Source organism: Mustela putorius, unplaced genomic scaffold, assembly GCF_011764305.1.
Source record: "Mustela putorius furo isolate JIRA1106 unplaced genomic scaffold, ASM1176430v1.1 tig00537227_pilon_pilon_pilon, whole genome shotgun sequence".
In the NCBI taxonomy this organism is placed as follows: Eukaryota; Metazoa; Chordata; class Mammalia; order Carnivora; family Mustelidae; genus Mustela; species Mustela putorius.
In genome coordinates, this window is record NW_025422368.1 from 29,341,321 (window position 1) to 29,918,036 (window position 576,716).

The 576,716-nt window shown below is 38.7% G+C and overlaps 3 protein-coding genes across 17 annotated transcripts; 1 reads left to right on the plus strand and 2 right to left on the minus strand.

The window, feature by feature from the left end:
- Positions 1 to 1,708: 1,708 nt before the first annotated feature.
- On the minus strand, positions 1,709 to 66,014 carry AEBP2 (AE binding protein 2). Its single transcript, XM_004755734.3, has 9 exons — positions 65,210 to 66,014; positions 40,684 to 40,891; positions 32,607 to 32,714; positions 20,226 to 20,412; positions 15,364 to 15,488; positions 10,154 to 10,221; positions 6,467 to 6,580; positions 3,830 to 3,856; positions 1,709 to 3,280 (listed from the first exon to the last, which is right to left on the minus strand). The coding sequence occupies exons 1-9, from the start codon at positions 65,869 to 65,871 to the stop codon at positions 3,235 to 3,237; spliced, it is 1,545 nt and encodes a 514-aa protein (XP_004755791.1). The 5' UTR covers positions 65,872 to 66,014; the 3' UTR covers positions 1,709 to 3,234.
- A 51,051-nt stretch (positions 66,015 to 117,065) lies between these two features.
- PLEKHA5 (pleckstrin homology domain containing A5) lies at positions 117,066 to 359,343 on the minus strand. Of its 15 annotated transcripts, XM_045073125.1 has the most exons (31): positions 359,092 to 359,329; positions 358,863 to 358,942; positions 356,501 to 356,558; positions 213,107 to 213,190; positions 212,243 to 212,363; positions 208,172 to 208,276; positions 205,395 to 205,467; positions 199,324 to 199,424; positions 195,137 to 195,252; positions 191,455 to 191,922; positions 184,730 to 185,195; positions 181,275 to 181,358; positions 178,594 to 178,713; positions 177,731 to 177,784; positions 162,637 to 162,717; positions 157,562 to 157,597; positions 156,996 to 157,058; positions 155,619 to 155,699; positions 155,335 to 155,484; positions 146,279 to 146,380; positions 142,601 to 142,712; positions 141,450 to 141,496; positions 140,486 to 140,674; positions 139,541 to 139,658; positions 131,466 to 131,584; positions 125,623 to 125,832; positions 124,575 to 124,715; positions 124,023 to 124,147; positions 121,945 to 122,090; positions 119,975 to 120,079; positions 117,066 to 117,930 (listed from the first exon to the last, which is right to left on the minus strand). In XM_045073125.1, exons 1-30 carry the CDS (start codon positions 359,181 to 359,183, stop codon positions 119,985 to 119,987), a joined length of 3,837 nt encoding a protein of 1,278 aa, XP_044929060.1. In that variant the 5' UTR covers positions 359,184 to 359,329; the 3' UTR covers positions 117,066 to 117,930; positions 119,975 to 119,984. The 15 variants fall into 15 exon arrangements, with proteins under 15 accessions (XP_044929060.1, XP_044929061.1, XP_044929064.1 ...); XM_045073126.1 differs by lacking the exon at positions 157,562 to 157,597; XM_045073129.1 differs by lacking the exon at positions 140,486 to 140,674.
- Positions 359,344 to 521,576: 162,233 nt separating this feature from the next.
- Positions 521,577 to 521,732, plus strand: LOC106006135 (60S ribosomal protein L39-like). The gene has a single exon (XM_013057933.1). It carries the CDS (start codon positions 521,577 to 521,579, stop codon positions 521,730 to 521,732), a length of 156 nt encoding a protein of 51 aa, XP_012913387.1.
- The last annotated feature ends 54,984 nt before the right edge of the window (positions 521,733 to 576,716 follow it).

The following is a 576,716-nucleotide window of genomic DNA, read 5'->3' on the forward strand; positions in this document are numbered from 1 at the left end:
TTCTAAAAAATAGTCTACATTTTCTAGAAGAGTATTTTTCATTTTCAAAATTTACCATTACGGTTCCCCAAAAACCCAAAACATTCAGGGTGCCTCACTAGCTCGATGAGTGCAACATGCAACTTTGATCTCAGGGTTGAGTTCAAGCCCCAGGGTATAGAGATTGCTTAAGTCTTAAAACTCCAAAACATTCAAATGACATACAGGATTTAACTACCTTTCTTAAGAAAGACTGTTATGTTTATTAGCATCTCCTTGTAGGTCTGTAACCCTAGGCCCTGTTTGACAGATAAATAACAGTTTATCATACCTAAACTAAGAATTTGTGTTTGCCTTTTAGAGAACTACCCAGACATATTAAAAAGACTTAAAAATAATAATAAGTATATAGAAAGCCCCCACCAACTATTTTATAGACTTCAATCATATTTTCCCATTTTAAATTTTTTCAGAGTAACATTTCTGTTAATCATATATTATTAAAACAAGAATTCAAATAACAAACAATAAAAGATTTTTTAAATAACTAGCAAATTCTACCCTTTTAAGAATACTTATGTATTTAAAACATTTTATTAAGGTGTGAAAGGGAAAGAAGTTTTACAGTCAAAGATTTACTGACATAATTATCAATGCTTTCAATCAGAGTAAAACAAATCTTAAAATATGTATTGAGGGTTAATTACTTTTCATCTTAATTTCCTTCAATCTGAAATTCAGAATTCATGTGTGTCCACTTTAGGGAAAATTTATATAGGAAAAAATTTATTAGAAAAATAAAGAATTTAAAATTTTACAATATTTTCCACTTCCAAAATTCTTTTATATAGAGCAGGTGTGCCTTATGGCTTAAACATAATCTGATTTACAATTCTCATTTAGTCCTAAGGAAACAAAAACACAAATGGTGAAATGTTGGTAACTATTAAGAATTTCAATGTATAATTTTTTTTAAAAAACACCATTTGTTGCAGGTACCTAATATATAACAATATTTACTGAAAAGTTACTGTACTGGTTTGGTACCAAAATTAATACTATTAGATTAAAATGTAGATTAATTTGTGTGGCCTATGTTTATTTTCCAAAATTTTATCGACTATATCAGGAACTGGCAAATTTTTCCTTAAAAGGTCAGAGATTAAGTATTTTGGGTTTACAGGCCTTACGTTCTCACTCCTCGACTCTGCCACTACAGGGAGAAACCAGTCACAGACAATACATACATGAACGAATACACGCCTGTGGGTGCCAGTTTGCCTGCTGCTGAACCATACAATGGATTCTGATAATTTCAGGTGCCATACTCCAAATATGTCAGATATGGGGGTTAGGAGAAACAATATAAATGGTAAACATCACTAAATAAACTATTTTTGGTTAAAATGTTCACACTTATTTCCCAATCTTAATTGCATGTGTATACATGTATATATACAAGTTATAAAACTATTTCATTTTAATTCCATATTCCTTTTGGTGTTTTAGTATAGATAGTATCGGACCAAAGTCAAATAAGCAGCAAAGTACCATGAGTAATTAAGTACTCAGAGGCTAGCTAATCCATAACCATGAAATTTGGTTTTGACATCTAAATATTTCCAAACAATGAAAAAACTTATTTGTTGTGCCCTTCAAGAAAATATGAGATGTATATTTCAGATGTCGTTTTAAAATTTAATTGAATTGTTACAATTTTGAAGCTAAATGTGATTTGCTTTTGTTTTATTAGAAAAAATACTCAGGCAAGGTCTACAATCATCGGTCAATTAAGAATGACTTACAAGAACATGAGGCAATAAAATAAAAAATACAGGTACAAACTATATATCTGAAACACTTCTATTTGGCAATTTTATAACAAATCAAAATTTTAAAATAACAAAGAAGATTGCAGATTACTTCGTAGATACAGAATAAAGCAAATGATGAAGTGCTTAAGCAAAAGAAAACAAAAAAAAAAGTAAAACACACTGCTTTTCTCTTCAAAAATAAAATCACATTTGCTACAGATCAAACAGATAATACCCTTATTAAACAACCATTCCAGAACGTCTTATAGTAGCAGTGCTTTTATTTGCACTTCATTTAATTTTATATGACTCATTTCATGTATATAGCTCTTTACCCCACTGTTAACGAATAAAGTCTCCCATAATTTTTACTATTTTTAAAATTTTTTTAAAGTAAATGAGAAATGATTTATGTATCATGGAACCTTTCCCATTTTGGAACCAAAGGCTTAATTCTATATTTTTGTCTATTCTTTTCTTTAAAAAATTTAGTGTAAAAACTGCTGGTTTTTATATCACTGTAGTAAAGTGAAAACTCCTCAATCAGGAGTATTTTCTGCAGTTTGACTGCATATAACCACATATACTTTACAATATGTCCTTCCAACAGTAAGGAAATAATTGATTTCACGGTCACTGTCAGAAATGAGTGCCATAATTCTATTATGGGTATAGGTCCTCCCTCAAAAGACTTTCTGGAAGGATGTTCAATGTGTTTTGTTCTTATAGATATTAACAGTAGTACATAGTCCCTTAAGTCTGCAAAGACATTTATTGTTAAAGAAGGTGCTTTATTAACAATTCCTCTGGCAGCACTAGTGAATTACAATATCCTTCAATATTATTTCTACCCATAATATATACATTTAACTTTCATGCCTCTAGAAAAACATCTACAGTACATTTCATAATATAAAAATATATTACAAATCTGCTGAATTATTTACAAGCAATGTTCTATTATCTCTATGCAACATTTGTTTGATACAATACTAACAAGTTACACATATTTCCATTTCTGTAAGTTAAAAAAAATCCATATGGCTTCTTGCTTACCAAGCAAGAAAGTGATTTTATTTTCCTTTCAAAACCAACTTTGGTGCATAAAGGATTCAGTTTGAAATACTTTAAAAAAAAAATTTTTTTTTCTTATGTTAAGAAAAAACAACTCATAAACCAAATGCTTTCCTCAGAAAAAAAAAAAAAATTAGAGGCTTATATAGGTTAAAATGAAAATATGAGGATTATTCAAATAATTGGAAATAGAGGTTTTTCAAAAACCGTTAACAGATTAGTTATATAAGGTAAATATTAACATACTGTACTCCATGAGAAAACCCTAGTCCTGAAAAGGGAGCCACCAGACATACTGCAACACTCTTTAACAGAAATTTTCAGCCCTAATTCGATAGACGAATTTTTAGTTGATTGCAAATGTCGTTCACTGTTTGCTTAAATACAAATTGAACACTTTTCTTATCAGAGTTCTGCAAAAGAACACAAATGGCAACCAATCACATCTATTTATCATAATCGAAAGGTAAATTATCTCTTGATAATTTTCATTGTCAAAATATTTCCTAATATGACTTCAAATCAATAGACACTGTCAAGACAAACATCCTTACAGTGCTTTTGGTATTTTTAAGGGCACATGTTGTAATTGTTTTCTTTCCAATATAAACTACTGTAATCGCTAAAAGGGGGGAAAAAGCAGCTTAAAGCAGCAAGCATGCAAAGCCTTTAAGAAGCTGTTCCACTAAGTTGCCAGAAGAGTGTTTGCTCAGTCTCCCACAGTACCATTCCATGAAAATGTGGATATACAGTAATATATTAATATATTCCACAGAAGAGCCTACTTCATTCACAGAATGTTTACACTAAGCATAAATATTATTCTAAATACTGGATTTAAGAAAAAAAAAAAAAGGAAAGGGGTTGACTCTAATGTGCAACTTTTACTAAACCCATTGTCAGTGACTAAGACTGCAGGTGTCCCCGCTTGTTTGCTTTTTATGTATTTATTTATTTTTTACCTCTTCAACCTCTTCTGCGGCATTGTTCTAGAAAAAGAGAAAAAAGAATATTATTTTATTCGAATGAATCAAAAACACATTAAGTATTTCAAAAGAGACATTAAAAACATTAAATAAGATATAAGCAATGTGATAATCATTGATCATTAAAATTTATTTCCAAAGCCTTCATACTTTAATAATTGCAAACTCGGTTACATAATACAGCTTTTTAATAATTTTTTTTTTAAGTAATCTGATTCTAAAAGAGATTCTCATGCTTAACACATGCATGTTAACCAAAGAGAACTTTAAAACTGATGCTTAAATCTTAAGTAAATATTATTTCTAGTTTTCATTTTGAGTATATTTTTAGAAGGTTTATCATGCTTTCATTTTGAGATGTGTCTCAAGGTAAGTCTCCTAAAAGAAGTTAGAACAATTGCTTTTTTACTTAATTTCACAAGTTTTCCGAATCCAAATCCAGCCCTTGCTCACATGTTACATCACAGCAGATGTAGCCAGTTCTATTAATCTGTACCACTTTAGGAAAGACTTAATGCTAACTTCCAGAACAGGAGAAGCATAAAGGTTTAGACTCAAAATTAAATGTTAAGAACAGGTAGGGGTTGGGGGTGGGGGGTAAAATACAGTTAAAGAAAAATAACTCCACAGATGCATTTAATAGGTCTTAAAAACATGTTCATTACCCAAAAATGAAATCAGTAAGAACTGCAGATGTACACTTTTGAAAACATGAAATGCACTTCCTATGTTCTTTTGGACAGTAGTTCTGCACCTGAATTTTTTAAGTCCCTAAAAATATTCACTAAAATATCTAATTTGCTTACAGTATACACAAAAATTACAAAAATAAGCTGGTCTGTGAAAAAGGAAGACCCTTAGAGAGGGGCAAGTAGAACATAGGGCAGAAACACAGAAGTTAGTCTGAATCTTGTAATTAAGATTCATGCCCCTTTGCCAACCCTCTGCATAAGGGATGTTTACAACCAGTTCTAATAGCAGGGTGGCTTTCCCAAAATATCACTCTTTTAGAATGCTAATTTTAATTACTCCCTTCAAAGAGTAAGCAGAAATAAACCCTAAATTAAGTACCAGTAAATAAAGAATATTCAATTATTTTTCTTATCAAGAGAAAGGTAAATCGTGACTTTCCCATATTTTTGGTAGTGGATTTCCTTCAGTCTTCTCCTTTAAGGTAATTTCACTATTTATTACGCTAATCTCTAACACAGTTCATCACAAAAAAACAAGTTTTGTTTTCTTTTTTTTAAAGATTTTATTTATTTATTTGTCAGAGAGAGTGAACACAGGCAGACAGAGTGGCAGCAGAGGCAGAGAGAGAGGGAGAAGCAGGCTTCCTGCCAAGCTAGGAGCCCGATGTGGGACTCGATCCCAGGACACTGGGATCATGACCTGAGCCGAAGGCAGCCGCTTAACCAACTGAGCCACCCAGGCATCCCACAAAAAAACAAGTTTTGATGGTACTTATTATTAGCACCTTCATCAGATGTTTAAAATAAATTTGGGGGGGGGAGTAGGGAAAACTGTAGAGTCTCAGTGTTTCCACATGGCAAGGCCCATTATGTTAGAATTTCATTCTCCAAAGGTATCTCCAATTATAAGAAATCTTATTATACTGAATTACATTCCAAAAAATTGAGTCATAGAATAAACAGAACCTTCAAAGTGTTTAATTGCTTCAGAATTTGGCATAGGACACAGTCTCCTTATGATAACTAAAATTCACATTTGGTATTATCAATTATTATATGCTATTTATTCAACCTATTTCTATGCAAAATACATATCAAATTAAAACTGATTTTAAAAACACACAAGTTTGCTCATGAAGAGTGCTTCTTAAGCATTTTCACCACTTTCTGAATTACCCTAGTATATGTCATTTGGATGGAGGCAGTAAGGAGAGTTCAGTCACATACTATCTGTGTAACCTTGGGCAAGCTATTTAAACTCTTGCCTCAGTTTTCCAATCTGTAAAACAGAGATAGTAACACCTACTTCACAGGCTGCTGTGAGGATGAAGTGTATGTAAAGCACCTAGCAAAGTGACTCAGCACATAGTCAGAAATGTTGGTCTCTTCTCCTTCCCCCCCTATACCTTCATAAGCACAGCACACTAAAACAAAGGTCAGATCAGAAAATTATTAGCAATGTGAACACTGAGCTACCTCTTAAAAACAAACACAACAATATTTAAACTGTACTCCTAAAAAGTTTGGGTGGAGTATAAGTTTAAAAATTCAACCATTTATGGTATTTTAGGCCACATGGAATATATTCCCAGACCCACAAAAGATTGGTATCATAAAAAGAATTACATACTTAAATAAGAGGCACTTATTTTTGAAATACTATATATATTACAATCTAAGCTACGTAAGATAAATCTGGAATTAAACTGGCATATAAACTTTACCAAAATATTATCTTTCTGGATCCTAAAATTTATAAATGTTTATATAATGGAATTTCCATATACAAAGCTCCAGAAAGCAAACTATGCTTGGTACTGAAATTTAGTGCTTAAAAATAAGTCTTAACCTTATATCCAAAATTTAGAGAGATTTAATATTACAATTCAAAAGTAAAACATCAAATCAAGAATTAAATTACCTGTATATGTTTGGATCCAAAAGCAAGGCAGTATCTTTGGGTAGCTTTGATAAATGAACTACTTTAGTTTTTAACTGATGTCGTTCACTTTCATTCACCCACACATCAGGCAGACTACAAATTAAAAAAACAAGCATAAATGAAATAACATTAATCTTAAAGCTTATTCTTCCCTCCACCCCGGGAAACCAGGGGTTTCCCTTTTTTCTTTTTTTTTAAAGATTTTATTTATTTATTTGACACAGAGAGAGAGATCACGAGTAGGCAGAGAGGCAGGCAGAGAGAAAGGAGGAAGCAGGCTCCCTGCTGAGCAGAAAGTCCAATACGGGGCTCCATCCCAGGATGCTGAGACCATGACCTGAGCCAAAGGCAGAGGCTCAGCGTACTCTTCGTATAACCTTACACTACCCAGACTTTTCTGCTAGTGTGACTGAGTCACCTAGGTTAACAAGCTTTTCAGGAGCCAAGGAACAGCAAGGATGCAGAGTCTCAGCTAAAAAGTGGCAGTGAAATTTCAGGCATGAATTTGAGAATGAGTTAGGAATTTTTGGTGGCAAAGCCACATCAAACTCAGAATCATGCATTATAAAACACTGTCTTTTAATTTACTAACTAAATTCATATTTGAGCTTGACTTGATGACATTTTGACAATGAGTTTTATTTTTTTTTATTGAGGTACAGTTGACTTCCAAAACATAGTAATTCAACAATTTTAGACATTACTCTGTTACCGTATCACATTACGCTATTATTGACTATATTCCTCATGGTGACACCAAGTTTTTTAATGACTAAATAAGTAAACACTCCACTAGATAAACCCCATGGAAAAAAATGCACATGTGGGGCGCCTGGGTGGCTCAGTGGGTTGGGCCGCTGCCTTCAGCTCAGGTCATGATCTCGGAGTCCTGGGATCAAGTCCCGCATCGGGCTCTCTGCTCAGCAGAGAGCCTGCTTCCCTCTCTCTCTCTCTCTGCCTGCCTCTCCATCTACTTGTGATTTCTCTCTGTCAAATAAATAAATAAAATCTTAAAAAAAAAAAATGCACATGTGATCAAATCCTGAATTCAAAGAAATCTAATCCTACCAGGAAGTTCAAATAAAAGCATTTAGATACTTGGACTGATCAATTTCCAGAATACTAAGAATACACATATATTTCAATTTATCTTCAACTATGTTTATAACCTTAATATAAAAAGAGCTCTTACAAATCAGTATGAAACAGGTAAATATTTACTGGGGGAAAAGGAACAGGGGAGACAAAGGACACAAACCAACAATTCACCAAAGATTAAAATGTTTAAAAATGATCTTACATGTAATTATAGAAATACAAAATGTAAAAGGATAATAATTGACGTATTAATAGTAAGCCAGAGAAATAAGTTCTCTAATGTAAAAGGTGGGATTATAATTGGCACAAACTTTCAGAAAGGCAATGAGTATCAAAAACTGTAACATTTTGCAGTTTGTGTACTGATTTTAATAGCTTTTAATAGTGGAGAAGAATGGACAACTTTCAATGTTTCAGCTAAAAAAGAGCCCATTAAATAAATTTTACAAAGCCATTTCAAAAATATTTTACAGTAGCATTTCCACAAAACCTGGATGGAGCCAGGGGAAGGTGGTGGAAAATATGTTCTACATTAATGGCAGTTAATAGGCACAGGATTTTTTTTTTTTTAAGATTTTTATTTATTAGACAGAGAGATCACAAGTAGGCAGAGAGGCAGGCAGAGAGAGAGGAGAAAGCAGGCTCCCCGCTGAGCAGAGAGCCCGATGAGATCATGACCTGAGCCGACCTACCTGAGCCGAAGGCAGAGGCCCAACCCACTGAGCCACCCAGGCACCCCTAGGCACAAGATTTTTTAAAAAGCCAGATTTCTTTACCAATATGCTAGCATGTATTGTAAAGTCCAAAATCTATTTAAGAACTCTTAATTCATTTGACTCTTGATTTCGGCTCAGGTCATGATCACAGTGTTGTGAGATCAAGCCCCACAATGGGCTCCATTCTCTCTCTCTCCCTCTGCCCCTCCTCCTAACCCCAGTCTCTCTCCCTCCTCTTTAAAAAAAAAAAAAAAAAGAGTGCAATGGGTATTAAGGAGGGCACAGATTGCATAAAGCACTGGATTATACACAAACAATGAATTTTGGAACACTACATCAAAAACCAATGATTTACGTATGGTGACTAACATAATATTAAGAAAAATGATTAAAAAAACAGTAAGCATCCCCCCCTTCTGCCTGCCTCTCTGCCTACTTGTGATCTGTCTGTCAAACAAATAAATAAAATCTTTAAAAAAAAACAACTCTTAATTCACAGCACATTAACATGTCCTTAGAATGAGAAACATTATAGAAAAATATTTAATAACAAAGACGAATGTTAACCACATACTAAAGATTTATGAAAAACCAAGTATACACAATGAGATTCCATCCTCTTAAATTTATTCTATCCTTACTATGCAGCCATCAAAAAAAAATGAAATCTTGCCATTTGCGACAATGTGGATGGAACTAGAAGGTATCACACTTAGTGAAATAAGTCAATCAGAGAAAGACAACTATCATATGATCTCCCAGATATGAGGAAGTGGAGATGCAACGTGGGGGGTTACGGGGGTAGGAAAAGAATAAATGAAACAAGATGGGATCGGGAGGGAGACAAACCACGAGAGACTCTTAATCTCACAAAACAAACTGAGGGATGGGGGCAGCTAGGGAGAGGGTGGTGGGGTTATGGACATTGGGGAAGATAAGTGCTATGGTGAATGCTGTGAACTGTGTAAACCTGGTGAGTCACAGACCTATACCCCTGGGGCTAATAATACATTATATGTTAATAAAAAAAATTATTCTATTCTTGGAAATTTTTATTTTATCCAAAATTTCTAAGATACACTTTCATTACCTTTTCTAACAAGAAAAAAAAAATTAATGAAAAGATAAAAGGAAAATTAAGTATGAAATGTCTAATTAAGGGGCGCCTGGGTGGCTCAGTTGGTTAAGCGTCTGTCTTCAGCTCAGGTCATGATCTCAGGACCCTGGGATAGAGCCCCACCATCAGGCTCTCTGCTCAGTAGGGAGCCTCCTTCTCTCTTGCCCTCTGCCCCTCCCCCTCCTTGTGTTCTCTGATAAATAAATAAAATCAGAAAGAGAAAGAAATGAAAAGAAAAGAAAGGGGGAAGAAGTAAGAGAAAGAAGAAGAAAGGGAGAGAGGGAAAGAAAAGTCTAATTAAGGAGCACCTGGGTCAGAAAAACACAGTGCTGCTAGAAAACTAGCCAAGTGATTTTTCTATAAAATATCATTGTGTGCTAGAAATTACTCAGAAATTTTTTAAATAAATGATTCAAACAAAACCACAATTAAAGCTGCTTGCATAATACCTAAGGGTCACTGAAAAATGCTAAAAATGATTACATCCTAAAAATGACTAAAAACTGCTATAACAACTTTTATTAAAAATAGTAAAAAAGCTAGTTGTAAAGTTATACCTTGACGCAGGTACTGTAAGAGCTTTCACAGATTATTTTTTTAATACGGACAAGTCAAAATGTTTTGCAGTTTAATTTCTGTAATTCTTTTATAATATTCAAATCCAAATTTTTTAGTATAAGAGGTTAATAAAAATAAAAGAGTCTATTCATTATACATAGTATTCCAAATACTTACATGTCTTCAGGCATCCAATGAAGCAAAAGTTTTATCTTTCCAGAATCCTCTTTTCTCTTAGCTATTACCTAGTAATGATATAAAAGAGATCATAAAAATGATTTGTGGAACATTGTTTTAATATATCAATAAAAAGCACTTCTGATTCTAATTAAGATTTTTCTAAGTTCATATCCTAGACCAGATATTACTACAATATTTTGTTCTGACCTGCTTTGAGACCCTTCACCTTTGGTAATGTACTTTCACAAAAGAAAAAGAGAAAAAAGGAGTTGAAGAAGTTTTGCATTGCAAATACTAACACAATGTTAACTTTATTAAGGGCCTGAAAATGCTATTTACTTTACTATCTATTAAAGTCTGAACATTAGCTAGATTGCCAACGAAAAATTCATTATTGGTTGAAATATTTTTAAAGAACAAATAGAAAAGTAAATAAAAAATAACAACAGCTGAGATAGGAAAAGTCTTCAATTTATGACTAAGATATTTGTTGTTTGCTTGCATGTTTCTGTTTGCTGGTTGGTTTGTGTTATTTTAAAAGAAACGTGAGCCAATCTGCGTCTACAGATCAAAGTTAGTGGATCAACCTGAATAAAAAGACATATAAAACGTAGAAAGGACAACATACTTGTTATTCATTAAGAGATTCTGAAAATTCACAGAAATGCTTGAATAACTGACCAAAATTGTATTTTATAACTCTTGTTAACTTCTATGTTAACAAAATTAGCATCTTACTGTTTTCATAATCTAAATCTCAGTATCTAATCTAAGCTGCAAACAGCCACACACCTCAAAATGTATTAGGAACTAAGCAAAAATAGCACTTTATACAAAAATAAAAATACCTTCTATTCTCATTATTTCAAACCAATAGTTAAGTACTCTAATTCTAGACCTGGAACAATGAGATTAACTTAAGAACCCAACAACAGATCTGAAGATGCTGAAACAAAATACCTCTAACAAAAAAATAAGACATGAAAACAATGCAAACCAACCAACCACAGCAAGCCAACTGACTGGTAACTAGGATTCTGCTGACCTCTTCTGGAGAAGGCTCGAAAGAAAACGTTTCAATTAAAGTAAGACAAATGAGATTAACTGCACAGTATGTACCTCACAACATATTTTTCTGCAAACTGTATGGTTATTTCCTATAATTGCTTATTTGGTTTCAAGGAAACTTAAATGTACAGTTATCAGTGCATAGTCTGCCTACTAAAAGAAGTGATTCTGTGTAACATATACCACTTCCATCAAAACCTTCCTTGTCGGGGCACCTGGGTGTCTCAGTGGGTTAAGCCTCTGCCTTCGGCTCAGGTCATGATCTCAGGGTTCTGGGATCAAGTCCCGCATCGGGCTCTGCTCAGCGGGGAGCCTGCTTCCCTCTCTCTCTCTCTCTCTCTGCCTCCCTCTCTGCCTACTTGTGATCTCTCTCTCTGTTAAATAAATAAAAATCTTTAATAAATAAATAAATAATAAAATTGGTGATAAGCCCCAAACCTCACTCTTTACACTTCTCTACTTGTATTTAATTCCTAGATGATCATATCTAGTCTGATTCCTTTAAATACCACTAATATGCTGAAAATGTATTATTTGTATATGTAGCCACACCTCTTCTCTGGGCTCAAACTCTTAAATCAATCTAAGTGAAAGATGCAATGGATTCTCTATTGAATGTGTGAAAAAGTAACATCTTGACACTTCCCTCTCCCCCAATCTACTCTTCAAATTTTCTATTAAATGGCAACTCCAGGGACGCCTGGGTGGCTCAGTTGGTTAAGCAGCTGCCTTCGGCTCATGTCATGATCCCAGCGTCCTGGGATCGAGTCCCACATCGGGCTCCTTGCTCAGCGGGGAGCCTGCTTCTCCCTCTGCCTCTGCCTGCCATTCTGTCTGCCTGTGCTCGCTCTCTCCCCTTCTCTCTCTCTGATAAATAAATAAAATCTTAAAAAAAATAAATAAATAAATAAATAAATGGCAACTCCATTCTTTTGCCCAATTGCCCAGGCCAAAAACACTGGAGTCATCCTTTACTTTCATTATCAAACTGACATATGATCCACCCATAATTCTGGTCAGTAGTACTTTGAAAAGATATTTAGAATCTAACAATTCTTAGCATCTCCACTGTAACTATTCTGGCCTTTTCTCACCTCAGATACTAAAAAAAAGACTGATCCTCTTTTCCCCATCCTGACCTACACTCTGTCTTCAAGACAGAAACCCAAGCACATTAAAACCCACACGAGAGGGAAGAGATCAATGAGTTGACACTAGAAAACTTCTGAGTAATGGGAATGTTCTAGATCTTAACTGTGGCAGCAGTGGTGGATTCATAGATGAATTGTCAAAGCTCATATAAAACTATACTTTAAATGGGTGCATTTATATTTATTACACCTCAGTAAAAATTATGAAAAAAATTACATCAGACCATGGCTACTCAAACTTCAACAGTTCCCATCACAAAGAATAAAAACCAAAGTCTTAGTCCAACAAGATTCTCCCCCTATTATCTGACTTAACTCCGACTCTCTGCCTTCTTGCGTACTTGGCATACTTTCAAACATACTTGGGATATTCTTACTTTTCAATCTATATTTAATTTTTCCCTCTACCAATGATGTTCATCCCCCTAATAACTGAATGGCTCATACCCCTACTTCCTGTGAGTTTTTACAATTTTACTATTTCATCTTGTTTATCGTCTCATCATTCATTAATGGTTTTGTTCACTGTTGTATCTCATAAGTACACAGTAGGTGCTCAATATTTAAGTGAATGAACGAGTGAGTTCTAATGCCACACTTTGGGTCTGGTGACCAATCTTACAGACCTTTGAAGAAAAGAACAATTATAAACCTATGTTATCAAATTTCAGAGGATTTCAGGGGCACCTGGGGGTTTGGATGGTTAAGCATCTGCCTTCAGGGTTCTGGGATCGAGGCCTGTGTCCTACTCCCTGCTCAGCAAGGAATGTGTTTCTCCCTCTCCCTCTCTGCCCACTTGTACTCTCTCTATCCCTTTCTCAAATAAATAAATAAATAAAATCTTTAAAACAAAACAAAAACAACAGCAAAGGAGGACTTGAACCATTACTGCTGAACAAGCCCTTGATCTTACTGAATCTCATTAGAATTCCCAACAGAGCCATTTTAACTTTGTCTTCTCAAACTCTAATTTTCCTTTCAATCCTTTCATTCTTATTTAGATAACTATATTTCCAATGTTGATTTTTTTTAATCCAATGTTCTTTAAAAGAGAATAAATATGGTGTACTTTTCCTCAAATGCAAACTCAGAAAAGGTTCCCTTGCTTTCTAATCTTTATATTTCTTGCCCTTAATTCTGGCAATTATAACCAAAATTGGAAATTTTTCACTGGAAGTATAAATAGAAGAAAAAGTGAAAATGCAAAGCAACAGAACCTCAATGTTATAGGAGATGGAAAAATAAATATTCAAACCAGTAGGGAAACTGATGTCAATACTGATTTTTTACGCAGCTCTTTCTGCCCACAGATCCTGTCCCTGCTATAATAAAACCATGTTTTTGCACCAATAATAATAACTGATCTTTTGTATTTAATTCTGTGATTCTGATTGATATAAAAAAATTAAACCTAAATTTAGTATATTTTATATTTCAACAATCAAAATTAAACAACCCCTTTCTCTAGGGATTCAAATCACCAAGGTCTGCTCTAAAATTTAGCTCTACTAACTTACCTACACCAAAATACATCAATTTAAGGATGACTGGATAATAAAATGGCAAGAGGCATGGGAATAAAGAACAACTCTGTTACCTCTTTGCTAACCAAAAATAAAGTATTTATTGTTTTTCAAATTTGACACTTTTCATTTACTGACCACTGTCATTCAAATAAATATACAGACTGCCCACTATGTGTCAAGGCACAATGACAGAAACTTGGCACATATCAGCAAAATAAACAAATTAAAAACTCCCTCCTGGGGCGCCTGGGTGGCTCAGTGGGTTAAGCCGCTGCCTTCGGCTCAGGTCATGATCCCAGGGTCCTGGGATCGAGTCCCGCATTGGGCTCTCTGCTGAGCGGAGAGCCTGCTTTCCTCTCTCTCTCTGCCTGCCTCTCTGCCTACTTGTGATCTCTGTCTGTCAAATAAATAAATAAAAGCTTAAAAAAAAAAAAAAAAAACTCCCTCCTTCACAAATCTTTAATTTGATGGCCATTATCTTACTTCTGTTTAATTCCAAGTTTAGAAGTGTTTTGGCAGGTGAGGGAGGAGCATGTAAGCACTTATGGCTATGAGCTAAAGAGTCTAATATTCTAATTTTAGAAATGAAACCAGAAAAGACAGCTAGTTTGAGGTTAGAGCCTGATCTTCAAATGCAGAGAAGCCCAAATGTCGCCCCAATACTCCTAAATAGCTCAAATTAAAGGCCAAAATATTCCATTTAACCATCAAAATGTTGAATTGTGGCGGGGCGCCTGGGTGGCTCAGTGGGTTAAAGCCTCTGCCTTCGACTCAGGTCATGATCCTAGGGTCCTGGGATCAAGCCCTGCGTCGGGTTCTCTGCTCAGCGGGGAGCCTGCTTCCCTTCCTCCTCTCTCTCTGCCTGTGTCTCTGCTTACTGTGATCTTTCTCTTGTGTCAAATAAATAAATAATCTTTTTTAAAAAATATTTGAATTGTGGGAAATACAGATGACTCTTGAACAATGCAGAGGTTAGGACTGCCAACCACCCACACTATCGAAAACCCACATTTAACTTTTGACTCCCAAAAACTTTACCAACAGTCTACCGCTGATCAGAAGCCTTACTGATAATATAATTAACATATATTTTATACATTATATGTATTATATACTATGTATTATATACAAATTGTTATATACTATATTCTTACAATAAACCAGGAAAAAAAGAAAATCATATGGAATAAAATACATTTACATTACTTTAATATATTTATTTTTAAAAATCTGTTAAGTGGACACCTGCAGTTCAAACCCATGTTGCTTAAGAGTTAACTAAATTTGCTTTATAACCAACAATACATGTAATTTTCAAAATACTGATAAAGCAGAACTTTTTATGATTTTGTTAAAATATAATTATTAGATTTTGAGCAGTTCAGAAATGGTTGTGAAAGTCAAAATACGTGTTCTTGCAAACCTACATAAATAATTTAAAAAAACAGTAACAAATACTTACAGTACTATGAAAAACAACACTGTGTCCCTTCCCTAAACTTTCTATGTGAGCTGAGAGGTTAAAGCATATGGCTCGATGTCTTATCGCATCCAGTGTTTGTGCATCGAAGAAATCATGTGGTCGTGCTAAAAGTCAATACAAAAATATAAAGAATATTTAGAAAAATATAACAATATGCCAAGCAGCCAAATAATCCATTTGCCACGAAAATATGTAATAAGTAAGAAGGACTGAAACAATTAACATAAATATCTATCTGGTGCTTAAATAAAAAATTTATTTTGCTTTCGGAACCTGGGGTCTAGTTGACAAGAAGCATACACAAAAGCAGACTTCCAACTAATGAGTGAATGTGGATTAACTATGCCCATTGGTGTGTGAAGTTCTAACATTAGGCCCCATGATTCCACCCTGCGGTTACTATCTTTTCCAAACAATTTTAGGTTTTACTTCAGTGCCTCTTTTGAGCACCAGTCCTGCATTTTCAACAATCTGATGAGTTCCTCATCTATCACTATACTGAGATCCAATGCATCACAGCCAAGCATCTAAAATACACATCATGAATATTCTGTATTATCACAAAATCAAAAATGTTCCAAACCTGTGGCACTTGACTGCCTCAGTTGGAGGAGCATAGGGCTCTTGATCTCAGGGCTGTGAGTTTGAACCCCGTGTTGGGTATAGAGATTTAAAAAAAATTTTTTCCCCAAACTTGGCAAATCTGTAATGTTATTTTGGAGTTTTGGACAAGTATTTTCTTGATTATAAGTAACTCTTCTGGGGCGCCTAGGTGGTACAGATGGCTGAGTGTCCGACTCAGTTTTGGCTCAGGTCCTGATCTCAGTGTCCTAAGATCAAGCCCCACATCAGCTCCACACTTAGCAGGGAGTCTGTTTGGGATTCGCTCTCCCTTCATCTCTCTCAAATAAATAAATGAATATTTAAAGAAAAAAAAAATTCTAACAACAATCCAGGGAAATTATAAATATAGTTTTCAGTGCCAACGATTCTGCCAAAATTCTTTCTAACTCCCAGCTCCACCAGTTACTAACTGTGTGACTTCAGGCAAACTGCTTACAATCTGCTTAGCCTATTTCCTTGTGAAATGGAGACACAACAGCTATAGAACTATCATTAAGTAAAACAAATGCATATTAAAAATGCTTTAAATCTCAAAGTAGTTTATATTAATAACCTTATACTAGTTTTTAAAATAAGCTCAAGGGGTGCCTGGGTGGCTTAGCCATTAAGTGTCTACCTTCAGCTCAGGTCATGATCCCAGCGTCCTGGGATTGTGCCCTGCATCAGGCTCCCTGCTCAACAGAAGGCCTGCTTCTGCTTCTCCCTCTCTCGCTACCTCTGCTTGTATTTCCTCTCTCAATGTCTCTCTCTCTGGGTCAAGTAAATAAATAAAATGTTTTTTTAATAATAAAATAAAATAATAAGCTCACAAACCTGGAGTAAGCAATCTCTTAGTGTTAACCACAACAAAACTATACATTAAAGATTTAATTTGGTAAGAACATTTTTTAAATTTCTATTTTCATCCCACAAGTATTATAAATTGTGCCACTTTTATTCCTAATAAGAATGTTGCTCAAGGGGCACCTGGGTGGCTCAGTGGGTTAAGCCTCTGCCTTTGGCTCAGGTCATCAACTCAGGGTCCTGGGATGGAGTCCCTCATTGGGCTCCCTGCTCAGCAGGAAGCCTGCCTCCCCTTCTCTCTCTGACTGCCTCTCTGCCTACTTATGATCTCTGTCAAATAAATAAATAAAATCTTTAAAAACTAAAAATTTTTTTAAAAAGAATGTTGCTCAAAATAGGGAAAATGAAAATTTTCTTATTTTACAACTGTGGAGCTTACTAATACATGAAAATTTTCAAGATCATCTGTAATTAAGAATTAAATTTTATTGACAATAAATGAAATGGCCTAATTTCCTGGTACAGTATTTTCTGAACTACATATATGCTGATTTATCACAGTACTCTGATTTACTACTGTGTAAAGTGGATTTGCCTCTACTAATCATGGAGTTCTCAGAACATCTACACAAATCCACCAGCGCTTTGGTGGGAACTGTTTTCACCAGATGGCATACTCAGTAAATAGCTATTTTTTCACTGGACTTTTCTTCAAAAGTAGTAAGCAAAACAGCAAGTAATAAACTAGCAGAACCCACAGACAAGGAATGCAACGGTAAATCAGAAAAAAAAAAATATTTGACATTTATGGGGAAGAAAAAAAAATCATAAGGAAAAACAAACCCCCTTCCTACCAGATTTGTGCCTACTGGGGGGAAAAAGTATACTCTATCTACTCCGTCCATGTTCTCCAAATACGCTTTTTCCCGAGCAGCATAAGCACTTATAGAAAACAGAGTAACTAGAACAATAGTCTCCAAAGCAGGTCTGTGTCATGATCCATTAGGGTGAGGGAAGAAAATACTATCTCACTACTTTTGTTTTTCATCTCAGTGTTTTTCAATATACCCTTCTTGGTAACTGCCTTATAATGTGTATCAGTAGCATTATCTGTGTGCACTATACAAGCACAGATATTGGGACTGTGTGCTCAAGCATTTTTTTTTAACTGATGAGCTATACAATCAAAAACCTTTGGAGTCGGGGCGCCTGGGTGGCTCAGGGGTTAAAGCCTCTGCCTTCGGCTCAGGTCAGGATCCCAGGGTCCTGGGATCAAGCCTCACATCGTGCTCTCTGCTCAGCAGGGAGCCTGCCTCCTTCTCCTCTCTCTCTCTGCCTACCTCTCTGCCTACCTGTGCTCTGTCAAATAAATTTAAAAAAAAAAAAAACAACAACCTTTGGAGACCACAAAAACAGAGACTGGCTCAAAATTATACATATTACTTTATTTCTTTTTAACCTTTTGGTATGGTATTATGGGTAACTCCCCAAGAACAGTATTAATCATAGGAGATGCAATCTTGTATGCTGGAATCAGGACCAAAAAAAGGTATATATGTAGGAAGATAAACCAGATATGGCATATTCTCTTGGTATGGTATTATGGGTAACTCCCCAAGAACAGTATTAATCATAGGAGATGCAATCTTGTATGCTGGAATCAGGACCAAAAAAAGGTATATATGTAGGAAGATAAACCAGATATGGCATATTCTCTAAATGAAAGATATACAAGTATTTATTGTATTATTCTTTCCACTTTACTTTCAAGTATGTCAAAAGAGAAAAGCTTTAAAATAAATTTTAAAAATTCTACCAAACAGAAAATGACTTAAGCTACAGTTCTATTCGTTAATGTATTTTTCACCCAGTTCAGTGAAAATGACCTCTCTGAATTACAGGAAGAAGGTACTATCAAAGTGACTTTAGTACACTGCTATAGACTGGTGTATTTTTAAGGAAGGAATGGGCTGCAATGGCAGCAGCTCTGCCATTAAAATCACAGGACTTAATAGTGGCTGTTCACAGTGAAAGACCTTGGATCTTTTAAAGTTCATACATTCAGGATTATCCTCATTCTCCTCCATAAAACAAACTGAGGGCTGCTGGTGGGAAGGGGTTTGGGAGAAGGGGGGTGGGGTTATGGACACTGGGGAGGGTATGTGCTATGGTGAGTGCTGTGAAGTGTGTAAACCTGGCGATTCACAGACCTGTACCCCTGGGGATAAAAATATATTATATGTTTATAAAAAATAAAAAATTAAAAAATAAATTAAAAAAAAAAAAACAGGAAACAAAGTTTTTTTTCACCCACCACAAGACCCCCCTCTCCACAACTCTCCCTACCACATAGCCCGCTTTATTAATATTGAAAAAACATTCTCAAAAGAGGCTATAGGGGGCGCCTGGGTGGCTCAGTGGGTTAAAGCCTCTGCCTTCGGCTCAGGTCATGATCCCAGGGTCCTGGGATCGAGCCCCGCATTGGGCTCTCTGCTCAGCGGGGAGCCTGCTTCCTCCTCTCTCTCTGTCTGCTTCTCTGCTTACTTGTGATGTCTGTCTGTCAAATAAATAAATAAAATCTTAAAAAAAAAAAAAAAGAGTTTGGAAGTTTGTCACCAATGATTTCTTCATTTGTCCACTGTAGCTCTGTAGTAACAAAAAAATGTTAACATTTTAGAGACATATCTCCTAATCTGTATGTGTCTGGAGTTTCTTCTATACGCTTATCAAATTCCAACAGAAAGAAGAATATGGCGCAATCTGTTTTTTACTTTCTAGTTCATCCCTCAAGTGGACTCCCTTTCAATGACAGCTGTAGTCTATCACAGTTCTTTATATAGGACATATTTAGTTAGCCAGCTGACATTAAGAACCAGGGCTAGTGCTAGGCTCTGGGAGGTTCTAAGTCAATTCCTACTCCCCACATTTGGCAAGTCTAGATTATCATCTTGTGTTCTATCCTAAATATTGAAGATACATTTCATAACCTGGTAATTGAGCACATAAGAGAGAGACTTAAGTCCTAAGACACACGCTACAAATAGTTTGCTATTCACACATATCACTTTGGAGTAGACCAATTACTTTTACTTCATTATTACTTTTAACATGTTCAAATTTTCCTAAAATACCAACACTGCCATATTTTAAATTTTCTTATTTTAGAACAGAATCAAAGGGGCTCTCAAAATGTATAAAATCTATACAGATTTTATATTCTAAGGCCACAAATACTTACCCTCCCTTAACCACTAAAATAAAACATCTATCACACTGAATTCTCACACTGACACTCAAGGGATCCTATCTGTTTATTACTGTTAACAAAAATACACAAGCAGAGTTAAAGAACAGTAAAACTCAAATTGCATGAATGCCCAAGATATAAACAAAACCTATCTAATATACACACGGATTTTTAGTGAAACACTTACGTAATGAGCGTCTTCTTTTGTTCTTTAATTTTCTCCTTTTGTTCATCCCAGCTTTAGAAGGAGATTCTTCTTTGGCCTTTGGCTGGCTAGAAACTTTTGAGGAGTTCTGCTGACTGAAGTGTGTGGGTACATGGCGAGCTAGCCCTCCCTGAGAAGCAAAGCTGGCATTGCAGCCACCAACAACACACTAAATAAAAATAAAGAAGGATGTCAGGAATGCCATGTAGGGGAGAAGTAGAATATGAATGAGTACTCTGTATTTTCAAAGGTAAATCCATAACACTACAGAACTATTCCAGATAGGAATCATGAGAGACTACTACATCCTTTCTTTTTATAAATTGCCCAAAATAATACACACTAGGCAGTAGCAGGGCTGGAAAAGAAAACTCTATAGTCTCACAACTCTCCAGTTTACTGCCCTTCCTGCTCTATACAAGACAAAAGTAGTGAGATATTCTTCCCAGGAAAAATCTGATTTTCAATTTATCAATTTCCTAAGAGAAACGGTAAGTTTATGTTTTTTTAATGATTTTATTTATTTGTCAGAGAGAAAGGGAGGGAGGTAAGGAGGGAGGAACAGGCTCCACACTGAACAAGGAGCCCTATGCAACACTCAAACCCAGGACCCTGGAATCATAACCTGAGCCAATGATAGAGGCTCAACCAACTGAGTCCCTCGAATCTACCCAATTCATCCTTTCTCCATGCATTCTGAAGGCAAGAATATACCTGTGTGTGTGTGTGTGTGTGTGTACATATATCCAGAAAGCACCTTATGAATCAGAGCTATTTCTAAATATATCTGAAGAACTAAACCACTTAACAGATTCTGATAAAACTGATGCTGGCTGAGACATTTCGCAGCAAGATCCTTATACAGTGCCATTCATAATTATTCTATTTATTTTGATAGACAAGAGACATTTTATGGGCTCTAATGGTACTCAGCATTACTAATAAAAATCTTTAACCATTCTAAGGGGCACACGAAGAGGCAGAATGAGTCAGGGTTTTAGTTCATTCATCTATGTGTTCTGTAAGATGCTGCAAGTATAAGGATAACTTACACTTAAGTTCCCACCCTTAAAGAGCTTTCATCTGGTCAGTAGACATATGAAATGAAAACTTCAAAAAACTTCATTCAGGGGTAAGGGACAGAAAGCTATGGGAAGCCTGAAAAGGAGCAACCAGCCATGTCCAGTGCTTTAAAATCAGTATTTCATTTAAATTCTTACAATGACCCTATAAAAAGTACGGTCCTCAGAGAGCCTGCATCAAGAATGTTCAGCCACAGATTTTGAAATGAGAAGTTTAGCACCTAATGGTTATTGAATTCTCAGAATTTAAAAATTTACTATGTATATTTTGAGTTCCAAGAAAAAAACAGTGCTTTAAAAATTTCCATCTCCGGGGCACCTGGGTGGCTCAGTGAGTTAAGCCTCTGCCTTCAGCTCAGGGCATGATCTCGGGGTCCTGGGATCGAGCCCTGCATCAGGCTCTCTGCTCAGCAGGGGGCCTACCCCCCCTTTCTCTCTGCCTGCCTCTCTGCCTGCTTGTGATCTCTGTCAAATAAATAAATAAAATTAAAAAAAAAAATTTCCATCTCCTATAGACTACCAATAGAACACTATCCACTACAAAAGCCACTAGCCAAATGCTGCCACTTAACACTTTAAGATTACTGTAACCAAGAAACAAAACTTTAATTTTATTTAAATTTTATTAATTGCGGTGAAATTCATGTAACTCAGTGGCCTTTAGTGCATTCACAATGTTATATAACCATCCAGCTAGCTCCACATCCTTGCCAACACTAGTTATTTTCAGTTTATTTTATTAAAATCATCCTATTGAGTATGAAGTAGTAGTAAGTCACTGCGGTTTTTATTTGTATTTCCTTAATAACCATTTAATTTTTTTAAAGAAATTATTTTTACTACAACAGTAGGACCAGCCCCTCCATTTTAATTTTCAAGTGGAGCCTGTTTCTTAATTTCACTACTGAAAAACTTTTAAGTATATCAGGAACAGCCTGGTATGTGAATCTATCTCTCCAATTGCAAATTTTGTGAAATCTAAATAAAGATGAAATGTTTAACATCTGAATGGAGAATACTTAAGTAAAATCACCCTAATGGGTTAGCTTTACACTGTTCTATAAATTTTAGGCACTGGACACATATACTTGTTGAGCACTTGAAATGTGGCTATTCCAAACTGTAAAGATTTTTAAGTATCAAAGACACAATGGGGGCACCTGGGTGGCTTGTCAGTTAAGCGTCCGCCTTTGGCTCAGGTCATGACCCTTTTTTTTTTTAAAGTACTTCTCTCATTCTAAATTCTCATTGTACTTTGTGTTTTTTCTTTTTTTTAAAGATTTTTATTTATTTATTTGACAGAGATCACAAGGAGGCAGAGAGGCAGGCAGAGAGAGGAGGAAGCAGGCTCCCTGCTGAGCAGAGAGCCCAATGTGGGGCTCGATCCCAGGAGCCCGAGATCATGCCCTGAGCCGAAGGCAGAGGCTTAACCCACTGAGCCACACAGGCGCCCCTAAAACTGTTTTCTATTAGAATTCTCAATATTAATTTCCAGAACATTGAAGCATCACTGATTAAAATATACTTGTGATATTTACTCAGTTCTAGATGCTATCGGGGCTATTCGTTGAAGTATTAAAGGATTCTGGAATAAAATGAATCTCCTAGCCTACTGGGACTCTTACAATTAAGGGTATTCTGGGTGGAGTTATATCACAGAGTCCTTCTGAATTTAAAACTGAGGCTTGGATCCGAACTGTCATGTCTGCCTTAATTGTGGTTAAATAGCTAAAGTTTTAAATATGGAGTTTTTGTTTGAATAACTAATATTCAACTGGCAGTTCCAGGGCAAAGACTGTCTTATGTTCTTGTATTCCTTAAATCATCTGACACAAGGGCCCAAAGGACAATAAAAAAAAAATATATATATATATATATATATATATATATGATTATTTATTTATTTATTTCACAGAGATCACAAGTCAGACAGAGATCATAAGTAGCCAGAGAGGCACACAGAGAGGGGGAAGCAGGCTCCCCACTGAGCAGAGAGCCCGATGTGGGGCTCGATCCCAGGACCCTGGGATCATGACCGGAGCTGAAGGCAGAAGCTTAACCCACTGAGCCACCCAGGCACACCCAGAAGTACTTTAAAAAAAAAAAAAAAGAAGAAGAACAGGGGCGACTGGGTGGCTCAGTGGGTTAAGCCTCTGCCTCCGGTTCAGGTCATGATCCCAGGGTCCTGGGATCAAGCCCCGAATCAGGCTCTCTGCTCAGCAGGGAACCTGCTCCCCTCCTCCTGCCCCCACCTGCCTCTCTGACTATTTGTAATCTGTCAAATAAATAAATAAAATCTTTATTAAAAAAAGAAAAAAAAAGATAATTACACACATTTCACTTAAATACAAATTCTTTTCCCCTAGAAGAGAAAATAATTTTAAGCACTATTTAATGAATATTCCACTCATTAGGTATATATCAAAAAGAACAAGGTAGAGACATTTGAGCTATTGCCTCAAATGGCCTTTCATCCCTCTCAACATGAGGATCTCATGATGTGGAGTGTGATTTTAATATTCCAATATTCATGTTTTCACCAACACATACAATGACCCCTGAATTCAAGCCACCACTCTGAGGTTCTGATTTCAACAACAGGGGAAAAATCTGGTTGCTGGACACCAAATGTTTTAAATGATCTATCCCCCAAATCCACTGAAATACTCTATGTATGTTGGCTACGGTTGTGGTCAAGTAGCTGTTCTAAAATGTGAAACATGGAATTGCTGTTTTGTTTTTTGGGTTTTTTTTTCCCCAAATGTATTCGACTATAATAATGCTGAGACTATCTTTGCTAGTATTCTTATTCAGATAGTCCCATAAGTAATATGAAAATCTAGAAGGCACTACTATTGAAACAGAGCAGAAAACATCAGCTTCACAGAAGATAGGGTAGTATTTATTAGCCTCTAATGGTGACCAATTTGTTTTTCTTTTGGGGGAAGAAAGGGAATCAGTTTTTGTCTTTTAGAATCATGATGATCACTGCAGTTATTATTCTTATTTATAGTCAAATATTACCATGTTTGCAGCAGGAACATTCTAAACACTGGCTGCCAAGGCTAGGGAATAGGAGAGCTTCAAATACACAGACACACAAACATACAAAATGTCAAAGACAAATTAAAGACTGATAGCACCAAGAGTATTTAAAGCTTTGTGTTACTACGCAGAAGGTCTGTTGAGAATCAAAAGATTTTATTGTCAATTTAGCCCAAAAGGTTGGGTGGGGGTGGGGGAATGCAAATGACTTAAAAATAATCAGCATTAGAGCTGGTGGGGGAAGGGGGCCCCCTCAGGCACTATAATAAACAAACAAAAATAAATAAATAAATAAAATTACCAGCATCAACTACTACTACAAAACAGGTCATAAAGGAATAAGAGAAGGAAATTATTTCATCATCCATCACAGTGAATGATGCAATAACAGTATCATTCACTACATAACAAATTACCAGAATTAGCCTGTTTGTACAACTATAAGGATATCATAGCTTAAGTCTGGTTTGATAAAATCTCTTTTTTCTTTATCAACAGTTTAGGCCAGGATCTTGATTCCAAAAACACCTAAAAAAATAAGCCTATCTTTATTTATATCTATATTTATATATCGCCTATCTTTATTTATATCTATATTTATATATCGATATTTAATGTATCAATCTTGAAAGTCTGAGTTTTTCAAGCACTACTCCAACACAACAGAAGTTATTCAAGTATGTCAGTATCATGAACGGAATCAATCACGCTGAGCTACAGACTAACTGCTGAGGAAAAGTTACAATAAATAAATTAACCCAAGACAAGTAGATAACTGTACTATGTTCAAAGTAAAGAGAAATACTGGAGTAGGGGAGAAATGTGTGTGCAAAGTAAAGTACATATTAATAAGCTTACCTACTAAAAAGCACAACTGTGTAATTTCTAACATATACAAATCTACCAAGACAAATCAATGTCTCTCATTAGCAATAAAGTAAGGAAATCAAAACAATCACCAAACACATTATATAACTACTTTTTCTTTTCCTCAGTTAAGTAACATATGTATTCCTACGGATGGTAGGGTTAAAGGACTTAGCTATCACAAAGCTCAACACCAGATACTAACAAGAATGAAAACTGAAAAGGGAAAAAAAAAGACCAAGAAATAGTTTAAAATATTCTCATGCCCTACTACTGTAAACACATGTAATTTTTTCTCTCTTAAAGATTTTAAGTAATCTCTACACCCAATGTGGAGCTCCAATTTACAACCCCAAGATCAAGAGTCCTACCCCTTCTACCAACTGAGCCAGCTATGCATTCCAAAACATGTCATGTTTTCCAAATCCTTAACAATTAAAATGTTTCACTACATTTAACAAAATGGCAGCAACTCCCCTTCCCACAAGCCCTAAATGTATATATAAAGCAGAGGTATATATACCTGACAACGTAAACATAGGGATGGGGAAATCTTATCTAGGAACAATCTTTGTACTTTATCAAAAATAAAACAAAAACCCTTGGCAAAGAAGCTATATTTACATTTTAGGAGTATGCTGATTTTATGAATCTAAAATTTCATAATGAGCTAATATGATCAATTATTTTCATATGATACATATGAAAGCAAATTCCACCTTCATCAAGTGATCTAGGTTAAATTAACATCATCGATGATGGAACAAATTCTCATCAGGTATTCCTTGAAGGATACAGTGAGAATTTTGTTCTATTTTCTCCAAAAATGCATAAACTGAATGTGATCATTACAAAAACACCAAACAAACCCAAAATGAGGAATATACAAAATTAAAAAAAAAAAAAGTTTATATTCTTCAAAATTATCAGTGACATAAAGGATTTTTTTTAAAAGTTTAAAAAAAAAATTTTTAAGTGACATTAAGATTAAAGGAGTCATGAAAACTAAATGCAAAGCACCATCCCCAACTGGATTCTAAGCAAAAATATACTACTACAAAAGGACATTACTAGGACTTAGTGCAACTTCAATAGCTACTAGCATCAGTGTTAAATTTCTGGGTCTTGATAATGATGCTAAGGTTATGTAAATGAATATCCTTGTTCTTAGGAATTTCACACTGAAGTACTTAGGGATTCTGTTCCTCTCCAATGTTTTCCCAAAAACGGGTGTACAAGTGTGTGTATAGGTAGGTAGGGAAGGAAAAAGAAGGAGAGATTGAGGTAGGAAGGAAGACAGATGGAGAGACAAATAATGACGGATAGATGGATCCGAGCAAATGCAAATGTAGCAAAATGATAATCAGTGAATTGGGTTTAGGGTATATGGAATTTATACATTTGTGTGTAACACAGAAAATATATAAGAGTTTTCCATCTTTGGAAGTTGAAATTACTTCAAAATTAAGTTTAAAAATTCTGCCTTTGAGGGCGCCTGAGTGGCTCAGTGGGTTAAAGCCTCTGCCTTCAGCTCAGGTCATAATCTCAGGGTCCTGGGATCAAGTCCCACATTGGGCTCTCTGCTCAGCAAGAGGCCTGCTTCCCTTCCTCTCTCTCTGCCTGCCTCTCTGCCTAGTTGTGATCTCTGTCAAAAAAGTAAATAAAATCTTTTAAAAATAAATAATAAGTAAATAAATAAATAAAAATTCTGCCTTTCAAATAACACCATAAAAAGTCAAGAAAAACATGTTAAAATGGGGGAAATATTTAACTCCTATCACAGCAGCAAAATGATATTTACTCTACTTAATAAAGATGAGCATGTTGGGCGCCTGGGTGGCTCAGTGGGTTAAGCCGCTGCCTTCGGTTCGGGTCATGATTTCAGGGTCCTGGGATCGAGTTCTGCATTGGGATCTCTGCTCAGCAGGGAGCCTGCTTCCTCCTCTCTCTCTCTCTCTGCCTGCCTCTCTGCCTACTTGTGATCTCTCTCTATCAAATAAATAAATAAAATCTTTTTTTAAAAAAAAAAGATAAGCATGTTAACAAGATTTCCACTCTAAAAATAACAAAATCGGGGTGCCTGAGTGGTTCAGTCAGTTAGCATCTGACTTGATTTCGGCTCAGGTCATGATTCCAGGGTCATGAGATGGAGCCCCAAAACAAACTCCATGCTCAGTATGGGGTCTGCTTGGGATTCTCTCTCTCCCTCTCCCTGTGCCCCTCCTCCTGCTCATACTCTCTAAATAAATAAATAAATAAAATATTTTAAGAAACAAAAATACAGGAAAAAGAGTAATGCAAATATATAAATATATTCATAAAAAATATATATTTACATTATGTTTACACTGCACATGTCTACATGTATATATGTAGAAATATATGGTAATATCACTACACAGAAACTTCTTGATGGCAGAACAAACAAAAGTTTATGAGAAATGACAAGCCAGACAAAGTATCTATTACATGCAGGAAATATGTACCCTTAATATTAAGGTTTATATAATTCAGGGGGGAAAAAAAAATCCAATAGAAGAAAGGGAAAATCAACCAAATAATAAATTTAGAGAAAAAAATACCAATAGCCAGAACATGTAAAGATATTCAAATCTTGCTAGTAATCAAAAAAATGTGCTTGGCAAATGGGCAAAGATAAAACAATGCCAATTATTAGTGTAAGTAATTATTGCCAAGCTTCAGGAAGACTGGAGAAACACCACGTTTTCTGGAGAGGGATTTAATAATACCTATCAAAAGCAAGCCTGTAAATCTACTCTTTGAACTAGTGAAATAGCTTCTAGGAATTTCCATTAGCTCCCCAAAGCAGTTTATGAAAACATGTTCATTGAGTACATTGTTCTTTATATTGGGATAACTGGACCAAAAAAACCCATCAAGAAAGGACTCATTAGGGACACCTGGGTGGCTCAATGGTTAAGTATCTGCCTTCGGGTCGGGTCATGATATCAGGTCCTGGGATTGAGCCCTGCCATCAGGGCCCCTGCTCAGTGGAGTGCCTGCTACTCCCTCTCCCACTCCCCCTGCTTGTGCTCCCTCTCTCGCTGTCTTTCTCTGTGAAATGAATAAATAAAATCTTTAAAAAAAAAAAAAGAAGAAGAAAAAGAAAGAAAGAAAGAAGAAAAGACTAATTAAGGGCACCTGGGTGGCTCAGTTGGTTAAAGCCTCTGAATCTTAACTTCTGCTCAGGTCAGGCAATACTTATCAAAATCACCAATACTTATATTGATTTTGGCTCCGGTCATGATCTCCCTGGGGAGTACTCCATGTTCAGTGGGGAGACTGCTTGAGACTCTCTCTCTCCTCTCTCCTCTGCCCCTCCTCCCCACACGCTATTGCTCTCTCTCAAATAAGTAAATCTCTAAAGAAAAAAGAAATGCTACTCCCTAAATCATCCATTCATTTCTTTTATGCCTTTTTCTTTCTCTCAAAAGCACTAATTCTGTAAGTAAATAGTGGTGACAGTTGCAGGACACTACGAATACACTAAAAAACTACTGAATTGTACACTTGGTAAACCTTAAAGTACATAAACTGTATCTAAATATAAGCCTAGGGACGCCTGGGTGGCTCAGTTGGTTAAGCAGCTGCCTTCGGCTCAGGTCATGATCCCAGCGTCCAGGGATCGAGTCCCACATCGAGTCCCACATCGGGCTCCTTGCTCCGCAGGGAGCCTGCTTCTCTCTCTGCCTCTTCCTTCCACTCTGTCTGCCTGTGCTCTCACTCGCGCTCTCTCTGACAAATAAATAAATAAAATCTTTTATAAATAAATAAATAAATGCCTAGAAATGGTTTCTCTACAACCGTAAGACAAAATTCCTAGCTTTTCTATAAGACCCTCATCTTTTATTTAAGATTTTACTTATTTGAAAAAGAGAGAGAAAGTACAAGCAAGGGGAGGGGCAGAGGGACAGGGAGAAGCAGGCTCCCTACTAAGCAGGAAGCCAGGTATGAGACTCAATCCAGGGACCCTGGATCATGATCTGAGCTGAAGGCAGACACTTAACCAACTGAGCCACCCAGGCACCCAACCCTCATCTTCATTTACTAAGGGTAGGCCAAAATTTCTTACAACAGAATACAAAGAGCACTAACTATTTAAAAAAAAAAAAAAAAGTTGGTAAATTAGATTTCACTGAAATTAAAAACTATTCTTCCAAAGATCCCATTAGGAGGGGCACCTGGGTGGCTTAGCTGGTTAAGTGTCTGCCTTCAGCTCAGGTCATGATGCCAGGGTTCTGTGATGGAGTTCCACACTGGGCTCCTTGCTCCATGAGGAGCCTGCTTCTCCCTCTACTTGCTGCCCCCCCGCTTTTGGACATTCTCTGACAAATAAATAAATAAGATCTTTTTTTTTTTTTTTAAAGCAAATCAATCAATAAATAAAATGATTCCTATGACTTAGAAAACAACGCCTCATTCAATCATTCCCTTAACTTCTGTCTTTTAAAGAAAATGTTTCCCCTTCTCCAATGGCAATCATCTATAGTTTCTAAAAGGAGGATTTGGGAGAAAAATGCATCTGAGAGGCTTTGAAATGAATCTGCACATCATAATCAACCAGAAGGATTGCTGCCCTAAAGAAAAATATATGAAAATACACACAATGAGAAAGGAAATGATTCTTACTTTCACAACAATAAGCTTACATTTACTGGATACATACTGTACAGCACTAGGAGGTAACAATTCTTACCAGCTACATCTTAGATGGGAAGTTATTTAAAAACTGTCCCAGTGCTTCCTCTTCTCTATCTACCTGCCTCTCTGCCTACTTGTGATCTCTGTCCATCAAATAGATAGATAAATAAATCTTAAAAATAAATAAATAAAGATAAATAAAAATAAAAACTGTCCCAGATCATACACTTCTAGTACCTACCAGGGCAAGGATCTAAAGTATGACCACAGGAAAGACTACGGCGTTAAAGTTACATTAAAATCCTCATGCCAACACAAAGCTCAGTGAGACCATTTATTTAAAAAAGAATAAAGAGGGATGCCTAGCTGGCTCAGTCAATAGAGCATGCAAATCTTGACCTCAGTATCATGAGTTCAAGGCCCACACTGGGCACATAGCTTTCTAAATATAAATAAAATAACAAAGAGAAAGAAATTTTAAAAAGAAATGAGATTTAAAAGAAAAAGAAACCCAAAATTATTAAACATAAGATCCCCAAATTTCCTCATAATGAACGAAAAACAAATAAACTACCATTAGGATGAAATTTCTCATGTATTAGACTGGCAAAATTCCAGAAGTTTGACAACACCTTCTTAGCAAGGCTACTGAGAAGGCAGATGCTCTAATAATGATATGGCATTACAGTCAGATTTATCACTGCAACACTATTTAAAATAGCCAAAGACTAGAAATAACCCAAGCGTCTAGGTTCAGTTTAGTAAATAAACTGAAAGAACATTCTCTATGAATATAGAAAGCTCTCTAGCATAAAATAAGTTAAAAAAAAAAAAGGTACACATATATGCAATAAAGATATTAACAGTGGGCAAACTTGGTATAGGGTACAAGGGAGCTCTGTAATCTTTGTAATAATACTGTAAATCTAGAACTGCTTTAAAATGAAAAGCTCAGGGGCACCTTGGTGGCTCTGCCTTTGGCTCAGGTCATGATCCTGGGGTCATGGGACTGAGCCCTGCATCTGAGTGCCTGCTCAGCGGGGAGTCTGCTTCTCCCTTTCCCTCTACTCCCTCTCTCACAAATAAATAAAATCTTTAAAATAAAATAAAATAAAATAAAAAGCTCATTTATATTTTATAAAAATATAAAAATATTTATATTTTAAAAAATAAAGCAGGGACACCTGGGTGGTTCAATAGGTTAAAGCCTCTGCCTTCTGCTCACGCCCTGGGATGGAGCCCTGCATTGAGCTCTCTGCTCAGCAGGGAGCCTGCTTCCCTTCCTCTCTGTCTGCCTGCCTCTCTGCCTACTTGTGATCTCTGTCTGTCAAGTAAATAAATAAAAATCTTTTTAAAAAATTAAAATTAAAAATTAAAAAATAAGGCAGACAGTATAGAGTTTACTGGATTATGTTTAAGAAAGGAGAATGAAACTACATATTTGCCTGCTTATACTTTCATGAAGAAATACTAGAAGAATTCACTAGACTAGTCAATAGTGATGCATACTTGAAGAAGGAACAAGAAAAAAGGGGGCAATATTTCTCAATGTAAGCTATTATTTTTTTTAACTTGTTAAAGACTGTCTTTCCAAAAAGGGGGAATATTTTTAAAAAGCAGTTCCACAAGAATTACCTCCTTCTCTAATGAAACCCAAGGGAAGTTTCTGACACAATAGTTGCATGCAAATAGATTATGAGTTTAACTGTTAAACTTCTCTAAACACAAACTTCTACCTCTATGATATAAAAAAAGATTTTAGCTTTTAATGAAGATAAACAGAAAAGTGATTCTTTTTTTTTTTTTTTTTTAAGATTTTATTTATTTATTCGACAGAGAGAAATCACAAGTAGGCAGAGAGGCAGGCAGAGAGAGAGGAGGAAGCAGACTCCCCGCTGAGCAGAGAGCCCGATGCGGGACTCGATCCCAGGACCCTGAGATCATGACCTGAGCCGAAGGCAGCGGCTTAACCCACTGAGCCACCCAGGCGCCCCAGAAAAGTGATTCTTATAGACACTAGCTCTTCATACAATTTCTCAAAATACATCTAGTTGACACAGTAATTTACAAAAAAGCTCAGTAATATGACCTCAAAAGTGAGTGAAAACAATCAAACCCTTCAAATGTTGTACAATTTCACTTTTTTGTATAATAATCGATAAAAAGACTAAAACTATGGCAGTGAGAAGACACACAGCACAAGGTATTAAAAGCCATCAATTTTAAAGACAGGTATTCAAACTGGTATGCTCACTAGGTATTTTGAAGACCCTAAACTCAGTTTCTTTTTTTTGTTGTTCTCCAAATTTTAAGAATTGGATTAAATTCTTTTTATTTCCATCTATTTTTTAAATTCCATGTATCCACGGGAATGTCTACACAAGTGTTTCTTTTAAACATTTTAAGAAGGGCGAAAGTAGGGGTGCCTGGGTGGCTCAGTGGGTTAAGCCGCTGCCTTCGGCTCGGGTCATGATCTCAGGGTCCTGGGATCGAGTTCCGCGTCGGGCTCTCTGCTCAGCCGGGAGCCTTGCTTCCCTTCCCTTCCTCTCTCTCTGCCTGCCTCTCTGCCTACTTGTGATCTCTCTCTGTCGAATAAATAAATAAAATCTTTAAAAAAAAAAAAAAAAGAAGAAGAAGAAAGGCGAAAGTATGCCTATTAAGAAATACATTAACTAAAAGTTAAAACAACTCACATATGCTTACTTACCTTGAAAGGTTTGTCTCCACTGTGCGTCAGCATATGCCTCTGTAACCAACTCTGACTGGTTGACGGAGTGTTATATACTTTACAACCTTTCCATAAGCAAACAAATACCTGTTAAAAGAAGAGCCATAATAATTTTCATCACTTATTTCAACAGTTTTATTCCTTGTAAATTCAAATGAACACATTGCAAGTATTTAACTGACAAAAAAGAGCTATTAATGTATGAATCAAGCAAAATGCTTAAACTTCTGAACTTCCAGTATGAGGGGCATGGTTTTAACCCTTTTCTCCCCCGTAAGGCTGCTATGCAATTCCTTCGTTGGGGACTGACAAACCAATTCCAAAGTGTCATTGAGAAGGAAATATACAAAATATTAACAATATATCCCTAAGGAATCAGGACTACACACCATTATTTTTAATATTTACTACATGAGGGAACAAGCATGTATTAATTATAAACATCAGGAAAATATAAGAGTATAAAGAAACAATAAAATAAATCAAAATAATCAAATATTAATTTTTGAAGATGAACTTCAAAAAATGAGTAATTACCAAATTAAATTTTCTGCTCTTGATTCCTTATTCTTACATCCATACTAGTACTCATTTTTACATCACTCTATTCATTAAAAATTATTTCCAATTATCTTATGAAGCAAAATCTAATATAAAATGTTAAATTAATTCAGTTGCAAAGCAATGGGCATAAACTGCTCTATCATGATAGATCCATAATCTTGGATTCATATAACTGAGTGTAACTAGGTTTGGAAAGTATTAATCTAACAGCTAACAATCTAATCTTTATCATCTTCCTATTGATGAGATATCCGTTTTCTAACATTTTATTTCCATCAAAATGAACACTGAAAACTGTCCCCCAACATCAGTAAAAGTATGAATCCACTATAATCATAACCTTCAAAGAATAATAGGCTCTGCTCTTTTCTAAGGTAAGAGCAATTATAAATAGAGTGACACTTTGAAGACTTTACTGCATGTAGAACAGACTAAATTTACATACAGAACTGAAGAAACAATCATCAAATAAACTTTTTTTTTAAGCCTAAAAAAATCAACAGTCTAAAATAACTGAATTTTTACTGAAAACCAAAACCTTTTTTATAACAGATAGGTCTAACAAAGCAATATGCTTTTGCTCTTTGACATGACTGTTATCACATATCCTGACTCCTGTAGAGACTGGCTAATTTCTTTCAGTTGAACAGATATAGAAATCATAACATTTCCTCCTTCATACTTCAAATACCTGACCGTAGTGTATGTTTATAAAATGATTCCTGAAGTTCCCACAATTAAAAGCTACTTTTTTAAATATATGTGAAAAAAAGAAAAAATTTCTTGAAACTACATGTATTTATGTTGTGGAAATTAATTCATTAATGTTTAATAATGACATGCAGATGACCAGGGCCATCTATCCATTTCCTGACTCAAGACTACTGTAATTCTAAGTCTTAAATATTCAATTCAAGCAATAAACAGGAATCTGAGGTTGGTTTAAAATTCTCTCACAAGTCATACCACATAATGAAAAAAGCCTTAAAGCAAGTACCTGGTAACAAAATTAACATCATTTATGCAGTAATTTTTATAACAGTGAAGAATTCTGCTGTCTTAACTCTTAAGTAACCTCTGTGCTGAGTTACTCTCAAACAACTAAGGTAAATACTTAAACACTGCCCCTACCTAACATTAGCCAACCACTACATCTGAGAGCAACAACAATGTGACTTCTAATTTCTGTTCATAGTAATAAACATAAATATGGAGACAATAGCAGACTGTACTTCCACTAGATAATAGCCTTCACTATGAGTAGGTATGGTCTAGACTCTAGATGGAATAATGTCTATTAACATTGTTAGAGCAACACCTTTAGATTCAAAGAAAAACCATAACCTTCAACCTAATGAATTTTACAGGAAATGAAGTAAGTGTAAAGAGACCAAAGCTAACTATGCTTAAATATAATACGGTGAAATATTTGGAAAATAATTCCCGGGGGTGGGGGTAGGGGAAGAGGAAGCACTAAAGTTGCACAACTAAAAAGGTACCAGAACTCCACACCAAGGGTCCATAAAAAACACAAAACTGTTGAAAAGCTGAATTTCTTTCCCTAACCTATGTTAGTAAGAAACTTTGGTAAAAAAGAGTTTAAAAATCTGACAAAAGGGTCTTTCTTCAAACTTGAGAGTTTTTAGATGCACAGTATTTGAAAAATGTTTTCATACCCCATTTTTAGAAACTTTCTCATTGTAAAATGAACCAAACGCCACAGGAATCCAATTCAAATGTAAAAGAAATTATTCAAGAATAAAAACTGTCATAGTTCCTCTATACCATCTTAAAATGAATTAAGATCTAGCTATATTAACAGAATGCTGAGGCACAGATGTTCATAGTGTAGTCTCTCATGATAGACTTATATAAAGTTTATTATTAGATTCAACAGAAATAGGGAAGCTGGTTAAGCGTCTGATTCTTGATTTTGGCTCAGGTCATGATTTCAGGGTGGTGAGATTAAGCTGCGGCGGGGGTGGGGGGGTGGGGATGCAGAGTGGGTGTCAGGCTCTGTGCTCAGCATGGAGTATGCTTGAGATTCTCTCTCCTTCTCCCTCTGCTCCCCCCACCCCACCGTGCACTCTCTCTCCCTCTCTTAAATATATAAGTAAAATCTTTTAAAAAATAGAAACAGCACAAAAGTAAATGACCTGAATTCTACTTAGAGCTTTCACACTTTGCAGCAATATAATGTTAGAAGAAAAGTTAACTAAACCTCTATTTCCTTTTCCATCCAACACTATGAGCACACATTTGCTACTCCAAAATACAATGAAAATGCAAGATTATATATTATATATTCTCAGAAGGACTATTTAACAGAAAAAAATGGGTTTATATTAGACACTGGCAGTCCTTTCTCAAAATAACTGCCACCAAATTTTTCTGCCAGACTATCTTAAATAAAAAAGAAAGAAAAGAAAAGAAACACCACACAGTTAATAAAAAAATATTCCTGGACTACCAAAGAATCTTCAAATTTATAATGACCTAGCTCAAAGATACAGAGGTCTAAAATTTCAATGTTACAGAGAGGTCTGGGCTTTCTGCTGAGAAGTCCTGTGGAAAACCTTCCTTTACTGTCAGAATAGGTCAATTTTACCTTAAGGGAACTCCTTCAAAATGCCCCAAATGAAAAAGAATGGTACAAACCTGGGAACCTAGGGTAGTATAAATCTCCTTCACTTTCATCACTTGCTTTAACCCAACATACCAGAGTATTTTTCTGACTACTCATGGCTTACACCTTTGACAGCTTGTATGACAGTATAAAGATACATGCCCTTAATCCTATCTGGCCACTAACATTTCACGCCTGGAAGTGTACAAATGAATTCAACAAAATCTTCTTTAATTGTAAAATCTACTGTAAAAAAGATTCTGGCACATTTCATTGTATCCAAGTATGCATAAGGAAAATTCAGTTAGTAGTAAGGTAAATTTAAAATCAGAGCCATGGGTGGCTCAGTTGGTTAAGCAGCTGCCTTCGGCTCAGGTCATGATCCCAGCGTCCTGGGATCGAGTCCCACATCGGGCTCCTTGCTCCGCAGGGAGCCTGCTTCTCCCTCTGCCTCTGCCTTCCACTCTGTCTGCCTGTGCTCGCTCTCGCTCGCTCTGACAAATAAATAAAATCTTTAAAAAAAAAAAAAAATCAGGGGCGCCTGGGTGGCTCAGTGGGTTAAAGCCTCTGCCTTCGGCTCAGGTCATGATCCCAGGGTCCTGGGATCGAGCCCCACATCGGGCTGTCCGCTCCGCGGAGAGCCTGCTTCCTCCTCTCTCTCTTTCTACCGGCCTTTCTGCCTACTTGTGATCTCTGTCTGTCAAATAAATAAATAAAATCTTTAAAAAAAAAAATCAGAGCCAGTAGGCAATATAATTTATATGCAGGGGTGGGGAAAGGGGATGGTTTACCAAGGAATTAGATTCCTTTTGCAGTAAGATGATACCGAAGATTTTATATAAAGCACAAGATATACCATCTAAAGTCAGGAAGGGGGGGCGCCTGGGTGGCTCAGTGGATTAAGCCGCTGCCTTCGGCTCAGGTCATGATCTCAGTGTCCTGGGATCGAGCCCCGCATCGGGCTCTTTGCTCAGCGGGAGCCTGCTTCTCTCTCTCTCTCTGCCTGACTCTCCACCTACTTGTGATTTCTCTCTCTGTCAAATAAATAAATAAAAATCTTTAAAAAAAAAAAATAAAAAATAAAGTCAGGAAGGGGTTGGATGATTTCATGGATCCCTTAAACTTTAATATTTCTGAGAAAAAAAAAAAAACAGCTTACTCTTTTATAAGATGTGAAAAAAAAGAAGAGAAATAAGGTATTTTTATATATAATTATTTTGTCTCAAATCAGTTTGCTCTTCCAAGAACTAAAATGACAGCTATAATTTTGTATCCCATTATTTTTAGCTACACTAAATGAACATTTTCAATTTTCTCCGTTAAAAGATATTTAATAAAACAGAGGACAATAATGTTTAATAGAACACTCAAATTATAAGAATTAAGTATTTCTCCTTTATTACAAAATATATGACCAATTTCATGTTGTTTGAAGATACCAGATAGGCAATCAAAACTCAAAGTGACCTCCTAATGATTTCACTTCCTAGGGCATTCCAATTTAACCATGAGTGTCTATAAATGTCATTTTTACATAGCATACAGAGGTAAATGACCTTATTCAAGTTTTTGAATATCATCCCTCCCCCCCAAATCTCCCTTGGGCCCTCTGCCCTCAAATACCCAAGAACATATACAAACATGAACTTAATCAAATGACACATGTAAAATAACTCCTACATCAAGAAACAAACAGATTTCTTTCTGGCAACTCTTTTAAAGTGAGAAACAGTTAAAACAGAAAGAACAGAACACTAATGGATGTTAATGAACCACTGAAATCCTACAAGATGAAGTTTCCCCCATACTAAGACTTCAGTGGATATTAAGAGGACACTGGAATTAGGAATACTGGTTAGTAAAATAGCTCAGTCTAGTCTTTGAAATCCAGTCATGCATAGAAGTATGGACCCAAGAACACAATTCTACTATCCCTAAGAAAAAAAGGGTGTTTTTTCCTTTGCTTCTTTGTTTTTGTATGTTAAATAGGAACAAACACTTTTAAGCGTTCTTCCCCCCACACACACTTTAAGTGTTCTTATGAAAAGGTACATTTGGGGTGCTTGAAGGGCTCAGTAAGTTAGGTATCCGACTCTTGGTTTTGGCTCAGGTAGTGATCTCAGGGTTTTGAGATTGAGGCCCTGGTCGGGCTCTGTGCTCAGCACAGTCTAAGACTCTCTCTCCTGCTCCCCGTGCCCCCACCACCAAATAAATAATCTTAAAAAAATAAATAAATAAAAGTTACATTCATAATTTGGTATTTAAAGGGTTAGTTAAACTTTTGAAATAGAATATACTCACTTTGATATATGAAAAGATCAGGAAAAGCTAAACTCTACCCAATTTCAGCCTCCAAATATCATTACAATCATGTGACACAGCAACATAAAAAGCTTAAAGGGAGGGAAAGAAGTTTCTAAGCTGTTACTTAATGGCTTTATTTTCCCAGGGTGACAATTAGAATGGGATGAGAAAAAGAACAGGAATAATATAGTATTTAGATCTTGCTAACTTACTGCTCCAATAAAACTCATCTTAATAATTAGAAGCATAAAATCCTCTAGAGGTACCAATTTTTTCCTCATTTGTTTCTGTTCCATCAAGACAGTTTAACACTTGGGGTAGAAAGAAGAGAAATAAGAAATCTAAAAAACTAAAATTGTGTCATGAAAATCAGCTGAATTACATATATATAAGATATCTAGCACAGCCATAGTTATGAAGACAGAAAGTAGAATAGTGGTTACTAGTTGCTGGGGAAAGAAAGGATTAGGGAGCTCTTGTTAAATGGGTACAGATTTCAGTTTTGAGATACTGAAAAAATTCTGGAAATGGATAGTGACGATGGTTGTACAACAATATGAATGTACTTAACGCCTCTTTTAAAGTTCCCTTCAAAGAGGCCATTCAAAAAAAAAAAAAGTCCCAACCGACACCCACTCTATTTTAAGCACAAAACCAGATCAAGATTTCCTGTTACATAGTTGTGTATAGATTTCAAAGTTTCATTCATACTTTCATTCTGAAAGCTTAGTCTATGTACCAGTGAGTGGTATGTAAAAAGTGATTTCAACATATTTTCTCCATTCCTCTGATTCTTTAACATTTATAGTTCAGCAATTAATGTCCTTCAAGGATCAGGGCTCCTTTCTGTGGTCAAAACAGCATTAATCCTAAAATTAGCCAATCTTACAATAAAGTAATTTATGAATATGCATTCAAGAAATGACATGGGGGGCGGGGAGATTCATTTCAGCAAGTTTATACTAATAGAAATACCAAGACTTCATGCCTAGCTCTTTGATATCAATTAAGTAAATACACCTGCAGTGATTACATGATAAAGTCTGCACCTCTATTTTTTCTACAGATCCTTAAAAGGCTAAAAAACTTTCTCATAAGGCTGTACACCACTCCTCAACATGTAGGATCCAACAATTATAAATGTGAAATTCTCCCACACCCACTAAGAGAAGCCCAGTAATCTACACTCTGATGATCCTATATATAGTTGCTAAGTTGAGTAACTAAAATAGCATCATGCTATGGCTCAAAAGGCTATCTTACTGATATATTCCAAGTGACATCAAGCACTGACTCACAAAAGACAACTCTGTAATAACTAGGAAACCAACTTGGTTGACAGTTCACCCTAAAAATCTGAAATATGAGAGAAGGGAAAAGATTATTAGAAAAGTAACTTAACCATTGAGCTGGGCTGTGTTAGAAAGTGAAAATACCATATGATGGGCAAAGTTCATTAATATACCATCTGTCATCAAAATCAAATCTACTAAGACAAATCTTTACTTATCAAATACATGTAGTCAAAAGACTGCTGACACATTACAACATATTGTGACAAAGGCAAAGATTTCTTAAAAGAAATTCCAACGCACAAATATCACCTGTTAAAATGTTGAAGACATGCTTATATGGTTGCATGTTTTTTTAAAAAAAGATCAATCAATGCAACCTTGGAAATAGTTACCCACTTTCTTAAACCATAATGATCTTAACCATTTTAATATCAGTATTATCTCAATAGTGGTGGCAGGTTGATAGGAAATTATGTGGCCTAAAGCTTATCTGTACTTACAATGTGGCATTAATTTCTGGAAAATGCACTTAAAAGTGTGGTAACTATTCAAGACAAACCTAGTAAAGTTGAAAAAAATTTTAAGGAACATTATAATACTTTGATCCATTATACTTTGACTCACCTAATTTATTTAGCTCTTAATTCACTATCCAATAAAAATTATATAAACGGACACAATTAAATGCATTCCTAAAAGGGAATAGGTCAATTCTCACTAATCATTTCTATCTAAGTCAGCTCTGTTAAAACCTGGGAAAAGATGATCAGTTCTCATTCACAAATACGAACGCAAGGTGTCATTTAACAGAACTGTATATATTAATCCTGGTACCAATAATCTCTCCAGTTAATTTCAGCATCAGAGATCATTTAGGACCACTCTAACAAAAGAAATCCTAGACAGTGCCAACTCCTAAATGTCCTCAACTTAAAACATCAGTAACTTAGAATAGGTGGCATTCGTTTATTATATTCCCACTATATATTAGAAAGTCTAATATTACCACTATATTTTAGAAAATAGAATTTCTTCCCACTATATTTTAGAAAGTCTAATTTTGTCTAAAGGCAAATTAAAATCCAACACATATGTTCTCTATTTGATTCCATCAAGTATGTGGGAAATAAAAGAAAAAAGTTGTGAAAAAATAAAGCCTGTGTAAAAACAATCCAAAATTACTTTGAGAAAAAAAGCCTAACTAGCAATTATAAATTAATAAAACTAATGAAAACAGGGAGTGAAAAAAAGAAATGACAAAACCAACCCCTCCTCGCTGACCATCTACATGTATGGAACGGATGTGATCTGCCAGATCTGGACTAGAGTTGAAGCAAGCCTGGCACTGGTCCCAACAACAATTATAGGCAATATTTTTGCTTGAAGAAGTAGTGCTTCCTTGTCCATTCATCATTGCTGGAGTTGAACGCCCACTGGATATTGTGCTGTCTACATCCATTATAGTACTGCTTATGCTACAAAAGAAGAAAAAAGGCTGTGTTATTCCTAGAAATTCACTAACATGAATATGATCTTATAAATACTTGATTAAGATTACTACTTAACATTCTGCTCCATACAAAGCATACTAACCATATTTTCTATTAGAAAACAACACTGATTTGAAATTATTTAGTTGGCAATAAAGTACAAATCAAGTAATAGTTTCCAGCTATAAATAACTGAGAACCAAGAGTATCTTTACAGTTCTGTAAATCACTTGTTAATCCAAAACCTTTTCCTCTATTCACTAATCTGAGGATTCAACTGCTTGTCCACACAGCCCACCTCTCTCCATCTCAAAGAAGTTTGGAAAACTGTGCTGTATTTTCTCTTTTAAATATAAAAACCAGGGACACCTGGGCGGCTCAGTCAGTTAAGCATCCGCCTTCCACTGAGGTCATGATCCCAGACTCCTGGGATCAAGTCCCCCACTAGGCTCCTTGATCAGCAGGGAGCCTGCTTTTCCCTCAGCCTACTTCTGCTTTCCATTCCCCCTGTTTGTACTCTCTCTCTCTGACAAATAAATAAAATCTTTTAAATAAATAAATAAATAAACGAGAAGAAGAGAGAAAACTGGGTCCAAGCGAAGTTTCCCTGATTTTACTGAAGTCCAAATAAAATGTCTTTGCCTGGCCCTCAATTTTTTTTTTTTTAAAGAAAATCACATATTAGTAGAAATAGAGTAATAGAAGTAATTCTGAACGCCCAAAGTTCCATATCTTAATAAAATGTAACACACTTTTGCCTCCCTTTTAAAAGCAATCAGTTTAGGGGAAGCTCGCTGGCTCAGTCAATAGAGTATGTGACTCATCAAATAAGTAAATAAAATCTTAAAAGGGAATCTTTAGAGGTCCCGGTGGCTCAGTCGGTTAAGCATCCAACTTGGCTCAGATGTCATGATCTCAGGGCTATGAGAGCAAACCCCACATCAGGCTCCATGCTATGCAGAGCCTGCTTGGGGTTCTCTCCCTTTGCCCCTTCCCTTGTGCTCATTCTTTTTTCTAACATAAATGCACAAACATACTTGTTTAATTAAAAGCAATTCATTAAAAAAATTTTTCATTTTAGTATCTTCCCAATACAGAAACTATAGGAAAATAGTTTCAAGCACAGAAGGGTCAACAGTAAGAATGTTTGCAGGTTAAAATCCATCAAAAGCTATGTATCTACTTACAATTTAAGTAACAAAAATTATGAAAGTTCTATTAACTTTTAAGGGGTATGCTTCCCTACTCCAAAGTTATTACAGAAAATTTCAATGACACAGAAAAGTATATCTAAATCTGAACTTGACAATTTTCATTTTGTCCTATTTGCTGTATTTTCCCCCCTCAATCATCTGCAGGTTGCAACATGATACTTCAGCCACAATTATTTCAGCATACACCTTCTAAAAATAAGAACATTCACCTACAACCAAACTTATTTGCTGATATGTAAAAGTCAAAATAAATTTTAACTTATTAAGTAAGCTTCTCTTTTGTTTCCCCCCACCTCCTCATTAAGGAAGCTTAATAATGATTTGTATCTACACCCTATGCACCCATTTAAAAAAAACTAGCAAGGGCACTGGGTGGCTCAGCTGGTTAAATGACTGCCTTCAGCTCAGGTCATGATCCTGGAGTCCCTGGAGGATCAAGTACCAGCATCCAGCTCCCTACTTAGCAAGGAGTCTGCTTCTCCCTCTGCTCCCCCCGCCTGCCTCATGTGCACGCTCTCTCTCTCAAATAAATAAAATCTTTAAAAATAAATAAATAAAATAAAGTAACTACCAAAAATGTTTCTGTAGGTTGCTTAAGACATGAAAAATATCTCAGATTTTACTTTAAAGAATGTTCACATAAGTTCATCTGGCTATCTACCAGTCAATATATATATTCCAAATGTAAACTCTAAAACTTATTTTAAAACTCTGTAATCTTGGGGTACCTGGCTGGTTCAATCAGTAGAGCATGTGACTCTTGATCTCAGGGTTGTAAATTTCAGCCCCACACTGGGTATAGAGATTAGGGTTTTTTATTTCCCCTTTATAATCTCTATTAAACTCTCAAATGCAAATCACCTCTTGAATACCTGAACATTTATTCATATTTTTTGTTTTTTGCATAAACTGTATGTCAGTTTTTCTACACTGAAATGTGTACTTTAATTTGAGCTGTAGAAATTTCAGTATATGTGCTGCCGAAGCGAGCACAAGCCTTAGAAATTTCAATTTTCCTGAGGCCCTTAATATTTTTCTTACTGTTTGTTTCATGTATTTTAAAACATTTTGACTATAAAACTCAATACTTCTGTAAACCAAAGGCAAATAAAATATTAATAGTTTTAAGTGAACCACCAAACCACTCAATTTATAAACAATCTTAGGGAAAGAAATAAATATCCGTGACCTCTTCTGATATAATCTCTAAAGTATAGCAAAGTATAAACACACACACACACACAAACGCAGGGTAGTAATGCTCTAATTTCCATACCTAAATCAGGGAGGGAGATATAGACACAGCTATCTTCTAAAGGCAAAACTTCTTTTAAAGGATACACAAACACTATCTATGTTTTTTTGGAGGAGGGAAGGGAGGGTCAGTAGGAGAGAACTTTCACTATATACACCTTCTGAATAATTGTTAATCGCATACCTGTACTGCTTTTAAGTAAAAGTCCAAAATTAGTTGAAAATGAAACCAGAGTGACTATCTTCAGCTCAGGTCACGATACTGGAGTTCCAGAACCAAGCCCCAAATAAGGCTCCCTGTTCAGCAGGGGTCTGCTTTTCCCTCTGTCCTTCCCCCTCTCATGCTCTCTCTCAAATAAATAAAAAAAAACTCTTTGGGGAGCCTAGGTAGCTCAGTAGATTAAGCCTTGCCATCGGCTCAGGTCATGATCTCAGGGTCCTGGGATCGAGCCCTACATCGGGCTCTCTGCTCATCAGGGAGCCTGCTTCCCTCTCTCTCTGCCTGCCTCTTTGCCTATGTGTGATCTCTCCCTGTGTGTCAAATCAATCAATCTATCAACCAAAATCTTAATAAAATAAAAAAAAAAAAGAAAATGAAACCAATTTTCTCCTTAAATTAGATAAAGTAAAGGTCAAGAGACTCTACTTACTATAATATATATTATATTATATATTACTTAATATATCCAACTAGCAATATAAGACTATCTTATAGTCTTATATAAGAAAGTGCTTAGTGTACTTTTTTTGCTTATTAATTTTACCATAGAAGGGGAACCTTGTAAGTCCAAATATCCATAAACACTAAGCACTAGGTAATTAGTCTATGTGCAGTATCTTTCACTTGAAACACAGTACTTCATGTAGATACAGATCCTCATAAAAAGATGGCATAATGCTGATGTTAAGAGCATGAATTGTGTCCATCAATGTCAACTAAGCTGCAAATGCAACGGCAGAGGAAGTAAGAGACAGGTCCCAGGCCCTAGAAGACTTGATCAAGAGACTGTCACACAGGGAGGCCTGTGTGGCTCAGTTGGTTGAGCAGCTGCCTTCGGCTCGGGTCATGATCCCAGCGTCCTGGGATCGAGTCCCACATCCGGCTCCTTGCTGGGCAGGGAGTCTGCTTCTCCCTCTGCCTCTGCCTGCCATTCTGTCTGCCTGTGTTCGCTCTCTCTCCCTCTCTCTCTCTGACAAATAAATAAAATCTTAAAAAAAAAAAAAAAAGAGAGAGAGAGACCGTCACACATATGCAGCATACCCAGAGTCTCCCATTCCGTAGCAGGGCCAAATGGAGTCCTGCCATATAGTCCCTCTTAGGTTTTCTCCAACTTCTAGGAAGTGCCCAAATCCTAAGCCTCCAGGTTCCCTTTTGGCCCCAGACCCATGCTGGAATCAGCGGTTCTCTCCATTCCTAAGACTGATAAAGGCAACAGTCCTGAGGCAGAAAAGCACAGAAGATAAGGTACAGTTAACTTCAATTTTGACAGGACACTGAGCTAGACACAGATGTCACAGAAAAATGTTCTCCTCCTTCCTGTAACAGTAAGATATCAAGATGATCTGAACTAGGCAAAAATGACCTATTGGGATTTCATCAAGATCAAAAGCTTTTGCACAGCAAAGGAAACAGTTAACAAAATCAAAAGACAACTGACAGAATGGGAGAAGGTATTTGCAAACGACATATCAGATAAAGGACTAGTGCCCAAAATCTATAAAGAACTTAGCAAACTCAACACCCAAAGAACAAATAATCCAATCAAGAAATGGGCAGAGGACATGAACAGACATTTCTGCAAAGAAGACATCCAGATGACCAACAGACACATAAAAAAGTGCTCCATATCACTCGGCATCAGGGAAATACAAATCAAAACCACTATGAGGTATCACCTCACACCAGTCAGAATGGCTAAAATAAACAAGTCAGGAAATGACAGATGCTGGTGAGGATGCGGAGAAAGGGGAACCCTCCTACACTGTTGGTGGGAATGCAAGCTGGTGCAGCCACTCTGGAAAACAGCATGGAGGTTCCTCAAAATGTTGAAAATAGAACTGCCCTATGACCCAGCAATTGCACTACTGGGTATTTACCCTAAAGATACAAATGTAGTGATCCAAAGGGGCACGTGCACCCGAATGTTTATAGCAGCAATGTCCACAATAGCCAAACTATGGAAAGAACCTAGGTGTCCATCAACAGATGAATGGATCAAGAAGATGTGGTATATATACACAATGGAATACTATGCAGCCATCAAAAGAAATGAAATCTTGCCATTTGCGACAACATGGATGGAACTAGAGCGTATCATGCTTAGCGAAATAAGTCAAGCAGAGAAAGACAACTATCATATGATCTCCCTGATATGAGGAAGTGGTGATGCAACATGGGGGCTTAAGTGGGTAGAAGAAGAATCAATGAAACAAGATGGAATTGGGAGGGAGACAAACCATAAGTGACTCTTAATCTCACAAAACAAACTGAGGGTTGCTGGGGGGAGGGGGTTGGGTAGAAGGGGGTGGGATTATGGACATTGGGGAGGGTGTGTGCTTTGGTGAGTGCTGTGAAGTGTGTAAACCTGGTGATTCACAAACCTGTACCCCTGGGGATAAAAATATATGTTTATAAAAAATAAAAAATTAAAAAAAAAAAGATGATCTGAACTAGAAGGGCACATTCCTTCCACTTATTCTGTAATATTCCTAGGATAGTAAATATTACATTAAAATTTTTCATTCAGTTCTCCTTCCCAATGAATACCTATTGATTCTGTAAAACAAAAGTATTTGGACAAAAACCAAAGCCAGAAAAAGCACTCTTATTCAGGTAATTACAGTAATTCTAAAGCAGTGTTTCTCGGTATTCTATGTATTACCTGGCATCTTAGCAAATGCAGATACTGATTTTGTAGATTTGGGGGTAGGACCTGAGATACTGTATTTTTAACAAGCAGGTACCTGTTGATACTCCTGCTACCACAGTGTAAGTAGTAAAATTCTAAAAGATCTTTTACCATTATTACCCAAGTAAGACCGATCAGACTATGCAAGGAAGTGTCTCCCATTGCAAAATGATAAACTAAAGCATACACAAAAACACACTCACAGACACACATGCACACCCTGTGACAACAGATAATCCCTAAGTTTCAAAGAGCACATGCTGTTAGAAATTCAAATGCAATATTTAGAGAAGGACATCAGACATTTTCAACCTAACAACATTCCCTTTTCCCTCTTTTCCATGGGCTCTTTTCCTCTTGTTAAGAAACTACCTGGGGACGCCTGGGTGGCTCAGTTGGTTAAGCAGCTGCCTTCGGCTCAGGTCATGATCCCAGCGTCCAGGGATCCGAGTCCCACATCGGGCTCCTTGCTCCGCAGGGAGCCTGCTTCTCCCTCTGACTCTGCCTTCCACTCTGTCTGCCTATGCTCGCTCTCGCTCGCTCTCTGACAAATAAATAAATAAAATCTTTAAAAAAAAAAAAGAAAAGAAAAAAGAAACTACCTGGCACACCAGACGTTTTTACCCCAACATCTAAAGTACACAGATTTTATGAAAATGACTTCCTCTGAGAATTCAAGGGCCAAGTCACTCATACATATAATAGACCCTTCTTTGAGAACTCAAATTACTGTCGAGCAAAACATCTGTGTAGTGGATATGACCACAGCTGAAAGGGCTGCCAACACTGAAAAGTAAAGCTTGCTGAATGACAAGATACAAGAAAAGAGGAAGCAATACATGGATGTTATATTGTCATGATGGAGGACAGATCAGGCTCTTCATGTAACAGAATAAGAAAAATTCACTGATTTGGTTTCAGATTCCACATTGCAAACACTGCAAAACAAACAAAAAAAACACTATCCCTTTTCTCAAATAGACATAAAATTAACCTTAAAAGCCTATTAAAAATAGCCTTCCTTTTCCAACTAAATATCTGCATGAGGCCAGATAGCCTTCAAATAGTTCAACCAAACAATTCATTGCAACAGACTGAATGCAGAAGTTGATATGAAAACTAGCTGTTATACCAGGTATTAAAGACATTAGATATAAAACATCATTCTTCAATTTTTTTTAAACTGGACAAGTTATTCTATGGTAAGAAAATACTGTTTAGGCGGTGCCTGGGCGGCTCAGTGGGTTAAGTCTCTACCTTCGGCTCAGGTCATGATCCCAAGGTCCTGGGATCGAGCCTCGCATCGGGCTCTCTGCTCAGGCGGGGAGCCTGCTTCCTCCTCTCTCTCTGCCTGCCTCTCTGCCTACTTGTAATCTCTGTCAGGTAAATAAATAAAATATTTAAAAAAAAAAAAAAAGAAAGAAAGAAAATACTGTTTAGGGGTGCCTGGCTGGCTCAGGTGGTAGAGCATGCAACTCTTGATCTAAGGGTAATGAGTTCAAGCCCCACACCGGGCAGGGAATCTCCTTAAAAACAGAAAGAAAATACTGTTTGTTACATATAATTGGTTCATTTTTAAATTAATGTTTCTAAAGTTCTTGGTATTAATTTCTGTTCCTGTAACAGTGACAAATATAACCCACATAAACAAAAGTTTTTTATTTTTTCAGTAACTTTAATAACTTTACTGAGATCTAAGTTATATTCCTCAACATTTAAGAAAACAAATGGATTTTTAAAAGCAAAAGGTCTGAGAACCACTGTTCTGGATCAAAGCTTAAATGACTCTCTAAAACAGATTGGAAAGATTATGTTCCTGAGATGGAATATTTTTATTTTATTCTGAGTGTAACTGCTGAATTTGAAATTGAATCTGAGGTCCAATGGGTAGAAGCCTTATCGGGAATCTTCTTTTCAGTTACCTATGAGGAAAGTCATTTATATTGTGGATTTTCCTTGGTATCTTTGGGTTCTTTTCTTCTCCCTGCTCATAATTTCTAAGTTACTTAAATGTCTAACTTTTTTTTTTTTTTTAAGATTTATTTGACAGGGAGAGCATGAGCAGGGAACAGCAGGCAGAGGGAGAGAGAAACAGGCTCCCCACTGAGCAGGGAGACCAATAAAAGGTTTGATCCCAAGACCTTAGGATTAAGACCTGAGCCAAAAGCAGAACTTAACCAAATGAGACACCAAATGCCCCTGAAATGTCTAACTTGAAAGGAGGGTTGAAAACAGGGGCCTGAAGGTACATGGATGTATAATTTGAATAAAAGTATAATTTACTCTTGTCACTCATAAAACTTTAAATATCATAATTTCCTATATATATGTGATTGATTAGGAAAGTTGGAGATCTGTACTGCATATCTAATTTAGGCCTCCACATATCCATTTACATAAAATTAGATCTGCAAATCACACCCTTACGCCTTACCCAATTAAACACCTTCCAAGAAGACTCAGTTATTTGCTACATGCTCTCCCCTCCTAGGGAACTAATAACAAATTAAAGGACTGACATAGAACAATACTAAGAGTTTTACTGCTTGGGGTGCCTGGGTGGCTCAGTGGGTTAAGCCTCTGCCTTTCGGCTCAGGTCATGATCTCAGGGTCCTAGATAGAGCCCCACATCAGGCTCTCTGCTCAGCGGGGAGCCAGCTTCCCCCATCTCTCTCTGCCTGCCTCTCTGCCTACTTGTGATCTCTGTCAAATAAATAAATAAAATCTTTAAAAAAAAAAAGTTTTACTGCATTTTTACTGATATAAAGACAGTTCAGATCATTAAGTAATGATATTTTTCAAACAGAATTTCCCTACTAGTAATCCCCTTTCATAGTTCTTGATCAGTAGAACGAAGTGTAGTATCTAGAGACTGAAAGACAAGTTGCCCATATCTGCAAATCAAATTTTCAAGACTAAGCAGCCAAAATAAAACAAAGAGGGGCACTTGGGTGGCTCCTCCCTCATGCTTTCTCTCACTGTGCTCTCTCTGGCTATCTCTGCCTCTCTCTCTCAAATAAACAAAATCTTAAAAAAAAAAAAAAAAAAATTTGTTGAGGACACCTGGGTGGCTTAGTCGGCTAACTGGGTTAAGCTCAGTTCATGATCCCAGGGTCCTGGGATGGAGTCCTGCATCAGGCTCCTTGCCTCCTTGCTCAGACAGAGTCTGCTTCTCCCTCAGCCTGCTCTACCTGCTGCTTGTGCCCACTCTCTCTGACAAATAAATGAATTCTTAAAAAAAAAAAAAAAAAGCTTAAAACATTTGGTGAGAATGACAAAAAGAATTAAAGAAACAAAATAAGGAGGGGCGCCTGGGTGGCTCAGTGGGTTAAGCCACTGCCTTCAGCTCAGGTCATGATCTCAGGGTCCTGGGATCGAGTCCCACATCAGGCTCTCTGCTGGGCAGGGAGCCTGCTTCCTCCTCTCTCTCTCTCTGCCTGCCTCTTTGCCTACTTGTGATCTCTCTCTGTCATATAAATAAATAAAATCTTTAAAAAAAAAAGGGAAACAGAATGAGGAAATTTTGTTTAAATACTAAAACAGACATAAACTTGTAACATTCATTTTTAAACTGCACTTTGAATTTAAATTCACTTAAGTTTTACTGTTCTGACTTACTTTATAAATTAATGTAAAATTTTTGAACTTCTAAAAAATAATACTAATAAAATATCATTTCACTATGTCTTGGACATTGGGGTTCCACACAAAAAATTCATGGGGGGGGGCACCTGGGTGGCACAGTGGGCTAAACCTCTGCCTTTGGCTCGGGTCATGATCCCAGGGAGCCTGCTTCCCCCTCTCGCTCTGCCTGCCTCTCTGCCTATTTGTGATCCCTCTCTGTCAAATAAATAAATAAAATCTTTTAAAAAAAAAAATCATTTGGGGGAAAAATATTTCATCCACTACTCAGTCTGTAAATTGTTTTTAGATTGTTTATTTTCTAAACAATAGTCCTAAAACTGTCAAACTACAAGCTATGAAATGGATAGTACTTTTACATTAAAAAGTTAGAAACAGGGCGCCTGGGTGGCTCAGTGGGTTAAGCCGCTGCCTTCGGCTCAGGTCATGATCTCAGGGTCCTGGGATCGAGTCCCACATTGGGCTCTCTGCTCAGCAGGGAGCCTGCTTCCTCCTCTCTCTCTCTACCTGCCTCTCTGCCTACTTGTGATCTCTGTCAAATAAAAAAATAAAATCTTTAAAAAAAAAAAAAAGTTAGAAACAACAACAAAAACAGAAAACATGGAGCTGTATCATACACAGAATAAGTGAAAGAGAGGATAAAAAAGTGCCATAAACTTAAAGAATGTAATAGGAAGGGGCACCTGACTGCCTCGGTCAGTGGAACGTGCAACTCTTGATATGGGGATTGTGAATTCAAGCTCCACACTGGGTGTAGAGATTACTTAAAAATAAAATCTTAAAAAATGATGATAATAATAATATAGTAGGAAAACAGGATGATCAAGACATCTAACTACTTCCTTCTATATTTGGAAGTTATTGAGATTCCACAAAGGAACTTTCCTAATCTCTAAAGAATCAAGGCTGTTTTATTTTTGTTCTTCAATGAAAACCATACAATCTTTAGAAAGTCTTAGGTTTATACGCTCCTATCTTGCTATAAAACAAATATTCTATAATTCTTACTTTAAAAAGAATGAAACACTGTCTTGCATATGGACTGAAGAAAATGGCATGAGATAAAAGGAAATAAAAATTCTGATTTGTAACTTACATTTAACAGGATCACAGCAAGCATTATAAACTTAGCTTAATTCTAACTGGTAATAGCTTTACACAGAAATACATATTACTATACATAATTTTCAAGGTATTTATCAAACTGTAGGTAAACAGCTTTATATCCACACACCAGGGATCCGTAATCTAATCACCCAACTAGGTAAGCTATTACTTGACTAACAGGTTATGTTCCTGTCATCTATGAAATTGCTACTCATTACTAGAATGATTACTCTATGTTTCTCCCATGCTTATAATCAAAATTATTAAAGGCTAAAATTCAAAAGAGTGCCAACCATTTAGGACAAACCTGTATTCTTGAAAAGTGTGAAGCTGTATACCTGACATTATATGGATAATATACAACTTTAAGAGTAAAATTCTATTTCTCAACTCCATTTGTTGGAATGGACTATAATTTTGTGCCCTGCTCCTTATTCTTCTAGACATTGACAATGGGACTGAAAGTCATTAAACTAAACAAGTTAAAGGAAACAGGCACTTCAAGAAAATAATGAACTGTCTGCCCGTTACATTTTATGACTCTTAAAAAAAAAATCATAGAACTTACTGAATCAAAATTTACATCACAAAAGTAAGGTATTTTATTTAAATCTGAGCTCCTATTCTTTACTATAACAGCTAACACTTACTGAGTATATTTCCCAAAGATGGCCACACCATATATACACTTTCCCACATCCTTTTCTTACAATATGGCATCAGGGTGCTGAGGGGCCATTATTACCTCCCCTTGAACGTGAACAAACCTGAGACTACTACAAAAGTGATACTTCAAGGGGCGCCTGGGTGGCTCAGATGGTTAAAGCCTCTGCCTTCAGCTCAGGTCATGATCCCAGGGTCCTGGGATCGAGCCCCGCATCGGGCTCTCTGCTCGGCGGGGAACCTGCCTCCTCCTCCCTCTCTGCCTGCTTCTCTGCCTACTTGTGATCTCTGTCTGTCAAATAAATAAATAAAATCTTAAAAAAATAAAATAAATTTTTAAAAAGTGATACTTCAAGACTTACAAGGCGAGGTCATAAAAGGCAATACTACAGCTTCAGCCTGACTCACTCTTGGGACACACAGCTTGGGAGACCAGAACTACCACATTTAGAAATCTGGCTCCCCTGAAACCACCATGATCAAGAGACCTCCTGAAAAAAGTACACAGAGCTAGAGAGAGATGCCAGGGAGTCCCAGATGTTTCAGTCTTCTCAGCCCAGGCACCACACATGTGACAAATAGGTGAGTGCGTAAGTGAGTTTTCTGATTTCACTTCCCAGCCTTTATGCCGTTCTTCTAAATTGATACCAAGTATGATGATGATGTGATCTAAACCTACCCAGCCCTTAGATCTAAACCTACCCAGATCTTAGATTTGTAAGCAAAATAAAAATGTTTTTAATCACTAAATGTTGGTGTTGGCTGTCATGCAGCCATAGTAAGTGGAAGAATGCTTGACATGTATTAACTCATTTAATATTTACAACCACATGAGATAGGTACATTAGTATCCTCAACTTAACAGATAAGAGATTGAAACGTAGAAATTACGTGACTTGCCCAAAGTCATACAAATTCAAAACACTAACGCCAAACAACTCAGCTGCCACATTTATAACAAAGGCAAACATGTGAAACCACAGATTTGAGAAATACTGGAATGCAGCCCTTATCGTATGTCAAAATAAGTTTCACTTGGTGTGCCCATACAAAAAGTTGTTTCTTTGCTTTTGTACATCTAAAATACACACAACACAAAAGATATTTAACGTTTATATATAATTTGATTCTTTGAGGTAGATACTTTTGCTAACAAGATATTAAATTTGATTCCTGGGGCACCTGGGTGGCTCAGTCGGTTAAACGTCGCACTCGTGATTTTGGCTCAGGCAAGATCTCAGGATTGTGAGATAGAGCCCCGCATCTGGCTTTGAGCTGGGCAAAGAGCCTGCTTAAGATTCTCTCCCTCTCCTCCTGCCTCGGTGGGTTCTCTCTCTCTCAACAACAACAACCAAAAAAGATTCCTCCAAGTCAATTAGCTTCATAAAAACTTAATTCAGGGCGCCTGGGTGGCTCAGTTGGTTGGACGACTGCCTTCAGCTCAGGTCATGATCCTGGAGTCCCGGGATCGAGTCCCACATCGGGCTCCCAGCTCCATGGGGAGTCTGCTTCTCCCCCTGACCTCCTCGCTCATGTTCTCTCTCACTGTCTCTCTCTCAAATAAATTTAAAAAAAAACTTAATTCAAGGTCATAGAAAGCAACACTATCCTCAGGTAGAACTTGTCCCAAATTTAGAACTTAAGCCACTGAAACAGATAGGAGCCTGACAGTGTCAACATAAAATTCAACTCCAAATATTCACTTGTCTTGGGACAAAGGGACAGTCACTTTGGTTTTTCTTTATCAAGAAAAAACAGTAAATTAGAGACTGGGTTTTAAATGGGATAAAGGAATTTAGGTAACATCAGATTTCTGTAAGGTCACCTGGTTTTGCCTTCCAAATAGCTATGGTGCTGGGGGCTTTTAAACCTTTAAACTCAGAAGCAATCAGAAAAAATAAGTAAAGGGAGGCCTGTGTGGCTCAGTCAGTTAAGCGCCTGCTTCAGCTCAGGTCATGATCCTCATGATCCCAAGGTCCTGGGATCTTCAGCATCTGACCCTTGCTCAGCAGGCATCCTGCTTCTCCCTCTGCCACTGCAGGCTCCCCTTGCTTCTGCACCAGCTCGCTCTCTCACACACAAATAAATAGAACCTTTTAAAATAGGGGGAAAAGAAGTAAAAAAGAATAAAGAAAGTAAAGACAAGTGCTTGTTCTATCACATGCGTTACATATGCTCAAGTCACATTTCTGTAAGGCCCTATTTTGGTTCCTTCTGATCTGCATAATTTGTACTAGAATCACCTAAAAGTCTCTCATTTAGGGTAAACTCCTAAGCCTATGTAGTGTAGCCTTGCACACAGTAAATGCTCATACTTTTAGTGACAAATTTAAGCAGGATTTTTAAGGCAAGTAAAATACATGGCTTTGTCATACTGAGATAATCATAAAAATTAATTGGAGGCACACTAAAAATCATTAGCCAAAACCAAGATATTATTATTACTATTGTTACTGTAATTACAAGCTATTATCACTGTAATTTAAAAAGCTAAAATGGGTTTTTCTAATCAAGAAAAAGACTACTCTCCATCCCTACAATTATTTCTCTGAATAAAAACAAAAGATTTTTTCCCCAAGACCCAGCAGCATTCACTAAATTGGTCAAAAGGGACTTTATGCAACAATGACGAAATATAGCCTATGGAAAACAAGTAGGCTACATTCTTATATTACCACTGTGCACATCATTTTAAATTTGCTTCTCATTTCTAGTCTATTGCTCTTTAAGATTACTCCACCCACATTTCTCACACAGTTTAAGACCAGATCAGCAAGCAATTACCTTCACAAAGACTGTAATACTAGAAACATTCTATTTCAATGTAATTACATTATAAGGAGTTACCTTTTACCTTCTTTTTTAGTCTTTTACCTTCAAAAAGATTTCTAGGGAAATGCTTATATGTAAAGACAATATGTAAAAAAATCTGCTATGAAGACTAACACCCATTTTGTTAAGAAGCAATCACATTTACTTGGTTTTTTTTTTTTAAAGTTAGTGTTAAATCACAAAAATTACTTAACAGATGATTTCAGTACATACATTTCTGGCAAAAATGTCTACAGGAGTTCTCAACACCTCAAAAGACATGTTCAAATCACTGCCAACATGAACATAAAGAACTAAAAAAATCTACAGCTACTGCTGATTCATCCACTCTCGGTACTCTAACAAATATTTATAAAAACTAATGACAAAAATTTTATAATTTAGCAATAATATAGTAAATGTATTTACTGAGAAATACAAATACCCTTCTAAAGTCTCTATATTTTCTCTAATTAGTAACCCTTCATCTTTCTAAAAATTTGAAACAAATGAAAACCAGAAAGCAAGACAGGGACTTCGAAAAGCATTAAACTTAAATAAAATGCCAATAAAGACACTCTATTCCCCTAGAGACGAGTAACTACAACACTTAAAAATCAACTTTTTTTTTTTTAAAGATTTTATTTATTTATTTGACAGGGAGAAATCACAAGTAGTTGGAGAGGCAGGCAGAGAGAGAGAGAGGAGGAAGCAGGCTCCCTGCTGAGCAGAGAGCCCCATGTGGGACTTGATCCCAGGACCCTGAGATCATGACCTGAGCCGAAGGCAGCGGCTTAACCCACTGAGCCACCCAGGCGCCCTAAAAATCAACTTTTAAACTTCATAGTCTTAAAAGGGATCTAGGCCATGTATATTATAATTACCAATGAAAATGAGGCCCAGATATGCAAATGAATTCAAGCTCCTAAATTATACTTTGCAAAAGAGTTGAAATTAAACTAGCCACTGACTTAATAGTGTTTTAACTAAACTTCCCCAAAGCTGGTTACAAGAATCACGTAGGCAGTATGGTAGCTATGAGCACACCTAGACTGCCTACATTCTCAAGGACCTCTGTAACTCTGGGCATGCTGCACTTCCTTGCCTCATTAGTTGTTTGTGAGGATGCAATGAACTGAACTTCATAAAATCCTTCCAGTAAGCTAGCTCAAAAGGCTCAGATTCATAAACAAAGTACAGAATAAGAGTTTTCTCCTAAGATAGTATCTAAATTTATTTTTTTGTTGGGAAACAAAATATCAGTTGGGGAGGTCTGCTTTTTAAATTTTTCAAAAATCACAACTTTATTCAAATACTGTTTCTACAAACGCTGTTAAAAAGAAATGGGAGAAGCAGTGCCTGGTGGCTCAGTCACAAGAGCAGGAGACTTTTGATCTTGGGATTGTGAGTTTGGAGTGCCACACTGGGTGCAGAGATTCTTAAGTAAGTAAACCAACTTAAAAAAAAAAAAAATGGGGAAGATATAAGGCACAGAATGGTTCTCCTTCCTGTTTCATAGAGTCATGACAGTGAAAAAGAAGAAATATGTATCAGGTTCATTCATTCAGTCTAATCCAACCAATTACTGAGTTCTGAATACAGGCAGTGCAATAGTTGAGTACAGCTGGTAAGTAATGGGAGTATAAAAATAAACAGAACCAGATTTTAATTCTTAAAAATGTTATAGCCTAAAAAAGGCAAACACAAATGGATATTTCAACACGACACCATAAGTTATGGTGATTTTTGAACCCAGAAGAAAGTATGTAAAGAGTATCTTTGAGATTCTGGATACAGCAAAGCCAGGCTTGGGATATTCTGAATTATCGAAAGGATAAAATACAGCATTTGCCAATCTACACATCAGAATCACCACATTTGAACTCCAAATTATTTTATATTGTTTAAAACCCTCACTTTTAAGGAAAAGAATCAATCTGAAGTTCAGAGAAATGAAATGATTTGCAAGCAGTCTCTAGTAAAACTAGTACTGTAATATCAATTACTGATTCTCACCGGAAGCTTTCTTTCCACATCTGCCTAAGAAATGGAAGCATAAATGACTCTACAAATTAAATACAGCCCTAGGCCCTTTACATATTCCATCTCCTTTAATCACACTAAGATATTCTCTTTTACAGGTATGTAAACAACTTCTGAGAAGTTACATTATAATTCCTTCTAAGTTCAGGTTAACTTGTCCTTGAATTATTTTAGTTATGGATGTGGCTGGAAAAATAAGCAAGCTATTGTTCCAATGAAATCCTCAAGAAAAAAACGTTTTACTCAGAAATAATAACATAATATTTTTCTTATAAGCCCCTCAGGAAATTAGTTTTTCTTTAGTTTCCTTTCTTTAGTTTCCTAAGCATGACTTTTTCCCTAATTTGTTCTCTAGTTCAAGTCTCTTCATTTCAGACCTGTACTATTCCTACCACTTCCTAATTGGTCTCCCAGATCCCAAAATTTCCTCTCTACCTTTGCCACATTTTCCTGTAATACAGAAGTTTAATCATTCATTCAAAATACATTTAAGAATACCTAAGGGGTGCCTGGCTGGCTCAGTCGGTAGGGCATACAACTCCTGATCCTGGGGTTCTAAATTTGAGCCCCACACTGGGTGGAGGTATTACTTACAAATAAAATATTTAAAAAAAAAAACTAAAATAAGCATCAGGCACTGTGCCAGGTGCGGTGAATAGAACAAAGATCAGAGACCCGATTCCTATCCTCAGGAAGCATAAACTCTAGCAGTAGAGATAAACAGTAAACAACACTCAAATTTAACAAGGGCAACTGAAGAATTTGGGAGAGCTAGCATTGTGCCTAACAAAGAAATCAGGGATAGTCTGCCTAAAGAAAATGTTTGAGATAAAACCTGAATGGGATTAGGAGTTACAAAGAGAAGGTGGGGAGAGGTAATAGAAACTCATCTACAAACCTACACTGAAAAACTGCCCACATCCATTATTAGCATGAAAAATCCCACTTCAGCCATTCTTATTTCCCAGTTCTAATGTGAATCCTCTGACCTAGGCAGGAAGTCTGAATACCTTGGGCTCTTTTTTTCCTATGTTTCATTTAGGCTTTCTGAAAACTTCTCCTCCCATCACCTGGGTGGCTCAGTCGGTTAGACCTCTCCCTTCAGGCCTCAGGTCCTGATGCCAGGGTCCTGGGATGGAGCCCAGCATCAGTCCCACATCCTTGCTTGGCAAGGAGCCTGCTTCTCCCTCTGCCTGCTTGTGCCCACCCTATCCCGCGACAAATAAACAAATAAAATCTTTAATAAAATAGATTGTGTGCCAAATACTCTACATTTAATCCCCGTAACACTCTTACAGGATAGTTAACTATTACTGTCCCCCTTTTACAGATGGGAAACCTGAACAGTAAGATCGTAAATAACCTAAATAACTGTCCCATAGTCACCCCCCATTTAAGTGAAAGCCAGAACTCAAACCACACATTCTGACTCAAATCACATTTTTTTTTTTAAGATTTTATTTATTTATTTGACAGAGAGAGAGAGAACACAAGTAAACAGAGCAGCAGGCAGAGGGAGAGAGAGAAGCAGGCTCTCTGCTGAGCAGGGAGCCTGATGCGGGGCTCCATCCCAGGACCCTGGAATCATGACCTGAGCCAAAGGCAGCCTCTTAACCAACTGAGGCACCCAGGCGCCCCTCAATCACAGCCTTAAACCACCGCTCTCTCTACACTTTCTCCCTCCTTAACTTCAAAACTTCCACTTACCTTGGTAAAATGTTATGCATTTTTATACAGTAAATGTTTCTTAACAATGATTTAGGAGGGGCACCTGGGTGGTTCAGTCAGTTAAGCGTCTGCCCTCTGCTTTCAGCTCAGGTCCTGATCCTGAAATGCCAACTGAATATTACCCCCACCTTAAAAGACCACCAGAGACGTGAGGCTTTGGGGAGCGGATGAAGGGGGGGGTGCAAGGCCCCAGCTTTTGCTTTGTCCTCAGCCAGCCTCCTGTTCCTTCAATCCCAAGGTCCTGTGATTGAGCCTGGCACTGGGCTCCCTGCTCAGTGGGGAGCCTGCTGCTCCCTTGCTTGTGCTTTCTCTCGCTCTCTCACTCACTTCTCAAATAAGTAATCATATTTTTTTTTAAGATTTTATTTATTTATTTGACAGAGAGAGAGAGATCACAAGCAGATAGAGAGGCAGGCAGAGAGAGAAGGGGACGAAGACTCCCCGCTGGGCAGAGAGCCCAACGCGGGGCTCAATCCCAGGACCCTGAGATTATGACCTGAGCTGAAGGCAGTGGCTTAACCCACTGAGCCACCCAGGCGCCCCAGTAATCATATTTTAAAAACAAACAATTATTTAGGAAAAAAAGCCCTGTGGTGACTATCCATTTCAGATTTTCTACACTCAAACTCATTTATAAAAATACCTTTATAGAAATCCACAATTTCAGAAATGTCCTAACTTTTTTTTTGATAGACTTGTCCACAACCATTTAATCAACATTTTTATGCACCTCTGGATTGCCTCTAAATTGGTAAATTGTTTTAGTCTTGTTCTAAGATTCTATTTATTTATTTGAGGGGGCATGTGCACGTGAGCAGGGGGAGGGGCAGAGGGAACAGAGAAAATCTCAAGCAGACTACATACTCAGTGCAGAGCCCCACACAGAGCTGGATCCCACAACCCTGAGATCGTGACCTAGGCAGAAACGGGGAGTCAAGAGTCAAACACTTAACCGACTGAGCCACCCAGGTGCCCCTTGTTTTTTATGTAAATGCTACTCCCACCATAGGGCGTGAACTCATAAACCCGAGATCAAGTCATAAGCTCTACCACCTGAGCCAGCCAGGCACACCTAAATTTGTAGTTCTTAAGTTAAATCAACCTCTTGAAAATCTGACAGAAGTTGCTGACATCTTCTCAGAGAAATCACATGAAATTTTGCATCAGATCTCACAGGCTTTATTGGAGTACACTGACCTAATAACTTTAAACTTATCAATACCAAATACAATGATCCAACCAAAGGCACCAATTCCTGGCCCTCAGTTTATAGTCTCCTTTATTTATATAAATTCTATTGTTGCTATTTCAATTTAATTCTAATAATTAATTAAGTACTCACCATATCCAAGATACCATGTTTGGATCTAAAGAGGTAAACTGTCCCTGCTCTCAAAAATACTACCTTACAACAAAAAGGATGAAGCAAGCATTCAAATAATGTGGATTCTTCAGAAAAGTTCATAGGACTCTAAAAGGAATTCATTTGGACTTAGAATACAATCCCTTCATGGTAAAACCTAACTCTTTTTAGCAGTTAAAGAACTAAGCCTCAAACATTTAACTTAAAATCATAATACAGGCAGCAATACAAAGATCTGAATTCAGACAGATTACATGCTCTGTATACAGATGCAGAGATATTCTACATCCCACCACCTACAGAATAGAGCCATAAGCAGGGGGGAGGAAAAAGATAAAAAACACATCTATGGGAATTAAAAGGAAAAAGAAATTAAAAGCCAAGATTTACTGTGGCATTTTGATGGGTTTTGAAAGGTGGTCTTAGTGAACAAAATATGAAGGAATTACTGTGTAACAGGGTATGAACAACAACAACAAAAAACTAGGAAAAACTCATCTGCTAAACGAAAACATAGGAAGAATAAAAAATAAGCAAGTATTTTAGGTCATAAAAAGACTCTGTTGGGGTGCCTGAGTGGCTCAGTGGGTTAAAGCCTCTGCCTTTGGCTCACGTTATGATCCCAGGGTCCTGGGATTGAGCCCTGCATTGGGCTCTCTGCTCAGTAGGGAGCCTGCTTCCCCCCTCCCTCTCTGCCTGCCTCTCTGCCTACCTGTGATCTCTATCAAATAAATAAATAAAATCTTTAAAAAAAAAAAAAAAAAGACTTTGTGGCTTCTTCCTTGCTCTCTCAGATCACTTGCTCTGAGGGGAAATAGCTGCTATGTTATGAGGGCACACAAACAGAAATTGACTTGGTGAGTAACTGAAGCGTCCTGCCAAGAACTACAAAAAGTGAGCCATCTTGGAAACACACTTCTAGCCCCAGTGAAGTCTTCAGATGAATGCAGTGCTGGCCAACCTTTTCACTGCAACCTCATGAAACCCTGAGCCAGAACCACCCAGCTAAGGCCTATCCACTCCTGCCCCTCAGAAACTTCTGGCGGTAATAAATGTCTGTTCCTTAAAGTTGCTGAATTTGAAAGAAACTTACTACACAGCAATAAACAGCTAATACAATTGGTAAAGTGTGATATTTGACTTTGTTTACATTAGAGTCAAAACAGTTTTTTCCTAGGAACTAGGGCAAACCCTACACCTTAGAATTAAAACCCTCACAGCACTATGCAAGATGGATGAAGTGGGAAGCACCGCTTCTTTCCATCTTCCACAATACTCAGTGAAGAGTCCAGCACACAGTAAATACCTGAGTTTGGTTAGCAAATCAACTTATACACAGGATGTTCTAATTGACTCAACATAGTAGTCTTAATTTTTCTTAAAATTTTTCTTAATTTGGGGGCACCTGGGTGGCTCAGTGGTTTAAAGCCTCTGCCTTCAGCTCAGGTCATGATCCCAGGGTTCTGGGATCGAGCCCCACGTCAGGCTCTCTGCTCCACAGGGAGAGCCTGCTTCCTCCCCTCTCTGCCTGCCTCTCTGCCTACTTGTGATTTCTCTCTGTCAAATAAATAAAATCTTTTAAAAAAAAAAGTTTTTTTTTTCTTAATTTTTCTCAAAAGTAAAATGACTCCCTAGAATCTCTCCATAAATTCAATCCTGAAGTCTGTAGTTTTTTCATGATTTTATTTTGGGCACATAGCCATGCCTTCCTTAACTGGGAGTCATCAATGAAAATTGAGACCTACTAAAAGCTCTTCCCTAAGCTGCTTCAGAGTTAAAGAGGTAAGTACTTAAAGAAGTTCATCATGAAAGTATGAGCAACAATTACTTTACATTAAAGTATTGTATTGCCTCAACCACACAGATCCTTAATAAATCCTGATAACTTCAGCAAGCAGCCTTCTGATATCAATAGGATTTAGAAATTTAGCCTCCGTATTATATCTTCACAATCGTACAACTAAGAAAATGGGGCAACATAAACCTGTTGTCCCAGCATCAGGGCAATGCCAGTTACACCTCAATTTGCAACTCCTAAGACTGGAATTCCAAATTTTGATCCACAAAATGCTAAGGGCCTGTTGCCTTTCCTGATCATTAAGTTTCATACTATAAGCCTTTACCTATCACCACATCCTTACACATGCACTTTTCACTTGACATTCGAATTTACCCAGAAAGGCTGACAGAAGTGGCTAAAAGTGGTCTTGGCTTTTCAAAATAAGTCTTGGTTTCTAGTCTAGTTGTGTGGGGGTGGGGAGGTGCTGGAGAAAGAATATATGTGTGAGAGTGTGTGTGTGTGTGTGTGTGTGTGTATGAGACAACCACAAAAGAAGTTATTATCAATTCACTTATACAGAAAAAATAATACTTTCAATGTATAGTCTGATTCAACAGCTAGAACTAATTTGCAAACTAAAAAAAATTTCAGAAGTATTTTAAATTCTAAAATTCTATTTAAAATTTAATTAGTCTCTGAAATTAACTTTAAAAAGTGGTAATTATTTTTTAAAAGGTGGCAATTTTTTAAAAAGTACTTAAGCTGGGGTGCCTGGGTAGCTCAGTGGGTTAAGTCTCAGTCTTCGGCTCTGGTCACGATCTCAGGGTCCTCAGGTTGAGCCAGGCATCCTGCTCTCTGCTCAGCAGGGAGCCTGCTTCCCACTCTCTCTCTGCCTGCCTCTGCCTACGTGTGATCTCTCTCTGTCAAATAAATAAAATCTTTAAAAAAAAAAAAAGTACTTAAGTTTACTTTTGAAGTAAAAAAAAAAAAAAAGCTAGTTTATAGTGGTCTCAAATAGCTAAATACTCCCCTAAAGAAAATAAATTACACATCAACATCAAGGTTTTCTAACTTTACCAAAATAAACACACTAAAACCCTTACTCTGGTTTTGAATAACTTTCTCATGGGGAAAATAATCAATGTTTTTGTACCAAGTGTCATTTATTCATTTTATAAATTAGTCACCTTTCACCACACAACACTTCCAGTACATGTTTGTTAATGGACACCTTGGATCATGAGCTTTAATATATAAGTTTTTACATCTAAATGTTTCTTAAAAAGAAGCACTTACAGTTAAGACATTCCAACAAATTTTAAAGTACATTAACTCAAAAGTATGATCTACTTTCAAAGTAAGAGAAAAACTGAATAGGCGTTCTAAAAAAATCAGTAAATTCTAATAATAAAACCAATTTGATAGGAATGCCCCAAGTTTTTTAAATGCACTTTAAAACCATGCTATCCCTCCATCAGTCACAAAAATAAAGCCCCCCTACCATGAAATCAATTTATAAAATCCACACAGATTAGTGTAATCTGCAGGACAGTTCATAAAACTATGAATCCTTTCCAAATTTAAAAGGAGTCTTTAAAAAATAAAAACTTAAAGGCAACAAAGGGGCAATTAAAAATGAAGATTGTTAAGATCACCATATCCAGTTCCACTAGTAAAGCTTTTTCACACAAGTGATAAATCAATTACTTTGAAACAGCAAAATGATTACACAGTATTTTATATAGTCTCTAATGTTTAAGCATTAAGAAAAACAAGTATTTTTGATTATCAGGTTTTAACCTTATCCGGACTTGTGGCACTAATAATCTTACTCCTTACTCTGAAATATGTAAAAATTAGATATTGCAATGACTTTTATAAATATGAAATGAAGCCAAAACTCCACTTCCTGAACTATTACTTGCCCAATAGTTCATCATCTCCTAAAGGGATGTAGCAGATAGATATTAACTTAAAAAAATTAAAAAAATTCCTGACACTTACAGCTTATTTAACGTGAAGTGTTCTAACTCTTGTAAAGTGGAAATAGCAGGGGGCTTGAAAACCTTTGTTCAGATCCAGCTCTACCACCACTTCCATTCTAGACTTACAGTTTTGAGTAAGACACTCAACTTGCTTCTTCACCTGTTAAATGAAGTCAAAATAATTCCTATCTTGTACCAGAGTTGTGAGAATGGGATAGACATTTAAATTGTGTAGTGCTAAGCATGCGTCTGTATGCCCACATGCGCTAGATAAATGTTAGAACTGTGGAAGATGCTAACTGTATAAACTGATGTCAACTTTCAAATATCTACTGGTACCCATGAAGGAGGATATAATAAAATGTAAATAACATATGCTTCATTGTATGGTTCCCATCAACTTTTAATTGTCTTGAAGACTCTCCTTCCTGCCATGCCTATGTAGTTCTGCACAATTTCTCTAGGGTTTGTACAGTCTATTTTATCCCATTGAAGATATTTTCTTCTCTAGATATTAAAGTAAACATGAAACAATAAATCCAATGCTGTATTTTCATAATATTTAGAGCTTTGTATTCCTTATATTAAACAGAAACCGAAGTTTTCTTTTGTAAGTTACCAATCAGAATTCCTAGAACTTTAGCATGCTTAAACTTTTAAAGCCAAGTCATTATCGATGGCTAAAAACCCGTTCATCAAAACATTGACAATCAAAATAAATGCTAGAAGCAGTATAACATTCATGATGCGGTTCTGTGTTTAAAAAAGTACATTAAAAACCAATCAGTTAAAATACGAAGTCTTCCAAAGTAATCAGAAGTAATGATAATAATGAAACATACTGATGCAATAAAATTTTAATGTCTTGAAAGAAATGAAGCCCTTTTTTGTCAGTATCCACGTTATTTCTAACAAGCTTTAGAAAAAAGCTACTAATTTCTTCAGAGATCTCTCCAATACATGACTTTAAATATTATCATCTAAAATCATGACATTCATGCTAAAGCCTTATTACATAAAGATCATAAACCACATGCTATCATGATGTACCTTCCAAGCTGTTATTTTATTATGATTCCAATTCTTTAATCCCGTAAAATTATTTTAAAGGACATCAATTCATTATTCTTTTCTTCAGTAATTTATACGTGTTTTAAACTTTCTCCCAGATTTGATCACAACAACAACAACAACAACAACAAAAAAAAAAACAGAAGTTACTAAAATCACGTTGGAGAGTATCCGGATGATTACCCACGAGGACTTTTAGAAGCCCTGATTAAGTATAGAAGTCTGGTGTTTTCCTCAAGTAGTGAAAAGTGATAGTTGGGGGGGTCTCCTCCCTGCACAAGGAAGTTCAGGTCAATGCAGGCGAGACCAGCCATGTTGGAGCACACTTGTCAGTTACAGTTGTGACAAGTGTTCGCGAACACGGCTGGACGAAGCTGACCTTGCGTACCGCGGTGGGTCCATCAGGCCCCCCCCCACGCCCCGCCAGGGAATCCGGGCCTACTTTGCAGACTGTTTCTGAGTTCAAGCAGTCCGCAGGTCCGCGGAGAGCGCCCAGCCGAGGGGAAAGAGGGCGGGGAGAGGAGAGTTGGGGGGGAACTGCTGTGAGTTGGAAGCGGCTCTCCGCAGCGAGAGGGGCGCGGCGACCGCGACACATTGCCGAGTTGAGAGCCTGGGGGAGGGGCCACAGATTCGGGGAGCACGGGGATCGCAGCGAAAAGTCCCCCTGGCCCCCTCTGAGGGGCCCACGAGTGTAAAAGGAAGGAGGGGAGGGGAAACGCTTCCGTGCACTGACCTGTCCTCCGAGTCCATGCGGCTCAGGGGTTCCCCGTCCGACGACATCTCCAAGCTGCCTCGCCGGCCCCCGGAGGTCGCGCTGCTTCCGCCGCCCCCGGTCCCGTATCCCTCGTCGCCGCCACTAGAGACGACGCTGCTGCTGCTGCTGCCGCCCCCGCCGCCGCCCTGGCTGCCCCGCGGTCCCTTGGGCTCCTCCAGGCCCTCCTTGCCGTCCCCATCCCCGCTGCTGCTGCTGGCGGCGCCGGGGCTCAGCGAGCGCGTCTCGTCGCTGCTGCTCCCGCCGCTGCTGCCCACCAGGCTCTCGGCGCTACTCTCCTCCTCGCCCCCGCCGCTGCTGCTGCTCTCGTCCTCCTCCTCCTCGTCCTCTTCTTCGTCCTCGTCCTCCCCGGCCTGGCTGGCGCTCTCGGGGCTCGGCTCCGACATCGTCTCCGCCTCGCCGCCCCCCACTCCGCCGCCGCCTCCGCCCCCACCGCTGCCGCCGTTCAGCAGCAGCGCTGCCACCGCCTCGGCCTCGGCCTCCTCTTCCTCCTCCTCCTCGTCCTCATCCTCCTCGGGGGGCTCAGCCCGGCCCCGCGCCGCCGGGCCCGGGCTGCCGGGGGGCAGAGGGCTCAGGCGAGAGAGCTCCTCCAGGTCGGCCATGTCGGTGATAGCGGCGGCCATGGCGGCGCCTGCTCCACCTCCTCCTCCTCCTCCCCGCCGCCGCCTCCCTCGCCTGACTCTAGCTCCCTCGCCCCCTCCCAAACGCCCAAAATTCCGCCGCCGCCGCCGCAGAGCAGGAGGAGGGCCCGCGAGCTGCGTCAGCCTGCACACGCGCTACGGAGCCCGCGCGGGGACAGGCGCGCCACTGCGCGCACTCACGCGGAGACGGTTGCGCGCCTGCGCGGCGGCGCGAGCTGGCACCTCCCCCGGGCCGCGAAGTCCGCGCGCGCGCCCCCACCCGTGTCCCCGCCCGGCCCCCGCCCCGACCCGCCGAGGGCTCAGAGTTTCCTTAGGGCCTGCCCACGCCTTCCCCAGCCTCGCCGCCGCCGGGACACGCAGAACGAAAGCCTAGGTGCTGGACGGGGATTTTAGCAGTCCTCCGAGTTCTCACGATAAAGTCATTCATTCCGGGGATGTTTGGGGAGTGTCCCCCGTGGACAGGCAATGAGCCAGGAATCCGACAAGTCCCTGGTCTTCCGAGAGCTTGAGTCTACGAGGAGAGACGGTTAAAAGGAATAAAAATGAAGAATACAACGCAAGGGACTAAATCCGTACACACAGCATAGAGCCACAGGTTTCAGTCCAACCTTCGCTTGAATACCCCAAGAAATGGTTAAGTCATTCTCAGAGCAAACACGTCTTAGGTTCAAAATCTTCAAACTTTTTAGCTCATGAGTCCTCCAAATAACTGTACATCCTTGTACAGCTTTAAAAGACAGCTACATTTTTCTCCAGCTTGTTATCAAGGTTTTACCATTGTCACACTTTTAAGTATAGCCAATGAACTCTAAATGCCTTAGGGACTTTATACCCACCAATATCCACTTTTTAAAATACAGGGTTTCTTTAAGGCAATTTCCATCCGTCCTTTATCTTCTGGAACTCATGTTTACATTCCACACCCCCTCCGGAATTTTATCTTAACAATAGATTTTACATTTGAACTGTTTTATTGATCGTCTCGTATCTCTTTGTAATAAAATGAATTGGAATTTAAGGGTCGTTTTTTTAATTTCCTGTGATCACAGGAAAACTCGATGTCTTACTCTTTCAATTGCTCAAAACACATATTTTAAATACTTATATAAGTGAAGCGCCTGGGTGGCTCTGTCCCTTAAGCCTCTAACTCTTGTTTTCTGCTGAAGTCTTAATCCCCCAGGGCTCAGGTCCTCAGACTGAGCCCCAAGCAGGGCCAAGAGCGCTCAGCAGAGAATATGCTTGAGATTCTCTCTCTCCCTTTCCCTCTGCCCCTCCCCAGCCCTGCATGAACACTTCCCCTCTCTCTGTCTCTCTCCAAAATAATAAATCTTTAAACACTTGTGTAAGTATTAAACACAAAAGTAAAATTCTGTTGGAAATGCATCTTACAGAGATGGAACTGCTAGTGCCAACCGGTCTTTTTGTTTTTCAAGTACGCTCCACACTCAGCATGGAGTGCAAGGCAGAACTTGAATTCATCACCCTGAGATCAAGACCTGAACTGCGATCAAGAGTTGGACCTTTAACCAACTGAGCTACCTAGATGCCCCCAACTAGTTATTTTATTAGTGGATGAGTATTACTAGAATGAGAACAATTTCAGCATCAATTCTCTTCCAAGTTTTCGATTTCATGAATGTATGCAATGAGGAAATTTGTTTGCATAAATAAGTAGATGAAAATGAATAGAGTTTTTAGTAATGCCAATTGGTTCTTTGAACTCCTTCCAAATTATATGCCAAAAAAAAAAAAAATCACATAAAGATCTAACAACTACAAAAAAATACTTTTAATGATCTATCACCTGACGATTCTGATTAGGTTCTCTTTCAACTTTGCTGAAAGCAAGTAACAGAACCACCTGACTTCTAAAGGATGTGTTACCATTCTCATTCACCAGTCAATTGTTCCATTTTTGGCATCCTGGAGATTTTTTATTTTTAAGATTTTATTTATTTAAAAAAAAAAGATTTTATTTATTTATTTGTCAGAGAAAGAGAGTATAGGCAAGAGGAGCAGCAGGCAGAGAAAGAAGCAGGCTCCCTGCTGAGCAAGGCTGAGCGTGGCTGAGCAATGAGCCCCACACGGGACTCCATCCCAGAAGGATTGGACGTGACCTGAGCTGAAGGCAGACAACAGACTAAGCACCAAGGCATCCCCCAACCTGGAGATTTTTGCTTTCCCCCACCTCCTCCTAAGAGCTGGGATGGGGAAGAATTGTGGTTTTCTTTTGTAAAGCAGGGGAGGGGCAATTTGGATAAGGAAGGCTGGAAAGAACTTTACACTCTGACCCCAGAGGCGTATCTTCAGGCATATCACTTTTAGAAACAGCCACAAGGGAGAAGTGAGGATCTGAGAACAGCTTGCATTAAAATAGTCTCTTCATAGACACTGAGTACCCAGGTATTATATCCACGTCCTTAGGCCTTTGGACAGTTGTTATATGTTCCATGTGTTGCCTCAAAGAAAAGCAAAAATTGAAAAAAATAATACTATGGGGCATTATGGTTTACAGATACCTTTCCAAACATATACAATGCAAATTACTAGCCTCAAACATTTCAACCTCAAAGCCACTCTTTGAGATAGACCAGAAATGTATTATCCTGTATTGTAAAGTAAGTACTATCAGAGGGTTTAACTGAAAAGTGTATGTAAAGTATATGTGCCAAGCATTGTACTGAACCCTGGAAATCAGGGTTAACATTTAGCTGAGCTAATCAAGGAAAACATGAAGAATGTAGAATTTGAACAAATTCGTCTGGTAAGATAAGTAACTACATTTGAGTTTAATTAATTTGAGCTGAATCTTTAAGAGTAAATACAATTCTGTGTGAGAGGGAATCTAGGACTGAGAAGTAGTAACAGGGGAAGGCATGGCATAAAAAGCGAATTCATGACGGTGTTAACCAACCATGAGAAAGCAATCTAGAAAACTAAAAAAAGACTTATTGGGGCGCCTGGGTGGCTCAGTGGGTTAAGCCGCTGCCTTCGGCTCGGGTCATGATCTCAGGGTCCTGGGATCGAGTCCCACATCGGGCTCTCTGCTCAGCAGGGAGCCTGCTTCCTCCTCTCCTCTCTCTGCCTGCCTCTCTGCCTACTTGTGATCTCTCTCTGTCAAATAAATAAATAAAAAATCTTTAAAAAAAAAATAAAAAAAGACTTATCTGAGGAATAGGAGAGAGGAAGAAAAGTGTGAAGAGAGTGAAAGTAAATGGGGATTAAAGCAGGTATCAGGGCGCCTAGGTGGCTCAGTGGGTTAAGCCGCTGCCTTCCGCTGGGGTCATGATCTCGGGGTCCTGGGATCGAGTCCCACATCGGGCTCTCTGCTCAGCGGGGAGCCTGCTTCCTCCTCTCTCTCTTCCTGCCTCTCTGCCTACTTGTGATCTCTCTCTGTCAAATAAATAAATAAAATCTTTTTAAAAAATAAATAAATAAATAAATAAATAAAGCAGGTATCAAAGCCAGAAGTTTTCTCCCTCCCCCATCTCCCTCCCCCATCTTCCTCCCCCTCTTCTCTAACCCCCAACTCTTTTCTTTTTTCTTTCTCTCTCTCTCTCTCTCTACCCTGGTTCAGTTGCAGAGGTCATTAGTCTGCATGTAGGCCACCCTCCTCCATAACTGCAATGGATAATGAATGACACAAAATGTCATTATCCCAGGGCGCCTGGGTGGCTCAGTGGGTTGAGCCACTGCCTTCGGCTGGGGTCATGATCTCGGGTCCTCCGAGCGAGTCCCGCGTGGGGCTCTCTGCTCGGCAAGGAGCCTGCTTCTCTCTCTCTCTGCCTGACTCTCTGTCTACTTGTGATCTGTCAAATAAATAAATCTTTAAAAAAAACTGTCATTATCCCACTTACTGAAGTGTGTGGCTAGAGGACAGACTTGTGGACGATAGAGTTGTGTCAGGTGGCATGAGGTGAGAGGAGGCAAGAAAACATGAACCTGCAAGAAACAGGGTCTACCAAGCAGTGCACATCCATAAACACCTCCATAAACTGTGACCTATCTGTAGCTAGATGAGTACTGAAATTAGTTTCTGGAAAATTGTATAACACCTTGACAGAGTAATTTTGTGCCTATTGAATCTAATAATAAACTATTGGGGCTATATTTTTGATGTCATCACTTTATTCTAGTATTCTGGTTAATTCGCCTTTCCTGTATTTTGCAGAAGTCCACTAGAAATCAAATAAATAAATAAATAAATACTGTTCCTTTACAGATTTAAAATTACTGTTGTAGAGTTCCCTCCTTCCCACTAGGAGAGTGTGTGATTCTATGCATAATTAGAAGTTACCTAATAACACATCACTGCATCAGAACGATTTGATTGGGAACAGTATTCAAACTCATCCGACTGCATTACTATGGGGGGCAGATTAGCAATAATAGCTTGAATTTCCTCTGCTTTTCCACCTACTAACAAAGTGAGGACACCTCTAGCTTTCTGGGAGCCTCTGGGGAGGAAGGTCTCTTGCACATTCATCCACACATCCCTCTCCCAGTGCCCCCCTCCCCTGCCCTGCTCTTCTAGGTGCTGCAGGCTCCTTACCAGGATCTGTGATCAAGACTAACAGCCAAAGCCATGGTGTAGCTTACAGAAATGGAGATCACTGTGTTGAACTCTTTTAGGGGAACCCCGAAGCAGACAGCTTGTGCCCAATTTCTTAGAAGGCTTTCAGTGAAACAGCTCTTTATGTTTTATTCAGAGCTCTGTTTCTCTTAGGAACCCAGACGTGCTTTCATGGGCCTAGATTGGCGACAGATTTGAGTAACAGCTACCCCAAGCTGTATTTATTACTCCCCATCCAATGACTAAGTCTTTCTTATAGAGCTTCTCTGTCTAATTCTCTTCCACTAAAATGAGCTCTGTTCTAGGAAACAGTGTCAGCCCCCATGTCAGCAGTTTCTTCCTGGCCTGCCTCACCAGTTTGCCAGACATGCCCAGGCATGCTTGAACCCAGCAACAGACCCAGCTGAGATTCAAGCTGAGATTCCTGCTCCACCACACACAAGAGACTTCTGGAAACAGCGTCTCTAAAACAGGCAGCTACAGAGCACTTTCCACTTTTATTTCAGGTTCCTCATTCCACGTGTTGGGATCGCTGTAGTGAGCAAGATCAGTAGCTGCATGACCTCATCCTCTGATGGACTTGGGGTCTGAAGGACGTTTACATGAAAAGATAGAACATCTTACGGAATGAAGGAATGATAGGATCCTCAAGCTGGAAAGAACTAGAAATCAGATGAAATCTTCCTCAGCCTGTGCATTGTCAGCCAACCAAAACACAACCAAATAATGACTATAGTATTGCGTATAGTTTGTTTGTTTAAGATTTTATTTATTTATTTGAGAGAGAGAGCACGCATACACTAGCAGGGGGATGGAGAAGCAGATTCTCTGCTGAGCAGGGATCCTGATGTGAGGCTTGATCCCAGAACCCTGAGCTGAAGGCAGACACTTAACCGACTAAGATACCCAGGTGCCCCTAGTTTTATAGTTTTATATACACATACAGATTATAGTTAAAATTTGTCACAGTGTCCATTTTGAGACATTAACTGCATTTGGCTGACAACTTACCACAATAAGATCATACACCTGTCTCGTATTTTGGATAGTTCCTCATTTCTAATATAGTAAAAATGCTATCCTATAAACTACCAGTGAATGGGTAGGGAAATGTGAAAGGTAAATAACTTAAAAACGACATTTTTTGGTCCTTTCAGGTATTTTATAACTGACTTGCTAACCAAATAACTTTTGTCAATGTTCAAAATGCTCTTAATAAGTAAATTTAAATGTTCTGAATTAGTTACTAGAGCATACAAATTACAATACCAGTTAATACTTTATCTCTGAGAAGGCAAGGAAAAATCTAAACAAAATATGTAATGGGTGAAATATTTTAAAAAGGGAATCAGCAGTAAGGATAAATTAACTTGGCTTCAGGCAAAAAAACCCATATTCCACCCCCTTCTTTTTCTGATGAATGTATGGCATCTATTTTGACCACTAACCTTACTCATACACTTTTTTCCCCCTGTTCACCCCATTCGCCCTTACTTTGTTATTTTTTTAATCTACTTTGTAGCCCTTTATATATCTTGGTAAATCATCTCAAATTATTATTTTTTTCTAATGAAACTCCGCCCCCAACCTGGGGCTTGAACTCAGGACTCCCAAGATCAAGAGTCACATGTTTCCTAACTAAGCCAGCCAAGCGCCCCTCAAATTAATTTTTAAAGTAAGATTTGTTGGTTTATTTTATTTTTGTTTTCCCAGAACCTACTAACCCCTCTCCCCACTCATTCCCACTGTGGGTATCTGGACCACCAACATCACTCACAGCTAGATTTGGCCGTATTACTACCAATGAGCTGTAAGCAGAAGAATCCCATCCTCCTAAGGAAAGCCAGTTGCTCTCCGTCCTCTCACTCTTCCTGTGTGCTTGGGCTGGGGCAGAGACTTAAATGTGGGGGTGATTCATGACATGCAACCATGCATGCCAGAACCACACCCTAGGATAACAGAGCCACAGAGAGAAGGGACCTTTGTCTCTAGATGAGGGTGAAGGAATCCAGGTCTCATTTTACAATACCACCCACTCCCTTGGGCCAATAACTCAGATTTTTTGTAGTGAGAAAGAGATCTTTCATGTAGTTTGTCTGTTGTAAACCAGCCAAATCAATATTCTACTAAAGACAGTTAAATGAAAAACTAGTGCTCCTAAGTACTTCCAGTATGGTGCTGCCTGATTAGAATCAATTTTGCTCAAATAAACTCTCAATTAAATTTTTGTTTGTTGTTTTAGAGAACGGGGAGGGGCAGAGGGAGAGAGAGAGAGAGAGAATCTAAAGCAGGCTCTGTACCTATTGCAGAGCCCGAGGTGGGACTTGATCTCAGAACCCTGAGATCATCACCTGAACCTGAATCAGAAGTGAGTGAGCCACCCAGACTGAGCCACCCAGACAGTCCCAAATTTAAAACTTTCTTAAAACTCTTGATCTCGGGATAGTGAGTTTGAGCCCCAAGTTGGGTATAGAGATCACTAAAAATAAATAAATAAATAAATAAATAAATAAAATTTAAAATGATATAAACTAACAGGCAAACATGGCTTCTTATTTTCTAGAAATCTGAGACCGTCAGGAATAAGACCTTCAATTTTCTGCTCCTTATCTATAAAACCATCTCTATCTACACTCATTTTTTCTTCTCAAAGCAAGCCTAAGCATTCTACTGCAGCAAACGCTTAGGTGTTCTAAAAAAGCATATATATATATATATATGTATGGTGGGTTTCCACCCCCTCCAACCCCATCTTCTTTTTAAGCACTTGACTGCCTAGCTGGAGACACTTCCCAGCCTCCTCTATGCTCCCTTACATCCAGATAGTTAACCTGAACAATATTTGGTGAATCGAAATATTGGATTCTTTCAGATAGAGAGCAGTAGCTACCAAAAAACTATAAATACAGCAAGAGTGTAAGCAAGATGAAATTGGCAGCTCTCCTTGTCCTTTTAGGTGCTCTGGTGACATGTTGAATGAAAGATACCCTCAAGAAAAATACAAAACCATTTCAGGGGCAGGATTCCGTGCCCTGCAGTTACCATTATGGAATCAGAAATCCCAACAGCTCAACATAGGACAGTTTAGGATAAGCCTCACGAGAAATCTCTAAGGTATCACATACTAAAACAAAACTTGCTTGTCTGTCAACATAAGAAAAGTCTCCTAACTATTGTAGACAAGCTTTATACCTTGAATAAGTTTAATTTCACTGTTTCTAACATTCATTCTGCTGTTTAACAGACCACTAGCTTCCCCAATACAAAACCCATTTTTAACATTCATTAAACCATTTAGTGAGACTTTATGGAGATCTTGATAGTAAAAAATGTGTTCACAGCAACCTCTGGAGTATGTCCCTTTCTGATAGAATGCTAGTGAAAGACCACTGACTTGGGATTTTTTTTTCTTAGTATACTAGTAGACTCTATAGAATTAAAACTTACCCTAGTGGGGCCTGGGTGGCTCAGTGGGTTAAGCCTCTGCCTTTGGTTCAGGTCATGATCTCAGAGTCCTGGGATTGAGCCCTACATCTGGTTCTCTGCTGGGCGGGGAGCCTGCTTCCCCCTCTCTCTCTGCCTGCCTCTCTACCTACTTGTGATCTCTCTGTCAAAAAATTAAATAAAGTCTTTAAAAAAAAAATAAACTTACCCTGTTGGTGCATACATAATATCACACAAACCAACTGAAATACAGTATTTTAAACTGAATTATGGAAATATTAACAGTTAATGTTTGTTCCATGACTGAATTCTCACCAAGAGAATGTGAACAGAGATAATTTGCTTTTGACTTCCTTCCCCATGTGCTGGAACAGGACTGTACCATTGACCCAACTTCAACATACAGTGATGGAAGCAATAGTATGGAAGGAATATGGGTCCTTGAGTAACTGCGTCATGTAAAGCTAGAGGCCAGTCTACACTGACCAGGCTGCTACATGGAAGAGAAATAAACTATCTTATTCAAGCTACTGTATTTCTGGGTCTCTCTTTTTTTTTTTTTTTTTTATGACAACTTGAACTTTACTCAAATTGAGAAGACTTTACATCTTGGGGCGCCTGGGTGGCTCAGTGGATTAAGGCCTCTGCCTTTGGCTCGGGTCATGATCCCAGATCCTGGGATCGAGCCCCGCATCGGGCTCTCTGCTCAGCAGCGAGCCTGCTTCCTCCTCTCTCTCTCTGCCTACTTCTGATCTGTGTCTGTCAAATAAATAAATAAAATCTTTAAATAAATAAATTAATAAATAAAAGAAGACTTTACATCTTGACCCATTAGCTTCCTTTCTTCTTCTAGGTCTTCAAGCCTATCCTCTACTCTGGTTCCTTAATGAACATGATCAAGTCCTTTGTTTTATTTTAGTATTTATTTGTTGTTATTATTATACTATATATTATATTATATTATATATTACATATAATAATTATGTTACAATTATTATAATTATTATAAAATTATTTAATTATTATTAAATAATTTGTTTGTTTTTGAGAAAGAGAGAGAGTGTGCATATGCGCTAGTGGGAGGGGAAGGGGTAGAGGGAGAGAGAATCTTAAGCGTGGACCCCAGTCTAGGGCTCACTCTCATAACCCTGAGATCACAACCTGAGCCGAAATCAAGAGTCAGAGGCTCAACCGACTGAGCCATCCAGGCACCCACATGATCTAGTTTTTCCATCCTTACAAATTAAGTATTTCTTTCTGTTTCATCCAAACTTCTAAAAATATGAACTGTACTTGCTTGTTCCACTTTCTTACCTCCCATATAGTACCTTTCTACTACAGAATGATACCCATCCCCACATTTTTTTAAAGGTTTTATTTATTTATTTTGAAAGTGAAAGAGAGAGAGAGGAAGCAAGCAACAGAGAGAAAGCACAAGCGGGGAAGGCAGCAGGCAGAGAGCCAAATACAGGACTCCATCCCAGGACCCTAGGATGGTGATAAGAGCGGAAGGAGGATTGCTTAACTGACTGAGCCACCCGGGCACACCCCCCTACCCCCACCACCAATGTATAAACTCTTGTTGGCAAGTGAGCAGAAAAGTCATATAACATGTTCAATAAATTTCAGGAAATCCTCACCCTTTGTCATCAGGCATGCCCACATGCGTTTTGTATGAGAGACTCACATCGAGGTAGATGCAACAGTATTCAAACAGAAAATCCACCAGCTTTCTATTCAGGTCTGTCAGCAGATGCCTCCAAAAATGGAACAGAAGACATTGGGGAGAGGTGGATAACACAGAATCAACTAGAACTTAGACCAAGAAGTTGGCAGATTTTTGAGCTACCCAGCAACTTACTCACCATGTATTGAGTAGATTGTGTCAGGCACTGTTCTTAGCATTGGGTGTATAAATATGAATATGTATGAATATGAATAAAGCCAATAAAAATCCCTGCTCTCATGAAACTTATACTCTGGTCAGGAGTGTTCTTGGTTTCTATGTTTGGTGGTTGGTTTTGTTTTGGTTTTGGGCAGGTATTTTCTTGCATCTCATTCACACAAGTGACAGTGTGTGACATCTTTCTAACCAGCCATGTATCTGGGACATCATTTATTTCACCAATAAAAATGTATTTCTAATGTCCCTTAAGCTAATTAATGAAACTTCTGATATAAATTTCAATAAAGATCCTTGAAATACTTAAGTAGCCACCTGGGGATTATGGATCCCTGATTAGAGCACTTCATATTATAACTAACTTCCCCTAGAGTGTGAATTCCTAATAGGGTAACTCTAATGATACATAACCTTCCCTGGAGTGTAGATGAAAGCTAATTTACACACAAGTACATTGCACTGTTTATAAGGAAGTGTTTTAAAGTAAATTATAACAGAAGTAATAGAACAACATGGCAAGAGGCATGGTTGTACAGAGCTCCCAAGTTTCATATACATGTTTTAAAATACTGAAAGACACCATCTCCCTTAGGACCTCTGGGTTCTCCTCATGATCCGGCAACTACAGGGACAACAAATGGCATGTCCAGGGGCTTCCAGACCATTGTAGTGTAACGTGGTTTACAATCATGATTGTAAAGCATCATTCTGAATGGCCAGTGTCCATATCATTCCAAGCATTGAGTACTTTCAATAATGCTCTTGCTCAAATCTTTAGCCATGAAGAAACTGACAAGACTCTTTGAATTTTGACTCCAAATACCTTGTGGAAGAAATTCTAACTGTCCTAGTTTGGGCCTGAGATCCATGCCAAAATTGATTTGGATTGGTAAGACTAGGGGACCTTTACATTTCTGTTCAGGGGGATGATGGAGATGCTTGAATAAATTCTTTGGAGTTTATGACAAGTGTATTGGATTGTTCTGGCATCAGGATTTTGCCAGGAGAATAAATCAAAAGGGCAAAGAAACAAAAGAGTTAAAAATATAGGCAGGAGCATGAACAAAGACAACTTAAGTTGGGTAGAAAAGGAAGTAAAAAGAGGACTTTATGTGGGTGCCTGGCTGGCTCAATTGGTAAAGCATGCAACTCGTGAAATCAAAAGATGAATTCTTATGAGTTCAAGCCCCACGTTGGGTGTACAGATTACTTGAGAAAAAAAAAATGACACACACACACACACACACACACACACACACAGTAGTTTATTAAGTCATTTGGAGTAGAGAATATTATTTATATCAGAGAGATACCAATATGTACTTGAAATGCTATCTTTTCTGGTTCATTGATACAAATATATATATATATACAGTTCCACAGATGATCTGGTAGTGTTAATAACTGCTACTTCATTTTATTTCTTGGTTTTTTAAATAACTACTACTTTATAGCAATGATATTTTCCATATCTTATTGTGATATAAGAAATAATTATTTTGGTCTTCATTCTTGACTTCGGGCCAAGAGGTCCTAAAAACCTTTATAATTTCCTAAGAAATAAAGCACCTGAGTGGCTCAGTGGGTTGAAAGTCTGCCTTTGGCTCAGGTCATGATGGAGTCCCAGGAATCAGCTCCGAGTCTGGGTCCCTGCTCATCAGGGCTTCTGCTTTGCCCTGTCCCTTTGCTCCTCCCCCAAAGGGAAGTCTGCTTCCCCCCCTTGTATGTTCTTTCTCTCAAATAAATAAATAACATATATTTATTTTTAAGATTTTATTTATTTACTTGTCAGAGAAACAGAGAGAAGAGAGTGCACAAGCAGGGGGGGTGGCAGACATAGGGAGAAGCAGACTTACTGCTGAGCAAGGAGCCAGATGCGGAGCTCAATCCCAGGACTCTGGGAATAGGACCTGAGCCGAAGGCAGCCACTCAAACAACTGAGCCCTCCAAGAGTCCCAGTAAATAAAATCTTAAAAAAAAAGAAAAGAAAAAGAAAATGAAATGAAGGTGCTAAAAGCATCTTTTATTCTAAAATTTGGTCTTTTTTTTTTTTAAGTTTTTATTCATTAATTTGATAGAGACAGCAAGGGAGGGAACACAGGGAGGGGGAGTGGGAGAGGGAGAAGCAGGCTTCCCACTGAGCAGGGAGTCTGATGTAGGACTCCATCCCAGGACCCTGGGATCAGACCTGAGCCAAAGCCAGAGGCCTAATAACTGAGCTACCCAGGCACGCCTAAAATTTGGTCTTTGACTCCAGTTCCTGAGCCAGAGTTCCTAAATCACTTGGAATTTCCTGGGTGAAAGAAGCACTTTTTGGGGCGCCTGGGTGGCTCAATGTGTTAAGCCTCTGCCTTCAGCTCAGGTCATGGTCTCAAGGTCCTGGGATGGAGCCCTGATTCATGCTCTTTGCTCAGCGGGCAACCTACTTCCCCCTCTTGCACTCTGCCTGTCTCTCTAGCCTACTTGTGATCTCTGTCTGATAAATAAATAAATAAATTCTTTAAAAAAAAGAAGCACTTTTTGTTCTAATGAGGCAATACTTGGTGGGCTCTTGGATAAATTCATGATGGGGCCTGGTCACCGAAAGACCAAGCCATGATTAGAAGCTTAGAACTTCCATGGGGTGCCTGGGTGGCTCAGTTGGTTAAGCCTCCCCTTCCACTCAGGTCATGACCCCAGGGTCCTGGGATTGAGCCCCACACCAGGTTCCGTGCTCAGTGGGGCCTGCTTCTCCCTCTCCCACTCCCCCTGCTTGTGTTCTCTCTCTCTCTTTGTTGTCTTTCTCTGCCAAATAAATAAATAAAATCTTAAAAAAAAAAAAAATGAAGCTTAGAACTTCCAGCCTCATCCCCATCCTCTGGGGAGGAGAGAGGGAGCGGATATTGAGTTAATAATTTATCATGCCTAGGGGCACCTGGGTGGCTCAGTCATTAAACCTCCACCTTTGGCTCAGGTCATGTGGGATGAGGCCCAAGTCAAGGTCCCTGCTCAGTGGGGAGCCTGCTTCTCCCTCTGTTTGCCAATCCCCCTGCTTGTGCTCTCTCTCTGTCAAATAAATAAATAAAATCTTAAGAAAAATAATTTATCATGCCTGTGTGATGAAGCCTCCATAAAAATCCCTGAACTACGGGATGGTAAATACATCCCATGTGCCAGGAGGATGGTGTACGCCAGTTCCAGCATTTGGGACTCTTCTGGACTCTACTGTAGGTATCTCTTCATCTGGTTGTTCTTCCATATATTTTTTAAATATTTTATTTTTAAATAATCTCTACATGAAATATGGGGCTTGAACTCACAACTCCAAGATCAAGAGCTGCCTGCTCCCCTGACAGAGCCAGCCAGCTGCCTTCATCAGTACCTTTTATCATATCCTTTATGAGATAATAAACTGGTAAATGTAAATTTATTTCTCTGAGTTATTCTAGCAAATAACCGATCCTGAAGGGGGTCATGGGAACACCAGTTTAGGGTCAGTAGATCAGAAGTATAGGTGACAACCTGGAACTTGCAACTGGCATCTGAGGTAGGGCCAGTCTTGTGGGACTGAGCCTTAACTTGTGGGATCTAAGGGTAAGTCCAGACAGATAGTGTCAAATCTGAATCAAATTGTGTGACACCCAGTTGGTGTTGGAGAACTGGTTCACACCTCTGGTATCAGAAGTATGGTGAGTATGACAGTAAAGGAAACCACAGTGAGATTTTCCTGCACACTGGTCATGACAAGAGAAGTGAAACATGCATCCATCCATGACATCAACCTCTGAGGAAAATAGGTGATCAAGGACATCATGGGTTTCACTGGTGTTTCCATTATGTCCAAAACTTCCTTTCAAAGAAAGTAAAGTTATATGAGGATATATTTAGAAGATCTGGCTAATAGCTGAATAATAACTTTAGCTGCAGTATATGGTAAGTGAAAGAGACTAGTGAAGTATTATTTTGAAAACATAGCTATGGAGACGCCATATTTCTCAGATTATTTAAAATAGCAAAAAGTAGGGACACCTAGCTGGTTCAGTTGGTGGAGTATGTGACTCTTGATCTTGGGGTTGTAAGTTCGAGCCCCATATTAGGTGTACAGATTATTTAAAAATAAAATCTTTAAAAAAAAAAGAATAAAAAAATAAATAGGGGTACCTGGGTGGCTCAGTAGGTTAAAGGTCTGCCTTTGGCTCAGGTCATAATCCCAGGGTCCTGGGATCAAGCCCCACATCAGGCTTCCTACTCAGTGGGGAGTCTGCTTCTCTCTCTCACTTTCCTTCTGTGGTCTCTGTCTCTCTCTCAAATAAAGAAATAAAATCTTAAGATAGATAGATAAGTTGATAGGTGAAAAGTTCAAGGTGTCTGGCTGTTTCAGTTGGTGGAACATGTGATTCTTGATCCTTAATCCAGGGGTCATGGGTCGAGCCCCTCACTGGACATGGAGTTTAGTTAAAGGAATTTTTTTTTTTTTAAGATTTTACTTATTTATTTTTCAGAGGGAGAGCAAGAGTGAGCACAGGCAAACAGAGTGGAAGGCAGAGTCTGAGGGAGAAGCAGGCTCCCTGCGGAGCAAGGAGCCAGATGTGGGACTCGATCCAAGGACGCTGGCATCATGACCTGAGCCGAAGGCAGCTGCTTAACCAACGAGCCACCCAGGCGTCCCTACTTAAAGGAATTTTTTTAAAAATAGCAAAAAGTGGAAAACAAGGAAATGGACCCAATGAGAAAATATTAAAAACTTGTTATACACAAGTCCTGTTCTTGCAAATTAATCTGAGCCAATTTGGGTATGCAAAACTTTTAGGTTCTTTTTGGTAGATACAAGTAGTCAAAAAATCTTCTCAAGTAAAAGCCAAGATTCCAGAGGGAAAATTGGGTCAGGCACCCTAGAATTCTCTAGTGTTTTGACCAGAGATGGACCCCTTGAAGGAGTTAGCCTATGGCATCATTGCTAAGGATACAGGCTACAAGACTCTTGGGATTTGAACATCCTACTTATTCTAGGGCAGGGAGAATCTCTGGAATATTTTTAGATAATCATGCATCTTGAATATCTTTCCTTTGCCCTAAAAAAATTCCCCCTCATTTCCCACATTCATCATGCTCATCAACAAGCCACTGTTTTTACTGGTAAAACCCATTTCTCACATTTAGTAGGCAAATTGCAAAGAAATTGTTGACCAAGATACTGATAACAGAAACATTTGTAAAAGCCACCTCTGAATGCTAGAAAGCCACCCCCTGCACTGTGAATTCTTTTTTTTCTCTTTAGCTTTTTAGTATTCACATTTTTCTACATATAAAAAGTAGAGAGAATAGTTTAATGAACACCCAAACACTCATCACCTAGATTTAATAATTCTTATAATTTCCTCATATTTGCTCAAGTATTATATAGTTAATTATAGACATCATGACATTTCACCCTCAATTACTTTAGTATGCACTTCTAACAACCTACATACATTTCCCCATGATCACACATAATAAAATTAACAGTAATCCCGTAATATCCTCTAATTCTCAGTCTGTACTCAGATTTCCACATTTGTCCCCAAAGTATCTTTTATAGTTGATTTTTAAATACCAGATCCAAGGAGAATCTAGCCTTGCATTTGGTTGTTAATGAGTTGTGCCTTCTGGATTAGAGTGCTGGCAGCCTCTGGGTGATAGTTTAAGCCAAATGGGGTACACCCATAGCAGCACACTGTATATGCTAAAATATTTTAAAGATAACGGCAAATCTCACAATGACTTTACTGGATATTTTCACCAACATTATCTTACCTATTTCTTTTTAATATCTGTATAGATATATTTTAAGTAATCTTTACATCCAACATGGGGCTCATGACCCCAAGATCAAGAGACACAGCGTCTACCGACTGAGCCAGCTAGGAGTCCCCTTCCCTTTTTTTTTTTTTTCACAAAGAGGAAGAAGGTGTCCAAAGAACTCTGCCAGACTAGCATGTATTCTCTATAGAAAAGATCTTTCTAATCAGTTTGTGAATTAAAAGCACATATGGGAGCACCTGAGTAGCTGGATTGGTTAAGTGTCTGCCTTCGGCTCAGGTCCTGATCCCAGGGCTCAGGTTCGGATCTCAGGGTCCTGGGTTTGAATCTTGTATCAAGCTCCCTACTCAGTAGGGAGTCTGCTTCTCCCTCTCCCCTCCCCCATCTCATATTTCTTCTCTCTCTCAAATAAATAAATAAAATCTTTTTTTAAAAAGGAAATAAAACCAGAGATGATTCCAACACCACACGTTGAGAAACTTACCCACAGTATAACACACAAGCTCTCAGGAATGACTTCAAAAGCACTCTAGGATTGGGCCTCAAACCACTTTTCTACTCTTTTGTACCCACCTAGGTCCTCTGAGCTCTTCAGTGTTTACCGACAAGGCCAGGACTGGGGTGAGGAGAAGTGCTTAGGACAGAAGATGGAAGGCCTCTTACATGACCCTGAGAGTAACATCTGAAATGATCATAGTAATCATAATCATAATATTTATTGAGTCTTTACTCCGGCCAGGCCAGGCACTGTTCTAAGAATTTTGCATGGATTAACTCACTTAATCCTCCCAACCCCATGAGCTAGAATTTGTAAAATCCCCATTTAGAGAGGCACAAAGGCCCTCAGCAGAGCCCAGGGCCTCCTCTGGCTCTGCAAGGGTGAAGAAATCAGGCACCACAGGAAGTTCTCTCTTTACAGGGTCATCTTTCTTCTCTTGTCCATGTGGCTATCAGGTTGTACACACTGCCTGCCCATGAGGAGCTATATATCCTCTCCTTGGCTGGCCCCTAATGTTGTGAATTCTCAGATAAGCTGTGTAGTTCTTATAACACTGGAGCTAATGATGAACACTAGATTGTAAGATGATCTCTGTTTTATGAAATACAGAATAGGTTTGTCTGCTTAGTGGACTTGAATACTTTCAGAATATCCAGTCCTAAATCTGACAGTCTAAGCTCCCATACACAGACTTTTAATAGTTGGCTAACAATTTGTCGGATCTTTAGTTTATCGGTCAGCCAAATGGGTGTAAGTTTCACACGGGACCTCCCTGAACAGCTTTCCGGACCCTCCTCCTTCTGCCATCACCCTCTGCTTCTCTGCCATTGATATGTGAGTTAACTCTAGTTTAAGTAACAAAAGTGAATTTACCCAAAACAAACTCTGCATTTTAGCACTCCTTAAGCCGTTAAGCCAGGTAAGGCCTCCCCTTCACCTCCTGAAACGCGGCAATCTGCATAGTTTAGCATATCACTTGCACCGTTCTCTTCGAGCTCTCCGCAAGCAGACCTCTTTCATATGCTTCCAGCCACAGAATTCTTAGCTCTGAGATCCCCAAGGGCAGAAACAGCTCTGATCACAGTCAGCAGTCTGGCCAACAGTCACATACCTGAGAATATGGTATTTTTATTGATTCAACAAATACGTACTGAACACCTACTATGTGCCAGTATTTGTAAGGTCTCCGGCAAAGAATTCAGAAGTCCCGTTTGGGTTGGAGAAAGGGTGGATGAAGCCGAGAAACGGGAGCCGCAATTCCTAGAGGCTCTAGTAGGCTTTAGAGAGAGCAAGGCATTGGCACTGGCGCCCTCTGCTAGAGAAAACGTCTGTAAAGGACCAGACACAAAGCAGGTTCTGTCTCAAATATTTGAATCTATTCCATCTACACCATTTGGCTGGCAGGAAGTCCCTGCTCTCTGTGGATTTGCTAATGGGAGACACAAACCTCTGACATAATGAAGTGGCAGGAGGTGTGTTTTACTCCAGCTTCCCTTGAAGGGCAAGAATAGTGGCAGAAGTTTCTTGGATTAATCCCAGGGCGCCCATTTCCGTGTGGGTGCGCATGCTGGTAGGCGATCTTCTGTTAAGTACAACAGGCTTCAGCTCTGTAAGAGAATCCACGAACTCATGTATATTTTCAATCAACAACACAAAAAGGAGGCTTAGCAGTAAAGTTAGGATACTGGGCCCTATTTTAGTTTTATTTTATTTGGGGGGATACTGTTTTAGAAAGAGACAGTTTGGTTTCTTAGAAGGGGGCTGCTTGCACTGTTTTCTTGCCCTATTGGGCTCCATTCCTGCCCCCATCTGACAACAACACAAAAAAGCTACATAAAGGCTAAAATCAATTCCTTGGAGTGTACTCAGCTACCTATGAATCGCGGGGTACTCTAGATTTTAGAATATTAAATCAGACGATGATTCAGAAAGTTTGCTTTTAAAGCAGAGACTTAATACGAATTATTGCTCAGAAGAAAATTTTAAGCAGCCCGAAGATCATTAGCTACAAAACCTAAATTAGATGCAGTACTTGCTAAATTGACTTTCTGTAACTTAGAAAAAAAGATTCTGAAGCAAAGCCTACAACGTTATAATGAAAAAAGCCGTCTACTAAGTCTGGTCTGATTGACTTGGTCAAATGGTATATAAATTAAATCCATCTGAAGAATCCAATCTCCAAATGGGATTTTCATTTCCATAAGACTACAGTTTAAAAATGCACATGAAGTAAGAAAGTAAGAGTAAAATAATTTCCCCCCACGGCTGGTGAACTTGGCAGCCCACGTGGAAAATGAGCCAGCTCTTCCCCTGCTGAACAAATCCATTCAAAATGATTTCATAGTTTTCCTTCCTCATCCTTTGGAATGTGGAAGCCATTTTCCAGTGGGTTTAAAAAAAAAAATCTGAATTTAACCCTTTGAAAGGAGATGTTTATTCTCTTTTTTGCTTTTGTTTTTCTAAGGATATGTAGAATAATGCATTGGGGATTTTTTTTTTTTTTTTTGCACAAATGCTGTAGGCAGGAAGTTGACTCCATCTTATTTAATTAGGACCCATGGGAAATGGTTGTGCCTAATATAATGCAAAGTTCTGTAATTGAACTAATGTGATTTTGTAGCCACCTGCCAGGGAAATACCAATGCAGGTAGATTAAATGATACAGGAAAAAAAAAATTTTTTTTTGCTTTGGTATTGCAAAATTAAGTAAGCTAATTAAAAATCAGTAGTTGAGGACTGCTGGCTCTTGTAGTCAGGTTGGATTTGTTTTGGGGTATCTTTCTTCCCTGGCCTAATTTCCCCATATTTTATACCAAACTCTGTTCCAGGCAAAAAAAAGATACATACGTATTTGCTTATATATCCCTAAGATATATCTTCTAGCAGAGAAACATGAAAAAAAAAAAAAACTTTACTTTTTGCTTTTTTATACATTTTTAAAATTATTGATTAAGTTAATTCACATACTGGGATCTACAAAATGGAGGCTGTGCCAGTGGCCCAGACCACGTCACATATCTAAAACTAAGTAAGCTTGCACTTACAGGAAACACCTGTCAAGGAGTCCTAACACAGCACTCACAAACTTCTAACTCAGCTTTTGCTAGCTTACCTTACTCTAGAAAACAAGACCTGCTAACCTTATTAGGAAATCCGGGACCTCTTAGCCAATCTTACCCTGTTCCTGGGTTGCCTCTTCTATACAACCTCTTGCCCAACATACCTTAAGAAGAATGCTCAGCTGCTTGTGTATTCCCCCAATCTATGGATTATTTTCCCTTGAATAAAGCACATTCGATTTGTTACCAATTTTTTTTTAAAGTTTTATTTATTTGACAGAGGGAGAGATCATAAGTAGGCAGAGAGGCAAGCAGAGGGGGGGGGGAGCAGGCTCCCTGCTGAGCAGAGAGCAGGATGCTGGGCTCAATACCAGGACACTAAGACCATAACATGAGATGAAGGCAGAGGTTTAACCCACTGAGCCACCCAGGTGCCCCACCAAATTTTTTTTAAAGGTTTATTTATTGGGGCACTGGGGTGGCTCAGTTGTTAAGCATCTGCCTTTGGCTCAGGTCATGATCACAGGGTCCTGGGATCAAGCCCCAAGTCAGGCTCCCTGCTCTGCAGGAAGCCTACTTCTCCCTCTCCCACTCCATTTGCTTGTGTTCCCTCTCTGGCTGCCTCTCTCTGTCAAATAAGGAAATAAAATCTTTAAAAAAAAAATTGTTTATGAGAGAGAGTGTGTGTGTGTGTGTGTGGAGGGAGGGTGCGCAGAGAGTGGGGAGAGAATCCCAAGCAGACGTGGCACTGAGACAGAGCCTGAGTTAGGGCTAGATGAAGACCAGAGCCAAAATCAAGAGCTGGACACTTAACCGACTATGACACCCAGACACCCCTACTAAATTGTTTTGTCATTTGACAGTATATATTCATTCACATTAATCCAAATTGAGAAAGGGTTTACCATCTTGGGGAGCAAGAATATCCTGTCCCCTTAAGGTCCTTCTAACTGAATGAAGAATCAAATTGACATGAGGCAGATGAACAAAAGAAAATAAAATTTAATAGCCTACGCATGGAGAATCCATATAGACAATGAAATCCCAAAACAGTCAGACAGGGGCTCCTGGGTGGTTCAGTCAGTTAAGTGTCTGATCAGGTCATGATCCCAGGATTCTGGGATCAAGCCCCATGCTGGGCTCTCTGCTCAGTGAGGAGACTGCCTCTTCCTTTCCCTCTGTTTGCTGTTCCACCTGCTTGTGTTCTCTTGCTCTCCCTCTCTGTCAAGTAAACAAACAAACAAGTAAACAAAATCTTAAAAAAAAAAAAAGTCAGGCAAAATAGAGGCATATATGCCATCCTGAACTAAGGAGAAGAAGGTAGGTTTCTGGGACTTCCAAGGGAAGGAACATAGTTCACAGGACAATAAGAAGAACTGATGCTTGGTAATTAGATGTTTGTCCCTCCATAGAGATGGGTCACTCAGAAAAATTTTTCTTTGGTAATAACCCTAATTCTGGGAAATATTTCCAATTTAGATTCTTCTATGTAGTAGTTAAGGTAGGAGAAATTTTTCTTTTGAGCCCACAGGGACTTGATTGCCTTCAACTCAGAATAATCTTCATGCCAAAGTGGCCCACCTTGGGGCAGCCTGCGCTTGGCCGCTACAACAGGAAAAGTCTTTCTAGGTTTACTTCATAGCTGCCCAATTTTCCTTTTCAAAACAATGAATATTGTAAGTTTGTTTTGGTTTTGTTTTTGTTGCAATGAGGAATATAACTTTTCCTGAGACATTTTAAGGACAATTTAAGTAACTACATATATGTTGGGGCGCCTAGTGGCTCAGTGGGTTAAGGCCTCTGTCTTTAGCTCAGGTCATGATCCCAGGGTCCTCAGATCAAGCCCCACATCAGGCTCTCTGCTCAGCAGGGATCCTGCTTCCTCCTCTCTTTCTGCCTGCCTCTCTGCCTACTTGTGATCTCTGTCTGTCTGCCAAATAAATAAATAAAATCTTAAAAAAAAAGTAACTACATATATGTTTTCCCTCAACCCCAGTCTTTTTTATTTTAAGTCATTTGGTCTTTTTTTTTTTTTTTTTTTTTAAAGATTTTGTTTATTTGACAGAGAGAATGATAGTGAAAGAGGGAAAACGAGCAGGGGAAATGGGAGAGGAAGAAGCAGACTGTCCACCGAGCAAGGAGCCCAGTGTGGGGCTCGATCCCAGGACCCTGTGGGATCATGACCTGAGCCAAGAGCAGTCACTTAACCAACTGAGCCACCCAGGCACTCCCTCAATCTTTCTCTTTATGCAAAGGCTAACATAGCAAAATATTAACTCTCTTGGGACGCCTGGGTGGCTCAGTGGGTTAAGCTGCTGCCTTAGGCTCAGGTCATGATCCTAGGTCCTGGGATCGAGTCCCACATCGGGCTCCTTGGTTGGTGGGGAGCCCGCTTTTCTCTCTGCCTCTGCCTGCCACTCTGCCTGCTTGTGAGCACACTCTCTCTCTCTGACAAATAAATAAATAAAATCTTAAAAAAAAAAAAAAATTAACCCCCAAATTTATTTGACAGAGGAGCAAAATCTGGAACAACTGAATATCCACATCCAAAAAAATGAATTTAGATACAGACCTTATACTTTACAGAAAAATTAACTAAAAATGGATCATAGACCTAAATGTAAAATGTAAAAGTATCACACTCTTAGGAGAGGACATAGGAAAAATCCTAGATGATCTTGTATTTGATGATGACCTTTTAGATACAACACCAAAGGCTAATCTATGAAAGAAATAATTGATAAGCTAGATTTTATTAAAATTAAAAACTCTTTTCTTATGAGAGATACCGACAAAAGGATCAAAAGACAAACTACTGATGAAAAAATATTTGTTAAGACATTTTTGATAAAGGACTTTATCCCAAATATACAAAGAACTCTTTTAACTTGACGAGTGGTTATAATAAAAATACATTTGGTCTTTGTCCCCAATTCCCGACATAGAGCTCCTAAAACTCTTGGAATTTCCTAAGTGACAAGAGTATCTTCTGCTATTCATAACCAGCCCCTTTCTTCCAGTTCTGAGTCTATGCTAATGAGATAACTCAAAGTAGGGCCCTAAGAGAGCCTGACCCAGTGATTAGAAGGTTGGAACATTCAGCTCCACCCACAACCTGGGAGTGGAAAGGGGGCTAGAGATTGAGCTCTAGAACAACACTTGACAAAGAGATTTTGAAAGAGTTTCTGAGATGTAAACACATTAAAGTTATGGGAGGGTGTGTGTCCAGTGGGTGTGGAAGCTCCACAACCCTCCCATCCCTATTCATTTCCCTATACATCTCTCCATTTAGTTGTTCCTGAGTTGTATCCTTTATAATAAATGGGTAAGGTTAATGAAAGTATTTTCCTGGATTCTGTGAGCTATTCTAGGAAATTACTAAATGCAAAAGGAGTTCATGGGAACCCCTGAGTCTGTGGTTGGCTAGGAAAGTGTGGTAACTTGGGCACCTCATTTGCAGTTGGGATCTGAATTGGGGGTAGACTTTTGAGTGCAAGCCTTCTCATCTGTAGCATCTGATACTGACTCTAGGTAGATAATGCCAGAATTTAATCAAATTTAATTTAATGTTGGACACCCAGTTGGTCACTGAGAATTAGAGAACCGGAGAATTGATTGGTGTTAGAAAAGATACCATATATTTGGTCTTAGAGGGGGAAAAAACCCCTCACAATAAGAAAACAAACCCTCTCCCTGAAAGAAAAAGAAAGAAAGAAGAGAGAAAAGAAAAAGAAAATAATAGAAAAGAAAAGAAAAGAAAAGTAAACAACCAGATTTTAAAATCCACAAAAGACTTGAACAGGCAACTCACCAGAAATAATATACAGAGGGCAGGTAAGCACATGCAAAGATGCTCAACATCATATGTCGTTGTGGAATTGCAAATTAAAACAACAATGAGATACCATTAAACACCTATTACCATTATGAACATACAAAACACTGACAACACCAAATCTGGCAAAGATGGGGAAGAGCAGAAACTCTCATTTACTGCTTATGGGAGTACAAAATGGTATGACTACTTAGGAAGACAGTTTGGCAGTTTCTTACAAAACTAAACCTACTCTTTTCATATAATCTAGCAAACATACTCCTTGAAATTTACCCAAATGTGCTGAAAATTTATGTCTTCACAAAAACCTGTATCTGCATGTTTATAGCAATTTTATTCATAGTTGCCCAAATTTGGAAACGACCAAGATATCTAGTAGATGGATGGGTTGATGGTGTTAAACAATGGCGTATTATTTAGCACCAAAAAGAAACAAGCTATCAAGCCACGAAAAAGCATGGAGGAAAATGAAGTGCATCTTACTAAGTAAAACAAGCCAATCTGAAAAGGCTACATACTACACGATTCCAACTATAGGACATTCTGGAAAAAGCAAAACTATAGATACTGTAAAAAGATCAGTGGTTCCCAGGGGTAAGAGAAGGAAGGGAGGCATGAACAGGCAGAGCACAGAGGATTTATGGCAGTGAAACTATTCTGTATCCTGTAAGGGTGGATACATGACATTATATATTTGTCCAAATCCTTGGAACGCACAACACCAAGAGTGGACCCTAACGTAAGCTACGGACTTAGGGTGATAATGTGTCAATATGGGTTCATCGATTGTTAACAAATGTAACACCTTAATGCCAGATAATGGGGGAGCCTGTGCATGTGTTGGGGTAGGGACTAGGTATATGGGAACGCTCTGTATTTTCTTCTCAATTTTGCTGTGAAACTAAAATTGTTTTAGAAAATGAAGTCTAGGGACGCCTGGGTGGCTCAGTTGCTGGGTGTCCAAGCTTTACTTTTGGCTCAGATCATGATCTCAGGGTCCTGAGATTGAGCCCCACGTTGGACTCTACACTCAGCATGGAGTCTCTTTGTCCCCTCCCTCTGCTCTTCCCCCAGCTCTTTCTCTTATAAGTAAATAAAAACTTAAAAAAAAAATGAAGTCTACTTTTCTCTTTTTAAAATTAACCCAAAAAAAAGTAATTGGATATGTATCTTAGAAACATTTCTGTATTTTGAGAGTTTTTCCTTTTTTTTTTTTTTCAGTTTATTGGCTAGTTCTATGATATAGATGTACTAGTATTTATATTATCAGTTACTGACCAATGGCCATTTATGTGTTTTCTAATCTTTTATAGTTATTACAAACCATGCTGTTGTAGTGTATGCCACCTCACATGTGTACTTGTGTATTTTTAGGGTAAATATGCATTTGTAATTTCTATAGGTGCCACCAAATTGCCTCTATAGAGGTTGTATCAATTTATGCTCTTTTTCTGTTTTTTGTTTTAAAGATTTTACTTATTTATTTGACAGAGAGAGAGAGAGAGCGAGCACGAGCACAAACAGGAGGAGCAGCAGAGGAAGAGAGAGAAGCAGACTCCCCACTGATCAAGGAGCCCGATATGGGACTCGATCCCAGGACCCTGGGATCTTAAGCTGAGCTGAAGGCAGACACTTAACTGACTGAGCCACCCAGATGCCCTAAAATACTGAAATTTGTTGTATTTCTTTATTTTTTATAGATTTCCCTATTTATTTGAGACAGAGAGAGAGCAAGAGAGAGTGAGCAAGAGCTGGAGGGTGGGCAGAGGAAGAGGGAGAGGGAGAAGCAGACTACCCCTGAGCAGGGAGCCAACTCTGGGCTCGATCCCTGGACCTCAGCATCATGACGTGAGATGAAGGCAGATGCCCAACTGAATAATCTACCCAGGCATCCCAAAATATTGAATTTTAAATGTATCATTTTATTTTTTTAAAGATTTTATCAATTTATTTGAGGGAGAGCCCACACAGGAATGGGGGGGGGACAGAGGATGAGGGACAGGTAGACTTCCCAATGAGCAGACATGGGGCTCCTGTGGATCTATCCCAGGACTCTGAGATCATGACCTGAGCCTAAGGCAAATGCTTTATTGACTGAGCCATCTAGGCACCCCTATTATTTCATTTCTAGTCTGTATAGCCCCATCAGATTAAAAACTACAAAACTCATTCTACATAGGGGGAAACTTAGACTAAGAGAAACATGTTACGGTCACACCCAGTCCAGGAGTTCCTGGAATTCCAAAATCAACCTGCTTTCCATCTCTCTTTGGTACATCTCATTTTGTCTATAAAACTATCTTCTTATGGAGCCATTAATTTGATCTTTAGTCAAAGGCAAATAAATCTTGTAATCAGAGCTTTGGAGGAGGATGGAGAAATCAGAGATAACATAGTGACATGTTTCATGTCAGTCAAAGCTAATGACTTGATATTTTATTTATTCCATGAGGCTCTTCTACAGGGAAATTTATCGTTTTCCTTGCACTTTTAGAAAATGGCACGGCAGCCCTTTTTCATTTCTGCATCTAAAAGGGGAGAGCTCATACTCTCATGTAAAATAATTAGTAGGCTTTTCTCTTCGGTATACTGTAAAACACTATTAAGTTAATATTTCTCACTCACTTGTCATAGGACAAGCACTATGCTAAGAGCTGGGTTAGAACAGTGAACAATACAGACATGGTCTCTACACTTAGTGAGCTTCTATTTTAATGGGGAAGCATAAGAAATAGTTTATGAAGTGTGATCGTTGTTCTGATGGGAAATACAAGGTGATTTGAGAGCATGCACTGGGGAACAGAGCTAGTCTTGGTGTGTGTTGAGGGAGGGTATTGAAGATGAGTTCTTCAGGAAGCAAAATCTGAGCCAAAATCTGCAGAAAGTGTGATCAACGAGGTCTGCTCAAGGGACTGAGAGGGCTCCAGAGTGCCCAGAGAATCGGTGAGGGAGGAAAACATCCACATGAAGGTTGAAGAAGTAAGGGTGAAGGAGAGAGCATGCAGGCCTCTTTGGCCCCAAACTGAAGGGAATCCTTTAAAGAGTTCCAGGAGTTTCTATTCACAACACTTCTGACCACAAAGAAGGTGTTTCCCTTCCAACACTACTTCCTCAACTGTGTGACACCAGCGGGATGTGCAACCATTCAGTTCAACATGGACACTCCCTGGAATTAGCACCAGCTCCCACAGAGTAAAGGACTTTGTCCCACAATGCGTCTCCCACCACAGACATCAATTACAAGTCTGGGCCCCTCTTCCTTCTGACTGACCAGCCACAAATGGAGGGTTCCCATAACCTGCTCTGGGATTTAATAATTAGCTAGAATGACTCATAAAGCTCAGGAAAAGGGCTTTGCTTACTATACTGGTTACTTGTAAAAGTTAGAACTCAGGGGCACCTGTCAGTAAAAGTTAGAACTCAGTCAGTAGAGCATGCAACTCTTGATTCTCGGAGTCCTGAGTTCAAGCCCCGTGTTGGAGATTACTTAAAAATAAAATCTTAAAAGGGTGCTTGGGTGATTCCGTTGGTTAGACATCTGACTCTTGATCTCAGCTCAGGTCTTGATTTCAGGGTTTTTGAGTTCAAGCACTGCATTGGGCTCTGTGTGGGTGTGGAGCCTACTTTTTTTTTTTTTTAAGATTTTATTTACTTATTTGACAGAGAGAAATCACAAGTAGATGGAGAGGCAGGCAGAGAGAGAGAGAGGGAAGCAGGCTCCCCGCTGAGCAGAGAGCCCGATGCGGGACTCGATCCCAGGACCCCGAGATCATGACCTGAGCCGAAGGCAGCGGCTTAACCCACTGAGCCACCCAGGCGCCCCATCTACTTTTTTTTTTTTTTAAGATTTTATTTCTTTATTTGACAGAGAGGGAGACAGCGAGAGCAGGAACACAAGCAGGGGGAGTGGGAGAGGGAGAGGGGGTGGGAGAGGGAGAAGCAGCCTTCCTACTGAGGAGAGAGCCGGATGTGGGGCTGGATCCCAGGACGCTGGGATCATGACCTGAGCCGAAGGCAGACACTTAATGACTGAGCCACCCAGCACCCCTGGAGCCTACTTTAAAACAAACAAACAAACAAACAAATAACTAAAACTGTTATTTTTTCTTGAGTTCAAGCCCCACACTGGATATAGAGGTTACTTAAAAACAAAACCAAACAAACAAAAAAAGAACTCAAATAGCTAAATGGAAGAGATACACAGGACAAAGTATGGGGAAAGAACTTGGAGGTCCCGTGCCCTCTGAGGGGGTGGGCCATCCTTCCAGCACCTCCATGTACATTCACCAACTCAGAAGTTCTCAGTTCTCCAAACCCCATAATTTAGGGGTTCTGTCAGAGGTTTCATTGTGCAAACATAATTGATGAAATCACCCAGTATTGGTGACTGAACTCAGTCTCTGGTCCATCTCTCCTCCCCGGGGTTTGAGGGTGAACTTCCAGGTGGAAGTTCCAACTGCCTAATCACAGGGTTTGGGTTTTCTAGAGAACAGCCTCCCCCGCCCGAGCTATCTAGAAGCCCCCCGCCACCAGTCACCTCAATAGCATACCAGAGACACTGTCATCACTCCAGAGCTTCCAAGGGTTTTATGAGCTGCATACTAGGAACTGGGGACAAACACTAAATATTTATCTTTTATGGTACTCTGGGTCTCAAGTGGAAGGATATGCTCAGGTTTCCATTTTTGAAAACACCGCTCTACGGGATGGAAAATGGACTGGGGGAGATAAATCAAAGTGAGTGTTGATGGAAGCTTGACCCAGGGGATGGAGGAAGAGCTGGAAAGAAGAGCACATGCGGGGGATATGAGAGAACAATAGCAGGATGGGGAGGGGGTTTGGATGGCGAAGGTGAGGCAGGAAAAGGCATGTCAGGGATAGCTCCTTGGGGTCTGTCTGTGCAGTTGGAAGGAGAGTGATGAAGGAATCATGAGGTAAGAACTGGAGGAGGACTACGGTTCGAGTGAATGTGTGTGAATTCAGTGTGGAACATGTTCTATTAAAGATGATTTTGAGACATTCAAGTGGGATCCTTGTCAAACAAGCAGCTGGAGATATTCACTCACAGCAATGATATGCTTCCAGACAGCTCTGGCTACAGATATTCCTCAGATCACCTGGGGACATAATTGAGAAAGGCTGGAGACTGAAGCAGGGGTTAATTCCCTAGTTCAGAAATTTGACCAAACTGTCCTCTCTTCCAGTTTTATCATTTGGTCCCTAATAGGTACTGAATAATGTTTGAAGAATAACATTAAAAAATATATATATGCATATATATTTTTTAAAGACTTTATTTGATAGAGAGTACAAGCAGGCAGAGCAGCAGGTGGAGGGAGAGAGAAGCAGACTCCCTGCTGAGCAGAGAGCCTGATGTGGGACTCTATCCCAGGACCCCAGGACCATGACCTGAGCTGAAGGCAGATGCTTAACTGACTGAGCCACCGAGGTGCCCCTAAAAAATATTTTCAATGATTATTTGGACGTCTTTCTGGGCTGGTCATAAGAGCGAGTAAAATATCGCTGGTTTACGTACCTCTCTTATTCCCTCACAGCTATACAATTTTTAGGCAGTAGAAAAGAGATAATGCCAGGAATCACTTTTTTGGTGTTTGGTTATAGCACAGAAACCTGGCCAATATCTGTAAAGGCTACAAAAAATACGAATCAACAGCCTGATGAGGAGAAACACAGGGCCAGGTCCCTAACAAAGGAGCTTCTATCCTCATGGAGCCTGGTGGCACCGGCAAGCATTCTGGGTCCCCAAGTATGGAAGCTTCTCTGAAAAGAGAATCAAAAAGCTGTCCTCTTGTTTTTTTTTTTTTTAAGATTTTATTTATTTATTTGACAGAGAGAGATCACAAGTAGGCAGAGAGGCAGGCAGAGAGAGAGGAAGAAGCAGGCTCCCTGCTGAGCAGAGAGCCCAATGCGGGGCTCGATCCCAGCACCTTGGGATCGTGACCTGAGCCAAAGGCAGAGGCTTTAACCCACTGAGCCACCCAGGCACCTCTGTCCTCTTGTTTTTTTATGAAGGCTTCATTACGTAGTCATGGTTGACTAAGCCATTGGCCACTGGCGACCTCCAGTCCCACTCCTCTCCCCAGACGTTGGGAACAGGGTGGGACTGAAAGTTCAAGCCTCTAATTCTGGCAGCAGCCCCCACACTTGGATGGGATGCAAAAGTCACTTCATCCATAAGAAGACACCCATTTCACCTTTATGGCCCTAAAGCATTTTCAGAAATTGTAGATGAAGGTCAAATATATCTGAGAAATCTATTTTGGTCATCTGAATGACTGAGTATGTATTTCTTACAAATCATTACATAATGCACCATCCCATAGAAGAAAATTCCATCTTTGGCCCTCCCGGTACTCAGGATATACTTCCCTCATAATGCCACCCATCATTCCAATAGAGTACTACATCTTTCTTTGTTTAAGGGAGGCTCTCCCTAGAAGACCGTGAGCTCTTTAAAGGCAGATACATTATCTTACTCCATCTTGGTATCTACAGTACATTCCATAGCATGAAGTAGGAAATGCTCCACACATTTTTTTTTTTACACGAACAAACTTTATCTTTTAGAGCAGTTTCAGGTTCACAGCAAAATGGAACAGAAAGTACAGAATTTCCCCATAACCCCTGCCCCCACACACGCAGCCTCCCACACTAGTGACATCCTGCACCTGAGCCATCTATTTGATGTAACTGATGAGCTGCATCGACACACTGTCATCATCCAAAGTCTGTGGTTTACATCAGAGCTCACTCTCGGCATGGGAAGTTGAACAGGTTTGGACCAAGGTATAATGACGTGGATCCACCATTATAGTGTCGCACAGAATAGTTTCACTGTTCTAGAAATCCTCTGTGTTCTGCCTGTTCCTTCTTCCCTTCTCTAACCCCTGGGAATCACTGATCTTTTTATTGTCTCCATACTTTTGCCTTTTCCAAAATGGCATGTGGCTGAAATCATTCAGTCTGCAGTCTTTTCAGATTTGCTCCTTTCACTTAGTAATACGCATTTAAATTTCTTCCCTATCTTTTCATGGCTTGATAGCTCCTTTCTTTTTAGTACTAAATGTAATACTCCATTGTTTAGATGTGCCACAGGTGATTTGTCCCTCCACCTACTGGAGGACATCTCGGTTGCCTACAAGTTTTGGCACTTATGAATAAAGCTGCTATCAAGATCCATGTGCAGTTTTTAAAATATGGACATAAATTTTCAATTTATTCAGGTAAATGTCAAACAGCATGCTGGATTGCATGGTAAGAGTAGGTTTAGTTTTGTAAGAAACTGCGAACTCTCTTCCAAAGTGACTGTACCATTCTGCCTTCCCCGTGACAAGGAATGAGAACTCCTGCTATTGCATATCCTTGCTGACACCACTACATACTGCCCGAATGGCAGAAACATCTTAGGGGCACCTGGGTGGCTCAGTCAGTTAAGCATCTGCCTTTGACTTGGGTCAGGATCCCAGAGTCCTGGGATCAAGTCCTGGGTTGGGCTCACTGCTCAGCAGGGAGCCTGCTTCTTCTCCTCCCTCTCTCTCTGCTGCTCCCCCAACTCGTGCTCTCTCCCCCACTCTCTCCCTGTCAAATAAATAACTAAAGTATTAAAAAAGAAAAAAAAAGAAATATCTTGGGGCTCCTGGGTGGCTCAGTCATTAAGCATCTGCCTTTGGCTCAGGTTGTGATCCCAAGGTCCTGGGATGGAGCCCCGTATTGGGCTCCCTGCTCAGGGGAAGCCTGCTTCTCCCCCTCCTGCTTCTGCTTCCACTTCCCCTGCTTGTGTTCCCTCTCTCACTGTCTCTTTCTCTCTCTCTGTGTCAAATAAATAAATAAAATCTTTAAAAAAAAAGAAATATCTTAAATTTTTTTCCTACATCAATGGATGGCTTGTATTTATGGGTAAGGTGATGTGAAACAGCTCAGAGCTGATAATTATTCAGGGGTTTCCCTTGTAAGTGAACTGCAAACTCAAATTTCCAAAACTTGGTGAAAATTAGGTTTATAGATGAAATGTGGATTTTATTTATTTGGCTCCAATTAACATGTAAAAATACTCTTCATTCTTATAATAAGCATAATGTTGGCAGATTAATAAGGACAAGAAAGAACTAGGTATTAAGGATACCTGCAGACTGAATAATGAAACATTTAAGGGAACATTTTGGGAAGTGTATTAGTCATTGTTGATTAAATGACAATGATTTGTTGCTCTGTATCATTTGGGAAAAAATAGGACATTAGGTCGCTAATGTTTGCCTATTTGTAAGATGAGCCCAAGTCATAAGTTATGTCTACAATGCTGTCCTTATTTGCTTGAAATGCCCTTTAATATCCTACCAAGAAAGCTCCTATTCAATTACTTAAGAGCATTTAAACTTCATAAATTATGAGCTGTTTGAACAGGTTGATTCAATTAAGAGTGTACAAAAACCCATGTAACTATTGTCATAAAATTCCTCCAGATTATGCAAAAGCCACATGATCTTCCTGAGGTAGGACTGAAACACAAACAGAGCTGTTTTCTTTCTACTGTGTGTTATTAAGTTTAATTGCTTCATTCTCGTGATTGCTTTTGAAAGAGAAGGAATCAATCAAGCTTTCACCAAAAGCGGATGCCATTGCATTATGTATGAGGTTGGCAAGGGAAGAGAGACCTGTGACCTAGAAGGAAATCAGGATCTAAAGCACTTACAAATGGGAGGTTCTCATGTGTCCACGTCTGCTTTGTCAAGGGGCATGCTGTCTTTGAACATGAACTTCATTATTCACTTCATAGAAGTTTCTCGAGTTTATTTTCTAAGGTAGGGCAGTCCCTTGAATGTGAAGATGACGCTGATACATTACAAAAATATAAAGACACACTTTCCCCAGGAGTGCTGAAAAGGCCCTGTCTACACTGCCTCCTCAAAGTCACTTGGGAATTCACAGCATTCATTTTCGAGATGGCAAAGCAGAATTAGGAATGCTGATGACTGAAGAAAATTATCCTGTGAATGTCCTGGGTCCTGGGGGGCAAACCTTTGGCCTAATGGGTACCAGCACCCAACAAGCTGAGAGAATTGGCCTAGGTTTTTTTTTTTTTTCTCTTCTTTTTATAGGTTATTTATTTGTTTTTAGATAATCCCTACACCCAACGTGGAGTTCCAACGAACAACTCTGAGATCAAGAATTACATGCTCTACCAACTGAGCAAGGCAGGGGCCCTAACATTCATGGAGTTTTAAAACCATGTTAAGACCCATATTACCCCCAGCATAGTTCCAGAGCCATTTCTTATTTTGAAAGCCTTTCCATTCAGCCTGCCAGCAAGACCAGGATCCATTAATGTGTAATTTGTTTGTCATCTTTGTAGGCACAGCTCAGCAGGCAGCAGAAACAGCTGCCAAGGGCAGGCTATCCTAGGTGGAGATGAATCTCTGGAGGAAAAATAAGGATTTGGTAGAGAAAGCATTATTTATTTATTTATAAAAAGATGTATTTATTTATGGGCGCCTGGGTGGCTCAGTTTGTTGAGCGACTGCCTTGGGCTCAGGTCATGATCCTGGAGTCCTGGGAGCAAGTCCTATGGCAGGCTCCCTGCTCAGTGGGAGTCTGCTTCTCCCGCTGACCCTCCCCTCTCTCATGCTCTCTGTCTCTCATTCTCTGTCTTTCAAATAAATAAATTAAATATTTAAAAAAATATGTTGTTACACACAAAGAAAATTTAAAAAAATGATTTATCTATTTAAGCAAGAGAGAGAAAGAGAGCAAGTGGGGGTGAGGAGTGGCATGGGGGGAGGGGCTGAGAATAGAGCCTGACTCGGGGCTTGATCCCACAAAACTGAGATCATGACCTGAGTGGAAATCAACTGACTGGGCCACCCAGGTGTCCCTAGAAAGCATCTTTTAATGGACCTTGCTCTAGAGAAATCACATCCTCTTCTGGCCTGACAGATTTATTTGACTCTAATCATTATAGTTCCATGCAAGTCACAGGTTATGAACAAACAACTGAAAACCCTTTTTCTATAAAAGAGGCATTTTTCTTAAGTGTCTAGTTTCCCTTTTATTAAGAATACTTTTTTAAAAGGTATTATTTATTTATTTCACAGAGAGAAACACAGCAAGAGAGGGAACACAAGCAGGAGGAGTGGGAGAGGGAGAAGCAGGCTTCCCACTGGGCAGGGAGCACAATGTGGGGCTCGGTCCTAGGACCCGGAGATCATGACCTAAACCAAAGGCAGACGCTTAATGACTAAGCCACCCAGGCGCCGCTATTAAGAATAATTTTAATGAACTAAATGGTTCAAAGTGGACTGGATTTCCTGAACACATTCCTTTCCTTCATAGCCCTTAGTAGGATGGAGAGGAGGGGGAGGGAACTAACATTTTTTGAGAGATCCTCCTAAGGACCAGGTTCAGGACGCAGTAATTTCCCACGTTCCTTTATGATGAGAAAAGGAAAGGCTGAGAGAAGCCAGGCTATCTGAGAATGGCTTTGTGGCGAGGACCGCAGTCTGGTTCAGGCCACTGTCCTTGCTGAAGAACTGGTCCCCGGTGGGAAGGGAGAAAAAGAGGGATCACTGTACCCCTAGAGCGGGTAGTCTAGAAAAGCACTTCGTGCTCGCTTCGGCAGCACATATACTAGAAAAGCACTTCACTCGGGCAGCCCTAATAGCGTGTCCTTCTGCGCTCTGATCGTGTCTACACAGCCTAACCACATGTAGCCCAGTGCTGGGGACATGGAAGGTCCACAAGGGAGGTTTTTGGAGCTGATTCCCATTAACTTTACTTATTTATTTGAGAGAGAGAGAGAGAAAGAGGGAGAGAGCAGAGGGAAGAGAGAGTGCATGGAGAGGGGCAGGGAGGGGCGGAGGGAGAGGGAGAAGCAGGCTCCCGGCTGACCAATGGACTCCCATGTGGGACTCCATCCCAGGACCCTGGGGTCACGACTTGAACCGAAGGCAGATGCTTAACTGATTGAGCCACCCAGGTGCCCCCCATTAATGTTTTAGGCGTGTGTTTAACGTCAGTTGTCACCACTGCTGTCACGGATTTCGGTCATCATGCGAATCCCCCTTTTTTGGACAGATAAACACTGTTGCTGGAACAGGAGGTTAGGAGCAAGGGCTGGGTGGTGAGCTCCCACTGCAAGTCCGCTGAAAAATCTATTATTAATATCGCATTAACAGCTCAGAGTTTGCTTAATCTCTTAATTAGAAGGCAGTAGGCATTAAAGACAAGCTGACCCAAATAAAGCTGGCTGTCAGGTGCTAATTATCTGCATCCACGCGCTGCAGACTCTCAGCGGTTGTCTCTGCCGCCTCGCAGGGCCTCTGAGGGCCAAGTGCGGAAGGCTGGCATGCCTCCGGGGCATCTCTGAAGGCAAGAGGAAATGGAAGAATCTGAAGTGTGAGAGGCTTGCACAGTGCTGCCAGAGTGCAGGGACATACCAGACAGCCTGCCTCTGGGCTCAAATGTCTTCCTTGTTTTTTGAAGTTAGTGGAAGCATCAAAACTTGGGAACATGCCCTTTTTCTGTGTCCCATTTTCAGAAAGATGTAGAGGACTTTTAGAAAGGGTTTTCTCTCTCTCTCTCTTTTTTAAAAAAATTTTATTCATTTATCTGAGAGGGTGGGGCGGAATAGAGGGAGAGGGACAAGCAGACTCTGCACGGGGCGCTGATCCAGATGCGGGGTTGGTCACCCCATGACCCAAAGATCACAGCCTGAGCTGAAACCAAGAGATGGAGGCTCAATGAATTCAGCCACCCTGGCACCCTGAAAGGGCTGTCTTTTGCATATTTTTTTCTTAAAAGATTTTATTTATTTATTTGACAGACAGAGGTCACAAGCAGTCAGAGAGGCAGGCAGAGAGAGAGGGGGAAGCAGGCTCCCTGCTCCTGATGCGGGGCTCCCTCCCAGGACCCTGGGATCATGACCCAAGCCAAAGGCAGAGGCTTTAACCCACTGAGCCACCCAGGCGCCCCATCTTTTGCATTTTTAAAGGTTTTATTTATTTATTTGACAGAGAGAGAGAGTGATCACAAGTAGGCAGAGAGGCAGGCAGAGAGAGAGGGGGAAGCAGGCTCCCTGCTTAGCAGAGATCCCAATGTAGGGCTCGATCCCAGGATCCTGAGATCATGTTCTGAAGGCAGAGGCTTAGCCCACTGAGCCACCCACGTCCCCCTCACTGCCACTCTTAACAGTCTGCTTCCCCCGTGTCTCAAAATTGGTTCTTAAAGGACACTGAAGAGAAAGGACCCGTCAGACACACCTTGAGGCGTGTCAGCTCAGTACCTCCTTTTCGAGCTTGCTGCTGTGAGGGTTGGAAAAGGCAAACTTGATGATCTTGATGGCCAAGGGGAAATGCTCTACCTGGGGCATGAGGAGGTCGGTGGGTCTCACCTTCCCACGCACATGTGGTCCTCTCTTAAAGCCAGGGTCAGACTCTGGGAAAGTGAATGCATTTCCTGTTCTTCTCTATCCCTCTCTGCGAGATACCACATTTCTGCAGCCTTGAGGGACAGGGAGATTATAAAATCTGCTTATTAAAACCTTTATTACATACTTATTCACTGAGCAAAGATTTACTATGTGCAAAGCACCCTGATAAGTGGTTGGGATAGAGTGATGCCACAGGCAGCCCCTGACCTCCCGAGGATACTAACTGCTGTGACAGGGGAAAAGCCAATGCTGCAAGGGACACCAAAGAACAGTGTTTCGTCCCAAGGGGGATGAAGCTGTCAAGAAGCTCTTCTAGGGCGCCTGGGTGGCTCAGTGGGTTAAGCCGCTGCCTTTGGCTCAGGTCATGATCTCAGGGTCCTGGGATCGAGTCCCGCATCGGGCTCTCTGCTCAGCAGGGGCCTGCTTCCTCCTCTCTCTCTCTGCCTACTTGTAATCTCTCTCTCTGTCAAATAAATAAATAAAATCTTTAAAAAAAAAAAAAAAAAAAAAGAAGCTCTTCTAGAGGTAGTGAGGTCTAGGGTGAGGCAGAGGTAAGTGGGAATTCTCTAGACACAGGCAAAGAGTGCGTAAGTGAGTGCTTGTGTGCCCAAGGGGAGGTTGTCTAAAGTCAAGGGAACAGCATGGCTTTGTGGTCAGCTTGGATCTCCATGAAGCATGAGAAAGCAGAAAATTGGAGGGGACAAGGTTGTCAGAGATTTGCCTGACAGTGTGAAGGACTCTGAAGACTTCTGCCTTTCTTTCTTTCTTTTTTTAATTTTTTAAAAAGATTTCTATTTATTTATTTGTCAGAGAGAGAGAGAGAGTGAGCACAAGTGCACAAGCAGGCAGAGGCAGAGAGAGAAGCAGGCTCCCCGCCAAGCAAGGAGCCCAATGTGGGACTCCATCCCAGGGTCCTGGGATCATGACCAGAGCTGAAGGCAGTGACTTACCCGACTGAGCCACCCAGGAGTCCCTCTTTTTTTTTTTTTTTTTTAAGAGGAAGAGGGTAGGGAGAGGCAGAGGGATAGGGAGAGATAGAATCTCAAACAGACCCCACCCAGCCCAGAGCAGGATGTGGGGCGTGACCCACAATGCCTGAGATCAGACCTGAGCTGAAATTAAGAGTTGGATACTTAAGCGACTGAGCCACCCAGGTAGCCCACCTTCTATCTTTTTAAAAAAATTGTGGTAAAAGACATGTCACATAAAATTTATCATTTTAACCATTTAAAAGTTTTCCATTCATTGGCATTAAGTACATCTGCAATGATCTAGTGTGCAAAACGTCACCACCATCCAGTTACAAACTTTTTCACCCCCCAGATGGAAATCCCTTACCAATTCTGTACTCACTTCTTATTTCCCTCTTCCCAACCCCTCCAGATAGGCAACTGCTTATCTGCTTTCTGTCTCTATGGATTTGCCTGTGGTGGACATTTCATACCAATGGAATCATACAATATGTGGCCTTGTGTGTCTGGCTTCCTTTGCACATTTTTTTTTTTTTAAAGGATTTTATTTTTAAAGTAAGCTCTATGCCCAGCAGGGGACTTGAAGTCACAATCCTGAGATCAAGAGTCACATACCTCACTGACTGAGCCATCTGGTGCCCCACTTCACAAAATGATTTAAGGTTCATCTGTGATGTGGCAGTATTCCACTGCATTTTATGGCTGAATAATATTCCACTGTATGACAATACCACAACTGGTTTACCCATTCATCCACTGATGGACATTGGATTGTTTCCATCTTTTGGCTTTGAGACTAGTGCTATGCTAAACATTTGCGTACAGGTTTGTATTTTTTTCTTTTTTGAATATCTGTTCTCAATTCTTTTGGGTATATACCCAGGAATAGAATTATTGGGGCATGTTTCACTTGTTGAGGAACCACCAAATCCTTTTCACAGTCACAGCACCATTTTATGCTCCTGCCAACAATATGGGAAGGTTCCAATTGCTGCACAACCCTGTCTTTTTTGATCCTGGCTATGCCACCCACCAGTTAACTCTTGGCACGTCCTTAACTTCTCTGTACCTCAGTTTTCTCACCTATACAAGGATGAAAACCATGGTGAGTCCTTTGCTAGGCTGTGAGGATTACACGTAGTCAGTATGTGTTTAGTCTGTGAATATATATAGGACAGTGTTTGGCATGCATTGGTTGGATCATGTGAAATTGCTGATGGACTGCTATTTGATGTACAGAAAAGGTAATTTTATGTGACTCAACCAAATAACAGCCCATGTACAACAGTTTTAATTAGGTAAGAGCCAGGGAAACATAGTTCGTCTTTTGCCTAAGACTAAAGGGCCCTCATTAAAGGGTTCGAAATAGGGCAGAGACATGATGACATAGAGCAAATAGATTGAAATTTTGGTGGGGGAGAACTGAAAAAAAAAAAAAAAGGCAAGTGAAAGGTGACTCTGCATGCAGTCCATTTGGAGGCTGGTGGAGGAATCTGTGTGAGATGTAACAGTGGCAGAGAGGGAGAAACTAAGTAGATGTGATCAAGAGAGCTTTAGAAGGTAAAATGGACACAGAGGATACCTGACTAGACGTGGGCGTATACTACTTCTGTTGATTTTATCTCTGAACTGCAAATGTTACTCAAACATCGTTACTTCACTGCATCTGTTATCACCAGGATATCCACCAGGATGGTCCAGGATGGTCTGCAAAGGACCATCATCTCTCAGGTACTCTGTGCTCAGCATGGAGTCTGCTTGTCCTTCTCCCTCTGCTCCTCCTTCCACTTGTGCTCTCTGTCACTCTCTAAAATAAATAAATAAAGAGATTCCTGGGTGGCTCAGTTGTTAAGCATCTGCCTTTGGCTCGGGGTTGTGGGAGCCTGCTTCTCCCTCTACCTGTCCCTTCCCCTGCTTGTGCTCTTTCTTTCTGACAAATAACTAAATACAGTCTTAAAAAAAAATCTAAAAAAAAGTACAAAAAGTTAAAACAATAATGTATCTTAAGTATCCAGCTCATATATTAAAAAATAAAAATATATATGGTTGTGTCCCTCTTGTAACCCGTCCAAGTCGGGTTCTCCTCTCCTCATTCCATCTGTAATTAAATGTTGCAGAGATGTAGCTACCACCCAGATTTTGGTATTTATCATTTTCTCACATCTTTATGCTTTTGCAACATTTACATGTGACCATATGTGTTTGTGTATTTGTGTACTTTCTTGAATGTTTTCTTGCTTCGTATAGAAGAAACCACATTGTGTGTTTTCCACTTTCACTGTTCCCCACCCCAACCTACTTAAACTCAAATCCATGTGAAGTTTTCATGCTGAAACATGTTGTCCTAGTGCATTGATTTTCTGTGCAGAGGAATCTTCATTGTAGGAGTATACGAAAATGACAGTTATTCTATTCAAAAGGCAAATCCGATCATGTCAATCTCCCGCTTAAAATACCTCAGCAATTTTCCACTGCTCTGAGGCTGAAGACTACAATCAGGCCTGGCTTGATTTCAAGCTCCTTCTGGAGCTGACGCCTCGTCTTAAGTCCCTTGTCTTCCCCTTCTATTAACTAACTCCAATCATTCTTCACATCTCAGCTCAAATTTACTTCCTTGAGAATGTTAGCCCCACTCTCCTATGATACCTGCCAGATCACTTCTCTTTTATGCTTTCATAACACAACAATCTTTCCTTGGGATGGCTCATTTGAGCGTCTCTCTTTTTAAACTTATTCATTTGACAGAAAGACACTGAGAGAGGGAACACAAGCAGGGGGAGTGGGAGAGGGAGAAGCAGTCTTCCTGCAAAGCAGAGAGCCCGATGCATGGCTCAGTCCCAGGACTTGGGGATCATAAGCTGAGCTGAAGGCAGACGTCTAACCGATTGAGCCACCCAGGCGCCCCAAGCATCCGACTCTTGATTGCTCCTCAGGTCATGATCCCAGGGTCCTGGGATTGAGTCCCACATCAGGCTCCTTGCTCAGTGAGGAACCTGCTTCTCCCTCTGCCTGCTGCTCCCCTTGTTCATGCTCTCTCTTTCTCCTTCTTTCTGAAAATTAAATTTTTTTTAAAAGATTTATTTATTCATTTGAGAGAGAGAGAGAATGCACCCACATGAGCAGGAGAGGAGCAGAGGGACAGAGGGAGAGAGAGAGAATATCAAGCAGACTCCCCGCTGAGCACAGAGCCTGATGTGGGACTCAATCCCAGGACCCTGGGATCATGACCTGAGCCAAAGGCAGATGATTAACCTACTGAACCACCTAGGTGTCCCTGAATAAATAAATAATTAAAAAAAAAAAAGAGAGAGAGAGAGAGAGAAAGAAAAGCCCCAAAACACAACAATCTTTTCTATATAGCACCTACCAGGACAAATAGTCACATGATTTAATTAATGTTAGTTTCTCCCTCTCCAGACCGGAAGCTTGAGGAGGCCATATCTAGTTTTGCTCATAACTGCATCTCTAAGGGCCATGCCGAATGCTTGGTACTTAGTAAGTGTTCAATAAAATTTTGCTGAATGAATGAGAAGAGAAATAAGTGCTGAAAGTCTTTTCCTGCCTAGTAATTATATTTTCCCTTTTAATTCTACTTAATTAAAACTTGTTAAATACTGGTGCGCCTGGGTGGCTCAGTGGGTTAAAGCCTCTGCCTTCAGCTCAGTTCATGATCCTAGGGTCCTGGGATTGAGCCCTGCATTTCTATTCAGCGATTCACGATTTGGGGCAGCACCAATCTAGCAGACAGAAAGGAGCTCTGAAGAGCCATGGAAGGTGAGATTTTATAGACCAAAGCGGAAAGGAACAGAAAGTTACACTAGACCATTACTGATTCAATAAAGTGGACTACTTTTGGGGTGCCTGGCTGGTTCAGTTGGTGGAGCACGTGATTCTCCATCTCAGTTTTGTGAGTTCAAGCCCCACTTTGGATATAGAGGTTACTTAAAAATAAAACCCTTGGGGAAAAAAAGGGGTGGGGAAGACATGAACAGAGTTGACTTGGGTCTCCTTCTCCTGGGAGAGCTGAGTGTAGGATCTTCTTAAGTTTTGTTTTGCTGCTATAGGACTTAGCATGAGCAACTCCATCTTGGGCCTACTTTACATATTTTAACAACACATATTCCAGAATTTAATTTCAGACTATGATGGTGTAGCTGGGACTAGATATCCCTCCTTCTGTACGACCATTATAAAACTGGACAAATACACGAAACAATTCTTTTCAGACACTGGACAGCAAACACGGTGATCCCTGAGGGGAGGGAAACAAATAAGGCAAGTCCTATTTGCCCTGGGGGTATTTTTCTGGTCCTTGGTGCCAGGAGGGAGATCCTAAGCAGAGATGGCAGTGGATTCAAAAGAAGGAAAAATGAAAAAAGGACTAAAGAACAGATAAGACAATAGTAAACAAACAATAAAATGGTAGATTTAAACTCAACTATATTGATAATTACATTAAATGCTGATAATCAAAAGTACAATTAGGATGAAGAGATTGTCGCACACTGAATATGAAAGCAAGGCTGGGGTGCCTGGTTGGCTTATTAGGAAGAGCGCAGGACTCATCATCTCGGGGGTCGTGGGTTCCAGTCCCACACTGGGCATAGATGTTACTTAAAAATAAAGTCTTTATTGGGGTGCCTGGGTGGCTCAGTGGGTTAAAGCTTCTGCCTTTGGCTCAGGTCATGATCCCAGGGTCCTGGGATCGAGCCCTGCATTGGGCTCTCTGCTCAGCAGGGAGCATGCTTCCCTTCCTTTCTCTCTCTGCCTGCCTCTCTGCCTACTTGTGATCTCTGTGTGTCAAAAAAAAAAAAAAAAGTCTTTCTTTTCTTTTCTTTTTTTTAAACAAAGCATTTCTTTTCTTTCCTTTTTTTAAAAGATTTTATGTATTTATTTGACACAGAGAGAGCACAAGCAGGTGGAGCTGCAGGCAGAGGGAGAGGGGGAAGCAGGTTCCCCACTGAGCAGAGAGCCCAATGTGGGATTCCATCCCAGGACCCTGAGATCATGACCTGAGCAAAAGGCGGATGCTGCACTGACTGAGCCACCCAGGTGCCCTAAAAAAAAAAAAAAAAAAAAAAAGGCAAGTCCCAACTATTGGGGTATCTCAAGAAATATAGATTATCTATCTATCTATGTAAACTCTATGCACAATGTGGGGTGAGATCAAGAGTTCGTGGCTTTGGGGCACCTGGCTGGCTCAGTCAGTTAAGTATCTCTTGGTTTCAGCTCAGGTCTTGATCTCAGGGCTGTGAGTTCAAGCACTCTACTGGGCTCCAGGCTGGGTGTGGAGCCTACTTAAAAAAAAAAAAAAGTAAATGTAAAATCATTGGAAAACTACAGAATGTGTGTTTTTTTTTATTTTTTTATTTTTGCTACAATAGGATTAAATTAGAAATTAAGTACAAATTATCCTGAAAGCCTCCTGATTATCTGGAAATTAAACAACATATTCTTTCTTCTTTAAAATAGGGTCTACACACAAGGTGGGGTTCAAACTCAGGACCCCAAGATCAAGAGTTGAATGCTCTTCTGACTGAGCCAGCCAGGCACCCCAAGCACATTTTAAAATGTGATTTTAAACAGTACATCCTTTGGGTTCCACCAGACATCTTACGAAACTGCTGAGTGAACTCTGTACTTGAGTGCCTTTGACCTTTATTACCCTCTTAGCCCTTAACCCTCTCGACCTTCTGGTCCTTGCTCCCTTCGGCCTCCAATCCTCCCATTTATATCCTTATTATTGTTGAGATTTACCCTCTTTACCTCCTTTTCCTTTTGGATTTCTTCTACCTTAGTAAAAGGAGGTAAAGGGACCATAGTTCATCTGTCATTTCTATAAAGCGCATGTGTTGGTTCTCCTTTCAGTTCATCTGCAGGAATCTTAGGAGAACCAAGTACTGCCACGTAGAAGGCAATCAGAGACCTCCTTTTAAGTTTTCCAGAATACTCTGGCCCAGATACTGTTAAGGTCCACGCCTGGTGACCTCTTTAGACCTGAGGATTTGGGGACAAGATAGACTTATGCTATTATTTTTTAAAATTAGGGTTAGTTTTGATTTAAAAATATAACTCTGCACTTTGACTGTACAATGTCTTACGAGCCATCCCATCAGCAATGAAATAAGCCAAATCACTCACAACGCCAAGGACAGCTTACGCTTTATGTTGCTGTTCCTAAGATTTCCTTGGAGGTGATTCAACTTACTGCAGCAAATCCCACTGGACCAATTTACAGATAACTTTCTACTTAGCGTCCTTGGCCATCCGTGACTGCTTTTTGGCACACTGATCGGCTTTCCTTCAGGATCGAGTTCTTCATGATTTTGAGCTGAGCCTAATGCTATGTAATTACCGCCTGGCTTCATGACTAAGCTTTGGTCAGGCAGTGGAGGGTTCACTAGAGTTTGTCCTCTTAGAAGTAAAGTGGAACGTAACAGAATGCAAGTAATGGTATTTTCCAAAATGACTTATTTATGGTTTTCTCTTTATACTTGGCTTTGAGTCAATCTCGAGAAAGTTTTGTGGCTAAGATTTGGAGGTCACTTGGGGGCAGGAGGCCTCATCAAGTTGATTTTAACGGACTAGTTTATCTCCTGTTTCAGGTCCCAAGAGAACCACAGAATGGAAATTTACGTTCTGTTCTTTATTCTAAAAGTAAGACATGATTGCTTGCCAAAAACATTCAGAGAATGTAGACTCCTTAAAGAAGATCCAGAATTAGCATTACTACACATATCAGGTTTTTCTGTGAGTGTAGAGTATCCATGTCTTCTTAGCAAAATGGGATCTTGTGAAACCCATCATACTCTTTTTACTAAATTTGCAGTGAACAAGATTAACCATGTGGTAAGTGGCTGCATAGTACGGGCATTCACTAATTTATTTATTTAAAAGATTTTATCTATTTATTTGACAGGCAGAGATCACAAGTAGGCTGAGAGGCAGACACAGAGAGAGAGGGGGAAGCAAGCTCCCTGCTGAGCAGAGAGCCTGATGCGGGGCTCGATCCCAGGACCCCGGGATCACGACCCGAGCCGAAGGCAGAGGCTTTAACCCACTGAGCCACCCAGGCGCCCCCATTCACTACTTTATTTAATCAATTCCCTAACAACAACAGCAGCAACAACAACAACAACAACAAATCAACTTTGTACAGGGGGGCATGTAGGTCCTTTGGTATTTTTTTGCAACTTGGCTCATTGTTGAATGAGCTTCAACTTGCTTTCACTGCCCTGCTCTATTCTAGAAACCGGAAGGATAAACACTTGATTTCCCAGACATCCTTAAGGGTCAGGTGACCGTATCATTTGGCACTGGCCAATGAGATAGAAATGAAAGAGGCTGATAACACCTTCTGGGCTTCTTGCTGTCCGCATGGCATGCCCCATGTGGTAGACACTGTTGTGGGCAGAGCAGGAGGAGAGGAGCCCGGCTCCCTACCTGTATCCCTTGCCATGGGCTCCCCACTGTTTGGCTGCTCATGGCAAGAGATACATTATTTAAACCTTTCACAAAAAAATTACAAGTGCCTCCAGATACTCATTAGATCATTTCTTTAAGATATATTCCCAGAAGTAGCATTGTTGGGCCAGAGTATGTGTTTTCAGTGCATTTGAAAGGTTTTATCAACCGATACGTTCATCAACCCTATACGAGCATACCCTTTGCCCACCCTGCTAACTGTGGACATGTTCACTTTTTAAAAAGAAGCACAGCCTCATGGAGCTATATATATATATATATAAAGAACTGGATGTATTCAATATGCAGTTTGATGACTTTGGACATATGAACACCTGTGAAACCATCACCAGCCACAGTAATAAAGACCCCCGGCACCGTCCAGAGTGTCCTTGTGTCCTTCATGTTTTTTGGTGCGCAATGGTAAGAACACCGAACATGAGGTTTACCCTCAACAATTTTTTTTTCAGCTTTGTTGAGATATAATTGACATAAAACACTATGTAAGTTTATCTCTTAAATTCTGAAGTGAATAATATCATTATCACTTTCGGGGGCACCCTTTCTGAACTACTGAGTAATAAGGGATTTTTCATTGTGATAATGAGCATCTGTCCATGTTTACGTGTGCTTGTGTTTCTTTTAGACATTTCAGGTTACACCAGGGCCCTTACTGGAAGCCTTTGCTGCTTCGTCCTTGCTCTTGGGCAGTTTCAGGGAATATGGCTAGGGACCAGTTTGTTTGAAATACTCCCAACTCCATTAAGTCTGTCACTTTCCATTGGGTGTTACATGCACGAGCTCTGGCCCAGGCCTGCTCTTTGGCAGCTTCCAAATGCCTCTGCAAACCCACTACAAGGATCTAGGTGAGATATATTACTTCTTTTTTTATCTTAATTTGTTAAAAAAGATTTTCTGAGAGAGCGAGAAAGAGAGCACAAGCAGGGGGAGCAGCAGGCTCCCCCCCGGGATCATGACCTAAGCTGAAGGCAGACATTCAACCGACAGAGCCACCCAGGCATCCCTGAAGATTTTATTTTTAGGTAATCTCTACAACCAATGTAGGGCTTGAACCTACAACCCCGAGATCAAGAGACATGCTCTACTGACTGAGCCAGCCAGGTGTCCCCAACGTCCCTTTTAAATAAAAAATAATGCTTTCCAAAAAACCAACAAAAACAAAAACAATCCCCCCAAAACCCACTGCTTTCCATTTTTCTGACTTTCCTCAATACCTGGATTAACAGAAGATAGCTGGATTTTCACATCTACTTCTACATTCAATCAGTTGAAATATCAGAGGTCAGATTGCCTTTGGGAAACTCCACTGTTCACTACTGAGAGAATAAAAGTGAAAAAGGCAAATAACATCTCACTGTTATTATGAAAATAGTTTGGACTTCAAGGATTCCCTGGAAAGGTCCTGAAAACCCCCAGGCGTTCCCAGCTACACCCAGTACAACTCCTGTGAGCCCCAGAGAGAAAATGGAGTGGTAAGACGGCACCATCTCTAGCACCATCTCTACATTTATTCTGCCGGCTCCAGCCAGGCAGGGTTGCCTACAATGAGGCTGGCTTTGTCTCTTGGAAAAAGAATAAGGGCTTCTCTGAAGTGACTCTCCTCTTTGGATTCTAGTTACTTTCCCCCTCACCTCTTTGGGCCTTTGTGTGAAACATCTGAGTTACCGCGGTATCTTCGTCCTTCTGTTCTCTGCACACACCTTTTAAATAGCTTCTTTTTTTTTTTTATTTTTTTTAAAGATTTTATTTATTTATTTGACAGAGAGAAATCACAAGTAGACGGAGAGGCAGGCAGAGAGAGAGAGAGAGGGAAGCAGGCTCCCTGCTGAGCAGAGAGCCCGATGCGGGACTCGATCCCAGGACCCCGAGATCATGACCTGAGCCGAAGGCAGCGGCTTAATCCACTGAGCCACCCAGGCGCCCCTTAAATAGCTTCTTAATGTTCGTGCTCTGTCACCATATATAAATGTAACAAAAATTCAACAAACAACACAGAACCTTATTAAATGTCAGTGCTTTTCCAAGGCTGGTCTCTGGAGCATCAGCCTTAGTATTATCTGGCAACTTGTTAGAATTCAAATTTTTGGACCACACTCCAGAGTGACCAAATTAGAATTTCTAGGGATGGGGCCCAGAAATCCGTGTTTTAACAAGCCTTTCAGGTGATTTTAATGCATGCTACATTAGTAAGGTAAAACACTGCTCAGATAAGGTAATTAAGAGTGCCCCAGGGGGCGCCTGGGTGGCTCAATGGGTTAAAGCTCCTGCCTTTGGCTCAGGTCATGATTGAGTCCTGGGATTGAGCCCCGCATTGGGCTCTCTGCTCGGCAGGGAGCCTGCTTCCTCCTTTCTGCCTGCTTCTCTGCCTACTTGTGATTTCTAAATGTCAAATAAATAAATAAAATATTAAAAAAAAAAAAAGAGTGCCCTGGTACATTTAGAAACTATAGTTAGATAAAGTTAGCCCTTAGTTAGTAAAAGGTAATGGTAGCAAGCATTTCCATGGAAATGGAACATTTCCAGGAAATTTTCTAAACACTGGATACATGTTAACTCATTTAGTCTTTACAACAACTATTGGGTAATCATAACTGATAGACCAACTTTTGATTCATGGAAAAAACTAGGCCTAGAGAGTATGTAAGTACTTTGGCAAAGGGCACATCATTCGTCAGTGACAGAGCTAGGTCCCAATCCAGGAAGGCGATCGCACGCCAGAGTTTGTGCTCCTCACTGCCACACTGATCTGGGAGGCCCCAGATCAGTCACAGGGGCCTGGGGGGATTTAGGTTTCCTAGCAACAGAGTAGGTGGAAGGTGCCTTCAGCCATTCTGCCAACCTAGAATGGTGGCTGACAGTTTGCCAGCACCAGAGGAACGGAGGGGAGCCCTTTCTAGGAAAGAGCGAAGGGTCCTCCCTCAAGCCGACTGGATAGGCTTTCTGAACATGGCTAACAGAGGATGTAAGGGACTCTCTAGGAAGTCTTCCAGGCACCGAGCTTGTGAGAGAGACACAGCTCTGAGGTTCTATCTTTCGCTTAAATGTGCTGTCCCAAGCTTGAATTACATCCAACAATTCTGTTCTATTCCCCCCACGCCTCCGACCCAGTCTCTCACCTTATGTTTTAGCTTGACTTCTTATTGTTAATTATTTTAAGATTAAAAAAAAAGTTATTAAAGAAGTTAAATTTAGGGGCACCTGGGTGGCTCAGTGGGTTAAAGCCTCTGCCTTCAGCTCAGGTCATGATCCCAGAGTCCTGGAATTAAGCCCCCGCATCAGGCTCTCCACTTCTCGGGGAGCCTGCTTCCTCTTCTCTCTCTGCCTTCCTCTCTCTCTGCCTACTTGTGATCTCTGTCAAATAAATAAATAAAATCTTAAAAAAAAAAAAGAAGTTAAATTTAAAAATTGAAAGTTCTTGCTTTAACAATACAAACACTTCAGATACTTATTTTTAACCTATACAAGAAGGATGTGATCCATTTTTCTGGAAGAATTCTGGGAAAACTTTCCAAATTACTTTAGCATAACAAAAAGTTTGTTTCTGCATTAAGTCAATTTATTCTCATACATACAAATTTGTTCACAACTGTTACTATCAACAGTGAGTCTCTCTGCCATGCGTTAAATCGACACACAACCTTTAAAATAGTTAAAGTGACCAGGTATGTATAAATCAATACACTTACAAATATTTTAATGGCTAAATAGTCTAGGACAGCATCCTTCAAATCAGTACACAGAAACATTTCAAGGGTATGTAGGCAAGGATGACTTCAGTGGACTTTGTATCCAGAACTTTCCTTTCCACATAAACTCCTGCCTAAAACATATTACTCCTCCACCTCAAGGCACTCCTTTCATATTAGCTCCTTTCTCCTTCACATACAAAAAACCTACTTCTCTGAATCGTACTCTTACACCTCAGGATGTAAAATCCTCCAGGTGGTGAAAACATGAATGATGATAATGGCTGAGAAACAAGATCTTGCAGAAATGGATGGAATTAGACATAATTAAAATCATTAAATTTTAATGTACCATAATTTGTTGTGATCAAATATGAAGTAAAATGGAAATATAGGTTCAAGGAGAAAAAGGATGAGGTAAAATTTCCTATTAAAAAAAAAAATCTAGGGGCGCCTGGGTGGCTCAGTGAGTTAAAGCCTCTGCCTTCAGCTCAGGTCATGATCTCAGGGTCCTGGGATCAAGCCCCGCTCTCGGCTCTCTGCTTGGCAGGGAGCCTGCTTCCCTGATCTCTCTGCCTGCTTCTCTGCCTACTTGTGATCTCTGTCTTCAAATAAATAAATAAAATCTTAAAAAAAAAAAAATCGAGTGGAATGCCTACCCAGGCTCATTTGGTTAAGCGTCTTCCTTTGGCTCAGGTTGTGATCCTGGAGTCCTGGGATTGAGCCTTGGCGTTGGGCTCCCCACTCATTGGGGAGCCTGCTTCTCCCTCTGTCCCTCCCCCTGCTTGTGCTCTGTCTCTAATAAAGAGAACCTTAAAAAAAAAAAAAGCTTGTAGGGTGCCCAGCTGGCTCAGTGGGTAGAGCATGGGACTCTCAATCTTGGGGTTTTGAGTTCAAGCTGCACATTGGGTGTAGAGATTACTTAAAAAGAAAAAAAAAGGTTGTTTCCGTCTTTTGTTCTTTTTGATCTTTGTTTGTTTTGGCCCCGGAGGGGGTGCACAGTTTCTGGAGGTACTGCAGTATCAGGAGGTTGGAGCATGGAGAAGATAGAGCAAGCTCCTATTTCATCTCCTGCTTCAGAAATCCACCTCAGAGGTGCCTGGGTGGCTCAAGTCAGTTAAGTGTCTGCCTTCAGCTCAGGTCATGACCCCAGGGTCCTGGGATAGAGAGCTCTCTGCTCAGCAGGGAGTCTGCTTCTCGCTCTGGTCCCTCCCTGCTCCTTCTCTGTCGCTCTCTCTCAAATAAATAAAAATCTTTAAAAAAGTTTCATAGTTAAATTGACAGTATGTTAAAAACTCCATCTTCTTTTCAACTGTCTCAACTTCTGAAAAAGCAAAGATGTCAAATTTGTAATGTGCAAAGGGAAACAATTTTTAAAAATACTTTTGCCAGGGCGCCTGGGTGGCTCAGTGGGTTAAAGGCTCTGCCTTTGGCTCAGGTCATGGTCCCAGGGTCCTGGGATCGAGCCCTGCGTTGGGCTCTCTGCTCACTGGGGAGCCTGCTTTCCCCTCTCTCTCTGCCTACCTGTGATCTCTGTCAAATGAATAAACTCTTTAAAAAAAAAATACTTTTGCAGATATGCAAACAAAGAAGTTTGCAGATTGCTTGTTTATGATTATGTTTAATTTTTGACCACCATCAGAGGATGACTTTTTTTTTTTTTTAAAGATTTTATATATTTCGTTGAGAGAGACAGGAAAGAGAGAGAAGAGAAAGAGAAAGTACAGAAAGGGGGAGGGGCAGAGGGAGAAGCAGGCTCCCTGCTGGATTCCAGGACGCCGGGGATCATGACCTGAGCTGAAAGCAGACGGTTAACGATGGAGCCACCAAGCACCCCAGACTGTCAACTTTCAATAAACTGGGGGCAGGGGCAATGTGGGGGACTTGGGCATGATGTCTGAGTAACCAACCCAGCAGGGACACACATTAAACTTTGGAGCTTGCTTCCATGCTGGAAAGGTGGCACCCGTAACAACCGTGCATTTGGAGTAACAGCCTTTCCGGCTTGTCTGCTGCCCTCCTTACTCCTGTGCACCTCTCCAGTAAGACAGCAGGAGCTGAGTAAGCTGAGTGTTAGGTAAGATAGAGAGTACTGATCTAGTTCACAGTTCTGGAGAACAGTCCCTTTTGCTGTATTGTTTACAAGGACATGGTTTGCATCGGGCTTTCTGAAATGCTGACAGGAGTTACAACAACCCTACACTGTTTTTTCCAAACTCCCTAGGCTTCCAGGTATTCATTCCAGTATGGGACATTCTTCCATCTTCAAACAGTTCAAAAAAAATGTGTTTAATAAAGCCAGAGCAACACACACCACACCTACACAACAGACATGAAAAGCCTCACCAAAAAAACCCAAGGAAAAACCAAACAATAACAGTCATTCTCTCCCCCAGCACCCTGACTGGAAGATTGGTAACAATGACCGTTATGGTGACTAGAGGGAAATAATAATCTGTAGCCTACTTCCTTTGGAAGACTTTGGCATGACGTCTTCAGAGAAAGGCAGTATGCGTAAACGCGTTTATATGGATACAGAGAGCTGAACCCTCTCCTTCCATCTTAACCTCTCTTCTCATTCACTTCCTACAACACAGACTGTATCTATTTGCATTTCATTTTGTTTCTGTTTGGAGCCGATAAATTTTTATGTATCTGCATTTTGAGTTAAATTTAAATCCTCTTTACTATAGCATGGGGAAAAAAAAAAAAAAAGACTGACCATTGCCAATTTGGTTTCAGCCATTTCATATGGGAATCCAAAAGCATCAAATTTCCTTGTACTCTGGGAACAATATATAGCATGAACAAAAGGTTATAGAGGAAGAAATGTAATTGATTCTGAAGAGCGTGAACATCTGCGAAGAATGTATTGTAAGAGAAAATGATCTCTGAGGGTCCTACTTCTGATGATGAAACAGTTTCTAGTTCCCCCTGTCAGAGAAATAACCCTCTGCTCCACACACCCTTCTTCAAGCCCAATCCACCGAGTGGAGAAAGCAGATGTTTGAAGCTAGTTTCCACAACACAGAAACAAACAGAAATAAGTGTAGAAAACTTTACAAAATGAAACCTGCCTAGTGGTGTTCAGCTGATGGCCTCCGAGAAAATGTGAAAAAAACCCATGTTCTGGTCCAAATTCTGTCAGTAAATATAACAATGACTATGGCCCAGTCAATTTATCTCCCTGCGCCTCAAGTTCCTTGAGCTCTCACATGGGAGACGAACTGGGTGGTGGGAAAGGTCTTTTTATGATGTTGTCTACAATGGTAAGATTAAAAGACTATTGTTTCACCGAGAAGTCCCTTAAGTCTCAGACTTCCCATTTAATTCGATTAATTTTTTAAAGCTTCTTTTTTCTCAAGTAATCTCTACACTCAATGTGGGGCTCGAACCCACACCCCTGAGATCAAGAGTCACATGCTCTACTGACTGAGCCAGCCAGGCACCCCACAGACTTTCCACTTTAGATGGGAAGAGCAAAAATTCTAACACAAGTGATTTAAGAACATCAACATTTATTTAACATGATAAAAAAGAAATGAGATATGAACATTTGCATTTAAACAATAGTAAGTAGCCTTTAATACTTACATGTGCTCATTGTATAATATATACACAATGAACATAATTACATTTGTACACAAACTAAGTACTGGATTTGAAAACCTGCTTATTGCTGTACACATCTATCCCAATTGAAGTATAAGCCCAGTACTTCAAAATGCCTACATTTTAAATTGTATTTTTAAGAAAGAGTAAGCGGTAACATTTGTGTTTAAGCTGACAAGAGTGTGGCAGTAACTGCTGACATTGCAATCTGACTGAGAAATAATTATAGCAGAAAACAGGACGTACTTCACTTAGCAATAATAAAATGGCACATCTTAAATATATATATAAAATTTTTACAAATCAAGTGTGAAACAAAGCATTGCAGTAGCCAAAATGGGAAGGAAAAAAAGAAGGAAAACAAGCTTCACTGGAAATAATAACTAAATTTGTGTACTGAAAAAGCAAAAAGAAATAGAAATCCACCCAAACTTTAGAAACATCAAAATCTGGAAATCAGCAATTAAGTAAGCTCTGGCTGTAGACCGCACATTAAAAAAGCACCTTTACTTATGTGCTCTGAAATCATAGCAGCAAGCTGGTGTCAGAACAACCACCTTGAGATTATGGAGTGTACATATGAGCCATTAAAGCTGTTTGGAATAAACATTTTCCAGAAGTGATAAAATGATGCTCTGTGGCCAAAAGCATCAGAACTATGAATTTCATAGATTTAAAATATACTGTACAATATCTTCTCACATTGCTGAAGGTCCATGTCCTTAACTTTGAATGGTTTCAGAAGTCAGTATAGCTGAAAAATAAAGACAGGGAAAATTACTTTGACACCTGCAAAGCTAATGAGTGACCATTTCCTAAAGTAACTGAGGGTGATGTTTTATAACAATGGAACTGACGAGCATGGCCACGAAAATCCGAAGACATAATACAATGGAAGGACATTTTCTTGTCACTTCATAGGTTTAATTCACAAAGCAAGAATGTAATTAAGTAACACAATTCAGAATAAAAAAAAGTAGCCAAATTTGCGGCTGAATATCAACAGAATGAGCAAAGATTTGCATAACTTTGATAAAATATGTAATAATGTGTTAAGCTGCCCACAGAGCAGCGTCGTTTATGAACATTTCCCAAGTCCTGCCAGAACGACACAGTCAGCGAGATGATAAACACACAGCGAGAAGACATAAACAAATGCCGGTTTGAGGGCCACTAGCTGTTCACCATGGCTGCAGGCCAGAAGCCTAGAAAACAGCCGGCGATGACTGGACCCCATTCCAGTATGGAATGCCACTGGCTCTTAAGGGTGAAAGCAAAATGAAACAAAATCCAAGAATAACAAGTCAAGGAACCTGGAAATGTACTTGAGCTTTAACTGTACATACTCTTTACTGTCAGACGGCATTCTTGATTATCATTGGTCTGTGTACAAAGAATGGTAACCTGTTTATTGAACCAAAAGATAACGAGACTGGATTTTAATGTACACTTCTCCACTAAGATGGACAGAGGCCATCTATCAACTCTTTGCACAAGAGGAATCAAATAAGTATGCTGACTATTCCTATTCTGGTGTGATTCTGTCACCAGCGACAACTGTCACTTCAAGACATAGTAAGTTAAAAGTTTAAAGGCATGAGTGACAGAGGCGAGACATAGGTAAGACAGTAACAAACAGGTTGTTTGTAACTCTACAAAGGATGTCAGTCCTGCATAAATACCAAATGACAACCAACAAAGGCCTCTTCTAGGCTGTATGTAGACATAATCTCAAATAAAAGTTACAAATATGACAGAACAGACATAAATCCTTCTGGATGAACAAAAGGACGCAGGTTATAGTTGCTACAAAAAGGTATGAATGGAAGAAGACTCTAGAAAATAAGTACTGCTGGGTAAACTTAAGTCAATTTAGTATTTGTACTAATTGATCTTGAGTATCTAAAAGTCAAAGGACATGTTAGCAATAATGTTTGTAATATCTCTATGTATTTCTGCTGCTTATAATTGTTCAATAGAAACTGGTGTTAACCCTAAAGCATACAATATTACTAGGTCTGGTCGATGGTATAAAAAAATGCAGAAAAAAGCATAAACAGCTCCGTATCTCAGTTTTCTTGAAAAGTAAAAAAGTGTATATACCTGTAAGTACAAAACTGCAAGTAAAATTTAGCATTTGTCTATAAAATTGTTACAAGATCTAAGGAAATTATTCTCAATTCTTAAACTATGGCCTAAGGAACAATGTTCAAGTAAGGTTTCCTCTTTCCCCCTGCTCCCAACACAGCTTTTTTCAGTAGGGATCTTCCTTACTTAAAAAAATTAATTATTTAAAAAAATTTCTGATAGATGTTAATGATTTTGATATTCCATGTAGTTGGCCGAGCCACAAACACTTCTTTGTCCTTTAAAATAATTAACAGACTCCCACTGCGGGAGACATGCTGCACGAACCATAAAAAACATTACTTGAACAACTCATAATCGCTTCCACAAAACTCTCAGATCTGACTATGGAAAGGAATGCTATGTGGGAGCACAGCTGCAGAACACCATGAGGTTTCTCTTGGCACAGGCCATCCCCTCTTCGTTTGGCTGTTTTTATGCACGATGAAATCGGAGACACAGAAAATGCTGTCACGTAGCAAATCACTAGAAGGCCTGAGGCTGGAGATCTGACTTACTGCCCAAGGCTCAAATGCAGAGCCTCCTTGTTCTGCCAATGATCCCTAACACACAGTCCAGAATTAATCTGTTTTTGTTCACCGAACCGAGTGAATAAAACTCAAGTTAAAAACTCTGAAGTTCAAGCACAAATGCAAAAGGAACTGACGTACTTTTCTGAGACTACACACACATGAAATGGGATCCTTCCGTGAGCCGCGGCTGAGTGGCTGCAACGGGCGATGCTGAGGGCTCAGGAGATGTGGACGGACTTTTCGCTAAAACACACGGAGAGAATGCGAGAAGATAAACATCTTTAGGACACATCTGCAGAAGGAAATCCTGATGTTGTGATCCCATAAAATACGAACATTTCAGGAAGGAATTAAAGTTCTCTCTGGGTTCTGCTATTTTCTAAACTGACAACTGATTATTTAGCACAAAATATCTCTTGAAGACGATTTAAGAATTCTTCTTCCTCCTATACCTTAAACACTGCATACAATGTTATATGCCAATTATACCTCAACAAAATTGGAAAAGAAAATTCTTGTTGTCATCTACCCCCTTTTTCTGGCTTTGAGGTTAATTTTTAGGTGTCCATCTATGAATCACTCCTGGTGGGTCTCACTTTTTAAAAAAGTAATTAATTATTTTTTAAAAAAGTAAGTATGCCTAACATGGGGCCTGAACTCACAACCCTTAGATCGAGAGTCCTATGTTCTACCAACTGAGCCAGCCAGGCGATCTTGGGTCTCACTTTTAAAGGCCTTTATAGTTCATGCAGCTAAATACCATCAACAGTTTAAATGTTGTGATGTTAATACTCCACACACTTTATGCAGATACGGCCAAAACAGAAACAAAGTGGTCAGTGACAATTAAAAAAAAAAAAAAGTGACAATTTCCATGTATAATGCCTTATAAATGATAGCGGCAAAAGACAGGACAGTGCTTTCTATCTGTTACAAGGAAACATGACTTATCACATAGATCTGCATGATATATATATATATATATATATATATAAAATAGAGAATACTGCCAGAATCCCACGTCCTTCCTAAGAACAGTCCCAAATAACTTGAATTTCACTGTATTTGCCCTTCAGAATGATGAGGAGGAGGGCGAAAGGAAGGAGGATTATTATTATTTTTAAAAGATTTTATTTATTTAAGAGACAGCAAAGAGAGAGAGCATGCATGAGCAGGGGGAGAAGCAGGCTCCCTGCTGAATGGGGATCCTGAGTGGGGCTCCATCCCAGGACCCTGGGGTCATGACCTGAACCGAAGGCAGACGCCTAACTGATTGAGCCACCCAGGGCCCCGGATGGAGGATTATGAAGAACGGTTTTGGCTTATGGACTATGAGAAGCAATGTGGATAATATGCACTGGCTGTATGATTCCCCATATTTGGCATCCCTTGCCAAATATCAAAAAGGAAAAAAAAAATCAAATCTGTAAAAACAAACAAACAAACAAACAAACAAAATCCCTGAAAGTAACACAGACATTTTTATTATTTTATTTTTTAATTGATTATTGTTTTTAGAGAGGGCGGGGGGCTGAGAGGAGGGGCAGACAGAGAAGGAGAATCTTAAGCCGGCTCCATAGCCAGCGTGGAGCCTGACAGGAGGCTCCGATTCACAACCCTTGATCTCACAACCCTGAGATCATGATCAAGGGTCAGTTGTTAACTAATTGAGCCACCCAGGAGCCCTACCTTCTGACGTGCTATGGATCCTGATCTTCTCTCAAAGAAAAACCCAGATGTGGATTACAGCATCAGCTAAACAAACCCATTCCACTTGTTTAGGTATTAAATCTTCTACAGTTCCCAAAGTGGTAGGTTTGTGACTATTCTGAGAATCCAGCCTCAGAGAAACAGGTATGTTTTCCAAGTTCTGGAACATCTTAGTAGAAAAAATTTATGGTATATGAGTTAAGGTTAAGATGAAGAGAGAGTGAGAAAGAGAGAAGGAAGTGATCCCCAAGCCAGGACAGACTGTGGATCTAGGCTGAAGTCCACTTTCCATCCTTCCCAGTAACATCTTTCCTGAAGGGGAACGTGGAGAGGTGAAAATAAATTCAGAGGTTCAGAGGGCACCCCAGTGAGAAAAGCATGAAATGTGTAGTATCTACCTGCCATCGTTTGATTTCCTCTAGAAGCCTCAGGAGTTTGTTCGTAAGAAGCAACAGTTTCCTTCTGCTCATGAATATTGTCCTTTATATTTTCTTCAGGATGACTTTCTGTTTTATGATTTGTGATCTGCATCTCATCCTGAGGGCTATGGAAATAGATTGGAATTTTAAAATCTGGTATTAACAGACTACAATAAAATTTTTTTCTTCCAATTTGTCATTATGAAAATGTTTGACCACATACAAAAGATGCCCCCATTTATAATTAGTAACTGCTAACATTTTGCTTGTAATGAATCGCTTTTCTTCTCCCTAATAGAAATCTTTAAACATAAAAAAATGAGAGCAAATGATACATGAAGCCCGTGCACTCAGGTAATCCGTATTTTACCAATATTGTTTCACCTAACTCCCAGTCTCCCACTCCCCAAATTATTAGCAGATTCCAGACATACCATCTGATCTGTAAACATTTCAGTTTGTATTTATAATAGCTTAATGTCATCAAATATCCAGTCAGTGCTCAAATTTTCTTGATTGCCTCAGAACAGCATTTTAGAGTTATTGGTTTCAAGCAGATCTGAAGTCTGTGTATTGTATTTGCCTGACAAGTCTCTTAAAGTTAACTTTACTCTAAAATATCCCACCCCACACATCCTTTTTATTCTTTGCCACTTATGTGAAACAACTTGGTTTCTCCATCCTACAGAGTTTACCACATTCGGTATTTTGCTGATTATATTCTTCTTATTTTTAATAACCTGAAAAGGATGCTGAGGGCATGATCAGATTAAGGATTTTTGGGGAAAGGTAATTATTTCATTAGGTGGGGTTCGTGCACTATTGCACGAACAGGTTGTTTTTTTCTGTGAAATTAAAAAAGATCAGTGAGTTCAAGGTTTCTGGATTTACTTATTATAAACTGCCCTGCCAGACTGTCTGCTTTTCTGGCCATGGAGGAATATTATTCAAATCCTTTATTTCTTTAGGGTTAGCAAAACAGTGATATTCGAAGTCTTTTATTTCTTATTAAATGAAATTCTTCTGTAACGAAAAATATCGCCTCAAAAACTTTCTGGTTGCAGTTTATTTGGGAAAGGCAAGATAAACACTTGATTCTCTCCCTTTATGTACCAGGTTTAGGAATAAGAAGCCAATTCCTTAGCATTGTCCAAAGTGGCCAACAAACTATTTTTGTTGTTGTTGTTGGGTCATGAAACTCACAGATTTTTAACATACTAGATGAGTTTTAATCTATACCTATTAACAAAACAGCAGGTTTTCCTCTTGTCAGTGATTGCTAAAAGTTTTTCAAACTCAATCTTGTTATTCATTGAAGAAATAAAGTCATTCTGAAAAATGTTAAATCCCAGCAATTCTCTTTCCAGCTCTGGTAATTTTTCCAATGAAGGGTGAGACCGAGGACATACACATAAGAAAGCCAGTTAAGAAGCACAGCTAAAAAATAGACAGCCGATCACAGTGGCTTTTGGAACACACCCCAACACCTTGGATTTCTGATCAGTGTCTATTCGATCCATTATGCAGCCAGTGCTGAGGGCCTGACTTTGACACAGCACATGCATGTTTTGGTAGGTTTTTTAAAGGTCCTTACCAAATTCCTAGGTGCTAATAAGCATAGTGGTTAAGTGCTATACCTGTGTTTTCTTTCCTTTCTTTTCTTTTTTTTTTTTAAGATTTTTATTTATTTATTTGACAGACGGAGATCACAAGTAGGCAGAGAGGCAGGCAGAGAGAGAGAGGAGGAAGCAGGCTCCCTGCTGAGCAGAGAGCCCGATGTGGGACTCAATCCCAGGACCCTGGGATCATGACCTGAGCAGAAGGCAGAGGCTTTAACCCACTGAGCCACCCAGGTGCCCTATTTAATCATCATAACACATTTGTGATACAGATACTATTATTACCCCAGTTTTACAGGTAAGGAACCTGCAGTTTAGGGAAGTTATGTAAGTCGCTCAAGTTGCTAAGCTGGGACAGGAATCCAGACTTTCTGACGCCATCCTTAAGTGTTATACCTTTTTGGGACCGATTCCTTCATCACTTTCCCTAATCATTACCTGTATGGAACATCCTCAGACATTTTCTCCTTGTTTCCCTCTTTATCCATCACTTCCTCTGAACTTACTCCATTTGGTTCAGGTTTGAAAAGGGTTTTGGAAAAAATGTCCTCAGTTTTTTTAAACTACAGAGTAAGAAGAAAAATGATTAAAAAATAAAAGTTTGTTAAAAAAATGATACCCGGTCAAATAGTTACTGAAATACATCTTTAGATTCAAGTATATGAAAAATATTAACATTCTTAGTACGAGATACAAAAAGTTATTTGCCTGGAGGGATGATACACATTGCTAATAGCCAGCAGCTCTGGGATATAAGATTCTTTAATTGGGGTTAACAGTAATTTATTCTAGCCTTGATTATGTTTTAAATGTCCAATTAACCCATTTTTTGATGTGCTGAATACATCACTCAGGTTAAACAAAACGTATCATTTCACTTAGACTCATGGTCTCTGTGATGAAATGAAACAATTATTTTCAACCTTATTCCTTGATCTAATCTTCAAAAATCTACCCCGTGGAATAACTGTTCTAAAATAATCTCTCTACCTCTTTGCTGAAATCCGTATTTTGAGGTTCAGCTTCTTTTAGTCGAACAATTTCTGCTGCAGGAGTTTCATGGTTTGGCTTCACATCATTTTCTCTAATGACCGTATCCAATTCTTTAACGTTATCATCCCTTCTTCGAGTCTGTCCAAAAGAAATTTGGCAGAGATTCATACTATGAAGTCATGTACAGTTTTTAGATAGCACCTGTTAATTTTGAAAAAGGCTGATCCTCACTCACAAGAAGATTTCTTTATGAAAACCAACGGAGGGAAAAAATATACATATCAGTATTCCACACATTTTTTTTCATCATCTCTTTTAAGCATCCATTTTGTAAGTTGGAGAATGTGTAATTATTCAACTGTTAATCTGCTGGGTCTTTAGTAGCAATGCCTACCAGCTCTTGATCAGATGGAAAGGGGATTTCCAGGAGGACAGAAAGACACTTTTAGCTGATGCATGCTTGCTAACACAAACAGACCAGACTGAAGCTACTGAAAAAGTTTCCCATGTCTTTTATCTCTGTACTGATGAATCAGGGTAACAAACAAATCCTAAGAAATGGAATGGCGTCATTTTACAAGGTGGGGTTGGAATGTGATGAATAGTAGACTTAGGACTTTTATTTAGAAGTTCTCTCCCGCTACAATTTAGGTCATGTTAAATTAGGACAGAGAGTAATATAGATTTTATTGGAGGGGGAACTGGGGACTATCTTGGCATTTCACATTTGTGGAAAGTACTTTTATCTTCTTAGTATCTCTATGAAGTAAATGGGATGGGCTGTATTGTCATCTGATTTACAGCAGAGAAGAGGGAGTCCACAACTGGTAGGAGGTCATCCAACAAGTACGAGAGCTCTGATTTTTTGAACTCAGGGCTATTTCCATTTTACTAAGCTGTCTTAGCTTATTTTTATGGGAATTAAGTAATATAAAATAAGCATACTGTAGACATTTTTGAAAACCCATCAATCATGTAAATCCATTATCCTGATTCAAGTGGTATTAGATTTACACAGAAGAATGATTAAATGCAATAGATCTACCTGGGTAATCCTGAATAGATTATCCCTTAAACCTGAAGGACTCTGTAAGGGTGACTGGTCTAAAGCACCAATAACATTTAATCCTTTTTTCTTTTCCCTCAAGCATGCTTGCTGATGTCTCCTTATTCTTTCCATTTGCTCTTCCACAGTCATCCTCGGTCGGGTACTTTCCGCCAAACAGAGTTGTTCCACTGCACTTCTCGGCCGTTCCTTTAAATTAAAAATAGACATAGGAATACAGGAATGTAGAATAAATTTTGAAAAGTACATTGGAATAAAAAATGTTCTAAAATGCATTTATTTTCTTCTCAAAGTTGAAAGTGCAAACTGTTTTATCCTTCAGGAGTAACTGGTGATGTGTGGTCATTGTAAGAGGAAACTATAAAACTCAAACTAGGAAGGGGTACAGCTTCTAAATATGAGAGATTTACTTTATTTTAAAAAAATTTCTCGGGGGCGCCTGGGTGGCTCAGTGGGTTAAGCCGCTGCCTTCGGCTCAGGTCATGATCTCAGGGTCCTGGGATCGAGTCCCGCATCGGGCTCTCTGCTCAGCAGGGAGCCTGCTTCCTCCTCTCTCTCTGCCTGCCTCTCTGCCTACTTGTGTTCTGTCAAATAAAAAAAAAAAAAAAAAAAAAAAAAAATCTTAAAAAAAAAAAAAAAAAAAAAATTTCTCGGGGTGCCTGGGTGGCTCAGTGGGTTAAAGCCTCTACTTTCGGCTCAGGTCATGATCCCAGGGTCCTGGGATCGAGCCCCACGTCGGGCTCTCTGCTCGGCAGGGAGCCTGCTTCCTCCTCTCTCTCTCTGCCTGCCTCTCTGCCTACTTGTGATCTCTGTCTGTCAAATAAATAAATAAAATCTTAAAAAAAAAAAAATTCTCAAGATTTTATCTTTAAGTAATCTCTATACCCAACATGGTGACTGAACTTTAAACCCTGAGATCAAGAATCACATGCTCTACCAACTAGACAGCCAGGCGTCCCAGAGATTTATTTTAATGAAAATGTGATGTTTTAAATCACACATTTACTGTGAGAAGAGTTGTACAGAAAAATCCTTAGTTTACGATCAATAACAGAACTATAAAAATACTATTTTCCATAAATCAGATGGTTTTATTTGGATACTATATATATACACATACGTGTGTGTGTGTGTGTATATATATATATATATATATATATATATATATATATATGACTCATTTTTATGGTTTACTGAAGGGTTTAAAAATATTTGTCGGGGGCGCCTGGGTGGCTCAGTGGGTTAAGGCCTCTGCCTTCGGCTCAGGTCATGATCCCAGGGTCCTGGAATTGAGCCCCTCATCCGGCTGTCTGCTCCACAGGGAGCCTGCTTCCTTTCCTCTCTCTCTGCCTGCCTCTCTGCCTACTTGTGATCTCTGTCTGTCAAATAAATAAATAAAATCTTAAAAAAAAAAAATTTGTCACATTAAATAACCAATCATTATTACTTTCTTATTAAAGATGTAAAACAATATTGGTATAAAATGTCAAATAAGAACTTTATTGTGTTAGCCATAAGCAAATTTTAGCTTATTTTACATGATAGAACATTTAAATATTAAACATATGCTAGAACCTATGGCATAGAATCCATAGGTTTATGTCTCTAGTCTAAGTTGGTGAGGATTGACCATGAGACACTGGTGAGGTTGCTTGCTCTCGAAAAAACCCAGGGTGGAGGTAAGCAGTTTGTCAGCAAACCCTCTAAGATCTTTTCTCTCTCTCCTGCAATCTAAAAAATGCTTGCAGGGCATGAGCTATAGCACTAGAACCATTTTCTCTTTCTTTTTTTCTTTCTTTTTAGAAGATTTTATTTATTTGAGAGAGAGAGAGAGAGAGAGAGAGCACAAGCAGGGGGGAGGGGTAGAGGGAGAAGCTGACTTCCCACTGAGCAAGGAGCCCCACACAGAGCTTGATCTCAGGACCCTGATCATAACCTGAGCAGAACAGATGCTTAGCCAACTGAGCCACCCCAGGCGTCCCAACTAGAGCCATTTTCAATTGTATAAAATAAATATCTTTTTTATTTTTTAAAATTAATTTAATGAATTTATTTGACAATGAGAGAGAGAGGCAGAGAGAAGGGGAATACAAGAAAGGGCAGAGGGAGAGGGAGAAGCAGTCTCTCTGCTGAGCAGGGAGCCTGATGAGCCGAACGCTTAAGGACTAAGCCATTCAGGTGCCCCTAGGATAAATATCCTAAAGAGTTCAAGTAAAAACTAAAAGGAAGAGGAAAAATGAAAAGCCTTAATGTGTTTAAGCAAAAGCCACATTTGCTTTGGAAAACAAAACATCAAACAAACCAAAAAAACCATTTAAAAAAAAAAAGCAAATTTTAAATACAGACTGGGAATTAGCTACTACAGCATCCCTTTCCTTTTATTTTGGATTTCATTAAGTTTCTTTTTTTATTTTATTTTTTTTAAAGATTTTATTTATTTATTTGTCAGAGAGAGAGAGAGTGAGAGCGAGCACAGGCAGACAGAGTGGAAGGCAGAGGCAGAGAGAGAAGCAGGCTCCCTGTGGAGCAAGGAGCCCGATGTGGGACTCGATCCCAGGACGCTGGGATCATGACCTGAGCCGAAGGCAGCTGCTTAACCAACTGAGCCACCCAGGCGTCCCTTCATTAAGTTTCTTATTTTATCCTTTTATTTTTAGTTACTACAAACAAGCAGACTTCCTCGCTTTTTCACATTTATGCAAAAATGCTGTGACACTGAAGCTTCCTTTTTTCACGTTGTTATATTGAAAAAAATTTACTGTTTCTAAATGCCAAATATTGTCATTTTCCATAAAGAAATCTTAAAAAAACCTGACATACTCATTTTTCATACTTATGGAACTTGTCTGTTATAGTCCAAGTATTTTAATCTGGCACTGACTTTGTTTATAAAGGTCCTTTCTTTACCAATGTTATGTAACTGTAGTATTCCGTACTTTTCTCACCTGTCTTTGTTTATGTAGAAGTTTTTCTTCTACTATTTAAGATAGTTATGTACTAAAAAAAAGATAGTTATAGCATATAAATCTACTAATATCTTTCTTATCTCAACACACATTTTAATTTTTTCAATATAAGCTCCACACCCAATATGGGGCTTGAACTGACAACTTCAAGATCAAGATTTGCATTTTCGGACGCCTGGGTGGCTCAGTGGGTTAAGCCTCTACCTTTGGCTCAGGTCATGATCTCAGGATCCTGAGATCACGTCCCGAGTTGGGATCTCTCCTGGGCGGGGAGCCTGTTCCTCCTTTCTCTCTCTCTGCCTGCCTCTCTGCCTACTTGTGATCTTTCTCTGTCAAATAAATAAGTAAAATCTTAAAAAAAAAAAAAAAAAAGAGTTGCATTTTCTACTAACCGAACCAGCCAGGCATCCCTCAATAAGCACTTTTATTTTAAATTTTATTATTACTATTTTTAAAGATTTTTTTTATTTATTTGTCAGGGATAGAGGGAGAGAGAGCGAGCAAGCACAGGCAGAGAGGCAGGCAGAGGCAGAGAGAGAAGCAGGCTCCCTGCTGAGCAAGGAGCCCGATGTGGGACTTGATCCCAGGACTCCTGGATCATGACCTTAGCCAAAGGCAGCCGCTTAACTAACTGAACCACCCAGGCGTCCCTAAAGGTTTTGTTTTTAAGTAATCTCTATACCCAACATGGGGCTTGAACTCACAGCCCTGAGATCAGGAGTTGCGTTCTCTACCGACTTGAGCCAGCTGGGTGCCCTTTTCGACATGCACTTTAAAAAAAAAAAGTTTATTTATTTATTTGACAGAGAGAGACACAGTGAGAGAGGGAATACAAGCAGGGGAAGTGGGAGAGAGAAGCAGGCTTCCCACCAAGCAGGGAGCCTGATGCGGGGCTTGATCCCAGGACCATGGGATCATGACCTGAGCTGAAGGAAGACACTTAACGACTGAGCCACAGGTGCCTCATGACATGCATTTCAAAAATCCTTTACTGTTAATTTATTTTAGCATTACAATTTCCAAAGAAAATACCATTTCAATCTGTCAAAAAATGCCTAACTATGAACAAATAATACTATTATAAAACCATGACCACTAATGGTAATAATGATGTATAGAAATTCATTAATTTTTATTCTATAATAATTATCTTTCTAGGTCTTCATGCTAGTTAAAATATTGTATTTCTTGTATGTAAATTTGTCAGATGTTTTGGGCATACTTTGTAGCTGTACTTTAATATCTTCCATGAATAACCATAAATCTTATCATTTGTAGTACTTTCCATTCTTACAACTTCAAAGTACCAAATTACCTTGTACCAAGTAAGTAGAGAATTTATAAAGATGAACGTAAAAGTTTTGGGGCACCTGGGTGGCTCACTTGGTTGAGCATGTGGCTCTTGATTTCGGCTTGTCATGATCTCAGAGATCACCCCATGTTGGACTCTGCACTCAGCCTAGAGTCTGCTTGAGACTCTGTCCCTCTGCCTCTGCCCCACCCAGGCTCGTGCTCTCTAAGATAAATAAAGAAATATATCTTTTTTTTTTTTTAAATTTTATTTACTTACTTGACAGAGAGATCCCAAGCAGGCAGAGAGGCAAGCAGAGGTGGGGGGGGGGAAGCAGGCTCCCCACTGAGCAGAGAGCCAGACGAGGGGCTTGATCCCAGGACCCTGAGATCATGACCTGAGCTGAAGGCAGAGGCTTAACCCACTGAGCCACCCAGGCACTGAAGAAATAAAATCTTAAAAAAAAATTTCTAGGGTGTCTGGGTGGCTCAGTTGGTTAAGGGTCTGCCTTTGGCTCAAGTAATGATCCCAGGATCCTGGGACTGAGCCCTGCATTGGGCTCCCTGCTCAGCAGAGAGCCTGCTTCTCTCTCTCCCTCTGCCCGTCCCCCCCGCCCTCCAGCCCCACTTCGGCTTTATGCTATCTCTCAAAAAAAAAAAAAAAAAAAAAAAACCAACCAAACCAAACCAAAACAAAAACCCAAAACAAGGGGCGCCTGGGTGGCTCAGTCGGTTGGGCCACCACTGCCTTTGGCTTGGTCGTGGTCCTGGGATTGAGTCTCGTATTGGACTTCCCCTGCTCTTCAGGGAGCCTGCTTCTTCCTCTCTCTCTCCCTCTGCTTGTGATCTCTCTCCCTCTCCATCAAATAAATAAACACAATCTTAAAGAAATCTTATAATAAATAAATAAATAAATAAATAAATAAAATCTTAAAAAACAAAACAAGACACCACTTAAAAAAATTCTTTTGCATCCTAAATTCCTAAGACTACCTGGTGAAAAGGAGTTAAATACCCTGATAATCTTTTCCAAATGACCAAGATTAGACTGGTTTACAGCAGACTGAATTCAGTGGCTCTCAGATGAATATGTGAAATATGGAATTTATTTCCCAATCTCCATTCAATTCTCCAATCTCAATTCACATTTCTCAGTTGGCAGGGAACCGGCCAACTCCAAATCTACCACAGCTAAAAGGCCCTCTAAACTCAGGGTAGCTTGGAAATCCATTTCCTTGGCTGACTAAAGGACATGTCTATCAGTCTCATCAAAGAAACTCTTAGAGGTGTCAAGAGATGTAATAAAAGGCAGCTATATGAGAACAGATTCCACAAACCGTGGACCTCATGTCAAGGCTGATCAAGACAAACCTAGATTAGGTACTGAGTAGGTCAAATCCCCTAGGTGCTTATTTCCTGAATGTACTTAAAAGAAAAAAAATTAAGACTAGTTTTTCTTAGAGTATGTAAAAAAAATTTTGGTGGAACACTAAAAAGGAAATTATGTGTGAGAAAGCAATATATAGGCTTAAGAATTCTTCTAGAAATTAACTTCTAGTTAAATACCGTTCTTGAATCCATCATCTTCTTAGTTTTCCTTAAGGTTACATAGGAGGCTATTGTCGAAGATTCAGGTGTTGGTGATTTTGTTCTGGGAGGAACTACTCCAACAGGAAAGTGGGAACCTAAAAATTAAAATAGTAGTAAGTTCTACAAAACATCTCTTACACAACATAACACTTTGTTCTGACATACTCAATTTCTGAAGCTTTTATTTTATTTATTTTATTTTTAAGTAGGTCCCATGCCTAGCGTGGAGCCCAGAGCAGGGCTTGAGCTCCCAACCTTGAGATCAACACCTGAGCAGAGATCAAGAGCTGGATGCTTAACCAACTGAGCCACCCAGCCATCCCTCTGAGGCTTTTAAAATCAAAAGGCAAATTTACTGGAGTGCCTGGGTGGCTCAGTTAAGCATCCAACTCCTGATTTCTCCTCAGTCATGATCTCAGTATCATGAGCTCCGTGCTGCCCAAGATTCTCCCTCTTCCTCTGCAATTCCTCCCCCCTGTTAAGTGTGCGCATGCTCTCTCGCCCTCTCACAGAAAAGAGGGCAAATTTATTTTCATTTGTTTATTTTTTAAAAGATTTTATTTCTAAGTAATCTCTATACCCAGTGGGGCTTGAACTTACAACCCTGAGATCAAGAGTCCACATACTCTACTGACTGAGTCAGCTAGGGGCTTTATAGAGCAAATTTATTGTTTGAGAAGAGCCAGAGAAACTGTAGTAGCCTTCCATTAATGTACTCTGCCTAAAGTTCTACAGACGAAAAGATGACTTCAAAAATTGTGATTATGAAACTAGGAACACACAAGGGATCATATATCCTCACAACAACCTTCTGAAGGAAAGATGAAGGAAGTCCAGTATCTGCATTAATGTCCTCCTCAGTCCGGAGAGCTCAAGCAGCAGCATGGCTGGAGTTTCCCAGTTAGACTTCTTTCCACTCACAACATTTTCAGAGACTGAAAAGACCTTAATCCTCTCATATATTAAAGATCAGGAAAGACACGGCCCAGAAAGGTTAAGTGATTGACCTAAATGTCCTTAATTTCCATGCGGTCTCTTTTCAGTCACACTGCAGTGTCTCAATAAAGAGTCCACTAGGGGTGCCTGGGTAGCTCAGTGGGTTAAAGCTTCAGCCTTCAGCTCAGGTCATGATCCCGGGGTCCTGAGATCGAGCCCCGCATTGGGCTCTCTGCTCCTCAGGGAGCCTGCTCCCCACTCCCCTTTCTCTGCCTGCCTTTCAGCCTCCTTGTGATCTCTGTCTGTCAAATAAATAAATAAATAAATCTTTAAAAAAAAAAAAGTCCACTAACAAACCTTATCAATAGTTACCTATAGGTAACTATATCACTATATATATAACTGTTAACTATAACTATGTATCACTGCTATTTCTCTTTTATAAATTTTAAAAATTTCTAAAATGAACACATACCACAGAAAATAAAACACATAACACAAAATCATTAACAACAAAAATAAAAGCTAAAAATAAGTTAACATATAAAATGTATGCATTTGGGGCGCCTGGGTGGCTCAGTCGTTAAGCATCTGCCTTCAGCTGAGGTCATGATCCTGGGGTCCTAGGATCAAGACCTGCATCAGGCTCCCTGCTCAGCAGGAAGCCCAGGTCTCCCTCTCTTCCTACCCCCCTGCTTGTGTTCCCTCTCCTGCTTTGCCTTTGTCAAATAAATAAATAAAATCTTAAAAGTGAATGCATTCATATCATAGTCGTCTTGTTTAAGTAGAATATATGCACTAATAACCATTGAGGACATTTGTAAGAGAACAAATTGTTAAAATCTCAATGGTTTTCTTAGGAAAAAAAGAGAAAAACGCCACTTTCTTTGGCCTCATTTACAGTTACATCAACTAAGCAGAAAAAGGAAAAAGGAAGTCTAGTTTCTCCCCCAAAGACAAATGGTAGGTCTATCATTCAGGAATCCTTTAATTTATATACCAGGGACGCCTGGGTGGCTCAGTGGGTTGGGCCGCTGCCTTCGGCTCGGGTCATGATCTCAGGGTCCTGGGATCGAGTCCCGCATCAGGCTCTCTGCTCAGCAGGGAGCCTGCTTCCCTCTCTCTCTCTGCCTGCCTCTCCATCTACTTGTGATTTCTCTCTGTCAAATAAATAAATAAATAAAATCTTTAAAAAAAAAAATAATTTATATACCAAACAATCTACAGCTTAGGCTTTAATATTGTTTATGAACTCTACAAATATTATATGGTTGTATAATTTAAGAATATGAAGAGCTGAACTGATACATAATATAGGTAATTTTGCAATTCAAACAAAGAGAAAGCCTGTATTATCCCAGTTAGTGATCCATTTTGGAAAGTTCCACTTTAAGTCACGTGGCAGAAATTATGCCATGATTGATCTGTGTACTTCAGACAATTTAGTTAGGTGAGTGCTTATAAGTTAAAATTAGGGGTGCAAAACTGGCTCAGTTGAGAAAGCATGCAACTCTCCATCTCAGGGTCATGAGTTCAAGCCCCATGTTGAGTACAGAGATAACTAAAAAGAAAAGATAAAAAACCAAACACCTAAATTTTAAAAGGCAAATTTCTAAGATTTTATTTATTTATTTGACAGACAGAGATCAGAAGCAGGCAGAGAGGCAGGCCGAGAGAGAGGGGGAAGCAGGCTCTCCGCTGAGCAGAGAGCCCAATACGGGGCTTGATCCCAGGACCCTGAGATCATGACCTGAGCCAAAGGCAGAGGCTTTAACCCACTGAACCACCCAGGCGCCCCAAGGTAAATTTCAAGAAAGAATCAAAACGCTATAGAGAACATATGTCAGACAAGGCATTTTTTATTAGTAAAGACATGCATTCACGGAACAAATGATAATCAACTTCTTCACTTTTTTCAATTTAATTAAATTCCTACTGATGAGTTAAAAGTCATTTAGTAAACAATCGCTAAATTTTGGTCAACTTGACTGGTCACGTTTATCCAATACATATCATAAGGCATTATGACTATATAAGAGCCAGAAAAAAGAATGGAATAAAATATGCAAAAGCAAAGAAAAAAGTGTAGTCCTTATTTTATATATGCTCTAAACACATTGCCCACAGGGATTAAAAATATACATGTGATACATAGCAACTTTTCCCCCAATACTCTACCTGAAAGAGGTAGATGCCACTCAGTTCCAGGAAACCAGTGCTGTTGAAACAGGGGCATTCTGGCTAGATTTATTAAGTTTTTTTTTCCCCTAAAGATTTTATTTTATTTTATATTATTATTATTATTATTTAAATTTTATTTTTTTTTAAAGTTTTATTTATTTATTTGCCAGAGACAGAGGGAGAGAGCGAGCGAGCACAGGCAGAGGGAGAAGCAGGCTCCCTGCGGAGCAAGGAGCCCGATGTGGGACTCGATCCCAGGACCCTGGGATCATGACCTGAGCCGAAGGCAGTTGCTTAACCAACTGAGCCACCCAGGCGTCCCCCAAAGATTTTATTTATTTATAATCTCCACACCTAAGGTGGGGCTTGAATTTATAAGTCCAAGATCAAGAGTTATATGTTCTACCCACTGTGCCAGCCAGGTGCTCCTAGATCTATTGAGTTTTTAAGAAAAGCTATAAAGTCCCCATTTTTTTTTTTCTAAGTAGGCTCTATGCCCAGAGTGGATCCCAACACGGAGCTTGAACTCATGACCCTGCGATCAAAACCTGAGCTGAGATCAAGAGTCAGACTCTTAGCTGACAGAGCTAAGTTCCAATTTCTATTTTTATTTTTTTTTAATAAAAGGAAACACAGGCAACATTCCCTTTTTTAATTTTTAAAAAGATTTTATTTATTAACAGAGAGAGACAGAGACAGAGAGAGACAAAGAGCAGAAGCAGACCCCCTGCCGATCCAAGCTGAAGGCACTTAACCCACTGAGCCAACAAAGTTCCCCAAAGTTCCACTCTTTAAAAGTTGGCAACCAATGGGGTGCCTGGGTGTCTCAGTCGGTTAAGCATCTGCCTTCTGCTCAGTTCATGATCCCAGGGTCTTGGGATCAAGCCCTGCATTTGGCTCTCTGCTCCTTGTGGTCTCTCTCTCTAAGTGAATAAAATCTTTAAAAACAAACAAACAAACAAACAAACAAAAAAAACAAGGAAAGCTTTACTGAATTAGAATAAATGGATACTTCCATAATATGATAGCCCATATGAAAGCCAGTACCATGATCCATGGGAAAAGTTTTAAAAGCTTTTCCACTGATGTCTACAACAGAATTAGGATATCTGCTACCTTCTCTACTAACACTACTGTGCAACCACTGGCTCCAGAGAAGGAAGAGATATAAAATAAGGAAAGGAAAAAAGGAAAATTTAAGTATGACATAACTGTGTATCTGGAAAATCCCAGCAAAACAACTGAATTACTACGAAAAACATTTAGGTAGGGGCACCTGGATGGCTCAGTGGGTTAAAGCCTCTGCCTTTGGCTCAGGTCATAATCCCAGGGTCCTGGGATTGAGTTTTATTTTTTTATAAAAAAGATTTTATTTATTTATTTTACAGAGAGAGATCACAAGTAGACTTAGAGGCAGGCAGAGGATCCTGAGATCATGACCTGAGTCAAAGGCAGTGGGCTAACCCACTGAGCCACCCAAGTACCCTCAGAATAGAAGGAGATATAAGTGAGAAAGCTTCCACGACAAATAGAAATTAAAAGAATTTGTGATTACTAAACCAGCCCTGCAAGAAATATTGAAGGGGATTCTTTAAGGAGAAAGAGAGCCCCAAAGTAACAGACCAGAAAGGAACAGAGACAATCTACAGAAACAGCGACCTTACAGGTAAAGAATATACTAAATTCACTATCATTGTCAAATACTACTAGAAGTCCTAGCCTCAGCAATCAGACAACAAAAGAAATGAAAGGCATTTGAATAAGCAAAAAAGTCAAACTTTTACTCTTCACAGATAACATGATAACTCTGTGTGGAAAACCCAAAAGATTCCACCCCAAAATTGCTAGAACTTGTAGAGGAATTCAGCAACATAGCAGGATTAAAAATCAATGCACATTGCATCTCAGATACACTAACAATGAGATGTATAAAACTGCAAAAAACTGCAAAAAACAAAACAATAAAGCAATGAGACAGAAAAAAGAGAATTTAAGGAATTGATCCCATTTACAATTACACCCCAAACCATAAGATACCTAGGAATAAATCTAACCGAAGAGGTAAAGGATCTGTACTCTAATAACTGCAGAGCACTTATAAAAGGAATTGAGGAAGACACAAAGAAATGGAAAAACATTCCATGCTCATGGACTGGAAGAACAAATATTGTTAAAATATCTATGCTACCTAGAGCAACCTACACATTCAATGCAATCCCTATCAAAATACCATCCACTTTTTTCAAAGAGCTGGAACAAATAATCCTAAAATTTGTAGTGAATCAGAAAAGACCCCGAATAGCCAGAGGAATGTTGAAAAAGAAAACCAAAGCTGGTGGCATCACAATTCCAGACCTCAAGTTCTATTACAAAGTTGTAATCATCAAAACAGTATGGTATTGGCACAAAAATGGACACATAGAACCCTGGGACAGAATAAAGAAGACAGAAATGGACCCTCAATTATATGTTCAAGTAATCTGCGACAAAGCAGGAAAGAATATCCAGTGGAAAAATGACAGTTTCTTCAACAAATGGTGTTGGGAAAATTGGATAGTAACATGCAGAAGAATGAAACTAAACCATTTCCTTATACTATACACAAAAACAGACTCAAAATGGATAAAAGTTTTAAATGTGACACAGGACTCCACCAAAATTCTAGAGGAGAACACAGGCAGCAATGTCTGTGACTTGGGCTGCAGCAACATCTTGCAAGACAATATCTCCAAAGGGAAGGGAAACAAAAGCAAAAATGAACTACTGGGACTTAATTGAGATAAAAAGCTCTTGCACAGCAAGGAAACAGTCAACTAAACAAAAAAACAACATACAGAACAAGATATTTGCAAATGTCTTATCAGATAAAGGAGTGGTATCTGAGATTTATAAAGAACTTATCAAACTAAAAAAAAAAAAAAAACAAAAACTTATCAAACTCAACACCCAAAAAACAAATAATCCAATCAAGAAATGGGCAGAAGACATGAACAGACATTCTCCAAAGAAGACATAAAAACAGCCAACAGACACATAAAAAATATTCCACATCACCTGGCATAGGGAAATACAAATCAAAACCACAGTAAGATACCATCTCACACCAGTGAAAATGGCTAAAATTAACAACTCAGGAAACAACAAATGTTGGGGAGGATGTAGGGAAAGGGAAACCCTCTTACACTGCTGGTTGGAATGCAAGCTGGTGTAGCTACTCTGGAAAACAGCATGGAAGTTCTTCAAAAAGTTAAAATAGAGTAAAAGTAAAAGTTAAAAATAGAGCTACCCTATGACCCAGCAATTGCACTACTAGGTATTTATCCAAATGTAGTGATCTGAAGGGGTACCTGCACCCCAATGTTTATAGCAGCAATGTCCACAATAGCCAAACAATAGAAAGAGTCCAGATCGCCATGGACAAAAGAATGGATAAAGAAGATGTTTTGTGTGTGTGTGTGTGTGTGTACTTGCAATGGACTATTACTCAGCCATAAAAAGAAATATTACCATTTGCAACAACATGGGTAGAACTAGAGGGTATTACGGTGAGCAAAATAAGTCAATCAGAAAAAGACAGTTATCATATGATCTTTCTCATGTGGAAATTAAGAAAGAAAACAGAGAATCATAGGGGGAAGAGAGGAAAAAATAAGATGAAATCAGAGAGGGAGATAAACCATAATAGACTCTTAATCACAGGAAACAAACTTAGGATTGCTAGACAAGAGGCGGGTAGGGAGATGGGGTAATTGAGTGATGGACATTAAGGAGGACATATGATGTAATAAGCACGGTATTACATGAGACTGATGACTGATGACCTCCACCTTTGAAACTAATAATACATTATATATTAATTAACTGACTTTAAAACAAACAAACCACAATCCAAACAAGACTGAATCATTGCACTGTATTTGGCCTTTTCTATCTATTTATTCTTGACTATAGTCCCCTTTATCCTTTTTCTTTACAACCCTAAAGAATTATCAGTATAGAAAAAAAAAAAAGAAAAAAAAAATCAGGGCTGCTAGCCTGGGTTAGTTGGAAGAGTGTGCAAATCTTGACCTCAGGGTTGAACCCCCATGTTGTGTATAGAGATTACTAAAAATAATTAAATAAATAAGCTTTAAAAAGTCAGAGTACACCCAATAAGAATACTATGTCATTGAATTTGTTTATTTACTTTTTTTTGGTTAAATAAACTCTATACCCAATGTGGGGCTCCAACTCATGACCCTAAGATCAAAAGTCACATGCTCTACCAAAGGATCCAGTAGGGTGCCCCTTGACCCTTAATCTTTTTTGTACAATTCTGAGTAAGTTTGGTTTTGAAGAAAACCAAAATGTCCCTACCCCAAAATCTCAGGAAATGGAAAGCTTTTTAAAAGTCTGGAATGTACGGGGGCACCTGGGTGGCTCAGTGGGGTAAAGCCTCTGCCTTCCGCTCAGGTCATTATCTCAGGGTCCTGGGATCGAGCTCCGACTCGGGCTCTCTGCTCTGCGGGGAGCCTGCTTCCTCCTCTCTTTCTGCCTGCCTCTCTGCCTATTTGTGATCTCTCTGTCAAATAAATAAATAAAATCTTAAAAAAAAAAAAAAAGTCTGCAATGTACTTATTTCTCAGCTAAAACCTAACCTGGACTGATACGAAGCTTTTTAGTCTTTATTCCTCTTTGGGTGAATATTCCAGAAATATTAATTTATTTCAGAAAGGGATGTGGCCTCCTGCCTAGCTGAGATGATGTATAATGTATGGTTTATGGGTCATGTTACCGTCCTAATACCTGAAACTTCTGAATTCAGGAGCTCATCAGATTCCAAAGGTTTCAGATCAGGGATTGTGGATTTATATATGTATTGGGCCAACACTGATTTTATTATTGTTTAAATGTCTAGAAAACACAGGAGATAAAACATATCTCCAAATGCTGACCTTTTACAGAAGTTTCTATTTCTGAAACAGGTTCTGATTTTTCTTCTCCATTAGATTCATCAACTTCTGCCACTGTTGTTAACTCAGGTTCACTCTTGTAGAGTCTATAATCTGGACCCTTGAAAGGAACATGTGCAATTTCAAAACAAAAAACAAAAAACCAAAAAACTGGTACAAGTTTCTTTTACAATGTTTACTTCTAAAGCCTTAAATCAAACCCTGAAAATTAAAAGCCTCTGTCAGCTATCTTGGGTACAGGCACAACTGATATATATAATTGATATATATATATATAGCAAAAAAATATCTGAAATATTTTTAACCAGCTAAAGTTTCAGTTTTCAAATTAAGAATATTCTTATTAGGGACAAAGTCATTAGAGCATTTTTTATCACAGCACATCTGAAGTCTGAAAATAATTACATCATATTAATTCAATTAGCCCCATTCCTTATCCCCTTCATTCTCTTTTGGCTTACCACATTTTACATTTATTTGTTTAACCCCAAACCTCTTATTTCCAGCTTCCATGGGTAACATCTCTCCTTGGCAATGTCCACATCCTCTAATAGTTTTCCTAGGTGGAAGTGCCCATATCCTAACCCTTTTATCATTCCTAGCAGCAATTTTTTTTCATTCTCACTTCTTTCTGATCCAAAGATATTTTGCCTCTAATATCCTGAAATGGTATATTAACCACTTTACAAAAACATTTATTAAAAATATGAAATTATGAAGTATTAAAATTATAAAAAAATGAGAATGGTAGAACCAAAACAGGAAAAACACAAATGATAACTATATATAAACAAAAAGATAGAAAAAACATTGGCTAAAAGTGAGTGGGGTTATGATAAAAAAAAAAAACACATTTGAGTGTAAAATAAATTAACTTTAAAAATCAGGTATATGATTGATTATTCTGTGGCTACTGAAGCCACTTACACAGTGAGATCCATTTCTTGGATATCCTTGAACTTGATGAATCTTCTTTTCTTCAGGCAGATGGACTGGGCCCCTGCTATAACAGAGCAAGGAGCTGCTATCACTGGGCAGAGGGGGGATTATGGGAGGTTGCTCTGTAAAGTCATAGGACCGAGGAAGTGGAGGACGAGGTGGGACTACTTCCTCTTCCTAAAGATTGTAGAATAGTCACCTTATTTAGATAAGCACATTGAATTAAGTATATCTAAATTCTTTGCAATGGTAAGTTAACTTAAAGTCACTTTAAGATAATTAAAGGGATACTGCCAAGCCAAAATAAAAAATGCAAAGTATGATAGTCAGTAACTGGGCCTTAAATCTGGCCTTATCTATTTTTTTTTCCCCGTAACACACAGGTTAGCTTTCATCTGAAGCTTAGCAACAAAACAGATGTATGAAAGTACTGTTATTTCACTTTAAAAATAAAAGAAAATAATTAATTTAAAAATCTTACTATTTTTTATTGTTATTTTAAGAGACAAAATAAAGAAACATTTCTTTTTGATTGGTTTTAATACAAAATTCAAGACCACGGATGCTTTCCATCAGGTTGACAGTATCTCTTTGTAGTTGTAATTTCTCTAATGATATGCATGACACACAGCCAACTTATCTATCAATCATCCTACAAATTTTATGAAGAATAAGAAACAATGATAAATATTCAAATTACTTATATTAGAAAAAGTATGACAATGTTAAAGTTCTAACACAGATGAAAAGTAGTGAGTCCATTTTTTTTTTTTTTTTTTGCATTAAGGGAAGAAAAACCACATCTGTTAGAAGTATCAAATTACTGAATTAGAGAAATTTCAAGATTAAAACAATACCTTAAATATATTTAGGAAACATTTTTGTTATGAAGAGAAGACAAATTCTAATTCATGTGTTTAAAGTAATTTAGAGAAAGACAATCCAAACTTACCTCATTTTTGTACTTAACTGTTGAGAAAGGCTTTGACCCTGCCATACCTGTTAAAAAAATTATAAAATATTAACTACTTAAATGAAACAATTTAAATCTACAAAAAAGAGAAATCATTTCATCTCACTTATTTTATTTTTAAATATTTTATTTTTAAGTAATCTCTGCACCCAAAGTGGGGCTTGAACTCATAACCCTGAGGTCAAGAGTCACATGCTCCTTTGTACCAGCCAGGCACCCCCATTTCATTTATTTAAAATGAAGCCTTCAGTTTCTAATCGCTTTTTTAATTAATGTTTTCAGAATCTGAAACCAATTACATTTAAAAATACAAATTGAAATACAAGTTAAAATATGTTTAAATAAGAGTACCGGGAAATAGTTTTCTGAAGCACTACTGATTTAAGCATAATTCAGTACAATTTTTTAGGAGGACAATGTGGCTGTGACTATCAAAATGAAAGTTGTGTGCTCATTTCCAGCTTCTTGTGATACATAAGTACTAGCATGTGCATTTAGTTATGTATACAATAACACACATACAAACACTAATATATACAATTACAGCATGGTTTATGACAGAAAAAAACAAACAAACCCCAAACCTGAAAACAGCCTACATGTCCAACAACAGAGAAATGGGATACATTAGAGTCCATCTATACAATGGATTCTTACACAGTTATTATTGCACTGTACTGTTCAGGAGCCAAAACCAAATTGCTGAAAAATAAGTATACAATGATTCCATTTTTTGTTGTGGGAAAAATTCATAAAAGCAAAACATTATGCATGTGTATAATTATACACAAAAAATAGTAACTAATTTTTGTTGTGAACTTTTGCTTTGTTTTATAAATGTGTGTACTGATTCAATGTTACATGAGTACCTGTTTTCTGATGCCAAAAATCCATTCAAATAACAAAAAGAAATCCAATTCTATGTGTCATTCCATTTATTCACTTGTTTGCTTATTTATTTAAAAAGTTTACTTATTTATTGTAGAATAATCTCTACATCCAACACGGGGCTTGAACTCACAACCCCAAGATCAAGAGTTGCATGCTGTTCTGCCCGAGTGAGCCAGGTGCCTCGTGTCATTCCACTCAGACATCAGATTATGGTCAATTACTGCGAAAAGCTGATTCACCTGTTTCTGTGGTGCCTCTTTGCTGTTTGTGTTTACTCAGTCCTTCCGTGACATCCTGAATTCTCCAAAGTTCTTTCTGAATCTGTGCACGCTGAATTCCTGCTGATTCAGTCTTTCAGGAAAAAGAGCCCATATATAGGGGAAAAAAAAGTTGTAAATTCCACTAATTACATATTTTAAAAAGTGAGAATTGCAGTGGATCAAATTTTGAGAATATTTAGTATGATCTATTTGACTCTCCCAAATTTTGCAACATCTGTGGCCTTTGATGAAACAGAGAAAGAAAAAATTCAATTTCTCAGACTTAAGTGCACTATTTCACATCTCTTCAATAAGCTTTGCCTTGCATTACTGCTGGTCACAAGGGACTGAAAAATAGAAAACAGAAAGAAAACAGAACAAAATAGAAACTCACAAAACTCAAATTAAAAAAAAATTTTAAGGGAGAAGAAAAAAGAAATGGGAAGTATACTAATTTCCTAAGTTCTAGAAAATGAGATCATATTGGTTTTCAACAAGATTCTAATAGAACTCTATGACTTACTGATAGTTTGGATAACAAGAAATATCATTTTTTGGAATATAAATTTATTTTAAAAAGGGGGGGGCAATGAAGTACAAAACTGTCATACTGACCAGAAAAATTTTTTTCACTGAATATCAGTTTTTGACAACTGAAGATACTAGAATACAGACAATACAGCTAAAGTACTCTGAGGGGTGAAAACGTGCTTTTAATGTCTATAAACATATAGACTATGCGACGCTGCTTCAAAAAGGCACTATGTAACCTTAGTTATCCAGTTTTCCAAGCCACAGGGCTAAAAGCATCAAAATAAAAGAAGGAAGTATTCACACAAGACCCAAACACAAGAACAAGCCAGGGATGTGAATACTGACACAGACTTCTAGGGAGTGAATTTCAATGATAAAAATCAGATATATGCACATGTATATAGGATACATATTACTTTTGCAATAATTAAAAAATTTATGTAAGTTTTACCTATCTGAAAGGTGCACAATGAAAATCTCATTTTTTATTATTTTGTATTTTTTCTGATTCCTGGTGACTTTGAACAATATTCAAACACTTGTTAGCAATCTGTTCTACTTTCTATAGATTAACTAGTCATGTTCTCTGTCCACTTTCCTAATGTATTGCTTCTCCAAGTCAAAAAGAAATTTCTTTGCAGATCAGAACAGTCTTGTTGAATTTTAGTGGTCAACAATACTTCTTGCCAACATGCCATCTTTTAAGTCTGTTTATGTTGCCCTCATTGTTTGCTTCTTTACTTAATTTATTATTACTGTTTTTAAAGGAAGGTCCATGCTCAATGTGGTGCTTGAACTCACAACCTCTAGATTAAGTCACCTGCTCTACCGACTAAGCCAGCCACGTGCCCCATTTAGTTATTTATTTAATAAACACTTAGTTTATTTTATGTGCCTGATACTATTCTAACTGCTTCAAGAATATCAACATATTTAGTCATTACAATACTGATAGAGGTAGGCACTATTATTTTTATTTTACAGTTGTGAATCCTAAAGTGCAGAGTCATTATGTAACTGGTCTATGTGCAGTGCTATCTATATCTCATAGAGTGGGCCTTCTATTTCTTTCTTTTTTTTTTTTTTAAAAGATTTTATTTATTTATTTATTTGACAGAGAGAGAGAGAGAGAGATCACAAGTAGGCAGTGAGGCAGGCAGGGAGAGGGGAAGCAGGCTCCCTGGTAAGCAAAGAGCCTGATGCAGGGCTTGATCCCAGGACCCTGAGACCATGACCCCAGCCAAAGGCAGAGGCTTAACCCACTGAACCACCCAGGTACCCCTAGTTCTTTATTTTTTCAAAATAATAACTACTGTGGTCTTCATATACCTTTAAAACATTAGTATCGTTTTGCTAATTTTTTCAAAGAATTCTGGAGGAAATCTGGTCCAACAGAATTTGAGTTTGTATACAAAGAATTTTCATTGAGAGAATGTTAAATCAGGCCATCCATGGACAAGGGTTACCAATTCCACTTGTCTATTTATTCAAGTCTTATGCCCTATAATGTAGATGTTACATTTTCAGGATCAATGTTTTTTGTTAAGTTAAATCAGGTAAACTGCTGTGGCCTAAGAGCTAAAAATGAATTTTCACAACTTTAATATCTCCTCTTTTACAGAAAAAGTTTGCTGACTCCTGGGTTATTCCTTAGATATTTCAGGTTTTTGTTTTTTTTCTTTTTCTTTCCCTACTGTAGTTAGTATTAACCCCGCTGCTCAATATAGAAGTCACAGCCACATGTGGTTCCTTAAATTTAGATAACTAAAATGAAATATAATTTAAAATTCAGTTTCTTGGGATGCCTGGGTGGCTCAGTAGGTTAAGTCTCTGCCTTTGGCTCAGGTCATGATCTCAGGGTCCTGGGATCGAGCCCCACATCGGGCTTTCTGCTTAGTGGGAAGCCTGCTTCCCCCTCTCTGTTCTGCCTGCCTCTCTCCCTCCTTGTGATCTCTCTGTCAAATAAATAAATTAAAAAAAAAAAAAACTTAAAAAAAAATTCAGTTTCTTGTCACACTGGCAATATTTCAAGTTCCCAACAGTAGCATGTAGCCAGTGGCTACTATACTGGACAGCACAGATGGAAGACAGCTGGTTTTCTAAGAGTCAAATTTACTAACTTTTAGTCCTTGTATTGACTTGACTGTTGGTTCAGAAAGTTTCTAATACAGATGGCTAAATTTATATAGTCACAAGCATGAAGTGACTTTTACTTTATTTTTATCATTTATGTTTATTGAACATTTATTATCTCCCCTTCTCAGGGGAACACTTTAAGACAGCTATATTACTGTTTATATTTTAAGACAAGAAATTAACCCCTGGAACTTGATTCCAGATGTGACTATTTACAAAACTGGATTCTTTACACTACGCAGTGCTGCATCTTTCACACCATATCAAAAGTCAACAGGCTAAAATAGTTTGATAAAAAAAGAGGCATTTAATATAGAATGCATTAGAATAAGTTTTTATTATTTTATTTATTTTTAAAAGATCTTATTTATTTATTTGACAGAGAGACATCATAAGTAGGCAGAGAGGCAGGCAGAGAGAGAGAGAGGAGGAAGCAGGATCCCTGCGGAGCAGAGAGCCCCATGTGGGGCTTGATCCCCATGACCTGATATCATGACCTGAGTGGAAGGCAGAGGCTTTAACCCACTGAGCCACCCAGGTGCCCCTTATTATTTTATTTTTAAGTAATCTCTATAGCCAACATGGGGATCAAATTCACAACCCCAAGATCAAGAGTTGCACACTGTACTGACTCAGGAGGCCAGGAGCCCTGGATTAGAACAAATCTTATAAAAAGAAAAATTACCCTTTATTTGGTAAATCCATTTAATTCAATACTTCAATGCTAACTTCAATATAGGCAGGCAGGAGCAAAAACATGACACGGATCATACCATGTGCCAAAAGAAAAAAGGACTTTTAAACAAGGAGAAATGGGCTACTTTCTGGGATAGTAAGATTCCTATCATTGGAAGTATTTAAACTCAGACCTCAGGGGGCCAATAAGGTAAAAAATATTAAGGGCATGCACGGATTGAACAAGGTGGATTGTACAGTACCAGTCAAAACCAGTTGAGACAATGCAAAAAAACCATTCACTTCTAGTACCTGAACTTCACCAAGGCGATCTAGTTGTTCTTGCATCTGGTTCCTGGTAACAGTTACATCATATTCTAACTTGTCATATTCTCTCCACGCTCGCTCCAATTCCTAAAAATCAAACAGCACTAATTAATGGGGAAAAATGTGCTTTTATATGGTTATCACTGCAATTACAAGCTTTCCAGGTTTTAGAAAATTGCATAGTTTGTAATGGGCAAAATAAAAACTTTTATAACTCATTTTTCCTTTTCTTGTAATTCACGGGAAATGTCAATTTAACAACACAAATAGTCTTGGGATAAGGAAAGAGGGTATGGAGTATGGAGGAAAGATTAATAATCTTAACAGTCTGTTTCTAACGGTTCTCTTTTAAAGAGTTATTTTACTTTTGGGGCACCTGGGTGGATCAGTTGGTTAAGCAACTGCCTTTGGCTCAGGTCACAATCTCAGGTTCCTGGGCTGGAGCCCCAACTTGGGCTCCCTGTTCAGTGGGAAATCTGCTTCTCCCCACCGCTTGTGCTTTCTCTCTCCCTCAAATAAGTAAATCTTAAAAAAAAAAAAAAGTTATTTTACTTTGTATATTATGCAACTAGCTTAAAATTACTTTAAAAAAACCCGGCAACAAAAAATTACTTAAGGCACATACTTTTTTTTTTTTTTTAAATATTTTATTTATTTATTTGACAGACAGAGATCACAAGTAGGCATAGAGGCAGACAGGGACGGGGTGGGGAGGAGAAGCAGGCTCCCCACTGAGCAGAGAGCCTGATGTGGGTCTCCATACCAGGACCCCGAGATTGTGACCTGAACCGAAGGCAGAGGCTTAACCCACTGAGCCACCCAGGTGCCCCATTCAAGCCACATACTTTCAAAAATTAAAATGAGTGTTAGAATTTGGCCATTTGGGATAATTGCTTTTTGAATCTAAGATCTCTCCTTAAGCAGGTTTTATAATGAATCACATTTTTTAAAAAGTAGAGATAAACCACTGGAGGTTTATCATCTCTATATTGTACAGGTAATTTAGGGAATCTATTTAATTGGTTTCACGATTAATAAAATTTTTAAAAGGCAAGGTGATAAAAGGACTAAAGAGTTATATCTCCTCTATATTGTGTAACTATTAGTCTTCCCACTTGGCTCCAGCAAACTTTTACCTGAATAAGGATACTGATCTTCTTATTTACTTTCTTATCTGCAGACCCAATGGCAGCCCGACAGTTAAGTAAGATGGCATTGCCACCCTAACACCTAACCTCTCATGTAGAAAAGACACTGTCCAAAGCCTACAGAAGCATCTAAATATAAGAACATTTTATAGGAAGGTAAGAATCTGTGTCTTTCTTATACTCAAAGTATAGGAAACATACACTGTAGAGCCAGAAATTATTATTATTATTTTTTTTTTTTAAAAGATTTTATTTATTTATTTGTCAGAGAGAGAGTGAGCGAGAGCGAGCATAGGCAGACAGAGTGGAAGGCAGAGTCAGAGGGAGAAGCAGGCTCCCTGTGGAGCAAAGAGCCCGATGTGGGACTCGATCCAGGACGCTGGGATCATGACCCGAGCTGAAGGCAGCTGCCCAACCAACTGAGCCACCCAGGCGTCCCAAGCCAGAAATTATTTTAAAGGTGAAGAAACACAATATACTCTCAAGTTTTCTAGACTACAAAGTCCTGCCACTGGACTGTAACATTTGGCCTGAGTCCCATCTTCCTGCTGGGCTTACCTACTTCTCCTCTATCTCTGGGCTCCTCAAACATGACTATGGCTGGGCAGAACACAAACCAAAAGAGGAGAGCAAGCAAAGGGGCAGCACTGGCTTTAACACCAGCTTCTCCCAGTACCTGCCTGAGCATTTCATTAACGAATCTACAAGTACCATGCTGAAAATCTTTAGATATGACCTGTTTTTTGTTTTGTTTTTTTGTCAAGAAGATAATACACAGTACGATAAGGCAATTAAAAGGGGGTAATGACTTCTGAACATACAATTACCTTAAAATCACAGGCATTAAGTTAGGAAATAGTGCTTTTGATAAAAATATAGAAAGTTTCATGCTGTATACAGTTAAGAGAATAAATGAAATCTTCCAATCTACAACCATAGCAATGACTCTCACAATGTTAAAAGGAGCCAAAGAACACACATACTGTATAATTATATATGATTTATATATATGTAGCTTCTAAAGTTCAAAAGTAAGCAAAAAACTTTACACATAGTTTAAGGCAGGTAGTGGTCTGCTAGGGAAGTAGTCACTGGGAGGGGAATTTCCGGCATGCTAGTAAAATTCAGTGCCTTGATATGGATATCAGTCATATTTGTGCACTATCAGTCATATTTGTGCACTTAAATTGGGTGCTTTTCTGAGAATATGTTAACTCTAACAAAGGTAAAAAAAATGTGTACACATGTATGATTGTTACAGGGGTGGCAGAAGATTTTCAAAAATTTGACTCAGTCTAACTTTAGGATGTGGAACAAGTAAAATGAGGATTTCAATATTTAGCAGTAGAGCTATACTGAATACATATTATGATCTTTATTAAGAAAGTAATAGGACTAATAATTCATTTCTAAGTTTTTAATGTAGGAAGACCTATCCTTTCTTTTCTTTTCTTTTTTTTTTTAGATTTTAAGTAATTTCTCTACACCTAACCTGTGGCTCGAATTTACAACCCCAACGATCAAGAGTTGGATGCCCTAACGACAGAGTCAGGCAAGCACCCCTCGTTTTCTTGTCCAGTATCAATGGCAATTCAGAACAAAATATAGCCATGAGAACAGTTACACAATATGGTACACACACATAAATGTGTAATCTGTATTTCTAATCTTTAACTTGTATCTGTAGTTTCTCTTCTGATCTCTGAAATAAAAACTATATTCTATCTCAAAGAAAGTGGTTATTATTTTTGTACAAATTTTATATGTAATAAATTCATATACTTATAAATGTAGAAAAGCTAGAATACAGGGAAAGAAAAAGAAAAAAATACCTATTATTGTAGTACACTTTTGTTAGCAATTTTGTGGATTTTTTTTTTGCTTTCTCAGACACACACAATGGAAATTTACAAACATACACAAAAGTAGGACCCACTCTAAATACAACATGGCCAATCTGGTTGTACTCCCATTCTTTGAGTACTGCAGTACTCCTATTGTATCTTTGTGGAATTATTTTAAGGCAAATACCAAGCATCATATAATTTCACCTATAAATACTTCAGTATGTATTTCTTAAAAAAAAAAAAAAAAGACTGTATTTATTTGAGAGATAGAGGGAGTGACAGAGAGCACCAGTGCGGTGTGAGGGGGTGTGGCAGAGAGAGGGAGAAGCAGACTCCCTGCTGAGCAGGGAGCCCAACAGGGGCTTGATTCTAGGATCCCAGGATCACCTGAGCCCAAGGCAGATACTTAACTGACTCAGCCGCCCAGGGAACTCTCAGAATGTATTTCTTAAGAAAAGAAACTTAAAATAAAAAATAACATGGAAATTCTTGATTTAAAAATCATTAATATTTATTCCTTAAAAAAGCTTTTTAAAGGGTTTTATTTATTTTAGAGAGAGTGTATGTGAGAGAGAGGGGGAGTGCATGAGCAGCGGGAGGGGTAGAGGGAGAGGAACAAGCAGACTCCCCGCTGTGTGGGGAGCCCAGAGTGGGGCTTGATCCCAGAATCCCGAGATCATGCTAGTCAGATGCTTAACCGACAGACACACCCAGGCGCCCCTTCCTTAAGTGTTGTAAAAAATGATAACCCCTATCCTCCTCTCTATGCCCTTGTTACTTATATGGGGATGAGACTGAGTTACCCGACCTACAGAATTTCTCCTACTCTACATTTTGCTAATTGAATTCCTGCAGTATTCCTTACATGCTCCTCTGTTTCCTTCTATTTCCTATAAACTTGTAGTTACATACTGAGGCTTGTCGAGATTCAGATTTGATTTTCTGGTAAAAAATAACCTCACAACTGTTGCTGGGTACTTTCTACGGCAGCACGTCAGGAGGTGTATGACAGTGGACTATCTCTTTTGGGGGGATGTTGTGTTGTAATTATAAAATAGCCAGGTGAGGGCACCTGGGTGGCTCAGTGGGTTAAGCCACTGCCTTCGGCTCAGGTCATGATCTCAGGGTCCTGGGATCGAGTCCTGCATCGGGCTCTCTGCTCAGCAGGGAGCCTGCTTCCTCCTCTCTCTCTCTGCCTGCCTCTCTGCCTACTTGTGATCTCTCTCTGTCAAATAAATAAATAAAATCTTTAAGAAAAAATAGCCAGGTGATTTATAAATTATTTTGGGGCACCTGGGTGGTCCAGTTGGTTGAGCGTCTGACTCTTGGTTTCCGTCCCAGTCATGATCTTGTGGATCATGAGATCCAGCCCTGCATCAGGCTCAGAGCTCAGCAGGGAGTGTACTTGAACGTTCCCACTGCCTCTCCTTCTCCTCACGCATGTGCTCACTCTTTAATAAATAGATCTTTTAAAAAAAACTATCTTAAAATCTTTCAAAACAGATTCCATGCCAATTCATGAATATTGATGGAAGGACTACAAAAAATTGACAATGATTCTCAGAAGCTCTTTATTACATAGAGGATGAATGGGTATATGAATATATTTAATGGGCAAGCTTTTCCCCAAGGCATTTTGTTTGTCCTGATTTCCTGTCCCTTTTAAGTTTATAACCCTAGGCTCTAGTATATCCACTGGAGTCTAAAATCTGTTTACTTATGGTCCCCCTAGCTACAATTCAACTTAGACCACACCTAAGTTTAATGGAAGTCTATACATATAACCTACTCACTGTAACCCTGGGTAATCTCTCTGATTCAGTTTTTTGTTTATAACATAGTAATAATAGTACCCATGCTAAGGAGTTATGGGGACTAAGCACATGTATAGTACTTAGAATCTGGCTCCCAGTAACTGCTCTAAGAAATATTCCTGATTTTTGTTATTACTTGGTATTTTGGTATTATTTTGCTGTAGATAAATATATAAGCGAATTACTACCATGACTCAGGATGAATGGGAGATCTTTATACCTGTTTTATGATTTCTGAAATTCCAATTCTGGATTTTTGAGTAAGATGATTTAAATTTGATTTCAGGGGTGCCTGGGTGGCTCAGTGGGTTAAGCTGCCTTCGGCTCAGGTCATGATCCCAGGGTCATGGGATCGAGTCCCGCATTGGGCTCTCTGCTGAGCGGAGAGCCTGCTTTCCTCTCTCTCTCTCTCTCTGCCTACTTGTGATCTCTCTCTGTCAAATAAATAAATAAAATCTTAAAAAAAAAATTTGATTTCAAGTTCCATAAAGTACATGTTATGTGACCATACAGATACTGAAATGGAGTAGAAAGCAGAGAAACCTAAGAAAAAGTCCTTGATTTAGGTGCTGATTCTGTTCCTTATTAATTATGTCACAACACAAGTAATTTAGCCTCCACGAACCTCAGTTTTTTCATCCGTGCAGTGAAAATAATAAATATGAAAATAAATGGAGATAGTAATTTTATTTATTTTGCACAGGCTTTTCTTAAAGATCAAACCAGATAACATATGAGAAAAACACAGAATTACATATATATTTTGCTGCTATTTAGATGAGTCACAAATTATCTGTTTCCTTGAATTGCTGGGTAGAGTAAGAGAAGCCCCCATTGAGCTGAGAAAGCCTGAGAATATTTCTCTTACAGACATGAGGCCTAATATAAATTCTAAGAGAGGAAATTGTAGCAGACGAGACAGTGCTTCACACTGTAACTCCTTTGCCCACTTAATTTCAAGGCACTGTGGTACCAGTGTCTCATGCCAAGTCAGCTAAGGCAGTTTGGAAGTGTGGGTGAATTAAGGGCACTGGGGCAACTTCAACCAATGAAAGAGAGATAGCCCCCAGCCTTCAGTAGAAAATTCAGGGCTATCTACTCATTTCCTCGGAGAGTCCCCAGTTGCATACAGTGGGAACCAGCTCTGTAGGTAAACTTTTACTGGCTTTTCTCCCTTCCTGTCTCATTCTCCACATACCCTCCTTTCTGCATCCTGGAATCATCTCCTAATAAACAATCTTAGCCCAGTTCATCTTAGGTTCTGCTTTCAGAAAAGACCCCAAACTAAGACAATGACACACTGAAAAATTTCAAGGGTAACCGACAGGCTTAGGTAAAAAGAAGCAGAAACCAAGGTGAGAACACAGAGGCACTATGTGCTTAAAGCAGGTATGCTTATTGGATGGGGCTTACAGAGACGAGATATAGTATCAACAATTAAATAAAACATAATGGGGACACTGCTTTAATTGTCTGCCTTGTGTTAATCCTAATTTTATAAACCTAAATGACTAACCTGGTGAGGAGAAGATGTTCTTAGGATCAAAGCTCTGCTCTATGGAAGTGTGGAAGTGTTATTATTATACCTCTTGCATCTTCTAAACCTCATGACTTGGATTTGAACAAATGACCTCAACCAACTGTGAAAAGGATCAGAGGAATCCTCTGGGATTCTGCTAGCATAAATGTAATTCAGTTTTAAGTTTAACCAGCATCCACTGAATGTTAACCATATGCTGTAAGGCTTGAGCTACAAATATGAACAAGTTTACAAAGGCAAAAGTTGTACAGTTTGTATTCTATGTGAAGACATGTCTTAGAAGAACACATTGAGAGTTTGTAATGACCAAATGAATAACACTGAAGGCAAAGAAACCTGGAAAGTGATTACATTGGTAACAACAAGAAAATGGGATATTCTTTTTTTTTTTTTTAAAGATTTTATTTATTTATTTGACAGAGAGAGAGATCACAAATAGGCAGAGAGACAGACAGAGAGAGAGATGAGGAGAAGCAGGCTCCCTGCTGAGCAGAGAGCCCAATGCGGGACTTGATCCCAGGCCCCTGGGATCATGACCTGAGCCGAAGGCAGAGGCTTAACCCACTGAGCCACCCAGGCGCCCCGAAAATGGGATATTCAAACAGGATTAATTTCTACTAGAACATTTTTAAGCCTACTGACCAAATTTAACTTACTAAACCCATTTGGTAAGGGAAAAGATAATAATTCAGTTGAACACTATACATCCTGAGAATTTTCTAAAACAGATACCAAGTCATGAAATAGTACCCAACTACATTTTGATTTGACTCAGGTTGCCATAGGGATACTGAACTTTTCATTAGCTTGGCAGTGACAGTGTAGCCCCATTTTCCCTTTCTTTCTTTTTTTTTTTTTTTAAAGATTTTATTTATTTATTTGACAGAGAGAGATCACTAGGCAGAGAAGCAGGCAGAGAGAGAGAGGAGGAAGCAGGCTCCCCGCTGAGCAGAGAGCGGGATGTGGGGCTCAATCCCAGGACCTGAGATCATGACCTGAGCCGAAGGCAGAGGCTTTTAACCCACTGAGCCACCCAGGCACCCCCCCATTTTCCCTTTCTAATGTCATATTCCTAATCTTCTATTGCAGTCAGTTACTTTGATTTTTTGTTTCTCCAAACACGTCTCTCATATTCTCTTTTCTTTGTTGTGGTTCGAGGCATTTTATCCTTTTATCCTGTGTGGACTACCCTTTACTGCCTCTTCCTATCCAAATCCTACCGACCATTGGTGAACTAAGTGACTACGTCCTTGTAGATATTTCAGGTGCCTATATTTTCTTTGTGACTCTATTAGAGAAATCTATATAGATTTGAGTCTTCAGGATTATGCTCAGAAGATAGGAGTTTTGATTCTAGGCATGGCATTTATTAGCTTTTAACACTGGGTAAGTCATTCCGTTCAATCATCACCTTTTTTTTTTTTTTTTTGAAAGGCTGAGTGAGCACGGAGCCCAACACAAATCTTGAACTCACAACTCTGAGATCAGGACATGAGCTGAAATCAAGAGTCGGACACATAACTGACTGAGCCACCCTGGTGCCCCTCAATCACCAGATTTTTAATGCATATCCTACAGTACTGGATGCTAGAGTAACAAAGATAAATGAGACAGGGTTCTGATTTCAAGGAGACCACAACTGAAAGGATATTAAATTCTTAAAATATGAACAATACAGTATCATTAAGAGAATCAAATGAACTGATGGAAATATGCAACCTGAAATCACACTGAAGCCATGAAATGAGGTCAATGGCTTCCTAGTGAAATGGTTAAATGAATCGAATTACCACCTTCTCAAAATTAGTCTAATTCCCCTAAAATCCATGAAATAGTTCATTAAAAAAAAAAAGATTTTATTTATCTATTTATTTTTTTTTAAGATTTTATTTATTTATTTGACAGAGAGAGATCACAAGTAGTCAGAGAGGCAGGCAGAGAGAGAGAGAGGAGGAAACAGGCTCCCCACTGAGCAGAGAGCCCGACGAGGGACTCGATCCCAGGACCCTGAGATCATGACCTGAGCCGAAGGCAGCGGCTTAACCCACTGAGCCACCCAGGCGCCCATTTATCTATTTATTTTTGAAAGGTTTTAATTTATTTGACAAAGAGACAGAGTACAAGTAGGCAGAGCAGCAGGGATAGGGAGGGAGAAGCAGGCTCCCCGCTAAGCAGAGAGCCCAATGTGGGGCTTGATCCCAGGATCTTGGATCATGACCTGAGCCGAAGGCAATGGCTTAACCAACTGAGCCACCCGGGTGCCCCTTGAAGAGTTTATTTTCAAGTAATCTCTACACCCAACATGGGGCTTGAACTCACAACCCCAAGATCAAGAGTCACATGCTCTACCAACTGAGCCTGGCTGGTGTCCTGAAATACTTATTTTCTTAATGCAATAAATGGTAACATTTTTACTAAGTTTTCATTTGAATAATACATAAACGGAGTATTTAGCTCCCTTACAAAACAACTATCTCACAAGGAAAAGAATGCTTACCATAAGAGAAATAATTGTATTTATTTTGCATCAGAAAGCAAATCGCCCCTTAATTTTTATTAGTTAATAGCAAATTAATTTCTCATTATAGAAAAGAACTAAAAAGACAGTGAAATTACATAGAAACAAATAGAAAAAAGGAAAAAAAGGTGTATAGTATCTCAGTGACTCTTCTAGAAAAACTCTGCTACTTACAGCAGTGGCTCGGGAGAGTTCTCTGCATGTGCTGAGCAGTCCGTTTTGTAGGTCGTCCCTCTGCAGCACCACGGTCTGAATGGCTGCTGGGTTATCTGCATTCATTTCTATCTCTTGGCTGGCTGATAGCAAAGCTTGCTCAAGCGTGTACTATTATAATAAAAATAATTACACTTAATGTTCTGCATCATTGAATTAATTCTTTTTACTTTCGTTTTATCAGTGTCCTGATAAGAAGTATAAAAAGTAACATCACTTGTATATAATAAATAGGGTTGTCCTACTTTCTCCTTGTGGAGTTGCTGAAGTTTCTCTTCCAGGGCATGTACCACTTTATCTTGTTCACACAACCGGCTTAACTTGGCCTAGGTTTTAAGAGAAAATCTGTTGTTAGCAATTTTTAAAAATTTTCCTGTAACTGGCGGTAGGTAGTCCTGTAACTCCAGGTAGGTGTGACAAGAAAACACATTGAAAATAGCCATAGAATACCTAACGAGGTCAATCTTTATTTCAATCGGTAACAGAAAAAGCAGCTTTTATTTTATTTACTAATTTCTAAAAAGATTTTATTTATTTATTTGTGAGAGAGAAAGACAGGGATAGGGACAAAGAGCACAGCTGGGGAGGTGAGAGAGCTGCAGCCCCCCGCCCCCGAGCAGGGAGCCTGACATGGGGCTCCAGCCAGTTGGTTAGGTGGATGAGCTAACTGAGCCCATCCAGGAGCCCCCAATTAGCTTCTAAAGATACAATGCTTAATGAACATGCATATAAAGTGAAAAAGCATTTCAACCATACTGTTTAATCTACGTAATTCGAGATATTGTTAGTAATCAAGCAGTCTCATATAACTTTAAATTATTTCAGGGTGGTTTTACCTCCTTAATGAAAATATCAACTGGATTCTGTTTTTATATTTTAAAAATTATGCTCTTATGTTTAGAAAATGTATGCAAAAGATTGCTTCTAATTTCAATAATACAAATATAAATTTGCTAAATAGAGAAAAAAATCATTTTCAATAGTTTTTTGAAATTTTTGGTATTACCCCAATTTCTTAATTACAAAAGAATCAGCGGATATTCCATGAAAATTTCAATACTACAGTAAACCCTGTAAATATGCCCCAAACTTGACTGCATAATGGTAAGTAGGCAAGAAACTGGAGACTTCATTTTCTTTGCCGTGGTCTCTCTTAAAGTGATAACCTATTTTTGTTAGATGACAAAACTCAAGCTATACCAAATACAATATACTGAAATGAGAAGATATAATGCTGTAAGCCAACCAATTTAAAATACAATAAAAATAAGACTAAATTTTAAAAAGGAAGTAGTGACAGAACTTTCAGAGGCTGATATTAGAAGACTGACAATTTTACTTTGTCTCCAGTCCTCCATACTTTCTGTTATTAGAAATGTCTTTTACTTTCCTTTAAGTGACTCTTAGTCTGCTCAACTGCTAATTATGGGGGAAGAGGTTGTTACAGAACAGAGGAATGATGATTTAATTTAACCCAAGTGTAAAAGAAGAAAACGCTACTTTATTTGATGTCATTTTAGAGGGCAAGGGAGGAAGAGGAAGTTTTTGTCATGCTTATTTCCAGTGTTTTGTCAGAAAATATAACAGAGTACTGACAAGATACATAGTATACTGACACTTACATCGATATCTACTTCTTCAGGTCTGTATTTATATAACGTGCCTCTACATTCATCTTGTGACAGCTATAGGAAAAAAGGTCAGGGAGCAAGTTTAAAAATAATATTAAAAAATATTTAGCCTATAGTTAACATTTTAGATTTATATAACAATAACAAAAATGGGATTTTAATGATTCTTATACTTTAAGAAGTTTAATTCAAACACAGATCATTACAAAAGTAGAAAAATATTTAACAGTGATACAATATGCAAGATACATAAAATGGTGTTAACTTAAGCTTGTCAAACAAAATAAGTTGGTCAAACAAATTATACAGCACCTTACATTTTCCATTTGTAAGACACACATTATTTTAGTGAAAAATTGACAAAATACAATCATAGCAACTGTACTGAATCAAATATTCAAACCAGGCATATTTCAGCAGTCAAAACCATCTTCACAGTATACACATAATCACACAACTGTGTATGTGTACTCAAATGCCAACACATCTCAGTACAACTTTATTAACAAAACCTTTAACATACTGTATACATAAACATAATATAGAAACACACATACACAATATAAACTTATCTTGCTCTTCTGTCTTAAGAACTAAAAGATAATGGGGAAAAAGGATGGATTTAATTGAAAAGAGGAAACTCATTCAAAACCTCATAAAACTGAAAGCCTATTTTGTAAACTATGGATAATCAAATTTCATAAAAAGTTTATATGTGTTCATTGACACCATTTATCTTATGGTACTATAAGAAATTACTGTTCAATGCATTTAAACATCCTTTCTACGGCTTCTTCCCAATATCTTTTGGTCAAACAAATCTTCATTTCTGCTTGTGTTAATCAAGATTTCAAAAGCCATCCCCGTCAGTTACAGCACAGGTATCATAGCCTCTGCAGGCACTATTTCACGCTCTCTTGTCTTTTGACTTTATACTGACTGCTAAGACAGTTACAAAAACACAGCAGGAAAAATTTACTTGGGCTCATTGCGTGTATACTAAATGGCACATTTTTTCTCAAAGTGGGGATGGGAGTAATGTATCCCCACTATATTCTAGATTGGAAAATTAAACTTCATGTAAACACATATAAATGAATAAAAATGATAAAAAAATGTTATAACTATATATCCCCACTCTAAAATACTGCTTGCCAGTTACATCTTCAAAAGGAGGCATAATTTAAACAGCAGGTCACTTTGAATTGATCTAGAAATGTGGGTATCAGGAGGTTAAAAATGTAAGCATTACAAACATACAGTAAAATATCCTGGATTTATGTTTCATTTCAAGACATTACTTTCACATCCTCATGCAAATGAATCTGTGACTATTTAAGGGTATGCAGTGATTAAACAAAACTTTCATAGAAATGAATTATCACATGAAAAATGAATTTAATGACAAAAGTCAGAATACTTGTGCACTATTTTAACATAAAGATTGAATATGTCCTAAAGTGTCAAATGTCATTCTCAATTAAAGCACCTAGATCCAAGAAAATAATTTGTACTCTTTTCTGGGGGGGGGGGGGGGAAGTGATGAAAAGTTTTAAAATGCTTAGAGTCAGGATAAGAAATTAAGATAATGCCAAAATTAAATTTTCTCATTTATAAGAAATTAGAGATATAAAGCCTTTAGCTTCTAAATGTCCAAATACACTTAATATTTAAAGTTAAATGTAAAACAGCTTTACTAAACCATGGAATGTAAAATTTGGATGTAACTAGTGAATAGTGTTATACCTAGATTAAAAGATGAATTCTATCCTATATCCCAGGGTCAACAGAAAAATGACTAGGATTTTAAAATGGAAATTTAGCAATGTGGAATATAAATTTAGGTTATTAGTATACTATTTTTTTTAAGAGATTTTATTTATTTATTTGTCAGAGAGAGAGAGAGAGAGCGAGAGAGCGCGTGAGTGCACAAGCAGGGAAGCAGCAGGCAGGGCAGGCAGAGGGAGAAGCAGGCTTGCCGCCCAGCAATGAACCCCAGGTGGAACTCTATCACAGGACACTGGGATCATGACCTGAGTTGAAGGCAGCGGCTTAACTAACTGAGTCACCCAGGCATCCCTTAGTATACTGTTTTTATTTAGGACATCTTATTGCATATTCATTTTCATATCGGTTGGCAAATTAATAAAAAAATGTGTATTGTGTTATCATTTAGGAGTGATAGATCCTTATAGCCATATAAATATATTGCACAATGTTAGATTTATTTCATTGTTTCTCTGTTTTTAGTACCACTAAAAAATTTATTTAAACTTTTTATAAAATTATTCAATAAAAATATTCATTATTAGACACTAATAAAATCTTAAAATAATCAGCCTTGCACGATATATTGCTTTTAGCTATCAGAAGAAAAGAATAAGGAAACAAGATTATTCTTTAAATAATTAACTTTTAAGCATGGCCTATTTTCCATAACTGATAATAATTACTGAGTCTCTTCTTTTTTTTTTTTTAAAGATTTTATTTTATTTATTTGACAGACAGAGATCACAAGTAGACAGAGAGGCAGGCAGAGAGAAGGGGAAACAGGCTACCTGCCAAGCAGAGAGCCCGACACGGGGCTCGATCCCAGGACCCTGAGACCATGACCTCAGCTGAAGGCAGAGGCTTAACCCACTGAGACCCCCAGGTACTCCTACTGAGGCTCTTCTTAAGATGGGTATAGATTACTTAAAAAATCTCTTTCTTAAAAATTTTAAACTAATTTTAACTAAATTTTAAAAACTTTAAAATTTCTTACTTAAAAAATTTCAATCTAGAATTGAAGAAGTTTGCTTACTTACTCATCATTATGAAAATCCTAATAAGAAAAAAGTAATTTCATGAATATTCTCATTAAATTCTGCATAATCATGTTTCATGGCAAAACTTTCCATTTTTCAAACTCATCTCTAGCAAAAGAAAAAAAATTCTGGGTTTGAATACCTTTTTTTGAAGTACCTCACAACACTAGAAAAGCAAATGAAAATGGGCTATATAGAATTTTAAAAGCCTGAGGCATGCTCAAGCTTCAATTTGAGAAGTGTATTATACAAACTTTATTATTGACATACATACATGAGGATATGTACTATATTTAGAAAGAGCTTCTTCATAATAAAATATCTAACAATACTTAAAAATATGGGGCTGCCATTAAATTACTTTTGTTAATAAAAATCTAACTTTCTACAGTATCCTTTTAAAATATACATATGTATATATTTTAAAATTCATAAATATATATATGTAAACCCCAAAAAAAGGGCTTTGGGGAAATATGTGATAAAATTAGACATTTTATGAGGACTCAAAAAATGCTCACAGGACTGTAGGTATTTGTTAAAATTAGCTGTACCTTTAAAAACAAGTATTTATTATTATTTTATAAAAACTCTAGTACAAAAAGGTAATTGTAAAAGATGGCAGAATGATTATTAAATGTAGAGGAATCTTTCAACACAATGTACACTGATTTAGCATTTGTTTTGATTCAGCTTTAGGTCCTTTTTATATTACCAATTCTAAAAAAATTCCCGCATAGGTAATTTTTCTGATGTCCTCTTTTTTCTAAGAAAATGCAAACATAAAGGTTCACCAGTGAGAAACCCCAATGGCTATGATTCAGAGTAACAGATCATAAAACATGATATCATCACTATATTTTCAGTTGTATTTCAGGAACCTGTGATGCAATGTCAGAGAAGCACATTGTAAGGGTGTACAAAATAAACTTCAATGAAGATTTCCTTTGGATAAGAACATAGTAATGGAAATCTGAAGAAAAAAATAAGATCTAACTTCAACTGATGCAAATGAATAAACAGGGTTTAGGAAGAGAGTCTGAAGGTCATTGTTATCCAACAGTGGCGTCCCGTAACAATTAAGTACTTTATTAATGGCTGATTTTTTAAAAAAGGACTGCCTGAAGACACCACAACTACACAGGACTGAGAGCCAACAGGAATTATTACCTGGTGATCTGTGGCCTATCTCATGCCCATGAATGGGTGCTGATATTAGCCATTCAGATCTCTTTGTACAATTTCAGGTTTTTCTTTCAAGTATTCATATACTTAATAAGGAAAGATAATAATGAGGAAATATATTTATATAAATCTATAGTTCTGGTCAGTGACACCAGTATGTAAGACTGCTCTCAGATACTGTCACACTTTGGGAGAACTCCAGTTAGAACTTTTAGTGCAACTAGGTAATTTCAATCAGCAATGACTTCTGCATCATCAATCCTGATGACTGATCAATATAAAAAAGAAAAGCCAATCCAAACCAAACTGAAAACCCAGGCTATTATTCTTACTGAAAATATAACCTATTATAGCAACATGCCTTTGATCTCTAGTCATTTAGCATTACATAAAATGATAAAGTAACAGCTTCAGTCACCACTGAGAAAGGTATCAATTCCAGAACATGGGCTAAAGGTTCTCAGCAGTGGCATTTGGAATGAAGTGTCAAGGTTCTCCAATCTGGTTACTTTAAAATACAAAGATTTCATTTTCCTTTGAAAAGTAAAGCTGTTTAACTTTAAATATTTAACACTTCATTTCTTTATTGATAGAAAGCTTTGCTCAGAAATAAGAGTCCCCTCACAGTCCTACCAATCGCTGTATGGCCGCCATCAGTGATGCTGGACTAAAGCAAACCAGAGGCCTGGAAAGCCAGAGAGTTCAAGGTGCTTTGTTTTACTAGGTGCTTTTTTGTATTTTAATCAAAACACATTCATTTTTCATGTTAGTTAATTTTTCTTCTTCTATATGAGTTTTAAAGTATTGTAACAGGTCATAGGCCACAGTAATTTGAAGGTGTTGAAGTGGAAGAAGCTGATGTTGCAAAACACACAGCTAAGAACATTTAGACCATGAAATACCAAAAACAAAACAAAACAAAACAAAACAAAAAACCCAAAAGAAAAAAAACTGGATAGGAATGTATAAAATGACTTCTTTTGCAGATCTGCAGATTACGAAGGTCCTAAATTAAAGCCAGCCAGCTCCATGGCATCTATTTTCAGTTAGGGAAAAGAATGAGGTAAGATGATGTATATGATAGCACAAAAATGACAGATAAGAATACGGGGAGAAGATATTCCCAGTATGTCAAGAAGTAGCTCTCTTTAGGTCTTACTATACCACAGTATAGAAACCAGATTTCAGTAACTCCCATACAAATATTATCTATTCCTAAGAGCGGGGTGGGGTAGGGTGGGATGGGGGCTGTCCCTAAAAGGAAAAAAAAAGATTTTTTTAAACTTTTCCCTAGAAATCAGTTCTAATGCTTTTAGAGTTAACCGAAATTAATGGCAACTAGTAAAAATTTTGCAAATGTACTGCAGACCTCCAAGTACGTATCAATCAAATACTCTGCACAAAAACTTCAGGAAAATGGCACACTTAATATTCAACAGCAAAATGTTCAGCAAAGCCATGCTAAGAATACTGCAGCATCTTAAAAAGCATGGATGAATTGCATTTTTCCAAATAGACAGAAACAAAAAAATGAAATAAGAAAACACTAATGTTATGAGTAACTCTGGGGGTAAACCAAAACTGTCACTGAGGGATTTTGCAGATGATAAAGCAGTATCATTCACTGTCCGAGACCTTACTTGCTGGTACAGTTGGGGTCTTAGCGCCGAGTTCTCAATCATTGTGTGAACCATGGTGATAATAGGTTCATTTTCTTTCATCTATTTCAAATCAGGAGGAGCATACAGCAAACATCAGTTTACAGCACAGCTAGATTTGAAAGACGACACTGTAAATATAGCCTCTACTTTAATATCTTCCTAATAGTGCAGTTGTTTACATTTTACCCCAAGGTTGTACAGATTTTAACTTATATAAACCATTTCAAGCAAGTATTAAATGCTGTAAAATACTTCCCAGGTTATAGAAAAGCTTACTAATTGCAATATTGCTGCAACTAGGTTTTACTTTATAAATACAATGAATATAGTGGATGAATATTCTTACATATACTAGGACAGATGATAAAGCATCATGCCATATTCAAAGAATAAACTATAGGATGAAAACCTACTTAAAAGGAGAAAACAGTATCATTTAATTGATTTAGTAAAAAAGCTTAAAATGATACTCAGTTCTTTGTGTAACTGATCAGAAAAATATTAGTTTTCTTGTATTAAAATTTTATAATATTCAATATATCTTGTCATTTAGATAATCACATATTTCACTAAGGTTAATTTTGATAGACATCTGTACACAGTCTGCTTTGGATCTTCTTACAGCATAACACAACATGCAGAATTATTTCAAGGACATGCAAACTAAAATTTATTGAGCAAAGTCTTGATGTATCTCCCTGGTTCCTAAAAAGACTGAAACCATGTTTCACATTTCCAGCTAATGTTGTACTTAATTACTGCCTCTAGAAAAATATTTGTTTTAGGAGGTTCTGGACTCAAGAGATAAAGCATTCAAAAGAGAATCATCATAATATACAGAGAGTAAAAGGCCAATGATATTGTACCATTTGTATGTAGACAAATTATAATTGCAATGTGCAACATGTACTTTACATGATTTTCAACCTGCAAATTATAGAAAATAAGCATTTTATTACAGTTAACAAATGCTACTTTACGGATTCCATTAAATCTACAATAAAAGTTTACTAATCTTGAGACTAATAGATGCAGAATATAAATAAAAGATAAATCCTGAAAAGTGTACATCTAGACAATTTTATTTTCAGCCTAGTTACCAATATTTCATGTCAATAAAATGTTTTGATTGTCAAATTTGAAAATGGTGACTGGTTTAATTTTTTTAAGTTTCATTCAACCTAAATAATTTATTAAAAAATAATTTATTTAAAAATCTCAACATCTGCATATCATTTAAATATAAACTTCTTTTTTTCCTCTGCAACGCTATTTAGTAAGGGACTAAGGCATTTACAGGTGACATTTCATGTACACCAGAAAGAGATGTGTTGATTCGCAGTTCAGGGTAATTTTTTTTAACAGTGTTGCAAAGTAACTTATAAACATACAACTACAGATGTAAATTTACTTTAGGAGAAAAAAAACTTTTATCCTGGGAATTTAAGACCTCTTTAAGTTTTCATATGCCTTCTATGTTTTAAGGGAACATTAGTTATCTTAGTCAAATGTAGATCTTGGATTAAGTACAACTGTTTTTTGTTTTGTCTTACTCATTTGACTGTATTGATACACACTTTATATAACACAGTAAGCTTAAGTCCCTATCCATTTTAAAATTTAATTTTCCAAGCAATCTCATCATTACTATTTTTCCAACAGCATACCATGGAATAGTCAAAATAATACTGGACTCAAATTTTTTTGCATTGCGTGAAGGTCAGGAGCATGAATGTTGTAAGAAGTAACAGAGATCAGAGAGTATCCAAATGTAAATGATACTCAAGGTCAAACTGAAACTGCCCATCGAGTCTTGGAAACCTGGCACTACTGATCGGCCCTTGTGCCAAATGGCTAGGTCAACATGGTTCACACCTCCAAGTGGAGCTTTCATTACAGTACAGATTAAGGATAAATGTTCATATTCTAAGGCTGGCAAATTTCCTTGAAGGGACAATATGGTTTCTACAGAAGGGTAATCAAGCCCAACTTATTTAGTGGACTACTTTGAGAGGGTAAACATGCATGTGTATCAAGGGATGCCATATTTGTGATTTTGATTTACATGTTAAAGCTTATTAAATATTCAGACACTGAGAAGGGGACTTTTTGCAAGAAAAACCTAACTTAGGAACAGAAAAACTAAAAGTAAAAATAGTGTTTAAATTATACAAATTGCAAAGTGTTTCAGAGATTATTTCAGAAATTGACTATTTTTCATTATGAAAAACTTCATACATATCAAATCCTAGATTATTAAAATTAGAAGTCATCCCTAGAAACTGACAATTTAGTACAACAAAGGAATAAAAATGTTAGCAGTAATTATTTTGAATTGTGGGACTGCAAATTTTCTCTTTCTCTATACTTTTCTCCATTTTCCAAGTTTTCCCCAGAGTAGATATTGATTTTCTAATTAAAAGAATATTACTAAAGAGTCAAGGATAAAAATATATAAACATGAAATAAACAAAATTAATGAAATAATCATTTCCTCTGAGAAAGAAAAATCTTATTAGCACCATGTGTTCGTATCATGTTCAAGGCTGGGAATTAAGGTGGGAAGAAACCTACTGGATTTGTCTGGTGTAGTAAGGTCCTTACCTAGAAGAATTCTTATAAACCTTTATTCTGTCTTAGGAATCTGTATCCATATCAGAAATTTATTAGAAAAAATGTTAACTAATTTAAAAAAGTAAGCTACCCAACACATTTGTAAATATATAACTACCTGTAATACCATTTCTACCCTTTAAATTATTACTTGAGAAATCAAAATTCAAGTTTAGACCAGGGATTCTTAAGCCACATACACACCACTTGAGGAACTTGAAAAGAATACAGATACCCTGATTCCCAGATAATTCTAATGAACAATTTGAGAATCTCTGATTCATTAAAATACCAAAGTGACAGGATGGTCTAAAAATTCCTTTGCCAGAACTTTACCCCACTATCTTAACACCATCTAGGATCCTTGTTTTCAAATCAGAAGAGAATTATTGGATTTTTTTAACTTGAGCATGAAATTCCAACTTGCTCATTGTATTATGCATTATGTATTTTTAAAGTCATTATTTACTACTTTAACTGAAAAGCTATCGTAATGTTTACATAGCCAAAGTCAGATGGAATATGCTGTTTCAGGGTAAGTCCTAGAAGTTAGTTTCAGGGCACCTAGTTGGCTCAGTCAGTTAAGCATCTTCCCTCAGCTAAGGTGATGATCCCGGGTCCTGGGATTGGGCTACCTGCTCAGTGGGAAGCATGCTGCTCCCTCTCCTGCTCCCTGTGCTTGTGTGTGTGTCTCTCTTTGTGTCAAGTAAATCAGCAAATAAAATATTTAATAAAAAAGAAGCTAGTTTCCAAGTATTAAATATAGAATATTTGAGGGGTGTTTTAGTGAAAGGAACTGCTAGCCTGTTTCTAGAATATATTTGGAGATAAAGCAGATCCAGTATTTCCAATTCAATAAATCTGCAAACGGTGAAAATTCAGTCAGATCAGTGAAATTGTTTAATAGGGACCAAACTCATTGTATGGGCTCCTGATGATTGTGTTCAGTTTCCAGCTGTCACATACCACATGAAAAGAGAGGGCCACCACACACAGGACCACTCCCTTTCAAATCATGAACAGCCCACTGGTTAGTTGTCCTAACAGCTCTTGGTTAGGTAGATGTAGTGCCCTCAGAAAATCCGAAATCTCACTGCTTCTGCCTTTCCGTAAATAGTCTTATCCCATCTCTTGTGTAATTATGGAATCATTATTAGTAAAATGGAATCCCAGGAAGTATATGAGCTGAAGAACAGGCACTGTTACCAAATTGTTTTACTTTAACACTATGAGAACATATTGTACATATGTACATATGTAACTATGTCGTACTTCCTAGGATCTTGAACAGAACTTCCCAACTGACACCTGTGGGCAGGGAATGGGATACAGGTGTGTGCAGATAGGGACCACCTCAGTCCTCAGTGGGCCTACATGCTCCTAATAGCACCTCCTCCAGTTCCCGCCAAGGTGCTGTATAAATACCGTCACTTTCTATGTGTGCCATACACGAGAAAGGTTAGAGAGCACTAAGACAGTGTTCTTATTTCAGAAAAACTATGCTTTATGTCTTTGGTGTTTATTGTGATAAATATATTTACCTCAATAGTTTTCAAACCTGACGGAAAAGAAAAAAAAAATCACCTATGGACATTTAACATGGTATCAAGGGCTGGGCTCTGGCAATTCTGACTGGGTATTCGGGAAAGGAGGGCCCTGAGAATTATACTTGCTTTCTGTCTTTCTGAAGGATGTCCACTGATAGTTCTGACAGGAAATCAGGCTTCATAACCATGGTCTCATCTTGGCACTAACTCAAGTAATTCAGGACTAATTCAACTGTCTCCCAATAAAGATTTTTTCAAGGTCTTGATGAGTCGGTACTAAATGTTAATCAAGCTATCTGCATAAATACCAAAAGATGAAAAACTCCAAACTAATTATCTAAATGCAAGTGTTACATCTACATTAAAACAACTATCTTTATATGAGATAAAACATTAAGATACTAAATCCCCTTAAAAAAATCAACTGACTCTCATTATTAATATTGGTGGACTCATCAGAGTTATGGGGGACCCGCGGTGTCAAGAATCCTACTGCCAGTTGTCGTATTTGTTTAGCAACTCCTAAACACCAGTTTCAAAGTCTTTATCTTGGAAATTAGACAAGCTACTAATGCAAAAGGAACAGATATTCTAACTCATGAGATAAATGCTCCTGAATAATTTTGGGGTAAATGACAGAAAAGAGAAAGATTAGCAGTGAGCAGAGTCAAGACATTCATATAATTTATCCTTGGAGGAGATTAATTCTTGAATTCTCCTTTAAATATAAGAAGTGGTTAAGGAATGGCTTAATTGGTCTTTAGAAGTTTATATAATGAATTGTCTAGAATTGTGTTTTGTTGTCCGATAGAACTTTCTGATGATGAAAATGTTCTATATTGCTATAGTCCAAAATTGTAGCCATGTGACTCTTCAGCCCTTTTAAATGTGGCTAGTATGATGGGGGGGGGGGAGAATTTTACTTTTATAAAAATGTAACTATTTTAAATGTAAATTTAAGTAGTCACATATAGCCAGTGGCTATGATATTAGACAGCAGGCTTAGAAATTCTAGACAAGTAAATTTAGTGTAATTTTTCCCCTGATCTGGATCTTCTTCCCAGAAGGGGAATACATTTGTGCAAGCTCTGTCTTGTAATTGAGTCTGAGTCTGAATGCTGTAAACAGCTTCCTCCTTTTTGGGAGCAGGCAGCCTGGATGACTCCTTTCTACCCCACAGAGCTTTTGTCCTGATAACCAATGAGAGGACTCATTTCTGTGCTGTCATTTTCCATTTAAATGGAAAATGGACTTTTCCCGAGTTCTTAATGACTTCTTAGGAAAAGAATTTTTTAAGTTGAGAATCTGTCTTAACAATAGCAAAAACCCCTGATGGCCTAATCACTGAAGAATTCATTTCTCAAGAATGTCCTCCTGCGTCTAGATCAATAAACTCCTAAGAAGTGTGGCAAGACTAAAACGCTAAAGAATTTGACATGCCTAGGGTGAAGCTTTGAGGAATGCAGGGGTCTTTATAAACAGGTCATTTAGATAATGACAATGTAAATGCCTTCCACTCTCACTCCAGGAACATCTGAAAGTCCAAGAACCTGAGATTGAAGGGTATGACTACCTATTGAAACTATTCATTGTTTAACAGGGAGCAGGGAAATCTGAAGTGACTTTTTAAATAGAAGAATGTAAATAAGTCTCTTTATAACTGATGGGGCTGGAGGTCTATTACTGTGAAAATCTTAAAGCAATCTGAATAAACTGTCCATGCTATACAGGCTTTCTAAAAGTAAAGCTTTGGGAAAGTATTACTACTGTTATATATTCAGAAGAATCAATGGTACTTTAAAAGATGCAGCTAGACAATATAATATTTTCTCTTTTTCTTTTCCAAGGGAGAAAGATGGATTAAAAAAAGACAAACAAAAAAGGAACAACAAATTGGGACACTAACATAGGTGTCAAACATACCTGACACGCCCTTAAGGGAAAAAGCAGAAGCATTTCTAAACAGTCAGTATTGGCTTCAGGACCACCGACTATAAGGCCCACTTATGGAGAAACATTATAAAAATACCCTGAGCCCAGCAGGAAAAAAAGAGGGTAATCTCTGTACTCACAACATCACTTCCTGCTGGATTTTTAGAACCCCCATTTTGAGAAATATATACCGCTGGTATATTTGAAGGTCTCAGGTAATGTCTTTCTAAATAATTTAGTTATATAATTTATTCACAGTGAGTTTCACCCTTTTTTACCAAGGGTCTTTTAAATTATTATTTTTTTAAATTAAAATCCTTTTGGCTATAGGATAAACTTTATAGATCTGATTTTTACTTTGGTGGCTTAAACTATTTTCTTTATTTAATGACCCATTCTTTTTTTTTTTGTATTTTATGAACCAAGGTGACATTTTAATGCTCTATAAAAAAGCAAAGTTACATATCAAATATCCACTATACTAAGAGGATTTTATGACTCATTCTTTTTATTATTATTTTTTAAAATATTTATTTATTTATTTGAGAGAGAGAGAGAGAGAGAGACACACACACAGTCAGAGAGGGAACACAAGCAGGCGGAGTCGGAGAGGGAGAAGCAGGCTTCCTGTCAAGCAGGGAGCCCAATGCAGGGCTTGATTCCAGGACCCTGGGACCATGACCTGAACTGAAACCAGGAGCCTAACGACAGAGTCACCCAGGCGCCCCTAATGACTCATTCTTAACCACTGTTTCTTCAGCTTCAAGGAATAGATTATTATCTGATGCTACTACCATTTTTATTCCTGGGATTCACAGGCAGCCAGAAACAGTTAAAGAACTCAAAATCCACTTTGTAAAAATGTATTATTGTGTGTATTATGTTTAATACAGTTGTATTTTTCTCTTCTTTGCATGTGTTTTAACGATACCATTTTTAATTTTTAGAAACGATTTATTTGAGAGAGAAAGAGCAAGAGCAAAGGAGTAGGGGGAAGGGACAGAAGGAGGAGAAGCAGACTCCCTGCTGAGCAGGGAGCATGATGCAGGGTGCAGGGGCTCAATCTCAGGACCCTGGGAATCATGATCTGAGACGAAGTCAGACACTTAACGGACTGAGTCACCCAGGTGCCCCATCATTTTAAAGGGACAAACGTTCCAAGAGTGAAAATCTGGTATCTCTGTTAGTGAAAAAGGTTATTTGTTTTGGCTGTGGGTAAATCTGCTCTAAAATATATTCGTGCTTTAACTCAAAGTTAAAATATCTTCTAGACACAAGGACCTGGGTTTTATTAATAGGAATTGTATTCTGAGTTACAACTAGCACTGAATAGCAGATTTCCTACCATTAATTTAAAGATTTATCCGCTTTATGATCATACTCTTAGTTCAATCTTAAAAATGATTTTGGCCTTTATGTTCAACTTTATTCCCTTCCTGGGCTTTGAAAATAATTAAAGAATTCTACTTTATAGAATTTATAGTAAAAAAAAAATTATAGTAACTCTATAGAATTTATAGTTAACTTCCTGCCTTACATACTGAGCTCCATAAATCTTTGCTGAATGAACATTCTGAAAAAATTAATAAAAATGAGATAGAAAGAAAAGCTACAGCCCTTGGGTTACAAAAATACCTGCTTTGGTAAATACAAAATAGAACTATATAAATATTATGCATTTAGGAGGGGTGGGGAAATTGTTTTCATTTTGCCATCTTGTTAGGTAAGAAAATGTTAAGAACAACTCCATTAATTCTGAAGGAAGGCAAACAAATTTAGAAAAAAAGGAAAGAAAATTCCTTAATACAATGAAGTCATCCTAGTTATGTGATTTGGGGCAAAGCATTAATCCTGACTTACGGGGACAAATTCAACTGGCCCACATGCTACAGAGTATGTGTATATGAGCAGCCCAGGTGGGATGCTGTATGTGACGGTGCTCTGGAAACTGCAGTGTTACTTAAGCTCTGGACAAACAGGTACTGACCGGGCAGATGCATGATGTAGAGAACGGGATTGCTTTTAAAGCAGCATTGAGAATGCTGGCTGGAGAAAATGGGCTCTAGGAAAGGAAGTGTTTTTCACAGGTTGGGGTGGTGGTGGTAGAGGAGTGAGGGTTTGAATGACAAATCGAAAAGAGACCTTATTTTGTAGTAAGAAGTTGGTAAATTTCTGGAGTTAGCTGAAAGACACAGAGTGGCAGGTGCTTTTAATATGACCCAAATTTTATAAATGGTAATGAGGAGCTTATTAGTACATACAGGGTGTTATGATGGCCTCTAATATCCTGAATAAACACCATACAGGTATTATGTATTTAGCTAAAATACCTGTTCAGATGGTTCTACAGAACGTCATGATTTTCCTGTTTTTAGTAAATGTTCTTAAAGGACTTTAAATTCAAGTTTCATGGTATTTTTAAAAAATATTTTATTTATTTATTTGAAAGACTGATCTCAAGTAGGCAGAGAGGCAGGCAGAGAGAGGGGGAAGCAGGCTCCCGCTGAGCAGAGAGCCCAGATGCAGGGCTCGATCCCACGACCCGAGATCATGATCTGAGCCGAAGGCTTAACCCCCTGAGACACCCAGGTGCTCCATCAAGGTTTCATGGTATTTTAAACTTTAATTGTGATGGTGTTGGGAGATAAAATAGTAGGAGAACATACTGTAACTCCAGGAAGCTGTCTGATTTAATTCTTTCATTTTAATACATGTGTATAATTTCTACCCTTAGAGTGGCAGAACAGGACTGTCCTATCTTAGATCCTTCTAGGTAGGCTGCTATTGGTTTTTCTTTTCATCGTCTAGGCAATCAGACCATCCAAGACTGGTGTCAGGTTCTCCTGCCCATAGCTGGAGAAGACTGGGTCTCCCTTTTTTCTTTTCCCTTGAGGGCTTAAACCACTTTTGAGTTCTAAATCTAAGGCAATAGCTAAAATAAAGGTCCTGACCCTTCTCAGAGTCAGGGAACTCTTCTCTAAGGATGATGAGCTCCATAAATACTACACCAATGATGTTAAAAGGGAACAATAGTTTGAACCATTTTTTTTTTTTTTTTTAGTTTGAACCATTTTTGCTTTTAGTTTTAGTCAGGGAACTAAAGGATAAGATGACAATCCAAATTTTGGACACGCTGGGACTGTACTGAAGGCAGACGGTCCAAGTGCAGGTTGCTACGAGCAACTAGAAACATGTAACTAGAAAGACAGTAATGTGTTTTGGATACCTTTTGTGCCCCTCTCTACATCCTATTAGCACATCTTTTATTTCCGCTCTTGCTGAGCCAACACCCACATTGTGCATGGGAACCCACTGGATGCTCGTGTATGCGTCACCTCAGTATGCTCGAGAGTTAGTCTCGAGAGGTAGCCCTTGCCAAGGAAGATGGTGGCCAGTACAGGATGGGTGCCCCTCCTTCTGTTCAGCTGGGCAATTCTGCAGTGTTTCATCAACAAGTATCAGTCAGATGAGGCCCAAGTTGTGTATGGCAGTTGATAATATATTCCCTCCTTCCCTGCTCACTCTCTCTACTTCTATACCTTGGTATCACTTCCCAAAATAAACTTCCTGAGAACAAGCACAAATCAAGACGCCCACATCACAGACTCTGTTTTCTGGAAGAAATCCAGGGGTAGAGACAACTAGTAAAATGATGTGTAGGTGAATGCTCAGAGGAGGGAACACTGAAAACCAGAAAACTTCTGGGGCGCCTGGGTGGCTCAGTCAATTAAGTGTCTGACTCTTAATCTCAGCTCAGGTCTTGATCTCAGGGTCATGAGATCAAGCCCCGTGTTGGGTGCAAAGTCCGCTTAAAAAACAAAACCAAAACCAAAACCAGAGAACTTCCCCAGTTAAGGCTGAGATGAGTGAAAACAGCAAAAAGGGACAGATTAGTTACTAGTAAGAAATAGGAAAACCATGATAATAATGTCTAGGCATTGGATAGGCCAAGAGTTCAGAATCAACACATACAGCGCGCGGTGACCACCCGCAGGTGCCTGCGTAACAATAAAGAACCTCTTGCTGTTTGCATCCTGTGGCAGTGTTGAATTCTTGGGTAAGGGGATCCGCGGGTCTTTCAGAATTTCCAGTTCTGGTCTACCCACTGTCTATTTAGTCTTCTTAGAGTTCTGCCATTATGATGTCATATACTGCTTAAGAATTCCCTGGGTATTATCACTCTCTCCCTACTACTTCTGTGATCAGATTATGCAGAGAAAGGGAGAGACTGAATCAGAAACGAAGAAGGAAGTATAAGGGAGAAAGGATTCCTCTTAATAACAAGGCGTAAGAAAATACAGATATTCTGCACCATGTAACTAGCAGGGTTAATAGATGTTAAATAACATATTTTCATTTTTCCAGTATCTTTAGCTTGCTTTTGCCAAATGCCCATTCTATGTCCCCTGGAAACGTTCTCTATCAATCATTCCTAAAAATAGAAGCTCCAAGACCCCTTGAAATATTAGAGAAAATGGGATCCTGCCTAATAGCTCCACAGAATGAAGTTGCTGAATTGACAGGAACAATGAAAGCCATCAAGAATCTTTTCAATCATCTTGTTAGCATTTCTTCCCTTATAGGGAGGCTGTCTTTCATGCACACAAAGAACAAAATGCAAAAAAGTATTCTTGGGTTTTTACCTTGAATGGTTTCAGTACCAATGACATACATTCTGTTAATTGTTCCTTTTTACATTTCTCTTGGCATAAGTATGTTTAAAAGTGGTCAGACTGTGTCTACTTAGTTTCATTTCTTGAAAGGCTATCTCAATGCTACTACAAAACTTTTGCAAATTAGAAAGTTTCGCTTACTCTTCAGGGTGTTTTAAAAGTTAGTATTAAAATAAAATGAGTTTCTTATCTTCCCCACAGGCATTTGAGGATACTTAAAAAAATGTACTGATAAAATAAGACAGATGTAGCTATTGATTCTTGGAATTCTTAAACATTTTTATACAACAAAGAAAACCATGGGTATGCGTGGGCTGTATTTTTCTTTTATTGTGGAAAATTCTTTAATTATGGCAAACTGGTTTGTCAGGAGAAATTTCCAGTTTTTCAATGAGAATTTGAAGATAATGAGATCCTTTAGCCATCTGATGGTAAAGAATATACTCTTTGATGCTATATTCAGAAAGGACTTAAATATGTTCTAGTGGCAAGGACACAGCTCTAGCTGGGTAGAAGTAAATCAATTTCACTAATTATTGGAACAGAGGAATATTCTGTTCACAAAGAGCTTTTGAGTACATGGGGAAGAGGGAACCCCCAACACAAATGCGGCTGATGGAGGTATGCCTCTTCCTTTTCCGTTCTAAAGCAAATGTTTCTGCTACAAGTAACCATAATGATTCTTAAAAGGAGAGGGGTAAAGGGAGAATGCCCTAATTTTAAGGGCAATTTAATGTTACAATAAAATTTTATATCTGAAACATGAGAAAAATACTTGCTGCAGTCCAGTGCAAGTAAAGCTCAGATCTGCAGAAGTCAATCTCCATTTACTGTGGCAAGTATTCTTAGAGGAGGAGGTTGGTCACTGGAATGCTGTAACAGAGTCAGAGCACTGATGGTGGAGAGGGTAGGCCACATGTTTGGTTTACCCACAGGAAGCTGTTTACAGCATTCAGACTCAGACTCAATTAGTATGGCTTTTTTTTTTTTAAAGATTTTTTTAAAAAATTTATTTGACAGGGAGAGATCACAAGTAGGCAGAGAGGCAGGCAGAGAGAGAGAGAAAGAGGAGGAAGGAGGCTCCCTGCTGAGCAGAGAGCCCGACGTGGGACTCGATCCCAGGACCTGAGTCGAAGGCAGCAGCTTAACCCACTGAGCCACCCAGGCACCCAGTATGGCTTTTGTTATTGTTAAAAACACTTCAGTAAAGGACTCATCTTCAAAATGGTGGTTAATTCGAAGTCAAATTATATTGCTCAAGCTACAGGGACCAGAATCAAGACTTTTGGACTGACTGTGTGTAAAATGTAGATACTCAGAATTTCAGATAAGGCATTTTTATTTCTCATCTGTTACACTATAAGCATTCTAGTGATAACAGAAATGAATTTACCTCTGAAGCAACCCAGAGACTATACTCAGCTCTATTTTTCATGAACTTCAATCAATAAAAACTTTCTTTTGACTATCTCACAAGGGGCAAGAGAGAGAATGCATCTTGTTGCTGGCCTTAGGTTATTCTATTTTTTTTTAAACAATTTTTTTAAAAAAGATTTTTATTTATTTATTTGATAGAGAGAGATCACAAGTAGGCAGAGAGGCAGGCAGAGAGAGAGGGGGAAGCAGGCTCCCTGCTGAGCAGAGAGCCCCATGTGGGGCTCGATCCCAGGACCCTGAGATCATGACCTGAGCCGAAGGCAGAGGCTTAAACCACTGAGCCACCCAGGCGCCCCCGACCTTAGGTTATTCTAATGATCTGAGCTAGGAGAGTAGGTGTTGAAAGTGAGTATTAATTAGCACATATTTGGTACGATATGTAGTATAAAATGTGACCAGAGCCTTTTCCTCTGACTTTCAGATTTTAAAATCTACTTTCCAATCTGTAGTTATATAAAAACTGGTGAATCAGTTTATAAACCAGGCAACCAATAATGCCAACAAAAACAACAGATTTGGTAATCTATAATAGGTTACTGGCAGTAACAAGATTAAAAGCTGGAAATGTTTTTTTAAAAGCTGGAAATGTTTGAGCTGAATGAAAAAAATTTCATTAAAGCTCAAAATTATTAAGATTTTTTTCTGTAACATAATAACCTTACTACTGATTTGAAATATAGAATAGTTCAAAAGTAAATATTTCATTTACATTAAATGTAATTATTTAAAACAAATTTTTTTTTCATTTATTTAAAGAGAGATTTTCTTTAGGAAACCTTAAAGATATTTATTTAGGCATCTCTAAATTTCTGGGCAAAGCCACCACCTTTTTTCTATAAATTGTCTAATTATATCTAAAAATGGCCCATTTTTTCCCATTAGAAATCATCTTACTCTGTGCAAATAAGCATTCAAATAATTATCAGAATTCTTTTCGTTACTACAAGATTTAAAAATGGGACCAATATAACTTTATTTCATGATCTAAGAAATAAAGGCAAATAAGAAAAGGCAAATTACTGGCAAATCTCTACTGACATGTAGAAGGAAAAGAGAGGATCAGTGAAAAATTGACATTTTTGGAAGCCACCAATAGGACTATTAGCATTATCCTTTCTGACAGCATAGACTCGGCAGAGTGCTGAGAGGACCAACGGGAACAGAAACCTCAGTCGAATCTGGGTCACTTGGGCAAAGAGCTCAACCTGGGAAAGGCAGCTGAGGAGAATCACCTTAGCAAATGGTATTTCCATATACTTACCTGAACCTTCCTAGGGTTTTTTTTTTTTAAGTTTATTTATTTATTCAAGTGACCTCTACTTCCAACTTGGGGTCTGAACTCACGACCGGGAGATCAAGAGTCACCTGCACTAACTGCGCCAGCTGTCAGTGCTGTGATTTTCGAAAGGCTGAGGTCTCTGTACTTCCAGTTTTCATTTACGGAGGTAAGTAATAAATCACAGCGAATCACTAGGTTTATTTCTAGAGATACTATAGAACTTCAGACTCACAATTATACTGTGGTTTACACCTAATTTTTGTAGTATCCCACTATTATTCAGAACTATCTCTAGCTTTATAGGCAAAGGAGCTTTTATGAAAGTTATTTACCATGTATCTTAGAGGCAATGTCACATATTGAGGGAAGACTTACTTCTACCATTTCACTGGCTAACGTGTCTTTATCAGACTGCTTTCAAAGTGTATAATTTAACACCGTGGTTAAATTTCAACAGTACCGGTCTCTGGGGTGGAGACTGGAATCTGGAGTCATGAAATGCTGATTTCTAAAGCATTCCCATAGACAAAATCATGATGAAAACATGTTGTGGGAAAATAAACTATTAAAATTCATTAATATAAAGAAAAGTATTTTTTAAATATACTTTTTTATACTTTAAATATCTTAAGTATATTTCTTTTAAAAATTAAAACAAATGAACATCTTTTAAAGGGTTATCCTAATGCAAAATCCCTCTTTAAATATAACTAAATTAAATTAGCACATTATTACTTTGTTTTAAGCAGGCAACTATAAATATGTAAACATCTGTCTTACAACAATTTCCATAGTAACCTCTTCCATTTGTTAAAATATTTAAGTTTGAACATTTTGAAACAAACTAAAACACGTTATAGCTTAATTTATATAGATAAAAAATGCATTCACTGGAAGAAATCCTATGTCTAAGAACATATCAAAAATTCTCATCAAATTAAAATTAAATATTAAAAGAGAGTTTCATAAAAACTAAAATATGGAAGTGTCAGTCCCTAGTCATGAACTGCCATTCATACCCACTGCTACCACTGAGGTAATTCAAGGAACTATAGGTCACTGTAAAACTGACTCTATACAGTTTAGTGAAGACCAAACACCAGGAGCACATGGCAAATAAGGACCAAAGTTATGCAATTAAAAATGACCACCGCACTTCTCATCCATAGTTAAATCTCCCTTTGGGAATACAGAGAACACCACACGCACCCCTCTCTCAGTCTTCCAACGAGGCATTCACCGCCTGGTACCTATTTCTTTACTTAGGTCAATTCCAAACGGAGATAAGCCTTAATGAGTGTTGAGTGTTTTGGGATGAGAAAACGGAAGTTTAGAGAATTCAGGCTCTCAATTTTCCTGTGACCCAGCATCTGCATTGCCCCTAACACTCACAACTATCCTTTCTACTTGTTTTTGTTGTTTGTTTTGTATTTCTGAATTCCCCTGTTAAGAATCTTATTCTGTCACTTGTAAAAGTCATGCTATTAGCTCATAGCTTAAATGACCAAAATATCGGAGTAGCCTGGAAAACTGTACTACATTTCAAAGGTTCTGTTAGGTATAATAAGCAAAAAAAATTCTACAAATCCCACCTGATGATCCAAATATATGGTGTTCCTTTGAAGATGATGTGAAAGAATTTCATTCTAGTAGGCATCAATCAAGAAACAAAGGGATAGAGAAAGAGGGTGTAGAATTCATGAAAAAGTCAATTTTGAAATAAGAAAAACAGGTAGTTTACCCCAACCTAATATGTTACAGTACACAACTTTCACATACATGCTCCCCTGTAAATTGTACAGATGACGTATTATAAAATTACACTTAGTTTTGTAAGAAATTAAGTAGACATGCACAGAAGCTAATATATTAAGCAGAAAAATCCTTCAAATGGCTTTAGCAGACTCAGTGTTAGAAGTTTTACGTGTTAATACTTTTCTGCACCATAGTACTACTTCTTTGGATGTTTCTCATATAACCAGAGTCTATTAAACCCTTTGAGAAATGTTTACGTGTGTTCATTCTTTAATCAAGAATGAAAGAAATATCTTAATCTCTGATATTTAAAAGGCAGTGTTACTACAAGTGTAATCAATTTTCAACTTACTACTTTCCAGGAATTACACCATTTTTCAATATGCTTTATCAGATGTGGAAGCTACAGTATACAGCGAATGATAACACTGTTTTGAAGTCTGTCTGCATTTCCTATCTCACGACCAAAAGTTGGTGCGTGAGCGGGTTGGAAGGCTAAGAAGAAATTAATCCTACCCGTGTGTCCCTTTAATAAGTATAAACAAGTGAATTCTCAAAGGGTCAATAGGAGATCATAATGTTGCTGCAATGATTGTATGGGCTCATGCTCGACACTAACAACACCGATCAAACTGATTAATGAGTGGCTCAGAATCAGTGGTAATGGCAGACGACACATACAAAACTCTTAATAGCTGACCTTTGGGCTGTGGGCCTCAAGTTTCAGCTGCATGAGCTGTGCTAACGTGTGTTCCCGGACACTATTCAGTTCGGCCTGCTGCCGTCTCAGCTTTATTAGCAACAGCGTAAGCTCCTCTGGCTGAAGGAGTACAATTTAAGAATCCAAACAGTGGAAAACAGATTAATTGTTGTCTTAAGTGACAGATATTAAACCAAGATTTCTTGGCAAGTTTCCTCTTATGGCTGACATCAAACATAGTGCCTAGGCACTATGATGATAGGTCCTACATAAATGCATAGATATCTAGAGAAATAGAAGGAACAGTGTTACTTAAAAGATACAGCGGAACAACAGTATATTCAGGCATTTTCTCAGAATTCAAGAGAGAATTAAGTGTTAAGTACAAAAAAGCACAATGCCAGAAAATCATTATAAAGTTTTGTACCTAAGAGCTATTAAATTATTATTATTCAAAGATATTCTAAAATGACGCCTAAGACTTTTACAGCAACAGAACAATACCTGCGTGTCCAACACTCTATTTTAGGGAACAGAAGGTAAATAAAAAGAATTAAACTTCATGTAAAACTTGGATGATATCTTCATGCCATTAAACTCAGTACCTGGGAACTATTAATTGCTTCCCAGTTATATTATTAAATGTCACTGTTAGGGGATTCACAGGATATTTTAAATGACCAAAAGATCAGTTTTTATTTCTAAGGAAAAAAAAAAGACAGCATTTTATATAAAGAGAAAGGTTCCATGAGTATATAAACCCTCTTCCCACACTCTGGGGCAAGCAGAGAACTTCTGATTCCTGATTGGTTACTATGATCCCTTAGGGAGATAAATTTTCAAAGGCAGATAAAATTCCTTAACAGGCCAATCTGACATATTTTTCTTTGTTAGAAATGCAGTAAGGTATGGTCGTTGGCAGTCTTACAGGTCATAAAATATTATTTGGTCTTTCTCTGAACTTTGCTATGATTAAAAACTGCAGAAAGGCCAGAGGGAGACTCATCACCTGAGGGCTGTGGTGTGCACTTGAAAATTCTAGACCAAAAGCCTTCCTGAGATGGATCTGTCTTGCCTATACCACAGGGTTAACATGAGCTCTCTTCTATTCTGTTCATTTGCTGCTGTTCTTTTTTTCTTCTCTATACAACAATTTTAAGGGACAGAAGAAATTTTTAACTGTTATATGAAATATTAAAAACTATTGCCTTCGTTGAGAAAAATCTCAGAATTAAAATGCAGTTACTATGTGATTCTTTAGAAAGAGCCATCGACATGGATAAGACATTAAGGAGTCAAAGAATATGCGTGTATGTCCTGAAGAAGAAATTTCATAACAGGAAAAGAAGAGCTACTTTTGCTCTGATGCCAACCACATCTGGTGACCTCAGGACTATGGGGTTGTCCGTCTTAAGATCACCATATCAAGCTCTTGAGGTCCTGCCAACAGAGCAGGTGGGGTTGTGTAAGGGATTTAGATATTCTAAGACCCAGAGTGACCGAAAGAAGGAAATCTCGAGACTCTGGTTTATTATTTGCTGAGTTAAAAAGATAAAGAGATTTTCAAAAGGACAAAAGGTTCCAGTAAGTTTCCTATATACTTAAACTTTGAGGCATAATAAAAACAGGCACATTTTTGACCTGCACAAAAGGAAGTAATAAGTAAATTTTATCCTAAATATCCACTAGAGGGAGCAAGAAGAAGATAAAAATTCATAATAAGATACTTATTAGCATTATCTTATGACGGATGTCTGTTTCTTCGTCAGATCAACAATCTAATATGTAAAAATTACAACATTTAAAAGTTTTTAGTTTTAATCAAGTAATATTTATAACCTTTAATAAATAAGCTGCCAGTAGCTTAAAGTCAGAATATCTTCCTTATATCTAAGCACATAAAGGATGAAAAAGGAAATAAAACAATGTCTGCAAAACACACAGAACATGAATTTGTTTTGATTCCTTCAGGAGGACAATTTCAAATGATGAACAACTATCTAGATCCTTAAATCACATCTTCACTGGAACTGAGACTACCTACTGACATTAAAGCACAGATAAAAGAATGCCATTAAAATTAAACGATGTAATGAAAAGTCCTCCTTTCTCTTTAATGAGAAGAATAATAGTGTCCTGGTGATAGAACTCCTTCTCAATTTGAACATAATACTGAGGATGAAATGATAATGCTAAGTACTTGCTAACACCTCGTGTATTTTTATAGTCTCTCTCTGCATAAATATGTAAATCAGTTTTTTCCCTTCTAAAGTAGTTAATCTGTATAAAAATTCACAGGAGAAACTTCTTAAGAGGCCTGAGTGTGACTACACATGGTCGCCTGCTGGGTTTGTTCCACTAATCTACTACTCCAACTTCTGTTTTAAGAACAAGGGAATTAACATTCAATGAAGTAAACAAACCCTCTCAGTTTATACAATAAAATCTGAAAATATAATCTTATATTTAGGCATTCAGACATTTAGGGAAATATATCCAATCTGACAATGAAATGGTTACATGATCTCCGATTCTTCTAATGAGCTTATCTTTCACAAAAGCTGCAACAGTTTTTCTTTGGGAGGAACCCCTTTTTCAAACTTAGAAGCTCTGTTGGATATGTGCTATCATGTGCAGCACATATATAAATCATGGTACAGTAAATAAAAACAACAACTCACCGTTTTGCCTTGGAGGCTCTGGGGACTAATAGACTGTAAAGTCAGGCCAGCTGGCATTGACCTCCTGTCAGGAACATAGACATGCTAGGAAAATAAGGGTACAATGTAAGTTCTGTGGTCAATGTCAGTGACGAGAATCTTTTTACATTATAAAATATCATTGAAAATTTGCTATTACTGCTTATGAATGTAGGTATTAAAAGTCAGTTGCAAAATGGTATCTGAAACTGCATCAATGAACTTTTCATACTGTTAGATTAATACCTACTGGCTTACAGGCATAACTAGGAGAGATATTGTGGGTTTGGTTTCTGACAACCACAATTAAGTGAATACTGCAATAAAGCAAGTCAAATGAAATTTTTGGTTTCCTAGTGCATGTTAAAGTTATGTTTAAACTATGCTGCTGTCTATGAAGTGTGCAATAGCATTATATCTAAAAAAATGCATATACCTTAATTAAAAGATACATTACTATAAAAAATGCAAACCATTGTCTGAGCTTCCAGTGAATTATAAATCACTGATCACAGATCACCGTAACAAACAATAATAAAATGGTTTGAAGTATTGTGAGAATTACCAAAATGTAACAGACACAAAGTGAGCAAATGCTGTGGCACTGACATTTTTGTCAGAAGGACTGGTGCAAACCTTCAATTTGTGAAGAAAAAAAAAATGCGGTATCTGCAAAGTGCAACAGAACAAAGCAGGCTTGTGTTTATGCTCTAAGTGAGTTTTTTACCCATCTTTGATTCTGTACTATCAAACACTGTTCGTGAGGAAAATATTGGATCAGTGAGTTATGCAGATGTTGGCACCACTGGTGTACAGTATCACACCACACATCTGTTAATACCACCACCGATCCTGAAGCGCCGGAAAGCTGTCAAGCTCACAGTGGCAGATACAGCATTTCCAAAATTCTAATTTTTGCTTGAAAGCTCCTATTTGTCATCAGTGACAAATACAGTTAGCTGTTTCCTTGGAAGTGACAGGATAACATTTCACTTTGAGATGTGTCTGTCAAATACCGAGTCTGAACAACTATAGTTTGTCTATCATTCGTTCTTCCAAGTAAAAGTGGTGTTTCATGAAAAAAGGAGCTAGTCCAGCTTGCACCTCTAACGCACGCATGTTTTTCTGTGAGTCAACCCTAATATTAGCACTTTGGTATGCAAGAAAAATGTCTTCAACATATTTCCCATTTCATCACATAGAAAATTAAAATGACATATAACAAAAGGTTAAGATGAATAAAATTATCTTTTACTGCTTCATCAAAGGGATTTCTAAGTGAAACTGCTACTTTATTTCTACTGCAAGTGGGTGGCACAGGAACTTACAGTGACCACCACTAGTTTGGAGCCACTCCCTTGATTTATGTGAGGGTACCAAAACCCACCATTGTTTCTGTGCTTTTAGAAAATGGTAACAAAATGAATATCGCCTTATTGCAATTGTAGAAACAGTTTTGAGCTTATTTATAGACTCCCTGGAAGGGTCATGGGAACCCTCAGAGATCCATGGACATACTTTGGGAACCACTCATCACATCAAGGGAAACGACAGGACACTTTGAAAGAAAATTTTGGCAATGTTTAAGAAGTTTTTGGGGAGAGAAGCAGTAGACATTAGTTGACCAGGAACTAGATAGCAAGGACACAGTCATCTTCTATTTGTTATTGAAACAGATGATAAATTAATACCAATACCAGAAGAACACTTTTCAACCACACACTAATCAATTGTATTAGAGTAATCTGTCTTGAGTATTGTTTTTATTTATTTTACTTGTTTGAAGGAGTGAGAGTGCACATGCATGTGCACAGAGAGGCGGACAGGGAGAAGGACAAGCAGACTCCACACCCAACATGAAGCTCGATCTCCTGACCCTGAGATCATGACATGAGCTGAAATCAAGAGTTGGATGCTCGGGCACCTGGGTGGCTCAGTGGGTTAAGCCACTGCCTTTGGCTCAGGTCATGAACTCAGGGTCCTGGGATCGAGTCCCATGTTGGGCTCTCTGCTCAGCAGGGAGCCTGCTTCCTCCTCTCTCTCTCTCTGCCTGCCTCTATGCCTACTCGTGATCTCTCTCTGTCAAATAAATAAAAACTTAAAAAAAAACAAAAAAGAAAAGAAAGAAAAAAATCCTGATTATTTCTAACGGTTATTTATGGAAAAATCAAATATACACTTTATGTAACGTTACAACTGAAGGATTCAGTCTGTCAAAAGGATACTAAAAGGTACATTTTAAAATGGTATAAAGCAAAAAATTCTTTAGAATTAAAAAGGAAACAACAGAAAATTTCCTTTTCATTTTAGGATAGACATTACAGAACTGGCTGCGTGTAGGCTGACTGAGACGACGGCTTTAGTATTTTAAGAAGCTAACTAACACTAAGTGCACTCATAATCTACTAAGCAATGCTTAAACCAACTGCAAGTACAAGTTAAAACCTGATTCCTATGTGAATCTTAATTTTAAATCTTTTTTTTTTTTTAAATATTTACTTATTTATTTAACAGAGATTGAGAGAGAGAGAGGCAGAGAGGCAGACAGGGAGAGAGGAAGGGAAGCAGGCTCCCCGCTGAGCAGAGAGCCCGATGTGGGGCTCGATCCCAGGACCCTGAGATCATGACCTGAGCCGAAGTCAGAGGCTTAACCCACTGAGCCACCCAGGCGCCCCTGAATCTTAATTTTAAACAAGAATATACACCAGGGCTTCTTGGTACATTATTCTTCTGATATTAAACTGGGCCGTCTAAGGAGATATTTCGATAAGCCATACAAGCAGCTGGTTAGAAGATGAGGTCAGCACTTACCTAAGCGAAGAGCGGGACGAGCCTGATATACGAAGGCAGGTATGTTGGAAGGGGGCAGGGGTCGTATTTTCAAGTGTGTGGAAGAGCCAATAAAAACCCAAGTGGGCTTAACCTACATGGACGGCTGATGAGCTATGCTGTCCAGCATGGAACAGTGCATAAAGCATCTGCTCAAAATAGCTAGTTCTGTGCTCTTGAGAGACAATGCATTGCAAGCTTAGGTTTTTATATGTGAGATTCTGACACTGCAGATTATTCTTGCTTAGTTTTTAAAACAGAAGAGCTGCCTTGCTTACTTACCTCCTCCCTATATTCATGTCTTTCACATTTTCTAATTAATTAATTATTTTAAATATTTTATTTATTTGACAGAAAGAGAGATCACAAGTAGAGGCAGGCAGAGAGGGAGGGGGAAGGGAAGCAGGCTCCCCACTGAGCAGAGAGCCTGATGCGGGGCTTGATCCAAGGACCCTGAGACCATGACCTGAGCCGAAGGCAGAGGCTCAATCCACTGAGCCACCCGGGCACCCGACTTGTCTTTCACATTTAAAAGAAGGCATAGTATAGACAGAAATAACAGAGCATCCATAAAGCAGTAGTTTATGCAAGATGAGCAGCTAGCTTACCTTAGGGTGGTGGGCCCTGTGCCTGCGATCTATCGTCACATCTCCTCTCTGAATTGGGGAAGAGACTTCTGATCTGTACGTTCGTTGAGGGGAGTATCCCTGATAAGCAGCTATTGACCCATGGGAAGGTGATGTGGGAATAGAGTGCATGGTCTGATCAGAAATATTAACCATGGTTTTGGGACTGGTCAAAGGACCGTGACGAGGGAGGGTGCTCTGCTTATTATAGAACTGACGCTGCTGCCACTCGTAAAGCTGCCACATTGTGTCATCTCTCATTGATCTCCGTTTCTCTTCTGCTCCAGGTCCTACTGGTTGGTCATGAGTGGAAGGGGTTACACTGCAGATACTTTCCGGCCTGGTCTTGCTGTTCCTTGGGAGTGTTCTATAACCCTCAGGATAGCGAGCCATAACCTGGGCTCGGTGGCTTGGCATATTTCTTGGTAATGTCTGATAAGAAATTACTCTAAAACAAATAAACAGACAAAAAAAGAATTGAAGTGTAAACATGAACAAGAGAGTTGTTTCCTAGATTCTGAATTAGAGTACATTTTCCCCCCTTCTGGTAAGTAAAATATATATACTGGGACTTACTTTTAAAAAGTTGATCACGATTTTACACAGGATATAAAATATTCATGAATAGATTTTAACTTTTTTATGAAATTCAGCTTGATGAATTTACTACATTAAATAAAAAACATCTTTGTTATTTACATAAAAGACTATTCACGTAACATACAGTTAGGTTATGAAAAGGAAAATACTTATTAGTAAGAATGTCTAAGGTCTAATCTCGTCTGTCTCTATAGCTTGTTTTTAGATCCACAGACGCCTAGAATCTTTTCCTACATCTCACCAGAACACTTAAGTGGGATCTCTGTGTAGGAATGAAATCCTGAAGCATTTGAATTGAGCCTACGAAGCCAGCAGATAGGAAATGAACTCCTCAAGGTTTGTGTGATTCCTCTATTGCAACGCTTCCTTCAGAAAGCATGACTATTTCTAGAAGAAGTACATCAGTACATTTGTGGTTGGAAGAGAGAATTCCCCTTGATAACTTCTCTTAATTTGAAAAATAAAAATGACTTGAAGCTAAAGCTCAAAACGGAACCATTTAAAGACAAAATACTTGAACATGACAATATTTACCCATACAACTGCAAAACTCAGGAATTTTCCATGTTTCTAGCATAGAAATGAATATTCCACCTTGGTATAAACATTTGTGGGAGGCTTTCTAAAGCAATCTAAAAGTTCCTCATGGACATTAAGCAGCTAAAATAAAGTTCTTCTAAAATGCTGTTGTTTCTGGATATGGACACATTAGGTCTATTACTTTTTTTTTTTTTTTTTAAGATTTTATTTATTTATTCGACAGAGAGAAATCACAAGTAGGCAGAGAGGCAGGCAGAGAGAGAGAGAGGAGGAAGCAGGCTCCCTGCTGAGCAGAGAGCCCGATGCGGGACTCGATCCCAGGACCCCGAGATCATGACCTGAGCCGAAGGCAGCGGCTTAACCACTGAGCCACCCAGGCGCCCATTAGGTCTATTACTAAGCACAGATTATTTATTCCAGTTTTCTAAAATCAAAGAATAAAGTAGAATTTTAGTTCACAATTAAAAAAAAAAAAAAGACAGTACAATAAAAGCACTGCTCTGAATTTGTCAAAACTATCCTTTTGCTAACCTCGTGCCAGCAGATACAGTAAATAAAAGGGATTTTCAAGAAGTCGATTAATTTAATTTAATTTAATTTAATTAAAAATTTCAAATCAAGTTAGCATTCGTGTTTTCCCACTATCTCCAGAGGTAGTCATTAGATGTAATTACAAATCAAATTCTAAATGCAAACACAACCTTTTTAATAACAGTAACCACAATAAAATCTAGATTTAAAAAGATCAATATTAAATCATAAGTATTCATCTTATGCTAGCATCTATACTGGGGATAAATTTATATCCTAATATAAAATGTAATTCAATAAACCAAATGTGGGAGAGTTGGGACCCCACAAACTCAGGTTTCCTGACCTCTTCTTTCAACATTTAGTTAATGCTTTTCTTCGGTATACTGTATTTTCAACACAGAGCATATTTTGGAATTGGGCACGCATAATTGCATAACATTTTGCTGTCTCCTGCTGGATGTTAAAATGCTCACAAGGCTGGTGATTACATAGACCAGAAAAGGCAGAAGACTCAACGTGTAAGGTACTTGACCACACTCTTTAATCATCTGGGGATCCTTGGCTGGTAACCTGGATGTCAGAGCTGTATGACCCAAAGACCGCTGTCAGTAACAATGCCTACTAACGTGTTGTAGTAAGAAAAGACTTTGTTCTGATTCGGTGTAATGAACTGGGTGCATCTGAGCTACGAGGTGTGGGGAAATAAAAATCCCTGTGGAATTTGTGCCCACTAAGGCACTAAAATGATGTTACCTTTACACAAACACCAGAGGGAGTCTCAAATAATACCTTTTTTTGTAGCTTAAAGCACCCACAGAAGGGATAAAGCCATGAAAAACATAGCAATACAGTGGAAAAATAGTAAAGAGGAGAAAAACAGTTGACCCAAAGTCAGGAGGGCCAGGATCCTTGCTCTTCTCCTGAGTACAAAGACTTTGGAGTTCATCTGGGACTCATACAATGTCAGTGTATGGTAGGTTTTTTTCTTTGTAGGGTGGGTAGATGGGGTAGTTCATGTTTGGCTAGGAAAGACCAAGAGTATATATTCCTTTTAATTTTATTATTTAAAGTGATCCATAAGCCCAGTGTGGGGCTCAAACTCATGACTCTGAGGTCAAGAGTCCCAGGCTCTACCGACTGAACCAGGTACCCCTCATATTCCTTTCTTTAAAAAAATTTCCTTATGTTACTTTTAATACCTGGGTTAAAAAATAGTCCGTGGGCCAGTCAGAACTAGAATCAAGTCTCTTATTTCCTTAAGCAGGATTCTTTTCATTATGTCAATGATACCCCAAACTTGGATTTAATGAAAAAGCAAAATAATCCTTCTATTTGAAGAAATTTCTCGCAAACTATGGCAATTATTTAAAAAAAAAAAAAAAAAAACACTTCTCAATTGTAATGGTTTAATTAAAAAGAAAAATAAACCCCCAAATTAGGAAGGGCATAATCTTAAAGTGCTACTAGAATCCTTCATATTGCTACCCAAATCTGGCAAACTGAAACTTTTGGAGATTTGGTTTTCTTATCTATAAGTTGATTTGATCACAAAACTATCTTACAGTTCTAAACTCCCTGTCTTACTATGTGTTTGAAATATTTATTTCCAATTCCTTCAACTGTTTCCCCCTAAACTAAATTTCCTTCATCATGCTGGTTGTTCCTCAGCTTCTCACAGTCTTCACTTGTAACAGGCTTGCTCAGAATTGGTCATTTTGCCTCCCCCTCCCCTTCCCCCACCATCCCCACAAGGGCTACTGCAAGCAAGGATAATCACTGGATGCCTCTGGGGCTGGAGCGAAGGAGAAAGGTACCCAGTACTCTGATATAACCAGCATAAAGGTTCACTTCTTTGCTGCTTTCTCACCACACGTATTTCCTATTTTTTTCTCTGCTTGGTCTTCCTTCGTATTCCCATCTCTAGTCACACTAAAGCTAGAAACTGGAAAAAGTCCAGAATTGGCAACCCCACGTCTACCTGCTTAAGAAGCGCGTCAGTCACAGAAATAGATGACATCCTAGAAATTCTGTCCTAGTACTAAAGCAATTTACCCCAACATATCTTGATTTGGTCATTTACAAATTCAATAACTTTGCTTATTCACAAATCTAAGAACTATTATGGAGAAAATACGCAAAAGCTCTGTACTAAGCACTGAACTGTATCATAGAAGAATACATGATAATATAAATACTAACTTTATATCCAGTTTGGAAATATGGGAAAAGATTATTTATAAACATGTAAGGATGGGACAAACACTGTTAATCTAATATACAATTAAAAACTGTCTATAAACTAATTCTTAAATTCCATTTCAGAAACTACTGCATCAAACACCTCCATCAGTACTCTTGAAGCATTCACAATCTGTGAGCTGGACCCTCTTGTAGAGATGTACATGGAACATGAACTGTTAACATACCATATGACCATTAAGAGTAGGCTAATTAATGATTACAACGTTTAAAAGGCTCTTCTGCCATCTTTGAAACCACCTTTGAAGAATTTTAATAGAACGTTAGGTTATTATCAAGTAAATTTATTTTTAGCCCATACGCTTTCTAGCATTTTGAGACCTGTTTTTCAAAAAACTAGTTTCCTTCAGTGGTTTTGCCCAAAGAAATTCAAATTAAGCAAAGTGTGATTTACTTTTAAGTGAAAGCTTAAGAAATGAACACTGTGAGCTCCTTCATCAGGTTTGGTGCTCCATTCACCAGCAGCTGCCTGTCAAACACCATGAAAACCCTGTCCCTGGGATTCTGCCACGCAGAACAATGGATTAAGGCACCATGCGTCTTAACAGTGCTTGCCACGCACAAAGAAACTTAAAAGCTCTGCTCACAGATGCAGGGATCTACTATTTGACTAAATATTAAACCTCTTTTCTTTCCATCAGAACTTTAAAAGCAAGCCTTTCATAAAGTTTTACAAAATGAATCACAATCTGAATAGCCCATATGCTTCTTTCCAGCAGTGAAAATTATTTCATTATAAAACATCACTATTTTTTAAATATGAAGTTCATATGATAATGTAGATGATCTATCTCAATGACCCAAAGTACACTCTAGCCAGAGAATCCAAAGTTGGAGGGGAGAAAAACACAGGAAATCCTAGCTCAAAATAACCTTCAGAAGGTGTAGGTCTGCATTCAAAAGAAAAAAGTCACACAGAAAGCCTTTACGTATGTTAATTATACCAATCAAGAAACCCAGAAGTTCTTCAAACTAATATTTATGCCTAACAATTAAGAAAATCTAACTTCCAGATGTCTGTTGAACCTTTTTAACTATAGTTTCAACTGTAAGAAAGTATGAAATCACTGAGGACAGTGATTTCACTAAGAAGTGAGATTTAATTTGCTGGGTAGAGATTCAGCAAATTTTCTGGCTGGGATTTTTATTATTGTTTCCCTGAAAATGGTTACCTTAAATACAATCAAACATCTGTTCAGCCTCCGCCCCCCCCCCCCGCCCCGAACTAACTCTGGCTTCTCTTCAGCCAGAAATAATAAATATGTCTCACAATTCTCCCCTGGGAAAATCAGAAAAGTGAGTGCTGACGGTGGAGAAGAAGAAAATGAAAGTGAACACATTGTGGGAGTGTTTTTGCAGTGCTGGTTGAGGTAACAAAAGATGAGGCCAAGTGCACCCAGGCCTTTGAGCTGCTCCTGAAAGGAGAGACTCGGGCTTACAGGCACAGAAGCCAGCCACGCCAACTGAGCAAACTAGAAAAATGTTCCTATACCTCAGAAGTCTCACTGTTAGGTTAATCTTCATTTAGCTGAAACACATTGATGTCATTGTTATACGGTTTTCTACTACTGAGGGTAAGAGTCACAGTAACTCTTCAGATAATTCTTCCGACATTATTTTTAAAATTTGTATCAGCAAACTCCTGCCTAATGACAGAACACTGTTTCTCATCAGAAGGTGCCTGCTTTTCCTCCATTTCCTCTGGCCTTTACTTTTCATCTCCTTTGCAGGCCCCCACAATCCGTTTTTTCCCTTAAATGTAAGTGTTCTTTCAGGTTTTCCTTTAGAATCTTTATTTTACCCAGCTAAATCTTTATTTTACTCCAGCTAAATAAATTTATCTTCTCTCATCCTTTCCTGTAAGTACTTTTGATATAATGATGATGCTCCAAACCTTATTCAAATCCAGATTTCTCTTGGGAGCTACAGACTTCAGGCACCTCAATTTAACCTCTCCAGTCATTTATTATTTTCTTTCTTTCCAAATCTTCTCTACACGGTTAAAGGCACTAAATACCACCCCTGATGGTCAGAGGCCTCAAAGCAGGGTGTCATTCTTGATTTTCCCCTATTACTCAAACTAAATTGCAAGGAATAGCTTACAATCAAGCATATCTAAGCACTCCACTAGTCTTGTCAATCCTATCTTAAATAAATCCCTTTCTTCTCCTTATTTCACTTAATCCAATAGCTTTAGAACTTTCTCTAATTTGTTCTCCAGATCCTGTAGCTGGAGAGATCTTTCTGAAACGCCAATGTGAACACATCTCTTCTGGCTTGTCTCCAGCCTCGTTTCTCCTGCACCATCACAGCCGAAGCACCTAAGCCATACTGGATGTCTCTGGGTTCCTTTTCCTGCTCCCTGTCCACTCTGCAGTCTGGGCTATCTAAAACCAAGACAAGCATGCCACCTTTACATTTCAGCCTGCATTTCCCTTCCTGCAGAAGGTTTTCCTGGACCCACAGGCTGTGTCGGTTGTCCCTGTTCTTGTGTCATGCTCTTCCTTCATTTTATCACAGTATACTGGACTTGTACGTTTAACTTTCTCCTCTACAGGGTAGGGATCTCTTTGAGAAATCTGAACAGAACAATGGGAGATAGAGAAAAAAAAAACACTCATGTCTGATTACCATGAAGAAGAGATACAGGAAGCTATTATGCCTAAAAACACTACTTAAACTAGTATTTTTCCATAGGTGTGTCAGAAACCAATCTCCACAGGCATAGTGTGAAAGGAATCTGGGTTCTGAACACAGAAGGACAAGACACTTACCCCCTGGTTTCTTCTTCATGACCCCTCCCCTTCTGGATTTTAATCCACTGTTCCAACTGTTGCATCGAGTTTGTCCTCTGGATGACTCGATCAGCCTCTGTGTGTAAAGGCCCTATACTTGGGTGATTTCCACCTCTAAGATCTGCCAGGCTGACATTGACTGTTTTGTTCTCCGAACTATTCACATTCACTGGCCTATAGTGTCCAGTCTGAGCTGGGCATATTGACCCACTCTCATAGTCAGATGGCAGTGAATTCAACTTTACGCTATTAATTTTTGTTAAAGGTCTATCTTGACCATCCTTCTGAAATCCGTATTTTTCAGCTTCTAATGCCTTTTTTTCTTCACTTTTGCTTATTTCCTTGTTTTTCTGGTTATTTTGGACCTCTGGTTTAATGAGCACTCTATGGTTGGGAAAGTTACTGATTTCTTTAGTTGGTGCATTTTCAGATGTAATCTTGTCCACTCTGAAATCAGAAGAAAATGGTAGTAAGTCAGATGAAATAATGCACATGTTATTTCTTGGATTCAATCTAGGAAAAAATGCAAAATTACCTTTGACTTTATTAAAAAAACTGGAAGGGTCACAGAGGCTAAGCCTGTATAAATCCAATATTGTGATATGAAAACTCAAGCACAGTATCATACTGCATAAGCAGAAAGGAGGTGGGGGAAGAAAACATAGAATATACGGTGTATATAAAGCACCGGAGGATAAAAAGTGATGAGTGACCCCATTAGAAATCAGGAAATAAAGCAAATTAGGATTGCCCTTTGACAGTAAAACCACAAAATTCACACTTGAAGGACTACCACAGCTGATCATTTGAAATAAACAACGTGGCTTCCAGCCGGGAGGAGGGATTAACTTATCTTGAGACAAATGCTGAGTCTGGTTTGTGGAAACAGCTGCACAAAGAAGTTAGAGTCGTCGAAGATGGGAGCCTTAGGACTAATCAGCATGTCTGTATTCAAGAGGACCTGACTTTTGGTTAAGGGCTCTCACAGCCAGACCGAGCTGTGTTCAGCTTGCAACAATGCCTCTTGCTGACCATGTCTCCGGACAAGGTGTGGAGATTTACCGTGAGTCCGTCTTCTCTTCGGTAAGTGGGGGTAACTGTAGCACCAGGTTTATGGGATTGTGTGAGGACTAGGGGAGCACATTACTGGCTGCCACAGACTTTATCACTATTATCATCCCATCTCATTAAGCAATTTTGGAGTAGAATCTGGCTTTCCGTGTCCACCTCCCCACTGGAAGAATGCGCTGCCTGTCAGTATGTGACCAGGCCTCGTTTTGTTGCTCACCATTCCAGTGGTTCTAGCTAGGTCTTTTTGATGAGAATCAGTTTCTCTGATACCAATCACCTCCGGACTCTTGACAAGACCAAGCTGAGTGTCTAAACCTGCACGAAATCGCGAAGCTCATGCCGTGCTGGGAGGCCTTTCTAGAACTGGCCAAGCGTCCACACTTCAATACAGACTACAGCTCCTATCTGATGCCAACATGGGTATTGCAGCCAGTGTTAGTGACGGGCAGGAACTATACAGCCCACACACATACAGCTATAGACAGAGGTTAGAATATGAGTAGTGAGGGAAACAAGGAAAAGAAAGGGGACGGCTTTTCGTAAATTTTTGTATATGATCCATATATTTAGGTTGGATATAACTCACAGCTTCTAGACTGGAAGCAGTATTAGACACTGGTAAAGTTTACAAAGATATGCTACAGAGCTTCTTTCTCTTAAAAGATAGAAGATTTACACTTTTATAAAAGCATATTTATCCTTATGAAATATATGGGTGAAGGAGTAGTTTTAAGAGTGAATATCAAATATCTGAAAAAAATTTTTTAATCTGAAAAAATTCTTAAACATAGTTACTTCTAGTTAATTTATAGCTATTATTTTATATTAGAACAGAACTGCCTTTTTTATCTTGATTTTTCCAAAGACTTGTCATTTAAGAAATATCATTAAAAAAAAGACATATATACTGACTTTTCAAATGGGAACAAATGAATTTACAAGAAATGAACTACCTAGTTAAAAGCTAGGCATTTTATCTCTTAGGTGATATACTCTGATAAATATTTGTTGGGTATTCTAGACATAAAGGAAAGATAGCCCATTACCTTAAAACCAAGCAAACAAACTCTTCCTATACTTATGAAATATTACAATATTAGGTTCTTTCCGTTTGAAATATTAAGTGAGATCAACAAGGCAGGATAAAAATGCCAACAGTGAGAAGTACAAGAAAAGACAATTCCTACAAGATAATGGTGACATCAGGCTGGGCACATGGGTGGTCTTCAATAATTTCTGGCTGAGTAAATTATATCAACACAACCTGCCAAAAATTGTTACAGGCACATAATTAACTAATAGGTTATCAGAAGTTCAACCAAAACACTACTCTTTTTATCATCCTAAATTATGAGTAATTATTAGTTTTTAGCATGGAAAATATAAGAAAAAAAAGAAACTGAAATTCTGAGATAAGGGTAACATTCAATATGAGATTATCTAGAAATCATATATTTAAATTATAATACAGATTTCTTTATTCTAAATAGTTCCTTGAAAATTTTACTTTAGGGTTAAAATTATCTGAGGATTTAAAAAAAAAACACAAATGTATTTATATAGCATCAACTTCAGTCTTTTAACTAGTGAGTCAAAAGACTTTATTAGTACGTACACTAACCCTCCCTCCTCCCCACCAAACTAAAGATTTATATTTTAACAACTCCCTAATTCCCTGAGAAGAGAGAAAAAAGATCAAACTTGCAAGTAAGCATCTTCCCTGTGTAAGGTATATACTCAATTGCTGCTGACTGCAAAAGAACTTAATTGTGTCACAGATCTTTCTCCAAAACACGGGAATACAATTTTTTTTAAAGCACATCATTCAGCTGCTTTTTAAGTAGTTGTATAAACAGATTTCCTCTCACTAGTTCTTAATATAGTTGATTATTAAAATGATTCAGATGTTCAAGCAGAGAAAAAGAAATCACGGATCAATTTTAATATTAGATATATTATCAAGAATTCTAAGTACTTGAAGTTTCAAAAGAAAGAAGGTAGAATTTATCAAGAAAGAGACATACTTAGAAATGATTTTAATGCTTAATGGGCTGTTTTCTGGAGACATTTATCATAAAGTCTTCAGAATTAATCAGGAAATGCTGAAGAAATGAAACTCATCAAAATTTTTTATTTCTATTTATTACACTCCAAAAAAATACAACATAATATAAAAGCACAATAAAATTAACTTCATGAATATAAATTCTCTTTTAGGATTGAGGCCTTAAACACTGTCTTGTGTAAGTTTAAGATAACAATTAAAAATGTACTTACCGGAAATTAAAGGTAATTCTGTAAGAAGAAAGAATATTCAGTTTGAATGTTAGGATTCTGGATTCACCTCAGTACACTGATAGGTGAAAATGAATAAAGAGGAAATGTGGAATAAAAATGCAGGTGGTATCTCAAATTAACTAACGGTGTATTAGTTTAATATAGAACATGAATTAATCCTTGATTTCTGAGGAAGAAATGATTTTATATCATGACTAATAAAATGATATGTACTATGATAACGATATACACTTGCCAGGCATGGAATAAAATGTAAGTGGCAATCACCATTATTTTCCCTACAAGCATTTACCTTTTCACAGGTTCTGTCTGTACTAGGGCAGCGTCTAACATGGCTTTCATCCACAACTCCATTTCCTTTCCTGTATCAGTGCAGAAATAATAGGTCCGCATGTTTGGATGGGCTGCCTGATTGAAAATGACAGGATCATTGTAAACAGATACATGGGATCTGTAAAGGAAAAAGAAAGACAGTTAAGTGGTTCCCTACATAGATCATCACTATCAACTTTCTAAGAAATCAGACTTGGCTTATACACAGTTACAGTAATGAGTGACTTAAAATGTAATTCAATCTTGAAAAAAATAGAACTATTATAATGTCCTCCCAACATTGTCATTTTTCCTCTGAAAATCAAAATGAGGAAAAAGGTGTGTGGGAAGGAAAGGAGGTAAGAAACGAGGTTCCTTTTTATGCTTCCTTGCCATGCCTGTTCCATGTATGCATCCCTAGCAATTTCCATTGACTACAATTTACACCTCTTTATTCAAGAATGTTCCATTAAAAATAGAACTATCAAACTATCAAACAATACTATCAAACAATCCTCTTCTTATTCAAAGAAAAAAAACACCCAACTCAAAGAGAAATATGCATGGGTGGCTCAGCTGGTTAAGCATCAGACTCGGCTTGGGTGCTGGTCTCGGGGTCGTGGGATGGAGTATGGGATGGAGCCTGGCATCAAGCCGTGCTGTGTGTGGAGCCTGCTTGGGATTCATTCTCTCTCTCTCTCTCCCCCACCCTGCTGTGACATGCTCTCACTCTCAAATAGATAAATAAACCCTTTAAAGACAAAACAAAAACCAAAGAGATATATGCACCCCCATGGCAGCATTATTTACAACAGCTAAGATATGGAAGCAGGCTTAGTGTCCACTGACAGACGAATGGCTAGAGCAGATGTGGCAGACACACACAGCAGGGTATTACTTAAGCATAAAAAAGAAATGGCATCTTTCAATGACATGGGTAGACCTGGAGGTCTATTATGCCAGGTGTTATACGTCTGATGGAGGAAGACAAATACTGTCTGATTGTACTTATATGTGGAACCTAAACAACAGAACAAATGAACAAACAAAACAAAACAGAAACAGAGTCAAAGATACAGGGACAAAATTCTGGTTAGCAGATGCAGGAGGGATTGGAGGGTAGGTGAAAAAGGTGAAGAGGATTAAGATGTATAAACTTCCAGTTCTAACATAACTTAAGTCACAGGGATATAATATATAGAATAGAGAATACAGTCAATAATATTGTAATAATTGTATAGTGACAAATGGTAAGGAGACTAACTATGGGGATCATTTCATAATATATAAAGATAGCAAATCATTATGATGTACACCTGAAACTAATTGTATGCCAATTATACTTCAACAAAAAAAGAATGTTCTAGAGCAACTAGCAACAAAATTAATAGAAATATAGCATTTCCCCTTTGTGTTAGCAATTTCTTCAGTCTTCAAAAGGTGCTACTGTTGAAGCATTTGGTTTAATCCTCATAGACACACAAATATGAAAGATTAAGAAATGATCCAAAATGGTATTTCCCTTTAGCTTTTCATTTTAAGTTTCAGAGTTAAAATATAAATATTTTGTTGCATGGAGCACTGGGTGTGGTGCATAAACAACAAACCATGGAACACTGAAAAACAATAGAATTAAGATGTTAGAAAAATGTAAACATTTTGGGTTTGAGGAAGGCCTATGTAAGTGGTTAAGTGGGTTTTTATCTTTATAGTGGATCAATCTGCCTCTGTTCCTAAGAAATGGAAGAAGAATGAAATAAAGGCATCAAAGAGGGATGAGCACTACGAGCTCAGCTTAGCCCGGGGGCTGGCAGGGCAAAGAAGGACAGCAGTAGTAGCTGTATCAAAGGAGAACAAAAGGGCAAGGCAGAGAATTCTGTGGAGGAAACCTTCTTAATCTCCATGTAAAAATGCCTGTGACCGTTTCCCATCACACACTGAAAGACAAGGAAAAATAAGTTATGCCAGCATACAATGAGGTAAAGGAGAGCACGAGGTACATAGTTAGTCTGCTGAATATAAAAACTGGAGAGGAATAAATCTGGAGCTACAGACTTTGAAATCTTGACTATCTGCTTCATTAACAGTGTCAAAGTAGCTTTTTCAACAAATTTTTTTTCAGAAAGAATCAAGACAAATAAATTCAGTAAACACAGTGATCCAAATAACTCTATAAGCAACAAATCTCACTAGACTTTGTTGGAGATATAAAACTATCCATGGAAACAATGTAAAAGAATCAGCTCAAATGCTACATGTTGTTAAAATGATTAAAGCCATGGCTGCCTGAATCGGGTTTTGGAGAAATGAAAGACCACTGTCCACATCTGTAATCAATGGAAGAAACAGGGCTAGTGCTAGAGGATCAAGGTACAGGCACAACTTCTATGCCAACAAACCATACCATGCCTGCCAACTGTCAAGTAGAAATATTTATTAGATAATGACAGAGTCTGCTATCTACCTTTAAGTTCTACAATTGTTTATCAAGTTTCTACTCACCATTGTGATAAACAGTAGCTTCAGTGTCAAAAGTCGCTCATAAATTTGAAGGAAACAACATTGCAAAAGAGAATTTGAGAGAGAAATTACTACCCTTGTTACAGAGAAAATAAAATTAATATCAAAACCAAATAATTACAGAGAAAGTACACCTAACACGCATTGTCACTGTTATTGAGACTTCAACATTCTAATACTTAAGAGTCTTAAGAACCCAGCAAAATGTCCTATAAGAGTACATTCAATGAACTTTTGCCAAATTGATGAGCAAACACAAAAACTAAACTCATGATCAAATAACAGTATCATACAGTCTTACATGTGAAAGTAATTTTTATCAATTTATTATTTTAAGTTACCAATATTAAATTTTGTTATAGCATCATAAATACTTAATTCTGTTCCTCTGGTTTACGATGTTAATAAAATTTATTGAAATTCCATGCCATTCCCTTCTTACCCACAGTGTCTGCTCGGACATCACCTTCTTGAGGCTGTCCATCACTACCCTCTCACCCCCACCCCCTGCCCACCACTCTAACTTTCCTGCTTTTTTCTCTATAGATCGTAATGCAATATGTTAATTAGCAAAAGTTGTAAATAAGCTGCAGTCCTAGGTATTCTTTAAAAATGTGGATGGGCAGTTGGGTGCCTGGGTGGCTCAGTGGGTTGGGCCGCTGCCTTCGGCTCAGGTCATGATCTCAGAGTCCTGGGATCGAGTCCCACACCGGGCTCCCTGCTCATCAGGGAGCCTGCTTCCCTCTCTCTCTCTCTGCCTGCCTCTCCATCTACTTGTGATTTCTCTCTGTCAAATAAATAAATAAAATCTTTAAAAAAATAAAAATAAACAAAAATGTGGATGGGCAGTAAAAATGGGATCGGTTTTATAGGGCTGCAAACATTTTCACTGTTCAATTACAGCATATGTTACCCTTACCTTCCCCTTCAAATGAAATTTTAACATCAAACCCTTCAGAGTTCTTAAAACTGACTTAAAAAATAAGTGACCTCTAAAATTTATTTCAGCCACAGTCATAAAGCAAGGAATGCAGTATGGCTTTTGAAAACAAAAATAACTGAAATATCATTAAAGTGGCTTTTAACTTGAAGTATTTCACAAACCAGCATATGAGAAGTGGATAGACATTGCTAGTCAAGGAGGGGGGCTTAGGTCTGATTGGATTTAGTAAGTTTTAACATCTCAATGTCAATACTATCTCAAAATTACCTGATGTTCATTATGTACTTAGACCCAAGAACATCTTTGCAAATACTCTCTGAGATCATATACATACATATGTTAAAAACCACAGTTGTTTCCTACAGTCCTCTTCTCCAAATTTATTATGAAAAAATTCAAATATACAGTATCTTTTAAGAATAGTATAGTGATCACCAGGACACTTACAGCCATATTTACCAATTATTAGCCATTTTCACATATTTGCTTTATCTAGAACCACTGTGAAGTACAGACATGAAGACACCTGGCCCTTAGATATTTGAGAACATGCTTCCTAATTAAAAAGGATTCTCCTACTCAAACTTAAGACTGTTAATATATTTTAAATATAAAAATGACCACTGAAATATTTTTTATAATCCATTTTTAAAATCTGTGCAAGATTCAAATACAGAATTAAAAAAGTATGACTATTTCCTTACCTTAAAAGCATATTTGCGATTAACGTGGTCCTCAGAGGTAAGCATAGCTATTTGAAAACTAGGTAATAGTATGCTTCCCAGGATACCCTCTTCTTTCTCATCTAAGAGATAATTGAGCATTTGATTAGAATTTTAAATGTTCTCCGGAAGCAGAATAAATTTTTTCAAAATTTTGAATAATAAATTTATTGAAAAAATTTATTCTGATGCAATCAAAAGGTTCCTATATATAAGTGAACTGTACTCATGTGTTGTTTAGATAGTTCTTTTTAAGTTTTTAAAGGAAATATTAAAAAGCCCGAGTATATATACTTCTTCATTTTCACTAAGCTTCCCCATCCTAAGCAAATCAGAAAGGGTGCTCACACATCAGAAAAATGTCAATTAGACAAAAAAAACCCCATATATTTGTTTGGCATATATACCACAGTCCACAAACCCCTTAACATGTGATTCACTGAAAATATATATTAGCATATAAGTAATAACACAGAAACCTTAGAAAATCAACCCCCCCCCCATTTCTGGTAGGATTTAAATGTCCAACCATTTCAAACCAGGACAAATGCACAGCTCACTTGCTCATGCCCTCTAGTCTGGCTCAAATATCTCCTTATAAAGCCTTCCTTGACCACACTGCTTCCCATTCTAAACCATCCTAGAGCCCTCTCTCCTCTTTCTGGAACTTTACTGCCCCAACCCCCATACTTTAGACATACTACATGCTTTATTATTTATTTACCAACTCTCTCTCCCCACTACAATGTCGACTCCAAGAAGACATTTAGAATGACAGTAGATGCTAAAATACATCTACATAAATATACATCTTTAAAACTATGCTATAAAAATTATATGATTTTTAAAACATAACTGTAGTTAGCTTTTACTGGTCATTCTGATACACAACGAAGTTATGGGAATAAATTACAGGCCTATAAGGCAAGCACATAAAACATACCCAGGAAAATGATAAAACATTAATCTTGGCACAGTATAGATTCACATTATTGCTGCTTGGGGGCAGAGATGTTTACGGAACTCGAAATATACAGTTCATTGTTAGAAACTTGTAAGACAAGTTAATAAAGCTGTGCATTAGGCTGATGAACTCAGCAATGAGAAAAACCATAAATGAGAAATAATTCTTTTTACTCTGCTTGTCATGTTTTTTTTATTATCATAAACTTAACAAGGAATTTTATTTATCTTCCTCTCATTTCTAATATATATGATGAAACTTCCAAAAGAAAGTTGCATTCAATAGAGGTTATTTCTGTAGCTTTTCTCATAAGTCAACAAAATTCTCTTACTATAACTGTGCTCCTTCAGGTAGAGTTCACTAATAAATGAAAGAATGAACACAAGTGTAGATTTAGTCTAAAAGGTTAAAAAAAAAGAGGGAGAAAGCAGTCATCAATTATAGAGAATATAAGAATTTAAAAGAATGAGTCACATTCTACTTTTAAATCCATTTTGTTTATATAAAGCATATAATCAGAAATAGCTCATGAAGTCATCTTTATTAAAAATCATTTTTATCAAATAATACATTCTCCAATGTTGCATTATTGGAAATGGTGACTTTTTCTAAAGTTATTTCAGAATATGCAGAACACTATGGTGTAGGGTGACTTCATGGCCTCATCAGAAATGGTTTCCCAAACGGACACTGAGCAGCTATGAGATCTTGGCAAGTTATCGATGCTGGGTATCTCTGATCAACTATAAAACTGAGCAAAACAGGACTTATTGCAAAGGATTGTTGTGAGAGTTTAATGAGCTAAGAGACATGAAGAACTCAATAATGCACTCAGCCCATTTGAAGTATTCAATAAATAACACCCTTATTATATAAAACTAAGGGCACTGCATTTATAAAAATCTTCATCTTTTGTCAAATGACTATCCTAAGAGTTCTTCACTAGATTCTTCAAATGTCCCTAATCATGACATTCTTCTGTTTAGTTCTGTCAAGCCTGACCTAAGTAAGTGTCTTACAGCTTAAGGGCTGTATACACTGACAAGCAAAGAGTGGGTACTGATTATCTGTAGAAGGAACAAAGTCCCCCGGTGGGTGAGACGGGCCTTTTGTTAGACTGGATGGCAGCCCAACTCCCTCCACCCCAACCTATTTCCTTCCCTGCAGGTAATAATACTCCCATGAACACTCCCTGGTGAGGCTCTTGCACATTAATCTCGATCACAGAGCTCCCATCCTGGGGCCATAACCTGGGACAAGAACCGTAAGAATCTCAACGTTGACTGGATTCAAGTTAACATTTTAGACTCCCCACTTCTACTTCGGCTTTAAAGATATTTGGGTCAAAGACAAAACAGACATATAATTACAGCTGGGTACATAACTTACAGACTGGAATATTATTACTAGCTATCATTACCTAGAATATGTCAATACTTTGTTAATTGGTCTCCTGGCTTGTAGTTCCAAGTGCTAGGGTAATTTTTCTAAAATGTGCATTTGATTCTTGCATTTAGGATAGAGTCAAAACTCATTAAGATTGTAAACAAATGCCTTCTGTGCATCATTTTATTTTTTAGCCTTTACTCCTGCTATGTCTGCAGACATAACCTTCATTCCAGCTACATAAGCCCCATGTGTAATATTACAAATATGCCATGCTCCCTCATGCTTTGAAAATCTTAAGTCCACTGTCTAGATCACCCTTCTTTCCTAATTCTTTTTTTGTACACCTGGTCAACATTCATTCAATACAACTGAACACTATGACAGTCCTTCTTAGACTCCTTTAGCTAATCTGTGAGTTGCATGAAGAGAGGAGTTTATATTGTTCACTTCTGTATCCTACTACCTAGTAATGTATTGGTGCATCAAAAATGCTCATGGCTAGCTACCACCTTCATCTGAGTCATTATCATTTTTACCTAATAATCCCTAACTAGTCTCTGCTTTCTTCCTTCCTCTTTATAATCCGTTTTCCAAGAGCAGCTTGAGTGAGCTTTCCACAATGTAAATCAAAGCACATCACTCATATACCGAAAACATTCCATTGTTTCCTTACGGTATCTATAGTAGAACAGAAATTCTAGTAGAATCTGACATTGGTGCAATCTTCATTCCTCCCACCTGCCTCCCTATTGCCAGCCCTCGAGCTGGGTGCAATGGCTTCCTTCAGCTCCTTCACTGTTCCACTTTCCTAACCTCAGAGCCTTTGCACTCTTGCTCCCCTGCCTGAATACTATACTTATCTGGCTTTTCCTTGTCATTCAGACCTTGCTGTCTAAAACATATGCTCAGAGAACTGATCCAAAGAAATCTTTCCTCCATGTGTGTCTTTCATACGATGACCTTATTTTCCTAAAAGCACCTATCATCGTATCGTTTATTTATTTGAATTTATTTACTGACTCCTTGATTCCTCTAGAGTGAAGCTTCATGAGAACTTTCTTTCACTGTTTTGACAGCAACTGGAACGAAGCAGGTCCTGCTCAATAAATATTTGCTGAATGAATTAAATCCCATAATAAGTATTGTCAGTAGACAGACTGTAAAACAGAGCAATCTAAGTGTTCTGTCCTAATATGCCCGCTACTTTGTAAGGTACAGTGGAAACTTGAACTTCCATCTGGTATTGGCACTAACTTACTGTGAAAAACAGCAAGTCACTTATTTTGTCTTACTTTCCATATCTGTGAAATGTGGACTGATTTGTAAAAATATGCTGACAGTGCACTGTGTACATCAGTATACTAGACACTTGGAAAGATGCAGAAGAAATGAATGGGGGGCTAATGTATTCAGCAGGTTAAGATAAGAAATCCGTATAAGGAAAAATCCTGTGGTTCAGAGAATTGCCTAGGTCTAAATTCTGGCTCTGACACTTTCTAGCTGTGAGACCCTTTGGCAAATAATACAACCTCACTGCCCATTAGGGTCCTCTTGTGTGAACAGGCAAAGTAAGATCTCCTACCTTGTTAAATGGCTATAAGGAACAGATGAAATACATCATCTATGTTACATGCTCAGCATATGGTAAATGCTCAAAAAAATGCACGGTATTATGATCATCTCACTAAAATCTGGTAGTTTTAATTTCAAATTTGACAATTCCTGTTGATAAAATAGTGAAAGTGTATAATCTACTCATTGCCAGCCATCTGAAGTGCAGAAGTGAGTTAAATGATGTTTTCCTTTTTACACTGCTCCTGTCTGGCAAACCATACTAAAATTAATAAATATATTGAGTATAAAATGTACCTGGTTAATAATAATATGGAAATCTTACATTCAGTATGGCTTCTGAACTCAACTTTTACATTAAAAAAATTAGGTTAAAAGTTATTCTATTTTAATTAAGCAGTACCCTTCCATGAGTAACAACAGCAAGTTATAAGGAAGTCAGGGTTCTTTTTGTTGTTAATTAACATTAAGGAATTTTATATGAGAATAGTAATATTTTCTTGTCCTTGTTTAAAGCTCTAAGTAGACTACAAACTATAAAAGAGAGAAGTACAAACTATAAGATTAGAAATAATGCATGAGTGGGCGCCTGGGTGGCTCAGTGGGTTAGGCCGCTGCCTTCGGCTCAGGTCATGATCTCAGGGTCCTGGGATCGAGCCCCGCATCGGGCTCTCTGCTCAGCAGGGAGCCTGCTTCCCTCTCTCTCTCTCTCTGCCTGCCTCTCCATCTACTTGTGATTTCTCTCTGTAAAATAAATAAATAAAATCTTTAAAAAAAAAAAAAAGAAATAATGCATGAGTTATATATAACTCCTACTTTCTGAAAGGATAGAAAAATGGTAGGAAAATTTTAAAGGAATTTTTAAGGAAAATTGTAGAGTATGGTTGGCACTTAAACTAAAGATAATACCACAATTGCTGCCTGACCAACATCTCTATGACAAAATGAAATTTTATAGGTTTGTTTGATTCTGACTCAGCAGTATTTCTCAACCACAGTTTGCAGTGGGGGAAAAATAGATGAATACCATTCTAGTAATTTCAGATAGGAAGGTTAAGATGCATTATATTGCATTATGTTGCTCTGATAGATGACCACAGAATTTCAACACACTTTTTGGGTGTAATCACAAACTTTAAAGTTGTTAATCAGTTCTAAAATTCTGTTGTGTCTTGTGAAATACTTACCTAGAAAGGTTATAAATTATTAAACATCTTTAACACTCCAATTCTTGAGTGACTGTTTCCAACTGAACTTTAAAGTAGGAAGGAAAGAGTTACTGTCCAGATTCATGATTTTATATTACAGCCAAAGTAGATTTCTATGGAGAGCACAGCCTATGTAGATTTTTCTTTGTTAGGTATGAACCATGTAACATCTAACAGGTCCATATAGCACAAAGCAGAGATTTCCCTGGACTTTGGCTTTAAAATTCTGTCCACTTATTAGTAAGAAAACATATTTAAACAAGGAGTTTATGATGTCCATATAGGAGAAATGAAGACTATGTCCCCATACCTGAGATAATACCTTTATTTCCTCTACACCAACATTAACAGCCTGGTATATATCCCTTATACAATTTTCTTCATGTCTCAGGGAGGTTGTCATAGTTAAGAAAAGGAGGATAGAGATCATGGTAAGTACATTTCTTTGTAGTTTAAAAAAAAACTTGCCAATACATCAGAGTAATCTCTGATACTCTCCAGACATCTGCTGGGGAGTACGGTGTGTTCAATGAATCAACAGCTGGATCTAACAAAGCTGACACATTAGAAGAATCTCATCACACTAATGACTTTAATCCGTTAGGCACCGAATTCAAAAGGATAACATTACAAAGTGAAGACTGATATGCTATTTACATAAAACATAAATAAGATTCACACAATCAAACTACAGAAATCGGACCACAACTCAAGACTAATCCTCTTGAAGCACTATACTGTTTTCAGGCCTACCTCAACTGCTCAGTATTATATATGGATGAAGAAAAGGTTTTCTTGATATTGTTTGTTGATAATAAAACAACCAAAGAATTGTTTTTTTCTTTAAAAAAGTATCTACTATTTAACATTCTGTTGCAATTATGAGATAGTACACTAAAGACAGTTTTTGGGAAACTTACCTCTATAATAAAAGAGGCAGAGGTCAGAAAGCACGAACCAGCGTTTTTTCCACAGCTTCATGCCAGTACTGTCCTAAATTAAATCAGCATATTAAAGGTTTTTTTTTTTTCATTTCAGAAAATTCAAATTCCTTTTTGATGCATTTATTTAAAATAAGCTTTTAGGACAAGATGTATGTAATATAGGCTAGACAAAAAACTAACTAAAAAGCCAAAATATGGAGGAAGTTTTCTAGAGACTTGGGTCATGCGAGCATGAAGGTATTCCCAAGTATACACATTTCTGAAAATTCATTCTCTCACATGAAAAACACTTTTGAAGAAAACTGATTCAGCTTCATATTTGTAAGCGATTTGAAATTCACTTTCCCAAACACACGTCTGTTAACATGGGGAGAATGTAACTATGCAACATTGTATATATTCTGGTAAACCAGATTTAATAAATACATTAATCTTCAACAACAAGAAAAATATGTGATTTAAAATCATCCCAGAGGTAATGTGACTTAAAAAGACTAAGAATAAAGGACTCTTAGCATACAAATACATTTCACAAACATTTTTTTTCTTCCTACGTGGACAGTTTGGGTTTTGCTCATCCTGCAAGAAAGAGTGCCTCTTTGGCAGCTTCTTTTAAGTAATTCAGTTAATAAAAATGCCAAGCTCAAACAAAATTATAATTTTAATAAAAATTACCTTCCCCCATGCAATAAAGCAAAACTACAAAAGAAAATGAAACACACACAAGGCAAGAGAGAGGCCAGTTTGGATGTGCATTAATATTTCTTATTTATTTCTAGCTGTAACCACCTAAAAATGACTTTAGAACTTCAATTATATAGGTAAAAATCTCAAAACAAAAGATTTGTCCTTAAAATTGACAGTTACCTCAAAGGACCAAAAAAAAAAAAAAAATTAAAAAAAAAGTCATCTTTTTAATGGTATATGGTATTTTTAGTTCCTAATAACATTAATACAAATAATTAAAAAGTTTGGACTTTTGAGTGATTCTGCAAACTCTCTGTAAGTCACATATCTATTATAAAAGAAACACTCATTGGTAACAATTTTCCAATATAAATTAATCAAGGGATCAAGAAACGAAAACAAAAACCATTTTAAAGAAGTCCCATATACTCTATTAGGCTTAATATTATGCTAAGCTATCTGAACATAATTTGGACTTATTAGAAAGACTAGCTAAAAAAAAAAAAAAAAAAAAAAAAAAAAAAAACTTTCACGGACACGGACCCCTCGGTGGCTCAGTTGGTTAAGCTGCTGCCTTCAGCTCAGGTCATGATCCTGGGGTCCTGAAATTAAGCCCTGTATCAGGCAGGCTTCCTACTCAGTGAGGAGTCTGCTTCTCCCTCTCCAGGCAGCTCCTCCCCACCCATGCTCTCTCTCTGGCACGCTCTCTCAAATAAAAGAAATAAAATCTTAAAAAAGAATTTTTTTTTTCAGTTTGGATAAATTTAAATGTCATATAGTTAAAATATAGATGATTTTAAAATAAAAATTAAAAATTGGTATTCAAGTTACATTATCAACTCAGTGGACACTGACAAAACTGTTTTGCTTGAATGACTGGGAGTTCTCTGGATTTTAAGAGGGCCCTCTCTCAATACGTGTTAGTCGTCACCCCAACTTTAAGATGGAATGATGTCTAATGAATGCTGCATAACAATTTCATTATGAATTTCAGTGACTATAATTATTAGGTAATCTGAAAGCTATTAGCAATATTTGACTGAATAATTAGCACTATCAATGACCTAATATTTAACTCTCTTTGTATCATCTATATACATGTATAATCAGAGATAGAACAAAGACAAAGGTCTTGAATGCCAGTACATTATCTCAATTATCTCGTGGTCACTTAACTTGGAAACCCAGCTGCAAACCAGAAAGTAAAAAAGAAAACAGCCTCTGAGCAGTAAAAACAGATGTTGGAAAATCAATGTACATATATCCTTACTAATTCTCAAAATAATGGCAAGGCTCCAAAAAAGCTTAGTTACCAGATTTTCCAAACAGCAGAACAATATACACCCCCAACTTATTAGGGTGTCTGAGACTGAACCATACTAAGAGAGTAGTCTCTCTCTCCCTCTTTTTTTTTAGATTTTATTTATTTATTTGACAGACAGAGATCACAAGCAGGCAGAGAGGCAGGCAGAGAGAGAGAGAAGCAGGACCCCGCCGAGCACAGAGCCCAACTCGGGGCTCGATCCCAGGACTCTGGGATCATGACCCGAGCTGAAGGCAGAGGATTTAACCCACTGAACCACCCAGGCGCCCCAAGAGAGTAGTTTTGAGAGTCTAAAAACAAAAATTTGAGAAAAATCTGAAAAATCTAAATTATGATCAGATCTCTCTGTAAATTAAAGCAAAGAAGAATGTAACTGTACACATTTAATGATTTTATATGAATAGAAAAATGAGCAAAACCTCTGTATGTTTTTTCTCCCAATTAAAAAATGTTTCTGCCTGGATAATTTTAGCATATTATTGCTAACATTTTCATATAGCATGTTTAATTTCAGATCTAGAAATACCTGTCACAAACACATACTATCTCTATTCTAAGTAACCATGATCTTTTCCTTCTTGACTGTTCCCCTAATGGTCTTCAGTGGTAATAAAGAGAATGTGGATCATTACTCTTCAGTTTCTTCTCCATTTTATGTAACTGTCTTAGGTATATTCAGCTGAAAAGGTCTCTCTTGATTCCATCTTTCTTTCACATCAAATAGAAAATAAACAAAAAATACCTGTTTATAAAGCCAACCTCGTCTGACCACAGGTGCATTAGGGTTCCTCTTAATTGAATTCGATCTCTTTCCAAAATTGTGAACTTTTTTTGAAGCTCGTGAAGTCTAAATAGAAAAAAGCAAAACAGAAAATGTGTTATTAATGTGTAGGTATTTGAATTTCATCTTCATAGTTTTATCTCTTCATATTTCTCTGAAACTTGCAGGACTTAATCTTTTTAGGTAAATTATAGCAATTCTGCCTTTGAGGACTTCCTTGTTTCAAGTGTAAGAATTCACAAAAAATTTTTCACCTAGGATATTACAAAGAATCACAAGTTTTACAATCTGTCCTTTAAAATTGGAACATGCAATTTTTTTTTTAAACAAAGGAAGAGAGAGAGTAGAGTGCCCATGCATGCACACAAGTTGGCGTGGAGTCGGGAGGAGAGGCAGAGGAAGAGAGAGAGGATCCCCTGTACACTCCAAGCTCAGTGTGGAGCCTATCCGGTGGCTTGATCCCTTGACCCTGAGATCACGACCTGAGCTGAAACCAAGAGCCTCTCAGTTAGGGCAATGAACATTGTCTGCAGCTAAGGTCATGATCTCAGGATCCTGGGATCGAGCCCTATATTGGGCTCCTTGCTCAGTGGGGAGTCTCCCTGAGGATTCTCTCTCTCTCTCTCTCTCAAAATAAATAAATAAATCATAAAAAAGAAAAGAAAAGAAAAGAAAAAGGTACAATGTATGGCAGTATTTTGTCCTACCTGCTATATAAATTGAATAAACCTTGGGTAAAAATGAACAAATCTTTAAGAGTTAATGAAAAGTAGATTGTTTTTGCTTGCTATCTGCTTTTATTTATTTAAAGATTTTTATTTGTTTATTTGACAGAGAGAGATCACAAGCAGGCAGAGAGGCAGGCAGAAGAGAGAGGAGGAAGCAGGCTCCCTGCCAAGCAGAGAGCCCGATGCTGGACTCGATTCCAGGACACTGAGATCATTACCTGAGCCGAAGGCAGAGGCTTAACCCACTGAGCCACCCAGGCGCCCTCTGAATTTTTATATAACATAAAATGCTAGTAGGGTAACTGAGCATTATAATGCTTCATTAATATATTTTTATCAAAATCTAGAGGAATGATAGGTAGGTTGAGGGCCAGCCAACAAGTCATTTATTTAGAAAGAAAGCTGGATTGGAACCTCAAACTTTTACACTAAAAATTTTCCAGGTAGATCAGATATAAAAATGTCAAAAACAAAACTATAAAAACACTACAAAAGAGAATGGAAGATTTTTAAAAATCAAACTCAGAATGCAGGTGGGCTTTCTAAATATGACATAAAACCCAAAAATCAAAATAAAAATGAGATTAAACCATACATAATCATGCATGCATATCTGCAATTCATATAACAATAATACCTTTAATGTTCTAGAAATCAGTAAGAAGAAAACTTATAACCTAGTTTTTAAATGGGCAAATTATGTAAAATCACTTCCCAGAAAATGAAATTTTACTGTTAAATATATGAAAACAATGGTCAAACGCACTCATAATATGAAAAATGTTAATTAAAATTAAAAAGGCTACCATTTTTCACATATCTGATTTTCAGAGGTTAGAAAGTTTTCTGGCACAGTACTTTGACAACATTGTGGATAAATAGTCATTTTCTTCATGTAATAAGCTCCAAGAAACAGTAGAACAAAATAGTCATTTGACAAAGGAAAGATATTCCATACCTATTAAAACAGTTATTTTAAATGGATAGATGCACACAGTTGGTACCGGTTGCATCACAAGGTCGTTTGGGTGCCAGAGCTCAGAGGTGAGAAGTAGATGGGTCCTAGTATACCATTTGAGTTTTATACTATGTTTAAGCATTATCCAAGAGTAAGCTAAAATTAATCAAGAAACACTCTTTGGGGAAAATGTGGTTGATACTGGGTCTTAATATACTATTATGTACTAACAGACGTTTCAAAAAACCAAATTCTAATGAAATATGCTAGGTTCTAGATAAGTTGAAAAATTAGAAATAATTTGATGTCATTCACTTTTATGAGAACTCAAATTCAGCTTCTTTGTTTTTGTTGGTTACCACTACCATTCCTGCCAAAGTAAATCTTCATGCTAAATAAAGCAGTATTTCAGAAGACTGTGTACCCTTATGGACACTTTTAAGAATACAGTAAACACCATCTGTCTTGTATTGTTTAAGTTCAGAGTTGCCCAAGGAGAAAATGCTACATGACCTTAAGCAGATCCTTCCAGTCTTGTGTTGACTTGATGTGATATGTTTTATATTTTATGTCTGAGTATTTCTCTTGACATTTGATTTTACACTGTTCACTTTCTATATTTGAAACAACACTATTAAAAGCAGATAGCAAGGCGCCTGGGTGGTTCAGAGGGTTAAGCCTCTGCCTTCGGCTCAGGTTATGATCTCTCAGGGGTCTGGGATCAAGCCCGGAATTGGGCTCTCTGCTCAGCAGGGAGCCTGCTTCCCTCTCTCTCTCTCTGCCTGCCTCTCTGCCTGCTCGTGATCTCTGTCAAATAAGCAAATTAAAATCTTTAAATAAATAAAAGCAGATAAGCAAGCAAAAGAAATCTTTAAATAAAATCTTTAAAAAAATTCAGAATTACTTCCATTATTTGGAAATTTACATTAACTTATAATATTCTACAAAATCTCATTTTAAGAACATTAAAACAAAAAATGTTAAAAGAGGCATTTAAAATAGATAATTGCCTATTATCCATTTCTTTACAATAACCATAATTTAATATTATAATTATTTTACTCTATTTTTTTTTTTTAGAGAGAGACAACACAAGTGGGAGGGGCAGAGAGAGAGAGAGAGAGAGAGAGAATCTCAAGCAGACTCCACACTGAACATGGAGCCCGATGCAGGGCTTGATCTCAGGACCCTGAGATCATGACCCGAGTCAAAATCAAGAGATGCTTAACCGACTGCGCCACTCAAGTGCCCCTATATTATTTTTAAATTATAATCTCTTGATTATTAATCTTATAATTATTACTATAAATTTTTTAATAATTTTAGATATCAAATTTTATAAAGTATTTTTATTATAAGTTATAAAATATTATTAATTTTAATTATTATCCCTATGCTATTATCCCTTGATTCTTTTGCATTAATTTAAAAACTGAAAAGCAACTTCAAGGCAATTATTTATTCAGATTTAGTAGCATATTTTCCAAGAGTTTGTTAAAATTTTCTTACTAGAATTCTGAATTTAAAATACTAATATTGTGGTTTAAAGTTCAAGAAGCAATAACTATAAATTTTTATAGACATAAAATCTAGGCTCCTAGGATTACAGATTAAACAATTACCATTTTTCTTTCTAATTATAGAGAAAAACCATCTACCTCTATTTCCATTTGACTATGGCACTTTTAATATAATGGATTCTAAATATATCAGAGTTATCAAGCACACTGGCACAAGGCTTCTCTTTGGCAGTAAGGGATTTTACATTTATTTTTTAAAAAGTCAGTCTGCTCAGGGGCACCTGGGTGGTACAGTTGATTAAATGTCTGACTCTTGGTTGCAGGTCAGGTCATGATCTCATGGTTGTCTGGCTTTGTGCTTTGCACAGAGTCTGCTTGAGATTCTCTCTCTTGCTGTCCCTAAACACCCCTCTCTAAAATAAATAAATCTTAAAAAAAAAAAAATGTTTGTCTACTCAATCTAGGTGTACATAACAGTCAGAAAAAGGGATTTCTATGCCATTCATCTTTTAAAACTTCAGCTGATTCAATAAATTGTCATTTTTCCACACAAACATCCATTACATTTGCAAAATTATTCAAAATCTGAATTCTATAATATTTTTTAAAAAGTCATTAAACTATTAAAACTTAATCTTACTAGTTATATATTTTACACCATTGCTTAAGTCATTTACCTCAAATGTAATTAGGTTCATGTAAGAGTAAAAATGAAATTATTATTGATATTATATAATTATTATTCTACAATCCTAAGTGCATTAAGAGTAATAGATGCTACCATTACACCAGCTATCAAAACTCAACAGTAAGCAAAATAACTTACTCTGCCTATAGGACTCATTGGGTGCGCCGCATAATCTGAAGTCATGTTGTAGTTAGAAGCTTCGTTTATCATGCTTATAGGTCGTTCCTTCTTCTCTTCAGGTGTCATGGTTGCAACGGTCCTAAAAATATGTCAGAATGCTAAAACTCGTTGTATATGTTAACTGTTTTACAATGAAGCTTCCTGAGAGTTAACAAAGCTGGTGTCTCACTTTTTCAAACTATTTGGATACTAGTTACAGCTTAATAAGCCCTAGAGTCAGAGCTTAATATTTATAACTACTTTAAATAAAATTAACATTTCTTCTAAGCACGACATAGGTTAAAGTCATGTTGATTTTAATAAGCATTATTACAGATATTCTACTTGGTCATCTAACTGGAAAATTAAAACTTCAGTTATAAGATTAGCTACTCTAATATTGAAAACAATAATGATACTAAGAACTATTTTTTTGTGAACAGTGCCAGCATATAAAGTATTTTCACACATATTTCATTTGATGCTTAGAACAATCCTGAGAAAGAATCACCACTCTCTGTGATTTAAGATGAGAAAAACTGAGCTCAAATTAGTTTAATAATTCGACCATGTTTATAGTTTCTCTGACCTTAAATTTCTGACTCCTGGGCTTACTACCTGTGCTTGTATTGGAAAAACAGCTTGAGATTATGTTCTTCATGAAAGAAAGTTTTAAACTATGTTCTATACCACCCACCGTAAACAGATGGCTCTCTGCTACACCTGCCTGCAAATACCCAGATAAGAAAACTGCTAAACCATACTGTATTGAAAATATGGATAAGAGCAATCTTATACTAATGACCTTTAAAGTGAAGGCATTCCACGGAATTCTTTACTTACTGTTCATTCACTACAAAAATACAATTGTCCTGTGATGGCTGTCCTGTGACTGGATGTTTACAAGTCACTTTCCTTTCATTGTGGCTAAAAGGAAAAAGAGGAAAAGAGAAATGTGTGTATGTACTTCTATTATCAGAAATGCTTTTCTAATATTCTGGTAGCAAAACAGTGACCTACTGTAACAGTAGTGAACAAAAGGGATGAAATTCCACCTCCCAGGTATGCAGTATCCAAACACACCCTTTCTACTACCTACCACGTATATACACTGTGTGTGAATGCTACTACAGTTTTACCATACAGTTAAAATGAACCTCCTACCCCCCAACACCTGACCTCAATTCTTTCTTCTCACACCTTATAAATAAAGGTAAGTTGATCTGGTTCCATGCTTATTACATTTTACATTAGATAGATGGGACACAACAAATAAGTATGAGTAACTACCTACACCTCCATTATTTTGTATCTTAATTTAGGCACACGTATAGAGAACTAATGCCAAATTCATATGCAGAAAAAAAATTAAAAGCGCTGCTATATGGGTACTAATAAAAAAAAACAGTACCACAGGAAGAGCAATATTTTTTGGTGTTTTGTTTTAGTAAAGAATCTTTACATAAATAATGTAATGGCATTGAGTTTTATGATACTTAAGTACATTACAGAAAATGAAAGCTGAAGGAGAAAACAAGAATCTTAAATGTACAAATAACAGAAAGAAAGAAAAATCTACTTATTATCTTTGCTGAAAAAAATTTGCTTTCAATTAAGGATGGCTATTTCTTAGAGAAATACTATCCTTTTTAGACTGAGTGATAAGATTAGGTCTCCTGCTGTCTTCTTGAAATGAGAAAGGAAGAGAAATTTCCCAAAGTAATTATCTAAACCAAAATTACTAGATGTCAAAAAATATGTAATATACATTGATAGATTAAATAACAAACATCATCATTTGTAAATTAAGTTTTTCCCCACTGGGTAACATACAATAAGGCAATCTGTAAGTAAGATGTATCATTGTTGTGCCCAACCTTAGAAAATTTACTTTCATTACAGAGAAAAATTTCAAGATGTTGTAACTGAATATTGCTTTGTTAATCTTAAGAGACTGTATGTGCTCTATATTTTAGGAAGTCTATAACCATAAGACACAAACTTTACATATTTAAATTTCTTTTCTATAGCCTAACTTCCATTAATATTACTTTTATTGGTAACATAGTACTTGGAAGTTTATCCATGAAATAAAACTGAAATCACAAGAGGTATAGACACAATTTTAAAAATATTACATATTTAAAAAATTACATATTGACTACTATTAGAGTAGAATGATTGATGGAATATAATGTGTTTCTATTATTCCTTTAGATAATTGGCCTAACATGTTTACAAGATCATTAAATTATCAGGTTTTTCCCCTTTTAAAAAAAAAATTAAATTCAATCAATTACCATATAATGCATTATTTGTTTCAAGAATACAGGTCTCTGACTCATCAGTCTTATACTTCCCAATGTCCATCACTCAGCCACCCCATCAGTCCACTCCCCTCCCCTCTAGCAACCCTCAGTTTGTTTCCTATGATTAAGAGTCCCTTATGGTTTGTCTCCCTCCCTGGTTTCATCTTGTTTTATTTTTTCCCTCCTTTCCCCCAAGATCCTCTGCCTTGATTCTCAAATTCCTTTTTTCAGTGATATCATATGATAGTTGTCTTTATCTGATTGACTTATTTCACTTAGCATAATACCCTCTAGTTCCATCCACATCATTGCAAATGGCAAGATTTCATTTTTTATTGCTGCATAATATTCCATTTTGTGTGTATACACATACACCCCACATCCTTATCCATTCATCTGTCCATGGACATCTGGGCTCTTTCCATACTTGGCTACTGTGGACATCGCTCCTATAAACATTGCAGTGCACATGCCCCTTTGGATCACTACATTAGTGTCTTTGAGGTAAATACCCAGTAGTGCAATTGCTGGGTCATGAGTTCTATTTTTCAACTTTTTGAGGAACCTCTATGCTGTTTTCCAGAGCGGCTGCACCAGCTTGCATTCCTATCAATTACCAGCTTTTTGTGATGGTTTTGTTTTTATACAATAGAGGTATTAAGATTTGGTAGGTTTAAATATTTATTTGGAGTGGTGTTTTCACTACAGAAAAGTTATGTGAGTGACTTTCTAACTTGCTGATTTACAAAAGTACAGTGGTAGAAACCTAAAGTCTCATGTGGGATACCAGTTTATGTAGTAAGCAATACACTGATTCTTAACAGAAAAACTAAGAAAAAAATAGCCTCTGGAGGTAAATGGAAAATATTGAAGTACCCAGATGTGATGAATGCTATGAACGCCTTGAGGTATGTAAATTCTGATTTTCTTTTTTTCAATTTTAAGATTTTATTTATTCATTTGACAGACAGAGAGACAGGCAGAGAGAGGAGGAAGCAGGCTCCCTGCCAAGCAGAGACCCTGGGATCATGACCTGAGCCGAAGGCAGAGGCTTTAACCCACTGAGCCACCCAGGTGCCCCTGTAAATTCTGATTTTAAGAGTAAAACCCTGTGGGGGCAAAGGCAGGTAAAGTAACCTGGGATAAGGATTAGGACACCTTAACAATAAAAAATGGAGGATAGCACCTTTTTTCCTTAAAGTCTCTCCTTAAAAGCATTAAAAAGCCAGTGTTGGCTGTGTGGCAGAAATACAGAAATACACAAATTCTTAAAAAAACGAACAAAAAACCCCAATATTGCAAAAAGAAAGCAAATAAACCCATATATATTGCATTATTTACCTATGTTCTGTCATCTGGCCTAGGAGGAATATAGTAGACTCTAATCCTAATATTCCAGAAGCTTTAAATTATACCAATATGGCTCTGCAATGATTATCTGTCTAAGAGACTTCTCTGATATCCTGACCATTAAACAGATATGGGTACCCATTAGACAAGACATACAGGAATAGAGATATTTAATAATGACTGGTTAAAAAAAGAGCACATTCTTTTTCCCAAGTGGATGTTATTTTCAATTAAATTGATGTTTTTATTGTACAAGCACTTTTCAGATCACAATGTTTTAAATTAAAACTAAGTAAAAATCTTAGTGTTCTATTTTAAAACACCAGTGACTAAAATCAATATGAAATACAAATATATTTATGTTCTTCTTTTATTTCTTCAAAGTATCCAATCTATTTTCTTTTACCTAATAATGATATTATATTGACATAAAATTCATATAAAATCTACCATGGCACTCTAACATGAAAGTTTTTTACAGGCCTATTTCCTATTTTAGAGATACTGCAGGTTTGGTTTCAGATGACTGTTTGAAGGCAAATATTGCAATAAAATGAGAAATGAATTTTTTTGTTTCCTGGTGCATATAAAAGTTATGTTTATACTATTTAGTGTGTGATAACATTATGCCTAAAAAAATGTACATATCTTAATTTAAAACGTTTTATTGTATAGTATAGTTTTTATTGTATAGTATTTTTTGTATAGTATTTTTATACTATCACCTGAGCTTTTAGTGAGTCACAATCACTGATCACAGATCACCATAACAAATGTAAAAATAATGAAAAAGTTTGAAATATTACGAGAATTCCCAAAATGTGAGACATGACGTGGGTGACTGCTGTTGGAAAAATACTGACAAACGATTAACTCAATGCAGGGTTGCCCCAAATCTTCAATTTGTAAAAAACACACTATCTGTGAAGCACAATACAGAAAAGTACAATAAAACGAAACTATGACCAGAGTATTTTTTTAAATGAAAGATATAACTTTTTCCTCTCTCTCTCTCTGTATATATATATATATAAAACCGTAACATAAAATAAGTAAGTTCCCTCAAATGTTTATTCATTTGATCTGTCTTATAAAATACTCCTAAATCTGGCTCCTGGGAGCTAATTTATTTATTATTATTTTGTAAAGATTTTATGTAAGACAGAGAAAGAGAGAGAGAGAGAGAGAGAGTGAGAGAGAGCACACGCACACACAAGCAGGGCAGAGGGAAAGAAGAACAGGGAGAAGCAGGCTCCTGGCTGAGTGGGGAGCCTGATGTGGGACTCAATCCCAGGGGCCCGGGGTCATGACCTGAGCACAGGCACATGCTTAACAGACTAAGCCACCCAGATGCCCTCCTCAGAACCAATTTAAACAACATATTTATCAAAGAGGAAACTCAAAGTAATGTTTTCTAATTATTTCATCAAAAACAAATTAAAAGTTGACAAGCCAAAATATCAATTCCAGTCTTAACTGCTTAAATATAATTTTCTACCACCTCAGAGGACTGGCAATCCTTACTGCTCCTGTACAAATAGATTTTTATATGCAGTTTTACATATTTAAAACTGTATTTGAAATATATTAAATTTCAAAATCATTCCTTCTTCTGTTGGCATGTACACCTCATTTTTATAATAATGTTGCATTTTAAAGTATGTAATGGCAAGGGTAAACAAAATTTCTTCCTTCCTTTCTCTTTTTTTAAAAGAAGGCTCCATGCCCAGCAATGGAGCCTAAGGCAGGGCTTGAACTCATTACCCTTAAATCAAGCCCTGAGCTGAGATCAAGAGTTTGATGCTTAACTGAATGAGCCACCCAGGTGCCCTAATAATTTCTAAATCACACACAGAAACTAAAAATACAAGTTAAATAAATACTGAGTGCTAAATAGTGAAAGCACTGTAAATAAAATCCAAATGAGTCTTGAAAAAAATCTCCACAAAGCCATCTCTGTTAATGCACAGAATTCTTTGAACACATGATATACTAATTCTTTATTTTATATATATACATATATATGTATATATTTAGTGCTATACACATATCTTAACTAGGAACCGTGGGAGGGGGCTGGCCCACTGCTTAAGTACCACATCAGGGCCACTGCATTGGCACAAAGGAGGACAGACTGCTCAGCAGCAGGAGAGAGGGTAGGGAAGATTCTCAGCCTTTCTTCAGTTCTACTGAAGTTTTCGTCCCCCACCTGCTATCTTTTTTGTACTGCACAAGTTTCTTTTTTCTTTTTTGGAAGGGGCTCAAAATTCAAATCAGGAGTACTATCAACTCTGCTGTAACACTTGTGGAAAAGCGAGCTCTCCAATGTGATTCATTTGTTAGGGAATAACTTGAGTATCACATAAATCCCGTGTTTGTTTATGCATGATTTTGTCTGTGATCTTGTTTGTGTACAGAGGAAGTACACCACTTATACAACTGTACAACCCCACTATCTGCCAGCTACTTTAGCTCATCACTTGTTTTATGAAACACACTCACTCCCATGCAGTGACACATCTTTTTAGAGTTTCAGATATGCCAACTGCCAAAACTGCCCCAAAACTCACAAGCTGAAACCCTCCCAATGTTCACTTCCATATACAGACTGCAGGTCTTTTTGAAAGCAAAGGGTATCTGTAGTATTTGTGTTTCTTAACCATTTAACAGTAAAACTGTGCAATGGCTTTTAGTTTCCTATCTTTATTTTTTTGTGTAACTAATGAAGTTTTTGAGTAGTCTTCTAATAAATCATTTTCTACAAAAGCCCCCTGCTTTTCATGTTGCACAGTGAGGTGACTATTAGGAGCATATGTGTTGTGTTACAGCAAAACTGATTGCATCATTAAGTTATAAACAACATACTTCTATGCTGTTAAAAGTACATTTGAAGCTTTGATAGAAAAGATGCCATTTAAAAAAAATCCTTGTCGGGGTGCCTGGGTGGCTCAGTGGGTTAAAGCCTCTGCCTTTGGCTCGGGTCATGATCCCGGGGTCCTGAGATCGAGCCCCGCATCGGGCTCTCTGCTCAACAGGGAACCTGCTGTCTCCTCTCTCTCTCTGCCTACTTGTGATCTCGGTCTGTCAAATAAATAAAAATCTTTAAATAAATAAATAAATAAATAAATGAAAAAATTAAAAAATCCTTGTCAGAGATTTTATACTTTCCATGAATGAAAAGGTAAAACTGGAAAGGTATGATGTTACATAAATTTGTTTCTAGAGGAATCCTTAGAAATAAGAGATAAAATTCAGGTCTTGACATAAAAAAACTCATGGTCACAGAACAAACTAATTCCCATCTTGTCTTTCAACTCTGTGGCATAGCCGAAGTCCTAACTTAAAAAAATATGACACTAGGTATTCATCCACTCTTACTTCCAGATTTCTGTGATGTTATTTTTTTCAAGATTTTTTTTTTTTTTAATTTATTTGACAGACAGATCACAAGTAGGCAGAGAGGCAGGCAGAGAGAGACAGGAGGAGGAGGCAGGCTTCCGGCTGAGCAGAGAGCCTGATGCGGGACTCGATCCCAGAACCCTGAGATCATGACCTGAGCCGAAGGCAGAGGCCTTAACCACCGAGCCACCCAGGCGCCCCTCAAGATTTCATTCTTAAGTAATCTCTACACCCCGTGGGGGCTAACCCAAAATCCCGATGTCAAGAGTCACATGCCCCACCAACTGAGTCAGCCAGGCGTCCTTGTCTGTGTTGTTTTAATGTTCTAAGTCTAGACCAGTAGATCTCAACTGGGAGTGACTTTATCTCCTGGAGGACATTTGGAAATGTCTGGTAATATTTCTGAATGTCACAACTGGGAGCGCTGTCTAACGGGCAGAGGCCAGAATGTCACTAAATGCCAGGAAAGCTTTCCACAGGAAAATGTCCATAGAGTGAGGTTAAGTAAGCCTACACTAGACCATCACAGCCCTCTAATAATGAAGTCTGCTGAATAAGCCATATTCATTATTTCTTTGGGTTCCCATCTTTCTCTAGAGACAACAGAGGTAGCAGGAAATAATGGCCATTGAGAGCACAGGTTCCGTTATCAGACCACTTAGGCTTGCATCTGAGCTCCCTGACTCACTGCTAGGTATCTGATTTCCCTTTCCATGTCGTTTTTTCCTCAACTTGCTACTAGCAGCTGGGTCACAGGTTGTTTCCAGTTTATTTTTCCAGAACTGCTCTAGGTATCAGGGATAGCAGTAAACAAAACAAAAATCTTTGCCCTCATGAAACTTACTTTCTAATGGAGATGTTTAAGAGGATGAAAAGGGTGAACAGCATAAACACGGCCTGAGACAGAGTAAGTCCTTGATAATTGTTGCTTATTTTAACTGGAACTCCAGGACTTTCAGCACAGCATTGTCATTAAAATACTGTTCGGTCAACTGTTTACATTAAAACAGCTTAAATTAGTACCCACCCAGTAGGCTGCGCTCATTCATGGTATTTTGCTTTCTGAGTTTCAGTTACCCACGGGTTAACAGCAGTGATGATCCTTCCGACCTATGCCCTAGGAGGTCACTGAGAGCCTCATGCTCTAACACAATACCTGTGAGGTCACTGAGAGCCTCATGCTCTAACACAATACCTGTGAGGTCACTGAGAGCCTCATGCTCTAACACAATACCTGTGTCATTCACCTCCCTTCATCTCATTACACAGGCATTTTAATCATCTCACATCACAAGAACATGGGTGAGGACAGTACAAAATACTTTGAGGCCATATTATAGCAGGTGGCTCTAACTGCTCTATTTTATTATTAATTATTTTTAATCTCTTACTGTGCCCTACTCTATAAATTAAACTCTACCATAGGTATGTACGTATAGGAAAAAACAGTACCTGTAGGATTTGGTACTATCCGTGCTTTTAGGCATCTGCTAGGGGTCTTAGAACATATTCTCTGCAGAAAAGAAGGGGCTACTATACTCAGTATTTATTGTAAAGGAATAAAGTTGTAATCTCTTAACTTTTCATATTTCTGGTAAAGGCTTCTGCCCCTAATACGTCAAAAAGGCAGAGGGGAAAAGTAATTCTAATATAAAAGTTCCAAAGAAAGATTAGCTGTGTTTTTATGCCAGCAAAGGCAATATGTGAGAAGGTTCTTAAATAGTGACAAACAACACTTAGAAAAGAAAAAAAAGAATGGACTTGCTATTCCAGAGAGATCAGGGCTGAAGGAAATAGGTCATATTCACTAGCTCAGTCTGATGATCATGTTCTATCAGCAGTCCAGATAAAAGGGCTAAATCAATGCCATTTTTAGAAAGGTATCAAGAAATCAACAAATAGCAACACAAATTGCTTGTTCTTTGGCGTTATGCCCTCTTTGCTATTACAAGACCTGCACCATTTACTAAATTGGAAGATCAAATGCAAGACCTGCTTATTTAAAGCCTCTTTGGAACTACTTTATCCAATAATAATTTAGTTTTAAAAGATCTTAAGGTGAATAAATTCGTGTATGTATAAAATGGTATGTTTCTATCAAATTATAGAAAAAACAAATTAAAAATGACACATCTACTGGAGATAGACTATATCCATATTCTACCTGATTCCTTTTCAAATCCTCACTTGTGAACCAAATAATGCATTATCTAAGTAACTATACTAGAAAATCTAGATGAAGCTGGGCCATTTTAAGCAGCACTAATCTTTCTAGCAGCCTACATAAAAAAGGAAAGTTGAGGGGGTGCCTGGGTGGCTCAGTTAAGTGTCTTCAGCTCAGGTCATTATCCCAGGGTTCTGGGATGGAGGCCCCCCAACCCCTATCAGGCTCCCAGCTCAGCAGGGAATCTGCTTTTCTTCCTCTCCTTCTGCCCCTCTCCTCGCTTGTGCACTCTCTGTCAAATGAATAAATAAAATCTTAAAAAACAAAACAAAACAAAAAAACACCAGAGGCTCCTATAGCCTCGTTATGGAAACAGCAATTTGCTGGGTCAGCTCTTATTGACAGAGCAATGTGAGTCAACTCTTAGTAGCAGGTGCTTACTAAGCAGGAATAACTTAAACTGTATGGTAGCACACTGAGGACAGTGGAGGCTGGTATTTGTGCTCCTTTCCAGGGTCACTGAAGCAGGCATTTTTTGTTCAATCCTCATTTCTAGTCTTCCTTCAGAGGGAGACTTGTAATGGAGGATGTCACTGAGATCCCTAATGAAATACCCTCTCCACACAATAAATGCACAAAATCGCACATTTCATATATAAACCTCAATAAAATTATGGGTTTAAAAAGGGGGAAAAAGATTTTAAAATTGGATTATGTGTATGTGTGTGTTGCTATTGAGTTGTTGGAGTTCTATATATATTTTGGGTATTAGCTTCTTATCAGATATATAATTTGCAAATCCCACTGTTTTTGTTCTTGCTGCTTTTGGTGTCAGAATTTTTTTTTTTTTTTTTTAATGTTTTGGCCAACTAAATGCCATGTTCTGGATACTTCTTAGTATTGCAACTTTCTCCTGTGGAAATACTTGTTTGTGTGTGTGTGTGTGTAAATGTTTTAACACCTTTGTTTCATGGGTAATTTCAATGACTGCTTTAATACAAAGTCCATTCTGTTTTTAAATTTAAGAAATACCAAAACTGCTACTAACATTGTTAATAACCAATATAATTCTTCTGAGAAATACATCTGACAGGGCAGTGTTTTATATGTGCAACTGTGGCAATAACATTGAAGATTCATCCACTGTGCATAAAAAAGACATAGTTTTAGAAAAGTATTCCACAGAAGAGATTTTGGTTGTCTCTTACCAGACTCAGAGGCAAACCCCTTTGTATGATTTGTTCTGAATCACGCGTTTCCCTTATGGGAAAGAAAGAAGGATTTAATTAAATCTAAGAAAAATAGGGTATCAGAGTGGTTTGGCAGTTCCTCCGGCAGCTCTGGCACTGAAGCTGATAGCATGACTGGGACTCTCACAAGGGCCCAATCCATAGAAGAAGGTGCCACATCCTCACAGCGTTGTTAGATGGGAGCAAGGCGGAAGAGATGTGGGAACTACGGAGGCTATTTATGTCTCAAGTTAGGCTGAAAACTATGGAGCCAACAGCTCAAATGTGTACTGATGACTCTTGTTTTTAGTACCCTTCTACTTGAAACAAAACGGAGTGCTATACATTCTCAATTTATCCTTGGTTTCAGTACACTTTCAGACAGCAACACTCCCCGGCTTGTTTTAAGATTGAAGAGCGTTTATCACTGGAAATCATCTAGCCTTATCACTTTGAGACTGAAACAGTCTCAAATTAGGTTTTAAAAACATGTCTGTAGCAGTGACTTAGTTATTAAATCAACTGGTTCTATGGTAGTTCACAGTAATTTCTAAAATACTGTTAAATGTTAAGTTTGTTAATGTTTTATACAGATAACTAATTTGTTTTTCTTTTAATCAAAAGGAGAAAATGTCATGTTGAAATCTGACTACCAAAATGACGATGTCTGCAATTTATTTTTAAACTGAAAACATGCTGGCATGGAAAACAGTGCCTACAGTTAAAGGCAATGTTTTAAGAACAAAAGAAAAACACTACAAGTGCCCTGCCTTTCTTGAGAGAGACTCAGTTCTTGAACCTTAGTTATGTGAAGAAATAACCACTGAGTTAGTAATCTAAAGGGTGTAATTTTTTTTTTTTTTTGCAAAACATGAAAAGTATATATTTCCTTTCCCCGCATTTCGTTCTAAATGCCATTTGCCTTTAACTTTGAACTAACTGCTTCCAGACATCCTGCTCAAACCTCAGTGATTCATTTACCCACCATCTCCTAAGGTCTTAACTCTTTATCTTCTGCTCTCCCCTTCCTTCTCTCATCATTTAGAAAATGGATCATCTCCTATTGGGTGGGGGTGGTTAAAAAAGAAAGGATTTCTCAGGTGTGAGTCCCTTACTCAACCTGACTTCCAGCAATAAGTACTAAAATCACCCCCTTCAGTCGCTACCACTTGTGCAGGACAGTGAGGGCAGCTCACATACTCAGTCGTCACACCTGCACTGAAAATGTGACAATTGATCCTCTCATAGATCCTTGGAGGTATTACTATCTACCTTTATAAATGAATAAATTGAGGCTCACAGCATTTACAAAATTGTAAGAAGTCACAGCGACAAGATGAGCAAGAGGCAGCTCCAAGGCCTGAGCCGTGTCTTTTCAGCAGCTGCCCCTGTCTGGGCTCTTATCCCAGCCACAGAGGCTTTTCAGTCCTGCCCTACATCACTGTTTCTGCCCAAAGGTACTAAAACAGAACACTGTGCATTCCTTAGTGGTCCTTCCCCTCTTCCACAGACCAGAGACACAAGCCCCCCTCACTGTTCCTCATCTTGCCTCCTTCCGCCTCAACTGCCTAGCATCACCCCAAGATCATGTCTATCTGAAGCACAGTAATGAAACCTTTCTGAATTCCAATTTAACTTTAGACTCCCCATTTCTTTGTTTTAAAATTTCTTAAGTTTTTTTTAAGATTTTATTTATTTGACACAGAGAGATCACAAGTAGACAGAGAGGCAGGCACAGAGAGAGAGGGAAGCAGGCTCCCTGCTGAGCAGAGAGCCCGATGCGGGACTCGATCCCAGGACCCTGAGATCATGACTTGAGCAGAAGGCAGCGGCTTAACCCACTGAGCCACTCAGGCGCCCTCCCCATTTCTTTTCTATCTTCCTATTCTCTAAGGCTTCACAATCATTTTCCACTCTTGGATCTCAAAATTATCACAACATAATCATAAATGTTGCCTCACGTTTCCTAATTATAGGTACCAAAGAATTTAAGTACAAATAGCAGCAATTGTAAAGCCTGGGTTTTATAAAAGCATCCCAAAGGAACTGAAAATCTCATTTTTTCCTCAGGGGGAAAATATGAACATGACGTAATAATGCAAGTACCAAGATGGAAAGCATTAGGTACAATAAAGAAAAATTAAAACTACAGGACTTACACAAAAATTCACCTGATCTAGTTTTGGGTTATTTATAATTTCTAAATCACCTTTTAAACAAAACCTCAAATAAGGCCAACATATTCACTTACAATCTAAAAACACTTTTTAATGGATTTTAAGTAATTTTAGAAGTAGAGCAAGAATAATTCAACTAACTCCATGCTAGTTATAAACAAAATGTACCTATCACATTAATAACTGCTACATATTCTGAGTGTTACGGCATGGTTACATTTTAGATCACTTGATAAATTATAAGTAAAAATACCTAAAATGATTTAGGTAATTCTTTTAGTTGTAAGCCATTTGAGTGACTCTTAAGAAGCTTTTAAGTGGGAAGATTAGATGGCACTTAATGGTTAGAACAGAAATATATTTCTTGGAATATACACACTCACCAACCAAAGTAATTTCCTGCCAAGCATTCAAGAAGGTGACATCTCTGGTTGCCACCCAGAAATCACTCTATGAGAATACACAATGGAAGACATCTCCATCACTGCCCTAAGTGATGATGGTTATGTCCCCAAGACTCTTTTAATAGCATTCAGATTCACCTCATTTTAATGAGGCGCTCTAATGTTTAGAAGAACCTCTTCAGTAAGCCTTAAGTTTTGTTTTGTTTGTAACATGGGAACCAAAACCCAAAAAACAACAACAAACCCTACCCCACAGGACTTCTGAAAGAATGACGTACTTGATAGCACAAAACTATATTATCTGGACCTAACATGGTACTCACTAAATATTAGCTAAACTTGAATGTGCTCAAAAAGAGTTCTTGAAAACTAAAATGGTATCACTTCCTTGCTTACAAAGTTTCTGGCTCTCTGCTTTGTCTTAAATGTGAAACACAGGGGACGCCTGGGTGGCTCAGTTGGTTAAGCAACTGCCTTCGGCTTGGGTCATGAACCAGCGTCCTGGGATCGAGATCATCGGGCTCCTTGCTCAGTGGGGAGCCTGCTTCTCCCTCTGCTTCTGCCTGCCACTCTGCCTGCCTGTGCTCACGCTCTCTGACAAATAAATAAATAAAATCTTAAAAAAAAAAAAAAAAAAGGTGAAGCACAGTGGTTTGCATATGACTACAATGAATGAAGAACCTGATAATTTGATCTAAGGTTAAAGTTTACTGTTCAATAATCTATGCAAAAAAAAAAAAAAAAAAAAAAAAAAAAGCACTTGTAAAACTACATAAGGGGAAAAAGTGCTAATGGGATAAACAGTGGTTTAAAAAAAGATTATTTATTTATTTATTTGACAGACAGAGATCACAAGTAGGCAGAGAGAGAGGAAGGGAAGCAGGCTTCCCGCTGAGCAGAGAGCCCGATGCAGGCCTTGATCCCTGGACCCTGGGATCATGACCTGAGCCGAAGGCAGAGGCTTTAACCCACTGAGCCACCCAGGCGCCCAAAAAGTTAACCTAATTCTAACTTACACATAAAGAACCACATAATTTCAAGATCCAGTTGTTTTATTGTCAATGAAACATTCTTCCCAATAGTTGCACTGACAGAATAGCTCAATTTAAACATAAAAATCAGTGATCACTGAACTCTGCTCTCCTTCACTGCAGTGTTTAATCATTCTGATACTGCGTGAGCTTTAGTGGAACAATCACTCCAAGAAGGAAAAGGCAGTTACTAACAAGTCAAATGATACTATGAAACAAAGATTTTATAAACAGAGAAGAGTAACAGAACCACAATCAAAATAAAAAGGGGAGGCCAAGTAGGGACTGGTCTTGCTTAGCAAGGGAAGAGCAGGGAAGATGTCACAGAAGCGGGTGCCATTGGAACTGAGCCCCAGTCTAGCAGCCGTCAGAGGTGGCTAGAATTTAGCACAGTCTGAAAGGAGGGGATAAAGAAATGGGGCAGAAAATCTAGGCTTTGAGAACAGACCTACATATAAAACATTCACTATGTAAGTTGTGAAGTCATGTTATCTGCTTCACTCTTAGAAGAAAAAAATATATGTATTTTTAACTCTCAAAAGGTTAAATGCACTTCTGTGAACAAATCATTATCCTTGAGTAGTGAGAAATTTCTCACTTACAGATGAGGTAGGAATGGGACAGAAATCTGACCAGGAACGGCAAGAGAAGCCCACTTCCTACAGCAGAGACAGTAAGTATAGCAACCAATGGAATCCCGTGGCCACTGCTGGGCATGGTGATGGCAGGACTGTACTCCAGAGACACATCTCTGACAGAGTTTGAGGCTATGGTACCCTATCAGTTGGCTTGATAACTAGCAGGTTTTCATCGTCACAGTGAAAATGAAATCTCTCCAATACAAGGATCAAGGGAATCTCCTTATTCATTTAACTTGCTTAACCAATTTATTTACTCATGGTCAGGTATTTACTAAGTATGTATGATACACAAGGTTTTGTACTACATACTGCTAGAAAACAAATATACGGTGCAAGACCATTAGCTTAAAGAATACAATTTCACCTCAGTTTTACTAAGCTAAATTTCAAAAAAGAATAGCACTATTATACTTTTCCATCTGGCTTTAGAACTCGTGGGAAGAGTTCCTTAAAGCATACCTTATTCACAAGAAAACAGACAAGTACTTTATTCTCTACTGTTTTAGACTTCGGTATGACTTTTATGTCAATTTCAGGTTGTGCTGCACCCCCTAGCCCTAGGTTCTGCTCATCCCTCTCCTGTCCCTGCTTTTGACTAGATTTAATTTCCTGTTCATACAAAGAAGTTTAAGTACCTTCCCTTCAGTTGAACTTTAGCAACATTTAGGCCAATGACCTCTGATGTCATAATGCCTCAAAAACATCTTTGTTTAAAATGTATGCGGAATATATTACAATTCATCATTACTACAGAAACTTTCCTATTAAGTTTAAAAAACAGGCTATTTGAAAACTATGTTAAAATACTTTAAGTGGGTTCAAGATAAATTTTTAAACGGGATAAAAATATTCATGAGTTCTCCATAAACTTAAATTTTCTGGCTTTGGGCAGAATTTTCAGCTTCCAGCTTAAAATTTTGCAATTCAAGGGAAAATCTAAATCTTGAATTAAGGCCGTCAAGTCAAATAAAATGAACTTGAGAATCTACTTCTATATTTCTATGCTTCCGAATGCATAAGTATAATGTATACTGGGAGTTACATGAAGCAGTGATCGCAAATTCCTCAAATTTGATATTTCTTTACATTCACATATAAAAAGATGACTTAATTTCCTTTCAATACTCAATTATGTAATTCACCCAAAAAATATGTACAGACGTCTTACTGTTTCAGAAAACTGATGTGAAAATATTTAAAATGGTAAGAATTTTCCATATTGCCCGAAAGGGCAATGAAGAAATTCAACGAGATTCAAAAAGTAGAAAGTGCCTGTTCTTTAAGAGAAAGCTTTGCTGAAAAATTCTAAAAAACCCTGAAATCAGAAAACTGTTACAAACCCGCATAAAATGAATTGTATCTGAAATGGCAAAATGTAAAAGACTTTAAAGGCTTCAGTTTATACCATACAAGTAGTATGAAGTTAAAATAACATCATCCATCTCTTCAAAGTGGAGAAGAAAGTTGGAAGTAAAATAGTTACATACAAAAAAAGCCTTTCCTAATCTAATCTATTCCTTAAATTAATGCCTTCAGAACAGCTAAATCAATATAGAGTGAAACTCAAAGAAATATGACTATTATTAGTAAGAAATAAATCTTTAAAGGCATGTTGCCCAGCTTTTATAACCAATGGCAGTAGTAACTTTATTTCTTTAAATGTCAAAATGTTGTCTATAATAATCTCCTACCATTATACTGTTTTCAAATTTTAGGTTAATGAGGATTCCTATTTTTGAATCACATTACTGAAACAGCCCAAGTAATTAAGTTAAATAAATAAATAGCAGCTTTAACAAATTGTTTAAACTAGTATTAATATACATTCTAATAAGAACATTACATAATGAATACTGTTTTCATCTCCACAGGAATTTCTGAGAATTATTCATTTAGTTCTCTTTAAGGAAAAAAATATACAACCTTCTCTTCTGAGTAAGTTAAAAAATAAAGAAGATAAATATTAAAATGTAATTAAAATCTTTAGGCTTGAAAGCAATGTGCAACTACTGTGCATTTATGTAGCTTAAAGTTAAGGAGAGACTAAGAGGAAGATTACATATTAAAATGCCCAGGTCATTTGAAAACCCAATGATGTACAGTATTTATATTTTTTACAAAACACAATACTTCGGTTATAGAGACATATAGAATATGTCAACTTTTTTGCACTAGGCACTGTGCCTAGCAGTAGGGCTACAAAAAGATTATTTACCACAGGATCATTAACTGAAAAAAAGTCCTAATGCTCCTTTAGCCATGATTTATTTGTTACTAATACATAAATATATAAAAGTAACAAGAATTACTCACCAGCCTTCATCAAAATCACTTCTGTGAACAGACATTTAACCACAGGCAAAAAGGACACTGGAATAAAAATCAGACTCAACTCCTTTGTCTCTGAGCTGCTCCCAGATGAGCACTACGGGGACTCAGCACTAAGGAAATGCACTGGGGCTGTCAGGCCAGCCTGCCACTCTCCAAGTCTGACACCAGACTGACGTCACACACCAACATCTCACTGCAGCCGCAAATTCAGACAGCTTCTCCAGGAAGACTTTGTTGTGATTATGCATGATTTCAATTCCCTCTTAAGTTGGCATACAGCATAGGGTAAAATATCAGTATATACAGTTGCAAACAGCTCTTGAAGAAAACATTTCATGAGTAATTTTAAATAACCTTACCTCAAAATAAATAGACGGTTCTTGTTAAAACTGTAAGCATACCAATTTAAACGACTCCTCTAAAAACATTTTTTTTGTTGTTTCCAAAGTCTATACTTACTTATTTAAAAAATTCAACCAATAAAAGGCATAAAGTTAAAACAGCCTGGTGTCCCACTCCCCCAGAAATGATAATAGCTGCTAAGATTTATTGATCACTTACTATGTTAATCACTTTACAAACTCATCCAAGTCTCGTAACATGGTAATGTAAGTTAGTTCTTCATTTTACTGAAGAAACTGAGGCACAGAATAGTTATGGAACAATGCTATTAAGTGACTGGACAGGATTCAAACCCAGATTGAGTGTCTCTACTGTCTATGTATTTGATAACTAAATTACACTATCTAGCAGTAAACATACCAGTTGTTTACATTCTGGTAGACCAGAGTTTGTATATATAAGCACATGTCAATATAAGGAAATCAAACTAGACATATTGTTTGCAACCTGCTCTTTTCATTCAACAAATACGCCACAGACAGTTTCCATGTCAATAAATATACTCCGAACTTTTCCTTTTTTGATAGCTACCCACTGCAATTACCTAAACCTGACTCCTACTGGACATTTATTATTACAAACATACTTAATGTATGTCACTGTCAAGAATTCTTTGTGTTTAGCTGTGTAGGATCATTCTTAGAAGTGGGATGGGCAGGTCAAATCATGTGCATTTGCTCAACACATACATGCTTTGTCCTCTAAAAAGAGGTAAAAACTTGTGTATCTCAACTCATTAGATTTCTCCTTTCTCCACAAACTGGGTATTGACAATTACTTTTCTTCTTTACAAATCTAACAGAGAATACATGCCATCACACAATTCTAACTGCACATGTGTGTTTGTGTTTTGAGTGCAAGTATGCCTTGCACTCATACGCCCATGCACCCAGGAGGCTGTCCAGCTTTGTGGTAGAAGCAACTGGCTCTGGAATCAGAGACAGGAGTCAAGCTCTTTTTCTAAAGAGGTCTCTGGGGACAGGCAAGTTACTTTGCTTCACCACGCCTCCATTTCCTTATGTAGGAAATAAAGATAACAATTTAATCTTCATGGGGTTTTTGTGAGAATTTTATAAGAAAAACTATACAAGTGACTGGAATGGTGCCTACCACATGGTTAAGTGTTTAATTAAATGTTATCTTGTATTTAATGGCCGACCATATTTTTCTGCATTTCATGCCCTTTGCCCAAAATGGTGATTCTTAAATGAGTACACGAACAAACCATTTTACAAAACAAACTGTAAGTATCTTGTAGGAATGTTAATGTCATAAAAGTGTTCGGTTACCTCAGTAGGAGTTGAGTTGTCTTACAACTAAAGCTAGCCTGTAACATAACTGACGCTATTAACACTCCTTTCAGATGACTGCTAGAGCAAAAATTGAAAATAGTATCTCAAGTTGAGAAAACAAAATTGTTTCATCATGTAGTCTGAAATACAGACAAGCAAGTCAATACAGTTTGCTATAACCAGGAGTGTCTGCATATGTTTTAGACAAGTAGTGATTCACGGTATTTCCCATTTTTTCAAAGTGAAGACTTGGCTAGTCTCAATTATGTTCAGTTTAAACTTCTTATACAAAGAGAAAAAATAAAACCCATTCTTGAAAACACCAAAGTCAATAATTTTTCCCACAGTTCTAGAAGTTCTGAAAGATAGCCCTCTTTATTTATTTTTTTTGAAGATTTTATTTCTTTACTTAACAAAGAGAGAAGGAGCCCATAAGAAGGGGGAGAGTCAGGAGGAAGGAGAGGGAGAAGCAGGCTTCCTCTGAGCAGAGAGCTGAACGTGAAAGGCTTAATCTCAGGACCCCAGGATCATGATCTGAGCTGAAGGCAGACACTTAACTGACTGAGCCACCCAGGCGTCCCTCCCACAGCCCCCTTTAAATTTTATCAGCCTATAAACAGAATATATGGAGATTAAAATATATTAAGCTTATCACAGCCCTACTCCCAAACCAAACCAACTTTCTATTATATAATAACATCTTCAATTGTTCTCATTATCAGGCTAGTTATAACAAAACACCTCTAAAAATACTAAGAAGGAAGTTTTATATTATTCTAGCAGATCTGGTTTAGGTGTATTCATTGTTGTAGATGCTATAAAATTATCTTATGTGAAGGCAGACATTTCTGTAGTATGTTTGTAGAGTCACAGCAACTGCGTGGTTCTGCACATGGCTGCCAGGAGAGAACAATAAAGAAGGAGTAGAGATCTATCACGATTCTGGAAGGTTAACAGGAATACTGATAACTAACAAGTCGACCAAGTGTTTGGTTTATGAAGTTACCAGCACCTTGTACTATTCCTCTAGAACCTGGGAGACTCAGGCCCCCTCATCACCCACCCACAGCTTACAAGGACTTCCACAGGGAAAAAGAGGGAATAAGAGAAGGTCCCTTCTCTCAAAGCTGTAACAGCTTGGAATTGACAGTTTAATAGGGAAAAGAGCTGTGATCAGATCATTATAACATAACCTGATTTGCAGAGCACTGAAAAGGAAGTGGCTAAAATGTCTGTGGGGTATCTGGAAAAGGCTTACCAAAGTAATTGACAGCTGGCCTAACTATTTCAAGAGACTGCAGTTAGAGGTGGCAGTAGCAGTAAAAGTACAAATTTAAGATAAAATCTAAATTTTACACCTACAAAAGATACACAATTAAGAGAAAAACTGTTCATTTAAGAAAAATATACATACATATACACACACACACACACACCCCAAAAAGGCAATTCTCCCAAATGCCTTTTAAGATTCTGCCCTGCTTTTCCTAAACGTCAGTGATCACTAGTCTAGCTTTCTTATTTATTTATTTATTTATTTATTTGACAGACAGAGATCACAAGTAGGCAGAGAGGCAGGCAGAGAGAGAGGGGGAAGCAGGCTCCCCGCAGAGCAGAGAGCCCGATGTGGGGCTCGATCCCAGGACCTGAGATCATGACCTGAGCCGAAGGCAGTGGCTTAACCTACTGAGCCACCCAGGCGCTTTCTTAATTCTGCCCAAACCATGTTTTAGAAAAGAAAGCAAAGGCAGACTGTGGATGTATGCCCCAATGCTATGTCAGAGCTAGTAAATTTCTTTACATCATTCGGAAGTCTTAAATCTAAATTAATCCTGATTCTCTCTTCATGTATCTGTGCGCTATAGTGCGTGCTTCATTAAAAAGCCACAGAAAGAAAGTCCCAGTGAGGGCCTCCAAAGTATTCACCACCAAATAATGTGTTTCGGTGTATTCTTTGGGGATGTTTATTTATGGTAATGACTAAGGATTCAGTTGTGAGGACTCTCACTTTTCATTTCTTTTAACTTCAGGTCTCAGTGGCATTTAAAACTCTTGACTACTCACTTCTTAAAATGCCACCCTTGATCTTAACTTAAGCAACCCGGTTCCCAGGCTTCCCTTTACAAAACAAGCTGAAGTCCAAATGACTTCATCCAGCATACAACTGTCTCCATAATTTGATGCCAATTTATTCATCACTAACACCCAAAGGAGAAGTCCTCTTAATGGGTGAGAAACAGACCTACCAATCTCCTTCCCATATGCTAATAGTGCAAGTGAAGAGAAAGCACTCAAATGTTCCATCAGTTGATTACCGATTTTATCTCCTAGGTCAATAATGCAAATCTCTCAGATCAGAAAAATACTAATGAAAAGACCACAAATGCATGTTTCTGATGTGTGTTTTTTTCAACACCACTAAGCACTGAACTCAATTTTGACACCATGTACCTCCAGATGGGTCAGAAGCCACAGGTTAAGTAAGGGCTCCAACCCACAAGACTGCCTCCACTTTAGATAACAATCTTAAATCCAGGGTGTTACCTGACCCACTAGGTATAAACTGGAGGTTCCCTTCTCAGCTTTGATTAAATTTGCTGGAGCAGTTCACATAACTCTATTTATGTTTAAAAATTTCTTACAGAAAACATTATTAAGGATAGAGTTGAATAGTCAGATGAAGAGGTGCACACAGCAGGGTCTGGAAGGTCCCTGAGCACAGGCGCTTCTGTTCCCATGGAACTGGGGTACATCACCATCCCTGGCAAGTAGATGTGCTGACTAACCAGGGAGCTCATCCAATCTTATTGCTCAAGAGTTTCTACGGAGCGGAATCTGAAGTAGGGAATCCCCCAATTTCCCTCTCCCTGACATCATTGGGTAGGGCTGCAAGTTCTAATCGTTTGGTGTTTCTGGTGACCAGCCCCATCCTGAGGCTATCTAGGGTACTCACTCTAAATACCTAATTAGTATAAACTCAAAAAGTCCTCCTTATGAATGACAAAAGGCACTCTTATTACTCAGGAAATTCCATGGGTTTTGAGGAGCTCTGTGCCAGGAACCTGGAACAAAGACCAAATATCTTTCTTACACATATCACAATACAATATTCAAATGAAAAGTTACACCACAGTAAAGTAAGAATACCAACAAATTGACTGCACAGGTAAGCACTACAGAACTTAAGTTCAGTATAAAAACAAACTTTGGGGGGCGGCGGGGTGGCTCAGTTGTTAAGCTTCTGCCTTCAGCTCAGGTCACGAGCCCCACGCATTAGTCTCTCTGCACCAGTCTCCCTGCTCCACGGGAAACCTGCTTCTCCCTCTCCCACTCCCCCTGCTTGTGTTTCCTCTCTCACTGTGGCTCTCTCTGTCAAATAAATAAATAAAATCTTAAAAAACCCAAACCAAACTCTGTTATCACCAAGGAGACAGTCAATGTGAATGCTGGGCCAACAACTTGTTCTGTACATCAACTTAGTTATCATCATTGGATACTTAGTGAAAATTAGTAATGGGAGGGGCGCCTGGGTGCCTCAGTGGGTTAAAGCCTCTGCCTTCGGCTCAGGTCATGATCCCAGAGTCCTGGGATGGAGCCCCACATTGGGCCTCTGCTCAGCAGGGAGCCTGCTTCCTCTTCTCTCTCTGCCTTTGAGTCTGTCAAATAATGAATGGAATCTTTTTTTTTTTTTTTTAAATTAGTAATGGGAATCCTCACTAAAATGAAGTCAGGAGGTTTTGACACCAGGAGTTCTCATGCCTTACTGTTACTAAATGATCTACCACAGCCACTAACTCTGGAATCGAATGGGTTGAGACCTGGTACGCGGTATGGCCAACCGTTCTGTCCCGTAGAATCCTGAGGAGGCTGGAAAAATTAAAAGTGTAGCTCCTGGCTGGGTTTGCCAACACTGCTGCTGAACAAACTCAGACATGCCCATTGAGAAGAAGCCAGCAACTCAAAAGACGAGTGTTTGAAAAAGAGAAAAGGGAGAAATTTATTTCAGGTGCTGGCAGCCTGGGAAGGTGGTAGGCTCAAGCCTTAACAACCAACCTCTGCCAGCAAGATGGATACCTAGAGTTTTAAAGATTTTATTTATTTTAGAGAGAGCGAGCAAGCAGAGAAAGGGGCAGAGGGGAAGGGAGAGGGACAAGCAGACTCCATGCTGCGCAGAGCCTGAAGCGGGACTTGATCTTAAGACCCTGAGACCATGACTTGAGCTGAAACCATGAGTAAACCACTTAACCAGCTACACAGGTGCCCTGACACTTAAAAGTTTTAACAGGAGAGGTTGGGGGAGTGGGGCTATGTGCCAGAGAGCAGGCAGGGAGCCTGGGATCATGGGTGGGGGTGGAGGTGTGTTCAGCCTACGATCTTGGGCTGAAAGGAGACTGTGTGGGTGTGGTCTTCTAGGCATTCTGCTACGATCACAGCTTTTCTGGTCTCTGGTAGTTATGATGTTCTGGTTATTGTAAAACACTTCACCAATGCCTCAAAAAAGTGTGACAATACGACGAGAAGAGTAAGAAAGAAAGAGAGAATGAATGAACAATGGGTTGCAGTTAGAGCATGAGTTAAGTGGTCTTGTCTACTTGTGGTTTTAATTGTTAGGGTCTCTAGTTTGAGCATAAGGGCTCACTGACACTGCCAACCAGTCCTGGCCCACTGCAGACCCAACAGGAACTTGGACCTCAGGCAAATGGACCTGACCTTGCATGTATATACTATTCTACTATTTCAGTGGAGGAAAAGAGGCTTTCTTTATCTCCCCCCACTAATCCCAACATCTCAGCCAATAAAAAGTCACATACTTCCAATTCCCAGGTTGCTCCAATGGGCCTTTAGTTTATAACACCCTTCCTAGCAAAGCATACCTCTCCTCTGTTGCTGGGTTTTTCTGTAGCTACTTTGTCTTGGATTGCAGTTTTCTTTTATCCCCAGATAAACTCATTTTTTATTGGTAATATAACTGGCAGTTCTTATTTTTAAGGTTAACAACACTGACATTAGCAGTTTAGATATTCTCAATTTATCAACCAAGAAATGTTCAAGGGTTGTTCTATATTATCATCTCGGTTTTCTATTAGAGCTGAAATTTCACAATGCAGCAAACTCCTGGAAAAATTGTAAGGGCTGAATGATTTAAGAATCAAATTAACCCATAAACACCTGCTTAGGAAGAGACCAATTATAATGAAAGTCCTTCATACCAGAGAATCTTCTTCCCCAGAAAGTGGTAGTACTAAAATGTACTTGCTTGCTAACAGGGCTCAGGGCTTTTTTTTGGTAAAGATTTTATTTACTTATTTGACAGAGACAGATCACAAGTAGGCAGAGAGGCAGGCAGAGAGAGAGAGAGGAGGAAGCAGGCTCCCTGCTGAGCAGAGAGCCCGATGCGGGACTTGATCCCAGGACCCTGAGATCATGACCTGAGCCGAAGGCAGCGGCTTAACCCACTGAGCCACCCAGGCGCCCAGGGCTCAGAGCTTTCTAATTTGAAAATAACCAGTTCTCAGGTCATCGATGAACAAGTTTGGCTCTTGAGGGTCAGTTTCATATGATGACTTGGCCATTTTACACTCCCTTTAGTTTATTTCTTCCAATTCTTTCTAAATTCTGTCCATTTTTGGTTTGATAGCTACAACTTCTTCTTTCTGAACTGTCATAACCTGTGTATCTCATCAATTTACAGGATTTAGATCCAGCTCAGATGTTAAGTCTTCAGAGAGACTTCCCTCAATCCCCCTCACTCAGGCAGTTCCAGTACTATGTATCAGGAACAATTAACGTACTGACAAAATACGCAGTTACGCATACTTACATCTCAAAGAATATCCCAACAGGGATGTATATAAACTAATTTGCACAATAAACAGAAGGTATATACCCACAAAGAGTGGACTAATTCTAATAAGTTCATTCATACAAGCAAATACAAAACAAAGAGAAAGATACATCCAAGAGGCAATAATGATGTGGCCATTAAAGCTGATAATCTTTCTTCCCTTCTCCTATTATCATATGACATACCAACTTCTGAGATATAGGTGAGACACCTGGTTCTATTTATAGCTCCTCTGAATATCTGAACTCATCTCTGGATACCTGAAGACTATTTCACTTGATAAGGAAAAACTGGATTTTGAGTGGTGAATTTTTTAGTGGGCTCTGGAATCTTTAACTACATTTTTACTTTAGCCATTACAATTCTAGAAAAATTCCAAATCAAAGTGTATGTGTGCCACAAATGTATGATACAAACTTTAAACTTACTAATTTCGTACTTAAATGTGCAATGGTGACTAATAGGAAACTGGATTTGGAAGTATTTGTATTTATGAAAGATAATTTGAAATTCTAGCACAATAAAAAAAATTCAAAAATGGGGCGCCTGGGTGGCTCAGTGGGTTAAAGACTCTCTGCCTTCAGCTCCAGTCATGATCCCAGGATCTTGGGATTGAGCCCCCCATTGAGCTCTCTGCTCAGGGGAGAGCCTGCTTCCCTCTCTCTCTCTGCCTGCCTCTCTCCCTACTTGTGATCTCTCTCGGTCAAATAAGTAAATAAACTCTTAAAAAAAAATTCAAACTCAAGAACTTGTTGATAAATTTGATATAATAAATCAACAACCAAGTTATAGGAGTAAGAAAACAAAGCCCTGAAGGCAGAGCTCTCACGCTCTACCACTCACATCCCAAATAGGAGAGAACCTACTTTACATACCCTAGCAGGAGGAAGAATTTCTCCCTGCCCAGCAACAGCTCAGCCAATGAGAAACTGCCACAGTCAGTAGGTGAGAAGCTATCACCACCCTGAACTCTGTGAAACAGCCCCTCCCAGCAGTCTCCTTTTTTTCATGAAAGCAATTCCTTCTCCTCTGTTCTCCATACTTGTCTATGGTTTGCCATAGACTGCTTGTCCGGAATTGCAATCCTCTGTTACTCCCAAATGAACTCATTTTAGTGGTAAAATATTGGGCTCTTTTGTTTTGTTTTTACAGTCAACAGCTGCTTTGTGTTTGATTTACTTAATAAGAAACTCCTGCTTACTCTCTCAAAAGGAGGCAAGAAAACATGTATTTTTAAAAAAGATGTTACTTATTTGAGGAAGGGGTCCAACTGTGAATTGGTGGATTGAGGGAGGACAGGGAAGAATCTCAAGCAGACTCTGTACAGAGCACAAGCCCTAGTCTTAGTGGGGCTTGGATCTCATGACCCTGAGATCATACCTGAGCCAAAACCCAGAGATAGATGCTTAACCGATGGAGCCACTCCATCGGTTTGGAGCACTCCAAAAACAAGCATGTTTTTAAAAAGTTTTACTACCATGGGACAGGACAAAATATATTATGGAGACTCAGAATTGAGACATAGCCTTGGGACCTAATAAACACTTCGATAACTACAACTGACTTGATGAAAGCAACTGACTTCCTAAGTTGTCCCTTTCTCATCTGAGATCTCAATGAAAAATGACTGCCTCCATTTTGATCTTAGTCTGTACTTTACAACCAATTAAGTTCTTCTTTCCTGTCTGTCCTTTAACTCAGGCAAAAGACTCAGGCAAAGCATCCTGTGATGGGAAATGAAACTATCCCTCAAGCAATTTACAAGTGCCCTGACAGCCAACAAGACCCCACATGACTGACCCCAAGACAATGATGAGTTGACTTTTTACTGCCCAGCTCTATGTACCCACTAACATTTGTCTCATACTTTCCTTATATAAACCTGGAAGTATTTTCAGCCCTTCAGAGACAGTCTTTGTATTAGTCGGCTGTCTTCCCGGTGTCGGCCTCCCTGAAATAAATTCCTTTCTTGTTTCACCACCAGGTGTCTCTTTGCCTGTGGATTTTGTGAGTGGCAAATGGCCAGCTATGTTCCATCTGGGGCCCCCTGAGCCAGGTGCTTTTCTTGTACCCTTGAGCCCCATAACAAACACATCAGGTGGTCTTACGGCAACAACTCCAACCAAGATCATTTGTTTATCAAAGCGAATTTTTCTTAAGGTATGAGGAGCATTCCCTTGAAACCAAAAACAAAACTGGTTTTGACTTGCCAAACTTCTACACTCATGTTTCTGGCAGAGGAGAGATAATTTCTTTTTTTCTTTTCTTCTTTTGAGAGGGAAGAGGGGTTGGGGGAGGGGCATCAGGAAAGGGAGAGAGAGAGTCCTAATTAGGCTTCATGTCTGGCATGGCTGGCTGGACACAGGCTTAATCTCACAACCCTGAGATCATGATCTGACCTGAAATCAAGACGGGGATGCCCAACTGACTGAGCCACCCAGGACACCCATCTTTGTCTGTTTTTATATTTCATTTGTACAAAAACTCCTTGGCCCACAAGTTTTTTCCTTTTAAATGAAAACACCTTATATTTTGGAAGTGTATTGGAAATGTTACACACACTGCTGTCCAGTATTTTTTTTTAAGATTTTATTTATTTATTTGTCAGAGAGAGGGAGCACAAGTAGGCAGAGTGGCAGGCAGAGGCAGAGAGAAGCAGCCTCACTGCTGAGCAAGGAGCTGGATGTGGGACTTGATCTCAAGACCCTGGGGTCATGACCTGCGCTGAAGGCAGCTGCTTAACCAACTGAGCCACCCAGGCATCCCTGCTGTCCAGTATTAAAAAGAAAAATTAAACAAACAAATCCAGATTGAGATTTAATTTCCCTGACTACTGTTAACACATTTTTAAATTCAGTCAACAAATATTTATTGAAGATATTGTTTCTTCTATAGAGGGAGCATTTGCTAGATCTTGTGAGAAAATTAGAAAAAAGAAAATGCCCAAACTAGTTGTGGGTAAATAAGTCCAAAATTAAAATACAAGTAAGAATATGAGATGTGATAGCATAAATGGATTCGGAACCAGAAAGCCTAAAGTCAGAATCTTGGATCAGTCCTTAGGAAAACTACTGTACCTCTCTGTGCCTTAGTTTTATCTCTAAAATGGGTATAACAATAGTATCTTCCTCATAGATTTTTTTTTTTACTGAATGCACACACTAAAGCCATTACAACAGCATTTGACACATTAAAGCTCATTAACAGTAATAACTATTATTGCTCTGAAGAAAAACAAAAACAAAAACAAAAAAATCCCAAGAGATAACAACAAAAAAGTAGAGGTAAGTGTAAATGGCTTGTCAGCATGAACCATGAAGGATGGGGAGGATCTGGGGAGTATAAAATAGAAAGGTCCTGATGAAAAAATACTGTGTAAGAAAGATGATTGGTTTGACTTGGTTATAACGCAGTGGTTTAGAAAGGCAGGCTGAGCGCGCGGCTGAAGGCTGTGAACATTAGAGGTGTCTGGGTGTCAGCTGATGGGCCACGGAGGACTAATAAAGAGAGAAGGGTGATATGATCAAAGGAGACCAACCAGGAGACTTTTATAAGTGACACAAAGGGTTGGTGAGTTTTTACTTATATCCTCGAGAAACCCGATTTTCCTATATAGCGGCCTTGCTGACTATAAAATAGGACTTATACTAATGACCTCATCTCTACCTACAAATGGAAAGTAATAAGCTGGAATCTGAGTGGGCTTCCACTGTCTGGAGAGGAACTGAATGAGTAACAAAAAAGTTTGAAAGAAAGTGAGATTTGATACTAACTTGAAAAGAGGTTGACTCCATTCATATTACTGTTTAGATTTTAAGTGAAAACTTGCCAATGAACTCTCAATAAGGCCAACCTTTGATAGCTGAGAATGTCTGGACACTGGTCATTGCCACATGCTGCCCACTCTCCCCTTCTTGCTGAGCTTCAGAGCAGCAATGCATCCAACTAAAGTTCTCTGTCTCTGGGCTTCTCTTACAGCTAGGTAAGGCAACGTTAATGAGCAGTACCCCCATGAGATAAACATTAAGAGTGCCTTATGGGACCCCTGGAAAGGATGCTTAGAGGAAGCTGGCTCAGCTGGGAAATAAATGTTTTTGCTCTTCTGATCTTATTCCTTTCGGACATAAGGACAGCCACTTTGGTCCATGAAGCCATCTAACAAAGGAAGTCTCATGTTATGATGGTAAAGCAGGAAGATGGCAAGACCTAGGGCCCTGACTCCAATCCTGTAAGGCCTATCTCTAAGACTGCTCTACTTGAGAGGATGAATTACTCGGTGTTTAAGCCACTCTCAGCTCACTCATCAGACAGAGCCCAACAGATTTCCCAACTTACAGTGCTAGCCACTAACTGCTGTTGGTACAACTAATGACAACTCAGTTAGTATCACCACAATGTCCCTAAATCCAGGAATGTGTGTAGCTCAGCCAGACTCACTAGACTATTACAATTTTCAGATGTCCCTGTTCCCTGCTGTACTCCTAGTCCCTGGCACAGTGTTTGTTACAAAGCAGTCATTCGAGAGAGCGTCCTCTGGGGTGATGAATCCGTGGGGACGGGGTCTATGACTTGTTCGCAGTCACTGTGCTAGCTGTGGGGAGGAAGCAGGTCTGAGAAAATGAGGCCCACCAGCAGTGAGAAGCAGCAAACATCCCACAGAGTTAAGGGTCACTGCTTGTAAGTCTTACTGCCACTCCCCTGCCCCCAGCCCAGCTGCGCCCATGCCATCTAAGAATTTGGGTATATAAGACATTTAATTTCTCCTTTTGCCTAAAAGTCAAGAGTTTGATTTCTATAACAAGAGTCCTGAGTAAAACAATGTATTGAGGGAAAAGTGGCTTACTAGGTATGCAAAATGGGGAAAAAAAAAAGAAACAAAATTCCTTTTCTCAAATTATAAAATATTTGCCCTATCTACATAAAGCTGCTAAACAAATAGTGCAGAGAGAGAAAAAGAGAACAAATTCAAGAACAGTACTTTCACATATGTTGCGTATCCTTGACAGTGTTTTAGTATTAACTGAGCTTCTGAAATGTGAAATTCAAATACTTACTATGAGCAAAAAAGGGCAGCAGTATTTAGAGTTCCAAAGCACTGAGAAATTTAGACATCTGCCCTAGGGTCAGTGGTTCCCTGACTAAAAAACTGGTCGCCTCAGAGTCACGAGAGAACTGGTTTAAAATACACATTATTGAGCCAAACCTCAGAAGATTCTGATTCAGCAGTTTGGTTTAGGCATTACATTCTAAGCCACAAAACAACTTTCAGGCAAGAACAGGCTTGAGTAGCTGATAGGTACAGGTGAACAAAACTAGTGAATATGTCGATTTGTTTCTTCTGTCAGGTAAACCCCATCTTCATTTATAATTTATATGATGGACTACAGTTACCCAAACTGTAAAGAGTTGAAATAAAATCTTAGGTTTTTCTACCTATAAAATTCTTGAGTTTGACATGTAAGAATTATAAAGTATATTAGAAGGTTTTTCACATTTTTTTTTTTTTAAGATTTTATTTATTCGACAGAGATCACAAGCAGGCAGAGGCAGGCAGAGAGAGAGAGAGAGAGAGGAGGAAGCAGGCTCCCTGCTGAGCAGAGAGCCCGATGCAGGGCTCGATTCCAGGACTCTGGGATCATGACCTGAGCCAAAGGCAGAGGCTTTAACCCATTGAGCCACCCAGGCACCCCATTTTTTCATATTTTAACAAAATACTTCTCTTTGGTATGACTTAGGATGCTGTCAGTATCAGAATGCCCAATTAAAAAATGGGTCAAACAATGGAGAATTTGGTATCTCATGTGACAAGAGGAGACAGGGCAGTCTCTGGTCAAAGTCAGAGGCTCAGTAACGCCTCTATGATTCTCTTATTTCTTTTCTCTCACTGCTCCACAGCTGCTACTGCAACTCCAAGTATCATGTTCTTCTAGTAAAAAAGAAAACAAATTCCTATCTTAGCTGCCTCTTTTTTACTTTATTTTTTTTTTTTAAAGAAAATGAAAATTTTCACAGTTCTTCAGCTTAAACCAACTGCTGGGAAAGAGAAGAGGATTAATTCCCTAAGAATGATTATTATTTGGGACGCCTGGGTGGCTCAGTCAGTTAAGCGCGCCTGCCTTTGGCTCGGTCGTGACCCCAGGGTCCAGGAATCTGGACTTCGGGCTCCCTGCTCAGCAGGGAGTCTGCTTCCCTGTGTTCTTGTTCTCTTTCTTGCTCACTCGCTCTCTCAAATAAACAAATAATAGTTTAAAAAAGAATGATTATTATTTATAACTTAAGGCTTGGAAGCCTAACCTTTCCAAAGCACATGGAAGAAAAACCATTAGAACAAAATGTGGACTCTTTATAACAGGAAGGAAGTTGGAGGTAAGTGTGGAGGTCAACGGCAGTTTCTGAGGCTCCAGCAGTGGTCCACCACATTCTGTGACAAACTAAGAAATAGCAGTTGAAACAATCAACATGTAATTTAGGCAGAGAGAAGCCAGTTCAGTGCATTAGGTGACTGGAAATCATTCACAATGAGCAGCAGAAGGAAAATTAAGCTGCTACAACTTTAAATACTGCATAGCAGAAAAAGAAACAAAAGATGTACCCAACTGGAAACTGGAAGGACCAGGAGCCGCTTCTTTATGCAATAAAATTACTGTCAGTCAAATAAAAAACATCTTGAAAATTACTACTCAAGAATGTTCTTCTACTTGCAACCATTTGTGTATCTATTACTCTCTGATTTCTAAATCAGCTAAATATTTCAAAGGTGTTACATATTAGATATAGAAGACAAAACAAGAAAGAGAATAGATATTTTAATTTCCATAACAGCAAGTTCAGTTTTTAAACACTGTTCTTAAAATTTCTGTTCAGGGGTACCTGGGTGGCTCAGTGGGTTAAGCCTCTTCCTTTGGCTCAGGTCATGATCTCAGGGTCTTGGGATCGAGCCCCGAGCCCCACATTGGGTTCTCTGCTCAGCAGGGAGCCTGCCCCACCCCCGCCTGCTTCTCTGCCTACTTGTGATCTCTCTCTCTCTCTCTGTCAAATAAATAAATAAAATCTTAAAAACAACAACAACCACTTCTTTTCAGATGTCTGAGGATCAGTGGCATAACAAATAATGGAAATTCAAACACCAACTTCAGAAATGGACTACTTTCACAGACTTCCTTTGAAAATCTTCATGAAACAATATATATTAGTGTTACTCAAAAGTAAAAAATCCTGATTGTTCAGAATTTAATCTGGAATCCCCAGTCAGTCCAGTATCCCAGCATAAATATTTAGAGTTGGCAGTTATGTAAAATAGCACAGTGGCTACGGAAAAGAGTTTAGAGACTCCTTAAAAACTAAACACAGAATTACCACATGACCTAGCAATTAAACTCTTAGGTATATATGCCAAACAACTGAAAACAGGTATTCAAACGAGCACTGGTAGACACATATTCCTAGTGGCACTACTCACAAAAACCAAAGGTGGAAACAACCCAAGAGTCCATCAGTGGATGACTAAGTAAACAAAACAGAGCACATATGCAAAATTAATTCAGCCATTGAAAAAAAAAAAAAGCACTGACAGACAACTACCCACTTGGATGTACCTCAAAACCATTATGCTAAGTGGAAGAAGGCAGACACAAAAGGTCGCATATTATGATTCCTTTTATAGGAAATTCTCTTTATAATAATACTTGGAACAGGTAAATCCACAGAACAGAAAAGCAGATTAGTGGTTGCCAGGTGCCGAGGGGAGGGCGGAAATGGAGGGACGACAGCTTCATGGGCACAGGGTTTACTTCTGGGGTGAAGGAACTGTTTTGGAACTAGAGAAAACTAGATAAAAATGGTTGCCCACCACTGTGAACATACTAAATGCTACTGAAATGTACACCTTAAAATGGCTAGTTTTATGCTATATGAGCTTTATAGCATTCAAAAAATAACTCATGTAGGTGTAATATGAAATATATACAGATGAGAAGGAAGATGTGCATTGGAATTGAATCAATCCTGGTCAATACCACTTCCATTTGCTGTAATCCAGTATAGTATTCTATAATTCTTCTCACTGGGTATAGTCTGGGAACTTCTTCATTCCGCCCAACATTCTAAGATTTAGAATGTGAGTTTCCATACCAAAGCTCAGATTAGTTTCCACACTACAGATGGAATTGCCCATACAGCTTGTTCAGGATAAGGGTAAGTCAAAGAGCATTCTGATATAAATCATAAATGAAAGAGACTGTTTACTGTCATGGAGAGCTTGGGGAAGTTCCTTGCTAGTTCATAGTTGAGGACCCTCTGACATCACCTTCTAAGGCTGTTTTTGCTTCTCAGGAGAAGGATGGGGTAAACAGATTGTTCACTACTGCTGTTGCTTTAAAGGACCAGAGTCCTTCCCAGGAGGCAGACCATACAGCCTAATGTCACAAGGGAAAAGAAGAAGCAACACTTGTAATTTTTAAAACTCCACAAATTCTGTTACTAAAACTCCATTTTTATCTAGAAATTTTATTTGTTTGCAAATATTTTGGATATGATAACCCAGCTCTGCACTGGTCCAGAATTTCTGCCCTGAGGAAAGTAATGAAAGGAGTCACACATTCCCATGGGAACTGGCTGGGACTCTGGGGCAGGCACGTGGCACCCCTCTATCATCTCTCCACAAAGATGGAGCAAACACACGTAGTTCTGAGACCCTGAAATGTTTAGACATTGCAATTTCACCCACTGGAGCTGGCAGTACACTGAAGGATCAGGTACTAGCTTGACACTTCCTCTCGTGTGGAATAAAGAGCCTGCAAAATCTCTTCTCAGTGTTCCCTTATTATCTTAAAATTGCCGTCCCACTGAGGCTGAAAGAGAGAAAACCCCAGTTTTGACAGATCCCAATATATTTACAAAATATAAAGCATACATATTTCACAAGTTAATGACATACATTTTACTCTCAGAATGTATATATATTTTAAAGCTATATACTTCTTTTTAAAGCAAGATTTTGTTCATTTATTTGAGAGAGAATGAGTGACGGGGAAGGTGAGAGAGAGAGTGAGAAGCTGAGCAGAGAGCCTGATGTGGGGCTCGATCCCAGGACCTGGAGAGCACGGGTGCTTCACCCAGGATGAAGGCTGACACTTAACCGACTGAGCCAAACACCCTACAGCCGTTCACATTTCAAGGATTATTCTATTAACTCTAGTTCATTAGACTACGGACTGATAATTATGAAAATGCTTTAAGTGCAAACAGTCACTGAGGTAAACTGTCTACAATTCCATAAGTCAGTCATATTTACTTAGGATTATTTTATAAAACTCTAAACCAGAAGAGCATTTAAGTTTAAACTTTTCCAACAAATTCTTTTTTAAAAAATTTCCTGTGGACACTATTTCATTATAAAGGTAGGTATATTCCTTGGGATGGTATCTTACTAAAAAATGAGTCCAAATGTAGACAACAAGCTTATCTACCAAATAAGAGCACTACTACCACCCACTGCCAGTACGGGCATGTGAGAAAAGGAGTTCAGAGCAGAATCTGCTCCAGAGAAGCCATTAAACCAGAGTTTTGTCCACTTCTGCCGATCAGAATATCACACGTGCTATTTTTTTAAAAAAGATTTTATTTACTTACTTGACAGAGAGGGAGAGAGAACAAGCAGGGAGGAGAGAGAGAAGCAGACTCTCTGCTGAGCAAGGAGCCCGATGCGGGACTGGATCCCAGGACCCTGAGATCATGACCTGAGCCAAGGGCAGAGGCTTTAACCCACTGAGCCACCCAGGCACCCCTCACATGTATTATTAACAGCATTTAGTTGGTATCTAAAAAGCAACTTAAGAAGCTTTATCCTAAGCAGTATCTGCAAAATTTCAGATTTTATCCACTAGCTGTATTTTCCAACATTCAACATATATTCAAAGGCAAAAATTTTATTCACATATTACCTTGTTACATTGCAATTAACTTTAAAATTCTTTAATATAAAGGATTTTACAAAACTCTAAACTTTAAACTCTAAAAGGAAGACAGTTGGTTAATATTTTGAAGACCCAATCAGGTATCCACATTCAAGGCACCTAAGACCATCACACAAGTACTTCAAGTATCACTACCTAAACCTGCATCAGATGGCTTACTGGCATAATGGAAGTTGGAACTATCTTTTTCACAGTGAACTATTCACTCATGGCAAAATGAGTGATATTTAAAGTATGTGGATGGCCAGAAGGTCCCTGCATAAACAGAAAACAAGAATTTGGCTAACCCAGCAGCCAAACACTTTTGGAGTAGGGTCCCATTATAAAATTTCATTTGGTTCTTTGTTCCTCTTAGTGAAGGGATCTGCTGGCTGAATTGTTAAGTTAGCTGAGCCTTCTGTAAGAATGTTGTTTTCGGAGTAAATCTTTCATGTTAAGGAATTTTTTGGGAATGCTTAAAAAAGGCACAGAGTAGGGACTTTACTATTTTTACAGGAATAGATTAAGTGACTGGTTTCTGTATCTAACTGCTAATACTGTGTGTGGCAGAATTCAGGCCAGGACTTGTTTTCACGCATGAACAAACCTGGGAGCAAGACTGCAGGGAAGGAGACATACAGGTCACATCTACCTGCAGCTGCCAGGGGCTGTAGGTACTTACCCAAAGAATTAACAAGGGTGAATGCCTAAATTGGTTTATCTCACTTCCAAACATGCTTAAAATTTATTTTCTATGCTACCAATGACATGAGTATGAGGCTTTGAGAAATGAAAATTAAACCTTATGTGAAAAAATGAGCAACTATGAAATCTAACAAAACAACTGTGGCTGTAGATTGAGAGTTCCAGATTTCCTAGATGAGTTGCCAGTGTTCAAAGTATTAGCATACCATCCTACAATAAGAACGACTATATAAGCATGCTAAGAGTACCCCTATTCATTAAGCACTTAAAAAATCACTTTAATCGTTCTGAAATTGGGCAACTATTCATACTTCACAGCCTTTTATGATCATTGTCTGCTGCGCAACAGTTGTGACAGTCACCTTACCTGTCTGCTCCAATGTCAGAAGCATAGTGTGTGTATCAACATCTTGGAATAAAATCCTAGAGCCCAGGAGCAGAGCAAACCTTCAGCCCAGGATCCAGTGGTTATGGGGGGAGGGCACTCAGCAACATTTTGGATGCAGGCATCAAAATGAGGCTTGGACTATCTAACTGCAAAGCTATCTCGATAGCATCACAGATTTGAAACACTAATTGAAAGAAAAGACTTCACTCCTTTCTACTGCTTTCCCAAACAAATATTTATCTAGTAACATCTTTTGATATGAGCTGATCCACTGAAGAAAAATTTAGGTCAAAGCAAGCAGGCACTACCTCCCTGATGCATGAGGTTTGATAAAGGCAATAGCACCGGAACGGGAAGCAGAGGCTCCACCACTCCCCACCGTAGTACCCTTCACCCAACTGTGTATTTATAGGATCTGTCTGGCTCTCATAGGCACTGGGCTTGTCATTCCCAGAATTAAAGAGTAACTAAAAGAAAACATGATGTGCTTATATTTAAAAAATATTAACATATAGTTCTTGGTCTGAGTCAAATATTTACTTCTCTGGAATGGATTTTCCACCTTCCTTATATGTTATTAATTTACTGTCTTTCTGTCACAAGTTATTTCAACTCCTTCATGGGAAGAGGCTGGTTATGAGAAAATGGAAGTTTCTAGGACCCGACCCAGTTCTTCACTCATTCACTATTGTAATCAAGAATTACTTAGGGTGCATGGCAAGCCAAAGGGGGTGGTATGTGTAAGGTGTGTCATGTGTACTATTTAATTACAGTTGAGAACAAAATCATTAACTCAGGCACCACTTTTATTTTCTAGCCTTTTATTTTCTTAAAGAGTTCATTTATTTATTTTTGAGAGAGACAGAGAGAGAGAGAGCGCGCGCACGTGTGTGCGAAAGTGAGCACAAATCAGGGGCAGAGGCAGAGGGAGAAGCAGACTCCCCCTGAGCAGGGAGCCCAGAACCCTGGGATCATCAGTTGAGCCAAAGGCAGACACTGAACTGAATGAGCCACCCAGGTGCCCCGCACAGCTTTCATTTTTTCTTTCTTCTTCTTTTTTTTAAAATATGTATTTATTTAATAAATAAATCAGAGATCACAATTAGGCAGAGAGGCAGGCAGAAGAAAAGAAGGGAAGCAGGCTTCCTGCTGAGCAGAGAGCCCGACACAGGGCTTGACCCCAGGCGTCTCATGACTTTCATTTTCAAGACAATTCTATCAAGATTTTTATAAAGTATAAAAAATATTTGGTGTACATAAGAGATAAACTGTAGGCACTAATTAGGAAATGAACATAAACATGCCTCAACCCAGTTCACCTGTAACTGAGGATAAAAAAAAATGTAGTTTTGTTTAAGCATGTTTGTACATTATAATCTCAAAGCTGGAAAGATTAAAGAAAAAAAAATATATATATTTACTAACTAAAGTCCACAGTTTTTACCCAATGTCCTTTTCCTGTTTCAGGATCCCAACTAGGGTACCACACTACATTTAGTCATCTTGTCCTCAGGCTCCTCTTGCCTCTGACAGTTTCTGAGCTTTCCTGTTTTTGATGACTTTACTAGAAGTATTTATGCATACTCTTTTGTCTTTAGTCCTCTAGATTCCATTTATTCCCAAAGTTACTTAGGTCAGCATCTTTTTGCCCATCTCCTCCAAATAAAGTTGTGTCATCCATACAGATTCTTTTGTCACAGGCTGCATTCTATCCTGGAGTCCCTTGATCTCGTAAATGAGTTCTTAAATTTGCATAGAGTCTGGTGTCATTCGTTGTGCTGTAAAGTTCAGTGGGTGTGACAAACGCACAGTGTCACACAACCACAATTACAGTATCACACAGACTAGCTTCATCACCCTGAAATCCCCCATGCTTCACATATTTGACCCTTCTTCTCTTCCCCCAAGCCTCTGATCTCTCTGTTGTCTCTCTAGAGAACATCACTTTTTCCACAGTGTCTATGGGAATCTTACACGAGGTAGACTTTTTAGATTGCCTTCTTTCAGTTAGCAATAGGCACTTAAGATTCCCCTATGTCTTTCCGTGGCTTGATCATTTCTTTTTGCTAGTGAGTAATATTCCTACTATATGGACGCACTACAGTTTGTTTAACATTCACCTAGTAAAGGATATCATCTTAGCTGCTTCCAGTTTTGGCAATTATGAACAAAGCTGTTATAAACATTCATGTGCAGGTTTTTGTGTGGACATAAGTATTCAATGTATTTGGGTAAATACCAAGGAGCATGACTACAGGATCATATGGTAAGACTATGTTTAGCTTTATAATAGATGGCCAAACTCTCTTCCAATTTTTCATTCCCACAGGCAATGAATGAAAGTTCCTGTTGCTCTACAACACTGCCAGCAAATGGTACTGTCCGTTATTTGGATTTCAGCTATTCTAATAAGTATGTGGTAGTATCTCACTGTTAATTTAATTTGCAATTCTCCAATAACAAATGTGTTGAGCGTCTTTTCATATGCTTATCGGCCATCTGTATATTTTCTTTGGCATGGTGTCTGTTCAGATCTTTCGCTCATACTTTAATTGGGTTGTTTTCTTGTTGAGTAAAGACATTTTAAATAAAGGAGTTATGGTTTTGTTCAGATTTACATAATTTTCTAGAGAACAGGTTTAAATCAATCTCATCATTTCATCTAGGTCAGCAAAAGTGGAAGCAATAGCAAACTACTCAAGTCTCTGATTTTCCTTTTTAAAAGCAGCACATAAAACTGAATCACTCTACATGTCACAATCTTGTATGAAGAAATGATTAAAGAAACTAAGGCACATTCACAGACACAGTTAAGAGTGAAACTAAAAAGCTTCTAGTATGCTCATTATAAATTCTGACCACATTTGGGCTTTATAAAAGATTTAGAGTTGTGCTGTTTAAAATACGAGCCATGGAGACGACATGATGTGTCCACTATCCGAGCTTCGGCAAACCTCGATGTTGCATTTTCACGCTCTAGTCAAGCATAATGATGCAGACTGCAAAGCCAGTTAACTGTAACTTTCCTCAAGTTGTACTGGACATTTTATCTGAGATATGGCTAAGAATAGTTTAAAAGAAATTAACTTCTTATTTTCTGTAGAAATTGTAACTGCATTCAATGATGGAAACATTCAACCAAAGGTTAAAACCACCACCACCACCACCACCACCACCACCACCAACTGGAGAGTTTCTTTGACTTTCTTTGTGTGAATTTGGTTTTTAAGGAAACCTCCCCACAGACTTTGGCAAGTGTATGGATTAACTGTTATTTTACAGTGTGTCTGACACAAGCCCCAAGTGCTTCTACTGTTCCCATGTTCTTAACGACTCCCCCTTTAGTATCATCAAAACTAAGTACACATACGCTCTCTTATCAAACATCTGTCCTGAAAAATCCAGAGAGAAAAAATTCAATTAAAGTCTAAAACCAAATACAATCTAACTGTATTTTTAAAATAAAAGACATGGGGGCACCTGGGTGGCTCAGTGGATTAAAGTCTCTGCCTTTGGCTCAGGTCATGATCCCAGGGTCCTGGGATCAAGCCCCGGAGCCCCGCATCGGGCTCTCTGCTCAGCAGGGAGCCTGCTTCCTCCTCTCTCTCTGCCTGCCTCTTTGCCTACTTGTGATATCTCTCTGTCAAATAAATAAATAAAATCTTAAAAAAAAATAAAATAAAAGACATGTAAAAAGCTACACTAGTAATGAGTACCTACTTTTTAAATAATAGATAACTATAAGCATTCATTATACAGTAAATTGGCCTTCCCATCTAAATTATGATTGCCAATTCACAGCAGGAAATAAAAAAAGAGAGAAACAGAAGTAATCGGGAGCAGCACATACTCAAACGATTCACACACCTTTTATAGTTGTTTCCAAAAACAAAACAAAGCACATAGCACACCTCCCCACCAATCAATAGCAAACAGAAAGGAAAAATAAATGCAGCCCTAATGGATCAAAAACAGAAATATAATTGACAGATTTGTTGTCAAGAGGAGTGACCAAATTAAGTCTGAAAATATAATATAATTATATTTTATTTTTTAAAAAAAGATTTTATTTATTTATTTGACAGAGATCACAAGTAGGTAGAGAGGCAGGCAGACAGACAAGGGGAAGCAGGCTCCCGACCAAGCAGAGAGCCCGATGTGGGGCTCGATCCCAGGACCCTGGGATCATGACCTGAGCCAAAGGCAGAGGCTTTAACCCACTGAGCCACCCAGGCGCCCTGAAAATACAATTATATTTTAAAGTGTTTTATATTATATTTCACTAAACACATAGTAGCTTCTATCAAAATGAGTACTTATCAGTGCCTTTTTTTTTTTTTTTAAATATAGAGACATACAGAAGAAAACAGAACAAAAGAGGCCAATGATCCCAATGCCCAGGATAACCTGCTGACAAACAGAAATAAGGAAATTGGATAGTTCAAAAGCTCATTTAGGTAGAGTGTGAAAAGTGAAATGCATTTAAAACCCTATCTACCCAAACCAAGCAACCTCTATTATCAACTGTTTCAGATATACAAATTACTGAAATCCCTTCTTCCCTTTCATAGAGCAAAATCAACCACACAACTTTACGCATATTTTTTTACAGAGAATATAATTTTACACTGAAACGTTTCTAATCTGCAGCATTTTTAGATACAGCTGCCAAGATTGTGAATTTTTAAATATAAAATAATAGGTTCTCTCTTGGTCTTGTTGGGTCCAGTGAAATTAAGGTCCCCATCCAGTTGACCTATAGCAAATTCCTGATCCACAAATGTCTGTTACTGCTTTAAGCACTGTATCTTGCTCTGATTTGTTAAATAGCATAGATTATTAATTAATTTTCTTATTTGTTTGAAAATATTATTTAAGTTTTTACAAATATCATTTAAGTTTTTCTCCAATGTAGAAAGCACTTTTCCTTCAGTTCTTTTCATCCTTCTCCCTCAGCAAAATGTTTCCAGAAAGTCCAACCCCAGTCATGCGACTACTAAAAATGCTTTCTCAAAGGTCAATCGATATTCTCATAATTGCTACATCAATGGTCTGTTTCTTTCTCATCCGTTTGATGTGTGTGCAGCTTTTGATAGAATTAAAAAATATTTATACCTTGGCTTGCACAACACTGAATTCTCCTCAGCTCTGACGCAGGCTCTGTGCACTAATTTTCTGACTTTCTTCATGTGCTGTTATTTTTATTCGGGAATACCCCTTAAACACAGCCATTTCTCTAAGATTCTGACTTCAGTTCCTACCTTTCCTCAAAATAGGTATGACAGCAACAACAGCAACAAGCAGCACAGTTAAAATTTACTGAACACTAACGTGCCAGGCCTTAGGCCAACCCCTTTACATATCTTATACACCATCCCACATGTTTCACCTTTCCATTATAACCTGTGGTGCCTAAGTATATTCTATAGTTTGGGTAATCTACATTAGTCAAGCTTTCTTTCCCTTTCCAGGATTAAACTGCACTTCAAGTGCCTTATTCCCCCATCTACCATCATCTCCCCCATGTTTAGAACAGTGCTTCATATTACAGTAGGTGTTTATGGAGCACATGGTAGGATATCTGTTGCATAAATGACTGGGAAACTCACATATATCCCATCTCTTTTTGAGACAGGGTGGGCTGCAATAAAAAATAAGACTACTGGCTTAGGGCTAAACTATTACAGTAAGTAATTCAACCTGGTTTTTGCGTTTCTAAAGCATTTATTTCATTTGATGTCGATTATAAAGTGCCAACATTTCCAAAGTTGTGCAAGACTTCTATACAGAAAACTACAAAATACTAAGTTAAGTTTTAAAATTTCTTAAGAAATGGAGAAAAAAAATAACACATGAAATGAAAACTCAATATTGTGAGGATGTCAATTATCTCCAAATCAATCTATAGATTTATTTCAACCCCAATCAAAATTCCAGCAAGACTTCTTCTGGAAAGTCAAACTGATTCAAAAGCTCATATGGAGATGTACAGGACCAAGGCAGAGTAATAATCTTTAAAATGATGACTGACAACACTGCCTTGATGAGGCTGTGGAACAATGGGAACTTTCTCACAGGCTTTTGGAGGCCTAAATTGGTAGAAACACTGTGAAACAATGTTTGACAGTATTTTCTAAAGTTGAACATACACCTATCTTGTGATTCAGCAATTCTTTCCCTTAAAATAAAATAAAAGAAAAGAAAGAATTGTTTCTTGAAAATAAATTCAAAGAAAGGTATAAATTTGAGCACTGAAAGACACGCAAGGATGTTAATAGAAACACTACCTTTATAACACTGTCTGTAATAGTTTTAAACTGGAAATAACCCAAATGTCCCTTCTACAGTTGAATGGGTAAAATGAATAGGAGCATATTTACACAGTAGAACACTATGCAGCAGTGAAAAGGAAGAAACTCCCGCTACAGGCAACTCGGATCAATCTCAAAGACACTAATGAGTAAAACAAGTCAGAGGGCAGACTGCGCTGTATCACATCTCCTGATACCTTGTATTTGTTCAAAACCAGAAGCAACTATACCTTTGGTGTTAGAAATTAAAACTTTTAAGGCAAAGGAGTGGGGGATAGTGATCAGGTAGAGACATCTAGTGGTCTTTTGGGATACAAGCAGTATTCTGTTTCTTGAGTAGCGGTGCACAATTATTTCACATTGTGATGTTTAGCAAGTTATACTTAAGATATGTGCTCTTTAATAGTTATTACACTTCAAAGCTACTGAAGCAACTGAAGGAAGCAATATTCAGGAACGACCAGGTAAACCTGTGGTTCTTCATCAGTTTTTAAACCAGCAATCAACACTGAAGATGCAGGATTCTCTGAGAGAAACCACACCTATGTTTAATTCTCACAATCCTTCTATATATATGTTTTGACCATAGTAAGTTTAAATCATCATATAATATATTTTTATCCCCCAGGGTACAGGTCTGTGAATCGCCAGGTTTACACACTTCACAGCACTCACCATAGCACATGACCATAGTAAATTTAAAAATCATAATTATAACATAGAGTTGAATCATATGGCATTGCCATTCTTTGTAGGTCAAAAGCAGGCACAGACTACTATTAACTTAGCCAATATTGTTGTAGGATGGTTTCACTGGTAGAACTATAAAACACAGTCAAAATATGCCCTTCCCCCCAGTAGGTACATGTAATAATAATATTGAGAAAAGAAGTCTTGGAGGACACTTTCTGGACTGGAGAGAAAGGGAAGAGGGATTAGAAACACTGATAAGACTCCAAGTTATGATGATTATTTAAAAAATTTTTTTAAAGACTGTATTTATTTATATGACAGAGAGAGAAATCACAAGTAGGCAGAGAGGCAGGCAGAGAGAGAGAGGGAAGCAGGCTCCCTGCTGAGCAGAGAGCCCGATGAGGGGCTTGATCCCAGGACCCAGATATCATGACCTGAGCCTAAGGAAAGGCTTAACCCACTGAGCAACCAGGTTAAGTGGTGATTAATATTTTAATAGGCAGTAGAGAGTTGGCAGTAGATCTAGAAAACAGCATCCCAACTGCAAGCAAATATGCTATGTCCCACTTTCACCTTCTCCCTGTTCTAGTAGGGAACCTGGGGCCACAGCCACCCAGTCAGTGAATCCCTTAGGGATCTAGGCTCTGCCCTTTCAGTGTGGGCCCTCTGAGAATCCCCTCTATTAAGATAAGTCCAATGTTACTCCCTTAGCTTTTTCCCAAGGCAGCTGCAATGAAAAGCTATAGGAAGTCTGCCTGCGTTGAGCTGCAAAAATTTTGTACACCAAATTGTCTATTACACCACTAAATGTTCCTAAATAAAAACTCTCAAGAGAAATCCTTCTCAAGGGAAAACCATCTTCCGGATGAACTGGTATGCATCCTCCTTTTGGTAGCAAGCTAACATCTATTCCTCTTAAACTGAGAAACAGAGGTAAAACCAAAGTCCAATTGGAGCAATGCTATGGACTCGTGTTGAGCAAATTTGCATTTTATTATTTTCTGTTTTACTGTCCCACCTTTTGTTGGACATTTCTTAGAAAAAAAAAACAATATAAATAAATTAGTTCATACCAAACTCAGTATTATACAACTTTTTCTAATATAGTTTATTTGTAAGTGGGGGCTGAATAATTATTAAACTAACATTTTACCTTTGAAGATATAAATTTAGTAAAAAAGAAAAAAACCAACTAAAAAAACAAAACTCAGCACCTCAATGAGCTACAGTACACTCAGTTCCTGAGCACCCATGATTAGAACACATTTATCTAAACTTGCTAAATAATAAGACTTCTTTTTAAGTGTTAAATGAATTTTTTAAAAAAGATTTTATTTGATAGAAATTACAGGTAGTCAGGGAGGCAGGCAGAGAAAGAGGAGGAAGCAGGTTCCCTGCTGAGCAGGGAGCCCTATGCGGGACTTGATCCCAGGACCCTGACCTGAGCCAAAGGCAGAGGCTTTAACCCACTGAGCTGCCCAGGTGTCCCTATAGGTATTAAATGAATTTTTAAAGGAGGTTTCAGGAGCTAGGATTGGGTCCTTTTTTATTATGACATTTTGGTCCTTTTTTATTATGACATTTTTCAGAAAGATATGAGTATATGTTTCAAATATAAAAATGCTTTAAATATTTTTTAAATGTAACTTGAAGTGGGGTGTATCTGTGGATATGGTTATGTGAACTACTTATCTGTAACCCCCTTCCCCTGGCAAAAATCTCAGTCACTAACATATCAGAGTGCATATTAGCCTGGCCATCTCTGCATGCTAGTGAGCACTAAACACTCAATAAATAGTTATTCAATGTCTGGATTCTGTTATAGCTCCTGTATTATTTATAACTCGTAACACATTTTTATTTTTCACATTAAAACATTTTTTTTGGCTAACCTAAACAAGCTTAAACTGACAGGGGTTCCAAGTACTGCAAGAGAAGGAATAGTTTTCAGTAAGCAGGTAAGTTCTGGAGGGAGAAAAAAAAAAGAAATATGCTTGCTTTCAAATGAAAGCCAGCATCGACCCATGCAGACTGATGGGATGAACAACTCCTGGTTTCCAGCTTCAGATGAGTTCTTAATACCACCTGGGAGCAACCTTTTAATTTACTTTCATTCTCCCTTCAGCAGATATTCTCACATTCTTGTCACTCTCCTTCAGCCACCTGTCTAATCCCTCTCGTGCCCCAAGTAAGCTTCCCTTTTGTTGCCTTACAGCTCAAATCTAATCTGTAGTTCTGCCCATTCTTTCTTCTTCTTTCAAGTCTTCAAAGGATGACATCATTGTGATGCCATCTGTGGTGATGTGTTCATCACAGAACACAGAGGTTCTGTGTCCCTGATCAGTTTTCTTCCAACTACCCTGGGACCTTGTTCCAACAACTGGGTCTCTTTCCTGCATCTTCAATCTCTTCTCTACTGGCTCCTATTTACCTGCTGAAAAACATGCTTTAGTCATTCCCATTCTCTGATGTATCTTCTCAGTGAACATCTCATTTCTTTCCTGGACAAAAGACTAGTTCACACTGGTGGTCAGCACTCCCTCCTGCCCTGTGCACTCCTCCATGGCTTGTAATGGTACTTATATCCCTCCTCCTCCCTCTGTGAATGTGGCTGTTGGTCTTCCTACTGGACAAAGGACGCTTCTTAGTCCCCAGCTCGTGGGATGAATATGTAGCACTTGATACAGTCAACACTCCTCCTGTTTTTCCTAATCTCACTCCTGGTTCTCTCATGCTAAACATTTCTTCTAGGTCTCCTCTGCCCATAACCTAGATAGTTGGCTTCCTTTAAGATTCTATCTTTAATCCTTCTTCATTTACACCTTCCATCCTTAAGTAATTTAATCCACTCTTTATTTAATGCCTCCTGTTACTCTTCAGTAATGATACTGGTGTTTTAATTACACTTGTACATTCTAATCTACATCTGTTGCCTTTAAGTTTTCCCTGTAGGACCCTATATCTCATTTCTGCTCTCTGAATAAAGGAGTATCTTTTCATTTCAAACTCAAAATGTCCAAACCTCTTTATTCCCAACTAAACGGTATTTCTCTCCTAAATTTTTCATCTCAAATATAATCCAAATGCTGGAGCGTGGTCCTTCCGCTCTCATTTGCTAACCCCCTATTCCAGCTTATCCAGCCCTAAGATTCTGCCTCCTTAACTGCCGTAGCATCTACCTTCTCTCCCTTTGTGCTGCCACAGTTTAAATTCTTTGTCCCATTTTCAACCATACCACTTCAAACATTAAGGATTCCATGGTCAATCTCTGCCTCAAATTTATCCTCCACAATGCTGCAGGTTTATCTCCCCAATACACACATTTGCCTTTTGCTGCTCCTCTACTTAAGCCCTTAAAAATGGCCCATGAATGCCTCCAGGATTGTCTGTGTTCTTTGGCATGGCTCCTAACATGACTCTGATCAACCTTCCTTGTCTGCCTGAGCTTCCTGCCCCCAAGCATCTCACCACCAATACTCTAACAGCACTGAGGTAGGTAACTGTTCTTGAAGAGACCTAGGAGACTTTGGTCTCATTTTCTTCAGAGTGTCCCCTCGCCCCCTCTTTCCTGCTTAGTAAATTCTTAATCATCCTTCTTCGAAATCCACCAAGGCGTCACCGGCTCTGGGAAGCTACCCACACTCTTACATCATCTACATCATCGGGCGGGAATCATCACTTCCTTCTCTGTGCCACCTCAGACTTTGCACACGTCTCCTACTGTCCTCAGCACTTGCCCCCGAGGGATCAGTCATCAGTCTCTTGAGACTCAGGTCACCTGGGCTGGAAATGTGTAAAATGTTTTTGTGTTTATTTATTTGACAGAAATTATCTCTTTCTAGGCCCCAGCCCCCTCTGCTGGGTGGGTTAGGAGCTGTCTGAGGCTCACAAGAATCTAGCACTGCAACTGGACTATCAAAAACACAGAGTTCTTCAGGTTGGAGATAAAAGAAATTTGGAATTATGCAAATCTGAGTTTAAATCCTGGCTCTCCTACTTACAAATTCTATGAACTTGAAACAAAAAGCTATTCTCAACACGTTTCTTATTTCTGAAATGGGGATAACACCTTTCACATAGATGCTTGTGAGCACTGTATCAGAAAATGGGCGCTGAATAACTACGTAACATAGCGTATGTAATGTTTGGTGAATTTATGAATACATTGGTCATGTAGCATTTCAAACTTCGTAAGTATTTATGATTAAAACGAGATATGTGAACACGGATTTGTTTTTTAAAACCTACTTATCAATATATTTACTTAAAGGTAATATTATAACAGATACTTATTATATTTTTAGTAAAACCAAACTTGAATTTTCTCTTGTGACTTTAATTAATGGCTGTTCCATGCTTAAAATCTTTATAATTCTTATAATAGAAAGAAACATGAAATCACTAATTTAATCCATTTCCTCAAACTCAACATGACTGACTCTCAATTATTTCTTCTACTTCACTACTGAGTAAGTCGGGTGCTTCAAAATAAAATTAAAAAGAAAGTGACTGAAAGACACACTAAGTTAACAGACATTAGAAAAAAATAATAAGCCTGATATGAAAATGTCATTTGCAGTCAAGATGGTTACTACTCAGTAGCATCAGGTTGAAGCTGAGAACATAAACATCAAGAGCCACCAAACCATCAGTATTAAAAGGGTCACAAGTAATTTTTTCATCCCTTTTACTTGTTCATGTTTTTTAACATTTTCTACAATAACATGTTTCACTTTTTATGACAAAAATATTTTAGGGGCTCCTGGGTGGCTCAGTGGGTTAAAGCCTCTGCCTTCAGCTCAAGACATGATCCCAGGGTCCTGTGATCGAGCCCCGGATCGGGCTCTCTGCTCAGCAGGGAGCCTGCTTCCCTCTCTCTCTCCCTCTGCCTGCCTCTCTGCCTACTCGTGATCTCTGTCAAATAAATAAATAAAATCTTTAAAAAAATTTTAGAGAATCTTTTAAAAAATGCTCAAACTGTCATGTGAAAGTGTAAAATTCTAACACCGTGTATTCTATATGCTCTCAATTACAGAAGAAAATGTATACACACAGGATATACATAAGGGGGGAAGAAAAATGAGAAGGCAATATGCAAAAAATGCCTGGTTCTCTGGTGGAATTACCAGCAATTTTTACAGCCTTATGTATTGTTTTCTGTATTTTCTAAATTCTTTATAATAATCTAGTATACTTTTAAAAAATAACAGTTTTGATTCACATACCATAAAATTCAACCATTTAAAGTATCTAAGTCAATTATTTTTGGTATATTTAGAAGATTGTGTGTACCATCCCCATGAAAGTACCATCCCCACAATCAATTTTCTTTTTTTTTAACTTATTTATTTAACAGACAGAGATCACAGGTAGGCAGAGAGACAGGAGGAAGCAGGCTCCCCACGGAGCAGAGAGCCCTATGCAGGGCTCAATCCCAGGACTCTGGGATCATGATCTGAACCGAAGGCAGAGGCTTTAACCCACTGAGCCACCCAGGTGGCCCCCCCAATCAATTTTTAAAAAAGATTTTATTTGTTTATTTGAGAGAAAGAGAGAGAGGGACAGGGAGAAGCAGACTCCGCACTGAGGGGAGAATATGACGTGGGACTCGATCCCTAGACCCTGAGATCATGACCTGAGCGGAAAGCAGATGCTTAACCGACTGAGCCACCTGGGTGCCCCTCATAATCAATTTTAAAATGTTTTCATCGCTGAAAAAGAAAACCTGTACCCATTATCAGTCACTCCTCATTACTTCCTTTGCCCAGTCCCTAGCAACTACCAGTCTATTTTCTAGTCACTGTAGATTTGCCTGTTCTGGGTATTTCATGTAAGTGGAACCGTATAATATAATGGTCCTTTGTGAATGGTTTCTTTGTCTTAGCACAAGGTTTTCAAGGTTCATTCATATTGTAGCATGGATAAACACTTAATTTCTCTGTCACTGATATTCCTTTGTATGGACAGATACTGCATTGTATGGATAGAATGCATTTTATTTGTCCATTTTTTAGTTGGTTGTCATTTGAGTTGTTTCCACTTTCTAGCTATAATGAAAAATATGCTGCTACGAATGTTCACAAACATGTTTTGCATGTGCCTATGTTTGCAAATTTGTTGTGCAGATACCCAGGAGTGGAACTGCCTGGTCATTTGGTAACTCTATGTTACTCTAAGGAACTATCAAACTGTTTTCCAAAGCAGCTGCATTGTTTTACATTCCCACCAGCAATAGAGGAGAGCTGTAGTTTTTCATATCATTGCCAACATGTACTATTGCCCATATTTTTGATTATAGCCACCCTGGTGGGTTTGAAGGGATAGTTCATTATGGATTTGATTTATATTTCTCTGATGGCTAACGATGTTTATCATCTTTCAAGTACTTAAATGTTCTTTGGCAAAGTGTTTATTTCGATCTTTTGCCCATTTTTAAATTGGGTTATTTGTCTTTTCATTGTTGAGGTATAGGAGTGTTCAAAAAATATATTCTAATCACAAGTCTCTTATCAGATATATGATTTGCAAAATGTTTTGTAATGCATTTATAGAGATAAAAAAGAACTCTAACTTCTGAGAATTCAATTAGCAAACACTGTGGTCAGGGGGTATAACATGGTAACAACAATTATAAAACAACTTAAAATGTGAGCAGCACTTTACAATTTTCTACTTAATCCTCACATGGACTACTAATAGTAGGCCTGGTTCTCATGTCAAGAATCAAAGGTCTGTAGAATAAGTTGATTTATTCAAACTCTCTCCTGGCTTCATGTTTTTTCTATCACAATTTTTCTACACTTCATCTTTCTTACTTGTTTTATTTAAATTAATGTTCCCCCTCTGTGTTGTTTTCAAATTTGTAAGCCAACTGTTTTAAACACTTTTTACAAGGCAGGTATGTTCACACAGAGATTTCTCGAAAACCCATGGCTAAGTAGGATTAATGATACCCAACACTCTGGGTATCTGGTACAGATCTTTCTCTGCTGGAAAATTACTCACACACTCTCTGATAGTGTGACAGGTTTGACAGAAGGAGCTGTGTAGCCTGACAGACTCATGAGTGACATGACAAACGTGGAAGGTGCGTGATCCCAATGAATCTGCTCTGTGGCGTTCTACTAGTTTCCTATGACAAATGCAATAAACTACCACAACCTTGGTTCTTAAAACAACAGAAATTTATTCTCTCACAGTTCTGGAGGCCAGAAATTCAGCCTGTAATCTGTCTCACTGGATCAAAATCAAGGTGCTGGAGGCCACAATGCCTAAAGAAGGTCTGGCGGTGAGTCAGTTCCTTGCCTCTTCCAGCATCTGGTGGTTGCTGGCATTCCCTGGCTTGTGGTCCCATCATTCCAACTCTGCCTCTAGAGTCACAGTGACTTTTCTTCTTGTGGTTGAAATCTCCCCCTGCCACTCCGACCCCCATAAGGACACTGGTGATTGTACCTAGCCCTGCCCCCATGATCCAGGTCCTCATCTCAAAGTCCTTAGCTTAACCTTTGTGGTCTTTGCTACATAAGGTAACCTTCCAGGTTCCAGGGATTCGGACATTGTCAGTACACACTGGAGGGGTATGTATGTGTTGGGGAGATGTCCTTACAAGACTCAAGAACAAAGTGCCAAGATGCAACTCTCCATTATCTTCTTTTCTTTATATTCGAAGTCTACTTGATTCAGGTACCAAAACTGCTCTCACAGCTATGTTCTCTCCTAGCCCTGACAGATCCCCAAATATTGCTAAAAGTTACCATTTTAGTTACCGGATCGTATCATGTGGCTTCAATTACTAAGAACACTTTCATAAAGAAGAAAACACTATCTAGATGCAAATCTGTTAAAACAAAATGTTGGAGGAAGAAAAAAGTGAAACTGAACAAACTGTTTCTTCTTAAAATTATTTACAAACATATGCTATAAACTTAACATTAAGAAGGAATTAGATATTTAATATTACATCACTCCTCAGCTACCTGAAAGTAACTGAAATGTACAATACAGTAATAAATTGGTTCACATACAATACCAGTTATGAAATGTGCTGGCATTTCTCCTCTTATGCTAGACAGTATATGGGCATACGCTTTTTATGTCTGTAATATTTTTACACTGCTATTTTATAATTTTTAAGTATTAAAAAAGAAAAAGGGTATAATGTTGTCCTCCTCCATAAGCCCTAGGAAACATTCCCTGGAATAAACTTCATATTTATCTCTAAAATCACAGCAGTAAATTCTACCAAATGCCATTGTTAAAATCTACAAACAGATCAACTCTTTGGTTATGAAGAAATCCTTGCTTCCTTATTAACTCTTTAGGGAAGTAGAGAATAGGTAGTGAAAAACGAGAAAGTCTCTGGAACCAGGAAGCAGATATGCTGATTAAGTTGCCAGTCTCCACATGCTCTGCCCTGTAATTTCCTACTTGTTTATACAGAGAGATTTTTGTGCTATTTACTAAGATTAAGTTATCCATGTCCCAGATGGATTTTGCTGGCTAGATGTTAACTGCTGCAATTCTCCTTTTCTTGCCACAAGCAACTTGTCCTCAAAGGAAAAGATATGTTTCTGAAATACTTATGAAATCGCTTTTAGTAGGCAAATCATACTTTCTCACTGACTTAAGCTGTAATTTCAGAGATTTATTCTTAAGGAAAAAGTATAGCTCCAAGGAAAATTTATGCTTATATTCAAAACATACTTTCTTTCTGACAGAGAGGGGGAAAAAAAATTCCATCATAGTTCATCTCAACTGGGGAAATAAAAACCCCAAAGATGTGTGCTGGACAGCAGACAAGCCATGTACCAGACATTAAGGAGATTAGGAGAAGGTCCTGGTTCCTAATCATAAACCTCTTCCATTGAAAACTGCCCACGGTAAATGATGGCTAAGGGGGACGTTCCATCTGTATTAAATAAGGCATAGATCCTGTGCTCTGGGCTTGTGGTTTGTGGTTTTCTATCTTTACAAAGTAGATTTTAGACTTACACTTCAAAATGTCAGTAATAAAAAAATCACAGAATATTTGTAGGATTTTACGGACACATGTATTATTCATTAAAGATTGTCTGTGTTGCATATTCATTGTCTAGTCCTTTACACTGGAGTAAACATGGCTTACGAAACCAACACTGACTGTACATTAGAGCTTCCTAAGACACTCGGTCTGTCTCCATTCCCAGAGACAACACAAGATCGACACAGAATCTGCTGAGGATCCTGGGGGGGTCAAGCAACCAGCCCATCTGAGGTTTCTAAGTAGCCCAGGGTAGGAGTCCTTGCTCCCATGTCAGATAACAGAGTATCCTCCCTTCTAAGAATAAATGAGGATGTGAGAACATGTGTACTCACTGGATTACGGCAAGGAAAACCACAGTTGGGCAGGTTTCATACTTCACAGAGGAGCCAAAACAGGAGCCTCTAAGCTGATGTCTAATCAAATGATCCATTTTTTCTTTCTTCCCTTTCTTTTTTTTTTTTTTTTGAAGATTTTTATTTATTTATTTGACAGAGAAAGACACAGTAAAAGAGGGAACACAGGCAGCAGGTGTATGAGAGGGAGAAGCAGGCTCCCCACTGAGAAAGGAGCCGAATGCAGGGCTCGATCCTAAGACTCTGAGATCATGACCTGAGCCGAGTCAGCTGCTTAACGACTGAGCCACCCAGGCACCCCTAAACGATTTTTCCCCAAAATAAAATCAAGACATAAAATCTTTAAAGTAAGTGGGTGGGCAAGGGGAGCAGCCAACAGATCTTCTACTTTTATATGAATCTGATGTGTTTCACTGAAGAGGCAGAAGGCTTGAGACTCAAGTAGGATAAGGGAATAATGGCCATTCTTTAACCTCCTGGGCAGCATTCGGGGTAATGGGGAAGAAACAACATATCCGCAGGGAAGAGAAAAAGTTAACAAATCCATTTCAGGGCCAGTGAGCTGAGGAGCTGTGGAGGAGAAATCACTCTGAAGTTATTATCATAAACTGTAATTCAAACCATTTTAAGGCTTAACCCCTTTAAGGAAAATCTGTGACAATTTGGCAAGAAGAACTTGCCAACAGTTCATCACTGGGAGGAAACAAAGGCATTCTAATATCAAGCTTAACATGGGTGGGAGGAAGCTCTTTCTGTTTGGAAATGATATAAGGCTATTGTTGTTCCTATCACTGTTATTGTTTTAACTTTTATTCCGTCCTGTGGTCCTTTGTTTTTATTACTCCGGCAGAGATACCTGAGGAAATCTAGGTTACAGGAAACTGAAAATGTCTATTTTTTTTTTTAACAGACAGTATTTATTTGAGAGGGAGGGGCTTAGATGAGATGGGGAAGCCGACCTGTGGCTGAGCAGGGAGTCCATCACAGGGCCCGATCCCAGGACCATGGGGCCATGACCTGAGCCAAAGGCAGATGCATAAGGACTGAACCACTCAGCGCCCCGGGAACTGCACATGTTTAGAGTGAGTTAGGCAGGACTGAAGCTGCACATGTGGTGTATTAAAAGGAAAGGTGCTGGCGAAGATCTGGATGTGAAAGTCCAGGAATAATGTGGAGAAACAGCAGAAATAAAGAACAGAAACCCTAAACCCTAATTCCTAGACTAAATGAGCTATAAATGCAAGAGAGGACTTGAGAAAAGGTTGCTGAGAAGAAACTAAATGAGAAAAGAACCAGTAAGTCAGGAGCGACAACTAAGAGATTGCGGATGCAAGTTCAAGACAATGTTAAATCCAGCGGGAATCTCGGCACCATCAACAAAACACTGAGGAAATGACAGACAGAGGTTAAAGACACAACAATTTGCTGGGTATTTGTTTAGTGGCCATCTATTAATGGCCTAATTAAAGAGCTAATTTATGTCAAGTTAGAGTAAGTAATGGCCACTGTATATATACTTTTGATGTACCTGTCTTAAATCACTGATACCCCTGAGAGCTCATTAAAATAAAGTAGTCTTGTATCAAACCAGCTAGCTGACCTTGAATTTGCCAAAAAGCCACTGATAGAACGGTATTAGAAGCTAACGTATGACGGTCACGGCCCCAATGACACAGAATTTGAGGTACCTTTCCAATGCCGACCTATGCACCCATTCAATCTCTAACAGCTGAGCAATCCTGCTACAATAGGCCAGGGCTACAATAGGCCAGACTTCACCATATTTTCAATGGATGAGCCATACAGTTCCAGACTTCTGAGGTATAAGTAATTATAAAATTCTATCAAGGTCAATGAAGAATTATTTACAGCTTAAAAGAAAAAAGTCCCTGTTACCTCATATTATCTGCTCACTTATGAAGATTATGGTATGGGGTCTAGTAATTTTAATGTGTTTCTTAAGTTCTAATGGTATAAAAAGGGTTTTGTTTTTAAAGAACAGCAATCTTCATAAAAGTAGAGGACACAGAAACAGAAAATATAACTTTTAAAATGGTGGTATTGATATAGATTGAAAAACATAAAAAAGAAAAAAAACTTAATTCAATAAACATTTAGTGCATGCCAATTATATACCAGGCACTGTTGGGTTTCCACTAATTTAAGAGTTCATCTTTCACTAAATGTGATTTTATTTATAATAACATTGTTTGTATAGTAATATGAACAAATCTGAGGTATTTCTTTAGCCTAAATATTCATCATTTTGTCTACAAGGCCAAACACAGCTGAAACACATAGGTATTTAGAAATTATTAGAAAAGTTGGCTAAGCAGGTGAGACTCTTTCAATATTTAATCATGTATATATTCTGTATTTATTTATTTAGAGTATGGGAGAGGAGCAGAGGGAGTGAGAGAGAATATTAGGCGCAAGGAGCCCCACACAGCGTTTATCTCATGATCCCTGAGATCACAAGCTGAGTCCAAATCAAGACTTGGACACTTAACCCACTGAGCCAACCAAGTGCCCCTACGTTCTGGTTTTAAAAATAAATTATAGGGGTGCCTGGGTGGCTCAGGGGGTTAAGCCTCTGCCTTCGTCTCAGGTCATGATCCCAGAGTCCTGGGATTGAGCCCCACATCGGGCTCCCTACTTAGCAGGGAGCCTGCTTCCCCCCCCTCTCTCTGCCTACTTGTGATCTCTGTCAAATAAATAAATAAATAAATAAATAAAATCTTAAAAAAAAAAAAAAAAGTTATAGGGGCACCTGAGTGGCTCAGTGGGTTAAGCGTCAGACTCTTGATGTCAACTCAAGTCTCTATCTCAGGTCATGAGTTCAAGCCCCACACTGGGATCCATGCTGAGCATGGAGCCTACTCAAGAAAAAAAAAAAAAAAAGTCACATAAAGAAAGACCAAGTATATTATTATTTACAAATCAGTATACTTCTGTGAGTCAGGTATTTAAAGTAGAATAAGTAATATTTTGAAAAAAATTTAATACAGAAAAAAACATTAATTGTTTGGAAGGGGTAGTAAGGAGACAAGCATTTATTGAACGCTCTGTGAGTAACATGTTGGGTTCTCTATATAAAATTAAATACTCATAATATAAAAGACAAACACTGATGTTTCTGTTTACTGCTGAAAACACAGAAAGCAGAAAAGAAGATACTTGCCTCAAGTCACAAGTGGCAAAGCTAGATTAGAACCCAGGCCCACCAGATTACATATCCTACTAATTTACCATTACAAACCGTATTTAAAAAATTGATTTGTTTCTCTATAAGAGTAATCTAGGAGTAACTTTAAGAAAATGGATGAAAACTTTTGAGAATTATCAAGATCTTTATTGGGTCATATTGACCCCCACCAAATCCCTCACACAGTGTTGTTTATTGCTTATACTTTTAGTGTTTGGGGCTTTCAAAAATGTCAATTCAGCTTACGTCACTCATACTGTTCCAAATCTAATCATACCTCTAACTGGACATTTACATTGTATTTCTAAAACTGTTCTTCTAAATGTAAAATGAGAAAAGAACTGAGGCAATTTCCTAGAAGATCGAAGCAAACCCGTAATTCTTCCACTTATCCATGTATTTAAAAGGTTAAGTGTTCATATTTGTAATTATTTAATATAAGTATTTACACCATATATTGGCTTTTCTTTTCAAAAGTAAACCATATTTCAGAGAAAGTTAAGTTCTAGAATAAAATTTAATAAGATGTTAAAGGCCAAGAAGTTCTGCTCTAAACAAGCCTTTACGGCCCATTATTCCCCAAACTTACTTGACCCTCGAACCCATTTTCAGGTAAGACCACTTGGGATCTTTAAGCACTACTGAACTTCACGAATGTTAGGGAACTAAATTATCCTTAATTGGTAGATGTTAAGTAAGTGAGTAGACGAACTTAATGATTTGGAAATGAACAAGATATACTGGTATGTGCTTCACCTGTAGAACCTGGCAAAGAAATCCTTGTTATCAGTCGTTCTTCTTATCATATTTCCCCCCTTTCACAATATTTCTATTTTTCTTTAACAGACTTCAGTTGATTATCAATTTCTCTCTTCTTGAAGACCTATGAAGGTCTATGATTAGAGGCAAATGGGACCCAATACGTAAAAGAAAATAGTGTAAAGTGTAATTCTGCCATGGAAATTTCATGATTATTTTTAGCAAAGTAGTTCCAAAGACCACAGAGGACTTACACATTTTTACTTTTACACATTTAAAATATTTTTAAAAGATATTATTATTATTATTTTTAAATATTTTACTTACTTGACTGAGAGAGAGACAGCAAGAGAGGGAACACAAGCAGGAGGAGTGGAGAGGGAGAAGGAGAAGCAGGCTTCCCACTAAGCAGAGAGCCCAGTGCAGGGCTTGATCCCAGGACTCTGGGATCAAGACCTGAGCCCAGGTGCCCCTAAAAGATACTATTTTTAAGTAGACTCTATACCATTCACATGCTCCACCACTGAATTAGCCAGCCAGGTACCCCCGAAATACTAATTAAAAAAGGAAACATTCGATAGGATTCTGTAAAAGCAATACTTGTTTGGATTTTCCCCACAGTAGCTCTCTGTGAATAGCTTACAGCCCTCATGAATCTTTGCAATAGTCCAAGAAATAATCTTATTACTTTAGAAATCTTAAATGAGCCTATTATTACCACAGTAAAGTACTATACTAAAAATAAGTGGAAATAAACAGAGTGTGCATGCTGCCCAAGGTCACACAAGTTGAGTCAGAATGTAAAAGTGGAACAGATTTCTTGAATATTGTCACTTAATCGTCATCTTTAACTGGTAACCCTCCCTTTTCATGAATATACGAGCTTAAGTATACACCCACCTCCTTCACATGTGCCAATCCTGGAAAATGGCATAGTGGGGGCAGTTCACAAAATAAAGATATTTCAGGAAAGCATCACATAATTGCCTGGCATTTTTGAAGGCACTAAGTCTTTAGTATTCTCTTCCTAGTCCTCCCACCCCACCACACTGTTTTTCTAGAACTCTTTAAAACACCTTCTATTCCTCAAATTCCCTACCTGACATTTACTAATAAACATGGTTTTCCTCAAGGAAATAAATTTGGTAATTTTATGCCTTTTCTTCAAATCTTTAAAACATGTAATAATTTGTCTCATGCAGAATATATAATTTTAATTTCCAGAATACCCTTAAGAGTTGTCTGCCAAGTTTATCTATGATAAATAGAAATCAAAATCATGTTCATTATGACATAATAATTTATAGACTTTAAATATTATTTGATACTATTAGAACATAATATGGAAAAAATGCATAAGAACTTCCCCCTTTAATTTCATGATAAAACATAAGCACTTGGATAACAAAAACAACCATAAAACATTTCCTAGCAATCACCATAATATGAGCTCAAGTGAGAAGAGCCCAAAATGGCAAAACTATTATTATACTCCAAACACTTACATAGCTACTTCAACAACTAAAAACAGAATGGATTCTAAATATGAATACTGTATAACTGGAACATATTTCACTAAGTATTGTCAATCTCATTTTATTTTTGGGTACTGTAAATGACCAGTTATATTATAAAGCCAACTGATTTCTGTATCATCTATATAAAAATATGTACATACAGTATATTATATCCTCTCATTTTCTTTCAAAAATTCTTGTTTTATGCTAAATAACTCTTACCCGCTACTTTTTAAGATAAAGTATAGAAATGTGAAAGTAAAAATTATAATTTCATCAAAATACAAGAACAAAAATGCTGAACTGTCCAAACAGACAAATCCTGAGCTCCCTGAGCACACAATTCTGCCAGCATTATTCAGCACCAGTGAGCAAATGAAATTTGTGCAGAACACGAAGGAGTATCATCACAGCAATTTATGAACTTGTCACCTCAGAAATGTACTGAAAATATTTCAAAAGAGTGAGATCTGGGCAGCAGAAACAATTTTCTGCCAATCTCAGCTAAGTTACTTGCTACATAAAGCTTCAGCTTAGTACAAAACAGGCAGCAGATAAAAGACACAGCCTTACAAGGAATTATAAAATAGAATAAAACAGCTAATTAACTCACCAAATAGCCTTTTGCTAAAAACCTGCATTCTTCTTTTTGTCTCAGGCTTCTGGTTTCCAAAGACAAATTATATGCCCTCTGACAGAATGATGACAAAAGGGCACACGGTGAGCTCTTTCCTGCTCTTCCCCCTAGAAGAAAACTGAACCTCACTGCAGTCTCCAAGAGTAAGTACTTCCTATGAGCATGCTCGGTATCTAATTTAAATGACTTGGTATTTCATCTCAGCATGTGATGGCCTACTTCCAAACAGACCCAGAGAGCTGCAAATTCAATCGAAGATCATTAACTGCCATAAACTAAACGGAACCACCAAATGATAATTGATTTGTTTTTGACTTTCTGATTTTTGTGGTTCATTTAACTCGATGTGCCTGGAAATAATTATTTCTGTACTATAACAACCCCCCCCCCAAATCCCCAGGTTTCAATATTTCATTTACTATGTCAACATAGGTATTTCTCAAAACACTGGAAATATCAAGGCATGCAGGATATGACCCCCAAAAGTAAATGTGACCACTGATGATTTAGGCAAACCATAAGCCATTTATATTTCACTTTTTAACCTCTTATTCTGTACTCCTGGCTATTCACCAAATAAAACAATCTGAAACTATCTAGTAGTATTCCTATTTTTCCTTTGGAAATATTAGTAAACATCAATAAACTGAAATGTTCAGTATCTTTATTAAGTATGTCTACTAACTTCAAAATATAGAAGTACAGATTTTTCTCACCAACAGATTATACATTATATAATAGAATATACATTTATATAATAACAGGCCTCACCCAAATGTTGATAAAGTTATAAATAGGATTAATAGATTTTTTTTCATTTTTAAGAACAATTTTTTGCAAAAATACCACACAGACAAATCAACAAAATAGTTTGCATATGTATGTTTATGTAATCAAATAACTAATTTGCCTGGTATGCTGAGTAAGTTGCTGCAAAGGCATATCATTTGGCATGATGGAAATACTGTCAAGAAGCTCATGGTGACTATTTAAATCTTTCAGAAAAAAAAAAAAAAAATCCAGCACGGCAGATATAGCCCCACCAAAAGCATGCAGACAATTCTCACAAATCCACTTCCCATTTTCACCTTGGACAGACAAACAAAAATAGAAAGTGGTCAGACAGCTGACACACTACAAGCTTGGGAGAGCAAACCACAGGCAGAGTGGGACTAATACATCTTTATCTGGGTCCATACACTAACTTATGATTTTTCTTTCTTCACAACCAGCCTTGATTGCTTCTACACTTCCCCATCATTAAATACTTAAGTACCTCACACACAAATGTCTCATTTTAAGAATAGTAGCTTTGCTTCCCCTTCCCTCCTGACCCCAAATTAATCTGAAAGACCTGGGAAAATAAGAAGGCACAAGAAACAGACAACTTCAGTGGCAGTAGCCAAGATAAGACCCCTCCTAGATGGTGAGACAAGATCATTAAGAGGTTCAGAGAAGTTGTAAAAAAATAAAATGTTAAAAAGGAACCCGAGAACTGTTTATGGAACCACACCTACCTAATTCCAACACCTTCCCCCACCCCAAAAAAGGTGTTCAGTTCAAAGAAAGCTACCAACACATATCATTTTCTTTAGCATGATACCAAAGCAACTCATCACTCCCACTGCCAATGAGTGCTAGGTACGTTGAACTGCAAGGTCTGCAAGTAATGCATGCTATATAAGCATTCTCTCTCTCTCTCTCTCAAAAAAAGCGCCCAGTACAAGAAGCAGCACAGAATAAAAAGCAAATACCAAGAGTCATACAAAGTATCAAACAGAAAGTGTCAACATGTATGCGTTTTGTGTACTGCTAAGTCTAATAACTTTTGTGTACAATGTGTGTCAGGGTGAGGAGTCCATTAAAAACAATTTCTAGAAAGCTATGCTCTCGGAAGGAGAAAGGAAAGTTCTACAGTGAAACCACATCTATTTCTGATCCATAAATATTTACTGAGAACATGTTCTATACGAGCATGGTGCAAGGCAATGCACAGTGGAGACAGAAACAAGGTATGGACCATGGGACAGAGTACTTGACACTAATAGATGATGATCACAGCAAAGGAGACACAGATGGTCTGCTGCACTGGCGAGTTTAGAGGGACGAGAGAGAGCATTTTGATGAGGAAAATTTAGAGAAGATTCTGGGAGGGGTGACCTTTTTGAAATGCTGTAGATGAACACGGAGGATCTGGACCAGAAAGAAGAGGCAGGGAAGAGGAAACAGCCAGGCTGGAGGCAGACGAATAGGGCTGGAGAGGACTGGGGAGTGGTGTGGGGACTAGAGAATTGTGGCACTGGTGTGAGCAATGGGAAGAAGTGTAGGCTGTCGGGGCGCCTGGGTGGCTCAGTGGGTTAAGCCGCTGCCTTCGGCTCAGGTCATGATCTCAGGGTCCTGGGATCGAGCCCCGCATCAGGCTCTCTGCTCAGCAGGGAGCCTGCTTCCCTCTCTCTCTCTGCCTGCCTCTCTGTCTACTTGTGATCTCTCGCTGTCAAATAAATAAATAAAATCTTAAAAAAAAAAAAGAAGTGTAGGCTGTCAGAACTGGGAGCAGAGAAAAGAGAAAACATAAGCTAATATTCAGGGAGATAGAATTTGGAAGCAGATGGCAAGGGCTTTCCATCCTGGATAATGAGGAGTTAGGGTCAAGTGCTCAACAGCTGAATGGAGGAGATAACTTTGGAAACAGAGGCAGATAGGAAATTAGGTAAAAAGAGGCATTAATTCCAGCACATTGTCATAGCACATCCATTTTTTTAACTCACGTTTTGACTTCTTCCATATCACTTAATAGGTCTTTAACCCGAATGATCTCTCTCTTAAACATTCAACTTTGGCATTCTGATTTAAAATTGAGGTCATCTTGTAATTACATTTACCTTTGATCTTAATTAGAGGTCCTTCCCCCCCATCTTTATCTCTCACCACTCATTCTTTAATTTGCTTGCTTACCCTTTTTCTACCTACAAAATTTGAAAAAATGTTTCCCGAAAGCTACTGTGATAAGAATGAATGAATTTGTAAAAATTCAACAAAAGATGCAATCTATTTCTACGACAAGTGAGTAATCTGTGAAGACTTCCACAGTCTGGTGCATTGCATTGCACGCAGACACAGGAGGGTAGATGGATCACTCCTAGACCAAACATACTCATTCAGTATTCAGTATTCATTTACTGAATACTGAACCACAAGGAGGAAATGGGAGGAGGGAGAATGGAAGTGAGGACACAAGCCTTATTAGACTGTGATCTGTCGTCACTTTGTTTTTACCATAGCTCACAACATAATCATTTGTGTGGCTGAAAAAGAACTCAGGCACACACATTCAGGGTCCAGAAGGCTTTCAGTGTGACCAGGGTGGGGCCAGACATTATGAACTCTCCACAGGACTTTGAGTTTCTTTGGGGAAGAGCCACTGTTCCAGGCACTCACTAATGCAGGGGGTGAGATGGACCCAGAAATAATCACGGAGTACTGACGCTACACAACGTGTTGGCAAAAGATTCCTATTTATTGTTTACTGCATTCTCAGAACTCAGAGACCCTCAGATGGTATTTTATCCAAACAATTAACAGGAGCCTTTCAACTACTGGTTGAGATTGTATTTTTAAAAAGTGGAAGCACTTTGCTTTTTAAAAAATATTCATTCTTAATATAATGAAATTATGAATTCTTTTCAAATGTATATACCAAGAAAGTGAGCCCCAAGAACTGTACAATGACATAGAAATAATAAGTAAAAAGAGTCCCAGGAGCATATATTAATAAGAATCTTGGGCAAAGGCATACATTTTGTATAACAACTTGTTGAAAAAACCTGTAAAATTTAAAACATATTTTGTACAATAAACTTAAATATCCTAGTGACTTTTATTGCAGTGATAAGCCCTTAGCATCTACTTTGCATGTGGCAAGATAATGAATAGACCTAACGATACATTATTTTGGCATTCAAATGGTCTTTTGCTATAGACAATGCTAGACTATAAGAAAATCTCTTATGTTTTACTAAAAAAACAAAAGTAAACACAAAACAATTTTGCTTCTGTATAAAGATGTAAGAGAAGAGTATTTTTAAAATACTGTATTGTAAACAAGAAAAGAAAAAAGGAGGGTGGGGCAGGATTACTTCCTATTTTCTAATAAGGGACAGACCAGTATTTCTTTTTTTTTTTTTTTTAAAGATTGTATTTATTTATTTGACCGACAGAAATCACTAGCAGACAGAGAGAGGGGGGGAAGCAGGCTCCCAGCTGACCAAGGAGCCTGATGTGGGACTCGATCCCAGGACCCTGAGATCATGACCTGAGCCGAAGGTAGAGGCTTATTAACCCACTGAGCCACCCAGGTGCCCCCAGACCAGTATTTCTTATTATCTCTTCCCCAAAATCAGTAGTATTTTTTCCCCCATCCAACCTAAGGATATTCTTAATTGGTTAAAATATTATCTTAAGTATCACAGAAATTTATAACTCTTAAAAAACAATTTGTTCCCTTTTGTTCATTTATTCATTCAGTCTACAAGTATTTAGTGAGCATCAACTTTATCAGACACTGCTGTACATGTTAGGGATACAGTGGGACCAAGTACAGACTTCTCACAGAGCTCACAGTCTCATGAGGGAAAAGACTCAGTCAAAAATATAGACGATGGTGGGGACAGGGTTATACAAAGAAGATGGGCTGGTGACAGAGTCAAGAGACCCAAAGAGGCAGCATTAAGCCAGCTTGAACACTCGCAGTTAGTCCCAAGGCTTCACTGTTAGCACATCTGAAGAGGAGGAGGAAGGCCTCTAGTGACCACAGTGTGGTGGGGCTGAGGCAACAACGGTGAAGAGACGAAGTCTGAGAGGCAGTGGGTCAACTAGTGTTGGATTTAGAAGCCAGAGAAGGGACTCTGGGTTTTTCTCTAAGTGCTGTGGAAGCCAATGCAAGACTGTGGTACGATCTGTTTTGCAGTTTTATATTTTAAGATGTCGTCTCTGGCTACAGTGTGGAAAATGGATTGTAGTGGGTCAAGGGTAGAAGGAGAGGAGAAGTTGAGAAGCTGCTGTTACTGTCTGGGTGAGAGAGACAGTGGCACAGATGATCAGGGATACTTTCTGAAAAGGAGGGGTCAAGAGGGCCTACTGATAGACTGGAGAGAAAGGAAGAAGGGCGAGTGAAGGTGAGAGGGAAATTAGGGATGCCGGCAAGGTTTTTGTTTTTCTATTCTGTCTAATAGAAACTATGTGGAGAGGTCAGTGAGCAGAGAGGCGGGAAAACGTCTAGGTGGGAGCTGTACAAGTATTTATGCATATGGTGTTGCAAAGAGCCTTGGAAGTCAACGAGGTGACCCTAAAGAGAATACTGTGCTCTCATCCATCAACACTGCCTACTATGGCCTTGTGCTAGGTACTTGGTGTGTCTGTGGGAAAAACAAAACAAAACAAACACAAAATCCAGATCCTTGTCCTCACGGAGCTTATACTCTATCAGAGAAGCTAGACAAACATAATAAATAAATAAACTATGTATATGATAGAAGAGGCAAATGCTATGAACAAAAGAAGAGGTCAGGGATGTGGCTAGGATAACGTGGGTCAGGGCAAGCCTCATTCAAAAAGTGGGAAGGGAGCAAAAAGCCAGGCCGAGGGAAAAGGTTAGTGCCAAGGCCCTGAGGTGGGAATAAGCAAGATCCTCCAAAGTGAATTTCACTGGTATACCTGAAGAATGCAAGTGAGAGCAGAATGGCTACAGCGAAGGAAAACAGCCAGTAAAGGAGTACCCAGAAAAGCAGCAAGAAATCCTGAAGTACACGATGTCACAGAAGCCAAGGGGAAAAACATGTCGACGAACTATGCTGAATGTTGTCTAGAAGGTGAGTAAGACCAGAACAAGGAGGTTCTCAACATTCAAAGGGCAACGTGGAGTCAGTAGATAAGACTGCAGTCTCTGCCAAAGGGCAGGGAAGGGGGGACATTCGGCAAGGGGTATATTCATTTCTAGAGGTAATAAGACTAGTTGGCTCTCAGGACTTGACCAAATTCTTGATTGATTGCAACCAACATACAAGGATTTAAAAATTTCCAGTCAGTTTCATCAATCAATTTTGGCATCCCAAAAGCCCATTCTGCTAATTTTCTCACCCCATTAATTATAAACACCCCGAAACCACTACTCTAAGTGATTTTCATAAAATAAATGAAGAAAATCACCGACAGAAGGAAAGCTAAAAACCCCTCAGCCAGGGTCGCAGCTTCAGCAGCAACACGGTCCCAACAACCACTTGTTGAGAAGCCCTGCAGGTATGGCCCTATAAGACTGAGCCTTCTCTTGCACGAGAACACTGTCAGGTGGATTCTGCTATTCACATTAGTATGAGGAAAGGTGAAAACACACAGATGTCATCCAGGGCTGCACTGCCCAGAAAATGAAGGAAGGGATAAAAGAGAAGGCTTGTTTTTTTCCTGCTCTGCCACAGTGTCTCCCTTCTAGTCACACTCATCTAAAAAAAGAGGGCACACAGGGGCAGGTTTCCTTGCTTTGTTAGGCATTCTTCCAGCTAGATATGTTAATGGCTATTCTTCACAGTTCTATTATAATCATTAACATTGTTGTACTAGCAAATAGACAACTTTCTCCATTTTTTTCCTTCCTCTCTCCTATCCAACTATCCCTTCCCTCATTTCATAAATACTACTACTACACAGAAGTAGATACTCTGTACTAATGCATTTTAGACAAGTCAGTTTTCTAAAATAGTATCTTCCAAAATAAGCATCACTGTTGTATAAAAAGCATAATTTTCCAATGTATCAACAATGATCACAGAATTTTTGTACTTTATTTAAATAAGTTACTAAAATGATACCAGAAATTAGGTTAAGTATCTTAACACTTTTTTTTTAAGATTTTTATTTATTTATTTGAGAGGGGGAAAAGGTAGTGGGAGAACCAGATTCCCTGCTGTGCAGGGAGCCATGAGGGACTTGATCCCAGGACCCTGAGACCATGACCTGAGCCCAAGGCAGATGCTTATCTGAATGAGCCACCCAGGAGTCCTGGTATCTTAACACTCATTTGGAAAAATTGCTTTCTGATAATTCATGGTTCAATTTTTTTCACTACATATATGTAACCATATACATTTACATTCTAATGACCTATGAAGAGTCAATTTAAGTCACTTGTAGGTGGTAATTTAAAACTTTTGATTGAGATAACATCACTAACATATAAATTATAATGTGCTGATAACTGAGAATAGAAAAAAAAGGAGTGTAAGAAAGGGTCAACAAGACCTCATGACTGAGAAACAAAATTCCATTCAAGAAATTAGACTCCATGAGCGCCTGGGTGGCTCACTGGGTTAAGCCTCTGCCTTCGGCTCTAGTCATGATCTCAGGGTCCTGGGATCAAGACACATATCGGGCTCTCTGCTCAGCAGGGAGTCTGCTTCCTCCTCTCTCTCTGCCTGCCTCTCTGCCTATCTGTGGTCTCTCTCTGTCAAATAAATAAATAGAATCTTTAAAAATAAGTAAGAATTTTTTTTTAAAAAGGAAATTAGACTCAAAGTATCATTAAGCTCATGGAAAGAATGCAACTACTGCTTTTTAAAAACTTTCTAGATTGAGAAATAAACTTCAGTCATCTCATTTAGTGTACGCAAGGCAAACACCAGATGCTCATTAGGTCAAGTTATACAAACAACAACAGAGAGAAAACAAGATGTCAAAAGTCAAGAGAATAATCAATAAAAAGGGCTACATAAGTTAATTTCTGGACTGTGGAACAGGTCACGCAGCTGTTAAAAATAATAGGTGAGAAAGAACTGTGTGTCCTGTCATGGAAAACATCTAGGAGGTACATCTATTATCTTGGGTAAAGGAAGCAGGGAAGAGAAGAGCAAATGTTAATAGTACGGATAAAGGCTACTTTCATTTTTTACTTTACACCGTTTGTGCTAAATTGTTTTGATACCATGTGTTAGTTATGTAATTAACAATAAAAAAAGAGAAGGGAAATGGGAAAGGGAAGAAGGGGTGGGAGGAAAAGAAAAGAAAATGGAAGGGAAATAATAGGAGCTGGGAACAAGATGACAGCTTTACGGGCTGGCAGTGTGATATGGAGACATCTGGAGTGAGATGTCCCCAGTTCGGAGTCCTACTCCGACTACTGAATTTGGGCAAGTTAAACTCGCCAAGGTTCACTTTACTCAAGAGCTGAGTGAGGATAACACTATTTTTTACCCTATGGAGTTACTGAGAACATTAGGTGAGCCAATTTTTGAAACGCGCCTAGCACAAAGCCTGAAATGGCGTGAGTGCCCAATCAATGGTAGCTATCACACTTTTCTAAAATTAAAATGCAAAAATAACTTCACCTCTAAATCTCTTCCTCCTGATACGATAATCTTAACGTATACTCTGTTTGGTATAAATTCTTCTTCCTAGTTTAGAAAAGCAGGTTTTAACAACGACCACAAAATCATTCTGGTTGGGAGACATATGCTGGTGGTACTATCAGAAATAGATATTCCCTGGGATTTGCTCAGACACCTGCGTGTGAGCACCTAGCTCCTTGTCCTTCCTTGCTCATACAGCACCGAGCCCTAAACTTTGTGCTAATCATCTGGAAATTTCACTTCTCAATTTGTCTGCTGCATATCATGAAGACTGGTAAGTACCTGTATCTCAAGTCATTCTGCAGCAGAAGGGCAGAAAATGGTTATTTCTCATGGGCCTATTCTCAAAACTGTACTTCCACGTTAACAACAAACAACAACAACAATAACAACAACGAAGGCGAAACTCTAGCCATAAACCAGAACAGATTTCGAAGTAAATAACAAAACTCCTAATCTCTAATTCAGAGTAAGAAACAAATTAAAATGTTTAAATTGGTTTTTCAAAATAATCTAATTCAGTCAATATAATGTTCACATTTGCTTTACAAATGCTGGCTTCATGTGTTCCCACATGGGCCCTATTCGAAGCTCGTGAATTTTCTTAATAAGCAAAGTCTTGCCTAATGAAGCATTATTCTTGCAAATCCTACAATATTCTGTCCCTCCCTCTTCTAATTAATATAACTTTTTTCTAAAAAAATTAGAAAGTTAACATTGCACTCTCTCTTATGTTTAAAAGTTCACTTACAAGCTACTATCCTTAGATTTATGCATCTCATCAACATTCCAAAACCTAGTTTTGTATTTAAAAGTCTAAAATCTAGAGTAGGCATCAATAAACTTATTCTTCAAAGAACAGTAAATATTTTAGACTTTGTGCACAGTCTTTGTCACAAAACTACTGCCTCTGCTGCTCCAATAGGAAAGCAGTCACAATGTGGAAACAGAGGAATATGGCTGTGTTCTAATAAAACCTTATTTATAAAAACAGGTAGCATGCTGGATTTGGTCCACAGGCCACTGTTGCCAAACACTAACCTAGCGTATCAATGAAGTAGAATGCTATGACAATCTTCTCTACTCTTTAGAGTTAAGTAACACATATCTTTGGCCAACTTTAATAGGTTATTAAACCTATAACAGGTTTTATTAAACCTATAATAGGTATTATAGGTAATAACCTATAATAGGTTATTTTACTTGTTAATGATTAGTATTACCAATTTTACTGAGAGTAAATTATTTTCTATTCTTTTTTTTTTTTTAAGATTTTATCTATTTATTTGACAGAGAGAGATCACAAGTAGGCAGAGGCAGGCAGAGAGAGGAAGGGAAGCAGGCCCCCTGCTGAGCAGAGAGCCCGATACGGGATTTGATCCCAGGACCCTGAGATCATGACCTGAGCCGAAGGCAGCGGCTTAACCCACTGAGCCACCCAGGCACCCAATTATTTTCTATTCTTACTAATTTCATTTAGGGTCTTCCCAGTATTTAACTAATTTTTCATAATTCTGTGCTTAGCTAACTAAACAGAACTTGCTTAATCATTATTTCATAAAGAATCCCAACCAATTTCTGAAATTTATCATTTTTTATACCTTTAAATTCTCTCCAAAATTCCTGTGAGAAGTAGAAATGTCCATACTTCTCTGTAAATGCTTTACAAAATTCAAAAATAAAACGAGCATTTACAGGTTTATTTTTTCCTTCGTTAAAAATTCAAGGCAATCATCAACAAAGTTATCTGTCTATGGTGCAGCAGCTAGTCTCTAAGACATGTGTGAGGATCCTCACCTCCTGGTATTCACACCTGTGCAGTCCCTTCCACTCCAGTTCTGCCTTGGTCTCTTGGACAGCTCACTCTGACAAAGCCTGGTACCAAGTCATGAGGGCACAGATCCCTGCAGAGGGGCTCACATGGAGAGAAACCAACTTGCGGGCCACGTGATCCTCCAACTGAACCTTTCAAACTTTCAGAGACTGAAGCTCCAGCCAAGATGGAACTAAAACCTTGTAAAACACCTGAAGCCAGAACTGCCCAACCAAGGAGCTCCAGAATTCTTGTGCCACAGGAACCACGAATAGTAAGAAATGATTATTGTACTAAGTTTGGGGGTGATTTGAGGACACAGAAGATCCTCCTCGTCTGATTAGATTACAGTTTAGCTTATTTTGTATAACCCAATGAATATTTTGGTTCATGGCAGCTGCAGTTGATTAACATCTCCCGTCTTGCAATGAGATGAGTTCAGGAGATAAAACCAGTATTACCAACAACCAACTGGGCCGCATAGCAAGGATGACTATTTGCTCTTTGTTCAACAGCATTCACCGTTAACTCGATGCTTGCCATGTGGAAAGTTCTGTGTCAGGATATAAACATAATTTCACTTCTCCATACGGGCACATGACCCATGATACCAGTTACATGCAAAAAACAATCCCTATTTCACTTCCATTGGTGCCCACTGGTTGCACAGGTCAGTGTTTGTAAACCCTGGTCTAACCCATTAGAGGATAATGAAATACAGTTAATGGGATGCTTTCTACCAGCACTTAAAAATAATGAAATGGAAGGGATGATACAGGTAATGTGGGGAAAGTATTTTTTCATTTAGTTTATACATTAAAAAAGTATTTGTATGTAGACAACACACATCATGCAATAATATGTATTTCTGACTGTGGATTATGGTCAAAAAGTTTAAAACCAGTGACATAAAACACCAATAGTAACATCCTTAGGAACTAAGGACGAGCCCCCATGTTCTCAGTTCTCACCCACGGTGTTCTTTTCCGACTTCTCTTCTCCCTGCTTGCTGAACTCCTGGGCTTCACCGTGAAGTTCATTTTATTTTCATGTTGAGATTTTAAAATCCCTGTGGAAATTGGCTCTGGCCCAGGTGTTTTTTCCTAATCTCAGTCCTGCCCATCTTGAAAATAGGGAAGTCCCTTCTCCTTGGGGATACCCCTATTAAAAACCACTTAGTGGCTGACTCAAAAGAGTGAGGCAAGTTATAAGAGGGAGATATGAAACTTGAAATAATCCTGAGAGCGTTGAAATTTCTGACTAAATGAATCATATTCACTTCTCCAACATGTTACAAATAATTAGATACGCTGCGCTTTTAAGGTTGGTTCTCTACAATGCTCCAGAAACAATTATATCCGCTAGGTGGACTTTCAGATTGTTATGACTTACAGTACATAAAGTTCTACGCTTTTACGACACAGGCTGCAGACATAGCAAGTATCCTGAGTCCAAGAATTACCTCCCAGCTCTCTCTTCTGTAGCACCTAGCACAGGCTTTTGCATTAAACTAATAAATGAACAAATATATATATTTTTAAGATTTTATTTATTTGAGAGAAAAAGACAGAGAGTGCTTGAGCAGGGGGAGGGGCAAGGAGACTCCCCGCTCAGCAGGGAGGCCAGTGTGGGGATAAATGCCAGGACCCAAGATCATGACCTGAGCCAAAGTCAGATGCTTAACCAACTGAGCCACCGAGATACCCCATGAACAAGTATTCTTCAAAAGAAATTTTGGGAAATTAAAAAACAAATTATCCAATCAAGTGGTAATTCATTTACTTATTTATAATGCTTCCAGAGAAAGGCATTGTTATCCATAAGGAAGATTTCCTAGCATTAAACCAGTATTTCTACCACTGAAAATAAAAATACTAATGAATAGAGCTGAACATTTCTTTGAACTAATAGAAAGATTTCCAGATTTTTCCAGAATGAGTCAGGATAAGCAAAAAAGGTCAGGGTAATGATTTTATTGTGCACTGATGGTTTTCTTTTTACCAAAGTGGCACAATGAAGCTTAAGAGAAGCTATGGGAAAAATGATACTAACACTCAGCTGATTAGTAACTTCTAAAAAACAAGCTACAAAGAGGAAATGGGGAATCAACATGCTGTAACCAGACCTCAACATTTAATAAGGAAATGGATTGATATCTTTGAAAAAGCACAGAAAAGCAAGTAATCAAATTCCTCTAGAATGAGATCAAGAAAAGAAGGGGGGGGTGCGCATTAAATCACAAAAAGCTCTAAAGAAAAAAAAAGTTCTGGGTTTTTCCAAAGTTCATTTTCTAAGCAACATTCTGATTTTTATTATTCAAAAAGCAGTTGTTTTTTCATGGCAATAAAACTTTAGCATAGTTATCACTGTGCTAAACAAGACTTAAGAACTCGTCCTCCAGTCTGTTCATTAGCCTAAACTGCAGAAAACATTGACATTTGTCAAATTTATTTTTCTAGCCCACTCCGAGTTCCACACTAGTATACCCAACTGCTTGCCTGAAATCTCCCTATTTGGGTTTTCCCACAACCATTTCAAACTTTGCCTACCAAGAAGTGATCTCTTGTCCTCTCCATCCTCTGATCCACAATTCTTCCCCACTCCCCATCTTGCCTCACCCCCCCCCAAAAGAATATACCATTTTTCTCGTTTCAAAATATGTAACTTCCAACCCCACTGCCAAAGTCACAAGGCTGAGAATTATTCTTCCCATGTAATCCAACAAATCCCGTGTGCAGGATGTCTGAAATCTCTCTCCAATTAGTCTACTTTCCTCTTCCTCTGCTGACACTCCCTTAATTCATGCATCACCTTTCCTCATTTGGTCAAATGCAGTAGCTTCTTAACCATTCTCGCATCATTTAATTCTCCACCTCGCAGCCAGAGTAATACACAAAATACAACTCTCCCACTGAAAAACTTCAGTTTCTCACAGCATCTGAAATCGAGAGTGAAGACCTTAATTGGGCTATAAGGCCTTGCAGTGTGGCCCTCACCTCACCTCCCCACCTCTCCAGGGGATCCAGCTGCTTTCAGACCTGTGGATCTTTACAGCCTCTGAGGGTCTTCCCCAGCAAACTAACTCCCCCTACTTATCTTTCAGGTCTTAGCTTAAGTACTTAAAAATATACTTATATATTTACCTCTGTGGTTATTGTTGGGCTGGCAGGAAAGGCTACCAAAGATGGCGAAAGTTCCCGCCACAAGACCTGAGCTGGGACAGGAGAACAAAGGCCCAAGCAGGAATCTGAGACCCCCGCCCCGGGCTCCTGTGGACCAATGGGATCCCGATGAGCGGCGGGATATCCAAATAAGGGATACTTGCCAAAAGACCCCTGAGCTTTCCCCAAGACCCCTTAAAAGCCCCCTCCTCCCTGCCTTGGGCGCGACTTCCACCACTCTGCTTTCCAGAGTGGCGGAACCTCGCCCCAGGGTGCCCACCTCCTCCCAGCGCAACTTTCCTGGCTCCCCTTCTCCTGAGCCCTGAAACTTCGCCGGAGAGCGTTTTTAATAAATCTTGCCTTGCACCCACTTTGCCTGGTGTTGTGTTTATCTCGCCAGAAAAAACTTTACATTTGGTGCCAAAACCCGGGAAGGAGATTGAGCCCCCACACAGTGGGGAGGCTCTCTCCTTTCCCTGGCTGAACCGGACCTGCCTTTCCGAACGCCCTTCCGAAGCTGTGGTGAGTTTCCCCGATTCCGCGCCTCCTTCGGGAAAGCCCTGCCCTAATCGCAGCCGCGTCAGGGTGGACCCCGCCGGTCACCAGGTGACCTCCGTGACTCCGAGAGGCTGGGAGACGTCCTAACCTCTACGGCAGTCGACACAGTTTTTCCGCAACCCAGTGGTGGACGAGGGGACGCCTTCCTCCAGCCCTCGGGTTGCCCGGCAACGAATCATGGGGACCTCCCAATCCAAATTCGACCCTAAAACATCCCGGGGGTGTTTTAGGCCTGCTGGCCAATCTTAAAACCCTGGAACTGGACCAGGACCTGCAAAAACGACGGTACTGTACTGTCGCTTGGCCACAATACCGATTAGACAATCAGTCCCAATGGCCTCCGGAAGGCACGTTTAACTATCAGACTTTCATGGACCTAAATAACCTCGGCAGACACCAAGGCAGATGGGCCAAGGTCCCTTATGTCCAGCTTTCTGGACTCTGCACTCTCGCCCCTTCCTCTGCTCTCACTGCTCCACCTCTCAGGTCCTCCTGGCCCGCTCCCCTCCCCCTACCCTGCCACCCACTGCTCCCAAAGACCCAGACCTCTCCTCCCTGTCTCTCCTCTCTGATTCTCCCCTCTCTGAACCTCCGGAGAGCTTCACCAACCCGCCGACGAGAGGGGCCCCGGCTCCTCTTCCTCCTCCTCCTTATCGCGATCCCCCACCCCAAGGCCCCTCTCTCCCTACGCCCCCTAATCCTCTCGCCGCTCCAACCACACCCCTTTCGGTCCCTTCCACCCCCTCCACACTTTCCACCCCTTCCACCTCGACTCCCGTCTCATCCCCTCAACCCCCAAAACCTGAGTCTGCTCCTGATGCGGCCCCCCTGGAACCTTCCCCTACATCCCCTCCAGCCTCCCCTCCCATCTCCACCCGCACTAGGGCTCGAAAACCCTCCCCTGAGTTAGTTTGCCCCCTAAGGGAGGTTGCTGGAGCTGAGGGAGTTGTTCGAGTCCATGCACCCTTCTCTCTACAGGGCCTTTCCCAAATTGAGAAGCGTTTGGGCTCCTTTTCGGCCAGTCCTGATAACTATATTAAAGAATTCCAATATCTGGCCCAAGCCTATGACCTCACCTGGCATGATTTACATGTGGTCCAGACCACCACCCTCACCACAGAGGAGAGGGAACGCATCCAGGCTGCTGCCCAGGAGCACGCAGACCAGGTCCATCTCACTGATGCTGCCATGCCAGTTGGAGCCCAGGCAGTCCCAGCCGTAGAACCAGGTTGGGATTATCAGGATGGCCAAGATGGCCGCTGGCGCCACGACCGCATGGTCCAATGTCTCATAGCCGGCATGCGGGCAGCTTCTAATAAGGCTGTTAATTATGACAAGATCAGGGAGATTGTCCAGGCCCCTGACGAAAACCCCGCTATGTTTCTTAACCGATTGACCGAGGCCTTAACCCAGTACACTCACTTGGACCCTGCCTCCCCTGCGGGGGCCACGGTACTGGCTACTCATTTTATCTCTCAATCGGCGCCGGATATACGAAAAAATTAAAGAAGGCTGAGGAGGGCCCTCAGACCCCCATTTCTGACTTGGTGAAAATGGCATTTAAGGTCTTTAATTCCCGTGAGGAGGCGGCTGAGCTTAAACGACAAGCCATATTCCAGCAAAAGGTTCAGTTGCAGACCCAAGCCTTGGTAGCAGCCCTGCGGCCGGCCGACTCCGGGAGCCAGCAGAGAGGGGCAACCAACCGCACCCCCCCGGGGCCCGTTTCAGATGCGGGTCCGAGGGACACTGGGCTCGCCAGTGCCCCAATCCAAAGCCGCCAACTCGGCCTTGCCCTCAATGCCATTTGATGGGCCACTGGAAATCCGACTGCCCTAACCTCGGGGTATCTTCGGCGCCTCAACGTGGGGGACCCCTCGAGACAGTAAGTCCGGCCTTTCAACTGCTTGGATTGGAGGACGACTGACGAAGCCCAGACTCGGCCACCCCTCTCACCCAGGCCGAGCCCAGGGTTACGCTCCAGGTAGCGGGTAAGTCCATCTCTTTTTTGCTGGACACGGGGGCTACCTACTCTGTTCTGCCTTCCTACTCGGGACTTATTCGAACCTCACCAATTACTGTTATGGGGATCGATGGGACCTCCTCCAATCCTAGGTTGACCCTTCCCCTTACCTGTAGCCTGGATGGGTTTCCCTTCCCCCACTCGTTCCTATGATTCCTTCCTGCCTGGTCCCTCTACTGGGTAGGGACATTCTCCAGAAACTAAGGGCAACTATCTGCCTCTCCCCTTCCTTCCCTCTATCCACCTCAACCCGTCTCATCCTACACCTCTCCACTCCCTCGACCCCCGCTCCAGATGACCTACCTACTGTAGACCCTCAGGTGTGGGACATCTCAGAGCCCATCATCGCTTCCCACCTTACCCCGGTTAAAGTACAGCTTAAGGATAACTCTAAGTTTCCCTCTAGAGCTCAGTTTCCTATTTCCTTAGCCCACGGCCGGGGCCTGAAACCTATCATAGAACGGCTTTAATTTCAGGGACTCCTGATCCCCATCATTTCCCCCTGTAACACCCCATCCTCCCAGTACGCAAGCCCTCAGGGGCTTATCGACTGGTACAAGACCTTAGGCTTATCAACGAGGTCGTGGTCCCCCTCCACCCAGTCGTTCCTAACCCTACTGTCTCGCATTCCCCCAAACACCTCTCACTTTACTGTACTGGAACTAAAGGACGCTTTTTTCACTGTCCCCTTGCACCCTGATTCCTATTTTCTTTTTGCCTTCACCTGGGAGGATCCTGACACGCATGCTTCTGGACAACTAACTTGGACTGTTCTACCCCAGGGGTTCAGGGACAGCCCTCACATTTTCGGCCAGGCCTACAGACTTAACAGCAGTGCGTCCTTAAGGCCAGTACTCTACTACAATATGTGGATGACCTCCTCCTCTGTAGCCCCTCCCTCTCGGTCTCCCAAGACGACACCTCCACCCTACTTAACTTTCTGGGGGCCAAGGGATATCAAGTACCCCCCCTCTAAGGCCCTCAACATGACCTTAGGGCAGCCCATTACGGTCTACTCTCCTGCCGACTCACAGAGCTCCTTAGCCACTGATACCTGGGCAATCTGACCCTCGTCTCCAGCTATTCCATCTGCTATTCCTAGAGAACCCGCATCTCTCTCTCTCTACCTCCCCCCCGCTTAAACCCTGCAACTTTACTGCCTATACCCTTGCCAGATAAGGGGTGGATCTACATCCAGGACAGGATTTCCCTGCCAGGCAATCTGGTGCACACCTTGATTACTGACATCCACCAATCCCTCCATAGTGGCCCATAGGCTCTCCACTAATTTCTTCAGCCATTGTTCTATCATCCTTCCTTATCTAAGGTAATCGAAGTTGTCCACAGGGCTTGCAAAACCTGTTCTGCCGTGAATTCACAAGGAGGAATCTGCAGACCAGGGCCTAACCAACAGCTCCGAGGTCATCAGCCGGGGGAAGACTGACACCTGGACTTCACTCCCATGCCTTGCCATAAAATTCATTCACAGGCTGGATCGAAGCATACCTCATGGCCCGGGAAACAGCGGACGTAGTGGCTACAATACTCATCGAGTGCATCATCCCAAGGTTCGGATTGCCCCGGACCCTCCAGTCGGACAACGGACCTGCCTTCATCTCCAGTGTAACCCAACAGGTAGCTGAGAGCCTCAACATAACCTGGAAACTTCACATCCCATACCACCCACAGTCATCAGTAAGGTAGAAAAGGCCAACAGGCTGCTCAAAGCCCAACTTACCAAACTTACCCTAGAAACGCGTCTTTCCTGGCCTACACTTCTGCCTATGGCTCTCACCAGATTCCTGGCTACGCCCCCGCGGGTCTTCAGGCTTAAGCCCATTTGAATTACTATATGGCCGGCCCTTTCTTAGAAATCATAGCCTTCCAGCCATTTCCCCGCCTCTTTTATCCTATCTACCTTCCCTCACTCTACGTCCTGGTGATACCCCTCCCTATTGACTGGCCACTCCCCAACTTCAGGGCCACAAATAATACGGTCCATATGGGCCCCATCGGGGGAAACATACCTATTATTAATGTGTCCTCCCTTACCACCGCAGCTGCCATATCACTAATTCCTCCCCCCTGTACTGTACTCCCTCGGGAATATTTCTCTTGTGCCCTCAGGGAATCTATCGCTGCCTGACCACTAACGACTCCCTGGGCTGTATATTCATTCTACTATCTCCTACCACCATCTACTCTGAATCCCATTTGCTGTCCATCCTATTTCCCCAACACCATGGAGGAAGGGCTGCCTTCCTCCCATTCATAACAGGGGCAGGAACAGCCACAGGGGTGGCAACTGGAACAGCGGGGATAGGAACCTCCATAGACTTTTATTACAAACTCTCCCAAGCCCTGAATGATGACACGGAACGGGTTGCTGACTCCCTCACAGCCCTACAGACGCAAGTCACCAGCCTGGCAGCCTTAGATCTACAGAACCGACGGGCCTTAGACCTTCTGACTGCCGAAAAGGGGGGGACCTGCCTATTATTAAATGAAGAATGTTGTTACTTTGTTAACCAACCATATAGTTACCTCCAGGATCAAAGAGCTCAGGGATCGGATCCAAGCATGGTGGCGAGACACGTCCTCCTGGGGCCTGGACCCCTACAACTGGGTAACCTGGCTGCTCCCTCTGGCGGGACCTGTATGCATAATCCTCCTCCTAATCTCAGTTGCTCCCTGTCTTTTCCAGTACTTGCAGGGTCGCCTACAAGAACTTGCCTGAGTATCTGTCAATCAACTCCGCCTCCAGCCCTACTCTCGCCTGCCCACTTCCGACTAACCCTATGACGACGCCCCCTGTCAGCAGGAAGTAGCCAGAACCGAGTCAACGCCCCTGACACCATTATATTAAGCAAAAGGTCGGAATGTTGGGCTGGTAGGAAGGGCTACCAAAGATGGCGAAAGTTCCCGCCACAAGACCTGAGCTGGGACAGGAGAACAAAGGCCAAAGCAGGAATCTGAGACCCCCGCCCCGGGCTCCTGTGGACCAATGGGATCCCGATGAGCGGCGGGATATCCAAATAAGGGAAACTTGCCAAAAGACCCCTGAGCTTTCCCCAAGACCCCTTAAAAGCCCCCTCCTCCCTGCCTTGGGCGCGACTTCCGCCACTCTGCTTTCCAGAGTGGCGGAACCTCGCCCCAGGGTGCCCACCTCCTCCCGGCGGCGCAACTTTCCTGGCTCCCCTTCTCCTGAGCCCTGAAACTTCGCCGGAGAGCGTTTTTAATAAATCTTGCCTTGCACCCACTTTGCCTGGTGTTGTGTTTATCTCGCCAGAAAAAACTTTACAGTTATTAGTCTAATGTCCATCCTTTTGTGCTGACAGCTGCAAAAATTCAGTGACAGTGCCTATTTTGTTCAACACTGATCCCAGAATCCACCAGCGTCTCTGGTATATATAATAGGAGCCCAGTAAATAGTTGTTCAGTGAAAGGACTTTCCTTTAAATTTTAGCTTACCACTAAGATTACATCATGCCTTTATATATAAATTATAAATATAAATAATCACAAGATAAAGTAGAAATGAATAAACTCATAAGAAAAGAATACAGCCAATGAAATATGTTCTAAAGCAAATAATCTCAACATATAATGTATTATAAATCTATTCACTTGCCTTTTGGGATTACAGATTTATGAATATATTAATTTTGTAAGTCAAATTTGCAAAATAAGACCTTAACGATAAACAAGCATTACAGGCTATTATATAGTTATTCCATGGAAACATTCACTCTAGGTTGGCTATTACTGGAAGCATCAATAAAACTGCAGAGCCAGGAACAGCATTTCTAATATGATTTGTTCCTAAAATGGTACTGAAATGATTAGATGAAAAACAGATCAATACAATTTTAATATTTTAAGTTGTTGTGGGTTTTTTTTTTTTTTAAAGATTCTATTTATTTCTTTGACAGAGAGAGACACAGCAAGGGAGGGAACACAAGCAGGGGAAGTGGGAGAGGGAGAAGCAGGCCTCCCGCTGAGTAGGGAATTAGTTTACTTTATGTAAGAAAAAGGAGAGTAAACACAAGGGATAATAGTCTCACATTGATACTGATTTTATTTCCTTTTATTTATAAAGAGAGAGAGAGAAGGCACAAGCAGGGGGAGTGGCAGGTAAAGGGAGAGGGAGAACCAGGCTCCCCACTGAGGAAGGATCTTGATGCAGGACTCTAGGATGATGACCTGAGCTGAAGGTTTATATCCTCCTATATTATTTTTCTTTCTTAGACATTCACAATGCTAAAAGTATCAATGTTATATTTTCAAAATGAACATACCTGAAAACAGATGTTATTTATGAAAAAAATGTATTAAGACAAAACAGAGGATGAAAATAACTTGGGGGGAAAGTAGCAGAGAAGAGTGAAACTTCAATTTTCCTTACTGATTTTACTTCAAAGTCCTGATGTTCTTAGTACTAAAGTAAAATTCTGGTTTAAACACTTTACTCTCAGTTCTGTTCATATCTGATCTTAATAACCCAGCAATGTTTAAACTGGCATACGCGTGACGTGGGCACATTCTCCTTATCACCCAGCCAACTGTATTATTCCCATTTTTCATCATGACACTGAGGAGACTAGCAGAGTTCTGACAGCCTTAGACCCAGAATAGTGCTCACTGCTCAAACTAAATCAAAATATGCAAGTAATTTGACAAAGAAATTTTTGAAAAACAAGCAATAGTTTCTATGAAACAGGTCTACCATCACTAAGCATTCTCTCTGCAGAAATATTTTTTACCACTGAGTGGTACAAAAACGTAAACTGAAACAGATCACATTTTAAAAAAATTAAAATGTTCCAGCCTCATATTCATGTAAGTATGTCCTCATAAAACTAATTTCTCTTACCATTCTTTTCCTATTTTCCTAAGTACTCCATTTAAAAGTATCAGCTTGGGAACATGGAGAACTTAACCTTCTCCCAGGAGAATGAAGAATGAAAACTGAAGTAATGATGAGCTGGTCTGATTTTCCAACCCCATACTTCATTCTAAAATACTTCCATTTGAAGATTTACTCACATCGTCACACAGGCCCGAAGTCATTGCCTACAGTGTACAAAGTACAAAGCTGGTGATTTCTCATGTCCTGGTACTCAAACCCTGAAGCAGACCCTCTGCACATGAAATACACCTGATTGTCCTACGCAAAGGATCCTGCAAAAATGACAAAAGCCTGCTTCTAAGGATAGGTTACTGAAAACACCGTGGCTTCCCTCTCGCTCTCTCTTGAATCACTCATTCTGGTAAAGCCAACCAGATCCTCCAGCTCCTCCAGTCCCAGGGACTATAACTCTGACCAGTATCTTGATAGCTAAATCACTTCCCTAATTCCTGACTCACAGACACTCTAATATTACACATTTGTTGTTTTAAGCTGCTAAGTTTTGAGATAAATTTTTAGGCAGCAAGAAAACTAAAACCCCAGACATCATTTTTCACCCATCACATATATAACCAATTCGAAGCTCAGTAGGCCTAGAAACGTTACGTGTAGATAGGAAAAAACGTTGTAACCTAAATACAAAACCCCGAAAGTCAGATTTAGACATACTGAAAGTACGCTTTTTCGAATTCCATTTGGAAGGCTTCAACTATTTTAACTATTGCTACCAGAGACCATGATGCTACCGCACCAGACAGGTACTAATGAAGACCGTCATAAAGAAGATACCGATTATGTGCTTGTTAAATCTGTAAACCAATAAATGATGCAGGAATAAAAGAAACAAATGATACCAAGGCTGGTAAGAGTCCCTGCACACATCTTTATTACTTGTTTGCAATGCTTCTTTCAACCACCAGAGGGCAGGAATGGCACACTGTTCTTTGGCCTACTAATGCTTAATGCCTAAAGCAGGAAGTCTTTAGTAGGAATAAAATAAAAATTCTGCACAAATGGAGGAAGAGAGGAAGGGATAATGTGTGTGAATAAATGGGAAAAGATTATGTCTTGCTATGCTGTCCAAAGAAGCTTCCGGGAGTGTAAACGGAGTTAAAATATAGGACTCCATATACTAATATCCATCAGTACTAATTAATGTATTTCATAATTCAGTACTAATTCATTAAGGGTATTCTGGAGAGGGAATAGAGCAAAAAACCACAGAGGCTGAGAACATCAGGACAGTTTCAAGGAACATGTGACCAGAGCATAGGGAATGAGGATTGGGACTCAAATGCAAGCTCAACTCTTTACTCTTGCTCCATGTGTTCTACCCAATTAGAAATTAGTTGGTATTTTTCTTTTCTGAAATGTCGGTTTCTACAGGAATCAGTAAATTTAGTATATTAAATTCAGGCCCATTCTCACAACATCCACAAGTGATAAAATCAACTTCCTTGTTCTGCAGAACCAAAACAGGCATCATTATGTACCTCATAGGACTACGTCCCAAAGCAGGTACAGGGTCCAGAAAGAAATAATCACCCTCTCTATGGCCAGACTCATTAACTCAAACCTATCAAGTGACCACAGATGTCACAATGCTCTCTGAAATCTTATTATCACAGCGAGCATTTCCCAATTGCCCTATTATTTTTAATGTTGCCTTGCAGCAAATAGTTCTTAATGAATGTATTTTTCGATACCCATCATATTCTATTGAATCAGAAGCTTCCTCCTAATAACAAAATTAACAAAATCATTTTCCCTTTTCTTCAAGTTATTCAAGCTAGCGAGAGTCAGGGATGACTTCATATTCATATTTTATGAGGCCTTTAGCAAATTTTGTTGCTTTTATGGTTTATGGTCTGATTCCTAGATCTAAGCATTATGGTTGGCAAGAATATTTATAAGCGGATAGAGACAAATAATGAATAAAGTGGAATCCCAACATTTTACAAAGGATATCCTTGCTGAAAAAAGCTGAAGGAGATAAATGGGTTAATTCTTGGTTAATCAAAAAGACATTAATAAAAATAACCCATCCCCTCAACTACAATAAATACCAAGATATTCTACATATGTTTGTAGTAAAGATCAAATTGTCCCACGGATGGCCATTAATTAGTTAATGATAAGAATACCGAATCTGGATTAATGGGGAAAATGTTGTTGGCAATAATGTTGAACAGAATAAAGCAGGTTCGGGGGGCCTCTACAGATAGATCTATATACCCCTGATCCTCTGCAAAAGTACATAAGGCCTTCTCTAGGAGAATGAGACTTTTCACCCTCAAATGACAGAAAATCACATTCAAAATAGCTTAAGCAAAAGAAGGGAATTCACTGACTCAAATAATTGAAAAATCCAGAAGTAGATCCAGTGACTCAACTCATATGATAAAGGTATGTTATTTGTCTCAGCTCCTTCCCTCTCCTGTTCCCTCTCTCCCTCCCCACCCCCTACTCTCAGAGATGCTCATCCTAGGAGGGCAGCTCTCAGGCGCCTTTACAGCTTCAACCCAACAGAAGAGATTCTCTTTCTTCAGAGCTTCAGGAAGTCCCAAGATCAAGTCTCACTGGCCCAGGAACATCTTGTACACACCCCTGAGCTCAGGTCTGCAACAAATACTCACCCCTAAGACCAGGCCTGACAGTGACCAAGGAGTTACTATACAAGGAAAACATGGATTAGATTCTCAGGAAAAGGAAAGAATAAAAATAAATGTAAGTCATCTATGTACATCCAGTCTCAGATCCCTGAATGCCTTTCTCCAAAGTTAAGAACCAGTATAAAAAAGGTTTAAAGAAGAATAGGTACATTTCTAACATGTTACCTTAAACCTTAGCTGTACCACATTGCTCATAGTTAAATAACCAATACCCTAATCAAACCCAGTGCCTTACGCGGCTTCCTCAATTTAGAGGCACAGCATTTTCCTCCACTGATTCCGTAATTACCTCTTCTTGAAGTTCTGTCTTCTGACCTTGGCTTCCAGGCTGTACATGAGTCAGGTTCTACGAATTCTCTTTTTCAGGCATTCATTCCCCACTTTGCTCCCTTCTTCTTCTCTCTCTCATTCTATCTTATTCATCACTTTCCTTCAAATGATGCTCATGTATTCATCTCCAGACCAAAAAAAATGCCCTTTTAAAAACCCCTCCATTCCTACATTTCTAAAAACCAAATATACTACCTCAAAGCCTAGATGTCACACCCCAAATACTCAAATATCTTCTCTTTCACAAAACCAGCCCTTTCTCCCTCGCAATTCTCTCTCTGAGAAATGATGTGCTCACTTCAGGATTCAGCTCATACATGACATCTTCTATGAATCCTTGCCTGTCCTCTCCCTGTCCTCCCCCTCTGGTGGGGGTATGTGCTCTCATAGCATCCTGCAGGTCCCATGCCCACTGACAGTACCTCCGCCGTTTCAGTTTCACGACTGGTTCACTTCCTGAGTTCTTACGTTCGCCTGCATGCTTGATGGGAAGGACCCAGCCAAGTCCTCCATTGTATCCAACGTGCCAGGCAGAGGAACTGGCACACAGGAGGCTTCCAATGGATGGTTTAATGGAAAGGGGGGGGACACATAATTTTTTTTGAAGAAACTTAATTTTTATTAAAGACCCACAACTTTAAACTATTTACTATTTGCTGAAAAGGACTGGCAGGGAAAGAAAAAAAAAAAAAAAAAAAAGATGTGTTTGCATTACCATTTGAACAGACCGTGTCTTGGTAAAGTCAAGGCAACAAGACTGCTACCAAAATCTATAAAATAAAAGTCAGGCACCGGAATTAAAGGGAAAAATCATGACTTTCTTTTTTCCTTCTTCTTAGTAAGCCCCAGGTTAAAAAAAAAAAATGTGGCAGACATGGAACACTAGGGAACTCTTCTTTCTCTCTGAGGAACTGATAACAGCACTCCATGAACAGGCACCAGCTGTACTCGATGTCGAGGCCTTAAATCTTTCCTTACAGGTATCAAGCATCCCAGCTCCAATCCCTTGACACACCAAGAGACGGCTTTCTGCGACAGAGCTGACTGGGAATGACTCAATCCTTTCAACTCAAAGCCGCTGCTACTTGGTGATATTCCTCCAAACTGTGTAAGTATCTTTAATCATTATGACCTGAAGTCCGAGAATTCATTATTTACTAGTTTCTATGACACTGACCACACTTACTTAATGTCTCAATTAAGAGATTAGTGATCTAATTAATCTGAAAGTCTAAATTTCCACGTATTTAAAATATGTGGGAATAAGATGAGCCACCCACAGCGTTGTTGACAAAGGCAAGTGGGGGAACAGGAAAAGCACCTGAGGCACAGGTGGTGTTTGTGGTCAGAGGAGAGGTAATGGTGACAGAGTTCCAGCCACTCCCGCACTCATACAGGATGTGGAAGGTCTGTGGATTCACTAACACGCACATCCTCCGGAGTCACTCGGAAGCAGCATTCTGGAAGCTACTCCAGAGAGGCATTATCCATACTTATCTTGTTGTGCACACAATTCTGAAAATAATCCATGCCTTCTCACGACTCCTAAACCTGTGTAAAACTTTACACACACTCTGAACTCTCCCTTCAGCTGGCTCCCCCGCACTCGCCGCCGAATTTCCTTCATGTCAATCAAGTCGTGAAGACATTATTTTCATTAGTGTTTTTGTAGACTTTAATAAGCAACCACTGGTTCTCTGTTTCACTGCTATGCACAAACTTAACTTATAAACCTCAACATCACTCTTTGGTTTTCTCCTTAGATTAGTCACATCAACCTCAAGTAGCTGCAATCTGTACTGTTCTTAGCACCATTACACATAACCCTGGAAACCCTGTCCTACTCAACCTAGTCCTTGCCGGCAATCACTACAAATACAAAAGTAAATGTGTCCTATTTCTGGTATTTTATTTATAAGTGTCGGGTCCATTTATCCATCCATCCATCCGAGACAGGGCCGGTGTGTCTGTTTGAAGACAAAACATTTCTGGTATTTTATTTCCTTTCCATACTTCCGAATGATTCTAATGGGGATGCAAAGGGACACTGATTCGATATCCAGCAGGCAACAGAAACTGGATGAGGAGAGGGATCTTGCTATGAACAAATGGGGAGTGCTCAAATTAGATTAAAAAATAAATTTTAAAAAGTAAACTTCAGCTTCTAGTGTTAATTATAAGCAAAACTACAAAATACGGAGATTTGTTTTCTTAAAACTACCTTTTCCCACAGAAATTTTGTCATTTAAGTTTCCATATATAAAAACTTCACAAAAAACTGAAGCTTTTCCTTTTGGGGAAAGATCAACCTATAAGAATAAACACAATCAAAACATTAAAAATGTCAAAACTATTTCTCTCACTGGCAATAACAACAGAAAGTAAGTAACAGCTTGGATGGGAAAAAACAAATCTGCTGCACAGCTCAAACTCCAGAAATGTAAAGAGAAAGTGCCCTCATCTGGCCAAACAAAAAACTTAACATCCTCGGTGCACATACCAACTTGCTCAAGCATAATTTTCAGGGCTTTAATTGGTACAGAAATAAATCTGAAAGTCTGAAAAAAATAAGTAGCAAATCTAACAGTATAAACTTTTTTGCTGTCTTCTACAAATGTAACTATTTGCTGTTAAAACAACTACTTAACCATAAAATATAAAAAGTATAAATTTACACAGTACAGTCTCTCCCCAACTGGATATATTAGAAATATAGTAGGAAGAATTTATTTTGTTACCAGTCCTCTTCTTTGCAAATCATTAATTACCAGTCCTCTTCTTTGTAAATCATTAATTATAAAACAGCATAAATAACTTTATATCCTAATGACAAAACTCAGTTACGACTTTCATATGCTATTATCTGGAAAAATATATCTTTGTAAAACTTTAGAGCTCATAATTTTTTTCCTGAGCACTTTTTAAACTAATATGCCATTTAAAGTTAAATGTTGGTAAACCACTTATATTCTCAGCTGACATCTCTGCCAAACAGACCCAGTAGAGCCCGGAACCGAAATACCATTTTCAGCAGCGCTGTGACACTAATGTTACAATTGAAATGTTACAGATGAGTAATCCTACCATTAACAGTAATGATGATGAGACAATACTAATATTAGAAATCACTCAAATGTTAGCTACTTGCCAGGTCTTGTAGGAGGCAGGCAGAAAGCTGCCTACCCAGCCCCAAAGGAGTCCATGGTCTAATAACCCCCAGAACCTATGATGAAGTTACCTCACTACCTCCAGACAGAAAGGGCTTTGCAAATGTGGTTAAAATGAGGGAGCAAAAATGGAGAGACTTTTCTGCATTATCTGGCTGGCCCGATGCAATCACAGGGGCCCTAAAAAGTGGAAGAGGGGGAGGCAGGAGAGTCAGAGGGAGGTGTGACTATGGAAGAAGGGTAGGAGATGCAACACTGCTCGCTCTGAAAATGACGATGATGATGAACCGAGGGTAAGAGCAGCCTCTAGAAGCTGCAAAAACAAGCGAACGGATTTCACCCTAACAGCCTCTGGAAAGGGACACAGCCCTGCAACACCCTGACTTTAGCCCAATGAGTCCCGGGTCGAACACCTGACCTAGAGAACTGCAAGGCAATGAGTCTGTGTTTGTGCTGTTTTAAGCCACAATGTTTGTGGTAATTTAACAGCAGCAACAGAAAACTAATACACTGAGCTAAACTCAGTTACTCCTCATACTAGTGAGGTAGATACTATTATTCATCCTGCTTTATTGTTTTAGATTTATTTATTTGAGGGAGGGAGGGAGGGGAAGAGGGAGAGTCAGTCTCCAGCAGACTCTGTGCTGAGTGTGGAGCCCAACATGGAGCTCGATGGATCCCAGGATCCCATGACTCTGAGATCATGACCTGAGCGGAAACCAAGAGCCAAACACACTTCACTGGCCCTACCACCCAGGCGCCTCATTAATACTACTTTAGAAAGAGTAAGCTCATCCTTAAAAAAGATAGGGGCACCTGGGTGGCTCAGTTAGTTGAGTGTCTGACTCTAGATCTCAGCTCCAGTTCTGATCTCAGGGCTATGAGTTCAGGCCCTGCACTGGGCTCCCGTCTATTTAAGAAAAGAGACACACACCGAGGGAGATTAGGCTGATTCATCTGAGGTCGTACAGCTAAATAAACTTCGGCCTTGGACATGTCCATCTGCTATCAGTGCCATGCAAGGACGAGGCCCACCTCCTGTATCACTGCTTCAACCTGTGAACATGACCACTGTGCTTGGTGTTGAAAGTGCTCCACTGACTCTCCTCCCCTCACACCCAATGAGAGCTTCCACTCACTGCTATCTGAAACTATTTACCTCATCTCTTTCCTTGTTCAACTAACCTTTGGATCGTTATTATCTTCCTTGTATTTTCTACTTTTCACATCCACTGGGCCATGTTAAAGTAGAACAAATCACTTGGATAAAAATGCTATTCTAATTCCCTCCCTATTACAAGTTCCAGTCACATAATGTCCCATTCTAAAGCTTTCAATAGCCCCCCAGTATGTAATCAAGTAAAACCCAATTTCTTTGAGGAGGCTAACTTCAGGAACCCTTAGGGATCTCGGAAGGATCCCATCTCATCTTCCCATACCACACATACCACAAGATACATCCAAATGTAGTTCGCAGGCCCATATTTTGGCAAGGTCTCACTTCATCCTTTGTTGTGCTGTGTTTTTCTAAAATGTATGTTTATAAAAAACTATACCCACCCCTTAAAAATAGCATACCAGCCACAAACCCCTATAGACTTTTGCTTGTATCACTCAGCCCCATTTGGCTTCAGACACTAAGGACCCAGTCAGGCTAAAGGAGGTGGTATACCATTGTCATCTTCTAGGTTAGATATCATGGGTCCAAATCCAAGCTCTACCACTTTCTAGCTTTGTGATCTAGAGCATTATTTCACTTCACTGGTCTAGGTTTCCCTTCCCTGAAAAGTGGGAAAAATAAGAGTACCCTCCTCATATGGTTGTTTCAAGAATTAAATAGATTACTACATGTAGCTGACATAGATTCTTGCTTTTTACTATAATTCCCCTAAAGAAGTACCCTCCTCCTTCAATCTCAGTCCACTTCACTGGTACACAAATGATGTATCTAACTCATGACTACAAAATCAAGTCACATGTCCTCCCAACTGAGCCAGCCAGGTGCCCCACAAATGACGTATCTAATTAGTACCTTTCCTTCTCCCAGAGAACTAGATCTTATGATCCATCCCACAGTATCAAGCTATGCCTCTACTTCCACCAGATGGATTCCAATTCTCAATCCCTGGTACTACAATATGGAAATTACCATGAATTAGTACCTCTTTTCACCGTCTTTCCCCTTTTCCCTTGTGACCAATAGATCCCCTCACTCCCAGAACACTTACTATATTTTTTTAAGCAAAGACTTACTAATCGGCTTAGATACCATGACTTTTTTTTTTTTTTAAAGATTTTATTTATTTATTTGACAGAGAGAGATCACAAGTAGATGGAGAGAGAGGCAGGCAGAGAGAGACAGAGGGAAGCAGGCTCCCTGCTGAGCAGAGAGCCCGATATGGGACTTGATCCCAGGACCCTGAGATTGTGACCTGAGCCGAAGGCAGCGGCTTAACCCACTGAGCCACCCAGGCACCCTTTTTTTTTTTTTTTTAAAGATTTTATTCATTTATTTGACAGACAGAGATTACAAGTAGGCAGAGAGGCAGGCAGAGAGGGGGAAGCAGGTTCCCCGCTGAGCAGAGAACTCGACGTGGGGCTTGATCCCAGAACGCTGGGATCATGACCTGAGCTGAAAGCAGAGGCTTTAACCCACTGAACCACCCAGGTGCCCCGATACCATGACTTTAATAACTGCCCACTATCAAGATTAGCTCTGTTGATGAGTTTGTCCTTATAGCACTAGCTTCCCCAGCAAACCACTTTTCCTATTACTGCATCAGTGAAAAAGGTCAACATGCTATTATTGTTGTTATTGGTATATGTCTTATTCACCTACACAATTATAGGTTTCTTGAAAGCAAGAACTATAGGATAATCATCTTTGAATTTACCAGACCTAAACATATTTTTATTTTTGATTAAGCTGACAGATGAAATGAGTCACATGTGATTCACAGCTGAGTACCAATCAGCAAAAATAGCTTTTTGTTTATCACCCCTTCCCCAACCACTGGTACTAAAATACAAACACATAAATTCATCCTTGCTTATAATTACATTAAGTTTTAAAATGAATGAGACCACTATAGTTTCCTCAGGTTTTCAGTGACATATCTTTATGTTATCTTAGCTTATTTTAGATTAATATACTAGTATAAAATCTGTTCTGTACAAAGCTTTTAGAAATCACTTTGAAATATCATTAATAATAATCAATATAGCCACATTAATGTTTTCAGTATCACCTTTTATTATACCAATTTAGTGTATCTTAAGCTTTCAGTCTGTACTTCAATACTATGAAATTATTGTGCTGTGTTCAACAAGAGACTTCAAATATCTTCAAAGAAAAACAGAATACTGGGGGCTCCTGAGTGGCTCAGTCGGTTGAGTGACACTCTTGATTTCAGCTCAGGTCATGATCTTAGGTTGTGACCTCAGGGTCATAGGATCAAGTCCAACCTTGGGCTCTACCCTCAGTAGGGAGTTGGCTTGGGATTTTCGCTCTACCTCTCTATCTTGCCCCTCCCCTTCCCAGACTCTCTCCTATGCACTCTCTCTCACTAAAATAAATAGACCTTAAAAAAAAAAGTACTATTATTCTGTATCATTTACTCACATGCTTCTCCTTTAACCTTAGAGCTTAGTGATAAATTTAACTTGCTTGATACTCTAAGTCAAGTCTAACTCATGCTAATCCTGGTGTGTAGCGATCAAATATTCTATTACCTTTTTCGATTTTATCATGTTCAGTTCAGGCCATCTCATTAACAACATTTTCTTAGGGAGGTGTTCATCTTAATCTGACATTTTCCATAAGAGTAAAGAAATAAAACTAGGGGCACCTGGGTGGCCCAGTCAGTTAAACCTCCAACTCTTGGTTTCGGCTCAGGTCCTGATCTCAGGGTCGCAGCATGGAGCCCTGGATCTGGCTCTATGATCAGTGGCTCAGGGCAGTCAGCTTCAGAGTCTCTCTCCACCTCCTTCTGTCCCTCTTGCTCTTGCACACACGTTCTCTCTCAAAATAAATAAATCTTTAAAAAAAAAAACCCTAAAACTGATTTGTTTCTTTTTACAATACTACATGATAACTACAAGATTTCTTTCAATTGCCTTTCCAAGTGAAACATAAAAAACTTTAGAACCCAGGTTCAGAACCCTGACTGTACACATTATAACTACCTGTAGAGATCTTTAAAAATAGACCCTCAGGCCCCATGCAAGAGGGGTCTGATTTGGTTGGTGTCTGGTCAGCCCAAGTTTAAATGTTGATGCTGGTGACTTTAGAGGAGCCAGATGATAAGAAGCACAGCCTGAGACAACGTTCCTTTCTTTAAAAGAAAACACTGTATGTCAAAGATCTATAGAAGACATATGTAGATACATATTTAAAGGGGTGCCTGGGTGGCTCAGTGGGCTAAAGCCTCTGCCTTCTGCACAGGTCATGATCCCAGGGTCCTGGGATCGAGCTCTGCATTGGACTCTCTGCTCAGCAGGCAGCCTGCTTCCTCCTCTCTCTCTCCCTGCCTCTTTGCCTACTTGTGATCTCTGTCAAATAAATAAATCTTTTTTTAAAAAAATGTGTCTTCTATAATCAGTAATCTAATTGATAACTTACATAACATTTTAAATCATCATTATACAGCATATGTTTTAGAAAATATGACTGCAGTAATCACAGTCAAATTTTTCCCCCCAAATGATCAGTCCTCACACTGACTGACTTTCTAAAATAAACTTCCAGGTATATATTTTTTGCACATCAAAAGTAATAATATAACATACATTCTAAATAACTTTAATCTTCAGTATCTGGCCAAATCGTTCCCTATCTGCTTGTCACCAATCTAAAATTCACTTTCTGGCATAGTCCACAGAACAAATTCCCCCCTGTGTTTCATTGGGGTTTTTTTTGCATGTGGAGCACCCCAGAGTTTATAGACCTTAGCCCTGAGAATGACTGCCCCCTTCTTGGGCTGATGGAGGAGTTTTCTGCTGGGCCTGCAAAAGAGTCTTGAGAATGAAAATGTCCTTGATGACTGTCAAATGACCTAGTCTTTCAGAGTAAAATTTAAATCCCAACGGTGATTTAAAGTCTATATTCAGCTGTTAAGCCCTTTTGGACTCAAACAGCAGACACACATAATAAATCTCAAAGCTGACAGTCTGAGATTTGCTTACTACCTCTGGCACTTCTAAGCTCTAAAAAAATCATTGGCATAACTGCTCTCTAATATAAAGCATAAAATCAGGTATAACATTAACTATAGGGCAGAGGAGGGAGGCTCTGAAAGACTTTTGCTTCAATAAATGCGATATTTTCATACATATTTCTCAAAATCCATTCTACCTCATTTGAATTATTATTATTTTTTACACACAGGAAAGAAAAAAAATACTATTCTGTTACAAATATGAGGCTGAATTTCCACTCCCTTGAAATTAACTTGCCTATTACTACTTCAATAAGCCTATCCCTCCCCCACACACCAGGGAAAAACCTATATCCTAAAAATCTACATTTAACTGATACTTCATTCGTTTGCAGTTCCAATTGTTTTTCAGGTTCCCTTCCAGTCTTTAGCAATATGCATAAATTTACAAAATTGTGATCATAGTTGTGTATGATAATTGTTTCTTCCATTTCAATACAAATATTGTTAATCAGAGGCCTGTAACCATATTGCATGAGATATTTTTTTTAAAAAAGGAAAGGAAAAGCATTCAAGAATAGTTATACAAAATGGTCTATTTCACATAAAAAAAAAATGGACCCCCAAAATTAATTTCACACCAACAAATTAAATGTCTTCCTTTAGAATGTAATGTAATCATCAGAGTCATAAGGATTTCTGAAGAAGGCAATATGTGTCTATAATTAAAAACTGTCTCTTTCTGGGATGCCTGGGTGGCTCACTTAGTTAAGTGTCTGCCTTTGGCTTAGGTCATGATCTTAGGTCCTGGGACAGAGAGCCCCAAGTCAGGCTCTCTGCTCAGCGGGGAGCCTGCTTCTCCCTCTCCCTCTGCCAGAAGCTCCCCCTACTTGTGCACTAGCTCTGTCAAATAAATAAATAAAAATTAAAAAAAAATCCAAAACAATACCTTTCTATTCCCAATCAGAATAAACTGGGCAAGATATGTAAGACACAGATTTCTAGATTTCAAATAGATTAACATATACCACTAGTCACTATAAATAGTTTCACTTCTTCTCCCTTAAAAAAAAAAAAAAAAAAAAAAGCAGCAGCAGCAGCAATTAACGGCCATTTTTAGCCCGTACCTCCTCCACAGAGATGAAGAAAATGACACCCAACAGGGCAGATGCAAGGCAAGAGTTCCACCACCTTCTGCCCAGGCCGGATCTACACCAACCCCAAAATCCCAGTACTTATCTCCCTAGACAGAAGGGAGCAGTTTCTAAAAGCTACCAATTGTCACCATATTGCCTCTGTACAACATCATCACGATTCATTTCATTATACGGATTTTGTAACTTCAATCATGAAAACTAAGAATAAAATTAACTCCCACTTGGAAAATGTGCTCAAGCATTCTACTGCATGTCCCACTTCATGTAAATCACTGTGGCAATCTGTCTCTCTGGGTTTTGATTTCCTTGTTTTTCCATATATCAAGTATGCTGGGCTAGCATTCAATAATACCCAAATATGCTAATGTCTTCAACTAACAGTGGTATTGGTTTAGCATTTTAGCTAATTCTGTTGCACTGAATTGGGAATGATGACTTCTGGACAAAATGTAAAAATCAAACCAATTTCTGTTACACTTTTATAAATATCTGTGCTTCTGCACTTCTCTCTTCATGTCCCAGGCACACAAAATAAATGGTAATACTTGGGCAGCACACTGGAGAGTGCTGGAGGTTGCGGGGTGGGGGGCGGGGGGGAGTGCTCAATGGCTCCTGAAAGCTGATGGTGACATACCAGCTGTGGGTATGAGATGATGACAGGCACACGGACTCAACCACTATAAAGAATGACTTGCTCACTTTCAAAGCCAGAGCCTGTATTTCTAGAGTTAACTCATAAAGCTATGTAATTAGTCACCCACAACCTGATCACCAGCGTTGGCTGAATCACTGAAAATTAACAAGGGCAGCAAAATATTCCTACCCCCAGAAAGAGAAACCAATCATTTTTGGGTAGGGAAATTATTTATTATTAATTATTCTTAGAATTACAAATGTGTCTATAAATTACAATTACAGATGCTTATGAATCGTCTAGCATAGGTCTGATTATTCTAAATTATAAACTGGAAACAAGATATGGAAGGAACCACCATTTGGGCATTCCAGAACTCAAACAGGTTCCTGGTCCACGCTTGGTGTGCTTTAAAATCATTACTGTGAATTATATAAGCATTATTGCCAAAAGGTGAGGCAGAACTTCCTCCTGAGAAACAGCATGGAGCTGTGAGTGTGCAGGTGGGCTGGAGTAGGAGATGAAGGGCTTTGACTGGGATTTCAAAATAAAGCTAATCTACATGACAACTGTGTTTACCCACAGCGCCCCCCACTTTGTTTCTTTTTCTATGGAGTATCATCTTCCTTATCCGGTTTCTCTGAAGATTAGAGATAATAAAGAAACCTGGTTTCTACCAAGTTTATCTGGGACTCTGAAAGCATTACTGTAGCCATTAGGTACTATTTTATGTGCATCACTGTTTACTTAACTATAACTTACACATCTTTTCACAAATACCTTCAGAATATCTAAGTTCAATATACTTTTTAAAGATTTATGTATTTTAGAGGAGAAAGAGACCCCGAGCAGGAGGGGAAGCGGGAGAGGGAATGTCAAGCACTCTCCATGTGGAGTGCGGGGCTCCATCTCAGGACCTGAGCCAAAATTGAAGAGTCTGACACTAAAACAACTGCACAACCCAGGCTCCCACGTTCAGTATCTCAAAGGTCACATAACAGTCTACCTTGTTATTTCATGGTTTATTCCACAGGAGTCAACTGCTAGACATTTGTATTACGTTTATTTTCTATTATGAAAACTTTACCTCCTTAGCATCTAGACACAGAAATGGAACTACAGAGTCAAAGGAAAAGATTACCTTTATGACTTCCGGTAAACATATTTCTTAGATAGCTATCTTCCTAAGAAGACTGGGGTGTATGGTTAGAGTTGGGTAGAAACCTACTGATTTTCAGAACTTTGCTACCTGAATCTCAATCACTTTAATCGAATCTCAAACTAAACATGCTTTAAAAAACAAACAAACCAACAAACCAAAACTTACTAATTCATTTGAGAGAGAAAGCACACAGATGTATGCAAGTAGGGGGAGGGGTAGAGAGACAGAATCTTCAAGCAGACTTGGGGCTGAGCCTGGCATGGGGCTTGATCCCACAACCCATGAGATCATGACCCAAGCAAAAATGACGAGCTGGGTGCCAAATGACTGAGCCACCCAGGTGCCCCTAAACATGGTTTTTTAAAAGAGAAATTAAATTATAAAGAAATCAAGAATAGGCTTTTCGAAATTATTTCAAAATAAGGGAAGAGTTCCTCGATTGCAGTTACAAAGCAAAATCATTTTAATAATGAACAAACTTTACTGTTTATATTTTTTTTTAAAAAAAGACTGTATTTATTTGAGAGAGAGAGAGAGAGAGAGAACACAAGCAGGGTGGGGGAGGGTAGGGAGGAACAGAGGGAGAAGCAGACTCCCCACTGAGCAGGGAGCCATGCAGGGCTAGATCCCAGCAGCCTAGCATCATGACCCCAGTCAGTGGAAGGCTGACACTCAACTGCTCAACAGACTGAGCACCCGGGTGCTCCCTGTTTTAAAATTATTAAGCAAAACAACGTATATGCATAGTGTATTATCTTTTCTCACAAAATACAGAATTTAAAGTGAAAAGGAAAGTATCGCTGCTCCTTAACACTTCTTACCAAAACTCAGTAAAACCCAGAAGTCATTAATATTTTCGTTTGTATCCTACTAGAATCTTTAAAAAGAAAAAGCATAAATATGTGCATCTTTACTAGTATACAAACTGTTCTAAAACTTGATTTCTTTTCCTCTTAGTAAATCTTGGCTTTCAGGACATACATATCTATTGCTATATATATTCTATTATTTTCTACTGTTTGGTAATTTATAAAACTAGTTCATTATTAATACTTGAGAAGTTACCAGGTTTTTACTGTTTTTTTGTGTGTGTATAAAAACAAAATTTCAGCAACCATCCTGTACATCATTATAAAACAGACGAAAATTCAACCTCATTAATTAATACTATGGTATTTGTTGGACAAAGTTGCAATTATAGAATTGATGAGTCGACGAAGGGTATGAGCACTTTACATTTCCACATTTTCACCAGTTTACATTCCTACCAGTAGTAAAGAGATTGACTATCTCCCTCTGCCTTCACTAATGGGAGGTATCACCACTTAAAACTTTGCCATTCTAATAAGTAAGATACCTCATACTAGCTGGATTTTTAATTTTTAAATTTTTATTTCTTAAAGAGTTTTATTTATTTATTTGACAGAGACAGCAGGAGAGGGGACACAAACAGGGGGAGGGATGAGGGGAAACCAGTGAGTGGTGAGCAAGGAGCGCAATTCACGGTTTGATCCCAGGAACCCGGGGATCATGACCTGAGCTGAAGGCAGCCACTTAAGGACTGAGCCACCAGGCTTTTTTTTCTTTTTTTTTTGGAAGTGTTTTTCTGCACTTCCTTTAGTATGAGTGGACTTCCCTTATTCTCAACTTTTATCCATTTTCTACTAGCTTGCTCATTATTTTCTTACTGGAAAACGTTTTAATTAATTCATTTAAAAACTTTTGAATTTCATTCTCTTTTAATTTACATAACTTTAAAAGCAATTGGGAATTGTGACATTAACCTTAAAACACTGTGTCTATAATCCTGGCACATCTTTCCAATTATTCTCCTCCCTCCCACATTCTTTGCTTGTTTTTCCTTAAAATTTTAAATTTGAGTATAGTTGACACAATGTGACATTAGTTTCAGGTGTACAATATAGTATATCAACTTCTCTATATGTTAGGCTGCACTCACAAGTGTAATTACCATCTGTCAGCATATAACACCATTACAATACCACTGACTATGGGGAATCAGATGTTTTTAGATGCTACATATTCAAGATTACTTAATACAATTTCTCTCACTGCAAAAACAAATCTGAAAAGTGGCTGTAGTTTGTGCTATCTAAATTGTTTAAGAATTCTTTCGCTCCCTCTATCCAATAGAGATGACTGCATATAGATCTGTTTTTACACGCATAAATCTATTGTAAAGATCAACAGATGTGGAAAGAGCTAGCAAGGCCACAGCATCATGAAGGTCAAAGGTCAGTAGGCCAGGGTCCATTGAAATCTGGTCTCAACTCTGCCACAAGCTGAATAATCCATAGGTGCCACCTCAGCCTCAAAATATTAGCTCCTCAACCAATGAAATGAAAAGGTTGGGGGCGCCTAGGTGGCTCAGTGGGTTAAAGCCTCTGCCTTCGGCTCAGGTCATGATCTCAGGGTCCTGGGATCCAGCCCCCACATCGGGCTCTCTGTTCAGCGGGGAGCCTGCTTCCCCCCTCTCTGCCTACTTATGACCTCTGTCAAATAAATAAATAAAATCTTAAAAAGAAAGAAAGAAAGAAAGAAAGAAAGAAAGAAAAAGTTGGACACAATGATTCCTAAGACTGTTTCCATGTATAAATCCCATATAATGAAACTTGATTATTATAATATAAAAAATAATATAAAAAAGTGTATTTTTAGGGGTGCCTGGGTGGCTCGGTGGGATAAGCAGCTGCCTTTGGCTCGGGTCATGATCTCAGGGTCCTGGGATTGAGTCCCGCATCAGGCTCCCTGCTCAGCAGGGAGCCTGCTTCCCTCTCTCTCTCTCTGCCTGCCTCTCTGCCTGCTTGTGATCTCTGTCAAAAAAATAAATAAAATCTTTAAAAAAAGTACATTTTAAAAAAATAAAACTAAATGATAATATAACAAGATTACCAACATAGTAATATCCAAGTTTCTGAAGATGTTTGATTTTTCTAAGTCCTCAATATATTAGGAACTTGGCAAAACACACATATATAATGCATGTACTCAGAATATTAACTTATTATGTTCACTCTGATTTTCTGATAATCATTTTATGAGAAGTTCAGCAGGAATAAAATATAAACCTGCTGAAGAGCCCATTGCTATTAAAAGCTTCTTGTTGGGGCACCTGGGTGGCTCAGCTGGTTAAGTGTCTGCCTTTGGCTTGGGTCACGATTCCAGGGTCCTGGGATGGAGCCCTCCTCTTGGGCTCCTGGCTCCAAGAGGAGCCCACTTCTCCCTTTCTCTCTGTCTGCTTGTGTTCCCTCTTTCTCTGTGTCTCTCTCTGTCAAAAAAAATTTAATAAAATCTTTTTAAAAAAGCATTTAAAAAAGCTGGGATAATACCACCACTTACTGGCATTTACGCTATTTTAGTTGTTCAACTCTTCCTTTAAATGAGATATGTCTATAAATCAAGTTAGACTTGTATTCGAGTTTAGCATCTAGGAGATCAACTGAGATCTGTGATCAAGTCTTCTTGTTTACATTGATGAAATTTATTAAAAACAAATTACCTTTCTCTCATTTGAAGAATTATTTCAGGGCCATGATGCCTACGCTTACTCATTTTATACTTTTAAAAACCGGGTTCAGGAAAAAATGGTCTCAAACACAAATTTTATGTAGGCGAAAAATCATTGCTATAGCAACAGTAGCTTCAGTTTATGAGAACTGAAAAGTGAAAAATTCACATTTCCAACACTTGAAACTTAACTATTTGATTTTTGATGGCCAAGGGGAAGGGGGTAGCGCCTGACCTTTCAGCATTACTATCAGGAACTGGATCTCAATGAGACTTGGCCAAACTCAAAGCCTTAAGAGATAAAAATACTTTAATACTTCTTTAATAATGTTAATTACTATAAATCAGATGTGACACTTTAGGCCACCCCCACAGGCTGTTCCGCTCCTCTGCCTCCTGTGCCAGGAAGCCAAAGGAGTTAATGGGATAGTGACAGCCTCGAAAGGTTGAGTGATTCGTGTATCTCTGAGGTCTTCTTGCTAAAAAACAAAACAAAACAACACAAAACAACAAAAAACAAAACACTAGTGACATGCCATTGCTTTGTTTGGAGGAAACAAAGTACTGGTCCCAGCCAGCACTGGCATCCATCCCTACCTACCCTTAACTGTGGCTGTCTCCAAGAATGCAACATATCTTTTCCTGAGGATCATTTCCCTACTATTCTCATGGGCAGAGGTTTAAAAACAACAAAAACCAAATTAAAACAGTAACTTCCATAAACAGATGGCAAAATTTGTGAGCACGAATGTACGTATGCAAGAAAGGGAAATCAGGAGCAAGTGGAATCCATCTTAATGTCTAGCTGCAAAACATGACCCCTGGCACAAGGGGAATGATCACCACTACTAACTTAACCCAACAGCACACGACTCACTGAATATGGCACAATAATAAAATGTTCATGTAGTTCTGTAAAAATGCTTTCCTGGTTCTGCCTTTTATTAGCTGTGTGACTATGGACAATTAAGCTAAGCCTCAGATCTGTCATCGAAAATAGATAACGATGGCAGCATCTTATAGTTTGTTACAAAGATCAAATGAGTTAATATATGCAAAGCATGGAGAACGTCAGTGGCACGTGGTAAATATCTAATAAAGGGAAGAGTTACCTTCATTGTTCTGTTTTTAGTCATTCTAATATGGATGCAGTGGTACCTAATTATGGTTTTAATTTGCATTTCCCAAAACAACTACTGATGCTAAGCATCTTTTCATGTATCTATTTGTAATCTGCATATCTTCTTTCTTGGTGAAGTGACTGTTCAAGTCTTTTGCCTGTTGGATGGTTTGTCTTCATTCTGCTGAGTTCCAAGAGAACTTTATGTTATTTGAATACAATTTCTTTGTCAGATACATGACTTGCAAATATTCTCTCCCGTTCAGTTGCTTGTCTTTTCTTTCCATTCATAGTTTTTCACAGAGCAAAAAGGTGTTTGTTTTTAATTTTATTTATTTATTTGATGGAGAGAGACACAGCAAGAGAGGGAACACAAGCAGGGGGAGTGGGAGAGGAAGAAGCAGGCTTCCACTGAAGCAGGGAGCCCAATGCAGGGCTTGATCCCAGGACTCTGGGATCATGATCTGAGCTGAAGGCAGACGCTCAACAACTGAGCCACCCAGGCGCCCCCAGAGAGCAAAAAGTTTTTAATTTTGATAAAGTTCAACTTAATGAAAAATTTTTTTCTTTTTGTGGATTATGCTTTTGGTGTCGTCTCTAAGTCATCTCTGCCTAACTTTACCTTCTATGTTTTCTTCTAGATTCATTTTGAGGTTTTTTTTTGTTTTTTGTTTTTTTTTTTAAAGTAAGCTCTACAACCCAATGTGGGGCTTGAACTCATAATCCTAGGAGTTGCACATTCTACTAAGTCAGCCAGGTGTCCCTTTAGATTTTTCTTTTGTAAATTTTATATAGAGTATAAAATGGGTCAAAGTTCTCTTTTCCTGTGTAGGAATGTCCAACTGTCCAGAACTGCTTGTTAAAAAGACGAACTTCCCTCCATTTCAATACCTTTTCATCTATGCATTAAAAACAAAGAGGGGTGCCTGGGTGGCTCAGTTGGGTAAGCTCAGGTCATGATCCCAGAGTCCTGGGATCGAGCTCCACATCGGGCTTCTTGCTCAGCAGGGTGACTGGTTCTCCCTCTGCCTGCCACTCTCCCTGCTTGTGCACTCATGCTCTTTCTTTGACAAATAAATACATAAAACCTTTTCTTTTCTTTTTTTTTTTTTTAAAGATTTTATTTATTTATTTGACACACACACACACACACAGATCACAAGTAGGCAGACGGGGGCTGGGGGGGAGCAGGTTCCCTGCTGAGCAGAGAGCCCGATGCAGGGCTTGATCTCAGGACCCTGAGACGAAGACCTGGGCCGAAGGCAGAGGAGGCTTAATCCACTGAGCCACCCAGGCACCCCAATAAATAAAATCTTTAAAAAACAAACAACTGACCATGTATGGGCCTATTTCTAGATTCTCTTTTGTCACACTGCTTATATTTTGGGTTTTTTTTTTCAATCTATCCTTTCTCTGATGCCACACCGTCTTGATTACTGTGGCTTTAGAGTGAATCTTGAAATTGGGCAGTATGAGTCTTCCCACTTTGTTCTTTTAAAAAGCAGTCTGGCTATAAAGAAATAAACTTATAAATAAATATAAATAAAGTCACATGAATTCTAGGAGAGCAAATTAAGCTTTCTTTAAAGCAGGGTGAATTTATACTTTCAAGCAACTATGGAACTCATAGTTGAGTATCTCTTCATCCCTATATTAAAAAAACCACTAAAACCTTCCCAGAGGCAGGCGAAGGAGCTGATAACCATCATGTTTCCCCAATCTTTTATCAAAGTCTTATGACAGAATTTAAATGCTCGTTCCCTAAGTCCATTTCTTCTTGACAAACTCAGTTTTTTCTGGGATAACTGGACATCACAGCCCTCAGCTATCAGTGAGGGTGGTTTTCTCTAGCACATCTCCCTCTAAGTCAAGCCAGGCTATATGGGGTTTCTCCCTGGAGTGGGGTAAAGGGAAAGGCCAGGAAAAATACCTCTATCTCTATTCTAGTTACTATTCTCATTTCACACGTCGAACTGCAGAAAATTTTTCACTTAAGATTTTATCACCTTCTTGTAACTGTCTTGTTAGCCAAACGCCAAAGACATCAGAAATCAGCAAGGGTAACAGACTCTTGACAATAAATGAGGGTTTCACAACTGTGGTTTTGTAAAGTGTATGGGCAGTGGCACCGTCATCCTCCCAAATAATTCAACTATTTTCCCAGCCACTAGGCTGCTCATTTCAAACTGAAATATGTAAGGGAAAACAACCAAGTTTAAAAAAATTATGTGGACGGAAAGAACAGATGACAAATTACTCACAAACTCCTTACAGAGAGATTTCCATTGTATTTCGTGCAGAAAGTTACTTATCTGCATTAACTGGGCAAGAAGGCCTACACCCTCACCCCTTTATAATTTGTTTACTGGAGGAAAAGACTGTGAACATATGCAACAGAAAAATCCAAAGTTAAAACACCAAAAATAAAGCCATTACATTACTCGTTCAGTACCTTTAAGGCTAGGCTTTAAATTAACCCCTTATAAATACAAACCATGCAACCCAGGACAGGTCAGACAGGCCAGCCATCTTCCCATATTCCACTTCAGAGGTTAAGAACAAACCTCAACAATGACTATTCCATTCCTGACCCAATTTTCCTAAAATTTAATTAAGCTAAAGCCAATGACAAAGAGAAAAATGCTGTCATTAGAGTTCTTAGGTAGGGCACCTGGGTGGCTCAGTGGGTTAAGCCTCTGCCTTTGGCTCAGGTCATGATCCCAGGGTCCTGGGATCGAGCACTGCATTGGGCTCTCTGCTCAGCAGGGAGCGTGCTTCCCCCTCTCTCTCTGCCTGCCTCTCTGCCTACTTGTGATCTCTGTCTGTCAAAAAAATAAATAAAATTTAAAAAAATTAAAAATAAATAAATAAAAGTTTTTAATCTGACTCATTCCTAGACTTTTAACTCCTATTATTCAGAAACAAAATATCTGCAGAAACTTCAATATCCAAGTACAGGTATGGTACAGGGTTTGTATTTTAATTTAAGGAGGAAAAAAGAAACATTCCACATTAGTCAGCCACAAGAAGATTTTTGTGATCACACAGCAAAGATTATACACATGAATTTTGCCAATAAATGAAATGGGGCAATAGAGAGAGTTCACAACACTGGGCTCAGGGTTTCGACTCGATCTTATTTCACAGTATTTTTTAAAATTTATTTTTTAAATTTTATGTTTTCAGTGTTCCAAGATTCATTTTTTATGCACCACACCCAGTGCTCCGAATACTATTTCACAGTATTTTAATACAGGGTTGATACATAGGCTACTTTCTAGTACTGAGAGCTAGTGGCTGCTAGGGAGCTCTACAACAGACAGAACATACATCATTATGAATACACAGTAAATACTGATAAAGTATTACTTCTTCTACATATTGCCTTTTCTTTACCTATAATGCTGCACATTCATTTCTTACCTCACACCACGGAGTAAGGAACAAGAAATTGGTTACAAAAAGTTTATAAGAGCAGACTCTGGTGGGGGGTGTTGAAAATGGGAGACGCTATGCATGCGTAGGGACAAAAGGCATATGGAAAATCTCTATAACTTTCTCTTTTAATTTTGCTGTGAACCTAATTATGCTAAAAAACAAAGTCTTAAAAAAAAAAAGTGTGGAGAAAGAGTTACACAACAGAAGATAAATAAGTACAAGTTATCAGTAATGGCCCAGAAATATGCTCAGTCCAAGCTTTGTCTAAGAGACTGTGTCCCAACTAAATCTTGAGCTGATTTTTACCCAGGCCCTTTTCTCAGGAACCCCTGATGACTCTGTAGGACGCAGAAGACAAGATTTAGGAAGACCTTAACTGTAAAAACACATATAAGATCACCAAAAAACTCACTAATGAGTCCTTCAAATTATATCTTTCCTGTATTTATACATTCTGCTTCACACTTCAATGTTCATGAGATTGGGTTCATCCTAGATTCATTGTGTGCATTTTATGTAGTAGTCTGCTTTTCCCTACAAAAGTCTGCATTTAAACCACTGGCAGATCTCTCAAAGTGTCTCAGAAACAATATGAAACTCAAGCCTTTATAACTGGTAGACAGAAGCAGCCAATTTAGCACAGTCTACGATCACCTCTAACTGGATGAGTAAAGGCTGGAAGACGCTAGGGGCCCTCCCAGGACTGGGCAGAGAGGGAGGGCTCCAATTCCCTTCAATGTAGTGTAGCAGAAACCAAGTAGGGAGGAGACACTAACTTATTCATCTGCGGTGGCTTTAGTTTACAACCCCCGCCCCCTTTTTTAATACTTGATAATCTTTAAGTAGACCTTTACTTAGGTCTAAGGATAAAACTGAAAATTGGCTTAAGTCAGTCTCCTGGGTCTAAAGTAGCTATATAACATTTAAAAAGCTGCTAAACCCATTACCGATAACTCAATTTTTCTTTAAGGGTAAAAACAAGAGAAAGAGGACACATGCTTTCTAGGGCAACTACCAGAATAAAATAAATCAAGCAATTTGTTTTATCTTTGATCAACTAATTCAAAATAATGATTGTATCTTATTATTCCCATATCTACTATGTGCCAGGAACTCAATCAAAGTATATTACATTAATCCTGTATGGCAGCTGTTAATCTCACTTTACAGAAAAAGAAAACAGAAACTCAAAGAGGTTATATGGCTAGAATCAGGTCTGGGATTCAAAGTCAAGTCTGGCTGATTCCAAAGTCTATTAACTCTTTCCTCTTTCTCAAGCTGTCTCCAGAATATTATTTGATCATCATTCATCTACTCTGTGTTTTCTATTTAGAACACATTCTTACCAGAAATTTCAAAAATTTGATTTTATCTGCTGCTAATATACTCTCTCTCCCTCATTTGAAGAGCTCTTTTTTACTGATGTTATATGTAATACAGCATTATGAAAACTAGAATGTGTGTATATATGTGGGCTTGCAAGTGTATGTTTGAGGGAAAGGTAATGCATGGGAAGATGAAGAATTTTAAGTAAATTTAATATTCAAATAACAGAAAAGATATTGGTATCAAGTTTTCATAACTCCCACCCAAAAGAAATTGTTCGATAGCTACTTCTTTTGTAAATCACTGCAATAAACTGCCTTCAATTTAGTCTTGAGGTTTCCACAAATGTATCTGCCACAATTGATTTGTTTCATCTGTGGCATAAATAAGGTATAACTCACATTGGCTGTATAAACTCTGAAGTTTATTTTGTGTTATAATAGTTCATTTACACATAAAAAGAGTCCCCCCCCCCCATCAACAGAATCCAAATACATGCTTTCAATGAAAACTAAGTCTCAAAAACATTTCATCAGCCAAGGATAATACTGAAGCAAAATGGCAGCCAAAAGATGGTTCCTTCTGTTTACCTAAAACAGCTTATATCCTAAAGCCGACCTGAAGGTTATCTCCATTCAAAACAAACAGTCTTAATGGACTGACACAGTAAGATTCAAAATAATCAAGAACTCCTTCAGTGGGTGGTTGGGGTGGGGACAACAAATAGAAACTTTCAACTAGAAAGAACCAGTATGAAGCAGTAATCTCTCCACTAATTAACTGTACCATATTTTTAGACTGCATATTTCACTGCAGTAAAATACTGCATATTTCACTGCAGCAAAATATGGAATTATTAATGACCACAAAGAACCCTTGCTACCATGGATCCTAGCTAAGATAATCGCAGTTATCCAATGACAGAAAAGGGCCATCTCAAAGAGTTGTGTCATTTTCCCCAACAGTATTTAGCTTCCCTGCAGAAGGAAGCTGATCCAGGGTTGCAATTTTTCTGTGGGTCTGTAGCAAAATGGAAAAAAATATGAGGAAATCAAGATCTGTGGAGTTGAGAACACCAAAGAAACATGTAGTAGACTTTATTAGTTGGGAAGGCTCACCATCTCACATTGTCCTGACACTTAGAGCTGAGTCCCTCAGAACATGTGTTATTAAGCTGAAGCAAGAGAAACTGCATTTTCTCTGAGACAAAAAACAGTCCAACTAGCAAATTAATGTGATTCAGTCTACTACAGATGGCTCTCTCCTCCCATCCATCGAGCAAATCAGATTTTCTCTCTCTGGGGAATTTGATAATTGTATGACAATGTGGTCACAGCTGTGTCACCCTGAGGAAAGCCCTCTAGAGAGGGTTCAGAAGCTCCCAATGCTCAAGGCCCTAGATTCTTGCTCTGTGTAAAATTTAGCTGTGCAACAATTCCTTCAGGACTGAAAGCTCCCCTAGAATCCTTTCAATAACGAAGTAACTTCTTCTGATCAAGTTTCACTTAGTTTCTGTTTTTGCAACCAAAGGAATCTTAGCAAACCTGGTGCGCCTGGGAGGTTAGATGGGTGGTTCCACTGGGCCCTGAGTTACCTGGCCAACACCTAACATGCTCCAAAACCAGAGCATGATTGCAGACTAAGCAGAGTACATTAAGCAAGCTAGAAAGGTTTCCTTTTACTTTTTTCAGAAGACTTACAGTTGCTGCGCACATACAGACTTGCTCAAGGCATATTATATAAACCGAGAGAGAAAATTATGTTAATAAAATGTCTATCAGTGTTCAAAGGACTTTGGTTATTTTCAATAGGAACTTTAATAGTCACACATGTTAAATGAATTAAAATGATATAAAGTATTCATTAAAAAAAAAAGTACCCAAACTTATAATCTTAATTCTCACTAAAAAGAATCGGTATTGGCTTCAACCAGCACTTATCTGGGCAAGTATGCTGACCTCCCCCTGAGGCAGTAAGAGAGGGCACAGAAAACACAGGACATAAGAATCAAATGGAGCTCCATGTAAATCAGGGGCTGGGACCAGCTAGGAATAGGGAGAGGATTTTTCAAATATGAAAGTATATCACAGTTTCTGAGCCAATAAAAAGGACTTACTTCGCCTTCTCCATGATACACAATGTTTAATGCTTAGTGATGCCACCTTTTGTTTGAAGCAATGTGGCCCTCTCTGCTTCAAATGGCCCAGAGAACTGATACTTTCTACTGTACTCCAACCTAATCACTAATTATTAAGGATATTTTATATCTATTAAGAATTAATATATAAAGATTATATAATATATATAAAATAATAATAATATATATTAAAAATTTTATATATATCCACACAATCCTATATATCGAACATAACAACAACAAATAATGCTATTGGGACAACTAGCCAACAATCTGACAAAAAAGTAAGATAGGTTTTATATGTAAAGCCACTGCTTGGTGGACTAGAAATGTAAACACCAAGAATAGAAACATAAGCCTAGAGAAGGCAATATAGCTATTTTTATAATCTAAGGGCAACTCCAAGTATGACACCAAATGTTGAAATCAAAAAAGAGGAAAAGGCTGATCGATTTCACTACAACAAAACAAAAACGTCTTCGGAAATTTAAAAAAAAATAAAAAAAGAATATCAAAATATATATGGACAACTTGCTTACAAACAATAAAAAACGATTAAAATACCAAACAAAAATGGACACTAAAGGCAATTAATCTGGAGGCCAGAACAGGACTGTGTATCAAAACCTTAAAAATGGGCTTACATTTTGACCCATCAAATTCTATTTTTAATAATTTTACCCTACAAAACTGAATTCTCTTTTCAAGTATATTCACTTCAGCATTATTAATGATAGCCAAAAACCTGTAAGAAACAAAACCACCAACATCAGCATGTTAAATCATAATTCATCCCATCTGTTTGAAGAAGTAATGTACTGCTATTAAGAACAAAAAGAGATGGATATTCACTGACATGAAAAGATAGTCACCATGTACTAGGACGGTGGGAGAAAAAACCCCAACAGATTACAAAAGAGCAGAACTAATGTGTACAATGAGGCATACTGACTATCAAAGTGTGTTCTTCCTGGGCACAGAAGTCTATAGTTCCACCTCCCATCCTTGCTCCTAACACACCCACACTCTGGTGTGCCTTGTGACTGATGCGTACTCTGCAACAGAATGTAAGCAGAAGTATAGCCTTGGAGCTACATGCTGCAGATGTCAGGCACAACTCTGGCCTGAGGTCCTGAGAGAAGGCAGAAAGAGTGGTACGAGGCCCCCAACCAGACCCCAACCTGGAAAATGGACCCTGGACTGTTGTGTGTGAGTGAAAAATAAATTCTCCTGTGCTTGTGCCATTACACCGTGGGCCTGTGTTCAGCAGTGTAACCTCTTCACAGAGTAGAAAAGCAGCCGTTTCCCTTCTGAATGAAATCTATATGCACACATAGATATTTTTAAAGGCCTGGAAAGACATACACCCAAACTTACCTTTATGATACTTAACCCTACTGTTGCACGCAGCTGTCCATTATTCTTCCTGCTATACAATATAATATTGTATTATTTCATTAAGTGAATTATGCCACTACTTGTTTACCTACTAAGGACGGGCACTTGGGTAGTAACTAGTTTTTTGCTATTATTATATACCTATTCCACGAAATGTCTTGTATATGTCTCTTGGTGAACATATATTCAAATTCCCGTTGGGTATTTACTTAAGAGAGGAATTACTGAGTCATAGGATATGCATGTGTTCAGCCTCAAAAAGTCGTAGCAAACAGCATGACCGAGTGATGGCAGCAACCTGCACTCCCACCAGCACTACGGGAGAGTTCTAGTTGCCCATCAACACTTTTGTATTTTCTTATTGTCTCCTTTATGGTGGTAGTACCATATACACTTTTAATTATTCTCAACATAAAACACTTTATTATCTAAAATTGAGCTTAATTATAGTATACCTCAATGAAACAATGTGATTTCAAAACTATATATAAAATGCATTCTTACTCATTTATATGATGTTTAGAAAACACTAGAAGAAAATAGGTTGCCACTCTAAAACGAATTAATTACAGACACTGGAAGCGACCTTCCTCGACTTAAAGAGAGCTATTCTCCTGAAACCTGTAACTCCCTTGGACGCACTGCAGGGGCTCTGAAGTCAGAGTGCTTGGGCTGAGGTCCTGCTTCTGTGACTTATTATGAAGTGTGAGCTTGGGCTCTAACCTCTCTAACCTGCCACCTCTGACCTCTGCCCACTTAGAGGAATGGTTTTGAGAGCTTGGATTCTGGAAATAAACTACCTGAGTTCATACCTGCTCTGCAACTTCATAAATCTCTCTGGGCCTCATTCTCATCTCTAAGTAGAGAACACAGAAGTTCCCACACCTCAAGAGACAGGATGAGAAATAAATAGAGGTATGTATACGAACACTCAGAACAGTCTCTGACACGCATGTATTTGCTATTGCCACCGCTGCTGCTACTGTCACAACTGCCACGACCACCCGAAGTCTCACATCTAACAGACAAAATGTAAGAAACCAACAACCTTATCAGAAGGCACAACTCAGACTTCAATTCACCCTAGCTGATTCTCTGAGACTAACAGGTCATCACCTGAGACCAAGTGGCCACAGAGCTAGAGGTCTCAAGTAAACTTCGCTTTCACTTACCTGCTAGTAGACTTTGGGTCCTTCTGCAAGGCAGATGGAGGGATAAGCTTCCACCACGCAAATCCCAAATACAAAGCATAAAGATGGTGAAATATGGGCACCACTGTATAACTGAAAACTCATTAAAATGACATTTACAACAGCCTAATGAATTTTCCTACACCTATTCAGGCCTCTCTAATTTCTTCTCAAAGGATGAGGTTTTTGAAAATGAAATGTGATCTCAAAACACTGCTGCTCTAAGAATAAACACAAAGATCTTGAACACGGCCTTCACGGTCCTGCTTGGAATGAACCTGTAATCTACTTCCCCTACCTCATTTTGCTTTAGACTTCTCTGTCTACACACTACAGATACACAGACCTTCCTTGAGTCCTGCAAGCCCACCATGCTTCCTCTCTCCGTGGGGCTTTCTCACAATGTTTCTTTATGCGGGCAGTGACCTGCCTTTCCCTCTCTACCTAGGTAATTCCCACTTATCCTGTGGATCTCAATTTAGTCAACTCACCTACAGACTAGTCTTATGAAACTGTGCATCTCTCTTCACTAACCTTATCACAGCTGTAATTCACAGTGACTTGTCTAACAACTGATTTAGCCCATCTCCCTCATTAAAATGACGTCTGTGTTTGCTCAACCACAGTAACCCCAGTGAAAGACATACCACCTATTGCAAAGTACAGACTGAATAAACAGTTTTTGGTTGACTGAATGAATAAAATGAATGGAAGAAATGGAATAAAAAACTGTAGAGTAACAGATCAAACCAATAGGGAAAAGATAGGATTTTAAAACCTACTAAGTATCAGTAAACTAAGAACCACAAAAAAATTATCTCAACATCAAGACTGAATCCATCCAGTAGCCATGTTTCCAAAGCAAAAGATGCCTAAGATTTGAAGAATCTTACATAAACATGAGGCCGACACCAAAATCAAAACTTCTTTCTGCACAGTTTCCTAAATCAAATAAGGTACTGCATCTGTTGCCACTTTCATCCATTTTCTAAGTAAGCTACATTCAGTCCATCCCTTTTGAAAGACACATTCTTTTTAGCTCTCCCTGGTTCCCAGAAGAATCTAAGATCAAATTATTGTTCCAAGGTTACCCTGAAGAATGCTTTCATCACTGATCTATATGCAAAGTATGGATTGCAAAGTGGGAAACAATCCTAAACAGATCTAACAACTGGGTGAGCAACGAGGTGGGAAAGGTGGGGTTGGGTGTGTGAAGAGTACCATCTCACTAATGAATATAGAGAGTAGGTATTATCTGCCTGTATGAATATATGCTAGCAAGTTCTTTTACTTTTTATTTTTTGGTAGTAGAAAGGTAATACACAGAAGAGAAATTTTAAAGTCATGGCTTATTTGAGAAATCTGTTAATTACATTTAAGTACAGTATAAGGTAGAATGCACATTAACAGACAAGAGTCACAGAGAGGGGGGGGCGCCTGCGTGTCTCAGTTGGTTAAGCGACTGCCTTTGGCTCAGGTCATGATCCTGGAGTTCTGGACTGAGTCCCAGATCGGGCTCCCTGTTCGGCAGGGAGTCTGCTTCTTCCACTGACCTCTCTCCCTCAAATAAATAAATAAATAAAACAAAACAAAACCAAAAAAAAGAGTCACACAGTGACAAATCAAAGGTCAAATGGTACACAAAATTAGAAAAGACTAAATTTATGTAAATTTGTCATTACTATTTCCAAAAAGAACCAAAGGGAAAAAAAGGAAACGCACAGGTTTTAGGTTTTTTTTTTTTTGAAGTTCAGTTTATCATTATGTACATTCATAACAGCTTTCAACATGAAAGCCTGATACTTACCTATTAAAATTGCAGAGGCTACAGAAATCATGATCTGGTACTTCTTCTAGACAGCTAACAGCCCTTGTATAAGCAGAGAGTCAAGCTCCTAGATCGCAGCCATTAGTCAGCAGAGGTATGAAAGGACAAATGTTGGGGCACCTAGGTGGCTCACTGGGTTAAGTCTCTGCCTTTGGCCCAGTCATGATCTCGGGGTCCTAGGATCGAGCCCTTCATCGGGCTCTCTGCTCAGCAGGGAGCCTGCTTCCCCCTCTCTCTCTGCCTACTTGTGATCTCTCTCTCTGTCAAATAAATAAATGAAATCTTTTTTAAAAAAGAGAGAAAGAAAGAAAGAAAGGAAGGAAGGACAAATGTGAAAGGTGGCACACCATTTTAGGGGTGATAATAACATATGAAAACAGAGTACAAACACAGTGATCCTACCCAGGAAAAGACAGCAAGACACTCAAATAAAAAAGTGAAGCAAAAGCAGAGATAATGATGTAACACCATGTTATCTTTTGCCATCTGGGTACAAGACATTTAGTACCATAGTGTGTTTGTACAACTGCAATAGGTTTCAATGAGGTCAATAACACAAGGAAAAAGCTAGATAAAATTAAGTGTTAAATTTAGGTTAAACTTTCTTCAACCCTGCTCTAATTTGGGATTTTTTTTCTTTTATGTTTTAGCATTAGAAGAGAACTGTTACTATTTTTCTTTTTTTTTTTTTGAGCCCACACATACTTTATTTTAGAAAAAAGAACATTAGGAGAGACTGCATAGTGTTGCATTGAGAATAAAGACTTTGGAGCCAGACCCCAACTCTACCACTTACCATCTGTGGGACCTTCAGGCACTCAATGATCCCTTTATGCCTCAGTTTTCTTCTATAAACTATCAAAAATAATCATATTTACTTTGTAATTATAAGGATTAAGTGAATTAATGTAATTTATAAAAGTAAAAAAAGACCTGAAACACAGTATGCCTTATAAGAGTATCTGTCAAATAACTATTTTAATTAGGTTAAGCAGATTTCTAAAATCCCATGTCATAAAACACATGAAAAAGTATGTATTTTAAGAGACCTCTCATACTTTCTCAATAAATCTATTAAAAGTTGTCCATCTTCTACTTTGATTCGACTTAAAAGGAATGGCAACAAGAATGCTATCACTAATCACTTATCACTTAGTGAGTACTTACTTTGTGCTATAGTACATACTTCGTTACCGAGCCCTTACACAACAGTCCATAAATTAGATAATATCCTCATTTGACATTGAGGAAAGATTCAGAAAGGTTCAATAACTTGCCCAAAGACATAGCTAGTCACGATAAAGCTAGAAGTGAAATCCAAGTCTTTCTGACCCCCAAAGTCTGTCTTCTTAATCACAAAGCGTCTTGTTTCTAAAAATAGCTTTCCTAACTACTGAATTCAGTGGTCCTTCTTTTTCCCCACAGTGGTCTTTCAATACTTAGCTTAGACATGAGTAGACTTTAAAAAGACTCTTCCAACAACCAACTCACCAACTGAAATATCATTGCACCAGGAAGTATCACAACACTAAGTTGGACATCCTGGGTACAGTAAGTTCAGAATATTATTTCTGAAAAGGGTGGAAAGGAATTCTTTTATTTACTTTTCTATTTTATTTTAGAAATAGAGGAAGGAGTGAGATGCTGAGACTCAGGATGTGGACATCAGGGTCCACGTGCAATGAAGCTTAGACATAAGTAGACTTTAAAAAGACTCTTCCAACAACAAACTCACCAACTGAAATATCATTGCACCAGAAGTATCACAACACTAAGTTGGACATCCTGGGTACAGTAAGTTCAGAATATTATTTCTGTAAAGGGTGGTAAGGAATTCTTTTATTTACTTTTCTCTTTTATTTTAGAAATAGGGGAAGGAGTGAGATGCTGAGACTCAGGATGTGGACATCAGGGTCCATGTGCAGTGAAGCTCTAATCTCCCGAAGCCTGTGGAACCTCGAGGCCTGCTCCTCCTTACAGAAAGCCAGGTCTGCCCACACCCCCTTGCTTTAAGATGATGACTCCTCTGTCTTGCAGGATAAGCAGGAGCTCCTAACTGGCTTCATTTAGAGAAATGAGGAGAAGCTTTTTGCCCTGGCTACATACTAATTTAGCTGTTGTCATTAAAAACAAGAAACTGGGAGTTAAAGTGAATAATATCTGAATCACATTTATGTTCAAACAGGCCATTCGTGAAAGTAAAATGTGCAAATAATTATAACAGGGACATTAAATGTAATTGCCAATATTTCATTCCTTTTTAAAGGAAGTAAGGAAGAGGTAGGAGGAGCAATGCAAAAGACAATAAGATTCTGGTATCCAAGGCGCAAACAAACTCTAGTACTTTGGTGAACAATGGGGCAGCCATGTTTGGAGAAGCACCCTGGTTAACCATTTGTTCAGGATGAAATCACATTTCTTAGTTACATCTAATTTCCCAAGTCTGTAAACTCGTCTAGCACATGCATACATGTACCAATGTTGTACTTTTCTAGGATTCTACCTCAGTGCCTCCAAAGTCAGCCTTCAGTAAATCTTTGCTACTGAAAAGTTATTAAATCTTTCACACTTCTACATATTTTACAAATTGAAACCACAGTTAAATAATGATACTTGGGACAATACTAAGTACTTTCCCTTTTGTGAACCCTCTTTAACATGGCTCACAGTGTAAATATGATATAACCACACCCTTTAGAGTGGTTTGTATGTTTGAATAGTTTGACCAAAACATACAGAAATTTTAGAGGATAAAAGACATCAGTAGCCACTAGGTGTAGGAACTTCCCCAAAGTGGATCCTGCAGAGAATCTGCCCAGTCTTGGTTACAGCACAGGCTAAACAGGAATTACAGGTTTCTGGTTTGAACTCTTTTCTTTACTCTATACTTCAAACCTCATCCCTGAATATCCAAGATTCTATCGCTACCAATTTAACACTGATTAAGGATGTGGGTGAACTAAATATTGTCCAAAGATCTATAAAAATGATGTCTAGGATGCTGACAATAAAAGGTTCTTAATCAGAAATAAGATTTTTCTGATCTAAGATTTACTCTAAGAATTGAAAGGAAACTAGGATTTCACAAAGAAGAAATGGGGCACTCATATCTTCAGGTTATACGTAAAACAGCCAATGTTTGGAGAGCATCAGACATGGGTCAAAATGCATGCACGTAAACCTGACCTAAATGTAGGTCAGATACAGACTAAGTTTCTTACAAAGCACCTTACATAATCCTAATTAAGAAAACCAAACCTATGTGATACTTCTTAGAAGATGTACAACCAATCCATCCATCTGTGGGAATATCATCTTCACCCCAACAAGAGAAAAATCTTCACCAATTCCAAAAGTGTAACCTTTTAAAGTGTTTTATACAATCTGAATGGGTGTGTCCCAAAGACTGGAGTCTTCGGGAGGACAGCGCAGGGTGCTGTGGGTTGGGTTTTTTGCGGGGGGGGGGGGGAGTAGGATGAGGGGGGATGGTTGGTCGTTATTTTTGAGGACAAAAACAGAGGGAAAAATTGGGGGGCGGCTGCAGTAGGGTGAGAGGAGCATGTGTTTACTTGGGAGTACTTCAATTTCTCTGACACCCACATGTAAAAACAGAAAAATGGGTTTGATGGTAGAGAGGAAGATGGCTGGAGGAGGTATCACCAGTGGCTAGGGATTAATGTGAGAACAAGATCACTCAAGGAGAGTGACTGTATCAAAGACACATGCAGGATGCGAACAACAGAGGCCACCAGTATCTACTGTCCAGTTCTGACAGATTTAGTTGTGTTGGCCACACCTCACACCCTTTGAATTTCATGATTTACTTTTCATTACCAACACCAAAACTAATAATGATAACATCTCATATTTGTAAGGCGCTTTGCAGTTTAAAAGTGTTTACTTTCAATTATCTCATTCATTACTCCTGACAACAGCCCTCTGAGGTAGACAGGTTAGTTAACTGGCATCAATTTGTACAGAGGGAAGCTGAGAGGCAGGGAGATTAAATGACTTGTCCCTAGCTCAATTTAATGTTCATTTAGTTATCTTTGTTCTGTAAAGTTGCTGAACTTCATTAAAAGCAAAGACAACCTCCCCCTGTATAGAAAATAGGCTCCCTTTGCTTTTATTTTTATAAAGCCAACTCAACTGCTGATTTCATTTACATCTTATTTTGCACTGTGCTTTATCATTTCACATGTCTTTCTAAAAAGGCACAAGTTAAACCCTAACCATAAATAAGAGAAATATCTAAAATCAAACATAGTATGTAAAAAAAGTACCTAGATTGGTGCCTGTTACCAAAATGTGAGCTGTAGCTCACATTTCTAAGGCTTTCCCTGCATTCTCATGGACAGGTATAATTTATTTCATTAGAGGGACTATAATTTTTATTTTATTTTTTAAAAAATATTTTATGTATTTGTCAGAGACAGAGCGAGCAGAGGCAGGCAGAGCGGCAGGCAAAGGCGGGGAGAGAAGCAGGCTCCCTGCCGAGCAAGGACCTCAATGCAGAACCCGATCCCAGGGGATCATAACCTGAGCCGAAGGCAGCGGCCTAACTGACTGAGCCACCCAGGCATAGAGGGACTATAATTTTTAGATGAAGGCGGCCTTTGCTTTATTCTGTCCATATAAATAGTATCCTAGAGAATCGGATGGGGGAATACAGGGACCTGGGGACGGGATTCAGAAATTCATGAAGTTAGATGGGAGAGAAATTACCCTCTATCTTCACTGATCTCTCACTGAAATTTAGCATTTCCTTCAATTACAAATGCAAACAAACCCTACTTACATGAGCAACACCTCTCATTTTTTTTTTAAAGATTTTTATTTATTTGACAGAGAGAGATCATAAGTAGGCAGAGCAGCAGGCAGAGAGAGAGAGGGGGAAGCAGGCTCCCTGCTGAGTGAGCAGAGAGCCTTACGCAGGGGCTAGATCCCAGGACCCTGAGATCATGACCTGAGATGAAGGCAGAGGCTTAACCTGCTAAGCCAACCGAGTGCTCCAACACTTCTTATTTTTATTACCAACAGAATTCAGATATTTTCTATCATATTACAGTCACTGAAGATACCCTGAAAGATCATTTATATATATTTTACCGCTTCAAAAAATTTAGTCTCACTTCTAGGCTTTATGTGTTAATAAAGAAGCAGATTTTACAATATCAAAAATGGTTTTAAAATATCACCTATTTCAGTTTAATTGGCCTGCTTTGCAACCATAAATATGTGTGTGCATGCATAACATAAGTAAATAAGGTTAAGAACTCCTGCTTCAAAGGATAGTTAAGACCCTGCAGAACTTCCCTCCTGGTGCTCTACTTCAAGAGGTGTCCTCGTTTCCTCTTCCCCAGTTCTATGGTCCTTACCCACCTCTGTCCATCCTGCCTGGCTTCAAATACAAGGAACTCTGAAAGAGTGAAAGGTTTGTAAAGGGTATAACAGTAAAATGTATGGCTAATTCTGTATTTCTTTTCTTCTCTCTCCTCAAATATGGGCATGATGGTTATTATTTATATCCATAGCCTCTAATTCGATTTTCTCTCCTGAACTCTGAAATGGCCTTGTTGCTCTTGGCTCCCCTAAACCTTACCACCCAACGTCAGTGATATAAGTGTGGGGTCGTCTGGGTGCCCCTATGAAACAGCCGTTTAATATCCAAAGACCTAAAACCTTTATGGTTACAAAACGGATGGGACATGATCTACCAAAAAAAAAAGAGAAAACAGCCAGGATAGGGTGGAGATGACTGTGGAAGGAAGGTGGACTGTAGAAAGAGTCTTCATTTTTCATCTTCTAGCAACTGGAAGGAAAGAAGGAATGAATACGGAAAACACTTACACATACATTCACACACCCGTAGAAACCACCACATGGGCTGTGAAATTGCTTTTGCGGAAAGCAGAAGTGAGACTGTGTCCCTACTGGAAGTGGGCCAGGAAGAAAAGATACGCCGATTGAGTTGAGAGAACAATGAAGAAAAAGAAGACACGGTGGTTAGTTCTCAGTAGAAGAATCAGCCAAGCACCTCAGTCAAGACCAGGAAGTGCCAAACAGGAAGCCCAGGTCTGTACGTTGATGGAGCTCTTCTCCCCAGCTTCCATGTGCCCAGAACAAACTTCTGACAGAGAAGCCAGAGCCAGCCATGAGAGCTGTCTGAAGAAGCTAAGAAGACAGGTTTCCATCACATTTGCTTAAAAAGTGAGGGGGAAAGCAAAAAAGAATATCTGCAAGATTACAATGGAGGGATGCATCTGTCCAAAGAAATACTGCAAATGAATTAAAGTTTTCCCATACTATCAGTACTACACATCATGAGTTGGCGAGTTTGAGGACACATTTACCTCCACAATATTGTTTCTATGGGAAAACGTACCAAAAGGTACAAACAATGACTTTTTCCCCTAAGATTTTATTTATTTGATAGAAGAGAGCAAGAAAGCACAAGCAGGAAGCAGCAGAGGGAGAGAGCAGCAGGCACTTTGCGGAGCAGAGAGCTCGATTCAGAGACCCTGAGATTATGATCTGAGCCAATGGCAGATTCTTAACTGACTTAAGCCACCCAGGAACTCCCTACACAAATGATTTCTATAAAGTCTGAGCATACCTCATGACCGAGAGCTACTTTTATTAATTATCCTCCAAGGTACCAGACAAATGACAAATGTAACATAAAATGAAAAAGTTTAAGAAATGATGAAAACATCTGAGACAGTAGTAAACATCTTTAAAAAGAGAGAGAGAGATACTTTGATATTCTGTACAAATTTTCGTTGATTATTAAATTATTTAAAATTTAAATTATTAAAAGCCAGGATACATGTAGCCTAAGTCAAGCTTGAATTCAGTGTATTAACTTAAAATACAAACAAATGGTTATTTTTCTGTGCTACTCCCCTATAAAGACATTCTTCAATGAAATGCCTTCTTTTCCTTTTTCATGAACAAAACACATTCTCAATTAACCAGAAAATCAATATAAGGAATAGTATTTGCAGGATATAATAAAATGCTATTCTTTTAAAAGATAAACCAAAGTTGTATAGTTGTAACACAGAGAAAAATAAAGCTAGAATTTTCCTATCTCTGATTTATTAGTAAAAATCAGTTTACAAAAAATATTTTGTTCAATTAATTTTGCAATTAATGTTCAAATAAGAATATTGAAAACTAGGTGTAGTAATAGCCTACTGTTCCTTGAAAATACTGGGATAGGGGCACCTGGGTGGCTCAGTGGGTTAAAGCCTCTGCCTTTGGCTCAGGTCATGATCTCAGGGTCCTGGAATCGAGCCCCACATCAGGCTCTCTGCTCAGCAGGGACCCTGTTCCTCCTCTTTCTCTGCCTGCCTCTCTGACTACTTGTGATCTCTGTCTGTCATATAAATAAATAAAATCTTAAAAAAAAAACAATTGGGATGAAGTAACACATCAAGATTATAAGTAGTTGAAGAAAATGAAAAAGCCTATTGCATTTTTCCAAAGTAATTATGAATGTTGACCCTTCCATACTTATTAAATTATAACTTATCTAATTATACAGTCTAGTTTTTACTTCCCCTATAATTTCAAGTATTAGTTATTACTACCTTGCTAATATATAATACTTGGAATGAAATTTCTATCTGAATTTGTTCATAAGGCCCCATTCTTACTAGACGAAATGTTCTAGTGCCTCATCCTTTACCTAAAGTCACAAAGCGATCTGACATGGAATATATTAATATCCTAAAACTGAATGACCGGGGGTGCCTGGGTGCCTCAGTGGGTTAAGCTGCTGCCTTCAGCTCAGGTCATGATCCCGGGTTCTTGGGATTGAGCCCCACATCAGGCTCTCTGCTCAGTGGGAAACCTGTTTCCCTCTCTCTGCCTTTCTCTCTGCCTACTTGTGATCTCTTTCTGTCAAAAAAAATAAGTAAAATCTTTAAAAAAAACAAAAACCAAAAACCTGAATGGCCATACTAGAAATTGCAGAGAGAGACTTGCTATCAATTTTGGTTACTTTAAATATTAAAACATTACAGAAAAAAATTGTCTTCAAGGCAGTAAGTTAAAGAGATGAATTATGTCCAGCAATTTCATGTTTAAAGAAAAATCAATTTTACCCACAAATAACCTATTTTCTTTGTCTACTTGTTTCACAAGAAAACATTTTCCCCAGAAATGTTCAGTGTAACACTCTAATGTGAAAGAAGGATTAAAATTAAGTATAAACCCATTTCTATGAAAGAATAATGCAGTAAACTAGGGTCACCATTTTAAAAAAACCAAACAAAAAGCTGACAGGTAAAAAACAGTAGAGCTTGACTAACACACAGTAGGAACTCAGTAATTTGTTGAATAAAGGATGTTTATGTTATGTTATGTTATGTTAATTTGTTGAAAGGATGTTTAATGTTGAGAACTTTCTAGTAGGAATAAAATGAAAGTTGGAATAGCAACTTGTTCCTTTCAAATTACTTAAGTTCTGTACTAAAGAAAAATGTAATTCCATTTCATATTAAAACTTGTATTTCGACATAAATACAAAGCAATTGCTAAAGCAATAAACCTAACTGTGAACTTCCTGCATTTTCCCCAAAATGATTGCATCATAGTACAATTGCTTTTCAAAAGTTAAATGATTTCTGACTCACATTAGATGACTAATAAGCTTTTTTTTTTTTGGCCATTCACTTAAATGAGTATGTGCAAATCTATATTATGGGAACAAAAGTAAGACTACTTTTTGGCTCCAGAAAAATCTACTTATTCTGTTTAGAAAAACGATATCTAATTTGAATAATTGAGATTATATTTCTTTCTTTTGCCCCAAAGGAAAGAACATTCTCAGTTCCGTTTTAAAGCTGGCACCCACATACTCAATCTTGGTTAATTTCCAAAAGCACATATGTTATAGTAAATCCTCTTCTCTCAATGCCAGAAAGTTTTGCTCCTAGAAATTGTATTACTGGCATATTCTCAACATATCAGTATCTCAATAACTGCTAATCCTGAAGAAGCAAGAGCAGTCAGCATCCTTTGGAAAGTGAAAGGCTCCATTTTAAATCTACAAAAGGTTCAACTATTACTTTGAGCAAGATCCTACCTGCAAAATCTAAGAGTTCAAAATAGTTTTCAAATCTTGGGTGCACATGAGAATCATTAAGTGAGATGGGGTACTTACTGACTCTGCTTTAATAGGTAGCTAACTATTAAACCTATTAGCTCTTCGTACATAAAGGATGTTCTTACAAATGAGGAAACACTTCAGTCTTTAGAAAGACACAAAAACATCTTTTAGCCAATGCAGATGAAAGTTTTCTGACATTTTCCCAGTAAAAACAAAGACCTAGAAAAACCAGGAGTCAAAATGAGTTGTGAATTTGCTTTTATCTTGCTTTAAAAATAGAGGTAAAGCTGAAAAGTAAAGAAAATATTCCATAAAAATATTTAAGTTTTCCTACTCTCTTTTAAAGGGAGTATTCTGAACATTTCTAATATAAAATATTAACATATTCCTGCTAAGAAGGGACCTGAACTTCTAAAAACTTAAATATTTAAAAAACAAAAACAAAAACAAAGAACCTGAGTGTCAGACATTTCCTAAGACCAGGGTTTCTACAAAAATCCTTTGATTTAAATGAAAAACAAAAGCCTTACTGCTTTCTTTCATAAATGTAAGCTATTTTTAATACTATTTTTATTATCAATTTAATTTAGTATTTGAGTAGCAAAAAAATTACTTTCTAGAGCAGTATTAAGATTATAAAGCTTTTGTGTTCCCTGTCTCCCCTCCTCAAGTTAAAGTTTACCCCTCCTCAAGTTAAAGTTTAAGACACCTTACTATGAAGTGTCAAGTTTAAAATTCATACTCATTGGCCAAGAAATTCTACAACTAGGAACTTAGCTAAAGAAAATGCTTTAAGGAATTTAGGTTCAAGGATTTTTTATAGAGTTAAATTAATACAAAGGATTAGAAAAACCAACCGCTGAAAATAAGAAACTAATGGATTATATTGTGATTATAACTATACAGTACTGCATAATCTTTGTAAGAAACTGTCACCAATGGTTGGAGAAAAGAAGGAGGTGAAGAGGCAGGAACGAGTCCAGGAACTTTCCAATCCTCTAACAGCCTTTACACCTTTTTTTTTTTTTAAGATTTTATTTATTTATTTGAGAGAGAGTGAGAGAGATCACAGAGGGTGAGGAAGAGGAGGAGAGGGAGAAACAAATTCGCTACTGAACAGGGAGTCCAACCCGGGGCTCCCTGCGATCTCAGAACTCCGAGATCATGACCTGAGCTGAAGGCAGATGCTTAACTGACTGAGCCACCCAGGGGCCCCTACCCCCCCCCCTTTTTTTTTTTGCCTTTATACTTTTTAAACCTCCTGGGCAAACCATTTAAGGTTAGGTAAATTATAGCCACAACTATATGAAATTGTGGGTAAATCTATTTCAAAAATATATTTTAACATTATGGATGCATCATTGTTTCAACTGAAAAAAATAAAGCAATTTTTCTAAGCCTAAACGCCCAGTTTGCTTCTTTTGAAATCCAGATTTTAAGTAAAGGAATAAAGAATAAAATTGAATGCACAGCTGTTTGCTTCTAGGAATACACACAGGCGGAAATAAACAGAGGGAGGCTAATGTCTGTAAGACTGGGCTAACTACTTCATTCCCAGCTGTGTTTTAATTTGTATTACTAAACAGTAACAAACCCTTTTTATGATTGTCATAAGTTGAGAATTTCCATTTGTGCCCAGCAAAAGTTAAAGGCACACTAGAAAATACTCGGACTGTTAGATTCAGTAATTTATTGTCTGGTCTGTGTTCTAAATTGTACAACATCAGTTGAATTATTCAGTTGTTAATTCTAATTTCATGCCATTTAAAATCAGAGAAGCCTGCCCACTTACAAGTGGCTTAAACTATAAGAAAAATGGGCAAGATAAAAACCATACTCGATTTGCTGTGGTAAGATAATCAGGTCAACAATAAAGCAAGTGGGTACGGACTAAGGTCAGTTTATGTTCCTGGGTCCTAACTGCAAATAGTGCTACTCCTTACCCTTCAAACACTATTCCAAACTTCCACTACACCCACGGAAACCAGGGAGGCAGGGCGATGTCTAATTATAGCTACTTTACACTCTAGTTGGGGTTTTTTTCTCTTTAAACAGAAAACTAAAGTCAAAAGAAGTCTAGGACCTATAAGAAAGGGGATAGAGCATGCGAAAATTTACTAAAAAAGAGATTATTTTCAAACCATCAATTTTTAAAGCCATCAGCATAAGAGGACCGACCACCTTTACACAGGACACTGGATGTAAGAAAATACATGAATTTCCAGCCTGATTTTATGCAATTAATTTTTAAAAATTTCATTATAAACTTGATCCTAGGTTACGGCAATAGTTGTATTAGCTGAAATGGGCAGAGTTTGTTTGTTTGTTTGTTTTAAAAAGCTGGTCATAACAGATACCATACTGGTTCTATAAAAGATTAATTAACTCCAATCTTCTATTGCCTATTTTCTGAATTGGTGAATTTTAAATAATCTGATCCTCTATTACTTAAACTGTAGATGACAATTCTACCATAAAGTCAACTACCAAAAGATCTTTTCTGGTGGGACACACACCCACAACTACAACCTACCTCAAGTCTGAATTCCAGCTCTGCCAGTTCTCTCAGGCTTAGGTTCCTCCTTCTAAAGAGGGGAAATGCTTACATAGTGACAAGTACCTAAAACGCTCAACAAGTGGTGAGAGGGTCCATACGGTGTATGCGATAAATGACATAACACATATAAAATACTGAGCAGAGGGGCGCCTGGGTGGCTCAGTGGGTTAAGCCGCTGCCTTCGGCTCAGGTCATGATCTCAGGGTCCTGGGATCGAGTCCCGCATCGGGCTCTCTGCTCAGCGGGGAGCCTGCTTCCCCCTCTCTCTCTCTGCCTGCCTCTCCGACAACTTGTGATTTCTCTCTGCCAAATAAAGAAATAAAATCTTAAAAAAAAAAAAAAAATACTGAGCAGAGCACCTGGATCATAGCTCCGTGTTCCACAAACAGCAGATATCACACAAAACAAGCAGATAAAAACTTATTTAAAATAACAGGTACAATAGGATGCCTGGGAGGCTCAGGGGGGCTAAAGCCTCTGCCTTCTGCTCAGGTCATGATCTCAGGGTTCTGGGATCCCCGCATCTGGCTCTCTGCTCAGCGGGGAGCCTGCTTCCTCCTCCTCTCTCTCTCTCTCTCTCTCTCCCTCTCTCGGCCTGCTGCTCTACCTGCTTGTGAGATCTCTCTGTCAAATAAATAAATAAAATCTTTTTAAAAACAAGCAAATATATAAAATAACAGGTACAGATGCAAGTAGTTTCTTTCTTTCTTTTTTTTTTAATATTTTATTATTTATTTATTTGACAGAGACAGAGAGATCATAAGCAGGCAGAGAGAGAGGGGAGGAAGCAGGTTCCATGCTCAGCAGAGCGCCTGACGTGGGGCTTGATCCCAGGACCCTGGGATCATGACCTGAGCAGAAGGCAGAGGCTTAACCCACTGAGCCACCCAGGTACCCCAAAAGTAGTTTCTAATTCAAATTAATTTTTTCTCAAAATCTAAGAAAAAAAAAATTAAAAAAAAATTAAAACAAACAAACAAACATAAAAAAGCTCTACTATGAGCATGCAAATTGCTACCCCTAGTGTCTAGCATTATATCTAGCAAATAGTAAGTATTAAATATTATTAAATTACTAATGACTATCAAAACCAATTTTGAGGGCGCCTGGGTGGCTCAGTGGGTTAAGCCGCTGCCTTCGGCTCAGGTCATGATCTCAGGGTCCTGGGATCGAGTCCCGCATCGGGCTCTCTGCTCAGCGGGGAGCCTGCTTCTCTCTCTCTCTCTGCCTGCCTCTCTGACTACTTGTGATTTCTCTCTGTCAAATAAATAAAATCTTTAAAAAAAAAAAAAAAACAATTTTGAAGTTCTGAGAATAACTACTTTGTAGACCTTGCCTATGTCATCTTTGTATCCCACTGCCTGACATTATATACCATAAAAAACTCAGTTAATTTCGTCTTTTCTCATTCAATTAAAAAATAAATTTATTTTAAATTTTCAAACTTTTGTTTGTAATTTTCAACTAAGTGCAAGGGGTTTTGCAATGAAAAAATCAGTGCCGGGAAGCTGTACTTTAATAAAAGTCTTGGCATGGTATACATCCATTATATGTCAATAAAGCTAGAAAAAAGAAAAGGACAAATCCTGGAAATAACAAGTAGAATAAGCTGGTCATTACAGTAAGAGACCAACAGCAAGCAGTGTTACCATACCGGATGCCAAAAACATTTACTCTAAATAGAATACTGAATTTTTGTGTGCTTTCTCCCTAAAACTAAAACATAAAAATTCAGTGTCATATATAGTTTTACCACTAAACCTGAGAAACTCTACACAACCAATTTTCCAAAGTAAAAACCAACTTTCTACACTGCTCTACAAAAATTTCCAATTACTCCTCTTCTGTTTCACAGAAGTTGTAATGACTGGCCTGGTTCTATTCTCTAAAGGGAAAAAAAGGCAAGGAAATACAACTATCTAGTCTTTTTTGATTTCTCTGCTAATTAAATATCGCACTCCAAGGGAGGCCCCCTGCAATACTCACTTTGTGAGACAAGAACTGACAGAGGAAACTTCAAAGAGCAAGACTATAAAATGGAAACTACTTTCTAAGACAAATAATTGTCTCAGAAAGTAAACGAAAAGAACATATACAATGATAAAAGTCACCTTCCCCATACACCTGGGTCTACCTGAATAAACTGACGGAAAACGGGACCAGTCACTGAGTGTACACTTTTCAGGAGTGTCCCTGAAGATAAAAAAGATCTTCAATCAGAGATGAATTATTTCCAGAGAGCCAAGCAAGTCGTTTCAGGGGTTATTAGGACATTTGGGTCAGTAAGGTGTTATCATGCTCACTCAGTTCCACAGAGGCCAGAAATCGTCACTATTCCTTCCCATGTGTTTGATTCACTGAAAAGATTATGAGGAAATAATTCTATCTCTCACAGTCTTGTCACCCAAGTGGAGGCCTGTGCAATCTTGAGTGCAGAGTAAAACAAATTCTACATAACGATTAATAATATTATATGCCAAAGATTATGATTCCCATCTTTAAATGGTTATCTTCTTTACTCCATTTGATTCTAAGTAAGTCACATTTAAAGTCCTGATGCAGGTGATTCTAAAGATTATTAAAAAATCTACAGGTCCCCAAACTGTATTGGTCCCCAAAGATGTCTGGCTAAAGACTAACAGAGCAGTACAAACACAGAACATGAAGAAAAATCAAGGTTTAGGGACTTAATAGGAAAGACTTGCTTTCTTCCATTGCCGGCAAGCGCTCTTTTACTAGACAGAGATGCAGGGGTTGGGTGGGGAGGCAGGGAGGTGAAAAGTGAAGAGGGGGAGAGACAGAGAGAGAGACTCTTAAGCAGCTCCACTCCCAGTGCAGAGCCCCACAAGGGGCACCATCTCACGAACCTGAGATCATGGACCTGAGCCAAAATCACGAATCAGACGTTTAACAAACTGAGCCACCCAGGTGCCCCCAAAGCATTTTTATTTAATCTCATGATTAAAACAAGTTTGGGATTGTCTGAATTTTCTTCTTGCCAGGTCAAACAGCTGATATTACAAAAACACACCTCAGAGCTTGTGAAGTCTTCCTAGTATGTGACAATCGGATAAGGACTAAGAGTTCATACGTGCATCTTTAAATAATCTGCTTAAAGACAGGCAACCGAAGGAAACGATCAGTGCCACACTATTCAAACTGCACAACCCTAGTAGAATTCCTTCCTTCTTTTCTGACTCTTCCTTACTGTTTCTCATCCCCTTGCTTCATTTTCCTTCCTATGCCTCAGCCATGTCTCCATGACTCCAGGGGTTTAGCTCAATACTGACACACCAAGAAAAAGGTTTTTCACTTTTATTTGGGATTAACTTAACATCAGGAGATAATGCTGGGGCATCTGAACCCCTCAGGGCAAAGCCAGTGATTTCTCTGTACTCACAAGGTATAGACGTTAATATAGATGGTACTCGGTGTTGGCTGAAGTCTTGATTAAAAAATAACATTTTAAATTGCCAGAAAGCCAATATAATCATCAAACTATTATTAAAAGATTCTAGTTTTTAACAATATGCTTCCATCAATGAATATGAACAACAAAAAAGCAAAAAGCATTTAACCAGTGTATTTAACTATGCCAACTACACAAAAAGAGCAGTCAGTAATCTTCCTTAGAATTACTTCTTCCAGGGGCACCTGGATGGCTCAGTGGGCTAAAGGCCTCTGCCTTCGGCTCAGGTCATGATCTCAGGGTTCTGGGATCGAGCCCTACATCAGGCTCTCTGCTCAGTGGGGAGCCTGCTTTCTCCTCTCTCTCTGCCTGCCGCTCTGCCTAGTTGTGATCTATCAAATTAAAAAAAAAAAAAAAAGTTAAAAAAAAAGTATTACTTCTTCCAAAATTATGAAGACCTTTTGTCAGGCATTCCCTCTAATAACTCCCCTGCCAACAACTTCTTACTGAAATTGTGTTATATATTGAAATTATGTCTAAGTCAACTACTAAGGTGAAATTTAGGATCTACTCCTACCTAATATCTGAGGTCTATACAATGTAAAAAATTATATAGCTTATCTTCTTAAAAAAACAAAAAAAGCAAGAAGAAAATATAAAAGAGGAAGGCACAAGAAATAGAAGTTGACTAAATTTCTAGACGAAAAAAATTTTTCGAACTAGATAAAAATCTACTATATGCTTTATTTAAAAGAGATATGTAGAAGATAGATGGATACACAAAGGTTTTTTTTTTTTTTAATAGTAAAAGAGTAGAAAAAGTTTTATTAGGCAAGTACTAAATAAAAGAAGGCCGGCATGATGTATTAAAATCAGACAAAATAGGCAAGGCCCTGAGTATAAATGGAGGTCAAAGTCCCCCTCTAATCATAAAAAGTTGAATGCATTCAGAGGACACCTTCTGTACTTAATAAAATATATCAATTCCACACTTGTCCACATCTGTTAACATAATTTCACAACTTTTAAAAAATGACAACTTCATAGAGAGAATGAAAAGTCATCTCAAGAGTCAAAAATTATAAAAACACGGGGCGCCTGGGTGGCTCAGTGGGTTAAAGCCAAGGCCTTCAGCTCAGGCCATGATCCCAGAGTCCTGGGATCGAGCCCCACATTGGGCTCTCTGCTTGGCAGCGAGCCTGCTTCCCCCCTCTCTCTTTCTGCCTGCCTCTCTGCCTACTTGTGATCTCTGTCTGTCAAATAAATAAATAAAATCTTGAAAAAAAATTATAAAAACACCAAAAAAAATTATAACAACACCTTCTCAGTTGATTCTGATCTCATGCAATCAGAACATAAAAAAGTGGAGAACCCTCCAATTCACTTTCTGGGGCTAGAATAACCTTGATATCAAAGGCAGACAATGACAGTACAAAAGAAGGATATTACAAGGCAATTTCACTTATTATCACAAATGACAATGTCCTAAACAAAACACCGAAACATCCAACAGAGCAATGTATAAACCAGAAAGAATATCGTAACCAAGTTGGGTTTATTTCAAGAATATAAGGCTGGTTTACCATTAAAAAGTGTATTAATACAGGGGTGTCTGGGTGGCTCAATGGGTTAAAACCCTCTGCCTTCGGCTCAGGTCATGATCCCAAGGTCCTGGGCTCAAGCCCTGCAACAGGCTTTCTGTTCAGCAGGGAATCGGCTTCCGCCTCTCTCTCTGCCTGCCTCTCTGCCTACTTGTGATCTCTGTCTGTCAAATAAAGAAATAAAATCTTTCAAAAAAAATGTATTAATACAATTCACAGTAATTCACTGAGTTAGCAAATTTAAAAAGTCATTTCAATGGATGCAGAAAAAATATTCCATAGAATACAACGTTCACTCAATAATAAATGTTCTTATTAAACAAGGAATAGCAGAAAAATTTCTTAACTGGAAAGGGATACCTTCCAAAAACTTTCATTAAATATTCTGCTTTTTAAAAAGGCTTATTTGAGAGACTGCATACATGTACACAAGTGAGAGAGGGCTATAGGGAGAAAATCTCGAGGAAACTTGATCTCACAATCTTGAGATCATGACCTGAGCTGAAATCATGAGTCAGACACTTGGTGGACGGAGCCACCCAGGCACCCCTAAATATTCTTAACGATGAGGTCAGAAGCACCATTTCTAAGTCAGAGCTGCAGTTGCTTCTATTTATCACTACACTGGAAGTACCAGCCAGCAACAAAAAGAGGTATGAGGGCTAAAACGGAAAAAGACAAAAAGGGCTGGAAAGAGAAAAAATCCCTATCATAACCTGCAGAAGACTGATAAATAATTACATGAAACTTAAGAATTATTCATCAAAAGAGCCCTTAAAGAAAGTGAAGGCAAGTTACAAACTTGGAGAGCAGATCTGTAAAAGATTACCATCTATCACTGATAGACAAACATAACAATTCCAAAAGTCCTGAGAAAAAAGATGCCAAGAAAAGTGGACAATATATAAATAGGCATGTCACAGAGGATGAAATACAAATATACAATGGACCTAATACAAGTTGCTAAATTTTACTAATTTGGCAATTCCAAGGTAAGAGCCACAATAAGAAAATATTTGACAACCACCAGATGGTCAAAGATGTCAACACCAGACAGTATCAAGTGCTGACAAAGATATGAAGCAACAAGAACTCATATACTGCTGGAGGGAACTTGATAGTCCAACCACTTCAGAAAATACATTCAATAAAGTTGAAATGCATGTCCTTTACAATCTCAGGGATATATATTCTAGAGAAACTCTTGCAAATGTACATGAGGAGACATAAAATAATATATAACAGCCATAAAATAGGAAACAAATGTCCACTAATCATAAATGGTTAAACTGCAGTACAATCATATACTGAAATACTACACAGTTATAAAAAAATAAACTGAACCTGTAAAAATCTTCCACTATTGTCATTCCAATTCTGTTGTCTATTAGATAACTTTGTGGTTTAAAGATTATGAAATTTTCTTCTGGTTCACCACACAATTTGAACTCTCCAAGTGACTAGCAGCAAAAAGAAGAGATTAAATACTTACATTTAAAACATCTACTTCTGCTAATACCAATACAAAAAACTTTATGACCAAAAACACAGACAATACTAATTTGAAAATCCTCATCTTCGGATTTTCGTACTTGATAAACAGTATTACATAAATTAAATCACTGTCCTTTAGTATTTGCATACATCATTAATAGTTCACATTTTTAAATAGATTACATTTGTAAAATGTCATTCCCCATTTAAAAAGATACTTGAGATATACCAAAAAACCTACAGTGAAAAGATGAAGCAGTTAAATGAGTATGTCTGTTCAGTATGTAAATTCCTAAGAGTTCAAAATATGTCTACATTTCACAGAGCCAGAGGCCCAAAATTCCTGAGCTGACCATCACCCTTGGTCAAATGAATCGTAGCCTCTATCCACTAGTCCCAGGGTCAGTTTTGTCCAAGGGTCTACTGACATTAAATCCATCAAGCCCCCTGACGCCCAGGTTCATATCATCCCCGTTCCCTTCTCAACCCATCCCCTGACCAGCATTAGCCCTACAAAGCTTTGTTCTTTCTGTCCCTTACCTGGCCTACACGCCACATGTTTTGTAAACTAAACTACCTACAGTGATACAAAGATAAATACAAAAATAAATAAAAATTAACTACTTATGGAAGTGGTGCTCCCTACTTAGAGAATATTCCTATGGCCTCAAACTTCTCTCAAAACATTACTCCAATATCCTGGCTGTTAAGGACTTTCCCCTGAGGACAGGAGCTGTATAATACACAATCTCCAACAGCAGCTGTTTATTGCTACCCCTCAAGGTCCTTCAACCCGCTAAGCCATTCATTCACCCCCTATCGGTCCCATACCGTGGCACATTTGAAATAACTACTTCAGTGATCCCATTGCATCAACACAAACCTCTAACCTCCCGACATACTTGCCCTCTGTGGATTCTCTGGTATTGAGAGAATTTCTATTCCAACCAATCAGATTCTTATTCCACCTCTTTCTTTCCCCACCTCAAGTCCAGTGGTATATTTCAACAAATTTTTGATATCCTACACTCTCCTGCTCATTTGCTTCTCTTTGCATTCATGAAAAAAACGTGCTGTGGCTCCAAATGTTCATTTTCTCTGAGCTCCCACTGCCCATGAGCCTCCTTCAAGATTGCATAAATATTTAATGAGTGTCTACAATGTACCAGAGACTGAGCATGTAACACTCTTATCACAAAATTTTTATTAAAACTGTTCAACAAATATTTACTGAGCATCTCCTGAGAAGACGAATGCACTACTCTAAGGTCTGAGAATTCAGTAGTGAACAGGTCAGAGGAGGTCCCTGCTCTTAAAGCCTACATCCCAGCAGAGGGATGACAAACCACCAAAAAAGTAAATGAAATGGAGCCAGTGCTATGTACCATGAGGAAAATAAAACATGGCAATAGGACATCAAGTGTCTTGTCAATGGGTTTTAGGTCTGGACAGGATAGGGGAGGTCTTCCATTTCTCAGAAACACACTGAAACCTATTTATCTTCTCGACCCCCAGCTCCCACAACAGAAGCACTAGGACCCATTTTGAACCTTGAACAGACAGCCCCAATGAGACTACCAAACCAACTAAACATATCATCAAAAGAAAAAAAAATTAACTACAGGAGTTAGGAACTAACAGACAATAAAGAAGAGAATCTCACACGCATTCATTTAATTTTCTATATACTTATAGGAGTACATGATCAGCTGTGTGGCCATAATCAAGTGTAATCCCATATTTAAATCTGAGAAACCATAAACTTCAGCTGGGTTCAATAATTTTTTTTTTGGCACATGCTATATGAATTACAAAAATGCTCCAATTCTCCACCTCCCATCACCCCCCTCACTCCCATCCCATATCCACAACCCTTGTAATATGATTTCCAATTCTTCCCTCAAAAGATGGGAATCCAGGGGCACATGTAGCTCCGTTCATTAAGCATCCTACTCAGATCACGCGCTCAGGATCTAGGAACTGAGCCCCATGTCAGGCTCTGCACTCAGTGAGGAGTCTGCTTCAGATTCTCTCTCTCCCTCTCCCTGCTGCTCTCTCTCTCAAAAATATAAATAAAATCTTAAAATATATATATATATATGGGAGTCTATTACTCCACTCCTTGAATCTGAGCTTAACTTTGTGACTTTCTTTGGCCAAAAGAAAGCAGTGGAAGTGACACTGTCCCAATTCTGAGCCCAGGCCTCAGGAAACCTGGCATACTCTGCTCGCTCACCTGGAACTTGCCTTTACCACAAAGGCAAGCCTGGGCAAGCCTACTGGAGGATGTGAGAGCAACAAAAGATAGCCCAGTCATTCCCACCACCCTAGACCAGTCAAAATCAGCAAAATTTCCTACCTGACCCACAGCTAAGAGTAAATCCAACAGCAGCAAGATGAATTGCTCAGCCAACAGAGGAATATGTGCAAAAATAATATAATATACAGTTATTGTCTTAAGCCACTAAATTTTTAGATAGCTGTTATACAGCAATAACTGATACATAAGAATAATTAAGCATAACTATTCAACTGAGATAATCTATTACATCTCTTTTCAGGTTTTTGAGGAACTGAAGCCAAAAATTGTGCAATATTCTAATTTCAGGGTTTTCTACAATGAGCTTTAAAAGTAGACTAGGCAGGAACTGTTATATACAAAAAGGATTTAGAACCCCATCAAAGGATTTTACTTCTCCTACCAATATTTCTCCTTATTTTCAACTTAGAGTTTCTTTTGCAGCCCCACTGAGAAAGGAATAGCAGATGAACTGATAATCATTCATATTAGAACAGCAAGGCTGATCTGACACTGTAAAACTCGGGATTATTAGGTAAATGTTCAAAATGACCTGGGAGTCCTCTGTGAAAGAAAGAAGTAAGTAGTTGATTTCCTTGTCCTTTTATCATTCTTTTCTGAAATACAGAAACTTCTCAGTGTGAATAGTTTCTGAGAAACTTACCTATTCTTCCAAGTTCAGTAAGGATTTCATTTCTTGTCTGCCTACTGTCTCTTATCTCCTCCAAAATTTTAAGTACTAAGTTTTTGAAAATAGATATAATAAGTACACATTCTACCTGCTCCCCCTCCCCCCAATTCATCTGGGTAAGCATAAAAGGTTTAGTGACTTGAACTGGACCAGGCCTGTCCTGCTTTCTACCCTGTGGGGTTGTTCTGAGAATCAAGCAAGAGGGAGGGAGAGGAAAGAGTTCAGAAAGAATGTGACCTTGCTTGGCTCCCCGCCCACAGTTCTTAGTCCCAGCCTACTCCAGCCACTCCTGGCCATGGGCTTGGCCTGTGCCAGCCAACAGTGCGTGCCTGAGAGCGCCTGTTTTCCAGTACCTTTGCAGAGCCTGAGTATTAATACATTTTAAATATTTCAAACCTAACATTTACACAGGTGTGATGCCAATTTTTTTTTTTAAAGATTTTATTTATTTATCTGTCATAGAAAAAGAAACCAGAGTGAGCACAGGCAGACAGAGTGGCAGGCAGAGGGAGAAGCAGACTCCCTGCCAATCAAGGAGCCCGATGCGGGACTCGATCCCAGGACGGTGGGATCATGACCTGAGCCGAGGGCAGCCGCTTAACCAACTGAGCCACCCAGGCATCCCTGATCCCAATTTTTTATTTCCTTTTTATTAATGACAAGGATTTTAGTTCTTTTACTTCTACATCCTTCATCCGTGCTTTTCTACAGATAATTTATTCTACAGCTAAAATCATTTTTTGAAAAAAATTCATTAAAAATATTTTTAAAAAACAGCAACATCTATATTCAAAATTGCCTTTTCAGTCACTCCTGCGCATACTATATTATATACTGTCTTTACCATTCTGTCCTTTTAATTCATTTCTGCTTGCCTATGTGAGAGTTCCTAATGTTACAGTGTCTTAAATTCTTCATTACCGAGAATATATTCAAGCTAGGTCCTGCTTTTTTTATCTGTAGCCCTGGACAATAGCTACTTACTCTTTAAAGAAAGTCTTCCTTTGTGCCACCAGGCACTTCACAAATAAACTGATTTCTAATTCCTAAATCACAGAGCTTTCCTAAGTAGAACACAACATTTTAATAAACCAAATATGGATATTTTAAATGTACACTATACCATCCCTAACACTTTTTATTACACATATTAGGAAATGTTGGTGAAGTTCCTACCTTCAAGGGGTTTAAAATCTACCCAGGATGAACACTTAAAATGATGTTTCTGAACCACTATTAGTAGATCATGCATCTTAAGTTGCTTCCCAGCATAAATAACACTGAAACGTATTCTCTATTTACCCAATGTTATGAACTTACACAAATATCCATGTGAATTAAAATTTAAAAAATAAACATCCATGTATTTCGCACCTATCCCAAGTTTTACAGCTTTTCAAAGTTTACATAAATTACCTAATAACATCATAGGCCTATGTAACAGGTAAGGTAAGAAGGAACTGGTACAAAACAGGATTAAGAAATTTTCTCAAATATGGCTAAGAGAAGTAATAGAGCCAAGGTCTGGTCCATGCTACTTTCTACTTCTATAGAGTATTAACTGCCCATAGATCTACAAGTTATATCCACAGTGGTCACAGAAAGCAGCACATTCCTCTTGGCAAATCTAACTGGTTGATAAAGGGCCTAACTCTCATTGTGCTCTGAACTTGTGGTTTTCTAGGTGGATACACATGAGACGTCCACTGGGTTTTGGGAAACAATATTTAGCACCCCTATGTACATTAACTTTCAAATCATAAGAAAAATAAGCTGAACTGACAGCAATACGTATATAATTTATAAATATACAATGGGGTGTACAATCAAAAACTTTTTACCTGTAGAGTACACGACCAAAATATTTTGGAGATCTCTACTAAGCTAACTGGCTCAGACATCAAAAATATAAATAAATATATGACAGAACAGAAAAAAAAGAAAAAATACACAGAAGAGGCAATTTACAAAAGACATTCAAACTGTCAACAAATCAAGGAAAAGATGCCAAGCATAGCCAAAACCAAGAACATACAAATTCAAGCAAGATACCATTTTGTCCATTAGATTAGCCGAAACCTTAAGTCTGGTAATACCAAATCCTGGCACGAATAAGAGACAGAATAATCCCATACACTGCCTGGTGTGAGGAGAAATGATAAAAACTTTTTGGAGGAGCGTTGGACTAACTGTAAACCACGAGTAGTAAAACCATTCATTTGGATGTGACTATCAGATGGCCCCAGTAGATGGCCCAACTCCCAATTCCCAAAGGCATTCAGGAATGGGACGTACTCGTGCTTGGGGCTTTCTAATGCATTATGCAGTCAGTTTGGCACAAAGTGTCCACATTTTATCACTTTCTTATTTTTTGTATGACTCCATGGACTTAGTGAAAAACAGTGGTTTTTCATTAATTTTGAAGCATGCATTTTAATAATTTCAATATTCAGACCCTATTTATGATGTACAGCAGGATTTTACAGTATTTATCAAAAGCTAAAATACACACATAGCCTAATCCGGCTATTTCCCACTTAACAAACATTTTCTAAAAATAACTGCAAATAACCACAAAGTTTAAATATGAGTATGTTCACTACACACTTGTAGAAATTGAGAAAAAAAAATTAAAAACCTAAGTGTCCAACAATAGGGGTATGGCCAAATAATCAAAGTATATTTTGTAGCTACTGAAAGAACAGTGCTGAATTAATACCTACTAATATGAAAAGACCCAAGATATTTATTAAGTAGAAAGTACGTATAGTATAATCTCATTTTTAAGTACAATCTCAATTTTGCCTATATATCACACGTGAATACAAAGAAAAGGAAGTACACTACAGGGTGGGAGGGAGAAGTATAAATGGAGACTCTGCACACCATATCAGAGGAATAACAGTTTCCTTTAAGTCTCCCTTAGAATGCAGAGTGCTATAGTGCTTACTTGGAAATACTGCCCCTGATAATTAGTCCGAAGAGGTCAAGTTGACAACTCAGACAAGCACTTACAATCTCCCCCCACACAAACCCACATGCAAACACATATAGGTGAGGCATCTGTATCTACCTATCATTATCTTATACTATACCAACTGTATTAATTGTCAATATGAAACAAGGATGAACAAAAGCTTAAGACTCAATTTACTCAAGCACTTAAATGTTTTTAAACGATTCAGCCTCACACACAAGCTTGTGAATTGCTTTAATTTTTTAGATTTATAGCTTTATGATATAAATTCACAGACATTAAAAGATGGTAAATACAACCAGTATACCCACCTCCTCAGCTAAGCCCTTACAAATATCACTAGCTTAGTGTAATAGGCTTTCCTACTGATCCAGGAGTTCCAAAACAGTGCTTCAAAGTGCCATTGCTCATCACTTAAAAGCTACAATCCTAATTGTACTTCCATCTCTGGTAATCTATTACATCAATGATCTGCAATGACCATACCTACTGCAGTCACAGGCTTGTCTAGTCCTCTCTCACACTTTTGATTTTGGTTTTGGTTTGTGACTTGCTTTGACCAACAGGACATGAGCAAGCACGATGTACGCAAATGTTTCTAAGTGCTTGAACATGAGGGCTTGTCCTCTTGAAAAGATCCCCTTTAGAAACCAGCTGCCATGAAGCACCTGGGTGGTTAGGCGGTTAAGGGTCCAACTCTTGATTCTGGCTCAGGTCATGATCTCATAACAGGTTCCATGCCGAGCATGCTCGCTCGCTCTCTCTCTGCCCCTCCCCTCAGCTCGTGCACACACTCACATGTTCTCATTCTCTCTCTCTCTCAAAATAAAATAAAATAAAATAAAATAAAATAAAATAAGGGCACCTAGGTGGCTCAGTTGTTAAGTGTCTGGCTTGGGCTCTGGTCATGATCCCAGGATCCTGGGATCGAGCCCGGCCTCGGGCTCCCTGCTTAGCAGGAAGACTGCTTCTCCCTCTCCCACTTCCCCTGCTTGTGTTCCCTCTCTCTATGTCTCTGTCAAATAAATAAAATCTTAAAAAACAAAATAAAATAAAATAAGCCAGCCATGTTATAATACTCATATTATAAAGAAATTCTAGATAAACCAGTAAGTGATGAGAGGCCAGGAGGAGAGAGACACTGGATATTCCAGCCACAACCTAATTCCAGCTGAATGTGTCTGCACGTGTGACCTCAGTTATACCACACCAAGAAGAGAAGAATGGTATTGCTGACCCAGTCACCCAGAGGAAGGAGAAACTATAAATCATTACTGTTTTAAGCTACTAAGATTTGGGGTGGTTGGTTATATAGCAAAAAATAACTGGAAAACTAATCCCTGTTCTAAACCATCTGTATCACTAACAACAATCCATGTAGATTCTCTGTCAGTTACCTTTAAATTTCCTCTGTCCAATCAAGTGTGTTAACTGCAGGTGAGGGATAAATGGGGGCACTTCCATACACTCTCACATACTGCAGGAGAGAACATAAATGTGTACAAATCTTCTACAGTGAAACTTGGCAAAATGTTAAGGTACTAAACCTTTTAAAAAGGTCACATTCTTTCCCAATAATTCCAAATCTAGGAATTCTGTAGAGACTGGGTGATTTTTCCCCAATCCCCTTTGCTCACGACAGCCAGTAAGCTTGTTTTTTACTGTGTCTTTTTCTGAATTCAACACTTGCACTCCATTCTCCCAGATCTAGGCCTAACCCATCCTGCTTACCTTTTCAATTACTCCCTCTGCAAGGTATGGCTTAAAGCTTCCCTGATGATCACTGACACTCTCACTTCTTGGAATTCTGCAGATGCTCAGGCTCACTGCCTTCCTGGCTCTGCAAACGTTGCACTATATAAGGGAGAAGGAGCAGACCTCTGATCTTGTCAGTCTTTCACACCCTGGTTTCCTATGGTGAATTGGACCTTTCTCTCTAATCACATGGTTTCGGAGAGGCTTGCCAACGGTAATTTTGGCTGCAGCCAAGGACAGAAAATTACTGAAGACCAGAGGGCCAGTCTTTGCTCCAGGAAATGGGCACGTGATCTAAGGTGGTCAAAGTCCTGTCCAAGATTTTTTTTTTTAATTTGGTAATGGATAAAAAACCTTACCTTTTGGGTTAAAAAAAACTGAAAGGCTATAATTTGGGCCTGAAGCACAATTTTTCTGGCTAAGTGGAAAGAAGCTTTTCAAAGTGAAAAAAGGTAAGAGCTTTAAAGAATTCATTTGTATCACTCCTGGAGTTAATGTGGAAAATAGTTTGCTTTTCCTTATACTATTGGCTTTGGGTCACTGACATTTGCAACAATAAGAATCCTGACTAGATGACAAGTGAAAAGTGGAAAAATGCCCTGGGATGTCCAAATTTGGATAAAGACTTGCTTTTTTTTTTTTTTTTACAATTTGTAACAGATCTTCATTTCGAACATCTAATTGTCTATTATGTGCCGAATGTGGGAAACATAAAGACTATCATGACTTCAAAGAGTTGAGTGCTTCTGAAGTTACTGGCCATGTGGAGAATAATTCCCAAATAGCTGAGAGGCTACTCCTAAGTGACCAAGGAGTTCTCCAACTGGCTCTAAAACTTCCATCATCTGTACCTCCTAAGGACCACTCTGTAGGTCTCTCAGGTTTCTAGGATCCACTGATGTCTGTGTATTAAAGATTTGGTCTACATTCACTTTACCCATACTAGGAGAACAGCATAGACCTCAAGATCTCCCCTGCTCCCTAGAAGCCATATGGGCCTGAACTGTGAAAGTTTCTAAATGGGAATGCCAAGGCTGGGGCAAAATCTAGATTTCAGCTGCCTTCTGAGAGGCATCTCAGGTTCCTGCATTATCTTGGCTTTGTCATGGATCAGGTTTACAATCAGGCCTCTAAGCAGATCCTTTCTGTTTCACCAAGAATCACAAAAAGCAAATGCACAGATGATTTACTAATTCTTGTTGGGATAAATGTCACATGGAGAGAATATCTAAATTTCACAAGGAGGCAAGCACAGACTTAGACTGACTGTCATCATCAAAGTTCAATCAACAAATATTTACTGAGGAACTACTATGAGAGGGCTTAGGCCATAAGACTAAAAATACAGCAGTGAACAAGACTGCTTTTCATGAAACTTACTTACCATATAATCATACAGGTATTTAACAAGCACTGCTTTGATTCTAACATGTACTTTTTAAATATAGGGTTTCTGAAATAAGGATGGAGAGGTTTATTTAATATGGTCGTGGCGCTCTCTTTTCCCCCTGGAAAGCTGCTACTAAATAAATGGTAACTGATAATCACTGGCAGCTTAAAAGAAACATGGTAATTATACAATTCAATATTTAATCATCATCTTGTTAAATGCTAAGAACGAAAAATATAAGGAGAGAATCTGACAGGGACCAGAATTTGCTCTAGAAGGGCTCCGTTAGCTCCCCAAAATTTCCTCATAGCACAGTAGTCAGAATGACCCTTTCAAAGGGTGAAGCCGGATCACGGGCCTCCTCTGCTGAGACCTGCAGGGGCACCCTACTTCCCTAAGTAACTGCCAATTACACCAACCAGAGACATCCCCAAACAACGACCCGTTAACTTCTCTGATTTCAACTTTCTTCCCATACTCATTCCTCATCATTCCTCTCGTGATACACTGAAACCTGTTCCGTTATCTTCTTACAGCATTTGCATATTCATACATATTATAAAAAGTACTTATTTACTAAAGCTTACTTTGATATTCTGTCCCCCACCCGTCCCATTCCACAGAAGGACAGTTTTCTGGTCTATTTTGTTTAGTGATAGATCTCAATCACTAAGGCACACATAGGGGTTCAAAACGTGTCAAGAGAATCAGAATGTATCTGTGAACAACTAATGGGAAGACCCTGCCACTGGGACTGAAATAATCATCAAAACCAGCTGGTGAAGCCTTATTCTCTATTATTTAGTGGAGGATAACTTCCTCCTGCAGTTTTTCTCCTTTTACTCAATTTCCAAACCATACCAATCCCACCCCAAGTCTTCAGATACAGCAGAACTTTCCCTCAGGTTATGGTCCAGTTGCAAGCCCCAGATGCTACTTATTCTTCATTTTTCAGATGATTTTGTACTACTTTGTTCTGATCCACTCTGGGAATTCCACCACTGAACTTTCAGAAGCAGACTTATTCCTCACGTTTGTGAGAAAGTCCTCTTCTAGTAACCCTCATGTTGCACCAAGTCTGCTCACTGTATCTGGTTAAAGCGGCCTGCATACTTCCCAGAGTTTATTACAGTCTACGACTATGTACTTGGTGATTATTTTATTATGGTCTCTCCCACAAAATAACGGTATGCTCCTTAAGAGCAAGGTTCATGTCTGTCCTTCACAAAGCCTATAGCACCTGGCATGCACAAAATACTCTCTAAGAACTTGCTAAATGAATGGGACCAACACAACATTTCTGTACAACATGTATAGTCTAGTTAACTAGGTAACTGAAACAGGATTTTCTAGGGAGAGTGGGTTGTGTTTCTTGTTTGTGAAGAAGAAACAGAAGCTATTGTTGGGGGAGTTCTTTGGAAAGGCCAATTTTAGCCACCTAAAATGCTATGTCCTCTCAACCAGCTCAGAGACTAGCACATGATCAACACTTCCACCCAGAGTTCTCCCCTCCCCCCCACCTACTCCCTTATTCTGGTCAAGGGAACCAATCAATCTTACAGCCTCTCAGTCACAAAGGCTTTGAGTGGTTTTTGACCTCTTTTTCTGTCAACCTCCTAGCTCAGCAAGACTCCTAAAGCCTGTCAACTCCTCTTTAATATCATTGATCAATGGCCTTCCTTTCCATTCCTGCTACTACCAACTTGGTACAACCAACTCTCAGATTACTATAGCAACAGATCTAGCACTGGTCTCCTGGATTCCAGGTTTGCCCCTTTCTAATCCATCCTGCCTATATTAAAACCTTCACTTAACACGATAATGCTATATCCCAAAAAAACTGCAACAGCAAGCTAGAAAAATAAACATCTCAGCCTGACATTCCAAGGCCTGACACAATACAGCTCCAAACAGCATCCCAGTGTTTTCTGTGTTGACATCACTCACCAACACGTAGTTCTCACTAGTAATCACATACATTAAACACCTACCCAGCCTCACCAATTTATCCTACCAGCCATTTATTATCAACCCATCGGAATTCCGTCTATACACTTAAATCTAGCTCAACTCCCACATCTTCCTTTAAGCCTCTCCCGGACCGCCTGGCTTCATTTGACTCTTCCTCCCGGGCTTTCTTGTGACACTCTGACAGACAACTAGGATCTTTTTTTTTACCCCATTAACTCCAATTCACATATACATATATACATGTAACTTTACAAATTACACCGAGCTGTTATAGAAAAGTAAAAAGGTCACGGGAGAGGTACATTCATCAACAAATGCTAAGAAACCCTTTATTTCTCCTGGATAAAGGTGGCTCTACAGGGATGTTTACATCTGCCCAGTCTCCAGGGCCTCCAACTTTCACTCTTCTAACCAATTTCTTTACTTTTCTACTGCTCATTTTGCCCCTTCCTAAATACATACCAGAGCTTTTAGAGTTAAAAAAACTAAAACGGTCTACCACATTGAGGGGAAAAACATATAAGAAATACAAAAGGGTTCTCAAAACCCTTTTTTAAGACCTAGGACCTAGGACTAAGTTCATGTTTCCCCCACCAGCTCCCTTTAAGATTTTATTTATTTATTTGAGAAAGAGAAAGAATGAGAGAGACAGAGAGCATGAAAGAGAGGCAGAGGAAGACACAGACTCCCTGCTGAGCAGGGAGGGGGGATATGGGACTTGATCCTGGGACTCCAGGATCATGACCTGAGCCCAAGGCAGGTGCTTAACCAACTGAGCCACCCAGGCAGACTACCACCTCCCTCTTTTAACATAGTGCCTGTTTTTTCCTTGAAATTCCTTGAAGGTTGAAATCATAGTTCATAGTTGCATTGTACCTAATGAATTACCATAAACTGCTTCACGCATGTAAGAATCATATATTATAATCTAAAACAGTTATGAATATAAACAAGAAATATAATATCCATGAATTGTTCTAAGCATTATACGGCTATCCCCAATTATAATATTAGGGTATTAATGCACCCACCAATTTTAAATATCAAATATATAGTAATACATTCTAAGATTCTTGGTGGCAGTTATGTCATATTCCCTATCTCTGCTCATAGTTCAAAATGTGATTATCTATGAAGAAACAACATATTTTTCTTCACTTGCAATCTTAAATGGCTATGTCAAGCCAGAATTCCCCTCGCTGCAGGTTGGTTTGAAATTCCAAGCACACATTAGATCCGACTATCGCAGATACTGAAAAGAAACTTCATTAGTCAAAAATCAAACACTGCTCTATTTGCATATCCAAGAAAAAGTTCAATTTTCAGAACTTAAAATTTTAGGTCAAGAAAAAAAGCAATATGAAAATATAACCTCACAAAATCTACACACTACTTTTATTACCCTGCGAAGACTTTTTGATTCCCAATTCTGCTGCATGAGACAATGACCTTTAAATAATCAGAACAAAGTTTCTCATTGCTCAGAGAGCACTGTTTTAAGATTTGCTTGTTACTTTAAGTTAACCGTCTTAAAGCTTTGAAGCACAAAGGGATAGTCAATGACACATCCATTTTAAGCTACCATGACCTGTCATTACAGAGTCATTAAACAGTATTTTCAAGGAGTAAGCAGAAAGCTTTGTAACTTTCAAATATATTAAGACTAATCTCTGTATTTCATAAGCTAAATTATTTGGATATTTAAAGCTATACTTCATAAATTATAAAACCCACTGATAATTTTCTGCATTCTTTCTAAAGATAAATATGAATTATTATGAATATGTTAATATGAATTAACATATTGTATCTATGTGTTTTTATACAGACACTATAATTTCTAAACTGGCTAGCTTAAGGTATACAGGAAAAAAGGGTGGCTCAGTGGGTTGAGCCACTGCCTTCGGTTCAGGTCATGATCTCAGGGTCCTGGGATCGAGTCCCGCATTGGGCTCTCTGCTCAGTGGGGAGCCTGCTTCCCTCTCTCTCTCTCTGCCTGCCTCTCTGCCTACTTGTGATCTCTGTCTGTCAAATAAACAAATAAAATCTTTAAAAAAAAAAAAAAGTGTGCCTGGGTGGTTCAGTCGGTTAAGCAGCTGCCTTCGGCTCAGGTCATGATCCTGGAGTCCTGGGATAGAGCCCCCCACATCAGGCTCCTTGCTCAGTAGGGAGGATGCTTCTCCCCTACCTGCCACTCCCCCTGCTTGTGCTTGTTCTCTCTCTCTTTCTCTGTCAAATAAATAAATAAAATCTTTAAAAAAAAAAGTATACAGGAAAAATACTTTTGTCAGAAAAAATTATTTATCTTTATGATAAATAATTTTCAAATATTAACATGTTTTGGACAAATGCATTTAAAGTAAAATATATTCTCTGTATTATATATTCTTTTACCTAATTGTAAACTTTTATTAAGAAACCAATTTCAGGGACGCCTGGGCGGCTCAGTTGGTTAAGCAGCTGCCTTCGGCTCAGGTCATGGTCCCAGCGTCCTGGGATCGAGTCCCACATCGGGCTCCTTGCTCCGCAGGGAGCCTGCTTCTCCCTCTGACTCTGCCTTCCACTCTGTCTGCCTATGCTCGCTCTCGCTCGCTCTCTCTCTGACAAATAAATAAATAAAATCTTTAAAAAAAAAAAAAAGAAACCAATTTCAAAAATTCTATGAACTGATTGTCCAATTCAAATCTATACAACTCTAACTCTGATCAGGTCCTGTGTTGACAAGAGCACTATTAACCGTTCCCACGCAGCTCTCCAGGGAAGGTATGTTACAAAGCACAACACGCAGCAACAGAAAGAAAGCACACACAGCTCTAGTACTACACACTTCATATTCATCTGTGGTTATCTATACAAAGTTTAAAATAGTTGGCACCACAGGAAAGCTATGCATCTTTCCATATTTCCTGTAACATGTCTTCTTGGCCCTTGAGTTCATCATTTTGTAGACTACTACAAATTCCCAAAATATTATAAAATCGAGAGTAATTTAAAAATGGGATGGAATTCAGAACTTGCCATTTCCAGCCAGCCTAATTTAAAGGCATGAAGACTGAGCTCCAAGGTCTTTGAGAAGGTCAAGACACAGCTAACTACTACGACTTACCCCCACTTCAATCCTCTTTCACCTTACCACCACCACAGATTCAATGATCAATACCAAAGTATTATACAAAAATAGTTTTTTGGCAGTGTGCCATTTTGAACCACCACCACTATTTGTTCAGAAGAGAAATAATCTGAGAGCTACATGTACCTTTGGGCACAAAAGTAGAAACTCAAGTTCTTTAGGTTCTTCTTCTTGCTAAGGGAACCTCCCAGGAACACCAGATTAGGAATAGCAGGAGGGTCAACATGTCTTTTATCGATCTATCTTCTCTCCTCCCATGAGAACAAAACCTACCCTGTTCACTGTATCACATCCTTTCTTATAATTTGATCAATAACCTCCTTTCTTCATCTAAGAAAGAACCAATGATGAGAAATACATCCACCAACATTAATCACTTGCCTACTTCAGACTCCTATCCTTTCTTCTCTGAGCATTGTAAATATAGTTCCTGTTCCTGCTGTTTCTCATCTTGCTGTCTTTGCAGCCTGTAAATTCCAAAGGCATGTTTCTGTTGTTTTATTATGTGGTGTGACAATGGAAATAGTAATTCTTCTGACCACTTTCACGTTTAAAATGAGATTCAGACATGGCAATATATGCAAAAGCTCTTGGTAAACTGCAAAATTTAAGACAAAAGTAGTGCCCCTATCATATAAGAATGAAAAAGCATCCCTAATTGCTCATATACAAGTAAGCAAAAAATTTCTAGGAAATTATGACCCACATTAGTATTTAACTAATCTTAAAAGAAATTAGTCTGATACATTCAAAAAGAAAAAAAGTAGCACCTCCCATTCAGCAAATCATACACTTGTCAATAATTTTACTGCAAGAAGTTTAATGAGTGATATATTTCTCTATCATACTCAATTCTACAACAAATTTTACTTTCATAATATAAATTACTACTATTTTCAGACACAATTATTGGCTGACTATTAATATCACGATTAAAACCCAGTAATTTAAAACCGTCATCAGAAATAAAGTAAAATTATTATAGCTTTTGTAATATTGCCCTCATTTTCTTGAGAAACTTACTTGGGCATGACAGTCAAAGAAGATTCTAATTTGTTTAAGTCAACATAAAAGAAAAATCTAATCAAAATGGCTAGTAGAACAAAATTCAGGCTTTCAAAAGGCTCAGTTCTGAAATAAAAAATTTTCAGCCCACACAGAACATTTTCTACCATTGAATAAACGTTCATCTAAGAATGTACACATTCACAGGAATTAAAATATTGCTGAGAATTAGTGTTACTCCTATTCTTATAAGATTAACTAGCCTTAATGTACAGTAAAACTACTGGATAAAAATAAATGAACTCTATAAAAAAAAATTTCTTCAGAAATATCAAGACTACCTCCAAAAAAATGCCCTTTTCCTGACAATACAACTTCACTTTAATACAGAATGAAAATAGCCACTAGGAAAATAACCTGGTGACGCTGCACTTTACTTATGCTTTTATTTTTTAGGCCATCTAATAATGTACAGCACAATCTCCAAATTAAAGATGTAACTGAAAATTATCCAGAGAAGAACCACAGCATGAAATCCTCCATGCCTGGATCTTACTTCTGCCTTCTTTCTATATCAAATGCAATCATTCCTTCTTTCTATAACCAAATGCAATATAAATAGTCTTTGACATTTTACATAAATATCATTCTGAAAAATTTTAAAACTATACAGGTAATTATAATTTAATGCAATTATGGTGTGATCTTAAAAATATCACTTAGTAAAATACTTATTGGGCCCAATGAAATAAAGGTGGCTTTAGCTGGGTATCTGTTATTATTAATAAACTATGGACATCTCAACCAAATCTTTTATTTAAGCATTCTTTTCAAGCTTCAGTTCCTTAAAATTAAAGAAAAAATTTTAAAACAAGCTCTTAAGTTAATAGTTTCTAATTTAAAATGAAGATAAAACCACTTTTATTTTCCCCCTGGGAGGTAAAAAATTTTCCTGCATACTGTTGACCTCAAGCATTGTATTTGTCTCCAAGTACCACCAAGTGAACCCGGAACAGAAATTAATTCAATGTCTTTAGAATTAAAAGTCAGGACTGACTGGTCATCTCTCCTTTGTAAGCTCTAGTGAAAGCCTTTTATTCAATCACAACCAACCATAAAACATCTGTATTTTAAAGACTTAGACATATTTAAATAAACTAAGGCAAATTACAATGCTCCAACAGATGTTTGTGAAATAATTAGTATTTATTTGTTGGTTTTTACTTTCAACTCTGTCATTGTTCATCCAACTGTAACCTAGCTTCACATCACTTTTGCTTCTTATTAACAGCTGTGGTAAATATACATGAACAGAATTCACTTTAAAAGAAAAAAAATATGGTAACATGCTGAAGACCAAATACTGTAATACCCTATCACCTAGGACCAAACATGTAATTGTGACCATCAATGATCTAATTTCCAAATGCATGTATGTCCAGGCAAATAACATAAGAAAACTATGAGTGTTATCTCTTCTCTCAAAATTACAACACTATATAAAGTCAGTATTATTTGATAGACCTTAAAAAATTATGAGCATATCTAGAGATACAACTACTCAACTAAAGATTAATTACAACATTCAAATCAGCAAGAAAAAAAAATCATAATTAAAAAACTCACTTTATATAGTATCTTGCACCTTCAAAAGTATATGCTTCTTCCCAGCCAGTAGGCAAATCTAAAAAATATACATTTTACAGTTAGTATTACTTCAATGGGATAGCAAAATAAGTTTCAATCCATTTTACTTATTCATTTTCATCATCAGCTATTTCCATTTATTATGTAAATTTCTAAAAAAAAAAAAAAAAAGATGTTGAATTGGTAACAAAACTCAGAGTGAACAAAATAGTTTTGGAAAAATGGAGATTCAAATTAAAAGCCACCAGAAAAGAATGAACAATATTAGAGATTATCTTACATGATTATATACTTTAATGATCAGTGAAAAGGAACTACTACTCTCTGGCATCCCAAAAAAAGCAAGGGAAGCCTTCTAATCCTAGGTAAAATACTCATGATGGCTGGCCAAAAAAAGAAAAAAAACCCCAAAAACCCACCAAACCCTGCATTAAAGGCAACACCTGCTTCTTCTTAGGTATAAGTGTGTTTATTTAAGACCATACCTTTCAGCTACATAAATGAATCCATCCAGGAAGTGTCACTGATGAGAAAGAACTTCCCAAGTATTTAATTACCGGACAAGAGTTCTGATATCACATACTCTATACATGTATGTTTCTACAGATTAGTCTTAAATGTGTGAAGTTACAGGTGAATGACTGTCATTGTCTATGTTATACATTGCAAATGACAAATGGCTTCGATTTAAACATAATATCTGAAATGAAAACCAGGGATGTGTGTCTAAAACCACAAAGTCAAAAGCATACCAAACCAGGAAAAAAAACAAAACAAACCAAACGATAATCATGTTTTAAAAATTAATGTGAAATCAAAAAAAGAATAAAATTTCTCTGTAGTGTGAATGTTCTCAAATCTGTGGGGGTAAACAGGATACAAATTCATATCACACATAACCAAAATAAGCATGAAATAATTCCACAAGATGATTAGGCTAAATAATTTAAATACCATATTGTCCTTTGTGAAATAAGTTTATTATCCATAAGGCAAAAAGGCCTTATGAGAGTTGAAATATATATGCAAAACATTTTAAGGTGCATATTGAAGTCAGAGACTGCAGAGGGGAGTTAAGAAATATGACAGTGTATTAGTCAGAAATGTCTTAAAAATGTAACCTCACCATGCTTGCTTTCCCTTTCCTCCTCCACCTTTTTGCAAATTTGGAAATTAGTCACTTCAGTGAACTCCAGAATTTAATAGAGAAGGCAGGCTTGTTCCATATCCTGGCCCCTCTGAGAGAGTCCCAGAATCTCAGAGTTGGAGAGAAAGTATCCCAGAGGGCAGCTCTGAAGGACTGCTGAAGCCAGCCTCCCCTCCGGCCCGAACGGTTCTCGAGCCTCTCCCAGGACGAGACCCAGAGGCCGGCCAGTGAGAGAACACATGTTACATTTCAAAGACAAACAAGTTTCACGAATGTAAACAAAGAGCGCCCAAAGAAAGCCAGACCAGCCGGGAGGCTCCAGTCCACCTTTCTGCAGCTCAGCTCCTGCTCGGCATGGCAACAAGCTGGCCCAGGCTCCGGGGAGATGTGCCTCCCCGCCGACCCTCTCCGACGAGGGCCCAACTGCGAGGCACCCCCTCGCATCCCAACCGCCTGCGGGCGGTCTGTGCAACCTCTGGGCTGCTGCCGGGGACCGAGAGTCTCGCCGACCGGCAGCTGCGGCTGCAAATACGTCCTCGGGCTCCGGCGGCGGCTCCGGCGGCAGGAGAGAGAGCGCTACTGTCACACAGAGGCTCGCAGCACCCCCGAACTCCTCTCCTCCTCCTCCTCAGTCACCTCCCTACAAGTCCCACCTAAGGGGAGGAGGAAGCCGCACGGCTACAAGCAGCTCCGAGGAACAGGGAGGCGATGTGGACACCCTGACCCCGGCGGACGAGGGCCAGGGTCCCGGGCTGCACCGAGGGGAGTGGGCAAGGACTTCCTAAAGGTTGAGAGGGGGTGAGATCGGGCGCGGGGGTGCTGGCGGAAGGACTGAGGAGCAGCCGCGAGAGGAAGCACCCGGGGTCTCGAATTCCCGGGAGAGGGGGGGTCGGCCACCCTGGGGGCGTCGGGGGTCCAGGTAGGGAAGGGGGAGGGGGCCCGGGAGGAGGGCTCCGTTCTCCAAGTGGCGATGAAAGGCGAAGGAGAGAGCAGCGTTCAGACTCCAGAGAAGTCCGGCGGCGGGGCCCCCGCTGCCCCTGTACCTGCGGCCGCCCCCGCCGGCCTCCGCCCCACCGCGCCGCCTCCCGGGGACAGCGGCCGGGGGTAGGTCGCGGGGCGGCGGGCTGCCGGGGCGCTGCCGCCTCCTCCCGGCGGCGCCCAACTCCGCTCGGGCCCGGCCGCGCTCAGCGTTACCTGCGCTCTGCCGCCGGTGCCCGGTAACCACGGCCTCGCCGGTGACGGGGTGCAGCCAGGTGGTGCTCTTCGCCTCCTCGCTGCAGGGATGAGAAAAGGGGCAAACACCGGGCGTGAGAGGGGGCTCCGGGGGAGCCGGAGGGGCTGGAGCGGCGCGCACCCGGCGCCCTCCTCGCCTCCCGCCGGCCTCCCGCACCGCCCGGGCCCCCCGCGCCGCGCCCCTCTTTACTTGATGAAGAAGACTCGGCCGCCCCTGGTGATCCCGTAAGTCCAGGAGCGGGGTAGGGAGCAGATCCACTCCAGGTTCAGATCCGCCGCCATGTCTGATCCCCAGCCGCCGCCGCCGCCTTCTCCTGCCTGCCGCCGCGGCTGCCGAGGGAGGAGGGAGCGAGCGAGCGACGAGCGGAGGGAGCGCGGGGAGCGCGGAGCGAGCGCGGCCGGAGCGCGCCTCCCCGGCCCGGCGCGCCCCCGCGCGCGCCCTACCCCCTCGGGCGGCGCCCGCCCCGCCAGCCCCGCCAGCCCCGCCGCCCCGGCTGGGTCGGGCCCGCGTCGCCGCCCCTCCGCATCCTCCGCGGCCGCCCACCAGCCGCCCCGCGGCGCGCTCGGGGGATGGGCGAGCCAGACCCCTCCCTCACGCCCCTCCCGCGCGGCCCTCACCCCGCCCAACAAAGGTTCCGGGATCGATTGAGGAAAAAAAAAAAAAAAAACCCGCGTCCTGCCCCCAGGGCTTTGCCCGAAGGCTTCCCAGCCTGGAGCGGGAGTCACCGGGAGCGTAATCCCTGCGCCCCAGATTACTCTGTCTTTTAGAACAACAGCAACCCGGCCGCTGGGCGTTGTTTTTTAGAGCTATTGGGTATCAGAGGTTTTTTTCAAAAAAATGTATATCGCTTTAAAATAGAAAACTGTTTTATGAAAGCACACGGAAGGTTTTTCCTGTTTGTGTTTTGTGTGCCAGATATCAAAGGTTTGACTAGTTACCGTGGGCCCATGAAATAGGAGTAGACTCAGACTTGACAAAACAAGTTTACCTCTTCTTAGGCCCCTTACATCATATGATGTTTTATAAAATAAAACCTTGACTTTTTCTATTATTTTTTCTTTAAAGTTTCGCTTATTATCAATCTGAATTTCCCCTGTCTCCTATCTCCTATAAATTACAATGATAGCCCAACTTTATAGTCTTTGCGACAGTGCACATTTTAAAATCCCCACAACAACCCTATAGATTCTATAATTAATCCCCATTTTACAGATGCAAAAAATGGAAGTTTAAAGAAACAATAACTTGCCCAAGGTCACAGTAGTGACAAAGCTTGAATTCAAACTAGCTCTAGTATTTAAAAAGTCTGTTTGTATAGCCACATTGCTGTACTTAATTAAAAAAGTCTTGTTTCCCCTGTACTCCACCCGCTTTTTATTCTTTAAACAAGCAAAGGGCAGAATGCAATGCAACTGAGATCTCCCCGAACACCACCTCCGAGTACTTGCCTCTTCTGTTTGTCTCTGGTCCTCTGCCACACTTGAAATTGCTTATGCATCTTTGCAGCAAAGATGACTCATTAAAGCAGGATACACAGTTCAATAATAATAGTACTACTTGAAATTCCTGTAACACCTTTTCTGACCAGTCTTGGGTGCCTCCTGAAGCTTTATCTCATTCATCTTTCCAGTAGCTGGAAGAAGCAAACCATCTCTTTTAACATTTAAGGTAACTCAGGCACAGAAAGGGTAAATGACCTTGGACAAACCCATATCCAGCAAGTCAGGTGGGGCCTGGATGAGAATGCAGTTTCATTGGACATTTTCTCTCATAGTCTAATTCCCCAAGGCCAGCCTGTCTTTGGTGAAAAGAAGTCTGCAATTACTGCTATAATTTTCCTGTCCATCTGCATACACAGGGAAAAAAAAAAAAGCACATCACTTTAATGTTTTCTCTTTTTGGTTCCATTGCATTCTCCTCTTTCATTTTGCTACTTATTACTTCTTGACATCTTATCTCCTGCCCAGTCTCTGGAAAAAGTGCCTTTTTTTTTTTTAAAGTCAATGAATAACTAGCAGAAAATGTTCCACATTGCCATCAGTTGGTCACTGGTTATTACATAGCAAGAAAATCAAGATCTATTCACTTTATATTGTGCTATCATTAGAAATTTAAAAATCTACAGTGAATCTTTCTAATACCATAGTAACTTCAGAAATCTACTGTTAGTCCAGCTATAGTACTTGAGTTTTTGACTGTGTACCATTAAGAGTTCCTTAGGTTGGCCATGCATTGTATGGAGATTCCTTTTAGCTGTGAATCTTTGATTTTACAAGATTCATTAGTGCAAGGCATACTTCAAAAAGTGATATTCGCTTAATAAAAACATGTGTCTTAGGGGTGCCTGAGTGGCTCAGTCTTTGGCTCAGGTCATGATCTCTGGGTCCTGGGATCAATTCCTGCATGGGGCTTCCTGCTCAGCAGGGAGTCTGTTTCTCACTCTTTCTTCCTCAACCCCTCCCAGCTGCTCATTCTCTCTCTCTCTCTCTTTCTCTCAAATAAATAAATAAATAAAATCTTAAAAAAAAAAAATTAAAATTAAAAAATTTTAAAAATGTGTACCTTAAGGTGCCTCTGTGGGTTTAGTGTCAGTCAGACTCTTGATATTGGCTCAGGTCATGATCTCCAGGTGATGGGATGGAGTCCCACATCGGGCTCTGTACAGTAGGGAATCTGCTTCAGATTCCCTCTCCCTCTGCCTGCCCCCCCCAAATAAATAAATATTCCCATGTGTATCTTAAGAAATCATGTTCACAGTGTTTAAATTGTAACCTCAAATTGTAAGTACAATTCTGTATGTCCCCAAGTTTAGAAGAGCAGTAAATAAAAAACTAAAAGATATATCTACAAAATGAGGCATGCTTCTGATTTGGAGAAATTATAGCCCTCATGCCTTCAGGGAGCCAGTAAATGCAGCTTTATACATTAGAATGTTGAGTTCTCTGGATAATGTTCATCCTTAATGAATAAAATAGCATTTTTCTAAAAATTGTCCTAGTGCCGTTTGTCTGAAACTTAGACGGTTTGCCTTATCCTGGTCTGTTTTGCCTTTTAACTATATGTACTTGTGTGTCTCCTTCACTGCAGGAGTCTGGGAGTCATGTCTTCCCCATCCCAACCTTGACTCAGAACTCTAATGGTTATTGAATTTCATTTTCTTCCCAGTGCGTCCACCTCCCAAACAAGTTATTTCCCAATAACATATCCCCTTTTTACCTCCCTGTACCTCTTCAGTAACTTCAGTTACCTCTTCAGTAACTCAGACATAACCTCGTATCTAACCTCTACTTTTTATTGCATTTTTTCTATATTTCTATACTGAGACTACTTAATTTCTCATGTCATGATCTACCTTTCTGAGGAGTATTATCCTATGACTATTGACGCTTCTCTGGGGGAAAAAAAAAAAAGAGGTTCCAAAGTAGTGAGCACTAAAAATAAACATCACTCCTTTGATATTTAGAGGACAATCGTTGTCCTAAAGAGTTTCCAATTCAAACAGAGAAATACACATGGTAATAAGGACAACTCAAATAAAAGTTTCTTAAAATATTTGAAAGGAAGAACAAGGTGACATCTAGGAAAACAGCAAATCAATTTCCCCCCTTTTTAATAAAAGGGAATGAAAAAAGCATGAATTCTGGAAAACAGAGAGACTCTTGAAAGAGAAAAATAATTTTATTATCAAAATACATATTAGTATTTATTAAAATCTACCAACAAAGTTTTGTGATTTGATTAGGTTGTCTCTTCAAATATATTTGCATTACCTTATTTATTATATTTGTTACATCTTAGTTTACAAAATTAAAAATATTGTAAACAGTTCCTTTAGCAAGCCATCTGTAGAGTGTTGTAGATCCTGAAAAGTTATAAGGAAGGGCAAAACAGAGGATCCAATTAGCTTAGTGGAAATCTAGGCAGAAAGGGATGGCAATTAAGGGTCCAAGACAGGTAAAAAAATAATATTTGGAACTTGATTTCTTAGGGATTTTTAAATTTTTATTTATTTATTTATTTTTTTTTTGGAGAGAAAAAGAGAGCATGTTGGGGGAGGGGCAGAAGGAGAGGGAGCGAAAAATCCTAAGCTGCCTCCATGGCCAGCTTAGAGCCAGGCTTGGGGCTCGATCCCACAACCCTAAGATCATAACCTGAGCCAAAATCAAGAGCGGGACACTTATCCGACTTAGCCACCCAGGTACCCCAGGATTTTTTGGTTTTGGGGTTTTTTTTTTTTTTCCTGTTAAGACCTAAATTGATAAGAGAGTTATGGATAAAATTATTTCGCTCATTCATTCAACAACCGTATGGAGGCTCCCTACTATATATGGTGTGCCTGCCATGCTGCTCAGCCATAGCAATTTCAAAGACTTGGCCTGCTTTGGGCAGTTTAGAAAGGGAGAAGGAGAAGTAAATAATTAAGTACAATGTAGAAGCAGCATCTCTATCCTTGTCATAGAAATAAACCTTCTGTACCAGTTGTTTTCTGAAGGGTGTCCTGTGAAACACTCAAGACCTATCTCAAAGTACAGTCTTTTAATGTTGATGTTTTGGAGAGCTCTTCAGTTATGAACAGGAATAATTGGGGGGAATATGTAGCAGTACTCTTAACCTGCTGCTGCTGGCCGATCCCTCCGATCTCTATGGTTCTAGACGCAGTTGGCATCTGCCTGGAGGCTTGGAAAGAAGTTTGAAAAGGAGTTCAAAAATGTCTTCAAGGAGCTAACATCTGAACCCCTGGACTTGTTCAGATTAAACACCTCTTCCTCTACCCTAGTCAGCAAAGCTTCAATCATCTCCTTCTCTCTTTGCTGTAAAAGAAAAAGACCAAAATTCAAATGGCAGAGATTTAAGAAAGGAAGTAGGTTATCATGCAGGGGCAGGGGGCAGCACAGAGTGAGTCAGCAGTCTGGTTGAATTATATGCTTGGCTTTGCCATTACTTAGCTGTGTGACTTTGAACACATCATTTAAACTCCATTCCTCTCAGTCCTCTGAACCTTCATCTGTAAAGTAAGAGTAGTGGTCTATTTAAGACATTACTTAAGGGGCCCCTGGGTGGCTCAGTGGGTTAAGCCTTTGCCTTCAGCTCAAGTCATGATCTCAGGGTCCTGGGATAGAGCCCTGCATCGAGCCCTGCATCAGGCTCTGTGCTCAGTGGGGAGCCTGACCCCCCCATCCCGTCTGATTGCCTCTCTGCCTACTTGTGATCTCTCTCTCTCTGTCAAATAAATAAATAAAATCTTTTTTTAAAAAGACATTACTTAAGATCCTTTCTCCCTCTTAAGTCTTCTGCTTTACTGGGTATCATATAAGTCTGATAAATCACTGACCTCTACCTCTGAAATTAACAATGCATTTTATGTTAAGTATTTGAATTTAAATAAAAAATGAAAATTAAAAAAAAATAAAATAAAGTGTTCTGCTTTGATGGCGGCGAGCACTCCGACAGCTGAAGGTGGGGATGTTTTGTCATAGTGCACAAACATGAGCAGGACACCTGCTATATAGAACAGCTTGGGATTTTCTGCCACTCAGATAGTTTGTTAATAGAGAAGTTTGGAAGAGCAGTTTACAAAGTTCTTTCACGTGTAATATCATATTTAACTTCTACAAAGGGCTCTGTAACATCAACATGATTAACACATTATAAACAAAAAATGGGTTCCATGAAGATACTATGTAACACAGCCATTAAATGGCAGACTTAGGGTTTGTACCAGTTCTTTCCGATATTAGAGTTGAAATTCTGTCCACAAAGTATTCCCGTTCTCGCCAGGCCTCCTTTCTTTCGTCCTCTTCCTTACCACAGTCACTCTCCTACCTGTCGCAGGTGATGTCTGCTCTCATCACCTCACTTCACCTACTGTTCTGAGTCACCAGTGTCCCCTTGCAGACTCCCAAGTCTGGTGGATGCTTTCAGTTCCGAGCTTTCTTAACTTCCCTGTTGTGTTCACATGTCACCACTTCCACTCCTTTGAGAATTTCTGCTTTTGACTTTCATGATGCACTTCCTTGAGGTTCTCCTGTTGTTGCTTTAGGCCATCTGGTCACTAGAGAAGCTTACATTTAATTATTGATTCCTGAGCCTCTCTCCAGACCCATTCAACCAAAACCTCTAAGGAATCTACCATTTAAGAAGCACTTTGGTGATTCATATATATATGGTAATTTCTGAGATCAATGCCCAGTATGATAATAATTCCTAAAACTAAGTTTCCAGCCTAGATCTCTCTCCTGAGTTCTAGACCATATACCAAATTTCGTTGTAGACATGTTCCTTCTGGAATATTCTTTCTGGATGTTCTTCAAGTATGTCAAACTCAATATTCCAAAACAAGTCCCATTTCCTCCAAATATGCACCATCCCAATGTGGTCCCCTCCAAGTGAATGGTAGCAGCCTCCAAACAAATGGCCACATCAGAAACTTCTGAATCATCCTCCCACAACCAGTTGGTTGTAAATTCTATTAATTAAATATATCACATTAAATATATCACATTAAATATATTGCATTAAATATATCACAAAGTTATCTCTCTTCCTCATTTCCCGTATCCAGATATAAGCATTCACCACCGGCACCAGAATGATCTTTTTAAAAATGCAAATCTGATTATATTCCTTTCTTGCATGAAATCCTCTCATGGCTCAAAAAACTTAGATGATAAAATGCAAAGCCTGTTGCCTCACATTGGAGGCCCTTCTTGATCTGTACCCTGCCCACCTGCATGTTAGCCATATGGAATGGCCTACTCTTCTCTGAACAAATCAGCCTCTTTCAAGTCCCTGTACATGCTACTCTCTCTCCCTAGAATGTCCTCTTCTCTGTTTACCTAACAAACTACTACTTGTGTTTAAATTCTTAGCTCAAAAGTTATTTTCATTAAGAAACCATCCCTTATTCCTGTGGGGCAGTCTAGCTACTCTTTCCACATACACGCTCCCATATTTCCTCCACTGAATTTTTATTATAATCTGCATCTCCTTCTCTTCCCAAAGCGCCATAAAGAAAAACATTTTATTTATTTATCTTCATCACCTTGCTTTCAATAAATTTTATTTACACGAATGAATAATAGTACTGACATTTACATAGTGCCCTATATTTCACTCCATATTTGATATTTATTTCTGTTTGTATTGCAGCAACTTGCCAGTGAGTCATGTTTCCAGCCTTTCTCAGATTTAACATTCTCTTCAGCTTTTTATAGACCATCCCTTATAGAAGAGGAAAAATATGGCATGGGCCCCAGAGCAGCATAGCAGTATATGAAAATAGCTGCTTTCCATAGAGCTGTCTACCTGCCTTAAAGAATATTCAGATTTGTATTTATACTGAGTAAGATATTGAAGGGCAGGAAGGATTCAACATTATATTTAAATTGGTAAGGGGATCTATGAAGCCATCTTTTAGGTGAAAATTCTCCCCAGAAAAGTATTGATAAAATAATATGCAGTACTTATGAAATCAAATATCATAGCTAGGTGAACTGGAAAAGAAACACATAAGCTTATACCATAAGCACAATTATGTGTATGGCTGTAAGTGATAAATGTTATCAGATCTCAAGCCCTAAGTTCAAAGAATAAATGAAAGGATGAAGAGGAATCTTTCCTCCCTCACTGTAGGTATTTTACACAGTGCACCAGTACTCCCTGAACAATTTTTCTTAAAGTTTTAAGTCACTATTTGCTTAAAGCAAAAACGTTTTTCCCATCTGATCATTCATATCTTTTTATAGAAAATCATGTACACACACGCATGTGTATATGTCTATTTTTTCAACTACTTTTCCTCAGTTTCGAATTCCTCGGTTTCCAATTGTTTATTTCAGTAAAATATATAGTTAGATAAACAGTAATCTGAACTGGATTATCTATAATTAATTGTAATGTATCATATAGCTCAAATTAAGGAAAATGCAATGTGAATGCAAATTTTTGTACTATCATAGGCACTGCCTTGCATATAGTTAGTATTCAGCAAATGCTTAGTAATTGAACGGACCTTAAAAGAACGTGTGCAGTGGTAGAGGAAATACTGGAGGCTTTTTACCAAAGCTTTTCTGTTTTGGATACATTTTTCTTAAAATCTAGCGGTTATAAATACAGAGGTGTTTCAACAGTGGGATTTCTGATCCGAAAAACATGCTTGTTTGACCTATGAAAATTTAAAAAATTATGAATAATTATAATATGAAATTAATAGGTTTACAATGAAAAGGGCAAAAAATAAATCATAGATGCTTAAATTTCTCTCTTTTCACATGGTTCTTTCTGGGTAACCGAAGGAAGAAGAGAGACTGAGCTGGAACACATTATATGGAAAGCCTAGTAGTCCACTGGCAACCTACCCTGCCACAACTGTGTGACTATCTGAACCTAGAGAACAACACCGGTTAGAAACATGTGTGTTACTCACTGCATCATTCTGAGCCCAACTTTACCATTTCTATAGAGAAGATAGAATTAGCTTTTTATGATTTTTATTAGACTATTTTTAAGGGTTTTTTGGGCAACTTTGATAAAAGGGTAATTTTCAGATTTTTATAATTGTCATAACACTCATCATTGGCAAAATGCAATTAATTCTCTTTGTCGCCAGTATTAAAAATGCTCAGATGCAATTCTAATTATTGATGAAAATAAAAGAATTGCTCGTGCTCATAAGCAAAAAAATTGGTGCTAAATGTTTTGATAGCTGGAGAAATTCTTCTTTTTGAACAATTTTTTAAAAGATTTTATTTATTTATTTGCCTCTTTTAGGTCGCAGTTTAAAAACGACCTCCTCCAGGAAGTCTTCCCTCCTTACCCCATCTAAAGTAGATCCCTCTTTCTCTGGTGTTCTCTATCATAGCACCTTGCCTTCTTTTTAGCCTTTGTCACTATTTGTAGTTACATATTGATTTGTTTATATTTATTTATTTTAAAGATTTTATTTTTTTATTTTTAAAGATTTTATTTATTTATTTGACAGATAGAGATCACAAGTAGGTAGAGAGGCAGGCAGAGAGAGAGAGGGGGGAAGAAGGCTCCCTGCTGAGCAGAAAGCCTCATGCGGGGCTTGATCCCAGGACCCTGAGATCGTGACCTGAGCCGAAGGCAGAGGCTTAACCCACTGAGCCACCCAGGAGCCCCAAAATTTGTCTTTTTATACTATTACGCACTCTATGGTAACTAATCTTTATTACATTTCATTGGGAATTCTTTGTATGCAGTTTATTTATTCATCCAGTTCAAGTACTAGACTCTTTTCATGAATCTAGTATATATCATATACTAGGCTAGGGATAGTGAGGACACAAAGAAATAAAAATTCAGATTTTGGCCTTCAAGGTGTTACAAACAAGTTGGTGTATAAAGGAGTAAGGAAAAGATAAACACACAAATATTTTAACAGTAATAAATGGTATAATAGATACTGCACAAGATGAAAGATAGAAGTTTGTGAAAAGGGCATCTATCCTGCAACCACGAGGAGAGGTGGACAAGGAGGCCTTCCAGGAAAAAGTGGTACCTGAGTTACTGTTGTTAATTAACATTATCTCTATAGGGATGTCTTGAAACTGGTGAGTTATACCGTAAGCTGATTCTGCCTTTCTTCCTCCCTCCCCCAGCTCTGGTAAGGTCTTAGGTACAAGAGGTCCAGTGCCATGTGTAACAGAAATTCATTATTTACCTCAACATTTCTTCTTCTCTATTAGATTCCAACCACCACCACCACTGCCCACCGCCCCCATGCCTGCCACGATTTTTTGCTGGATCTTCAAATGCTTGAAATAAAGATGTAGTTCTCAGGCACCCTTTTAACTAGGTGCGAGCCCTTGGATTGGGTTTTGATGAGTGGGATATAAACAGAGAATTGTATGGCAGATTATGGGATATCTCCTTAAAAGATGGTCTGCAAATACTTAGTCCTGCTTTTTCCCTCTTCCTTAATTTGCTGCTTGGAATCTGGATGAGATGGCTGTAGTTCTTTGTTGGGTGAAGAAGACAAAGGACACCTAGGTATGCCAGAGCAGACACCTGGATGTAGCCTGGGTCCCTAAGAATTATAGGCAGCAGAGCCAATGTAACTGCTCTGAATTTACAAGTGAAGGAGAAATCAATTTCTTTCTTGATTAAGCTAATACTATTTTGTAAGGGTGTAATACTATTTTGTAAGGGTGTGTGTCTGTGTGTGTTTGTCTTCTGTTACTCTCAGATGAACCTGATCTTATCTAAAATGTCATGTCTTGTTTATTTATTTATTTATTTTTAAATGATTTTATTTATTCATTTGAGAGACAGAGAGAAAGAGATAGAGAGCACAAGCAGGGAGAGAGTCTGAGGGAGAGGGAGAAGCAGACTCCCCACTGACCTGGAAGCCAGACATGGGTCTCCAATCCCAGGACCTGGAGATCACGACCTAAGCTGAAGGCAGACGCTTAACACAGTGAACCACCCAGGTGCCCTGTGTCTGTCTTATTTAACAGTGCTTAGTACCTGTTGGTTGTTCAATAATTTTTAAATGAATGAACGAATGTATGCATCTCCAAACACGTCAAAATTTCATACATAAAATTTGCCTCATGCCTCAGTAACTTAATTTTTCTTTTAGATGAACCAGATTCTCTCAATGCTTCCCTTATTATTTATTGAGAGTAAAGCAGACTCTTACAGAAGCTGCTTTAACTCATTCTGGCAATTAGATTATTAGTGTCTTTGATATCTTAATTTGAACACCAATTGTCAAAAGTTAGTTAACCTTCCAGATACCCATATTACTTACTCTCTTTATAGACTACATATCACCAGTATGTTATATTGCAAGCAAAAAGCAAAATAGACAGAAAATTTGAACCAAAATAAGTACCTTTACCAACTGTGCCCTGATGGACATATGTTGTGTTGTATTTATGTTCTGTCTACCCAGCTCTCAAGGAGAGGCTCAGAATACTAGCCATGCCAGAATTTTATCAAAATTCTCCCAAAAACACGGTCTTCAGAAAACTTCTACTTATTAGGGGCAAGACAAAGTTGTCAAGAAGATTTATAGCATATAGGTTGTTCTACATGTAATGAAGTCTAAAGAGTAAACATTTCAGAAAACATTTAAAAAAAAAAGAACTTTCAAATTGTTCCGGTCCATTACTTGGTAGTGCATTTTTATTAAACATTTTGAGCTGCAGCAAAGAGCATTGACTCAGAGATCTAAGCTTTGTGCAACTTTGATGCAGGTTATTTTCACTTTCTGTGTCTCCGTAAAATGGTGGAACATTTACCCATCACATTTCGTTATGTGTGCTGAAACAGATAACATCTTGAAATAGCTTGAGCTGCTCAGATATAAATGTTTTAAAATAAAGATGGCATTTTCCTAGATTAGAGAAGAAAGAAAGGTAATTTAAATTAGTAGTAATTTACATGCTGTTCCCATCTCTGGGCAGCTTGCTGTGATTTTTCCTCTGTAGTCCATCACTTATTTTCAAAATGATTATTCAAAAATAAAACGGGAACAGCAGTTGTTTCCTTCTGAAATAGTTGTATAGGAGAATAGTTGTCTATGAAATTATGCTTAATTTGGAAATGGAGATCAGGGGCTTTTAAAAACAGATGAAGGAAGGAAGGGTGAAGGAAGGAAGACAAGAAGACAGGAAGAAAGAAAGAGAAAAGAACAACACTATCCAAGGTTCTGATTATCTATGAGTTAATGCTTAGGAGCTCAAATTGATTTTTCAAAGTCTTTCTTTTTTTCCCTGATCAATACCCTTTTATAGAAAATTGTATTGGATAATTCTTTCTTTTGGAGCAGAAGAATTGATCATCAGAAGTCACTTTCTTGGGGTGCCTGGATGGCTCAGTCACTAGAGCAAGTGACTCTTGATCTTGGAAGTCACAAATTCTAGCCCCAAGTTGAGGGTAGAGATTACTTGGATAAAAAGAAGAAGAAGAAGAAGAAGTAACTTTTCTCTTTTCCTATTCCTTCTTACTTACTGGTTAGTGGTTGCAGTGCTGCAGGACTAAAAGTCATGCAGTGCAATGTAGAATCAGAAGGGTGAGGACAAAGGAGACCATGAAGTTGGGTTAGAGGAAAAGGCTGAGTGATTCATAGAAGGAAGGATTTTCATCAAGCAATAAGAACAGATCTCAAAATTGTTCCAGGTTATTTATGTATCTAAATACTAGATTTATTCTGTGTTGTATTCAAGAAAACCTCATTGAACCAGGATTACTCTGACTTGAATATGCCTCATTTTCTTGATCTTGTTTTATAGATGAGGAAAGAGAGGCAGAGCCAGCTACATCGCTTATGGGGCTCATGAAAAATGAATATGTTGGGCTTCTTGTTCAAAAGTCATTAAGCATTTCAAGATGGCAGCAATAAGCAAACCATAGGATACCACTGAGGGCAGAGACCTGTGTGACTACACAGATTGTATGCCCATGAAGCCATTCCTAAGAAGTGGTTGGCCAGGTTAAATTATTTGCTGAAGGTGATAAAACTGATTAGGAGTGGAACTAATCTCCTGACTCCTTTTTAGTTTTTCTTTTTTTCCTCTGCATTTTATTATTTTTCCATATTCACTTCATGTTTAGCTTAGAATAGCATATACTTATTCATTTGTTCTTTAATAAGTATTTCTTGAACACAGACTGTGCAACGCACACTATATTAAGCATTGGAGAAACAATTATTAGACAATTAATTTCCCTAAGTACTACTTAACAATAGGTGCAGAAAAAGAACATCAGGGGAAAAAAATCCATTTCTACAGAGGTTGTGGGGAAGGTGGAACTCTCAGATACTACTAGTGAGAGTTAAATAGGCGTTAATTTTTTGGAGGGCAACTTGGCAGTAATTAACTTTTTGTAATTAGTTTTTCTCCTTATTTAGTTGTGCTTTCCAATATTTCCTTTCTTTATTGAGATATAACTGACACACAACATTGTATATTGGTTTCAGGTCACCATTTCTTTATTGAGCATGTTTTATTTTCATAATGAAACAGAATTTTAAGTACTGAAATACTGTTTTAAGTTCAGAATTTTAAGTACTGAAATACTGTTATCTTAAATACCTAGAAAAGAAGGGTAGCAATTCTACATTTTACCATTGGAAAAAATTAATTATTAAATTTCACATATAAAAGTTCATTATAAACTAAGTTAATGTCCATCCTAAACTTGGGTGAATTGAGACATTCCTCTTGTAGTTGAAAGTATTCTTCCAAGCCCTGTCATCTAATCTCCCAACTAAAGTAGAAATGGACTTTGTTATCCCTGAGAAGTGATCCAAACTTACTGAATTTAGAGGTAATATGTTTTTATTCATGCAATATTGAAATTATCTAAGTTACAACAAAGAGAAGCCAATTTGGAATCAGAACACCAATATTCTGTAACTAGAGGTAGAATCATGCATGGTAAAAAAAAAAAAAAAAAAAAAAAAAAAAAGGAATTGGTTTGTTCCTGAATAGATGCTCTCTAAAAATCCATCCAAATTGAATAGTTGACTTTTGGCCACTTTACTCTTTATCTAGTTTGTGTTTGGTGTCACCATTCACTAGAGACTCTGTTTTTATATGTATGTATACGAAAATTAGGAGTTCTTCACCCAGAGCACTCTCATGGAGACAGATCTTCCAGATTCTAGCCATAAAAATACCTAGGACAAATGCTTCATTCAGAGCCTCACTTGACAACTTATTTTTATATTTGTATTATTGTGGGTTAAATTTTTGTTTTTATAATCATTACATTTTGTAAAGTGAAAAGTTTGTAAGTGAAGACTTGATATGAAATTATAGAATCCAGAACACCCAGAAATAATGGTCTGGTGCCATTTTTAAATCTTGATCTTTGTAAGAAAAAAGAATAAGTAGAGAAAAATGTGTAGAGGATTATAAGAAAATGTTAGAAGTGATTATCTCTGGGAAAAGCCTCTGATAAATTTCAGAATAACAAAATGATTTCTAAGAGAACAATTCCTTTAGAGCAGTACTGAATGCAACACTCCGTTAGAAAGGAATTGGACACATCATGAGCATGTTGCCTGAAAGAAGCTATTGCATTGAGCCTGGGCATTCCTTAACTCTAAAATCCCATTTTGTTTTGCTTTTGGTTTTATATTTTGCCTGTAAATACCACCTAAATGCAGTAGTGGATCTCAACATTTTTTTTTTTAATTTTAAAAAAAGTCATTGACAATTGTTATCAGTTGTTAACTTTCGCAATCCCCTTTGACCGGGATATAAATACACACACACACACACACACACACACACACACGCACACATATGTATATGTGTATATATATGTATTTGTATCTATACTTTGATTCCTAGTAGCTGTCTTCACCCTGCACCCCAGATTTCCAAGACAAATGGTTTAGGAATTACCGTTCTATTTTTTTAGCATTTAATACATAAAGTTGGTTTAGTACACTGTGTAATGACAAAGATGGTGGTAAAATAACTTTTCCTTAAAAATGACAGCTATCAAAACAACCACAAAAACCTAGGTTTTATAGCTTGGAACATACTTTCTTTTCTAGAAATTATTCCAACAACATTTGTCCACTGCTGGTCTTCTGTGAATTCTTTGAAACTCACAACAATTCCTATAGCATTCCGTGTAACCATCAACTTGACCAGCTTTGTTACAATGCAGTAAAATTGAATTTATGAATTAAGAATTATATCTACATTAGTTTCCTCTCTCCTCAGTTTTCCGGGCACCTGCTAAAACACAAAACAAACAACTACTAGAAGTCCCTTCTCAGCATCATGGTGTCTATCCACTTCTAGCATTCAGACCCTATGATCCTTTCTGGTCTCTGTGTAGTTCTACTTTTCCTCCCACCCACATCTTTCCTAGCACCCTTCAGCACCTGTCTAGTCCTAAGAGCTACTCAAGATTTTTGCCATATTCCTCTTATTTTATTTTATTTGACAGAGAGAGAGAGAGAGAGAGAGAGAACATAGTTAGGGGGAGTGGGAGAAGGAGATGCAGGCTTCCCCCTGAGCAGAGACCCCTATGCGGGATTCGATTCTAGGATCTTGGGATATTGGAATCATGACCTGAGCCAAAAACAGACGCTTAATGACTGAGCCACCCAGATGCCTCTGTCACATCCTTTTTTTTTTTTTTTTTTTTTTTAAAGAAACAACAAGTTTCAAGAGAATAGAGAAGAAAAGAAATTTGCTTTAAAGTTGGGTCTTTGTTTATTTTGCAGAGGTTGCCAATAATAGCATATCAATTAAAAATAATGTTACTTTTCAACTCAAAAGAATTAACACAAGGAGAAACTTTTCAAGTCAAATAATGCTCACTGAGTGGGGTGAAGATGGTAAGTTGAAGAAGTTCGTATAGAAGGGTGAAGTCTATCCAATCATACAAAAAGCCTCCCAAACCTTGTGTTTATTTCACATCTGATTGTTAATAGATTTGTAGAATTCGGTGACGTTGGTAAGATTTTTTTTTTTTAGGTTGGTAAGATTTTTAACAAACAAATGGCCTATGTGACAATGATAACTAATAAAATAAGTAAAGACTATAACAATAATTAAGAATTAAGAAAATGAAACATTGAAGATATAAATATTCAATGAAGTGATTCATTTTGCCTTATCCTTGGGTAGGTGAGAATAAAGGGATAGTCATCTAAAGGGACAAGGAGGAGGAGGAGGCTTCGAGGACACTCGGTAGCATGCCACCTTGAGAAAATGACACTGGAGAGAGATTTTGCATTGATCCATGGTTGAAGCTGGGAGGAGGCAGAGCAAGAGGGACAAAGACATTTTTACGGTCTTTGTTATTCTTCGGTCGTAATACTATGTGATTATAGCAATCTCCTCCTACCACATCCCAAGAATGTTCCTTAGTCCTGAATGTTGTGAAGCAATAGTTTTTCTTATAAAATGATGATGATTAACTAAAACTTCCTGCTAAATTTTACATACTCTTAGTATGAACTATAACATAGAATAACAAAAGTCAGACTTTATTAACTTAGCAATTAAGAAAAATATTCAGTCACATAAAAAATAAAAACCCTGGTTCCTCAAAAAGTTAAACATAGAACTACCATACCATCTAGCCATTCCACTTCTAGGTATATAACCAGAAGAATTGAAAGCAGGGACTGTAACAGATACTTGCATACTCATGTTCTTGGCAGCATTATTTACAATCGCCAAAAGTTGGAAATAACCCAAATTCATCCAATAGATGAATGAACTTTAAAAAATGTGCCATATACATACAATGGAATACTGTCCAGCCTAAAAAAGAATGAAATTCTGATTCATGCTGCAACACAGGTGATCCTTGACAACAATGCCAAGTGAAATAAGCCAGACACAAGAGAACAAATACTGTAGGATTCCATTTATATAAGGTACCTAAGATGGGCAAATTCACAGGGACAGAAAGTATATTAGAGGCTACTAGGGGCTGAAGGAAGGAGGGGATGCAGAGCTATTGTTTAATAAGTACAATGTTTCTGTTTGAAATTACGAAAAAATTTGGAAACGTATAGGGCTGATGGCTGCACAACCTGGAAAAGGTAATTTATGCCACTGAATCGCACACTGAAAAATGATTAAAATAGTAAATTTTATGTTCTGTATATTCTACGAGAATAAAAAAAAATATAGTAAAGAGTAAAAATAAAAACCCTGACCATATTTACCACCACAGAAATTTTGAAAAATGTCCTAACCTTATACCAGAAATGACTCATTTTTGAATGTGCATTATATTTAATCTTTCAAAGCATATAATTCCTTTTTTGCTTGAATTATTTTTCAAATTTTGACATTATTTTGTTTTTCAAATTTCTCACCAATCAGGGTCAGACCATGGAACACTCTGCATGCAAAAAATGAGTCCTTAGGCAGTCCTCGCTGCCTTTTTCAAATGTAATGATTACACACCTTTCAGCTTCTCCCTGACCCAATGTTCCTTGAGACATGACTTGTGGAATGCTGCCAACCTGTCACCTGTAAGGAATAATTTCTGGATTGGCCCCCACAATTGACTGATTCACTTACTGCCTTGTCATGCTTTCATTATTTTATTCTTTTATTTATGAACCAATGTAGCATATTTATTGGGTACCAACATTGTGCCAATCAGTATGCTAAATGCTGTTCATTTGGTGTCCTTGGTGAACTTCCTATGTCTCGGTATGAATGATCTGAAATACCCTCTGTTTACCATTCAGTTATCCCTGATCTCTATCCAGTTAAAGACTTGCCCGGTTTCATGTAGATCCATCTCACTTAACTCTATGAAAGAGATGGAAGAAGAGGAGCTTCTCAGTTGGGATTGGTCAAGTTTTAGGATGTGGAATGAAGATCTTCACCTATGTCCCAAGGACCTTTTTTTCCTTTGCTCTCAAATGATGGGGAACTTGCTTTCTTTTTCAACTCCACAGGCTCACACCATAGGAACATCTCTACTGACACATCTCTATTTTTCATTTACGTGGATCTGGGGTTTCCAGGCCAGAAACTTGGAGGGCACTGTTCTTTGGGACTCCTCTGCTTTTGCAATCTTGTTTTCTCAGCAGAAGATTCTCCTTGGAACCATGTGCAAAGACTATTGTTTTATTCACCAAAATATATACCAAGTATCCTCTAGTACCTATATTTTGCTAGGTCCTATGCATAACAAAAGAAAAAAAAATGTTTGACTAGAAAAATGAGACATATACAAATCTAACAGAAATGCAGTGGGATGAGTGATGTACTATTAACAACAGCTGATTATAGCAATTGCAATTATCTATGGAATATTCATTATGTATCTAACATTGTTCCAAGTGCTTTACCTGCATTAACTTGATATATATCCAATAACGAACTTATGAGGTAGTTACTTCTATTACCGCCATTTTAGAGATAAAGGAACAGGTGTACCATTACACAACTAATAAATGGCAGATCTGAGATTTGGACACAGGTGATTTGACTTCAGAGTTGGTAATATTAGTCAGTATTCTATGATGTTTCTTTAGTATTAGTATAAAGTGGTAGAGGGGAGGCCTCTGCTGTAAATATCACAAAGGAAGAATTACTTGAGCTGAATCTTGATGGGTAAGTCACATTTCATCCAGCACCAGATAGATGTGTGTATGTGTTGAGGTGGGCAGAGGGGGCAGAGAAGGGAGTATCGCACATGCAGTTGTATCTGTAAGTTATGCACATAGATGCCTGGCTAAGAAAGTGGGGAAAGGGACTGGGATCTACACCCAGTCTGCTCACTGAGCTGTGCACCTGAAGAGGGCACAGTTTGCCTGAAGGTATTATATAGGGTTTTTTCCATTCAGTTTCAAGGAGTTTTGTGGGACAGAACAACCATAGATTAAAATTTGAACTAAGAATCGTGGTTGTCAAGACTCTGTGTTTGTTTTTTAATTCTTGTCTCCTAATTCCAGTCCCTCAGATATGAAGTGTCATCAGCACTGACTTTCTGTCATAAGTGGTCCTGTCTGTCCTTCAAATTACCCCCATTCCAAAAGTAATTCTTCCTTCTCTCTAGCCATAAGAACATTTCCAATTTTAAACTACGTCTAGGAAGTGACTCTTTCACAGTTCATATGAAGGTAGGAAAAACTAATATATACCCTAAAACTCTCAAAAGAGATTGTTTACTAACAAAAATAACATGCAATTCGTGGAGTTTCAGGTTGGGGGGGGCAGATGTCTTCAGATAGCAGGAACAATGTGATAACTTGTGGGTAAAATTAAGAGGTTTCTATCCACCTGTGTTTTGTTTAGGTTTAAGAATCTTATAGTAGAATTTACTTTGGCTTGGCCTCTACATGCAACGGACCCTAGAAATATACCACCAAGTATGTATTTTAGATTATTTCTTGTCCTTCCTTTAGGCCCATGGTCAACTGTTTCTTTGTTCTTTTGGGAGTTGGGCTGTTGCTCAGCTGACAACTGCCCCTTGCTCCAGATCCACTCCCAGAAAAATTATCTCCAGCCCTATCCCCAATCCCAGCTTGGATAGATGGAGTCAGACCAAGATATTTTTTTTCTGAACATTCAGCATGGTGATCTGTCCCCAATCCAGTAACTAATATTATTCAATAAAAACTCCATATTACATAGGGTTTTTGCTCACAGAGAGTCCAGAACTGTCCTGCTGGCGTCCCTCTCTCTCTCTCTTTCTCTTTTTTTTTTTTTTTAAAGATTTTCTTTATTTATTTGACAGAGAGAGATGACAAGCAGGTAGAGGCAGGCAGAGAGAGGAGGAAGCAGGCTCCCTGCTGAGCAGAGAGCCCCTTGTGGGTCTTGATTCCAGGACCCTGAGATCATGACCTGAGCCGAAGGCAGTGGCTTAACCCACTGAGCCACCCAGGCGCCCCTGGTTTCCCTCTCTTAAGGTCATTTTTAAAAATGCAAATAATCCAGGGGCAAATAGCATGTTTGACTAATTTACACTCAAGTGTAGGTAATTTTTTTATGGCCAATTTCCTCAGGAGGCACTTCGCCAGAGAGGTTAGAGAAAGGAAGAGGGAGGATATGGAAAGAGAAAGGGAGGAAGGGAAATAAGCATAATCAAAACTGATAATACCTGAAGGCTTAATTTAGCCATTTCATAGGTTTTACTCTGGAGATGACATTTTAGAGTAGTATCTGGAAGAAGTGAATTAAATGAGTTTATGCTTCAACTGATATGTAGAAGGAAACCAAGGTTTCCAAATATAGAATTTTAAAAAATAAGTATTTATATTCATAGTATTTATATTCATAGTATTTATTACAGAGAGGCAAACCTTTCTGCTCTTCATAATGAGAAGCAAGTTTTCCATTCACCTCTCTGATGGACTCTGAATTCTTTAAGGTTTGTGAAATAACAAAACTTTCCCTCAAAGTGTGACAATATTATACATGCCTTAGGATATGTTTGATATAAGAGACAGTTGTCCTTTAAGCAATCTAAAGAAAAGAAGGATCTCTTAGAAAGAGGAAAAATATGTCATAGAACCCAAGGACAGGAAATACAGCCAGATCTCCCACAGGGCTGGAACTGAGGACGGGAAGGCTGTTAGTGATCGAGGCAACTCTTGGGTATATTTTTCCCTTTCTCTCAATCTCAGCTGCCTCAATCACTGCATTATAGTCTTTCATTTGCCTTATCTCTATGTTCCTGCCCTCTTTTTCCAGAGCAACATTCTTCACTTATACTTCTTATACAGGGTTGCCAGAATATATACAATATATACATACATACATATATATATATATATACAGAATATATACAATATACATATTATACAGGGTTGCCAGAATAACAAATGACATTATACGATGTCTATATTTTACCTGGCAACTCTACCATCATGCCTAGCCAATCCATCACCCTTAGCTCCTGGGTCTACCTGATCCATCACCAGAGCCACTTTACAGGAGTTTCTGCATCCTCCTTCAAGATTCAGTAGGGAGAATCTAATTAGTTCAGCTTGGACCAGTGGCCAGCTGTGGTGGGTAAGGCAGCCAGTGGACCATCTTTATAGGTGGGAAGCATTATCATGGAAAAAGGTAAGTGCTGATGCGTCAGCCCCAGATGTTATCTACTAGATATAAATTTAAGCTATAAGTAAATCTGGCTATACACATAGAAGTTGCTCTTGCAAATTTCTTAAATTCATAGACCAAGTTCTATTGGTTTTTGTATTTCCTGATGCCTGGCATCTGGTACTGCATAAATATTGGTGAACTATGTTAAACAGGAAAAATTTCAAAAAATTATTCTATTTCTCTATTGATTTGAATATCTATAAATATAGATAGGGACAGAGCAAATTCCCAGAAGTGATGTTTTAAGTTACTAATGTGTTGCTTTAAAGTGATGATGTGTGTAACAGGGGATCTAATGGAGAATGATGTCAACCGCATTCTGCAGAAGAAAGGCACTGAAAAGCTCCAGAGCACTGAAAGTTACCAAATATCTTTGACCAGTACATGAATTATTCCAAAAATGTTCATATATTAGTCAATCACTAAGAAGGAATTAATTATTAAAATTTCAGGCTGAATAATTTTTCTCTTCATAAGCAATAAAATAACACCCCTCTTACAAAGGACATGCTCATTTATTTCCTTTGTCCATCATAATACTCTTTCCATGATGATTTACTCTATTTACCACAATGCTTTAGGCAAATGGTAATTAGAGACCTTTACTCTTTTATAGCTTATTTGATGCTGACCACATATGAAATATGTCATCTATATTATCAACATCTATAGCACTGATGGATAAAAGTCATGATACCATCAACCCACTTGGGGTCATAGTGTTATAGGAGGCAAAACATGGAGGGTTGGAAACTGAACCTGGGTCACATGACCTGGGCTTGAAGACACCGGCTTAGGGTTAACTCCTAGTTCTCCTTACTATTTACTGTGATGCCTTGGGCCAGTTTCATAACCTCTTTTTTGTCTCATTTTTTTTTTTTAAGGCAGGAATAAATTTGCTTGCCCTGGCTGCCTGCCAGGGTTGTTAATCAAATGAGAAAACGTATGGGAAAGTGTTTGTAAACTATAAAATACTTCACAGACGTAAGATTCTTCTTGTTGTTGTCTGATAAAAGATGTTTATAAATCAGGTTAATATCTAAGCAAAAAGGTCATTGCTATATTGATGCTTACTATGAGCTAGAGGTATAAGCTCTAAAAAGAGAATTTTTCAAAGAAGAGTAATCCTCCTGAAAGGAATATTACTTTACCTGCCATCTTTAAAGACAAAACTATTCTTATTGCTTATTATTATTTTAATATATAATTTAAAATGAATAGAAAACACACTTGGCTTGGGGAAATATGAGCCATACCCAAGAGTATCTGAGTAAAAAAAGCCCTAATGGCTGCCACATTGTTAATGGCATTGTTCGAAGCTTCCCTTTTTGATTCCCACATTGTCTCATACCTTCTTGTTCTTCTTCTTCTTTTTTTTTCTTAAATAAAGATTTTATTTATTTATTTGAGAGAGAGAGAGCAGGAACCAGGGAGAGGGAGAAGCAGACTCCTGGCTGAGCAGGGAGCTGGACGTAAGACTCCATTCCAGAACGCCAGAACTTCATTCCATCTGAACCAAAAAGGCAGATGCTTAACTGATTGAGCCACCCCGGCATCCCTTACCCCTTATCCTTATCCTGCTGGAATTCCCACAGAGAAGAAAGACCGTACCCTACATAGAGACTTTAGTATCAGTATCTATTCTCTTCTCATTTCATTTCCTCTATGGTCTTAAGCCCTACCATTTGGTGAAAATGAGAAATAGCATCTTGTCACAAAATGGTGAGAACTTTGGTGAAAATGGTGGGGAATCAAAGCTTTCCATGCTGTAGAAGTCTCCTTTCTGTAATGAGTTCAGAACCTATTTATCTTGCCTATGGTGATTTTCAGCCCCTAACTGGGGTCCCGTATACATAGATGTCCAATAAATGACTAAATGAATGGATATGTGGACTAATGTAGCTTGGTTAAATTATTATAGTCTCAAGAAGAGAGATAAATATCTTCTTATTAATTAATCCATTTACTATATAAAAATGATATTACAAATACTTTGACCTTGAGGGTGCCTGGTGGCTCAGTCAGTTAAGTGGCTGCCTTCCACTCAGGTCATGATCTCGGGGTCCTCTGATCGAGCCCCGTTTTGGGATCCCCGCTCAGTGGAGAGCCTGCTTCTCATTCTCCCTCTGCCTGCTGCTCTGCCTACTTGTGTTTTCTCTCTATCTCACTGTCAAATAAATAAATAAAATCTTAAAAACAAAACAACAAATACCTTGACCTTGAAATTGTCTATAAATGCAATCCCCCAAAATAAACTGGTTATGGAACCAAATACTGTTAAATCAAATACTTGTAACTTGCCTTATTTGGGAACACTTGTAAATATCCATTTTGAATATTGATAAAGCATTGTTTACATACCCTCTTTTGTATTAATGATTTTATTATTTTTTATCATTAAAAAATTTTAAGTCAGTTGAATTCATGTCTAACCAAACTGATTTGAATTTCAAGTTTACACTATTAACTTGAGAATGATCAACATTAACAAAGGAAACACAAGCAGGCTATTCCATGCAAGTTTTATGTTTACAAGTTGTAGAAAGATTGCTTATTTTAACCAGTGAGATTGATCTGGGGTGAGGAACATTTAAAAAAAATGGACTATGGCCAATTTGAACTAGAGATAGAAAATGAGTTACGAAAATAAAACATAGGCAGGATAGAGTTGCATCGAGAAGCAGTTTTTAATATGGAATTTAAGCCCTGGTTATTATTCTATTTCTTTTGTTAGTTTCACAGGTTCTGTAGTTGAAACATTTCAGCTAGTTAGTATATTAGGTTTGTTCCCATACTCATCGCAGAGCCTGTAATTGCTTGTAATTACATGACATTTTATTTGTTGCACGCTGTTGTTCACCATTACCATCCAGGCTTATAGAATTCTGCCCCTTGTTTATAGTGTTAGTTTTCTGCACTTATGCCTGAAAAAATGGTCTCCACTTTGTTGCTTTCTTTTGCGACTTGTCTCTTGCTCAGGCCCCAAGTTTCTGCCTAACTGGTTGGAGGAATACTGCTGGGCTTGCCACTGTAATTTGTTTAATCAGGTCCAGGTCATGGGAACAGAGCAATGATTCTGAGAATGATTTGCCCTCAGCTGAGGTCTGGCCACCCCAGAGAATAGACTCAAAACTATGGGAGCCACAGCATCCTGTCTCAGAGCAGGGGACATGTAGCCCTGAGAAATCATTCTGGGAAAAAAAATCTGGAAATTAACCTGAAAATAAGGGACTAGTAAACAGACTAAAATATCTGCTGTGAATGGCGAATGCAGTTGTCCTATACCGTGGCTCAATTGTCTTGCCTTAGTTAAAATGAACATAAGATATTTTTTTCTTCTTTATAAGTAATTACATTTATTTATGGTTAAACCTTTGCTTTTTGATTTCACCAAAACTTTTTCTGTAAAATTTTACTAAAGTGAGTTTTGGACTATAATTATTAATTCACTTATCAAAACAATATTTCTTTTTTTTTTTTTAAGATTTTATTTATTTATTTAACAGACAGAGAGAGATCACAAGTAGGCAGAGAGGCAGGCAGAGAGAACGGGGGAAGCGGACACGCTGTTGAGCAGAAACCCTGAGATCACAACCTGAGCTGAAGGCAGAGGCTTAACACACTGAGCCACTCAAGTGCCTCCCAAAACAATATTTCTAGCTGAGAAATAAATACTTCTCAACTTTTTGTTAAAAAGTCTTTAACAAATTTTTAAAAAGACTGTATTTGAGAAACAGAGAGGGAAAGGGAGAGGGAGAAAGAGAGAGAAAGAACATGATTGGGGGAGGGGCAGAGGGACAAGCAGACTTCCCGCTGAGCAGGGAGCCCAATGTGGGGCTCGATCCCAGAGTCCTGGGATTGTGACCTGAGCTGAAGGCAAACACTGAACTGCTTGAGCCACCCAGGCGCCTCTAGAAATAGATATAATCTTTAAAAGAATTAGAAACCAATCTTAGATTATAACGAAGGAAACATTTTGACATTCTCCAAAGTAGACTCTGGGTATTAAAAATACAGACAAAACATTAGAATAATGGTACAGTAACATAATAGCTCCATCTTCATGTTTGCCCACATATGCAATAGACTTAGTAATTGCATAAATGTCTTTTGCCTCCCATACTTCAATATGCCACTGAGGTTATGTAAAATTACATCTAAGAACCACTTCTGTTCAATTTGACGCAGCAAAAAATGTCCCCATAGAGGGTAATTAAAGATTCCCTCTTTTTCCACAAACTGTTTTGTTAAAGAATGACTTGCTTATCCCGAAAGGATTTGGGGGACAATAAAGCTTAATTACTTAAAGTTATTGTGGAGCTCGAAAATAAAACCAAACTGTTAAAGTATAATTCTTTGGATATTGCAATTTTATATCTGCTTGCCTATATTCAGTCCAAAATACTATTAAGATAAACCCTGCCATATGCACTGGATTCCTAATGACTGACTTTATGATTGCTGCAAGCCCAGCGAGAACATAATATTTGGAAAATCTGGTCTTTATTGGGAAATCCTACTCAAGGGTGGGGGTGGATGTTGTAAGGAATGAGGTTTACATTCTCATGAAAGCTCAGTGACCAGAGAAGGGAAAAGTTCATGTTCTTTTTTTTTTTTTTCTTTTTAAAAGATCATTTATTTATTTATTTGACAGAGATCACAAGTAGGCAGAGAGGCAGGTGGGGTGGGGAGGTGAAGGAGAAGCAGGCTCCCTGCTGAGCACAGAGCGCCATTCAGGACTTGATTCCAGGACCCTGAGATCATGACCTGGGCTGAAGGCAGAGGCTTAACCCATTGAGCCACCCAGGCACACCAAAAAGTTCATGTTCTTATTGTGTTTGGGCAACATTAAAAAAAAAATACTCCTCTAAAAATTGTGCAATAGAAAGTAGTCATAGGGTTTTATAAAATTACAATACATGGGACACAGATGTCATTTAATTATGTATGTTGTACCTGTTCAGACATGTCTTTGCTGTCCCTAGGTATTCATCAGAAATTCAGGTATAATTACAATTAAGATTTTAAGTACTTGGAAATGTACATAGAAAGCATTTGGATAATTACTTCTTTTTGGTAAAAATAGAGCAACAGGTTTGTTTTGGAGTTAGAGACACTAGTACAAAACAAATGGCATTTCTTAAGATTATACCTCAAGTGTTAATTTTTAGTTAAAAAAAGTAAATTTTGTCAGTAAAATTCAATTTTTGTAGTAAAATTCAATTTTCCCCCACTATTGTTGAAATTTCAAATATATTAAGTTATCAAGTTTTATCAGAAAGGTAAGTATGTCAACTGTTACTTGATTTATGGCTTGCACATAAACTGTTTGGCAGAATTTAAAATAGGATAAACTTGAGACAGTATCCAAACTTTTTGCCCTCATTTTTGTCCTTTGACTTTTACTGAAACGGTTTTCTAATATTGGTGTACTTACAGTACATAGAGAAAGAAAAATGAGATAATTGAACACTACCTCTATATTGCAGAAATAACCAGAATTAAAAATAAGGGTAGAGAAACTTCTGGGAGCCTTCTTTTTGACTAAACCCACCATACCCATCAGAAGAGGACAAAGTTCAATCTGTGAGTAAGACTCACAAGTTTTTTCCCAAAGTGGCTCTTTTGCCAACAATATGCCACACACTCCAGTCCCTTCTTCTCCATAATAAGTGCTTTGCTGAAGTTTACTTCTTAAGTGGTTCATTAACCAGTCCCTGACTAGCTGAATACCTCCCGAAGCTACCAACAGTTTAGTACTCCAAGAATACAATGATGATGACTCTCAGGAATTGTCCAGTAAGTTTCATGTTGGTAGGATAGTGCTTACATGTAAGAATGGGGAAATACACAACTTAAAACTGCATACAAAAAGAAAAGCAATATATAGAAACAGCTACGCTTAAGAAAAAGAGAGTTCTTTTTTTTTTTTTTTTTAAGAGAGTTCTTGATTCCGGGAAATTATCTCAGACCATTGACCCTAATAGTTATAAATGCTGGTGGCTGGAAGAGGAAATAAAGTGTTCTAAACCAGCAAGCATTCTTACCTGTGGCTCCTTCGCAAATGGGAGGTGAATTTGTTTTAGGGTATCATTTCCTTTGTTTCTGAAGGATTTCTATTTCATGAGTTAGATATTTGCAGATTAAGCAAATAACATTTCTTTTAGTTGATTATTTGTTAAAGAAGTCTCTACCATTATCCGTGGGGAAGTCACCCAAAAGTAGACCACTAAGGCCACTGAATTCTTTGGGGAGGGGGACGTGCCTCTTTGAAGATACTTTGATGTATGACTTGGTTCTGCTTCCTCTAGCTGAGCCTGAGAAAGGGGTTGGGGACATGGTACTGGGAAAAGGAAAGAGATGAAAAGGGAAATTTTGGCAAGAGGAGATTTAGTGGATTCTGTAAACACACAATCTGACTGGGGTTCCAAAAAGGGTTCACTAGGTAATCCCCTGTGAAAAGGCGTGTCAGTAAACTCTAGCTTCTAGGATGAACATTTCACATCAATGTTCATATTTTTCTTTTATTATAATCCCCTATAGCTTTTTCAAGCTATATATCCTAAAATGTAGTGGCTGTGTTTGCCAGACTCAAAGTGGCAGGGGTAGAAAATGCATTTCTATACCTTGTGGGAAATCTGTCTGTATTTCGGGAAGCAAAGGAGCCCAGAGAGCTCCAGCTCCGGAGCTATCAGTGGAGAGCTCTGACATGGCAGCCTGGAAGGCGTTGACACAAAACACCCAGGTTGGATTTGGGAAACATGTGAGCGCTCACTGTGTATCTTCATGAAGTCTGGGGGAGGGACCAGACTCCCAGCATTCCCCTGGATGGAGGCTCTTATCCTTCTTATTTAGATATTAAAGAGAAGAGTGACATTGAAAGGCTAGAGACATTGTGTTATATAATTCATGTCATAAGAATATAAGCAATAAAATCCAATGTCACACTGATGTGCTAGCATCTGGCAGTGAAGTACTAAGATCGTATCATTTGATTCCAGAACAATTCGGAAGGTAAAGATAGGAAGCTTTAAATATAAAAGTCCATTACTTCTCCACTAAATATGATACCTTTACTATTGTATAAGGGCATATACAAAAAATATATAAGCACACAAGGGGAAAATTTTTAAATCCAAATCAATAAAAAATTATGAACGGCTGATTATTCACTCATCATGTGGGAAATAGAAAAAAGTTAGAAAACATAACCCTGCCTTGGAGAAGTTCACCATTATACAGTCTCATTTGTGTTATAAACAGAATGACAAATACGGGAGATCAGAAGAAGTGTGTGCAGAAATCCATAACTTTCTTCCCAGATAGGACACACCTGTTTGGACAACAATGGCTCAAGTCTTAGAAGGTGGTGACTCTACCCTCAGTCCAGATTTGGGGTCAGGAAGCAGAGACAGCAGTGGCAGTTCTGCAGAAGAAATGTCTGGTTATCAGGCCCTCTGCTGCTGACCGCAGAGCAGGGGGCGGGGGTGGGGTGTGGAGCAGAAACCAAGAGAGGGGCTGCGTGCTCCAGAAGTCCGGGGGTGGGGGTGTGTGGCTCAAGAGCCACACCACCTGACTTCTAACTCAGGCACCTTACTTCACCAGTTCACTTATTTTTCTCAGTAAGTCACCTTATTTTTTGATTACAATAATCACTTTGGATGAGTCACTAGAGGGGTGATATTTGCAGGCTTGGTCTGAGTATTTCCACCTAGGCTCAATTGAGGTCTTGCATGGTGATGCTGGATGGTGATTGGTTTCTGCCTATTCTGGATTTATCTGGGACCTAAAAATTAATCTTGGCTCAAAGCAAAGGCATTATTTCAAGGGGGATTCGTCCCCTGCATGGGAGGTTAGGTCTCTGACACTCTAGACTTAGGACCTGATGGCCTCAGGGAGAATCTCCAGGATGATTAGCTGCAAATATGTTAGTTACAGGCTCTCGGCAGCAATTAGTTGAGCTTCTGGAGTCACCATGGATTTTCTGGAGCAGCCTACCACCTGGTGACTTGGCAGTCTCACAGAGTGAAGGAAAACTGTGTTTAAAGAGAGCCAGTGGAATACATAAACTATGTTGTCTTGTTAATTGAGAAGCTCTATAGATAAATAATGGTGTAAGAACACCCCCAAGGGCTATATTCTGCAAAACTAAATGGATTCCCTTGAGATTCTAAACTACCTTTTTTATAAAAAAGTGATGTTTTATTAAAAGTCATAGCATTTACATTACATTTAATTTCCTTATTTTAAAAAGAAAACGTGCTGTGGTGGTAAAAGTCGTTATGTGCTATAGTTACTTTGTCTAACAACGTTTTTTTCTGTATGTACAATATTTCTCTTAGCTGATGCTGAAAAATGACCTAAAGTCCAGGAAAGGAAAAAGCTAGGACAAAAAGGAACAATACTATAATCAGGAACAAACAAACAAACCATTCTACAGAGGAAGGACCTACTTACAGAAATGGCACATGTAGGGTACCGGGGTGGCTCAGTCAGATAAGCATTGCCTTCAGCTCAGGTCATGATCCCAGCACCCTGGGATGGACCCACATCTAGATCTCTGGATCTCTGCTCAGCAGGGAGTCTGCTTCTCTCTCTCCCTCTACTCCTCCCCTCACTTGTGCGCTCTCTCTCTCTCTCTTAAATAAATAAGTAAAATCTCTCTCTATATATAAAAAAGGCATGTAAATAGAATGTTGCAACCACTTTTCTAAAAGTATAATTCTCACACTTGGAATATCTCATATTAGAGTTTTAGGTACTATACACATGTTCAGCCTGCCATTTTTCAAATTTTCTTGAAGAAAACACTAACTATCCCTAGGGTTTTTTCTTTAAATTTTTAAAAAAAGACTTTATTTATTTATTTATTTATTTGAGAGAGGGAGAGAAAGTCTGAGAGAGAGAATCACAAGTAGGGGAAGGGAGTAGAGGGAGAAGCAGACTCCCTGCTGAGCAGGGAGCCAGGGCAGGGCTGGATCAGGACCTGAGCCCAAGGCAGGCTTGGGCTTAACTGACTGAGCCGCCCAAGCGTCCTATCCTTAGTTTTATAGATGGGTAATATAAACCAAGAATTAAGACAAATCAATCATTACAGGAAAGAAAGCCAGAACTCCTGACTCTTGATTCCTGCTGTAGTTAATAAGACACTCTTTCATCTGAAAACATTCCAACTGTCTGAAAACTTATCTCTAGAATCTTAATTGTTACACCCCTTAATGTCTTAAAGCCTTGTGGGCTCTTCCTCCTTGGCTGGAGGTTTTCCCGGCCTGAATTAGGAAAGCTGTGTCTATGTAGTAAACTGTAGCAGTCTGTATCCAGTGATGGTCCCTATAGCCCTGGGAAAGTCTACCTGGCGGGCACATGTGTTCATAAGCCCAGCACTGGTGGGCCCGTACTCCTGTGGAAGGCTCATTGGTACTTGCACATTTGCTCTGTGGTGCAAGTGGTCCAAGAGGTGTTCGCTAGAAGCTGCACTTAAGCAGGGCTCCCACCCTAACCCTTATTGGCACTTACTGAAACAGTCGCTCATTCTGGGCAAAGCTGCCGTAAACTTCAGTTGCGTTCCATATGACTAAAACCTCAAAACTTCACGTTCAGCCTTGAGCAAGCAAAACCATCTGCCCATCTCTTAAATCAGTTTGGCTAATATAAGCTCTGCAAACCACTGAGGTCAAAATGCCCTGCCCAAATGCTAACGTCTAAAGCCCTTAAGCCACCTGTCTAGACCCATCAAAAGATACTCCGGTGTATATATATATTCTCCCCTCTAATTTCACTTCTTTCATTTAATTCTCAATGTTAGCAGCTAATTCATCAGATTTGGGCGTCTTTGTGACAGTCCACCAAATAGAGCCTTCCTTCCCCATCTGGATTCTGAATAAATCAAGAAGTAAAAGAATACGACAGGTGAAATGTCCAAATATCACCCATTATTACCATAAAGCCTTAATTCGAGAACCAAATGGACTTCGTCATATTAAATCCCAGGAGGAAAGTCACAGCAATGCTGGGCTCCGCATGGAAAGTTTTAATTTGCTATATTCAATGCAAATGAAGAGAAGAAGGCAGTAGTTCTAGCTCTCCTCAGAAGTATCAGATTAGCCCGATCATGTTGCACTATTTCCTCATTCAAAGAAATCTCATTTTGTCCAGTAAGCTGGAATTCAGCAGGAATTCCACAGAGCCCTGTCGAGAGTAAGAAATAAATCAGTGGGATCTGTCCTTCGCCTTTCTTGTGAAGTTTAGAGTGTAACAACTACCGTCTGCTAATTACAGAAGCTCTGTTTCATTTTTCCTGAAACACTGGTTAGGTCTGTTCTAAATCAGCAGCCAATCAGTTCAGCTCCTTTTCGTAAACACCCGGCTATGTTCTGCTCCATACCTGCTTTGGCTTCTGAAAGCAGGCGAGTGACATTTCAGCCTGGAAGAGCTGATTTTATTGTTGCTGTTTTTGTTGTAGTGATGGTGGTTGTTGGTGGTGTGTGTATATGAGTAGGTAGGACAGTGAGGAGGGAAAAATTTTATGGGAAATACAGTAAAAAAAAAAAATCATGAGAAAAGGCTACTGTCATAGAAATGTGCCTTTGGCCAGCAAACAAGGGAGGTAAAATTAAATGCCCTGGCTGAAGGTTTACTGGGAAAACAAGAATAAAATATAGGAGGAAAATAATTCTCTGAAATAGGACAATGGATATGGAAAAACAAATATGTAACACTGAGAATTTGTAATTTGCTAAGAAGATGTGACCTAATCTTGTCTAAATAGATGGAAAAGAAGCTAAGAAAGAGCAGAGATTTAAAAGTATGGTATCATATTTAGGAAAAAAGTCTGCAAACAATAGGGTAATAAAAGCAGTGCTCATCTTACATGAATACTGGATTAGATTTTTTTTTCCCCCACAGTGAATGGCCCAAGGGATTTTGCATAACTGTGTAATTTAAAAAGATGCTTTTTTTTTTTTTGCTTGCAAAAAAATTATGGTAGTGGATTTAAAGCTCATTATTATTTGGATGATTATTTATTTTGATTTATTTGATTTGAATGGAGACTTTTCTATCCAAATCTAAACCTTTATCTAAAAAGAAGTTGTAGTAATACACAATCAATAATTATACCTAATAATAGAAAAACATATGGTTTAAATACATGCAGTTAATTTAGAATACGTTCTTCTAAAAAGCTATCCTTTGAAGTTGATTTTGGAAATAAAATAGGACTATAAAGGAAATGCAAAGAAGAAATAAATTTTCCAAGTTGAAACTCATCAAAAATTTTCATCTCCATTAATAATGCTTTTCCAAAGAACTACTTTGAGAAAATTACAGGCAATTTAAATTAATGATTGAGTATGGCAATTCATTCACTATACAATTTAACATTTTGACTTTTCAAAAAACATGGTCACTACAAAGTCTGAATTATCTGTGGGAAATAAATGATATGTTAGTGAAATTCCTTATAGATAACCAAAACCAACATTTTTAGCCTTCTTCCCTGATATTAAAAAAAAAAACCTAATAATTAGAAGAAAGCCTCTCAGTTATAACACCTTACTTCTCCCACATAGTGCTGTAATAAAATGGAAAGAGATAATATAACATTGACCTCAGTGTTTCCCTAAGACTGATCAGGTTTTGAAAATTGTAGTTAAATGAATTAGTAAACTCTAAATTAGGTAAAAATTAAACAGGTCTTTCTCTTTAAAGTATTGCAGAGATTTTAATACACTAAAATACATATCCAAGAATATCCAAGAAGTAAACATATTTCCCAATGGAGTCTTATTTGATTACAGAACATTTATTCTCAGGATATCCCGCAAGGCCAGCACCATGCACACAGTATGTAGTTGTTATTATTTTAATTTAGATGTCTATGAACAAGAACAAAGGGACTTAGATAACATGCAAGCTAGATAACCAATCTCAAGTTTAGTAGTCCTTGGGGCCACTTATCAATTTCCAGTTCTCTTCCCCTTCCTGGCATATCGAATACTGAACTTCCTAGGCAACAAATTTTGCGAAAGTGTTGTGAATCACTTCTAGGCTGGAGAATTTATATATCAAAGCCAACTCCCTATGGCTCTTTCCCTTGACCACAAACAACTCTTGGCTATACCCAAGGATAGCTACTTGTCAGCATGGGTCCCAGAATCAAGAAAGCAGAAAGTGGAGCAGAAGACTGAAAGGCACACCCCTCAGCTGACTCTTAATGGACACATAGCAAAAGCAAGACAAAAAAATCTTGGTTGTTTTAAATTGCCAAGATTCGCGGTTGTTATCATAACATAATTTATACTGACAACTACACCAACTGATGAAGAGTAAATTCTATTTTTAAACCTAGAAGAAAAAAATCTTGGGGTGCCTGGGTGGCTCAGTCATTAATCATCTGTGTTCTGCTCAGGTCATGAGCCCAGGGTTCTGGGATCGAGCCTCGGGTTGGGCTCTCTGCTTAGTAGGAAGCCTGTTTCTTTCTCTCCCACTATCCCCTTCTTCTGTTCCTTCCCTCCTATCTCCTATTTCGCTGTGTCTCTGTCAAATAATACATAAAATCTTAAAAAAAAAATATTCACTTTTTAGTAGAAAGTAAATTAGGTCAGAGCTTGGTCAGTGGTTAGGCCAGAGCAGAGAAAGCAAGGATCCAGAGAAGGGCTAGGTCCACCTGCCCAAGAAGGGCTAGGTCCACCAAGGGGAGGAGGTAGCTACAGAAGGAGCCTCAGGAAAGTTACGAAACAGAGTCGTCTTAGTCAGGGAGACTTATAGGCTGCCAAGAAGGTTCAATGTGAGCTGGACTTTAAGGGCAGGCCCCAAACTAGGGTTGGTCATAAAGAAAAAAAAAGGAGAGAATACTTATTAGAACAATGCTTGACCATTGTCTAAGATGATTAGATGATTAATTTATTTTTAAATATTGTCCGACTGGAGATATCTTTAATTTTGGAGCTTGGAGTGGGGCTGAATGTACAGATGAAAAATAAAAGGTTTATAATTAGTAGAAGAATAGTAGAAAGAGGCCAAGTGAGTTACTCAAATGAAAGATTTTGTGGATGTCTCTAGGAAATGGAAGAATAGTTTTCTCTCTTTTTTTCTGAAACAGGTATTAGAAAAACAAGTTTCTGTCACCTGTTAATGCTCAAAGATGGAAAGTATTTGGTGATGACGTGGTATGGGTTCTTTCTGAAACTTTAGGGTATTTGGTAGAGTATTCTTTCTTTCTTTATTTATTTTTATTTTATTTTATTTTTCTTTTTAAAGATTTTATTTATTCATTTGACAGAGAGAGAGATCACAAGTAGGCAGAGAGGCAGGCAGAGAGAGAGGGAAGCAGGTTCCATGCTGAGCAGAGAACCCGATGCGGGGCTCGATCCCAGGACCCTGAGATCATGACCTGAGCCAGAGGCAGAGGCTTTAACCCACTGAGCCACCCAGGCGCCCCATTGGTAGAATATTCTACCTCGTTATCCTTTCATGGACTTCTGGTTGCACTTGTAGAACCTTTTACGGGTTCTTGAGGTGACTCGACATAGTGAGGCCATCTATGGCACGTGTGTCAGTTTGCTAGGGCTCCCATAACAAGGTCCTGCAAACAAGGTAGCTAAAGCAACAAAAATGTATTGTATTGTCTTACTTTTGGGGGGCAGGGTAGGGACTTGAAATCAAGGTGTTACAGGATTTGTTCCTTCTGAGGTCCGTGAGGAAGAATCTGTTTCATGCCTCTCTCCTTCTAGTGGTTTATTGGCCATCTTTGATATTCCCTGGCTTGTAGAAACATCGCCCCAATCTCTGCTTTTGTCTTCACATGATGTTCTCATGTATGTGTGTCTGCTTCCAAATTTCCCTTTTCTTTATAAGGACACCAATCACATGGAATTAGAAGCCCACCCTACTCCAGTATGACCTTATTTTAACTTGACTAATAATGTCTGCAATGACCCTATTTCCAGATAAGGTCACATGCTGACGTTCTGAGAGGTGGGACTTCAACATATGAATGGGGGGGGCATAATTCAACTCATAACAGCACACATCAAAGTAGAAGTTTGTTTTTCCCACAATACCTACTTGTCCCCAGTTTTCCTCTTTCATGTGGCCGCTTACTGAAGCATTTAGATACCTTTTTAAAAAATGTTCTAGGGGCACCTGGGTGGCTCAGTTGTTAAGCGTCTGCTTTGGTTCAGGTCATGATCCTAGGGTCTGGGATCGAGCCCCGCATCAGGTTTCCTGCTCAGTTGGAAGCCCGTTTCTCCCTCTCCCACTCCCCCTGCTTGTATTCCTTCTCCTGCTGTGTCTGTCTCTGTCAAGTAAATAAATAAAATCTTTAAAGAAAAAAAAAATGTTCCAGAACACAAGCTTCTTAAAGTCAGAGACTACACTGTTTCAATCTGCCCAGCTCCTGGCACGGAATCTATCACAGAGTAGAGTAGTCCTATTTCCCCTGAACTAGGGATTACAATAGCCTCACAGTGGTTCCTGCTTCCCCACTCTTGGTTTATCCATTCTGATTCATCTTGCATAAAGCTGTGCCCTCATTAAAGATGCCCTCCACCAAACTCCCATTTTCCCTTCAAATCTCAGATCAAACACTACCATCTCCAGTGCCTTCTGTGACATTCCAGGGCAAAGTTAAGTAGCTAATTCCTCTGTACTCCCATATAACATTGTACATTCCTATGGCATGCATGGGATACTCAAAAAAGGTTTGAATGAGAATTTGAATTAATTAAATGAATGATTCGTAAGGCAAAACCTATAGTAATTTTTATTCTGAAAATTTCAGGGAAGATTTTTCTATTTCCTTTTGCACTGCTGAATTAAATGGGTCACACTTTAGAATTAGTCTTCTCATACTTAAATTATTTTTAAAAAATATAAAATTGAGATATAATTGACATATCCCATACCACCTTTAATTCCAAAAAACTACCCATAAATTTCAAAGAATGCTATTTACAAATAACATAGCTCACTATACCACCTACAACTTTTTTCAAAATAAAAAACAAACAAAACTGTAGGGCCTCCAAATCTTCTTTCAAATAAAGACTGGTAGCTAAAAGAATACTATATCCATTATTAGTATAACGATCCAGAAATGCCATTAGCACCACTTGACAAATCAGAAAACTTCATCTCTAAAAGAGGGCCCTGGAATGTACCACTCCTTAACAATTTAGGCCATGATGGCCAGTCATCAACTCTCTGGGTAGGGCACATGAAATGTGGTAGATGACAATCAAGTTGGCAGAGTGGACCAGGACATTGAGTGGAGCAATTCAAGGATGTGCTGAAAACAATTTGCAAAGCTCCACAACATCATCATTAGGGACAAGTGGGAAACGATTGTTGCTAGCATATCTTGGGTTTGGACTGAATAAAAAAGTGAAGTATCTCCCCTAGAAAAAAATGCTGATAACCATGTCCAGGAACGGCCAAACCTCCCACCCTCCATCTGCCACCCAGTCTCATATCATCACTTCTCATGCACTCTTCTCTAAAAAGTCCTCTCTATTTGTTGTCTCCATCTTCGATTTTTTAAAAAAAGATTTTATTTTATTATTTATTTGACAGAGAGGGAGAGAGACAGCGAGAGAGGGAACACAAGCAGGCTCCCTGCTGAACAGGGAACCCAATGTGGGGCTCAATCCCTGAACCCTAGGATCATGACCTAAGACAAAGGTAGACACTTAACCAACTGAGCCACCCAGGTGCCCTCCTTCTTCAATTCCCTTTCACATTCCTTTAGTCCATTTCAATCAGGTTGCCATCATCACAGTCAAGTGAAGCTATTTTTCTTCTTTTTAATTTTTTTTAAAGATACACACACACACACACATACACACACACACGCATGAGCAGGGGGAGGGGCAGAGGAGAGAATCTCAAATAGACTCCCTGATGAGCACAGAGCCCAGTGTAGGGTTTGATCCCAAAACCAAGAGTCCAATGCTCAACCAACTGAACCACCTAGCACCCCTATTCTTTTCAATTTTAAAAAAATATTTATCATTATGTTTTACTAGTTAGCCATTTTATTAATATTTTCCTTTTTATTGTAAAAAACACAGAACATGGAAAAAAACCCCACAAAATGTGAAAACTACCCTTTTACATTTCAAAGTATATGGTACTGTTAACTGTTGTTCAGCAGCTTTCTAGAACTTTTTCATCTTCCATGACTGAAATTATATCCACTGAACAGCAGCTGCTGGTTTCTCCCTCCCTCCAGGCCCTGACAACCACCATTCTACTTTCTGAAGCTTATTTTTCTTGGTCACCACTTACCTATTAACTGCAAAAACCTCGTCGCTTTTCTGTCCTTATCTTACTAAATCTTCTGTTGCGTTTCACCTCAATGATTAAACTTTTCTTCCTTTTCTCTCTTTTTGTTTCTCACCTTTCCTTCTATTTCTCTACCAGTCTCACTTCCATTAAGGACTCCTGTCTTTCTACCCATCCACTGAATGTTGCTGGCTTCCCAAAACCTCATAGTCTTCTCTCTCTCACTGGGAGAGAATCTCCCCTTTTGTGTTATATGAACACAGATTTCTGCTGACATCCCAGCTCACAACTCCTCCAAGATGTAATTCCTGATGACCATCTACCTGACGGTCCTAGAGACGCATCAGACTCAACCTGTGTATAAAACTAACCTTCATATCCTTATGTGATTTCCCTTTGGGTAGTGACACTGACAGTCTTATAGTAACCCCATGTCAAAGGCTGGGGAATCATTCACCAAATTCTACTGAGTTTAATTTCTAAGATTTAAAAAAAATTTTTTTGCACCTCTCTCTGTCTCCATCTCTGACTTAGTTTAGGCCTCATCCTCTCTGATCTGAAAGTCTGAAGACTTCCAATCCCTCTCCCTGTTTCTAGTTTTAGTTTCTCAAATAGTCCTCCATGGAGCAGCTAGTTATCTGCATAAAACACAAGTCTAATAATGTCATCACCTATTAGTGCCTGCCCAGTGGTGACTTGATCCCCACCTGGGGATCACTGAGCCTTGGGCAACGGAGTATCCGGGATAGACTCATGAGCTCAAGGAATAGCCACTAGCAATTTTAATAGTTTATTATTATTTTTAAAGATTTTATTTATTTATTTGTCAGAGAGAGAGAGAGAGAGAAAGCGAGGAGAGGAGCAAGCAGAGGGAGAAGCAAGCAGGCTTTCTGCTCAGCAGGGAGCCTGACATGCGACTTGATCCCAGGACCCTGGGATCATGACCTGAGCTGAAGGCAGGTGCTGAACTGACTGAGCCACCAAGGCTCTCCCTCAGTGTCAATAGTGTAGAAATCTGTACAGCTATACTGGTATGTGCCCATTTCACAGTGGCCTATTTCCTGTCTGCACCTTTTCTTCTGCCCTGTCCCTTAACCCCACCTGGCTAACTTCTATCATTCTTCAAAATTAGCTCTGGGGGCGCCTGGGTGGCTCAGTGGGTTAAGCCGCTGCCTTCGGCTCGGGTCATGATCTCAGGGTCCTGGGATCGAGTTCCACGTTGGGCTCTCTGCTCAGCAGGAGCCTGCTTCCCTTTCTCTCTCTCTCTCTGCCTGCCTCTCTGTCTTCTTGTGATCTCTCTCTGTCAAATAAATAAATGAAATCTTAAAAAAAAAAAAATTAGCTCTGATGTCTATCCCTCCAGGATGTCTTTCTATCACCTCCCCTAAATACCTTGTCTCTATGCTTCCTAAATAGATGGAAATATTTATCTTTGTATTTTCCACATCAGTATTATAAACACCAAGACTCCTTGTAGACAGCGACCATGTCACAAAGCCATTGCACACAGAATCTGATATACACTTGCATAGAGAAGGTTATTGTGAAGGGGGTGGTTGGTGCTTGGGAGGATATGGGACCTAGATGGATAATTTTTTATTTTCACTTGTATACTTCCAATTACAATTTTTATACTGGTGAAAATCTGTGAAATCAGGTCAAAATGTTTATATATAGGAAAGCAAAGAAAAGGAAGTAAGACATCAAGGTCATCTTAAGGCATGTGGTTATGATGGGTTGAAGGGCAAATCCACATTTTTGCTTTGGGAGACTAAGAGCCGAAGTAAATGGACCTTTAAAATGTATATAAGCTTTCAATATCTTTTGCTTCTGATGACAAGGCCACCTTTTTCTTCCTATCAGATTATATCTTGATTTATTTCCTTGTGGGAGCACTGTGAGTAGAGGTCTAGGTGCTGTCAGGGACTGTCCTATTTTTAAGACGAGCTGAATTCTGCATTAGAAGTTTTGAATAAAGCAGTGCCTGGCTGGCTCTGTTGGTTGAGCATCGGATTCTTGGTTTTGATCATCAAGTCATGATCTTGGCGTCAGAGATCAAGCCCTGCCTCAGGATCTATTCTCAGCAGGGATGTCTGCTTGAAATTCTCTCTCCCTCTCCCACTGCCCCTACCCTCGCTGACGTTCCTTCTCCCTCTCTGTAAAATAAATAAATACCTCTGTATAAAAAAAGTTTTAAATAAAGATCTTAATACTGTAATAGTATGTGTAATAGTATACTGTATAGTATGTGCAGTAGATATTTGTTTATTGATTTATTTCCCGGTTCATTCTACAGAGGATCTAGGGTTAATTATAATAAGAATACATATAATGAAAGAATGGTAACATAAAAACAGAAATAGAAGAACTGAAGAAAATAATACCAATATGCAAATCACAAGGGCCAACACAATTGTTTCACTCACTCATTCATTTCATGATTCATTCTTTCTTTTATCTGCCAATATTTAGGGGACACTTACTATCACTAGCCATATACTAGTCCAAATTTGGCTTTGAGTTTCTTGGGAAGCCCAGCCAACAGGGAGGTATGATTAATTCCATAATTCTTATTATTAAATAGAAGGAGATGTATGTTTCCTCTAGGAAAGTAAAGCTTTGTCTAGTACTAAATTCTAAAAAAAAGCAAGAACTTACACGTATTAGACACAGTAGACTATGAGTCAAAAGACAACGTCTTCAACAACTTAGAGTAGTAAATTTATATGTTCTGATATGTGAACCAAATAGAGGGGTTCTTTTAGCAGGTTCTAAACAGATCAGATACCGATATGCCTATAACATATATACCTAACTAACACATTCAGTAGTAGTTTAGAGGAAAGAATAGCAGACTTGGAATAAGGAGATCTAGACTGTCCCTGCCTCACCAGTAATTGAATGAAACATTTATGCCTTCGTGTCTTAAACCATAGACGATCATCGCCATTATACTCTTCCACCTCCTGCAGTGTTGCTATGAAATTAAACAGGGGTATATATGCAAAGTGCTTTCTAAGTCATAAATTGCAATACAAATATTATTTCTTTGAAATTAGGAGCCTTTGATGGTAAGAGTATATATCTCGTTTCTTTTCTAGCTCCAACATCCTATCTTCTAACTTTGGTGGTAGACAAGCAACATATGTTTGTTAGTAAAATAGAAAAAAGGCTAGGGAGGGCAGAACAAATCCTGTCTCGTGCCTCTGGAGATTATTTGACTATTCCACTTCCATTAAATTATTGCAGTTTCAGGTTTCTGAGTATCAAAACTTCTTGCCTGTCTATAGAATCTGTCTATAGGTAATGAAACATATAGAAGAACTGTTTTGCTAATGTTGGAAGATCTCTCTGGGGTGGTAAAAATCAGGTCCATTCAATAACGGACTTACTCGGCCCAGGGTCTGCTTTCCCCTCATGTAGAAATGGAAATGAGAAAACCCTGTCTTCTGTTTGAGTAGCAAGCTGTTAGAAAGGGTTTGACAAAAGTGGGGTCTTTTCCAAATGTAAAGTAAACATTACTTATGTAGGAAGGTTGAATTGTATATTAAAATCTCCCAGAATTGAAATACCTGAGGGTAGTCACTTTTAACGTTTTAATGATGATCTTCCTGTTGTGTTTTTTTTTCTCCGTGCAAGAATGGAGGCATGCACAAATGTGACATCCTAATATATACACTATTTTTAACCCTTTGCCTCAGTACGCCTAAAGATTCTTTTATAAAATGATGTTTAATAGTTCCCAAACACTTCAACTAAATCAACAGTATTTGTTGCTAAGATCTACCGAGCACTTGCTGTATACTAGAGCTAGATATCCTTTAAATACTCATTTAATCCTCACAGTAACTCAGCAGGCTTATTTTAACATGAGGAAGCCGAGGCTTAGAAACTTTAAATAACTTCCTCATTGTCACACAGATAGTCTGTGACTTGAACCCAGATTTGTATCAATTTGACTACTCCTAGTCACTACTGACTACTGGCTCATTTGTGGACATAATATAGTTTACTTAATTGGTTTTGTACTCTTGGACATTTAGGTAATTGCTAATTTGATATGAAAAAACATACTGTGAATAACATATTTATAGGAAATTTATATACACAGGAAGATTATTTCATTAAGTTAAATTTCTTGCAAAAAATAGCTCAAAGGAACTGCACAATTTTAAAGACTTTTAAAAATACTTATTGCTTACTAGCTCTTTAGAAATTTTAAACAAATTTACAGTACCTGGTTTCCTAAAATCCCCTCAACGCTAAATATTTCTTTTCTTCAGCTTTTGGCATAAAGTTTTTGAGGTGTGCTCAGGAAGGTAATAACTCTATATTTTTGAGGGAGTAGAAGATTGTCCTTTTTGAAAATCTGGCAGAGTAAACCTTTATTACATCCACCTGGATTGTATTGGAGGAATTAAATCAATAAATAGTTTGGTGGGAATTGGAACCCTAAAATCAGAATATACTTTGAAAATTTACGTTAGAAAGAGCTCTTCACCCGATTCATTTAATTTAAGAACTTAAAGCAAATGAAAACTAAAAGGAGGATTTACTTTGTCTTGGCCTGAGGGGAATAGTAGTGGTAATGAACCTTCCTTCTGATATATTACGTTATATACATCTACACGACTTGATAGGAAGAGTAATTTTTCAATGTCATTTTTAGTTCTGGGAGATGTGAATTATAGTGTTATGTTTGATCTTAACAAAACTTCTCTTTCCAAACTTCTTTAGATATTTGAAGTCAAAGGACAGGAGAACCAATGTTAGATAGAAATCAGAGCTAGGGGATAGTCAAGTCTAGGAAGGTGATGACCTGGGAGTTCCATGACCTAGAGTTTTGCCCTAGCTACTTAATCCTTGAGCAGCATTCTTAGCTTCTTTTGTTATGTTGTCTACTTATAACATATGTTTTAATCAAAACAGTGATTTTCATACTGCTATAGACATTCTAATAACATTTGATTCAAATTCCAAAAGGAACTTTTGGACTATTAAAAGTTCAATTGGTACAAACTCAGGTTGTTAAATCCCCAATTTTAACATATTTGACACCACCCAGACATGATCACATTAACTTCTTTTTTGTGTGTTAACCCCGTAATAAAACGTCCTGTTCTTAAGTTTGACCTCCTTATAAATGTGTCATGCACTAAGAAGAATATAATTCTTGAAAATTCTGCAAATTTTGGCCCAGGTTCTCTCTCAGGAGATGATAGAACTAAAAACAGAGGCTGCCATCAAAGGCTGCCATCAAAGAAATGACAAACCAGTGGTATACACTTGTGCCTGGGTGGTTTCCAGTCACCATGAAATCACCAGTGGCAGTGTCCAGAGTGACTACTTTCTACAAGTCTTGTCTTTCCTTTCCTTTCCTTTCCTTTCCTTTCCTTTCCTTTCCTTTCCTTTCCTTTCCTTTCCTTTCCAAGATTTTATTTCTTTGAGAGCAAGAGAGAGAGAACACAAGCAGGGGGAGGGGCAGAGGAAGAAGCAAACCCCCTGCTGAGCAGGGAACCCAACATGGGCTCAATCCCAGGACATGAGATCATGACCTGAGCCAAAGATAGATGCTTAACCGACTGAGTCATCCAGGTGCCCTTCTACATCTCTTTTCAATAATGCACTTGGCAGTATGTTTAAATGCTTCTTTTTTCACTTTGAAGGCTTGTTACTTGATCTTTTTGATAAAACTGTTCCATGTTTGAGGTGCTTTGTGTTTAACTTTTACACACACACACACACACACACACACACATTTTAGGTAAGGTGGGATAATTCATCCTGCAACTAAAAATGGGTTGTTGATTAAAAGCAGGACATCTGAAAAGCAAATGTGCAGATGGAAATGATAATATTGATCAGGCCCACATTTTAGGATAGACTTGCTGTATTGATTAGACTCAGGATAAAACGAATCATACTGTAAAGTACTAAATGTATTTTCAGATTTTATCGACCAAACTGACAGCAGTAGGCAAAATGAAAGCAATATGCAGAAAATCCTCTTCAAAGTCACTATGATACAAGTCTGTATTTGTTTGGCAGCTCAGGGTGCTGATAAATTATAGTTACAGGTTAAGGTATCTGTAAAGAGATGAAAACTTAGAAGCACTATATTTTTCCTTACCATTATTTATCACTGGGACTTACCTTTGTGGTAATAAGAATGCTTAAATTTTCAATGTGATATATGAATGAGGTTTTACAAGATATTTCTCTGTCCTATGACAAGTTGCAACACCATTTGGAAATGAAATTTTGTGAATGTAGACAGAAGGATTCCAGATTCTTTCATGACTGGATAGCTCCTCCCATCAAGAGATGCAGTCCATTTTCCCATCTCTTGAACCTGAACTTGGCCGTAGGGCTTGGGTAGACTAATACAAGGTTGCTTGAAGTTACACTGTACGGAGGAGAGGCCTCCAAAGCCATGGATCTCTTGTCTTTCCCTCTTGGAATGCTTTGGCCACCATGTAAAGAAACCTAGTTAGCTACCGAATGGTGGGAAAACACAGAAAGAACAGCTTAATTAACAGTTAGCACCAAAATCCTAAACACGAGTAAGACCATCTTAGACTGTCTGGCCCAGGGGAAGTCACCTGATCAACTCAGCCACAGGAGTGAACCAGGCACCACTGGCAGAAGACTGGACCAGTTAATTCACAGGCCTGTGAAAAAGATAATTATAAAAAAAATTATAAAAAAATTATCATTTTAAGCCACGAATCTTTGGAGTGGTTTGTTATACAGCAACAAATAACATACAACACAATAACAAATCTGGTGTTGATCGGTAACATTCTCTGATAACACAGTCTAGAGAGGATTTAAAAATATATCAGTTGAACTGGATGTATTAGCAAGGAAGCTGAAATGATATGAATTCTTTACAGTTTCATGGATGATATTGCCAATACTATGGATCTCAGTTTTGCTTAATTTATGGTTTGTTCTGACGTGTATATAGGAAGAAGATGCGATGCTGTCAAACACATGATTCGTAGGAAGCAGAAGAAAATGATGAGTTAAAATCAGTTTTCAAATACCACTAATGTCAGAATATCTTCAATGGCTGTGTAAGAGCTGTGATGGGGCAAAAGAGCACCAAAGGACTGGTGACTCAGAAAAGTTGTTAAAATGTGCTTAGTTATCATATATTGTATAAGGCAAGCGCTAGCTTCTAAAAAGATTCTGTCATCTTTGCACACAGTGTTAGATAGTGCCACACCGATCTCAATCTTATTAAAGCTTACATTCTCAACTGCTGGCTTTTTAGGATTATTTGTAATGATGGACAGTGAGTTAGAGAACATGAACTAGCCCATGTTAGTTTGGCAATTCAAGCTGAATTGAAGCAGAGCTACAGATTAAAGTGTCCATAAAGAAATGGAAACAAAATCTAGATTCAATATACAAAATAACACAAATCTGATTATTTTGTGAATTTTAAGAAATATTGGACAAAATTGTTTCTTAAGCCCAGGGTTTTAAAAAAAGACACCATTGAAATGTGTCCTAATGTAACAATGTTATGTTCAAAAACTGTCTTCCACCAGGCAATGACAGCCTGAAAAACTTGTTCATTGATTCTCTCCACATTGACCATTTACCCATTAAGAAATGTTTGGAGCTATTATTACTTACTAAATATTGAAACTCCACTTTTCTTTCAACATCTTGATTTGTTTTCCTGAATGTGGTAGCTATTTCTAAAGGGTCCACCATCAATTCTTTCAGCTCTTTGTATGGACATGCTATTTTCCCAGTGAGACATACAGTCCATTCCTCCTCACCCTTGAACTTGGGCAAGTCATAGGACTTATTTGATCACCAGAATATACTGGAAAGGATTTCTGAAATTCTGAAACCAGGTCACAAGAAGTCTTGCAGGTTCTTCCCAGGCTTCTTGGAATGCTCACTCTTGGATTCCTGAGCTACCATGCAAGAAACTTGACTACCCTGCTGGAGTAAACACACGGAGAGACCCTGAGTCTGCATGGAGAGGGGGAAAGACTCAGCTAAGCCTACCTACCAGCTGTTCCCAGCAAAGAATCAAACATGGTTCCTCCACACAAGGTCCTCTATCAGCTGAGGGACACTGAAAAATGACTCCAGTTAATACCACATCAAGCAGAATCAACCATCCGTGCTCTGTCTGAATTCTGGACTTAAAGGGGTTGTTCCGATTTTTTTTTTTTTGGTCGGGGGAGAGGCAGAGAGAGAGGGAGAATGAATCTTAAGCAGGTTCTATGCTCAGTTTAGAGCCCATCATAGGGCTTGATCTCACGATCATGGCCTGAGCCGAAATCAAGAGTTAGGCACTTAAATGACTGAGCTGCCCTGGAGCTCCAGGAATTGTGATTTTTCTTAAGTCACTAAGTTTTAAAATAGTTTGTTGTATTGCAATAGATACTTAGAACACTGAGTAATAACATGAGATAACAAGATAAGCTATTAGAAAATTGTTACCAGTTCAGTCATTTTCCTGGCGAATCAAACAATGGAAATGGAGACTACAAAATAGAGAAAAAAATTGAGCATCGTGTCTGATTTAAGATCATGTGTTTGATATAAGACCATAATTAAAAGAAATAACCTCCAATTGTTAATATCTTTGCATTTGCAAAATAGCCTTATTATTTTTATGTTATTTTTAAAATAAGTATTATAAATTTGAGTCAATAAACTTTTGCTAGTATAATACCACTTTTATCTCTTGGGGTACCTAATAATATTCTACTAAGAATATTCGATCTGGGAAATAGTTTCTGAATTTAAAATGTTTGAAAACCACTAGACAATAAGTCTTAGTGTCTCTTTTTAGTTCTAATATTCATAAACCATGTCACAGTGGGCATGATGTGTTTTGAGTGGGTTTTCATTTGAACCACAATCTCTGTTTGTCAGAGACATAAAAAAAAAAATTCTCCTGGGTGTTTGGACACGAGGTTTTTCTCAAAAAAGAAAGCAGGGTCTTTTAAAAGCAGCACCTTCTTAAAAAGTGGTGAAATGAGGGCGCCTGGGTGGCTCAGTGGGTTAAGCCGCTGCCTTCGGCTCAGGTCATGATCTCAGGGTCCTGGGATCGAGGCCCGCATCGGGCTCTCTGCTCAGCGGGGAGCCTGCTTCCCTCTCTCTCTCTCTCTCTGTCTGCCTCTCTGCCTACTTGTGATCTCTCTCTGTCAAATAAATAAATAAAATCTTTAAAAAAAAAAAAAAAAGTGGTGAAATGATTTCCATTTTATATGCTTATATAGGTGTTATAAATCTTAGTCCATAGATCAGAGTATGTAAGAAATGGACCTTTACTTTTCAAGAACTCGATTTAATTTCTGTTTGCACACTCATTCCTCCAGCATGATAGAAACTTAACTGTGGTTAATGTGGTTGGTTTCCCTCTATCTGTACTTCTGTTCTCCTTGGGTTACATTTAAGCCCTAGAGGGCTTACTGGGGTCTAAGTCATCAGGGCTAAATTGGACATTTGATCGCACATACATTTTCAAGACCACCATTGCCCCATCCTGTCCATATAGCTCATCAAGCATGCATCCTTCATTTCTGCCTGAATGAAGTCTTTAGATCTATCAGGAACTCTTTGTTCCCTCTCGGTTGTAGCACTCTTGAGAATCGTACTGCTGCTCCTGTGTGATGCTGGAATTTGTAAAACTCTGTGAGGCTAGGACCTCCTCTTGCTGATTCTTAGGGGCGTGTTCATAGAATTGGGCTCCAGTTTCCTTTGCTCTAAGATCCCAAAGACTTATCAGGGAGATTGGCTGTCTCAAAGGAGCTTGGTTCTAGGAAAAAGTTCTGTGTCCTGATTAGCCCATCTCTCCGTGTGACAGTCAGGGGCTTTATGGGGGTGTGTGGGGGAAGCCTTGCTCTTACTCTGTGTTCGTTCTAAACTGTTCTTACATCACGAGTCCTTACTAGTCTGCAGAGGTTCTTATCCTTTCTAGGTTCATAATGTTCTCAGTGTGTCAATTCTTTTCATGACATCATTATATCTAAATAAACAAATAACAAGAAAACAGATAAAACACGAAAAACCTAATTGTTCCATTTTTTAAATAATTAGTTTCAAACAAGAAGCTTACAGTAGCAGCTTATATCCCGACAGCTCAAAAATGATATCTGCCACAATGGTCCTGTAAATTCATCATGGCACTTAAGGAACCATGGGCCCAGGCTGCCCAAACACAAAATCCCAGAAGACCCCTCTTTGCTGTTACATGCCTTCACATGCACAGGAGCTCCGGAAGTCCTTCCAGTTTGACTGCCGGGAGCAAACAGTGGGGTTGTGGCAGGGGAACAGGACAGGACGTAAAATGCCTTAAAAACAAGTAAGTTGAGTCAGGAAATCACAGTCATTATATGTAGTATTTGAGCAAGAGGCCTATTACAGGAAAGAGAAAGAGGTAGATTCAGAAGGAGGAAATGAGAAGAGTAGATGGAGAATCACTAATTCTGTTGCACGGACCGTGAGGAGCTGAGTACACAGGTCACAACGTGTGAGCTCACAGAGGGGCCAAGAGAAAACTGTTAGCCCTGTAGGACCACTGCCACGTGTCTGGAGCCACTGTTGGTAAATCAGGACCCCAGAGGAAACATACGTTCACATATGTGCAGTGACGGAAGAGGGGAGAACTAGGAGAGTGGAAGAAATAAAGAAAAGCTTTATTTGGGAAGATGAGAAGAGCACATGTATATCTGAGCCAACAGCCTCCAAGGAGAAGAAAGACCACATCAGATTCCAGGGGCTGGAAAGTTTTACGGACAGAATAATAAAACAAAGAGAGCTCTCTTGAGAAGGATTGCCTATTTTGCAATAATCTGTACCTCTTTTATTGCCATTACCTGTGGTAAAGTAGCTATTAATGTTCTCAACAAGAATGATTGTCATGTCAGTTGCTAAGGATGAGGGAAATCAGGAATAAATGGTGTGAGGAGACAGACTCCTGTTTCCAAGTTCATAAAGAGAGAAGAAATCTTTAAAATCTCTGGTGGTCACAACTGCAAAGGCAGTTGGTTACTTTATCACCACATTTCCAGACAAACTGGGTCTGTGAGTTCTGTTTGAAACTATCGCAGTTGTAAAAGCGACATAAAAAGTTGTAAAATAGACATAGAAAGGATTGCCCAGCCACACAACTCAATTCTGATCTTAATTACGTGAGCCTATTATAGGGAAAATATAAATTAACTGTTCATATCTTTAAGTCCCTTTACTGGTAGTAACAGGTTGATTTGGGGGTGGTTAAAAACCACAGTCTGTAGTTCTTGATGTATAAAAGCTTGACAAATTTGAATGGAGTCTGCAGAAGATGGCATTAGTCAACTAATGCTGGATGACTAACAGTCACAAACTCTAGTAACATAAAACAACAAGCATTTATTTCTTGTTCACAAGTTTGTGTGATAGCTGGAGTTCAGTGGCTCCATGCCTTGGCTGAGGGCTGGACTCAGGGCTCTTCCCAGAGGTATTCATTTTCCAGCCTGGGTCAAAGGGGTAAAGACAACACACTGGAAGTTCTTCTCATGGCAACTGGGAGGAGGGCAAGAGGGTAAACCCAACCTCAGAGGCACACTTCAAGCTTTTGCCCCTGACATGTATGCTGACATCTCATTGGTCAAAGCGACATCTCATTGGTCAAAGCAAGTCACATGGTCAAATCCAACATGGAAGGGTGTGGAAGTATCTTCCTCTGGGCAGAAAGGAGAGAGGTGAATATTTCCTTAGCAACAGCTTAATCTAAGATGCTTTGTGTATTACTTTTTATTACTCCTGAAATTTTAAATCACATATTTATACTAGTAAAGAGAGATGAAAATGTATACTTTATCCTTGGAAGTCTCCAGTTGGCCCTGTTTCCTGTGCAAAAATATAGGGTTTTAAGATGTTAATATACTGAAGAACAGCTGTTGGTACAAACGACTGGTAGTCTTTGCCACCCCATTCCAAAGATACCGTTCGCATTCTCAGCACCACCACGCCTGTATGTGAGGTGTTTAATGTCTTCTGATAAAAATGATTGTTAACAGATAAAGACACCATTGATAGCAGTCCTTAAATTAAATTTCCGCATTACTTTTTGTTATAACTGGTAAGCTGCCCAAAAGATAAAGGTAGAGGGATTGAAGATTTTAACATGTATGTGTATTCTCAGTAACCTTCCAGGTTGTTCCTGAAAATGAATTCTAGGGAAAATTGTACTTTTTGTTTTCCACTGTAGTGTGTTAATACTGGTGCCTGAGTTCTTGAGAGATTTCAGAGAAGAGAGCATTTCCTGTCATGAATAAATGGTTGATATTTGAATTAGCTCATGGACATTGATAGATCACTGCTTTTTGTCATAATCATTAGCCTGTAATCCAGGTTATCTAAGATCTGTTCCCAATATACCTTTTGAGGGGTATCTCACATGACTCTTTTTCATGTATCTTTATAAAATTTATGACGTGTTGCAAAATGTCAAGTATTATATATGACGTTTTCAAACAAACTAGATCAATTGTGCCACCCAAATATAGTCTGTATCTTGCTTTTTTCGTTTTTGGTGGGCCTATTACCTATATACCATTATCCATTCATTCAAGACTTAAAACAAAAGTGCGTTTCCTTAAAAAGCCTCTTTAAAATCCCACAATCAGACACAAGTTCTCTCTAAATCCCATATAACTGCATATCATATTCATTCTTCCCTTGATTGATTTATAATTAATATTTGCTGAACTCCCACTTTTATCACTGTGCTAGGTTTCATTCATAGCATTCATAGTCTAGGGAGAGGCATTAATCAAACAATATTTTCTTACATATATGCCACAACATATTTCACCTTATACTTCTATTGTATAGAAGTATACTTACTTACCCTCACAAGCACTGAAAAAATAATTGAAAAACAGTGTCTTAACATCTGTATACACATTTTGACACCATGCACTGTGCCTGGCACTGTTACTAAAATGTTCAGCAAAAATTGGGGAGTGAATATTCTTGGTGCATTTCATTTACTGCCTTCCCTCTTCCCCCAGGAGAGGCAATTCAAAGGAGGAATGGTCCTATTAAATTATCTGCTGTAGAAAAATTCATCCAAAATCGAAGCACACATTTTAAAATACATACATGTATCTTCATTACTGCAGTGGTGAGAGTGGAGAAAAATCTACAGGATGAAAATCCGGCATTTGCCTTATTAGAAATGCAAAGTGCCCTAGTGTAAGGCTATGTGAATTTCAAGAAACTAAGTATCAGGCATCCAGTGTCCAGACTTGCAGAAATCACAGAGATAAAAGCAAATTTCTGTCTAATCTTTGTATGCCTCCTGTGATTGAAATAAAGAGCAAAAAATAAAGAAGGGATATTTGAGCATTTCTGGAAATAGTTGCATTCTGCTACAACCACTGTATACCAGTATGCTTTCTGGGACAGCGGCATTTTCCTTGTTTCCTATTTATTCAGGTTTCAGATTTGCGGCATGGCTCATAATTAGGAATCTGGTCCTTCTTTCCCCAACTCAGATTCAATGAGCCATATGTTATAGGCAACAAACACAGTGCCTGTCAAACTTCAGCAATTACCAAGGGAAAAAGAAGGTAGTGGGGTCAACACTGTGGACTTATAAAAAGCTCCTGAAGTAGAAGTGACTCCTAATTATGAAGCATTAATCAGCATTTTGTCCGGTCATTCATTGGTCATCTCCACGGACCAGCTCTGGAAATAGCAGCCTCTCATTCGCATGGGACAGAAGCATGGAGCTCTTGAAGCAAATGTATCAGAAAACAGAATGAGTAAATATGCAATTCTGTTTACATTCTTCATCTCGACAATGAAGAAAAATCAATAGGCTGACAGAATATGGCAATTGTACTTTTAAATGAAGAATCTCTAGAAGGTAGGTTATTGTGTTTTTTTAAAAAAAAATTTAAAAAAATTTTTCCCCCTTAACTCATAAGGGCTTGATTCCAAACAAGTGAGTTCCTTATTGTGGAACTTTTTCTGCTCAACAAGGGCTGTGCTGGGTCAACCCTGCAGTGGGAAAGCCTTGGCATGGAGGGTCACCATGAAATTCATTGTCCTTGGAAAAAGTGGAATTAAATTTAAGCATTTGAAATTGAAAACTGTGTGAGTTCACAACTTTTCTCCTCTGTTACATGTGATTTGTTGAGAAGGAAATCGGAAATCCTGGGAGTAGAGAACATTTTAAAAAGTACTTAAAACAAAGTGAGTTTTGAAGCATGTGGTTCTTGAGGAGAAACACACATAATTAGGTAGGCTTTGTGAAGAAATCTACCGCTTTAAAAAAGGAAACCTTTTTAATTTTTGTCTAACCTACCCATTCATGCTCTCCTCTGAAGAAGAAGGGACTGACTTACAATATAGTCACACTCCATTTAAAATAACATGTATTCAACAGTAGGTCTGCCTCCTAGGCTTACTTCTGCACAGAAAAGGCCTATTATAAATCCCACTAATTTTCCCATGAGTTCTACAAAGAGTGTTTCTTCGTGGTGGGTTTGAGTATTTTATTCACTATAATTTAAATGTCTCAAATGATGTCACTTCAAATCACTCCCCCCCGGAGGTTGCTCTAGTCTGAAAAATATCTTCATTAAGAAATTTTTAAAATTCTGTGTTCTTTGCCACCAGAAATATGTCCTTTTCACCCCAGCCTTGAGCATTCAACTTTTCTCAAGGAGCCAGTATGCTCTAGCATACTCCAGCACTTTTAAGTCAATGGCATTGAGTGCATGAAAATTCCCATTTGATTTCTTTTGCTCCAGGTATGTCTACGGAGACTAGTTTTGAGACTTTTGTCACAAAAAGTTTGAGGTGGGTGAAGGCCATCGGCAAGGATTTTTAAATATAATTTTTATTTTCTCATATCAAGTAGAGATATATATATTTTTAATATTAAAAGGTTAAGCCTTAATCTGGTGGAATGAAAATTGAGGACAGTGAATCTACAAGAACATAGGTGTGACCCTTTAGAGTTTTTTTTCTTCAAGGGAAAAACAACTGGGAAAGCAGCTTGTTAAGATTTTAGGGCACAGATTTCTGACCCATTTAAGAAATCCTACGAAAACACTTGAGCTTTAAACATGTCTGCTTTAATTTTAATAACTCAATTGGAATGACAAGGGAGGCAAGGCTTGTCAAAGCCAATACATTCAATGCCTATAGAGGACAGTAGGCTGCTCCATCGAGATAAGTCACTTAGCTCCATCGCTCCTTCCTGTGATGGAAGTCATGAGGCCGAGGATCTGTGCTGCTGGCCCTCTCATGGGTTTTAAGTGTGCGTGTCCATTATGACAGTTCTCCTACAGAAGGCGGAGGTCCTACAAGTCCGTAGATGATGCAGCAGAAGAGAATTAGAGAATTTTTTTTTTCTACTAGGAGAGGTTAATTAAAACTATCTGCTGTTCCTTCTCTTCTGGCAATCTTTACCAGGTACATTTCATAAAAGGGAAACTCTTAAGTGCTTCATTTAAATCAGGGAGATGATAGATTCAGTGAAGATTGCTGTGTGGGCTTTAATATAAGATTAATCCAGGCACACTACAAAGACCACGGCTAAATTGAATAGTTCATTGGCTGCCGCAAGTGTCAGTGTCATTGGACACCACCAACTGGTTCATTGTGGAAGGTTTCTTTAAGCTTTTCAGTTTTGGAATTTAAAGCATATACAAGGAAATCTTGCCCTTTGCAACAGTATGGATGGATCCTGAAGGCACTGTGATAAATGAAATAAGTCAGACACAGAGAGACAAATCCCTATAATCTCACTTATATGTGGAACCTAAAATCACAACGACAACAACAACAACAACAAACATTCAGCTCATAGATTTAGAAAACAAGATGGTGATTGCCAGAGTTGGAGGTGGTGTGTATGTGGAGGGGGCAGGCAAAAATGGGTGATGAGGGTCAAACAGTACAGACTTCTAGTGAAAGATAAACAGGTCATGGAATGTAATGTACAGTATAATGGTTATAGTTAATAATACTGTATTGTATATTTAAAAGTTGCTGGGTTAGTTGGTAGAATAGGTAACTCTTGATTATGGGCTTGAGTTCAAGCCCCACACTGAGTGTTAGAGATTACTTGAAAATAAAGTTTCTAAGAGAATAGATCTTAAAGGTTTTCATCACAAGAAAAAATTTTGTAACTATGACACACCACAGGTAATGGCTGTTAATTGATCTTACTGTGGTGTTTGTCTCAAAACATATACATATATCAAGACATTATGTTGTATGCACCTAAAATTAATATGTTATATGTCAATTATATCTCAATTAAAAACAGAAAGAAGTGAGATGGTCTTACATAGAACCTCTGCCTTGAACCCGCTCTGTTAAACTTACAAGGAACAGTGCAACCTTTTCTGGCAGACACCAGGTTCTTATTTTGCTACTGGCTTTTCTTTAGCCTAAAGAAGATATAGATATCTTCTTGAGACAGTGATTTCGTTTCCTTCAGATACATACTCAGAAGCGGACTTTGCTAGATCATATGACAGTCCTATTTTTAATTTTTTGAGAAACCTCCATACTGTTTTCCACAGTAACTATACTGATTTACATTCCTTTTTTGGAATTCCTACAAACACATACATGTATTGTCTGTGACTACTGAAAGTTTTATTTATTTCTTCCTTTTCCCCTTTCCGCAGTCTTTTCCTCTCTCTCTCTCTCTCTCTCTCTCTCTTTCTCTTTTGTTTTTCTTTTTCTGTATTAACCATGTTATCTTTCTGTACTGGCTGGGAACGTCCATTCAATGTTGAATGAGGGTGGTGCTCACAGACCTACTTGCCTTGTTTGAGGTCTCAGTAGGAAAGCTTTCACCATTTCACCACTAAACTTAATGCTTGCCTTATATTTCCTGTTGTTACTTCTTTTGAAATAAACAAATTTCTTTTTTTCCTAGTTTGTAGAGAATTTTTATTATGAATAGATGGTGAATTTTATCACAATATTTTCTTTGTTTATTAAGATGGTCATATGATTTTTCTCTGTTATTCTATAATGTAATAAATTACATTGTTCAATCAATCTTGCATTCTTGGAATAAGCTCAAATTTTTATATTTTGGTAAATTTGACTTGGTAATATTTTATTTATGATTTTTCAATCTGTGCTCTAGGTAATATTGCCTTGAAACTTTTCTTTCTCATAATATTTTGGTCATATTTTGATATCAAGACTCTGAAGCTCCCTTAAAAATGATGGAAAATAAATAATCCCTTGTTTACTGTTCTCTAGAAAAGTCTGTTTAAATGTTTGGTAGAAGTCACCAGGAAAGCCATCTGTGCCTGTCGTTTTTCTCTGTGGGAAAGAATTAAGAATCCAGTTACTTTAATAGTTATAAAACAATCTAGATTTTCTATTCTTGTGTTAGTTTTGGTAATTTGGGTTTTTATCTAGGTCATTTAAAATTTTAAGTTCATTGGTATAAAGTTTTTCATTATTTCCCCTTATGATCATTTTAATATCTATATGATATAAAGCAGAAGTCAGCAAACAACAGCTCTCAGGCCAAAGCTGGCCCATGGCCTGTTTTTGTTTGGGCCGTGATCTAAGAATGATTTTTATATTTTTTAAAGTGTTGTTAAAAATAAAACAAAACAACAACATACATACAAAAATATGTGATGGGTAACTGAATTTCTGCTCTTAAATATTTCCTCTGTTTTGTTTTTTGATGTAATTTTCTATTCTCAACTATCTTCTTGAGATGCCAATCTTTGTACATATTCTGTGTGTATTGGAAAAGCCAAATTTGTTATCATGTTATTCAAATCTTCTAAATCCCTACAGATTTCTTATCTTCTTATTCTACCAGCTAATGAAAACTGTGTTAAAAATCTCTCTCTTTTATTGTGGATTTGAATATTTATCCTTGTAGCTCTGGTAAAGTTTTGCTCTACATATATTGAAACAAGGCTACTAGATATATTTAAATTTAGAATTGTTATACCTTCCTAGTGAATTGACTCTTTCGTTATTATTAAATGGGATGGAGGGTAAATGCATTCTAAGCAATAGGAGCAGTGAAAAAAGCATAGATAGGAAAAAAATGTGAAACATATTTTGGGAGACAAAATTATATCACTCAGTTATATTGTGAAGTCCATTTAGGGAAAGAGAGAAAATGGAGGCTATAAAAACACAAGGACCATCAATCAACTGGATTAATTAAGATCTATAAACTACTTCAGCTAACAACAGCAGAATACACATTCTTCTTAAGCTCACGTGTAATATTCTCCAAGACAGACAGCATTCTGAGCTGTAAAACACACCTCAACAAATTTTAAAGAAGAAAAGTCACACAATGCTACTCTTGGACCACAATAAAATTAAACTTAAAACTGATAACAAAAAATTAGAAAAAAATCCCAAAACATGAAAGTTTTTTTTTTTTTTTTTTTTTTTTTTTTAGGAGGTGGCAGGGGGAGCAGGAGAGAGACTTTTGATCAGGCTTAGTGGCTGGAGCGGAGCCCAAGGCTTAATTCACAACCCTGAGATCATGACCTGAGCCAAAACCAAGAGTCGGTTGCTTAACCAACTGAGCCACCCAGGCGCCCCTAGACACAGTTCTTTTAGTTTTCACAAAATTAACTCAAAATGGATTGTAGACTTAAATGTAAAACACAAAACTATAAGACTCCTACAAGAAAACAGAAGAAAACCTGGCTGATCTTGCATAGGTCATGACATTTTTGGTCTTGCATAGGTCATGACATTTTAGATGCAATACCAGAGGCATGATCCATTAAAAAAATAATTGGTAAGCTATATTTTATTAATATTAAAAACTTCTGCTCTGTAAAAGATTCTGTTCAGAAAATGAGAAGATAAACTACAAACTGGGAGATAAACACTTAAAAAAGACACATCAGATAAAGGACTGTTATCCAAAATATAGAAAGAACTCTTGAAACTCAATAGTAAGAAAACAACCCGATTTAAAAAAATTGGCAAAATGCCTGAAAAAAGACCTCATTAAAGAAGATATACAAATGGCAAATGAACATATGAAAAGATGCTCTACATCTCACGTCATTAGGGAAATGCAAATTAAATCAATGAGATTTCATGACACACCTATTAGACTGACCAAAATAAACACACAACACCAAATACTTGAGAGGATGCGGAACTAAGGAGCTCTCATTCATTGGTGGTGGGAATGGAAAATACACTTTGGTGGTTTCTTACCAAACTGAACATGCTCTTACCACGATCTAGCAGTGATGTTCCTTATTATTACCTGAAGAAGTGGGAAATTTATGTCCCCACAAAGACCTGCACATGGATGTTTATAGCAGCTTTATTCAGAATTGGCAAAACTTGGAAGCAACTAAGATGTCTTTCGGTAGATAAATGGGTAAAAAAACTGTGGTACATCCAGACAATGGAATACTCTTTGGTGCTAAAAAGAAAATAGCTAACAAGCCATGAAAAGACACAGAAGAATCTTAAATACACATTACTAAGGGAAAGAAGCCAATCTGAAAAGCCTACATAGCATATGATTCCAACTATATGATATTCTGGAAAAGGCAAAACTATACAAGAATAAAAACATCAGTGGTTGCTGGGGTTGGGCAGATGGGGCAGAACGAATAGGCTGAGTACAGAGGATATTTCTTTTCTCTTTATTGTATCCACACAAGATGCTGGAAGTTAACTAAACTTATACAGCAATAATCATTTCACAATAGACGTAAATCAAACCGTCATACGGTATACCTTGAACTCATACAGTGATATATGTCAATTATTTCTCCACAAAACTGGAAAAAAAATAGATGGGGACTTTATTTTGGTTTGCTTCAAGTGTCAGACAGAAGAGATTGTCCCTAAGCCATTCACAGATTTTTGAATGCAGCTTTTCTGGTCGCAATCGCAAGCAATTAAGAAAGACTTTGATTTGAGGCTTTATAACATCTTTCAATACCTTTAAGCCAAATAAATGATCTTACCCATTTAAGCCTAAAGATTGTATTTTAGTAATTTTCTACCATCTTATTTCATTTTTCTCAAGAAATAAAGGAAGTCGGTTTTTATAAACAAAAATAATGAATGAGTGCTTGTTTATTATCCTTCCATGAGAATATTCATGCTAGGTTTTCCTTTGTTTTCTCATGAACAGTGACCTCTGAAATGAAAATAACTGCTGGAAAAACGAAAGAAAAGTCTTGCTACAGAACTGGCTCATTGCCAGAGGTAGTATGTATGCTCTAATTTTTACCTTAAAGAGTGAATGCAGTGTGATTCTGGTTTGGCGGGTGGAGATGTTAGGTGAAGATTAAGGATCTGTTCAGCTGTGCCAAAGCTGGAAAGAGACTTGCTTAACCAGACACGGCTAAAGAAGGGTTTGGTGGCACAAACTGAGAAACATTCTTTCAACTATAGAGAAAGGACATGGGGGGAGAGTGGGTGAATGAAGTGACAGGATTCAAGAGGACACTTCTCATGATGAACACTGAGTAGTGCACAGAATTACTGAATCACTATATTGTCCCTTAAACTAATAGGACACTGTATGTTAACGATATTAGAATTTTTATTATTTATTATTTATTTTTAAAAGATTTTATTTATCTATTCAACAGAGAGAGGAGGGGAGAGAGAGAGAGAGAGACAGCAATAAGGGAACACAAGCAGGGGGAGTGGGAGAGGGAGTAGCAGGTTTCCTGCTGAGCGAGGGAGCCTAACGTAGGGCTTGATCCTGGATCCTGGGATCAAGGCAGACACCCAATGACTGAGCCACTCAGGTGCCCTTATATTAGAATTAAAAAAATTTTTTTAAAGGGCGCCTGGGTGGCTCAGTGGGTTAAGCCGCTGTCTTCGGCTCAGGTCGTGATCTCAGGTTTCTGGGAATGAGTCCTGCATCGGGTTCTCTGCTCAGCAGACCGCCTGCTTCTCTCTCGTTCTCTGCCTGCCTCTCTGCCTCCTTGTGATCTCTGCCTGTCAAATAAATAAATAAATAAATAAATAAATAAATAAATAAATAAGTTTTTTTTTTTTTTTTTTTAAAGAAGAGAAGGGTTTGGTAGGAAGGTCAGCAAAGGAGGGGCCTCCTGGGCTTATCGAATACACGAATGCTCAGCTAATGGACAGGAAGCTACTCTGAACTTCAGCCTCTACTCTGTCCTTACTTACAGTGACCAAATCCATAGCCATTATATCTGCAGGGATGTGTTGGAGACTGAACTATTTATTTTTATTTCCCTGAGTGGGATCCTGTCTTCTCATCCTTGCATCCGCTGGTACTAAGGGTTCAGAAGAATCAGGTCCCAGCTGGGCTGGGATGCTGGCGTCCTTATCTGACAGGAGAGGTATCTATTACATGACTGGTTCTATTCCCTGCTCAACTACTTACGTATGGGAAGGCCACAGATAAATTACTTTATCTGTCTCTGCTTTTTTCCCCCCCTTATATCTTTAATCTGAAGATAATAGAATTATACCGCCTCCTTACACACCTTAGTGACACACTCGTGAAGATAAATTGAGTCTGAATTGTAATGTGTCTGCAAAGTCCTGAGAGCTCTGGGAATAAGTCTATGCATAAAAAAAATATTACAAATGTTTGAATGTTAATAAAGACTTTCATATTTTACCTTCACAGCATTCTAGAAAGTCCTAACTATTGAATATCTAACAGATCTTTCCCCCCCACCCCAAATAATACCTCCCAAACTCTCTAAGTTAGTTCCTAGGAAATAACCATAAAGGAGATTTACAATCTCTCTGTGCCCCCAGGTTCCCCTTTTCCTCACAGGCCTCTCGGCCACCACAGCAAATGGGTTCAGGGCTTTTATGGGCCTTCTCCTCCATGAAAAGATGCTCTCGGCCAAGGATTTCATAAGTATGTCCACTGAGGCAGAAGCAACTGACAGACCGCATGTGTTATCTTTCAGTATTTTTAAATTTTTTAAATAGTACATAGTCTTTAGCCAGATGGATCCATCTAAAACAGGATTTTCAGATTTCAATTTGAGTACCCATGGGGAGGCTCTGCCTTATTTGTTTGTTTTCTGGTGGTGGCAGGGACAAGGAAAGGAGAGAAACAGCAAGCTGGAGCTTCTAAATTCTTCCTGCATCAGTGCAGGTGTTAAAAAATAATTCCAGTATTAAACACTTTATCAGCCCCTGTATATATGCTATCAAAACACAGCTTTTACAGATGAGAGTACTAAAGCTGTCTGCAGTCACACACCTAGGAAAGACCTGAAAAGAGCTCAGATTTGAACCCAAGCTGCTCCTCCTTTTTTTTTTTTTTAAGGTTTTATTTGAGAGAGAGAGAGAGAGAGCGAGAGAAAGCACGAGCAGGGGGCTGGGGCAGAGGGAGAAGCAGACTCCCCGCTGAGCAGGGAGCCTAACGTGGGGCTCCATCCCAGCACCCTGGGGTCATGGTTTGAGCCCAAGGCAGACGCCTAACCAACTGAGCCACCCAAGTGCCGTGAACCCAAGCTTCTTTTACTCCAAAGTGCTCTTCTTGCCATGGACGATAATGAAACAAATCACAGTCACATAGAACTACCCTGAGGATTAACTTTGGCCTCTGCTCTTTTCCTTTCTTGCGTGCTGGTCACACACCAACCTTTGGACACTAAGAGGTCTCCCTGTCCCTGGCTCTGTGATGTTTACCACTGAAATCCACACGCATCTATTCAGCCTGTTCTCCAGAAATAGTTCTGATGCGGTAAACGGTCATCAATAGATCTTTGGTATCTTCCAAATGCTTTTCAGAATTTCGTCAAATTGAACGACGAATGTCTTTTCATTAAAAATCAGGAAAAAGTTAATAATGTCATCATATGTTTATGTCTGCCTCAATTTGAGGGCCTTTTCTTTCTCAGCAATTTCCTTGACACGTGTGCCGCCTTTTTCGGAATCTCTCTTTACTGCAATTATAATGTATTCTTTTAGTTCTCTTGCTCCTTCTTCAGCGAAGAAGGGTATTTTATATTTTTATATTTTGCTGGCTCTTCTTTCTCTTTAACATGTATGTCTCCCTGAGCTCTTATAAAAATTCTGTTATGTTTTCTTTCCCAATACTCCTTAAGTGTTTGCAATCTTTATGTTGGCTCTCATTTCTTTCCAGCATGAAGCTTGGTTCATACAATTCAGGCTTGAATTTCCATCCATTCCCCCTACCCCCTTGGTTTTCTGTATACTTATGCTTATCTCTCTCACACACACATCACACATGGATCCTATTCAGTCCAAGCTCTGTGTTGCCCATAGTATGGTAAATTACCATATTGCAGAATTCACAATCTTTGAGAGTTTTTTCTATAATATTAAGAAAACTTACAGTGATAAAAACATGTATCAAAGGTAAATTCCCAATAAAATTAGTGACACACAGTGAAGTGTATTAGGAATATTAATGACTGATATTAACCAAGTAGAGTCATTATCCAACTTTGTCTATGAGTGTAGCATTTTCATTTCCTATGTGATCTTCTCTCATCCATGGCCTTCTCTTTACTCATTCAAGTTCTTCACTCACTGCCATGTCATGACTCAGCTGCTTGTCAACAAAAGTATTAATTGGGACCACCGATGACATGACCTCTTGTCACATCCATTCCCTTCACTGTCATTACTGTGATCATTTGGTCTTTTATCCAGAACTCTCCCTAACCTAGCAAAAAAAATTTTTTAAAAAAGATATTTATTTATGTATTAGAGAGAGAGAGAGAGAGAGAGCACATGCATGTGTGTGTGATCGGGGGAGGGGCAGAAGAAGAGGGAGAGAAAGAATCTCAAGGTGGCTTTCCACTGAGCGTGGAGTCTCAGGTGGGATTCAATCTCATAACCCTGGGATCATGACCTAAGCAGAAGAAAGAGTAGGATGCTTAATTGACAGCCACCCAGGTGCCCCTAACCTAGCAAAATTTCTAAATGTTTCAGGTTTCACAATATGTCAAGTTAAAAACCCCTGGTCTTATCGATTAATATCCTTCTAACTCTGACCTAAAATGGAGGGACAGTATCTCACATCAATAACTGCATCTTTTTCTTTTAAAATCTGGCTACCATTTTTCCAAAACATGCTGAAAGTATTTAAAAGGGAAAAGCCTAAAAATGTTTCTTTGCAAGTAAGAGGTCTATTTCTTTACATAGTCGAGAAACACCCTATCCAATTTTCCTCTCACACATATTTCCATTGAGATCAGAAATAGTTTATAAATTATCTTTTGAGTATTCACTTCTATCTCTCATATATTCTACCAATTTCCTTAACTGTGGTCAAAAGAAACTGACTGCTGTCATCTTAAACAAAAGAGAGTTTGGACACCTGGGTGGCTCCGTTGAGTGAGCATCTACCTTTGGCTCAGGTCATGATCCCAGGGTCCTGGGATTGAGTCCTGATTTAGGCTCCCTGCTCAGCTGTTCAGTGGGGAGCCTGTTTCTCCCTCTGTTCCTTCCCAAACTCTGCTTGTGCTCTCTCTCTGTCTCAAATAAATAAATTTTTTAAAATATTAAAAAAAAAGAGAGAGTTGAAGACTATTGTGGCAGGGATGGAAATGGATATAATGTTTGTATATGTAGGGATAATAGGCTATGAAGCTGTATAGCCAGACATGGGAACAGAGAGGAGCAAAGGGAGCTTGAGAGGTCCAAGAAGTAGGAAGGACAGCAACCACCGCATGGTGAAAGATGCCTGGTCAGCACACCTCTTCTCTTTTGAAGCAACTGAAACAAAGTCATCTCTACAGTATTTTCTTCATTCTTCCATCACTCACTCAAGATTCATCATTCCAAGAGAGATACTTGGTTGGCCGAGGTTGTCACATGTCCAGCCTTTGGGTTTACCAGAAAAAGGACCTGGGTCCTCCTGCCTCGGAAGACAAGCAATTGCCCTTCTACCATGACCACAGACAATAGGGAAGAGGTACTTTTCTAAAAGAAAATCAGGGGAGAACCTGCTTTGCTCAGTTGGTAGAGCACGGGACTCGAACTCAGTGAGTTTGAACTCCACATTGGGTGTAGAGTTTACTTAAATAAATATAATATTAGAGAGAAAGCAAGCAAGCAAGCAAAGCAAGCAAAGCACGGGACAGTGCATGGATTAGGAAGCCATTGAAGACTAATGTCCATAAAGGAAGTAGTATTTTGGATTAAGTTGCTCCTCTTTTGAAATGTCATAGGGACATCTCAAATAATACCCATTTCATACTTATTTGTCATAGAAAACAAGTCTAAACAACACATTCCAAATATGTCCACTTAATAAGAATTTATAATACTAAACACAAAAAGTGATTCCCAAGTGGACATAAGAGATGGTGTCTGTTTTTTACATTAGACAGTAGAGGTGCTGTTGAAGTGTTGTGGAAAAAGAGGAGAGAAGAGAGGGAATAAATTTGAATGGGGATGAAGACAAGAGAGCTACCTGAACAACAGATGTGAGTGTATAAGTCCTGTGCATGTCATCTGTAAGTCTAGTTCTTTGTGGAAACTTGGAAATGATTTTCAAACCCTTTAGGGAACCTTCCTTTTTATTCAACTTTCTTTCTGCACTTTGATAGGTAAAATTTTTGGCGTATTGGATCAAGCATTTGAATAGGTGAAAAAGCCACATATTTTACCATCCACTTTTAAGCAATTTCTCTCTGTGTTTTATGCATGCTGCTCATGGGTTTTAGTAGTAATAAAGATTCATTTTTCAGGAGGGAGCCTCAAAATTAAGAGGCTTGTAAAACCATTCAGCATCCATCATTCTTCTTATAATTAGGCTGAGGGCAAGATAAAGTGTATGGATTTCTGACATTCTTTTGGGTTTCTTTTTTTTTTTTTTTTTTTTTTTTTGCAGATGACAAGGAAGATTGGGATGTTCATTGTCTAATTTGACAAGCTGAATATCGTCAGGCAGATGTCTTCATTAAGGCTGTGAAGGACGAGGGAAGAGCATCAAAGGGGAAAAAGTAGAGCGCTTTCCTTCCGGTACTCTGGAAAGAGGTCATATATCTTGCAGGATGATCTATGAATACGAGAGTAGATTGTAGTGTTTGTGATGAAATGGTAATTTTTTTTTCTTTTAGTATTAAAAATACCTATGGCAAATGTTTTTTGGGTCCTGACACCGCATTTGGTAGTCTTGGGATATGCAATATTAGAACCCACTTCAGGAAGCATAACAACTGAAACATTTTAATTTTAAGTATTTAGGTCATGAAGCATAGCAGAGGGGTATCCGGCAATTTGGTGAGGTTAATCAAAGGTGGGGAGGACTAAAATGAACCGGAGTAACATCCCTGCCTCACTGTATCTATTTAATCTCAACCTTGTCCATTCCAAGTGAACGAACTAACCACCCAAATGTGAGTCCCTTTGCCATCTACTATTCTTCATTTCCCTTCTTCCACTCCCAGTTGGAAGATTAAAAATATTAAAATAGTCTTCCCTCTATAATTTCTCAGATTTGCTTCTTGTAATTTCTTAAAATGTTGTCAAATATCCCCTCTCAGGATTTACTCTTACTTTTGATTCTTTGGTTCTCTTGAAGTGATCGCATAGCCTCCCACTGGTCACGTTGTAATTTTTTTTTAAGCAGCAAAGAATCTGTACAAATGGCAAAGCAACTTCCTTTCTGTAAAAACAACGAGGCTAGCCCAGCAGGATGGTGTGAGGAGATGGAATCACCAGGAGTGACCAGTAGTATACAATCAGAGGCTAGAGACTGAACAATACTGGCAGCTATTTTGGACAATTTCCTGCTCTATTAATTTAGTTATACATTGTGATAACAACTATGTGTCCTTACCGATGAACTGCAAATAATCAAATTATGCTTCTCAATCATCACGAGAATGGAGAAGGACAATGTAAGAGCAGCAGCTATAAAATGCCATGTAGGCTCGAGCAGCCCAAGGACCAGGGTTAGAAAACAGTGCTTCCAGGAAGACCCATTTTTCTTTTTCTTTCCTCCTATCCTCTGCCTTTTAAAATTACTGTTTCCTTCCCAACCCACTAGGAAAATGCCTACTGTACATTTTAGCACCAGATCTGATCCTTTTTCTTCTCTTCAGGTTGTACAAACCTTGAGATAACGAAGTAGAGAAAATAACATGACACTTAAGAGTATTGTTACATTTAAAATTCAGTAACTAGTGGGTAAGGATGAGGGAAGGAAAGAATGGACAGTGACAAGTCACTTTAAAACAAAGCACATAGGGCGCCTGGGTGGCTCAGTGGGTTAAGTTGCTGCCTTCGGCTCAGGTCATGATCTCAGGGTCCTGGGATTGAGTCCCACATCGGCTCTCTGCTCAGCAGGGAGCCTGCTTCCTCCTCTCTCTCTCTTTCTCTGCCTGCCTTTCTGCCTACTTGTGATCTCTCTCTGTCAAATAAATAAATAAAATCTTAAAAAAAAAAAGCACATAAGGGACACCTGGTTAAGCATTTGACTCTTGATTTTGGCTCAGGTCATGATCTCAGGGTGTGGAACCTGCTTAAGATTCTCTCTCTTCCTCTCACTCTGACCCTCTCGCTCTTACTCCATCCCCTCAACCCCCCTCCCACTCACATGTGCCTCTGTTCTCTATCTTAAAAAAAAAATAAAAATAAAAATATGAAACAATGTAAATTTAATGTAAATATTTTCATTTAAATATTGCTTCTAATATGTTAGGAAACCTTTATCAATGTATAGATGTCAAACAAAAGTTTACAGATATTCATGTACCCAACCAGCAAGAATTTTATGAATGCCAACATGCCATGTTCTGTTCTAGTTGCCCAGGAAAACACAGCAGTAGACGAAACAATATTCTTGTTCTTATGGAACTTATATTCTAGTGATGGTGAGAACACAGAGATCGTCACTAAATGGTAAATATACAACCGTTGGCTGGTGAGGAGTACTATGGAGAAAAATACCTCAGGGAAGGGGGTATAGAATGATGACTCTGGTAAGGAGCTAGCTGTTTTACATTGGTTTGTCCAAAAGAATCCCCAGTGAGGGGTAGGGGTGGAGGGGAGAATTCTCAGTGAGAAGATGGTACTTGAGCAGAGGTGGGAAGGAAGGGAACCATCAATGCAGATATTTGGGCAAAGAATGTCCAGGGAGAGGAAACAGCAAGTACAAAATCTCTAAGGAAGGAGTGTGCCTGGTGTGTGAGGAGCAGAAAAGCGATCAGGGGGCTGGACCTGAGTCCCAAGAGTTGTAGGAGATGAAGTCAGACAGACAGAAAGATGCATAGGGGTGGGAAAGTCAGCTCATGTAAGCATTCACGTAGGACACAGAGCTATGGAAGATCACCTGGTTGCTCTTTTGAGAATATTACTGTTGTGCCTGGAGACAGAACAGAAGCAGGGAGACCAATTGGGGTGTGTCTTAGTTCAGGCTGCTATAACAGAGTACCTTGGACTAAATGGTTTATAAGCAACAGAAATTTACATCATAGTTTGGGAGGCTAGAAATCTGAGATTAGGGTGCCGTCGTGGTCAGGTTCTGGTGAAGGCCTTCTGCTGGGCTCTAGACTACTGATGTCTCAGTGTATCCTTAAATGGCAGAAAGAAGGAGAGAGAACTCCTTTTATAAGAGTGCTAATCTCATGTGTGAGGGCTCCACCTTCCTGACCTAATTTTCAAAGTCCCACCTGCCAGCACCACCCCATTGGAAGGTTAGGGTTTCAACATAGGAATTTTGGGGGACACAAACATTTAATGTGTTTCAGGAGGTATTATAGCAAATCTAGAGATGATGTGTCTAAGACTAGATTTTGTTTCATTTGAAGTGTTGGGAAGTGGTTGGCTGCTACAAATAAAACGTCTGTGAACATTTATGCACAAGTCTTTGTATGGCCATATGTTTACATCTCTCTTGGGTAAATACCTTGGAGTGGAATGGCACTCCATTTTACGTTTTTTTTTTTTTAATATTTTATTTATTTATTTGAGAGAGAGTGAGAGAGAGCATGAGAGGGGAAGAGGTCAGAGGGAGAAGCAGACTCCCCATGGGGCTGGGAGCCTGATGTGGGACCCGATCCCTGAACTCCAGGATCGTGACCTGAGCCGAAGGCAGTCGCTTAACCAACTGAGCCACCCAGCCGCCCTCCATTTTACGTTTTAAGAAACTGCCAAACTGTCTTCCAAAGTGGTTGGTCTCTTTTCCATTCCCACCAGTATTGTATGAGACCTCTAGTTGCCTCACACTGTTGTTAATAATTTTTACACTCTTTAATTTTAGCCATTCTAATAGATGGGTAGGAGTATCTGTTTACCATTTTAATTGACATTTCTCTAGTAGTTAGTGATGTTGAGGGTTTTTTTATGTGCTCATTTGCCATTCCCAGTTCTTTGGTGAAGTGTTACTTCAAATCCTTTGCCCACTTTCAAAAATTATATTGCTTTGTTTTCTTATTGTTGAGTTTTGAGAGTTCTTATATAATCTGGAGGCAATCCTTTATCAACTACATGATTTCTAAATATTTTCTCACAGGGTATAGCTTGTCCTTTTATTCTCTTAAGAATATCTTTTGAGAAGCTGAAGTTCTTAATTTTAAAGGAGCAAGTTTTCTAAAAAGAAAAGAAATTTTCAGTCTATTAACCGATCTGGGATCACAGGTTGCCCTTAGTTTTTATATCTCTTCAGTCTCATTTAATCTGGAGAAGATCTTCAGTCTGCTTTTGTTTTTCACATCCTTGACATATTTGAAGAATAGAGACCTGTTATTTTTGTAGAAGTTTCCTCAATTTTGGTCTGTTTGATGTTTCCTCATGATTAGCTTGAAGTTTTTTGGAAGGGATACTACAAAAGTGATGTTCTGTACTACTCAGTGTGCTGTATCATAAGGCACGTGAAAGTGATCTGTCTTAATATCAGTGATGTTAACTTTGATCCCTGTTTAAAGGTTTCTCTATTGTAAAGTCTCTGTTTTTCTATTTTTAATTAACAAATATTTACTAGGTGATAGTATTTTATAAGAGTATGTAGATTTCTGATTCATTGTCAAACTTTCACCTACTAAAGTACCCGCTGATAATTTTTTCCTAAATCAATTATTGTGATATTTGTCATATGAAAGTTTTTTCTGGGATGCCTGGGTGACTCAGTTGATTAAGCATTTGAGTCCTTTTTTTTTTTTTTTAAGATTTTATTTATTTATCAGAGAGAGAGCGAACACAGGCAGGCAGAACGACAGGCAGAGGCAGAGGGAGAAGCAGGCTCCCTGCTGAGCAAAGAGCCGGATGTGGGACTCAATCCCAGGACGCTGGGATCATGACCTGAGCTGAAGGCAGCTGCTTAACCAACTGAGCCACCCAGGCGTCCCAGCATTTGAGTCTTGATTTCAGCTCAGGTCATAATCTCAGCGTTGTGAGATTGAGCCCCATGTTGAGCTCCTCACTAGGCATGGAACATGCTTAAGATTAAGATTCTCTCTCTCTCCCCCTACCCCCACTCACCCCCCAGCATGCAGTACCTAAAAATATATATATATATATACATATATATATAATAAAAATAAAATAAAAGCTTTTTCTATCCCTCATTCATTCATCCATTACTCCTTCACTTATTCATTCCTATGCTGTCTATATTAGTATGAATTCATGGATTCTTATTTTTTTAATGGGTTTTAATCTATTAATATAGTCATTTTCTTGCTGAAATTGTCCCAGATTTGGCTAGGTAAGAATCTTTCCAAATAGGTTCCCATGCTTTTTGGGCATCCCCACTATTTTTGAATTGCTTTCTTATGGTGGTGTGACAAGATGTTTCAGGTTCCTCTTATGTTTTCTCTGCTTCGGGCTTTATCAGCCATTTCTCCAAGGAGCCTTGATTTCTTTTAATAGAATATATGTTTAGAAGACAAAATTTGGGCATTAACTGTTCTTACTGCTATTGGGGACTGATTATTTCTAGGCCTTCTCAGCAGACAGTGCTAACAAACACACACACTTATTCTTATTATATTAAAAATCATGTGTTCATACAGTTGTTTCCTTTTAGAATGAAGTTATGTTAAAATGCCGTACTCAAGAGTGACTTGAATAGTCCCTTCCTGACTGTCTCCCCAACTCTTCCACTTCAAATGTGGTTATGTTATTCTTTTGAAATATAATAACATTCATTTGTTTTAGTTTGTTTTCCTTTTTAGGAATAAAATATATTATTTTATGAATATTAAAAAGTAACATGGTTCAAAAGTCAAAGTGATAAAAATGATGTACTTAGAGAAGTATCATTCTAGTCCTTTAAGAGATAATGCTCCTAACTTTCCTTTTTTCTTCCGAGAGTTCATTTACGCATTTGAGAGAGAGCAAGCATGCAAGTCGGGGGAGGGAGAGGGAAGCAGACTCTGCACTCAGCACAAAGCTGGACCTTCATGGGCATGGGGCTGGATCCCATGACCCTGAGATCATGACCTGAGTGGAAATCAGGAGCGGTCACTTAGCCAACTGAGCCACCCAGGTGCCCCAATGCTCTTAACTTTCTTAAGACCTTCTCGCAGACTATACCCTCTATTTGTTCATTTCTGCCTTTTAGCCTTGTTTATATTTCTTCAAACTCCAGGCTCAAGTCAAATACCACTTTCTCAGCGAAACCTTCTTTCTCCCCACTAGCCATCCCTCAGCCCTCCAACTCCCCCCCAAAAGAACTGGGTCAGATCTTCATAGATCTTATTAAATCCTCCAGACATTTTCTTCATGGCACTGATCATGGTTTGCTGGTATAACAAATATTTATGTATTTGAATCACAGCACACCAAGCTTCAGGTTCCATGCATAGCAAATATTTGTTGAATTAAGGACTGTACAAGGGGAAAAAAGTTTAATTACTATGTAGTATCACAATAAAATATAATTAAATGGGTAGCTATTTTAGCTAATTCATAGTTATGTTAGTTTTGTTCACAAATTCGTTTTCTTGTCTTTCTTTTTTTTTTTTCCCCCACCTGTAAAAATTTAACATAAATATCAGTCTGGCCTTGGATAATTGAAAGTCGTTGTATTGGCAAATACCATCCTATGTTTTAAATAACAAAATTACAGAAAAGGAAGATTTTTAAGGAAAGGCATGTGGATAAATAAAATAATTGCTGTATTCTTGTTGCTAAGTGGAGGAAGCTAATGGAATGAAGTAGGAGATAAAAAGAGCCATTATTTAACAAAACAAAAGATAGCTCTTTTAGCGTATGACTGAAAATCCTTTTTGTTATTTTTGCCATGTTTTTCAGTATTATTACAAATATGCTTAAGACCCTAATGCAGAACAAGTGACTTTAATTCCCATGGCCAATGAGTATAATTTTATCTATAATAATTCCAAGCAACCATTCTTTTTTTTTTTTTTTAAGGTTTTATTTATTTATTTGCCAGGCAGAGAGGCAGGCAGAGAGAGAGAGGGAGAAGCAGGCTCCCCGCCAAGCAGAGAGCCCGATGCAGGGCTCAATCCCAGGCCCCCAGGATCACGACCTGAGCCGAAGGCAGAGGCTTTAACCCACTGAGCCACCCAGGCGCCCCTTGCAACCATTCTATTTTATTGTGCTATGTTAGTCACCATAATATACATCATTATTTTTGATGGAGGGTTCCAAGATTCATTGTTTAGATATGCCTGTTACATGGAGGACTGGGTGTTGTACATAAGCAACCATTCTTTTTTAAAAAAACTAATTTATTTTATATATTTATTTTTAAATAGGCTTTGTATTTTAGAGAAGTTTTAGGCTAATGGCAAAATTGAGAGGATGGTGTAGAAGTTCCCCTATATCCTCTCTCCCACACGTGTCTAGACTTTCTCGTTATCAACATCCTTTACCAGAGGGGATTTTTTTGTTACAACTGATGAACCTGTGTTGACATATTGTTATTGTTGGAAGATCATTGAGTATATTAGGGCTTGCTCTTGGTGTTGTACATTCTGTGGGTTTGGACAATTTCACAATGACTCATATACCATTATAGTATCATATAGAGTAGTTGCATTGCCCTAAAAATCCTCTGTGCCCTGCCTCCTTACTGCTTCCTTTCTCCAACCCCTGGCAACCACCAATCTTTTTATTGTCCCCATAGTTCTACCTTTTCCAGAATGTCATGTAGTTTTTCAGATTGGCTTCTTTCACTTAGTAATACGCATTTAACTCATCTTGTCTTTTCATGGCCTAATAGATCCTTGGTTTTTAGCCCTGAATAATATTCCATTGTCTGGTTGTACCATGGTATATTTATCCATTCACCTGCCGAAGGACATCTTGATTATGTCCAAGTTTTGCCAATTCTGAATTAAGCTGCTATAAATATCCATGTGCAGGTTTTGTGTGGACATAAGTTTTCAACTTTTTGGGGGAAATACCAAGAAGTACAATTGCTGGATTGTATGGTGAGAGTATGTTTAATTTTGTAAAAAAACACAAAACTGTTTTCCAAAGTGGCTGTACCATTTTGCATTCCCATCAGCAATGAGTGAGGTTTCCTGATACTCTATGTTCTCTCCAGCATTCAGTGGTGTCAGTTTTTTGGATTTTGGCCATCCTGATAGGTAGATAGTGGTATTTCATTGTTGTTTTAATTTGTAACTTCTTGATGACATATTATGTGGAGAATCTTTTCATATGCTTATTTGCCATCTGTATATCTTTTTGGTGAGGTCTCTGTTCAGGCATTTTGCCCATTTTTTAATCTGGTTGTTTGTTTTCTTACTGGTGAGTTTTAAGAGTGCTTTGTATATCTTGGATTACAGTCCTTTATCAGATACGTCTTTTGCAAATATTTTCTCCCAATCTGTGGCTTGTCTTCTTGTCCTCTTGACAGTGTCTTTCATAGAGCAGAGTTTTTAATTTTTTTTAAAGATTTTATTTATTTGAGAGAGAGAGATAGCAAGAGAGAAAGTGGGCGCAGAGGGGAAAGGGAGAGGCAGGTTCCCATGGAGCGGGGAGACTGACATGGGGCTCGATCCTAGGACTTTAGATCATGACCTGAGCCACAGACAGATACTTAACTGACTGAGCCACCCAGGTGCCCCCAGAGATTTTAATTTTGACGAACTTTAGCTTATAAATTATTCCTTTTATGGATCATGCTTTTGGAGCTGTATCTAAAAAGTCATCACCAAATTCAAGGTCATCTTAAATTATAGGATTTGTGCTTATATCCCCTCTTTCATTTCTGATAAGAGTAATTTGAGTATCCTCTCACTTTTTCTTAGCCTTGTTAGAGGCTTATTGATTTTTTTTTTTAAATCAGCTTTTGGTTTCATTGATTTTCTGTATTGATTTCTTATTTTTCAATTTCATTGATTTCTGCTGATTCCTATTTCTTTTTTTCTGCTTACTTTGAATTTGATTTGCTCTTCCTTCTCTAGTTTCCTAATGAAACTTTGACTGTTGATTTTAGATCTTTTTTCTTTCCTAACACATGCATCAATGCTATTAATTTTTCTTTGCACTGCTTTTATTGCATCCACAAATTTTAATGTTTTATTTTCATTTTCTTTTATTATTTCTTAAAGACTTTTAATATTTATTTATTTATGTATTTATTTATGAAAGAGAGAAAGCATGCGCGGGGGAGGGGCAGAAGGGAGGGAGAGAATTTCTTAAGCATACTCGGTGCTAAGCATAGAGCCTGATGTGAGGCTTAATCTCATGACCCTGAGATCATGACCTGAGCCAAAACCAAGAGTTGGACACACAACCAACTGAGCCATACAGGCACCCCTATTATCATTTTCATTTAGTTCAAAATGCTTCTTAATTTTTCTTGAGATATCTAGTTTGACCTATGTGTATTTAGAATTGTGGTGTTTAATCCTATTGTATTTTGAGATTTTTTTTCAGCTTTGTGTTATTGCTTTTAATTTTAAGTCCACTGGGTCTGAAAGCAAACATTTTGTGATATATGTGTATATATATTTTTAAATTTTTAAATTTTTAGATTTTATTTATTTATTGGAGAGAGTGAGAGACAGCACCAGTGTGAGTGGGGGTTGGAGCAGTGGTAGAGAGACAAGCAGACTCCATGTTGAGTGCAGAGCCCAGCATGGGGCTCGATCTCATGACCCTGAGATCATGACCTGAGCTGAAATATAGAATCTGATGCTTAACCAGCTGAGCAACCCAGGCATTCCATGATTTATATCTTTAAAAATATGTTAAGATGCATTTTATGGCTCAGAAGTTGTCTATCTTGGTGAATGTGTCAGACATTAATTTAGGGAAATTCTCACTCATTATTGCATAAAATTTCTTTCTTTCTTTCTTTCCTTGTTTTTCCTTCCTTCCTTCCTGTATTCCCGTAATGCATACATTACACCTTTTAAAACTGATATTTTGCTATTTTTTTCCTTTTTTCTTTAGTCTTTTTCTCTTTGCATTTCAGTTTTGGAAACTTCTACTGTCATATCTTCAAGCTCAGAGATTCTTTCTTCATCCATGCCCAGTCTACCAAATCATTCTTCATAGCCATTATAGTGTCTTTTGATCTCAAGCATTTTTTATTGTGTTTTAGAATTTCCATCTTTCTGCTAACATTATCTATCTGTTCTTATATGTTGTCTACTTTTTCTGTTAAAGCTTTTAGGACATTAATCTTAGTTATTAAGATTTTTGTTGTAATATTTTTAACACTCTTGCCATATCTGACTCTGGTTCTGATACTGTTCAGGCTCTTCAAACTTTTTGCTTTTTAGTATGATTTGAAAGTTTCTGTTGAAAAGTGGACATCATGTATTTAGTAAAAGGAACCGTGGCAATTAGACCTTTCATAATGTAGTGACAAGGTGTAGGGAGAGGGGAAGCACTGGCTGGTCCTATGATTAGGTCTCAGTCTCCTCCACTGAACTTCACCATGACCTCTCAGTAGCGGGACAGGATGGCGAGGGGGACTGGGGTTGTGTGTTTCCCTGTCCTCAGGTCAGGGAGGCTCTGATAAAAACCCCAGCAGGTTAGGTTCTAGTAAAATCATTTCTCTTAGGGGCAGACTTTGTTAAGAACAGAAACCCCCAGCATGTTTCAGATGGCTCCTTTTCCCTTTATTCCTGCAAGAAGCATGAGGGGACTTTTCTCAGATACTCACTGTGAGGACCTGGTAGAACTTCCGGAGAGAAAACTCACAAATATGTGCCTCCCTGCCCTGAGATTTAAACTCTCAGACTTGTCCACACTGAGACTCCAGGAATTTGTCAATTGCCATTCAGGGTTTCTTCTAGTTCCTGTGAGGGTTTGTGCTTAGAGGTTTCTGCTCTATTAAGTTGCGATTCTCTGTCAGGTTGTTTTTCCAGGGGATAGCAGTTTCCTTGTGATCTCATTTCTCTGATGAATGTAAGAAGACTTGCTGATTTTTTCAGCTTGTTTAGCTTTTTACTTGTCGTTGGGATGGAGTGGCACCTTCTAAGCTGCATTGCGCCAGAGACCAGAAGTCCAACTGCTCTGCTTTAAAAGATCAATGAAGTTAGAGATTGCAGTGACTTAACTGTGAAGCCAAAGGAGACTCTTCCTCGCACGCCCCTTTCAAGGCCCTGGGAGTGACCCCAGTAATGTGTTCACATAGTCAGATGGTTTGTAAAATTCGCAAACTTTTATCTATAATTGGTTAAGTCTCCTGTCTCCATGCAGACATTCCCTCCCATTTCCTGGGGTGTCAGGCATTTGGGAATGCAGTAATGACAGTCACTTCCCTTTATAATTAGCCATCCCTTTGAAGGAATTGGTTCCGGGAAACTTCGCCAGCCCACCTGGCATCAGGACATGAAGACACAAGATCAGAAGTCATGTTGTGATACGAATGTGCCATATAATGCCAGGTGCTAAAGTAGGTGGGTAATGGAAGAGGAAAGGGTTTTAAAAACAGGAAGCCAGAAACTAGCCAGTGGCAAACACTTCTGAACACCAGAGCACCTACTTTACATTATTACCTAATTGAAATGGTTGCTCCCTCCTGTCAGGAATACATTTACTAATGCAGAGTGTACAACTATAAATGCATCATATTTTTTCCTTTTTTGGTTGAGTATCACACAAAATAAAAGCTGGTCCAGGAATTCCTGTGCTTATAAGTCAGACTTTAGAAATACTACAAACAGAGAATGGGCCCCTTGACATCCTGCTTACTGTCTTCCAATACATCAGGATCACCTCATAGAGTATCTGACCTATCTTGTCCTTAGATCGTTGTGCAGTTCCAGATGAAATTGTACACAAATTGGCCAACAATGCAGACGTACAGACTGAAAAAAAAGTGCTTGGATGGCAAAATTTCTACACATATTCATCAGCTTAGTCGATATTGTTTAAGAGTAATTTGATTATGCTTCATGCAGCTCCGCACAAAGTAGCAACAACTTAAAACCATATTTTAATTCCTCTTGTATTACAATTAATTTTGTATATTTTTTTCAGAATAGAAGCGAAAAAAGGAAAAAGTTTTTTAGAGAGATTTGTCAAGTAATTAATAAAATATCATGCTATTTCTTTGTATCGTGTATTTTCTGAATTTTATATTTTCTCTTTCCACACATATACTCCCTTGGGTTTCTAATTTCATATGTGTGATTTTGTGTTCTTTTCTTTAACGGGTCTTCCTTTAGGCCAGAAAACACTTGGTTGCACAAAAACTTAATCTTCCTTTGTTTTGATGAACTAAAATGGTTTCTGTCCTGTGAAAGTCAGGCGTTTTTCTGTTAATCATAAAGATAATTAAGCATACAAGAACATATTGCCCTTCATCAACTACGTCCTCCAATATTTATGAGATTCAGCTTTCATTTATGTGTCTATGTTTGGACTATGAATCCACAGAAATTGGGCTCATGGAGAGGTTTTTTTTTTAGATTTTATTTACATATTTGAGAAAGAGAGAGACGAGAGAGGGAGAGAGAGAGAGAGAGAGAGAATGAGTGGGGGATGGGGCAGAGGTGGAGGGAGATGGGGGAGCAGACTCCCGGCTGGGCATGGAGTGGGAAGCCAGGGGATCCCAGGGCCCTGAGATCATGACTCGAACTGAAGTCAGACATTCAACTGACTGAGCCCCCAAGCGCCCCCCAACGGAGAACTTTTATACAGCCCCCCACCCACTTTCAGAGATGGGTTTTCTTCTTCTTCTTCTTTTTTTTAAAGAGCTTATTTATTTGTCAGAGAGAGAGAGAGAGTGAGCACAAGCAGGCAGAGTGGCAGGCAGAGGCAGAGAGAAGCAGCCTCCCTGCCGAGCAAGGAGCCTGATTCGGGGCTTGATCCTAGGACCCTGGGGTCATGACCTGAGCTGAAGGCAGTGGCTTAATAGACTGAGCCACCCAGGTGTCCCAAGATGGGTCTTCTTTTTACCCTTGGTGAAGGCAGGCAGCATGCTGTGAAAGATGAGTCAGAGATTTGAGCGAGCTCAGAATAACAGAGGGAAATGTAGTTGGATAGAGAACGATATTTAAAAAAAGAAGAATGTAACTAGATCCTACTATTAATATTGGTGTTAAAGATGCAGCTAGGAGATATCAGATACCTATGAATTTCCTACTGAATACAAAGAAACCGAACAAGTCACTGAGTTGAATTTTGAGAAATGATGAGACCCAGTTTGTTTCATCTTTTTACCTAGATGTAAAAAGATGAAACAAACAGGAAAACCCCAAAGGAAATAAAAGGAATAGAAGACAAAAGACCAACTGAACGAAGGGTCTGCTGTTAAGTGGGAGGCTTTCTTGGAAATAATTTGAAAAGAATAGTTGGTTCACCTTCTGACCAATTTCGATAGGAGAAGTCAAAGCGTCTGCTACTTGTTTTTGACCAGCCTCAGATTTGGGTCCCCCTCCTTCTGTGCTCACATATCTGGTGAGCAGAAATGACATTGTTCTTCCATAGTTCCCACAGAGACTTTGCCATTGGATCTCTTGGAGGCTCCTACTCACCTTTCCTTTTGGGGCTTACTTATTTCTGCTTCAGTAGAGCTGAGAGCTCAAGTGTCTGAAGCTGTTTGATGTTTTCATCATTGCAGAAAAATTAAACTAATCTACAGGTTATAAAATATGTGCTCTAAGAGTACATGGGGGAAAGGATACAGAAGAACCCAGATTACAGGATACAAGGTGCTAAAGCCCACGGTTAGCAGTACCAATGGAGACTCCAAACTAGCCTGAAAGGCTCTTCAGTCAAAACACCTGGGGGCACCTGGGTGGCTCAGTGGGTTAAGCCGCTGCCTTTGGCTCAGGTCATGATCTCAGGGTCCTGGGATCGAGTCCTGCATCGGGCACTCTGCTCAGCAGGGAGTCTGCTTCTTCCTCTCTCTCTCTCTGCCTGCCTCTATGCCCACTTGTGATCTCTCTCTGTCAAATAAATAAATAAAATCTTTAAAAAAACAAAAAAACAAAAAAAACAATACCTGAAGGCCACCATTCATTCAGGCCCGTCATTTTATTATCCCCTCCAGCTTTAAAGATAATAAGATTCTTTAGAATTTGGGGGAGCAATCAGATTACCAGAATAAAACATGCAACAAGTCCATCAAAGAATTATGAATTCTGGGCTGCATTGAGAAGTAAAAGGTCAGTATTTTAGCAAAACATCCCAAAGTCTCTACAGGACAAATTACCTCCTCTAGAGAGCTGTACAGATATGACCCTGCTGAGTGTCACCAGATGCTTGTTTTGAAAATATTTTGCATTTCTTAGATGAAGGGCACGCGTTAACACTCCAGATTACAATAACATGGGCTTACATTTCAGCTACTTTAATTCACATCAATCTCACAACTTGGCAGAAACATCTTTCACACAGTCTGTGTTTGTTCTGGTCACATTGAGAATTTTATTTTTAGGAAAAGGTGTTTAAAAAAGGAACCACAGACACAGATTAAAAAAATGTTATCTTGAAACCTATGTATGTGTTTCAGATTTCAGTCTTAGGAAAGGAAATGCTAGTTAATTTTCTATGGAAGAGCTTCTCCTGCCTGGATTGAAAAAGAAGAAAACAAAAGAACAAGAAATGTATCTTAGCAAATCAGAGAAAACTTTTCTTTCTTTTTCCTTTGAGGGGTATAGAAAGCATAAGGGTGGAGAATTATTTGTTGTCTTCTGCTAGGATTATGTTTCATATTTTCATTTAAATTTTGCTCATATGCTTAAAGGCCTTGTCATAAAGAAAGGAAAAAAAAAAACAAAACCAACCCTGAATACCCAGAAATGCTTATTAAATCTAACAGCACACCTGCTAGAGATTAAATGCCAGTAGCTCCTTGACTCATAACATTTCTTTTCACATCCCAATATCTTTTTTCACTGAGGTGTATCATTTTTTACTGCAGGAATCCAAGGAAACATGGGAGTTAGACACGCAGGCCAGTTAAAAGCAAACAAAGCTTAGCACTTAAACATTTTTTTGAAGAAACATCTGAGCTTGCAAAGTGGACGATACTCACTGCCCTAAAACACAATCCTGATCTTTTTGATAATGATATGCTGGAAAGCCTGTGCAACACCAGCACAGTACTTTGAGTGGAATTGTTAAAAAAAACAAAAAACAAAAAAACCCCATCTTACCTTGCTATCTCATCTAAGAATAAGAACTAAGCTCTCTTCTGCCAAAGGGAAGATCTTGATAGATACCTCACCCTGTGAAGCTACTTCTTGCAGTCTATTTCCATAGCCTGGCAGCCTCACCAGAGTGGCACTTTTGGAGAGGGGAGGGAGGGACTGGCTGAGGACCTCAATGGAGGGCAGAGCTGCAACCCGTGAGGGAATCCACAGTTGAGCTGAAAGCAGCTGGAAGAAAAGGGCCCTGTTTGGGAAGATGGCGCTGTCCTAGGAGGCCAATACACAGTGGGTCAACACCTGCAGAATTCAGGGAATGGTGAACTTAGCAGAGGTCAGAGGCAGGTTTCAGGAACAAGCTTCAGTCTTGTGCAGCAAATGAGGAAAAAAAGAAAACCCTGAACAGGTACCAGACATGTGGTCCAAGCCAACACAACTGAGACTGGGGAGGCCGTGGCCTCGTGGTGGGAGACAACGCCAGGCACAGGTCATCAAAGCTAACAGCACCATAGCTTCTAGACCCTGCTGACGAGCGTGTCTGAGCCTTGACGAGAGTCTCTATGCAATCTGTTCTGGATACGGTGTTCACCAGAACTCAGCTTGTCGGCATCAGGGTCTGCAACTGAGAAACTTCGGGAAGTTTCCGACCAGAGCTACTTACGTGGTTTCCCTAAATCCACTTCTGCCCCATTGCAATCTGTTTTTAGCCAAATAGTTGGAGGAGTCTTTAAAAATTTATCTGATAATTTCACCCTCTGTTTAAATTCCAGGGAAGGGGTTCCTTTGGCCTTTAGGCTAAAACCAAACCTCAACACAGTCTACAAATCTCTATATCTAGCCATTCTCCCTGTTGAGTTCTGCCCTCCAGCCACGGTGGGTTTTCCCAGCTGTTCCACACACATGCTCCTGCTTTATACTGTCCACTCGGTCTGAATTTCTCTTCCCTATTTATCTGCAGAAGAAGCCTCTTGCTCTTTGGCTCGCAAGCCAAAAGTCACTTCCTTGTGGAGGAAGTGGAGGTGGGGACCATCTGAGGTCCCCTGTCCTAGATTCTCTTGTAGCTTTTCTTTCCTATTCAAAGCAGGTACCAAAAATAGTGATCAAATAATTAAGTCTGCAATTTATGGTTTACAGTTTGTCTTCCCCACTGGCTGAAAGCTCTCCTAGACTAAGACCACATCCATGTTGCCTTCTGCTGTGCCTACCTATCATAAGGCCTTTGGCAAAGTAGGTGTTTAGTGAATAGTTCCTGAATGCTTGGATACATAAGGACTGACCATGTTATCATCATGTCCTAAATCACAATAGAGCCAGTAGTCTATTCTGCCTGTTTTCAAGGCCAGCCCATTGCAAGGATTAGTCTTTCTTTCTTTCTTTTTTTTTTTTTTAAAGGATTTTATTTATTTATTTGTCAGAAAGAGACACAGCGAGAGAGGGAACATGAGCAAGGGACGTGAGAGAGGGAGAAGCAGGCTTCCTGCCGAGCAGGGAGCCTGATGCGGAGCTCGATCCCAGGACCCTAGAATCATGACCTGAGCAGAAGGCAGATGCTTAACCACTGAGCCACCCAGCCATCCCTGCAAGGATCAATCTTAGCAAAGCATCGGATCACAGGATGTTACATCAATGAGTGTAACATAACAATGACAATAAAATGAACCATATTTATGCATTGCTTTATATATTATTAAATCCATCTTTCCAAATTTCTGTTTTTAGAGTTGGGAGAGTTTTTAGAGTTGTGGAAAATGAAAAGAGAAAAGAGATGACAGACTACCACATCAGTTATCTGGAATTGATAAGTCAAATGAATACTCTGTATTGGTGACTTTTTCCATGATCCATAAGGCATTATGTCCAGTGCGGTTTTACACAAAGTCACATTAACCAACGAGCCATAATGCCCTCAAAAGCCTAGAAGCTTTGGAATACAGCAAGAGCTCTTACCTTACCTCCTTGTCGTACTAATACCTTGGAGCTGAAGTAGAGCAACTGAAGTTTTATTGATCCAATAAGGGAGGGAGGGTGGAGTGCAGTTTCCTGCCTGCTCTGCCTAGTCAAACACTGTCAAAAACTACTATGTGTGTAGTAGGAATGGTAAATGACTGTTCATCCAGTTTTCAAAATGTCGCTAGAATCCGTTCCCTCTTCCAGCTTCCATTCACACTCCTGCTATCACTACCTTGGTTTGGACCTTTGGTCATATCCGCTATAGGATGTGAAAATCCAACTAATTGCCTTCCTGCCTTTCATGTCTCCACTCTCTAATCTTTTCTCCTGTCCTGGAGCCAGAATCAGTGTTCTGAAGTGTAAATATGGTCATTCAACTTCCCTAACCAAAGATCTTTGATGACTTTAAGTGGGTTATATGAGCAATTTTAAAACTTAAAAATAACAGCTGGGTCCTACTTTCAAATAAAAAATATAAAAGAGATATAAAAGATACAAGGCGGAGTGGAGCAGGATGGAGTTTTAGCCTTTTGGCCCACCCTGTGCTGCCATTAGGATACCTCTTTGGAACATGTAGGCCCGTTGGCTGCCCTGGTTGGTCTCACAAAGGCCAATCTCTTCAGAAACGCATTCATGAGATTCCATCTGGCCACATTTGATCCTTCTAGCATAATGGCTTGCTAGTCCACTCATATACTTTCTAGGCCCTGGACTTATCTTTCCAGCCCTCCATGCTTTTTCATTCATTTTTGCCTTGGCCTATGCTGTTAGTGGTGACTGGAAAGGGCACTCTCTACTGGGGAAATTTAAGACCCAGTTGGAAGGTTATCGCTTCTGAAGGCTTTTTGGACTCCCCCAATCAGAGCTGGGATCTCGCCTTCCTCAGCACTGACTCTACTTAGTAACCCCATCACGGCACTTAGCAATTGTATTGTCCATCTCCTTATTTGATATCAGAAAATATTTTATTCAACTTGGTGAAACCAGTGCTCTCCTAACACAATGTCTGGCTTATGGTTAGGTGTTCGCTGAATGTAAGATGATTCTGTCCACTTCTCTCAGGAAGTAATTTTTCCTTATGCTGCTTCCCAGCCTCTGCAGTGTGTACTGTTCTAGACTGAATGTTCATGTTTCCCCAAATTCATATGTTGAGTTCCTAATTCCCCATGTGATGGTATTTAGAAATGGGAGACAATTAGGTCATGAGGGTTGAGGCCCTCCCCCACTATGGGATTAGTGCCCTTAGAAGAAGAGACGTGAGGGAGATGATCTCTCTCTTCTATGTGAGGATACAGGAGAAGGTAGCTACCTATAGACCAGGAAGCTGGGTCTTGCCAGATACCAAATCCGCTGACCCCTTGAGCGTGGACTTCCAGTTTTCTTTGAGAAATAAATGTCATTTACCCATTCAATATATAATATTTGTTATAGAAGCCCAAGCTAAGATACACACATACTTAAGATGGTCTCTTTCTTTTCTCTCTGATTTGCATAGACATTTCAGCAAGACATGAACATCGCCCTCTTGGACTTTAAACTAGACTTTGGATCACTAAGGAGAGTCTAAGGACACAATGGGCTCAACTCTTGAGTGTACTGGAAGAGAAAATGTAACAGAGGCGTCAAGAGTTAAAAGAAAAAATTCGGGAGAGAAAAATTGAGAGGGACTCGGAATTGTTCTTCCTCATGTGGCACACGGTGAATATGAATTTCTCAAAATCCCAAACTCAGACGTGCAAGAAAGAAAAGTTTTTAGACTTTTTCCCCCCTAAATTCCAATTTAATATTTATTTAGAGACCCTATTCTTCCTGGTGGCCGAAACCACAACTTTAGTCAATTTCTGGCCAACTCAGTCACTGCAAGTTTTAACTGAATTCCCTGATTGCGTGCATGTAAGTAGACTCATGGCTCCGGGGAATGAAGCCGTATCTGGGTCTTAGTCAGTAGTTGTCCATGCTGTTATTTGCTGTAATCATCATGTATGGTTTCCAGATGTAGCCATCATTTACGGTGGCTTCTGTCTAGAGGTTCACATTCCTACTAATCCCCAGTTGTGTGGCCCATACCTCCTCACACTGCACTCTTCCCTTGTCATGAAATCAAAATCCTTTCGCGCATCTAAACCCTGTCAACAAACCTCGTACCTTTTGTGGGGATTGTAAATGTAAGCCTGTTCGGGTTTATACAGCTTTAGATTATTTTAGTAAATAATAGTAACCACTGCAAGATTGCTTTGCTCTTCATAAATTATTCCACAAGTACAGACCTGATTAAAAGAACATTTATTAACAAGCAAGCTTGAAAACATTTATACAAACTCTAAGATTGATGAAGTCCCAGCTCTCTGTTCTTTTGGAGTGCTCTGACTACCTCTTCACATGAAATGTTTACTTGAAGCAGATGGAAAAATATCCAGAGGCAGAATCCTGTGTTCTTAGAGTGAGAATCAGGCCACAAGAAGTCCTCTGGCTCAAGGACTACACACAGGTTCATCTGTGAGGCAAGCCTCAGACGGTCTCCCTAAAGGTACAGGTAGCAGGCCTGGTTAGATTTTCATGTTCTGTTATACAATGTATCTTGAGTTTATTGATTTCCACAAGGAGACCCTAATTCTAAAATTCGTTATGCTAATTAGAAAAGCTACTGGGTGCTCCTGGGTTGCTCAGTCTGTGGAGGGTCCAACTCTTGATTTCGATCTCAGGGTAGTGCTATTGGGCACCACACTCAGCGGGGGAGTCTGTTTGAGATTTTCTCCCTCTGCCTACCCCCACCCCCCATGCTCACAGACTTTCTTTCTCTCTCTCAAATAAGTAAATAAGTCTAAAAGAAAAGCTTCTAAGTCTAAAAGAAAAGAAAAGCTTCTGGAATTTATGAAGATATAGATAGTAGAAGGCATATATTCATCTCTGTTTCTGGAGTGTCAGCTCCTTGATTTGCGTGCTAATATTGGATTGCTCCTGGGATTTTAATTCCTGATTTGGGTAATGTCTTAGTCAGTTTGGCTGCAACAAAAATACTATGGGGCGCCTGGGTGATACAGTAGGTTGAGCACCCAACTCTTGGTTTTAGCTCAGGTCATGATCTCAGGGTGGTGGGATTTTGAGCCTTGGGTTGGACTCCATGCCCCACATGGAGTTCCTCCCCCTCTGTTCCTCCCACTTAGGTGCTCTCTTTCTCTCTCTCTCTCTTTCTCTCTCTCTCAAATAAATAAACAAATCTTAAGAAAAAAAAATTACCAGACCAGGCGTCTTAAACAACAAATATTTATTTTACACAGTTCTGGGGGCTTGGGCTCGGCTAGTGCCGAGATCAAGGCACTAGCAGATTCTGTGTCTGGTGAGAGATCTCTTCCTGGCTTGTAGATTGATGTCTTCTTGTTGCATTCTCCTGTGATGGAGAGCAGAGAGAGCAGAGAGAAAGGGCTAGCGCTCTTTGTCTCCTTGTATGGACACTAATTACATCATAGAAGTTCTACTTTCATCATCTAATTGCCTCCCAGAGCTCCCACCTCCAAATATCACATTAGGGCTTCGACATAATGAATTTTGAGAAGACGAACATTCAGTCCATACCTGGAAACTAATTGAACCTTGAGTTGTACCTTAAACTAACAAGTCTATAATATTACACTAGTTATGCTAAAGGATTTAAATTTTTTTTCCTTCAGACTCTGCCATAATCACTATCCTTCTGGGCAGTGGTGGACCTATGTTAAATTGCCTGGGTTTGAGTGGAGGGTGGAGAGGGATGGAGAAAGGATATGTTGATTAGTGCTTCAAAATACTATTTTACCTTGTAAGTATTCTTTTCTCTCTTGAGAGGAAACAAAGTCTGTTTTCTCATAAAGCATCAGCAGGAGGTAGATAGCCCTTTTAGATAAATGTTAACATTTTTCTCTGTGACAAGAAAAGCCTACTGACAAGTTGGGTAAGAGAAAAATTTAAACTGACCTGATCTAATTTAGAAAATAAATCTTGGAGCTTTTATTTTCTTAACATAATATAGTTTATCCTCATTTTAATTAATCATTACACCACAGAAGGTTGCCTTTTCTAATTAACACATAAAGAGGCAGTGATTATAAAGAACTTTGAAACATCTTAATTCCTACATATGGATACCATGCACAGAGAAAAAAATAATCTTAAGAAACTCAATAGTAAGTATCTGGCACACAGTAGGGCCTCACTCTACATTTGCTTTTGAACGAATGATTGAATGAAGAAAGCCTGATACCCAAAGAGCTCATGTCTGAGGATATTGAAACATAGGAAAGAAAGGCATGACAACCTTTTGCACACTAGAAACTTGTAGATGATTGAGAGAATTTGTTTCTGTGGAAATTATCATAGAGAAAACAACACTCTGCCAAAATCTGATGGAAGAATTAGGATAAAGTCTCTCCAGTGACTCCTTCCCATCTGTCCCTTTGAACTCAAAGCCCAGAGTCTCAGGGTTTGAGGCATTCTGAGAGGGACAGAGAACTGCTATTAAGACAAGATGGGAAGCCTCAAGAAGCCTTTTGTCCTGCTTTAAGTGCCAGAACACAGAGTAAGGCAGAAATGATCTGTGAGAAGAAATTTAGAAACACTCACTAAACTTAGTGAGTAATTTATTTTTTTAACTTGATTTTATTCTATTTTTGATCAAACTAATACCAGAATAATTTAAAAGGTCAAATGCTTTTATAAGGTTTATAACGATAACAAAAAGTTCCTCCCTTACCTCTCTTTACCCCTCTTCCAAAGGGGCAACCGATTTTTTTTTCAGATTTTATTTTTAAATTATCTCTACACCCAGCATGGATTTTGAACTTACAACCCTGAGGTCAAGAGTCACATGCTCCACCAAGTAAGCCAGCCAGGTGTCCCAAAGATTTTTTATTTTTATTTTTAAAGTAATCTCTACACCCAACATGGGGCTTGAACTCACAACCTCAAGGTTAAAAGTTACATGTTCTACTGACTGAACCAGCCAGGCCAGAGGCAATCAATTTTAACTCTTTTAAGTAATGTTTACATTGTTAGTTCCTAATTGTTCAATTTTAGGTATTATCTATTAACTTCTTTAAATGGAGGGTGAGAATTTAGCTTTCTTATCCCAACTCTCTCGCATTTTGTCTTTGTAGGGGAGAAGCATAATTTTCCCTTTACCTTTGTGAATTCTTGAGTAGGGAGTAGGACCCCTATATTGAAAGGGGAGAATAAAGTGACTTTTAGGAAAGGTGAATGAGCCCTTAGAAGAATAGATAATAGTTATGATAGTGTGTAACAACGTTTTTCTGGGTGGAGGTAGTGACCACTTTTCATCTTCTCTCCTGTTGTTGCAGGATTTCTTTTCCTTTAGTGCCCCTGGTTCTTGGTCCTGATGCTTCTAAGAATGAAGAGGTAGACCAGACAAAGAGTTGTGGGCACCAGAGCAAAGTTTATTGAGCAGTAGCACAAAGCTCCCAAAGAGGGAGGGAGCCATTTGGTTTTATGGGCTCTTTTAATCTGATTAACTCTCCATGTGCCTGTCACCCAATCAGGTTTTTGTCTACACACTCATTTACCAGGTAGTTGCTCATTTGGCTCAGGTAGAGGGCTCCTTCCAGGGTAGTGTTTCGTAGCCTTGGGGATTAAGAAGGCAGGTGGCTGTCCTGCGCTAAGGCCAACCAGCTATAGGCCGCAGATCGTGCTCTTTGTTTAAATATCCCACTGGCTGTTCGGGGGCTTGGGCTGGGATGCCAAAGACCATTCCCTTCTTTCCTGTCACATATACATTGTAAGTCCTCCTAGTAGGAACACTTAAAGCTAGAGCACTGAATAAAGCCTAGAATAACAGGATGGGGTCTTTTTCCTTTCAAGGGTATTTTTCCTCTTAGGATAGGGTACCTTGTCCCTGCCTGCCTTTCTTCCAACTATCCTCCATCATTGTGATGAGATTCAATCTTTCCTTGCTGAAGAAACTTCTCAGGGAAGGGATTTATGACAACTGAGTTCCATTTTTTTTTTTTTAAAGATTTTATTTATTTGAGAAAGAGGGAGAATAAGTGAGTGAGGTGGGGGATGAGGGGAAGGGTAGAGGGAGAAGCAGAGTCTTCACTGAGGAGGGAGCCTCACTCGGTCTTGACCCCAGGACCGTGGATCACGACCTGAGTTGAAGGCAGACACGTAATGGACTGAGCCACTCAGGTCTCCTGACAACTGTGCTTCTTTTAAAGAGTCTTTCTGGGGGCGCCTTGGTGGCTCAACAGGTTGAGACTCCCCCTTTGGCTCGGGTCATGGTCCCAGGGTTCTGGGATCGAGCCCTGCGTCGGGCTCTCTGCTCAGTGGGGAGCCTGCTTCTTCCTCTCTCTGCCTGCCTCTCTGCCTACTTGTGAACTCTGTCTGTCAAATAAATAAATAAAATCTTTAAAGAGTCTTTCTGGGCACCTGGGTGGCTCAGTCGGTTAAGCATCTGACTCTTGATTTCTGCTCAGGTCATGATCTCAGGGTCCTGGGATCGAGCCCCACGTTGAGTCCTGAGCCCCTTCTCAGGCTCCCTACTCAACATGGAATCTGCTTGTTTCACTCTGCCTCTCCCCCTCACCCCCTGCTCTTTCTCTTTCTCTCCTAAATAAATAAATCAATCTTAAAAAAAGAATCTGTCTTTCAGCAAATAACGAGAGCTCAGAGAAATACCTTTCCTTACATCAGCTGTTTTCTCAAATGCCCACAACTCAAAATGGTTAATATATGAAAATGGCGTATTTTGGGTGGCCTATTCTGCTTCTCTTCATCTTGCTACCCATCCTTCGAATATAATGATGTAATTTTTCATTAAATCATTATTCAGTACTTATTCTCATAGGACTATGCAAATATTGCTCCATCATGTAGTGTGATTACATTTCCTTTCAGATGCAACTTTTTTTTTTTTTCCCCTCCATGGAATATTTGCCTCAGTTTTGCTTGTTTGGTTGTTTGGCTTTCTATATCATCATCCTCTATCTTCCACAAAGGTACAGATCTCTCAATATATTTAAACACAGCAGGCGTTTACTTGGCTTCATTTCTTCTTGGTGCATGTGGGGTATGTTGTAAATAAGGGTATGAGTCCTGGGTCCTGGGTGTGAATCCTCACTGCGCAACTCACTAGCTGAGATCTTGCCTCCGATTCCTCATCTGTAAAAATGAAGAAATAGTAAGGCTTATCTCACAAGGTTGTTAAGACAATGATTTAAGCAGGGTGCCTGGCTGGCTCAGCCAGTGATGCATGCAACTCTTGACCTCACGGTTGTGAGTTCAAACCTCACGTTGGGTGTGGAGATTACTTAAACATAAAAATCTTAGGGCGTTTGGGTGGCTCAGTCATTGAGCCTCTGCCTTTGGCTCTGGTCTTAATCCCGGGGTCTTGGGATCAAGCTCCCTATCAGGCTCCCTGCTTGGGGGTGGGGGTAGGGAGGTGGAGCTTGCTTTCCCTTTCCCACTCCCCCTGCTTATGTTCCTGCTCTTGCTGTCTCTCTCTCTGTCAAATAAATAAATAAAATCTTAAAAAAAAATAATAAAAGTCTTTTTAAAAAAAAGGCAATGATTTAAGCAATAATAAATAGAAAGCATTCAGAACAATGGCAGACACATGTAAGTGATCAGCTGTAATATCCCTCCTGTAGCCTTGTGCTTCTGTTCTGGACTATTTTGTGTTATGTGTCTTAGAGCACATGTCTTCTCTTTCTTGGTTCACTCCTTGTTCTGGGGGAGCATATCCAGTAGTAAAGTGTTTTTCAAAATTATTTACTTACTTACTTACTTTATGTATATAAGTATGTATGTATTTTTCAGAAAGAGTGAGTAAGAGCTTGAGTGGAGGGAGAGGCAGGGGGAAAAGCAGGCTTCCTGGCCCAGGAAGGAGCCCGATGTGGGACTTGATCCCAGGACTCCATGCCAGAACCCTGGAATCATGACCTGAGCTGAAGGCAGATGCTCCACGGACTGAGCCCCCCTGGGGTCCCAGTGTTTTTCAAACTTTAGCCTGCACCCAAAGGGCTTGCTAGGAAATGGACATGGGTCCCCGCTCTTAGGGCTTCTGCTTCAGTAGGTTTAGGGTGAGGTCCCAGAATTTGCATTTCTCAACAAATGTGCCAGAGAAGCTTCAGCAGTATTAGCAGCTTCCTGAGAAAGAACTTGTAGGCAATAAAACTTCTGAGATTGTGCTTATCTTACAATGTCTTTATTCTGTTATCTCACCTTGCCAATAATTTGAATGGGTTAGGATTCTAAGTCGCAAATTGTTTTCTTTTGGGATTTTGACTGCACCGTAGCTTCAGAGCCAGTAATGAACCCATATCATTTTCATTCTGATCACTTTGTATGTGATGGACTTTTTCTCTCCAGAAGCTTTTAGGACCTGCCGATTAACAAGATCCCAAGGCATATTATGGAAAAAAATTCAGGATATCAGGAATAAAACTGGGTGATCCCTGGACCCTGGGCTCCTTCAATCTGAAAAGTTACCTCCTTCAGTTCTGGGAACTTTCTTGGTGTTTTCTCACTGATAATTTGCTCTTATCTATCTTCTCTGTTCTTTTTTGTCATTGGAATGTTTAACTTTCTTGCTGATTTTCTTTTTCTCAAGTTCTTTTACTATTTTTTCCTTACAAGTGGTTTTATTTGCTTTTGGATAACCTCATCTTTTCAACACTTTGACTCACATTTTTATTTCCACCATAATTTAATTCTAGGAATGCTTCTTTTCTAAGTATTACTTTAAGAAAGCATCCTGTTTTTATTTCATGGACTTGTAATAGTTTCTTTTCTCTACCTGAGGATATTAGAGTTTTATTTATGACATTATCTTTTACTTCTTGGGGTCTATGTCATCCACTTTTCCTTTTTCCTATTTTGGCCTCTACTTTCATATTAAAAGCCTTAATCATGCCCAGTGATCCTTGACTGTCTTTTTCTAACAGTAAGGTACTAGAAAGATGACTAAAAGCTCTGTGTGTACTGATGGGACTTGGTAAGTGCTCGCTTCATTGTTGGATGACAATGAACCTGGTTCTTTCTATGGGGAATCTCTAGTTGTTAATCTCTGTAGGTCTCTTTTCTCTGGGGTTGATTGGTTTCTCTAGAGACTGATTGTTTCATCCCTTATTTGAGGTTTATCATTCAGGCTGCCAGATTCTTGGAACAAATGGGAAAAAAGGTACTGAAGATTTTGCCATTCAGACTGGTGATTCTCCCCTTAATCCTGGTTTTCATCACGGCACACAGCTTCTGTCCCCAGCTCTGCCTGTTGTCAAGTTCATATTCCCTTTGATTCAGTTTCACCAAAGAGAAAACCTCTAGTCTTTGGCTGAAGTTGGTGACAGGTAGACTCCTAGTTGCAGGGAATTGGGGAGTTGATGTAGAGATCGAATTGATTTTTATATCAGACTTTGAAAAATAGTCCAGTCTGCACCCCATTTGGACACCACCCCATCTTATTTCAGTGGTGCTTTGTTTCTTCAATTGCTGAGCCCTTTTGGGACTTGGTGGGGGGAACTTATTCACTTGATTTTCTATTTTCCTTTGATTTGTCACTCAGCACCTGCTTCTAGTTCTCAGAATTTTGTTACTTTCTCTTTGTTGTCATTTCTTATGTATTCTTGTTCTTGTGTATTTATTTATATGTTGTTACGTAGGAATGGAGGGAAAGAAGTATATTTAAGTTAATGGATTGCACCAGAAGTTAAGTAAATGCATTTTTTCAAAATAGATCAAGAAATATAGGTATCCTTACATATGAAATCTGATCAATGAAATACCTTTTGTAACTCTCATTGTTCTTAGGATAACTAATGGTGAAATATGTAATAAGAAAAAAAATGTAAAGGGTGAATATAGGCACCATGAAGCAGAAGAAAGTTGAGCCTCTTATAGAGAAAGAAAATAAATTAAAAGAAAAATATATCTTTGGAGGTTACTGGTCATCTAATTGGTTAGTTTATTTTTCTATACCACCTAGTTGTTCAAACTAAAAATTTTGATTTCATCCTTAAAATAACCTCTTTTTATCTTCATATTCAATTTTTCCCTGAATTTGATTTGTTTTTCCCTGTCTTCATTGCTCTGAGCTTAGTTCAGACTCTTTGCCATCTCTTCCATACACTAGAGAGCCTCTATACACTAGTAGCTCCTGTGATGATTAATTTTATGGGTTAACTTGGATGGGCTACAGGCCGCACAATTATTTGGTCAAACATTATTCTAGGTGTTTCTGGGAGGGTGTTTTGGATGAGATTAAAATTTAAAAGAGTGGAGTTTGAGTTAAGCAGATTGCCCTCCATAATGTGGGTGGGCCTCATCTAATCAGTTGAAGGCCTGAATAGTACAAAAAGTTGGCCACCGCCAAGCCAAGAGAGAACTAACTTTCAGCAAACTGCCTTTGGATTTAAACTTCAACATTGAGTGACTTTGTGGTATACAGCAGACAGCCTTTGGACTAGAACTGATGCATCAGCTCTCTGTGTCTCTAGCTTATCAGTGCAACCTGCAGATTTTAGACTTGTTATCCTCCATAACTGCATGAAATAATTCTTTAAAATAAATTTCCTATTGGTTCTGTTTCTCTGGAAATCCCTGATACAGCCTCTTTCTTGACTTTAATTTCACCCTGTTCTTATCCATTCTCCAAATAGCAATACCCAAGTATCTTTTAAAACTCAAATAGGATACCTTCACTTTGCTGTTTAAAAGATCTTCAGTGTCTTCTCTACACAAGACAGCCTTTTTCAAGGTTCCAAGCTATCTTTCCAGCTTTAATCCTGAGCTCTTCATTGGTGAAACACACTATAATCTTTCCTGCTCTGTCCTTTTGCATGCATGGTTTCCTTGGAAATGTTCTCCCTCTTTTGCATCTGGAAAATTGGTCTTTTGATTCCTAGCCCATGTGTCACCCTATGAGGTGTTACTAAGGCTTTCTCTCTTTCCCAACCAAATTGAGGGCTTCTTTTTCTAGTTCTGCAAAATCTGTACCATAATATATATGGAAAGAAATGCAACCAAAAGTGTCATATTGCATTGGGATTATTTGTTTATGTTTCCCTTTCTCATTAGATTCCAAGACTTTGAGGGGGCTAGTACATAGGAGGTATGCCACGAATATTTATTTAATTAGTATTACTAGAATTGTATCTGAGACTCTTTCAGCATTTTTTTTTTTTATTGTAGCTGGAAGGTGAATGAAAAAATATGAAGTCATTTCACTGCAATTGACCTGAAATTTTAATTCTATATATCACAGCTTACACGATAAAGATGAATACTGTTCTATATTTTCTGGTACAATTTTTCCCCCTCCCTGCCCCCAGGTGGGGGGCTATCCTCATTAGGGTCCCAACTTCTTGTTTTTACTCCTAACTTAACGTTCTAAACTGTCTTAGTGTTTTCCTAGTTTCTATTATATGAATACCTTAACCTTTATTTGGAAATTGATAGCTCATAAATAATAGTCTACGCCAGCATATTGCTTATATTCCCCAGAGAATTGACTAGTTTTTTTTTTTTTTCTTTTGTGAGACTTTAAATATTGTTAAAGAAGATGAAGCACAAGAAAAATATTAAACACGAAGGGGGTGTAAATGAACTGTTACTTCCTTCTGTCTTTCCCCGAGCCTCTCTCTCCCCATGGTGGAGGTGCATCCTTAGGACTATGGAACTTGGAAGAAATACTATCAGGCAGGGTCTTGACATTATCCCTTACTTGGCCCCACTTTTCATAGTGATAACCGAGTAGATCTCCAGCTTCAGAACTCTGAAGAAATGGATGACTTTGCGCAGCACAGCGCTGGGCTTGAATGTCTCCGTGCTGTGGGACCAGCGATCCGAGGCTCTGTGGGATGGGGATGGGAATTTTATCCCACTCTGGTTTCCAGAACAGGCGGGTTTCCTTGGAGCTTGTGGGGTTTCCCCTTTGTTGACGTCCCCGATATTTGTGATTTATTTTTGTCAGTTGACTTTTTTTTTTTCCATATTAAAGTTAAAGTTTCAGCCTTTTGTTACTCTGTTCTTAGAGCAGCAGCTGTGCAAATGAGGCCTCTTCTTTGTTGTTAGGGGCTGAGCTTGGAAAAGGCGGGTGGGGCAGGGTGAGAAGCTATCAACTTCTCTATTAAAGCAGATCTTTTTTGTTTATTTTAGGGAACCAGTCCATCTCTTTTAATGTTTTTTTTTCTTCTTCTTTTAAAGTTCTTGTGGGTTTGTTGGATTCAGGGAGCTACAAACTTCTTTAATCCCACCATCTTTCTCCTTAATCTTTTCAAAATTTTGTTGTGGAGTGACAAGTTCACCTGAGGAACCAGGAACGAATGTAAATTTACAGCAGGACACCACCACAGATTAAGCCTTTTGTGTAGAGATTCTAAGACTTTTTTTTTTTTTTTTTTTTTTTTGGCTAATAGGTATGCAGGATAAAGCTCTTCTCTTAAGACAAGACTGAATAGAAGCAAAGCAAGCCACCTAACACAGCAACAACAAAAAAGATTTCTTTTTATGGTTTCCAGGAAAACAAAGTCAGAACTTCTGAAAGAATACTGGAGTCTTGTTATTTTCCATCTGTTGTGGTCAGAGCTGATAGCAGCCACTTTCTCTCCCAAACTTGAGTTGTACAATCTCTCTATTCCGTATCATCCCGAGTAACAGTGAAAAGCGGCCTCATGGCTGGACGAATAATCATCCACGGAAACCCCACATGAAGTATGTTTTTGATTAATTATTCCCCGAAAATGCAACATGCGGTAAAAGTTTGGGTTCAAGTTTCATCTTCTTCCCCACCCTGTCTCGGACATTCCCAGGCAGACTGGTTTCATTTCTCAAACTGCTCCTCCTGGTATCGGGTTTTTCCTGTGAGCTGAAATTTAAGTCCTTATTTAGAGAAAGAAAACAATCAACTTAACGCAACATCTTGTAAATGGTAATTTCGTTGGATGTAAGTGAAATTGGTAAATAGTGTCCTGTCCCTTTTATTGTTATGCACTCTGGCTGCTGATCTACAAATAGTTTTGGTCCGAGCTTTGTAAGTCTTTTCTTTCATCTGCTCTCAGGGAGACTCCAGGGGTGGCCCAACACCAGCCCTGCAGGTGGCCCCCGGCAGAGACCCAGCCCCAGGGAGATTAGTGTGCAGAAACAACTCAGCAAAGCTGGGGAGGTGTTGAAGAAGAGGGAGGGAGTGTTCTGAAAGATCAAGGTAAGGATGCAGCTGTTTTCTAGCAAGGTATTGGCCATTCTCCAAAAAAGAAAGAGAAGGAAAAGTTTATACGGGAGACAAAAAGTTCACGCCTCTTATAAAAATATTGCTGCTTTCCCTCAGAATGAGACCAGTGTCACCAGGTAGAGTAAACGTTGCCTTTCACTCATGTAAAATAAGATCATTATTACCATGGAAGGGGTATTGGTACAATGTGAGGCTCACTGTGTGTGCATTATCTGATTTAATCTTGACCGTTGATACTGGTTTCATTTTTTAAGGGAAAAAGTGATCTCAGTGAGATTAGGAAACTTGTCCAAGGGGACGCCACTAATTAGAAGTGTATGCATCACTTTGGCGTAGTCTGTAGATTGAAATGCTCCTTTATAATAAACTCAATAATTTAGCAGTAAGTCTTGTATTCACTTTATTTGAGAACCGGTTGTTTGAGAGCAGACGTTTTAAACTAAAGGGCCCGTGAAATCCTTGTTGCAGGCCAACCTGCTTTCAACGCAGTAACTGTATATTGTGTGTCTCCTATGGCTGCTCTGTGAAAACAGGTCCTGGACACAGAGCAGTTAGTGAGGGCTGAGCAGGTGTACATAGAGCTCCTAATTATTGCCCTGTGCACGCTGCATTGACTTTGGACTTTGTAAGCTCATGTTTTGTACAACACATATAAGGGAGCTTCAGATTCTCCTCTGCGCAACTGCATTTCACATTACGTGCTAAATCCAGAATGTCTAAGGATGACAGGCATTGGAATACATCTAACTGGATTATGTCCACATTTCCACAAGTTATCTTCTTGTGGAGTTACCTATTAGCCCATGAAGGAAGAATATGGGAAAGTGGTTTCTTTTAAAGATGGAAGGCATGCATATGAATGGCCTTGAGAGGAACTGCTTTTGTTCATCTTCTCTGCAGAGAAGAATTTTCTAAAGCAAATAGGTATTTATTAGCAAATTTGATCTAATGATGGGTAAATTTTTGTTTTATTTTGTAGTGATAGGTAAGATTTTAAGCTTGAATAGGAAGGAAAAAGTTTTGATGAATTTTTTACAGTTTTACTGGTGCTTTTTTCCTTTGTTGATAGCACTATACAAAAAAGATGACCTTTTCTAAGTGATGGATGCATTAACAGGAAACACAAAATCTTCTGGAAGTGAGATTGTTTTTAATATGCAAAAGATTTTTGAATTACTGCAGAGTACAAGGTCTAGAGCAGCAAGAGGGTCTTAATTGATAATGTACCCAGTAGGGAACTTATCCTTTTAAGTGTAACATTTCAAAAGCCACTGGGTAAAGGGAAGAGGGGGTTGGGAGAGGAAAGCATGCTTTTGAAACCAAGTACTTAGGTGAAAAATGATGCCATGTATTTAGTTGTATGTCTTTTCTTTTCTTTTAAAAAGGGAACAGTCTACAATACAAGATTTGGAATAATTTCATAACATATTAAAGTCACACATAAAATACAGAGAAGATGCAGGGAATTAAAACCATAAAGGCTCATTTTTTGCTAGGCTGGATAACTTCTTTAAAATGTATTTGCAAATCATCAAGAACTCAACTGAGACGGTGAATTCAATGATCCAGTGAATCAAAAAGGCTGCAGTGATTACTTTTTACTAATTCTTTGTTTAGATTAAATTGAACAAACAGCCTTCCCAGGCCGTTTTGATATTGGACAATTTTTTTCACTAGAGGAACATAAACTAATCGATAACTCTTATTTAAGTTATTAAGACTGCTTGAGAAATTTAAATAATGAAAGGAAAGACCTTCAGAATTTGAAGAGCTGAGCCACTAACAAGAAGCACACATGTAATTGTTTGTTTAGCAAACCATACCACACAGGTTTTGCAGGGTCGGACATAAAGTAATACATATTTGGTAGCGATTAGTTCTTTTAAATGCACTCCTGGCTAAGCTTCCACATTTCCAATAAAGAAGGCTATTACTGATGTAAAGGCCATTTAAATCAAATGGGAAAACATTTTGCCATCTTGGCAACTGTTTAAGAGCCCCAGTAATACCACAAACAAATACATGTATTAATGTACATTATTTAATCAGAAATAAGTGCGTTTTCCTTTTTTAGGTTTCCGCTGCCAGGAGAAGAAAAGTTTTTAATTCATTTCAGGAACTGAACCAGAATTTTTTTTCTGATGTGACACATTAAAAAAAAAAAAGAAAGAACAATTGAGCTTTCAATGCCTCAGGCGTTCAAAGATAAATGGGAATGTGAGTACTGGCCACTTCAAGGGAGCTCTGCATTTAATATTCCCTCTCCTATTTGAAGATGATGCTCACAGGTTGACGGCCACGCCAAAAACACACAAGAAACTTCCTTGTTATCAGGGACTATTTGTATCTATTAGGGTACGAGCTAAGCGACTGTAACTTGGGAACTTGACAGTAAAATAGTACAAAGCTGGAAACTTTATTCTCTCTTTACTAATCATCCACGGGCAGGCAGGCTGACCAGAGCAAGTCGACATCTGTGTTTCTCAAAGTCCTGCAGGGACCCAGGTTCCTCCCAGCTCCAGGTTATACCCTCCCTTAGGGTGGCTTATCACCACCTTGTTGGTGCTCCAACCACTAGGAGGCCAAAGAAGACGCACAGGGCCTGCCAGTCCTCTTTATGTTAGGACAGTGTTGAACCTCACCTGAGCCCTGTGATCCTGGACAACAGCAATGGTTAAAGGAATTCCCCTTCCCCCAACTCTTTGTGTGCTGGAAAGAACTTACTGCAGACAACTGCCCATACCAAGGACTTAGAGAAGATTCAAGGATGGCTTTCTTCTTTACATAAGATGAGGCCAGACACAGACCCTTCAAATTCCCATTCTTTGCTTCCTAAATGATTAACTGAACAGTTTTGTCTCCACTGACCGATGGGAACAGAATGCTTCTTAGACGAGCTTTGGTGGAGATTTTCTGTGTGCCCCTGGGCTCCTGAACTTTGGCCTGCCCTCGGCCAGAGCCAGCATACCCCCTGTCCTTAAGGGTCTCTCTCCGAAGAATTGGCTGGATGACAGGCAAAAACATTCTTTGAACTCTTGTCTGACCTTGACACATTTTCATCCCATTTCCCCACACCTAGTTCTGCCTAACCTTCTTTACTTCTCTCTGGAAGAAATCCATTTCACTGAACACTTGCAAATTTCCTGGTCAGAGTGTTCTCCCTACTCCGGTAGTCCTTCCCCAACCATTTGCAATAATCCTTTCTAAAAAAATCCAGATTCGTTTTGAATCTGACATATGTGAGCCAAAAGTTCAGTTGCAAAGGGCAAGGGGATGTGTAGTATCTAGATGAATAGCTAAACCCAGCTCAAACCCCGGGGTTCTGTTAATGAAAGGAAGAAGGGGATAACAGATATTAAAGAACAATTACAAATATCGCCTGCACTCTTGATAAAGTCAGCCACAATCTGTAGTTCTACAATCTTTTCTCTCAGACTATCTGGAACTCTTGCTCGAAATAGGTGACCCAGAATCTCGCTGTCATGTGCCACGTTGGTTTTCCCTCAGAGTTTCACTGAACTACTCGGCTATATTTCTTAAAATGTGTCAAGATGGTCTTCCTTCCAGGCAAAGTGCTTGGGGCAAAATGCTTCTCCGGTTTACCTCAGGACTTAACCTAATCCAATTTTGGAAAAGTTATTTTTGTGGAAAAGGATAAGCTTTTGCAGGACCATCGTACATGCCTGTACAGGTTGAAGAGCCTGTCAGGCAGTCTGGTCTTTAGAGATGGACGATGTAAAGTCCTGACTCTGCCAGTGACTAGCTGAGGACTGATAAGCATGGTATATAACCTCATGAAGACTTGTTTCCTTATATATATAAAAAAATGAGAATATTTAAGACCTATCTCACAGAATTATTACACTAATAAGAGATAAAGTGTCTAGTATAGTGCCTGGCCTTTGGCACATGCTCACTAAATGGCGGATGCCATTTTAATTATCGGATAAAGCTTTGCTCCCATCACATCTCCTCTTCCGGATGCTTCCTCATTCTGTTGCTCTCACCAGTCTGGTTCTACACCCACACGTCCTCTCACCAGGCAACATATAATGCTGTCTTCAGGGTCTTTGCTCTTGCTTTTCTCCACAAATAGAATTGCCTAATCTGTGTTTAATTACTTGAAGGCTTAGTTTTTCTGACTTTTAACATAAAACTTCCTTTAAAAAAAAAAGTAATTTGGGGACTACAACAGATAGGATGAGTTGGATCTCTGGTTATTTCAAACTGTACTATGCTGAGTTACTGGGCACTGAAATTACCCTGTGATATCTTCTCAAGCATTCTCCTGTTACCTGTTTTCTGCACCGAGGAGGAGCAGTGGAATCACATTGCTTCCACTTGTTGAGAAAAATCCCACAAAGATGTTTAAAGAGCCAGAATAAATTACACACCTTGGAAGCCTGCATTTTGATGGAATATGTATCCAGTGATGATTGAGATTAGTTACAGAATCTATCCCTTGGCAGAGTCACTCATATTCTTCCACAGTCGAGGGTGTTTGTTGGATGAACGCACATGAGTTCTTATTTCAGGTACACGTGGTTTTAAATTCAGATTTTTGAGTCATACTGTGTGCTTCCTTAGATGTTCTTTTGGTATAAATCTTTAGACTTTAAAGTCCTGGTAGTGGATTACTTTTTTTTTTTTTTTTTTTTTGAGAACAGTCTTTAATCTATGAGTTCTTACCAAATTCGGCCTTCATCATTATGCAACCAAGTATTCCATACCATCTGTTGGTGTTGTTTACAAGGGAAAGGAAGTAAGCACATAAAAATTTGGAACAACGACATAAAAATTCACCTTGAAAAGACTTGTTAGAAGTTATGTAGGGAATCCTTGAAGCTCCAGGTCAGGCAAAAAACGGATTTCATATAGGAGCCGATCCGTAATTTTTACTGCATAACAAAACCTCACATATTACCAACTTCTCAGCTAAAGAATAAAGTTTTTCTGATGATGAAACCTTTTTACTTTTCCCTAAGTCTTCTTGCAGGATTTGAGGAATAGTAATATAAATGAGGACATGTGTTGTAAGTTTCTGAGGAGTTTCCCAGGGAATAACTAAAAAATTTCAAAGAACCTATCTAATGATCATATTCAAAATTATTTTTCTGCCATATCCTCTTTTGGGGAGTCTACAGGCCAATTGGTGGTCCTCACAGATATGAATACAACTGGAAGAAATTCATGTCCGCCGCAACCTCTCCCTCCCCCAGTCAATACCATAGTGAGAGCTGATTTTACTAGTTTTATAATATATTTCGAATTCCTCTTTCCCTCTTGCATGCTTGCCACTACATCCGAGGCACCATCACCTTCTTCCTGGTTTACTACAACAGCATCTGAACTTCTCTATCCACTTCTTTTGCATTTTTCCAAATTATCACATGATAGTCCACGTAATTTTCTAAAAATAGAAATTATACTATGCCACTCTCCTTCTTAAAACTCCTCTATAGTTTCCCATTGCATTTAGAATAAAATCCCAAACTTCTTCCCATACCCTACAAAATTCTACGTGTTCTGGCTTCTGAAGATCTTTCTACCTTATCACTGCTTCTTCCTGAGCACCCTCCAGGGATGGTTTTCTTCATTGCTGTGAATCTGCTACGAGGCTTTCTGCTCAGTCTCTGTTCCCTGTCTGTCTTCCACTTGTCACCAGGCATTTGCCTCATCTTTTAGGTCACAGTTTAAACACAACCTCCTCCAGGAAGTCTTCCCTCCTTACCACATCTAAAGTAGGTCCCTCTTTCTCTGGTGTTCTCTATCACAGTACCTTGTCTTCTTTTTAGCCTTTGTCACTATTTGTAGTTACATATTGATTTGTTTATATTTATTTATTTTAAAGATTTTATTTTTAAGTAATCTCTATGCCGAATGTGAGCTTGGACTCACAATCCTGAGATCAAGAGTCAGGTGCTCTACTGACCGAGCCAGCCAGGCGCCCCATACTGATTTGTTTGCTGTATATCCTCCACCTGAGTGTGAGCTCTGTAAGTACAAAGTCCACGTCTGTCTCATTTGCCACTCATTGCTCAACTTTTCCAGCATGCCAGGAATACAGTTAAGTGCTCAGAGAATAGTTGTTGGATGAGTGGAATGAACAGTGATTACAGCAATAGACCTCTCTTAGGCCCTTATGATGTGTTAGGCACTCGGCCTACCACGATCCTAACATTTCATTCTTGTAAGAAACACGCAAGATGGGTATTCAAAACCCTGGTTTATAGTTGAAGAACCTAAGGTTTAGAGGGTTTAAATAACTTGCCCAAAGTTTCACAGCTACTAGGTGACAAGGCTAAGACTCAAACTTAATTCAATCTTAAAGTCCGTGCTGTTAACCACTATGCTATACTGAGACCTATCCATTTATCCTGAAAATGTTTACTGAGAATATAAACTGAACAAAACTACTGGGAAGTAAGGAACAATAAAAGTAATAGTACTTCGTTTCAAATTTACAAACGATTTGGCATTGAACATATTTGTGGATGAAATGACCAGGGGCTCTCCATAAAGAGAATCCAGCCAGTAGGGCACTATTAGAATCCAGCCAGTAGGGCACTATTAGAATCCAGCCAGTAGGGCACTATACTGTCCAGAGGGCCCACAGGGTGAGGAGGCCACTGAGCATGTGCGCAGTGGTTGATGGGAGCAGAGCAGGCTGAGCCCCAGCAGGTGATGGACGTGACCCGGAGAAGCCTGCGGGGAGCTAGCTTTGTTCTCTGACAGGAGACCACGGTTACCCTCACAAACGCCAACGCTGCTTTTAGTGTGACAGGAGCAGAGCTAAAATCAGGTTTTCAATCTACTTTTGAGGAAAGTAATGGTAATGTTTACTTTACAAATGTCTATAGCCTTCGTGGAGAAAATGTCCTTTCAAGCCATCTGAAACTGTTCCATAGATCGAGGTTGTTATGGTGATGCAATGGAGCAGCTGTGGAGTAGATTTGTAAAGGGAAAACACAATCCAGGTCCTAATACTTACAGCCTGTCTTATCAGTCTCATTTATTGCTCTTTGAAAACATGGAGGGGATCCTAGGGAGTAAGAAAATGTGAAACCATTGAGAGGATAGCCATCCGGTCGGATATTGTAATGCACGATGCAATGAAAGCATGAACATCCCTTCTAAGTCTATCTGTATGAAAGCAGCAACTTTAGAAATTTTCTTTAAAAAGAATCACAAACTAAATGGCAGAAAGTTTGAGCAAAAGGTCAAGACGCTTAAAATTCTACTTTTCCACGAATCTCTAAAAATCTCAGAAAAAAATATTATTGTTTTGGTCAATCATTAGATTATTTGCTTTTAAATTCCATATATTACATTAGGGCCGGGAATGCTTTGTACAAAAGCACATTTCAATTAAATTTATTTTAACACCTCCAGTTAGGTGTTTATTTGCAGACAGAAATAGGATATTTCAGACACTGATTGGTCTGATTAATGGTGCTCATCAGGAAGAACCAAGGGATCATAATTAAACACCAAAACTACATGGTCTGCTGGTTTTATGTTGTATAAATTATGCATGAGTTTGGCATTTATATTTCATGGAAAAATTACAGTGCTGTTTCCTCAATGCATTTTCTACATAAAGAATACAATACATGTGTGAATGTGAATATGAATTTACAGCCTCTGATGTACTACCTTTTTTTCTTTTTTTAAAGCAAAACTTTCAAAGATTCAATAGTCACAGTTTAAAGAACACACGGAGCTCCACTAGCTCTCTCTATACTATCGGCCCTTACAAAACAGCCAACTATTTAACAGAAGAATCAATCTAGACATTGTTACTTTTTGAGTCAATTATGGATTTCACAGACCACAAAGAGACATCCCTAAATCAGGTGAAAAATAGCTTTGGGGGCACAATAGAATTGATAGCTTTTGATTTTTCTAGGTAAAGGCATTCAACATAAAACTATCATCTCTATTATTTTGTGAAAGGTAAGGACATAATTAATAGAATTCAAAATCAAATGAATCTGTCTTTATTAAGAACTCTTTACACTGTCCTTGTTTTTCTTACCTTACTTCCAAGCACTAACATTTATTATTTACAGTGAGGCACCAACCTGTGGAGCAGCTTTTGAAAATGATGGCTTCCTGGGTCAGGAACTTTTACTTCCTGGGTAGTATTTGTACATTGTTGGCAATCGGTATCACAGGGCCATAGCACTAGCCTCCTGGGATACGTATTCTAGGCTAGCTATTAAGAAAAACATGAGGTTCATCTCATAGTTCTCTATTATACACCTCTCCTTGCTGACCACACCCAAGCCATGGCAACTTTCTACCAGTTTGTACAATGTTCAAGACCCCACCTGCCTCAGAGTCTTGAACCACTTGCTGCTCCTGTCCAAACTGATCTCTCCAGCACTCTTCATCCGCTTAATACCACTTTACCCCCTAGGACTCAGGTTAAATATTTATCAGAGAAACCATCCCAGACCACACATCTCAATTAGGTTTCCTTGCTAGGCAAGGAAAGCTAGCTTTCCTCTGATGCACTTAATACAATTAACAGACTGGAAGAGCTCTGAGAAGAGAGTGTAGCCACAAGTTCATCTTTGTTTTCTCAGCACCCAGCATAGGCTTGTCATGTAGCTAGCTGTTGGTCCAGAAACATTTGTTGAATGATGGATAATGGTAACAAAATGATAACAACAGTTCCTTTTACCATTCACTGAGTGTAGACTTCGTTTCTGGTACTTTACGTGTAATCATTGTCTCTCAACTTTGCAATAAGCCTGGGAGATGGTTCTTTCTGTGCTTAGTATGTGAATGAAGAAAGTGAGGTTCAGAGGCATGATCTTTTGTCCATGGTTGCAAAGGACAGAGCCAGAGGTTTAACTCAAATATGTCCTGTTTTAGAGCTTATGATCTTGTGTCTCTAATGCAAGGTGGTATCCTTTTATTGAAGAATGAGGAATTATTATTTTTCAAAAATTTATTTATTTGAGAGAGAGAGGGAGAGAGCAAGGGGAAGGGCAGAAGGAGAGAGAGAGAGGGAGACAGAGAGAGGATCCTGAAGCAGATTCCCTGATGAGCTCCGAGTCTGACGCAGGGCTTAATCTCATCACCCTGAGATCAGGGCCTGAGCCCAAATAGAGAGTCGGCCACTTAACTGACTGAGCCACCCAGGCGGTCCAAAGAACAAGGAATTATTAATACATAAAATAAGTTAATTTAAATTTTTCAACTAATTATACAAAAACATTTATTGGTTGGTTTGGTTATCTGTTGTTGCATTAAAAAACAAACAAACAAACAACAAAACCCAAACCCTTGATGTCTTAAAATAAGAAGTCATATATTGGCTTATAATTCTGCAGTTTGAATAGGATTGGATGGAATAGTTTTTTTCTACTCCACATTGCATCAGTACTGGTGGCTTAACTATGGCTAAAGGATCCAATTCTAAGAAAGCTTACTCATTTGATGGCAAGTTGATACTTGTTAGGAACTCAATTGGAACTGTGAACCAAGCCCTTGAAGGTCCTCCATGTGTCCCCTCTGTGTAGCTACATTGGGCTTCTTGAAACATGGTCACTGCATTCTGAGATGGAGTGTCCCAAAAGCAAGCATTCTAAGAGGACAAGCTCCATGTGCAAACCTTTATTTTCACCATGCCCATGAGTGTACGATTGACCAAAGCCAGCAAACAGCCAATATCAAAGTCAAGGTCAGAAGGGATGGTGCAAGGTGACCCACTGTGGGTCACTAAAGAAACAATCTACTACACTTCTATTTAATGCAGAATGGTAGGAACAAAGATCTTCTTGTCTCAGATCTTTAGTCTTCGTTTCTAAAAATGTGAAGCGATGGGTACTCACAGAGAGCCATTTTTCTAATGACTACTCTTCTGAGTAAAAGCATAGTCATCTCTGTATTAGTCAGGATAGACTAGGTATCTAGCAGGAGTAAAAACCCTAGTAATTAACTCAATGCAACACAGCCTTATTTCTTGCTCTTGCTGCATTCCCAATGCAAGTCAGAAAGCTCATTATAGTTCCTCAGTGCCAATGAGTTGATGAAAGATTGATCTTGACAGGTACCTTCACAATCACCTGAACAGAGTGGGAAGAATGTGGTGAATCATGCAGTGAGCTTTGAAGCTTCTGCTGGAAATGGCATATGTCACTTTCTTTTACATTTTATTGGCCAAGGCAAGTCATGGGGCCATATATAATTTCAGAGAGAATGAGAAAGTAAAATCCTCCATATGCTTAAAAGGGGATAACTAGACATATTTGGTGAACAGCGCCATTGTGGGTTGAATTATATACCCCCCCAACTTCATATGTTGAAGTCTTAACCCCTTAATATCTCAGAATGTGACCTTATTTGGAAATATGGTCATTGCAGAGATAATTACTTAAGATGATGTCACATTTATAGTAGGGTGGGTCCCTAATCCATGGCGATTGTTTTGCTTAGTTTTTGAGGGATAGAGAGAGCTTGAGTGTGCTTGAGCTCTTGGGGGGGGTGGGCAGAAAGAAAGGGAGAAAGAATCTTAAGCAGGCTCCACGGCCAGACAGAACCTGATGGAGGACTCAGTCTCATAACACTGAGATCATGATCTAAGCTGAAATCAAGAGTGGGACGCTTAACTGACTGGCACCCAGGTGCCCTGTTGTGATTGGTTGTCTTATAAAAAGGCAAAATTTTGACAGGGACACATCTGGGGAGAAAACTATGTGAAGATGAAGGCAACAATCAAGGTGATGCTGCAGGAGCCAAAGAACACCAGATTGCTGACAGACCACCAGAGCTGAGAGAAAGGCATGGAAGCATTGTCCCTTACCGCCTTGGGAGGAAACCAATCCTGCAGAGTCCTTGATCCACTTGTAGACTCCTGAGATGTTAAAAAATATATTTTTCTTGTCCTAAGCTTCTCAGTTTTTGATACTTTTTTGCAGTAGCCCTAGGAAACTAATGCAAGCATTGATGATGAACATAACCTCTAACATCATTTCTATTTTCCTTTTATAACACTAATTCACCCCTCTGAGTTTTCCTTTCTGTTCTCCCACGCATACTGTGCACTTATGTGTGAACAACCTATTTTTCCAATTCAAGACTTTGAATTGAAATCGTCGGCAATCCCTGTTTCTCTTTTGCTTCTAATTAGAGCAAATTTCTGAAAATATTCTCCCGCAATATTGTTTGCTTGCTCGTTTTTCATTCTTTCCCTCACTGTGTCTTGCATAGCAGAGTGATGAGTTTCTAACTCATTTCTTTGTCTCAAGTCATGCTCTGCTTCTATTTATATCATATGTAGCTTTCAGGATAGCCAACTCTCGACCCCAGTTTCTGTATTTCATTTCTCTACTTGGTTTAACATGTCCTATTGTTTCCTACGCTAGCCTTTGCATCTCTGGACTCATTACCTCTCACCCTCTCTTCCTCTTCAACTCTTTCCCAATTTTCATTATGATTAGCTGTCACCTGTCTAACCTAGCAGAATACACCTGATGGTTGCCCATTACTATACTCATCTTGGTAATTTTACCTCAGTGCTTTTGTCTGTCATTTTCTGGATGGAATGTTCTCTGCAATAATTCATGTCTTTCCTTTCTGATTATCTCAGAAATCACCACCCCCAGAAAACTTAATGGATTGCACTATCCATACTACTCTTAACCTTCTCAGCACTTATTTAGTTTACACTATTATTATTCTTACCTTGATCAAGGCATTGTACTTGTCTATATGAATTATGTAGTATAATTCTCTTGCCTCTATAGTATTCATATTTATTAGATAAAGTTTCAGTGAGGCTAAAGCCCATGGAATTTTTATAACCAATGAGAATGATCATGATTTAAATAAATCACTTCAGGTGATTTATTTAACACACATATACCAATTTTAATAGTACGATTTGATGAGCTTTGAGCTATGTACATGTGTGTTTATATTTTCTATAATCATCACACCAAACAAGATAGAGAACATTTTCATAACCCCAAAAAGCTTTCTCATGATGTTTACAGTCATTTCTCTATCGTCAGGCTCAATGATCTGATTTCTGCCACTATAAATTGGTTTGCTTGTTCTAGAACTTCATATAAATGGAACCAAGTAATATATTCACTTTGTTTTTTCTCAGTGTTATGGCTTTGAGATTCATTCATGTTGTGTATGTACATTAGTAATTTTTTCCTCTTAATGCTGAGTAATATTCCATTGTATGAATATACCATAATTTCTTTACCATTCACCTATTGATATTCATTGGCTTCCATTTTTTCCCCACTATTTCAAACATAGCTGCTATGAAAATTTTTATGGAGGTTTTTGTGTCTATATTCATTTATTTAATGGGAAAACATCTAGAAGTAAAGATAGTAAGTCATACGATAAGTATACATTAACTTGAAGAAACTACCCAGCTACTTTTCAAGGTGGTTATGCCATTTCACATTCCCACCAATAGTATATCAAATTTCTAATTTTTCCCATCCTTGTCAACTTGGTATTGCCAGTCTTTTTAATTTTAGCTGTTGTCTAGTGAGTATGTAGTGATATCTCATTATAGTTTATTTTTCATTTCCCTGATGGCTAATGATGTTGGGAATGTTTTCATGTGCTTTTGGATCATTTCTGTATCTTTTGAGAAGTTTCTATTTAAATATTCTGCCAAATAAAAAAGAGCAAAATATTTTAATTTTGTTGAAGTCTGATTTATTTATTATTTGCTTATAGGTAGTGCTTTTTTGTGTCTTGCCTAAGAAAAATTTGCCTTTCTGAATGTCATAAAGAGATCTAGTAAGTTGTATCTTTCAAGAAAGTGTTGATTTCATTTAAGTTTCCTAATGTATTGGTGTAAGTTTGTCTAAAACAGCTTCTCAATATTGTCAAGAACTGGGAAGAACTGAGACTTTACTTGCTAGTTGAGTTTGCCTGCTCCATGTTCATGGATGCTGGACATAAGACTCTTGGGTCAGAGATGAAGGATAGTTTATTACTCACAGAAATAGCTGTAATTAACATTTCATCTTCTTTCCCAAACTCTAGTTCTCATAAGGTGATATGAAGAAGGTCAAACGATAGCCACACACGCAGTGGGTTGTATTACAGAGACAAACGCAAAGCTTTGGGAAGCCAAAATTTTTTCATGAGTGGTAATCATACCTGCTCTCTGTTCCAGAGACAGTCATTATTTGTATCTTTTAAGGCTGTAAGCAAGTCTGATAACACTACCAGAATCTTCATTAAATAGTTCACTAATTAGAATAAAGAGTGCAATTTTAATATATTTAATAAATACTCACATTACATTTATTTGTCAGACACTGATCTTGGCACTTTGTAAACATCAACTCATGTAATTCTCATAATGACCCTACAAGGTAGGCATAGTTAGCATCCCTATTTCACTGATGAGGAGAAAGAGGCAGAGAGTTTTAACAATTGTTCAAGGTTATGTGGCAAGTTAGTGGCACACCAGATTTGAACCCAGATATTCTGACTTCAAAACATACTTTCTTTATTATTATACTATGTTTCTTCTTCTTTTTCTTCTTCTGCTCCTTCTCCTTCTCCCTCTCCTTCTTTTTTAAAGATTTTATGTATTTATTTGACAGAGACACAACGAGAGAGGGAACACAAACGGGGGGGGGGGGGTGAGGAAGAAGCAGGCTTCCCGCCAAGCAGAAAGCCCAATGCAGAGCTCGATCCCAGGACTCTGGGATCAGGATTTGAGCTGAAGGCAGATAATTAATGACTGAGCCACCTAGGCACCCCTACTATGTTTTTTCTGCTAGAAATAATGTTTGTTGGTGAAACAAGTGGTATTTAAGGTATGTTTATTAAATAGAAATAATATGCAAATGCATCTATAAATGTTGCATAACAATATTACATCATAATAATATATATTGATAAGAGTTTGGGAACCCATCAGCCTAAGACTCGTTGAAAAATGCTCAGGCCAAGTATTCCATGTGGTTCAGCATTCTATCATGTATTGGAAGATTCTGTTGTCTGATCCAAGTAGTTAGCTGATTCTGTTGCTAAGATATTTTCACAACTACCATGGCTGAAGGTACACGTTTGAGGGGAGCCTGGGTGTCGCAGTCAGTTAAACATCTGTCTTTGGCTCAGGTCATGATCTCAGGGTCCTGGGATGGAGCCCCATACCAGATCCCTGCTCAGTGGGGAGTCTTCTTCTTTCTCTGCCTGCTGCTCCCCCTGCTTGGACTCTCTGTCAAATGGATAAATAAAATCTAAAAAAAAAAAGAAAAAAAATACATGTTTCAGTACCTAAAAGACTTTAACAAGCTCAGATCGGATGGCATTTTTAGTGACTGTCTACTAATAAAAATTTGTATGTATCACAATATTTGGTCTGAGATTTGCTTTCATTATAACATCCTACATGTTACTAGAACTGCAGATAGAATTCTCAACAACTGTAAGTTGCCAGAGATTACAGACATCTACCAAAAAGAACCAGAGAATTTTGAAAGCCTTAATTGGCTTAGGTTGGTTAGCAATGCCAGATTTGTCTGACTCCGAAGACCTCTGCTTTTGTTCTGATTATAATTCCACATTCTGGTCTTCCTTTAGAAAAGGACAACTCATTTATTTTGTTTTTGAAAAGGTGATACAAACACATGGCATTAAAGTTCAAATTGTACAAATGGCTAACAGTGCAAAGAACATGTCCTACCCACTCCTATCTTACAGTCTTCCTCTGCAGAGGAAGCCATTGTCATTATGAATTCTTCTAGAAACGACTAGTTAACACAAAAAATATATAAGCTAACATTGCCTCTTAAATGGGAATTCTTAACTAAATAATACTTAATTGTCCTTTATGTGTCATTTCGTATTCCTAAATAAATTTCAGGATCATTCGTGGGAGGCATTTATCTCTTTTCTTCTTTTTAAAAAAATTTCCACACAGCTTACTGCAGTGTGTCAACACGTATTGCTGCTTTCTGTTTGGGTAGGATGAATAATTGAGGGAAGAGAGAGCTGGATCGAGATAAGAGTCATATTCTGGGATCCAAATATCTGAGAAACTTAAGTGAAATCACACACACCTACATACACATACTTGAATGGTTAACTTTAATTAAGAAGGACACTGTTTTACCTATATCCCCAAATTTTAGAGGCCTTGTTAGCTTACTTATTTAATTTGCTAGCTCGGTGATTTCCCACCTGCCAAAACTCCCTAAAACTCCCCAGTCATCCCTGTGATTCACATGCACTCATGCCATCCCTCTCATGCTGTTCCATTTAAGGGTCCTTGTTGAAAGCTGCTGGTTGCAAGCCACCTCAGAGCGGCCTCGGTGGGAACGCCTCTTCGGTGTTCAGCACACTTTCTCACGAGGCTCCCAAAGCTGCGACATCTCCACCCTGTCAAATACTACCGGATTTCTCTCCATTTTTACTACCACCATGGAGCCATGCTGTGTGAGTTGCAGAAATGATAAAATGCCTTTCCCCTACCTCTGCTTTGGACATTGTTAACCTGGCACCAGTCTCAGGAAATTTGTTGGCAAAAAGCCACCGCACGCTTGCTCGGCAGCCCTTCTCCCTGGTGTTCCGGACCGAGTCCTTAGGTCAAGCTGTAAAATGAACTAGAAACTGTCCTTAGCCTTTGTTCCTCTCTGGATCCCCGAATCCACATATAAAACTGCTCTTTTCTGTCTTCACTTTCCATCCGGCTCCTACAAATGGTTAGTGAAGCTGGGTGAGGGAAGGGTGGGTGTTGCCAACCAAACATACCAGCCTCAGCTGGGTGACATTTATTCCGGAAACTTACTGGAAATACACAACATCATTTACCAAGGTGTCTGGCATAATATAAGGCTTCACCTCCTGTTTGATGACATTTAGAACTCCATATTTTGGGGAATCTCTGTAACATCAGCATTTTTCTTAATCTTTTCAAGTGGAGAATCTTGGAGCACTGGCTTATAAGTAACCGTGTTTTGGTAGTTCACTTATTAAGTGTTACGCTGAAATCAATGGAGACATAGTCTGAATACTGATTTGATGGAAATGCTTCATTGATTTTACTAGAGCTCAGCCAAATTCATTAACAGCCTAGATTCATTAGGAGGCACTATTAATTCAAGGAAATTTTAAAAAGATTAAATTCTTTTATTGTGTTTTATAAAGCATTGCACATTAATCAGAATTTAGTGTATTTGGTTTTAAGACTCCTGCCGTTTCGTCTATGAATCTTTGCAGAGAACACATTTATTAGTTTGCTTACCCAATATTTATTTGTGCTAGTCACTGCATTGAGTTTTGTGGGACTGTGTAAATTGCAGGATGGGTTTTTAAAATCCTCACCCTTTTATAGGTAAGGTGCTTACCCTCTTCTCCTGGGGACTCTGGCTTATTCTAACCTAGAATAATAGAAAATGGGAAAAATGGGAAAAGAGACAAATTCTTTAGAACAATGCGTCCGAGCTCTGCAATCAAATAAAGATGCTTTATCTGGTTCCTATTGGAGAGGCAGTTCCCTTTGTTCCTTCTCTCTGCACACAAAACACAGGCTGAGGGGATGGATGTGTGGACTCAGTAGAGACGCAAGTAGGTGAAGAATCACAGAAGGAACAGAGGAAGGGAGAAGGAGACAGGAAAGAGACTTCTTGATAATCCTCTGAGTTGGACTCAACTGGGGCTGGCTGTGACTACAGGAAAAGTGTAAAGGGTTCTTTCCACCATCTTTAGAAGCTGGGCTTATCCCTTCCCTTATCCCCCCCAATTACACTAATTTTGGGGCAATGTGCTAGGGCTAAGGGATCTTGGGGTCTCCATCAGAATCCTAAACCTAACTAAGCAGGCTATGTGAACACAGTGTGCTAACCGTGCAAATGTTACTTTCAACAATCTCTCGTGTGTCCCTGGCCCCAGAGCCAGATTTCTAAACCTTTCCTTCTTTTTTATTTTTATTTTTTATCTATCTATCTATCTATCTATGACAGCAGTAGGAGGAGAAGAGGGAGAGGGACAAGTAGACTCTGCGCTGAATGTAGAGCCTAACATAGAACTCAACGTGGAGTTTGATTCCAGGACCCTGAAATCATGAGCTGAGCTGAAATCAAGAGTTGGATGTTTAACTGACTGAGCCACTTAGGTGCCTCTAAACTTTTCTTTATAGAAATTATGGAACCGGGGCGCCTGGGTGGCTCAGTGCATTAAAGCCTCTGCCTTCAGTTCCGGTCATGATCCCAGGGTCCTGGAATTGAGCTCCACATCAGTCTCTTTGCTCAGCAGGGAGCCTGTTTCTGCCTCTCTCTGTCTCTGCCTGCCTCTCTGCCCACTTGTGATCTCTGTCAAATAAATAAATAAATCTAAAAAAAAAAAAAAGGAATTATGGAACGTATTGCTTTCTGCCCATCCAGCACTTAATGGCATCACTAAAAGATTACACCATATGAATAAAACACAGTCCCTTGGTTTTTGGAGCTCACAATTTAGAAAAAAATAATGCTGTTAGGGGCCCCTGGCTGGCTCAGTCGGTACAGCATGTGACTCTTGCTCTCCAGATCATGAGTTTGAGTCCAACACTGGGTGTGGAGTCTACTTTAAAAGAAAAAAAAAGAAGAAAACAACTTTACACAAAAAACTAAAATAAAATCAGAAGATAACCCTTGTTAGCTACTGTGATATGCTCGGGAACAATGTTGCAAAAGAAGGCAGAGATCTGATGAGTGCCTGACTGGTTTGAAGTGTGGGTCATGGGAAAGGAAGAATTAAAACAACTCTGAAGTTTTTCTGATTGACCTGAAAATTAGTAGTGTTGTAAATAGAAATAGGTCATGTGCAATTGATGTCTAGGGGGAGAATAAAAAGAACTCCATTAGGGAAATGCTGAGTTGGAGTGAAGAAACAGACTGGTGGAGATACAGGGTAAGCATCTAAAAGTTTGGGTGTGGAGATCAGAAGAGTGTTTTGAGCTAGAGGCATAGATTTGGTGTCACTGGATATGGGGAAATCCGCGGTTGGATAAAATAGTGGATGGTATTACAAAGACAGCAGAGAAGGGGCTGAACATTGAAACATACGTTCAGCAGGTTAGGGGATGAAGAAGAGATGCAAATGAAACATAAAAGAACAAAGATAGTAAAGCTTTACCAAAGCCAAGTAAGAAGAAAGAGGAGGAGAAGGAGGAAATCAATTGTGTAAAATGTGGCTGAGAAGTTAAAAAGGATGAGGACTGAGGAAGTTCCATTAGGCTTGACCACTGGGAGGCTATTGGTGTTAGACGAGTGCAACGGGAAAATGGTGTTGGATTAAGAAGTGATGAATAGGGGCACCTGGGTGGCTCTGGGTTAAAGTCTCTGCCTTTGGCTCAGGTCATGATCCCAGGGTCCTGGGATTGAGCCCCACATCGGGCTCTCTGCTCAGCGGGGAGCCTGCTTCCTCTCCTCTCTGCCTGCCTCTCTGCCTATTTGTGATCTCTCTCTCTCTGTCAAATAAATAAAAAATATCTTTAAAAAATAAAAAAAAAGAAGTGATGAATAGAGAAAACAGAGAAGCAATGAGTGCAGATTTCAAAATGGCTATTGCAAGAAGAAATACCTTGCTTGAATGAAAATAATTACAAGTTTGTATTATTTACATTTCAATACCAATGGAAAGCTAGATGAGCCATTAAAAGTTTTCAGATGCAGTGAAACAGTAATGTGTCTATCAGAAAACCATGGGTGGCACAATTTTTTGTGTGTGTGTGATCAAGTCGTGATCAATATATGCAGAAAATTTTTTAAAATGAGGAAGTGGTGCTTTTATCCTGTATGTGCCTTATCTAAATTGCTCTGAGATCTCAAAGGTATGTGTTATACCTTTAGGGGAAAGTAATTTTATATTATTTATAACAGAGATAAAAAGGTGGTTTTGATTTCTAGTTCCTTAATTCAAAATCAGTTAACTAAACTACCTGTTTTCCACTATTATATTTTAGAGAGTAGGTTTTCAAGGTCTTCATACTTATTAAAAAATAGACCTTGGTGTAAATTAGTTTTTTCCCGAATACTTTACATTTCTGGAAACAATTACAAGACTAATGTAAAAGGAACTTAATTAAAAAAGGAAAAAAGTTCTAAGCATTTAGCTGCTCTTCCGTGTCTTCAAGTTGCACTGCAAATATAACTTGATGAGAAGAATCTAATTAGTCATAATTAGTTAGAAGACACTGAACATAGCTCTAGGAAAAATATAAACTAATTTAAAACATAGAAATACATATCAACTTTGTGCATAGGGAATCTTGATTTTAGTGAACTAGTTTTGGTGTCTTTAAAATTCTCATCTTGAGTCTCTAATACCGCCATCACGATCATGTCAAGAATCACAGAGAAGAGGACTATTTTACTAGGCAGCTATCACAGGAAGAGAAAACCTAGTTGGAAACTTCTGAGACTTCTTTAAGAAAAAATTTAAAGCAAAAATAGTCTCCTTATTGAACTCTATAGCATGTAAGAAAGCTATAATACTCATCTTAATCTTTTTTTTTCCCCCAAAGAATACTACTGAATAGATATGAAAAGTGTCGTTCCCCATGAATACATACTATACAATCTACAGGATTTTGAGTGTAAACCAGGAGGTGTTTGCACATAAATGACAGCTATCTTAAAATATCAATCACTTAATTATTTTTACTGGGAGGTGAGGATTGGCTTTCTCTTCCATGATGGTACATTGGGGCTGGAAACGGTAAGGGCATCAGATAGTAGAGTTTTGTCCCAACTATTCCCTTTACTACCATACAACCTGGCAAGATTCTTTTGTGACCACTAGTTTCTGTATGTAAAAAATGAGGAAATCCGTATCTCACAGGCTTGTTGTGAAGGCTAAATAAGACAACACGTGTGTGATTTGTGACTTAAAGATCACTTCCATACTTTTCCCTCACATGCAAAAGAGATTTACCAATCTATTGCGTTGAACCATAAGAAATTGTTGATATTCAACATTTCGATCCATTGAAATGACAATGTCATATGATCCAATCTAATAATCCCATCCAAACTATAAAATCCAACTCAGATCCCAAAGTCCAATGTAAGATTTGAGGTGGATAGCCCCCAGGACACAGTCGTCTTTCCCTGCCACATTTCCTGTACCATTTATTTGGACACATCTTGTGTACTATTTTGAATGGTTGGCAATATTGTTATATGAATGTGTCTTGCTTTCTCAACTATTTTGTATATTCCTTGACGGTGTTCATTGTCTATTCTCCATTGTGGTACCTGGCATTTTGCGTTCCATGTAATATTTGCTGAGTACATTTTTTCATGATGCTAATAATAATAAATAATTCATAATTATTGACTTGATTGCTCTGAGGATAAAAAATGTATACTGTGCTTTCATCCAGCAGTGAACCTTTTCATCCATGTGTCTAATATCGATGAAGGAAATTTCTTTGGTTTTGTGGAATCTTCTAAAGATAATATATGTAATGATAATGCTATCCTTGGTACACAAAAATGATTGCCACTGATGAAGAGCTCAGCATGAGTCTAAAGGTCCTAGAGTTCCCCTAGTCAGTATAAGCTCTCTCTTTATGTTCCACTTATTAGAGAACTAGGGAAATTAGGATGTTAGCCAAGGTGAAGTGGAGCAGTTAAATTAATTAGTCCATGTGGGGATTGATTCCTTGTTCCTGTATGAATTTATATTGTATTTTAATCAACAAACACAAACACCAAATCAATCTTATTATTTTAAAAATAAAAATGGCATTTTTCTTTGTGATTCTAATCTCGTATTTTCAGCAAGAGATCGGGTGGAAGAATCAGGGTTGTTGTATGTCCCAGAAGGCTAGAGCAGCAGAAAGATTCTTATACAGAGTTGGGTTTGATAAAACTGGGAAAACATGCACAAATGAAGAGCTGAGCTTCCAAGTTAAAGGGAAGAGTCTAAGTGAGTCATCAAAATGAGCAACAGGGCTTAAGCTAAGGCACTATTGACGTTTGAGGGGTCAATAAGTTACACATCTGTCTACTCTGGGTTTTATTAGTAAATATGAATTTGAAATGTACCCTGTGCCCAAGGCCAAAGTAGCTTCCTGCTCCTTCTCCCCGTGAATCAGACTGATTTGGCCCAGGGCAGGCAGAGCAACTGGGCAATCCTGGTACTTCATGGAGGAGAGGACTGTGGCCAAAAACCAGGTTGATTATAAGAACAAAAAGCACAGAGGAGGATAAACCATCTACCTAGAACAACTCTTTTCCCAGTCTGAGCTACTGGTCATCTCGTTTTTCTTCGTATGTTGAGAGGCCAGTGAGAAGAGAGGGAAGCTTCTCCTTAAAATTCAATCAAGATAACAGAGCCTAATATTAAGGCTGGCAAAACTTCACAGCTAGAGAACACACACCTTCACCCTGGACTCCCTACACCCCCAGCAAGAATGAACTTGAAGAACTGAGGAGAGATTAAATGTCAAGCTGGTAAGCAGACAGGACAAATGCCAGAGAGAGGGGCTTGGCTGAAACCAGCACTTATGGATTTCCGGGGGAATGCATGTGCATAGTTGGCCTCATAATAAGGGTCTGAAACAAAGCAGATGCCAGAAGTCTATTGAATTTTCACTTTATTTTTTCAACATCCTCTTATGGTTAATGTCTTCACTCTTCTGCTTCTGATTATGATGGAGTTATTGGTACAAAGCTAGTCTCATGCCATAAAAAAACATGAAACCAGACAAGATATATGAGGCAAGGCTCTTTAGGTTTTAGATAACAGGCAATGCAAGACTCTGATCCCTGAAAAAAGGGACACTCATCCATGATTGCCCTGGATGTCTGCCTGGGAAACATTCTAGAATCATAGCACAGGATGCTGGAATCCATCGTGCTTATACTTTGATGAAGAGATAGCGATTAGAGTTCAAGACTGCTTCTGCTGAAGAAGCAGAGGAAAAGGCTGCACAGAGGGGGATCCTTGGAAGTCTCATGGAGGCTTTCCACCAGTGTTGCCTGAGGACCTGGCTGCATATGTGCCCTGTGAGACTACCCAGGGCTTACTACAGAGCTGAGGCTTGTAGCTATTGAGTTGAGAATAAAAGAGAGGTACTATAGCTTGAACGATGTTGGGGACACTGGCATTCTAGCTCAGCAATAGTGGAGAAATCTAGTTAATATTTCACTAATATTTTTAAAATCCAGCTAAGACGCCAGGAAGACCTCTTAGGACCACATCTGAGAGTAAAGTCTAAAGGCTTTACCATAGGCTTTTCTTTAGTATAAAAGAGTAAAACCCCACACCCTGACAAGATCCACAGCAGAGACAGAGTTAGGAAGTTGAATTCTTCCAAGTAAGGGGTGCTTGGAAAACCCCCTTTTCTTTCCCCTTATTAGGATCCTCCCTAATAAAGCATAAAACCAAGCAAACAAGGTTTTCATACAAAGTTCAAAGTAATCATCAAGTAATTCAGCTGCCCACAAAAACAAGTCAACTCTTCAAAGGAAGATAACAGAATTCAGAAACTTCACAATGATTTATCCACAATATGCAGTAAAAGAAATTATTATAAACCTGAAAAAAAAAAAAAAAAGGTGCCTGGGTGGCTCAGTGAGTTAAGCCTCTGCCTTTGGCTCAGATCATGATCTCAGGGTCCTGGCATCGAGTTCCGCATCAGGCCCTCTGCTCAGCAGGGAGCCTACTTCTGCCTCTCTCTCTGCCTGCCTTTCTGCTTACTTGTGATCCTCTTTCTGTCAAATAAATAAATAAAATCTTAAAAACAAAACAAACAAATAAAACCCTAGGAAAATGTGGCCTATAATCAAGAAAAAAGTTTTTTTAAAAAAAGCTAACTCCAAGATGGCCCATGTGTTAAATTTAGCCAACAAAGATTATAAATTGATTATTATGAATATGTTCGAAGAATGAAAGGAAAATATGATAAGATCTCTTGGATAGGATCTCTCAGTAGAGAATTTTAAACTATAAAACAGAACCAAATAGAAATTCTAGAACTGAAGACTAATTTTTCAATGGAAAATCCACTGGAAAGTCTTAACAGTGTATTGGAAATGACGGGAGAAAGTTTAAAGTCTTCAAAATGAAAATTCACTCAAATTAGCTTTGATCTAAGTGTAAGTCCTCAATGACTTATGCTGGAAATTTTGGAATCACTTTAGAGGGTGTTTACTCTTTTATTAATTGCACTCAAATAGTCACCAGGGCCTATTGATCTTTCCCTCAAAACATTTTTCATATGAGTGCTTTCTTTTTCATTTCTAGTTCTGCTTCCCTAGTTCAAGGTATCATTCTCTTGTGCCTAGATTACTGGTAGAGATGGACTTCCAAACCATCTAGTCTAACTGCTGTAATTGTTCATTCATTCAACAAATGTGTATAAACCACCTACTCTCTTTCTGATACATATCTCTATTCTGTCCTGAATTCTTTCATACTTCCAATTTTCATCAGGAGGAAACTAAATTCTCTCTGGATATCAGGGTCTTCTCTATAAATTCCCTCTGTTTTCCATTAGTTACTCCAATCATATTTCTATTTGTCATAGACACCATAGTAGCCCTTTGGCTACCCAACAATGAAACTCTCTTCTTAATCTATGAGGAATCTCGTCTTCTGAAGTAGAGCTGCCTCTGTGATGTAGGAGCTGTAGATGCTAGATAATCACTTTTCCTGGTTTCTTTGCAGTGCCATCATATGTTATAGTGCATCTTCTCTCCTTTGGACCTACTTCTCCCAGACTTTGGTTCACAGGGTAGAGATACAGAGTGACAGTGCGCTCACAGAATGTGCAGTGATGTGTGGCAGCAGTGTCAACAACTCCCCTGTCTGCAGAGGCATCAGTTGACTATTTGGGGTCAACAGTGCAAAATGAGGTATTTATGTCCATTGATAGCTGCAGAAGAATCTTCTAGAACAGTCTTGCATTGCAATTTTCCCTAGATAAGTCTTGAATTACAATTCTGGTCGTTGATTTTGGCTGCTCAGCCTCTACACCTCGTTCTACGTTTCTTCTGAAGATTTCTTGAGCTATCTGCATCCTTCTATTAGCCAAAATTGTTTTCTAATGCACATAGCTAAGGATTATGATTGAACACATACACACAGACTTTACCTGAGACAGGTCGATCTCCCTATCCCAAGAACATGCCAAGCTCATCCTGGACTGCCAGCTTCATCAGGTTCATCCTAATCACTAGGAATTCCTCCATTTTTCATGCTTCTATTCAAATCCTGTAAATCTTCAAGTTTCACTGCTTCAAAGAGATTTTTCCTAAATTTTTTGTGGGCCTTAATAATCATACCTTCCTCTATACTTTACACCTTAACACTAGGTTGTATACAGTTTACTGTTGTTCACTAATTTTAAATGCAGAGTCTAAGTTTACTTAAGTGATTACAGTGTAAGCCCTAGATATCTGTCATGCACGTCTTGCTTAACATTGTGTTTAGAACACTGTACTTACTTATTGCACGTTAAAAACAGCATGAATTTCATGAAAGACTTTGCTTTTATTTAGTGTTTCATGAGTAGTGATAATATTCTGGGCAGCATTAAAACACGATAGTCTTTGTATGGGAAGAGAACACTATTGACTGGTTGAAACCATCTGACATGAGCTGTTTCAGTTTCTTCCTTTCCCATCTTAATATTTTCTTAGGGATTTCTTCTCATTATTCTTGCCTCAGAGAAAGGAATGTGACTCCTTCTACCTTGACCCTCTTTCAACTCTTTTGAAATCTTATTCTATTAATCTTTTTCCCTCTCATATTCTTTCTACCTTGGGAGTGATTCCCCATACTAGCACAACAACAAAAGCTCTCACAATCTATTTCTCTCTTCTATTACCTTCAAAGTTGCTGAAGTCTTTCTTTTTCATGACCAGATTTACCAATATAATGATCTTGCTGAATACCTCACTTTTCCCCATCCTACCATTTCTCAGCACCTTGAAAGACTTTTTTCCCCTCTTACCACTGTAGGGAAGCTGCTTTTTGGTGGTTACCCCAAATCCTGTTCTATCAGTATGGGCTTGATCTTAGCCAAAATCTCAGCCACTTAAAACTGCAAAGGTTTGCTTCTCATTCATGCTATACAGATGGTCTTTGCAATATTGTGGGTGGGCTGGGGCTGCTGCTCCATGTCCTCTCCACTCTGAGATTAAGGCTGAAGAAGCAGCTTGTACCTTGAACATTGCAGGTTGCCTTGGCAAAAAGAAAACTTGGGTGTGGGGTCGAATTTACAAGGTTTTTCATTAAGAAATTACATTTTCTGGCCCAGAAATGTGGCATGTTGCTTTTGCTCAAATTCCTTAGACAGATATGACTATATGGCCCTATTTAACTAAAGAGGTTAGTTGAGGAAGTACAAACCCACCATGTGCTTAGAATGGAAACATAGTGTGAGAACTATCAGCTCTCCTTATTATCAAATCACACAGATTTTTCTCTCCATTCCCCTTTTTTCTTCCACAGCATTTGATATTATCGACTTCTCCCTTCTTACAACCAGCAGAGTGCTGTATGAATCCAGATAAGTGTTTTGCCAATTTTCAAACTCAGTAGAGTTGATCTCTGAACAGTACGGGTTTGAACTATATGGGTCCACTAGCACGTGGAATTTTTTTTTATGAATACAATACAGCACTGTAAATGTATTTTTTTCTTTCTTATGACTTTCCGAATAATAGTTTATCATAAGAATATATATAAAATATATAATAAATAATATAATATATAAAATATATATTTATAATATATATAATATATAATAAATAATATAAAATAATAGTTTATCATAAGAATACAATATATAATACATATACAAAATATATGTTGATCAATTACTTATATTATCAGTAAGGCTCCTGGTCAACAGTAGGGTAGTAGCAGTTAAGTTTGGGGGAGTTAAGAGTTATATTTGGATTTTTGACAGTGTGGTGTCCCTAACCCCCGTGTTGTTCAAGGGTCAGTTGTTTACACAAGCACAAATTCACTATTGTCATCTGCCTTCCTGACTCCTACTGGCTAATTCCAATCCTTTCCTTTCTATTCTTTATTTCCACTTATGGAACTATCATTTTACCTACCATTGGACTTTGAATCCTCATAATTTTTAATTTCTCTTCCTTCAGGAATTTCTTCCAATTAATCCACTGCCAAATCCTGGCTATTTCCATTTTCCTAGCGTTTCCTGAACCTGTTTCCATTCTCATTGAGATCTTGAATATATGCGATCGAGAAAGCCTCATTTTGGCAGCTCTTACCAGATCCTCTGTCTCTGAGGTGTCGTGTGCCATTAGAGTTTAGTTCCTCAGAATTCTAATCAAGTTGTATTCTAAAAAAAAATTCCAAGAATTCTGTTTCTTAGAAGATAAAGTTATAATTATCCATTTAGTATTCAAGGTCCTCTGTCATCTAGTTTTGACCTTTCTAGAATTTTATCTCAAATTTTCCTGTAAGTTCCAAACCAGATTCCATTTCTTTCTGTAGTCCCTTTTGATCACACTAGCTTAACTTGAACTCTCTGTCCTTTGTAAGACCCTGAAGCTCTTCACATTTCATGATATGTATCATACATTTTATGGTATATACTATTTCTTCCTGCTTATATTGTATTCTGTTTTATATGTCTAAACATTATTATTATTAGACTTTCTTTCTTCATTGGGCAGGATGTCTCCCGAGACTGGATGCTGGATTGTAAGCTGATGTAGTCACCTTAGTTTTCTTCCTATCCACTACTTACCTGGCATATTACATTGTACACTGCAGATATGGAATATTGATTGCTGAAGCAATGACCCACCAATTTTCCTCTTTTTTTGTGAGCAGGTTGATAGTGACTTGTCTTGAGCCAATCATAATCTCTCTCTTAATTTTTTTTTTTTTTAAGCTCACTAGCATGTTTTTTACATGACTGGCTGGGCTTCGGAGTTTAACCTGTATTTGTGGAATGGTGGTTTTGTCTAAGGGAACGTAATTGGCTCATGGGGTGATTGAATCCACAACCTTAGCCTCATTAGCATGTTGCTCCAGTCAGTTGAGCTCTCTGGCTCAGTTCTATAAAATATCCACAAAAGACAGAAATATAGATATATTTAATCCAAATTCATGCTTTTCCCTGTATATACTTACAGAGGTAAAAATTAGTTGCTCACTGAGCTTGGACAACTGGTTGAAATTGGATAATGGAATTAATAAATGTTATTTTGAATGAAAGAATAAATTTTATTGAGTCAGAATAGGCTAATTAAAAGCAATGGAGCATACAGAGCCTTTGAAATGTGTAAGAAAGTCAGTTTCATGTGATATTTCATGCCTTGCCCCATCCTGAAAAAATGCCAGGCAACTACTCAGTGGGGCTTTCAAAATTTTGAAGAAACCTGCCTAACTGTCAAAAAAGTGGTCCAGCACAGCAAGATACTTCATCAAAGCCCTAACTTGCCAGGCTTTTTTGGGAGCCAGAAAGCAGCTGCAGTTTGGTCATGTTGGGTTGGGGCCAATCTTGAGCCACAACTGTGGAGAGCAGCTTTGATGGGATTCTTTGTGAGACTAAAATGGTGGCGCTTTAAAGCGAACACTCAAGGGTAAGAAGGGTATCCGAGGAGGGGGCCCCAGCTGACTGGACATAACCTATATCTTTGTCCATTCACTGCAGACAGTCCATGGTGCTCAAAGGGCCAGCTCACAAGTTACCCCCAAAATCAAAGGGTAGGAGCCCATAAAAGGGACCAGGCATCTGGGCTCTGAGTTCAATGGATTAAAAACCCTACTATTATTTGCCTGTTGCCTATTTCAAGCTGTATTTATATCAGAGTCCTAAAACAGCTCATTAGCTAATGTTCTAAGTAGAAATTTTAATTATTTAGTATGGATATATTAGTTTGTTTCTTCGTGTGTCACCTTGTTACAGATGTAGGGTAGAATTGGGAATACCTGTCTAAATTTGATACAGCATTAAGATTGCTTTAAGACAAGAATTGCCAATTTTCTCCTCATGTACTTGGAAGATTGAGAATTGGAGTATCTGAAGTAATTGGCTTCTGAATATGGAGCTCCAAGGGCAGTATTGCTATCTCTGTAGTATGAACTTGTGTATTTGAGGGCCCTTTTAACAGGTCTGAGAGGTTTGTGATGGGAAAATGTTCATTAAACCCAGGCCTTGGGGGAAAAGGTCAGTCTCAGTTACTCATAGAAAACATTTAAAAGGGACCATGCAGTCTTAATGAAAGAAAAAATAATTGGCAGAAAGTCTTTTTAAAGAGAAGGATGAAGTTTTGGTGGAAAATGTGAAATACAGTGAGGAAGATGAATGTCTTTCCTCATTTCCTATGATGAGCAGTTTACATAACTATGAACAGTTTGATAATCACACTGCCTCCAATGTAATTTCTTTTTTATTGGTTTATTTTTCCTGATTGTAGAAGCAATCAATGTATATTGTAGAAAAATGAGAATTTGCTAATATAATTTCAAATAAAATGCTGAAATAAGCTTGAGAGGCAAATGAAATCAGACAACGGTTAATAGATTTTAATACCATCTCCTTTGTAGTATAGTAAGTGCTTCCAAAGAGTGTTAGGAAAGAAAATTCGACCACAAGGGGCCTTCCTTCCCGAAATCTCTATGGGCTAGTATTGATTTACTTTAGAAGTGAGGAATAACAACCGAGGGTTATGTGGGCAGAACTCATCTGTGGGCATCAGCTCTCTGTCTTCATGCGACTCTGATGAGGACCTCTTCTTTCTTTTTTCAACCGCTCTGGACCGCTCCTTCAGGCAGAAGACAAACAGGAGTCTGCCTTCCCAGCATTGGCCCATGTTAAGAGACGACAGAAACATCCACTGTGTGGGCACCTCCCTGTTAGCTTTCAAAAGAAGCAGGCAGGCATGGCTTTCACAGTTGGGCCCACCACTCTATAACCACAAAACAGTAAGCTTTTCTGTGGAGCTGGGCTATTTGACTGACCAATTTTATTTTAAATCTCCCCGGTGGACTCGAGGCCGTCAAGAAGAAGCAGAACCTTTTCTACCCAATAAACACATGCAGAAACTAATAATCTACATTGCAACATGATCTAATGAACAAAATGTATTTTCATCGAATTCTGAATAGGAGGAAAAGTCTCAGAAAAACTAGGAATCAGGTTGGGGATTGTTTTAATACTGCATTTTTAGGACTTGTGGATATTTTGTTGAAGTCTTTCTCTCTGATGCTTAATCCAATTAGGAGTTAATTGAGACTAAAATGATGTTCAGTCTAAAAGGGCTTAGAATAGAAGGCTTTGCCCAAGCAGTATTTTCCACTGAAAATAGTGAGGTCTTTGTCTTCCCCTGTTTTAGATCTCACTTCCAAATTGCAGTGTAATGCCGCTAACCTACCTGTATTTGCCACGAGATGTCACAGCTCCGTGTCAGAAGAGTAAGATAAAATAGGAGTAATAGTTCTGTGGGTAACAAGTACAAATGAACGAGTTTATTGCCTAATGAATGCTGTTTAAGAGAATGTCAGGAGTGGATTGTTTCTGTGACTTTAATGGTAATTCATCTTCGAGGTGCTTTCAAGAAGTGAAACTGTGACTCCTTTGTTTTGCATCAAAATAAAACCCAAATATACAGGAGCCATATAGGAGGTAGTTAGACTTTGCTTTATCTTGTAAATGAAAGGAGGGGCTGCATATTTTCTCTGTTCCTTAAGGTCGTTTTTGTACTTGGAAGTTTAGAATAAAGCATAGCTGCAATGAAGGAGGAATGATTTACATGATGAAAATGTTGGTTCTGGAGTAATTCTCTTAACAAGACTTTCACATAATGAGAAACTCTTTAACTAAGGCTCAGGCCCCTCTGCGGTTTAAAGGTCAGTAAACCGATCCTAGAATATACCTTCAGGGGCCGAGCCAGATGTAGTTGATGATTTACCCTCTTCTAAATAAAAAGTGAGCAAATACCGTCATTTGACCTGGGAACCAACACTGGGCGGATTCCCAGCATAAATTCAGGTTGTAATCAATTTCCGGCTCTTTGTATTAGGGAAGAAGCTTTGGTGTTTTTGCTTGCTTGAGTGGCTGGCTGCCTTTCTATTTATAGATGACCAATGTTTAAAGCCGTGGTTAATATCTGGCTAAAATTTATTTGGATGAGAAATAATGGGTGTATCTAATGACTAATCTGTTACGGCACAAACTAGATAATTCGTGTCTGATGATTAGCTCCCAAATTAGTTTTTATAAATGTAGTAATAGAGAGTAACTTTAAAATGTTAAACATAAACAGTCACACAAAACGACAAAGACAGAAACTATTAAGCATCCATAAAACAGAGAGCAAGCAGCTCTGAGGGTAATAAGCCATAGAGCAATGACTTGCAGCATAATTATCTGATACTCATATTTTTCAAGTTTCTAGTGAGAAATATCTATTTCACTTTAAAATAGCTGAATTCTGGCTGAAATGTATCAGAACTACAGAAAAGGTGATACAATGCAACTCGTAGTTAGCACACTGTCTACTCTGGTGGTGAAATTTTCAATGGTCTTGCAAGGCCTACTCTTATAAAATCAAGTCCAAACTACCTTGCGTAGCCAAGGTAGTTTGGTCTTGCCTTGTTTGGTCTTGCCTTTGCCTTATGGTTCTGGCCTCCTGTCTCCCAAGGAGCTTCCCCTCAAAGACATGTTTTTGCCTAGCTAAATCCTACATATTCCTTAAGAGTTGCTTCAGGAATCTACTCCTCTGGGAAATGTTCTCTTGTCTTTTTGCAAACATGGCAGTATTCAGCTATAGTGGTTATTACTAAAATTTCTGTAGAGTAGCTACATTAGGTTGGGCTCATAAAATGCCTCATTATTCCTTCCAGAGTGTGCAGTCAGCTAGAGACTTAAGGTTACAACACTATGCACACAGCTTTCTGGTATTTCATTCTTAGAATGAAGACATTGGAGAAAGAATAAGAGAATATAACAGTTCTGAACAATCCATGTTCGATTCGTAGCCCAAAGAAGAAGATTTGGGGGAGGATAAGGCAAAGTCACCATCACTTCAAAGTTTCTTTTAGATTAGTATAGAAGACTCATTGATCCAGCTTTTTTCCTTAGTAATCTCACTAGCACTTAATGCAAACTTGACCAGAGGGGCTAAGGACTGCTAGGTTATGGTTTTTTCCTGAGAACTGAGTATTTAACTTTGTGATCTCATTTTTGGCTTCCACTCCTTTTGGGAGCATGAAGGCCTATTTCCATAGACTTTCATGTCAGTTTCAATGTTAAATCATTTTTCTAATATTGCAGAATTCTTCTTCTTTTTTAAAAGATTTGTTTATGTATTTTAGAGAGAGCGTGGACACACACACATGTGAGCTGGGGGAGGGGCAGAGGGAAAGGGAGAGAGAATCTCAAGCAGACTCCCCACTAGTATGGAGTCCGAGGGGGTACTCAATCTCACAACCCTCAAATCTCAATCTGAGCCAAAATCGGGAGTTGGGCACTTAACTGACTGAGCCACTTAGGCATCCCTATTGCAGAATTCTTCTTAAACCCCTAATAGAAGGATCTGGGCTTACCCTATTCCTATTGTACTAATAAAGCTCCTTTAAGAAAGGACGTCTGGATTACTGCTTCAATATTCATTCAATAGTTCAGAAGGCAAATGCATCTCTGTATCATCTGTTTTTAGCTATTTTGCTACAGCCTTTAACAGCATTAAAAAACAAAACATGGATTTTTTTTTCTCCCTCGTTTTTGGGAGGGGTTGGTAGATGCAGGAGAGAGGGGATAAGTGTACCTTCGAAGCAGATTCAGTCAGTGAAGAGTTTCAGGGAGCAAGCCTTCCCTGCATGCCTTTATGCCTTCTTTTATAATATTCTAATACTCCCTCTTAGAGGGAGAGGAAGAGATGATTTGAAACCCTGTTAAAGTTGTATGGAAAGATAGTGGAAGGAGCCCAAAAGAAAAGGCACAAACACACACAAAAAGAGGCACAGAATTCTTTTCTTTTTGGCCTTTAACATTGTAAAAAAAAAATGATAGCAATATCATATACTGTATTTACAGAGCCAATGCTTTCCAAAGCAATTGCCTCATATTATCTCATCTGATCTTCACAAGAAGGTTAGGACAATTCATACGATGCATTTCATTCGACAAAGTAAGATATTTTACAGGTTGTCTTTTCTCAAACACAAAAATAAAATTCTAAGGCTTTCCCAAGGGGTGCCTGCATGGCTCAGTCAGTTAAATATCTGACTTTGGCTCAGGTCATGATCTCAGAGTTCCAGGATCGAGCCCTGTGTCAGGAGTCTCCTTCTCCCTCTCCCTGTGCCCCTTCCCCCAGCTCGTGCTCTCTCTCTCTCTCTCTCTCTCAAATAAATAGATAAAATATTTAAAAGAATTCTAAGGTTCTCTCCAGTTCAAAGATGCATAAATCTAAAGAAATACTATGAAAGTGGCATTCATTTTGAGTTGTCTCCGAAAACAATTTTTTAAAAAAAGTTTTTATTTTTATTTTTATTTCAGTAATCTCTACAGTTCATGTGGGGCTCAAAGTCACAATACCAAGATCAAGAGTCACATGCTCTTCTGACTGAGCCAGCCAGGTGCCTCTCCAAAAACAGTTTTTATTTTTTATATATATAAAAAAGATTTTATTTATTTATTTGGGACAGAAAAAGAGAGAGCACAAGTTGGGGGGCAGAGGGAGAGAAAGAAGCAGGTTCCCTGCTGAGCAAGGAGACCAATATGAGACTTGATCCCAGGAATCTGGGCTCATGACCTGAACCAAAGGCAGACGCTTAACCAACTGAGCCACCCAGGCGTCCCTCTCGTTGTGATTTTGATTTGCTCATCTGATTTGTTCACTTGCATCATTCACTTCCATAATGGATAATGATGCTGAGCATCTTTTCTTGTGCTTATTGGCCATTTATATAACTTCTCTAGAGAAATGTCTATTCAGATCCTTTGTCTTTTGTTGTTGTTGTTGTTTTAAAGATTTTATTTATTTATTTGAGAGAAAGAATGGGAGAGAGAAAGAGCATGAAAGGGGGAGAGGGTCAGAGGGAGAAGCAGATTCCTCGCTGAGCAAGGATTCCAATGCAGGGCGCCATCCTGGGACTCCAGGATCATGACCTGAGCTGAAGGTAGTTGCTTAACCAACTGAGTCACCCAGGCACCCTTCTTTGTCTTTTTTAAAATTAGGTTGTCTTTTGTTATTGAGTTGTAAATGTTCTTTATATATTCTGGATCCAAGCCCTTTATCAGATATATGATTTACAAATAAATACTTTCTCCCATTCTATGAGTTGTCTTTTAGGTTTCTTGATGGTGTCCTCTGAAGCACAAAAGTTTTTAATTTTGATGAGGTCTAATTTATCTACATTTTCTTTCATCATTTGTATTTTTAGAGTCATCTTTAAAATTATCACCTATGGCGCCTGGGTGGCTCAGTGGGTTAAGCCGCTGCCTTCGGCTCAGGTCATGGTCTCAGGGTCCTGGGATCGAGTCCCGCATCGGGCTCCCTGCTGAGCAGGGAGCCTGCTTCCTTCTCTCTCTCTCTCTGCCTGCCTCTCAGTGTACTTGTGGTTTCTCTCTGTCAGATAAATAAATAAAATCTTTAAAAAAAAAAAAATAAATAAATAAAATTATCACCTAATCCAAGATCACAGATTTACTCCTATGCCGTCTTCTAAGCGTTTTATAATTGTATTTCTTATATTTAGGTCTTTTATCCATTTTGAATTAATTTGTGAATGTGGGTGAGGTAGGACTCCAACTTCATTCTTTTGCATGTGGCTTTTCGGTTGTTTCAGTACTATTTGTTTAAAAGACTCTTCTTTCTTCCTTGGGTTGTCTTGACAGCTTGTTGAAATTGAACGACCATAAGTGTAAAGGTTTATTTCTAGACTCTTAAGTTTCATTCCATTGATCTATATGTCTATCCTTATGCCAGTAGACAATTTATAACTTGCTATCTTAAAGATTTATTTAGCATCTTAGTTCAATATCTATTTTGCTACCTTCTGTGAGAAACATCTTTTTAGAAGTCTATATTAAGGACCCTGGATGATGAAAGAAAATTATTTATACAATATCTTGTGGTTATTTTCATTCACCGATTGCTTTAACAAAATGATCAAAATATAGGGAAGTGTTGTTAAGGAAGGAGCATCAAGTGTAAAAGTAAATCTCTCAAAATGTTTATTTTTTTCTTGTCAGAGCTGAAAAACTATTACATAGTTTACGGTTATTAAAGACATATCTTATGTCTGGAAGCATACATTTCCTGGAAATAAGAAATACCCCTTAGACCGTGTTTTCATGTCTTCAAAGAACTTAAAATTCTAACGAATGATGACTTACATTCAAAGACTATATTCTACCCAAAAAGCTGAAGCAGATGCTTCGTAGGAAAATTTTGGAAAACTGTGATTCCCATAGTAGGGGCTAGAATTCTTGTTTGACTTTATGTATTCACTAGCTACACAGTAAGAACTTAGTGCTTACTAAGTACTGTGCCATCAAGGTCTGAAACCCAGTTTTGCCTTGAGGTCTTAGGCACCGGCATGGAGAGACTGATATCTGTGATGTTTTATCTTGAAATGCTTCCTTACAGGTATATGTTGTGTGTTATAAGGAAAAACTGTGGAAAACTTCAAAATAGGTAACATTTGTGTTAAAAAATTTGCTGCTATCATAGAAGTTTATTTAGAATCTGAATTTTGATCTTTAGGACTTCAGAATTTTCCATCCATCCATCCATCCATCCAATTAATATATTTATTCAGTACCTTTCATGTGCTAAGTACTGGCCTTCACTGATGATGCAAGCAATGAATAAAACAGAAAAGAAAGCTCTTCTTTGATGAAACTCATATTTTGGTGGTTAAGGGTTTAAAGCAAAACAAAATAAGGTACATATATAAAACATATTAAGTGTTAGACAGTGATGTGTGTGAGGGAGAAAAAACCCACAAGGGATAAAGGATGAAATTAGGAGGGGTGTGGGTGTGTGTGTGTAGAGAGAGGGGTGCTTGAGACGTTTTGATGAGGTGGCTATAGAAAGCCTCACCTAGAAGGTGACCTTTCAATACCTTCAGGCTTAGACCCTTCATGGCCCTCCCTCTCCTATTTGTAAGTTCTGCTTGAGGCATGCATTATCACTTGGGAGACATGGTTGTGCCCGGGGTACCATTCTGGCAAATAAGGTGCTCAGACTTCTGCAGAAAAAAACTTCAAAATCCTTAAGAAAGATTTTGCTATTTCCAAATTCTTTTTTGCATTTCAAAACAATGATTTGGGAAAGGTATTACTTATCTTTTAATGCAACTGGATGACTGTAGACTGGACCTCAACTTTTTTTTCCCCTCAGACTAAAAGGCTTGCCAATCTAAAAGCCTCAGAGCCTTTTGGGGGCAATTTGAATTCAGCTTTGAGGGTAAACCGTTCCTTTGTTTTGGGAAAATCTCTTGACTAAGGCTTTTTATATACTAATAAAAGTCTTCTCTTAAAAGTTGTTCTTTTTCCTCTTCTATTATAGTTGGGGAAAGCCTAAAGGTGGAGCAGTAACTGGAAGCAGAGGTTTCAGATAAAGATGGTGAGAGTTCTGCAGTCATGGGAATTGAGAGGATCTTTTGTCTTTTCTTTAGAGAAATTTTTTCTCCCACTAAATGTAGACCCCATGGTCTCTGAAAGTTATTGTTTGTTCTTGTGGGGAGTACGTGCGTACTCTCCCTTATGCTGCTGTCCAACATTTGCCAAAGATTAGAAGGGAGACACCACTGGGGTAAGGATGCAATTGGACAGCTCAAACTGGGAGAGGGGATCCTAAAAATGATGTAACTGTACTGGTTAAAGCTTATTATTCTAGACTGTCCTGTGGAAGCCCCCCAAAGTGTTATTAAAAATCAAATAACCTAGATTTTAGAAAATGTGCAATTATTGAATGATAATGGATTCTTCTGTTACAACTCCAGAGGGTTGGAGATGATATTTCCCTTACAAATTACTGTGAGAAGAGGCCAATTCTGGGGCAGAGAAATGAAAGTCATTGAAGGCAAATTTCAAATTTCTACTCTCACTGAGTCAAGAAACAGCTTTTCTTAGACTATGAGATACAGAGTTTCGGAACCTCTCCTATGGCGGAGGGGGTGAGGTGGCCTCTGTTACTTGGAGGAATTATGGGAGGCAGACAAGGATTCTGAAGTTGAGTTTATATTTTTAGGTTCTAAGAAAAGTGGTCACTTCTATTGACGTTTAAACCACTCTGTTTGCTAAACCACTCATTGTTTGTTTGGTCTTTTAGTTATTCTAAGTCTCTGCTGGAAATGTTGGTTTGGTTTTTGAGCTGTGGAACATTGGGGATAGAACTCTCCTGTGCTGGGGCACCTGGGTGGCTCAGTCAGTTAAGCGTCTGCCTTAGGCTCAGTCATGATCCCAGGGTCCTGGGATGGAGCCCCACATTGGGCTTCCTGTTCAGTGGGGAATCTGCTTTTCCCTCTCCCTTTTACCCTCCCCCTCTGCTCATGCTCTGGCTCACACTTTCTCTCTCCCAAATAAGTAAATAAGTAAATAAATAAATAAAATCTTCAAAATTAAAAAAAAAAAAGAACTCTCCTGCGCTTAGGAAGGAAGGATGAAAGCATCAAGGCAGTCACAGTAGGGGACAGGTGTACTTAGCAGAGGAGCCTTCTCATGAAGGAACTGGCACAGTTAGCAAGATGCGGTGAGGATTTAATTTTTGAAACTAAGACTGGTGGGAGACTGAGCTATTTTTATTTGACATTAAAAATGTGACCTTCTTTCGGTGTTCTAGGTTTGTGAGGTCTGTGACATATTTACTTCTTCAACAAACATTTACTGAACTCCTTATATGCGCCAGGTACTATTTTATGTGTTTGGAATACATCCATGAAAAAAAAAACCAGACAAAAATGGCTGACTTCATGGAGCACACACTGTAGTGTGGGAAGGCAAATAAGAAATGAGTAAATGTTGTAGTATGTTGGAAGGTGGTAAGGGCTATAAGCAAAAGTTAGAGCAGGTAAGGTAGGGTAGTGGAGAAGGGAGTCAGGAATGTAGGGGTGAGGAGTTGTTGGTTGTTGCCATTCTAAATAGGGCAGCCAGGGTTGGCCTTGTTGAGAAAGTGACACCAGAGAGAAAACTTGAAGGTGGTCAATAAATGAGCCATGTGGGTATCTAGAAAAATAGTGTTTCCTGCAGGAAGAATAGCCGGTGCTCTGAGGTGGTGAGGTAGGCTGAATAATGGCCCCACTAAGTACATTCATGTCCAAATGCTCAGAACTTGTGAATGCTACCTTATATGCAAAGAGGACCTTGCCAGTGTGATTAAAGTAAGGATCTTGAGATGGGGAGATTATCTGGATTATTCAAATGGACACAAAATAATCACAACTCTCCTTACAAGAAAAACAGAAGAGCAATCAAGAGTCAGAGAAGACGAGGGGCACCCGGATAACTCAGCTGGTTTTGGTGTGTGACTGTTGTGTGTGTGACTGTTGCTTTTGGGTCGGGTCGTGATTTCAGGGTTTTGGGATTGAGCCACGCCTCTGGCACCACACTCAGCTCACAGAGTCTGCTTGAGATTCTCTCTGTCTCCCTTTCCCTCTACCCCTCCCCATGCTCTCATGTTCTCTCTCTCAAATAAATAAATACATCTTAAAAAAAAATAACATCAGAGAAGATGTCATGATGGAAGCAGAGGTTGGAGTAATAGAATTTAAAGATGGAGGATGGGGTTATAAGTGAAGAAACACTTGTGAGGACTAGAAGCTGAAAAGGCAGGAAATAGATTCCCCAACTCAGAACTTTCAGAAGGAGCCAGCCCATCTGATACCTTGGTTTTAGCCCAGTGAAATTGATTTAGGACTTCTGACCTCTAGACTATAAGAGAATAAATTTATGTTGTTTTAAGCCACTAAGTTTGTAGTAATTTGTTACAATGGCAGTAGGAGATTAATACAGTGTTAGTGTGCCTAAGTTTGTTCAAGCAACAGAAAGACCAGTGGTCCAGAGGGACAGATGAGCGTAGAAAAGGTCAGAGAGATAGAAGGGTTGGGGAGGATCTCAGGAATCCAACCAAGGCTTTTGTGCAGAGGGGAGTGATCTGACTTTCACAATGGACTGTACTTATGTGTGTGTGTGTTGGGAGGAGGTTGGGGGGAGCCTAGGGTGGTCGAAGGGAGACCAGTTGAGGAGCCAATTTCAATAATCAAGGAGAAAGATCAGATGAAGGAGGTAGCAGTAGAGATGGTAAGGTCTATTTTAAAGATAAAGCCAGCAGTATGTCTTAAGAGGTTAGTGTGGTTTAGGAGAGAAAGAGGAGTCTAGTGTGGCTCCAAGATATTTGGCTTAGACAACTGGAAGGATAGAATCACTAGTCAGCTACATTGAGGGACGCAGGTGGAATGTGGATCTAAAGTTTGAATATGTACTATATATCCACATGGTGGAAACATTGAGGAGACAGATATGTAGGCTTGGAGTCCAAAAGATGGTCTGGGATTTGATACAAATTTGGGGGTTGTTGACAGCTATGAGATTGGGCAAAATCACTGGTGAGTGATTGCAGGCAGGGAAGACTAAGGCCTGGATACTTCAGAGGTCTGGGAGAAGAGGAAGGACCAGAAAAGAAGACAGAGAAGAACAATCAATAAGACAAGAGGAAAAGAAAACACTTTTTGTCGTAGTTCAAGTAACAACAAATTCCTGTATTTGAAAGGACAATACACACCAATCCACAGCCCCAGGAGAGAGGTCACTACAGAGAGACAGTTCTTCCTAGGGCTCTTGTTTTCTGCACATTCTGTCAACAGAGGTCCTGACAGTTTTTATCCCAGACTGTCTTTGTAAGGATGTTTGTACAGTGAACACCTTGGAAGATAGAGATAGTGTCTCCCTCTGGAGCAAAGAACAGGTTTGTTTGCTGTCCAGTAAAATAAGGACCATGCCTCCTTTTTAAACAAAGTGCAGGCCACTACGCTTACTCTCATTATAAAAGATGGGGCATTGCTATGCCTGGGTTTCCTTAGCTGTGACACAAATCCCCTGGGCCCCTCTGGATAGTCCTTGAAGGACTAGGGGTGAAAGGGAAACTGGTAAAAATAAGAAACTCCTGCTCCTTGGTGTGCTGTGAGGAACAAGGACCTTTGTCTCTGACCCGGGATTCTCCAGGCTTCTGCCAGCAAGACCTTGTGGCAGGCTCACTTATCAGCTTGCCACCAGGCTACAACCTCAGGCCCTTCACAGCTCGTGCCAACCACAGTCACAGCACTTCAATGATACTGCTGCACATGAAAATAGTAAAACTCTAAAATCGTTGCACATTAACATTTCTAAAGGATAACCTTCCTAAAATGGATCACATATCTTCTCATTTTCTAAAGGAGGAAGGCTCTGATATAATCTTGGATGTATGATTGGGCGCTGAAGGCCTACCGAGTAACGTAGAGTTGTCAGGGTCCGCACCTGTGATTCTCAAACTGTCCTTTATGAATCAACCACCAGAAGTGCATGGGAACATTGTACTTTGCTACACCCCAAAGAGTCTTACCTTTTTAACAAATCTCAGGTGATTCTAATGTAAGCGCTGAGGACCACTTTGAGGAACTCTGCTCTCTGTGAGATGGTGCTGGATTAAGAAGGGTTGAACCTCTTTTGACTGCATTTAATAGTTGTTTACCCTCTTCAATCACTGCATATTGCAAATTATTTTTATTTATTTATTTAAGATTTTATTCATTTATTCGACAGAGAGATCACAAGTAGGCAGAGAGGCAGGCAGAGAGAGAGGGAGGAAGCAGGCTTCCCGTTGAGCAGAGCAGAGAGCCCGATGCAGCGCTCTATCCCAGGACCCTGGGATCATGACCTGAGCCACCCAGGTGCCCTGCAAATTATTTTTATTAGTAGTCTGACTACTTCAAGCAGTTTCTTACTCCTGCTTCATATTTTCTTTGCCCTAAGGAACACAATCAACCAATCTTTCTAGAGGTGTGTCTAAATGGTTAAAAGAAAGTTTAAGTGAAGGACAGAGTTATATTCCTGCTGTATTATGTGTGATTGTTGGTGCAAAGCTTTTATAACTAGACTGGAGTCTAGTTTAGAGTCTTTTATTTAGAGGATCCTTTTGTTTAGAGTCTTTTATTTATTTATAAAAAGATTTTATTTATCCACTTGACAGACAGAGATCACAAGTAGGCAGAGAGAGAGGAGGAAGCAGGCTCCCTGCTGAGCAAAGAGCCCAATGCGGGGCTTGATCCCAGGACCCTGGGATCATGACCTGAGCCAAAGGCAGAGGCTTTAACCCACTGAGCCACCCAGGCACCCCTGTTTAGAGTCTTTTAAATTTAACTTTTTGATTATCAGTTGTGTTTCAGAGAGTCAGTGCTGCCATAAGCACTCTCTGATAACTGAATTTACTGATTTATATATATATATACATATATATGTATATATATATAAATGAATATATATAAGTTCTTTCCCCAAAAGAATTTGGAGTAGCTTTTGCCATATTTACTGATAACCAATAGAGTTTACAAATAACAAACCTTTCCTACAATAATTTGAAGTAACATTTATAATGTTAATAAAACCATAATAAAAAAACCATAATAAAATGGAAATAGAAACAGAACTATGGCAAAATGATGAATGTAAAACAGAGCCATATATGTTATTGCCACATTGAACTTCATACTTGTGAGATTCCTGGCAGTCAAAGCAAAGGGGGAAATATAACAGGTACATGTTTCCTCTTACCTAAAAGCAAGGGCACCTGGACAGCTCAGTCAGTTAAGCGTCTGCCTTAGGCTCAGGTCATGATCCCAGGGTCCTGGGATTGAACCCCACATTGGGCTCCCTGCTCAGCGGGAAGCCTGCTTCTCCCTCTCCCACTCCCCCTGCTTGTGTTCCCTCTTTCACTGTCTCTCTTTGTCAAATAAATAAAACCTTAAAAAAAAAAAAATCAAGGAACACAGAACTTAGAAAAGATGAAGTTTCTCCTGGCAGCATTTTCTGGAATAAATTTTGCCCAAGGGGATTTTCTTTATAGGAGACATTGAGTGATAGGTTCTATAATCTACCCAACTATTTTTTAAGCAGCAAATGAAAAGGCAGATTTCTTTTTTACTTTCTTATAGCAACATTGCATGGAGGCAAAAGGCATCATTAAAGCATAACTCAGTCAAAGCAATGCTGTGAGGTACTGAACTCCTGTGAGCCATATATATATTATTTTTATAATTTAATAAAGTGAGGTATAACTATGTTTAGTTTTGCAGGAAAAAAATATTTGCAGAAAAAAATGTTCACATGTATCTTTTGGGATAAATGGCTGATGTAGTAGTTTTCAATGAGATCATTTAACTATGACATGAAATTTACCTACTGGTCTGACCGACTCATTTAATTCACACATCCCACACTGTGTTGTCTTTTTATTTTTTTAATAAAAAATAAAATGTGCTTGTGAGTGATGGGGAGAGGCAGAGAGAGAGGGAGGGAATCCCAAGCAGATTCCGTGCTGAGCACAGAGCCTGATTTGGGCCTTCATCTCACACCCTGAGATCATGAGCTGAGCCAAAATCAAGAGTTGAATGCTGAACCGACTGAACCACCCAGGTACCACACCCAGGCTGTGTTGCCTTTCTTACATAAATATCTGCAAGTACTGTATATGGGTCTTGCTGGTTGTGGCTTCTGTTTTCTAGATTATTGTCTGTTCACCACATTGATTAAAAGCTAACTACTTTTTAACCTCAAACCCTAAAACTTGAGGGTCCTCTTGCCCTGTGATCATTTGTGTTTGTGCTGTATGTTTTGAACATGTCATTCATCAGACAGTCCTCTGAGACACTGCATAAAAATTACTGTCTTGACTATAAGGTATTCCATTAGTTAACTAGGACTACAAATGGTGTTTAGATACTACCTGTCAGCATGGTTTGAAACTCCCATCTAAAGATGGAAATTGCAACAACAGCAAAAAAAATCTAACATGCCTCTAAACACAATGCTAAAGAAACGATGGCTGCCAATATCAATCAAAACAGAACAATTGTAGAAAGAGAAGGACCAGTGAATAGAAATTTGCTGTAAGTGAAAAAAAGTAGGCATTTATCTTTATAAGCACCCAGCTTAAGTTAGAAACAGACAACAGGTTACGCAGTGCTTTATGATGTATTATAGCAAGATAAAAATTTCTGCTAGTTTCAGGTTTTTGCTTCTGTGGATAGAGATAAACTCTTCTGTACCTAGTAAACATCTTTGTTGTTGAGTGCATTTTTTCTGATACTTCCCTATAGTTCCCTCAATACGTACCAACCAACTTCCAACTTAGGGCTTTGAGGTCTTTTCTCAGCTAGAATAGCATTTGTGTTTTTAATTGAAAGGCCAGCACAAAGTATCTCTCATTTCTATTTAAGCAAGTTTTTCTGTGTTATCTTGACACACTTTTTACCATTCACCAGCAAGGAGCATAGCAACCAAGATAATTATATAAACACTTTATGTGAAAATATTCTATTTAAATCTGTAATTACATAATAGCATAACATAGTAAGCTATGTTTTCAAATCATTTCTAAAAAAGAGATTGTAAAACTCTTTTACAGATGTGCTCTGGGACATATAGGAATCTGAAGGCAAGAAGAAATCTTAAATTTGAAAGCAAGGTTAAAATAGTCTGTTTTTGAGATTTTTCATTTTGTGCCTTGAATAATAAGATGTTGTAGCAATGAAAACAAAATATTTGCCACTTCTCAAGAAAATTTTATTTTTGAAAAAAGATGATAATGATAATCTGAATCAAATGGTTAAACATTCTTATCATAAATTCCTACCCTCTGAGTGAGTTTAGATATTTTCCAGGATGCTTGACTGGATATTGAGGAAATTTTGGGGCTGTCGTGGTAGGCAAAATGGGGATTTAGTGGGGGTGTTAATCATGGCTTCTGTAGCTAAACGCATCCTCCCATACAAGTCTTTGCCAATTCTTGCATGTCAGGAAAATTGGGAAACAGCCTCTGTGGGGCAGAGAAAATAGAGAATCAAAGTAATTAATAAGATAAACAAAATGGTTTATGTAGGTGACAATGATTAAGTGATAGATAAAAGCCAATATAACAACTAGAATGGTAATCTGCTTTTTTATGTTTAGTTTTTGGGATTTATTGATTGTTTCATTGGTTTGTGGTTCATGAATTAAGAAAGAAAAAGGTTAAGTTAAAAGAAAAAAAAAGAAGAAAGAAAAGAAAAGTCTTAACAATTTAAATGGGTGACTCAGGAAGAGTGATGAATGATTCAACTTGATTTGCTTTCTTTTGACAGCTTGATATTAACTTTGTTTTTCCATGTTTGCTTTATACAGAAGTAAATAAGAGCTCTTTAAAGCCAAATTATATTTTAAAATAAGCAAAACTCGTATGTATTGAGCATTAGTATATCTTTTTAATGGCGGCAACATCTTGTTTTAAAAATCTGTTTGGGTAAAGTTTTCTATTGCCGCCTGTCGTCATTCATAAAATCTAAGAAAAATATTGTTAAAACTACTATGATAAAATAAAGCACTAAATGACATATCCAACAAAGGATTAGTATCCAAAATATATAAAGAACTTATAAAGCTCAATAGCCAAAAAACAAATAATCCAATTAAAAAATGGGCAAAAGACATGAGCAGATATTTCTACAAAGACTTTTGGACAGCCAACAGATACATGAATAGATGCTCAACAACAGGGAAATGCAAAAAAAACCACAATGAGATATCACCTCACACCTGTGAGAATGGCTAAAATCAAAATCTCAAGAAACAATTAAGCATTAGTGAGGATGTGGAGATAAAGGAACCCTTGTATGTTGTTGGTGGGAATGCACACTGGCCTGGTCACTGTGGAAAACAGTAAGAAGTTTCCTCAAAAAATTAAAAATAGAACTACCCTATGATCCAGTTGTCATACTACTGGATATTTACCCAAAGACTACAAAAACACTAATTTGGAAGGATATATGTACCCCTATGTTTATGGCAGCATTGTTTATAATGACCCAACTGTGGAAGCAGCCCAACTGTCCACCAATAGATGAATGGATAGAGAAGAAGTGGTATATATATTAGAATATGATTCAGCCATAAAAGGAATGAAATTTTATTGTTTGCAACAATATGGATGCATCTAGTGAGTATAATGCTAAATGAAATAAGCCAGTCAGAGAAATACAAATACCATATGATTTCACTCATATGTGGAATTTAAGAAATAAAACAAACAAAGCAGGGGGAAAAGAGACAACCCCCCCCCCCAAAAGACTCCTGACTATGGAGAACAAATAGATATATACCAATGGGGAGGTGGGTGAGAGAACAGGTTAAATAGGTGAAGGGGATTGAGAGTATAGTTATCTGGATATGTAATAAATGGAATTGCTGAATCACTGTATTGTGCACCTGAAACTAATATAACACTATACGTTAACTATCCTGGAATGTAAAAAAAAAGCCTTAAGCAAAAGTGTTCCTTCTATTCTATTAGCACTGTAGGGTGGGGATCCTACCTTATGCTCTCTTCTAATTTTAGCGATTAACAAAATTGAGAGTAAGCCGGTCTAGGAATTCACTCAAGGTCATGTGATTATTTAATACATTATGGGGATTCATACCCAGATTTGTCTAAATGGGAATTTAAATCCAGGTTTACCTAATTCCAAGGCTGGAGTAATTTTCATGAGTTTCCTAAATAATGAGGCTCACACGGCTTTCGTTTGATTGATTATATTTGAATCAGCTAAGCAAAATGATTTTACCACAGAGTGCTTATAAAAAGAAAAGAAGTCAAAGAGACCTGCCTTCATCAGAGGTGTTCAGAGGAAAACAGATTAACACCAGAGAAAAGTTCAAAGGGTTCAAAAGTTCAAAGGCCCATACAAAGGAGGTTTTTCTTCAAAAGAAAGGATTTTAGGACAAATGTTGCTGTCAGGCAATGTTTCCTAAATTTACCTTACTCTAAGGTTCACTTGTGATGCTTGTTAAAAAAAAAAAAACAAAAACAGATTGTTAGCCCTCTCCCTTAGAGAATCTGATTCAATAGACTTCATGTGTTCCAACCCCCAAATCTGTATTTTAATAAGAACTCCTCCCCCAAGTTGTTTTGTTTGTTTGTTTTAATCAGGCAAGTTTAGGGAACATTGTTTGAAAAGTAAGGATCGATATTCTGAATATCCAAAATTTAACACAGGTACATATTTTAACTGTTGGAAAGAGTATAACAACAAAAAAAAGATCATTCGATAGATTTTGTTTGAGGGTGTCTGTGAACAGCAGGCTGTGTGAAAAAAAGAAATCAGGGTAAATGGGGTTCAAGTGAAATAAAAGATGGCACACATGTTATTCAGAGCCTTTCTGGATGCATGTGACTGAAGGCCAGCTCACACTAGTTTAAGCAAAAAGAACAATGAGAGAGAGCGAGAGAGTGTGTGTGTGTGTGTGTGTGTGTGTGTGTGTGTGTGTTGGGGAGGAGGGGGGATTGAAGGGGTTTACTGGCTCGGAAACACAGTTAACTACCCGAAGGCTTAAATCATGTGCGAATTCCCTTCTGGGAGTGTCACGTCATTCTCAGGGAAGGCTGTGATTGGTCATTGTGAGTCATCTGCCTGCCCCTGTGGTGGGCTGTAGCCAGTGATTGACAGTCATATGCACCACAGCATATGCTCCACAGCTTTTGCTTCGAAGCAAGGCCTTATAACAGAAGGGCAGGGGGAGGGGAGCCTGGGTGGCTCAGTGGGTTAAAGCTTCTGCCTTCTGCTCAGGTTATGATCCCAGGATCCTGGGATCAAAGGGCTCTCTGCTCAGCAGGGAGCCTGCTTCCCTTCCTCTCTTCTGTATCTGCCTCTCCGCCTACTTGTGATCTCTCTCTGTCAAATAAATAAATAAAATCTAAAAAAAAAAAAAAAAAGGGCAGGGGTAGGGGATTAGGGCTGGGGGATTAAAACAAACAAACCACCAAGCAGTGACAAGAATACCCTCACAGTCATTATTTTCCCTATTCAGGAATTTGGATAAACTGTGAGAGTAACTGTTGTAAGTATTGTAAATAAAATTAAGTATTGTAATTGAAGCTCAAATGCCGGCTTGCATCATTTGAATAAATGGAGAAGGGACATTTCCATGCAAAAACACTGATTTGAAAGGATATATGCACCCCTATGTTTATGGCAGCATTGTTTATAATAATCAAACTATGGAAGCAGCCCAACTGTCCACCAATAGATGAATGGATAGAGAAGAGGTGGTATATGCATTTGAATGAATGGAGAAAGGACATTTCCAAATATATGTTTATAAAAAATAAAAAATTAAATAAAAAAAAAATACTGGCATCACAGTGTTTTTTCCATCACAATTGAATGGAGAAAGGACATTTCTTAGGGGCCACCTGACAAGCTTCTTCAGGACTTGCTCACCTCCGAGATAATGTGTACATTTTATTTCATTTCCTTTTACATCCAACTCTTCCCTAAAGTATCTGTTAGAAGTGATAACTTATCTTTGGAAATCGATTTGTTTCCAAAATTACAAGCATCAGTTTTGTAGTTTTCCAGCAATATTTCCAATAAAAATTCCGAGACTTCACTTCTTAGCCTATGCCTGAGCCTCCTTCCTCCAAAAAGATTTCATTCTCAATAGTTGCAATGATAAAGCAATATCATGCTATTTAAACACATTTTATTGAAAAGTGGCAAAGATTTAAAAATATTTTTAGCAGTCTAAAAATACTGGTTATGTTGGCAGCTTTTTAAAACAAAATGTCCTTCAAGATCAAGGACAAAAGAGACAGTTACAGAGAAACCATCCGTTCAACAAATCTTAAATTAAAAAAACCCCTACTACGTGGCACATTACAATAAGTAATTTGGAAGTCTTGGTATTATTTGTTATCTAGGGTAAGATAAGTGTCTCTGGAATAGTAGTCCTTTTAAGTTTCTCAGAAATCTGATGCAGAACAGCTTTTTTGCCCAGTAAAATTTGGATACTCATAGGGTTGTTGCCATCACCAGAAACATGGGTAAACACAGTTGGTCACTGGCACTCCTTCCTTGCCTCCTATTCTTGTTCCCTCTGGTGGAGCCCCTGCACGCCCCATATCCTGATTGTTGTTCCTCTGGGGTTGCAAAGACCTCACTATGGGCTCCCTGCCCAGCTCTGCCCTCTCATGAGTGTCTCTCTTCCAGAATTTTTATAGTTACAATGAGTCTGGGTTGGTGTTAAGATGGTATTATGTTTAACAACACACTAATACTTGAATCCTGCCAGCCTTTCAGGCATCCATTCTCAAATTCCCAAGGAATATGCAAACATTGGGGGGGGGGAGCAAGCAAGGAAATGCTTTGCTCACTCTGCTAGAGGAGAACCTGGTGAGTGAGGTTGGAGGAGGACCAAGGAGCTTTCCCCTCCTTCAGCCTAAATTAAAACCTTGAATTCTACTGATACATCATAAAAGGCACAGAGAACAGACTCACGAAGACACAGAGAGACAGACAGACAGCAAGAGAGATGGCAAGTGTCTCTGGTCTCCCAGAGACCAGGAGGCTCTGGCCTGGCTGTCTTGTGGGATAGCAAATCCTATACTGCATCTTTCCAAGAGCACTCTTACAGAAGAGATAATGAGCCTCTCCCCAAAACCATGGCTTGTTCTGTACTAGCTTTTCCTTTACACGCTGCACAAATGGATATTGGTAGGTTGGACCTCATTTCTGAAATGCTGGTCAGAGGCGTTTCTGTGGCTCTCTTAAACAAGGCACTGGGGCATAGTGCAGAGAAGATGAAGCTGGAAGGCAGGCGATACGTTCCAGTCGCCCTTCTGCTACTAAGTGCCACTCAACTTCAGGCAATTCCAATTCTCCGAATCTGAGTTACCTGATCTGTAATCTAAGGCTATTACTACCTTAGATATTTCCTGAAGGCAAGAAAAATTCTTAACATATTTGCCATCACCAATATCCTAAATCTCTTCCTTAGGCTTTTGACAACCCCAAAGTATGAGAGTATATGCCCCTCCTTTTTTCCCTCAACTTAAAAAAGTGAAAATAAAGGCGGAGACCTCACATACTTCTAAGATTTCAGAACACAGCACCCCAAGAGGCTTGCTGGCATTTAAGTCTCCAGGTCTCCTGAGAGAAGAGTTGCAGAGAGCTTGCCCTCTAGACAGCAGGATGGAGACGTTCTAACAAGCCAGAGAGGACTGTGACCTCAGTGGCTGACAGCCACGCCTCCAGTACCTTTGGCACAGAAAGGCCAAGGCCTCAGTGTCTGCCTCCTGGAACAGAATTTTTTTAGACAACGATGATGGGTTTCTCAGGAGATAAAAGACAAACAAATGAAGGACAGTAGGATAAATTCTTTCCCGATGGAACTGTCACTTGACATAAAATTCTGGAATATGTAAATCCATTTCTGAAGACTTTCTTGAAAACCTTGAGCATTTGTTGGGGTCATGGAGAGTTGAGAGTTCCTGCTCATGAAATTGTTTCATACTTGTAGAGAGGAAAGTTGCAGAAGGAATAAAATTGTCTCTGAAAATGAACTCCTGCACAGAAAGACCCTGACCAGTTTTTCATGAACAAGGGGTGGATTATAGAGCTGAGAAGGACAGCCCTGTCCTTATGAATACACTACAACCCACGTTCCCTGGGCCTCCCTGTCGGCGTACACGCGGGGGGTATGCTGATCATGCTCATCGGTCTCTGGTCACACATATGGCTCTTATTTCTCAGGAAGTTGTTTCTGGCTATATCCAGACCTGCATCTTATTTGTGCTTAGGAGCAATTTTATTGGCTAAAGAGGATGCCGGGTCTGCCATGTTCTTTCCCTCTCTGGTCCTTTTGGCCGTTGTGACCATCCTGGGGGGCACTGCTGCCTGGCTGCTGTGGCTAGGATCAGGGTGTTTCCTCCACGTATGGTCAGTAAAATTCACCCAGTTCTCCCAAAGGGCCACTTGTGGTCTCCAAGCAGCGAGGTTAGAAGTCTGAGGAGTCTTCTGTTCCTGGGCATGGGTCACATTGTTACTCAGTTATTACTCATTAGCGGGATACAAAATGCAACGTGGGGCCTCTGCCCTGTGATTTTCAGAATCTCTCATTCAGCTTGGCCTACAGTCTGTCTTCATAAAACAGCTCAGCATGACTCCCTGGTGCTGGACCTGAGAATTCAATAGGCGACAGACTACAGATGGTAGGCTCTTCTCCACTCCCCTCCCCTCCCCCTTCTCTGTATGTACAGTCTTATTTTTCCCCATTTAATTAATTCTTGCAAATAGATGCTTGCTAGCCATTTCCCCCACCCCCTTCTCTCATATATATGTCTTGACTTGTAATATCCTGTGAGTTTCGGACCTCTGCTATGCTAACTTAATGTGTTTCATTACTATATTCATTCATGTATTTTTTAGAGTTGCCAGATAAAATACAGGATGTCCAGTTAAATTTGAATTTCAGATACACAGTGAATGATGTTTAAAGCGTAACTAATGCCCCAAGTGTTGCATGGGGCATGCTCATACTGAAAAATAATTTGTTTATCTGAGATTCAGATTGAGCTAGGTATTCCATATTTTTATTTGCTAAATCTGCCAACCCTAGCTTTTATTACTCTGTTTTCATGATTATAAAATATTTAAGAAGATTTTTATGACCGTTCTGGATTGGTGTCCTTAGTAGTCTCTCTCTCTCTCTCTTTTTTTTTTCCTATAAGGTTTTCTTCAACCAAAAATTCTTCTACAGAGGCTTTCAGAAACCTTAGGTCAGAAATTAGAGAGTTGACTGTCATAATCATATCTTCTCCCAAAATTAAGGACTCTGCCTTGGAAAGGAGGGAGCAGCCATCAGAAAGGCAGGGAGGAAGGAAGATTCAAGCATGCTGGGAATAGAGGGTCTGATGTCCCACAGAGAAAGGAGGTAATTGGGAAGCTTGGGAATCTTGGATGTTTTCCAAAAGGTTTGGGAATCAGAGGCCCCTGGGATTATTACTCATGCCCTTGGTTATTGCTCAAAGCAGGTGAAGCCTGGATAAGAAAGAGTTAACCAAAGTTAGACCGTAAGAGAGCAAATCACAGGAAACCCATGAGGAGAGTGTCCTAGGCCTCCTGATGTTAAACAGTATTATCTCCTGAGTTTTAGTATTCTGTGTTGAAAATTTCTGAACTAAGACTCTGTCGATTTATACAAAATGACAGAAAACACTTTTCCCTTAAAGAGATATAAAAATAGAAATAATGCCTTGAAAACTTTAGCCTTGGAAATATAGTATCTATTGATCTGAATTGCTAATGAAAAAATATTGTGTTTTTATTTTTAAATCTATATGTCTCTGACTTAAAATTTTCATAAATATTGTAGCAGAATATTAACTTTCATTATTTATGAATCTGTTGAACTTTGCAAGGCTTTGCTGACAGTTAAAGGATTACGATTTTAAGGATAGTTCATTTTACATCATAAATAACCTAAAAGGTCACTTAGTATCCTACAATAACATCTAAAGACAGCAGATATGGAGAGTAAGTATTAGAAGGTGGAAAAGTTTACAATTACTTTTAAAAAGGTCCATTGATTTTTTTTTTTTTTTTTTTTTACGTTGGAAATGAAAAACAGAAATTCCATCAGGGTTAATATGTATTACAAAATGGTTGTTTTAGTTTATACCTTTTCTGATATTCTTATTATTCTAGTAGTAGTTTCCCTTTTCAAGCGTGTAGGTTTTTGATTTGTGGTAACATGTTAGGGTACAGGTGAGGCAGCTCTAACAAAAAGACTCAAAATTAAAGTGGCTTCAACAAAACAGAAGCTTCTCTCTCTTTCTCATACATACACAGACCCACGCATAAACCAAATGTCTTGGAATGGCAGGCAGCATTTCTTTTCTCAGTTTGTTGCCTCCAGGGGGAGGAGCTATGGCAGCCTCTTCTCCCAGCCATTGGAAAGGGGCAAAGGAGCCAAGAGAACTTGAGCTCAGGTGTGTGGAGAGTCAGACCCAGAAGTGGCACACATTGTATTTGCTGACATTCCACCGAACGGAACTTAACCAGGTGGTTGTAGCTAGCCACATAGAACACTGGGAAACATCTGGGACCATCTCAAAGTGCTGTTTTCGGATTTATTTAATGAACAGGTGTTGGCAAAATAATGCGTTCGTTAAGCAGAAGCCAATTGTTTTTGTCTTTTAATTTTTAATAAAATAATTATTTCTTGATAAACTTTCATTTTAGATAATAAAATTAATTTATCTTATGTAACATTATCAGTAGTGTCTGCTCATCAGGATATTTTTGGAATAATAGTTTTTTTTTTAAAGGTTTTATTTATTTATTTGACGAGAAGAGAGAGAGAGGAGAGCAAACACAGGTAGGGGAGGAGCAGAGGAAGAGGAAGAAACAGACTCCCCCCTGAGCCCAGAGCCCAGTACGGGGCTTGATCCCAAAACCCTGGGATCATGACCAGAGCCGAAGCAGATGTTTAACTGACTGAGCCAGCCATGTGCCAAATACATATGTAATAATTATGAACTTTATGTAAGATGTGTCTACACATCTTAAGTATGAACTTTATGTAAGATATGTCTACACATCTTAAGTATAATTGTCAGTGTATATGGAATATAAGTTAGTATCTAGGTTTCATCCTAGATGGGGATTTTATATGCTTATGTTTCTATTGAATTTACAATTTAATGCTAAACTTCCTTTTTTCCCCAGAAGACTGGTATACTGAAAATGGTTTTCAAATATTATGCCAACTAAAGCATTTGTTTTGACTTTCTGTTCCAAAAACACTTTGAAAGGCCTAATGGAAACAATTTCTCTAATGAACCACTATTTCTTTCTATGCTGTTTAATTGCCTGCTTTGGTTTATCTCATAAATACTTGGTTATTGAATGTCATGGAGGCCTCACCGCCCTCTGGGGACACCTATGAAGGGTTCTTGATAGCTCTGGACGCTTGATGACAAGGTGCTCTCCAGGCCAGTGAACAGGGCCTGCCACCCAATTGGTTTGAGCCCAGGAGGCTCGAGGAGAATTATGAACAAGGACTCCGGCTTCTGTGCTGTTTCCCTCGCTTCTCTGAATATAAGAATCACCCTTGGCACTTATTTAATATTTAACTTTCCTGCCTCCTCACCTGGATTGTGATTCAATGGTTTTAGGTGGGGCTTGGGAATTTGTGCCTTTAGCAAGTACCTGGGTAATTCTTATCATCCGAGGTGTTTGAAAAAAGCGGCAGAGGGGTAGACTTTATTCTCTGTGCTAAAGGGCAAAGACAGCATCCTCCACTGGGATTGGCCACTCTAAGTAATAGACAGGGTGGGCTGCCAATCACTGCTCAGGGGCTTGGTAGCATCTTCCTTTGTCTGGGAAGTGATGAGATGACCCGAGCAATTGTCCGGTATGGGCACTTGGAAGGGCACATCTCTGTTCTTGGACCATGGGTTGAAAGACCGCACAGCCATGTTTTCTCTCTGGTTCCAGACTCACTATCTAATGATAGCTACTTTCGCCCGAGAGGAAATCGTTTCCCAACGGTGGATGCTGGCCTAGGGGCCCTTCCTTATATTCCAGTCCCGAAGCGGAATTCACAGTACTTAGTAATGATGACCACCTAAAAATCATGGATTACCCAGTTACCAGGGATGGCTGTTTTATTTTTTTTATAATCCTTTAATCTCTAGATTCTTGGTACTAGAATATTTTCCTTTTCTTTCTTTTTTTTCCAAAGAGAGGCAGGAAAATTATGTTCTATGTACAAGGATCTGAGGCTTTTCAGAAGTTTGCATTACTCCACCTTGCTTTGACAAAACATCTACATCAGTACCTGTGTTTACCAACCAAAAGAAATCCAGAGAGCACTTTTGCTTTTATTGAAAAAAAAAAAAAAAAGTCAAAAACCTGCAAATAGCCTTCAGCCTTTGTTTTTTAGCATGCTTCTAGCAGAGAAAGTGGCCCTGCCCTGCTCCTTCCCCAGAAGCTGCACTCAGCATCTCAGCCTTGACCTGTATCTGGGGACATCTGTGCCTTATCCCCATTTGTTTTGTGCACCTTTTAGCAAGATGCGTCCAAAGGTATCAGAAAAGCCTAAGAGAGGTTATTTTATGGGTCTGGGAATGCTACAAAGATTTTCCATAGGAATCCATTGATGATTGCTTCTTTGCTTTATGCCATCTCTGCTTACAAAAAAAGGCATAGGAACATTCTACATTTGGAAAGCAGGGGAAACCTGTATTCAAACTCTCAGCCTTTCCCTAGGCTTTGAATAGTTCAAGCTGAAGCCAAAGCCGGATAAAAGACAGGGTAACAGGATAAAAATAGACAGGGCCTTTGATAAGCAGACATGTGAAGACTATTTTTATTAAACATCTGAAGTGGAAAGCTCTTCTAAGATTCTGTATCCTTGATCACCAAAATGAGGCATGATATAGATTCTGATTTCACACAGGGGTGATTACAGAGGATTTCCACCCTTCTTCTTCAAGTTCCAGTGCATCTCTTCCACATGGTTTTGGGTACAGTTCCACAGACTGGGATAGCTATAGATTTTTCTAGTAAATTCTAAGTGGAATTATGTAACTGTACCATGAATAAAGAGCTGTGCCTCAACTGTGAGGAATATTTAAAAAGGAGCATGCATTAGTAAATGGTCTCTGGTTGCCTTGAATAATGAGGAGGCAAGAGAATTTTTTTTCAATATGGGGTAATAAGTGACTCTAAAAGTACACCTCTATTCTTGGAATGCATGCTGGAAGCAACCCAGCTGGGGCTGTGTCTGCTCAGTGCGAGGTAAGTGCCAAGTTGACAATGACACAACAGCTCACGAAATGTCAGGAGGCACTGAAAGAGTAATTTTGAAACCCCTTTAGGGTCCTAAGTAAGCAGTCACCCATCTCCAGTAAAATACTAGACACAGCAAGGATGTTTGTACAGACTGCAAAATGAGTTACTGTAAGTTTCATGGATGCAGGGGCTGTGCCTAAGTTGCTAATCATATCCCCAGCTCTTGATACCTAACTGATGTTTAATAAATGTATCTTGTACAAATCAAGAAATGAGTGAATGGTCGTGCTGGTTATACTAGAAGGCTATTTGTAAAGGCTGTCCTTAAAGAAGTGCTGGAAAGGTTCAGTTTGGAGATCCTTTAGAGCCCATTGTGACCCACTTTCTGGAGCACTGAGCAGGAGTGCCAGTCATAGTCATGATGATGGTATCATTATCATCATCATCATCATCATCATCATCCAGAGGTATCTTCTCTGGAGAGACAGCGGCTGAAGTCTTTCCTCGGTCTTACTTTCCTCTCTGCCATTCCTAAAATATGACTTCCTTCTCATTTATTTCTATTGTACACGTAAGGGAAAGGAATAATAGAATCATAGGATCTCAGAGGTTCAAAAGAATCCTAATGGTTTTCTAGTAGCCCTATCGAATCTTTAATGTCAGAGAAACTTCTCCATTTCCCCAAGCTGCCTGGCTGACATGGAACTGTTGCAGGGACTAGAAGCAACTTTCCAACTCTTTAGGTGAATCAGTATCTTCTCATTTGTCTCGGATTGCTCAATAGATTTTCCCCTGAAAATTGTTTCTAAATTCTACCCAGCAGGACCATTCAGAACACGTCTTTCTCTCTTCCATAAGGCCACCCTTTACTTATTTGCCAACCACATTCATAAGCTCCCATGAGTCATTTAATAGCAATAATGAAGGCTGCCATTTGCTGTAAGCCAGGCCCATGGCAAGCACTTCTACGGCATCCTCTCATTTAACCTCCGAAATACACCTGAGTGTCAGGTACCACTATGATCTTCCCATGACAGGCAAAACCCTTAGAGAGATTAAGTAATTGGCTGGCAGTCACAGCATTAGGAAGCTGCAGGACTGAGACTTGAGCATGGCCATACCGGGGTTCAAGTTCACGTTGACCTTACAGTGAATTTCCCATTGTTTGTTTAAGAAGTTCAAGTTGCTCTCTGCTCTTGAAGGCTGAAATTGGCCCAACAAATATACTCACTATGCTGCTTCATTGCAGCTTCCAGCATCCTTCTGCATTTGGAAAAAAGGCCAATTTTTTTCTTTCCTATCTCCAGTTCCACAGCACTTTCCCTTTTCTCCTAGATTCTTAAAGGTCACTGAACTACTTCTGATGGGAATGCACTGTGGCTACAAAGCAGAACAAGTAAATTCCCACTCTGCCAGGCAGTGTTTCAGACCTCACACACAACCACACTCTACCTACCCCCTTGTTCACTAATACAAAACAATTATGTTACCCTGAGGGAAAGGGAGGCTAGGTGGCAAGGTGAGAGAAAGAATATATTTCCTTTTAGTTTTATTCTCTCATATGAATACATTTCTCTGTGGCTTAGAAAACTGAGACAGACGTAGGAGGTGGTCTATTTTCTGAGCAAATTTTGGCCTTTATATGGCTATTGTTTGAGTATTTTACTGTTCTGTGATGACTCAGTATAGACAGATCATCTCCCATCTTGCATCAGAGAAAACATATCCTGACTATTGATATGCCAGTGAAGACAGATGATCCAAGAGCACGGGAAAGAAAAGTAACCTAGTGATAAAGAGGAAACATATTTAGCCAAAAAAGTAAAAAATGAAACATATACATACATACTACAATTCTATCTTTTAAAAAGTATATGATTCTGGGCACCTGGGTGACTCAGTCAGTTAGGTGTCTGCCTTGGGCTCAGTTCATGCTTTTGGAGTCCTGGGATCAAGGTCTGCATGGGCTCCCTGTTCTGCGGGGCTCTTGCCTCTTTCTCTGCATCCCTCCCCCACCCCCCATGCTCGTTCTCAATCTCTCTCTCAAATAAATAATCTTAAAAAAATAAAGTGTGTGATTCCAAACATCTGTAATTCCCCTTTCTCCAGGTTCTTCCAGCCTTCCATATAAGGCTATTTGAAGAGTCATTAATATTTAACTGGTTCTTATCCATCCAGTCCACTCCTGGTGTATCTCGTGCAAACTCAGATTCAGGTCCCTCTGCTTTCATGGGATGTCTGATCCATTTCCTCATTCTCTACATTGATTGCACTCTGTGTTGGCTGATGCTGAGGTCCTGGGCGCCCACCAACCTGAACGAGGTGCACTGGCCATTGCTACTGGCAGTCATTGCCTGACTGGCAATTATTACCATAGTGCCTCTGGCACCCCTTTCCTGTGCCTTGTTTAGGTTCAATGCACGTGTTTAGACTCGCATGTGTTTAAACACAGTTTAGACTCAAGTGTGGACACCCCCCCACCCATTATAGAGCATTAAAAAGGCCAAGTAAAAAAATTAAAAAATGTCTATTGAAATTTATTTTTTTAAAGCTTTTATTTATTAATTTGAGAGAAACAGAGAAAGGCAGAAGCAGGCTCTACACTGAGCCAGCCAGGAGACAGACATGGGGCTCGATCCCAGGACCTGGAGATTGTGACCTGAGCTGAAGGCATTTGCCCGACCATTGGAGCCACCCAGGTGCCCCAAGGTCTATTGAGATTTAGCTGACTAGCATTACTACAGTGGAGATAGGGCTCATTTGTATATTGGTTATGATTCTCTCATTGTTGTTTTATTTATCTGCTTTTTGTCTATATCAGTTTCACCAGTGAGTTAGCTTGGGCAGGAGAGGCAATTAGAAATCAAATCCATTTTACTAGCAAATTTTGTGACATGTTTGGCAAAGGAGAATCCTGAAAAGGCAGTCCTGGTGACAAAGACATTTTAAGATTTTTCATTGGCTTTGCTTATGTACGCCCTTCCAATCATGCGCTACTCCATATGATTGGAAATGTGCCACATCTGCACAACCATGTCCATCCACATCATGATGACACCGTGTGGAGTGACAGGTTTGGGTGATGACACTACCTGGTCTGAAACAGTGTGATAAAATCAAAGGGCTGAAAACAATTTTAAAAAACACAAAGATTCAAGGTACTAAACAAAACAGAATATAAAGTCCCTTTGGAAATAGAACAGAAAGAAATCCTGGTGTTTAATATTCAGGGTACAGACCCATACTAAGTCAGTTAAAGGTTTAAAATTTCAATGCTCATCCATACGTCGCTGCATGTTTCCTTTGGCCCTGGTGCAGAAACGAATATTTCTAATAATAATCCTTTACTTAGGAGGTCCCTTAGGCCTACCACGCTCACAAGTGAGAGTCTGTCAGTCTAGTGAAAAGAAGTTTAGATATATTATCATACTTCTCCAGTTCTGAGGGATGCAAAAAATGTATAAGAGCCAGTGCCATTGATACAATTATTTCCAGCTTCTAACCATAATGGACTTTCTTTTAACCATGGTTTGTTTGCAGCCTGCTGAGATTGTCACCTGTATTTTTTATTCATGAGTTTTTTCACCCCTCCCAAAATGGGTAAAAAAAAAAAAAAAAAGAAGTTAAATGCTAAGGAACTGATCTGATAAAGATGGCAAGAAGGTAAGAGGGTTCTAAATTCAGAAATTCTCTGTAGGAAACAGTGCTTCCTTGGGAAGGTGCATGCAAAATGATTTCAACCCTGATTTTTGATCCTGTATAGAAAAAGAAAAGAATTTGATTTTATTATCTTCACCCTTCCTCTGGAGGAGGGCAGGAAGAGAGCTGCTGAATCTTTAACGCAGTTGATTAAGTCCAGGCAAAGAAAACAGCGGGAAGGCTCTGGCCCCTTCCTGGGGATGTGGCAAGGCAGTCTGGGACGATCCCAAGAGTTAAGACCCTTGAATACTCACTTTTGCTGTCTACTTCTCTGTCCCTCCTGCCTGTGTGCCAAGGCAGAAAAGGGGGCAGGAGTGGCTAGGCTAGGCTAATATCTGACTTCTCAAAATTCAAATGTGACTGACCCATGGTTTCTCAGCCCCACAGATCCCTGTGTTGACCTTAGTTCTTTGCCTCTCCGGCGTTCTAGGAGAAAGGGGAGGGACAGTAGTGCCACTTGACGTCATTCCGTGATCCTGGGATGCAAAAAAGGCTGGGACAGTCTTCTGAGCAGCACTTAGGGGGTCATTGCTCAATCAATGGGTTGCAGTTATTCCTGTAAAGAGAGGAAGGGGGGGTGTGTAGGAGGAGACCAATGTGCGGTTGTGAGGGATGGAGGGAGCCGGTGAGCTCAGCTCAGGGAATTATAAAATGATAGATTGGAAAGACAGGAGGGAGGCATCTTTATAAACCTTTTTTGCAGATGAGAAAACCGAGATTCACAGAGGCTATGATTTTTTCCAAGGTTTTGGAAAAATGAGATTGAATACTTATGGATAGGTTTAGAATGTTATGCTAGCAGGTGCCATCACTTCTATCTATAGCCTGGATCACAAAAGGAAGGAGTGCCAGCCTGTGAGCAGGGTGTTGGGTGTGTCAGTGTTTCTCTTGGCCAAGCCTCTTCCTAAGAGCCTTGATAGACTTTTATCGTGCCTCCAATCAGGGTACTATCCTGAGGCTAGATCTTATCCAAACAATAAGCTCTCTGCTGCTCAGAGGTTTAATTTCAGAACAGAATAGAAGGAAGCTTTCCAAGCTTCCATTCCAATTTGCATTAGTGCACTCCCATAGATACCTGTGGCAGGCAGATCATGGAGACCAGAAAATGCCATCTCCCAGCCATAAGATAACTGCCTTTCTGCATTCTCTTCCCCCTGCTCCCTAGGCGAGATTGAGAGTGAGGCGGTGGTTAAGGCAGTAAGCATCTTTTTTTCCCCCCACAAATGCCCATTTTCTCTCCGTCCCATGATTCTTTGGATAATTGGAAGAGTTTCTGGAGTAAAACTAAATTTCTGGTAGTAACTCAATCATCCCTGAATTATATTAGACCATTACAGTCTTGTCTGTCATGCCGAGATTACAAACCTCCTGGGCATGGACTTGGTCTTCTTTTCTGTTTTATGTAATATCAAACCCGAGACCAGCCCTTAAGAAATCCCAAATACAAACAAAATGATTATGATTTAATATAAATGTCATCTCAATTATTCTATAAAAAAAGGGAAAGTCCTACTTAAATCTGTAAAGGAATTTGAGACTGGAATAGCATAATAAGACATCTTTTATTTTAAATTTGTGTGACATTCTGGCAGGATACTGCTTAGCTCAGTATAAAACGTAGTGATAGTTTCTAGAATTTGACCAACACCAACATTTGACACCCAAGTCTAATTAAAGACCTGTAGCTTCCTACATGGTACTCCTGGTATCCATTCCTTCCTATTTGAAACAAATAACCAACCATAGTCACCCCGTTCTTGAATTCTAGTAGCTGGTAGGTTCAGAAATTCATCAACATTTAAAATTTCACAATAATTAAAATAGGTTAATATGCTAGAATTCACAACTATTTATGCCATTCATCCATTTATTCATTTCTATATGAAACTGGTTTTCTCTCTACATCGAATTGTAACATAAAGTCTTTCCAAGGACATTCTTTCCTATTTGTTTTTCAGGTTGTGTCTGATGCTCCAAAAAGTTTCTCGTGGCATTAGGGTCATTGGTTGGGCTCCCAAGCAATCTAGATGGCAGCACTGGTCCCAGTCACCATTTATTACTCACATTTGATTGTCTGTGTTGTTTGTTCTCCTGAAAGATGCTTAACCAGTCCCCTCCCACTCCTGGTTTTTTGTGGTTACTTTTTCTGTTTCTTTCCTTTGACCTTCTTTTTTTCTTTTCTTTTCTTTTTTTTTTTTTTAAAGTAGACTCTATCTCAATGTGGGACCTAAACTCATGACCCTGAAGCCAAGAGTCACATGCTCTATGGACTGGGCCAGCCAGGTGACCTTCTGCTTAATCCTTTCTCATCCTAGGCCCAACTGGATCCCTTTATGAACTCTTTCATAAATGCTTCAGAAATGACGACACTTGGGAGCTAGTCTCTCTTAGCCATAGCAATTTCCCACACATGATGCTAAATTCCCTCTGGCCATGGCCACTATGTAAGTGTTCCAGGTGTTTCCAGGCCCTAGCTGCCCTCAGGCTCTTTCCATTTTCTTCTGAGGCCAGGCCACCAGAATTAAAGCATTCACCATTTTGTGCAATGGCCTCATTACCTACATATTTGCAATCCTTTCCTCTCTCCTGTCCTCTCAGAACCGAAGTTCTATGGAGGTATAGACCGCATAGCAATCTTCTAAGGAACATGAGGCTGGTGGCAGTTGGCCATAGCCCGGGGAGTGCAGGTAGGCACTTGGCATCTATTTGAGGGGTGCCAGTACTGTGTACAGGGATGCTCCCTCTCATCCTGTTGGCCTGCTCTGGTTGAGGTGTATGTTAGGATGGCAGTGGTATGTCAGAACCACGGTGGGTGACTGGCAAGCTGGGCAGTGCCGAGTAGCTTCCTTGTGGTGTCAATTCTGAACTCCTTGGGGCTGGGCAGAGGGCATGAGGAGGCAAAGCCAACCTTCTGAAGTCCTCAAAAAGAATCTGTGGGCAGGAAGGGGAAATCTGGGGAGCTGATGTGCATAGACGCTTAGTAACTAAAGAAGTTCTCCTTTATTACTGGAGCAGAGTTCTGGAGTTTCTCTGTATTCCAGGAATAACCCTTTAGCTTCTGCATTGAGGAAAGCTTTCAGTGTTCCCAAGGCAGTTACTGGGCAGCTTCAGGAATGCTGGCATCTTGCATAGCCCTCAAAGGAATTGTGGCAGTGGCCTTTACCGATGATCAAGGAAGTAATTGGGTATATTAAAGTTGCCACAACTGTACTGGTGTGCAGTGGCCAAATACCAGCTATTGTTATGTTTATGTGTGTAACAACGTCCTTGTTCTCTAAGGACTCTTAGTTCTTCCTGCTGGCCTTCAAAAACACACAGATCTCTCTTATTGTGGAACAACAACGAAAAAATCAAAACAAAACATACTCACTTGACTGTTACAATCTCTAGCTACCATTTTATTTTTCTACCATTGTTCACAGCAAAACTTCTCAGATGAAAGATCTATACCAATGGCCTTAAGTTCTTACTTCTTCAAGTCCTTTAAACTGGTTATTTTCCTAGAGTCAGGAAGACACTGGAACTAAGAATGAGCTATCTTAGGAAAGGAGCTGCTAGAGAAAAAGGGGGAGTTCCTGGTAATCATAGGTATGACTGATGAAGTAGAGAAAAATTAAGACAAATGGAGAACCCATCCATGAGCTCCAACCAACATCCAGTAGGAGTTCCAAAAATGGAGAATTGAGAAAACAGAAGAGATGAAAACAGACAAACAAATGAACAAAATAATTTTTTCTCTTAGAATAATCAGAATAGCTGAATGATCACATTGAAAGGGCCTATGAAAATCCATAATAATAGTTTCTGAATAATAGTGTGTAACATCTTATACCAAGTATATTCCTGATAAATTTCAGAAGATGATGAAAAAAAGGAAGATGAAAAATTATTCATAGAAAAACTACTTACCTACAAAAGAAAAGGAATTACATTGGTTTCAGGCTTTCCATCAATTGCACTAGATGCAAGCTAATGATTCAATACTTTTAAGTTCTTTTTTTTTTTTTTTTAAAGATTTTATTTATTTATTTGACAGAGAGAGTTCACAAGTAGACAGAGAGGCAGGCAGAGAGAGCAAGGGAAGCAGGCTCCCTGCTGAGCAGAGAGCCGGATTCGGGACTTGATCCCAGGACCCTGAGATCATGACCTGAGCCAAAGGCAGTGGCTTAACCCACTGAGCCACCCAGGCACCCTCAATAACTTTAAGTTCTGAAAAGAAATGTTTTATTCTAGAATTTTGTATCTAGTCAAAAGCACATTTCCAGAAAATCAGGGAGTCCAAAAACTTTTCCCTCTCATTTACTTTATTTGAAAAATTTATTTAAGGATGTGTCAAGAAAAGTGAAAACAAATCCAAGAGAAAATAGGAGAGATAAACCAAAAAACTTTCAAACTAATCTAGTAACATGATAAAATCCTGGGATAACTCAAATTACAACATGAAGATTCCAGAAAGAATGTCTTTAAAAAGAAAGTGAATGATATTACAGCATTTCATCATCAAGAAGTTGTGTTACCTTATTGATATAATTATGATTTCTCTTACCAATGACAGGAAAGAAGGACACTTAGCTCTGGAAAAAGGAGTTGTTTATAAAAAATTATAATCCAGGGGCACCAGGGTTGCTCAGTTGATTAAGCATCTGACTTCGGCTCAGGTCACCATCTCAGGTCCTGGGATCAAGTCCCGCATAAGCCTCTTTGCTCAGCAGAGAATCTGCTTTTCCCTCTGCCTGCCACTCCCCTGCTTGTACTCTCCCTTTCTTTGACAACCCCCCCCCCCACCATATATATATATATATCCCAAATGTTGAGTGAACTAAAATATGATGTATTCTTGAGGGGCACCTGGGTGGCTCAGTCAGTTAAGCATCTGCCTTTGGCTTTGGTCGTGATCTCAGGGTATTGGGATGGAGCCCCAAGTCAGGCTCTCTGCTCAGTTGGGAGTCTGCTTCTCCTTCTCCCTCTGTAATATCTCGTGCTCTCTCTCAAATAAACAAAAATAAAATCTTAAAAAAAAATAAAACAAAACATGATGTATTTTTGAGAAGTAAATGAGTTTAGGGAAAGTTTGTTCGTTTGACCTTGATGTTTGCAGCATTTTCCTTCCACACAGCGTTGGCTGATATGAAGGGTTTGTTGAGAAGTTTAAACAGGATAAACATTGGAAGGAATAGTTAACTACTACAACATTGGTCCCTCCTGCATTATCCCTGCCCGAACTGCTAGCACTCCTAAGTAATTTTTGGCAAAGCTTGTGTTTTAAATAAGCATATAAGACTTCCCAGGTATATAAATGAATTTTCAATCATTTAAAATAATTGTTAAATTTCCCTTTGGGAAGAAATAAAAGGAGCTTGGCCAGATACGTAATCAAATGATTACACTGAAGTGTCTACAAAGTTCTAAAGCATATAAAATATGTAGGGAGAAAAAAAAATTTTTTTGGTGGAGGTTTTTAATGCTCTGAATAATAGGAATAATATAGTAACTGGAAATACAATATTAGAACACAAGTACCTGTTCCCTCTAAAGGAAAAGTAGTATATCATAACAGACCAAAGTGATACATTTATGATTGCTTTACTCTTTTTCTCCCTTTCTTTACAGCAAAGCATATATTCCCACTGCTCTGTTGCTGTAGACATTTCAAGGAGATTGGTGTGTTTCAATAGGTTTCCTGTCCTTCCTTCAAAAGAAGCAGAGTGTATGAAAAATCCTAGGCAGATCATTAAAATTGTAATAATACCCCAATGTGGAAGATGAAAGAGGGAAACTCTGCCTCATGCTGGATTTATTTTTAGCACTCAGTGATGTGTTCTTTGTATGGTACTTGGATCAGGTCATCCCAGAAGGAAAGGATCACATTAACATTGGTGTTTGTGGTGAGATATAATATTATTTAGTAGGACCATAGCCTTTGAAACATAGATGAAAATGAATGGAGATGATCCGGCATCAAATCCCATTTATTAAAAACAGCTATTTTGGCCAGTGATGTGCCTGACAATTCAATGTAAACTCATCTCTTTTTAAAGAATTTATTGCCTAATTTCAGATAGCAATCTATTGCTTGATGCATGCCAGACCACATGCAAAGTATCCATCAGACTCACCATAGAGTCTTAGAGTCATAATTTATTTGCTTCCACATAATAGAGCCTTAATCTCCCCTCAGATTTTTCTAAAAATGCAAAGTCAATGGGGATAGATGTCCTATCTATTAATACGAGGTGGCTCAGTTATTGATGGCTTTGTTACTTCAAGTGAATCTTAAAGCTGCTGCTCCACCTTTTTGCTTCTGCCTGACTTTTCCCTTCTCCCATCTCATTAGAACCTCATCAGAGAGGAACTGGAGGAACGGCACAATGAAAGCGAGCTAATTTTAACAGTGGGAGCTCTGGGAAAAGTTTGAGGAGGAAGTCGTAGAAATGATCTAGCAACTAGAAATTTTCATTTCAGTTTATCCACCACTGGCATTGAATGATTAGTTCTGAATGTTCATGTAAGAACAGTATTTTCACAACGACCATAAAAAACCAAATTGTGCTACTCAAAAATGTTACCAGACCGTGTTCTTTTTGCTAATTTTGTGATTTTGGCAAGATATCTAACTCACTTGGCTTTATTCTCCTCTTACAAAAATAGTCTACTTTCTTGGGTGGTGGGGAAAACAAACGGAGGTAAGTTATAAAACATGTTCATTGGGATGCCTGGGTGGCTCAGTAGGTTAAGCCACTGCCTTCGGCTCAGGTCATGATCCCAGGGTCCTGGGATCGAGTCCCGCATCGGGTTCCTTGCTCAGCAGGGAACCTGCCTCTCTCTCTCTGCCTCTGCCTGCCTCTCTGCTTCCTTGTATGCTTTCTCTCTCTCTCTTTCTGACAAATAAATAAAATCTTAAAAAAAATGTTTATAATGCTAACTGTGCATATGAAATATAAATACAAAATTATGTATTACATAATTTAAGTATTTACAAGATCTAAGTAACATAAATGTATGACCTTTTCAATAAACAAAAAGGTGCTAAACCTGTTGTTAGATTTTAATCTAGAGACTTCCTGAGATCATGACCAGGGCAGAAACCAAGAGTCAGGCATCCAAGTGACTGAGCCACCCAGGCACACTTTAAATAGTTTTTTTAAATTAAGTTTTTATTTTGTTCCAGTATCATTAGCAAAAAGTGTTGTATTAGTTTCAGGTGTATAATATAGTGACCCCTTTCAATATTTCCTATAGGCTGGTTTGGTGTTTGCAAATTCTTTTAATTTTTGTTTGTCCTGGATGCTTTTTATCTCTTCTATTTTCAATGATAACCTAGCTGGATATAGTATTCTTGACTGCATGTTTTTCTCATGTAGTGCTCTGAATATATCATGCCAGTTCTTTCTGGCCTGCTAGGTCTCTGATGATATGTCTGCTGCCAATCTAATATTTCTACCATTGTATGTTACAGATTTCTTGTCCTGAGCTGCTTTCAGGGTTTTCTCTTTGTTACTAAGACTTGAATGTTTTTCTATTAGATGATGGGGTGTGGACCTATTTTTATTGATTTAGAGGTGGGGGGAGGTCTCTGTGCCTCCTGGATTTTGATGCTTGTTCCCTTTGCCATATTAGGGAAATCCTCTATTATAATTTGCTCCAATATACCTTCTGCCCCCCTCTCTCTTTTTTGTTCTTCTGGAATCCCAATTATTCTAATTTTGTTTCATCTTATGGTATCACTTCTCTCTCAAATTCTCCCTTCATGGTCCAGTAGTTGTTTATCTCTCTTTTGCTCACTTTCTTTATTCTCCATCATTTGGTCTTCTTTATCACTAATTCTCTCTTCTGCCTCATTTATCTTAGCAGTAAGTACCTCCATTCTTGATTGCACCTCATTAATTCTTTTTTGTGATTTTAGTTTTGTTAGATTTTAGTTCTTTTATTTCTCCAGAAATAGATTTTATTTCTCCAGACAGGGTTTCTTTAATGTCCTCCATGCCTTTTACAAGTCCAGCTAGCACCTGAGAATCATTATTCTGAACTCACCTGGCCTGTGACTGAGTGTTTCTGTCTTTGATGCATGGCCCCTTTTGGAGTCTCCAAACCCAGCAGGTTCCTGCCTCCAGAGGAGGAAGGTGAGTCTCCCTGGATCTGCCACTTGTGGGGTCCCTGCTCAAAGAGCAGTGGTCTCACTGTGCCTCGGATCATGGTTAAGGTAAGCCTGAGCTGACAGCTCACTCCTCAGCTCTGTCTCTGTAGTCAACTTCCCCGCTCTGATACCACTGGGTTCTGCCCCACTCAAACACCCCCCGATCTTTCAGTGACCTCACGGGACCTGAGACCACACTGTCCTTTTGAGGGCTCCACCCCTGCTTTAGCCTCTGAAGTGATGCCCCTTAGTGGAGCAGACTTCAAAAAGTCTGATTTTTGTGCTCTGTTGCTCCCCCACTTGCTGGGATCTGGCCCCTCCCCCTGCAGTCTATCTTCCCATTGCCTCGGATTCACTGCTCCGCACATCCTACCTTTCAGAAAGTGGTCGATTTTCTGTTCTTAGAATTGCTGCTCTTCTTCTCTTCGATCTCCTGTTGAGTTTGCAGGTGTTCTGATTGGTTTGATAACTATCTAGCTGAACTCCTGCGATTTGATATCATTTCAGTCTGCTATTCCTCTGCCATCTTGCCTCTCTCCTCTGTAAATTTTATTACAACTATATCTTCCATCCTTTGCAATCACTTTTTAATAGATAATCTCTGACTTATCTGTTTCCTTAATCACTTTGTATGTAGTTCTGTATTTTACAGCTACATTTATAGTCTCTATCACCCTAGATCTGTTGTTTCTTCTTTCTTTTAGTCAATAGTGGCTTGCTTTCAAGTATGTTCAGCAACAAATATTGTGAATTTCTTGCTTAATCCCTTGTGCTTAAGGTGAAAATTTGAGAAAATGTTCGTAGAGGATTTCCATTTTTTTTCTGCTGGTGGTACCCCCCCAACCCGTGACTACCTAGGTTCCATATGTGAGATCCAGGTCCTTGTTTCAAGACTCATATTGGCCCATGACTGGTTTAAGGCTGAACTTCCAGACAGCACTGAGATTATATAGAGATGCCCTCCAGGAACTATCTTTCTCCTGGATGTTTGCAATCAATTCCAGCCCATGTGACTTTTTAAAAGACAGTGTGTTTTGGAAAATGTTCTTATTCCTATGAGACTAGCAATATTTGAAATAGTCATTTTCAAAGTTCATTTGTTCTGTAGAGGAATGTTTCCTGGGACCGTATGATCAGGCATATTGTTGGAAGCAGAAATCTATTAAATCTAATACACACACCTCACAAGTAACCTTTATCATATCATTTTGAGTGTTTAGTTATTTGGGTGAGTACCTGTTAGATAAATAACATCTATCTATCCATCTATTTATCATCTATCTCACTGTTTCATTAACATTTTAATGATAATATTGTCTCTTAATCTGGAACAAAGATTTTAAAAGTAAAAATATATTCAATATTTGTTTTATGATTTTGCTTTATAACTTACATATATTCTTTTGTATCTACCAAGTATTTCATTTCTCTAAAAAAATGGATACATAGGATCAAAAGTAGATATAAAAGAAAACCTGTTGTCAGTTATATCACAGAAAGCCTTAGCATGCTCTGCCTGACTATGGGTCTTTAGTAGTGGTTTGGGTGAGTACTTATTGGATAAAATGACATCATGGATAACAAAAAGGATGAAAATGAACACCTGAAGATAGAAAGACAAGGGAGATTATTGGATGAAACTAAGAATCATATAGAGAGGCTTGAGCTACATTTATAAAAAAGGAAATAAAAGCAGGTATTATTTTGAAGATTTAATTTATTTGAGAGAGAGAGGGAGCTCAAGAGAGAGCATGAGCAAGGAGAGGGGTAGAAGGAGAGGGAGAACCATACTCCCCAGTGAGCAGGGAGTCCCATGAGGGGCTCAATCCCAGTAACCTGAGATCACGACCTGAGCCAAAGGCAGCCATTTAACTGACTGAGCCACCCAGGTACCTAAAATACATATATTCCCAAGCCACCATCAAGCCACCCAACAAAGTGAGCTAATCTAAACCAAATTGAGGGGAGGGACAGAGTTTTCTGATATGGTTCAGCACTTATGCGGCTGAATAAATACATCGTAGACCTCTTTCCAGGAATCAAGCCAGCTCATTTCAAATGGCAGATTGAAAACTTCAGTAAAACTACTAAAGTATTTTAATTTGAAAATTTATAGTATCATCAGTTCCTATAAAACAATCATCTCCATAAGCCTCTAAAATAAAAATATTTTCATTTAAATTAACTTTCCTATTATACTCAATAATTACTATTCTCTGTGATGGGGTGGCATAAACTCATACTCTCAGAAGCCTGCTTTTTATTTTTAAGAATGTAAAAATCCCAATGAACTCTCAAATGAAATTCCAACAAAAAGAGAAGGCTCATAATCTTGGAGTCTAAATTTTATAGTTTTTCTTTCATCCAAAACAAGTTCTCAAAATATGTGGAGCTTTTAGTTCATGAGAAGGATTATGGCACAACCTGTAGGAAGTACTCTTTCCAAAGTGTTAATTATGAATCTGTAACTGGTTTTTAAGTTTTAATGGATCAAATTTTTATTTGATAGTAACAGTCGTATAACCACCATGTGCTGGGTCCCAAGGAATTCCAAAGCAAGTAAGACACAGGTTTTCTGCCTTTCATTTGCTTACAGTCTGGCAAATAATGAAGAAGCAATTAAGCTGCAAATTTTACAACACATGAGTGGTAAAGAAGGGGCTATATGATTTGTATTTGTGTATTTGACAAGATAAGTCCCATTTAATAAACATACATGTAGATATATATCTATAAAGCTTATATTTTAGTAAAGTTTGAAAGGATATGCAAAAGATATTAATTGAGGGGTTACTTCTGGGCAGTGGGATTAAGTGTGAATTTTACTTTCTCTTTTATCTCTTTAAAACATATGTTATATAATAATAAACACAAATTATACCTTAATAATCATTAAAATCACATTGTTTAAGTATTCAACAAGGAATGGCAATAACCTTTTTAGATAAAGATTAAAGCACTGTATTTTAACTTGTGGCCTCACACAGACCCTATGCTTCTTGCTATGGGTACAATGGTGAATAAGTTATAGTTCTACCTTCATGGATCTTAGTTACCCAGTGGGCAAGGCAATTATTATTATTATTATTATTATTTTGGACAAGGTGATTAAATGAATAATTACAAGTAAGGGAAGTACTAGATTGTAATTAATAGTTACTGAGAATTCTGTCTGCAGTTCTAGTAACATGTAGGATATTATAGTGAAAGCAAATCTCAAACCAAATATTGTAACACATACAGATTTTTATTAGTAGGCAGTCACTAAAAATGCCAATCAATCTGAGCTTCTTAAAGTCCTTTAGGTACTCAAATATATTTTTTCAAAAAGATTTTATTTATCCATTTGGCAGAGATAAGCAAGGGGAGTGGCAGGCAGGGTGAGTGGCAGACAGGAGAGCAACAGGCAGGTTTCCCCATGAGCAGGAAGCCCAATGTGGACTTGATCTCAGGACCCTGAGCCAAAGGCAGACACTTAACTGAGCTACCCAGATGCTCAACAATAGCTATTTTTTTTTTTTTTAAAGAAAAGGAATCCTCACAATGACTCTATTGAGAATGCATAACTATTACTTCCTCCCCATTTTTTATGTTTGAGGAAACCAAGACTTAGAGAGGTTGAAGTAACTTGTTCAGGGTTCCACAGTTTATGTTCCCAAGAGTCATAAGGTCTGCAGCCTATTTTTGGCTGGTTTGGCTAAAGGGCAGTGTGTGGTTTGTGTTTGTGTGTATCTGTACCTCTATCTTTCTACATTATCAGTATGGCAAACTATTAACTGTGTTTATTGTACTTTTCTTTCAAATTTACTAAGGGACTAAAAATTTCCAAAATTGAAAGAAAGGGTACACAACAGGTAAGAGTTGGACTTCAGATCTAAATCTAATACCAAAATTCACATATGTTATGGCTTGACTACAGCCATCTTGTTCTAGGTGGTCTCCTCATTGTCTGGGCACAGGAATCATTTTATACAGGGAAACAGGAGCAACATATATGGAAGAGTATTATGCAAACCTAGTCCTGATTGAATATAGTCCTGATTGGCTTATAAGATTAACAAACCATTTTTCTCAAAGATTGTATTTATTTATTTGTCAGAGCACAGGAGCACAAGCAGGGGGAATGGCAGGCAAAGGGAGAAGCAGATTCCCCACTGAGCAAGGAGCCACATGTGGGACTCAGTCCCAGGATCCTGAGATCATGGCCTGAGCCAAAGACAGAGGATTAACCGACTAAGCCCCCCAAGTGTCTCTCAATAGACACTTTTTAAAGATTATACTCAATTTGGACCTTTGGAGCAGCTGACTTCTCAACTTATTTTGTATCTCCTTTCTGCTATATGCTCAATTCGATTGAATGATTTTAATTCAACAGATATTTATTAATTACTTACTATATACTCAGCCCTGTGATAGATACAGCTAACACAGAAAAGTTCAAAGTATCTCTCTACCTTTTAAAGAATGTAGAGTCCTTTTCTCCTTCTTGCTGCCATCTTGGTATGTGTGGTTGACTGTTCCTTGCCATGTGTTCTCACAAGACTTTGAGAATCAAGCAATTTCTGGCCAAGAAACAAAAGCAGAATCGTCCCATTCCCCAGTGGATTTGGATGAAAACTGATAACAAAATCAGGTACAACTTCAAGAGGAGGCACTGGAGAAGAACAAAACTGGGTCTATAAGGCATTGCATACCATGAGATGGCACACATAATTGGCACACATATTTAAGCATCATGAAGATCCCGTGTTCCTATTCTATCACTCTGTCAGCATTCCTCCTACCTGGCCAAGAGACATGTTTTATCAGGGAAATACCTTTTCTCTGTTACTATGCCTCTATGCTAGTAGTAAACCTGAGAGCTTTTGGTTGAGAAAAAAAATTGAGTGTAGAGTCTGGGTAAATACACATGCTAATACACATAAAATGAGAATGACCAACATTAACTCAAATATATGAGCAGAATTTTGATACAGACTTTCTAAGTGAAATAAGAAGTGAAAAGACAGAAAAACAATGCTTGGGAGTACAGGGATGTTTCATGAAGAAGGCAATTCAGAATTTCTTTGAAAGATAGGGAACACTTACAAGTTTTGAAAAGGACCTTCCAGAGAGGAACAATATAAACAATGACACACAAGCATTTAGTGTTCAAGGGACAATGACACAGCTCTTTAGCAAGCCTATGTACAGAAAGGGTATATAGTAGTAGGAGGAGTTGAATTGTAAGCTATTAATTCTACAGCTAATGGGTAGTTCATTCTTGATATCTGAGGAAAGAAATCAACTATTGAAGGTTATATTTATCAGAGGTGTGCATAATAAAGGTTTCTTGTTGAAAATATGCATTCCTTGCTTTTGTTATTGAGGTCTCTCAGCTCTTCTCTGACCAGAGCTGCTTTCACTGAGCTGGATTTTTGTGTTACAATCAAGGCTTTCAATTAGAAATTCTTACACCCATCAGTAGTAGTAAACTCATTCCTATAATCACTGCAGGGATGTTGACAAATGCCTCAGCTGCCACTCCCTTTAGCGACCCTTCTGTCAGGGACAAGAATTTTTCTCCCCTGCTCCTGATTCCATGTGGAGGGAGATGCAAAGTGAGACACTACTCATATCACTTTGCCCCTAAATTGCTGGTCTCCTAGGGAGGAATGGATAAATCAGGTTGGTGATTTGGGAAAGAAGAACTGGGCAAGCATAGCTCATTCTCTAACTCTCATTTTTGGAAGTCACAAAATGTGCCCACAAAATGTGCCCTCAATTGCCCTCCGCTATTCTTGAAGCAGAATAGCAAAGGGGCAGTCCCTGCCTCCACCGGACCCGCTGAGAGATTCTGTCCAGCCCTGGGTTCAGTGTTTAAGCTTACTTGTCTACAGATTTAAGTCATGCTGTCAAGCATCAGCTCTGTCAATGATAATGTTTTGTTTTAGCTTCACTGGCTTAACCTTTGCTCTTTTCTTCTAATGTCTCAGTTGCTATAAAACCCGAGTAGAAAGAAGGTTGCTACTTATTGAGCCTCTTCAACAGCCCATCACCTTAGAAAAGCAATGTTCATATTTTGGACTTCGAGAGCAATGGAATGTATGTCTCCCATTTCATTTTCTTCACCAGATTGTTCAACACCATATTTTTACTAACTTAGAACAATTAGATATGCTTTTAGGGTCCACCTAGCTGTATTTTATTCTTCCCTCATACTGTATTTGTATTTTCATTTCTATTTTCTGCAGTTTTGATTTTTTAAAAATAATAAACCATTTTGTTACATGTGGTATCTATATACCACCTCACATATTTCTGTTTGATTAGGCCAACTTTAAATCACATGATATTTCCATGATGGAGTGATAGGTCCAATAGACTGGCTGGGTAGAGAAAAGAAAGGGGAGAAGTTTATTTGATAGGAGTCAAAATCTCATGGAAGTGACTGTAAGAAGATAACATTACTGTGAGACATCGCCATCTTGCAGACAGCAGGTGACAGTTCTCAAATGCACAAGAGACATCTGAGTGAAAATGCCCAGAAGATGGGGTAAAGCCCAGAGGAGTCCAGGCAGATGGCAAAATGAGAACAAATTTCTACAGAATGGACAAGTCGGGTGGACCCACACGTACCTACAGAAAAGGAGAGGGAGAGAGAGAGAGTACGTTCATGCTTATTCTTTGTAGGAATCTCCGCTGTTGCTATAAAGAAAGAGGAAAAGAGGAAGTACGGTTGGAGAACAAAATGAGAAAGAATCAGACAAAGAAGGAGAAAATAAGGTTGCTGAAATCATGGAAAGGAGCAGATAGTAAACATGAAATACTGCATGTTTTGCCAACTGCAAAATAAAGTTTTAGGAGAGTGATGATTAGAAGTCCATTACTAGGCAACAATTTCTTTGAAACATTTATTTTATCTTGTGTTAATTGGTTTACTCAGTCTAGAAATATTGATATAGTGCCTGGAATAATACTGTATAACTTGTCTTTTATGTATAATAAGCACTAAATGAAGAATTCAGTGGATGAAGATAGGTTGCTGGTATGTTACCCAAGGTGGTTTGCCCCACAGGGCTCTCTCCTAAATTGGAAGGCTGACTGTGAGTACACAGTTTGTGGGTGGGTGTGTCAGTTGGAAAGTGTAAGCAGGAGGTGTAGAGCGAAGCCAGCCCCTCTCCTGGGCTGATTAAGAAACAACTAATTCTGTCATATCCATATCCACACTAGGAACCCAGCCCTCTCCAGGCTTATGGTTCAATTTGTTTAGAGAGCATTTCTTTGATTTTAGTCTTGAGGGGAAATTGCTCCCGCTGCCAGTGGCTTTGTACATGCCAGCTGAGACGAATGGCTTGGGGGTGGGGGGAGTGGGATGGAGGTGGGGTGGAGTGTAGCTGCTCTGTAGCTAGTCCTTTGATCAGCTGCTTTCTGCCCCCTTCCCACTGTGATCCGGGGTTTGGAGCTTTACTGGAGCTGGGCTAGGAAGAATGGCTTCCATGTCTACTGCCGCCGCTTCTGTACATTTTTGACTGTCTCCCCACCTCCCCTTATTCCATCTGCAAAATTTCACCTGCTTTCTATTTTCTAGAAACCATTCAAATCCTTGCTCTGGTAATGTCATTCTCTCCTCTTGAGGCTGCTATAAATGTATTCTCTCTCTCTCTCTTTATTTTTTTTTTGGCAGTAATCATTGTCATTTCAATTGGATCTTCGCAGGAGTGGGTGTAAATGTATTTGTTCAATCTACCCTCTTGAACTGGAAGTCAATTCTCCACTTAAAAATAAATTGCAAAGACCTTTACCTTCCTATTGTTTTCCTTGTGAACATTTGAAATGTCTTTATTTCCTAAAGTGCATTTGTGATGATAAAAACATTTCCCCTAAAAATTTATTATTAATAAAGCCAAAGCTTGTGATCTGCAAAAGTAAACTATGGCATCAAACTGAATTGATACGATTCCATGAAAGGACAATAAATTCGATATTTTTATTTTCTAACACAGCTATTGTGTAGGAAAATATGTTATCAATGTGAAGAGCTGATAAAGATATTTCAAATATTTATCAAACAGTAGTTATGTGTAGGCACTCTCCTAGACTCTGTATATATTGGTGTACAAAATAGATAATGATAGATGTCTGCCTTCAGTGCATTTTTAGACTAGTGGGAGAGAAAAGTCATTAAATTCACACAAGTATAAAGCCTTGGTATGTTTTCCAAAGGAAAGGTATGGGTTACTATAAGGAAGAATAATAAGAGGAGCCTAATTAAGTTTGGAGGAGTAGGAAAATTTGTCTTTAGGGATGTAACATTTAAGTAACGGCCTGAGATGTTAGCTATTAACAGGGGGAGTATTGGAGGTGATGGAAGAGCCTCTCATGTGTCCAGTGTGAGAAGAATGGGCCAAGATGGGACTGGAGAAAAGGGGAGAGACCACATCAAAATTCTGCAGAGCCTTACATTAAATTATATCCTGAGAGCTTTCAAAAGATTTTACCCTTGGCATTAGCTTGATTGGGTTTATACTTTTAAAAGTTTGCTTTCTTCAGCTCTGGGAAGAACAGATTGGTAAGGTGGTGCTCTTGCAGTAGTACAGGTGAGAGATGATGGTAGCATGGCCAGAAAATGGCAATGCATGTGGAAGAGGTAGATGTGATCCTGGGATAGATTGAATTGACCTGTATTTACATTGTGTTGTATTGTTAGAACTTAGTGATGGTGGTGGTACGTTTAGAAAGGAGAGTTGTCACAGATGACTTCTAAGTTTCTGACTTGGGCAACTGGTGAGATCGAAGTGCCACTTACTGAGATGAAGCTTAGAGATAAAGATGAATTCTGGCGAGAAAATTTAATAAGAGTTTAGCTTCAAAGTTTTATTTAGAAGAGACAGAGAGCTCCATGTAAAAATATCAAGAAGGCATTTGGATATGTGGATCTGGATCTCAGAAAGGAGATCATGGCTAGAGACACAAGTTTAAGGAATTGTCATCACACAGATGTTATTTAATGCAACAGGAGTGGAGGATACCAGAGAGAAAGGGGGAAAAAAAGATGGCCAAGATCCAAGACTAAGTGCTGAGGACCTCAACATTCAGAGGCAGAAGAGAAGGAGAAGCAGCTCTGAGAACTGGAAAAGAGGCAGAGAGGTAGGAAGAAAAAACAAAACGGGTGAGTTGATATCAAGGTTTCCAAGAGCAGATAGTATTTTAAGAAGGGAGAAATAGGGACACCTGAGCCTTCAGTTCAGGTCATGATCTTGGGTTCCTCAGATCGAGTCCCATGTCAGGCTCCCGGCTCAGTGGGGAGTCTGCTTCTCCCTCTGCCTCCACTTCTCCCCTTATTTGTACTCTCTCTGTCTCTCTCCCTCTCAAATGAATAAATAAAAAAATATTTAAAAAAAGAAGAGAGAAATAAATGGCAACCTCCTTAAAATATTCCTAAGAAACCTTCTAAGTTCAAGGATCCACATGATCTTTTCCCTATAAAATTTTCAGAGAGGGTGAAACCACATCCTGACACCAGGGAGGGAGATTCTGGGGGCAGAGTTGGGCCAGTGGGCAGGTGGTCTTGGTGGTGTGAATCACTGGTTGTTGGGAGAACAAGTAAAGAAAATGTGTCTCAAGGATCTGGCTTATCTAGTATCTTTCCCACCTCCTACCCTTAAACATCTTTGCCATCATAATCTCAACAAATAGTATGCTAACAGGTGTACAAAAAATTGTGATGATGGTAGGCTCATTGGTGAATTTCCCAAAAAGAGTAATCTCACCTCATATTCCTATCTAATCATGATGGTCTGGAACATGTTGACAATAATGAAAATTGTTAATACACATTGCTTTGAGGAAAAGAGAGTTCATTTTTACCTCGAGCTTTCAGACTGATTATAGATGTCATGTGAATCACTCAGATAAGAAATTTGTCTTTCACTATGAAGGACTGAACATAACTTGAAAATTGAATATCAACTTCCATTGAATTTTTCTTCCTCCTACCAGCTTAACATACTTACGAAGATGAGATTCTAAAGTATCATGATGGTTTTTTACATGTGGTTTTTTTAGATCAGCATTGTGACCAAAGATCACATTTCTAAGTATTTTGTAGTTCTGTAAGTGTGCAAGAAAATGTTGGGTTGAATCATATGAAATTTTCATTTGTTTGATAAAAAATGATCAAACATGGACAGTTTTATATGGTTCAACTTAATACTTGATATGTGACTCGTATTTTACTCCAGCTCCTCACTGTTGTTCAAGTTGTCTCAGTTACTGTTAACTTGCACTAAATTTAATTTTATTTTGTAGTACTGAACATGAGATTTTGAATTTTTATCTCCTTTTGTACTTTCTTTGTTAAATGGTTCCAGACAGCTATAGGGGAGGAACTCAATCCAGAATATAGTGAACAGTTTTCAAGTATTACCTATTCTTTTCTATGGCTTTCTTTGTATCTAGGATGTAAATGTACTGGGTTTCATAGAAACTTATCCTGTTTTTCAGAGTTATTTTCTAGTGTTTCCTTAGGGATGAAAGAAACAACTCAGAAAGAGTCCTGTGGCTATCTTGAAGGAAACTAGCGATCCTTTTATTACTCTTCTCAGGCTAGATGATCTTCAGCTATTTTATGTGGAATATCATAAGGGAACAAATTTCCAGTGCTTAATGGTGGTCTACTAAAAGGTCTTCATTCCCAAGCACAATCAGCTTTTATGTAATTTAATTTATCTTCAAACTTAACTGAGGCTGGAATTGTTTTTGCCTGCCAGGTTGGTAATTTTTGAAAATTGTGAATAGATTCAATGCTCATTAAGATTAGTGTATGCATGAATAAAAGAATTTAAGGTTTTGTTATTGCTGTAAATGAGTAAGTGATATTCTAAGTCAGGAAGTTTGAGTTATTTTTACTTGTGTGCACATGTTTGAAATTTGAAGACTGTTATTGGGAAATAAGTTGAAATTGAAGTTAACAAGGACCCATTAGTTCCTTGCTTCTAATATAGACAACACATTTGGAAAAACATAGATTTAGCAGTTCACAATCTAGGGAATCTTAAATTATATACACAGTTGTATTTTCTTGAAGTTGTGCATATAGTATCTTCTAGAAGATTAAGAAAACAGAGAGAAGAATAAAGAAAATTGAAGTCCCTTGTACTTCTGCCACCAAGAAATAAACCCTATTAATGTTATGGTATGTTTTCTCTCCTAGTATACAACAGAATGTGATGATTTAGACTGTCTTTATTTATTTAGTTTTGTCTTTGCTTTGCTGCAAATGAAAGATAGTATGCAACTATTTCTTCTTATCTTCTGGAAGGGATTGAAGATGAACCTTACCCTACACTCATGAAAAGGGAAGTATGTTTTTAATTGTTAAAGATATGGATTGTGAGTTTAATGGAACTCTGGGTCATTATAAAAGATAAGAGGAGTGTAAGTTTTGAGGAGGAATGGGGTGCCACTGAAGAAAGCCTGAAGGGAACAGATAAGCTGGAGGAACACATGGCATGGGGTGGTGGAGAAGTAAGGAAGACTAAGAAAATGTATGTATTAAGATGGGAAATTTTCTCAAGGAAAGGAGAGGACCCAATTTCTGAGAAGTTCCAGATGAGTGGACCTGACAAAGAGATGCTTTAAAAGGCATTATTTAACTTACCAGGATGTACATTGGAATTGAATGCCCTTGGATAACAGCCTCTCCCAGCCTCCCAGAGCCCACAGTGGGGGTGGGGGCTGGAGCCTTTCTCTCTTCCCAGCAGGGCCAGAAAAGGGTTCGGTCTGTTTGTATCTAGTATATCACTCATTAACTACACGGCAGAAGTGACCTTGTCCATGCCAAAAGATGTTGCTCTGTCCCTGTTTGGGTGTCTCCTGTGGACATCTCTCCAACAATGGCCTGGGAATCTTTCTTAGTTTCGGTTCTCCTAGAAGTAAATTCTGATATGAATATTAGAGTAAATGACATTTATTTGAGGATAATTCTAGAAAACCTATTAAGAAGTTGGGGTGGGCGGGGGAGTGCTCTGTCTAGGTAGGTGGCTCAGTTGGCTAGGCTAAGTGCCTGACTCTTGATTTCAGCTCAGGTCATGATCTAAGGGTCCTGGGATTGAACCCTGCATTGGGCTCTGTGCCCAGTGGGGAGTCTGCTTGAGGATTTTCCCTCTTTCAAATAAATAAATAAATAAATAAATAAATAAATAAATCGATCCTAAAAAAAACACACAAAACAAAAGAAGGTGGGGAGGTGTAATAGGGCTGAGACAACAGACAATCAAGGGAAAAAATTAAAAAATGAAACAAGTTACCCCTGGGTAACTGGAAGTCACTGAGGAACTCTAGGAAGCTTCGCAGAACACATGCTTCAGCGTTATCATCTCTAGCATGAAAAGAATGAAGGCATTTGTATCCCATTTCCATTTATTCATTGATTGTTGCTTCCTGGGGTTGATGTAATTCTTTAACACTTCTGATTTGCCTTGTGTGTGGACAGAGGGGTTCTGGTCATAAGAGAGAGCCATTGGATAGTAGGAAGTCAGTTTCAGGTATGACAGAGGTGAAATTTGAAGGTATATGGGTTGGGCACCAGCAACTTCTACTGTCATCTGCCCCTTATACAACTTAGACCACTCATGCGCTCTGATTAGTTCATTCCATCCCGTCTCTCATCTTCAAGGTGATGGCTAGTCATGAATTCTAAAAAAAAAAAAAATCCAACAGATTTATTATAAATCCCTTGAGCTCCAAACATAGCCTTGTCCCTATTACACAGAAGAAATCTGGGTCCCCAGGAGAGTCAATTACTCTTTCCAGGATACTAACTCATTTCGTCTATTGGTCTCTCAGGATGAACCATAAAATTGGCTGGAAGGCAGTCATCGTTATGGGTTTAGTGATCTCTTACTTTGTCTTTTACTGTATTTTATCTTACTCACAAACCTGGATATCTAGTCCAGCTGGCCTAAAAGTTTCAGGAGAAGTAAGCACAAACTCCTTAAATCGTTTACTGGGATCAGTAGTAAGAAGGGCCACTCTTATTCTCATCCTTTGGTATCCTAGCTATTGAAATGGAGCAGCAGGTAATGGGCATTGATTGAAAGCACATACTGCATCCCAACCTCTAAGGTATCATGCCTTAGCTCTCACCTCAGCTGTCCTTTATGATGCTGTTCAAGCACCCTAAAAGGCCAACAAATTTTGGCATGCAGTATATGATAGGATCAGTGCATCTCATGGCCATGTACTCAGGGACACATCTTTTTCACCATAGAGTGCCTAGCCAATGTTATGTAGGATCTTCTTAGAATGAAATAAACACTCTGTGAGCTTCTAGATCATGGTGTTGGCTGAGGCACTTCAAGAAGGAAGCAAATCCATTCCCAGAGTATGTATCAATTTTAGTAAAGACCAATTTTTGGCCTCTGCAAAATAGAGTCCAATGTAATCAATTGTTATCAGGCAACTGACTGGTTTCTGCAAAAGATGATACTATATATAAGTTTCAACATCAGTTTATGTTTTGGACAGGGGGAACATTCAGCCATGGTAGTATATAGATCAGTTTTTGGGATATGGAAACCATGGTGTTGGTTCCATGTATTCTCCAATCCTTGCCACATGGCTATTCCATTCATGGACCTATTGTATAAGCATTGAGGTGGTTAATGACAGACTTTGATCTCCACTGGGTAAGTCATTCTATACACCTGGACATTTAGAGCCACTTTTAGTGGTGAATACTTTCTCATGGGCATTTTTTTTTACATATCAGATCTGCACATTTATGTCCTTTAGGTCTATATTTATCCTCATTCCTCAGATCTTAAAGTCTCCAATCTTCCAATTTTTGAAAAAAAATAAAATGATTCAACAATTTTATATATTACTCAGTGCTTACCATGACAAACATAGTCACCATCTGTCACCAAACAATGAATGCTATTATAATCTTATTGACTATATTCCCTATGCTATACTTTTTATCTCTTATTTACTTTATGACTGGAAGTTTGTTCCTCTTAATCCTCTCCAATTTTCCAATCTTGTTCCTCCCTGGCCTCTAAAAAATGAGCTAAGCTATCTGCCAATGCTCTAAGAATCCAAATATATGCTACCATCAAGCCACTCTGTCTCTCTACACCTAGCTAAAAACTGGGTATATATATATTTTTAAAGATTTTATTTATTTATTTGACAGAGAGAAATCACAAGTAGGCAGAGAGGCAGGCAGAGAGAGAGAGAGAGGGAAGCAGGCTCCCTGCCGAGCAGAGAGCCCGATGTGGGACTCGATCCCAGGACCCTGAGATCATGACCTGAGCCGAAGGCAGCGGCTTAACCCACTGAGCCACCCAGGCACCCAAAACTGGGTATATTGATAGAACTTTTACTCCTGTAAAGATTCTCCCACAGCATTATCTTTTAGGATAATGACCATTTTCTGCCTAAACCAACAAATGATGCTGATCCATTAATGAACAAAGCCCAGGATTTTTCTTCCTTCATCAGCTGATCATATGAGACCCTCCATGAAGCCAGAGCTACAATAAAGATTAGTGACAGGAATGTTTTCATATAACTTACTGTGATTTCTGGATCTGCTGGAGCCTAGTCCTGAATATACTATTTTCTTTATATAATGGACTATCACTATGCCCACTTGAATTTATGATTGGAGAGTTAGGCAATGTCTCGCTCAAGATAGGCAGCTTGGGTTTCATATTCACTTTTTACACCATGGTTAGAAATCCAGTATCTATGAAGGTCCAAAAGTGTGCTAGAAGCTACTTTTTGGAGAGTGAATAGTTCTCTGCTGTGAAGTTCTTTTGTCTTGCTTCAGGATTCAAGAGATTAGCACTGTGAATCTTTACAAGACTTGCCAGAGATCCATGAGGTCTGCCAGGAGAGTACACCTATATTAATATTTTTTCTTTATCCACTATTGTATTTCATTGCCTTTGGTTCAGTACTATAAAGATCCATTCCAAAGCATGTTCTTCTAGTTCTTGTCAATACATAGTGGCAGATCATACAGTTTTTTTGATAGATAACTCCTTTCCTCAGGGAACCAAGTTTGATTATGCTGAGACTTGACCCTAGTTCTTGGCCTGGAAGCAGTCAGGGGAGGTGTGGACAAATCTTGAGGAGGCAAATATTACCTCGTGAGACATCTGCTGTGGGTGAGGCTTTTGTGTGATCTGAAGATAAGAGAAGCCTGCTTCTTAGCAGGGGGATTGGGCAATTCTGCCAGTCCAGAAGATTTGGTGGAACCTGATATTCAAGTTTTTCAAGTGCATCTAACCAGATGCTCCTGTCCCAGTTTTTGAATCCCATTCTTCCTATATCCAGGGTCTTCTCTAGAAGTGTAGAGAATTCAGTTTTTCATTGTAGTGGCTAACCTCACATTCAGGTTCTGTGCCTCATATTCAACAGTTGCTCTTCCAGCTGCAAGAGCTGAGTGTCTCTAAAGCCTATCATGGAGCCCTTCTTTTCATTTTCACAGAGTGCTCTGATTGGCTGACCTGAATCTGTTGATATCTTTCCTTCATTATATAGACATTTAGCACCAATCAACTAGCCGACAAACCTGAGAGTCCTTATGATGTCTCTCAAATTCTATGCATGTTCTTCTACCTTAATCTCATTCCACTTCACCACAGTTGTGTCTTCATAATTATGATGCCACAGCTAACTGTAAGTTATCACTTCCTACAACTGACCACCATTCAGTTCCAGAACCTATCATAAGGATCTGGTTCCTAGAACCATTTCTGTTACCAACTGTCCCATTATCGGTTTCCACAGAAGCATACTATGAGATGAAGATTTGGTACAATATTTGGGGGTGATCTTAGGAAACCCCAGCAGTGATTGAGTTATTAACCCAGTTAGCTTTATGGGTAACTAGAGCTTAATCCTGCTGGGAGAACACAAGGAGTCAAGAGAGAACATGTGTGTCAGAGTTATCTCACTGGAGAAGTAAGAGAGCTGGGTTACTTACACTACTCTGGGTGGTCATCGGTTGAATTCTAGTAGGGATGGAAGGTGTTCTCAGACATGTCCACCTTTGTTCTAGGTGCACAAAGATCAGATTCTAGATGCCAGAGAAAGCCCCAAGGCAGGTAGAAATCAAGCAATGTAATCAGTGTAGAAATCTGCACTTGTTGAGACCTGAGGAGATACAGTGGGGGCACTGACAATTTCTGCTTTAGGGCCCAGTAACTCAGCAGAGGACCCTGGACACCTGGTGGGCTTGTGAGTCACATCAGTACTCTGGGGGTGTCTCAACTCGCTACATTTGATTTCCCTAAGCTGGAACATGGCTAGATGTTTTAACTATACATACTGCATGTACAATTTTGCGTTCTTTCTTTTCCACTTAATATTATATAGGTAGTATGGTGATACTACATGAAGGAGTATTGGAAACATGTCTTTTAGGTGCCATCAGGAGTTTCATCTTCAAATTAGGAGGCAAGTTATATTCCTCTATTGACAATTTTTGGAAATTAAAAAGCATCACAACATGTTGATAAACGTGTTTCTATAGCTATCTATGGAGAGTTTTGAATCTATAGACTTAGAGTGCACTCCCTATTTAAAAAAATGCAAAATGCAAACCGGGGTCCAGATTTAATATGCATGTATGTACTGCATTACTGAAGAGTGTTCACTCTCCCATCCTGCTACTGCTCCCTCTAGGCTTGCTGCCTTACCGTTGCAGAAGCACCATCTGTGTGAGTGCTCCTGATAGACAAATTACATCCCATCCTGGGCCTTGATCACTTGTATGGGGTAGTGCTTAAGAAATAATTGCTTTAGGGATCTCAAAGTACTCAGATCTAATGAATTCTTCTGGCATCTTCTTAAGTGGTCACGGGACTTGGGACCGAGGTTCCAAAAGCTGGATTAAAAACTTCGTAGGCTGTAAAAATGTATGACTAGGGCAGGACCAAGATGCAAAAGGAGTTCTGTGACACCCAACACAATCAGCCTATTTATAGATTTATTTGGTGTGCATAATTGGAGGTTTCTAGTTTCTCTGTGGAGGTGGGGGTGGAGTTGGGTTTCCAGATAGCTGTGAACGAGCTGAGGGTAAATAGCACATGGCCTACGTGACACAGCAGACCTTTAGAAATTTCATTCCCCAAAAGAATTGGCCAAGAAAAGGGCATTTCATCATGTACATGAAACAGACTTTCAGGCGCATAAGTTACGCACTGAATGAGCTCAGAGGGGTTCAAAACCATAAAGAAACTTTGTTTAATACAGGCTCTGTGACTCTTCCTTGTCCCCTGTTCTTGCATGACATTTCAAGCAGGTTTCACAGTTTTTAAGTTATTTTTTCAATAATCCTCCTGTGTTAGCACTAAGATCCCAGTCTCATCTAGCAAGCACATAATTCCTGTCTAGTCCATTGTTGTACAAAAATAAAGAATAAATCTAATTTACTTCAACTTCTCATCCCTAGATCAAGCCTGTTTCACACTTATAAGCCTGTTATGGGAGAGGTGTCTGTGATCATCTTCTTGCTCTTGTTGATGTATGTGCTTCCTCTGTGAAGCTACTTCCCAGTCAGAAAGCAGCTCAGGAGGATAGTGGCTGCTGTAGGCAGCTTGTGCAGGTGCAGTCTGGAGATGAGTCCCTTGGGATTTTGTGCATGTGTGGTTTCTGGTTCTTTCTCTCTTCCAGCTGTGGCTCCCAGGATGTGGGCATGCCTCTCTTCCAGTTGGATGTAATGAGGTCCCCCCCTACCCTGGGGCTTTGGATGTGTTGCACTAGGCAAGACCCTCCTAGCTGCTGATGCCTCTGTCCTTCCAAGTAGTCTAGGGTTGACTTTCTTTTACAATTACCACGAATCTTCTTCCTCTACCAGAGTCCACATCTAGTTTCTAGAGAGAACCATATCTTTCTTGCATTGGTAGCAGAGCAGCTCACTTCCACGATGGCCCCCCTCTTCAAAATGTCACCTTTTCCTTCAGTTTCACCTGGTGGGAATGAGTTTTTATTTTTCAAAGTTGAGGGGCCATGCCAACATTTTTAGAAGTTCTTCTCATTTGCCTTGAGGTTATGAAGAGTAATACCCTTCCCCACTGCCAAAGAAAGGAGAGAAGAGATGCCATGGTAGCCCAACAGTTTGCTCCAAAGGAAGCATTTTCTATGGTGTCTTCACTTTATAAATCCTTGGGAGAGATAGGCTAACACTGACAGAACTGGTTTTATAATTCTTAGCATGCCCCATATTTATTGGTGCTCTAGATTCTCACATGAGGATTTGGGCACTACTCAGCATATATATTGTTCTTGGTCTTTGGGAACGTAGCTGTGGCTGAGGTAAGTCTCACTTGAGGTACCACTAATCTGAGGTAAGTCTACCACCCCACTTCCTATGCTTTGGAGTCAGAAGAGTACAGGTTTAAATGCAGGCTCTCCTGTGTAACTGAGCAACCAACCTCAGGCACATAACTTAATCTCTTTTGGCTTCAGTTCTTATTTCTGTACAAAAGGGGAAAAATACTTCTCAGATATGAGTTTGTCATGAGGGGTGCACAATGCACGATCTCGATATGGGGACACATGAGTGATGAAAATGATGACAGTGGTGGCTCGATTCCCTCAGTTTCCTGAGTACCTTCCTGTCTCTACCTGCTAACAGGACAAAGCTGTAGCCATTGCTTAGACTTCCTGCCTACCATTATTCTTCCAGCTCTCCACTTCTGGAGTGGCAGAAAGACCAGGGAAATTGCAGGATGGCAGTCCTAAGCATCTTCATCCCTCAGTGGAATCTTGAGAAGAGATGAAAACAAGTAGGAGATGGTCATGGCCTCTTATTCTTTTCTCTAGTTATTCTTGTCATATGCCCATTGGAATTGAAGTGTTGGAGGAGTTGGCTCTACTGTCTCCTCTCCCTGGTCATCCATTCTCTCTCCAGCCTGGCTTACCCATTAGGAAGGGTGTTCAAGGAAACCCTGGCTAGTGGCAGGGTGCCAGGCAGTCTTTGCCTGCAGGGAAATTTGATGTGGCAGATATAACTTATTGTCCTTGCGGTTACCCTGCACATGCCAGAGAAAAGAGCTTTGTAAATAAGTGAGAGGAGCTGATAGCAAACATTTCAGATTGCACTGCAATGCTTCTAACACCATTATAGGGCGGTGATTTAGTATTGGCTCCCAGAAATGAAGGCTACCTTGAGTACTGAATTACCATGTCCCCAGGGCAATCCTTGGCAGTCTACCCAGGCTGCTAACCAAGTCCTCCATGCTTCATTTATGGGATCTGACACTATCACAGACTCCAGCAATATAGCTGTAGGCTCTAGTAAACTCCTAAATTAAAAGTCAACCCAGTCAAGGATATTTTGATGTCCAGGGATTTGTATGCAGCTCCCATTAGGATTTGTGCCCAAGTAACTTCTGACTTGCTGAAATGAATGCAGATCCTTCTATCTTAGTGTTCTGTTTTGCATAGAAATTTTTTAAAGCTGAGATGAGATTTTCATGTAGGTCAATCACTCTCAGAAAGCTTCATTTTTGTGCAAGAGGCATATTACATATGTAAGGGACTCATCTGCAGAAAGCATAAAAATACTCTACTGAAAATAGACTCTTCTTTTTGGTTTTGTGCTTCACATTCTACATTCCAATGGAGTCTACCTAATGTACAGCCATTGAGGAAAAAGGAGAGGGCAGAATCTCCTAATGAAGCAGTCACGGATAAAATTGAGGTTTCCAGAGAGGGCTTTTTTTCATGGATCTAGGTAGTTCATAGATTAGGTGGCTGATAGAAGCTACCAAATATTTAATTGCAGTAGTATTTTGGTAACAGAAATTGGTAGTATGCCAACCTGTTGGCAAGATTTTTAAAAATAATGTACTTCTCAGAGCAATGCAACCAACTACAGTTTTTATTGGCTCATTTTTTCACTCCCTTCCATGGCATGCAATTTAGATGGGAGTATTGTCCCAGTTACTCAGCAGTGATGTGTAATCAATGTGCTCAGCAGCCACTCAGTCATGTGTAAGAAAACTGCATTGTGAGTCTTTGGTCTTACAACATTTGGTCAGCTAGCAATTTACAGAAGGTATAAAAGGAAAAAAAAAAGGCAAAAACAAAAATAGAAGTAGACCTTCTGGAGCTTTTGTTTTTTGTTGGTACTTTACGTATGCCAGATTCTTCTCTTAACTGTGTTGTGCTTAAGAAAGGTAAATGTAATTTAGCAAGAATTCTGTTGTTTAAATTTTTTTTTAAGATTTTATTTATTTATTTGTCAGAGAGAGAGCGAGCAAGAGCGAGCACAGGCAGTCAGAGTGGAAGGCAGAGTCAGAGGGAGAAGCAGGCTCCCTGCAGAGCAAGGATCCCGATGTGGGACTCGATCCCAGGACGCTGGGATCATGACCTGAGCCGAAGGCAGCTGCTTAACCAACTGAGCCACCCAGGTGTCCCTAAATTTTTATCTATAGGGGAAACCAGTCATTTTTTAAATTTGTTCATTTTTAAGATTTTATTTATTTATGTATTTATTTATTGAGAGAGAGAGAGAGTGCAAGCACGCAAGTGGAAGAAAGGGCAGAGGGAGAGGGGAAAAGAGAATCTCAAGCCGACTCTCCCTTGAGCATAGAGCCCAACATGGGGCTGGATCTCGGGAGTCTGAGATCATGACCTGAGCCAAAATCAAGGGTCAGAGCCCTAACCGACTGAGCTACCCAGGTGCCCCAACAAGTCATTTTTCAAAAATTTTCTTCCTATTGCCAATGGTATAGAATTTTTTAAAAAATCCAGTTATTCATAACATAAAATCACAAACTGCTAATTAAGAATCTCCATTAATTAAGAATGTCCATGTCAGCCTAGATGTTGAGCCAAAAGACTTGGGACCAGAAGGGATCTCAGAGAACATCTAGGTGAAACTTCTTCTTCTTCTTATCTTTGTCCCTATTCTGTCAAAGAGCAAATGGAGACCCGAAGAGGTGAGATGGCTCTCTCAGTTCACAGAGCAAGGTGATAGGCCATTGTCTCACGCTCTGGCTTTCTGATTCAGTTTATCCAGTGGTAGAATTTTAGGACTGTGAGAAGTGAGTATGGAAGTACTCTGGGGAACAAAGCAGGCTGAAGAGAGGCGCACTGTTGCTAAACTACCTGTGCAGTACTAAGCAAAATAACCAAGGAAACCTTCCAAAATTACAACAGTGGTGACGGTGAAGTGAGGCAGGGAAGAATTAACTTTACTGGGTATTGAACTACATTATAAAGCTTTATTAATTAAAACATGTAGTTTGTAGAATCTAGTATGATTACTAGATTCAAATATATATAGAAGGTTGGCACATGACCAAGGATCTCAAATACATAGGGAAAGGGTAGCCTATTTAGTAAATGATGTTGGAACAACTGTTCAGCTATCTGAAAAATAATAAATAATTAAATGCAAAAAAGGAAACTGTAAACATTCTACAAGATAAGAAAAATAGTGAATGTATTCATAACCTTGGTGTGGAGAAGGCTTTTCTTAGTATGATACAAAATCTAAAGGCATAAAAGAAAAGACTGATGAATCAAAATACATAAATATAAAGAAGTTCCTTGTGGAAGGTCCACTGAGAGGGGCAAAATTGGGGAAAAATACTGGCATCTCATATCACCTATAGAAGAGTAATCTCCTTCATGTATGAGAACTCCTGAGTGTTGTAAAAGGCCAATTCATTAGGAAAATAGTCAAGAGATATGAACAGAGGCCATACAGCAAAAGAAAGAAAACATATTAAAAAGATATTGTCACTCATGTTAAGTGAAATGTAAATTATGTATTCATTGAAACATACTTCTGTAATTTATTGAATTGATGAAAATTCCAAAGTTCAACGATACACCTGTGTTGGTGAGGCTGTGGGAAAGTAAGCGTGTTCTAAACAAATATTTCCTTCAGGTGACAATGGGAAATCTAGGACAATTTAGGAAGGTCTCTCAAAACTAGCAATGCAAGTATCTCTGTCCTTTTAGGTAATTCCACCTGTGTGTTCTACACATACCAGTTATGTATACACGTGTCATTATATATAGCTGTATCTATGTATCATCTACCTACCTAGCCATCAATTTAAGTATTTTTAAGGATATTCCCTTGTGAATAATATTGAAAGTGTTGGGATAAAACTGAATCTCCACCAATAGGTGATAGATTAAATAGATCATGGAATAGACATGAAATAGAAATAATAGAGCTGTGAAAAAACTATGAAGTAGCTCTTTGTATTCTAAAGTAGAAGAACCTTTAAGAAATATTGTGACAAGTAAAAAGAGTTCAAAATACTTGTAGAGTTGGTTACCCTTTTTTCTTTTTTTTGTAACTTCACATGAGGTGGGGGGAGGATATATATATATCTGTATTTATTTGCTTATGCATAAAAAACTTTAGAATTACCAATAAGAATAGTGGTTTTGTGTGACAGGTGGCAGGAGATGAGGAACTAGGAGGATAGGGAAGGGAGTAGGAAGAAATGTTTTCACTGGTATACCTTCATACACATATAAGAAACAGGGAAATATGTTACCTTTTCAAATAATTAAATGTCAAAAAGAAAAAAAAATGTTAGAAGAAAAAAAAAGTATCACTGACCTTCTGCATCAGTCAGGGTTCCAACAAAGAAACAGAACCATAAAATACACATACAGAGTTTTATTGCAAGAAATTGGCATATGTGACTCTGGGAGCTGGTTAGGCAAGTCTGAAATCTGTGTATCAGGCTGTCAAGGAGGGCTGGCTGGAAACTCTCTGTCAGGGGCTGATGCCGCAGGATTTCTTCTCCCTTAGGGAAACCTCAATTCTGCTCTCCTAGCCTCTCAACTGATTGCATTAAGCCAGCCCAGAGATAGAGGCTCATCTTTATGTAAAGTCAAGCTGATTGTAGATGTTAATCATATCTACAGAACACCTTCACAGCAAGGTCTAGATTAGTGTTTGATTGAATAACAGGGGACTAGAACCTAGCCAAGCTGACACATAAAACTAACTATCACCTTCTTTGGAAATCCAGTTTGGGATCAAAGGAATGGCACAGTTTGAACATACATATTAAACATGACAAAAAACACATTGCTTGTCTTGGATTTCCTAAGATAACCCTGGGGTCAGATATATTTTTATCAAATCTGAGATGCTCTTGATTGTAGGATACACCATTATTTTTTGTACCACCAATAAAAAAAAACAACACCCCACCAGTTAAACTGACACACTGTTGATTGCACAACAGATCCTTATTTCAGTGCTGTTAAAATAACAAAACTATATGTACATTAGAATTTATGAAAATATACTCTACTCATGTGCAGTTAGATCAATGTGTCAGACCAGTACAGTTCAATTTTGATTCAAAAGATATGATCAGGGCGCCTGGGTGGCTCAGTGGGTTAAGCCGCTGCCTTCGGCTCGGGTCATGATCTCAGGGTCCTGGGATCGAGTCCCACATCGGGCTCTCTGCTCAGCAGGGAGCCTGCTTCCTCCTCTCTCTCTCTCTGCCTGCCTCTCTGCCTACTTGTGATCTCTCTCTGTCAAGTAAATAAATAAAAAAAATCTTTAAAAAAATAAATAAACAAAAGATATGATCATATTACCCATAAAACATGTTATATATGACATAAATTACACATAACACTGTCTGGCTCAAGATCTAAAAATTAGCCCTGGAGGTGCTTGGGTGGCTTAGCCAGTTGAGCATCCAAACTCTTGGTTTCTGCTCAGGTCATGATCTTGGGATTGTGAGCGCAGAGTCTGCTTTGAGACTCTCTCCCTCTGTCCTGTGTGTTCTCTCTCTCTCAAATAAAGTAATAAATAAATGAGCCCTAGAGAGAATCTATGGACGTATCTTCAATGGTGAGTTGGGATTGAGAGGCTTTTGGAATGGAGAGTAGAGGGTGAGAGGAGAGTCCTTCCTGCCTTCCTTCCCTCTACCCTCTACCGCCCCTCCACCTGGCAGGCAGGTGGCATTGTTTGTCTCTCATGCTGAGAATATTGCCTTTTCCCACTTCCTTTCTTTCCTCTTTAACACTGGAATACTTCAGGGAGAGGCCAACCAGAAGTATTTCACATGCTAAGCCTAAGTATTAAAAGACTGCTTATATCATGATTACTACAGAAGTGTCTAATTTTCTTTCTCCTTTTTTTTTTTAAGATTTTTATTTATTTGACAGAGAGATCACAAGTAGACAGAGAGGCAGGCAGAGAGAGAGGGGGGAAACAGGCTCCCTGCTAAGCAGAGAGACTGATGTGGGACTCGATCCCAGGACCCTGAGACCATGATCTGAGTTGAAGGCAGAGACTTAACCCACTGAGCCATCCAGGTGCCCTGGAATGTCATTCAATGGTTTTCTTTTTATTATTTTTCATTTTTAAATATTAACACATAATGTGCTATGTGCTTCAGAGGTATAGGTCTGTGAGTCATCAGTATTACATAATTCACAGCACTTACCATAGCACATACACTCTCCAAAGTCCATAACCCAGCCACCCTATCCCTCCCCTCGACCTCCCAGCAATCCTCAGTTTATTTCCTGAGATTAAGAGTCTCTTATGGTTTGTCTCCCTCCCCCATCCCATTTTGTTTCATTTTTTTCCCCACTCTTCCCCCCAGGATCCCTTGTCCTACCTCTCAAATTCCTCATATCAGTGAGATCATATGATAATTGTCTTTCTCTGATTAACTTATTTTACTTAGCATAATACCCTCTAGTTCCATCCATGTTGTTGCAAATGGCAAGATTTCATTTTTTTGATAGGTACATAGTATTCCATTGTGTATATATGACACATTTTTCTTTATCCATTCATCTGTTGATGGACATCTGAGCTCTTTCCATAGTTTGGCTATTGTGGACATTGCCGCTATAAACATTGGGTGCAGGTGCCCCTTCAGATCCCTACATTTGTATCTTTAGTGTAAGTACCCAGTAGTGCAATTGCTGGGATGTAGGATAGCTCTATTTTCAACTTTTTTGAAGAACCTCCATACTGTTTTCCAGAGTGGCTGCACCAGCTTGCATTCCCAACGACAGTGTAGGTATGTTCCTCTTTCTCCACATCCTCACCAACATCTATCATTTCCTGACTTATTAATTGTAGCCATTCAGACTGGTGTGAGGTGGTATCTCACTGTGGTTTTGATTTGCATTTCCTTGCTGCTGAGTGACGTTGAATACTTTTTCGTGTGTCTCTTGGCCATTTGGATGTCTTCTTTGCAGAAATGTCTATTCATATCTTCTGCCCGTTTTTTGATTGGATTATTTGTCCTTTGGGTGTTGAGTTTGATACATTCTTTATAGATTTTGGATACTAGCCCTTTATCTGATGTGTCATTTGGAAATATCTTCTCCCATTCTGTCCTAGGTTCTGTACCTAGGTTTATTCCTAGGTTATCTTATGGTTTTGGGTGCAATTATAAATGGGATCGACTCCTTAATTTTTCTTTCTTCTGTCTTGTGGGTGTAAAGAAATGCTACTAATTTCTGTGCATTGATTTTATATCCTGACACATTACTAAATTCCTGTATGAGTTCTAGCAGTTCTGGAATGGAGTCTTTGGGTTTTCCACATAAAGTATCATATCATCTGCAAAGAGTGAGAGTTGGACTTCTTCTTTGCTGATTTGGATGCCTTGGATTTCTTTTGGTTGTCTGATTGCTGATGCTAGGACTTCTAATACTATGTTGAATTGAATAGCAATGGTGATAGTGGACATCCCTGCCATGTTCCTGATCTTAAGGGAAAAGCTCTCATTTTTTTCCCATTGAGAATAGATACTCACTGTGGATTTTTCATAGATGGCTTTGATGATATTGAGGTATGTACCCTCTATCCCTACACTTTTAAAAGTTTTGATCAAGAAAGGATGTTGTACTTTGTCAAATGCTTTTTCAGCATCTATTGAGAGTATCATATGGTTCTTATTCTTTCTTTTATTAATGCATTCTATCACACTGATTGATTTGTGGGTGTTGAACCAGCCTTGCAGCCCAGGAATAAATCCCACTTGGTTGTGGTGAATAATCCTTTTAATGTACTGTTGTATCCGATTGGCTTGTATTTTGGTGAGAATTTTTGCATCTGTGTTCATCAAGGATATTGGTCCGTAATTCTTTTTTTTTATAGTGTCATTGTCTGGTTTTGGGATCAAGGTAATGCTCGCCTCAAAATGAGTTTGGTAGTTTTCCTTCCATTTCTATATTTTGGAACAGTTTCAGAAGAATAGGTATGAATTCTTCTTTAAATGTTTGATAGAATTCCCCTGGGAAGCTGTCTGGCCCTGTGTCTTGTTTGTTGGGAGATTTTTGAGGACTGCTTTAATCTCCTTACTGGTTATGGGTCTGTTCAGGTTTCCTATGTCTTCCCTGTTTAGTTTTGGTAGTTTATATATCTGTAGGAATGGATTCATTTCTTCTGGATTGTCAAATTTGCTAGTGTATAGTTGCTCATAACATGTTCTTATAATTGTTTGTATTTCTTTGGTGTTGGTTGTGATCTCTCCTCTATCATTCAAGATTTAATTTATTTGGGTCCTTTCTCTTTTCTTTCTGATAAGTCTGGCCAGTGGTTTATCAATCTTATTAATTCTTTCAAAGAGCCAGCTCCTACTTTTGTTAATTTGTTCTACTGTTCTTTTGGTTTCTATTTCATTGATTTCAGCTCTGATCTTTATTATTTCTCTTATCTTGCTGGGTTTAGGCTTTCTTTGCTGCTCTTTCTCCAGCTCATATAGGTGTAGGGTTAGGTTGTGTACTTGAAGACCTTGTTTCCCGAGAAAAGCTTATATGGCTATATACTTTCCTCTCAGGACCACTTTTGCTGTGTCCCAAGATTTTGAATGGTTGTGTTTTTATTTGTTTCCTGAATTTTCAAATTCTTCTTTAATTTCCTGGTCAACCCATTCATTCTTTAGTAGGATGCTCTTTAGCCTCCATGTATTTGGTTTCTTTCCAAGTTTCCTCTTGTGGTTGAGTTCTAGTTTCAAAGCATTGTGGTCTGAAAATATGCAGGGAATGATCCTAATCTCTTGGTACTGGTTGAGACCTGATTTGTGACTGAGGATGTGATCTATTCTGGAGAATGTTCCATGTGCACTAGAGAAGAATGTGTATTCTGTTGCTTTGGGATGGAATGTTCTGAATATATCTGTGATATCTATCTGGTCCAGTGTGTCATTTAAGGCCTTTATTTCCCTGCTGATCTTTTGCTTAGATGATCTGTCCATTTCAGTAAGGGGGGTGTGTTAAAGTCCTCTACTATTATTGTATTATTGTTGATGTGTTTCTTTGATTTTGTCATTAATTGGTTTATATAGTTGGCTGCTCCCATGTTAGGGGCATGGATATTTAAAATTGTTTTATCTTCTTGGACAGACCCTTTAAGTATGATATAATTTCCTTCCTCATTTCTTTTAATAATCTTTGGCTTAAAATGTTTATCTGATACAAGGATTGCCACCCCAGCTTTCTTTTGAAAGAAATCTGATTCTGATTCTGGTACATGGTAAGTTGTTTTCTACCCCCCTCACTTTATCTGGAGATGTTTTTGGGTCGGATGAGTTTCTTATGGGCAGCATATCAATGGGTCTTTTTTTTTTTTTTTAAATCTATTCTGATACCCTGTGTCTTTTGATTCGGGCATTTGGCCCTTTGCATTCAGGGTAACTATTGAAAGATATGAATTTAATGGCATTATATTACCTGTAAGGTGACTGGTACTCTAAATTGTCTCTGTTCCTTTCTGGTACATTACTTTTATGCTTTCTTTGCTTAGAGGACCCCTTTCAATATTTCCTAAAGGGCTGGTTTGGTGTTTGCAAATTCTTTTAGTTTTTGTTTAAACTGGAAGCTTTTTTCTCTCCTATTTTCAATGGTAGCCTTGCTAGATATAGTATTCTTGGCTGCATATTTTTCTTTTTTTTTTAAGTATTTTTTTTTAAAGATTTTATTTATTAATTTGACAGAGAGAGATCACAAGTAGACAGAGAGGCAGGCAGAGAGAGAGAGAGGGAAGCAGGCTCCCTGCTGAGCAGAGAGCCCGACGCAGGCCTCGATCCCAGGACCCTGAGATCATGACCTGAGCTGAAGGCAGCGGCTTAACCCACTGAGCCACCCAGGCGCCCCGGCTACATATTTTTCTTATTTCGTGCTCTGAATATATCATGCCAGTCCTTTCTGGCCTGCCACATCTCTGTGGATAGGTCTGCTGCCAATCTAATATTTCTACCATTGAATGTTACAGACTTCTTGTCCTGAGCTGCTTTCAGGATTTTCTTTTTGTCATTGAGACTTGTAAGTTTTACTATTAAATGATAGGTTATTGACCTATTTTTATTGATTTTGGGAGGAAGGTTCTCTGTGTCTCCTGGAATTTGAAGCTTGTTCCCTTTGACAAATTGGGAAAATTATCTGCTATAAATTGTTCTAGTATAACTTCTGCCCTCCTGGCTCTCTCTCTTTCTTCTTCTTCTGGGATTCCAATTATTCTAATATTGTTTCATCTTATGGTATCATTTATCTCTTGAATTCTCCCCTCATGGTCCAATAGTTGTTTATCTCTCTTTTCCTCAGCTTCGTTATTCTCCATCATTTGATCTTCTGTATCACTAATTCTCTCTTTTGTGTCATTTATCCTAGAAGTAAGAGCCTCCATTTTTTATTTTACTTTATTAATAATTTTTTTTTATTTCAACTTGGTTAGATTTTAGTTCTTTTATTTCTCCAGAAGGGGATTCTCTAGTATCTTCCATGCTTTTTTTTTAGCCCAACTAGTACTTTGATAACTGTCGTTCTGAACTCTAGCTCTGACATCTTATTAATGGCCATATTGATTAGGTCCCTAGCTGTTGGTACTGCCTCTTGGTTTTTTTGTTTTGTTTTGTTTTGTTTTTTTGAGATGAGTTTTTCTATCTTGTTATTTTATCCAGATGCTAATAGATGAATGGGTGTATGAAATAATAAAAGGATAACAATGATCCCAGGAAAATATACACTAACCAAATTGGAAGAGACCCAAAACCAGAGGGAGAAGAAAGGAGGGGGAATATATATATATATATATATATATGTATATATATATACATATATATATATATATATGAATGACTGGTGAATAGAACAGAGCAATACACTTGATTTTGGGTGTATTTTGGTCTGTTAGAAGAAACTGCCTCTCAAATTTTAAAAAAGAAAAATGTATATATAGATACAAAAATAAGGGTAAAGACAATGAAGGGATGGAATATGCCTTTAAAGATGAAAATTTAAAAAGTTTCTTAAAAAGGAATTGATAAGTTAAGTTGGTTGAAAAAAAAAAAAGAAGAAAAAAGAAAGGAAAGAGTGTGATCAGGCTGGAGACTAGAACAAAGCCATGCACTAGATTTAGGGTATATTTTGATCTGTTAGAAGAAACTGATCCCAAAATTTTAATGAAAGAATAACCTATATGTATACCAAAAATAAGGTTAAATACAATGAAGGGATAGAATATAACTATAAGAATGAAAATTAAAAAAGATTTTTAAAAAGGTATTGATAAGATAAAATAGTTAAAACAGGTTAAAATAGAAAAAAGAAAAAAATTTAAAAAGTAGAACAAGAAAAATATAAAATTTAAAAAATATAACTTTGAAAGATTAAAGAATCATGAGACAAAAGCCATGAATTCTATGTGTTATATTCCCCTTGCTCTGGAGTTCCTCAGTTCTCATTGAATGGTACTTGGTCTTGGATGGATATTTTGCTGAGGAGGGGCCTGTTGCAGTGATTCTGAAATGTCTCTGCCTGAGGCAGAATTACACCACCCTTGCAAGGGGCCAGGCTTAGTAATCTGCTTGGGTTCATTTTGGGAGCTTTTATTCCCTGAACGCTTTCTGTACAGCTTTGGAAGAAGGGAATGAAGATGGTGGCCTCCAGTATCTGGCCCAGTATCGTAGGAGCCAAGAGCTCAGGCCCGACTCCTTCGTGTGCCCTCAGAGTAAAGTAGTCAATCCCTCCCATCTCCCTGGTCTTTGGCTGCAATTCGTACTCACCTGGCCTGTGACTGAGTGTTTCTGTCTCTGGCACAGGGCCTTGTTTGAAGTCTCCAAACCCAGCATATTCCTGCAGCGTGCTCCTGTGCCACTCCTCCCAGGGAGGAAGGTGAGTCTCCCTGGATCTGCCACTTGTGGGGTCCCTGCTCAAAGAATAGTGGTCTGACTGCCTGGATCATGGTTTAAAGTAACCCCAAGCTGAGAGCCCACTCCTCAGCTCCCGTCTCTGTAGCGGACTTTCTTGCTCCAATACTTGGGAGCTCTGCCTCACTCAGACACTCCCGGTCTTTCTGTGACCCCGAGGGTCCTGAGACCACACTGTCCCCACAAGAGCTCCACACCCTGCTTAGCCTCTGGAGCTTAGCCTCAGTGAAGCAGACTTCTAAACGTTCTGATTTTGTGCTCCGTTACTGCTTGCTGGGCACTGGCCCCAGACCCTGTGGTCTATCTTTCTGTAAATCACCTGGGATTCACTTCTCTGCACATCCTACCTTCCAGAAAGTGGTCGCATTTCTGTTCCTAGACTTGCTGTTCTTCTTTTCCTCGGTCTCCTATTGAGTTTGTAAGCATTCAGAATGGTTTGATAACTACCTAGCTGAACTCCTGGGACCAATGATTACCCCTCTACCATCTTGCTCCTCCATTCATTTGGTGATTTTTCAAAGAATACTAGCACCTACTTTAGTTTAACATTAGGACATAAAAGTGACAAAGACTCCCAGCTGTCCAGTTTAAAGAAAAAAAATAGTTGGGTGCTGTGATTCTAGGCAGTGAGAACAGAAATGACATCTGAAACCCAGCTGAGTTGTCATAACCAGTTGCAGTGACCTATGAGCCTTGAGGAAGTGGGTGGCCAGTCCTTCTATTTTGCCAGAGCCAAATTTTCAATTGCCATTACAGATTGAAGCTTTTACATGTGACGAATGTTTGAACATAATTTCATTGAATGTAGCCCACTGTTTGTAGAAAACTGGTTCTGATTCCTATCTTTAAAGCGACCCAAAAGGCATATTGGAACCATTCCTTGTTTACTGTAACTAACTAATCTTGCTGTACTCTGTTTTATTTTGTTTTATAGAACCCACAAAGAAATCTTGTTTTGGGGTTCAACAGTGGGCTCAACAAAGCAAACACAGTGCTGACTGCCTTTAATGCTTGATTAGTGTGAATACAGAGCTCTAAAAAGATCAACCCAATTTTGTTCAAACTGTCAGTGAGAAGTATAAAAAAGGATAAAAATGCAAAAACAGCAGACTCACTTACCAACTCTTATTTCTAAAGCTTTAAGTAATGATTTAGGATATACTGATGCTGTTTAAAAAGATGGTGTCATAAGCTCTTTGGGCTTTGAAATTTGCCTCTTTCTTTATTGGTTTTCTTTTTCTGAAACACAAACTATAACCAATTTTAATGCTGTTTTCTCCCTAGTTTGTCAACCACTGGAGGTATTATTGTAGATACAGCGTCAAAAGAAAAAAACAAAATCCTGTAAAGAAGCAATAATAAGTACACCTCAAGCATGGAGTTCTTCTGAGAACAGCTGTTAATATCTATTGTGCTGAAAACTCACTTAAAATGTACAGGTGTATATAAAAGCCTCAAATCAGCTCAAGAAGCCCTTTTGTGCCTAATGTACAAGTCATCTGAATGCATAAAGAACTGTGCCTCAAAAATAAGTTTTATGTGAATGGTATTTTTAAAAAAAGGAAAAAAATAGCTAAGGGTCCAAGGTTCTCCAAAATAAAAGAGGAAAAAATCATTCAGAAGAGATCCTAGGAGCTCATGAACTTTGGCATATTTTCATTATTTTTGATAAAATCATCCTGTGATGCATCTGATGCTATGGTGAAATCTTATTTTAACCCTTTTCCTTGAAAATAGGGTTTTGAAATGTGCACAACATCGGAGATAAAATCGTGAGTGGGCTCTTTAAAGTGCACTGTGGCTTAAAAAGGCAAAGCACTTACTTAATGGAAACATTTAGTGAACATCTTTCATGGATGAGACATTGGCTTTGGGCTGTGTGCGATGCAAAGAGGAAGAAGACACAGTTCCTGCCCTTGTAGTGTTTACAGAAGAGAAAAGAGAGAAAACTGTAAAAATAATTACTCAATGTGCTGAAAATAAGTTATACAAATGAAAGCAGTGGGTGTAAGTACTTCCTTATGAATTCAGCTCCTTCCTCTTTTCAGCCTTGAAAGCTGGTCACAAACGTAATCTCACTTTCCCCCTCTCACACTGTGAGTGTAATGTTCTTTGTTTCAGAGTTCTCCGTTTGTAGAACCTAAATTGCAAGTAATACTTGCTCATTTCTCCCAGTTTCCAGCAGGGCTTGAGAACAAATGGGTGGACTTCTAATTAAATGAATGTGTGAGAAAGGATCTTTTTCATATCTTCCTACTGAAGTGATTCTTTTCAACAAAAGCCAACAGTATTATCTTCTGTGCTAAGAATTCATGCCAAGATCTTGCATCAGTTACAATCTGACTATTTTCTACAGTTGTAGAAACCACGTTAGGTTTTGAATCTAAGGATCCTTTAAAAAATATAAACCCCAGAGAAGAGATGGGTAACTGGTTCCCTTAAATTAATTTATTAGAAATGATTCAGCTTGTTTTCTGGTATGTGTTAATGGAATCAGACCTCAGAAGGCTGTGTTGCTCTGAAGAAGGCAGGAATGTTGTCGGAGTGAAAGCAGGAGAGGGAGGAGAGTGGGTGGGCAGTGGGCTGCAGACAGCACCTGCAGGAAGCATGGCGGCGTCACAGGGAGAGGACAGGTTCTAGGGGTGCACAGACCAGACTTGAAGCTTGTGGAGTTGGCTGTGCACCTTGGACACTTCAGTTCTTTAGGCCTCAGTTTCCTAATCCATCTAAAATTGGTTTGATACTTACAGTTGTTGAGATTGTTAAATGACATAACACACGATTCGGCATGGGTTACTTATGTGTCATGGTGTCTGGTGCCTAAGGAGTAATAGATAAATGTGAATTTCTCTCCCAGGCCAGAGGGAGAGTTCTGGAAAGGAAGGGGGTGAAGAAAATGCTAAAGGAAAAAGGAAGAAGAGAATGAAATATGAAGTCCATTATGTGACTGGAGGGCACTGATTTTGAGTATTTATTAACTATGGAAATCTGATATTGTCTAGGAGAATGATTTTTCTTTATCCAGACTTGTGGGAAGGTTAATGGAAAGACCACTGGATTTGGGTTTAGGAGGCTTGGGTTCTAGGATCAGCTCTCCCTTGGCAAATTTGTGAACTTCACTGGGACTCTATTCCAACCTTTGCTAAATGAAGATTTCATTTAGGTGATCTCTTCTGCTCTTAAGATTCTTGACGAAATGTTTAAGGTGAAAATAACTATGAAGCAGCTCGATGTATTTCGTCTAAATCTAATCTTTTGAAGGTGAAGAATAAGTTTCAGGACATTTTATTTACAAAGAGACTATTTGCAATGGTACAGTGTTAATATTACAAAAAGAATGAGGCAGTTACCATCCCTCAGCCTCAAGTGGGTGGTGGGGAATACAGAGACTTGCAGAGACCTCTTTAAGAATATGACCTTGGGTCAAGGACACAGCAGCTGAGACTTCCAGTTGGTATTCTAAATCCAACTGGAAGCCTCAGGACAGAAGAGTTTAAGTCTTGGGGCAGGGAGCAGGCTAGTAGGGTTGAGTTGATATGGTGGGGAAATGGAAGACATCTGGCATGGGTCCAGATCTGGATTGGAGTCTTAAGTGAGCCTTTGCTTTGTGAGCGGAAGAACCCAGTACACTGTTGCTACAATGAGCCTGTACATTGTATAATGATCCTCATTTAGCACTGGTAAGAGCCCTGAAATGTTCAGAGTATCAGAGAGGTCTGATAATCATTATCAGACCTAATCATTAGGTCCATCTGATCCATGAGCCAACAGTATATAAAATACCTCTAGCTGTTACAAGAGGGATATGGAGGCTGCCATTGCATTGAGAGTCCCATTCAAATTTTACTAGAAACTAAGGAGGGCAGATATTTTCCCTCCAGCAAAGTAAGTTTTATTCTGATACTCTGTATCCTCAGGGTCCTTTTGGTTACCTTCGGGGAAAATAAATAATCACCAATAATTGAGGGTTGTCTATGTATCGAACATCATTTATACTTCACATGTGAGTTGAGATTAAAAATGATGCCACTTTCTTTTAAATAATAAGAACAGGGCTGGTAAGACTCCTTGGGTAGATTTTTCTTATTAAGTGATAGATTTGGAACTATAAGAAGCTGTGTTTGCTCTCCCTTGCTCTGGGAAAGAGGGCAAAAGAAAAATTCACATAGAGTGTCCGATGGGCTTTCTAAAAGGAAGGGGTATGAGAACTATTCTTTCAGATATTTGAAATTAGGAAAATAGGTCTTCCAGTTTTGTTATTAAGAAAAGGTGGATTGAGTAGTGTCCCCCCAAAACCCTGTCCTCTGGAACCTCAAAATGTAGATCTTATGTGGAAACAGTCTTTGCAGGTATAATTAGTTGAGATGAGGTCATGCTCATCTAATGCGTGGGCCCTAAGGCCAATGACTGGTATCTTTTTAAAGATTTATTTATTTATTTAGCGAGAGAGCAGGAGGGAGGGGCAGAGGGAGAGGGAGAATCTCAAGCAGACTCCCCACTGAGCAGGAGCCTGACACAGAGCTCAATTTCACCACCCTGAGATCATGACCTACGCCGAAACCATGAATTGGACTCTTAACTGACTGCGCCACCCAGGCATCCCCAGTGACTGGTGTCCTTATAAAAAAAGAACTCGCAGGGATACACAGAATAAAGGAAATACTTGAAGATACAGGTAGAGATGGCTATAAGCCAAGAAATGCTCAAGTTTGCGGGACCACCAAAAGCTAAGAGGCACCAGACTATTTCTCTCTCACAGACTTCAGAAGGAACCAACTCCGCTAGCGCATTGATTTTATACTTCTGACCTCCTGAACCCTGAGAGAATACATTTCTGTTGTTTTAAGCCAGCTAGTTTTTTAGTAATTTGTTACGGCAACTCTAGGAATCTAATATAAGTTTGAAGACCTTGAAAAAAAGCTCGGGGATGGATATGTATGTGGTAGATGGGTTAGTGTCCAGGACCAATGCGAGATCTGAGGAAGGATTAGCTACAACAGAGTAACCTGGGAGCCCAAGATTGAGACATCTTTTGTCCTGTGCAGAAAATGGAGCCGTACTGAGACTGTGGCCAAGCATCCATCAACCAAAATTGGGTCCGTGGATTGGCTGGAAGCTCCGCCTCTCTCTCGCTCTCACTCTCTCTCTCACTAACCTAGATTTGACCTTTTTGAGCTGAGTAAGTCTTTAGAATTCTTGAACTATTTGGTGTTGGGGTGGACTAGTGGTCAAGAAGAAGATATTAGATATCCTGGATGTTAATAAGAGTCCCTGAATGCTTGAGTTATTGACTGTAAATGAGAAAAACACCTAGTCATGTGTTTATTCTGAGTTGATGAAGTTGGCTATGTTGCTTATACCTTTATAACTAATGGGGTTAGGTTAGATGCATTTATTATCTTTAAATAGGTTTAGAAACTGAAAGTTGGAGAAATTAAGTAACTTGCTTACTGTCATACTGTCTAGATTTAAATTCGAGTCTGAATTAACAGTTTGTACTTTTAGTGGCTGTAGATCCCTTTTCTTAGATCCACTGGGAAGCCGCTGGATCTCCATCGTCTTACGTGGAAAACATGTCCAGTAGCCCAATGTTGGAACTGCCTAGAAGGGGGCGGTCTGTATGCTGGGTCCAGAAGCAGGAGTCTGAATGTGGGCATGAGTAGCATGGAAACTAGGAAGGGTTGAATGAAGCTGGAAACCAGGCGTGAGGTGCACCAGACAGAAACGGGGCTTCAGCCATCATGACAAGTTGAAACCAAAGGCGAGGTTGCACGGGAGAATCCAGATGTAGCCGCCAGCTAGCAAGCAGGGCTTACACAGGACTGCGTTGTCATGGAAACAGAGACAGATCCAAAGGCCAGAACCTGGAATCCAAACCAGGTCAGAGGCAGACAGTGACTGAAGCCACTGCTGGACCAACAGGGGTGCATGCACAGGGCCCGGGCATGCAGATTTCTTCTGAATGCCTGCCTGCTGCCTTGCCTGGCATGGGTTCCTGCTCGTTGCACTGTGGGAGCTCTCTGGCCCTGGAATGCCTTAAAGGCACTCTCATTCTTCTGACAAGTAAAAGTCCTTCATTTCCTCTCCGAAACTGGCTTATTAGCCTGTTTGAATACATTCAGTGACAAGTTTCCGGGGTAATGGTTCTATCTTCAAGTGGTTTAACTGTGACAAAGTGTTTTCTTAGACAGTACTAAAACCGGGTCCTGAGTCAATGGAATGTCTTCTCTTTCTCCTGGGTGTCAGCCCCTAAATGTTTAGTCACAGGGATTGGCTGGAGGAATCTTCAGATTCTCAAAGTTCAAACAGCAGAAAATTCTGATTCAGTCAGTCTGAGCCAGCATTGTCTTTCAGCATTGTCTACCTGTGTTAGCCCAAAGACTTCCCACTGGTCTCTCATCTCCACACTTTCATTCGTCTAGTCTATCCTCCTCTGGGTGGCCAAAGTGATCTTTTAAAGCTGTGCATATGAGACGGCCTACCTTGTGTCAAATCCGTGCTCATTCTCCATTGCGGTAATAAAGGAGTTATGATTGAATAGAAAGCCAATGGTGTATTGTTGCCTTTGGCAGTTAGGCCTTGGCCCGACTTCCTTCACTCCTATGCCTCAGCCATGCCACATCACTTGAGATTCTCTGATGCTTCCTACTTTCTCAACATTGTGTCTTTGTGTTTGCTATTCCTTCCACCAAGAAGGCTTCTTTCCTTGCCTGGTTAATTTCCTATTTGTCCTTCTACACTCAGCTTCAGCATGGTCCTCCGGATAAGCTATCCAAGACTCTCCTACACCCCGCAATTTGTTATATGATATTTTGACTTGACTGTTTTGGCAATTTTTACCCTGGAATCACTTGATTACAGGAATATTTTTATAACTATCTTTTATTTGATTTGAGTTCACTTTGATGGAGCCAAAAAAAAAAATTAATTGTTGACTTTTTAAAAAATCTCAAAGAGTTCCTAAAGCATTTATTCTTACTCCACTCCTGACCTTTACGACATTCCTGAGCCTCCCCTCTGGGGGTGAGGAGGCGATGTGGTTCAGGGATACAGAAAGAGGACGGCTTCTTGATGGAGTGAGGATTAGGGTCATCGTGGAGGATCGGGGCCTCCTGCGAATATAAGAGGATAAATTTTGTCACAGCTGTTGCTTAGATATATATAAAAAGAAAAGAAGATATTCTAACATGCTTATTTCAAGTTAGCCATGTGTTACAGGTTGAACTGTCCCCACCCCCCATAAGGCATTGCAGTCCCCTCCCCAGCACCTGTGAGTACAACCATATTTGGAAATAGAATCTTGGCAGATGATCAAGTGAAGATGAGGCCATTAGGGTGTGCCCTCATCCAAAAAGGGGTATTTGGCTACAGAGACAGACACAGAGAAAGGGGAGAACACCATGTGAAGATGAAAACAGAGATCCGTGAGCCAAGGAGCACCACAGATTGTCAGAAAACCACCAGAAAATAGGATGGAATCATGGGAAAATTTTCCCTCTCAGGCCTCAGAGGAAACCTACCTCCAGATACTTTGATTTTGGACTTCTATCCCCCAGAAACCAGGAGATGCTGTGTCGTTTAAGCTGCCTGGCTTGCGGTCCTTTATTCCAGCAGCCCTGGTAAACTCATACATCATGGAAAACAAGTGTCTCAGGAAGACCTGGTCCTGTTTCAAGGCGAGTGACCTGTCCTCTGAACTCCCAGAGCATCATTACTCTCTATGTTGATGGACTGAAATGTGCCTGTCTTGGGCACAGGACTGTTAGCTCTCTTATGTCTTGCTTTTTATTCTTTATTTTCAGTACATACTGTATTGAGTGTCAATAATTTAAGAGTAAGCCAACCACAGGGCCTGAGGATGCTGAGTTTGATAGAGGTTGGTTGAGTGGCTGCCCTGATTGGCCCTGTGCTCCCTCTGCTCTGGTCTCCAGGCCATGTACTTTCTATTACACAAGGAAGAGGTCTAGCAAATTCACTTGTAAAGTTTCCTCTTCAGGCTCATTTTCCTCTGTTCCTCTAGCTGTTCCTTACGTGCCCAGGTTTTAAAAGTTTTCATTATACTGCTCACTGGATAGACTTGATCTTGAATAGTGGTGTCTATTACCAGCACCCTTTTTTTTTTTTTAAGATTTTATTTATTTGACACAGAGAGAGAGAGAGAGAGCGAGCCCAAGTAGGCAGAGCAGCAGGCAGAGGGCGAGGGAGAAGCAGGTTCCCGGCTGAGCAAAGCATGAACCCAGGATCCTGGGATCATGACCAGAGCCGAAGGCAGACACTTAACTGACTGAGACACCCAAATGTCCCGTCATCACCAACACCTTCCTTGTCAGTTGGCACATTGTGGCTTATTAGGGACTGCAGCCTACCTCCTGCACAATGCTTTTTAAGATGGAAAGTTCATCCAAGCTTTTCTACTCCGTTAGATTTCTGCAAGTTTTGCTCCCACCTAGACTGCTACACATATACACATATACTCCACACACATGCTACTTTACAAGCTACCTCTGTTGCCTTTTCCTGGGTTTTCCTTAGTATTCTGATTTATTAAGATAATTTTATCAATGTATTATCTTAATTTTATTAGCTCTCTTACTCAGTCTTGGGGCATCTGAAAGTAGGTTAAGAGTTTTGTTTGTTTTCAAATCACTGCTAAAAATGCTGAACAGTTGGATGTTTACCCGGCACAACATAGCTGGGTAATCATTCATTCTCCGTTTTATTTTTATTTTTTTCTCTATGTAGTCTTCACCCAAATGAACACAGAGCTGGAAAGCAGAGCAAAGCTTTTCAACATGATGCCAGGTAAGCAGCTCTTTGCACCTAGTTGGGTACCTGAGAGGGAGATTTGCATGAGTCACAGATTTCTTCTTCACACAAATGGTGGCCTATCTTAGCCAGGTGTGTCTGGCTCTCACAACTCTGGCCCAAGCCGCCTCCTTCCCCAGCTTTTCAAACGGACCTGGCAGAGTGATGGTTATCCATTTTCAACTTTTCCTTTTCTATTCATAGAAACCTTAGTCTACCCTGCCCACTTGCAGTTTTTCCTTCATTTAAAATTCCACGGATAAAGATTTTAAATATTAAATTGGCCTATGCCAACTTTTTCCAAACTCTGCTAACCATCTCAGGTGACAACTAGCAGGTATGTCATTTAGTGAACTTGGGATGTCATACAGGGAAGAGTGGGACCTCTGGAATTCGTCATGGGTCCAATGTTAGCTCTGTTAGTCAACTGTGTGGTCCTCATTCAGTTATTTAACCTCTCTGAATTTCAGTGTTTTCATCTGTGAAAAGAGGATATTAATACCTGTCATTATTCATGAGCATTAAGTTGAATTAATTTATGGTAAGTGCCTATCATGGAGACTGGCACAAGTAGGCGTTTAATAGACATTATCATCATCATTATCATTTAAGCAGAAAGCATTTACATCTTTTGAAAACACTAAGATGGTGGGGATTATGTGTGAAATACTCAGTGTACTTACCTCTGCTAACATAAGAGCTTCATGCACGAACATGGGCTTTTATTGAATTATTTCACACATCTAAGGAGTGCCTCCAAGTAAATGGAATGGTTACCTAATTACCCAGCTCCTTTCACGCTAAGCTGGATTGGTTCACTTTTCTATTGTGCCTTGGAGATCTGTGAACTCCCCCAAAGAGGGCCATCTCAACAGAAAGCAGCTGAACCTCCTGAAACTAGGCTTAAAAACAAAACAAAACAAAAAACAAAAAAACACCCTACAAAGTACTCAAAAGAATAAAGACTAATTCTGATGAGGTCTATCACGCACTACTAACTAAATAGGAATGTTTCCTTGACATCTGTACATTCGACCAACACACCCATTTGAGGATAGTGAAGAGATTGCTCTTCCATGGAATTGACTTTTATGGTCCATTTTTTTATTGTTTCACTCTGCCCACTCGCTTTAACTCTTTTTATTTTGTTCTCTTGAAAACCTGGTTTTTCCTTTTTGTTTGTTTTGATTTTGTCAGATTAAGAAAGAGTAGAGTAAAGGTTGGTAAATACTCATTTTTCCTGGGACATGAGAATCACTAGAATAATGACTGAAATCAATAATCAAACTTCAGTTTAATTGAGGAAGCTTTTATTGTACTCCTTTTTATGTGAAGCTGCTGTGCGAGGGCCTCTAGGGGACTCAAGGACAATCCAATGTGGGTTTCTGTCCTCAAAACAATTAAAAGTGAAGAGGGACAATTTCAGCAGAAATTGCAGGAGCGGAGGCATGGCGAGGTGGGGGAGCCGGGAGGCGGGAGGCAGTAGGAATTTGCGAGAGGCTCAGACAATAGTGCTAGAGGAAATGATTTGTTGGGGGGAAGGAGGAAGTTGGAAGGGCCTGACTGTGAGAGCTTGATTGTAATTATTTTGCACTCTGTTTTCTATCTGATAATTGATCTAATATACCAAGTGTCAGTTTTCATTGAACAAAACACTGAAACAGTGGTGCTCAAATGAGATGAAGTCAGTGTTAAATAGCTTTTGGTATGTGTATCTATTAGTTTTCACAGTGTTAAATTTGCTTTTCTGACATATCACTGTGTATTAATTAGTGATGAAAGCCCTCAAAAACTTCTAATGAAAAGCTCCACAGATTGATAACGCAGAAATCAGGCACTTCTTTGTCTCTAAATTTCAAGTGCTTTTCCCCTCTGCACCATCTGTTTCTCATCTTCAAATCTTCAACCAAGTCAAAGTAGTTGGATTATGTCACATTATTTCAGTTGGATGGGATTGTGACCACAGAGATTAAATAAGAACAACATTAAGCCCTGATTCTGAGGACTAATATTTAGCATTTGGTAGTTGCTAAGAATTTTAGAGATGGCTAGCCCATAGGCAAAATGAAATCTTTATTAAAAAAAGCAACCTCAGTGTTAAACATTTAGAGAGAACATGGTAGGTGATTGATTTCAAGGTCCAGCCTAAGGGGTATCCTGTTATGTTCAAGTGTTTTTTACTTCTCTTTCTTCTCTTAGAGACGGCACTCCTTCGTTCTCTGGATTCTCTGGCTCTTTGGATACAGCCCCTGGCAGCTTTTGGGGGTAGATTCCCTTCATGCATCAAGTATTACATTAGGCCTTTATCCTAAGATCAGAGCTCACACCATCATATCTGCGGGATCTCTCTGTTGACCTCTGTTTCCCCCCATCCTCCCTTTTATCTCAAGTCAGACAAGAATGTATAGTGATAAATAAAATGAACTCTCTTTTCCTTAATGGTCTTCATAAGTCTAGTCCAGGTCCATAAGTTTTCCTTTTGCTGATGAGCACAGATTTTTAACTATAAAGTCTCATATATACAAAATGACACAGTTTTTTTCCCCCTAAATTCAGCTGAAATCTGCCTCTGAGCTAGCATCTTGGTGGGGCTGGCCGCAAATTTAATCTTGCATCATCTGCTCTTTGCTCCACCAGATTGTACAAAATTCCAAGGTCTTTTAAGCTGCACCAAAATATCGAGGTAGCTTCTATCGTACTGATAACCTTTGTGATGCCTATTGTCATGATCCTTCCAAGTCTAGCACCTGTGCTGCTTTAGTTTCAGACGTAAGGACATGGAAATCATTACTTTTAACTAGGACTCTGTCCCTGCGGGACTTCATAGCAGTGGCTTGAGCTACCCTCTCAAGTTACTGCTACAGAGTGGGGCTGTTTTTGGGACAGAACACCTTCTGTTATCCTTGCACTTCTCTTGACTCCATCCTCAAGTCATGGGTCTTTTTCTCCCTGTTCTCCAAGACACTGGCATGTCAGTGGCTTAGTCAGTTAAGTGTCTGCTTCAGCTTAGGTCGTGATCCCAGGTCCTGAAATGGAGCCCTATGTTGGGCTCTCTGGTCAGTGGGGAGCCTGCTTCCCCCTCTTTCTGTTGCTCCCTGTGCTTGTGCGCACGCTCTCTCTCTCTCTGACAAAGAACTAAATAAAATATTAAAAAAAAAAAAAAAGGAAGAAGACAATTTTACATTGGTTGATCACAAACTCATGAAGTCCAGGGTAGGGGGATGGTTAAGATAGACCTCCCTTTAGCCTCAGTCCTTGGGTAACCATAGTGGGAATAATTCCTGTGTTGGTTCACATTGCACATCTGGGGGGGGGGGATGAGAAATGTATGTGTTCTGTGTTTAGCCACTGTGATTTTGAGGTTGATTTTTACTAAGCATGACCTAGCCCATACTGACTGACATAGTCCTCTTTAGGAGTAGATTAACACTTTTAGATGTTTTGGAATGGAGCATCTAAAAGATAACAAAATAATTATCTTTATCTGACTAATATCCACCAAGTCACTTTTTAGTTTATAATTTATGGTATCTCTATCTTTTTTTGGTCTTCTAAAGATCCCTTTCTTTTTGAGCAAGTATAGATATAATGAAAAGAAGAGATTGAGTGGGGTAGACAATGTCTCTTTGCCACAAGTGGTCTGGGGACTGGCATTTGCCCAATTTTCCACAGCTTCATATTTCTTAAATGACCCATACATAACAAACAACTTTATTCACTATTCACTCTCTCTCTCTCTCCCTCTTTTTTTGTTTTTTGCTTTTTGTTTTTTTGTTTTTGTTTAGTCATTTGATTGTCCCAAGAGCAAAAGGCAAGATAGCATTTTCCACACTGATGTAGTTGCCCCATTTGGGTTAAACACAAACCTTTCAGGTCTTGCTCAGGCACAAAGCAGGGTATCCATTCAACTTCATAAAATGGTTAGTGGGAGAACAAAGAAAAAGAAAGTGGAGAGAATTTTCTCAGGCTGGAGACTAGAAAAAAGCCCTGTGCTAGATTTTGGGTGTATTTTGATCTATTAGAAATTGTATCCCAAATTTTTTTAGAAGAAAAAACCCTATGTGTATACAAAAAATAAAGTTAGGTACAATGAAGGATAAAATATGACAATAATAATGAACGTTCAAAAAAGATTTTTTTAAATGAAAGGTATTGTTAAGATAAACTAGTTTAAAAATGTTAAAAGAGGAAAGGGTAAAAGTGAAAAAAAATTTAGCAGAAGAAAAAAATAAAATTAAAAAAAATTAATTAACTTTGTGAGACTAAAGAATCCTGGGGAGAAAGCCATGAATTCCACGCTTTGCTTGCTCCTTCTCTGGAATTCCGCTGTTCTCCTTGGTAAGTGAACTTGGTCTTGGCTGGATTTCTTGTTGATCTTCTGGGGGAGGGGCCTGTTATAGTGATTCTCAGGTGTCTTTGCCGTAGGGGGAATTGCACCACCCTTACCAGGGGCCAGGCTACGTAATCCACTGGGGTTCACTTTCAGGAGCTTTTGTTCCCTGAATGCTTTCTGTAGGGTTCTGGACGACAGGAATGAAAATGGTGGCCTCCCAATCTCTGGCCCAGAGGAGCCGAGAGCTCGGGGTCCCAATCCTCAATGTGCCCTTGGAGAAAAGCGCTCAATCACTCACATCTTCCTAGCTTCTGGCTGCGCTCCAAGCTTACCCAGCCTGTGACCAAGCTTCTCTGTCTCTGGCACACAGCCCCACCTGGTGTCTCCGAATCCTGCAGATCCCTGAGCTCTTCCAGGGGGGTCTCCCCAGATCTTGTGGGGGTCCCTGCTCATAGAGCAGTGGCCTGTGCCACGGATCATGATTTAAGGTAATCCTGAGTTGAGAGCTCACTCTTTGGCTCCATCTCTGTAGCCAGCTTCCCGGCAATAATACCTGTGAGCTCTGCTACACTCAGCCCCAATGTTTCTGTGACCCCACGGGACCTGAAGCCATGCTGTCCCTGCGTGGGCTTCACCCCGGCTTGGCCTCTGGAGCAATGTCTCTCAGTGGAGCAGACTTTTAAAAGTCCTGATTTTGTGCTCCTTTGCTCTGCTGCTTGCGTGGAGCCAGCCCCTTCCCCCGTTGTCTATCTTCTTGTCACTTTGGATTCACTTCTCCACCGGTCCTACCTTTCAGAAAGTGGTCGATTTTCTGTTTCTAGAATTGCTGCTCTTCTTCTCTTTGATCTCTTGTTGGATTTGTAGGTGTTTGGAATGGTTTGATAAGCTATCTAGCTGATCTCCTGTTACCTGATGTCATCTCAGCCTGTTACTTCTCCACCATCTTGACTCCTCCCCCCATAAAATGGTTATTGATGGCTTGCTGTGTACTAGGAATATTCCTAATTATAATCAGTGATGGTTGCTGTGAATAAAAATCACAAGGATATATAAAGGCATATATGAGGGAGAACTGATCTATTTGGGGCTTCAGAAAGGCGTTCTTGAGGAAGTGACATTTGAGTGAGAGCTGAAAGTTGAGTTATAGTTGGCCAAGAGGATGATGGGAAGGTGTTGGGAGCCAAGAGCTTCTGCAGGGTAAGTAGCATTTGTGAGGAGGCTGGAGGAAGCATGACACACTGGTAAAAGAAGGCTTGTATAATAAGCTGCAGCACAGAAGTTAGCAAATGGTGTATGATGAGACTGAATGGGTAGCCAGGGCCAGACTTGATAGGGCCTTGTAGGCCATGTTGTAGGTTTGGTTATTTTAAAAAGTCATTGGAATCCATAGAAAGATGAATATTTTAGGCTGGCCATTGACGCCACAAGATTTGAGTTTTTGGCTAGATTTAAGTTTATTCATTCATTCATTCATTCATTTAGATTTTATATGGGGATTAAATAATAGGTTGTGGTATTATCTAGGGCAACCTTTATAGAAACTAGAGAAAATGCAAGGAAATTGCTTAAAACAAACTTAATCGTCTGTAGCTTACTTTGATGTGGCAGCCAAAGTATATGGTGTGGGATAAAATGGGTTTATCTGAATTTATTGGACAAAGGCTAACATGGGCAATAGTAGACTTTGTCTTTTTAGTGTATTCTCCCAGGTATGGGGTACATCCTAAATTACAGATTCAATGAGCCAAAGTAAGGCAGGGATCTCTATCTCTTTCTCTATCTCTATCTCTCTCTCTATCTCTTTCTCTCTATCTATCTGTATCTCTATTTCTATTTCTCTATAGTCCAAGTTTTTACTAGCCTAAGGCCAATTGCAAGCAAAAAATATGTTTAGATGTGGATAGGTAGTATAATTTACAGAAGTTTACCAGCTCATATTTTAAATTTATTTTTCCATTTTTATGGAGGTATAATTGACATAATAACATTGTATAACTTGAGGGTATACAACAAGAGGTTCAATAAATGTGTATTTTGTGAAACAATCATGACAACAAGTTTAGTTAACATCCATTACGTCACTTAGTAAGAAAAATTGTTTTCTTACTTGTGATGAGAACTTTTAAGATCTACTTTTGTAGGAACTTCCAAATATACCATACAGTATTGTTAAGTAGAGCCAGGTCACCAGTTTATATTGAAATATATTGCTCAGGATTCATATGCTCCCCTTGATGTTTGGTAGCAGCTGAATCATATTTTCAAATAGCTTGAACTCAACCTCTGAGCTTTTATGGTAGGAAGCAATTCCGCATTGGCAGGAAGCTGAATTGAATGCCCTGTAGATCATTTCCACATATGATTTTCTGTTGTACAAAACAAATCCATATTCATTCCAATGATTTTCCCTTCATTCTTTTCAAACTCCCAAGCAGAAAAGATTAGATTCAAGTTTCCTCTCATAAATTACACAGTTTTAACTCCGTAAATTTGCATAAGCCCCCAACACCAAACTTCCTCCAACTAGTTGAAAAAAATACAGCGTTGATGCATCACATTATCTATTCATAGATTTTCAGATTATAAATTATCTGGCCTTTTGTAAGGTATAACTATGAGAAAGATCAGCTTCAATCCTCACAGCAAGGATAGAGCCAGAGGGTTGGGCTTCTCAGTGAGCCTAGGATCCATGACTGAGAGCCCAGAAAGGATCAGGAGAGGTGAGGAATAAACTAGACTCCCAGAGGAACCAAATTTGAAACAATACTTTGGAGGAGTGTCTTGACATGAGGACTGATGTTAATGCAAAGTCCAAGCCATTAGTCCATGTTCATTCCATATGAAGCTGCTGTTTGATATTCTAAATTGGTGACAAACTCCTCTAAGGGACTCCGGGGAGCTTTTTCTGGAGATTGGATGGACTCAGAGCATCTGGTCGCATGTGCTTGGCAGAGTGAAGACGTGGTTTGTCGTTCCCTCTCTCTCCCCTTCCCTGTATTGCACTTCCCTCCAATGCTTCTGCCCATCACGTGTTCTCATTCCTCTCCTTGTGCTTATCATTTCCCCCACTACATTTAAGTTAACAGCCTTATTTTCTTTATTCAATCAATTTCATCGTCTGAAATCACATTTTTCCTTGTTGTATAAGCAGACCATGTCTACCCTGCTTGGATGTTTTTGAATTCTCTCTCCTCTGAAAGCCTGTTATGACAGTTTATTCAGACACCCCTCTCCCAGCCCACCTCTTTTCTCTGCATACCTACTGTTCCTATAATCAACATCACAAAATTTCATGTCTTACTGTCCCCTCCCCCTTTTTTATATGAGTTTTGTTTTATCTCTTCAGTGTACTATAAGCTTCCTTAAGACAGGCATCTATATACTTTTTTCTGATACTTTTTTCACTTGAACAGGCTTCAGCTGGGCATAAAGCACACACTAAAAACCTGTTGACTAATTATATTGCTCTTTCTTTTCTTCCTGTCAAGATTGTGCTGTATTATTTGAGGTTTTTAGTTCAGCAGCTATTGGGATAATTTTACTGTAACAGCATAGATCTTGCCAAATACATTAAAATACTATGCAAATATAAATCACCTAGCAATATAGCAAATGAAGTCTAAATTTTATAGATCACCAGTTTTCCAAGTATTCATTGCACTTCTGTAAAATTCACACCATTTACGAAAATAATAATAATTATTATATATATTTTTCAGGATACAGGTGACTCACATCTACTTTAACAGTGCAGGTTAAGAGCACTTACATAATTTATTATAAGTAATAAATATCTTAGATATACAAAAAAGTTGCCTCCTTATTTCTGTAAGATATTTAGGTTTTAATGTATTATGGTATGGCCACAATGATTACTGTATTAATAAATAATTCTTATGATCTGTTTCAACATTTACTGTAATTCTTTCTAGCTTATATTGATAATTCCAATGAAATTACTGACTTAAGTGAAATATTGGTCTGCTGACCATTGCCAGGAAAATTTTCCTAAAATTCCTGATGGTATGTAAGTGGGGACATTAAAAATATGAAATTAATTTAGTCCCTTTAAATAGAAAGATAGATGTCTGTTTATTGAAATGATCTAAAACATATTTTCAAAGCGATATGTGTTCAGGGCACCAGGTTGGCTCAGTTGGTTAAGTGTCTACCTTGGGCTCAGGTCATGATCTCAGGGTCCTGGGATTGAACCCCAAGTTAGGTTCCTTGCTCAGTGGAGAGCCTGCATCTCCCTCTCCTTCTCCTACTTCCTCCTGCTCATGCTTTCTCTCTCTCACTCACTCATGCTATCTAAATTAAATAAATAAAATCTAAGAAAAAGTAATATGTGTTCATACAGAAAACTTAAAAGACACAAAATGTATGAAGTGGAAAATAAAAGTCACCAATGACCTTAATCTCTGAGATAACTACTATCAACATGTTAGTGTGTCTAGTTTTTTAAAACTCAGCATTTGACCATACACATAAAATATATTGTACTTTTGTTCTTAGGTTACATGGAAATAAAAATAAATGTAAATATTTATAAAAATTTTTAAAGTTATGAAAATATGAGTGCATTTCATGGACTTCAAAGATAAATTTTTGTTCTGATGTATTAGTAAAGTGTCTAGCTTCTAGCTCAAGTCCCAGAGTTTTAACTTTTAGCATTATATCTAGATGCAAAGTTACTGATTTCTGCCCTTGAGGACTGTTGTGTCTTTGAAAAATATTTTTCAGCCTTTTGGATAAATTGTTCCACACAGGCTAGAACATATGCTCTAGTTAGGATTAGGGACACAATAATTTTTCCCTTCAAATTTCCAGTGAATTTTAAGTGTTCAAATAACATGCCAGATTGACAGATGCTAACTTGGAAGACATCTTAAACACTGATAAAGACAGAGAAAAACTGATCTGCTTGAGCACAACAGGCAAGAGGTGCTGGGGGCTCAGTTGGTTAAGAGTCTGCCTTTAGCTCAGGTCATGATCCCACGGTCTTGGGAACAAGCCTCATATGGGGCTCCCTGCTAAGCAGAGAGCTTGTTTCTCCCTCTCCCTCTGCTGCTCCCCCTGCTTGTGCTCTCTTTCTCTGTCAAATAAATAAATAAATAAAATATTAAAAAAAATAATAACAGGCAAGAACTATGACGCTCAAAACATATGAGGGCAGCATATCAGGAAAAGGCATTCAGCAAACAACAGAGATTGAGGATAGTTGTACAAAAAAATTGTGCTCTGGTGGACAATCAGCAACTGTATACACACTGGTAACAGACAACAGAAATTCTTCTCACTTTTGTTTTCGAATGATTACACAGACAGCTTTGAATAATTATTCTTATTTTTGGAAATATATATATGGTGGTTTAGAAACAAATGACAAAAAAATTGCCAGGAAAATCAGACCTCAGGATTCAATTACAAATACATTTAGATTGATGTATAAATGTTTATAGCATTTTGTAGATTAATTGAATTGCATGGAGTTCAACCTCAGAGTGTAAGTTTCAGATGACTCAAAATCCAAGCCATGTAGATATAACATGAGTCTCCAGAATCATATATGTCAAACACCTCCATCAGCTATGTGGGACAGATGTGTTATGATAAGGCATTTTGCAGAAGTATGTTTCCACAATTTTTTTGTTTCCTCGGATGTCAGTCCTCTCTGGTGGACCTAGAATTCATGTCGGTTCCGGCTCTAAGGGAAGAGATTCCCTCTCACTCACCACACATTTATGAAATAACTTATTTAACAAATATGATCGAATGAATGAATAAATGAGGAAAGCAGACTCTATCGATTACAGTAGTCATGCATATGAAGGGAAATGCTGTCTACAGCCAGAAATAATACTTTGGTTGGGAAGAATATAAATCTCTTCAAGAATTATTCAAAACTAATTCTTGAGAAAAATTTAAAAGCAAATAGCAAGAAACACAAAATAGAGAACAACTGTGATAGGGAAATGGGTGGGATAATTTGATAAGCTTTAATTATATCCCAGTCCAGAGAAAAAGGTCTTGTATAAAGGCAGATTACAAGAAGAGCAGAGGCTGAGAGTGAGAGATTTATTTTTGCAACCCTACTGAGATTCCCCCTTCATTTAGATCAAGATTGGCTTGGCTTCTACATGTAGCCCAGCTGTGTCTCCACCTACTGAAGGAAGAAGGGAGTCAAGACAATTATCCTGCTAATTTATCTAAAAAAGACAAAATTACAGACACAGTTTTCTCATTTCCCCCTGAATTATCCAGGTAGGGGGTCCAGCATGATTAAGTTTCTGAGGAAATCTTCCCTCCTCTTCATTTTGCATCTGCATATGCTGCAGACTCCCCCCTCTCTGTAGCTGAAATTTGCCTCCTGCTAAATACTTTGTATTCTGTCCCTTTACAGTTGGTCAGGAGGTCACAAGATATGGATCTGAGAATTTCCATCTTCAAACACATGGACACACACTCACAAAGAGGAGATCCATTCCCACAACATTCTGCTTTGATATACTCCATATTTTATAAGTACCAAATGAAAAGCAGGGACTTCTATTAGATGAACCAAGGTCCAGTGGAGGCTTCATTTCATCTTCTTTTTCTAAGTAGATGCTCTTTTTCTAAGTAGTGCTCTTTGATGGGAAGGACCATGTCATATATTTCTCACTGAAACCTTCCTGACACTTAATATGGTGCTAGTCACAGCTGTTTTTAAAGAAAGTACTTTTGAAATTTAAGTGTCGATTTAGTGTTTATTGAGTGTGGAGTAAGTCTTCAGCAGAGTTATGTAGAGAGCCTAACATGTATGAAGGTGAGGTAGGGATGATGGCGTGTAGTCTGGGTCCACTGGGGTTGCTCTAACAATATACCTCAGACCAAATGGCTTATAAACAACAGAAATACATTTCTCATGGTTCTGGAGTCTGGAACTCCAAGATAAAGGTGCCAGGATGGCCAGGTTCTAGTGAAAGCTCTCTTCTGTATTGCAGACTGTCAGCTTCTTCTTGTGTCCTAACATGGGTGGAAGGAGCTAGGGAGCTCTGTGGGTTCTCTTTTCTAAGGGCACTAACCTCATTCATAAATGATCCATCCTCATGATCTAAGCACCTCTCAAAGGCTCATTCCTAATATCATCACGTTGGTGATTCAACATAGAATATTTTGGTGGAAGAGGTGTCACAAATATTCAATGCATAGTCCCTGTTTTATAGGGATCTACATAGCCTATCTTAATCTCTTCATTTTGTGTCGAGGACAGCAGAGGCAAAGCCAGGCCAGGATGTGCGGCTCCCTGGATGGCCATAATAATTTTAATGATTTTTTTACATTGCTATTCTTTGAATATTCCTTTAACATTTACTTTGAGAAGTTACTGCATAAGACGGGAGAGAAGGATAAAGACAACCAGTTGTAACAGTTCTCAGCTTTTCTCTAGAATAATCACCAATGAGTCAGTTTTGAACTACAACTCTCATTCCACCTCTTAAGAGGAAAAACAAACACTGTGGTCAGTTAGGAGTAGGCTCCAAAGAAGGACTGAGGAATCAGCAGGTCATTACAATGTCTGACCTCCTCTAATCTCCCGCCTTCTGAGTTTATTCCTTTCATCTATAACCAGTTTTCTCTGAGAAAAGTTCAAGTAAAAACAAATTTCTTAATCTCATTCCTGTCCAGTGACACATAGTGACTCTTTAGAACTGGTCACTATGTCCAGTTGCCCAGCCACTCTTGTGATTTGGCTTAGGGCGGAATTTGTGATAAGGTTCTCCAGACATGGCTGACTCATGTGCTAAAACATAACTGAAGTATTCTAGGCTCCATCTGAAGTCTCCCTTTCCCTTTGGAGATGACTTTTTGGAGATGAACTGTAGGAGACAGAAAATAGGAATTGCTTGGATTGTCATTATTTTTTCCCTTCTTCCTGTGCTCTGAAGACTGACTTAGTGAAGAGTTTGTATTCTAGACCACTCTCCACAATGAACGTGGAGCTGGGGAAGCTGTGGCAGGTGTATGGTGTCCCAGAGCTTCTGGAAGTTATGATTTCAGCTACATGTAATCAGAAGCCACAAACAGAGGGGCCACAGAAAAAGTTGCATTTAGCTTTCTTTATAATATTTTACACTGTTAATCCTTAGTCATAATTCTGGTATTAAAATGTATTGGTTTGAATCTGCATTAGCATCCTCTGGGATTTAGAAGCAATTACATTTAAAAATGGAATTGAAGTCCACACATAAACAGGAATGATCTTTAAAGCAAATTAAACAAAAGCTCTAATTACAAATCCATTTAATTTACAGACAGAGAATTAACCTTTGGTTCATTGGTAAATAAATATGCAGAGAAACAATAATCCACAATTTAATAACATGAACAAAGTATTTCTTATAAGCTTCGGGGATGATGTTCGATCATAGTTGCCATGTTTCCACATCATTTCACCTTTTGAATTTTAAAAAGTTTTGAGAAGAAATTAGTATGTGGAGAGAAAAGAATGAGTTCTAAGTTAGATTCTGGTTACTCTTGCTCATTTATTATGTCTGGAGATTATTATCTCACAGGAGGATTAATGATATAAAAACCAGATTTAAAAAAGTTTCTTTCACACTGCCCTTATTTTATTAAATGGTCTCGTCATGTAGAGCATCCTGGAAGTAGGAATAGTCTAATCTGGCGCCTCCACCAATCTCTCCCACTCCATATAACTTGAAAAACTGCCCTGAGTTCGTAAATCTCCAAGGTAAATTCACATCAGTCATTTTGTTACACTCAATAAGAGAGTTAAATGAAACTTCAGTCTTTTAGGAGCAATTTATAGAAAACTGAGATTTACTAAATGAGAGTGTTGAGATTTGGGTATAGAAATTCAATGTACTATTAAATTTGGCTTCTATATTTTACTAAAGTTATTCCTTTTATTTCTAAAGTAAATATTATACTATAGTTAGATTGCACTGAATAAGCTGAAGTTAACAAGCAAAATAATTCATTAAATAATGGGCATGCATGTTTGATCAAATAGAATTAAAGATTTATTTATTTTTTTACAGAGAGAGATAGAGCATGGAGGGGAGGGGCAGAAGAAGATGGAGAAAGAAACTCAGGTGGGCTCAGTGCTGAGCACAGAGCCTGGCAAAGGGCTTGGTCTCATGACCCTGAGGTCAGGACCTGAGTTGAGACCAAGAGTCCAATGCTTAACTGACTGTGTCACCCAGGCGCCTGACAGAATTAAAAAAAAAAAGATTCCTTTTTCATACCGTGAAACAACAGTGGGAACAAACGAAGTGATACAGATATATAAACTCAAGTGGTCTTCCTTTGCTAAATATTTTTGCCACATCAATATGGAATGAGTACTCAAATACAGTCTTGTGGATTGATAAATTCTGTGTAAAGCTGTCCACAAAAATGCCACTTGGCTTTGCTACATCTGTTAGTGAGACAGAAATGCTGTCAGTGGTCTTTTCAATGAGCGCCAGGGTTTCTTTTATTTTTATTTTATTTTTAATTTTTTTTAATTTTTTATTTTTTATAAACATATATTTTTATCCCCAGGGGTACAGGTCTGTGAATCACCAGGTTTACACACTTCACAGCACTCACCAAAGCACATACCCTCCCCAATGTCCATAATCCCACCCCCTTCTCCCAAACCCCCTCCCCCCAGCAACCCTCAGTTTGTTTTGTGAGATTAAGAGTCACTTATGGTTTGTCTCCCTCCCAATCCCATCTTGTTTCATTGATTCTTCTCCTACCCACTTAAGCCCCCATGTTGCATCACCACTTCCTCATATCAGGGAGATCATATGATAGTTGTCTTTCTCTGCTTGACTTATTTCACTAAGCATGATACGCTCTAGTTCCATCCATGTTGTCGCAAATGGCAAGATTTCAGTTCTTTTGATGGCTGCATAGTATTCCATTGTGTATATATACCACATCTTCTTGATCCATTCATCTGTTGATGGACATCTAGGTTCTTTCATAGTTTGGATATTGTGGACATTACTGCTATAAACATTCGGGTGCATGTGCCCCTTTGGATCACTACGTTTGTATCTTTAGGGTAAATACCCAATAGTGCAATTGCTGGGTCATAGGGCAGTTCTATTTTCAACATTTTGAGGAACCTCCATGCTGTTTTCCAGAGTGGCTGCACCAGCTTGCATTCCCACCAACAGTGTAGGAGGGTTCCCCTTTCTCCGCATCCTCGCCAGCATCTGTCATTTCCTGACTTGTTGATTTTAGCCATTCTGACTGGTGTGAGGTGATATCTCATTGTGGTTTTGATTTGTATTTCCCTGATGCCGAGTGATATGGAGCACTTTTTCATGTGTCTGTTGGCCATCTGGATGTCTTCTTTGCAGAAATGTCTGTTCATGTCCTCTGCCCATTTCTTGATTGGATTATTTGTTCTTTGGGTGTTGAGTTTCCTAAGTTCTTTATAGATTTTGGACACTAGTCCTTTATCTGATATGTCGTTTGCAAATATCTTCTCCCATTCTGTCAGTTGTCTTTTGATTTTGTTAACTGTTTCCTTTGCTGTGCAAAAGCTTTTGATCTTGATGAAATCCCAATAGTTCATTTTTGCCCTTGCTTCCCTTGCCTTTGGGGTTGTTCCTAGGAAGATATTGCTGTGGCTGAGGTCGAAGAGGATGCTGCCTGTGTTCTCCTCAAGGATTTTGATGGATTCCTTTCGCACATTGAGGTCCTTCATCCATTTTGAGTCTATTTTTGTGTGTAGTGTAAGGAAATGGTCCAATTTCATTTTTCTGCATGTGGCTGTCCAATTTTCCCAGCACCATTTATTGAAGAGGCTGTCTTTTTTCCATTGGACATTCTTTCCTGCTTTGTCGAAGATTAGTTGACTGTAGAGTTGAGGGTCTATTTCTGGGCTCTCTATTCTGTTCCATTGATCTATGTGTCTGTTTTTGTGCCAGTACCATGCTGTCTTGATGATGACAGCTTTGTAATAGAGCTTGAAGTCCGGAATTGTGATGCCACCAACGTTGGCTTTCTTTTTCAATATCCCTTTGGCTATTCGAGGTCTTTTCTGGTTCCATATACATTTTAGAATTATTTGTTCCATTTCTTTGAAAAAGATGGATGGTACTTTGATAGGAATTGCATTAAATGTGTAGATTGCTTTAGGTAGCATAGACATTTTCACAATGTTTATTCTTCCAATCCAGGAGCATGGAACATTTTTCCATTTCTTTGTGTCTTCCTCAATTTCTTTCATGAGTACTTTATAGTTTTCTGAGTATAGATTCTGTGCCTCTTTGGTTAGGTTTATTCCTAGGTATCTTATGGTTTTGGGTGCAATTGTAAATGGGATTGACTCCTTAATTTCTCTTTCTTCTGTCTTGCTGTTGGTGTAGAGAAATGCAACTGATTTCTGTGCATTGATTTTATATCCTGACATTTTACTGAATTCCTGTATAAGTTCTAGCAGTTTCGGAGTGGAGTCTTTTGAGTTTTCCACATATAGTATCATATCATCTGCGAAGAGTGATAATTTGACTTCTTCTTTGCCGATTTGGATGCCTTTAATTTCCTTTTGTTGTCTGATTGCTGAGGCTAGGACCTCTAGTACTATGTTGAATAGCAGTGGTGATAATGGACATCCCTGCCATGTTCCTGACCTTAGCGGAAAAGCTTTCAGTTTTTCTCCATTGAGAATGATATTTGCGGTGAGTTTTTCATAGATGGCTTTGATGATATTGAGGTATGTGCCCTCTATCCCTACACTTTGAAGAGTTTTGATCAGGAAGGGATGCTGTACTTTGTCAAATGCTTTTTCAGCATCTATTGAGAGTATCATATGGTTCTTGTTCTTTCTTTTATTGATGTGTTGTATCACATTGACTGATTTGCGAATGTTGAAACAACCTTGCAGCCCTGGAATAAATCCCACTTGGTCATGGTGAATAATCCTTTTAATGTACTGTTGAATCCTATTGGCTAGTATTTTGTTGAGTATTTTCGCATCTGTGTTCATCAAGGATATTGGTCTATAGCTCTCTTTTTTGATGGGATCCTTGTCTGGTTTTGGGATCAAGGTGATGCTGGCCACATAAAATGAGTTTGGAAGTTTTCCTTCCATTTCTATTTTTTGGAACAGTTTCAGGAGAATAGGAATTAGTTCTTCTTTAAATGTTTGGTAGAATTCCCCCGGGAAGCCGTCTGGCCCTGGGCTTTTGTTTGTTTGGAGATTTTTAATGACTGTTTCAATCTCCTTACTGGTTATGGGTCTGTTCAGGCTTTCTATTTCTTCCTGGTTCAGTTGTGGTAGTTTATATGTTTCTAGGAATGCATCCATTTCTTCCAGATTGTCAAATTTATTGGCATAGAGTTGCTTATAGTATGTTCTTATAATAGTTTGTATTTCTTTGGTGTTAGTTGTGATCTCTCCTCTTTCATTCATGATTTTATTTGTTTGGGTCCTTTCTCTTTTCTTTTTGATAAGTCGGGCCAGGGGTTTATCAATTTTATTAATTCTTTCAAAGAACCAGCTCCTAGTTTCGTTGATTTGTTCTATTGTTTTTTTAGTTTCTATTTTATTGATTTCTGCTCTGATCTTTATGATTTCTCTTCTCCTGCTGGGCATAGGGTTTCTTTCTTGTTCTTTCTCCAGCTCCTTTAGGTGTAGGGTTAGGTTGTGTACCTGAGACCTTTCTTGTTTCTTGAGAAAGGCTTGTACCGCTATATATTTTCCTCTCAGGACTGCCTTTGTTGTGTCCCACAGATTTTGAACCGTTGTATTTTCATTATCATTTGTTTCCATGATTTTTTTCAATTCTTCTTTAATTTCCCGGTTGACCCATTCATTCTTTAGAAGGATGCTGTTTAGTCTCCATGTATTTGGGTTCTTTTCAAACTTCCTTTTGTGGTTGAGTTCTAGCTTTAGAGCATTGTGGTCTGAAAATATGCAGGGAATGATGCCAATCTTTTGATACCAGTTGAGTCCTAATTTAGGACCGAGGATGTGATCTATTCTGGAGAATGTTCCATGTGCACTAGAGAAGAATGTGTATTCTGTTGCTTTGGGATGAAATGTTCTGAATATATCTGTGATGTCCATCTGGTCCAGTGTGTCATTTAAGGCCTTTATTTCCTTGCTGATCTTTTGCTTGGATGATCTGTCCATTTCAGTGAGGGGAGTGTTAAAGTCCCCTACTATTATTGTATTATTGTTTATGTGTTTCTTTGATTTTGTTATTAATTGGTTTATATAGTTGGCTGCTCCCACGTTGGGGGCATAGATATTTAAAATTGTTAAATCTTCTTGTTGGACAGACCCGTTGAGTATGATATAGTGTCCTTCCTCATCTCTTATTATAGTCTTTGGCTTAAAATCTAATTGATCTGATATAAGGATTGCCACTCCTGCTTTCTTCTGATGTCCATTAGCATGGTAAATTCTTTTCCACCCCCTCACTTTAAATCTGGAGGTGTCTTTGGGCTTAAAATGAGTTTCTTGGAGGCAGCATATAGATGGGTTTTCTTTTTTTATCCATTCTGATACCCTGTGTCTTTTGACAGGGGCATTTAGCCCATTAACATTCAGGGTAACTATTGAGAGATATGAATTTAGTACCATTGTATTGCCTGTAAGGTGACTGTTACTGTATATGGTCTCTGTTCCTTTCTGATCTACCACTTGTAGGCTCTCTCTTTGCTTAGAGGACCCCTTTCAAGATTTCCTGTAGAGCTGGTTTGGTGTTTGCAAATTCTTTCAGTTTTTGTTTGTCCTGGAAGCTTTTAATCTCTCCTTCTATTTTCAATGATAGCCTAGCTGGATATAGTATTCTTGGCTGCATGTTTTTCTCGTTTAGTGCTCTGAAAATATCATGCCAGCTCTTTCTGGCCTGCCAGGTCTCTGAGGATAAGTCAGCTGCCAATCTAATATTTTTACCATTGTATGTTACAGACTTCTTTTCCCGGGCTGCTTTCAGGATTTTCTCTTTGTCACTGAGACTTGTAAATTTTACTATTAGGTGACGGGGTGTGGGCCTATTCTTATTGATTTTGAGGGGCGTTCTCTGAACCTCCTGAATTTTGATGCTCGTTCCCTTTGCCATATTGGGAAAATTCTCCCCAATAATTCTCTCCAGTATACCTTCTGCTCCTCTCTCTCTTTCTTCTTCTTCTGGAATCCCAATTATTCTAATGTTGTTTCGTCTTATGGTGTCACTTATCTCTCGAATTCTCCCCTCGTAGTCCAGTAGCTGTTTGTCCCTCTTTTGCTCAGCTTCTTTATTCTCTATCATTTGGTCTTCTATATCACTAATTCTTTCTTCTGCCTCATTTATCCTAGCAGTGAGAGCCTCCATTTTTGATTGCACCTCATTAATAGCTTTTTTGATTTCAACTTGGTTAAATTTTAGTTCTTTTATTTCTCCAGAAAGGGCTTTTATATCTCTCGAGAGGGTTTCTCTCATATCTTCCATGCCTTTTTCGAGCCCGGCTAGAACCTTGAGAATTGTCATTCTGAACTCTAGATCTGACATATTACCAATGTCTGTATTGATTAGGTCCCTAGCCTTCGGTACTGCCTCTTGTTCTTTTTTTTGTGTTGAATTTTTCCGTCTTGTCATTTTGTCCAGATATGAGTATATGAAGGAGCAAGGAAAATACTAAAAGGGTGGCAACAACCCCAGGAAAATATGCTTTAACCAAATTAGAAGAGATCCCAAATTGTGAGGGGGGAGAAAGGGGATAAAAAGAGGTTCAAAAAGGAGAAAAAAAAAGAAAAAAGAAAAAAGAAAAAAAAAAGAAAAGAATTAAAAAAAGAAAACAAATAAGAAAAATATAAAAAAGAAAAAATATATATATAAGATAAACTAGTTAAAAAACGTGAAAAAAGAAAAAGGTAAAAGTTAAAAAAAAATTTGCCAGAAGGCGAGAAAAAAAACCAAAAAATGAAAAAGAAAAAAATTAAATTAACTGCAAGACTAAAAAAAATCACAGGGAGAAAGCCATGAGTTCCGTGCTTTGGTTTCTCCTCCTCTGGAATTCTGCTGCTCTCCTTGGTATTGAAACCGCACTCCTTGGTAGGTGAACTTGGTCTCCGCTGGATTTCTTGTTGATCTTCTGGGGGAGGGGCCTGTTGTAGTGATTCTCAAGTGTCTTTGCCCCAGGCGGAATTGCCCTGCCCTTACCAGGGGCCGGGGTGAGTAATCTGCTCAGGTTTGCTTTCAGGAGTTTTTGTTCCCTGAGCGCTTTCGGTAGAGTTCTGGAGGACGGGAATACAAATGGCGGCCTCCTGGTCTCCGGCCCGGAGGAGCCGAGATCCCCGGGCCCCACTCCTCAGTGCGCCCTCAGAGAACAGTGCCCAGTTACTCCCGTCTGCCTGACCTCCGGCCGCGCTCCGAGCTCACCGAGCCTGCGACCGGTTCAAGGTAACACCGAGCTGTGAGCTTACTGTCGGCTCTGTCTCTGTAGCCGGCTTTCCCGTTCCAGTACCCGCAAGCTCTGCGACACTCAGACACCCCCGATCCTTCTGTGACCCTGCGGGACCTGAGGCCACGCTGACCCCGCGTGGGCTTCACCCCGGTTTAGCCTCTGGAGCGATGTCCCTCAGCAGAACAGACTTTTAAAAGTCCTGATTTTGTGCGCGGTTGCTCCGCCGCTTGCCGGGAGCCGGCCCCTCCCCCCGGGGTCTATCTTCCCGTCGCTTTGGATTCACGTCTCCGCCAGTCCTACCTTTCAGAAAGTGGTTGTTTTTCTGTTTCCAGAATTGCTGTTCTTCTTCTCTTCGATCTGCCGATGGATTTTCAGGTGTTTGCAATCTTTAGATAAGCTATCTAGCTGATCTCCGGCTAGCTGAAGTAGTCTCAGCCTGCTACTTCTCCGCCATCTTGACTCCTCCCCCCAGGGTTTCTTTTAAATTTTGGAAATGATTTTTAGAGACTCCAATATTGTTTGTTTACTTTTTGCTATATAATGAAACAACAACCATTTCATTGTCTCTGTACATTTAATGAACTCAGCTGGAGGGTTCTTGTGCTCTGTACGATCTTGGCTAGGGATGTGGTTATCTGGAGACTTAACTGAGCTGGAACATCCAATATGGCTCACTGACATGACAGACACCATGGTGGTGATGGCTGGAAGGCTGGTACCAGTTGAGATGCTGGGGTGACTGGGCATCTCTCTCTTCAAGTAGTCTCAGAAACTCTCCTCCTCCATATGTGTGGACTTCTCTGTGTGTGGTGGGCTTTTTGCATGGCCACTCTGACAAGATAGCTGGTTCAAGGGTTAGACACTAGTTAGACACTAGTTACCACAGTCATTCACACACACACACACACACACGAACAACTGTGGTAACTAGTCTCTAGCAATGTATATGTATA

What these genes read in the sequence shown, in the direction of transcription:
- LOC106006135 (XM_013057933.1), top strand. Translation starts at nt 521,577, where the DNA reads ATGTGTTCTCACAAGACTTTGAGAATCAAGCAATTTCTGGCCAAGAAA.
- PLEKHA5 (XM_045073125.1), bottom strand. Translation starts at nt 359,183, where the DNA reads ATGGCGGCGGATCTGAACCTGGAGTGGATCTGCTCCCTACCCCGCTCC. An exon ending in GACCCCAACTGTACCAGCAA is followed by an intron (nt 157,598 to 162,636) that starts GTAAGGTCTCGG and finishes ATTATCTTTTAG; the next exon opens with TTCTTAAGACAGAAGAGCAA. An exon ending in AGGAAATCAAACGATGGCAG is followed by an intron (nt 120,080 to 121,944) that starts GTAGATACTACA and finishes CGTGTGTTTTAG; the next exon opens with CGAAAAGTCCGTCCACATCT.
- AEBP2 (XM_004755734.3), bottom strand. Translation starts at nt 65,871, where the DNA reads ATGGCCGCCGCTATCACCGACATGGCCGACCTGGAGGAGCTCTCTCGC. An exon ending in CATTGGATGCCTGAAGACAT is followed by an intron (nt 6,581 to 10,153) that starts GTAAGTATTTGG and finishes TTTAATTTGTAG; the next exon opens with TCTGCCTGATGTGTGGGTGA. An exon ending in TTGGATCCAAACATATACAG is followed by an intron (nt 3,857 to 6,466) that starts GTAATTTAATTC and finishes CTCTTTTTCTAG; the next exon opens with AACAATGCCGCAGAAGAGGT.